The 503,803-nt window shown below is 45.6% G+C and overlaps 1 protein-coding gene across 2 annotated transcripts; it reads right to left on the minus strand.

Moving 5' to 3' along the window:
* Window positions 1-35,897: 35,897 nt before the first annotated feature.
* JAM2 (junctional adhesion molecule 2) lies at window positions 35,898-361,968 on the minus strand. Of its 2 annotated transcripts, XM_086934036.1 has the most exons (10): window positions 361,752-361,948; window positions 181,447-181,512; window positions 161,910-162,029; window positions 127,489-127,632; window positions 97,995-98,200; window positions 65,759-65,861; window positions 51,833-51,940; window positions 43,418-43,433; window positions 40,658-40,700; window positions 38,533-38,714 (listed from the first exon to the last, which is right to left on the minus strand). In XM_086934036.1, the coding sequence occupies exons 1-10, from the start codon at window positions 361,804-361,806 to the stop codon at window positions 38,682-38,684; spliced, it is 894 nt and encodes a 297-aa protein (XP_086790162.1). In that variant the 5' UTR covers window positions 361,807-361,948; the 3' UTR covers window positions 38,533-38,681. The 2 variants fall into 2 exon arrangements, with proteins under 2 accessions (XP_086790163.1, XP_086790162.1); XM_086934037.1 differs by lacking the exon at window positions 43,418-43,433 and having other exon boundaries at window positions 35,898-38,714; window positions 51,824-51,940; window positions 361,752-361,968.
* Window positions 361,969-503,803: the final 141,835 nt, after the last annotated feature.

Consider the following 503,803-nt stretch of genomic DNA (forward strand, 5'->3'; position numbering starts at 1 on the left):
TGATGAAGGTTTCAGAAGGTTGCGGCAGCGCCAGCAGGCAGGTCGATAGTTCGCAAGGCAGGGCTACGGCAGCGCCAGTAGTCCGTCAAGGATGAGTTCTTCACTGCGTCTCTCGACTCCAGGATACAACTGCCTTCCTGCTCTGGAGCTGCCCCAGTTATAGGTCTGGCGCCCTTTGATGTCCGGACCCTCGCACTTGGAGGTCGGGAGGTCCGGGATGAGGGAGTCCAGACACCCAGCAGGGGGGTGGAGCCAGCGCCTGGGGGAGCTGGGGGGCGATCGGCACCTGGCGGGGGAGAGCCATGGACACCTCTTTCTCCCATTGACCTGCCAAGTAGTCCGCTCACCTCCTGGGTGGATGGTGGTGCCGGGATGTCGGGGCCTGGCCAGGCCCAGGGTTAGGGTCGATCGTAGGCCACGCGGCCTCGTGGTGCTGTGTCCAAGATGGCGCCCAGGCCGGGCGAGAGGGCCGGTAGGGAATCGGGCCCATGGTGTGGAGATGTTCAGGGGCAGGGGTCCCATATGAAACGGGAAACGGGTGGTTGTTGCGTGTAACACCTGAAGAGCCGGGCTCGGGCCTGGTCGTGCGGGGGGGGGAGCAAGCCTTACACGTGGCCTGTCCAACATGGGCAGATGAAAAAAAAAAATAAACGTACCTTCTTCTTCTTCTTCTTCTTCCACGCAGCACGTCTCTCCTCTCTCCTTGCCAGCACCGGAAGCACCCATGCTCCCGGACTCTCCCAGCCAATCACGATGCTGCAGGAGCAGCATTGTGATTGGTCGGAGTGGGCTGTTTGGCTGCTCAGGCGGTACCTGGGAGGCTGGGCACGTTCTCCACTGGGCTGTGCAACATAGCCCAGTAGAGAACATGCCAAGTGCGCATGACTGTTTGGCCAACCCCAGAGGGCCGACCACACCAGCATGCGCACTTAGGGAGGGAGTTCAAACCACTCCTGCTCCCTCTAATGGTGGGGATTCCACCCCACCTGACCTGGATGGAGTCCCGCAAAGAAAAATAAAATTACAATAACTTCTTATTATCATTTTATTTTTACTTTTCACTGCTCAATGAGCAGTGGGTTGATGCTCCTTCTTCCTTAGAGGTCGAGCCACCACTGCTCTTAGTTCACTATTGCATTGTCATTGAGGGGGGCGAGCTTTGAATGTTTCTAAAAACAATCACTTTTGATAAATGTCTAAGTTTTGATATAATCTGATGTACTAAGGTGAAACGCTACAGCGTGGTAAATAAATACAATCTCTTCAAAATAAAAAAAAAGATTTTTATATTTTTACATTTTGTTTCTTGCATGATATACATGCCAATGTTTTCATGGTTCAGCACGTGCACAGATACCTGGAGCTAAGCCAGAACCATAGCTTAGCTCTGGCTCGGTCCGGCCTATTAATTTGCATGCACACCCTCCTTTATTTATGACTCAGCTCAGTACATAGGGCCGTCAGTCACTTGATAAAGTGATCTGTAGAAACATAGATCCCTGCCCACATGCACCGATATGATAACTCTACCTTCAAGGCATCTTGTAGCAGAGATGAAGAAGACTGCATGCAGTGAAAATATATTTAAGATAAGAGATTTCACTGCAGGAACTCCAGGACATTGTGTTTTATGTGACCAGGACCATGGGTTCCAAGGAAGAACTACAGGGCCCAAGTGGGACTGTTAGACGGACCGGGAGGGTCGGCCGAGGATAAGGGGAGAGGTCTCCGGGGAGAGCCGTCTCCAGCGATCGTACAGACAAGTAACTTCCCCCCCACAGACGGACACCACACAAGGGTAAAGTTCAACAAGACTTTATAGGCAATTCTTTAAGGTTATGATGGAATGGTACAAGGAGGTCTGGACTCAGGGGTCCCCTCGGTTCTGGTCTCTGGCTTGGGAAAAGGGTAGCGGGACAGTCTTGTTACCAAAAGATGAAACTAGCTCTCAATCCTCGAGCTCGGCGTTCTAGATGATCGGGCCGCGGCGGAGCCAGCAGGTCCCGAGATGGACGAAGGAAACGACGGTCCGCGGCGGAGCCAGCAGGTCCCGATGAAGATGGTGATTACAAACGGTCCGCGGCCACGCCAGCAGGTCCCGACGACGATGAAGGATATGAAGGTTACGAAGGTTGCGGCAGCGCCAGCAGGCAAGGCGATGGTGCACGAGACAGAGCTATGGCAGCGCCAGTAGTCCGTCAAGGATGAGTTCTTCTCTGCGTCTCTCGACTCCAAGATACAACTGCCTTCCTGCTCTGGAGCTGCCCCAGTTATAGGGCTGGTGTTCTTTGATGTCCGGACCCTCGCACTTGGAGGTCGGGAGGCCCGGGATGAGGGAGTCCAGACACCCAGCAGGGGGGTGGAGCCAGCGTCCGGGGAGGCGATGGGCGAGCGGCACTTGGTGGGGGAGAGCCATCGACACCTCTTTCTCCCATTGACTTGCCAAGTAGCCCGCTCACCTCCTGGGTGGATGGTGGTGCCGGGATGTCTGAGGCCTGGCCAGGCCCAGGGTTGGGGTCGATCGGGGCCCAGGCGGCCTCGTGGTGGAGTGTCCAAGATGGCGCCCAGGATGGGCGCGCAGGCCGGCAGTGGATCGAGCCCACGAGGTTGACATGTTCGAGAGTAGGGGTCCCGGAGGGGACGGAGGGCGTGTAATGGTGGTGTGTGGTACCTGCGTGACCGGGCTTGGGCCTGGTCGGGCCGGGGGAGTGCGGCCTTTCATGTGGCCTGTCCAACATGCGTCCCCCCCAGCTGAAGGCGGGGAGAGTTACCCATCCTCTTGGGGACTCTCCTCGTCGAGGCGGAAGAACCGGGACAGGCCATCCGCGTTGGCGTGATCTGGCCCAGGCCGGTGTTCAACCGTGAAGTCCATCCCTTGAAGGGAGATGGACCAACGTAGTAACTTCGGGTTTTCCCCCCGCATCTGCATCAGCCACTGCAGGGGTCGGTGGTCGGTCTGCACCCGAAAGTGTGTGCCAAAGAGGTAGGGCCGGAGTTTCTTGAGGGCCCATACCACGGCGAAGGCCTCCCTCTCGATGGTGCTCCAGCGTTGTTCTCGTGGTAGGAGTCGCCTGCTGATGAAGGCCACTGGCTGATCAAGGCCTTCGGTGTTCACTTGAGACAAGACTGCCCCAATGCCATGGTCGGAGGCATCCGTTTGGACGACGAACTCCCGGCTGTAGTCGGGGGCCTGGAACACAGGGGCGGAACACATGGCGGCTTTCAATTGTTCGAAGGCTGTTTGACATTCAGGGGTCCAGTTGACTTTCTTGGGTTGATTTTTTGACGTGAGTTCTGTGAGGGGCCCCACTATAGTACCATAGTCTTTCACGAACCTTCGGTAATAGCCCGTGAGGCCCAGGAAGGCTCGTACTTCGGTCTGGGTGATGGGGGGCTGCCAGGACTGGATGGCGGCAATTTTGAGCTGCAGGGGGGCCACCAGGCCGCTTCCCACCTGGTGCCCGAGGTAGGTTACAGACCCTTGACCAATTTGACATTTGCTGGCCTTGATCGTGAGGCCAGCTCGCTGAAGGGTTTGTAGCACGGCTCGGAGGTGGTGGAGGTGCTCGGTCCAATGGTGGCTGTATACAGCGATATCATCTAGGTAGGCGGCGCTGAACCCTTCGAGCCCCGCCAGGACTTGATTGACGAGCCGCTGAAAGGTTGCTGGGGCATTCTTCATGCCAAAGGGCATGACCTTGAAATGGTAATGGCCATCGGGGGTGGAAAAGGCAGAACGTTCTTGGGCCCGGGGTGTGAGGCCGATTTGCCAGTAGCCCGCCGTCAGGTCGAAAATACTGAGGTAGCGGGCAGCTCCCATGCGGTCGATTAGTTCATCTGCCCGGGGGATGGGATGTGCGTCTGTTCTGGTGACCGCATTTAACCCCCGGTAGTCGACGCAGAACCGGAGTTCCGGCGTGGTGCCAGGGGCGGCTGCTTTGGGGACCAGTACTACAGGACTGGCCCAGGGGCTATCTGAGGGCTCGATGACCCCGAGCGTGAGCATTCTTGCTACCTCTTCCTGGATGCAGGCCCGTACCCGATCTGGCACGCGGTAGACCCGGTGGCGGATAGGGGGGCTGTCCCCTGTGTCCACATCGTGCACACACCAGGAAGTGACACCTGGGGCGAGGGAGAACAGGCTGGCGAACTGTGACAGGAGGACTCGACACTCCTGGCGTTGCTCTCGGGTGAGGGCCTCCGAGAGTCGGACCCCATCCACGGAGCCGTCTTTCTCCTGAGTCCGTAGGAGGTCAGGGAGGGGCTCGGAGTCCTCTTCAGCCCCATTGTCTGTGGCCATCAGGAGGCTGAGTTCTGAACGCACCAAGTGGGGTTTCAGTCTGTTAGCGTGGAGGACCCGGAGGGGGTTCCGGGGAGATTCCATGTCGATGAGATAGGTGGCAGGACCCTTGCGCTCGACTACTTTGAAGGGCCCTGTCCACTTGTCTTGCAGGGCGCAGGGTTCGGTGGGGGACATCACCCATACCTGTTGCCCAGGTTCAAATTCGATGGAGGAGGCATTCCGGTCATACCACTTTTTCATGTCCTCTTGACTGGCCTCTAGGTTGGCTTTTGCCAGCTCTCTGAACCGCCGGGTCTGGTTGCGGAGGGTTAGGAGGTATCGGAAAACATCTGGTGGGTTCTTTAGAGGGGGCATCTCCCAGCCTTCCTTGACTAGGCTGAGCGGCCCCCGCACTGGGTGTCCATATAGTAGCTCAAACGGGCTGAAGCCCAGGGACTTCTGGGGAACCTCTCGATAGGCGAAGAGGAGGCACGGCAGCAGCACGTCCCACTGGCGACGGAGGGGCTCTTCCAACCCCCCGATCATCCCTTTGAGTGTGCGGTTGAACCGCTCAACGAGTCCGTTTCCTTGAGGGTGATAGGGGGTCGTGAATCGGTAGGTAACCCCGCACTGTTGCCAGAGGGACTTCATATATTTAGAAATAAAGTTCGTGCCTCTGTCGCTGACGACTTCTCGGGGGAAGCCCACACGGGAGAAGATCCCCAACAGAGCCCGGCCGACTACCGGGGCTGTCACAGTTCGCAGGGGAACAGCCTCGGGGTAGCGGGTGGCGTGGTCCACTAGCACCAGGATGAATCGATGGCCTTGTTTGGTGCGCGGGTCCAGGGGTCCCACGATGTCTATCCCGACCCTCTCGAACGGGGTGGTGACCACGGGAAAAGGTTGCAGGGGGGCTTTTAGTTTGCGGCCGCTCTTTCCACTGGCTTGGCACGTGGGGCAAGATCGGCAATGCTGGTGTACATCGTTCCTCATTTTGGGCCAGAAGAAGTGGGTCACCAGACGACTATAGGTTTTATCTTGACCCAGGTGTCCCGCCAGGGGGACATCGTGGGCCAGGTTTAGCAGAAAGTCTCTAAAACGGAGGGGCACCACCAGTACTCGGCTAGCCCCCAGCTCCGCGATTCTTTGCTCACTGTACAGCAGTTCATTGTCCCAGTAGACCCAGTGCGTTCCGGAGGTATCCCCTGCACTTTGGGCGAGCGCTTGTTGGCGGAGTCCCTCGAGGGAGGGACAGGTCTTCTGTTCTTGGCGAAATTGTTCTTGCGTGGGCCCCCCCTCTTGAGGCCACTGGTCGATGTTAGCGAGGTCTGGAGGTTGAGCTGGTTCTGGGGGGACGTCACGGTCGGTGGTTTCGGCTGGGGCGACCGGAGGCGGTGGCGCCGGCCATTCGGGTTCCTCTGGGCGGGGGTTGGCACGGGCGGCCATGGACCGGGTGGTGACGCACGCCCAGTCCGGGACGCCTAACATCCCCAGGTGTTCTCTTCGTTCTACGGCTGCCCACGGAGAGCTTTCAAGGTCATTCCCCAGGAGGCAGTCTACGGGGGCATCGTCTCGGACCGTTACCTTTAACATGCCGGAGACCCCTCCCCATTCGAAGGGGACGCAGGCCATCCGACACAGACTTTCCGAGTTATCGGCTGAACGTACAGGGCAGAGAATGTTCGGTAGATATTGTTCTGGGGTCACCAGGTGACAGCGGACGGCTGTTACACTGGCCCCAGTGTCACGAAGGGCTTCGGCCCGGCGTCCATTGATGCTCACCCATTGGCTGTACTTCTGGGTGTTAGCGGGTAGGGGGACCCGCGGAACCATGTCTCTCCCCCCTAAGCAGGCTAGAGCCATGGCGGCTGGCTCCCATTCTTGGTGTTCCTGTTCATATTCCTCCTGTTCCTCTGAGATCTGTTCCTCCCCCAGAGCAGCAGCGGCTACTTGGCGGGGTCTTGGGCTCTGGTACTGGGGGCAGTTTGGGTCGTTTGCATAGTGTCCGATTCGTTGGCATCGATGGCACGTAACATTGGCTCGATATCCCGGTCGCGCCGGGGTGCTGCCCCGGTTGGCCGGGGGGGTGGTGCTGGTAGCGGGGGCGACCGGAACGTTGTCTCTTCCGCGTCCTTGGCCTCCTCCTCCTCCTCGGGGACGGTGTTGACCACTGTTGTTCCGGTTTTGTTCGTAGGACCCATTTCGGCCCACTCGGGTGATTTCCCACCGGTCAGCTTCGGCTGCGAGCTGCCGGGGATCCGTTAACTTGCTGTCGAGGAGGTGCTGGCGGAGTTCAATGAAGCAATTGTTCGACAGATGCTCCCAGACCATAAGATTGAACAGTTGTTCGTAGGTTGTGACCTTGCTTCCTTTGATCCAGCCTTCGAAGGCTCGGCTAAAGTAGTTTACATAGTCCACCCAAGTTGTACCCGGGATGCGGGTGCAGTCTCGGAACCTCTGACGGTACATCTCGGGTGTGAGGCCATAGCGGGTGAGGAGTGCAGCTTTCATATGGTCATAGGAGGTCATCTGGTGGTCCGGGAGTTGCAGCAGGGCGTCGCGGCCCTCATTGAGGAATCTCCCCCATAGACCGGCTCCCCAATCGCTTCTATCGATCCGGTGTGCAGTCATAGCGATTTCATAGGCCTTAAACCATTGCTGGATGTCGTCCTCTCGGAAGTACTCTCGAACGACATCCTTGGGGATGTGTACCTTTTTCTCTGTTGCCCCTGGGGTGTGGGGTCGCTCGGACACCCCTACTTCTTTATTCTGCTTGCGTAGGTCGATCTCAGCTAGGTTCCGCTCATGCTCATATGCCAGTTTCTTTTCCTCGAGCTCCCTTTGTCTCTGTTTCTCCTCTCTTTCTTCTCGGAGACGCAGGTGCTCTAAGTTGATTTTTTTGTTCGGCCAATTTAAGTTCAATGTCCATTTTGAGCCGGGCCATTTCCAGCTCGTGTAGTCGGGTTTTCTCTCGTTCCTGGATCTCGTCTTGCGAGAGACCCGTTCTTCGCTCCTCAGGGGCCGTGGTGGTTTTTGCTGCGATGCTTTGATCCGAGGTTCCGGCAGCCCCGGTTTCTGCCCAAGATTCTAGGGCCTGCTTAAAATCGTCTTTGGTACTTAGTCCGGTGGTAGCGATACCTAGTTCGATGCAGAACTGCTTTAGTTCACGATGGCTGTACTCGTCCAATTTCTCCATCTGGAATTTCTCCGTTGATCCGCTTTCTTTAGTTGACATCGTGATTCGCCGTGGGGTGAGCTACTCTCTGTACGGTTATGCGGTGATTCGGATCGCGCCGCTGGCCACCAATGTTAGACGGACCGGGAGGGTCGGCCGAGGATAAGGGGAGAGGTCTCCGGGGAGAGCCGTCTCCAGCGATCGTACAGACAAGTAACTTCCCCCCCACAGACGGACACCACACAAGGGTAAAGTTCAACAAGACTTTATAGGCAATTCTTTAAGGTTACGATGGAATGGTACAAGGAGGTCTGGACTCAGGGGTCCCCTCGGTTCTGGTCTCTGGCTTGGGAAAAGGGTAGCGGGACAGTCTTGTTACCAAAAGATGAAACTAGCTCTCAATCCTCGAGCTCGGCGTTCTAGATGATCGGGCCGCGGCGGAGCCAGCAGGTCCCGAGATGGACGAAGGAAACGACGGTCCGCGGCGGAGCCAGCAGGTCCCGATGAAGATGGTGATTACAAACGGTCCGCGGCCACCCCAGCAGGTCCCGACGACGATGAAGGATATGAAGGTTACGAAGGTTGCGGCAGCGCCAGCAGGCAAGGCGATGGTGCACGAGACAGAGCTATGGCAGCGCCAGTAGTCCGTCAAGGATGAGTTCTTCTCTGCGTCTCTCGACTCCAAGATACAACTGCCTTCCTGCTCTGGAGCTGCCCCAGTTATAGGGCTGGTGTTCTTTGATGTCCGGACCCTCGCACTTGGAGGTCGGGAGGCCCGGGATGAGGGAGTCCAGACACCCAGCAGGGGGGTGGAGCCAGCGTCCGGGGAGGCGATGGGCGAGCGGCACTTGGTGGGGGAGAGCCATCGACACCTCTTTCTCCCATTGACTTGCCAAGTAGCCCGCTCACCTCCTGGGTGGATGGTGGTGCCGGGATGTCTGAGGCCTGGCCAGGCCCAGGGTTGGGGTCGATCGGGGCCCAGGCGGCCTCGTGGTGGAGTGTCCAAGATGGCGCCCAGGATGGGCGCGCAGGCCGGCAGTGGATCGAGCCCACGAGGTTGACATGTTCGAGAGTAGGGGTCCCGGAGGGGACGGAGGGCGTGTAATGGTGGTGTGTGGTACCTGCGTGACCGGGCTTGGGCCTGGTCGGGCCGGGGGAGTGCGGCCTTTCATGTGGCCTGTCCAACAGGGACGTGACGGGACTTAGCTTTACCGGGGGTGTTTGGGCTTTGACACCCCTGAAATCCATGCTTAGTTTGGTAGCTGGGTTTGGGGACACTGAGTCAGGTCTGCTATGCCTGTGTCGGTATTTCTCATTTCTCTGTGAGGTTTTAACTTGTTAATTTTTTGGATTGCGATCTTATATATATATCTAGTGACCTGTTAACCAAAGCAGAAGTAGATCTGCACCTATAAAATAAACAAGTGCATATTACTACTTTTTGGAATTCACAAACATTGGCAGTAGTAGGCTTGGAAAGCTGAGCCAGTGTCGAATTTCCAGGCATACAACTACCAAATAAACACCCAGAAGGAGATGAGATGAATGCTTGCAAATAGTCTAACCAGTGGCAATTGCTAGGGATAACATTCCAACTCATTGTTTTTTGCCCACTGTGTCAATCTAGACAGAGTCCCACCTAATGCAAATCAGTACAGGCCATGTTCTTCATTAAACCAGTCCGTCCCAGACCTTGTCAATGTCATTCCTCCACCCTGCATCTCACTGCTTTTTAGAATCTCTCGGACTAAGTTACACTCCTGAAGCTACAAAAGAGCCAACCTTTTAACAAAATTAAACTCACTTCTAGTCTTGACTGCTACCTTCTTGAAAAACCTATTCATCATTCAGACATGGATATGTACTACAATAGTGCTTTCTGTATCTGCTGTCTTCTAACACCTCTGTGGTGATCAACTGGCAAGCTTCTCCGACAAAATCAAGTATTACACAATAGCACCATACTTGAAGAATGAGCTGGGCTTCCATGATGGAAATGTGTTCTTTACTTCCTGTTCTGAGAATTCACAGCACTCTCAGTAGGGTTCCGAGTAGCTGAGTCAGTCAGCCTCCTCACATCTGTAACAAAATTACTTTAAAAATAACTTTCTGTATCCTTGCATCTCTTGACAAGAATTCCAGTTAACAGTTGATGCGTGAAAAGGGTCTAAAATTTTCTCACTTACATTTATTCCTGTAGCTAGAGCAAATATCAAACTTTTAAGGAATTCTCTGAGAATTGCAGTACTCATTGAATATAGTAGTCTTATTTTTAAAGTGTTACATGTGTAAAGTGTACACATACAGAAAGTTCTTTACTTATGGAGGTACCCCCTCTACACAGTGGTAAGCATTGTAGGGTGTGCCATGTTTTTCCAACCCTAGAACCTCTTCAATTTTACAAGAATAAATTGCCAAGCCTTCCAGGGTGGAAAACTACAGACAAGCAGTAAGTGCACACTCATTTTGGGTGACAAGTGCTGCAGACGTCCCTGGTAGAGACTGACTGTTCATTGACTTGAAAGCCTCGGATTTTGAGTCGCCTCAGGCCAATGTTCCACTTACAGTGAAGAGCGATTCAAAGTAATTGAATGCTAAAGATACTGAGGATAATCTTCAAATGTCTCCTAAGCAACACCAGAAACATTGCCATTCAATCCTTAGTCAACAGCGGGTTGGAAACCTTCTACATTAGGCTCACCAAGCACCTCAGCACAAGACTACAAACCGACCAGAACGCAGCAGCCGGATTCGTCCTCAACATCCCACACAGAACTCACTTCACACCACACCACAGGGAGCTCCACTGTCTCCCGATACACAAACACACTCGTTTCAAACTCTTCACACACACAATGAATGCACTACACAACTTAGGCCCGACCTAACTAAACAGTCTCATCTCCTTCCATCAACCACCCAGACACCTCTGCTTTGCAGAACTCCAACTCGCACACATCCCATGAATACATAGAACCTGATGAGGACAGGTGTTCTCTTACATCGCTCCTAAAGTGCGGTACAACTCCAACTCCACATCAGATCCGCCTCCCTTCATTAATTCTGCAAGAAGCTGGAAAATGGGCTTTTCAAATTAATCAACCTACCCACTGATAAATATGTGTAAGGAATTAGCTTTTTCTGCGTGGTCAACCCAGATTTTCACTTTTTGCTGGGCCCTTTATTTTTGAAGCTCTTGAATTCCGTGAACTTTATTCCTACTAATCAGTAGTAAAGTGTCTGTGCAATCCATTTTAATGTGGTCAAATTGACATACTCCCAATTAGTAGATTTACCTTGCCTGTAAGTTCTATTATAGGGTACAAATTATACCCAGGGACAGAAAGTGAAGTACCGCTAGTGGATTGCAGCACCTACTTTTTCATCAAATACTGTGGTAGTGCAAGAGCAGCTTCAGGCCTTCCAGTGTAGTCTGACTGTCATAGCGTAAACACTGCAATTCTACCTGTCAAAAAAACAACAACATTTTGACAGGTAAAAACTTTTTAATGATTAATAGGTCACCCCTAGGAAGGCTTTCAAGCTCACAATTCAAGAAGTATGTTCTTTAAAAGTAGGATATGTAGAAAATCATGTTAATATGTCCTAACAGTGACTAGAGCCCAAAAGCAATTTTCAATGTGGCAAACCAAACTGTCCTAAATAGAAAAACAGAGTGCAGATTAAAATATTAATACTGTACCTCTGGAATGGGACCAGCAAAAAGAAAAATAAGAAAAAATGTAAGCAACAATTTGTAATAGTTATTAAAAATTCAATTCAACAGTAAGGTCACATTTTTAATAAATATTAAGGAAAAGTCAACTGTAGAAAATGACCCTCTGCATGCCAGAACTATCAGAAGCCTAATTAACATAAGCCTTTGCCAGCTCCAAGTCAGGTATTAGCCTTTAGTAGGCGTGAAAGGCTTTCCAGGAGCAATCAATCGACTGACCTGAATGGGCAGATATACTCCTCTGAACTCCACTGAATATGCAGGGTGGGGGCTGTGGACATTCGTTTTGACACTACAGTGTCATATCCTGCATGGCAGGTCTGCTAGGTTCACATATAACATTTGGGGCACGCTTGCAAAGGTAGAGAACGTGATGCCAAAACTATTCTTGTGGATCCACTGTCTGGTTGCTGAAGGACTCTGCTTTTGTCCTACCAGACTTGTGTCTCTGGGTTTACTATGGGTACAGTGGCTGCCTCAAATTGAATTTTAGTGTTAGATGTGGGAGGACACCAGGATTACCATAGTATACTCTCCACACATACCTCCAACTCTCAGAGCCCAAGTTTAGTATGGCAGAAGCCTTTTGCCATCATTAGAATTACCGAAGTAGGTAGGGTTGCCCTTGGTAACTTTTAACCGATTAAATAGGGCATGCCCAGGAGTCATTCCTACCTGCCAGGTAGTATCAAACAAACGTGGAACCTGCAGGTACCCACTTCAGAACACTTTCTAGATGTACAGAAGATCAAAAAAAGACTGGACTTGCTCTCCATATCCTGAGAGGAGCCCTAAAAGACTGGATCTTCTCACTCTTCTGGACTCCTACGGTCAAGAGGCCAACCTCCTGTTCAAACACTGTACAGGCAACAGGGTTACACCAAGTTACAAGTGGCCTTTTCAGGAAGTACCCAGCTTACAAGTGGCACCTGGACAAGACCCTGCTGCCAGCCTCTGCCTGACGCCTTGTGAGTCTCCAAGTGCCTCCCCCTGAGGTCCTGGCGGGTTTTAAAAGTGTACTTCTACGGTGGATTGAAACTTAAGGGACCAAGTCAGAAGCTAAATTCTTTGACCAGGACGAACCAGGTTGGTGTATCCGATCTGCACTTCATCGTGGTCAGCCTCAAATTCCGCCTAGATCCTTGTCAATAGCAACCAGTGGCTGTCATTTGAGCTTTGTGCTTCTGGTACTATTTTTTACTTAAAACTTTAAAAAAAATCATATCTTTAGTTCCCTTATTGCTTTATTATCATTTTATTTATAACTTTTTACTCTATTTTTCTAATTTGGGTTGCAATTTTTATTGTTTTACATTTTGACTTTTTCACTGTTTTGGTACTACAAAAAATAATTGACACATATCCATAAGATAAGCCTGTTTGCTCTGTGCCATAGCTACTAAGGGGTTGAGCTCAGGATAATGTAGTGATTTTAAGGGTTCACTCTGACATGGGTTTGATTATTCATTGACCCCAAATAATAATACAATGTCTTACAGTAATGTTATACTTTCTAGTTGAGACAAGCATTGCATCACGCTGCTCCATGCTCTGGTATGTTTGCCCTCTGTCTTCCTGTCATTTCTCTGTCTCAAGTTGAAAGGAACATTGAACTCTCAGCCATTGTATTTAACAAAGCTAAGGAGCTTGATCCAGTTCAGAAGCTCTTCTTTGATAAAATCCATTAATACAACACAAAGAGCAAGTAAGTCAGAGGTCTTCCAAAACAATTGTAACCTTGAAATAGATTTAACTGTTTGAAAACATTTTTATACAAATTGTGAAGTTATTCACAGCCCTATTATTATCACCTTTCTCCCTGAAGGGAAATCTGAGGCACACTGACTGATAAATCTATAGAAAGCAGTGTCAAAAGTGATGTACTATACATAGCACCCCAGGGGATGCAAAATTAATTAGCATTGCTGAGGCACGGTGGTATTACAAAATGAGGCATGCTTTGTGGCCCCTTCTGTTATATGGGTCGCATTAACACACAATTGCACTGGCATGATCACAAGAAGGTATGTCCTCAGTAGCATGGTGCATGTCTCATGCAAATGAGGGAGGTACCAGTTTACACCTGTACTGTGAGCAGCACATTTTATTGTAATCAAGGTTGTGATCTAATGGTTCAGCAACTCTTGTGACTCCATATTAACTGGGCCAAGTCTGAACTCTTCTAACTTACAGACAACACACTCCCTGTTTCTATAGAATATCTCATGACTTAGTCCGCGGAGAGTACTAAACATTTGGGTATACATCTCCACAGGTATAAAGGCCAGGTCCTTCGGCTCAACTACAGCCCTTTTAATAACCTCCGTATTCTACTAACACGACTTATCTGGGTAGGCAACACACCTCAAATAGGCTGAACGCTCTCACACTCCCCTATGAATGAGGAGGCTATGGGGTTCCAGATCTCCACCTTTATTACTTTGCAGCTCAATGCCACTATTCTTTTCCCTGGTATCATCCTGATGCGCGTATCCCCTACTTCAAGCTAGAGAGAGAGATCAATTGGGGGACCTCTTACATTCATCTATACTGCTGATGGGCAACCCTCTACACTCTATGTACTTCCAAACCGTTTCTACAACATGCTGGGTGTAGTGGAGACAACGCCAACTATTGGGCGGTGGTGTCCTTTATTCTCCTGCATTGCCCCTGGTAAATAACTTTTGGCTTCCTCTTACAGGTGAAAAAACTGTCTAGCGCACAGTTCAACGCTACGACCTCCATACCTTGGGAGATGTCTTTCTGGATGTACATGCCCTACACATTCTAATGATATCCGTTTTCATAACGCTTCCTACATGGACCATTTTGTACTCCGAAGACTCCATAACACTTTTTGCTACCGCGCACTTTCGTACTCCCTTGCACCTGATGACTTTCCTCTGCTTTCATTAGTACTAGCGGATTCGGACAGTGACAGACTGGTCTCTAATCTGTACCATTCCTGTCTGCGGATGAAGCCCAACACTATGGCCCGGGTCAGAGAGGCCTGGGGCACTGACCTGGGCTTCCCACTTTCAGATAAGGTATGGTCTTATTGCTGTGCTCAAACCTGCCATACATCAGTTAATCACAGACACAAAATGTTACATTTTAAATTCCTGCATCGAGCTTATGTCACCCCTGCTGCAGTTGCAAAGTTTGATCCCACACATCCAGCCCACTGTCAAAGGTTTTACTCCATACGTTAATTTTGCACGTTTGGCTTGGATGTGTCCTCAGAAGTACCGCTATTGGTCCCCTGTCTTTTCCCTCCGCTTCGCCATGATTGGCCTGCAGTTCACACCAAACCCTCTCATTAATTAGCCCACTTTAGGGTCAATGTCAGGAAACTACATTGAATAAAAGTACTCTCTTTCTTTAAAATTTGAAGTCTTCTCTATGTTCATTGGCAGAGAAACATCTGCAGTAATCACAAAAAAGACGTCATGTGTATGAGTGATTTGGAAGAATAATCTACTCTGTGTGTTCATGGTATGCTTAGTTCCTATTACAAGACCTAGATCTGTTGACTCCCGGGCAGTTAGAATGTAAACAAGAGTCTAACTGCTTTTCTAATAATGCACTGCCAAAATGTTAGATTGAGGGTATGCTTATATATATTGCTCAAGTACCATGCAAGATCATGCCAGCTGATGCAGTCTGGCTATTGTAAGTCCATTTTTCCCTGCTTTCTCCATTCAGGCAAGCTAGTGGTCCTGTGGATGCAGGTTCTAAATTCCAGGAAGAGTTAAACGAAGATATAGCCAAACTTCAACAACTGCAATTGTCATAACTACCCAGGCTGCATTGATTGGAGTAGAATTGTGATGGAAACCTTAAATATTGGACTATTTTGCTTCAGGTACTCTGAGTAGGCTTTCTGTTGCATACGTTTCTGAATTTCTGATTAGACCTTTCCTCTCTTTTGCCAGTGTAGTTTATATGTACGATTTTAGATGTTTAAGATTGAGTGTTCCTGTTTCTTTGCTTGTAGGTTGCATGTCCTCACAAGTCTTCAGACTAAATTGGCTTGAGCATCATCGCTTAAAAGAACTCCAAATTAGATGTGGCGTTGGTGCAAACTTTTACTGACCTATATTTGCCGACTGTCATTTGCCCCAACACTGACATTTGATTGTTACTTTAGATAGGGCAATATTTTGCCTACACGTTTGAGGTGAAACGTTTAGTGATCATCACAATGTTGGTGCGCCAATTGACGCACAAGCTGCTTTTGCTAGGGTCCATGGTCTGTTTGTTGGGACCCTGTCTTGTGGCTGGTGCGGTCAGGTTCTATGTCTTGCAATTTTGGGAGGCTAATATGTTGGACTTTGCTTTGGCTTCAAACTTTTCATGAAGGGCAGACTGTACAAGGAAGTGATGAGTTCTCAATCTTGGACCTCTCTGGTTTGCCTCCCTGGAGAGGGGTGCTCAATAGTGAGTGCATGCATCGCATTGCAGCCATCTGTGATAAGGAATTCTTCCACACCACCTGTGGGGACAATCACAATAAGCCACACTATAAAAACACATCAAAGGAAGGAACTGGTGGTATACAGCTGTTTTCTTTGAAACTGTAAAATTGGACATCCTGAATCTTTTTAAATTATCATATTTAAAAACGGATGCTACACTTAAAGATAAGCCTGTAAGTGTAGGATCAGTACAGCCCTGCAACTCACAGATATTTTCAGGTCCCTTGAAAAGATGGGACAGCACATGGTGGTCAACTGCCCTCGGAAGCCCACCTACCCCCTTAGACCATGCCAAGAACCTGGGCATCGTACTCGACTCATCACTCACCATGAACGTACAGGTCAAAGCTGTCACCTCCAGCTGCTTCAACACCCTCCGCAAGACCTTCAAGTGGCTCCCCCCTGAGTCAAGGAAGACAGTCACCCACGCCCTCATCACCAGCAGACTGGACTATGGAAACGCACTCTATGCCGGCATCAACAAGTCCCTACTCCGCAAACTCCAGACAATACAGAACACCGCCACCAGAATCATCCTCGGCATCTCCGACACGAACAAATCAGCCAACACCTACGAAGTCTCCACTGGCTGCCCGTGGAGAAAAGAGTCACTTTCAAAATCCTCACTCACGCCTACAAATGCCTATACAACAATGGACCGAAATACCTCAACGACAGATTCAACTTCCACGTACCCAAACGAAACCTCAGATCATACAACCTCGCGCATCCACAGAGCTAGAGCAGGAGGAAGATCCTTCTCTAACATTGCAGCCAAGACCTGGAACAAGATACCGGCAGACCTCAGACGCGCCCCTTCACATTGCAAGCATATCAAGATATCACCACTTGTATTAAAAGTTCTGCATTATACTCTCAGAAAACAGTGAAGGAGTTTTCAAAATGGCTTTGTAAGTTCCTCCACACCATCAAGAAAGCCTCTGATAAAAAGGAAGGGTAATACGGTTTTGTCCAGGTTGATGAAAAATCCTTTGGAGAAAATATAGAGCTAGTCTCAAATACCTTTCTTGGAAAACAGTGAGGATCGGGTTTTAATATAAAAAAAAATACTTACAATTCAGTAAAGCCAAGAAAAGACTGTGAACAAGTCCATGATTCATACCAAAAGTTCCTATAAAATGCTGGCTAAATAAACGATAGTTATAAAAGCAACTTTCAAAAATCAGGTGGGTACAGCAGAAAAAGCCTTACACTTTCTGGACATTCTCAGGTGTCCAACGCTATATCTAGAAAGACAAGGAGACTTCAGAAACTATTATCAACTACTAGTACCATTCTCCAACCTGAGGAAAGGATTCCCTGTGTCAAAGCAGGGTATTTTAAGATAGCTAGCAGCAGCAATTACATTGCGTCACCTAGAAGCAGTGCCTCCTCTTCTACTGATAGCCACACCACATTCCAACAGTAGTATAGCTGTATCAGTGGCTCTCTATGCCCAAGTACCTATTGCAGATATCTGCTGAGCAGCGACCTGGAGGAATTGTTACACCCTACACAACATTACTGCTTGGATGCAGTGGCAGACAGTGACAACGGTGGCATGAGCAGTACTTCGTCATCTTTTCAGATAACTGTGAGCCATATTTGTATTCCTTCTATCTGCAGTGTTCTAATATTATCATATAATACGGTTTGCTAATCTGATTCAAGCATCTGAATCTACGAAAGACCCAATGGATGGGAAGACAAATATTACCTGTCACTGTAGTTTTCCAGTGCTGGTAGCTTTCATAGATACACATGCAACCTTTCCTCCTCTGCTGACCAGAGGCTTGTCTATTAATGATGAATAATTTTCACCCACGTGCTGGAATTCGGAGGTGAGATCCGACATCCCCCTCCACTTTACCTTTTTAAGATGCTCCCTTAATATCCCGTGAGAAATTAGGAATGAAATGATGAGAGAAGACGAAAATCCTATGTGTTTCATTTCAGTAACCCGCAAAAGTAGATATACATATTTGCACGTAATAGCACTTACAGAGACCTTGTTGGGATTGGTGTACCTTGGGAGACGGTTTAGGTCCTAAAGAGCTCAGCCCGCCTCAGCTTAATACAAGTGGACCTACTTTTATTTTTAGCAATCACACATGCAGTCTATAGCTGCATCAGCTACAAATGTGCGACCTGATAGTATTTTCAAAGATCTGGAGTGGCCAGGTCCCCTCTGGATCTTGGTGCTCTCAGAATCCTTCTGTGCGCTCTTGCTCCCTGTCCTCTCCATCTATAGCATTTACCATCTTCTTTGGGCTTGGATGAAACGCATACCAATAGGGGCAAGCCATTCATCCACAACGGAGGCAGAGATTTTCACCAGCCTGCATAGGTATCCTTAATGACAACCAGTTATCTTTAAACAATCTGGGCAAAAATCTGATCGGATTCATGCCTACTGTCATGATTTTTTGAAGTCTCAAATGCGTACGCTCTGCCCTTTCGGTTTGCAGAAAGGTCAGTTGTTAATTTATGCCTGTTCATCTTCCTCATCCAGCCTAGTGTCATTTGCATTGTATTGGCTCTCTCCTGTTTAAATTGGTGGAGATATTATCAAGCACTATCTGAGGTTCTTGGGAGCTTCTAATTTTATTATACTGCCTCTGTGCAAGATTTTAGTACATTCCCAGATGGTGACATACGGTGTAGTGCTATTCTTGAATATTTCCAATTTTTTTGTACAGGGGTTCCCATTTTCCATGAGTGGGCTGCATGTCCAAGTAAATAATCCGTAAATTTCCACCAACCTGCGCTCGTCAGGAGATTTCTCACTATTTCAGTAACATAAGCGCATGGGTTCTTCCGGATCAGCTGAAAGATTACACTGATTGCGATGTCCTCTCACCAGTACCCGGATTTGGGTTACGTTTAAATGCATCAGATTTTTACAGACCAATCACGGCAATGTCATAGTTGCCTACGCCAAACAAATAAACGTTCCTGGATGTTACATCAGCCATGAAAAAGGAAATTAAAGTGAACGTGGCTGCAAGTATGACATGTTTTGAAACCTTTTTCCTAATGGTTTTAGAGAGATGTATCTCTAAAGTTGTCTGGTTGGACCTCTTTCCTTCCCTTGAACCATAAACATTTGTATTACGAGTTTCTTCTCAACTTTTAAGTTTGTCTTCCTGCATATCAGGTCAAGGAAACGTAATCTTGCTCAGTAGAGTTCAACAGGCATTCTGTTTGGTAGATATATTACTTACAACAACTGGTTGCCTTTTTGACAAGCATATTTTGTCTGATTCCTTTGAAATGCACCTTTTTCAGGAAGCATAGAATCAAGGCATCCAGATGTCCCTTGGCTGTAGCAGGTTTTTCGGGAAATAAAACCCCATCCCTCTCATGGATCTTGCTAGTGATTGGCTGTAGTTATCTTTCCTTACTTCTGAGCAATGTCAAGCTGGGTCATCTAATCCCCCAATTCCATCTCGGTGTAGCTCAGAGCATGCAGTTTGTCGGCTCTAAAAGGCTTAAAGGGAGATTAGGGGCCAACATTTTCATGCATCGCAGCAACCAAGGTGCTGCACTGGGTTGCATAAATTGGAGAGAGCTGATAGCACTATGGGCCGTATTAAAGATTGACTGCGCCAGAGCTAATTGTGGCTGTGCGCCCGAGTATGCGCTCAACGGCATTACAGAGGTTCGGTCTGTAATGCACCCTGATGTTGGTGCAGACTTTGAACTCTGTGTTTATGTGCATTTGCGCCTGTGTGCATATTGTATTAGTGCACAGACACAAACGCACATAAACACACACATACTCGGGCTCACAGCGACAATTAGCGCTGTCGCAGTAATCTGTAATACGGCCCCATATCTACTAAGTACGATGCTGCTGCTGACATCCCTGTACAGGTTTACTTTCTTGCTGCCTATCAACAGGTGCACACATTCGCACCACAGTCCAAAGTGTGTGTGTGTGTTGTCTAGTATAGGTTTTATACTGCAAGGTGACCTTTCTAGTAAAAATACAATACCCAGACGCAATTTACAAAGTGTTCACCTGTATTTATGATGAACAGTACAGCACACATGTAAAGGGTTGGAGAAAATAAAATGTTACTTCACCTTTGCACCTGCCTCAAGGAGGCATGAAAGTGTGGTTCAACACCCTCTCTAAAAAGGATAGTAGAAATGCCTTATCGTAAAAAAACATGGGTGGTTGTATGGGGGCACCCATGTGCCACTGCAGGATACCCCTTTGATGCAAAAGAGCACAACGTGACAACGTCATACTGAGTAAAAATAGAAATTAGTACTTTTGGTTTAAAAAGTATTTCCAGGCAATGAGAAGCTTTTACTGGGGGAAAATATTGGTATTAACCCAAAATGAGAAACGTGTCATTGAAAAAATATTGGTTCATTTAGCATACGTGAAAATCCAGTAACTAAAGTCAACTTGCTTTAATTTTATAACTGCATCTCGTTATAAAATTGATGTTTAAGCAATAGTTCATGCAGAATTGTTAACCCTCTCTGCTGATGTCGTTTATTTGCTTCCAAGACTCTTGCTACTAAGTAAGTTACTTCACAGTTCATGTGGGAGAATTTCAATACACACTTCCAAAAACCAACCGTTTCAAAATGCATCAATTAGCACATTAATGAACTGTTCCATTGTCCCTCTTCCTGTTAATATTCGGTGTCTTTGCACTGTTTTTCTCAACACATGCCTCACAGTTAGGACTGCAGTAGATAATTTTCTAAAGAAAACATGACAATGCCAACTCCTTCTGTCTGAGTTCAAATCATGAAATAATCTAAAGTACATCTACATTACTGAACATTAAAGGTCTCTTATCTGGAGTGGTATTTTTATTTTCGGACACCTAGTTCGTGACTAACTTGAGGATAGCTCTGCTTTCTATGGCTTGAGATGGTAAGACCTGTGTAGCTTTTTATTTCACTTTGACAATGCTTTGTTTCATTATGAAAACAGGTCGTTTTTGCTCAGTCTGGTCTTTCCAAGTAGATTCTCAGTCATCCGAGAGTTGAAAGGAACAGGTAGAGACAATGGAAAAGTTTGGAAAGTAGAAGCAAGGATATCCTGTAGAAAAATGTAGAAAAATTGATATGTCATATTGCATCTCCGAGTTATCGGAATTGCTTCCACAACCATTTTTGCAATGAAAATATATATGAAATGCACTGTATTGTTGCAATGTTTTTACAGTTGCTTAGAGAGTGGCCCGCTCAATAAGCTTGTGGATAGCTGTGTTGCACTGAGTGGCATAGCATCAAACTGCTAGAATATTTTATGAGTGTCTCCTAAAAGCTACCAGTAAAACCTGGGGATTGCGGCAAATTTACTCCTTTAAAATGCACTATTTGGTCCCATTTCTTGCCCAACTCTTCTTGGATGGAGAAACATGCCAAAAACTAAACCCTTTAGCAAAGAGCCATCACTCATTTCACATGTTCAGTACAGTTTAGGGCAACTATTTACTCCTACCACTTTTGAAGGTCACCAGCCGACTCTACTGTTACTTTTTCCACTTGCAGTTTTTCTGAGGTCTTGTCCTATTGTATACAGAAGATTTGATGTGCTGGGGAAGTTTGATTGCAAACACTGTTACCATAATATTCTGGTTTCGTTCTGTATGTCAGCGTGCCTCATTGCTTGGTTGAACTTTATTGGGATAGTTATCTTGAGCAGTGCTCGACCTGCAGTGAATAATTTAAGTGCTTTCTCACCTGAATTTATTTTTGCGGATTTACATAAAGTAGCCCAGGTCTAAATACGTGTCAGGGTGTTGACCAAAAGAAGGTGAGTAGAGCATTTACATAAAAACAAAAACAAAAAACTAATAAAACGAACTACAAAAAACAGGCCATTACAACGCCACTCTGTCCGTCCTTTTAAAGTCAAAGCCCATTTTAATTTCTTAGCTATTTGTATTGTGTAGATTGGTGGGTGGGTGATTGCCTCAATGCATAAAAGGGTTTATGTATTAGTGAGCACAATTTTGAATGAATAGATAGTAAATGGATGCATTGGTGACTGTCGGGGTGTAAGGATGGATGGCTGAGTGATTGGGTACGTGGACAAGTAAAAGAACGGTTGGCTGGATGAATTTGTAAATACACCTATTAATGAATAGACAAGTGAGTGCATGGATGGAGAAATTGGTAAGATGCTGAATGAGTACACTGTTAATCCATCGATCCTTCTTTCACTCACTGAGCAATTCATAATTCCATTTACCCAGTCACTCACTCGCCTTTCCACACATAGAACTCAGCGATCAATGAAGAAACATTTTCTAATGAAACTGCAAAACCTATTGGCTGTGACAAATTCACAATCTGCCCTTTGTGGTGTTCTCTATTTTCATGACATTTAAATTAAGAACTATTACTTAAAGAGTAGACTATTTCAGTCACATTTTTACTGGACATGTAGCTTATTCTGTGTTATTTCTGTCATATTGTATACAGGTCAAAAATATACTACAACCTCCTGAGATAATTCTTAGCAGCTAGACCTAGACACCTTTGAAGAATGGGAGTAACTTAATGTACAATAGTAAATGAAGCCCTCACCCAGTCATTAGTGTCTGCCCCAAGACACCTAGGAAGTGTCACATATGTATGTTAAGGGGTCTTATAGAGTGCTTAGCTGTCACAACAACAGAGGCTTCCCAGCACTAGACATCGAAAATGGGTAGCTGCCACTAACGGCTTCTCAAAAGAAGGAACAGGCAATTTTAGATAGAAAACAGCCATGTCTTCAGAGATTTCTTGAAGTGCATATGGTTGTCTTCTCTACTGGAAGCTAATGAGCCAGAATTAGGGCTAAACTTAGGAAGGGCAAAAAGCAGCTTGGCTACAACCTTTTGGACAAGCTGTAGTCTTCTGATGACTGACTTGTTAGTGCCAAGATATGAGATGTTACAGTAGTCCAGTCGGGACAGAATAACTGCTAGAATGATAGTTTGTAGCGTGCTAGAATCAAAGAGGCTAAGGATTGGTTTGAGGCTACTCATACGCCCGAAACAGTTGCCAACAACTCATTTAGGTTGCACCTCAAAGGCCAAGGTACTGTCCAAGATGACTCCTAGGTTTTTAATGGAGGACTTTGGTATGGGGGAAGAAGGTCACCAATGGTTGCCCCAAGAAAGAGTGTCTTTTCCCAGTAGAAGGACTTCTGTTTTATTAGCATTCAGGCGGAGGAGCTTGGCATTCATTCATTCTGCCACCGCTAGCAGTTCGTTTTGGAAAATTAGACCTGTCCAGCATCAGTTTATCTGTAGAGGAGAACACCAACTGAGTATCGTCGGCATGGGATATCCTGGCAATCTCTGTAGATTGGAAAACCTGTGCAAGAGACTGGATGTAAACATTAAACAGGGTGGTGCTCAATGAAGAGCCCTAGGGGACACCCTGGGTAGCGAATGAAGGTGAGAGGTGTGGGTAGGTGAAATGACCTGGAAGGAGCGTTCAGATAAAAAGGACGGACAACAATGCCACTCCACCTATTCCAATGCTTTGTAGGCACTGCAAAAAGATTTTGTGAGGCACCATATCAAATGTGGCGCTCTGATCCAATAGGATTAGGGCTGAAGAACGGCCTTTGTCCAGGGCACTATGAAGTTGCTCGGTGACTGCGAAAAGTGCAAATTACGTACTATGTCCACTCCTGAAACCATTCAGGATGTGGTGGTTGCTGTCCACATTACCCCACACTAACAGGAACGCACAGACAGGTCCACAAAAACAAAGACATCAATCCTGGCCACCCTCACACACAAAACTTCACTCATGCAAAACATTTCCTAAATATACATTTAGCCCCCTTGAGTCTCAAACACACTGCTACACCAGTCAGACTAGGTCACATGTCCACATGCACTCTGTCCTCACAGACTGACACATAGTGGTATGCACTTGCACATATTTTATGTTCGCATCACAGCGTGTCTAGTAAAACCTCACACTGACACCATAGCAATGTAACACACGTTTGCATATTCCCCTCAGCAAAAAAATCAGTTTGAAAGTTGAGTGCCTTGTTCAGAGATCTGCTAGTTACATTGAATTCATGGGTTACAAGCCATGCAGGGCCATCTCACTCAGCCATCTTCCCAAGGCCTAAAGCGGGTATGATTTACTTAAGTTTTCTAGTTGGCATCTGGCAAGAAAATTTGGTTATTCATTGCAATGTTGATTCTGCAACAGTCATTTTACTGGGGACCAAGACCCAATTGTAGTACTTGACTCTCTCAGGGAAGCGAAGCAGAGCTGTCCAAGGCCTACTCAGCAGAGGCGGTGTGGGCCAGTACACCCAGTTATCCAATATGCAACAACAATATTCAATAAATCATTGTCCATCCAGTACTTTTTCTTTTTAAAAAGGAAATATATTTTTATTACACACACACTACTAAATCCTATTAATTAAATTACAAATATGAACATCAGATGGATGGAATACCGTTGGTCGCCCAAAGTTGGCAGGGTAAGCCCAGACGTGGGTCCCTTGCTCACTTTGCCATTGGCTTCAAGCTAGCCTTGCTGATGAAGGGTGTTTCCCTGAAACCGGTCTCAGGATGCTTGTTTCCGGTCCAAGGAAGACCTGGCTTGGCAGTCCGGGCTGGACTGTTCCCATGAGGAACAGACTGAGTTGCATATGGTTGGGTCGCAACTGGGGTGGTGAAGTGAGCTAAAGAACGATGATGGATTCAACCCAGATCTGTGACTGGGAGTGAGTGTTTGATAATGTTTAAGAGTTCAGACCATCACATCCTTGTGTTTGCTTTGTTCTCCCTAAGTTGGCAGGGTATGCCCAGAAGTTGGTCCCTTGCTCACTTTACCAGGTCTTCCCTCGACTGGAACAAGCATCCTGGGACGGCTTTCGGGGTAACACCCTTCATCAGCCAGGCTAGCTTGAATCCAGTGGCACAGCGTCAACAGCAGGGTTAAGACTGATTTGTTTATGGCTGGGTCCAAACTGGGGTGTCATCATGAGCAAAAGAACAATGGATTAAACCCATATCCTTTCACTGGGGGTGAGTGGCTGAAGAGTTTCAGCACTCCAGCCATCATCTTGTTGTTTTTGCTATGTTCGCTCTAGGCCAAGGGTATGCCCAGATGTGGGTCCCTTGCACACTAAGCCACTGGATTCAAGCTTGCGCGGCTGATGAGGGATGATACCCCAAAGCCGATCCACAGATGCTTATTGCTGGTCCAGGGAGGACCCGGCCTGGCAGTTCAGGCTGGACTGTTTCCAGGTGGAGGGGGGCAAGACTGAACTGCATATGACTGGGTCCAAAATGGGGTGGCATAGTGAGCAAAAGAACAATGGATTCAACCCAGATCTCTTGACCGGTGAAAAGTTTCAGCACTCCGTCCATCATCTTGTATTCAAGATGATGGGAGGCTGTTATGTCCCTGTGGCTCAGAACAGGAGGCCAGCAAACTAGCCCTTGAGTCACTCTGGTAGTCCTGGGTGCAGATGCAAGGCTCGACAGCAGAGCTGGCCTCTGAAAGTTTGAGGCAGGCTCCAGGTAGCAAAGTATAACTTTTATGTACAGCTGCAGTCTCCCAGAGTGAACAGCAGGTCACAGCAGTTGGTAGTTCTCAGGGAGTCCGCCTGTAGTCCCAGGGGCCTAAAGGTGCTATTTCTATACCTTGGTGCCCTTCTTCTGGAAGGTGGGAAAGCTTCTGGAATGGTTCCATAGAGTGCATGGAATTTCCTGACTCTCCAGCCCGGGTTTCAAGCTGGCTGCTGTGAAAGTACAGGATCTTTGTGTGATGGCAGAGCACAGACCATTCAGGTGTAAGGGGAGCTGTGCTCAGGTTCGCCCCCATCCTGTCTGCTGATGGCCCATTCAAGCACACCTAATCCCTCTATTGTGTGAATGTCTGGGAGGAATTCATAAATTCTGTCAGCTACACACAGTCATATGGCCCAAGACAGGCTGCAGGCACAAACGGCTAAAGGCAGCAAAATGACAACTTTCTAAAAGTGAAAAGGAAACCCAGATAACTATCTGGGGATACCCAGTGCACTACAGGGGTGTCGGTCAAGGTGTTTCCACAAAATTGTCCATTGTCTTTACAAATCACAATATATACACACAATTGACCATAGTCCTCTTCGTTATTCATTATATTCAATGAATCCAATATTCCAAACTTCAAGTGGAGAAAAATTGCAGATTGGTTTATTCACAATATTTGCAGAAGAGTTTCACAAAATAAGGATGAAAATGCTTTACGTCAGCATAAGCAGTCGTTAAAAATCCCAATGCATTTCGGGCTGCAAAGGGAAGTCCTTCCTCAGGGGACTCCTGCAAAGCATAAGATGGAAACTTCATAATGGCCTCATAGATGACTTGCTTGCAGTGTTGTAAGGTTAGGGACTCTCCCAGAAAGTCACTTGCCCTATTACTAATGCAGGGCACATGATTGATCATATTTTGTTCTTGGCAAGACGAGTCAACATCTCTGATTCGATCACCTATAAATATGCTCTGGCACTATAGGATTTAGAGAAACAGACAGTCAACCTAGCATGGGAAGCAAGTGAACCAGAAAAAAAGGTTTTCAGGGATTTGCAGAAAGATAGTAGCTGATTTATTTCCCAGAGGTGAAAAGGCAAAGAGTTCCAAAGTGTAGCAGCTATTTATTCAAAAATAAATCAAAGGCAGAGCTGACATCTCAAGAGCAAAGACAACTGGGAATGACTACATATTGAGCTGTAGAAGACCCGATATTATGGGTAGGGGAATACTGGATGCACATTGGTAGGAGGCAGATTGGTACACATTGGTGAAAAGCTCTAAAAACGCACATGGATATGGATTTGAAGATGACCCTATTGGCAAATAAAAGACAGTGGAGGGGGTTAAAAGCAAGCTGAAGTAGAAGAGTAGTTCGGAAGAGTGAAAATAAGATGAAGATAAGCATTCTGAATTAGTTGAAGACTATGTAATTAATGTGCTGAGTAGCCCAATAAAGAAGAAATACAATAGGGAAGATGGCGGAGTATGATGGCCTCACCTGCAGATTTCCTTCTATATTAGGTAATATTTGAGGTTCAACCAGTGATTTATTTGTCCCAGTGTCAACTGGGGGTTGGCACCGGCAATCTTTTTTACAGACTGGGACTTAATATTCATCATCAGAATTTGCCTAGAGCAATAGGGGAAAAGGCAGTGTAAAGAAGTGCAGGCCAAAATGATGAAAGTAAGATGACTTTATTCAGGTAAAAGGATCCCATCCACAGGAACCCTGTCTCCAGTACATCCAACAGGCTCTAACTGAATTCCTTCTAAACATAACATTCTTAGCTGCTGTACAAAGCATTGTAAGGCTCCTAGCAACTGCATCAAGATGCCACACATCTCCCTTCTTACAAAACAAATAATAAAGAATAAATAAATCCTAATTAACAAAGTCTTTCAAATAAGCAGGTGCACAAGAAACTCTTGACGATTTGCGAGTATTATGTGGAACAAACATAGGTCGATGTGACGTTCCTTGAGGAGATAACTTTGAGAGAACTTCACGATGGCATGAACCTTGAGGTGATGACCTTGGACCATCAGAACCTCGTGGTGATGTGCTTGTGCTTGGACCATCATGAGATTTAGAAACAAAGTCCTTCTTGACTACTACAACTCTGTTCATGTTCCAAATTCGATGATCTGCCGTCTTGATTGCATTACTGAAAATTTTGATGACTTGAGTAGGTTTCAAAAACGTCGCAGATAGCATTTTGTTTTTTTTACAAGGATTGTTTTATGAGTACCCAATCACCCACTTTTACACACTTTAAAAAAAATAAACTCTTAAATCATGAAGTCTTTTCCTAGATTAAATGTTCTTAGATTCACGTAATTTCCAATTACAATCCTCATTCTCATAACTCAACTCAGGCTGCATGTCATTTACCCAAGCTGGTGCTACTAAGGCATTAGCATTTCTTGACCTAAAAAGCTCAAAGGGTGTTCTATTTGTGATGGCATGTGGAGATAATCTGTCAACTTTAACCTTTTTGAAAATGTTGCTTCTCCAATCTGAACCTGAAGACTTAGCCATCCTAATAGTCTCTTTGAGTACACGTTTGAACCTCTCAACCATACCAATGGTTTCTGGGTGGTACAATGAAGACTTTTTATGTTTCACACCATGTCGAGATAAAAATGTCTCCATTTCTCTAGAAACCAGTTAACTACCATTGTCCGTGAGAATTGGATTTGGAATTCCTTCTCTAGCAAATAGCTTCTCCAGGAACGCTATCACATGTTTTGTTTCTATGCCTCAAGTAATGGCAATCTCCGGCCATCTTGAAAAAAATCTACCAAAACAAGGACATACCACTCACAACCAGATGAGAACACAGGCCCTAAAATGTCTAGACCCACTTCTTTCCAAGGTCCATCCGGACGTTCTCTTATAATCATTGGTTGGACCCTGGTTTTTGCTACCCTTTCCCTTAAGGCACACTCCATGCAATCCCTAATTTTCTGCTCAACCTCCAAATCCACGCATGGCCCCAATCGGGCATTCTTAAACTCTCCTTAGTCTTTGAAATTCCCAGGTGACCAATATGTGCCAATGAAATACGTTCATCTCTAATTGTATTTGGTGGAACTAGTCTTGTGCTTCTAACTAGTAAACCATCATGTTCTGAAAGTTGGTCCTTAACATGCCAACATTTCTCGAAGTTTTCATTATTTTTAGGTTTAATTTTCCAGCCTGCATTAATAAGCCTCAAAACTTCCAACAAATCTCAATCTTCCTCTAGTGCCTTTACCCATATATGTTTGTCAATCACACTCTCTTATATGGCACATACCAATTCATCCCCGTCTTCAAAATCATCTTCCAGACATGTCTCATCTTTAGGAACAAGACGAGATAACACATCAGCTACTTTATTTTCAACCCCTGGGAGGTATCTCACCTCAAAATTGTAGTCCTGTAACCCTACTACCCACCTTGTGATTCTGCCTGACACAGCATCAATACCTTTCTTCTTTAAAATTTCACACAGTGGCTTGTGATCGGTCAGTATTTCAAAAGTACTACCCCACAACACATTTTTTAGTTTCCAAGCAGACCAATACACAGCCAGTGCCTCTCTTTCTACAACGGAGTAGCGTGACTCAGCACCTCTTAAGCTCCTTGACAAAAATAAAATGACCTCTTCTTGACCATCAACCTTCTGTACAAGTACCGCACCTAAACCTTTCAGGCTAGCGTCAGTTATTAAAATAGATTTCTCTTCAGGATCAAAACTATTCAATTTTGGAGCACAATTCAACCTTTCCTTGAGAATGCGAAATTCCTATTCACACTTATCATTCCAAACAAATTAACACCCTTTCTTAAGCAAAGACCTCATATTTACACATAAGGAAGCAAACCCATTTATGAACTTACTGTAGTATTCCGCCATGCCTAAAAAACTCATTATCTCCTCTTTAAGACATTTTTTAAATGGCGGCAATTAGACTCTCCTTTGGTAAATTTCCCCCTTTTGAAATAGTGTGACCTAAGTAATCTATGGAATCTCTCTTAAATTTGCATTTCTCAATCTTCACTGTTAGCCCTGATTCACTTAAACTATTCAGGACATCTGTAAGCCTAGCATTGTGCTCCTTATCATCAGATCCAAAAATTTGAATGTCATCTTGATATACTCTAACCCCTTCAAAACATTTCAAAACATTTTCCAAGGCCGTTTGGAAAACGGAAGCGGCTGACACCATACCAAATAGTAGTCTCACAAAACGGAAGGTGCCAAATAGAGTTACAAAATCCGTCAAATATTTAGACTCTTCATCGAGTCTGATCTGGTGGTAAGCAGACTTCAAGTCGACGTTGCTAAAAATCCTAGCCCCTTTCGATACCATCAGCATGTCTGCGATTTTAGGTAGAGGATAGCGGTGCACCACCACACTTATTCAATTCTCTAAGATCAACACACAGACGAAGAGACCCGTCCGATTTCTTCGCGGCTACAATCGGAGCTACCCATTCGGTTGCCTCAACTTCTTCAAAAATGCTATCTTTAACAAGTCATTCCAACTCATCTTTTACTTGGTCTCTAACAGTAACAGGCACATTGCGAACCTTGCAGCAAACAGGCACCTCATCCTCTTTCAACCGTATGTGATGACAATAATTCTTCAAACACCCTACATTTTCAGAAAAAAACTTTGGAAATTTCACTTTTAAAATGCTGCTAAAATCCTGACATACAGTAGAAATGGCTTTAGTTTCCGACACAAAACGTTCTTTCAATATTATTGGGGGAGAAGAATTTGGGTCTAGCTTTACCCCTAGATCTCTTTGATCAAACCAGCTCAGTATACTATCACCCTTCTGTGATATATAAACTTTAGTGCTGGGCAACCTGTCCTTATAGTTAATTAGCCCCAAAAAATAACCAAACAGCTTAATGGGTTCTCCTCCATAAGCAAAAGGTCTGATATCAGGGCGAAACACCTTGGGTTTACCCTTTAATTACTGTAGATAAAATTATTTTGCAACAATGGTGATTTTAGCACCAGAGTCAAATAGTACTTTAGTAGGTTGACCATCAACTAGAATTTCATCAGAGGGACAGTTTCTACTTTCCTGATTGTGTATAGCTTGTTCTAAAATCTGATCACAATCAACCTCATCATCATTTTCACTTGGCTCGTCAAACTCATAAAATATTTCATTAACTTTTCCCTTGTAGTTTTTACCTTTGCAAGTAACAGAAAAATGTCCTTTCCTTTTACATGTGCTACAGGTCACTTTCCAACCCGGACACTGTCTGTCATGTATGTATGTATGTATGTTCTTATATAGCGCTCGACTTACCCTTGGGCTTCTCGGCGCTTGCATTGGGAACCCGTCCTGGCCTTTCCCTGTGAGATAATCTGTACAGGGCATCCCCAAGGTGAAAGCCAGGCATCCCGCCGCGGGGGGCGTAGTGGAGATTAATCAAGCTATTGCCCAGAGTTGCAGAGTGTGAACCCGTGATTCGAGTAGGCACCGAAGTGAGAATTATCGAGTCCGTGGACACTTGGGCTCAGACCCTGCCGCGTCGGGAATCGAACCCTGGTCCCGGGTCTGACCTCTGCTTCAGGGTATGCCTCCTCTAACCAGTGAGCCGCACTTCTCCACTTGCAAAGTGTCCCATCTTCCCACACCGAAAACATTTCACTTGTGAAAAATCAAATTTACTTTGTGTTTTTTTGCTTGACATTTTGTTAGATGAAGTTTCACCTTTAACTTCTTTTTGAGAACTCTCATTTTTATGCATTGCTTTGATAGCAGGAACTGATTCTTTTTCTTTACTTTATCCATTTTTTTTATAACCTCAACACATTTAATAGAGTGTTCTATTCTTTTTGCAATTGTAATATCATCCAAGCAAGGCTTATCCCTTTGCCATAGTTCCTCCCTAACCCATTCAATGTGACATCCAAGCATAAACTTATCCCTTATCCTTTCATCCACAGACGCTCCAAATTTACACATAGAAGCAAGTTTCCTTAGGGGTGTAATGTAATTCTCAATGCTCTCCTCTTCTAATTGAGTTCTGAGACCAAAGTGATACCTTTCTAATATAGTGTAACCTTTGGGAGATAATGTTTGTCAAGTTTAGCTATGCAGATTTCATACTCATTTAGATTACTTTCATCCAGTTCAGGAAGATGGTCGAATACTTCCTGACCCTCCGAACCAAGGCAGCGTAGTAACAAAGCAGTTTTTCTTTCTGCACTTAAACTAGAACCGCAAACTCTCGCATATCTCTCAAAAACCTTGCACCATTTTTGCCAGCTGATGGGGGATCCCCAGGAGAAGACAAAAAAAATGTTGGGGCAGTTACGTTTTGCACATTAATCTCGTTCCCCCTTTTTTTTTTACAAAACAAACAAAAAAAATAGAATTTTTTAAAAAAAAATAACAGAAATGCAGTTCAGGATTAAGCACTGTAATCCCTAAAAATGCTTTGGGTAGAGTAAGTTAGAGGACATGAAGTTGCATATACCAACCTAGAAGTTAATTTTGAAAATACTACAATAAACACAAATGAATAAGCTAAAAAGCGATACCAAAACATTGGTACTTAGTTTTAAAATCCCTGGATGGTAATTCTCACAAAAGCAACAAAACAACAAAACAAAAAACAAAAATGTATATCTATTGAAAATGTGCATGTTACTGTTGTTTTTAATGTAGTCTCTTAGTGTGCGTGCCACTGTTGTAACACGCAAAGTATGTATCTTATCTTTCAATGTAATATCGCTCCCTAGTGTGCGTGTCACTGTTGTAATACACCATATGAAGACTTCAAGTTTACTTGTTGCTGTCCTCCAGTGTGCGTGTCACTGTTGCAACACGTGTTGTAATATTCCCAAAACTTGTAAACTTACATTTTTTTAATTTTCCCTTCAAAGTTAAAAAAGTCTCCACGACCAAAAGCATAGCAACCACAACCCTAGCAACACAAATCCAATATGGCTCCCACGTCGAGGGAAGAGTGTGGTGATGTGCTGCGCAGCGTTACCCACAATTCCTGGCAGTCCGGTGAGCGTGGTGATGCACTGCGTAGCGTTATCCAGAATTCCACAGAAGAGACCAGTGACGTTCGTACCTTCTTCTCCGATCAAGCGCGAAACAAGCACTCGAGCTGAACAACTTAAAAGGATGCTTCGATGTTGCGCGAACCAAACGCCAGAACGCGGTAAGTTTGAAAGATGCTTATACCGTGTTCGAAGCGTGAAAAATGGGTTTTGCAAAATAATGCTCAATTAAGTAGTAGACGCCTTATAACGATCGAATTTCACCTAATGGAGTAATTTTTACAAATTTTTACTAGTTTGCAACTCCACTCTTCAGCAAAAAAGCAATTTTAAACACCATCAAATATAAAGAAAAACTTCCCTTCAACGTTACAGTCAAGGTACGAAGTGTTGTTGAAAAGAAATAATATCCTCCGGTTAAAGCAAATAATGATGAACGCTTGAAACTAGTTTGTCCTCTTTATACGAAATGCCATTCTTCTTTAAGGAGAATTAAAATCTATTGATTGAAAACTGGAGACTTCTTCGGGACGATAAAAATAGATCGCACAAAGTAAAGATTACAGTACCTTTCAAATGCTGATAAATCTCCAGCTTGAATTCCAAAGTTCGTCTTGAAAATAGATGAAAGAAAAAGTAGTGTTGAGATCCTTTTTTTCCTTATCCCATCCTCTGTCGCCAAATGTAAAGAAGTGCAGGCCCAAATGATGAAAGTAAGATTAATTTATTCAGGTAAAAGGATCCCATCCACAGGAAACCTGTCTCCAGTACACCCAACGGGCTCTAACTGAATTCCTTCTAAACATAACATTCTTAGCTGCTGTACAAAGCATTCCAAGTTACCTAGCAACAGCATCAAGATGCCACATGCAGGAAGGAGATAAAAACAGGAAAACAGACAAAGTAAGGAATTAGGGATGAAAAAGAACCTGTATGAGTGAGATAAAGAGACATGAACTGTAGGGTAGTGAAAAAAAAGAGTCATGAGGTGATATGAAAACTAGGCAGAATGTTTTTTTTGTTTTTTTTAAGTATTTGCTTTAAAAAAAATCACCACAGTGCTCGACTTATCGGTTTTAAAGACTTCTAATAAACAACTATACTTTTCTTGGAAAATGTTATATCTTGTTTGGAAAAAATAATGCACACTCACTAAGATATATAAAAATTCAAACTTTAGCACTTAGTATGAAAAGTTTAAATACAGCTAATTTTATTAAAACCATTTAACTTCAAATCTACATTAGTTAAAGTTCTACTATAGTAAATATTTTCAGACACGAAAAATGCATCCTTCATAAAAATTTGAAACAGACAAAATAGTTTGTAATATTCACAAACATTGTTTCTGTATCATGTGTAGAGCTGAGCTAGTTATGTGTGCAATATATTACCAAGAGTAATGAACTTCACAAATACATTTTCCATTAACATGCACAATTTGTAGTACAATGTGATGATACCCCGCTTGCAATCACATACTGAATTGTGTTACATGTCATGTGGCACACAAATATTATACATCAAGCATATTACATTTTTAGCTGTACACCTAAGCCCTTAGTTGATAGGATGGAAGGTTATTGTGCAGTGACACGTCCCTGCTGCAAAGGACCTTTTTGGTAAGCAAAAAAAGAGTGAAAGTCGAAAGTGTTAATTGAAAAGTTTCTTTCAACTTGTTTCACGGAAACAATGTTTATGTTAAGCAAAACCCTGCTGCATTGGACTATCACGGAGGCCTCCATTGCATTGGACATTCCTAGGAGGTGGAAGTATGGACAATTCTATTTTAAAGTATTGAGGAAATGAGGACACTGGTCTTGACCCAAAGATTTGGCGAATTCCCTCTACTATGCTTTTTGTGTTTGAGTAATTAACAAGATTTTCTTTCCAACAAAAGTATCAAGAGGACTTACCTGCTGGTTGAAAGAGTTTCTGACTATTTCAGAGCCTTGAATTATTAAGCAGAATGATGTGCCTCATTATGCTGCTTTTAGTAGGGTTTCCAAATATTTGAGTTTGAGACTAGATGTTTCACAGAAAAATAAATGAATGCCTCTCAGAAGGATTCAAATAAAAATGCTAGTCCACCCATGGCCGCAAATCCATAACGCGTCCACCATTTCAAATGGAGAGACATGCATGGTATTTGAAATTCAACATATAAACAAACATTAGGCCCATCTCATGAACAACCTGCTGATGTATGATTTAGACCTCAAAACAAAGTGTAAGTACAATAGCTAAACAGCATGGAGTCTTTAACCAGCTATTACATAGAAGTAACCATTATGTGCTCATCTCCCTTTTTTCAGTCACTCTGCCATTTTAATAGCCTGGTTAGAAGGGAGACTTATTTTTGGGAGAGTATAGCAATCATGCTTTTTGGTTTTATAAAACTGGTGTAGCCAAAGTATGAGCTTCAAATTGGAAGTGTACTGTGGACACACCAGTCTTGGATGTAAAAACCTTTGACTTTACTCTCATTTTGATTTAGTCACTCGGTAAGATTTCCATCTAAGAACATTCCCACAGTCAATGCTTTTATGGACCTTAGAAGATTTTCCACAATCACCCTTTTGATTCTAATTGGTTTAACTTAAACTTTTTCTTTGCCACTGTTGAGGCACTGCTTGTGTCCCTCTTGAGTGGAGTCTACCTGTCTTGCTCTTGGAACATCTTTGGAAACATTCAACTCCAACACCCTTTGTCTTTTAAATAAAAGCTCTCCCTCCTCACGGAAATGTATTAAATATTTCTGTGAATGATTTCAGTGAAAGATCAACCTGCATATTATCACTTCTGTGTCACTGTGAAAGGAATTACTAGAGATAAACTGAGGTTTCAAACTTGACCTCTGCACTTCAGAAGTTCTGGTATAAAATGATGGAATTTTCTAATGGTGACGTTTTAGTTTACCAACTTAAGATAAATATGACTCAGCATCACTAATTCTGTTTTCCTCTGTTCGGGCAATATTTCAGCAGTAGCACCCTACAGGTTATAAATGTGCAGAAGTTCCTACAAATCATTATACTTGTAAAATATCCTTCACAAATGTAATATCTGAAAAATCAAAGTGGAAAATTGTATAGATGGTAAAAGATAAGGGGATTATGAAGAAAAGAAATCTATGAACAAATGTAAATTTGATAAAGACAGAATTTTTACAGTGTTCGCCAAATCAATTAAACGGTAAAATATAGTCCGCTTTTCAAGATAGTTTGAATTTCTATGTATGTTGATCATTTACATATAATTATGTTTGCAGTTGTGGGTTATATTGAAAAACTGGCTAGATTTTACAATTTAGTGGGTTGACATGACAAGCCGTATTTTCAGAAGGAAGTATGCTTTTTTTATTGCAATAGTGATGTTTATAGAAAACTATGAACACAAACATTTATTTGTGGACTCTTGAAATGAGAAATTACCTATTTCGTACTGTTTGCACTAATGAAAAGAACAGAACAAATCTATTTAGATGTTAGCATAATAATGAATGGAGCAAATATATTCTGCTCCAATCCATATCAAAAAGAGTTTTGCATCAGCCGGAAGAAGAGAAGTTTGTAAAACCATTCTATAGACTGATAAAATATTTATTGCCCATTAATCATATTCTGCGTCATTATGTAGTACGGTTTTGAGAAACAACTTGCCCAGGAACCCTCTGTATAAAACATTTTTAAACTAACTGATTTTGCCCTATTATTGATGCATAGGTAACAAGAATTTGAAATAGCTGGATTTACCTTAAACTCAGTCTATAATTTACATGTGTAAAGTCAAAATACGAGCAAAAATAGTGTCAAATGAGGTTGCCCATTTTTTGCACTCGTTCAAACTTTTACTTTGAAGACAATCCTATTATGCCAACCTCTAGTTCCAAAAGTTACAAATAAGGTGCAGAGCTGGATTTGCTCTATTATTGCATTAGTGGAATATAGCCCAAATTATGCAAGTGCATCATCAGAAAGAAAGCGCTACACATCTCTGAACTGACACATTTTCTTTCCCGTGAGTCTAAAAGGTGCATAATTTGGATAATTATATATATTAGAGTAATGAGATTGTATGGTGACTACCAAGCAAAAGAATGTCATCAATGACATAGATACTTGCTGTAACAAGGTATTCACGTATTCATAATATGGCTGAACTAAACTGCATGGGAGCTTGTAAAAAGCATTTTCAAAAGGTGTTATTTTGGATGTGTTGCGTTGCCTTTCCCCGTTTGGTCTTTTATTTATTAACCTTTTCTATGAGTTAACCACACCAGTTTTGTCTTTTAGGTATTATTTAGTTCTATAAATAAATCATGTATTTATGTATAAAGGAGCCAAAGCACCTCTCAGTGGGATAAGCTATTGTTATCTAGTAAAGAAGTGCAACTCATTGCGGTAAGAACTGCTGTACCTCATTAGGTAATGTCTGCTAAACATTGTGATGTATGCAAGGGTGTATTAGGGAGCAGCAAACCCCACCTCACTGCACGTCATGATGCATATCAATGAATGTTATACAGTAGTGACCTTCTAGGGGAAGATGCATTTCAAAATGCACCCTCGAGTATGTTACAGAGTGAATAACTGCACTGCATCGCCATGGACAATCTACTGGAACTCATGATGCACACTGTGGCATTTCATCGAAAAGAGAACACTGCTCTTCAAGGGGTAGAGGCCTCTACTGCACTCTGAGAGGCATACAGGAGCATAATATAGAGTAGAGAAGTGTACCTCACTGGCGGAAGAGCTTTTTACACCTATTTTCTAGGTATTCGTTTTAAATTCTCAACTCTGTCTTCTGGTTTGCAATCTTTATGGAATCAAATATTTTCTCAGTCAAAGGACACACACTGGGCCGACTCTCAAAAGTATTTATAAGTAAGGGAAGAAGTATCACAGGAGTACTCTCTATATAGATGCGTTTGTGAATCCGCCCTGAAATATCCAGCTCTATAAATGTGCAAAGAGATCACAGTCCTTTCGATTTGTACTAACTGTATATGAATATTTTCTAAATAGTCCAATTTTCAGGTATCTTGGGGCCAATTCACAAAGGTATATAATAATACTTAAGGAGTACGTTTAGGTACTCCCAAATACAATTTTGAATATGCTCCACTATGTTTGCATCCAATAATACAGAAGCATCTTGTACATTACTAGAGTCAAAGACATTTCACATCAGTACTTAGGTTTTGACAGAAAGAGGCAATAGTCAAGCTGGTGACGACTCAGCTACCACTACTTTGCTTTCAATTTAGAAGTAGGAGGAAAGGCCCAGTGACGTGTGGCAGTTTAACTACTGCTCCTGACACTTTTGGTGTAGTTGAGCCCTCTTTCTGTTTCTGTTTGTGAATCCACGAAATTTTGCTGTACATGGTCTGCTGGGCAGAAGGAATCCCTTAGGATCCCGAGTGCAGGAAGAGGAGTAGCAGGGTCCCATTTTGCAGTATAAGGAGATTTGGTGTACAGAATAGCTCACAGATCCCTACAATTTAGGCTTCCTTAAATCCCCAAGCTTCTAAATGAGGCAGCTACTCTGCCTCACAGCCTAGTGGCTAGAGGGTGAGTGCCAGAGACATGGGGGGAGCAAATCAGGGGCTCGGCCTTCCAATATCACAATGTAATTCTTTGTAAATTAAGTGACCAGATAACCCTAGATCAGATAACCTAGACCTAGAAGTTAACTATATCCACCACTTTTAGCAATAAATGCAAAACACATCACACTCAGTTACCTTATGCTATATATTATCACCTTTATCTTTTGAAGGCAAGAACATCATGCCGGACTTGGTTCTTCCTTGAATCTTCTGCATTCAAATGGCCTGGTCGTTCCCTTTTTGGGTGGTGGGATTTCATTTCTATTAACAACGTTCGAGACGAATAGCGATCCTAGCTTTCCTGTGGTTCATATACTTGTTAGCAAATTAAACAAAGTTCTGGTTTCTATGAAACTATAATTAGATTCTATGTAACATTATAGTACATACTAAGTGCACACAGTGGCATGCTACCCTTGCAAAAGTGACTTCTCCCTCCAAAAATCTTTTACCTTACATCGCAGGTGACGTTTTGTTGGCAAACCACCTTTTTAGAAGAGGGTAGGACTGACAATTACCCGAAGACAGGACAAGAAAATTGTCTACAAGGCAAAGGTGGCCTCGTGGGTTGAATCCTTGTAAGTCGGAGACCCTAACAACAGGGCGAAAATGTCTAAATATATACACAGTTCATCTACCTTACAATGCAGGTGTATTACAAAAACAGTGCTTCTCACTGGAAGTGCTGAGAATTGTTTCTTTTTGTAGCGATCGTTTTCAAATTGGCTTGTCTTGGAGTGACTTGTCCAATAACTATAAACAAACAGGTAAAGTCAACAGGAGAATCCCTTTTTAACCGGTGAAAGTGTTGTTGGGCCCTCAAAGGAACCAGGTTGTCTTCTATATGACAAAGGACTTTGTGTGCTTGAATTCCTGAAAAATACATTATAAAATTACAAAATTAATACAAAAAAACTACACAATCTGCAGACATGTACAGTTTAAACATATTTTTCCTCATTAACAATTTAAGCCATAATGTATGGATGTACACTGCTGCATAGCTAAATTCTACAACAGATCTTGTGCAACATTCACAACGTTTTCTATTATTAGCATCTTTCTCCTGCCTCATATGCGATTTATAAATTAATATTCAAGACTGATTCATGGAGCATTTTCCGAGTGTAGCTTACAAGCTCAGGTGAGACTTACTCTTGTACTTACAGGAGTAAGACAATGAAATAAGCTCTGTGAAACAGAAAAGTGCTGTTTCAGTGAGTAAGCTTAACTTACTCCTGGATGTTTACGAGAATGTTACACCAAACCAGGAGTTAAGCACATTGCTAGCATAAAATACTTTGTAACTCAGACCCAAAATGTCAAGTGTACTTCCAATTTACGTTAACAACAAACACTTATATAAAAATCTTAGTGAATTGGTGCTCACAATATTTGGTTTTTACCCTTCTACCTTGCATTCACAAGTTCTACTGACATTTATAAAGGAAATCCAAACATCTAACGTTATCTTTGAGAGTCAAAATTGTCAACTGTTTCTAAAGAGAACATCAAACATGATTTTTTAATTGAAATTATTTGCACGGAGTCTAATTCGCCACAATTAATCAAAGGAAATAAAGCAGTTTTCCTTAGAATTGTTAATAAACCCAGTCACGCCTCTTTTTTAATGATTCATTATCAACTTGGAATGTATGTAGTTCGCTGTCACAACAAGGGGGCTGCCCGGATGACCTCCCGAAATGCCTTACTGCAATTTCCTCCTGGATGTCTAGCTCAAAGCTCAAACTGAATGGAGCTAAGACCGAGATCATGTTTCTGGGCAATCAATTTACCTCCCTGCCCCCTGAGCTGTGGCCCCTTGCATGGGGGACTTACCCCCCACCCCCAAGGAGAAAATTAAAAGCCTCGGGATCTGGTTTGAACCCCAATTAACCTTTAAGACCCATGCGCAGAAGGTCGCAGGAGGCTGCTTCGGCCTGTTACGGGCAGCTCGGAAGGTTCTCCCCCTCCTTCCTTTTCAATCGAGAAAGCTATTAATCCAGGGCCTAATTCTGTCCAGACTGGATTATGGCAATGCTCTCCTCCTAGCTGCACCTCTTGCCACTATTAATACCCTCCAGCGAGCACAGAACGCTGCAGCCAGGTTGCACATGGGGGCGCCTAGACGGGCATCAGCCAAACCATTGTTGAAAGCCCTTCACTGGCTCCCAATCCAGGAGCGAATCACTTTTAAGTCACTCTGTATCGCTCATAAAACGCTGCAGGGTAAAGGCCCCTCGGCCTTGAGAGGTCTGATTCGCCCCTACAAGTCTGCCAGGGCCCTTCGCTCCGACAGAGAAAACCTGGCCTTCACACCGAGAGTAAGGAAAGCACGTACCGGAGGCCGCCGGTTCTCGTTGAATGCAGCAAACAAGTGGAACGCACTTCCTAGAGATCTCCGGATGGAACCCGCCTACCTTAAATTCAGAAAAGCACTTAAAACCTTTCTCTTCCCTATCACTCCCTAAATACTTCCCTTCTTGAGTTCTCTGTGTTTAGTTCAGCCTTCAGCGCTGGGACGCTTCAGGGCAGCCATGCGCTCTATAAATCCAATTTCATTTCATTTCATAGGTGTACATATCTTAACTGAAGTTTGTGTTTTTATTATGTTTTCTATTGCTCCTTTTTTCGCTTGTTTGCTCTTAGGATGGAATGAAAATTGAACTGACTAAGAACCTACCTACATAAGCAGCTAAGTGCCTGTCACAAGAGAGAAATTTACACATAACCTTTCTTACATTTTTTAAAGGAAAACAGAAAGTAGTAATTACATTGTAATGTCTTAAGTAACCCAGACAAAATATTATACTCACGTTTTGCGCTGAAGGAGCAGGTTTGTAGACTGACCGAGTCTTTCTATGGAAGTAAAGAAAATACATAAAGTCATTTCCTTTGAATTTGTTGAGTATTGCAATATTTGTCCACAAACCACAGAGCCTATAAATCCAGTGTCTAAAGCAAACAGCAGTTGTCTGTGCGGGCAGTGCAGTAAGCATAAATACACCAGTGTCAAAGGGTACATTCCAGGGTACTCACTCTTCAAAAGAACAAAAACAGAGTCTCTTTTTTAGAGACTACCACTATCCAATCCTCATCTCCGAAGACCCTCCAACTCTAGGAAGCATCATTACACAGCAAGTAACAGAACAATACTCTAAAGAAAAAAAACACTGACAGTATAAAGAATGGAAAGTAGAAAAGTATATAGGACACACTGACCCATCTCAGTATTAAAGAGAACTCCTGGAGAATACTACAGATCCTAGATGTTTAAAAAGAAATTCAGGAATAATACTTTATAGCTAAGCTTTTGGCTTACTCAGCAGCATTGTGAGCGGCTCTGGAGAGGATTCAGTATTCGCCACTATTAGGAGTAGCACCTGTCACCCCTAACATCATCCTTGCTACCCTTGGTATCGGAGGTCTTGAAGGCAGCAACAAGAACAGAGAGTAAATAGGACCCTAAGAGTCCCGTGTATTTTCTGGAGGTGTCAGTCCTTGAAATTCCCCAAAGCAACACAAAAGAGGATGCTAGAGGCTGTAAGTGGGACATGGGTTCAACACTGTGAAGTGCTGGGTGTGACAGGGTGCATGATTCATGTCACTACATGTCATTTTGGTGCAGCTGCTCCCATGCTTTTCAGCTGTATGTTTAACAGGCCTGGCATGTCTAGAAGAACTGCGGTAATCAAGTGTATGCTTAGTAGCATTTCTATTATGAATAACTAGCATAAAGTGTACAAATAGTAGTGGAGGGAGTAAGGAGAACTGTGGTAGTCAAGGACATAAGTGTCAATAGAAGGAGAATAGAGATCTGTGGGAGTGAAGAGCAGGAGCACACAGGGAAGGAGAATGGTATCCAGCAAGTGGATGGGTAATAGGGGAAGGAGTAACCAGATCTCATTATATTGATAAAGCTAAGAGCTTCATTTAACTACTCCTTAACAATGGAAAATAGTTCAGAATTTGCTTGTAATTATTTGTGCACTTTATTATAGCACTTATACTGCCAGAAGGCCCCTTTACAGCAACGATGGCGCCAGAGAGCAGAAAGGGGTGAAAGGTGCTGTGGAACTTAAGGATAACTGTGATAGTCTTGAATATACATGCGGAACAAAACGGGTGTCTTCAGTAACGCTCTGAACACAAGACTGAAGGTGGAGGTGTGGCAGGCGAGTACCAAAGGAAGAAGCACTGATATTGGAGGGTTAGTACTTTAACTGGCAGATAGCCAGCAATTTTCAGAAGGCTGCTCCTAGGTGCCTTTGTCAGATGGCCGAGAGGCAGCTTTGAGAGTCTTTGACAATATACGAGACTATGGAGAAGAGTACTGATGGGAAGCTACATTACACGAACTAATGCCCCCGGCACGTGCTTACACAACATGAACACATTTGAAATATGGGTCTAGACTTAGAAAGCTTTTATTAACATTGCCTTAATTCAAAGGAAATGTGCTTATGTAAATGTCCAAGCATATGTTAAAATCAAATTGCGCGCATGCAGACCTGTGAAATAGTTGCAATGGATCGGAGCTCCCTCACCTTCACTTGCTCTGTGTAAGTCTACCTTAAGGTCCTGCCACACACAGGTATACAGGTGCAATGCAAAGAAGGACTGATGTGTCTGCTTTTGTCATATTGTACGCCTATATATTAAACAGTAGTAAAACACTGGCAAACATCGCTTAACTATACCACTAAATTAAAGATCCTATTGAAATAAGTCACATTTCCGTGCATGAGTCCTTTAAACCCCTACTGAGGGCAGTGGACCTCTGCTAGGGCCCTGCACATGGTTCACCCATAAACTAGAGGGGGAGAGGGTAGGCACAACTACCATTCATGGCGAGTCAGGTATTGAATCACTTGCACTGCCAATCTGACCCTACACCAGCCTACACTTCTGTGAACAAGATATGTTTACTCTGGGTCCCTATCAACAATATGCAGTTTAGGGGTAGCACATGGGGTGTACACTGAAGGACTGGTTCAGGGAGGTTAACCTAATCCAAGGGGAAAATATAATACAGATGAATGTGTCTGTGATACTCCCCTTACACACTTTAACAAACAAACACATTTAGTATCAGCGCGAAAATTAACACTATTGTAAAATTACCACAACTTTCACTGCTTGAGTCAAAAGCTGAAATGGCACCTATGAAGCTGTACATCACTCACCAAACCACGTCTGGGACAGGACACCTCTTGCCAGGCTACAGTCTACATGGGTTCCATAACATTTTATACTTTTGGCATGTTTGCAGTGTCGCTACACATTTATACTATGGTATATTTTTAGCTCTTGCACAAGATGGTTGCCATCTTGTACTTACGGCAAAGACTAATGTGCTACGTGGAAATGTGCTAATATCCCAGGCTTCTACATAAAATGCACTAGTGATGTTAACACAGTAGCGTGTCGGTGAACTTGGAATCTGCAACATCACATGTGTCCCCTTCCTAGTCTAAGTTTACAAGGTGCTTCAGTAATATCAAAAACTTTGCATACATCTGAACTTCCCACATTTAAGAGCACGTTAAGGGTTAACTTGAAACACGTTTACTTACTTTGAACTGTGTCCTTCTGTAGAATAGGCATGTAAAAAAACCAGAAAGATTATTAATAGGTATATCTGTACATTCAAAAAAGACATGTTATCACTCTGCATTGCTCTTTCACACTTAACACGATAGAAATATATTTGATGTGCACCTTCAAATTGGGCAGCACAAAACGTTTTTTCACAATGTATCTATGAGTCAATTTAAAATATATTGAGATTGAGTTTTAGTTGTTCTCTTTACATCCATATTTTAAAACTCAGTTTCTATCATATACTGAAGGTTGCAATGCCATATCCACCCTAGAAACGAGTCTTACAGTTGACATAAAAGGATGCTTTCCTTAAAGGACCTCACAGTATCATAAACATCTGCTGAGTTGATCGATTGTGTTTAAGCTTGCTCTGGCTTAGTTGACACGTAGTTATAGTTCAGTACCTCAACACTACAGTAAGAAAGAGTTGAAGGATACTCTACGTACTGTATGAGCGTAACAGGAAAGTGTATAAGTACTTTAACTTGATTTTTTAACATTTGTATTTCTCGTAGCTTTTGTAGAACGATCAAGTAACCCAGGGAAGGCTTCTTAGAGTTTTAATGGTGTTACAAAATATGGGATGAAGGGTTATGAACGGAGATTAAAGTTAATGATATAAGAAAGACAAAGTTTGAATATCGGTAGAGGTTATCTTATGTTATGTGTATCCTGGTGCTGAACATGTGTGTGTGCTTATCCCTGCCTAGGGGAGGTGGGTTAACTGAAAAAGCTAGGTCCACAAGAAAGGGAGGTGCACTCTAAGTGAAGTCAGTCAGGAGACATGCATTATCCAAAAACCTTCTCTTTATTTACGTAGTTTGGTTAAAACCGGCACACAGCCAACGCGTTTCATTCCCTAGTGCCACGTAAACTTCGTCAGGGCTCTAATAATGACAACATATACAACATAAATATACATATAAAAAACATATAAATACACAATACACTACAATAAATGATATGTATGACACAAAAAGACATTACATGTGAGATGACCGAAAAGGCACAACAAACCAAGATGTGTGTAGAATGGGAAACAACCTTTACAACGCAACCATTACATCGCACTACACTTACAACGCAGTCATTACATCGCAACATCCTTTACAACGCATGTCACTACAACGCAGGCATTACAACGCATACCATTACAATGCATGACACTACATCGCATGTCACTACAACGCAGGCATTAAAACGCATAGTACCCCTACACTATGCAACACTTACACTACTGTTGCACCCCCTGGAGTTACATTAGTAATTTTTACCCATACACTATCCAACACTTACCCTACTGTTGCACCCTCTGGAGTTAGAATAGTAATTTTTACCCCTATACAATCCAACACGTACCCTATTGTTGCCCCGCCTGGAGTTAGAATAGTAATTTTTACCAATATACTATCCAATACTTACCTTAAATGCAATATAATGGTATGCATTGTAATGGTATGCCTTGTAAAGGTATAATGCGATGTAATGGAATCTGTTGTAAAGGTAGTTTCTAAAAACGCGATGTAGTGTCATGTGATGGAATGGAATGCGTTGTAAAGGATGTTGCTGTGTAAAAACTGCATTGTAAAGGCATGCGTTGTAAATGTATGCGTTGTAATGTCATATATTCGTGTAGAATACACACCATTCCTTAAACTAACAGTAAAATGCTTATAAAATGCCGCATGGAATGTTAAAAAGATAAAGTGCATAGGCCATATAAACCAAGATTGTACATAAGGACATGCAATATTTAACAGACATAATCATACAAATATCAATAGGTGAGGTGGGAAAGAGGAGTAAGAAAAACGAAAAAAGAGGGAATAACGGTGAAAAAGTGATAAGAAAGGAGGAGGGAAAAGACAGAATCTGGACATCTCAGAATCCATTGGGGCAGACTTTAACCAAAGAACTTGCTTTGCCAGTCGCGTTAATCATGTTGAGCGTTAATCATGTCTGTGTGTCAGAATTGCAAGACATCTACAGGGAAACGAGTCGTCTTTTTCCTTCTCTTGCTGCAATACAATTTATGAAGATTTTCACTTCCTCATGGTTAGCAGGGACACCATAATTTGGGCTGCCTACATCCTTCTATCACGTAGGAGTCAAAGGCTTTAGCTGCTGTATTTTAGGAAAAAGGTGGCAAGAGCTAATGTTGCAGGTTCAACCTCTCTCTTCATTCCTCCCTTGACATTATCCCTTTTTTGAGCTTGCCTGCTTTCAAGATGCAGAGCAGTTACATCTACTCCTCTTAAGAGTTGTGGAAAACAGTTGCTTAATAATCCCTTACACAGCGAATCATGGTTGCACCTCCTGTGCTGCAGTCCCACTCTGGACGTCATCAGGAGGTCCCTGCTAAAACCAATTTATTTAACGCAGGCGGTTCGCACTTGCTTGGAGGACTCAATGCTATGCTTCACCCAAATCAACCTAAGAACTTCATTGAGGTACAGAAAAAATGTTAAGGAACTCCAAGTTCAATTTAGACTCCGAACCTCCAAACCCCAGTCTATCACCTTCACCCAAAAACCTAATAACAAACTACCTCACGCAGAAACCTTGAAATAGGAAATTGATGTGGCAAGTGGTTCTCAGTCTATTAGTTTAAAGCACTTTGTCTTTATCATCGGGGAGAGCTGGGAAACAACAGGTTTTATAATGCTGTCGTTTTTAGCCGTAGCTCCAAGTAGATAGCCCTGATTGTAGCAACCCCATGCACCAGGAGACGCACTCTTACCTTGCCCTGATCCTACCTATGCACTTTAATCCAAGGAGCACTTTTCATCATGGGTGTATAAGGAGGTGAAGGGCTTATCTTTAGTCAAATAGCCTGCACAGCTATATCCAAGGATTTTCAGACTTAAGCTGGCAGCCTTCTTTGTAAATTACTTCAACCTCTTAGACTACAAACTTTAAACACTCAGCACTCGGTTTTAACCCCTCCTCTTATTAAAGCACTGTTAATTTATGAGGTTTCACTAAAACAAACGTTTCCTCCCTCTATCTTCATGGAGTGAACCGTGAGTTTTAGAAATATTTTTATTGGGATAGTAAAATATAGATTTCTAGCAATTTTAGTATCTGGATGACTACTATTACCCAATACTGTTTGTATGTAAATTGCTGTGGCTTTTATTAACTACAAAATAAAACTGACACTGACATAATAAACCTTTCACTGTTTGGTTCTTTCCGGAAAATGGCTGTCCAACAACCCCTGACTAAACAATTAGAAGCATGGGAGTTTTTTTAAGAGAGATGGCACGGCTGTAATAATCTTTTGGGTATGTTGGAAGTCAAGAGGATGCAGTGCTTATTTATCATTCTCTCCAAACACTCTTCATGAGGCCTGAAAAGGAGAGGGTTGTGCTGGGCAGGTCTTACTGTACGAAATTAAAGGTGCAGTCATGTGAGACATATGTTTGTTTGTTTACTGTCAATTTTATTTTCATCTTATGCAAACAAGACTGTGAAAAGAATACGTGTTGGAGGGAACCTGAACCACATCAAGATGGAAATCGTCAAATAACTTTGGCTGCCATGTCTAACTTGTCTTTTGCCTTTTGTCAGGTGTTCTGAAAATGGTAGCTGTGTGAAAAAAATGCTCACATGGAGGAATCTTAAAATCCAGGATAGTTTTTTTGCATCGTCTGCCTTCTAAATTGACCCCTCAAATCTGCCTTTTGGGTAGGGTCAAGCCTAAATTACAAAAATAATGGAATGGAATACATGTTAATAAAAACATCGGGCTACAAAAATATTGGAATGGAATACTTTTTAATAAAAACATGGCTATCTGTCACTGTTTTGCAAACTCACTTCCCTGAAGGAGATGGAACTTTGAGTAATGATCAACCACAATTGTCATTGGCAGTCAAAGTAACGCCAATCTTATGGAAGAAACTTAACCCCCTGCTCTTGGCCACCATCATGAAAGACTTTGTGAAATCTCTGATACTCTACTATTTCTTTTCATAAACCATAATTAATGTTATCACTAGTTTGGAATGGAAGTTATTTCAACAACTGCCTGGTGTTGCTTGAAACCTCAGACATAGAGACTAAGTACACTTCCATGCACTAATGACTACTGGCATTCTTTTTTGCATTTCACTGCTCATATCCAAATCACATACTGCATTACCGTTTTGATCGTGGCTACAACAGGGTGAGGTTCATTTGGTACTGGGCCAGGTATGACATTTCTATCTGGAACTCCAATATGACATGTGCGGAGCCCCAAAATAATAACTCTTCATTTGCTAAAAAACTCAAGATACACTCATGTCTTCAGTGTGGTTACATAGCTCTATAATATTCATTCATTTATTTGATAACTTTATTTCGGTCAATGACCATAAAAGTGCAATAAAATATGTACAGGCACAGAAATAAAACCATAAGTACAGAGAATTAAAAAAGTTATTAAACGTTAGTTATCAAGGATGAGATAAAATGAAAAGCAATGGATCATTATTTCTAGTTAATAAAAACAGTTCTTCTCCGCCACATGCCATGTAAAAATCGGGAGACAGCAAAAACAATGGGAGAGGCGGTATCGTAGGTTAAAACTCTGCAAGCTTGTACACATTGTCTGAAACCCAAGTTTTTACACAATGGAATAATCCAGCATTTCCGAATTTCGCTATATGCCGGGCAGAAAAAGAAGATATGTACAATGTCTTCCCTACAGTAATTACAAGCAGGGCAGTTGGCCTCCATCGATTTTGCCCATCTGGATGTAAATGCCCCAATCGGTATAGAGCCATGCCTCAGTTGGATGTATAGTTTTCTTGCAAGTGGAGGCTGCACTAAGTCCAAGAACACCTCCGTCCTGGATTCAGCTTTCATCAGTAGGAACTCAGTAGACAGCCTGCCCAAGGAAGTCGAGCAATATAGTATTTTGAGGTTATATGACCTTACAGCCGCCACTAATACAGACCTTTGCATCCTCGTGCAGCTGTCCTCTGGTGTGTCCCATAGTTGGGGTAGACCAATTTGGTAGAGGAGAGCCTTTACATGAGCCAACCAGGGTATGTTCTTATTCTTTAGCTGCCCCCAAATTCCAATGAACTCTGCTCTAAAGGATACGAGCTCCGGCACAGACCAGAGCCTTCTCCAGTAGAGCAGAGGTCGTGCAGCTGCCAATTCGTTAATGGGTTCCAGGCCCAGATCCAAGCGTAGTGGTATGAGGGGCGTGCTTTGGGGAAGGGCAACCAGATGTCGCATGAAGGCCTGTTCAACCTTCAGTAAGTTGTATACGTTTGTGTGTTCCCAAAGTTCTGCAGCGTACAAAGCTGCAGACCTGACCTGTGTTTTATATATCTCAAGGGCAGGGGTAACTGGTTTAAAAGTTGAGGCTCTGTGAAATCTGCCTATGCCTCCCATAATCTGCGCAAGTCTCAGGGAAGATTTAGAAACTTGGTGGTCCCATGCAAAGTGCTCAGTCAACGTGACCCCCAGGTATATAAAAGTCTTAATTCTCTCTAGGGGAGTTCCATTCAGTGCAGGATTTGGGCGGGTGTGCCTCGGGGGATTGAAAATCATAAACTTGGTTTTCTCTAAGTTGACCTCCAATCCCCGCGAGGCACAAAAGGACACAAACCCGTCCAGGACCCGCTGGATGCCCGATGATGTCCGCGACAACAACAAGGTGTCGTCCGCGAACATCAAAGCGGGCACCCTACCAGTGGCCAGGCGCGGAGCATCATTATCCCTAACGCCATTAAGTTCATCTATCAGACCATTGACATACAGGCTGAAAAGAGTGGGGGCCAGTACGCAACCCTGGCGTACGCCCCGGGTGACAGGGAAGCGAGCTGATAATTCCCCATTCCTCCCACACCTCACCTGTGCATAATTCCCAGTGTGAAGTCTGATTAGGGCATCTAATAAGTTGGGAGGGAGACCAAGTTCCCCCAACACCGTCCAGAGCCTCTTCCTAGGAACCAGATCGAATGCGGCCCGCAGGTCCACAAAGACAAGGTAGAGGCTGCACCCCTCTACTCTTGCAGTTTTCCAGTATAGGACCTGGAGCCGGAAGATCTGGTCCAGGGTCGAGACCCCTGATCTAAATCCGGCTTGGAGGGTGGTCAAAGTTTTATTCTCCTCCATCCAGCCCAATAGTCTATCGAGTAGGATTCGGCCCATCAGCTTCTGGGTGGTGTCAAGTAAACTGATTGGTCTATAGTTGGATGGGACGAGCGGGCAGCCCTTTTTAAAATTCGGAACAATCTCGGCTCCCAGCCAGGTCTCAGGTAATGCGGAACCCTGTAAGACCGTATTAAACAAGACCACCAGGTATGGAGCCCAGATTTTTGGTTGGGAACGAAAACGGTCTCCCGGGAGCTTGTCAAGACCGGGGGCTTTATTCGGAAGCAGTCTCTCAATTGCCGATTCAACTTCCCTGAGGGAGATGGAGTCTAAATTATTAGTGGCGGTCCTCTCATGGGCATCCAGTTGCTCTATCTGGAATCCATGGCCCAAGGCCTCCGGCAGTCTATACTCGTGCGAGGGGTCTGGGGCCGTGGAAATCCCGGGAACTCGCATGGTGTTCTGATTTTGACAGGAGGAAGCCCCGGGCCCCGGGACCCCCGGCAATCGATGCTCGTGCGGGAGGTCCTGGGGCATACAGGTCCTGGGGACCAAAACCCCGGGCCCCGGGACCCCCGGCAGTCGATACTCGTGAGGGAGATCCTGGGCCATACAGGTCCGGGGGACCAAAGCCACTTTGGACAACTTGTCCCGACCTTGACACACAGGTCCCCCCAACGCAGGACTTGTGTAAAGTGACTTAAAATGCGCCTCCCACACTATGGGAGCGATATTAGAGACCCCAGCGTCTCTCTCACCTCCCGCCGAGGAGGTAGCAATGGCCCAGAAGGAGTGCCTGTCTCAGCTCATCCCATCTGGATTCCTCCCACTCACTTTTGGCCCTGATGAGTACCTTCTTATACAGTAGTCTTGATGCTCGAATTTTTAGGATGTCTTTAGATTTAATTGCTGTAAGAAGATCTTTCTTTGATTTCTTACAGGCGTGGTCTTGCCAGGGATGTGTTTTGATCCTACGCAACTTAGTCCCACTAACTGGATAGAATACATCCCCTAGACTCACAACTAACTTTCTATGAATCTCTATAATCTGCCCATGAGAGGTAGTGCTCCCCATGTCACTTATTAGTGGAGTAGAAATCAGGTAAATTTCTGCAAGACGGGTGGGAGAGTCCAGACAGGAAGGCCATTTAACCCTTCTCCTGTTATTGGATATAATATAGGGTGGCACTACCAAGTTAGGGCTGGAGTCAGGGTTAGTTAGTCCAAATGCACCAGGCTTAAGCGTCAGGACCAACGCATTGTGGTCGCTGTTGTGCCTTGGAACAACCCTAAAGTCTTTGAACCTGTCCCAATGTTTGGCTTCCAACATGAGGTAGTCAATGGTGGAAGTACGATTAGTCCTATTATATGTGGGTAGGCCGGAACTGTCGTTATTGGCCCTTCCGTTGCATGCCCGCAAAGACATTGCAAGGGTCAAGGATTTGATTTGTAGTACTAACGAGGTCCAGGCCTTTACCGGGGCAATCCTTGGGGCAGGGATATGCCAAAGCGAGTCGACCTCATCCTCGTCACACAACTCGGATCCACCCAGGGGCTCGAACTGGCAATTGAAATCGCCGCCGAGAATTATCGAAGTTGTGGAGTCAAGTGTCTCAAAAAAAAAGATCAAGTGCTTTAATAGTGCTTGATTCCTTTCCATTCGCGGTGGGCCTAGAGTAGATATTTACAATAGCCACTCGAGATTTATAAACAGGCTTTAGTAAGACACATTGGATATCTGGGGATTTTGTATACACATGGGTAGCCTGTACACCTAAGTGTACGCCTACCCATAAGGAAAGAACACCCGAAGGGCAGCCTTTCCCCCCAGAGACTGCAGGAATATCGTAGGTCGCGAAACCGGGACTGGCACTCTCCTCTAGGGACCAAGTCTCTTGCATCAAACAAATATCGTGTGTGGCCATAAAAGAAGACCACTCCTGTACAAGTAGCTTACTCTTTAACCCGGCTACATTCCATGAAAGGATTTTTATACTTCCTTCCATGACCTTTTCTATACCTTGCACATCCCCTTGTTCTTTAGGGAGTCCCTGGTCCAAACTCTGCTCTGCCCTAGTCCCCACCCTCATAATTTCATTAGGACACGAATCCTCTCCGATAACTGAGGGTAAAATCTTTTCCTTTGTTACAAAACCCTCCGCTAGGTTACCGTTGATAAGTTCTAGTGGAGAGGTACCTATCGGGGTGAGTCAATCAACCTCCTCGATAATATAGCTACCTATAAACAATCTAGCAACCAAACAATGATAAAAAGGTCATACTTCACTTACTTGAAAAGTAGCCCTTTTTATGAGCATGAAAAACTCCAAGTCCACATAATGCAATGACCAATGAAACAACCACTGCAGCAGCTACGATTCCACCTACATTCAGGTCATCTGTGAAGTAAGTCAAAACATAAGGATTTGCAAATGTGCTCGTGATAAGAGAAAATATTTACTAATACAACACCATAAATATTAAAATGCACAAAAAAGTGGATATTAATACTTTGCTTCCATGACCATTCTGTAGACTGCCTATTCACCAGAAATGTTAGCGGCAACTTAAATTAAAATAATTATCTAGTTTAATGATGTAGATAAGAAAAAGCACTGACAAAACAGGTTAGCATTTAAGTTGGAAAGCACTAGTTTATGAGTTTGGTGTTTAGTGATGGCATGATTTAGTGCTTCAAGGTGAGTGTGTTTATCAGCTGATATCGTCATTTATCTCCATCACTCTCTGTGCAAGACCAAAGAGGACCATGGAGACTAAACATACTGTGAAAGTAAAGTTGGGGGCAGAGATCAAGGAAAGATTGAGTGCTTCACCAGGCAGATGACCAGAGCCACATTATCTCTATTGGTCTTCCACAGTAACGTATCTATAAATATAAGCAAGGTAGTGATATTGTGAGGGTAAAAGTAGAACTAGAGACTAAAGCCCTGTGTACCCTGATTAGTCCTGAAGAAGGCTGTACATCAGGCAAAAGAAAATAGGATAACCGAATCAATATTTACCAAATAGAAATATGGACGTTAGTGGTCCAGAGTTCATTGAAATAGATACTAGCAGAAACATATTTTTTTCCAAATAATTTTACGAGTACATGACAGTGTAGGCTTCTGAATAATGCTAAGATTTTGTAAGAACAGACTGAGTCAAACGCTATTGATCTATTGGAGTATGTAGTAGTATGTAGAGTCTTTACTGGCAAGAAAGAATTCAAGATCAAACAGTCCTAGTAGCAAATAACAAGGGATTGGATGATGCTGATAAGTGAAACTGCCCAAATCACAGCAATTATATAACTGCAGGAGTTAAGAGAAAAAGTTAAACTATTTGTTCAGGGTTTAACTCTAACTGAAGCCAAAATACTCAGAAGACATTAATGCAGAAATATCTACAAAACAAAGTATCTCCCTAATTAGAAGGAGACCACCATAGTGAAGATAAACAAAGGGAACAAAAAAAAAGATAATTCAAACATAAAAAGGTATAAACTTTCCAGAAACAGCTAATAAAGGCACACATGATTCCAACAGTGACTTTTTTTTTACTAGACCTAGAGAGAATCCTCATGGTCATAGTATCATTGGAATCAGGCCGAAGAATTCTGGAAGAAGATGACACAACATATTCAATAGTAATAACATATTATAAATATGAGATATTAAAAACCGTCCAGTATATATGTTTAAGCTGCTACGATTTTACAATCTCAACAGGCTGTGAGAATAAGGAACTCACACACACAATTTTAGATACTAAAGGACACAATAAGGAAAAATCTTGGTGAAATTTGTGCAGGGAAACACGGCAACATTTCAGAGTTCGTAGTTCAGAACGGTGGAAATAGGGGGTCTTACCACCTTTATCTCTCTATCGACATAGCTATAGTGTTATTGTTCAGTTAGATAATGAAAGTGAGGAATATGAAAAGTCTATTGTGTTGCAGTCAGAGTGGAAACTGTCAAACTAAGTGGGGCTGGTAATCATTTCATTCACACTGATCTGTCTCCTTTACATACAAACCATTATCATGGTGTATAAGAAAGACAGAACAGGAGACTAGGTAAAGTGTTAGTGTTGCAGAATGCATAAAAATACTCATTTTTAAATACACTTGTGAGGCTATTCCCAACTCCAAAATGTATTGATAATACATTTATATGCACTCCCTGTACAGTATCCTGTTTCTAAATTCCATATTAGTCTTGTAGTGAGACCACTTCTCACAGGTAAAAATACCTAGTTGCTGTACTGTGATAAATTAGAGTTGATTTCATAATACAAGGTGCAGTAGCAAGCAGACAGTGCAAAATATAGCGTCCTAAAAAAAAACATCAAATACAACTGCCAAAAGGAAAAGCAGCTTTTCAACCCCTTTTCTTAAGTCTTGCATCAACTATATAAAATGTTTACAACCTATTACAAACGAAATATTAGTGTGATTATGATCAATTTACTGATTCTACATTAATTTGACATTTCAACAGCCAGAATAACTCTTCAATCAGCTGTAGTAAAAGACCAACCGTGTAATAGGTGGATGACGATGAAAGATTGTGGTACAAGGAGTTAAAATGAAAAAATATACTGTACTGCATATTGAAAGGATACCTCAGAGTTCTGTTGAACACATATTTCTCAGATGGGATTCTACTCTGGCCAGAGTACAGAGGTGGCAGTGATGAAGGTATTGGACTATCAGCGAAGTTGCAAAGATAACAAAGATGCGCTTAGAGACATGTTTGCAGCATTTAACACAGTGACCCACCAAATTCTTCTGGAATAAGCCTAGAAGAAATGGGCCTCTCGGATACAGCTCTCTTGTAGTTTGTTAATTTCCTTGCAGATACAAACTTGGAAATATCACACGTCCCTTTTACATCTTTAGTAAGAACTGTGGGAAAAATATACTAACATTAGTAATACAGACTACCTAATTGCAAATTCTTGCTTACATTGTCCCAATGTTTGCTCTCCATTACCGGATGACAGCACTGACCTTGCACGGTGCCTCTTTGCAGGTGTCTCGGGCTTTGCGGATTCTAGGCTTACCTTGCTACTGTCCTTGTGGTCGGCCGTCAGACCTGCCCGGGCTGCAAGTGCCATTCCCTTCCCAGTACTTTTGCTGGCAACTCGCCTGCTACCCCTTGTCCCTGCCAAGTGGCATCCCAAGGAAAATGGTTGAGCAGCTCATCTATTCTTGCTGTCATTGTGTGCTGTCATCTGCTCCCCCGTGTCCCTGCCGTGAGGTATCCCAAGGATACTGTTTGAACAGCTCTTCCTTCTGGTTCTCTTTCTGTGCTGCCTCACGTGGCCATCAATTCCCCGATCGTTGGCAGCTCTCCCTCTGCCATTTCAAGAGAACCCCAGCTGTTCTAGCACCCCCACTATGTTGATTAAGAACATGTCCATTCCCACCAGGTGAGGTGTACCCCGTCTTCTGAGTGATAACCGGGTGTTGTAAGGCTGATCAAGCCATGACGGACGAAACCCCAGCTGTTGGTGCTACATATCTTTGCCATGGTGATATTTTGTTTGCGCCTGGACTTATCTACCGCCCCTTGGTTAACGCCCCCCTCCATAACCGGCAGGCTATTAGTCTGGACCATATGACGTCCGCTTTGCGGATCAACCTAGCCAACGCCGCTAACCCTACTATCATTGCCTCTAGCAGCTCTCTTCTCCCAATGTTTGCCAGGTCGCCCTCCCCACCCCAAGTGAATGACCACAGCGTCTGTCCCCTCACCATGGCACAGTGCCTCTTGCACCATTCTCATGCCCGAGCGCCCTAACCAGGTTACCGCCGTTTTTTGTAGCCTTATCCCTTTGCCTTTGTAGTCTTTTTGTGCCGCTACCCATTGTGGGAGTGCCCCAAAATCCAATCCGAGCACCGGCCCCCACCAGAACCTGCTGGGAGTGAAACGTAGTTCAGAACTCGGTAGACCGAATGTAACTTTTGAATGCAGCCGATACCCCTCGGCCCAGCTTCTTCATTCGTCCCAGGTGGTTGCTGCCCCTACGGGGAACGAGTGAAATTATAGGGGAGGGGAGGCCCACCTTATTCAAGGATTTCCTCATTACTGCAATGAATTGGAACCGGTCGAGGCATGACCCATCTCTGTGTAAAAAATAATGGCATGGAGGCCGTGTAATATTTATTCCCGCATGAGGCAAACGGTGCAGCATGCCCTATCCTCTATGCAATCCAACCTTGTATGGTGCCCCTTGCCTTCCTGATCCATCTTGGACCGTCTTAGGTGCATTATCATGTACCCTTCTCCAATGTGTAGGTCCTCCCTGTACATGCATGCCATCCCCAGCGTTCCCTTGGCTGGTGCCGCCAGTTAGCTAATTCTGTATGCTCCAAAGAATGCTGGGGCAAAAACTGCCCTGAACAGCACCACCTCGTGTTTCTTTGTGCATATCCCTGGTAGTGTGCCAAGCATAGCTTTTAAGACCTTCTTTTATCCCGGGCTCTGGGTTGCAACATCCCACAGCCGGTCATCGCTGTTCTACAGTAAAATGACACTGTTGGGTCCCTTCCAGTTGCCAGCCTGGTGAAGTGTGCCATGGCGCTGAGGTGGGCCTGTGCCCATTCCTTGGTACTCCCATTCCCGAAAGCCCATTCTATGAATCATGATACCTGCTTGGGCCTGCTGTGCTGGGAACACTCCCAAATACCTCCCAGCATGTATGGTATTTTTTTGCCACTCTGGGGGCTAGAATCTTGTTTACCATCCTTGCTAATCTGTGTCCACCAAGTGCCAAAGGTGTCCTTGTACTGGTGTCATGTCCAGCTCTGCGTCTGGTGCATGCTCCCTGAATTTGGCCCACTGAAAACAAGAAATTGCATCAGCTACAGTGATTGATACCCCTGCAATGTGTCTGGCCCCAATTGCTATGTGCACCCTCAACTGGCAGCCTACCAACTCCTGTAGCAGCTGCACCACGGCTGGACATCTTGCTGTTCCTAGATTTATTGCTTGCACTACTGCGTGGTTATCGGACCATAGTGTGATCTGTCTATTGGCCAATCTCCCTCCCCATATTGTAAAATCAACTATGATAGGGAAGAGCTATAGGAGTGTAATGTTCCCTATGATCCATGCGCTGTGCCATCCTCCTGGCCACGGAGCGGCTAGCCCATTAATTGCCCAAAATCGCCCAAACACATGGCTTCCGGTGGCATCTGTGTAGCGCTCCAGCTGCTCAGATGATACCCAGGGCTACTTTCCATGAGTGTGCCATTGAACCTAGCCAGGAATGTGTCCCACTGTTCTAGGTTCTCCTTCACCCCTTTGTGATTGCATGCCCTGTGGTGTCTCTTTAAATTCTTTCTTTCTGAAAGAAAATTGGTTTGATGACTGTGTATACCCAAGTTAAATGTAGCAATAACACCCATTTTCCTTTTCCACTCTGTCAGACACTCTCTATCCCATTTCTGTCTAATTGGCAGGATAGACTTGGGTTTATTAATCACAAGCACTTTATAAGGCAGGATCAGACGTTTAACCAATGCCGCAATCGTTTTCAGTGTTTAAGACTCCGGGTCTCCAGGGAGAATCTTGCCATGTTTCACCTACTGCCCTTGCAGTGGTGTTGGAACATTTTTCAGAGTGGTGATGCTGATGTCAAATGTTACATCACTGAAGTCTAAGGTGGTCTGAAAAATTCAAGTGTTGTACAAAGAACAAGTGCAGCAAATGAGCTATTCCCAATGAGCAGGAGAGGTGTGCTATATAGTCAGTAGTGCATTTTGGAGTACACTGTAGAAAATATATTACTAATGCATGGCATGGTAGCACTCTTATTTAAATACAGCACATTTTCCATTGAAATGGGCAAAACATTTCACACTGTCAGCAGTTGTACAGATAAAGCAATATAGCGCTAAAATGTGTGCAATTCCGGTTTCAGCAAATCATTACTATAGGCACATTACTAAGTAAAGTGTCTTGATTTGTTTTGATCATATCAAAATCTTTGTTTCCCTCAGAATTAAAAAATGTGCTTAGTTGTGGTTTGAAAATTGAAGAGTTCATTTACAGGTATTTATATTTTGATATGTGTTTACACTAAGTGTACCCCAGCCAACATGACAAATATTTCAATTTACAAAATCTTCTAACTTTACAGTCAGAAATTAAATATCAATCTTGATGTTAAAGGAATAAGCAAGCAGTTAGTCGGAAGACATAGCCTGACATTTAACCACATCCCTTGATATGATCAAAACAAAAATTAAAGCAATCTTTATTGATCATTTAACTTCTAAACTCTAGCAAGGGAGTGGTGCAGCAACCCCAGCACCCCTACTTCCAGCACCAATGTGCCCTTGAGAACCTGGATGACAACAACAGGAAGTGGTCAGACTGAAGCAGGCTGTGCTCACAGTAGCTGCATCGCATCACGGCCAGCTGCTTCCACCTCCACATACACCTTGGACAACTTTAGGCTCCATAGAAGTGCTGCTTACAAGCAGGGCATCTCATGCAGGACAAATATGTGACATCAGGCTCACCAGATGAGAAAAGCCTCCTCTTACCTCGAGTGGGGCCAGAAACTTATATCTAAGTTCGATGTGACTGTGGCAGTCATGCAGCAAGTCAAATTCTTTGCAGTGTGTATCATTTAAGCATACAAAAAGCAGGGTCAAGACTGACTTGAATATGGTGGTGCTGGGTCCAAACTGAGGTGGCATAAGGCCCAGACAATTACCAGTGACTGAGATTAATTCAAGAATTCCATCCATCATTTTTCTGTATACTTTAGTGTGTCGCCCTCTGTGGGAAGAGTATGCCCAGACGTGGGTCTCATGCACATTGTGTTCCTGTAACCAAGCTATGTCTGGCTATTGAGCCCTAACTAGTGTGAAACTGATCCTTCATTGCTTGTGTTCTGGTTCAGGCAAGAACTGATTGTGAGTTCAGGCTGTTTTTTTCCCATTGGAGGGTCAAGACTGAGTTGCATATGGCTGGGTCAAAACAGAGGTGGCATGGTGTGCAGAGTAATGATGGACTATTCAGAAAAGGGGGTGGTGATGAACAGAGTGTCTGAATTAAGCGGTGATGGATCAAGCCCTGATCGTTGGACTGGGTAAGAGTGGTCTGCTTAATTCAGACACTCTGTTCATCACCACCCCCTTTTCTGAATCGAGTAATGATGGACTGGCAAGAGGACCAAGTAATTACCAGTGGTTCAGATTAATTTAAACATTCCAGCCAACAATTTGTTTGTATACTTTAGTGTGCATCATTTAGCAGCTCCGAGAGGTGTTGCAACAGGGATGCCATATAGTTGCACTCTAGATGTGGTAAATCAGTCACTCATACAACAGTTTCAACATTTTCAGACAGACCCTCAGGCGAGTGCCTACCAAATCAATGGACCACCAACATATCTAGCTCTCACAAGAACTTTTTGGTATCAAAGAAAAGAGGCTCTAGGAAACAGAGACAGTGAGGTAACACCGCCATCTTTATCATCGTCACCCTTTGCTGTATTGACAGTGATAGCTTTGAACAAAATGATTTAGACTTTTGTAAGATCTGCCCATATTTAACTGTACATATTCACTGACGTAATGAGACACGCGTACACCCAGATATTTCAGGCGCACATTGACATGACGTGTTGATTCAGCAGTCCATATAGCTCAGTGTAATATTTGGGATCAAAGCACACTAGCCACGGGCTCTATGAACAGAGCGAATAGTATTGGTGATAACAGACATCGGTAGTGGGAGCACGCCCCAGTTACTATTTCTCCGATATCACTTTGCCAGTTTTGACCCGCACCTGGAGTTGAGTATACAATAATCAAATCCAACTTAGTAAGTATGGCCCAAATTATATCTGTTTATGTCCAGAACAATATACCAGCCACCCATGTTGAATACGCGCCAATATACCTATTAGGTTTGGGCGATATGGAAGCTGCGGCCAGCTCTGTGAATTCTTGGCTCCTTGAAGCTATTCCCTTCCCTTCCCTTGGTCCAAAAGAAAAGAACTATTCACAAATCTCCTGCCCCTTGGTATAATGAGACACTTCGTATTCACAAATCCCAATGTAAAAAATTGGAACGTGTCTGGAGAAGGGATTATTCTATCTTAGCCGGTCTCATCTACAAAACTAAACTGAAGCTCTATCACAAGGAGTGTGCTCACACTAGGGCTACTTATGTAAACAACACAATTACCGAAGCAATCAATAAATCCAAAGTACTGTTTAGTGTGGTCAGAGACCTCGCTGGCTCACAGACTACTGATGCACTTCCTCCTCTATCTAGCAGTAAATGTGATGAACTTGCCCAATATTTTATCTCTAAAATTGAGAACATCTACCAGGACATCTCTGCCCAAGATGACAGCAATGCCGTAACGAGCCCACCTCTTATTACGGATAAGGGTGCTGATCTCTTGTCGCCACCTTCGGCCTCATGTCCGCCTTCGGCTTCACTTCTGTCCTGGCCTGATCTTTGCCCTTCAATTCTCTTGGAGATCTTGAGTAAGATCAGGTCAGGCTTTCCAGTTGATCCTTTACCTATTTCAATATTACGCGTCCTAGAATTTCCTCAACTTTCTAGGATCTGCACTCTTCTTAACCACTCACTTACTTCGGCCATTGTCCCTAGCTGTTGAAATCACGCAATGGTCACCCCGCTATTAAAAAAACCTACTGCGGACCCAAATGATGTTTCAAATTTTCGCCCTATTTCATTACTACCCGCATTTTCTAAAATCCTAGAGAGGCATATTCATTTACATTTGTCACAATTCGTGGCAACAAACAACCTTTTACATCCTTCCCAGGAGAGGTGTGCTATATAGAAGCCCGGTTTTCGTCTGGGCTTCTCTACAGAAACCACCCTCCTAGGAGTTACAGAAAATCTCTGCATGCTGCTGGATCGAGGTGAAACTGCTGCACTGATACTACTTGATCTCAGTGCAGCATTTGACACTGTCTCGCACAATATCCTTCTCAACAACCTAGCCTCCTGAGGTATTGGGGGCAATGCCTTGGACTGGCTTACAACCTTCCTCACGGACCGTACCTTCCGAATTTTTTCTCATACCTCTACTTCCAATATTTATTTGTCCCCTCACGGTGTGCCCCAGGGTTCAATCCTCAGCCCTCTTCTTTTCAATCTTTACGTTACTCCTTTGGTCCACATTGCACAAAGTTCTGGTTTGAATTTATTCACTTATGCTGATGATTCCCAAATTGTTTTTTCCTTATCCCAAGCTGACCCTACCTCTCCCTCCCTACTTCAATCTGGTCTCAGCGAAATATCCTGTTGGATGAGTCGTAATTTTCTCAAATTGAATAGCGGAAAGACCGAGGTTCCGGTTCTTGGAAATAAACCCGACCTCTGGAGCCCGAGGCACTGGCAATCCGCCATGGGCTCACTACCTACCCCGATACAACGAGTGCGTAATCTTGGGGTGATTATTTACAGGGGTTTATCCATGAAAGATCAGGCCAACAAAGTAGCAGCCACCTGTTTTACCATCCTACGGTGGCTGAGAAAAATCTTTTGGATATTACCTTCCAACACCCAGAGATCCGTGGTGAGTGCCATGGTGACTTCTAGGCTGGACTACGGCAACGTGCTCTACCTGGGGTCTACCAAGACGGTCACACGCCGTCTCCAATTGGTCCAAAAGGCTGCTGCCCGGCTTCTATGTGGTTGTCGGAAACCAGATCATGTCACTGAACGCCTGAGGGAGCTTCATTGGCTTAGTTTTGATAGTCACGTAAAATTCAAGGCATTGTGCTTTATGCACAAGATTAAGACTGGAGTTGCCCCCCTGTATTTGCAGGCTTTGACCACACCCTCTACCCCTGCCCGCTTACTCCGCTCTTCGTCTCAACACTTATTTTGTATACTGAAGTTTAGACTTTCGAGAATGGGTGGTGGCTCTTTTGCCAAGTTGGGACCCAGACTCTGGAACTCACTTCCCTTGGACATGCGGATAGAGAACTGCCATATCCACTTCCGTAGAGCCGTTAAACCCTGGCTTTTTGACCAAAAACTTTTTCAGGACTGTCTTTTGCTTATTTGTCTTTCAGCGCCGGGAAACCCTCTTGGGTAGCTGTCGCGCTAAATAAACTTTAAAAATAAATAAAATAAATACTTATTCAATATCAAGTGAGGCGATCACATAGCACCCTCCTATTATACCTAAATAGGGCTGGACATGTGTAAAGCGATAAAGATTATGTATAGTGTTCTGGTTCAGTATAAATCCGGACTGGTCTGGGTAGATCAGACCAGTGATAACTGTGAGCAGCTTTTTTCCAATTGCAACACGTAATACTTTTGTATCTACCATTATCTTAGAGAGAGTGCAGTACGTGGTACACTGGCAGGGATCCTTTCCAGCATTCAGAACCATTCCATGTAACAACTCCCTCATTGATTTAGGCAGGCAGCCTCTTTCTAGGGAATCCATATACACCTTCCATAACGTTTCAACCAGTGCCCCAGAGTATGCTGGATATATTTCAGTTTCTGTCAATTCTTGGGGTTTTCTCCGTCATTTCATTCAATGAGGGCAGCAATTTCTCTTTCATTAGAGGTTTATCTCTTAATTTCTGCTGCTCTTTGGTCAGCCTTGGTAGAATCAACTTTGCCAGAAACGTTTGTAGCACTTCCAGGTCCGGGGGTCCATTTGGTGCATACAATGCCTCCACACCAAGTATTCTTCAAAAATATTATTACTCAATGGCTGTGCAGTGTACCAGTATTATCTTTATGCCTCGTAGAGGTTATCTAGGGACCTTCCTCTTACGGAGCCATGCTAACATTCTGTCCCAGTGCCTATGGAATTTCTACCTGCATGAGATAAAGGTACCCTTCTGTGGATGTCTAGGTATTTCTGCTCTTTTAGTTATTATCTAGTAGGCCGCAATGAGCTGAGGCATGTGAATCATCACTTGCTTCCATTTCATCTATCTTATTTTCTAGTTCAAAGATATCAGTTTTAAATTTTAAGATGACTCCTTAATTTTACTATCCGACCGCTGAAGGGTCTTTTGTTGCCGATTGTTCTTTTCCCATCTTTTTTCGGTTGCCAGAGTGTCACGTACATCTAGTGTCCAGTGAAGAACTGTTGATATGTCTTGGACTGGTCGGACAAACTTGTGGTGGAGTACTGCATCATGCAGGACGGTGTTGCAGTAGCTCCACAAGAAGTTGCGTTTGATCCACTGAATATCTTCGTTTCTGCTTTAAAACAACCCTTAGTAGTCGTAGCTGTTCCTGCGAACCAGTTTTGGGGCGGCGGGATACGCGGGGGAAGGAGGAGAAGGGGGAGTGGGGTTAAACCTTTTTTTTTAAAAGATCACTTACCCACCGGCTGGCCGGCTGCTGCCTCTTTTTTGTCCTCTCTGTCCTCTTCCTGGCTTCTTTTGTAACAGGAAGCACACAAGCTCCCCTAAGCCAATCACAACGCTGCAATGCAGCATTGTGATTGGTTTGAGCACCATGGTTCGGCGCTCAGATGGGGAATGGGAGCATGGGCATTTTCTCCACCCGAGCTGTAATGCAGCCTGGGTGGAGAACATTCATGAGCTCAAAAGGAGGGTGCCACCGCTTCTCCCCCTGCTCTACAGCCTAGCACCGCCTCACAAAACTGCCTCAGCATGGAAAAAAAATATATAATAACATTGGGTTATCATAATTTTATTTTTCCTTTCTTGCCATGCTGAAAGGCAGTGGGGCAATACTCCTCTGCCTTAGCAGAGGAGCCGTCCCTGACCCTTTTTGCTTTGTTAGGAGTCTTCCTGAACCTTTTCACTTCCCCATTTGTATTGGGACAACTGGAGTTCGTTTTCCAGTGGAAGATTCCTAGTCTTCAAGGTATAACTGGAACTCACTATCTTGAAAGAGCGCCCCATTATCTGTTCTAAAGTCTGTAGGAATTTAATACGCTGAAATGGCTTTTTCTAGGGTGGTCACCTTCTCTAAAAGTTTGGTATAAAGGACATTCTTTGACAGTTCATTTCCCCACGTTGACCATCTGTGGGAGCAAGAACTTTGCTCTTACCCATTCATTTTGGTCATCATGTGATGGCTTTGGTGGGTGAGCTTTACAACACTGTCAAGAAGGATTACCATTTTGCAGCCATGTAGTATCATCCCATCATCTGAAGTGCTCAGTTTGTGGCACACCCTCAACAGGGCTTAAACATGCGTTGGCTGTGATGTCGGCGATGCTCAAGCACATCAGAAATGTTTTGATCTATTTTACTGTCAGGCTTGCTTGTTACAGGCACTCATCCTCTCTGGTATGTGCTGCAATTTCCTTTAGGGACATTGTGCTCGGGCACGCTGATTAAACTATCAAGTTCCAATACTTCTGTCTGCTGTGGGATTGCTGCTTAACCTTACATTATGATCCGCTGGGTTTTTAGACAGGTAATCATCAGGGCTGTCAATGTCCCACCAGTAAATCATATTGAATCAATATTTATGGAGTTAGAGTGCTCATTTTCCGATCCTAAGAGGGGGTAGAGATGTGCCCATGAACAGAGTTGTTAGTGGCTGGTGAACAGTAATCACTCTGAGCTCCTGGCCATATCATTATGTGGAAATACATAAAGTGAAAATAACTGCAGCCTCACTTTATTGCAAAAGTCTCTCACTTGAGTCATTAATATCTCACCTCTGTGTCCTGGAGGGCTTTGCTGGCATAGGTCACTGGTGCCCAGGAGGACAGCGCCAGTGCCCACTGTGCTTGCTTCACTCACTAGTTCTGCTTCCTTTTATGTAGTTCATGGAAGCATCCTGTAGTAATAGGACTTTAATACTCTGGAAAGGGTCATTGATGTTCATTTGACCAGTTCTACGTTGCCTGGATTTTGGTGAGCTTGCGGAGTTGTTTAATCAGTGGCACCATATTCAGAGTGAAACACCTGCAACAGTTTGCCCACGTCCTGAGCATTGTGCAGATCTGGGACACACTGGATGTCCCTGCTTTCTTGAGGGCAATGCTGATGCACTTGCTTGAAGAAAACAAACCCAAGGAACTGGAATCCATCCTTGAGGAATACACATTTAGCCTGGCAGAGTGCGATCGAGATCATATTCTTGAGTCTTGGAGAGTTGCTTGAACCTTGCTGTGGCAAATGAGTGATGTACTTTGCAAATGTAAGAATGTCATAGCTGATGTTTAGGATACCATTCACCTTTTCTACCTCCTCAACCCCTACCTTTGCCCAGAGCTCAGCTGCGGCAGGAAACATGTGGATGAGGGGTTAGATGATGGGCCCTTTTATTTATTCTTGAAGTTTGAAATATTATCGATGTTTCTCCATCTTTCTCCATCTTTCTCCATCCATCTCCATTTCACTTTAAATGTGCAATCAGTGGTAATTTTCATCAATATAAAAAGGTAAGGAACACCCAATTGCTTCTTAAGAATGTATTTAAAATAATGCATCCCATGGGCTGTCAGATCTTTTCAATTAAAATGGGTATTTTAAAACTTGGCAATCCCGTAAAAATAAAACAATAAAATAATAACTTATTTGTTACAGATTGTTTTGAACTGAACTTCTACTGTTTGCAAAATTATGGGTGTTTGTAAAATTATGGGTGTTACTATCACAAATTAAAGGACTTGCATTTACAAACCTTAGAAAGATGGAAGGCTTTGTCGGCCTTGCCAGGAATGAAACTTGTGTCTTGCAGATAACCACTTTTAAGCAGCGGTGAATGCTCATCAGTAACAGACAGGCATCATCATGTTAACCTCTGTCACATACAATACATTTTATAATTTGACTACTGATTGCGTGAGATAAATATTCCATGTTCTATACAGTAGGTGCACATGCTTCAAGGGCTTCATAAATACATCTTCCATTGGTTGGAAGTCAATGCGCCAGGATTAGTAAGAGGCGTGTATTCGGGGGCGAATAATTTAATATCATTCACAGTGCTCATCTGTTGAGCCAGCTTTGATCAAGAAAAGCTGTGATGGGAAAACTTTAAGCAAACGTGAAAAACAATATTCTTTAGGCGGTTCAATTCGGCAGAGTCTTGGTTTCAGAACCAATTTCTTCCACGGAGTACGATGTAGAAAGATTCTGTGCACAAATCTATATTTTATTTTAATTAAATGTGTGTGCCGTCGCTGCTGTTACACGCTTTAAAAAAAAATACAGAATCACATTAATTTTGCGCCAAACTTACCAACTTGCATTTTCTTTGCTAAACATTTCTTAGAACGTCCAACTCTGTTATAAGCTTCACAGTAATACTCTCCGGTGTCGGTCTTTGCTACTGTATTGAATTGCTGGCAACAAAAAAATGGGAAAAAGGGAGAAAAGAAATACTGTATTTGAAAAAAATAAGATTCTGGTTTCATTTTTCAATAGTTGAATTCTCACCTGCTTCTATCAAAACCATCTAGAATAAATGAAGGGATTTTGTTACTAAATTGAGGGCACAACCTCGATCAGTCACTATGTTAATGTAGCCAGTGCCCGGACTTCTTGTTATTTTTATTGTTAGATAGAAAAACTCAAGATAAGATACTTAACTTTGAAAGAAAGTTTAAAAGTTAGGGATTTTTTCATTCAGTATAATTTAGTTACTTTTAAGATAATCTTGTTCATACGGGTCAGGAATCAAAATAAGGAAAAGTTAGGTTTACTTATTCTAAATAGTTTATCTCGATATATGTACTTAGTGAAATATAGTGCGAAATGTAATTAATTACATTAAAATTGGTTTATTGTTAGGGTAAATTAATTTAGAAACATTCATTTGATTTTGATTAAAGGCTTGTGGAAGGCATATGTATTTAACTCAATGTAAGTTAATGCAATTTACTCTAATTAAGGGCTAGAGATAATACTTTAATAAAAGATAAATGAAATAATTAAGAGTTAGGATTACTTTTTTAATTAATTTACATTATTAAATATTTTCTAACTTAAATGTTAATAACTGTTCATATATCATAAAATAATAAAACGTTAAGATTGTAAGTTATTTATTTTGTAAGAGATATTTAACCATATTTTTTATTAAAAAAGGGTTATTGTTCATTATTTCAAACTGGTTACATTTGAATAATTAGGAGTGAAATTATCATAAGTGTGCTTTAAGCTTGTGTTAGTGTGGCCAATGTAGTGCTAAGATACATTAAAATTATAGATCAATGCGGAGAGATGCAGGGTGCAGGAACAAAACAAGCATTTGCAATGCAATAGGTCTCGCATTACTGATAGTTTGCGGTATTGGCGTTGCAAATAATAGTGCAACGCCAATAGCTCATACTTTCAATAAAGCGAGACCTAGTGCATTGCAAATGATTGCATAGTGAGGCAGGAAGCAGAATAGTATGTTTCAGTGCAGTACTGCAAGCTGCTCCTAGAGCTCCCTAGTGAGCATCATAAACTTTGAAGATATGGTAAATCCACTCTACCCACAATGCATTGCATGCAAGACAGTACCACGGTACATTCAATAGATACAATTAGTAGCTTTGAAATGTGACAAAACATAATTACATTAATTCCGGATTAGGTTGTACTCTAAGTGGAGTTGATAAAAGGAAATTTATAGACGGTCTAATATGAATGTGAGATGTGCTAGCAAGTAATGTAATCACTGCCAACCTTGTTTAGGACCAAGTGAGTGTCCTGTCTGAAGGCCTTTAAGAAAATAGTGCCTTGAGGTTGTAGTTAAAACCTAGGACGTAACAACACATGTTATATGTGTCCTCATAAGAGGTTACAAAAAGAGACACAGTGGTACTAAGGAGGGCCGACAAAGCCTAATGACAAATGAAAAGACACCATTTAGAAAAGACAGGGACTGGAGACAATTAAAAAGATGGGCGGGAAGCATACAGAGCTTTATGTACATATCCTGAATACAGCATGTCTTGAAGAGACAGCGCAAGCGCTGCCTAGGCGAGATCTAAACAGTCACCATGCATGTTAGCTCCAGAGGTTGGAGCCAAAATCCTTTTAAGCTACCCTGCAATCTCAGCCATCAGCCTTTGAAAAACACAGAAGAGAAAACTGGAATCACAGCGGCACTGGTTAAGGCAGAAATTAAAGCTGCAAATCTGCAAGGACCGTAAGGGGGAACAGAGGGAGAGCAGCAACTTACTCCACATTATTTCAAAGAAGGCACCAGGCACAAGACGAGCAATGACCTGTGCTCTCCAAGAACACTGGAGGGGGCCACATCAAGGTGAGAGCCGTCCCGACTGTACTAAAAACGGTAATCTGCAACTTTGAGCAGAGGTTGAGTACTCCGACTGAATTTTACAATTCCTACACAGTCATACATCGAGCAATGCTGCACCAATACAAGACACTGAGAAATACTCACCAAACAACTATCACCAGGAGAACTGAGCACTAATGGACAGTGTAAAAGCCATATAATGAATCCCTACTGAACTGGCACAGTGTATGGTTCACTTAAGCGAAATGCATGCATAGTGACCAGACCACTTACAAAATAACCCATCCTAAGAGATCAGAAAAGCACACAGAGATGATAAGCTGTGCCTGGCCTGACTGCATGCCCTAAAAATGTGACGAAATCTCAACATATGTTCATGAGCTAAAGACTTTTACTATCACAAGAAGGGATCAGAACAAACTCAGAAACAACGGAAGGCACCGTAAATAAGATGAAAACGTCAGAACCGAAGTGAAAAAAAAACACCATAATCAATATAACAGTAAGAAAGTAGTCACAACGAAACCAGCAGCATACATGTGAAGAGGCAATCACACTGTACCCTGAATCTCGCAACGGTACAGGTGTACAAAGATTTACACATTTCACCACAACATGGGGGAAAGGAAAAGAGAGTTAATTTAATATCTGGAGCTAGTATATTAAGATTGTCAGACTATGTATATAGCTCTAGTACAAGAAACACATTAAACCAAGAACAACAAAGATGCATTTGCCAAAAAATGGAGTTCACAAGGCTTTCTCCTCATACTCCACATATTCCAGAGGATAAGCAGTTCTGAACAGGAAAAGCATCCCCTTCACACAAACAAGGGCAATACAGGGTAAGACCTTGACTTCGGTCACAGGCCTGCACTCTCCCCACAGCTCCTGCTCTTCGTCGCTGCCTGCTGAGCCCCCTGCCCTGGGTGTTCGAGGCTGCTTCCTGTGGTATTTGCGATAGTGGTTAAATTGTATTTTTGGGCTAATTTGTGTTCAGTTTCGCCTCCTGCATCTGTCCTTCGCGTTTGTGAATTTTTTTAATTTTACTGATTTCACTGCTCAACTGCACTCGCCCTCTCGCGCTTTCCCCCTATTCCCGCCACTGCTGTCCCGGCCCCTCCCCTCTACTCGTGCCCGTTTTGCCACCTCCCAGCGGGACCGCCCTTCCCTATTTAATGCAGACCGCTGCGCGGTCGCGCAGAGGACGCATGCAGAGGGCGTGCCTAAGGCAAGCCCGTCAGTGCCCATCCGCTACCCGACCGCGACCAACGCCAGAAACCCTGCCTCTCCCAGGTCCCACCGCTACGACTCTACCACCCTCAACACACTCAATCCCGGAAGACACACCGGCTGCATAAGAACCACACTGAACCCCACCCAGGGAGAGTTCTCGTGCTGAGCCTGCCACAGATCCTTCATCATCGACCATGCCCCCACCACCACTGAAGGCTGGGGGACACACGCACCACCAGCAACCTGACCGGCGTCTTCCTCAACGTGCGCTCCTGCACCAACACGCCGTAGAGATCTGGGACCTGATCAACACCCTCTCGCCCGACGTCGCCGTCTTCACAGAAATCAGGACCAATGTCACCTCCGGCCCGACATCACCACTGCCATCCCTGACTGCTACAAGGTCCAGAGAAAAGACCAACCCCACCGCCCAGGAGGAGGACTCGCCATCGCCCACAAGACCCCCTCCGATTCTCCACATCCAGCATTAGCGACCCCCACTCCAACACAGAACACCTCCACTTCCTGATCCAGACCAGCCCCAAGACCACGCTACGCAGCACCCTCATATACAGACCACTGGGCCCTTGCACCCAGTTCGCAACCATCATCGCCGAGCTCGCTGCACCCCACGCAATCACCTCCTTGGACAACATCCTCCTCGGGGACCTGAATTTCCACCACAACAACCGCAACGACCCCCACTTCATCACCCTCCTCAACAGCCTCGCCAACCTCGGACTGAAGCAGCTGGTCAACACTCCCACGCACAGAGCTGGACACACTCTGGACCCTATTTTCGTGGGATGAACAAACATCTGGTTCAGCCATACCACCCAGCCGCCCTGGACAGACCACCACTGCATCCATTTCACCTTCAACACCACCAGCGCACCCAAGACCTTCCTGCGACCGCCACAAAGAAACTGGAGCAAGATCACAGAGAAACTCCGCGACCAACATAAACTCTGCAGCCACATAACTCCATCGCTGGATCGCCCAATGCGCTGACACCCTCACACCCCTCCGGCACTCCGCCAGGCAACGCCTTCACCGAAGGCTGCCTGGTTCACCACGGAACTACAGGAAGCCTGATGCTCGAGCAGACGCCTAGAGAAAACCTGGTGAAACCAGAAAACCACGGATGCACGAAACAACCACAGGAGCGCCCTGAAGGAATACCACTAGTGCATAAGGAACACCAAATGGACCTTCACAAAGGACAAAATCCAGGCCAACGCGACCAACACCAAGGAACTTCTGAGCATCATATAGCAGCTCACAAAGCCACCCAGCGAAGCCACGGACGTCACACCTTTAAGCAACTCTGCGACAAGCTCAGCACATACTGCCACCATAATATCAAGAACCTCTATGACTATTTCAGTGAACCGACGTGGGACATCACCCCCCCCCCCCCCGTCGCGGTTGACCAGCCAACGATCTCAACCCGGAAGCTCGCTACCGTCAAACACATCTCCATGACCATACATAAAACCCACTCAGGTGCCCCCACCAACCCCTGCCCACTGCACATATTCCACAGGGCTGCCGCTGCCATCGCACCCGTACTTGGACAGACCGTCAATGCCTAGAAGTCCAGCATCTTTCCAGACGACTGGGGGCGGGCGGAGGTTAAACCCCTCCTCAAGAAGCCCACGGTCGACCCAAAGGACCTGAAAAACTACCGCCCCTTCTCTCTCCTCCCTTTTGAGGCCAAAATCACAGAGACACTCATGAACACTCAGCTGACAACCTTCATTGAAGAGAACTCTATACTAGACGCCTCCCAGTCCGAATTCCTAAGCATCCACAGCACCAAGACCGCTCTCCTCGCTGCCACAGACGACATCCACCTGCTACTCGACCAAAGACACACCGCGGCCCTCATCCTACTAGACCTCTGCGCAGCCTTCAACACCATCTCCCATCACACCCTTGCAGCCAGACTTCACGATGCCGGCATACAAGAAGCCGCCCTTGACTGGATCCGATCCTTTCTCTCTGGCAGAACCCAGAGGATCAGACTACCTCCCTTCCTCTCCGAACCCACTGACATCAACTGCGGAGTGTCCCAAGGCTCATCACTAAGCCCCACGCTTTTCAACATCTACATGGCCCCCCTCGATGCCATCGTCAGACAGCATGGGCTCAGCATCGTATCTTAGGCAGATGACACCCAGCTCATCCTCTCACTCATGAAGAATCCGGAAGACACCAGACTCTGCTTCCAGGAGGGAATGAAGAAAAGGGCAACCTGGATGAACGACAGCTGCCTTTAGCTCAACTCAGAGAAAACCGAGGTCCTCATCCTCGAACCCTCCACCTCCGCCTGGGACAACACCTGGTGGCCCTCCGCCCTCGGGATCCCACCCACTCCTACAGACCACGCTCGCAACCTCGGCATCATCCTCGACTCTTCCCTCTCCATAAACCGCCAGGTCAACGCCGTCGCTTCCACCAGCTTCAACTGCCTGCGCATCCTCCGCAAGACCTTCAAACTGACCCCCCCCCCCCCCGACTGTAGAAAGACCGCCACCCACGCACTCATCACCAGCAGACTGGACTACGGCAATGCCCTATATGCCGGAATCAACTGATCTCTCCTACACAGACTCCAGACCATCCAAAATACCACCGCCAGACTTGTCCTCAGGACTCCTTGCCAGGAACACATGACCCAATAGCTATGAGACCTCCACTGGCTCCCGGCTGAGAAGAGAGTCACCTTCAAATTCCTCAGCTACTCCTACAAATCCGTCAACAACATTGGCCCCAAATACCTCAACGAGAGACTATCCTTCCAAGTACCCAAGAGGAACCTCTGCTCCGCCGACCTCGCCCTAGCAGAAGTACCCTGCATCCACAGAAGTAGAACAGGCGAACAGCCTTCTCCTTCATCTCAGCCCAGACCTGGAACGAGCTCCCCGTGAACATCAGACGTTCTCCAACCCTCCACACCTTCATGAAGGACCTCAAGATCTGGCTCTTCGACTGATCCGGAGCTCCCTCCCCCCACCCCAGCACCTTGAGACCCTCGCGGGTGAGTAGTGCGCTTTATAAACCCCTGATTGATTGATATATACACACATACAAACATACATACATATATATTGCCAGTAGGTAGTTATAGTTAGGACCTAGTTTCCATAGGAAACACATTTTTTGACTTAGCTCTAATTTCTGAGCCGTTTGACCAATCAGCATGAAATATTCCCTAAAAAGTGTCATGGAGGGTACTATTGTTATGGAAAGTTAGGGGGTGATCCGTGCAGTGGGGACGGAGAATTTGGGGTAAAAAATAAGATTGTGTTTGTAATGTTAATTCCCATAGGAACCTTTAGCCACAATACAGCCCGAACCGCTGAATGGACTTACACCAAATTTGGCAGGGAGGTAGATGTTGGTTCAGAGAAGTGCCTTTTGCTTATTTGGTGTACATCCGTTCAGTAGTTGTTGAGAAATGTAAGTTTAGAATTATAGTGATATCTCTGGTCACGAAGCCCCTCTAGGACCCCGCCATGGCATAAAAGTATTTTTTTTTTAATTCTGCAAATTTGCAGCAAAAAACTAACCAAACTTTAAAATAACCCCCGGATGGACCAGGTCCCGGAGGCATATGATTAATATAGGAGGAGGTGCACAAGGCCCCCCTCCTAGGGCTTAACGCAGCCCCGGGGACCGTCACCTCTTCAGAGCTAATTTCAATAGTATGGGGGGCCTTGCGGCCTCCCTGGCCTTGGGACCGCCACCTCCCTGGGCTAAAATAAATAATGGTGCATAGGGGGGCTCTGGTCTCCCCACACAGCCCCAGGGACAGCCACCTCCCTGGGACACCAATACACTAATGAAGGGGGTCCGTGAGGACCCCCAGCCATGGGATATTTAATATCAGGGCTGCGATTGTTCAACCATTCGTGAAATTCCTCCAAGGCCAATGATGATCCTTCCCAGATACACCACACATCATCAATGTACCATCGCGGTCCCTTTGACCTGGAGGATGAGCTGTTCCTCCAGGTCAGAGGGACCGCGATGGGTTGTCCCATTGCTCCTGAGATGGCGGTGTTGTACATGGCCCAATATGAAGAAAAGTATATATATATATAAAAACAACCCATATAGTGCACACATAAAGCAATGGCTCAGGTACATTGATGATGTGTGGTTTATCTGGGAAGGATCATCATTGGCCTTGGAGTAATTTCACGAATGGTTGAACAATCGCAGCCCTGATATTAAATTCAGCCTGACATATGATTGCAAATCCCTTTCATTTCATTTTCATTTCATTTTATTACACTTGTATAGCGCGTAAATCACCCGAAGGTCTCAGAGCGCTGGGAGCAGACAAGGATCCTTAAAATTCAACAGATTCAGGGGGTCAAGGGTTCAGTTAACTAGGGATTAAAAAGGCAGGTTTTTAGTAATTTTCGGAATTTGGCATGATCTGGCTCTTCTCTCAGTGAGATGGGGAGAGAATTCCATGCTTCTGGGGCGGTTTTGCTGAAAGCTCTGTCCCCGTTTCTGACAGTTCGAACTCTGGGAACGGAGAGAAAGGCTTTACTGGAAGAGCGTAGGGTCCTGTTAGGGGTATGAGCCTTGAGTTTCCGTTCCAGATAAGCAGGTCCATGTCCATTTACTGCCTTATGGACTAATCAACAGAGCTTGAACTTTATACATTTTTTTACGGGGAGCCAGTGCAGTGTTCTGAGACATGCTGCTGACGGGGTGCGGGGAGGTAGATCTAATACCAGCCTCGCAGCTGTATTTTGAAGGACCTGTAATCGGTTAAGTAGCGATTGGTTGATGGCCGAGAACAGGGCGTTCCCATAGTCCATCCTGTTTACAACCAGTCCCTGGACTAGGGGCATGCGTGCTGAGAGCGGGATCCATTTAAAGATCTTCCTCAGGCTACGTATCTGGCCATAGCTGCTTCCCACTGTTTTTTTTATATGTTCAGACATGGTAAGCTTGTTGTCTAGGATTACTCCCAGGTTCCTGACGTATGGTTTAGGGGCAGGGCAGGCACCAAGAGCGTCAGGCCACCAGTCCGATGACCAGATCTGGTCAGCTTTGCCAAAGAGCATGACTTCGGTCTTCCCTGCGTTCATCATCAAGTAATTTCTGGTCATCCACTCTTGTATATTGTCCATACAGTTTTTGAACCTATTTTTAATGTCATCATGGTTTTGGCTGATATTTCCTCGATGTGGAAATAAAACACACTCCTGATGGCTTGATGTCCTCTCTGTACCTTAAGAAAACAGACAAAAACAACGCGTTGCATTACCGGAGCTATCATCCCAGAAATTTAAAAAATAATCTCCCCTATGGACAATTCTTGAGGGTGAGGCGGAATTGCTTTAGGGTAGAAGAATTCAAGATACATGGCAAAGCCCTATGCCCGAAGTTGCAAGAAAGAGGATATCCGCGCAAACTTGTCAAACATTCAATGAAAAGAGCATGTTGGACCCCGAGAGAAGACCTACTGGAGAAGAAACAAAAACTACCAACAGAACGGATGGTGTGTGTCTCTACATCCGGTCCGCATACACAACCAGTGCAGAAAATCATTCGAACTCATTGGCACTTGGTGGAGGATGCCATTCCCAACATTGGCAAACCTATGTTTGCACTACAGAAGAATCACAGCATATGGCAACAAATCATCTCGACACGCCCTCCAATCAGAAAAGACACTCAGAGCACGCTCTTCGGGCTCAGTCCAGTCAAAGGACACCACAAATGTGGAACCTGTTCGGTATGCGATACCACAGGAGAAGGTACATTGTTCACTGATGGCAGAAGATTCTTGAGGCATGACCAGTTTACGAACTGTAAATCCAAATATGTTGTATATGCCATTGTATGACCTTGCCAGCTAATTTACATCGGCAAATCAACGCAGGAAGCGCGTCAACGCATTATCCAACATCGGTCCAGGGTGAAGAATAAAGTACTAACCGCTCCATTGGTGTCTCACTTTTTAGAAAAAAATCATGGTCCCAATGAGTTTAAATGGACAATCTTGTCATCTATCAAAATTGCTGTAGGTGTCGGAGGAGACCCTGATCTACAGCTGTCGCAAAAGGAGGCCTTCCTGATCATGAAATTCAACACAGCACTAACTGGATTGAATGAGATTTCCGAATTAAGTAACTTAAGGTAACTGATGTGTTGAGGGCCAGAATGACAGATTCAGAATATGTCTACATACAGGATATGCCGTTAAAATTTCATGACACTCATACATACAGCTGATGTGAGCTGAGTACATTGAGATGCACAATATCCGGGCGGCATTGGGGAGTGCACTACAAGTACCAAGTGCCCCAGCGACTTGCCGCGAACAAAGGCTCCTTTAAATAACCCGAAAAACGCACATGCCACGAGACGTGCGATGACGTTCTACGCGGGAGCTGCTAGCTGGCCGGTGAATCGAGCGGAAACAAACGGAGCACAAGTAAGCAACAAACTCGCTTTAAAGACTCTATTTTCCATACGAAGATGTTAGGAAGGCAAGCACTCTAAACGCCATTAATCTGTCAACTTTCAGACCCAGATTCAAGAACTTAAAGGGACATCTTTTTGACAATTACGAGTGAATTCGGATAAATTCCTCCAAGAAGCCCGCAGGTATGAAAAAACCTCCCGCTTTTGAGTACAGTTGAGCATTGGAAATACACATATGGAAAGGGTGACTGAATCCATTTTTAAGTGTTGTCTACAGACCCGGGTACCATACAAACCACAGCGCATCACGGCCAAACTACGAAAACAATTGTGAGGTAGGAATCGGAGAACCATATGCACATATTTAGATATGCCCGTTGAGTCCCTAAATACAACACTGAGGTGGCTTTTTGTATTCTTATACTTGCAGAATATCATTGCTTCCCCAAGAATTAAGACAGTCACCCTGGGAACACTTTAAGAACAACAGGTACATATAGCTCGAGTCTAAGGGTGTGTGAGTCAGAATGAGTATAATCTTTCCAGTCTTCTTACACCGATCATCTATTTATTTGTATGTTCCACAGTACAGGCCACTTTCCAGTCCATGTCCTGAGGAGAACCCTTAAATAGTGTCTGGGTTCAAAACGTGTTGACCCTGTGCTGGAACAGGATTCAAGAAGGGTGTTCCAGGATTGTAATTCAGGACATTGTCTACCTGATTTTGGACCCTTTAAATAAAAAGTTTCCAGCACAGTCAAACAAGCAGGCCAGCAAACAAAGAAGTGAATGGCCGCTTGTCTGTTTTTATGTTATCAGGACTGGTGCCCTATGAATTGAATGATTAGAGGCATCGTTTCTTTCTCTTGTTTGTATATGGTGTTTTCATGAATGTTTTTCATTTATATTGTTTGTAAAATGTATTTGTAGTATGGTGTTTCTTGTGAATTTTGCTATTTGAGTATTCTTGATGTTTGGATATATGTAAATGTTTTCCAAAATGAACTATGAAACAAGTAAAAGTCATCAAATGAGAAGTGTGCCCGCTTAGGATTTGTTTGGCTAAGTGTGGTGGTATTTTATTCTTCTCTCAAGCAGCAGTGCACCAGGAGGTGCATTTTTAGAGTGGCCTCTGACCACCTCTTAGCAATCCCATTGTGTGGGCCTTACTGGACATAACAGGAGGGCTAGTTGGCTCCAAAAGGACACTCAAGAGCCAAGGAGACTTCATGCACCAACTAGTAGTGCACCAGGAGGCACAGTTGCAGAGTGGAGTAGAAAGGGGGTGTGACCACTGAAAACCTCTCAGCAAACCAACCATGAGGGACTTGCTGAAGGTAACAGGAGGGTAGCTGGCCCCCAAGAACCCTGAAAAGCAAAGGGGACTTCATCCCTCTTGTAGTAGTGCACAAGAAGGTGCGTTTGAAGAGTGGTGGAGAAAGGGGCCATGGCCTGCTATCAAGTCTCAGCAAGCTTGCTGTATGGGACTTACTTGTGGTAATAGGAGGGGTAGTTGCCCCCAAGGACGTTCTTGGGAGTCAACTACCCCTCCTGTTATTTCCAATAAGTCCCACACAGCGAGATTGCTAAGAGGCCTTCGGAGGCTACGCCCCCTTTCTCAACCACTTTGTAAACGCAGCTCGTGGTGCTCTACTGGTTGGGGGATGACATCCACTTCACTGATTTCACTGCTGAGGACCTTGTCTTCGTGGTACCTCCTGTAATTCCTACCCAGCGGGATTCCCATGCACGTGACTACTACTTAAAAAAGTTAGATATTCACTAAAAAACTAAAGGTTACAGGGACGTTATAGTTAGGAACTATAATGTCACTGTAACCTTTGTTTATTTCAGTGAATTTCTAAGGTTTTTTAAAATTCTATTTCCTAACTATAATATTCCTGTAACCTTTAGTTTTTTCAGTAAAAAAAATTATATATATATAGGAGTGGATCAGTGTGGTTCGAGGCGTCAAGGGGACTGGGGAGGTGAACTTTGCTCCGAGTGTCCTGACAGCCGCAGTTTTAAACAGTTTGGAAAGGAAATGCCAGTTTGCTTTATTAAAGGACCATGTCATCACTGATGGGGCCCTGCTTGTCCATTTGAGTGCGTCTCCAAGCAAAGGGATAAAACATGTGGAAAACATTTAACCGGCCAGTCCTAGGTCGGGGAGTTCGCACCACCTTCGAACTGTGAGGGGCTGCTGCGAGATACTGGAATCTCAGCATAGCGGAATGGCAAGTTACAGCACTAATTAGAACCGGAATTCCTTCGGAAACAACCCACTGGAGGGAATCTAAATGTGCACGAAAGGAATTGTTGCTGGCAGAACCCATTGAAGGGTGAAAGCACACGAGGGAAGACTTCAAGTCCCAGCATGCCTTTCCATACATTGCACCGGAGCCAGCCCATGAGGGGGCGGGTAATTGAAATATAAAATCAGGTGACTTGACTCCTTCGTGAAACTGCTGAATACAATTGTGCTAGCCCGTGACCAAGGTGCAGGAGCACTGAAACGCGTAGGGCTTTTAGAAAAGTTTGGAAAGGAAATGCCAGTTTGCTTTATTAAAGGACCTTGTCATCACTGATGGGGCCCTGCTTGTCCATTTGAGTGCGTCTCCAAGCAAAGGGATAAAACATGTGGAAAACATTTAACCGGCCAGTCCTAGGTCGGGGAGTTCGCACCACCTTCGAACTGTGAGGGGCTGCTGCGAGATACTGGAATCTCAGCATAGCGGAATGGCAAGTTACAGCACTAATTAGAACCGGAATTCCTTCTGAAACAACCCACTGGAGGGAATCTAAATGTGCACGAAAGGAATTGTTGCTGGCAGAACCCATGGAAGGGTGAAAGCACACGAGAGAAGACTTCAAGTCCCAGCATGCCTTTCCATACATTGCACCGGAGCCAGCCCATGAGGGGGCGGGTAATTGAAATATAAAATCAGGTGACTTGACTCCTTCGTGAAACTGCTGAATACAATTGTGCTAGCCCGTGACCAAGGTGCAGGAGCACTGAAACGCGTAGGGCTTTTAGAAAAGTTTGGAAAGGAAATGCCAGTTTGCTTTATTAAAGGACCTTGTCATCACTGATGGGGCCCTGCTTGTCCATTTGAGTGCGTCTCCAAGCAAAGGGATAAAACATGTGGAAAACATTTAACCGGCCAGTCCTAGGTCGGGGAGTTCGCACCACCTTCGAACTGTGAGGGGCTGCTGCGAGATACTGGAATCTCAGCATAGCAGAATGGCAAGTTACAGCACTAATTAGAACCGGAATTCCTTCTGAAACAACCCACTGGAGGGAATCTAAATGTGCACGAAAGGAATTGTTGCTGGCAGAACCCATGGAAGGGTGAAAGCACACGAGGGAAGACTTCAAGTCCCAGCATGCCTTTCCATACATTGCACCGGAGCCAGCCCATGAGGGGGCGGGTAATTGAAATATAAAATCAGGTGACTTGACTCCTTCGTGAAACTGCTGAATACTATTGTGCTAGCCCGTGACCAAGGTGCAGGAGCACTGAAACGCGTAGGGCTTTTAGAAAAGTTTGGAAAGGAAATGCCAGTTTGCTTTATTAAAGGACCTTGTCATCACTGATGGGGCCCTGCTTGTCCATTTGAGTGCGTCTCCAAGCAAAGGGATAAAACATGTGGAAAACATTTAACCGGCCAGTCCTAGGTCGGGGAGTTCGCACCACCTTCGAACTGTGAGGGGCTGCTGCGAGATACTGGAATCTCAGCATAGCGGAATGGCAAGTTACAGCACTAATTAGAACCGGAATTCCTTCTGAAACAACCCACTGGAGGGAATCTAAATGTGCACGAAAGGAATTGTTGCTGGCAGAACCCATGGAAGGGTGAAAGCACACGAGGGAAGACTTCAAGTCCCAGCATGCCTTTCCATACATTGCACCGGAGCCAGCCCATGAGGGGGCGGGTAATTGAAATATAAAATCAGGTGACTTGACTCCTTCGTGAAACTGCTGAATACAATTGTGCTAGCCCGTGACCAAGGTGCAGGAGCACTGAAACGCGTAGGGCTTTTAGAAAAGTTTGGAAAGGAAATGCCAGTTTGCTTTATTAAAGGACCTTGTCATCACTGATGGGGCCCTGCTTGTCCATTTGAGTGCGTCTCCAAGCAAAGGGATAAAACATGTGGAAAACATTTAACCGGCCAGTCCTAGGTCGGGGAGTTCGCACCACCTTCGAACTGTGAGGGGCTGCTGCGAGATACTGGAATCTCAGCATAGCGGAATGGCAAGTTACAGCACTAATTAGAACCGGAATTCCTTCTGAAACAACCCACTGGAGGGAATCTAAATGTGCACGAAAGGAATTGTTGCTGGCAGAACCCATGGAAGGGTGAAAGCACACGAGGGAAGACTTCAAGTCCCAGCATGCCTTTCCATACATTGCACCGGAGCCAGCCCATGAGGGGGCGGGTAATTGAAATATACAATCAGGTGACTTGACTCCTTCGTGAAACTGCTGAATACAATTGTGCTAGCCCGTGACCAAGGTGCAGGAGCACTGAAACGCGTAGGGCTTTTAGAAAAGTTTGGAAAGGAAATGCCAGTTTGCTTTATTAAAGGACCTTGTCATCACTGATGGGGCCCTGCTTGTCCATTTGAGTGCGTCTCCAAGCAAAGGGATAAAACATGTGGAAAACATTTAACCGGCCAGTCCTAGGTCGGGGAGTTCGCACCACCTTCGAACTGTGAGGGGCTGCTGCGAGATACTGGAATCTCAGCATAGCGGAATGGCAAGTTACAGCACTAATTAGAACCGGAATTCCTTCTGAAACAACCCACTGGAGGGAATCTAAATGTGCACGAAAGGAATTGTTGCTGGCAGAACCCATGGAAGGGTGAAAGCACACGAGGGAAGACTTCAAGTCCCAGCATGCCTTTCCATACATTGCACCGGAGCCAGCCCATGAGGGGGCGGGTAATTGAAATATAAAATCAGGTGACTTGACTCCTTCGTGAAACTGCTGAATACAATTGTGCTAGCCCGTGACCAAGGTGCAGGAGCACTGAAACGCGTAGGGCTTTTAGAAAAGTTTGGAAAGGAAATGCCAGTTTGCTTTATTAAAGGACCTTGTCATCACTGATGGGGCCCTGCTTGTCCATTTGAGTGCGTCTCCAAGCAAAGGGATAAAACATGTGGAAAATAGATATATATATATATATATATATATATAACATATACACACACACACACACAACCCTCCCCCCCCCCCCCATACCCGGATGACCTAAACTTCTTTCGAGAGGTAATATTTAAATGCAATGAGTTAAATTATCACAAAACAATAGGGGGGAATTTAACTTAGATAGGTCAAAAAGCCGCTCTAGGCATCCACATAAGGCAACAGAGACACTTATGCCAAGGGATTATGGATATTTCAATAGTTAGATATAAAGCAAATTGGCATATACACATCATTCAAAGGTACATGATACCACATCCAGAATCAATCTTTTGCACTAAAGATTTATATAACTGGATGAATAATCATGCAAAAAGCCAAAACATACTCAGACCATTCCCTATTGTTGCTAGAATTGGTGACAGCAGACCTTTGAAAATCACCTAGGCGATGGAGGTTACTATCTGAAACATTGCTAGACTCTGTAATTCACGATAAAATAAGGAAAGCGATATTACAGTATTTTCAGCAAAACCTAAACACCGTATAAACAGATTACTCACCCTGGAAGGATTTTAGGGTGGTTATTTGGGTTGAGGGTATTTTCAAAGGCTTCTGGATCCTAAAATTCATCCATACAAAACCTGACTGTAGAATATGATAAAGCGGGGAAAACACAGAAGCTACCTTAAAAAGAGGAGACACTAACTGAATACAAACAGGAGACAGATAGATTAAATTCTTATGCACATACGTTACAGCACAAGTGTGCAGTGAGGGTGAAGGAACGGGAGTATACTGGCAAGAATAATTAAACCACATGAGTCATCTGCTGTTATCACTGAAAGTGATTATGTTGGTTGGAAGCGTAATACAGGACAGAGTTGGAATACTAAAATAATCTGTGAACGTCTAAACAAATCTACAACATCAGCACCCATTAGTGACTCCCAAAGAACATATTTAGAGAAAGCCACCCTGGTGTGGTTAGAAAATGTAGATGGAGAAATACTATTGTATTGTATTGTAATTGCATTTATATAGCGCTTACTACCCCTGACGAGGCGTCAAAGCGCTTTTTCGGCGAGTAGCACGCTACTCCGGGACCCATAGAGGATTAGTGTTGAATTAGTATAGTGAAACATGCAAGTACATTTTAAGTGGTGGATAGGTTAGTCGGTTATTTGGATTTGGAATGATAGCAGAAGGATAGAGGAGGACAAAGGTTTGTATTTATGTAGCGCTTGTTAACGCACGCTATTCAGGAAGCCTACAAAGGATTAGTGGTGAATTAATATGGTGAAATATGAAGTAATTTCAGTGGTGGACATAAGTCAGTTACTTGGAGTGAGAAGGATAGCGGAGGGATAAAAGGGGAAGAAAGATTTGCATTCATATAGCACTTGTTACCCCTAATGGGTGTTGAATCGGTTTTCTGGCGAGTAGCACACCACTCCGGAACCCATAAAGGATTACTGTTGAAAAATAGTATAGTAAAAAAAATATGAAGTAATTTCAGTAGTGGATCTGTTATTCAGTTATTTGGGTAGTATATTAGTATAGTTTAATATGGAATTTGAGAAGTGAACATGTTAGTCTGTTAATTTCGATTGAAAAGGATAGTGGAGGGATAAAAGAGTGAAAGAATTATTATTATTTTTTTTTGTTTAGGTCTTAGCAATATGAGGAGGCTTTTGGATGAGTAAAAAGGAGTTTTGGGTATTGCTAAATGAGAAAAAGGGCAGCATTTCTCGCCCTAGTCCCGACCAGGCTCGAACAGGCTCAAACAGGCTCAAACAGGCTCAAACAGGCTCAAACAGGCTCAAACAGGCTCAAACAGGCTCAAACAGGCTCAAACAGGCTCAAACAGGGAACTACCCTTGTCCTCTCCGCCCTTAGCCTCGACGCCCAGGCTGAGACGCACTAAGCCTGGCCTTTTTTATAGCCCTAGTAATCAGGCGACCCCTTCAGCCAATGGGAACCCTAGCCCTAACACTATCCAATCACAACACTAGCCCTAAAATCTAGAACCAATAGGAGACCAGGACCTTACTGCCAATCTTAGCCCTAGTCCAAGCACCCAATCAGTTCAAAAACCCTGATCTCTACGTCCAATAAAGGCCTTAGCCCTACCAGTAGTCCCAACCCAAGTCCAAGCAGCCAATGGTACAGGTAGCCCTAGTCCCTACTTCCAATAGAAATCCTAACCCTAGCCCTAGTCCCAACCCTACAATGATTGAATCACAGACCCAGAAACCAATTAGAACCCTCAAATACCCAACCAATGAGGACATTAACCCTAACCCAATAGAAACACCCGATACAACCACCAATCAGTGTACACATGTACCAACCACTAGCAGACCATATAAGGTCCCAGCAACCTCAGACAAGGTTTGCTGGCCAGGGAGTTGGAAGCTGCTTCTCCTTATCAGAATCTCCTAGGAGACAGACTGGCTCAATCCACACTTTGCACTTCTGCAGGTAAAGGCTTCACTAACTCGAAATCTAAGAATACTGTTTGAATACAACTTTACTCCCCCTGCTGGCCAAAAAACGAAGTGCACAGGCCCCAGTAAATACAGTTTAAACAGCTCACAGAAGCACCCTCTGATGTAGAATATCCCTGTTGCTGGTGGGGGGGCCAGGGGGCTGGCCTCACTGGCTTGTGAACACAAAATGGTGGCTGGGGGTGCACTGTTTTAGCACACAAGTCTTAGCAGGGAGAAAAGGAGAAATTTGGAGGGAAAACAGATTTGTCACCAAGGAATGAGAGGGACAAACTACAGAGGTTGGACTGCAAATCCCACAATTCAACATGTTAAATGCAAGCAATCATGGACAGGAAAAACCACAAGTTTAAAACACAAAACAGGTGATAAAGGTCAAAACTGCAATTTTAAACTGTAACAACCACATGCAAAGACAGTAATCACAGAAAGGGAAAATTGTTTTTTAAACAACTTTTATTTTGGGAAGAGACAACACTAGTCTGTCTCCTTACAACTTCCTGGACTCTGCTCACTGCAATCTGGGGCACAGGTAGGCTGCAATTCACAAGATGGAGAAGGATGATTTGGTGCGCACCCAGCAAGGCCTTAAGGGGCCAGGGCAGGTGTGGGAGGAGGGCTCAGACTTGCCTGGTAGCTGAATAGCCAATGGTCTGCTGGCCTGGGGGTGGGGGCTGGGGACCTGCTTCTCCTGTTTAGAATCTCCTAGGAGACAGACAGGCTCAAACCACACTTTGGACTTCTGCAGGTAAAGGCTTCACTAACTCAAAATCTAACAATACTGTTTGAATAAAACTTTACTCCCTCTGCTGGCCAAAAAACGAAGTGCATAGGTCCCAGTAATTGAAAACTACAAAAAGCATGCAGTCAAACATATGGCTGGGGCATACTCAGGTAGCAGTGCTTTGCTGGAGAGTGACCTTGAGTCTTATCTGGTGGGAGGACTGCTGCTGACAGGTTAGACCCCTTGAGGCAGGGCACGTGGCTTTAACAGCTTTCCACCCATGAGGGCTTCACCCAATGGGACCACATAGAAATCACATACCAAAGGCGATATCTACAAAGGAAGCAGCCTGCTGTCCTTTTAGGAATTGAAGGATCAATAGGCTCTGGCCAACGCACAGTTTTTCTGCTTTGTTCAGCTATGACACGCCCTGTGATTGCACCTTTGACCCAGACTCTCAACTCTGTGAATATAGCCACCTTGAGGCTAAACTTCTAATGGGTCGCCTGGGGAAAGGAGCAATATCCATGATCTATTGCTCTCTGATTATCCATGCCCCAATGGTTTTGATTCCCTTTGGCAGAGATTGGTGAGCGAACTGTATGAGAATGACTAGGGAGAGGCATGCCTAGTCCCTAGAAAACTGGCAATCCTTTCATTCCTGCCTATGGTCCAGGTGAATTACCTACATTCGATGTATCTCACCCCATGTTGCATGCAACAGATATTATCTACTGACCATACAACCTGCATGTGCTGTGTACTCCCTGACGCGGACTTCTTTCATGTGGCAAGGGACTGCCCGGCGTTGTGTTTCTTCTGGGATGGGGTTGGCCTGGAGACCTCAGCGGTTCTAGGATGCTCAATTGACTTGGGCCGTCGGAGTGTACTGTTGGGGATTGTGAAGTAGCTCATGCTGAAAGAATCTTCAAAGGGTTGGCATGCCTGGTGGGTAAAAGGAACATTGCCTGCCGATGGAGGCAACCTAGGCTCCCCTCGATCTAGCTGTGGCGCAGAGGAGTTAATTGCAAAAAGAAAAGTCAATCTATGAAGAGCGTGGGTGTCCTCCTAAACATGACAAAGTGTGGGGGAAGTTGTGGTCTTATTATGGATTATCATTATGCAGGAACTGACTTACGCCAAAACCATATCATGTAATATTGTGTCTGAATGCTCAGCTCTCCTTAATTGTAATATTGAATGGTGCTTGCTGTATAAACTAAATAAGTTGGTTATAAAAAATATATATACGGCTGGAGGCTGATCATTGGGAAGCAATGGATTACCAAATTAATTTTATAAGTGGTACATGCATATACTGACCACATACCTGCTTACAACTTATGAAGAAACCATAGAAAATTGTACGTTTCCACTGAGGTTTGAAAAAGCAATGGTCATCACCTTACTTAAACTGGGAAACCCCATCCTATTAATTATGCAAATCAGACGGACCCCTTTCTGTTATAAATATAGATAATACAATTCTGGTAAACCAATATACTACTACCATATTTGTCTGGGTAGGTATTCACTGACCAATCGGGCTTAATTCTGGGCTGATCAACCATGCAGAATATATGCACATACTTTGTAACATTTCACCAAATAAATCTGGATGTCCAACCCGCAGCTACTTCTCAAGATGCGACCAAAGTCTTTTGTTGTATAGAATGGCCATTCCTGTTTACAGTTCTTAGGAGAATGGGTCTGGGTAATCAGATACTAAAATATATAAAATTGCTTCTACTGTCTGGGAGGAATACCCGTCACACCACAGGAGAACAATAAACAGTCATGTGACCCTTGAAAGGAGGCACATTCAGTTAAGCCGGGAAAAAGCCAACTTTCTAAAAGTGGCCTTTTCAAAATTGTACTTAAAATCCATCTTCACCATAAAAGAGAGTTTTTTATTACACTTTCAAAGACACCAAACATGAACTGTTTACCTGTTCCCATTTGGAAGTTACAACCTATTATTTAATAAGGTAACTCTAATGTTATCCTAGGGGAGAAGCAGGGCTTGCAATAGTGAAAAACAAATTTAAGAACTTTTCACTAACAGGACATTTAAAACACAAAACTGCTTGTCCTACTTTTTAAATACATTGCACCCTACCCTGTGGGCTGTTTAGAGCCTGCCCTGCGGATGACTTATATGTATTGCAATGGCAGATTAGAGCCTGGCATCAAAATGGCAGTCTAAAACCGCAGCCACTGGCTGTAATGGGAGGCCTGAGACATATTTAAAGGGCTACTTAAGTCTGTGGCACAACCAGTGCTGCATGCACACTAGTAGCATTTAATGTACAGGCCCTGGGCACATGTAGTACCACTTTACCAGAGACTTATATGTAAATTATATATGCCAATTGGGTACAAGCTAATTTTACCATGTTTAGAAGAGAGAGCACAAACACTTTAGCACTGGTTAGCAGTGGCAAGAGTCCCAAAGCCAAACAAAGAGGCGGATCAATGCAAAAAGGTTTGGATGACCCTGCAGAGAGGGCCAGGTCCAACACAAATTAACAGATATCCAAGGATAAAATAGAATCTCAACAAGATAGAAAGATAACACTGCCATTATCCCTTACTGGAATGATTTCTTAGATGATATCTTAATCCTGACTAAACAGAAGTATTTATTTCTAAATAGCCCAATTCCTCTCAATGTTTGGCCCGAAATCCATATCCTCCCATGTAACAAAAAAAATGATTGGTTATGAGTGGGAAAATGTAATCTGCCCATGTTGTTGTTTGGGCCCTTTTTTATTGCAGTCGCTTGTCCCACCTATACAAGTGAAGTGGGGTAAATGTGTGAGAATATTGGATGGTATGAAATTTGTGAATCCCTGCAGATTCACAGAAATGTGAAGAAAAGGTGTGTTTATAGCCAAAGTTTGAGATTTGTAAGGGTTTCTGGTTAGGAAAAACCTTGTGAGGACCACAAAAGTACACCACTGCCTACTTTTCAGAAATGTCGGGGTCTGGTAGCTTTCCATGAGTTGGAGCCTTGAAACAAAATCCACATCCACATTACAAAGTAGCATCAGGATTGAGTGGAAATATGTGGTGAGTCCATGGTGCATTTTGGGCCCTTTCCTGTCCCGGGCACTAAGCCCACCCACACAAGAGGGGTACTGCAATAATTGGAAGACGTGTAGCAACATAGTATAACATTTATTATTACTAACTGGATTTCTCTTCTGCATTCGTGGCTTCCAACTGTAAGCTGCTGAGCGAGGAAGAAGATATTTAGCAAAATTACTTCTGAATCACACAATAGTGAAGTTACCCGAAATTTAGAGGTGTACAAATAAGTACTGTTCTAAACTTATTATCTTGTGTACAATTCATAAATAAATGTTTCCTTCACACCCATTTTCCATTCCATATAGTTTACCATATGAATTACTTTATATTCTGTACCTAATGAAAAATCATTATTATGAAGCAACTTGGTTGTTGACTCTGGGTGGTTTTGGAGAACCTACAAACCCTATACACCCCAGAGACCACAAGGGTCTATTGGACGAAAAGGTATATTACTTTTGTAAATCTGAAATTGTGACAAGAAGTTAAAGATTAAAACGTTGTCACATTTTCTTTTTTCTTACTCACTTTAATTATTTTTTATTTCAACATTTAGTTTATTTGGGAAAGCATCAAGGATCCTACACAAATGGCCCCTAGCCGAATAAAAAATTTCCAGAAATGTTCAGCTTTCCACAATGACCCATTAAATTCACTTCTGTTTCCAATACAAACTGCAAGTAAGTTGGTCATTCCGTTAGCCGAGGTTAAGAGTTAATGTTAACATGTGGATATGTCGATTACAATGGATAATAAATGCTTACAAATCCACCTATATCTGCCTCCTTTACCAGTCGTTCTCTCTGTACTCTCTGTGGCCATAGGTAATTGACACTCGTCAATTACCTATGGCATAACTGTGCAACCACTGTTCTGAACTAGACTGGAAGGAGCATACCTCCTTAGTAATGCAAGTCTACTGTATTTGTAATCTTGCATAGGAATTCAATAAAAAATGTGTTAAAAAAACTGCAGGTAGTGTGAGACCAATAAAATTAGGAAAAATAGGCTATCTCTTGTCGAAAATGCAAACATTGTGTTAACAATGTGTTTGTGATACAAATTGCACTTGTCCTACAAGCTGCCACTATGGTGATACTTGCCCAGAAAAACATTTGTTGCCATTCTTTGAAAAAAAACATATGTTTACTTTTTATCAATCTTTCCCCAAAAACAAAAGGTAGCTATATTTTGGCTATTTTCTCGGTTCTCTCCAGTGAGTACCCATAAGGCCTGGAACCCAAGATGTGGTGTTTATACCTTATGTAAAACAAAATCTTTAAGGTTCACCATCCAAGCGGTTAAGATTCTAATCCTTGAGGGAAGACACTTTCGAAGCAATCCCTGAAGCCTTTTGTGTAAGCTATTGTATAAAGCATTTGAATATGTAGCGCTTTTGAGTTATCAGCAAATCCTTTAGCATGCTCTATGCTTTGCAATGATATTTAGCGCATATTTTCTTGACTTTATGAAGTTGGAAACCGATACTTCTAACTAATCTTTTGACCTGGCTTGCCACTGTTGTGACTTTCTTCTATTTTCTACCTGAAACTCCCACCACGTCACTGGGGGATCAAATCAGGTTTTAAAATGTCATAAATGGCAAGAGTTATGGGAAGTAAACAGAATTATTTGCTGGTGTTCAATACATTTAATTGCTGCTCCTTTCGCCTGCAAATACACAGGAAAACTCAGACGACAGCCTCATACTGGGAGACTTCCACCCACTCCTACCATAATTCTGTTTTTTGTGAGACTAAGATAAACCTCCCAACGCTGAATGCACGCCAGTAAATGCTTCGAGTTGTATATACAGCTGCATTAAAAAAAAGTGTGGGTAGCAGGTATGAGAGATGACTCAGTTAAGTCTGTTAGTAAATCCCTTCGGAAGAAACAGCGCCTGGAACCTTTACGTATAGGCAAATGCTACATTGCCTTAATGCCACATTCTGCATTGCATTTCTCATTTTTATGTAAAGTTCTCCAATACGCCCATCTGTGTGTATGGTTCATGCTTTTCCAAGGCCTATATATAAACTATACAAATCTGAGCGGGTGCATGGAGAATCATGCCACCCTGACTGCCGTCTCTGGGAGGCCTTGTTCTGCTGAAGAGCATTCTTGTAGGTGGCAGTTTGTGCCCTAAACGTGCAGGCTAAATGCCAGTGTCCTCAAGGATAATGTTTTGAGTATTTTGTTCTTTTCTGTCACCTTAGAAAAGAAAGGTATGTTCTGTAAACTTATCCAGCAACCATCCTTATACCGACTGATTCTAAAATGCTATTTTCTCCCCCTTTCACTGATAGCGATGCCTTATGCATTAAGCTTCCAGTTATATACATCAGTAGGAACAGACGCAAAGGAATTTGGATGACTGTCTTCACCCAGAAAAGTGACAGTCTGGTGTAGTGTCTATAATACTATATAGAAGGTAACCAAATGCTACTCTTATCTTCTTCTGTTTTTGAGCTTAGGAGAAATGAAATATGCACACAGCAGATATCTTTTTAGTAAGCATTTTTTGTACCATAACATTAACATGTGGAAATTGTAATGATTTTAATTAATTATGCAATAAATCTTTTTGACTTTGACAGCAGATATACAATCTCCATTAATGAGATGTTGTGCTTCTTAAAGTAGTCTATTATAGTCACTTGCAACTGAAGCGCTTGATGCAAACAGACACAAGGTCATTATGGGCCTAATTTGGATGTCGGTCGGAGGCTTTCCAACCAACATCCAAGGTTTCAAATCCGACTGCCATATTACACTGACAGTGGTCGGATTTGAAACCGGCCGGTCAATCTGACTGGCTTCCAACTGGCTCAAGGAGCCCATCTGCCAGTTGCAACCACCACATAATCCCGTACTCATGCAGTGTTGGGATTATGGGGTCGGTTTCCGACAGGCTTTCCATGTCGTGGCTGGTCGATCGTAGCTGGCGGGTGGGAGTGTAGAAGGTCAGGCGGTTGTTGAGGTACCTGGGGCCCAGGTCGTGGAGGGCCTTGTGTGCGTGGGTGAGGAGACAGAATGTGATTCTCTTGCTGACGGGGAGCCAGTGCAGGTCTCTCAGGTGTCCGGAGATGTGGCTGTGTCGGGGGATGTCCAGGATGAGTCGTGCGGAGGCGTTCTGGATGCGTTGGAGTCTTTTCTGCAGTTTGGCTGTGGTACCGGTGTAGAGGGTGTTTCCGTAGTCCAGTTGGCTGGTGACGAGTGCCTGGGTGACCGTCTTTCTGGTTTCAGTGGGGATCCATCGGAAGATCTTTCGGAGCATGCAGAGGATGTTGAAACACGATGATGAGACGGCGTTGACTTGTCTGGTCATCGAGAGGGAGGAGTCCAGGATGAAGCCCAGATTGCGTGTGTGGTCCGTTGGTTTGGGTGCGCTGCCCAGGGCGGGGGGCCACCAGGAGTCGTCCCAGGCAGATGGTGATGATCCAAGGATGAGGAGTTCCGTCTTGTCTGAGTTCAGCTTCAGGCGGCTGTTCTTCATCCACTCGGCTACGTCTTTCATCCCTTTGTGTAGGTTGGTTCTGGCGGTGGCTGGGTCGTTGGTGAGGGAGAGGATCAGCTGGGTGTCGTCTGCGTAGGAGATGATGTTGAGGTTGTGTTGGCGTGCAATGGCTGCGAGGGGGCTCATGTAGACGTTGAAGAGGGTCGGGCTGAGTGATGAGCCTTGTGGTACGCCGCAGATGACTTCGGTGGCCCTGGATCTGAACGGGGGGAGGCGGACTCTCTGGGTTCTTCCGGCGAGGAACGAGATGATCCAGTCCAGTGCCTTCTCCTGGATTCCGACGTTGCTGAGGTGTTGTACTAGGGTGCGGTGGCAGACAGTATCGAATGCTGTGGAGAGGTCCAGGAGGATGAGGGCCGCTGTTTCCCCGTTGTCGAGCAGGGTTCGGAGGTCGTCAGTGGCTGCGATGAGGGCGGTCTCGGTGCTGTGGTTGGCTCGGAAGCCTGACTGTGAGTGGTCGAGGGATCCGTTCGTCTCGAGGAAGGCGGCAAGCTGTTTGTTGACGGTCTTCTCGATGACTTTGGCGGGGAACGGGAGGAGCGAGATGGGGCGGTAGTTCTTGAGGTCGGTGGGGTCTGCTAATGGTTTCTTCAGGAGGGTGCTGAGTTCGGCATGCTTCCAGCTCTCCGGGAAGGTGGCAGTGTCGAAGGAGCAGTTGATGATGTCCCGGAGTTGGGGTGCGATGACGGAGTCGGCCTTGTTGAAGACGTGGTGGGGGCATGGGTCGGTTGGCGATCCGGAGTGGATGGTGTTCATTGTGCGGATGGTGTCTTCGGTGCTGACCGGGGTCCAGGCGCGGAGGGTGATGGTGGGGGGCGTTGGTTCTGTGGTTGGGATCGTGTTCTGTTCGCCAAAGCTGTTGTGTATGTCTGCGATCTTGCTGTGGAAGAACGAGGCGAGTGAGTCGCAGAGGTCTTGTGAGGGAGTGATGTCGTTGTTTCTGGCGCTGGGGTTGGAGAGCTCTTTGATGATGCTGAAGAGTTCCTTGCTGTTGTGTGCGTTGTTGTCTATCCGATCCTTGAATGCTGTCTTCTTGGTGGTGTGGATCAGCTGGTGGTGTTTGCGGGTGGCGTGCTTGAGGGCGGTCATGTTGTCTGTAGTCGGGTTTTTTCGCCAGGCTTTCTCGAGGGTGCGGCAGTTCTTCTTGGAGTTCTTGAGATCGTCGTTGAACCAGGGGGCTTTCTTGCTTCCGGGTCTGTTGGGGTGGTTTTTCAGGGGTGCGAGGTCGTCAGTGCAGTTGGTGATCCACTGTGTGAGGTTGTCGGCTGCTTGGTCGGGGTCCGTTGATCTGGCGGAAGGGTTCCGGTTCAGGGATGTGGTGAGCTGGTCAGTGGTGATCTTGTTCCAGCTCCTGCGGGGAGCCTGTTGCGGGTGGAGGTGAGTTGTGGTCCTTCTGTAGTTGAAGTGGACGCAGCTGTGGTCTGTCCAGTGGAGTCCGGTGGAGTGGCTGAAGGAGACGTACTTGCTGGAGGAGAAGACTGGGTCAAGCGTGTGTCCAGCGTAGTGGGTGGGGGTGTTCACCAGTTGCTTGAGTCCGAGGTTAACGAGGTTGTCCAGTAGGGTGGTGGTGTTGTTGTCGTTGTTCTCCAGGTGGAAGTTGAGGTCCCCTAGGAGGATGTAGTCAGCGGAGGCGAGGGCGTGTGGGCTGACGAAGTCTGCGATGTCTTCGCTGAATTGTGTGCAGGGTCCTGGGGGTCTGTAGATGAGGGTGGCTCTGAGAGTGGTCTTGGGGTCGGTGTGTATCTGGAAGTGAAGATGTTCGGCGGCTGTGAGGGTATCGTCGGGGGTTGGTCGTGATGCGGATGGTGTTCTTGTGGACAATGGCGATGCCTCATTCTGTCTGGTTGGCGCGGTCTCTCCGGGTGATCTTGTATCCATCCGGGATGGCTATGGCAATGTCGGGCGCTGGTGAGGCGTTCATCCAGGTTTCCGTGAGGAAGGCAACGTCTGGAGCTGTGGTGTCGAGCAGGTTCCATAGTTCCACGGCGTGTCTGTGGACGGAGCTGGTGTTGAGCAGGATGCACTTCAGGTGGTTGCTGTTGGTGCTCGGCTTGGCGGGTGCTGGTGCGGTGCATGTCCTGATGCAGGTGAACTTGCAGGATTGGCAGGTGAAGGGTCCGTGGGTGCGTCCTGGGGTGGCTCGGTGGCAATCCGGGATCCGTCCGTTGTTGAGTGCGTTGAGGGTGGCGGCGTCGTATGCTCGGCGGGAGGGATGGCATCTGCGGGGGCCAGGGGGTCTGGCGCTGGGCACGGTTCAGGCGCGGACGGGCGCAGATGGGCTTGCCTTTGACACGCCTTCGGCGCGCAAAGGGCGCGCCCGCTGCGCGTGAACGCTGCGCGTACGTGCGGACTCCGCCATAAATGGCGTAGTGGGAGGGGCGGAGTGGGAGGGAGGAGCAGCTGGTAGGCGGTACCGGGGTGGCGCCGGGAGGGGGTCGGGTACTCGGCAGCAGGGGGAGTGGGGGCCGCAGGGGAGCAGCGGCAGGGAGCGGGGAGGGCGAGGAGACGGCGAGAAGCCCAGGGAAGAACCAAGGCAAAAAACCAAAGAACAACCAAGGAGAAACCAAAAGTCTAGAAACAAGCTCAGGGACAGAAGCACTCGGAGCGAGAAGGGACAGGCAGGTGGGGGCACCGGGCACACTCACGGGGAGGCGCGCGGTGGGTGGAGCGACCGTCACCGACCACAGTCAGGTCAGGTCACAGCTCCCCGTCGCGCTTACCGCCACTTAAGTGATCCGGAGGGAGGGAGGAGCAGCTGGGAGGCGGGAGCGGGGTGGCACGGGGAGGGGATCGGGTACTCGGCAGCCGGGGGGGCGGGGGCCGCAGGGGAGCAGCGGCAGGGAGCGGGGAGGGCGAGGAGACGGCGAGAAGCCCAGGGAAGAACCAAGGCAAAAAACCAAAGAACAACCAAGGAGAAACCAAATGTCTAGAAACAAGATCAGGGACAGAAGCACTGGGAGCGAGCAGGGACAGGCAGGTGGGGGCACCGGGCTCACTCATGGGGAGGCGCGCGGTGGGTGGAGCGACCGTCACCGACCACAGTCAGGTCAGATCACAGCTCCCTGTCGCGCTTACCGCCACTTAAGTGATCCGGAGGGAGGGAGGAGCATCTGGGAGGCGGGAGCGGGGTGGTGCGGGGAGGGGATCGGGTACTCGGCAGCAGGGGGGGCGGGGCCGCAGGGGAGCAGCGGCAGGGAGCGGGGAGGGCGAGGAGACGGCGATAAGCCCAGGGAAGAACCAAGGCAAAAAACCAAAGAAAAACAACGGAGAAACCAACAGTCTAGAAACAAGCTCAGGGACAGAAGCACTGGGAGCGAGCAGGGACAGGCAGGTGGGGGCACCGGGGACACTCACGAGGAGGCGCTCGGCGGGTGGAGCGACAGTCACCGACCACAGTCAGGTCAGGTCTCAAACGCTGAAACGCATGAAACACACTTCCACTGGGATTCATGCTGCTCAAAGGATCGTTCGTACAGCTACCTAGCACCTCTCATCCTAGATGATTCAAAATAGTGCTGTTTAGGATACACCTCTCTAGGCTTTGCCTAGTTTTGGGAACCTTTTACTACTAGAATGTGAAAGTAGATTAACATGTGCCCCCTTCCCAATGCCCCTTGGGATGTGATTTGGGATGGGTGCATTTGAGTCTGTTTTCAAGGATTAGAAGGTCCTGCTACCAATGCTTCAACATAGCTCTGGTCAGTAAATCTGGTGACTGAATATGAAACATATTGGCCACTTCTTGTAAATATTCTGCAATTCATAACTGGAAAGCAAGGAGCCGAACAAAGACTATGGACTTTGTGCTTCATCCATATGGGACCGTCTAGATATTAAAAAAACACCTTTAATAAAGATCAGAAGCAGTACTTAGGATATATACAGACATTTTATCTGTTTTAAGTGCTACTTTCTTCAATAAACAAACAGCATTTGTAAAGCGCAGCACTGTCACCCCTCAGGTATCTGGGTGTTGTGCCTCAGTGGAAGAGCCAAGTCTTCAGTCTCTTTCTGAAGTCAGCCAGGGATGGGGCTGTATGGAGCTAGAGGGGAAGGTCGTTCAAGGTCTTGGCAGCGATGTAGAAAAAGCAGCGCCCACTGCTGTGGCTGTGACGGATTCAAGGGGTGTGTGTGAGGGTGAGTGAAGAGGAGTGCAGGTGTCTTGCAGGTTGATGGAAGTTCAGTCGATGGTTGAAGTAGGTAGGGCCTAGCCTTTGTATGCGTGCATGAGGAGCTTGAACTGGCATCATTTGTGGATGGGGAGCCAGTAGAGGTGTCTCAGGTGGGGGGCGAGGTCCAGAGTGAGTCTGCCTGCAGCATTTGTATGGTCTGGAGTCTTCCGAGGACTCGGTGGAGATGCTGGTGTAGAGGGCGTTGCAGTAGTCAAGGCAGATGGTAACAAGGGCCTGAGTGATGGTCTTCCTGGTGTTGGTTGGGATCCATCTGAAGGTTCTGCAGAGCATGCAAAGTGTGTGGAAGCAGGAGGCGGCGACTGTTTTAACTTGTCATTTCATGGTCAGTTGGCTGTCAAGGATGATGCTGAGGTTGCGAGCGTGGTCGGTTGGTGTCGGTGCGGGTTCAGGTTTTGCAGGCCACCAGCTGTGGTCCCATGCAAAGGTGTTCTCCCCGAAGATCAGTACTTCAGTTTTGTTGGAGATGAGTTGAAAGCAGTTGTCTCCCATCCATTTGGCTACGTTGGTCACAGAGTTTCAGAAGTTGGTTTTGGCCTTGGAGGGGTTCTTGGTGAGCGAGAGGTTCAGTAAAGTGTCATCTGCGTAGGAAAATATATTAAGTCCGTAGTGTCTGTCGATGTCTGCGGGGGAGGGGGTGGGTTCATGTAGATGTTGAACAGGGTGGGGCTGATGGATGATCCTTGTGGTACGCCATATATGATGTGTTTGGGTGCGGCGTTAAAGGGAGGCAGTCAGATGCTCTGTGCGCATCATGTGAGGAAGCAGGTGATCCACTTGAGGGCGTCTTGCTGTATGCCTATTTTGTGGAGTCTGTTGATGAGGGTGTTGTATGAGACTGTGTTGAACGTTGCGGAGATGTCAAGGAAGATCAGGGCCATGGTTTCTTCACAGTCGAGAAGTGTTCTGATGCTATGTGCGGCGGCAATCAGTGCGGTCTCAGTGCTGTTGTTGGCACGGAATCCTGATAGAAAATGTCCAGTAGGTGGTTTTGTTCCAGGAAATCGGTGAGCTGCTGGTTGATGGCTTTCTCAAAATCTTTGGCCAGGTAAGGGAGCAGGGAAATCGGATGGTAATTTTTTCTATCATTGGGGTCAGCAGAGGCTAGGAGGGGTCTGATGTCTGTGTGTTTCCATCTGTCCAGAAAGGTTGCTGTGGAGATGGGGGTGCTGAGGATGCTGGGGAGTTGCATGCTGATTGCGTTCATTGCAAGCTTGTAGAGATGGTGAAGGCAGGGGTCGGTCGGTGCCCCGGAGTGGATGGGAGACAAGATGGCTGAGGTAGTCAGGGAGGTGAGCAGTGACCAGGTGGTGATGGTTTTACTGGTGGTTGCTTGTTGGTTGAGGTAGTCGGGGTTGAGGGTGGTGGGTTGGATATTGAAAATGATGTCGATGTTGGTGATCTTGCTGTGGAAGTAGTTTGAGAATCGCAGAGTTCTTGGGAGGGGTGGATGGTGTTCTCTATGGCTGAATTGGAGAATTCTTTGACTATTTTGAAGAGTTCCTTTGTGTGGTTAGCTGCAGAGTCGATACGGGTGGTGATGGCTTGGCTTAATAGTGTAAATGTTATTAGGATATGCCACTGCTCAGGGCAGGACTGGGAACCAAAACCGGCCCTGGCAAAGTGCTCATCCGGCCCCCCCTCCCCTCCCCCCGGGCTTGGGAGTGCCGCTGAGTGCTTTGCTAGTGCCGGTTTTCGGCAGATTTTGTTGCAGGGCCGATTTTGCAGCTATGCTTCAAAAACGGCCCTGTAACTAAAACGGCCCCCAGGGGCTCAAAACCGGCTCCCTCCCTTGCGGCGCACCGGGAGATTGCCCGGTGCCCGCTACGGCCAGTCCGGGCCTGCCACTGCTGCGTTGAGAGATTCAGTGAGGTCCTTTCATGCCTAAGAATTTGTTGTATGCGACATGTGCTGAACTGAACTGTTAGTTGTTGAGAACCTGTGCATGTTGAGGTGATTTGTAAATGGTGTATCATCTGGCATTTCTGCTGCTGATGGCGTTTTTGAAATTTGTTTTGCATCAGTGTGCTGCCCATGTGAGTAAATGTGTATATTGTCTTAAACATCCAATTTATATATGTATTACATTACTTGCTGAGTCTTCTAATTAGAATGTCTATTTGTTGTTCCCTTGTACCTTGACACAAGCCAGGAGGGGTAATATAGCATAATGTAGTGTAGTTCTGCTGTACTTTAAGGAATGGGTAGCAGTGACCTTTGCTCTTAATTGAGAAATGATTGTGGTAAAATATAGGGGTTAGCTGCATGTTCTAGCCTGCTGAGGAACATCAGATCGTCAACAATGAGAAAATAAGCCAACATTTAAAATAAAATCAAGTATAGACTGTTTTACCAAATTAAATAATATTAAGATGGATGAATCAAAAATAATAAAGTATATATAAATCAAGAAGTAAAATTGAAAACAAATTCTATATTTAATTGTGAATTAAACTACATGTGTCTATATTTGAGCATTTGTTTGGTGTAGACTTGTTTTTATTTTGTTTTGAAATTCAAATCATAGAACTTTCGTAGGCAGGGTGTCCCTGGCTACCAATATTGACCAAGTGGGGTTCCCCAGATTGGAGTAATGATTCAGTGGGGGTCCACAATAGAAAAATGGTTAAGAACTGCTGGTCTAATGTATCAAAATGGTATTCGGGTGATTCAAGATTCTCCAGGAACAATATTTATTGGACTGTGGTATGACCAGGAAAACTGATAATAACCATTAAAGGGTTGATTCAGAATCATCAAGAATGGTTTAGGATGAATCCTTCCCAGTTGGAAGAAAACAGTAATGACCATGTCTTCAATTATGTTTTGGTTGTAAGATTTTGTGATCAAAGGGTGAATGCTTTCATTTTCCTTACCATTGACGTTTGAGTGAACTGAGATCTATAACCTTATCACAATACTCTACAAGTATTTTATTTTTATAAAGGCTGTTCTTCTGGAACTTCATTAATAGTCATCCCTTATGTAGAAAATATTTTTCTTTGGGAGTCGTGACGAGCTAGAGCATTATATTCTGGTCAGTATTACTGCATGTTATGTTAACAGTGTTTGCCCTGACAAGAAATCCCAAGACCACAAAGCAGAAGGGTTTTAACAGAGAGATTGCACCTACAAAGCAAAAATTGCTATGTTTATAGCTGCTTTATTTACAAAATGGCGTTACTATCAATCAAATGACTCGAATGTAATCATTGAGGTCCATTATATGATTTCCTTTGTTCAATGGCCATGGTGAAATTGAAACTTCTGAAAAGGTTATCAGCCTGTACTGAACTGGCAAGTGTGTAAGCTGTAAAAACAAAAAAAAGAAAATAAGGCACTTACTAATGTCCCAGAATTTATATTTATTGTATAAGATCCTGGTGAAGTTTTGACCTTTGCAGTTGGAGCTTGAACCAGTAAACGTTCTCCATCTTTGTACCAATCATATTGGGATGCAGGAAATCCTTCATTTTCTCTACATTTTAGTTCCGCTACAGTACCAGTCATTACATTTCTGGGAACATCACACATAGGAGTAGCTGGGAGCACTGGAAAAGAGAAGCACATTTGTTTATTAGAAGAAATACTTAGACATACCTATTTCCATGCCAATTCTAATATCAAATTCAACACATTGCATATCATAACAAAATGTCACTAATGCAATAAAAAATGTAAATTCTCTATGCAGACTCATCTAACAATTGTTCTTGGTGTATGGTGCTAGGAAATGACTGCTTCCCTAGAAATGCCCTATGGGCCTGGAAAGACCCCACTGGAGGGCGGAATGGCAGGTAATCCTTTGCCATCACCAACTGCTGTTCCCCCTGCTTATGTGTCTCTGTCCAGACCCACTAAGGCAGCCGACTACTGCTGTGGTGTTTGGCGGAGGCCACGTCTTCCAAGCACAGTGTCTGGTCTCCTCTCTTTCATACAGAAGGTAGATGTGGAAGTCCAGAGTAAAGTGAGGGGGAGTAGTAGGATACAAGGCATTCTTAAAATACATGTATATGTGAGACAGCTACAGGTAGGATAGTGTCTGAATACCAGTTTCTTTTAAAGAATGTCAAGAAAAGGAGGAAATCCATGATGGATGTGGCTGGAGAGTAGCAGAACAAAGAGGGTGTTTTATAAATATTTTCTTTGAGAGGGGTGACTCAGAATGTACAAGAAAGCAACTTTTTGCGGTAGGCCATATTTTGTATGAGTGCTCCAAGACTCACTCACACCTATGAATCTTGTATGCCAAAAAACAATTTCTTTAACAATTGATACATCATTTGAAATCTGAGTAATGGATTATTGCCAAAAAAAGAGTGCCAAATTGCATGCTGGATCCATGTTCAATACGTCAGTACGTGAGAACTGCAGATGAGATACCCTGCATTTGAAAATCTTACAAAGGCTGCATCTGTCAGAAAAAAATCAGTATGTGGAATATCAGACATTGAGTGTTTAATTTCCTAAAAATGTGAGGTACAGAATCACAATTCTATTTGTTATTTCTTTGAAGATGTAATTTAGGCAAACTTTAGAATATCAGACACCTACTCCATATTCACCAAGTCTTGGATACCTGCACAAAAACCCTCAAGGACAAGGGGCACTTAATGTAAAATAGATACCCTTAAACCATATAAGGAAGCACATGTCAACCAACTGATGAATAACAAAGACTCTGGGTTTCTGCAAAAATAAAAATATTTATTTCAAAATATTTATGAAGACACAAACACAACTACCAAACCAAATAGGATATACATCCACCATCAATCCAGGCAGATGCACCATGCAGAGCTCAGATATCCCCTGAGGCTGGCATTGCCGTAACTGGAGGGAGTACAGAGAACACTGCTCTCTATTGTTATGTTCCATATAGGTACCCCAATATCTGCTCAAGTACTGAATGCACCTTTCACCTACATTCCCCTGATATTACACTACATAGCGGTTCTTAGTAGTGATCTTTTACCTAGTTACGGTAATGCTTAAAGATGAAATGGGGTTGTCTCCGAAAAGCTTATGTCTCATTCATTATGCATGAGGATTCCTTGAATCACAGCAGGCCTGCTATCTCCTGCATAATAACTATATATAAGGGTAATTCCTTCCGTCATCCTAGTCCAACATGACACAGCGAGGTATATCCCCATGGGGTACTACTTTGGGTATATGTTAGAACTGGGTGTCTCTAGTTGGCTGAGGTAGGTACCTTAGTCCAAATAGGGACCCTTGCTTCTAGTCAGGGAAAGGACGGACACCCTCTTAGATAGCCCCGCTCACCCCTCGGTAGCTTGGCACGAGCAGCCAGGCTCATCTCCAAGGCAAAGTGTAAAGTTTTCCACCCACACTCTCAGTAACACAGTGATAACACCACAAATGGACACCACACTGGTTTTATAAAAAATAGCGGTTTCTTTATCAAAAAGAATGCGATGAGACCAAACGATAGAAATCCAACATATGCTTATTCTTAATATTTTACTTTGCCGGTTATTAGGCCAGCAATCACTTGTAGGTTCTTGCGGTATTAATGAGCAGTTCACGATTATCTAATGCAGTCCTGATGCAATGATATGCAGTTCGTAATGTAGTAATAAGACAGTTCTTAATGCACGTACTAATGTAGTTCGTAACGAAGGTCGTAATGCAAGAATACTGCGGTTCGTACTGCAAGAATAAGGCAGTTCGTAATGCAAGAATAATGCTGTTCGTAATGCAAGAATCAGGCAGTTTGTAATGCAGGGAATAATGCAATAAGCCATTCTGCACAGTCAACTCGGGCACCACTAGGCCCCAACAGCAGAGACAACGGTCATAAGCTCAAAGGGGCGGCCCAAGTACTACTGAGCAGGTACGGGCCGCTCGGGGACTCAACGCGTCTAACGCAGTGCAGCGGGAGAGAGATCGGAGCACTCCTGTACTCCTCCTGCACGCCTCCCCAGGGCACAATCGCTTGCGGCTCCCAACCGAAGTCCAAGCCTTACCTGGGGGGTGGACTGCCTCGCTCTCTCTCTCTCTCGCGCGCTCTTCGGACGTCCTGCTGGTCAGCCCCGATGAAATTGCAGCTCCGTTGTTAAGCGACGCTGTAGCCGGACGGGTTATGTCGCTGCCTTCTCCTCCGTTGACGATCTTGGGCAGATTCCTCTTAGTGAACAAAGAGCACTATCTTTTTCACCTTGCAGCTTCCTCAACTTTAAAAAATCCTTTAGCACGTTGCAGCTCGGGCCGGCGATCCTTACTCACAGCCTCAGTTACGATGACGGCTTGGGCCACAAACAGCAATGCAGCAGCATGGACGATGTTTCACGCAGCAGGGGAAATGCGGTCACGGGGCACTTCGTAAACAGCACCACGAACCACACGGCAGTCTCTGGCATGCAAAAAGCACTTTCAACAAGCGTCGCTGAGACACGGTCGGAAACTTTTATGTTCCTGAGTTTCCACAACAGGGAACCAGCTCTCCTCGGGCCCTTGGAGACAAGATACTTCAGGACATAGCACACAACAAAGTTCTCTCAAGCAGAGGGACGCAGCACACAGCAAAGTCCCTGGTCCTCTCCTTGGTCAAATCAGCAAACTGCATGCCAGCCCCAGAACACACAGCAAGGGCAGTCCTTCTCTACAGTCTGTTCAGTAGTTCTTCTTTGGCAGAGGTTCCTCTTGATCATGAAGTAGTTTCAATCTTTTTTCAGTCTTGAGTTCAGGGGTTTCAGCTCTTACATTTATAACCCTAAATGCCTTTAAAGTCTTTCTGTTCAGGGGGCTCTGAGCCCGGTCCAAACTGCCAGTGCACACCCTCTACCTTTGATAGTCAGGGCCTGGCGCTCCACAGGAGATGGAGCCATCCTTTGGTGGCAGCAACACAGCCCTCTTCACATCCAGGAGGCTACTCCTCCCCCCACATCAAATGCAGGCCAGCCTGTTGCTGTCTCACCTACTCCTCCCTGGTGTCAGGACACTTCCCACACCCTGTCACATCCAAACCCAGACAGGCAAAACACAACCAGGCAGAGGCACACAGGATGGTTTAAGGCAAGAAACCAGCCACTTCTAAAAGCGTGGTTTCTAAACACACAATTTAAAAAACATCTTCAAAAAAAGATGTGTTATTAAATTCTGAGTTCAGGCACACTAAACTCCATTCCTCCATCGTATGCCTATGGGTATATATGCTGGAAACATGGGACACAGCTTTCCCCATTCAATCCTATGGGCAAGATGGCCTTGCAACAGTGAAAAACAAATTTGGCAGTATTTCACTGTCAGGACATGGTACACACCTCACTACATGTCCTATCTTTCACATACATTGCACCCTACCCAGGGGGTACCCTGGGCCTACTATAGGGGTGTCTGATGTGCATAAAATGGGATGGGTAAGGCCTGGCAAGTGAGACAAGAAGGCAGTTCACAAACTGCGTGCAGGCACTGCAGTGGTAGGCCTGAGGTCTCGTTTTAGGGATACTTGTGTGGGTGGCACAATTAGTGCTGCAGGCCCACTAGTAGCATTTGTATTACCAGCCCTGGCACACATAGTGCACTTTACTAGTAAGACAAACATACCAATTATGGACAACCAATTACCATAATACTTTATACAGGGAGCACTTGCACTTTGACAATGATCAGCAGAGGCAAAGTGCCCAAAGCATCGAAGCCAGCAAAACGAAATCCATCACAGCATAAAAAATAGAGGGGGTAGAGACAAAAAGTCAGGGGTAACAATGCCAAGAAAGTCCAGGTCTATCAGTATATATACACACCATATCTTTCTGAGGTAGTCAGAGGAGAAAAGGACTTCCATGTGACACACTGATGCGAGATGCTGAGGCTCCTGCACGCAGACACTCCAGCTCGCAGTGGTCTGACATCCCTTGCGGAGTGTCCATCCCGAGACCAAGACAGAATCCCCCAGTCGCTCCCTTCAGGTAATGGGGTTGATTTTATCCTAGAGGGATTCCTGGCTTTTACACCTACATACATGCTAGCTGCATCTAGTTAGGGTTTCATCGTATAAGTATGCATTCTACAGTCATGTATTTTATATACTTGCCTGTATTCATTGTTTTAGCACAATGGTAGAAATCTACCATCCTTTTACTCTGTTAGTGCTTATAATTATTTATCTGTTACTGTCTTATGTTTGTTTCAGCACACCTATTTTACACTAGAATGACGATGATTCAATAGATGCTTATTGAAAAACGCCCCCACCGTTTATTCTGTGTATCTCTCTGAGACAAAATGAGCAGGAGTGACTGAGCGAAATGTATAGCACTGTTTCCACAATCACGGATGGGACAGAGTTGTCATGTTCGATAGTTGCCAAGAACTATTCTCTCCTTGGTAAGAGGGGTTTCTAGTGACACTGAGCTAGCTGGTATACAGGCGAACATACTCGGTAGAGGTGTCTAAAATCAGTCTGACACCAATCCTACAGTGTATGTTGTCTAAACGTGCAGTTTATAGGAACTACACAACACTACAGTGACTGAGGAACAGACAAAACATGTAATACTCTCCTCAGTCTTGTAGACCATATTACTTTAGTAAGTCGAGAATTGAGGGGTCAGTCTCTGTCAAGAGCAACAACAAGCCTTGATAACGGCAAACCACGTGGAAAATAAAGAAGGTGCATTGTTGGGACCAGCAAGGTCAGGAGACTCACCACAAACAGGGGAGTCAGGGCAGGCCCCGAGAAATCAGGGGAGCCCAAAGGAATTTGAAGATTACCCTCAAGAGGACCCACAGGCCGGAGGCACTGGAGTTGCAAGAGGACCTTGAGCAGCTCACCAAAGAAGCAAGCCCACGATGCAAGAGTTGCGGTGAGGATAGAGATCTTGGTCACTGAAGAAGCTTGAGGTTGAGGCTACTTGGAGCTCAGAGATCTTAGTGGAAGCCAACATGCCTTTGCAACTGCAAGTCGACGCGGTGCACAGGGGTTCGGTTACTGCAGCTCCGAAGAGGGATACTGGCCTTAAACTTGGTGGGAGGACAGGGCAGGCCTCGAGGGATATGAAGAACCACCACCTGTGTTGTTGATCTGTTTCAGAGTCCGTGGGAGACCAGGATCAGCAGACCTGTCAGCTTAGTTGCAGTGCCTGAAGATGCAGGGAAGTGACTCCTTCACTTCAAGGGAGATTCCTTCAGGTGTCTTGGATGCCCGCAGGCCTTGGAAGGTTCGAGCTGGGCGGCGAGATAAGGAGCAGCAGGAGTCTTCCTAGTTGCAGCCTTGATGCCCAGAACGAAGTGTAGTGAAGTCCAGAGTGCCCTGACGGTCAAAGAAGAACAGGAGTCGGAAATTAATCTTGTCTCACGATGAATCTAGGGACCCACCCACAGGTAAGCCTTTAAATACACTAGGGAAAGGGTTGGGACGATTCAGGGTCCCCTACTTGAGAAGGGGCTGGATAAGGGGGAGGATACTCCCCTGTCCTATGTCCAGTTTCATGCCAGAGGGGGAGCCAGGGGCTCCCTGAACAGGTTTGAACTGGAGTATGTATGGAGGGCACCAAGTGTACCCTGCACGCAGACTCTGTGGCACTGGCAAGCGCTACCACCCAGCCCCAATACACTAAACGCTGTCTGGGATGTGGTCACACCTCGCTGTGACAGGATACCTGTTGTTCTGCCTTCCTCTTCCCGAGCTTGGCTCAGCATTAGGAGGGCAGAAAATGTCTTAAGCCGGCAGCAGCCCTAGCTTGCAGTCTGGGTCTGGAAGACTGGTACAGGGAGCACAGAGGGCGTCTCAAAGGAGCTTTACGTGCATGGAATCATACCTCACACACTGTTTATGGTGTGGGGGTATGATTCCAACATGTTTGATTCGAAACACAACAGGGTTCGTTCCAGCCAGTTTCTAGATAGTCACCGCATAATGACAAGGTGCCCCTCTATCCATACTAATATAATAAAGAGAGAGGCCAAACCTTTGAGGCGGGTAATCTCAGGAACCACAGCACCAATCACAACACCCAATACAGCGTTGGCAAGGCGAGTTGCAACAGAAGGACATAGGCTATGCAGACGCCCACCATATACATTTAAAAGGTAAAAGAACCGTGCCAGCAAAGTAGACCCTTGTGGGCGTGTTTGCGTTGTGCTGTGGGCGTGTGCTGGGGGCGTGACAAATGTTGGGGGCGTGTGGTACGTTCCGCTCTTCATGTCATGTCTAATATCGTGTGCTAATCCCACCCTGCTCCCTTTAAATACCCCTGCACCCCATAATCATAACCCACCCTTACTCCTTAAAATACCCCAACACCCTTAAACACTAATCCATCTTAACCCTGTACCCTGTACCCCAAAACCCAAACCTAAAAATACCCCAAAACCCAAACCTAGCCCTGAACCCTATAAATACCCCTGTACCTCAAAACCCAAACCTACCCCTGAACCCTAAAAATACCCCTGTACCCCAAAACCCAAACCTAGCCCTGAAACCTAAAATACCCCTGTACCCCAAAACCCATACCTAGCGCTGAAACCCTTAAAATACCCCTGTACCCCAAAACCCAAACCTAACCCTGAACCCTAAAAATGCCCCTGTACCCCAAAACCCAAACCTAGCCCTGAACCCTAAAAATAACCATGTACCCCAAAATCCAAACCTACCCCTGAACCCTAAAAAAAACCCTGTACCCCAAAACCCAAACCTAGCCCTAAACCCTAAAAATACCCCTGTACCACAAATCCCAAATCTAGCCCTGAACCCTTAAAATACCCCTGTACCCCAAAACCCAAACCTATCCCTGAACCCTAAAAAATACCCCTATACCCCAAAACCCAAACCTAGCCCTGAACCCTAAATATACTCCTGTACCCTAAAACCCATACCTATCCCTAAACCCTTAAACTACCCCTGTACCCCATAACCCAATAACCCAAACTATATCTGAACCCTTAAAATACCCAAACACCCCAAAACATATACCTCAGTACCCCAAAACATATACCCCTATACCCATACTTACCTTATCCAAACATAAAAAAAACATGCTTTTACCATTCATGCATGTACAACGAATTTCGTTGTAAATGTATGCATGGTAAAAGCATATAAAATGTAATGCCATGCGTTGTAATGGCATTGCGGAGTCATGGTACTTTCGTAATGAAAGTATGCAGAGTGATGGTATGCGGAAAGAGAGTTGCGGAATAATGGGTGTTTACCCTCCCCCGGTAAGTACATCGGTGGCACGGCGGCCCACATCCCCAGCAACATACTCATATTTTTTCACCACCCATTTGAAAAATGCACAGGTCTCTCTCATTGATGGCCAGCACCGACATACACTTTTAGACAGACCTCCCGCCACAAGTTCCAGAATTGCGAACTTTAGAGCTGGGGAGCTACGTTCGAATCTCGGCATCAGCTCAACATCCTGTGATTCCAGGCAAATCGCTTTGTCTCCCCGTGCCTACCACAAATGAATGTGTTCTTCTGTAATGTAAATTGTGCTCATGCCTTGTTGTCGAGTTCGCGCTATATAATATTGCAAGAAAAAATAAAGTAGGGAAACTCGAGTTCACACACTACTGAACGCGCACTCTTAAGTGCATCAGCTGTGCACTGTGAATCGGAGCGTTTCACAGGTCTGTCACAGATAAGAAATGCTATCAAAACAAAATCCTACAAAACAATATAGTACTGGCAGGCAGCAATTCATACCCGGACAACGTCGGGACGGGCTGCTAGTATATCATATGGCTGTCTCACTTATAACCCAGGAGAATGGAACTCCATGGGCTTTCGGGGTGTCCTGCTCATGCAGGGGTACCATCACACTTAGAGCCAAGCACCCTGCCTTCAGGATTGAAAGGCCTGCTCTAGAGGTGACTCATAGGTTTTAAGTGCAGTGACCTTAGATATAGGTAAACCTATATCTTTCTTAAGTGATGCTAGCACCAGCTTAAACAGGCTGCAATGGCAGGCCTGTAGAGGTAGTTTGAATGGTTTCCCATAGGGGGCAGAATATATGCTTCAGCCTATGGGGGACTTCTGGTCTACCTATGCCCTGGGTACCTTAGTACCATATACTAGGGACTGATAAGGGTACCCCAGTTGCCAATCTGAGATGTACCTAAGTACTTACCAAGCCACTTTAGGGCAGAAAGCACAGAGACTGGGTCCTGATTAGCAGGATCTCAGTCAGACTAGTCAGAAACAGCATTATATCAAGCGAAAAGTGGGGGTGATCATAAAAGCAGATCCTACTTTCCTACAGACGTCATCATTCTAGGCAAGCCCAGTCTCTCAATCTTATTTGTTAGTTGGACGACTTGTTCTCGTAAAGTTCGAATTTCTGCCCCCATCTGCCCTATAGGATCTCTAGGTTAAGGAATACTTTGGTTACAGGCACACGTTTATCATATTTGATAATGTACCCATCTGTGCTTCACTGGTCTGTAACACCGCAGACCCTTCACCAACAAGGTTTGAATAAGTAACCATGGTGATATGGATGGTGTTACATTCAGCCAAATTACCCTGGGTGTAACTCCTTACTTCCCCAGTATTAGCATCCTTTGATCCCTTGTTATTATCATCGATATCATGTCCTTCTATTTTTCAACAAGTTTTATTTGTAGTCCTTGTGAAGGACTTAGCAATGTTATGTTCTTCTTAAATATTCCAGCAATATTTGGACCAGCATCAGTGTTAGAATTTTGAGGAACGCCGAATAGGGGTGTTGCGCCATGGCCTAACAAGGCCCTAAACACGAGAACTGAGTAAGAAAGATTTGTTTAGATCACAACTGTAAACAATACACGGTACCTTCCCGAAAGACCATTTTGAGATCCTTGTCCTCGGTAAATAATAGAGATGTACATAACTTGAGCTGTGCATGGACTGGGAGAAGTTAGGGAATTTTTCGCCATTTGAGAACTATGTACAAGTAAACAAAGTTTCTTTCGGCCCTGAGGAAACCCAAATCTTGTGGAAACTAATTGGCTGCGCAGAATCTGTTTTCTTACAGTCAAGAAGACCTTGAATAAAAGAACCATAACAACCAAGAAATAGACCTCTTGATTCATCCTTCTTGTTAATAGTACAGGAATGTGCTTTTACATATATCTTAAGTTGCCTCTCTACTCTTGTTTGTACAAGTTACTGGACCCAGTAATGTGGCCAACAATATCGGGCACCAGAAGGGTGGCCCAGCCCTGCCTCTTCCGGGCTCAGACGGGCTAAAAATGTCCTGGTCTTCGTTCAGGTGCCTCCCACAGGAAGCGCTTTATAGCACAGGCTCCTCCTCCTTTTTCCCTTGGTGGCAACAGGCTCTTGGGTCTCTTAGATCCATTGAATTGCAGCAGGATGAATGGCGGGGGGCACACAGCTCTTTGTAGCAAGGGCTCCTCCTCCTTCCCTCAGCAGCAAGCATGGTGGCAACAGGCTCCTGGGACTCGTAGTCGCACTCAAATTTTGCTCAAGATGACGTACGGCGAGAGGGGTTTGGGTGGCAGGCAGCGCTTAATAGGGTGGGTTTCTCTTCCTTCCCCCTGCAACAGGCTTGGTGGAACTCGTAGTTCCACTTGAATGGTAGCAAGATGATCCACATTAACACCTTTAGGTGCTTTCTAAACTAGGTGTGCTGCCTGCAATCTGTAGGCGCCCTTTTTAGGTTTCGCCTCGCCGAAAGCTGCGCAGCAGACTTTCGCGCAGGGCGAAATCTTATGTCTAGAGATGTGTACTCATGTCCCGCCCCTCTGTTCCATTGGCTAGCTCCATAAATGGAGGCTAGCCATTGGAACAGAGATCTGTCCGTCATGGCCGGAGCAGATTCGTGGGCGTTCCGGCCATTTTTACTCATCCCGCCCCCTTGCGATCGTCATGCGGTGGTGGGCGGTGTTTTTTTTATTTTTTATACCGCTTTGTTTTCCACCATTTCAGAACTGTCCTTTGCAGGGGTGGGTTACGCGATGTCCCGCTGTCCGTTCCGGCCCCCCCTCCCGCTGTCCGTGTGCCTGTTCCCGCCCCCCCTCCCACTGTCCGTGTGCCCGTACCTGCCCCCCTACCGCTGTTTGTGTTCCTGCCCCCACTGCCGCTGTCCGTGTGCCCGTCCCCCCTCCCGCTGTCTGTGTGCCCGTTCCCGCCCCTCCCTCTCGCCTCAATTCTGACATCTAGCCCCAAAAATTGCAGGTTATGGTTTTCTTGTTATTTATTTATTTCGAGGGAGCCCACCCCTCATCTGTTGCCGTGTGAAAATCACAGCTGGTCGGCCCGGGACAACCCCCTGACGTCCTTCCCCGGGCCGCGCTGTGATTGGCTGCCGGCCCGGGACACCCCCGTGACGTCATTCCCCGGGCCGCGCTGTGATTGGCTGCCGGCCCGGGACCTGACTTGTTTCTCTTTGGATTTAATCGTGGAATACCCCAAAAAACGTTGCTGGGTCCACTAGAAGGGTTCCCTAGCATGAATGTGTTTGATGTCAGGCAGTGTGAAGTGGGCTATGAAGCTTAGTTATTTTGAAAACTTAAAGGGTTTCCGAGCGTCCTTGCCGTACACTGTCAGTAGCATATTGAGAAAGTGTTTTTGCATGGAAACTTAAAAGGTCAAAGCAGGTGGTTTGAGTCTGCTGAAGTTCAATCCACAGGAATTGATAAGACAATTGTTATTCTGTGGATCATCGTAGAGATTCAGCATAGCGTTATTTATGCATTATTAAGTACGGCCCTGTTGTAGAGTGCAAACCCCCAGTCGGGGCGCTAGAGTACTGAAACAATTAGTGCGGTTACATAGCATGCTTCAAGATTTTGTTCCATTTGTAAGCTATGACAGTTATTCTTTTTACCCAACTCGGTGGTAGTCCGTGCTTTGATCTTGGAAGGATGACAGGCTTAATGGACACTGCAGGATTTGAACCCCTTCAGTTTACTTACAGGTCTGTCTAGTGGATGCCGAGTTGGCTTACCCACAAGAGCAGTCCATGCCAAAAATGGAGGGACGTTGTCAAATGATCAGCGTGGCTTAAACTCTGCTTCATACGCCTTGCATGCAACTGTAGCGCATACCAAGATGAATGTTACTTAGGGGTGAAATGGTTGCTAAGTGGCAAGGAAGGATTCTGCCTGTGGTCGTAATTAGAAGTTCATAACGTTGCTCTCAATCACATCTAATCTTCATGACGTGCGACCTCCAGTCTTCGGAACATATCTTCAGTCACCGTTCCCCCTTTGTTTCCACACTCCTACTTGCTCTCTTTAACCCCCTTCATCACGTATTGGAGCAGAATCGCCATCGGACAAGAAATAGAAATCCGGTGCTCCTTTTGAAAAAATGGATACAACTTTTGGCTAGCTGTCCATCCCCCCCCCCCCCAATAGCTAGACTGGCACATGTTTACTTTTGCCTGCTTTGTTTTTATGGTCTGACTTGACAGCGCAGCTGCCACCATATAGCTATGTGAGAATGAGAATCTCCAAGAGAGGGACTTTGCTACGTCCACATGTTGGGAGTCAGGCTTACATGTTTTGGGTAGTAGTTGTAAGCTTCCACAAAAACGTGCTTTCGTTCCAGGCGGCTGTAATCATTTTATTTATTTATCCAGTTGCCTGAGCTTTAATTTTCAGGGTCACACACAGCACTACTAAACTGTCTAAACCTCCCCTTTTTTTAGTGTACACACAAACAGTAGTGGCTGCTGCCGGCGCCCGGGTGCTGTGTGTGTGTGTGTGTGTGGGGGGCTCTGGGTGTGTGTGGGGCTCTGGGTGTGTGTGTGTGGCTCTGGGTGTGTGGCTCTGGGTGTGTGTGTGTGTGGCTCTGGGGGTGTGTGTGTGGGGGGGGGCTCTGGGTGTGTGTGTGGCTCTGTGTGTGTGTGGCTCTGTGTGTGTGTGGCTCTGGGTGTGTTTGTGTGTGTGTGGCTCTGGGTGTGTGTGTGGCTCTGGGTGTGTGTGTGTGGCTCTGGGTGTGTGTGTGTGTGTGGCTCTGGGTGTGTGTGTGTGTGGGGGGGGCTATTGGTGTGTGTGGCTCTGGGTGTGTGTGTGTGTGGGGGGCTCTGGGTGTGTGTGTGTGGCTCTGGGTGTGTGTGTGTGGCTCTGGGCGTGTGTGTGTGGCTCTGGGTGTGTGTGTGTGGCTGGCTCTGGGTGTGTGTGTGTGGTAGTAATTGCTGTCTGCTGAGCTCGTCCGTAGGGTACAATAGGTCTCACATTTGCGAGAGATTAAGCTAATGGCAATGTAAATGACAATGCCATTTATTTATCAAAACCAACACATAAATACAAATTTTGTCATTTACAATGCCAATAGCTCTAACTTTTCCAAAGGCGAAACCATTGCATTGTAAATGCTTGTTCTGTAGGTCAAGGTAGAAGGAGTTAGCATGGTACGCCCTGCTTTTTTCCCCAACGTGCCCATCGTCTCCCTCGAATTTGTCTGCACCCTATATGCCAGCCAGGCCCGGGCCATTTGGTGCGCTCTTAATGTTGATAAGCCCACGTTTTAAATGTTCATATTGTGGTGGCAGAAAATGTTAGTTCTTGTGCCTCAACTGCTAAGCTTTTTACCACAATAAACAAGCCTGCTGTCCAACTATGAACAGTTTAAGAAAAAAACAAAAAAACCCTCTCTGCTGTTAATCTGGTTCTTTGAATATACCATGCAGCTCGTTATTGTTTATTATGCTTTTTGTTTTCTTTTTTTTCCTCCCTCTACTTTTGGTGTAGATTGCCTAGGGCCATGACGTCTTGTTTGGCGCCTCTGTGTTTTATAAATAATAAACAACCTAGAGTCACACATCTGACTGTCTTCTACTCTCCATTCTTTCTTTAGCACCCTCATAATACTGCACCTTATAACGCCAGCAAAGAGCTCTGGTGTTCTCTGGGTTAGGCCAGCGTTGCAAATATGAGTTGAACAAATATAAAAACAAAAATGAAGAATGAGTGTGGGGCTTGTTTTCTGTGATGGTCTACGCAGGAGTTCCACATTTCTTCTCCATAGCCCCTAATATCTTCAACTCAACTCGCTACGATTCACCTTAACCCCATTCATAGAAGAACTTTTATTGCGCTATCTCTTTCCCTAGCCCATGTTCCATCATCGGCCCAAATGGTTTCCATATAATGACAAATACGTAGGGATATGACATGGATGTTATGGTGAGCTCAAATGGGTCAATCATGCCCTATCAGACTATGATTTACGTCATAGAACTGGTTAATTTCGCCTCTCCACCCTCACATGGCAACCAACAGGCAGACATCACCTCTCATACAACCACTTTCCTTCCTAGCACACCAGAAACTGCCTTCTTACAAACAGAAACATGTGACACTTGTATTATTGAGCCTATCTCTATATTGGCAATATTAGCCAGCTATTTTTCTAACATTATGCACTTGACGGTCCTCTGGCCTCAACATACTTTCTCTACTTCCTTCCTTCCCATTAGCCTCTAGCTTCATTTATAGCACGACTTCTCTCCCTCCATGGCTACCTGCTACTTTCCCCACAGATTCCCACTCAGCCCCACCGAGGCGCTCACAAGTCTGCCAACCTTTCCCCTTAGTCTGGCAATGTCTCTTCATCAGCCGCTATATTGCCTCTTCCTCCTCAACCACTACTCCTAGTGGTTCTGAGTGCTTCCCAGGGGTCTCAGTGCCTCCATAACTGCAGGGTCTGCCATCACAGATCATCTCAAATATGAGAGAGGAGTTGGCCTAACGGCTAGGGCGGTCAACCTCAAATATGGGTAACCGGGTTCGAGTCTCAGCAAGGACATGCAACATCCTGTGATTCTGAGCAAATCACATCATCTCCCCATGCCTAACAAAAATGAATGTGCCTTCATGTACGCAACTGGTGCTCATGTAAAGAGCTCTGATACCCAATACATTGGGGTCAAGATCACCCTACATAAAACCCCGTAAAAAAGAAATAGAAGTGGCAGGCAGGAGGAGGCCAGCAGGGTTGGTCAGTTGAAGAACGATTGAAAACTACATAAAGATGTGTTCATGCCCCTAGGAGCAAAAACCTGGCTGCTAAAATTAGCAAAAGCTGAAAGGAATAGATTTTTGTGATTTCAAAAGTAAGATTGGTTAAATCACGGGTTGAACACAGCAGACAAGTCTGTTAACTAGTCATTATGACTAACTCAATCTTTCTGAGATCCTCTGGGGTCTGATGCGTTGACATTTGCTTCCTTGCAACCGATACAAAAATATATACGAGTTTGACTGGTTTCATGAGTAGCCAAAATTCCAAGTATGCCTGAAACACATAAATGAAAGTAAAACCTTTTCTCCGTATTTTATGGTCAACCAGAGTGAGAATAATGTTTTCCATCAAACTAGGAGGCGATGCAGCTCGCAGTCAGCTAGCTATGCCACTTTGTTTTGCTTTGGAGTATTTCAATATTAATGTTATGCTTGTAGTTCACATGCTCCTATTTGTGGAACATGCTGCATGCTTGCAATTCTTCGCCCTCATTTTCTCGTACACGCTGGTAGTAATTCTTGGAATGGACTGGGCAGTCGGTGGCCAGCAAAGGGCCGGATGCCAGGGTCGCAGACTTCATCTTCGCGTTTAATATTTGCTAAAAACAAACATCCACTTACTTTGTACCTGCTGTGGTTGATGGCCAACTGTACCACCTTTCTTTGCTCGAAACTGTTCAAAACTGTGGGTTGCGACCCACTGGTGTGTCAGGCGCCGATTTTTGGTGAGTCGTGAAAGTCCAAGCAATAAATAAAGATGCCTTTAAATTCTGCATTTATCTGGTCACATTTGATGAGTTTCAAAGATAGAGGTCAAATGTCAAGCTATGTCTTCTGACAAATTGCTGCTTATTTTCCTAACAGAGATTATTGTTTACAGACTCCCCTCCCTTGGCAGTCAAAGAAAAAAGTAAAGAGAATTATGTGAGAATACTGCTGCCATACAGAGTGTAAAAGGAAAGACTGTAAGATGCAATTTTTTTTAACACACAACTAAATGTAAATACCTGTAAATAAACTGTCCACATTCAGCAGTTAGGAATAAATACAAAAATGGAGCACTATTTTTGCAATTCTAAAATTTGATGGAAATAAAGACTTTAATAGGATCAAAACAAACCAAGGCACTTTACTAGGAGATGCACAAATAATAAATATTCACTGAAACTCAGTTTCCACACATTATCATTTGTGTGCAAAATAGTTTTTTTCAGTAAACAGTAGGTCTGTGTAAATTTAGGGGCCATTTCAAAGGAAAATGTGCTTTCTGTAAATGACTATGTTTGCCACACAACGCTTTAGTTACATTAACAAATCGCTACCTCATGTCCATTAACCTCATCACTGCGGCGCGAATTCCGCCGCAGTGCTGAAGATTCCAATCGTGGGCGTGGTCATGATGGCTCCCGGCCGTCATCAGCACACGCCCACCGTGACTCATGACGGCCGGGAGCCGTCATCAGCATCGATGAGGTTAAAGCAAGGTAGATAGCGAAAGCTTGTCATTTGAAAAAGTAAGTCATGGTTCTAAAAGTTTTGAAAAGTACTGTTTAACAGTATTTCAACATGAACTTGGTTGTTTTGTAATCCTTTTAGTTCCCATGCTCCCGTTCGAAGAACGCGCGCACTGAATGCTTGCCACTCTGGGGTGCATTTTTCCTTCTATGGTAGATCTGGAACTTTTTGGCCATGGTGATCAAGGCATGTTACTGACGTCAAGGATGGCTGCACTTCACCTTGTCATTTAATGGACACTAGCATTTGTATACAGAGCTCCTAAGTGTATCACCATTACTTGGCTTCACCATACAGTATTTTTATTTTCACTTGCTTATGATATAATGCTCTTTTAGTTCTGTTGTTCCTACTTACCCTTATGTGCTGACTGCTAATCAATGTTGGACAGCCTCATTCGCATCATCCTAGTATCAGCAGTTTTACGCAAGGGCAATATGTTGGTTGCTAAGGAATTGGACTGATGCCAAGTTGGTATTACCTGTGACGCACTTCCGCTTGCCACTTCACTTGATGGCAGCCTTTATCTGTTTTTAGCACACTATTCAAGCTATTGGATGATTTGATCCCAGCCATTCAAGCCTATCCATGACTGCTTATAAGGTGATAGTGTGTAATCACATTGATGATCGAGAAGGTGGCAGTTCATATTTGTAAAGAGCATTTCAGGCCACAAGGAACCTACTTAATCAAATACCAGCATGTGATTACATCCTATGAAAGTGTTTTTTGTAACCATCAAATATTACGCCACTGTAATTCAGGGACTGGTGGTAAAGTCTAAATATATTTAATATTTGTTTTTTAACTTAATTTGCAAAAACTTAAATATGTGCAAGTAATTTAAAATAGATTTTCTGTAACAATTAGTTGCTTTTATTTTTATTAAAATTATTAAAATATGTATAGTATGTTTTTATTTGTAAGGTTAAGCTATATATATATATATATATATATATATATAGATATATATATATATAGATATATATATATATACATATATATACACAAATGTCTTACTCTTTTATTTAATATAGGTATTTGTACTTGCCACTTCTCAGGGAACACACTAACACCTGTTGATTTATTTCATTTGTAACTTTTCTTTCTATATTGTTTATTCATAATATAATTTTTTACTATGTGTATTTTTAATATATCTTGGGCATCCTCCTTGAAGTGCCATTTTTTATGTATTTAATTTAGAGCAGTTAATTTAATTTTTAGTATTAACTGACCCCCCCCCTCAAATTACATAACACATTTTGTTTAATGCAATTTTATTTATAAGCCGTCCCCAAACCAATTAAAGGTTTTACTTACCTCTGTCAATGTAATGATCAAGAGATTTGTAGGACAGGTGATCAGGTCTTCAACCAGTGTGATGCAGGTATATTCCGATTTACTATTCAGCATAATAGAAGCAGCAAACATACGGATTGTTTTTCACATATTCATTCACCTCCATTAAAAATGAATACCTGAAATTAACTTGTCCCAGCAGATATAGGCACTGGTTAAGCAGGCCTCAAACTTAAAAGCTGAGTGACTGTGGTCGGGTCTTCTCTTTGATGATGCTCTGTAGAACTGCATTGTCAAGTGCCCGAGGCTCACTCTCGACTATCTCACATTAAGATAATGTCTTCAGACTTTTTCTGATCTTATGTTCCGAAGATCCACTGGCCTTGTTACGCTATACTGATGGTAGTTCACAGATTCATAAATTAGAAAGCCAATCAACCATTCACATTTTACCTAAAACTTTCAGTAGAAAATCCACTCTGGTGATAGGAACAGGACAAAATGTATTTGCATCTAATATCAGAATCTATTTTTCTTAGCCCGCTCACCACTCAGCATTAATGTTTAAGCTTCCATTATTTCATTAGCTTCTACTTGGGCACCTATTAGTGCTCTTCCATCCATCCACCCTTTTATAGCAATGGATATTTTAAATATAACATCCGGTTGTGGTTTAATGATTGATAAAGTCTTTTAAAAGGGTCTCATATAGGTTCCATCCTTAAGTTCCCAGCTGATAGCCAGGTCTCTCACCATTGTAACTGTATTCTGAAAGTCTCTATTCTTAATTCACCAGTGAAAACATTTCACAGTTTTACCTCCCTCACTCTGTGTTCAACAAATCATGTTGTATATAAATAATCTTGACTTTGAAATCAAATTCTTTCAATTCCATACACGCTTATTTGGTTATATCAGTTCCTGATTTTACTTATACCAGCCAAGCTAATATTTATGATATTTTCCTTTTTTGAAAAGTCCCATTTCACAAATCATATAAATAATGCTCTAGATCTTGGGAATAGGTTAAAGATTTCATAGATCAAAAATGGCAGACCATAACAGTCTTCACCAGAGACTGCATTTCTATTTAATACTTCAACGTATGCTAGCCCACTATATTTTTTATTTACACATCCACAAGTAGAAAAAAACGTATTTTCTAAAGCCTTTTTGAGTTGTCTTTGAAATACTGTCCTGTAAAATATTCACAATTACAGGGCAATGATTTGCATAAACATATGTAAAAATGGCATTACGTCTGCGTTAAACTGTTGCAATTCATTCCATAGATACAAAATCCAGCACTATCCTATTAAAACCAATTACTTTACCCGTGACTTTCCCATCCATAGTTTAATATGTCATATTGCTCTACTCCAGCAACATAGCACTTAAATCCCTGGCATTGGCATTCTGGCCTGAAAATCAGGGAAGTGGGGGCAACAATTACATAGAAAGGTGAAACTTTCAATTATAAGTCCATCATAACTGGCTCAAAAAATGTGTTGTCAATAGGTGAAACTTAAACAGTGAGCCACTTCCTGAATCATCCATGACAATGTTCTGGATTTCAGTGTATTTACTAAAAAGCTAAAAGCTATTGAAGCAGACCTACTGACTGAAAGTCTTGCATATAAAATTCATCCATATTTTTGTAACTGCCAGTTTACAGGTTAAATGGGTATTCAGAATCAGTATTTTGCTAAATGTAAGTAAATACACGATTACATACGTCATTAGCACTTGTTCTTTTTAAGCAAACGTTTTTCCTTAGCTTTTTTCTCCAGATCATCAAAATTTCCAGTTCTTTATTTATCCTATGGCTTCCTCCAGGTAATCATTATAGCTGTAACGCCCGCTGTAGCGAGCTATATCGTTCATTAAAGACCCGCTCCATCATTAAAGACCTGAGCCAAAGGCGAGGGCCTTTTGCAAAGGAGCAGGCCTTTAATGACCAGTAAAGCCCAGCTACAGTGGGCTATACAGTGATTAGACCATTTCATCGCATCAGGGCAGAATTTTCTAATTAAAAAACACAAAGGCCTCTCGGAGCTTGAACTCCCCTCTTAGGCCCCAAAGTCTTTATTTCACAACTCTTGTAGAATATTCTACAGCTGACAGTGCGCGCAGGGCCACAGCTTTTAGCTGTTGAAAATTCACAGCAAGAGATGTGAAAGGAGGCTGAAGTCATCCCCTGGTTCTCCCGGCTTGGCTGAACTGCTTTTTGTAGTTCAGCCAATCCAGGAAGACCCAGGAGATGATTAGAATTCACCCCTCCCTCCTTTTGAAGCCCTAGTGACACTGGGGTACAGGAGGAGGGAAGGGTGAAGGCTGTGTGTGTCCTCCTGCATGGGCTCTTCCTTTCCTCTGCCTAAATAATATATTTTCAAGAGCAGAGGGAAGAGAAAGGCAGATGCTCTGTATTAGGACATGGAAATGTTGAGAGCAGCGGGCCTGAACCAGTTCGTATAGGGCGCTGCTAATCCATTGTCTTCAATTGCGCTCTCAACATTCCAATGTTCTAATTTTCACTTACAAATCCATCATAGCTGGGTCCAAAACACGCCCATAGGTGAAACGTGAAACAGTGAGTCACATGCTTATGGTTGTCTGGATTTAGGTATGCTTTCTAAAAAGCTACTGAGGAAGAGCAACTGACTGAAATTCTTGATTCCAAGATATGTACATATTTCTGACACTTTCAGTTTTCAAGATAAATGAGTATTCAGAATCAGTTCTATATTAGCAAGTAAGTTATATAAATACACCCTTAAATACCTCATGTTCATTTGTTCCCATTTCATATAAATTTCCACCCCTCTAACTACTTTTTGTCATCCTCGATATATTAACACGTTGTTGAGTCCTTGACCTCTAGATGTTCAGGGAATCCAATCCCACCCTTTCCACCTAAGCATGCTTTAGGAAGCCAAAGGCCTGAAAGGTTTATTCTTCTAGTTCTATACTGTTGCCTAACTGTTTTATCCACTGTATTTTAACCATACTTAAATGTGAAATTCCCGTTTTTTTAATTGATGTTGGCTGTTAATTTTTAAATTGAATCTTGTTCTGAGTGTGTTAAACTCAGTAACTTTTGGCACATTGCACGGGGCTTATTCTTCCCCGGGTGGCCATATGTTTGTGCCACGCGCTCCCTGTGGTCAGCGCTCTAGTGGTTGATTGCAGTCCTACCTCCGACCTAACTTAACGGGCAGAGAACGGACGTGCAGCGCCTGAAAGGTTTCTTTTTCTCATTCTATAATTTAGCCTAACTGTTTTATCCACTGTATTTTAACCATACTTAATTGTGAAATTCCCGTTTTTTTTATTGAGGTTGGCTGCTAATTTTTAAATTGAATCTTATTCCAAGTGTGTTAAACCCAGTAACTTTTGGCACATTGCACTTTCACGGGGCTTAATCTTCCCCGGGTGGCCACATTGTTTGTGCCACGAGCTCCCTACGGTCAGCGCTCTAGTGGTTGCATGCCGTCCTGCCTCCTACCTGATTTAACGGCCCAAGAACAGACGTGCAGCGGATGTGATGCTGGCGCGCTAAAGGCAAGCCCGTCTGCACCTGTCCGGGAGAAAGGGCAATGATCCCTGGTCCGACCGGGTGGAATGGTTTGAGTTATTCCTCCAAGCAACTCCTAGAGCATTGCAGTGCGATGTCTTCTGACTGCACTTTACTTAATCTTGAGGAAGCTTGCGCAAGCTGTGTGCGTTCTAAGTCTGCTTTTACTACGGGGATACATAAGGAGGATGCGAATAGATTATGCCTTACACAAAGTGATTTAAATACTTTTACTAATACCATGTTTCGTGGAAATTTCTCACAAAAATGTTGCCCTTCAGTCAATAAGGAATTTAACTTCTTTAACATTAATTGTCGATCCCTTCCCAAACATAAGGCTGACATCTTTGACCTTCTGAATAATGAGCAGCCCAATAGCATCTTCCTTACTGAAACTTGGATGAATAGGAGCTCAGGCCTTGATGTAGCCACAGCATTGCCTACCAATTATGTTATTTTTAGGAAAGACAGGGAATTTAAGACCGAGGGTGGCATTGCGGAAAACTACCAGAAGTCTTTTGATTGCAAATTCGAAAACTTGCCCTCTATGGGTTGTAAGGCCTCCTTATTCAAATGCACTCTGACCCCCCTAGTTCACTTCGTTGGGCATTTTGGTTTATCGCCTTCCTGGGCCTTCCGGACCATGAGATTTGTCGTTTCCTAATTTAGTCACCCCTTATCTTCTCAATGCTGCTAATTTCACCATTTTAATCTTCATTTTGACGACCCGACATGTGTTAAAAGTGCTGCATTCATTTCAGATTTGGCATCAATGAATATTCAGCTGTGTAACTCGGGTGCTACTCATGTGGCTGGTCATTTATTGGACCCTGTTTTCTCTAATTTATCTAAAATGTACTGCCCTCTGGCCCTCCCATTGTGCTGGTGGGATCATTTTGCGGTTGGTTTTCGAATCAAAGTTGCTCCCAGTTTGCTGGTAGCTGCCCTGGGAACCAAGTTCAAAACTAGAAATTGGGGCAAACTCAACATTGGAGCTTTAACTAATCTTCTCTCCAACAGTGCTCCTGCCATCAAACAAATGTCTATTGCTGATCTAGGAAGCATTCAAGACTGGATTCACAAATCCATTCATGTCTGTCTCCCTCTTTCTAATAAGAGGTTGAACAACCACCGACCCCCTGCCCCTTGGTTCACAGAGAGGTTAAAAAATATAAAAAACCAATGTAAAGCGTTGGAAAGACAATGGAGGAAGAACTATGGGTCTGACATTAAACTCGTCAATAAAAAAGCCATAAGAGGTTACCATACCCTCTGTAAAACAGCGCAAGCTGAATAGGTTTCCTCTACTATCTCCAATGCTCAGAAATGCTCTAGGACCTTGTTTAAGGTGGTCAAAGAGCTACCTGGGTCAGATAGCCAGACTACCCCTATAATCCTTAATGGATTGCAATGCAAGGACCTTGCCAACTTCTTTTTAAATAAAGTTGAAAAAATGTATTCTGCCCTGAATGGTGATAAGCTGGCTAATACCACACAGCAGACTTATACCTTCTCCCATGTAGCTAATACCACTGAACCTGTGAAGTGCAAGAATATTGAATCCACCAATATATGTGAAACATGGTCTCTTTTGGATATGGATTCTTTTAGCCAAATCTACAAGAGAAACGTTTCCTCAAGACCTACATTTCTTTAAATAGTGGCTTCTCAGAGCTCAAACAAGCGGGCATAATAATGTTCTCCTCACAGAATAATTACTTGTTCTTTACATATTTTATTTCATTTTTTTCTTTTTTTCTTATTTATATCTTTTAGTGTTTCACATCATATAAATCATTATTTTGGATATATAAATATCTTTTCAATTACAAAAGTGTGACTGGTATCATCTTTCAAATGATGCTGTACCATAAATACAAATAATTTTGGCACTATTGAAATCACATACAATGAAATAATATCATATTAATTCAACACATCCCCACACATACTCATACCTCTCTCAACTCTGCAAACATATCCGTTGCACTCAATACATTCACACTCTACAACCCAGAACAAGCCTGCATGCACAGATGAAAGAACCGGGTGTCGCACTCTCTCTCTGGTCGACGTACATTTCAATGGTGTAGTTATTTGAAAACCATCTTCTTTAGGACCTGTTATTTGTTACTTTATAACGGGTCAAAGGAAGGGGGGAAAATATATATTCTGTAACCACTATCTGTATTGTATTCTCTGGGGTTACTGGTGTGATTAGCGGGCAGTAGTTTGCAAAGATGCCTATGTGGGGCCGTCCTTCACAGAATAAAGATCTTCTGGTATCTCATTTCGTAGTATCCTGCAATTTGTTAGGAATCTATATGAAAAACGACACCACTGTATATTTTGTTGTCCAAATTTTACTTGGCGAGATGTTGTAGAAGTCCTTCCTCAAATAGTCTCTAAGTTAATTAGTCTTTATCAGGCTTAATATGTCCTATCGCCGACCACACAGAATCTGTTTGTAATGTAATGTAATGGCTTGCGGTGTATAGAAAAATTGATTTCTTCTCAATATATTTTTCTGATGCAAGCTGCGGCTCGATCTCTCGTATCGCGCCGCTCGTTGTGTTACCTTCTTCATCCGTCCACTATGGATCTTTTAGGCAACTCTTGAGTAGCCTAAAATCTGGTTCATCTAGTGATCTTCCCATTTCTGTACTAAAGCAGCTTGAGCTCCCTTCACTTATGATAATCATGGAACTCCTAAATGTTTCCCTACAAGAAGCAATAGTCCCGCCTAAATGGAAGCATGCTATGGTTCTTCCACTTCTAAAGAAGGCTAATGATGATCCTTCTCAACCTTCTAATTTTAGGCCAATTTCACTGCTTCCGGCCTTTTCAAAAGTTCTGGAAAGGCATGTTAACTCGCAGTTGTCCCACTTCATTGAATCCCAAAATCTCCTACACCTTTCACAATCTGGATTTAGAGCAGGTTTCTCTATGGAAACAACTCTTCTAGGAGTTACCAAAATACTTCGACACCATTCGGATAATGGGGACACGACTGCCCTCATTTTACTTGATCTGAGCGCCGCATTTGACACGGTGTCACACACCGTGGTATTGAAAGTTTTGCAATCTCTGGGCATTGACGGCCCTGCACTTAAATGGCTTGCCTCCTTTTTGGTCAACCGTACGTTCCAGGTCTTTTCTTCTATCGCCAACTCCAAAACCCACTCATCCTTGTATGTAGTACCCCAAGGCTCAGCTTTAAGCCCTCTGTTATTTAACATGTACGTTAGACCTTTGGCGATAACTGTTGAAGAGGCAGGACTGTCTTTATTTTCCTATGCAGATGATACTCAGATAATTTTTTCCCTCTCTACAGTGCAAGAATCGGAGTCCTCTACTCTTCTACCTGGTTTAACTAAAATTGCATCCTGGATGCAAATGAACTTGATAAAAGGAAACGGCAAAAAAACGGAAGTCCTGTTTTTAGGGAAAAGAAAAGATCTCTGGAGTCCCCAACACTGGCAGGCAGAAATGGGCGCTCCATCCCAGCCGACTCATCAAGTCCGCAATCTAGGCTTCATCATTAATGATCAGCTGTCAATGAAACAGCAAGTCGTTAAGGTGGCCTCGATTTGCTTTACCATCCTTAAATGGCTTAAGAAGATTCTCTGAATGCTGCCCTGTAGTCCGTAGTCCAGGCCTTTGTTACTTACAGGCTGGACTACAGTAAGATTTTGTATCTGGATGTTAAAGACGTCACACAAAAATTGCAGGTGGTGCAGAATGTAGCTGCCACACTGCTCTGTCAGGTTCCTAGGTTTTCTTCTATCTCGGGTTTTTCACATGATCTTCATTGGCTCAGAGTAGAGAATCGCATTAAATTCAAAGACTTGAACTGCATGTTTAAGATCAAATCTGCCCCTCAATATCTTCAATCCTTAGTTCATCCTTACATACCAGCGCTCTCTCCGTTCTATGTCTCAAGTGAAATTTTCGGTTCTCAGAATCAGACTGTTGCGCATGGGTGGTCTGTCTTTTGCCTACCTAGGTCCCTCCCTGTGGAACTCCGTTCCCGTGTCTTTATGAAATGAAACAGTCTATGGGAATTTTCGTAGCGATCTGAAAATGTGGCTGTTTAATCAGTCATCCCCTGTTTCTCCCTTTCCTTTCAGGGTGGCGCCGGGAAACCCTTTGAGGTAGCTGTGCACCATATAAGTTCAAATAACATAGCAACATAACATAACATAGATTTTGGTGTCAAATAAGTACTTCATGTTGCTTACCTCATGCATTATCGTTATTAATTTTTAACATCATTAGATCAGTGCAATACTCTCCTAAGTAGGACTATGCTCAAGCAAAAAATAATGTAGTTTAAAAGAGCAATGTATGTGATAAGATTGATAACTATGAACTTACTAAATATTACTACAAGTCATTAATATGTACTCTAGTTCATCAAGTTCTAAATCCGACATAAAGAAGAAATCATTATTTCTTTCCTTTTATTTTGATGAGGCAGGAAAGAAGGAAAGTGAAGTCCATGATATAATGCAATGCAGTTTGAATTTTCACTGGTTTATTAGTATATTTGTAATAATTGTCTCTAGAGGGTAAAGTGGATAGCTGTATTAACCAAAAGATACTTAACTCACTTGTGTCTTTCTACTTAATAAGGATAATTTTTTTCCTGTCACAGCTACTGCAATAATTCATGCATTTATTTCCCTGAATTGTGTAGGTTTTCGTGACTATATAACTCCTTATCTAAGTTGAAAGAGCAATCCAGTTTTCATGTTAATCCTCACAAAAACGTCACTCGAAAATTGGTCCACAACAGGCAACTTAGTAGACTTCTTTTAAGGCACAAACTTCTAAAGATGAGTAAGAGGGAGGATTCCTTTGTATTGTCTGATCTGACACATGAAAAGTGCGAGCAATTGATAAAGGAGGCTCTACTCTCTCAGTTTTGCTTGCTGCAAGTAATTTAATACATCTTCATTCTTGGATGAAATCTAAGATTTTTTTGTAGGTTAGAAACATGTGCCAGGATGACATTGAAGGACCACTTATGGTCCAAAGCCAACAATATTATTCCACCCATACACTGAAAGTGCTTTCACCAGGGGCATGAATCTCCTCATAGATGCAAAAAGGAAACAATGGACATGACTTCTTGTCGTTTAAGTGATCAGCTGGCTTACAAATGCTTTCAGTATGTGTCCCAATCTGTCCATCCATTCATTAAAATGTTCTAGAGGTACAGACAAAAAAGTATTTATTTACGTTACTTACCAAAAGCCGTTATTCAAAATTGTGTCTGCATCAGAGGTTCAGGTGAGAGACTCAAACTTTAAGTTATTTTATTTCCATTTTCAAGCCTCCAGAGGTGTATTTATTCAGTGTTCGTAATGATATTTTTTTAAAGATTAAGATCTATCAAGCAGTGCCAGGTCCTATGCCCCCATCTATTTGAAAGGGATGTAATTTACTACACTTGAAAGAGAAGACATAGCAAAGGAGAAACAATCCCATTAAATGCTGTTAAGACTCACTTTGATATTGGATATTTTCTTAAATGTACTTTGCTTGTATACCAGCCAGTACTAGATATCTGGGAATTATCACCCATGATTGTATTTACATTCAAATCACTAGCCTTGCCTGCGTCTGGAAGTTAGTGACCCTTCCTTATTTAATTTGTCCTGGTTCTTTACTTTTAATGAAATCTACCTCCACCAGTGCTCAAATGGCTATGGTGGATAATGTAGACATGCAACTTCAAATGGGCAAAATAAAGCAAAACATTTTATTAGGATTACAAGTGCGACTAAGCTTCACAGATTCTGTATGAATTTTGGGTACAACTACAGTGTCTGTGAGCACCTGAATAAGTATTTTCATTCCCCCATTTCGCTTGCAAAGAGGACTCACCAGAACAACTCTCAGTCTAGCTCTTAGACTCCACTCCAATGCTTTGTGATCTCTGTTGATTTAAAATCAAAGAATTGCTGGGTAGCCTTGGCCAATAATGTCCCAGTGGTGGAAGGCAAGATGATACTCCCCCGTGCAAAATATGATTAGGGGGCCCTTATCCTCATGTATTTCATAGATATTCATTGACCTTGTGTTGAATGGGTGCCCTCTGAAGTGTTTGGGGCTCGTTGCTCGACAGGGGCTTGCATTATTCCCTTGCGGTGCCTTTACACCTTATGATTTTGTTTGCAACGGTTGCAGTATGATAATGAAGGGAGGAAGTATGGAAACAATTGGTTAAGGTGCCAGAATCCTTCTAGTCTCTGATCCAAGACGTGCTGACAAACCCACAATTGTACTAGCTCATCTGTCATTCAGACCTTTCCACACCTGCATTCAGTTTGGCAGGTAATGCAGCAGGACCTTCAACAGGGTATCTTGGCCGGCTGGGGCCGCATCTTAACAGCACAGACTTGCAATTTCAGGAGAGGATTTCTTCAAAACTGGACCGTTGTATCATGATGTATGAGCAGTGGCGGTTTTACCATGGGGGCGTTTGGGCGCCGCCCCCCCTGTTTTCTCGCCGTGCGAGAAGAAGGCAGAAACAAATGGTAGTTATTTATTTATAACTACCATTTGTTTCTGCCTGCCCTTCTCGCACGGCGAGAACGCAGTCAGCAAACTTACTTCCTGTTTACGAGTCGAGCCTCAGCCAGGGCACGGGGGAGTGGCTTGGGGGAGTGGCTTGCCCACTGTTGTGAATACGGACTGTTTGGACAGCCTGAGAGGCAGTCCAAACAGACAGTATTAGCAACAGTGGGCAAGCCGCTCCCCCAAGCCTCCTCCCACTCTCCGTTCTGCAGCATGCAGACCAGGAGACATGACGTATTTAGGGCAGCCGGCCGAACCAATCAGCGCCGGCTGCCATGGAGGGGAGGGAGGCTGCCTGCAGCCTTCAGTGACGACACTGGTGACGAGGGATTCAAAAAAATCCAGGATGGCGCGCGGGAGTCTGCAGTCTCGGCCCTCGGGACAGGACTCGACTCGAGAGCCAGAGCGGGAAGCCAAGCCAAGCCAAGGTAAGTTTTTTTTACTTGTATTTTTATTATTATGAGGCAGTCAGTCTTTATATTTCAATTGTGCGTTTTATAATACTCGAAGCACTAGGTCTGAATGACGGGTGATTTCCATGGGGCGGATATCGGCGCTTAGTGTCCGAGACTGCTGATGTACAAACCGGGGTTTGACTGTTCTATGTGGGGCCAAGCAAAGAGCCTGGCTGCCGGAGACAGATAAAGTTCTCGGCTCGGGGTATCAATGTGGACACCCTGACTGTTGTAACACAAGGAATCCAATTATTTGTGATTCTGTGAATGGAAACATACTTCGTGGTGGTCGTTAAATAATAATGGTGTCAAAAGCCACGGGTTGAAAGAAAATGGACCAGCTGCCCTTTTTCCCCAACGAAGCGGGAATGTTTTGGAGCGGACAATAGCATATCTCTCAATTGCAGTACAGGAGAGAGAGAGATGGAGGCACACGCGCTCGCACCATGTTGTTGGATTAATAGAGCCCCGTTATGTCTTCATATAAACCCCTTATACTTCTATTTTGTTGTCTCTATACAACAAAGCCAGCACACACTGCCAGTTTCGCTGTCCACCATTTAGCCTCGCCAGCCATCACAGTACGCACGTTCACACAATCGCCCCACCACTTTCAAATGTCACCAGCCGCGACTGTGTATGAGCCTGCTAACCACCTGTGCCCTGAGGGAAATATCTTTATGAGAGATCTAATACAGGACAAAGTTTCTTTTGGTCTTCATGCCATTCCTCTTTGGAATGTTCTTTTGTACATTTGGGGATTATGGTCTTTTACATAATTTAAGGAGGGAATTAAAAGGTTTCTCTGTAGTCCTTCTTGTCTTATAAATTCATCTTCCTTTGTCACTAGTGCCAGGCTACGTTAGGGATCTGCATGATCACATCCTAGGAGAGAAGAAGTGGCCAATCAAGAAAACATACTCATTCATTCTTGTACCCAGAACTGCGTGCAACACAGAATAGAGTAAAAAGACTTATACAAGTGATGGCAGTTTGGAGAGGTGCAACCTCCCCTTCTCCGAATCCACAGTTGATATGTCAAGTGTCTATCGGAGGAGATGACTACATGGAAGATGGATGCAAAACACAGGAGACATTGTGTGGCTGACCTATGCTACTGGGTCTATTGTGTCCCCACCTGCTGTCGGGTTAGAAACGTTAACTACAGAAACAACAACGGAGAAACCCAGAGGACAGCCGGGCAGTCCAACACAAGAAGTAACTTTTTTGTCTAGTTAGAGTCAGTTGGCCAGTGTCTGTGCTCATAATGATCAGTTAGAGCTAAGAGACTGTAAGGGCAAGTGGTAATAAGAGATGGACATGACAATCTGCAGGGACCTGACGACATGGAATTGCTGAACTGTGGCATGCAGCTGTTTTGCCATGGTGCTCATAGAGACTGGATTTCCCCTCGCCTTCCAAGGACCATCTTTGTTACAAATATGGAAAAGGTGAAATGTTTTACCGAGCACTGTCAAATCAACCTCCACTTCTTCCACGTAGCCTGCCGCTGTGGTAACTTCACATCGATACATTGCGGAATCTTTCCTGGTTACATTTTTTATTCTGATGCTTGAGTCAAACATTTCAGCACGGCCTTTTAGCGAACCTTTAAAAAAGAACATAATAAATATGTTTATTTTTTTAATTTCTCACATGTCGCATTGCAGCACAAAATTCACTCCATTGATTTATACACTAAAAGGTGATGCACCAGCAGAGCCATCTCAGTTTGCTAGAATTGTTCATGGTACTCTACACATTTTTACATGATTGAGTTATCCTTAAAGTTTAGGGGGAAAGTAGATCAAAGTGACAAATAGTCACAAACTATTCTTGTCTAAAGCTGGCACTTACAGACGTTTTCTTCCTTCCCTGAGCTTCCCTCTAGCACGACCCATTGGCTCACCAGTCCTCCTTCAGACACAAGCTTTCCACAGTACAGATTGCTTCTGGGTCAATGTTCCACTCCTCGACAACTCCATTTTGGGGACCCCCTACCTTGTTCTAAGACTCTTGGGGGGGAAGGAGGGGATGGGAGGAGGAGCAGAGCAGCGTCCATAACACATACTGATCATAACACTTTAGTGGAACACACCCCCTTACCAAAAATATGCTCCATACGAGGGGGTTTGAAACAAAATACTGTTCTGTTTAAGGCAACACCCACTGGAACCAAAAAGATCACAGACACTGCCTCCACGGATGACGCATCAATGCAATTTTCCCTGGTGGGACAAGGAACAAATCTTGGGGAACCTATGAGGCTTCTCCTGTGAGGGCCGTTCTAGGCCCTCCCCTGTATAACCTAAGTTCTGGGGCCTGTATAGTGGGCAGTTCTATGGTGACTTTGAGAACAAGATAACAGATTCGATTCTTAAGGCTCATGTAACACTTTCTGCCCCAGATCAGACACCAAAAAAACAAGCTACAAATTCCAACTAGGGCTTTCTCTCAAACCACTTTCCTCTATATATAACACAACCGAACATTACTACAACAGTTGCCATCGAAGAACAATGTTTCTATAAGTATGCACTTTATGGACACAAAGACTTTATTTCCATTCAGTCTAAACACTGATTGTCTTGGGTGAAACAGAGCCCACAGATTATGACCCTTGCATTAGCTGTTAGTGAAGATTGCGTCTGCATGTAGGTGCAGAGGTGGGAGAAGTCTGAGATCATGCATCTATAAACGGTCAAAATGTCTTCATGCTGGAAATTCTCCACCAAAAGTAAAAAAGGTAACTCTAATTAAAAAGGAAATTATAGGTTACGTAGTCATAACTGCACTGCGTTAGAAAAACCACCCGTAGTCCTATCCTTGGGAGAAGTACGCTATTTTGAGAATTATAAATTGTTAATTGGCAAAGTGCATTGTGCTTCAAAATATAAGCACATAACTTTATTCACAAATATAATATGCTTTAGATTACTATGAGATATTGTCATAAACTCATTTGTTAAATATCACATGTGGTACACGAACATATGATGCACACACAACACCGAATGATTTTCGCTCTTTTCTAAAGCTTTCCCATCTTCCCCTCCAGCTTCACCATGTTATCTGTCAGCAACTTTATAATTTCAAATGATGTTGCCTTGGATGTGCCTATAATAATGTTAGACACTTTTTAAAATAACCTTCCATGTCAAAAGAAGAATCAGATGATAATTCCCATTTATACTAAACCTGGTCAGTATATGGTTTGACAGTTTATCAAGGTACTAGGCAGACACAAGGTCTGCCCTGATAATCATAAAATAAAAATAAGTGAGAGCTATCTGGTGGTGAGAAGAAATAATATCCTCTGTTGCAAGCTTGAAAGTGATGCCACAACTACATCAGTTCTAGCACAAACTAATAACTTACCTGCAGCCCTATACCTTATCCAGATTGTAACCGAAGAATCCAAATAACAGGCAGAAGGTGGCTCACTAGTGCAGCTCCTGGTCCTGTTGCTGGATACAGTTGCTGTACACCTATGATCCGCCACACCTGACCAGGTAGTGCTCCTACTACTTACGGGATGCCACAGCTGGCTGCGTGTATCTGCACCAACCAGACCTTTGGCGTGACTGGTGGACAGCGGTCCTTGCAAGTTAGGCTGCGCGCTATCAGTGCCGGCGCCCTGTGGCTCTCCGCATCGGGACAATGCATCACAACATTATTTGGTCACTGGAGCACTGTCCTGCTCCTACTGGGTGTCTGAGTGATACCCCAGCCTCTAGGGTGTGGCTGTTCTCGCTGGCCCACAGCTACTCCCCTGCTATTTCTGTGATATTTGATATGGTCCACCTCTATAGAGGACTTTGGAGTGCTTGCCAAGACCTTGGTAGACCCCCTGCACAGCTATTTTGTATCCATACTGGGCACCACGGCAGAGACCATCTACAGTCGGCATTTTAAATTTGGACTGTTGAGCAAGTATTATTTGGTCCTCCCCCTCTTTCTTAATCTCACTTACTCTATGTGGCTGGATCCTCTTTACTGCTTCCCTCTGAGAGATGCTGACTGCAGGCTCCTGGTAGTTTGATCCTTTTCTTGGGTGCTGGAAGCTGACAAAACCTTTGCGACTCAACCTGCCCATGGCCCTCATGTCTTCAGGTAAGGCGGTCCGACAACTGACTTTTGCTGAGGCTACATAAACAAAAAGGTAACGCCTGCAGCTTCAATAAGTGCAATGTCAGGAGTAACCTTGCACTCCATGGTGATTGAATTGAAAGCCATTTAAGCCTAGATAGCCACTGTGGAACATTCCATGGACAAGACGAATAAGGAACTTAAATCTCTGAAAGGAGATCTGTCCTAGCTGGGACAACAGTTGGATTCCACAGATCACAGAATACACTATCTGGATCTAAGAGTGATGGAAACCATGACATGGAGTACTGAGCTGTGGAACACCCAGAAGAAACTTACCAACTGAGAGGACAGCAATTGCAGGAATAATATTAATATTTTCGGTGTCCCAGAAACAGAAGACACATAATATGTTTCACTGTACCGCCAAACTTTCATCCTGAGGCTGCTGGGTCTGTCCTTTCAGCCACTTCTGGAATTTGAGTATGCCCATCAGACTACAGCGCACCCTATGACTACCTGAGAAGCACCTCGCCCGATAATTGCTTGTCTCCTTCGACACCAGTAGGTGAGGGTAACCCTCCCTGAACTTAAGAAATACAGTCCCTGGCAGTTTCACAGCAGCACAATTACTTTTTAGACAGATTTCACCTATGAGAGACATTATTCAGAAGAAATTCCTGGCCCTACTCCTGGCACTTAAAAAACTCAACCTACACTACTACTGCAGGAACTAGCGATTGTGCTGGTCACCATCAATGATAAGACAAAAGAGTTCTACGAACCGCAAGAACTTGAGCTCTGGTGTTGGAGAATGATAAGGCATGACACCAGTATATGGATACTACCCCATCTGAGTCCAGTGTATACCAAGCTACCCCCAGACCCCCCACCCTGGAGCTTTTCAATAGGAGAGAAGACTGACAGAGAACACAGGCAGAGGAGTAGGCCCCAGGAAGGGATAGATCAAGGTCCCCTCATAAGCTGTAAATGACAATTGGCCCTGCGGCCCTCATTCTTTTTGTATTCTTTTTCCCTGCATAGGATTCTCCAGCTTTCTTCCCCACCCTTGTTCGGAGGTTCTACATTGCACAATATCTAACAGTGAATATGGCAATTTGAACTGTTAATGTCATCGATATAACCCACTACATCAAACGCAAAAAGATGCTAACCTTTTTGGGTTCCAAGAAGTCCGATATCATTCTTATGCCGCAAACGTATCTCAATGCAGCAGAATCTGTTAATCCTTTCAGTGCGGGCATCAGCCAATAGCTGATGCCCGCACTACCTCTCCAGTGCGCCCTACGCCCATTAGAAGACACTGGGGAGGAGTCCCTGGGGATTTTGCTCCTAAGGAAACCTCCCAAGTTTTTAGGGAGGCATTGCTGGAAAGGAGAGAGTCTCCCCTTCCTAGCAATGCCTTTCTCAAAATATTCCCTGCTCGTGAATCAGGGATGCACAGCGATCCACCACCAGGATCCACTAGACGCCAGGAAGTGGTGTGATTTTAGGGATTGCACCCCCCTGGACATTGGGCAACCCCGATTGTGGCTCAGTTAGAAAAATGTTCCTCTAGGTGGCGTGATTGCGCCCCTATGGGAAAAAACCATAGCAGCTACAGATTTCTTTGTTTTGGGGTTTGCCCCCTACCTGTGGTATATGGTCCAACCTCATGAGGGGCCTTTTATTTGAATGATATGTTTCTTTTTACCCGGGGTTAGATTGCGTCCCCATGGTGAGCACAATCAGGCCCACAGTGGAAAATAAAATGGATGACATATATTCATGTATTTTGGGGGTGGTCGGCCTCCATGAGACATGGGCCAAACCACCATCCCAGTGCATTAAAAAAAAGATAATTCTAAATGTATGTTACCCTTGTGGAGGCGTGCTTGTACCCCCATGAAAGGGACAACAAAATGGCACTCATGCATTCTGTGGGTCACCCAAGAGGAGAAAAAATTGTCCTTATCTACTGGACCACCAGGGAGTTTGTGGGTCCACATAATGGGCATGTTATTAGTGTTTATTTCCCTGATATTTTACAAAAAATATTGCCTCCACAAATGCATACGGTTTTCTCCACTGTGCCAAACACCTACACTGCTTGTCTTTAGTAACTAAATATGTACCAGACATACATAGAGTTAGCCAAGTGTTTGAGTGACTTTTTTAAAGCATACCGACGCAAAGTCCTTGTTGTGATTTTATAAAGCAAAGCAATAGCTATTTGTGTTTTGAAAAAAAAAAAAAAAGGAAATGCTGTGCACTGCATGTTATAGAGGGATGTATGACGGTACCACGCGTACTTTTACAACGCGTACCGTTACCACACTACTTTTACCACGCAAGTCGTTACAACGACTTGCCTGGAGGGGCGCTGGATAGTAAATTATTTAATTTACTATTCCAACTCAAGTCCCCGTGGACTCTAGGGAAAGGAGTTGGATAGTAAATTAAAGTATTTACTATCCTGGAGCGCCCCCCAGCGCATTTCGTTGTAACGACCTGCGTGGTAAAAGTAGCGTGCTAACGGTACCGCGTTGTAAAAAATGCGTGGTAACCGTTGCATACCGTTATAGAGACATTCCGTGGGTGGTCCATGGGTGGTCACGTGCATCCAGCCTTGGTTTTTGACGCAAACCCAAATATAAAAGATTTTTAAGCATGGACACATGGAAATACCTGGTGCCCATCTGACACTGGCGTAAAAAGGAAAAATTACTTTTTCTTTGAGGAGAAAGCCTCAAATGGTAGTATTTAATGCATGAAGAGGACACTTCCTGCACAAAACTACCATGGCCATAACTCAAGCACCCTTGCACTACCGCACAAAGATGTCTGTTTTAGCTCAAAGCAGCGCGCAGTGCATCAGCGACATGGTAGAGGATATTTGAAAATGATGTGGTAGAGTTGTGCTCCCTCAAGTGAAGCAGTACAACAACTTTGCTCGCTGTGTTGCACCATTTGTCGCATGAAGTATGTTGTAATATTGCATACATGGTATCTTGAAGTAATACTTTGTTTTTTTTAGTATCTATGTCAAAAGCTGCAGCAGCATCGAGAAGCTAAGTGCTTTAATACTGTTTGTCCTTTACAATTTGTCACATACATCTCAGACACACACACCCACCTACCAGTTAAGAACTATACTTTTGCCTTCTATGTTGGACCAAGTGTTTTTGAAGGAAGATTTAGACAAGTTTAGGACAGTCAGTAGAAATGGCGTCTTTGTGGATGACTGCTGCCATAAGTAGAGTTATGGACTACAGCTGTGAGGCAGAATCTGAGGGAGAAGAAAATGCAGCAAAACCTGAAAGCGATTTTTCACTCGGTAGAGGTCCATCCACTGACTCGTCTTCCAGTGATGGTAAGTAAAATGTTCACGGAAGTCTTAATGTTCCTTTGTAAGCACTATCTGTGCAGTGGTGAGACAGTAGCAAGGTAGACCAGCCCAGAGATCTGCCATGTGAGGAGGCAAGCACAAAGTGCTCTCTTGGCAGCCCCCTAATTTAGTGCAGTCTCCTTTTCCACATTCACTACAGATGTTGGATGTCAAGTCGATACTGCAAATTATTGCCTATCAACTATTTCCATGTGTTTTTTGATGTTGACTTCCTTGTGCTGCAAAGTTTCTGAGGAAGCATGGAGGCAAACTTGGACTTCATTCTAGAGCACACCTCCACTTGGGGAGCTGAAGAAATTTCTTGTCACAAATGGGGGTAGTGCACAAACCAAAATACAGTACTACTGGTCCACTCACACGGTTTGGGTAACACATAACTTTGCACCAGTCATGAGCAGAGATCTGTGTTTGCTACTGCGGTGCATTGCCCCAGGACCATCCTCGCAGGGGACTCCCATTGACCTTAGTTTAATCAGTTCCTGTCATGGGCACTAGGCCTAGCCACACAAGTGAGGCAGAGGTTTTATCTGGACAAGTAAGGTAATGCTAGGTGGTAGGAATATTGTGAATTGGTGCTGATTCTGGAAGGCTCCATCACAAAACTTTAAGAAATTTTAGTGAAAATGTGAGGTTTGTAGGGCATTCTATGTAGGAAAACCTCATGGAATACATGCAAGGGGAGCACCTTGCAACACCCTGGGTATTTACTTTTCACAAATGTGCATGGTTGGTAGGTTTCCATGGATGGTAGCCAAACATGGCCCCAAATACCGCAGCTACACCTTCCTGATCTCTCCACATATCGCTTTAGGGTCTTTTGCGTTGAGGTCTCTTGGCCCACTCACACAACTGGGGTATACCTCTTATCGGAAGACATGTGGGAACATGTGGGAACTTCAGAGGGTTGGAAATGTGTGGCTCCCCCGCAAATACGAACACGTTTGTCACAGAAACGTTCGGAAAATGTTAGTTTTTTTGGTCAAAATTTGAGGGTTTGCAAGGGCCTCTACCTAATGAGAACGACACAACGCATGCACCCTTAGACTATCCAAGCTTTTTAGTTTTCAAAAATATGCCGGTTTGCAAGTTTTCTCTAAGTGCTGGTTGCGCTAGGGCCCAAAATCCCCAGCTGCCACATTGCAAAAAAGAGTCCGTTTTCAGTGGAAAAATAAGATGTGTCCATGTTGTGTTTTGGGTCTTTTTCTATCACAGGCACTAGGTCTACCCACACAAGTAAAGTACTATTTTTATTGTGTGGCTTGGGGGAATTCTAGGAAATTTGTAGCTCCACACAGATTCCAGAAGCATACCTCATAGAAATGTGAGGAAAATTAGTTTTATAGTCAAACATGTGGGTAAAAATACCTGTTGGGGACCACACTTGTCACACAGCCCTGGACTCCCCTGGTCGTCTAGAATTCATAAATGTGCAAGTTTTAGAGGTTTCCCTTGATGCTGGCTGAGCTAGGGCCCACAATACACAATTCAGTATGTAGTGCAAAAAATGAGATTTGTCCATGTTGTGTTTTGGTCCTTCTCCTGTAATGGGTGCTAGGCCTACCACACAAGCGAGGTATGATATGTATTAGGAGATGTGGTAACACCGAATAGTAGAATATGTGTTATTATCAAGTGGATTTCTCTGTATTTGTGCCTTCCAAATGTAAGCTAGTTTGTATGACAGAAGACATTTTGCAAAATACCCTTTGAATCCGATGCTAGTATGAAACCCACCAATTTGGAGCTGTAAAAACAGCCACTGCTCCTAAACTCCATTTGAGAATTATATAGGTTTATTTGATAATCATTTTTCACTCTTTATATTATACCATATGGATAGCTACTTACTTGATACACAATGAAAAACCACTGTAAGGTGCAGCTCGAGATTTCTACTCTCTACTGGTGTGCCTCCATTCAGCCTCTTCAGGATATTGTGGCAAGGATTAGCACCTTTTGCGGCACAAATATAGAAATTGTGCAGCATTTTTGCGCACTTTATTCTGCTGTTCTTTCAGCACCAAACACAGAGATCTTATTTTTCGGTCCCACCATGTACTCCGTAGGCAGCAGGCTCAACTTCATAAAAATAAATGCCCTCCTTGGCCTGCCACGTGCCTCTGTGGATGGCGGGTACTAAAACTTCATAAAAATGAATGCCCGTCTCGGCATCAATATTTTTGTGGGATACTTTCTTCGGTTCTACCTATCTTCTCCATATTTCTGTTAATGGTGCTCACTTGAAGTGTCCACCAACTCCAACATATCCTGAGATGAGAATCGACCATATTATGCGCATGCCAATAACCACCCATTACTTGTCCTTGGTTATGCAGGCCATTGTGGCAGCTCAGTATAAGGAACTGTGTAGTTCTGGCAAACTTTCCTGGCAGTAAGTATCAGATCAGCACACCTGCACCTTAAACACAGTCTCAAAATCTGATAATACAGCAACATCTTAGCTTAAGTTACATATCTGCCAGCCACAAATGGACCTGCCCAGGATTTGTGGCTGTAATCCAAGCATCCCTCTTGGGCACGTGCAGGATGGGTTACCTTAAAGCAGAGGTCTTCAAACTTTTGTAGGTTGAGCCCCCCAGCTGAATTTTTTTTAGATGTTGGGCCCCCCATCACCTGACCGAAATTTCTGGAATTGACCGCCACGAGCACATTCCGTACAGGGGTGAGTGAGGTGTCCATATGAATTTGGGTGTGCATGTTCGTGCAGAGTGGGACGAATGAATGTATGGTTAGTGGTGGGCTTATTGGAGTGAGATTGCAGATGGAGCAGTGAGGGGGACAGGTGACTGAAGTGTCACGAGTGCAGGTTGAGTAGTGTGCTCTTGTGACTGCGGGGTGAGGTACAGGGTGAACAGCGCAAGTGCATTGTGAGTGCAGAGTGATCACTGTGAGTGGAGGGTAAGTGGGTGAATGATGTGAGTGCATGGTGATCAGTGTGAGTGCAGGGTGAGTGGGTGAATGGTGTGAGTGCATGGTGATCAGTGTGAGCGCACTGTGATCGCTGTGAGTGCAGAGTGATCACTGTGAGTGGATGGTAAGTGGGTGAATGGTGTGAGTGCATCGGGATCAGTGTGAGTGCTGGGTGAAGGTGAAAGTGAAGGGTGAGAATGAGGAGGGAGTGGTCTGAATGCAGGGTGCATTCCCAGACACTTGAAGTAACTCAACATGTTATTGACGGCAGCGTAAGGTTTCAAATGTTTTAAACCATTGCTAATATGGCATTAACCAGGGATCAGCGTGGAGGAAATAAATAATGTGCTGATCCCTCAACAAACTTCCAGTCTTATGATTAGGGTTGCCAGCTCATTATTTTGTTGACACAGATGGTATAAAAATAAGCAGTCACCTAAAGCTGTATTTTCAGCACTTGTCTGTGCAGACTTTGAACAGCAAATATAACTAGAAAGAACTTTTAATTGTTTTCTAAAGCTGCATGAATGATCTATGACTGATAATAAAAGGGAACAAAGACAGAAAAGTCACATTACAAATGAATACATACTTCTTATTCATAACCATATTTAGAAATTTGCAGGCTGTTTAAATAACACATGGCTGTCTTGCATTTTGCGCGCCTGCCTGTGCAATTTTAAAAGAAACTTTCAGGGACGTTTTAAGGATTTTGGGGCCTGTGGGCCAAATGTGTTTTCAGGGTCCCTGTTCGGACCAGCTTTGATTTTATGATCCAGTCTCCGCTCTTTCATGCCTTCTTTGGTCAAATACTAAATGTGTGTACATTGGATATTCAGGGATAGTGATGTGTGTTTTCAGTATGTAACACAACATCAGTTCAATAATATTACTGCAAATAATCTGTCACACCCTTCCATTTCTCATATGTGAGGCCATGTATTGATCTAAAATAAACTTTTTACATGGATGTTGCATGACGCATAAACATTTTGTCTGCAAAATGTCTGTAATAGACTCTTACACATTAAAAATGAATGATAAAAACACGCTATTTACAACATACAGCAGTAGCCACCTAAACAAATGTGGGCAACAGCATGGATGTATGTATTTATTTATTTGTTTGTTGTCACAATTTAGGAAATGATTATCTGCCTCTTATTTCCTAGTTCTGTTATTTTTGGATTTTGATATCCAGGATTGCACTTTTAACCGAAACTACCAATTTGCAAATATTTGATGTTCTCTTCCAACCAATAAAGGTGTTCACATTACTTTTCGGGGATATGTACAGCTTTTTTAAATTTATCTTACATGAGCGTAGCTCCCAGTGGTGTAGCAGCTGCATTGGTAGCATTGGTCTATGAACCTCTGTTAAATCGGCTTGCTACTGCACCTCAATTCTACCTTTTGTTAGCTACCCAGCTAATATCACATGCCTATTTCTATTGCTTGCAATTGCGACCATGGAGCACTTGCTGTGCCTCTGTTATCTAACTCTCCCAAGAGGGGGTTAATTTAGAGCTGAAATGCTTCAGCTGCAGTGGGAGGCAAGGGGTCTCCTCTGCTAAAACCGAAAGCGTGTCTGTTTGTTTGCTTTCGGTTTTAGCAGAGGAGACTCCTTGCCTCCCACTGCAGCTGAGCATGTCAGCTCTATGAATTAACCCCCTCCTGGGAGAGTTAACTAGACAAAAGAACGGGCACGTAGTGCCCCATCGATTTCCCCTCCCTCCCCCCTACGACCATACCGGAGTTATCCACGAAGAGTTGCGATGGATGCAGGGAACAAAGGGATTAGAGAGCGACCCACAGTTTGAAGAACTCTGCCTTAAAGCAAGAGAAACACCTGCCCCAACTCCTGAGCCTAGACCACAAAAAGGGGTCCTGAAATAAACACACAGTCACCGGAGCAGATTAAATGCAGGGAAAGTCGGTCACACCAGTGCATCAGATATCAGTATTTTACTATCCTGTCTCACAACCATCTTGTGGCGTTTCTCTATTTCCCTTGTTTTTGAATGTGTTGAATTGTGTAGATGAGGTATGGATATGTGTGATGAGTTTTGGGAACAGTTGAAGGATTGAATGTGTAGTATGAAAGGGAAGTGTAGGATTTGATATATTGGAATATTTTGTTACTGATATCTGATGCACTGGTTAGGTCTCGGCTAGAAGCGAGCGAAGCTCGCTCTCGCCAGAGATCTATTGTTAGCGGCTCAGCTTCCGAGGAGGACAGTCCTGGCCGCGCGCAAGGCGATTTGCGCCGGCCACGCGCACACGAACGCGCTGTCCTCCTTGGAAGCTGAGACGCTAGCTATACCTCCCGCTGCTTGCGCATGCGCCGTGCCCCATGGAAGGTTTCGGGCTTACGCATGCGCCGTGCCCCTTACTGCAGGACCGGCCGCGGCAGACCCGGGGCTGCGGCCGTCCACGGAGCGCGCGAGGACGATGTAAGTGTTTGTTTTCTTTCTTCGGCTCCTCCTCTTGTTTTTGCTAATTGCAATCTGGCTGAGCGGAAACTGTGAAAGCACATTTGAGCAGAAATTTCTGAAATATAGTCCATATTGCTTTTTTTTTTCTTCGTGTTAGACTCTCAACTGCTCTTCTTGCGATTTTAATACAGTTGGCAAGGATTGTGTTGTACATTTATAATGTGCCAGGAGAGTGTGGTCGTCTTTTTCTACTGCAACCGTCCCCTACTAGCTCGGATTCTGTAAATCTAAATCTGGGAAGAATAAGAAATAATTCGTTTTTTGGTCCTTCAAAGGTCATGCTTAAAACATAGCTATTGAGCGCTCTCTCTCTCATATATATCACTTTTGCAATCGCAACTCCAGTGATACGTGAAAGGGATTTTTACTACTGTGCATCTGTTTTTCCAACCCGTAAAAGAATGTTTGCAACCCTTTAAAATTGCGAATAAGAGGGAGCGTAAAAGTGTGGGTGGGGCTCCCATCTCCCATTTATTAGTCAGAAATATATGTATCATTTGTTTGTTGTGATAGCAGTAATGTTTGGAAGCCATTGATCAGTTGCTGACCTTAACTAGTGCCCTCCCACAACATTTCCCGCCAGTTGGGGTTGTGATATATTTCTAAATGGGAAGCTGTTTCTGAATTCCAAAAAGAATCGTACTTCGTACACCTACTGTCTTATGTTTCCTCATAATTTGTAGATTCCGAGCTGTTTATTTGTTTTTTTAGGTACGCTCAAAGAATTTTCAGAGCATAGCTTTCGAGTACTACTACTATTTGAAAAAAATCACTTGTGGTTTTCCCCCTCAGTGGAAAATATGCACATGGAAATGATTTGGAAAGTGCATTTTTGCACATGTATTTATTTTTTTTATCCCTAAAGAAACCTCTTCCAATGTGTGAAATATCATGGTGTTATGCCTGTACCATATTGGAAAGCATTTGGTTTGCCTTTTTAACTGGAATAGTTTTTCTGAGGTTTCAAGGTTGGGCCCTATCTTTACATTTAGAATATCTTCAAATGTAAGAATGGGTGAGTTCGCTGAATTTTACAGGGCTACCACGCCTGCAACAGTCCTAGCCGCTATAAATGTTAAGACAGTGGAAAAACCACACTACTGGCACATTTTCGACTGCTATAAATGCACTCTCTGCTGCGCTTAGCCTAATTATGTGACTCGCACGTGAAATTTGAATCACAAATTGCTTATTTTGCGCACCTATTAGGCTTAGGTGTGCAAAAACCTACGTTAATTGAGCCGGTTTTGTGTGTCGAATGAGCCTCCCCGCCCCTGCAAGGCGAATATTTTTCTGGTTCTACGAGAGTTGCTGCTTGAGCTCAGATTATCCGCCGCGACACTGCTTCCTCTATTTCTATTTTGGTGACCGTCAGCATCACACGTTTTTCTACAATACACGTACACAGAAGGGCCAGGTTGAGTTTCGTGAAGCAATTAAATGCACGTTGGCTTGGTTGTAAAGCACAGCACGGGCATGAATGTTGGATTCTGCTCGGCTAGGTATAGAAGTGGGACAGCACAGTCCGGAGGCTTGCAAGCAGGTGGAGAACGCACCCTGGGGCGTCATGTCCCTCCTGTCTCGGTTTTAATAATGCATCGAAAGATTAGCTGTCGAGCGTGTGGAAAGAGGTAGCAGGTTTCCTTGCGTTTTAATACCCAGGAATGCCCCCGTTCTGCTCGGGGTGGTTCGCATTCAACCAGTGGTTGTTCCCACGGCGCTTTTCATAATTCCTTTGTCTTCCCGCGAGCCTGCGAATGACCTGCCCGGCACTCGGCCTAGAATTCAGCTTGATGAAAGCCCGGTGCGGCACGCAGACGCTGGGTGCCAGCCCGCGGCCCTTGTCGAGCGCGGTGTATTTTTAGGTCTCGGCTAGAAGCGAGTGAAGCTCGCTCTCGCCAGAGATCTATAGTTAGCGGCTCAGCTTCCGAGGAGGACAGTCCTGGCCGCGCGCAAGGCGATTTGAGCCGGCCACGCGCGCGCAAACGCGCTGTCCTCCTCGGAAGCTGAGACGCTAGCTATACCTCCTGCTGCTTGCGCATGCGCCGTGCCCCATGGAAGGTTTCGGGCTTACGCATGCGCCGTGCCCCTTACTGCAGGACCGGCCGCGGCAGACCCGGGGCTGCGGCCGTCCACGGAGCGCGCGAGGACGATGTAAGTGTTTGTTTTCTTTCTTCGGCTCCTCCTCTTGTTTTTCCAATGCGAAGTGTGTAAAGTAGTAGGACCCGCCTGGATGGACCCGGGTCTCCCGGTATGTTTGCAGCGCTGCCCGGCATCAAGCGCTTACTTCGTGGCCCAGCAGGCAAATGACCAGTGATCATAGCGAGTCCCTCTGCTCTCCGTGAAAATGCTGTCTCCGTCCCAGCGCAGCTCTGTCCCAGCGATTGCGTTCCGAGAACCAGGGGCCTTTGTTCCACGTCGCAGCAGGGTACGACAATGCCTCGACCCTGCATCCCTGCCGAAACGGAAACAGCAACTCCTGGGGGACTTGAGCTACAAGGGCATCCCAGGATCTTAGACAGCACACAGTCTGTTAGAGTGGTGTACATTTTTTGTGGCCATTTTATATAGCGGGGTATTGGAGCGCTTTACATGAGCCGCAGTTACATTACACAAGGACACATTCATATATTGGTAAACACAGGGAGATTATTTGGCCAGAATCACAGGATGTTGAGCCGACTCCGAAACTCAAACCTCAAAGTCAACAGCTCTGGCTGTTACTCCACATCCTCGTGTGCAGCCAGGGAGAGAATAAAGCACATATGCCTACTGTGAGTAGTTTCGGTACATTAACAGTTGATGCCTTTATTCCCTTCGTGTAGCCTCGAGGCTCTCCCTTTATTATGATGCCTCACAGCATTCTCGCTTGCTATACCGCTGCCTCGCAGTGACACAGAATAATAATTGGGGCATTCTGTCTTTAAGACATATCAGGACTAATATTAACAAGCGAGAGGAGTTCAGAGTGCCTGTGCAAGCTGTGAGGAGCTTGGGGCACATGAACAGCGAGGACTGCTCCGTGCATCGCAGCGGTGCACAACATGACTCGTAGGTTTGCATTGCGCACAGACGTGCAGTGCAGCATGTGGCCCAACATGTTGCTTGTAGCATACTAAAGATGCCAGAATCAATCCGTCTCAAGTTATTAGAGTTCTCGGGTGCCGGACGTTGTTCTTTATCGATCGACAGATCTTGCTCGGGGTATCCCTTCGATCTCTGTAATGATCGAGCCGGGCTGCTGGAGTTAATAGCTGGTTGTACAGGCACAGGCTTTGGCGCTGTTAGCGCTCAAGCCTCTAATCCTCCAGTAATTAGGATTTCCCGAGCAGGCCCATTTCCAGGAAGGGCTGCGCTTCTAGCGGCTTCACACACTCTAATTACAAGCATTTACAATGCAACGGTCTCGGCATTGCAAAAGTTAGAGCTATTAGCATTGTAAATGACAATGTCATTTATTTATGTTTTAAAAACAAAAACATAAATAAAAATAATGTCATGAGCAATGCCAATAGCTATAACTTTAACAATGCCGAGACCATTGCATTGTAAATGCTTGTTTTTATCATGCCAAGCATCTAACCTCTTAGAAACATGTGTTAAAAATCAATAACATTTTTATATTTTTGTATAAACTGGTGTGACCGACTTTCCCTGCATTTAATCTGCTCCGTCTCAGGAGTTGGGGCCGGTGTTTCTCTTGCTTTAAGGTGTCTTTGTTGTTCCCCTGTAAACCTGTCTCTATTTTAGTCAGAGGACCCCTTTCTTAGTAGCATGTGCAGGATGGGGACAAGTCCGAGGCCTCACTGTGTCACCCCCTCAAAAGAGGCACTGGGTCTTTGTATGGCTGCACATTTTCTCGGCTGACGTTTGGAACTGTAGTCCACATACAAACTGTTCAACAAACCAGGGCAAAATACTTGCACAGTAACCAGCAATCCAGAAGAGAAAGAGAAACAGAACTCAACAATTGGGTTACTCACGGGAGATCATCATTGCACCATGTCTGGAACTCCCAAAATTTTTAAGAGCAAGGAACATACAAAGCTGCTCCAACCCCTCGGAGGGCAATGCACTGCTGTTCAACAGTAGGTGAGATGGGTTGGATGAGTATGGAACATTTAACACATATATAATGCATCATTATTTGGTGAAGCTAAAAGGTATTACCTCCTCGTTAGTCTTCCTCGCCACATGAGTTACATAGTGAGCTTCAGCTCCACACCAGAACCCTCCAAAGCAAAAGTTAGCCTCCCATGCCTCCCATCCCCTCCCAAGATGGCCGACCCATTACTACCTGACCTCTATAAGAGGCGGGCCGGCCCAACCATCAGCCTGTTTTTTTTGTTCTGCGCGTCATTACTCTCCAGATGAGTCTTCAGGTAAGTGGTTCCTGCTGCTGCAGGAACATGGGTCCTTGGTTGGTGGTCCTGCGCTAGCGGACTCTGGGGCTTTTTGGACCTCTCCCCTTCCTTCCCCCGGTCTCTTTTGGGGCTGGTTAGGCTCTGCCTTAGCGAGCCAAGGGTCAATAGGGGGGGCGGGCGGTGTGGTCTGGGACTCTGTTGTTCTACTCCCATTTGCCCTGCGCCTCGCACTGTCTCTGTTATGGCTTTGTCTTATACTCCGCGGTGCTGTGGCTCATGTGCCTGGTTAGCTCAGTTGGGCATCAGGTTTTTGTACTGGGGGCCCTGGGGTTCTTGTCCCTGTTCAGGTGGCTTGGTTTGGGTTGGGGTATGTCTGTTACATGCTCTTTGTTTTTTCCGAGTGCTGTCTGCCCCTCTGCTGCGCGTGGTGTCCCGCCGTGTGTTTCAGCCCTTGCTTTTTTGACCCCCCCCCCCCCCCCCCGGTACTGCTTCATGTACACAGGACATGTGTGCTGTGATGCTTCTCTTGTCCTCGCCACGGGTAGACGCTTATGGGCTTGCTGACTGTCTGTACCCTGTGCGCGTGGCCTGCCGCACTCTGGCTTTTGATTATGGGGCATTGTATTTTTCGATTCCGCGCTGGGAATTCCAGGTGCTGTAGGCTATTGCTACGGGCACCCCACAAGTCTGTTAGAAGGGCGGGTTCCCGCTCTCAGTTGCTTTTGGCTTCGGATCCATTCGATCCATCATTCATGGTTTTGATATGGTCGGAGGCTTTGATGGTAAGCCCGGCGGTTTACCCTGCGTCCCGCGGCTGCGCCTCCATTACATTTGCGGGCCCCTGGTGCACTCACCGTTTCTGTGTGTGCTTCCTATCGGTGGTCCCTGCGCTCTTGGTCCGTTGAGGCTGGCGGGCGGCTGCGGGGCTGTTCCCTGTACTTGCCGTTTGCTTTTCCGGTGCGGCTCTTCTTCCCGTGTATTTCCCGCACTGGGCGGTCCGGGCTTCTAGGGGGCGGGGTGCCGCTTGTCCTCGCCTTTTCTTGCTCTGCCTCCGAGGGGGCGTGGCCACCTCCGTGGCTGTGTGTTCTCCCTCTCGCTTCGTTGAGCACCGTCTCTGCTGTATGCCTCGGGGATCGGTGTGGGCCGTGACTTCCCTCTTTGTTGGCCTTCTCTGTTCGACGGCTGTCCTTGCAGTCTGGGGTATTTTGGGCTCACCACTTCGTTCTCTGGGCCCTGCTGGGCCTCCTGCGGGTTTGCGCTCTGCTGTCGCTTTTTATGGGCTCCGTTTGCTGCTTGTGGCACTGCTCCTGGGGTCCTTGTTGGGTGGCTGCCTCGCTTCTTCCTGTGGCCTGCTTCGTGTCACGTTGTGTTTGGCCTTGTGTGTTTTTTTACTCTGGTATCACGTGTACTGGGTATTCGCCTCCTGCTTGTGCTCCGCTTTGTGGGTGCTCTGTCTTGGTGGGTCCTCTGCTTCCTCCTTTGGTTGCTTGGTTCCCTGGTTTGGCGCTGTGTCCTGGCAGTTGTGATGGCTGCTCTTCCTCATGATTGGTTGTTTGCCACTCCTGCTGTCACGCTGTTCGTGGCGCAGCATTGGGCTTTTCCGGTGTTTGTTCTCTCTTCTTTTTCTGCCTGCTTGGGCTCCTTTGGGGAGTGCTTCTCGCATTCCGTTGGGGCTGTGTGCTGGTGGCTCAGTGGTTTACTGCTTCCTCTGTGGGGGCCTGTGTTTCGGCCTCGTGGTCTCGGGCTCTGCTCCTGGCGGGTTCTCTCTGCCTTTTCTTCCTTCTGGGGTCGCTGTTGTGTGTCCCTTTGGATTTGGTTGCACTGTTTGTCTGTTTTTTTTTCAGCGCTTTGCTGGTGCTCTGGCCTGGGTTCGGGTCCCGCTTTTGCTGTGCCCATGTCCCCCGGCGTTTGGTTTTCGGACGGCGTTTTCGTCTGCTCCTTTGCCGGGCTCCCCTTGCGCTCTCTTCCTCGTGTGTGGTTCGACTACTCGACGGGTGCTCTTGGGGCGTGTTCGCTTCGGCTGCCCCCTGGGCGCTCTGGGGTTGCCGGTTTGCCTGTGGATGTCACGCATATTCGTTGTGCGTTCCATGTTTCCTCTGTGTTCGCTTCGGCGGCACATTTCCTGGTATTGGATGTTTGCAGTGAGAATTTGCAAGGTCCCTGAACTGGGTTGTCGCTCTTTTTCGTGTGGCGTTCCGTGTTTGGAGTCTCCCGTTGGGTTGCTCTCTCTGCCTTTTTCGCAGGGTTCCTTGGTTTGGCTTGGGTCCATGGTGCTTTGGCTCAGTGGTGTGTCTTGTGCCTTGAGTGGTGCCCGCCATTCTCAGGCCGGGGTTCGGTCCCTGCCGTTGTTCTAAGTGTGTCCTTGTGTGGTGCATTTATGGATTGCTTGTTTTTCGGCGCCTGTGGCGTTGGGTTGTGGGGCCTTTTGCTTCGTGCTTGCGGTGTTGCCTTCCAGGCTTTGGGCCTGTGGTCCTTTTGTCCTGTGGACTCCTGTCCCCGCTGTTTTTGTGTGGGGTGGGTCCTGGTTGGTTCCTTGTTGTCCGTCCTCCCGGTTTTTTCCGGGGGCTGTGGGCTGCGGTTTGTCTGTTGTGGGCTTCCTGCTGTTGGGGTCTGTCCGTCCGTCTCTGGGCTGCGTCAGTGTTTTCTTGCTGTCTGTTTCTGCTCCTGGAGGGCTCTCCTTGTCTTGTCGGGGTCCGCTGCTTTGCCGCTCCCCCCTGTCTCGGCAGGCGACTCTTGCGCCCTTTTCCTGTCGACTTCCTGCTGTCTCCTTGCTTCTCCTTGCCCCCTGGGGGTCCGGTGTTTGTTGCGATCCTTCTCTTCCGGGCTTTCAGTGCCCTTGGTGCTTTGGCCCTTTGGTGTCTCTGCTTCCTTTGAATGGTGCCTGCCTGGTCGGTCCGGGGTTTTGGTGCCTGCCTCTTTGTTGCGGGCTCGCTTTGGCGGTTTCGCTGCTGCTTTCTCTCCGGGTCCTGTTTGTGGGTTTTCCGGTTGGGGTTGTCTGCCTTGGTGGGGCCTTCCTCTGGTCGTGGTTTGGGTCTTGTGGTCTGGCGGTGTTTTCTTGCCCCTGTCTGTCCTTACGATGATCCTCCCCTTCCTGTTGGTCTCGGGGCCTCTGGCCTTTTCCTTGGTTCTTTTTCCCCCAACTCTTCCAGCTCTGTCTCCTGGGTGTGCTGGGTTCCTCCTGCCCGTGTGTTGGTGGTGCCTTCTTCTGACCATGCTTGGGTTCCCGGTCTGTGCTGGGTCGGTGGTTTCCCTGTGGTCGTTTTTCCCGTCTGGCTTCTTTTTTGCTGTTCCTTGGCTTCTATGGGGTTTTCCCCTGCCTTGCTGGGTCTTGTTGGTCCCTGTGGTGAGATTGTCCCCTGCCTCGTGCTCCGGGGTGTGTGCGGGGTTCACCCCTTTTGTTTCTTTGGCACATTGGTACTGTCCTTGCCTGGGTCATTTTTGGCTGCGGCTTTTCTGGCCCTGGGTGCTCATGTTCTCATCGCCTCTCCTCCGGTGGTTTGTGGGTCGGGCCTCTCTTTGTGCCTGGTTCGGGAGTCTCCTGGGTCCGTCTGGCCCTGTCTGCTTCCTTTGGGTCTCTGGTTTTTTGGCTCTTCAGCCTTCTTGTTTGGGCTCCCGGCTTTGCGCTTCCTGGGGTCCCTTTGCCTGCTGGCTGTTTTTTGTTTCCGGCGGTGCTATGGGATTCCCTGGCGGGGCCCTGCGCTTCCGGTGTGGGTGTGTCCTCATTTCTTTCCCCTGGTTTTGGGGTCCTGTTGGCTCTGGTGGCCCTGGGTGTTTTGTCATGGCTCGGGCTCGTCTTCACTCTGCCCTTCTGTCCTTCACGCCTTTGGTGTGTTGCTGCCGCGCTCCTGTGCCTGTCGGTTCTTCTTTGTCTCGCTGGGCTGGGCCTGGTTGTGGGCTGGCTGTCTGTTTGCCCCTCCTGGGTGCTCTCTTAGGCGGCTCGCTCCCTTCTTTTGTTTCTTGCTGGGCCGGTTGCTTGGTCCCTGTGAGGGGTGTTCCCGTTCCTGGCCGTTTGGCTTCTTTCTGCCTCTTCTTCTCCCTTCTGGCCATGGGCGGGCCTGTGGGGTTTCGGTTTATTCGCCTTTCCATGGTTGGTTCTCCTCCGGCTCCTTTCCTGGGTGCCTGCCTGGGTTCTCTCCTTGGAGTCGCGGTCCCTTCCGGGGGTCCTTTGTTTGACGGGGGTTGGTCCCCCTTCTGTCCTTTTTCGGCTCCCTTTTCCATTCTTCCGGCTCTTGCCTGTCTGTTGGATGGCTCTGGTGCCGCTTCCCTGTTTTTCTGGTCGCCCTTGCGGTGTTGCTGTTTTGGGCGGCCTGGTTGTCTCTTTCCACTGGTGTTTTTTTGTTAATGGGTCGCTGTGGTGGGGATGTCCTCTGTTCATTCGGTTCCTCTCTTGGGCCTTTTGCTCCCCTCTCGCTTTGTGCGGCCTGTTGGGCTGCCCTGGTGTGTTGTTCGGGCCTGCTCGTTTCTGTTCTGGCCCTGGTTGCTGTTGCCTTTTTGGCTTCCTCTGTGGGGGCCTGTGTTTCGGCCTCGTGGTCTCGGGCTCTGCTCCTGGCGGGTTCTCTCTGCCTTTTCTTCCTTCTGGGGTCGCTGTTGTGTGTCCCTTTGGATTTGGTTGCACTGTTTGTCTGTTTTTTTTTCAGCGCTTTGCTGGTGCTCTGGCCTGGGTTCGGGTCCCGCTTTTGCTGTGCCCATGTCCCCCGGCGTTTGGTTTTCGGACGGCGTTTTCGTCTGCTCCTTTGCCGGGCTCCCCTTGCGCTCTCTTCCTCGTGTGTGGTTCGACTACTCGACGGGTGCTCTTGGGGCGTGTTCGCTTCGGCTGCCCCCTGGGCGCTCTGGGGTTGCCGGTTTGCCTGTGGATGTCACGCATATTCGTTGTGCGTTCCATGTTTCCTCTGTGTTCGCTTCGGCGGCACATTTCCTGGTATTGGATGTTTGCAGTGAGAATTTGCAAGGTCCCTGAACTGGGTTGTCGCTCTTTTTCGTGTGGCGTTCCGTGTTTGGAGTCTCCCGTTGGGTTGCTCTCTCTGCCTTTTTCGCAGGGTTCCTTGGTTTGGCTTGGGTCCATGGTGCTTTGGCTCAGTGGTGTGTCTTGTGCCTTGAGTGGTGCCCGCCATTCTCAGGCCGGGGTTCGGTCCCTGCCGTTGTTCTAAGTGTGTCCTTGTGTGGTGCATTTATGGATTGCTTGTTTTTCGGCGCCTGTGGCGTTGGGTTGTGGGGCCTTTTGCTTCGTGCTTGCGGTGTTGCCTTCCAGGCTTTGGGCCTGTGGTCCTTTTGTCCTGTGGACTCCTGTCCCCGCTGTTTTTGTGTGGGGTGGGTCCTGGTTGGTTCTTTGTTGTCCGTCCTCCCGGTTTTTTCCGGGGGCTGTGGGCTGCGGTTTGTCTGTTGTGGGCTTCCTGCTGTTGGGGTCTGTCCGTCCGTCTCTGGGCTGCGTCAGTGTTTTCTTGCTGTCTGTTTCTGCTCCTGGAGGGCTCTCCTTGTCTTGTCGGGGTCCGCTGCTTTGCCGCTCCCCCCTGTCTCGGCAGGCGACTCTTGCGCCCTTTTCCTGTCGACTTCCTGCTGTCTCCTTGCTTCTCCTTGCCCCCTGGGGGTCCGGTGTTTGTTGCGATCCTTCTCTTCCGGGCTTTCAGTGCCCTTGGTGCTTTGGCCCTTTGGTGTCTCTGCTTCCTTTGAATGGTGCCTGCCTGGTCGGTCCGGGGTTTTGGTGCCTGCCTCTTTGTTGCGGGCTCGCTTTGGCGGTTTCGCTGCTGCTTTCTCTCCGGGTCCTGTTTGTGGGTTTTCCGGTTGGGGTTGTCTGCCTTGGTGGGGCCTTCCTCTGGTCGTGGTTTGGGTCTTGTGGTCTGGCGGTGTTTTCTTGCCCCTGTCTGTCCTTACGATGATCCTCCCCTTCCTGTTGGTCTCGGGGCCTCTGGCCTTTTCCTTGGTTCTTTTTCCCCCAACTCTTCCAGCTCTGTCTCCTGGGTGTGCTGGGTTCCTCCTGCCCGTGTGTTGGTGGTGCCTTCTTCTGACCATGCTTGGGTTCCCGGTCTGTGCTGGGTCGGTGGTTTCCCTGTGGTCGTTTTTCCCGTCTGGCTTCTTTTTTGCTGTTCCTTGGCTTCTATGGGGTTTTCCCCTGCCTTGCTGGGTCTTGTTGGTCCCTGTGGTGAGATTGTCCCCTGCCTCGTGCTCCGGGGTGTGTGCGGGGTTCACCCCTTTTGTTTCTTTGGCACATTGGTACTGTCCTTGCCTGGGTCATTTTTGGCTGCGGCTTTTCTGGCCCTGGGTGCTCATGTTCTCATCGCCTCTCCTCCGGTGGTTTGTGGGTCGGGCCTCTCTTTGTGCCTGGTTCGGGAGTCTCCTGGGTCCGTCTGGCCCTGTCTGCTTCCTTTGGGTCTCTGGTTTTTTGGCTCTTCAGCCTTCTTGTTTGGGCTCCCGGCTTTGCGCTTCCTGGGGTCCCTTTGCCTGCTGGCTGTTTTTTGTTTCCGGCGGTGCTATGGGATTCCCTGGCGGGGCCCTGCGCTTCCGGTGTGGGTGTGTCCTCATTTCTTTCCCCTGGTTTTGGGGTCCTGTTGGCTCTGGTGGCCCTGGGTGTTTTGTCATGGCTCGGGCTCGTCTTCACTCTGCCCTTCTGTCCTTCACGCCTTTGGTGTGTTGCTGCCGCGCTCCTGTGCCTGTCGGTTCTTCTTTGTCTCGCTGGGCTGGGCCTGGTTGTGGGCTGGCTGTCTGTTTGCCCCTCCTGGGTGCTCTCTTAGGCGGCTCGCTCCCTTCTTTTGTTTCTTGCTGGGCCGGTTGCTTGGTCCCTGTGAGGGGTGTTCCCGTTCCTGGCCGTTTGGCTTCTTTCTGCCTCTTCTTCTCCCTTCTGGCCATGGGCGGGCCTGTGGGGTTTCGGTTTATTCGCCTTTCCATGGTTGGTTCTCCTCCGGCTCCTTTCCTGGGTGCCTGCCTGGGTTCTCTCCTTGGAGTCGCGGTCCCTTCCGGGGGTCCTTTGTTTGACGGGGGTTGGTCCCCCTTCTGTCCTTTTTCGGCTCCCTTTTCCATTCTTCCGGCTCTTGCCTGTCTGTTGGATGGCTCTGGTGCCGCTTCCCTGTTTTTCTGGTCGCCCTTGCGGTGTTGCTGTTTTGGGCGGCCTGGTTGTCTCTTTCCACTGGTGTTTTTTTGTTAATGGGTCGCTGTGGTGGGGATGTCCTCTGTTCATTCGGTTCCTCTCTTGGGCCTTTTGCTCCCCTCTCGCTTTGTGCGGCCTGTTGGGCTGCCCTGGTGTGTTGTTCGGGCCTGCTCGTTTCTGTTCTGGCCCTGGTTGCTGTTGCCTTTTTGGCTTCCTCTGTGGGGGCCTGTGTTTCGGCCTCGTGGTCTCGGGCTCTGCTCCTGGCGGGTTCTCTCTGCCTTTTCTTCCTTCTGGGGTCGCTGTTGTGTGTCCCTTTGGATTTGGTTGCACTGTTTGTCTGTTTTTTTTTCAGCGCTTTGCTGGTGCTCTGGCCTGGGTTCGGGTCCCGCTTTTGCTGTGCCCATGTCCCCCGGCGTTTGGTTTTCGGACGGCGTTTTCGTCTGCTCCTTTGCCGGGCTCCCCTTGCGCTCTCTTCCTCGTGTGTGGTTCGACTACTCGACGGGTGCTCTTGGGGCGTGTTCGCTTCGGCTGCCCCCTGGGCGCTCTGGGGTTGCCGGTTTGCCTGTGGATGTCACGCATATTCGTTGTGCGTTCCATGTTTCCTCTGTGTTCGCTTCGGCGGCACATTTCCTGGTATTGGATGTTTGCAGTGAGAATTTGCAAGGTCCCTGAACTGGGTTGTCGCTCTTTTTCGTGTGGCGTTCCGTGTTTGGAGTCTCCCGTTGGGTTGCTCTCTCTGCCTTTTTCGCAGGGTTCCTTGGTTTGGCTTGGGTCCATGGTGCTTTGGCTCAGTGGTGTGTCTTGTGCCTTGAGTGGTGCCCGCCATTCTCAGGCCGGGGTTCGGTCCCTGCCGTTGTTCTAAGTGTGTCCTTGTGTGGTGCATTTATGGATTGCTTGTTTTTCGGCGCCTGTGGCGTTGGGTTGTGGGGCCTTTTGCTTCGTGCTTGCGGTGTTGCCTTCCAGGCTTTGGGCCTGTGGTCCTTTTGTCCTGTGGACTCCTGTCCCCGCTGTTTTTGTGTGGGGTGGGTCCTGGTTGGTTCCTTGTTGTCCGTCCTCCCGGTTTTTTCCGGGGGCTGTGGGCTGCGGTTTGTCTGTTGTGGGCTTCCTGCTGTTGGGGTCTGTCCGTCCGTCTCTGGGCTGCGTCAGTGTTTTCTTGCTGTCTGTTTCTGCTCCTGGAGGGCTCTCCTTGTCTTGTCGGGGTCCGCTGCTTTGCCGCTCCCCCCTGTCTCGGCAGGCGACTCTTGCGCCCTTTTCCTGTCGACTTCCTGCTGTCTCCTTGCTTCTCCTTGCCCCCTGGGGGTCCGGTGTTTGTTGCGATCCTTCTCTTCCGGGCTTTCAGTGCCCTTGGTGCTTTGGCCCTTTGGTGTCTCTGCTTCCTTTGAATGGTGCCTGCCTGGTCGGTCCGGGGTTTTGGTGCCTGCCTCTTTGTTGCGGGCTCGCTTTGGCGGTTTCGCTGCTGCTTTCTCTCCGGGTCCTGTTTGTGGGTTTTCCGGTTGGGGTTGTCTGCCTTGGTGGGGCCTTCCTCTGGTCGTGGTTTGGGTCTTGTGGTCTGGCGGTGTTTTCTTGCCCCTGTCTGTCCTTACGATGATCCTCCCCTTCCTGTTGGTCTCGGGGCCTCTGGCCTTTTCCTTGGTTCTTTTTCCCCCAACTCTTCCAGCTCTGTCTCCTGGGTGTGCTGGGTTCCTCCTGCCCGTGTGTTGGTGGTGCCTTCTTCTGACCATGCTTGGGTTCCCGGTCTGTGCTGGGTCGGTGGTTTCCCTGTGGTCGTTTTTCCCGTCTGGCTTCTTTTTTGCTGTTCCTTGGCTTCTATGGGGTTTTCCCCTGCCTTGCTGGGTCTTGTTGGTCCCTGTGGTGAGATTGTCCCCTGCCTCGTGCTCCGGGGTGTGTGCGGGGTTCACCCCTTTTGTTTCTTTGGCACATTGGTACTGTCCTTGCCTGGGTCATTTTTGGCTGCGGCTTTTCTGGCCCTGGGTGCTCATGTTCTCATCGCCTCTCCTCCGGTGGTTTGTGGGTCGGGCCTCTCTTTGTGCCTGGTTCGGGAGTCTCCTGGGTCCGTCTGGCCCTGTCTGCTTCCTTTGGGTCTCTGGTTTTTTGGCTCTTCAGCCTTCTTGTTTGGGCTCCCGGCTTTGCGCTTCCTGGGGTCCCTTTGCCTGCTGGCTGTTTTTTGTTTCCGGCGGTGCTATGGGATTCCCTGGCGGGGCCCTGCGCTTCCGGTGTGGGTGTGTCCTCATTTCTTTCCCCTGGTTTTGGGGTCCTGTTGGCTCTGGTGGCCCTGGGTGTTTTGTCATGGCTCGGGCTCGTCTTCACTCTGCCCTTCTGTCCTTCACGCCTTTGGTGTGTTGCTGCCGCGCTCCTGTGCCTGTCGGTTCTTCTTTGTCTCGCTGGGCTGGGCCTGGTTGTGGGCTGGCTGTCTGTTTGCCCCTCCTGGGTGCTCTCTTAGGCGGCTCGCTCCCTTCTTTTGTTTCTTGCTGGGCCGGTTGCTTGGTCCCTGTGAGGGGTGTTCCCGTTCCTGGCCGTTTGGCTTCTTTCTGCCTCTTCTTCTCCCTTCTGGCCATGGGCGGGCCTGTGGGGTTTCGGTTTATTCGCCTTTCCATGGTTGGTTCTCCTCCGGCTCCTTTCCTGGGTGCCTGCCTGGGTTCTCTCCTTGGAGTCGCGGTCCCTTCCGGGGGTCCTTTGTTTGACGGGGGTTGGTCCCCCTTCTGTCCTTTTTCGGCTCCCTTTTCCATTCTTCCGGCTCTTGCATGTCTGTTGGATGGCTCTGGTGCCGCTTCCCTGTTTTTCTGGTCGCCCTTGCGGTGTTGCTGTTTTGGGCGGCCTGGTTGTCTCTTTCCACTGGTGTTTTTTTGTTAATGGGTCGCTGTGGTGGGGATGTCCTCTGTTCATTCGGTTCCTCTCTTGGGCCTTTTGCTCCCCTCTCGCTTTGTGCGGCCTGTTGGGCTGCCCTGGTGTGTTGTTCGGGCCTGCTCGTTTCTGTTCTGGCCCTGGTTGCTGTTGCCTTTTTGGTTCCGTGCGGTCTGATCCCCTGCCTTTCTCTGCCTTCCTTCGGTTGGGGCAGTTTTCCTGGCGACTCTTGGTGTCTCTGGGGTCCGGTTTGTTTTTCGGCCTTCCGGGTGTCTTCGGTCACGGGTTGGTTCTCCTACTCGTGGTTGCCTCTCTCCTGGGTGGTCCTTCCGCTCGTGCTGGTCTGTTGGGTTTGCCCTCTTTCGTGGTCATCCCCTTCTGGTCTGTTGTTCCATGTGTGTTCCATGAAGCCGCTTGGCTTTGGTATGTGCTCACTATGTAAGTCATGTGGCGAGGAAGACTAACGAGGAGGTAATGCCCCGGTTACTTACCGGTAATCTTCATTACCCCGAGTATAGTCTTCCTCGCCACATGAGTTCCCATCCCTCCCTCCCTGTCTGGCTATCGGCTTCATGTTTGTGCTTGGTGGTTTCAGGCTGATGGTTGGGCCGGCCCGCCTCTTATAGAGGTCAGGTGGTAATGGGTCGGCCATCTTGGGAGGGGATGGGAGGCATGGGAGGCTAACTTTTGCTTTGGAGGGTTCTGGTGTGGAGCTGAAGCTCACTATGTAACTCATGTGGCGAGGTAGACTATACTCGGAGTAATGAAGATTACCGGTAAGTAACCGGGGCATTTACTCCTACTAGGTACCAAGCTGTCTCCAAGGAAATAGTATACTTGTTGAATGAGGGAAATCATGTAACTGAACACAAATATGAAGTAACTCAAATATAGTGCAGTCTTAAGAAAATAAAGACCAGAATTCTAACATGGCTTCTGGAAAAGAAGCTGCTCTGACGGTCAAGAAGTCAAAACAACAGTGAGAAGAAGCTAGAGTAGATATTCCTTGAATTTCACTGCTATAAAAATCGAAGGAATGAAAGCACCTACTCAGTGGCATGTTTTGAGGGAGCAGGATTTTGCAATTTTTCATTAGTCATTATCTAGAGTTAGACAAAAGGTGATTTTGTTAGATTTTTAGGATATGGCGAAAATATAGAGTTTACCATCTTGGAAGGACATATCTTGTGAGAGATAGTTGTGTTCCAGTAAACAAGAAGCTTTAGCAACAGCCTGGGATTCAAATCAGGAATACACAAAGGAGGTGAATCAGGGTGACCAACTGCTGGCCCATTCTGGATGCTGTACCAGTGAATTGACAAACCCTGGGTTGATCTTCAACTGGTCGAAGAAAACAACTTTGGGCACTGAGAGGTTTACTTGATCAGCAAAGCAAACTGAGGAAAAGACATAAGCAATATTGGTGATGGGGCAAAGCCTATTACTTTTTATTCCACATTAGTGGCAACATCATTGATTCTGGCGAACTGGAAATAAGATATAGTTCCCTGAGTATGTGGATTCTCAAGATGCAAAGAGTCTATACTCGTGAAACCACGTATGCCAAAAGGAAAGGGTCCACACTTAAAGTGAAGAAAATATAGAACAATTGGGAAAATTAAGTTGTAAATAATGTATGTAATGTATATGAGAGCTTTCTTTTTATCTATGTCAATTGCGATGTATACAAACGGTGCTGCTAACATCTCGGAAAAGAAAGCAATATTGGAGCCTATGCCTAAGGTACTGGATAAGCTGAAAAACAATTTGGTGTTAAGAAAATGACTCAATACCTATTTAACTACCTATGAATTAAATTAATTAATGTAATCGATAAAGGTGGAATTTGACCAAGGGCAGCGTGACATTAAGGGTTCGATTCAGATTCGGGAAACGAATCCGTACGACTATTCGTATTCGTAGCCGTTTCCGTCCGAATTGTAGTAATCCGTCCGAATCGCGTAGTACGATCCGTAGGCTCGAAATATGTACGAATCGTCGCGAACCATACGAAAGTCAAGGGTTAGTCCATACGACAGACCCGCACAGTAAACCGCACAAATCATAAACATGCCATACGACCCGCCAAGTACGATCCGGACCGGGGAATGGGGACGCGATTTGTACGGATACGTCGGGTATGAGCAATTCGTACGGAGATCTACACTATCCCATAAGCACCGTACCCCTAAATTCAAGGGCAGTACGCAGGGGGTGTACCCACCGTACACGTACAACCTTGGGGGGTACGGACCGTACTCCTATGCACCGTACACCTACATTCATGGACATACGCACAGGGGTCATACGCACCGTACCCCTGTAATCCAGGGGTGTACGCACCATACCCCGATGCACCACACTCCTGCAATGATGGGGTGTACGCACCGTACACGGGGGGGGTCCGTTCCGTACACATTTCGGGACAAAATCTGGTTTTCTGAACGTTTTAAACTCCCGTAGCAAAAGCGTTGTACGGAGTGCTGTCGACACGATTCGTACTTGCTGGGTCGGAACAAGCTGCTTTGAACCGTACGGACGTCGCTTACTGCGTGTTCCGAATACGATTCGTATGAATCATTGAGTCGTACAGTCTTTGGTATGAATCGTACGGAGAACAGCATTGAGTACACATTGTACTACATCGTACGTACGGTACGGTTCTCCGTACGATTCGTACTTGAAAAAGGCCCCGTACAATGATTCGGACGGGATTTTACTGAATTGGAATCGGCCCCTAAGTGTGGAGGGGCCATGACCCCCCCCCAATAACCTTTTTTTTTCAAAGCATTAGCAGTACCTGTCAGGCTGAGGCATTCTTCATGTTCACGCAGGCAGCTAGGGGCTGTACATGTGCTAAATGTAGAGGCGCCTGGCTACCAGATCTAAACTTTGCTGGGCAGATGATTTCACAGCCCAGAGGCTGTGACCTCCTCACTGGAAAATCTCTTTGAGGTCCTCCCCTTCATGACAAGGAGGCACGCCACTGATAAACTCCGACATTGCACTTCAGTTATAGTCCCTAAAGTGCCATGGGCTAACTTTTTATCAGCAATGCCTCATCACAGTGTGAAGTGGTGTCCGCAATTCTCAATGATCCCCTCCCACTCTTTGACCAGTAAGAATAGTCCTCCTCTCAATGGCTAATCCATGGCAAAGTCTGGAAATGAGAGGAGGTGATGGGATCCGCTGCCAGTCCTTTCCCTGAGGTCCACAGGAGCCACAAAGCTACCTTTCCACCACCCAATGTCACCGACATTGGCCGGTAATTTTTTTGTTTTTTTTTGTTTTAATGTTTGGTATGTGTCTATGTATAAATGCATTTGTATTCATGAGTGCATGCTGTGAACAGATGTGGGTGTGCGTATGTGCTTGAGAATGTTGGGTTTGTGTGGCTGCTTGTGAATGGATGGGCATCAGTAAATGTACATGAAAACGAGTTAGTGTGAGTATGTGTGTGGGCAATCAATCAGTCAAAGCATTTATAGAGCACGCTACTCACCCTTGAGGGTCTCAAGGCGCTGGGGAGGGGGGAGCTGCTAAGGTCAAAAGGTCTTCGGTCTGCCGTAGGAGGGTGGGGAGGGCTTTCCAGGAGCGGTGAGGTAGGAGAAAGGTCTGCTGCCGGTGGTCGTTCTTTGGAGGCAAGGGCGAGGTCGGTGGAACGGAGCTGGCAATTCGGGGTGTAAATGGTGAGCTGTCTTTTGAGGTATGTTGGTCCGGTGTTGTGGAGTGCCTTGTATGTGTGGGTGAGGAGCTTGAAGGTGATCCTCTTGTTGGCGGGAAGCCAGTGCAGGTCTTTCAGGTGGGGGGGTGATGTGGCTGTGTCGAGGGATGTCGAGGATCAGGCGTGCTGAGGCGTTCTGTATGCGTTGCAGTCGTTTCAGTAGTTTGGCCGGGGCTCCCGCGTAGAGGGAGTTTCCTTAGTCCAACCTGCTGCTGACGTGAGCCTGGGTGACCGTTCTTCTCGTGTCTGTGGGGATCCACCTGTAGATCTTACGGAGCATGCGGAGGGTGTTGAAGCATAAGGATGAGATGGCATTGACTTTTTTGGTCATGGAGAGAGTTGAGTCGAGGATGAAACCCAGGTTGCGTGCGTGGTCGGTGGGTGTAGGGGCTGCACCCAGGGCAGTAGGCCACCAGGAGGCGTCCCAGGCTGAGGGGGTGGAGCCGAGGATGAGGACCTCCGTCTTGTTTGAGATCAGTTTCAGACGACTGTTCTTCTTCCATTCTGCGACGGCTGTCTTTCCTTCGTGGAGGTTGGTCTTGGCGGTGCCAGGGTCTTTGGTGAGGGAGAGGATCAGCTGTGTGTCGTCGGCATAGGAGATGATGTTGAGATTGTGCAGTCTGTCGACGCGGGCGAGCGGGCCATGTAGATGTTGTACAGGGTCGGGCTGAGGGATGATCCTTGAGGTATGCCGCAGATGATCTTGGATCGGAAGGGGAAGTCGGACGCTCTGTGTTCTGTCAGAGAGAAAGAAGGAGGTCCAGTCCTTTGCATTTCAGTGGATTCCTGCGTCGTGGAGGCGAGTGTGTAGGGTGTGGTGGCAAACCGTGTTGAAATCAGCTGAGGGGTCCAGGAGGATGAGGGCAGCAGTCTTGTCGTTGTCCAGCAGGGCCCTGATGTCATCGGTTGCGGCGATGAGGGACGTTTCAGTGCTGTAGTTGCTGAAAAACCGGACTGGGACGGGTCCAGGATGTTGTTCTCCTCGAGGTAGTAGGTCAGCTGTTTGTAGATGGCCTTTTTGATGACCTTCGCCGGGAACAGGAGCAGAGAGATGGGCCGGAAATTCTTGAGGTCCCTTGGGTCTGCCTTGGGTTTCTTGAGCAAGGCGTTGATTTCGGCGTGCTTCCAGTTCTCCAGGAAGGTCCCGGACTCGAAGGAGAGGTTGATGGCCTTGCGGAGGTGGGGTGCGATGGTGGCGCTGGCTTTGTGTAGATGTGGTGAGGGCAAGGGTCTGACGGGGAGCCGGAGAGGATGGTGCTCATGATTTTGATGGTGTCGTCGTCATTGATGTTGGTCCAAGTGAGCAGTGGGCTGCTGTGGGTGGTGTCCGTGGTGTTGTTGTTGGTTGCCCTGGTGGTCTGGTTGTCGAAGCTGTTGTGGATGTCAGTGATCTTGTGATGGAAGAAGGTGACCAGGGAGTCACACAGGTCTTGCGATGGTGGGATGTCGTTGGTTTTGGAGCTGGGGTTGGAGAGTTCTTTCACAATGTTGAAGAGCTCTTTGCTGTTGTGTGCGTTGTTGTCGAGGTGGTCCTTGAAAGAGGTCCTTTTGGCGACTCTGATGAGGTGATGATGTTGTTGCATGGCGTTCCTGTGGGCTGTTTGGTTCTCCGGTGACTGTTTGTGGTGCCATTTCTTCTCCAGTTTCCGGCAGTGTTGCTTGGAGATCTGGAGGTCTGCGTGGAACCAGCGGGCGTTCCCGTTGGTGCGTCTGCCGGAGGGGTTTTTGACCGGGGCGATGGTGTTGGTGCAGTCGTCGGTCCAGCGTCTGAGGTTGCTGGCGGCGGCGTCAGGGTTGGTGGGGTCGGCAGGTGGGCTTTGGGCGAGGGTGGTGGTTAGCAGGTCGTTGGTGACTTTTCTCCAGCAGCGTAGGGAGATCTGTTGGGTGCGATGGTGCGTGGTAGGTTTTCGGAAGGTGAAGTGGATGCAGCGATGGTCGGTCCAGTGGAGTTCGGTGGTGTGGCTGAAGGATACGTGGGAGCTTGCGGAGAAGATGGGATCCAGCGTGTGGCCGGCGGCGTGGGTGGGTGATGTCACAAGTTGTCTGAGTCAGAGGTTGGCAAGGTTGGCGATCAGGGTGTACACAGCTGAGCTCTCGCAACTACAGTAGGGTAAAATAAACATAGTACAAATGACAAAAGCAATTAAACAGACAGAAGCAGATTCTTGGGTATTTTTCTGGTTTTTGCAAGACGATGGTTTAATGTGTCCAGACTTGAAGAACAGTCACAGTTAGCCACAGTTAGCCGACACGTGTTTCGTCGTGCTTCAGGTGAGTCAACACGACTCTTCAGGGTTTGAGGCTCAACTCGGGTTAAGTGGGTTGAGATTAGTCTGGTACTCGTAGTAGCGTTCACTGCGCGGTCATATCCTTAGATATACTAATTTACTGGAATGGTTCGTCAGGTTAAGTAAGGAGCAAGAAATTAATCCTGTTTCTGTGTATCGCCCAATGGGGTAGGTGAAGAATTCAAAATTCAAGCTTAATACGGGTGCGTATTGAGCTGTACCGGGAGGGGATCCACCTGCTAAGACGCTATGGAAACGGGTGCGTTTTCACAATCTCGACGTTCAGGAGTGCGGTATCCCTCCTCTGCTGTTTCCCGGTCGCCGTGTTTCGAAAGACGGACCGGGAAGCCCTGAAGAGTTGTGTTGACTCACCTGAAGCACGACGAAACATGTGTCGGCTAACTGTGGCTAACTGTGACTGTGACTGTTTAATTGCTTTTGTCATTTGTACTATGTTTATTTTACCCTACTGTAGTTGCGAGAGCTCAGCTGTGTATATGTTGTTAAGTCTTTGACTTTCTTAGACGGTTAAGGGCTTTTTTCCGTCTGCTCTTTACGCACTACTCATCAATTTATTTACAACACACTCTGTAACGTATAATTTGAGGCAGAGTGCCCCTAGTATCTGAAATCTCCAAAAAAAAACCTGTACAGCTGGCTTCCTTGGCGATCAGGGTGGTGAAGATGGTGTTGTTGTTGTTCTCGAGGTGGAAATTCAGGTCTCCTAGGAGGACGTAGTCCGTTGATGCGAGGGCGTGCATGCTGATGAAGTCGGCGATGAAGTCGCTGAACTGTGGTCAAGGTTCGGGGGGTCTGTAGATCAAGGTTCCTCTGAGGGTGGTGTTGGGGTCGTTGTAGATCTGGAAGTGCAGATGTTCGGCGGTGTTGAGGGGGATCGTCGGAGTTGGTGGAGACCTTGAGGGTGGACTTGTGGACAATGGCGATACCTCCTCCAACTCCATTGGTGCGGTCTCTGTGGGTGATCTTGTAGCCCTCTGGGATGGCTATGGCGATATCGGGTGCTGAGGTGTCGTTCAGCAAGGTCTCTGTCAGGAAGGCGACGTCGGGGAGGATGTGTCGAGCAGGTCCCAGAGTTCGTTGGCGTGTTTGCGTGCGGAGCAGGCGTTCAGGAGTATGCAGTGAGGTGGTTGAGTTTGGTCCTGGATGGCGGATTGGTGGCTCTGGTGCTGGAGAAGCTGCAGACGGGCTTGCCTTAGGCAAGCCTTCGGCGCGCCTGCTGCGCAGCGACCGCCATAAGAAGGGGAGGTGGGAGGGAGGAGCAGCTGGGAGGGGGCTGCTGACAAATGGGCGAGCGGGGGGCCGGGGCCACAGGGGATGCAGCGGCGGGAAAGCAGGAGGGGGACCGGCAAACAGAAGGCAAAAGGCACAGAGGAAGGGGAGAAAAACGGTCACAGAAAGAGAGCAAAACAGGCAAATAAGCACAAATAATGCAAAAAAACACTTTACCAAACACAAAATGCAAAATATAAAAGACAGTGCAGTAAAAGCCTACGGCCTAAAGTGAATTAGAGTCTTTGTAGACATAATAAATGAATGAATGAAAAAATAAAACCGTTTCTGTACCCGAGGGTTCCAAACAGAAGCCAGATTAGTTTCTCATTTATCAACTATGCAGAGACTGATCATGCAAGCCGCAAGCTTAATTTTTCCTAAGTCCAACTATCACACAAACACCAGAAAGTCTGTTTTAAATAACGTCACTATATTTGCAACCTTCTGTATGAAGAAACTGAATATGCATAATGTAAATGCATAGTTGTCATCCATCACGTCATTTTGTTAGGAAGAGTAAAATTAAACTTTCACTGCAAAAAAAACCACTTTATTAGTTAATATGCTCAAAATGTTCCTTACCAGCAGCACACAGGACCCAAATAGACATCAAGAAAATAAATGTTTATGAACAGACATCTCCTTCTTTATCCTTTTTTGGGGAAAGGGACTAACAGCTTACCAGCTTTGTTACCAGACATATTTCACTCTCCTGCTCCTCCCTCTTTTAACCACTCTCCCACCAGGCTACTAACCTAATTAGCTGAAAGTCGTTTCCATCTATACATTATGGTACATATATTGTTGTTCTTTTCTGGCAAATTCTGAGAACACGAGCCTTCGTAAACAGACTTTGTGCATCACAAACCGTTAATAAGCGGTTGAAGACACTGTTGATTGAACATGGCTTTAGTGTTCCCAACTATACAATCTGCTTTTGCAATAACATCCAGTCATGCTGACCAGTATACATGTCACACAAACGAAGTTTGAGAAGGAAGGTTATACCTGATTTTGGGACAATTATTTAATTAAGCTCTTAAAGTGCTCAAATCATATGCTATAAATAGTTTTGAAACTGTGCTCATTACACACATTATTTTTTTTCACAAAGGTATGCTCTTTACATTGAGAATGTGATCATTAAGATTAACCTACAGAGAATTAACTCAGTATTTTAAACATTTTATATAATGTATTCTCACAGATGTGTGATGTTTGGCTTTATGAACCAGAACACACATTTAAACATAATAGTATTTATATTCCAGTAAGTGTAGTTAAAGCAGTGACGTTACATCAAAAACATAAAACATGCTAACAAAATACAAATGCACACAATAAAAGGACTTATTTAACTTTTTTTTAACTTACCGACTATATTACCCTCATAATAAACAAAAGAGACATCTCCACTGCCTCTCTCAATTTTCTTCCACTCCAACCTGTGTTTTGAATTTCTCTGTAGACTGTATACACATGACAAGATGGCTTCTGCAAAGACCGATAAAGAGAAAAGCAATGCGTCAGTATCTCATTTATGTAATATGTGGTTTTGTCTTAACTTAAGTGGTAGCACTATTCATTAAAGTGGGAATTCAAATCATAACAAACCTATGCATTTGTTTGACAAGGCTAGCACAAACTTAGTATAATATGTTTATGATCCATATAGAACTCCACCAATGTCTGTAAAGTACACATCTGGAAGGAGACAGAGTGAAATTTGGACATAAAAGAGTACCTTGATACAATAGCTACACCTATTTTGTAACGAATCTTTTGTGCGTTTTGGTGATGGATAATCAAACTTCATTGTCATTATCCACCATGCATCATACAAGTATTAAAGATATAGCAGCCACTAAAACATGCCTTACTCCTGTCACTCTGGAGGTGAAAACCACTTTAGCACATTGTCACAAATGTTGAGCAATCACACTACATTATTTGCAAAAGTTTTTATTGTATTTTGAAGTTCCATGTAAAAACTTGCCAATTAATAATGTCCATCTTCCCATCACATTGGTCAACACACTTTATTTAATGAATCATGAGATGGTTCTCAATCAGAGGCTCTAATTCGTCTGCATGGAATAGGTACTTGGCTTGATCCTCCTTTAGTTGCAAGGGACTCTTAAAGTATTGTGGCAAGGCATAACCTGTGAGTCAAGCTAATCTTGGTTCCTCAACCACATTCTGATAATGGACGCATATGCTGGTGGTAAGATGTAATCGTCTACACAAATGAAAATATTAATCCTGTAACAGAAACCCAAAAACCAACAGGTCAGCTCTTAAGCACCGATTACCTCTAGTTCATTTCTCGGATGGTAATATAAGACTAGGAAATCATTTTCAATTCTATATTGTTTAAGGATCATAAGCGCTAGCTTGGGGCAAATCATGGGGCACTGTTGTGTCTCTCTTCTTTTCCTTCACTCCCTCGTATAGTTTATTAGATATTGTTTTGAAAAAGTTCCAAGAGTCAGGGGCTTCCCATGCTTGGCAAGTGGCTGGTCTGGGATGTTAAAAAAAAGGTTTTGCCAGTCCCTTTATTTTTTATAATATCTTAGTCTAAATATCTGGATCTATTTTAAGTGATGCTGAAAGCCACACTAATTGTTCACTAGCAGGTGTTCCTTGATTGTTTTGGGATAAGAAATATCATGGGCTCAGTCCTAATGGTTTTTATTCTTCTATGCGAGTATGAATGAAATAAGCTTACCAAGGGTCTTACCAAAATTGAAGCATAGTTTCTATGAAGACACAATCCCTATCCATGGGATAGTTTTATTGACTGCAACTGGTGTGCCACCTACTCTCAAAATGGAGTCAGCACATATTAGGTTTAGATCCTAATTCCATCCTCCTCACAGATGATAGACATCAGGGCCTGTATCGCCATCAAGGCCAGGGCTACTCCTCTTTCCCTTATGTCATCCGGTACTTTTTCTTTCAGATGCAGGGTTCCTCCATGTCCTAGCTTTAGTCTCAGACTTAGGGGCCCATTAGGATGTCAGGCGGATTGCCCCCGCCAGGCTGGCGGTAGCCACCGCCAGCCTGGCGTGGGCAATCCGCCCGACATCCTGTCCTGAATCCCCCCCGCCATATTAGAATGGCGGGGGGGACCACGGTGGACGGAAAGACCGTCCGCAGCTTTTCCGCCCCGGACACCGCCAGCCATATTAGGAAGGCCCAAATTGGATGCCTTTCCGAGGCGGCGATGCCGCCAGGGAAAGGCATACGGTCTTCACTCTGGGGGCCCCCTGCGGGCCCCCAGAGTGAAGGAGAGGTGGGAGGTGCACTGGGGGGTACACAGGTACCCCCCTTCATTTGCATAAACAAAGCGGAAGGCACTGCGCGGTGCCTGCCGCTTTGTTTATGCAAATGCTGGAATGCATTTTTAGCATTGTGGCGGGCGGTGCTGAGAGCACCGCCAGCCACAATGCTAAAAATGCAGGATGTGCCCGCCACTGTGGCGGGCACATCCTAATACCCCCACGGGACCCCCGCCCTTATGGCGGGCGGTCCCATTACCCGTGTCCGCCCGTCATCCTAATAGGCCCCTTAGTGTGGAAACAGGGCATTTTAGGATCATGACCAAACCTCTATCCCAACTGATGCCATCACATTTCCTTTGAATTTCAGTTGAATATTAAAAAAACTGGTTTGAGGAGTCAGCAGGTAGATATCACAATTTGTGGCACGATAAAAATCTATGCCCCCTTAGCCTGGAAGACAGTCACTTTACACTATGTGTATGGTTATACCTGGACGCCCCCCTGGCCAGAAGTGTCCCATGCTCTGTTCATTCAGCAGAAAAAAGCATACCACCACAGGAAATTCAGAGACTTATGAGCTAACTGAAGAGAAATAAGAATTGACAAAACCAATAGGCCGATCTTTAATGTGCTAACACATTTGAACAAATGTGCTGCATGCAGTACCATATTAAAGTAAATCAGGAAGTACACAATATGACAATGCTTATCTAAACAATGCAGTAATATGCATTTGTGAAAGGGAAGAACTTTGAAAATGATAAAAAAGAAGCTACATTTTTAATTAAACAACTGATTATTTTTAAAATATTTTTGTTTCACTGACAAACGTTCCATTAGAAGTAAAGGGGTAACCCAGTAACCCTCAGAACCTGGGTAAGGTCACTAAACAACAACAATGGTTCTGTTGGGAATCACAATTAGATTGAAAAAAGTATTGAATACATAAGCCAAACTACATCCCATGAAGGGTATATGAGAAACACACACTTCCCACAATAGTGATCCCACAATAGTGATAAAGGTAAAATCTTTTGTATTAACCTTGTAGTGAATTAATTCACAATTTTTGAGAAGCTGTCCAAACACAAACATAACACATGGACTGACTATACATTGGGTGAGTAAGTCATGACTGGTGACAAAGTGCTGAACTTAAATAAACAGAGTGCAAACATGATCATTGTGTTACCTCTTCCACAATTTCTTACAACATTTTTGGGATCCAATTCAGTTTAATGTTATTACATATGCTTGCTTGACAAATCTCTGAAGATTTGCAAATACAGTGAATCCACTGTGAAAACAAGAGCAACATGTTTATAAGGCAAATAAAAAGTGCAGTGTACACACAGGAAGGGAAAAAGGAAATATGAAAAAGGAAGAAATGTCATGCTTACAGGAGTGAGCTACCTCCTGAGTCGCATGTCAGGTTGAAAGTGCTTGGAAAGGTTTGGAAGGTACCTAAATGAGGAAAATTTTACAATTTGTAGCACAAAAAACACTAGGATGAGCCATAAAATGCATCAAAATTAAAGCAGAAACAACTCACCAGTGAATATGGACAAAGGTACGGATACGTTTTGTCTACTTCACGGAGGGAGTTGGTTCAATACTAACCAGGCAGGAGAATGTATCAAATTATCATAACGAAAAAATAAAGAAACTGGCCTTAGTTTTATATGTATCAAAAAATGAGCATGCAGATACACAAAACACACAGAAGCATTGTTTCTTCCATTTTCTTATTTCCTTTTTACATTTTGTTCCTTTTTCATGGTGTGTACTATTCAGTTGTCTTATACACACACGTGTTGGCTATGTGTGAATTCACTCTGTTTGAAAGCATATGGAATCCCTTGTTCGGCATATATGCAATTGCCGTCTCTTATTTAGAAAAACAGGAGGTCGTCTTATTTGCCATATGCATTCTGTTCTGAAGAAGGTCTGGCTTATTAGCTAAAACAGTGACTGAAACTTCAACATGTTTTCCACTTCTTATTGTTTTTCCAGTATAAACCATGCAAGCAGAAGAACGGATGAGTGATAAAGTACACATCTTAAATGGGAGTGCATTAGGACATTTGTGAATTACACTATTAGACATTATAGGACTTTTTTCATCTATTGGACAAACATATGCTATGTGAAAGAATACTTTTCCTTGTCTCAAGAACCAAAACATTGACTTGATTGTTCATTGGTAAATCTTATGCATTTTTTAATGTAAACATTCTTCATATGTATGCCGTCTCTCAATATATTTTCTTTACAGGCACGCCGTCTCTCAACATGTTTTCTTTACAGATGCTTTCTTTATTAATTGCATAGTTGAATGTGTGGGTGACACCATTCCAATTTCTGTCGCATTGCAATTGATCGTAATTATTTTTGTTAAGGGATCCCATCGGTTGTACTTACTGTGTTAAAGAGCCCGAGGGTGCAGCTCTTTAGGACCTGTCTGATGAAGCCACGCGATGGCTGGGATATTAATATTTTGAAAGTGCGGATCAGACACATGGGATTGAGCCCCAGCAAAAGGACTACATCTAGAACTCAAAGTAGTCTCAGCAAGTGAGATAGGAAGCCGAGGTGTTCTAAGAAAGAGGATGCCACTAACATCAGGCTACTCGATCAATGCAGATTGAATTCAAGACAGCCATCTGAGATCACAGCTCCAGTGTTTAATCACTTGACATTTCAGACAGACGTTTTAGGCTGAGGCTTTCCAAAGGGCAAACAGAAAGTCGTTTTTCAACCAAATAGTTTCGTTTTTATTTTTCAAGTAGATTTAACATAAATGAACAATAGTTACTTACCTGTAAACTGTGGTACTCCAGTATTGCTGTCTTTCATAGATTCACATGCCTGAATCATTCCCCGTCGTCGGAGTGGGAGTCCTACGGTACATAAAAGAGCAATAATATGCCTTTAATAACCAAAAAACCTTGGTAATAACCAACCAGGAAGTAAAGTAGTCATAAGCTACAGGAGCAAAAGCTCCCACACTCATGACTATCCTAGTCATTTTGTATAGACCAAACTGCAGCCAATCAGGCGACAGCACCCACCAGAATGTTCTCCCCAGAGGCTCAGGCTCTCAGATTTTCTCGCACAGGAGTGAAACCAACATAATTGCCTGAGGGAGCCTCTGAGGGGAGGTGGGCGGGTGCATGTGAATCTATGAAAGACACCAATACTGGAGAACCACAGATTACAGGTAAGTAACTATTGTTCTTCTCCAGTATTGGGGTGTCTTTCATAGATTCACATGCCTGAATCAGAGTAGATAGCAGTGAAAGAAAAACATTATGCTCATAAGACGCTTACAGTATACAGCAGATACGCATGCAAGGTAATAACCAATAACATGTTAGAAGCGTCTAAACAAGAGCATAGAGGAGGAGGGAGAACAGAGGCTTACCTTATTTGAAAAGATTGCGTAGAACTGCTCTTCCCACCGAAGCATCTGCATCACTTGCTGAATCCAGGCAGTAGTGTCTTGTAAAAGTGTGCCTGCTGGACCACGTTGCAGCTCTGCAGATTTGCAGCAGGGGCACACCAGCCAATAGAGCGGTGGAAGAGGAAACCGCATTTGTAGAATGCGCTCTTGGTACAGACTACAATGGTCTTCCTGCCTGTTGATGACATAGTCCAATTGCTGACGAGACCCATCTGGCTATAGTTTGCTTGGATACCGCACAGCCTTGGCGCAGTCTTCCATATACCTCGAACAATTGGTCTGTCTTGCAAACAGTTGCCGTTCTTTGAAGATAGAACCTGAGACATCTCCTGATTTCTAAAGAGTGTAAAGCTCTTTCAGCCGGTGATTGTGGATTTGGAAAAAATGTCTTGAGGATCATTGGCTCATTTAGGTGAAAATCCGATGGAACTTTGGGCATGTACCTAGGATTGGTACGTAGCACCATAGAGTCTGAGGTAAATTGCAAGAAAGGCGGTTTTTAAGTGAATGCTTGAATATCACTGACCCTTCTAGCCGATGCTAAAGCCAATAGCAAAGAGAACTTCCAAGTAAGAAACTTGAGATCAATCTTATGAATGGGTTCAAAGGGGTGACGCATGAGTTGGGCTAGCACCACGTTCAAATGTCAAGATGAGGTGGTCATCGAATTGGAGGAAACATACGAAATAGACCCTTAAAAAATTGCTGGATTATTCTTGAAGAAAACAGAGAGTTCGTTCCGTCCTGACGGAATCTGGAAATGGCTGCCAGGAATACCTTTAGGGTTGATGTGTCAAACCCGATCTAGCCAAATGCAGAAAGAAAGGCAACATTTGTTCTGGTCTAGCATGAATGGGATGCAGATCAGCAGCTTGACACCAGGCACAAAAACGCTTCCATTTGATCTTGTAGGTCTTAATCGTTGACAGCGCTCTAGCATTAGCGAGAACTTCTTGACAATCTTGAGGAATGTCTAAGTTGGCAAATTCATTGTGTTGAGGAGCCAAGCTGATAATTTCAACGAAACTGGGTCCGGATGGTACACTTGGCCCTCTTGGATTGTCAGGAGATTCGGTTTTCAAGGCAGCTGTATCGGCCTGCACTCCGAGAGGAGAATCAGCTCGGTGAACCAATATTGTCGGGCCACCTTGGAGCAATCAGGATTAGACGACATGGTTGTCTCCTCATCTTCCTGATGCCCTTGGGGATTAAAGGAATCGGCGGAAAAGCGTACGCAAATATCCAACACCAGTTCATCGAAAGAGCATCCCCGCATGAGTTCTTGTGGGGAATCCAGCTTGCAAAGCGTGGGTATTTCCGGTTCTGATTCGTCACAAACAAATCCAGGTCGGGATGACCCCACTCTTGGAATATGTGATCCAGGGTTGGTTGATGTAGCTCCCATTCGTGATTGCATGCAGCAGACCTGCTGAGGGAGTCCGCCAGTACATTGGCAACACCTGGGACATGGACCGCCGAGAGATTGATGTTGTGATTTAGGGCCCAATTCCAAATCTCCTGTGCCTGATGGGATAATCGGGCCGACCTTGTGCCTCCCTGTTTGTTCAGGTAATGCATGCTGGTTGTGTTGTCTGTTCAAATTAGAACCGTAGAGCATCTAAAATTGCTTGAAAGGATTTCAGGGCGAGAAAAATGGCTCGCAACTCTAAGAGGTTTATGTGCCATTTTTTCTGCTGTATGTTCCATTTGCCACTGATTGTCATTCCTTGAAGGTGGGCGCACCAGCCTTCCAGAGAAGCATCTGTGGTCACGATGAATCTGGGCACTTCTGTTAGGAATGCACATCCCGCCTGCAGGTTGCACTTTTGCATCCACCATTGAAAGGAGTTCCTCATCCGAGGGGTTATGTTGATCACGCCTTCGAATAATCCTGTTACCTGTATCCACTGTAGACTGAGTTCCTCTTGTAAGGGCCTCATCTTTAGGCGGCAGTTGGGGGTGAGAGGAATACAGGACGAGATCATCCCTAGGAAAGATTCGAATTTGCGAACAGAAACACACTTTCTTGTTAGCAATGCAGATGCCATCTTGTGAATCTTCAACTGCCTTTCTCTTGATATGAAGACTTGGGCGAGCTTTGTGTCCAGCGTCGCTCCAAAGAAAGATTTTCTCTGTGATGGAGTCAGATGAGACTTTTCGAAATTTACCAAGAAACCTAGGCTCTGAAGTAGCGACAGACATCTCTGAACGTGAGTTCTTGCTGTGAGAAAAGAACTGGCCTTGATAATGCAGTCGTCCAAATATGGATAAATCTGAATTCCTTCCAATCGAAGCTAGCATCTTCTTAAAAAACTCTGGGGGCTGACCGTAGTCCAAAGGGGAGGACCTTGAACTGAAAGTCCCTGCCAGCCACTCTGAACCACAAGAATTTCCGGTGTCTGCGAAAAATGGGCACATGGAAGTATGCGTCCTGAAGGGCGAGTGTTGCCATGTGATCCCCTTCTGAAAGAAACTGGAGGATTTCTTGAAGCATTAACATTCTGAAGGACAATTTCTTGAGGTATTTGTTGATGGTACGCAGGTCGAGGATGAGGCGCCATTCCCCCGACTTCTTGCGAATTAGGAAAAATCTCGAATAAAATCCTTTTCCTCTTTGATGTTGAGGTACCCTCTCGATTGCTCCTTTTCGAATCATAGAATATATTTGGGAGAACAGCTCCTTGAGATGAACTGGTGGTGGTCCTTTTGGGGGAGAATTTGGAGGGACTTTGACGAATTCCAGAATGTGACCCCTGGATACCACGTCCAGGACCCATCTGTCCGTGGTAATCTTGGACCAATTTGAGTAGTATAGAAATATTCTTTCTCCAATTTGCTTCAGGCTGGGTAAAAGTGGTGGCAGGATGCTTGTCTCATTTGCTCTTGTTGTTGTCTCTTCCTCGATAAGAGGTTTTTCCTCTTCACTGAGAGTAATTGTTTCTCTTTTGACCATACGTTTGTTGTCGGTATGGTTGGTATCTTTGGGTACCCTGTGAGCTGTTGTAGGAACGCTGCTGTGAATAACCTCCTCTGTTAGAGAAATTGCCTCTTCCTCTTGCTCCACAAAAGGAAGACTTACGAAATTGAAGAGATCCCGGGGACCGTGCAGTCTCAGTATCCTTCTTTATGGCTTGTAAAGCCTCATCCACATGTTGTCCAAAAAGGAACTCTCCATCGTAGGCCATGTCCATGATCTTAGACTGGACCTCCAGGCAAAAGGATGTAGATTTTAACCATCCCTGTCTTCTCAGAACAGCTGCACCCGCCAGCTGTCTGAAACCTGTGGCTGCCATGTCCACTGCAGCATCAATAATTTCAGACGAAACACATTCTCCCTCTTGTAAAATCTTCTTGGCTTCAGATCTATCAGGCTCTGAAAGCTTTTCAATATACGGCGATATGTCCGACCACATCTGTCTGTCATACCTCCCAAGGATTGCATGGGAGTTCGTGACACGGACAGTAGTTGCCACAATAGTTGAGACCTTCTTTCCTATTGAGTCGAGGCGTCTTCCCTCCCTATCCGGGGGAGCAGTGACCTGCGTAGATGGATTTTTGGCTCTCCTCTGAGTCGCCTTGACTACCACAGAATCCGTCTTTGCATGGCCAATAAGGCATGCCGGCGACGTGTTAGGCGCCCTATACTTCTTATCTACCTGAGGTAGAACTGCAGGTAGAGAGTTTGGCGTCGCCATTACCTTTAGACCTTCCTTCCAGATAAAATCAATTATAGGGATGGACCAACTTTGTTTTTGCTGTAAATCTTTAAAATCATTTAGAAAGCACTCATCCTGCTTAGCTTCCATTGTGATAAGGAACCTCTTTGTTGCCCTGTCCATGATTTGGTGGAAGGTTGCGATGTCCACCGGCGGAGAATCCGCCATAGGTTGGCCAACTGGAGAAGGAGTTTGTGCCTGATACTCATCCCACTCTGACAATACTGACTTGTCGTCTACTTCGGCTTCTTCTCGTTCTTCTTCCGAAGAATTATCACCCTGCGTATGATGAGATGGCCCTGGCGAAGAAGGTATTGTAGGCCGTATCTCCGTAGTTGGCAGCGGAGAAGCTGGTCTTGGAGGCCTTAGTGTTGCCATAGATGTTCTTGCCACAGGCGTAGAGAAGTGAGAATCACCTGATTCTGATGGGGGAAAACGACGATAATAATCGCTCAACATATATTGAAGATTAAGCAACAGGTCCAGCGGCATTTGTGTGGTAGGCGCTGACACAGGAGCCCGACCAGAAGGCTAAAGGAATTGTTCCTCCTCATCCTGCTCCATGTCTTGAAGTTTTATAAGCAGCTCGATGGGCTTCTGGCTGCAGGTAAAGTGTCATCTTCATAGGATTCCTCTTCCTCAGAATCTAGTAATTTTTCTGGCATTTGCAATGGAGAAAGAGTTGTCAAAGATGAACCACGCTTTTCCAAAATTGAAGCTGTGGTAGACGGTGAAGGCAGAGGTATTGTGGATGGCTTGGATGACCAAACTTGCATTTCCGTACAGGTTGACAGTGGGGGCGTGGACGGTGCCACCGTCGACGGTGAAAAACCTGTATCTGACTGAGGAACAAGAATCTTCTTCGACAGTGTGTCCTTCGACGGTAACATTGTCGTCGACGATGACTTCGTCGAAGGGGGTGTCTTCTTCTTCGTCGACGATGATGTCGTTGGCGGAAGCGCCTTCTTCGTCGACGGGGGTTTTTTCTTCGTCGAAGAGGATGTCGTCGACGGTATCTTCGTCGACGAGGATGTCGTCGACGGTAGGTCTAGCTTCGTCGACGGCAAGATGTTTGTCGACGTTCGAGTCGACGACGGAGTACTCGTCGACGGTACCTTCAGGATCCTCGTCGACGGTGGGCCGTCGACGATAGATGGCACTAGCTTCGTCGACGAGATGGGTCGAACTTGGACCTGAACCAACGTCGACGGTGAGGGGGCTGTAGACATCACCATTGCTGGTTTTGGTGAGAAGAAAGTCACCGTAGATGTTGAAGAGGTGGCCACGTGAAGAGATGGCGACGGTGAAGCTGTATTTGACGCTGAAGTCGTCAAAGGAGCAGCCTGAGGTAACATTTTATGAGAAGCTGTTTTGGAAGATGCATATTTTCCAGTTTTCTTTGAGAGTGTACTAGGACCAGATTTAACAGGTGGAGAAGCCTTTTTTGAAGTAGAAGGCGCACCAGAATCCTGAGAGGATTGGGCTTTTTTCAACACCTTCGCCTCAGGAGAAGCTAACTCAACCTCAGCTTTCCTCTTCCTAGAGGATATAGAAGACCCTGAGGCGATGCACCCTACCTCAGAAACGGGGTTATCTTGGTCCTTTATCTTCTTGAGCCACAGAAGAAGACGATCCTCTCTGTCCCTGAGGGTTTTCTGAGTAAAGGTCCTGCAGATTTTACACTCCTTCACCTCATGATCTGGATACAGACAATATATACATTTTTTGTGAGGATCCTCCTTGAACAGCCTTAGCTTTCCACAGGAATCATAAGCCCTAAAAAGGAATTTAGAAGTAGACATCTTTAGAAGGTAAAAACCAACCAAAGTAAGAAGAAACTGAGCAGAGCTCAGGGAGACTCCCTTCACACGACGTGCGGTAGACAATCTGAGAGCCTGAGCCTCTGGGGAGAACAATCTGGTGGGTGCTGTCGCCTGATTGGCTGCAGTTTGGCCTATACAAAATGACTAGGATAGTCATGAGTGTGGGAGCTTTTGCTCCTGTAGCTTAGGGCTACTTTACTTCCTGGTTGGTTATTACCAAGGTTTCTTGGTTATTACAGGCATATTATTGCTCTTTTATGTACCGTGGGACTCCCACTCCGACGACGGGGAATGATTCAGGCATGTGAATCTAGGAAAGAAACCCCAATACTGGAGAAGGGTATTTTCTTTAGTAAGAAACGCACACAAGTATTACTATCCATTTACAAACGTATCTATATTATACTTCAAGAAAACAGTGCATTGCGTTTAATGGAGAGAGCCGCCTTTTCTTGGTGGCTTCTTCATTTCAAATAGCCCATTTGAGCAGGTGATGCTCGTGAATTTAACCAGCAAAGTGTACACCAGAGAAATCGTTCCAAAGAGGTATAATGATACACGTAACAGCATGTGATGAAAGAGAAATACTCCTCGAATGCCCCCTTTAACAGTTGTGCCAGTAAGCTAAAGTTGAATGTAGACAGACACAAATTTAGAGACAACAGGTCTGGCTGACAACAAAAGTTGTATGTAACGATAAAAAGAAAGTAGTGATGTTGGGTCTACACATAAAAACTGGGCAAGAGATAATGGGGGCGAATAGCTGTTTTTTTCTCAACATGCAAGTTCACATTAAAATTGGGCGTGTTTATGAACTTATAGTCTAGAAACAAAGGGGCACACCAACACCTGCTGACTCGTGAGCCTAGGTTTCATAGTCGACCAAGTATTTTCTTTTACAGAAGGATATAAAGATTGTATACACTGAAGTTCTTGTTAACAATTTTGCAATCTGAACCACCAGTTTCACTCTAATTGGCTTTATTGTGTCTATGTTATTCAGCAAAACTGTACTCCTTGTATGTTTATCTACCAAAGTGCTCCTACAAGCTACACGGTCCACTTTATATTGCTTAATCTTACAAAAAGAATTAATTACTAGACACAAGAGACACATGACCTGGTGAACAGTAGTAAATATTTATACCGGACCCAGACATGGGGGACCTGTCCAGGTTCGGAAGTACCCTAAAAAATGTATCAGGCAACAACAGGTTTCATTATAATAGTGGTTATTGATTTTCAGGTCTATCTAGGTCAGCTTCTCCAGCAAGATCATTCAAATACAAAAATACAAATTCCACTCTCCTTTTCTTGTTTGTATTAGATGCATTTGACATCACAGCCAATGCTCTCTACTAAACTCAACTCTTTGTTTTTGCAAAACTGCTTGTGATCGTGCTACTGGCTCAATGTTTTTTTTTTTTTAAAACCTTTATTGAAAAAGACATGAAAATACAAGAACAAGTATACGGCAACCGTGGGTCGGCTGGCATCTGTCACAATACAGTACTGGATAAAAGGTACACTGCCCTTCAGCCGACAACCCATAGGGCCCGGCGGCAAGTACAAACCCATGTCTAGCCATATGTACATGAAAAGGAGAAGGGAAGGTTTTGATTTTATCTTTTTTGGAAAACAACCCCCCCAACCGACCAACATAAGAAAAATACTGCAAGGGCTCAAAGATAAAAAGAAACCAATCTTGGTGAATCCTTCTGGAGAGGGGCACCGCGTCTGCACAGTTGCATTGTAAACAAACTGGATGTCCGGAATGGAATAGAAGAGGGAGCAGGTAGTATGCAACAATACACAGATGGAACCTGGAGAGGAGGGAATGTCATGCTAAGGGGACTGGAGATGTTCCGGTGACGGCTCAAAGGGAGGGGTGCAGATCTCACCACAGTATTGATTCCACTGACCCCATATTCTACCCAACTTTTTGGGCCTGCCCCTGGCGACATGAACTGTTTTTTTCACGGAACATGCACCAATCCATGTTCCTAGACCAAGCAGACAGACTCGGAGGCTGCGCCGACCCCCACAATTGCGCAATGTCACGTTTCGCAATCATGTTGCCCAAGGTGGCCCACTGCGTTTGGGCAACATTATAGTCGTTGGGCTCCCATACATTAAGCAGACATCTCTGAGCCTCAGGCAGAAGCGAAACACCCGTCACCTCAGACATAACACCATGCACACGGGTCCAGAATGATGAAACCGCAGGACATTCCCATATGATATGGAGGAATGTACCCACCATACCACAGCCACGCTTACACAAAGCATCCGAAACAAACCCCATCTGCAACAATCGAGGACCCGTAACATACACTCGGTGTAGGATTTTTAATTGTACCAGTCTCAGACGAGCCGGGATAGCCACCTCCTTTGGAGAGGATATCGCCACCTGCCAGTCCTCATCGTCAAGCTCCACTCCATCGCCGGTCCAAGACGTGCGGAGCTGCACAAGAAGGTCCACCCGATGCTTTATTAACTTCTTATATATTAACGAAATCGTACTGTCCGGGATATGCCCGTCCAGCACTCTATCCTCAAGGGGCGAGGAGTCCGGGACAGACGTCCCAGGCAACATCACAGAAGAAAGGGCGTGCCGAACTTGCAGGTAACGAAAATTTCGCGAGGGCCGAGTTGAAACTCCAGTCGCAGCTCCTCAAAAGATTTGATCTCGTCCTTCCGCAATAGATCACTCAATTGTGAGGCCCAGTAATACCGACGGATTTCCGGCAGCGCAATTCCGCCATCATACCATGGAAGTGTAAGCTTAGCCAAGGCAATTCGGGGACAGCCGGCCCAGATCAGTTTCCTTTGTAAGCTTTCTACCTCACGGAAGTAGCTGGAGGGCACTAGGTCTAACGTGTTCTGGAGAGCATACAGAAACCTGGGAAGGGACATCATTTTGAATAAGGCTGCCCTACCCACCAGGGACAGAGGTAGCCTATTCCACGCCTTCACATCTGCTCGCAGCCGAGCGAGCGGGGGAAGCAGATTGAGCCGGTATCTTGTCGTCGGGTCACGTGAGATGTGAATGCCTAAATACTTAAATCCGGTGGGCGAGACCTGTATCGGACAAGTACGTGGTATTAGTGGGACATCCTCCGTAAGCGAGTATACACAGTACTTCGACCAATTAATGACTAATCCCAAGTTCCTGCCAAAGGAGCTAAGGGCATCAAATAGCACTCCCAAGGATTTCCGCGGGGAAGTTAGGTAAAGAAGAATATCATCCGCATAAAGCGAGATGCGATCTTCAAAACCGGGGGCCCACCTGATGCCTTTGAGAGAAGGCTCCCATCTCAACCAGGCAGCCAAAGGCTCCAGCGCCAGAGCAAAAAGCAACGGGGAAAGGGGACATCCCTGCCGTGTACCTCGACCCAAAGCGAAGGGAGCCGACACTCTTCCGTTAACGACCACCTGGGCCAGGGGTTCCTCATACAGCAAACGGACCCAACCAATGAACACCGCCCAAAGCCAAACTTAGCCAAAGCCGCCCATAAGTACGGCCATTCCACAGTGTGAAACGCCATAGTGGCATCCAACGAGACCAAAATGGCCGGTTCACGCAGAGTATCCGCTCTCGCCAGCACGCCATGAAGGCGACGTAGATTGAGCGCAGTGTTACGGGCAGGAATAATACCGGATTGGTCCGGATGCACCAGATCACTTATAACGGTTATCAATCGGTTGGCCAACACCTTCGCCAAAACCTTGGGTTCGACGTTTAGGAGAGAAATAGGCCTGTACAAGGCACACAACTCACGTGGTTTGCCCTCTTTGGGAAGCACCACAATGAAGCCAAGCCGTTGATCTCGGGGAAGTCGGCCTCTCTCTCTCGACTCCAAGAACATCGCGCGAAGATATAACGCCATTTTGTCTGGGCACAACTTGTACAGCTCGATGGGCAGGCCGTTCGGTCCCGTGGCTTTACCAGAGCGAATGGAGCGAATAGCGAACGCTACCTCATCCGTGGAAAAAGCCGCCTCAATTCGCTCCCTATCGGATTCGGACAGACAAGGCAAAAGACGGGAATCTTCCTCAGGCCGATCCGAAACCGGAGCATACGAAAGTGCGAGGCAAACTCTTCTACTATCTCCAGCGGATCCGTCACACATACCCCATCCTCACGCTCGATCACAGGCACCACACGACTCAAGCCGTCCCGTTCCACACTATCAACTTCCCAGCTTTATCACCCACATCATACAGACGGCCCATTTGCTCCCGACTCATGGCTTTCGCGGCATTCATGACCAAGGCCTTATAGTCAGACTGTTTTAATTGCAGGATATGCAACTTCTCCTGCGTGACTCCAGTATCAAGTTCTCTCTCTAGAGTGACCACCTCAGCCTCCAGCCGTTCAACCTCCTCATTGTGCCGCCTCTTCGCGCCAGCGATAAGCGAGAGCGCCTGGCCCTGCACCACAGGTTTAAAAGCCTCCCAGAGGGACACAGAGGACGAAACAGAACCTACATTCTCTGCAAAATAAAGGTCTATAGCTTTAACTAACCCCGCTCTAGTCTCTGGAGTCCGGAGATGCCAGGGATTGATTGGGGCGATTCGGCTCCCAGCGTTCAGATGGAGATCAATATGAACCCACAGCGGGGAGTGGTCCGAAATGCCTCTGGGCAAATGTCGGGCCTCTCGCACTGTCGCGGCCTGGGCAGCGGGCACAAGAAGATAATCAAGCCTAGCCAGACTCCCATGCGCCCCAGAGTGAAAGGTATATTGGGCCTGACCCGGGTGCAGCATCCGCCAACAGTCTACCATACCAAATGTATCTAGCAACCCACTAAGACCAGATTGGGATGGTGTGAGCGTCCTGGGAGGGTGTCGATCCAGCGAACCATCCATGACAGAGTTAAAGTCACCTCCCATCACCAGAAGCCCTTCGGGGAGCCCAAGCAACAATTTACCCAAGTCAACAAAGGTGGTAGTCTGCAGGCCAGGGGGAACATAGACCGAAAGGACAATAACAGTTCTTCCCTCCCACCTCCCAACAATTGCAGCATATCGACCCCTGTCATCCAAAATCTTATTGTCTACCTCAATGGGAAGGGAATTACGAAGCATAATACCAGCACCTCTGGAGCCCGAAGTAAACCCCGAGTGCGCCACCAGCTTGTATTGCATGAAACGTATTCCCAACCAGGTGCGTTTCCTGCAGGAGTATGATGTCGGGAGAGTGACGTTTCACATATTGAAGTACAATCCCCGCTTTATCTTGTCCCCCAAGCCATTGATATTCCAGCTCAAGATCCGCAGCCCCCTACCCCCCATCCCGGAAGTAAGAAGTCAGGTCCACCCAACCCCACGAAGGAAACACAGAAATAGCAACAATACGTAGCCTCAAATGCAGTATGAACAAAATAGAAAAAACCCAACCCCCCTTCCCCCAAACCCCAGAACAACAACCCCCCACACTGCACCCCTGCGAGGAACCTAAAAACCACCCCATTCAGCAGTGTGCCTGTCGCCCTACCCCAAGAACTAGAACTACAGATGAAAAGGAAAAACAACACCCGGAGGAGGAGAAGTCCCGAACCCCCCCACCGCCCCAGGGTCCCAATTTTAAAAGTCATCGACCCAAAAAAAGAAAGGAACGAAATATCGTAACACAGTACAATGGAACATATTCCGGTGCCTCTACTCCTCCTGGTCCCGTTGGCCTCCCTCAGCACCACCAGTGTTGTCATCATTGTCTCTAGGCGTGGATAAAGTATCCAACCAGTCACTAGCCACCTCAGGCATATCGAAGAAGAGCACCCGCTCATTGTGCTCAATGCGCAGACGAGCAGGGAAAAGCATGGCATACTTCATGCCCAAATCCCGTAGTCTACCTTTCACCCCGGAGAACGCCAGTCTCTGCTTCTGCACCAGGGGAGTGAAGTCAGGGTAAAAGTTAACGGAGGTATTCTCAAACCTGGTGGGGCCATTGGTCCTCGATGCCTGCAAAATGGCGTCTCTGTCTCTATAATTGAAGAGCCGCGCAATGATGGGCCGCAGGCCGTCCCCTGTGTTCGTCTGCCGCCCGGAATCCTATGGGCGCGCTCCACAGCAAAAAGCTTGCTCAGACCTTTAGGGGCTAGATGATTAACAATCAGGTCTTCCACAAGAAGGTCCGTCGATCGATCTGTCGATGTCTCCGGAACTCCTATAATGCGAATGTTATTTCGTCTAGAGGGACCTTCAAAATCCTCGAGGTGGCGGGCAAACCGTTCGCTGGAGGATCGAAGGGTGCGGACCTCGGTCTGGAGCTCGGACACATCCGAAGTGAGACTGGCAGTCTTAATATCTAACGACTTCACCCTCTCGTTGGTTTTCCCCAGATCTGCCCTGATCAGGCCCACGTCCACTGCCACTGTGTCGATCTTGGCCGCCAAGGTCTCGTATTGTTGGCCCATCGACGACTGTATGCTGGCGATGGCTCCCATAATATCTCGTAGAGTCGGTTCTTCCGATTCCTGGGCGCCACTACTCATGCCCTCCGAGGTTTTCCCAGTCCCACTCGGCGAACCCTTGTTCCGAGCAAATCTGTCCATAATGGAAGCCTGGGTCCCGCCACCATGAGTTGTAGTCTTGACAGGCCATTTGCCGCCTTCAGACCTAGCCGCCATGGTGGATAATCTGCCTCGCCGGGGCTTCCGAGATCTGGTATAAATGGCTCCCTCGAAGGAAAACTCCACAAGGTGTTGAAACACAGGGCACAGTGGGGATTAGTCAGGGAGCTGTGGTAGCCAGCAGGCTCGAGATCAGCTATCTCCAATCCTCGCGACCAGGGAGGAACAAAACCGAAAGTAGGTCCCGGGCGTCCGTCTCTCGCCACAGGCCGTTGTTGTTCAACTACTTTCGGGGTGCTCCCAATGCCCAAGGTCCGGGATAAGCCACGATGTAGGCCTCTGGGCTCTAGAAGGAGCAAGTCGGGCATCCGGCGTCCAAATCAAATTCTGAAAAGGGTCTTCCAGATCAGGAGAGTCGCGTCAAGAAGAACCCGTCGTCTAAACCAGGATTAGTGCCAGGATAGTCGGTGGAGGCAGCGAGGGTCTCGGGAGCTCACGCGACCATCTTGGATGCGCGCTAAGCTCCTCCCCCTCTACTGGCTCAATGTTAAATCCCGAACAGGACTACCCGAATTTAAGAAAAAGAGTGCAATAACCATCCTGAATGATAAACAATAATTTCCAATCACAGTTTTCACCTGGGCAAGTTGATAAGGCTTTCCTTTCTTTCCGTTGTTAATTTTAAAGATAATCTCTATTTTTTGTAACAGGGTTTAGCAATATTGCAGAACTATTTTTATTAACTCGGGGCTAAATTAAGAATTATTTATTGTTAAAAAAACTTTGATACTTCATGGTGAATTATAATTACATCCTGAACACAAAAAGTTAAAAGTAAAATACACCGGTTAGTTAAAATGGACCATTTATTAGGTAAATAAGAATCAATTAACACTTTGAAACGCATTGCCTTTCCTGTATGTTAGATACATATGTAAGTACGTATGATATTTATAGAAAGTAAAGCTATCTTACAAGCAACTGTTGTAGTGTGTTGGGGTTTATGAAAGAAGATGTGAGCAGAAGCGTGCAGTGGACAATAACATGGATTACACCCAAGGGAATAGATGTGAGGAGAGGCTTAAGGTGTAGGTTTAGTGTAGGGATGATGGAAAGACGAGTGGAGGCAGCTGGAAAAGGGATGAAAAAAGAATAGGAACTAGAACTCTTCATTGTGGGTCCAGCAACTGGATGAGAATGCTCTGTGATGACGTTAGCAACGACTTGCGGAAGTGAAGGGAGGTGCTTGATGGACCCGTTCTGAGAAGGTATTTTATCGGTTCCATCTTGTACTTCCAAGTTGATTGATACATCTATTGCATATTGCTTGTATTCCTGCAGAGGCCATGTTTATATATGTCAGTTGTGGGGTTGCTATGGTGGATGGCTTTGTACAATGTGCAGGGGCCTTTGAATATGATGTGGACAGGCAGAAAGAGAGCGGAGTTCTCTGAGCACCAGTTTTTTGCTTCCACAATTTGTTAAGAACTTTTATAAGGCTGTCCACTGCAGGATGGATGTACATTAGGGGTGTAAGGTGGATTTTCAGGTTACCAAGCCCCACATCAGTGCTGCTTTAATGTATAATTTTTAGTGAGCGGTATAATTTATAGTGAGCAAGAACGAAATTCATAGAGCACTAACCACAAAACCAGACCAACTGCATCATTGTACCCAAGAAACACAGAGGGAAATGCTATGCTCAACTGAGCGTAAGTAATAATTATATCAGGGCTAGAAGTTAAATGTTATTAAAGTGGTCTATGGAGCCATTTCGTCAGACATCAGCTTTATTAGATATGTCAGCTAGTTGTAAAGGGTAGCAATTCAACCTCAGGTACAACCTTGAATGGAAAAAATGTCCATCCAGCAAGAAGGTGCTTGGAATCTTGGTACTGTTAGACTTCTCATATGGAACTAAAACATTGACACACATATATTATAGCTATAAATGTATAGATATGTATACATGTATACACACACAAACACACATAAAAGGAGGTAAATAGGACACAATATTTCAGTGCTATAACATTTTATAACGTACCATCAAATTCTGTTGCTTCCACTTTGTCATTATCTGTCATGACAGATACTACCATCACCACATTACCTGAGCAGAGAAAAAGAAAAAAAAGTGTTATATATCATTTCATTTATAATACAGTGGGGTTTCATCTTGTGTAAATGTAGTGTCACAGATACACATGTTCTAGTTTGGACCAGCAATTCATAATTTAATGCTAATTTATTATCAATGGAGCACTAGCTGTTGTCCAGGGCTACCTTCAGAAAGTTTACTGAAAAAACTATTAACATGTATTCGAAGACAAAATAAGTTTTACTGCCATTGAAATTGAAAACAATGTAGAAATGTGGCTACTTAAGTCACATGAATACGGCATCAAAAAAATTATAGACATAAATGACAACCTCAGAGTGAAAACATGTACTTGAAATTAAAGTAGCTTAAAATCGATAAAGAGAAAAATCACAAACATGATAATGGTTTCAAAGAGGGATTTCGACAGAAAAATTCAATCACATTGGGAGAATAACAATAGCGACCATACAAGATAAATGTTGCCCCGGTGGGCATGACATGTTATGCTATGTTTATTAGTAAAGAGCATTATCTCCGGAAGGATATTCTGGCGCTGAACATTTGTTCCAAGCCCAAACTACATGATGGCCAAATATGACATTTATCAAATCAGTAAACTTTAAAAAACATTCTATGTAGAAAATATTATCTCGGACATCAATCTGTCTCTCAGTATTGTACAGCTGCGGCGATCTACCAGTACGCCTTTCAAAGCATTTGCAAACTCAAATAGGGGCTACGATTCTAGTATATTCTTTCTATATTTGTTAAGTAATAGGACGCAGGTTTGCGACTCTTGCTTCCAGATTCTTGAATTCCCTCCCTTTGGAAATCCGCTCCTGCACTAACCTCCTAATGTTCAGGAGACAGCTTAAAACCTGGCTATTCACTCAGGCCCAGGTATAATCCTCCACTGCCCGGGCATCTGCTAGTCAGCGCCATGAAACCTCTGGGTGTACGTGCGCTATATAAAAGATTATTAACATAACATAACATATCTTACTGCATGCAATATCAGTTCTATTGATCGCTTAAGTGAAATGGGAACAGAAGGCACCGACACAACAACGAAAATGTTAACAGAAAGGTATTTTCAGCGTGAGTTTATCCAAAGCATTCAGTACAAGGCGCCAGCTGATATTAATTTTAGCTTTGCTTTAGTTAAAATAAACATTTTAGTTATCTGCGTATAGCTCTTCTTAACAGGCCTTTGCAGGTCTTAGTTCATTTACAACAAATCTTTTCATTGAAACCGCTTGATAAACAATATTAAATATATGTCCTAGGTAATCTCTCTAGGCCTTGTGTGGTCCCAAAGGAAGGCATCCACAGCCTTACTTGCATCAGCAGAGGAAAGAGGCACGCACGGCACAAGTCCTAAAAAAAAGAAGTGAGGGGACTAACCTAGTTAGGCAGTTTGCAAGTGACATCACAGTGCATGACATCAATCAATCAATCAATCAATGCATTTATATAGCGCACTACTCACCCGGAGGGTCTCAAGGCGCTAGGGGAGGGGGGTCCACTACTGCTCGAACAGCCAGGTCTTGAGCTGTTTCCTGAAGGCAAGGTGGTCCTGGGTCAGGCGGAGGTGGGTCGGGAGGGAGTTCCAAGTCTTGGCAGCCAGGTAGGAGAAGGACCTTCCTCCTGTGGTGGCTCTTCGGATCCGGGGGACGGCGGCAAGGGCGTGGCTGGACGATCGAAGCTGGCATGTGGGAGCGTAGAAGTTGAGGCGGCTGTTGAGGTATGCTGGTCCTTGGTTGTGCAGGGCTTTGTGTGCGTGGGTGAGGAGACGGAAGGTGATTGTCTTGTTGACCGGGAGCCAGTGCAGATCTCTCAGGTGTCCGGAGATGTGGCTGCGTCGGGGGATGTCCAGGATGAGTCGTGCTGAGGCGTTCTGGATCCGCTGGAGTCTCTTCTGGAGTTTGGTGGTGGTTCCGGCGTAGAGGGAGTTGCCGTAGTCCAGACAGCTGGTGACGAGGTCCTGGGTGACCGTCTTCCTGGTCTCGGTGGGGATTCACCAGAAGATCTTACGTAGCATGCGCAGGATGTTGAAGCACGATGAGGAGACGGCGTAGACTTGTCTGGACATGGAGAGGGAGGAGTCCAGGATGAAGCCTAGGTTGCGTGCGTGGTCTGTTGGTTTGGGTGCGCTGCCCAGGGCGGGGGGCCTTCAGGAGTCGTCCCAGGCGGAGGGTGAGGATCCCAGGATGAGGACTTCTGTCTTGTCCGAGTTCAGTTTCAGGCGGCTGTTCATCATCCACTTGGCTACTTCTGTCATCCCTTCATGCAGGTTGGCTCTGGCGGTTGCGGGGTCGTTGGTGAGGGAGAGGATCAGCTGGGTGTCGTCGGCGTAGGAGAGGATTTTGAGGTTGTGTTGGCGTGCGATGGCCGCAAGGGGGCTCATGTAGACGTTGAAGAAGGTTGGGCTGAGCGAGGAGCCTTGAGGAACGCCACATCATGTCGCGTGACAACACGTCGTGTGACATCACGTTGCGTGACATCACACGTGTCATCACAGGAATTGACATCACCAGAAGTGGCATCACAAGCCACGACTTTACAGGACGTGGCATCAGATCTTATGCCCTCACATATATGTTTAGCAGGGCTATCATGTGTATGTTTAAGCACATTGCGAGGATAATGGCAAAGGGAGCTTAAACCCCCAGTTTTATGTCGCACATTCTGTACATTCATTTACAAACATATAATTTATTGTATATGTAATATGCAAGTCTGGTGTAAAGCGCTCTGACACTCTGTATTGGAATGATGAGTAGGGCTATACAAGAAACAAAATGGTGCTACCTAAATTATTTCAACGCCTCCTCAGGGGAAGTAAGCTCTATATAAATTCAAATTTTTGGGGTAAATACTGGGAAAGACCATCACATCTGACATTCTTACAGTGCATGCAAATATCTCCTAAACAGGGACTGAACAAAGTCAAAAGCTGCCTCTCCTAAGAATGTGTGAAGTGCTAACAAGCTTTGAGCCTGTGTTTCCCCACTGCTTCATTTGCATCAGGTGTGAGGCTCCCGATTGCTCCCAGCCAAGAGACTAGAACAAAAGGAGGCCTGATTACCCCTCAAATTCAGCCTTTGTTATCTAGGCTTCCCCGTGCCCCTCGGCGCCCGGAGGTAAGAGAGGCTACCGCGGTCCTTTACAGCTCTCGGCAACATGATGGTTTGCAAGTTGAGGGTATTGTTTGTTTCTTTGCGTTGGGATTAGCACATCCACAACAAAGGTCTCCTCTCATGCCCACAGGTATCATTACCCCGTGCAGAGGGCAGCGTTTTGTTTGGAATAAGAATCACAGCCCGCAGAGGACACTGCGGGTTATTAATGGGTAAGCCTATTTGTTGTCCTTAGGAATTGCAGGACTTCAGACACTGCCATGCGATGGGTACTCTCACGGTTTTCCCACTTTTCTTTTCTTATCTTTCCTTTTCAGGAATCCAACAGATGAGTTGATGAGATTATTTTTGCGGATTGAAAAAAGTCATATATCTCGTATTCTGGAATGCTAAAACAACATTATGGTGGTCCAGCTGTTTAGGTGTTTTAGACATTTGACATAAGACTGGTTAGAGACACAGTTTCTTTATTTTCTCTTCACAGAGTGTGGTTGGTCCTGAGGAGAATCCCAAGAATTGAAGGGATTCGAAACGCGTAGACCATCGGGTCTGCCAAGTTGCTCTTTTTGCTAATTATTTGCTTTGCAATTATTGTGGCAACATTACACCGTACTGCTATTGTTTTATTGTTAATGTACTCAAATTTTTGTATGACTTAGGAGAAGGTGTAGTTAAAGATAATCAATGGTCTAAATATTATATGTTGGCAGACCCAGTGCTTTTTCAATTGGTGTATTCAATCCCCGTTTGATTTGGTACTGTGCAGGATGAATGTGTGAGGTGTGTTTGTGAAATGACTGAATTGGTTTGAATGAAAGTACATGTGTGAATTTTGGGCACTTTTTCTAGTGTCCACCCTTATTGTTTGTATATTACTTTTTGTTATAAATGTGTTTGAATCTTAAATGATCTGAAAAAATTAATTTTTCAAATTAAAATAGCTAATAAATAGCATCGGATGCATTGTACAGGTGTCTATGCATTTATGAAAGATTGGGCTTCTGAATGAGGTATCAGTACTGGCAATTCTTTTTGTTACTAAATTTGAGTAGGCTCAGCCTTACTGATTAGAGCTAGACCCTGTTTTGGTATTGGTTTTGTTATGGGCCCAGCAGGAGTCTAAAATCAGAAAGCATTGTCCCCGCCTGCACTTTGTTGCTTGTTGCAGATGGAAAGTAGAGAATGTGCAGGCGCTGCTGAAATGGGATGCATGGGAGGAGCAGACATTGCCCCCTGAAAGGGATGTGTCCTGTCTCCCCCACACACAGTGTGTTTGGAAATTACACGGGGACGAGTTCAGCATATTATTCAGCGGGCCCAAATTCTTGGCTGGGTGGACAGTGTTCACTCAGTAAAAATAGTGGGTGGACACCGTCCACCCGCGTGTATCCCTGACTCGTGCCTGGATAGAGGCACCACCAAAGGCTCAGGCCTTTAATGCATGATGTGCATGCATCATGGACGTGCATCGAAAGAGGTGAACATGACAACACCTGTGCCGGACATCAGGCTAAATAAAATGATAACAGGGATAAGCACTGCATATTAAAAGCCACAAACTACTTCGGTGGGAAAGAAAAGCACACAGTGGATTGCAGAAAAGGGTTTAGGAATAGGAGCTGGTAACACTGCAATGGAATATATTTCAGAGGAAGGGGTCCCTGGTGAGGTTGAAATACCTGAAAAACACACACACACGTGTTTGAGCTATAACACCCTGCCCTGGGGATACTACAAAAGGTAATGTTGCATCCCACTCATCAGAGGTTGACAACTGGTGAGACATCAATCACTAAATAAAATGACACAAAACTAGGTCAAAAATATAAGACGTAACTAAACGGGGAAGAAAATTAAATGCTTCTGATTATAACATGTCTGAGTTGATTCAAATGCTTTCCCCCAAAAAACCTCAATTTCTCAACACAACTTAAAAATTCAACTGCAATAATACAAATTTGAAAATCGTTATAATCGATCAAGACCACAATTGTCATAACATTCAATGGGATAAAGCATTACTAAGTTTTCTGGTGGGGGGTGGGAGAGAGGAAAACATTAAGTGGAGCAGATACAAAATTCTGTCGCCAGTGCAATCGGACAGTCACCTTCTTCCCCATCCTTTATCTCATTACTTCCAAATTCTCAACTCCGCCCACTCATGCGCTTCTGAATTCATTCTTGCTCTCGAACCTGATGCAACTGACGCTCCTCCACCACTGCCCATTAATGCATATCCACACTCTAAGTTAGTGGTGGCCGGCATGGCTCGTGGGTGACGGGGCAGGTGGGTGGGGGGGATTGTGCATTTGTCCGTCCACCCCAGGAACCTGTTCTCTTCCCTCCAACACTGGACCACCGCCCTAGTATGTGCAGGCCACTCTTTCCCTACTCTCCGAGCATAGAGCAAGTGCTCACAGTTTCCCTTAGGCATTGCCAGTCTGTCAATTCCATATGCCGGTTCGAAGCTGTCTGCATACACCCAGTCGTTCACTACCTGCACCTGGGGGGCCCAGTAGTACAGTCGCACGTCCGGGAGTGTCAGCCCCCCATCGTAAACCCCCCTAGTAAGTTTGTTGAGCGCTATTCTGGGAGTCCCACCATTCCAGAGAAGTGCCCGCACTGCCTGTGAGATACACGTGAACACTCCCTGGGGAACTGGATATGGTGTATTTTGTAAGATATACTGCAGTCTCGGCAGGGCAAGCATCTTGAATAGTGCTGCCCGACCCATGAGAGACAGCGGGAGGGATCTCCAATGACTGACATCAGCCGGAGGCGCGCCAACTGGGGTTTAAGGTTTTTATTGTTACCATAGCCATTTATTGACATCACACTAGGTAGGGTGAACATAATGTAGGGATTTGAGTCTTGAGAAAGGTCGATAACCGATTAGGGCTTCATTGTTGGCTAAAACATGTATACTCATGAAAGATGCCAGAATAAATATCATCCCTGGGTATCAAATAACAATTTTTAATTCTGTCAGAGGCACCTCCAATAAATTAAATTTTTCACTATACATCGAATCCCGCTCTCTCAACAATATATAAAAGCTCCAAGATTTGGTAGGGCCCACCCAAGCTGAGAATGGTATTGGGTGTACAATGGATCCCAGGATGAATCAAACACTTTTCACAATAAATTGGTCAGGCTTACTGCCTTTGTTGTATGATTTTAACAATTAACATGTTGGATCTTTGGCATCTGACATAAGTTTTCACAAACCTCCAATTAGGCTTGTCATCATAACCAACACAAGACTTTGGAATTGAGCATAAGCATTCTCACAAGACCCGATCCATGATGGTATCCCGATGCAGCGATGTAACAATCATAACGAAATCGATTTTGGTATTCACTATGACACCACCGTAGTACTCAAAATAGGGGTTGTCTCATTACCTGTTCCTGCGAAGTAATGGTAGCAAGCGCCCCCTTAAAATCATTCTAGACTTTAGGAAGGTCGCACCACCTCTGTGAATCAGTATTAGATAATTTTCATTGATTGATCCAGGGTCTTCAGTCTACATATGAACATTTCGTCCTGAAGATGGTCTTATGGATGATAGCATAAAACAAGACTGAAACGTCAACAATTTTACCCATTTTCATGTATAAGGAAACTCTCTGGAAATGTTCATTGTCTAACCAACTCTCCTTATTGAAAATGTTTGAAATGGATCATTACAAGAGTGTTGATGAGAAATTAGTTGCTGTATAAACAATCTATCTCACTTTTGTATTTATGTGTTTTGCATTCTGTACCCTTATTTTTAAACCAATTTTTCTACATAAATCAAAAAAAATTTTTTTTAAAGGTTATACACCCAGTTTTTGTTTTTCTTGGTTGATACGCTCGTTTTGAATAAATATCATTGACTTTGATAGTTTGTTTCTTTTGGAGTCACTTATGAGGGCTCTATAGATAAAGTTCTTTGAATCCACAAAAACATTTTTTGTAAAAAAAAATCCCTTGTAGGCACGTTTACTTTATTCTGATTTATATTTACCCAAGCCTCCAAGGGTTCATTGGGTTGCCCAGTTTTGTGGTCAGTACTTTTAGAGAGTTGACATTTACTTACTTTAGCCATTTGGTGCCTTGTGTCGGTCTCTGGAATACATGTCTGTTGTTGGGGACAGCTGGCTTCCAGCATTCCCTCTAGACAGCCACACACAAAGGTTGGTAGGTGTACCTCACTGGGCATCTGCATGCAGATGGGCCATCCTGAGCAGGATGGGAAGGAGGAGCAGACATTGCCACCTGAAAGGGATCTGTCCTGTCTCCCCCACACACAGGGCTGATTACCCCCACACCTCCCCCTGTAGTGAGACGGGAGCCAAGGAAGGAAGAGAGGGCCTAAGTGCACTTCAAAGACTTCCTTGAAGTCTTCCCCACTTCAAAGGCCCCACTGGGTATACATACTGGATCACTGACACTACCAAATCAGTACACTTTTGGACCTGCGACTACTTTGACAGGAAGAAGCTCGGCTGTGCTGCTGAAAGGACTGTCACACTGCTGGACTTCTGCTTTGCTAGGCTCTACCTTGCTGAGCTGACCTGGCCTGCGGCCTGCAGTTCTCCTGCCTGAGAGAGAAGGAATGTACCTGCATCACTTGAACCCAGAGTGACGCCAAGGGCTTGCTGGCTTACCTCCTGTTCCCAGGTCTCAGGGATACCAAAGACTTGAACCACCTGCATATGCACCTGGACTCTGCAAGCTGTGAGTCTGCCCGGTCAAGTGGTGCCACTCCAGTCCTGGACCCTTGGAAGTGAGGTCAAAGGTGCTCTACATCCAGAACCCATGCATCCTCATCGGAACTGGCGCACCTCTGCCTTTGCTTAAGTTGAAACCACTGCATCGCTGTTGCGTGGAACGGACCCAGCCCATCACCCTCGGAACCAGCGCATCGCACTCAGAATCAACGCTTTGCCGCAGTTACATGGAGTGAACCCAATGCATCGCCCTCAGAACTAGACCATCGCCTTCAGAATCGACACCTCGCCTACTACGGAAGCAGTAGCCGCGGATTGCGCCCAGAACCAGTGCTCGCACATCGTGGCTGTTGCATGGAGAAAACCGACGCACCTCATCCCCTGTGTGGCTCAACACCGACGCATCGCCTCGGTGTCACCTCGCAAACCCTCGGAAAACGACGCATCCCAGATCAAGGTTCTTTGGTTCAGCAGGCCCACGTGGGGCCCTGAATCTGGTCCACACTCCATGGCGGTCAGCCTGAACTTGTGAATTTTCCCTGGTCTAGCGTGACCAGATAACCTTCTAAGCACTATTTTGACATTTGTTAATTTAAAAAATCATATCTCGACTTCTACCTGATGGATTTGTCATTTGGGCTTGTTTTATTTATAAAATCATAATCTATATTCTAACTTGGTGAGGAGTCTTTTCTTTATTGTGTTATTGTATGAAGTGTTGCATAAATACTTCTGGCCACCATGAGTCATCCCTAGTTCAACACTTAATCCTAAAAAGGGAACTGTAGCTCCAGAGGAGGACAGAAGAGATTCTACCAATTTGGGAGTACAAGTCAAAGTCCAAAATGTGGATGTCACAGAGTTCTTGTCAAAGCTCAGAGGAAGATCATTCTTATGGAAGCATACCTCTGTCAACCAGAAATTCGATTTCTAACACAGTTGATCAGCGGTGAGGAAAAGACTTGTGTTTTTGCAGTGCCATTCAGTAATTAGGTGGACACTACCCATCCACACCCAAGACCATTTCGAATTTTTCTTCAATTTTTCACTGCTTTGCATTTGATTCATCCTCTACATCATTCAACTGGCTGGTTTTGCAACTGGAACCACAGAGTTTGAGCTGACCAAGCTTGAACATTACAGAGTGCTCAGCTGAAAAGCTTTTGCAAGGCAATGTGGGTACCTGCTGAGGGAGTCACTAATGAGGTGGAATTTCAAAAGGCTTTGAGGGCTTGGGCAGAGAAGCCCGCTTACAGGGCAGTGATGAGACGGGGGAGCCTGAGAATGGCTCTTCTGAGGAACCACCGCACTAGTCTGTGGAAACACATGCCTACACTTGGGAGGGACACACTTCTGACCTTACAGGGTGGGGACCAAACCAACTTCACCCCTATGAAGGACATTTTGATTGGCAAATTTGGGCTGTCTCCCAAAAAAGTATCACCAGAGATTCAGGGACAGCCAGAAGCTCCCCAACCAACCCTGGGTAGATTTTATTGATAACTCCAGTAAGGCACATTATGGCTTGGTGAGGGGCAGCAAAGTTAATGATATTAATGGATTGTGTTATTTGATCATGAGAGAGCACATGCTCAGTATCTGTTTTACAGAGTTGTGCCAGCACCTAGTTGACGGTAAGCTAACTGACACAAAGAAATCTTGCTGAGAAGGTGGACCTCTGGGATAGCACTGGAGTGTCCAAGAAAGTACCTTAGAGTGGTTCAGCTCCCCCCCCCCAACAGACTGAGTGGGAGATTAACAATGACCCAGACAAGTCCAAGATTAAGGGAGGGGGTTCCCACGCCCCATCTCAGAAACAGGGGGGTGGTTCTAATGGGCGGTGGCCCCCAAGGCACCCAATTTCCAACCCCACTGCTTGAGTGCTCCCAGTTAGGACACAAGCAGGGGGACTCTGGTTGACCAAAGAAACCACCCACTGGTGAGACCTCGATAGGGGTGGCCAATATGGCCTTAGGGGTAAGTAGTCCGCAGGTCATAGACCATGCCATGATCTCCTTCAGTTGGGAAAAATACTCAGAGGGTGAGCTGGTGATCCCGGAGGTGGGAGTCGTCACTTCCACCAGGCGGAAGTGAATGGGGTTCCAGTCACTGGTCTGAGGAATACCGGGGATAGCCAGACCATGGTTGTGGAAAAGCCAATTACCCCAGAGCAGTACACTGGCCAGGTGTGTAGGGTTACTCAGGCCCATGGGATGAGCTTTTTCCACCCTATGGCCCTGTAACCCTGGAACTGGATGTGGATGTAACCCAGAGAAGGGTCACAGTTAGTCCCCAGATGCCCATAGACTGCATCCTGGGGAATTAGTTACTCCCAGTGCTGGAAGAACTGGAAGGGGCAGCCCCCAAGGGAAGCCTAACAGTTCAGATATCTAGGGGTACCACTCCCAAGCGGAGGGTACAGGAGCCCAGATGGAGGGGCGGGATGAGAGAGGACTCACCCTTGTTCTCTGTTCAGCCTGAGGGTACAGACCCTGGGTTAAAGGACCAGTGTCAGGACATCACCCCTGAATTGGTAGGAGGTAGAGTGAAAGTAGGGAGCAAACCCCTGGAGATACTGCCCCCACCACTCTGAGACACTTCAGAGGTCAGAGAATCCTCAAGAGCCCATAGGAACTCCTTGCCAGCCCCAAGACTGGAAGAGAGGCCTACCCAAGTTCCCTAAATACAACCACCGCCTAGCTGTGGATGGCCTGGTGCCAGACACTGATAGCTGTCAGTGGCCTCTGTCAGACCCAAGGGGCGGAATGGGACACCTTACTGTGTTGGCCATGGTGGTACTGCCCGCTCACTGGGATACATCTGTGAGCAAATTATGGTTAGGTGCTGCACAGATGGAGACCACAGAGGAGGGAAGGGTTCCCTATGAGTCTTAGTGGCCCCAAGAGTACAGTCAGAGGGATCCAACTGTGTTCAGAGAGACATAGAACTGGCAAGTGCCCCTGTAGTAGTGGGTCATTGTTCATGCTCTATCTTCATTAGCAGGGACGTCCATCAAGATTAGTGTATCCTGACTTTAGGCTGGTGGGAGATTGTGTTGGAAATTACCCATTCTGCAGGATCACCCCAAAGCTTTGCCTTCCTCCTCACCTTTTCTGACATCGTTTTTGCAGACATTAGACATTAGACTTTTCTTTATACCAATAGTGAATAATAGCCTAACATGCACTATTGGTATAATAAAAAATGCAGAATCTTCGGCAGCAGCCTGAAATGTGTCTGATGGCTGGTGCAGGCACATGAAGGAACCTGTGCTGTTAGACAGGCTGTCGTGGTCTGGCAATGTCCCAGACCTGGCCTTAGGGGCCTGCTATATCTGAGGGCCTACCCATCTGTGCCAGGGTGCTGTGCTACTCGCAAATAGCTCTGGGTTCTTTAGGCAAAAGCATTGCAGTTCCCGGGCTATCTGTCAATTATCTTGTCACCTCACACTCTCCCTTCCCATTACAAGGTAGGATGGAGTGGGTTCTGGAGAATTACTGACCCGCCCTATGACCCTATGGGAGAGGGTGAGGTTAGAAAGCAAGAAGATGAAAACTAGAGCCTGGTCATCACTGAGGAGTCTCAAGCTTTTAGTTTCTGGTTTCAGTGACTGATGTGGAAGGAGGATGTAATGTGCCTCAAGAGTCAATCCAGCACTGGCAGAATTAGAGATGAAGTGGACTAGTAAGTGGAAAAAAACTATTAAAACGCTTTGTGTATGTGTGTATATGACAGAATGAGTGTGTGTTAATGCGTGAGCATGTGTTTGAGCAATAGTGAGAGGGGTGAGTTGAAAATGGGAGACAGTGACAGAGTATGCAACTGAGAGTCAAGTCAAGTCAAGTCATAAAATTTGTATAGCGCACTACATACCCAGAGGGTTTCAAGGCGCTTAGGAAGGGGAGGAGGATTATTTGTCAAATATCCACGTTTTAAGCTGTTTTCTGAACGCTAGGTGGTTCTGGGTGAGACGAAGGTAAGCGGGGAGTGAGTTCCATGTTTTAGCAGCCAGGTAAGAAAAGGATCTGCCTCCCATGGTGGTCTTGTTAATGCGAGGTACAGTGGCGAGGGCTTGGTTGGAAGAGCGTAGTTGGCGGGAGGGGGTGTAGAAGGACAGTCGAGAGTTGAGGCAATCTGGTCCGATGTCGTAAAGTGATTTGTGTGCGTGGGTGAGCAGTCGGAAAGTGATCCTCTTATTGACGGGTAGCCAGTGGAGGTCTTTAAGGTGACCAGAGATGTGTTCGTTGCGAGGGATGTCTAAAATGAGCCTGGCTGAGGCGTTTTGGATTCGTTGGAGTTTCTTCTGGAGTTTAGCGGTGGTACCTGCGTAGAGGGTGTTTCCGTAGTCCAGTCGGCTCGTGACCAGAGCGTGGGTGACTGTTTTCCTTGTTTCGGAGGGGATCCAGCGAAATGTTTTTCTGAGCATGCGAAGAATGTTGAAGCAGGAAGAGGATACGGCGTTGACTTGTTTGTTCATTGAGAGTGAAGAATCCAGGATGACGCCAAGGTTCCGTGCGTGGTCTGTCGGGATGGTGCTTTTCCGAGGGCTTCCGGCCACCAGGAGTCGTCCCAAGCAGAGGGGGATGTGCCTAGGATGAGGACTTCTGTTTTGTCTGAGTTCAGTTTCAGACGGCTTTGTTTCATCCATTCGGCGACTTCTTTCATTCCTTCGTGCAGGTTAGTTTTGGCGGTGCTGGGGTCATTGGTGAGAGAAAGGATCAGTTGAGTGTCGTCCGTGTAAGAGATGATGTTGAGGTTGTGTTGGCGTGCGATGGCCGCGAGGGGGCTCATGTATACGTTGAAGAGGGTGGGACTGAGTGAGGATCCTTGAGGTACGCCGCAGATGACTTCAGAGGCCTCGGACTTGAATGGAGGAAGGCGGACTCTCTGGGTTCTTCCGGTGAGGAACGAGGTGATCCATTCAAGTGCTTTTCCTTGGATTCCGATGTTATTGAGGCGTTGTAGGAGGGTGTTGTGGCAGACTGTGTCGAAGGCTGCAGAGAGGTCGAGGAGGATGAGGGCGACTGTGTCTCCATTGTCCAGTAGAGTTCGAATGTCATCTGTTGCTGCGATGAGGGCGGTCTCAGTGCTGTGTTTTGCTCGGAAGCCAGATTGTGAGGGGTCGAGGGATTTGTTGGCTTCGAGGAAGGCGGCAAGCTGGTTGTTGACGGCTTTCTCGATGACTTTGGCCGGGAATGGAAGAAGCGAGATTGGGCGGTAGTTTTTGAGTTCGTTGGGGTCCGCTGTTGGTTTTTTCAGAAGGGCGGTGAGTTCAGCGTGTTTCCAGTCTTCTGGGAAGGTAGCGGAGTTGAAGGAACAGTTGATGACGTCTCGGAGGTGCGGTGCTATGACGGAGTCTGCTTTGTTGAAGATGTGGTGAGGGCATGGGTCTGTGGGGGATCCTGAGTGGATGGAGTTCATCAGGCGGATGGTGTCCTCAGTGGAGATTGGGTTCCAGTCGTTAAGGGTGTTCATGGGGGGAAGATGGACAGCAGATGGTAGGGTGGGTTGGTTTCCGGGTTGGTTGTCAAAGCTGTTGTGGATGTCTGCGATCTTGTTGTGGAAAAAAGAGGCTAGGGAGTCGCATAGGGTTTGAGAGGGGGTGATGTCGTTGGAGTTGGCCGAGGGATTGGAAAATTCCTTGACGATGTTGAAAAGTTCCTTGCTGTTGTGAGCGTTATTGTCGAGTCGATCCTTGAATGCTGCTTTCTTGGCTTTTCGGATTAGTTGGTGGTGAGTGCGGGTGGCGTTTTTGAAGGCGTCCTTGGTGCTGGTGGTTGGGTCTTTTTTCCAGGCCTTTTCAAGGGAGCGGCAGAGTTTCTTGGACTTTTTGAGGTCATCGTTGAACCATGAGGCCTTCTTGCTGCCAGGTTTGCTTTGGCGTTTTTTCAGTGGTGCCAAGGTGTCGGCGGTGTTGGATAACCATAGGGTGAGGTTAGCGGCGGCTTCGTTAGCGTTGGAGGAGGGGGCTGGGGTGTGTTGAAGGAGCGATGCGGAGATTTGGTCCGTGGTGATTTTGTTCCAGTTCCTTTTCAGGGTAGGTTGGAGGTGGATGCTGGGTTTTGGTTTGTTGTAGGTGAAGTGAACGCAGCTGTGGTCAGTCCAGAGGAGGTCCGTAGTGTGGCTGAAGGAGATATGGTTGCTGGAGGTGAAGATGGGGTCGAGTGTGTGACCTGCGATGTGGGTGGGGGAAGTGACTAGTTGTTTAAGTCCGAGGTTGGTGAGGTTGTCCACGAGGGTGGCGGTGTTGCGGTCGTTGACCTTTTCGAGGTGAAAGTTGAGGTCTCCCAGAAGGATGTAGTCTTTGGAGGTGAGTGCGTGTGGGGTGATGAAGTCCGTGATGTCTTCACTGAATTTTGCGCGTGGTCCTGGTGGTCTGTAGAGGAGGGTGCCTCTGAGTGTGGTCTTGGGGTCAATGTGGATCTGGAAGTGAAGGTGTTCGGAGTTGGCGAGGTTGGCGTCAGAGCTGGTTGATATGCGGATTGATTTCTTATGGACGATAGCGATTCCTCCTCCTGTGCCGGTACGGTCCTTGCGAGTGATCTTATAGTCTTCAGGGATGGCAATGGTGATGTCTGGTGCGGAGGAAGCGTTCATCCATGTTTCCGTGAGGAAGGCGACGTCTGGAGAGATGGTGTCTAGTAGGTTCCATAGGTCAATGGCGTGTCTGTGGATCGATCGGGTGTTGAGAAGAATGCATTGTAGGAGGTTGGGGTCGGGAATCTGTGGTGTGGTTGTAGTGGAGATGTTGACGGTGCCGCTGAATTTGCAGGTGACGCAGGAGAAAGGCCCATGGGTTTGTCCTGGGGCGGCTTGGACGCAGTTGGGTGCGCGGCCGGGGTTAAGGGCTAGGAGGGAGGCGGCATCGTAGGTAATGCGGGGGGGCTGGGAGGCGCGAGGGGCAGGGGGTCTGGCGCTGGGCGCGGTCCAGGCGCGGACGGGCGTAGACGGGCTTACCTTTGGCGCACCTTCGGCGCGGGTTGGGCGCGGACGCTGCGCGTGAACGCTGCGCGCGGGAACTCCTGTCATATATGGATAGCGGAGGGGGAGGGGCGAGGGCGTCTCAGCTGGGAGGCGGGGCGGGCACACGAGGACAACAACAAACAAAATGGAGGCGGAGGGGGGAGCAGAGCGGAGCGCTGGAGACAAATGCGCTAACAGGGCTACAGCAGCAGAGGGCAATTACACAACCAAGCGCTAGCGAGGCAGAGCGCAAAATGGTCTACACAGCTGGTGAAATGTCACAAAAACCAAATCAGATTGCAGTTTGATCAGACCAAGCGGAGCGGCGCTAGCATATAAAGCACACAGGAAATGGCAGATAAACAAAGCAGCGCTACGATATTAAACACAGCAGGCACTGAGAGAGCGTTTTGAAAGGCAAGTAAAGCAGAGCAGCGCGAGTAAAACCAGATGCCTGCAAGAGACACTGGGAGCGACCTCTCTGCCTGAAGCGAGGAGCGAGTGAGAGAATTTTTTGTTAATCCAAGTGTGATTGAGAATGAGTAAGAGACTATGGTAGAGTGTGGTTTGGATTAGCAGTGAGTGGAAATAAGTATGAATAAAAGGCAGTGAGAAGGAATGATTGAGAATGAGTGAGAGGGTGGGACAAAGTGAGAGCGCAGGAGTGCAAGTGAGAGAATGAGTGCGAAAGAGATTGACTGACTGTGAGTGAGTACATGTAAGTGAGAAACAATAACTAAGAAGGAGTGTTTAAATGTGTTACTCTTGCAAGTATGTCATAACCTTGGCACACTGGAGGTAATGTTTGGCATGTAGGATACCCATGAGAAAAAACTGGCAACAGCATATTGGATGTAATTTTAGGCATACAGGAAACTTGTGGCAAAATGCTGGCACTGGCACACTAGAGGTAATTCTTGGCATAGGGAAAACCCATGACAAAATGCTGGTGTTGGTATATTGGACGTAATTTAGAAAAAAACTAAATTTGTTTAATTTAATGAAGGTACAATTTAAAAATAGATAAACAATTATATCCAGATTTTAGTTTGTCAATCCACCATACAGCGTGAACTGTTCTAGATCACTGAGATTTAACCATGACATTTCCCACCCTTCACTGTGGCAATACCTTGCAACAAACCCAGCCTTCTTGGGTCATGACCTGCACAAACTCCACCTCCATACAGTCCTCCCAAGCACTATGCAAAGAAGGCTGCTGAACTCTCTCCATATGTTTTAGAATTTCTTAGCGCATCCACGGCCTGTATACACCAACCTTCCTGCCACCACACACCAATCTATTATCCTGTGCCGGGCTTCCATGGTAGGTGTTAAATGATTGCGGCAAAACCATCCAATGTCCCTTCTAGGTACCATAAAGGCCATGTTACAAAAACGTTTATTTTTAAAGGTAGTCATGTCTTTCCAGGCACCAAACACTGTCAGATGTGCTGCCATTTCGAAAGTGTCCCCCATCACGCTGGTGAGTTGATCCCCGATATTGTTCTAGAAGTTTTCCTACTGTTGACAATGCTAGAGTATGACTAAAAGTTCCAACTTGGGTATAGTCCCGAAGACATGTATTATGGTCGGACACATTAAAATTAGATAGCTGTTCCTGGATGATGCTTAATATATCTGTGATGTCCACTTCCCGCGGGTTCATGCATGCTTCCTCTCAATCAATGTCATTAAGTGCCCCCATATCTTTACTCTGTCTTCTAGAGTGGATTCTCCTTTAACCTCCTGCAGGTACTTTAAGGATTTCAGTAACACATGATTAACCTGTGCTACAGGCAGTTAGCTGATCCAATGGAAGTAATGGTAATTCTTGACATAAGAGGAACCTTTAGCAGAATGCTGGCCCTGGCACACACAAGTGGTAATATTTGGAATATGGGAAACTGTCAAGAGGTGAATGTAGGGTTCCTCCAGAAACAAACTGTGGAGGAAAAAGTGTCAGAGTCGGCTACCTCTGTGGTTTGGAGAAGGAACCTTAGTGGGGAAACAAGGAGTCACCATCAATAAGATAGAGCATGAAATTGTAGCATGCCAAACAAAACAGCTATATTTATTTTTCACGAGAAACCCTGTTGTATTCCTTGCAAATTTGGGAATCAGATTAAAGTTAAAAAACTTAACTAAAAGGAAGGCAAAGTATAAACAGCTCTAACCATGCCTGGTTGTCGAATATCTGAGTAAAATGAATTTCGGAATTTAACAGCAATTTGTCTTGTTCTAACCATCCATCCACATCTTATTGAACTACGTTTTGATCATTTCACCTGAGGATAGGCTGGCTATAGACACAGCAAGAATAGCAATTAAAGCCGGTCTATTGCAACTTCAAAAATATAAAGCATAAGTGGTACATTAGGTGCAAAAACAAATCTTGCCAAAAAAATCCATAGATGTGATAAAACATGAGATTCAAGATGAAGCGTTGAATCAACATTAGCGATAAATAATGATGGAAATCCATTCAAGAAAATGTGAAGACTTGGAAGGGCACTGTTACTACGTTGACCTTTGGCAGACTTCAGGAAATAACCTAGCCTACATTAGCAAAAGCTTTTCATGCCAATTAGCATTTTAGAACTTCTACACTCAATTAGAAAACAATAGCAAAGGTTAGCAATTTCAGATATTTATTACTAAAGGCTCATGCTATTTATTTGTATCACTACTAACCCTAGTAGATATGTTGTAAATTTTCACAACAGTTCCAAGAATTAAATTACAGAATGATAAAATTGGAGGTAAATGTCTCACCACAGCAAGCCTACTTGAATGATATTTCAGCAAATCCAAACAGCAAAAGAGCACTATCTTTCAGTACTGTATTATTTTACATTTGCTTCTAGTATCTTACACTATAAGAAACCTAACCTCTCATATGGGGTAGCCGAGCCATCCAATGTGCTCTTAATGCACATAATGAACCAATCTGCAACTTAGATCTGCCAATGGAACAATCTTTACAGGTAACAGTGCTCTTTTAGTAACATTCTAGGGTTTTTGTTCTTTACATGAACAAAGTGTGGAATGGCAGAACATCTTTAGGTTTACTACTGCCTGTGATTGGGCGTTACTGTACTCCCGGTTCCACAGCATTGGCTCTACCTTCACGAACCTCAGGAACTCTGAGGATTCTCCAACTATCTGCTCGATTCCAAGCAACACCAGCAGGACGCCACATGTGAGAAAATTCCTCCCAACCCTGCTTCACCCTGGATACCCTTGGTAACACAACCGCCCCATCGCGGACCATGGTACCGTGACTCTGAGGGCAGGACCTCATTATTTCATACACACCCGAACTTCCAGGGCCGGACTGGGAACCAAAACCGGCCCTGGCAAAGTGTTCGGCCGGCCGTTGGGGGTGCCGCCGAGCTCTTTGCCAGGGCCGGTTTTCGGCAGATTTTATTACAGGGTCGATATTGCAGCTATGTTGCAAAAACGGCCCTGTAACAAAATGCCCCCCCCCCCCCCCCCAACGTGCGACGCACTGGGGGATTGACTGGTGCCCACTACTGCCAGTCCGGGTCTGCTAACTTCGCGGTCCTCTACTTGGACTAGCAGCAAACTCTCAGGCATTCTGATTTGTCTGTCCTGATGATGATCCCCTGACCGCGTGTGGGGATCAAAATGTCGTCGACAACCACATCTTGACACCCACCTTTTGCTTATGATTAATGTGGAGCATAAGATGTTTTCCTCATTGTGACTGCTGCGCATTATGTATCACTAAAAAGTCACTTTGCAAATATATGCCTCAGCCTCAGGTCTGGAAATCCGTTGATTTCCGTCACCCCGTCACTTTCTGCTCACTGCATGATACTATATGCTTTTCGGGTTTATTCAATGTGTAAATACATTTTAGAAATACATTTGAATATTGACATATACAACTCTGATTGTAGTTTTGTGATTATGACTTACTATTTTCCTTGATAGGGACCACTGTCTCTAATAACAACCATAAAAATGATTATGGTACGAAATCATTAATACAAATATAAATCTTGATAAAAGGAGCATGAACTATTGAACAAATTACTAGTGCAAAGGCAATGGTAACAGAATGTCGCATATCTAATTACGATGTGAAATATCTCGTAAACTAAACAATTCATCAAGTACTTTTAAATTCAACTGCCAAAATTCAACGTGAAAAGATTGATAACGTAGGCTCATTATGTAAGTCCGGAGAAAATACCACGTGCAAACTCAGCTGAATATTGTATATTATCATTCCTTTTTCATCACTCAAGAATGCTTTTGTGATACACTTAACATTTACTACATTACTTAGACTTCAACAGCTACAAATTATTACAATGTTAAAAAAACAAGCATTGACAAATACAATAGGGTTCTCCTATGCAAATTCTATTGGCTTTGTCATTTCTTTTTTTACATGTTGCACCACAGTTGTGCTGCTGTGCAGCATGGCTTAAAGTTTTTTTTAAATGTGCTATGACGTGACCAAAGTTGACCGCCTCATAGCGCATTTTTCCCTTTAAGCCATGCTGCACAGCAGGTTATGCTGCTGTGCAATATGAAACAAAAATAGCACAGGGTATTTGAGAGCTCAACTCATTGTAGAGTGGGATCAGGACAGGGGTGGGCGAAAATCCATGGTATGCGGGGTTGGTGGGGGGAAAATACTTCTAGAAAAGGGGGGGGGTAGTTTTTTTGGGTGAAAATGGGCAGTATGAGTTGAAATGGGGAGCAGGACATTACTTGGGGGCTGAAGAGTGGGAGGAGGGCAGGGAGGAAGTAGCATGACTAAAGGAGAGGGACTACAAAGCATACGATCTCTGAGTGCATGCCGGTAAGGGGGGAAAAAGTACCTGATGATGAATAGAATGACAGTGGCCATAGGAAGCAGTACTTAGTCAATGCTCCATAACAGAAACCAAAGACCCTGAAGTCCAGTAGGAACCCAGATGCCAGGAGGAGCAGCTGACCAATGGGAAGCAAGGAAACAACAGTGATGTGGGAGCCAACCTATGGTCAGTAATGGGTTGGCTCTAAGCCCCCTTTAAGATTTTTTTTTAGGACAATAGCTTTCTCTGAGAGCGCATGAGCGTTGTATGCGAAATCCAACAAGGACTGGATTTTTTTTTACCCATTTCTGTGCGCGCATTACAACAGAGGCCTATGCTACTTTTTTCACTCATATCAATCAATCAATCAAAGACATTTATAGAGCGCACTACTTCCCCGTAGGGTCTCAAGGCGCTGGGGGGAGGGGGGTGCCATTACTGCTCGAACAGCCAGGTCTTCAACTTCTTCCTGAAGGAGAGGTGGTCTTGGGTCAGGCGCAGGTCGGTCGGGAGGGAGTTCCAGGTCTTGGCGGCCAGGTAGGAGAAGGACCTTCCTCCTGTTGTCGCTCTTCGGATGCGGGGGACGGCGGCGAGAGCATGGTTGGCTGATCGGAGGTGGCGTTTGGGAGCGTAGAAGTTGATTCGGTTGTTGAGGTAGCTCGGGCCTTGGTCGTGTAGGGCTTTGTGTGCGTGGGTGAGGAGGCGGAAGGTGATTCTTTTGTTGATGGGGAGCCAATGCAGGTCTCTCAGATGTCCGGAGATGTGGCTGGTTCGTGGGATGTCGAGGATGAGTCTGGCTGAGGCGTTCTGGATCCGCTGGAGTCTCTTCTGGAGCTTGGCGGTGGTACCGGCGTAGAGGGCGTTGCCGTAGTCCAGTCGACTGGTGACGAGGGCCTGGGTGACGGTCTTCCTGGTCTCGGTGGGGATCCACCAGAAGATCTTCCGTAGCATGCGTAGGATGTTGAAGCACGCCGAGGAGACGGCATTGACTTGCCTGGTCATGGAGAGGGAGGAGTCCAGGATGAAGCCCAGGTTGCGTGCGTGGTCTGTCGGTATGGGTGCGGTGCCCAGGGCGGGAGGCCACCAGGAGTCGTCCCAGGCGGAGGGCGAAGAGCCCAGGATGAGGACCTCCGTCTTGTCTGAGTTCAGTTTCAGGCAGCTGGTCATCATCCACTCGGCTACCTCTTTCATCCCTTCGTGCAGATTGGCTCTGGCGGCGGCGGGGTCGTTGGTCAGGGAGAGGATCAGCTGGGTGTCGTCGGCTTAGGAGATTATGTTGAGGTTGTGTTGGCGTGCGATGGCCGCGAGGGGGCTCATGTAGACGTTGAAGAGGGTGGGGCTCAGCGAGGATCCTTGAGGGACGCCGCAGATGACTTCGGTGGCCTCTGACTTGTACGGTGGTAGGCGGACTCTCTGTGTTCTTTCGTCGAGGAAGGAGATGATCCATTCCAGTGCCTTCTCCTGGATTCCGACGTTGCTGAGGCGCTGTACTAGGGTGCGGTGGCAGACAGTGTTGAATGCTGCGGAGAGGTCTAGGAGGATGAGGGCCGCTGTTTCTCCGTTGTCCATCAGGGCTCGGATGTCATCGGTGGCGGCGATGAGGGCGGTCTCGGTGCTGTGGTTGGCTCGGAAGCCAGACTGTGAGGGGTCGAGGGATCCATTCGTCTCAAGGAAGGCGGCCAGCTGCTTGTTGACGGTCTTCTCGATGACTTTGGCTGGAAACGGGAGGAGCGAGATGGGGCGATAATTCTTGAGTTTGGTGGGGTCCGCTGTGGGTTTCTTGAGTAGAGCGCTGAGTTCGGCGTGCTTCCAGCTCTCAGGGAAGGTGGCGGTGTCGAAGGAGGTGTTGATGATGTCTCGCAGGTGGGGAGCGATGACAACGTCGGCCTTGTTGAAGACGTACTTCATACTTCACTTCCCCCACAGCAATGTCATCCCTAAAAAAGAATGGAACTAGGATTTTTTTTACCACATCAATCAGACTGAGGCCTTTAGAGTCCTATTTAGATCTTGCTTTTAACTGTCTGTTGTCGAAAACCTCTTGGTGGACATACCAAAAAGTACAGTGGGCTTTGTGCCTGCCCACTGATTACTAATGGTTAGCTTTCTTTTCACTTCCACATGCTTGCTTTTAATTCAATGGCTTTCCTTCTATCGTGTTTGTCCCTCCTTCGGAGCATAGTTACTTTGCTATAATTTTGACTGGATGACTTGTTTTGTTCCAGTGCTCCTATTCAGAGAACAACTTTTTATTTTGCTTACAGCACTAGAAGAGTGCATGTGTTTTCTTACTCTTTCCTTCATGTGCTGCTTCTCCCTGAAAATTCCCTTTCACTCCCCACTCTACCTCATCTTTTGCTTTCCCCAACTTAATTTTTTATTTCTTTTTATTTACTTCTCTGTTTCTCTTCCCATGCACACTTCAACCTCACCCGCTACCCTCAGCTTCTTCTTTGTTGCTCCCCCACACTTCTGGTGTGAGCCACTTTTTTGTTAAAAAGGGTGGTTCCTTTTATTTAGTCTGCCTGGAAGCGGACACTTCAACCCGAGCCACTTCAATTTTAGGTCTCGCCTAGGCAGTGCTTGCGATGTCTCTTTGAGACATGCTGTATTCAGGATATGGCCATAAAGCTCCGCCGCCTTTCCGCCCATCTATTTAATTGGCTCCTGTCCCTGTCCTTTGTAAATGGTGGCTTTTCATTGGTCAATAGGCTTAGTAGTCCTTCCTTAATACCGCCTTTTCGCTTCTTGTAACCTCCCATGAGGATCCCCCATATTACATGTGTTGTTACTGCCTAGGTTTTAATTACAGCTTCAAGGCACTATTTTCTTAAAAGGTTTCAGGCAAGACACACACTTGGTCTTAAGCTAGGAAGGCAGCGGTTGCTTCACACTCTAGAACATCTCAAATTTTTATGAGATCATCTATAAATTTCTCTTCCTCAGCTCCATACAGAGTTCATCCTAATCCAAAATTAATTTAATAATTCTTTTGTGATATTTCAAAGCTACTTATTGTATATATGGACATAGCTATTCGAATGTACTCGTAATACTGTCTTGAATACAATGCATTATGGGTACGGTGGATTTACCACTTCTTCTGCAGGGTGCAGTACCATATGTGCCCAAAAGAGGTCCGCAGTGTGGTGCCTAATGTAAAATAAGGATCCACAAATTGAAGGTAAAAAGTAGAGGTTTATTTGAAGAATAGATCCCATCCACAGGTGAACATCCAGCCAGCAATAAAGTAGGATAGCAACTGCTTAGTGGTCAAAGGATAACATTCCATCTGAGAATCCAGTGTCTCATGACATCAGCGCAGCTATGTCATGAGGCACAGACACACAGGACCAGGATGCCACACATCTCCCTTCTAACAACAACAAGAAAATTATAAGAGAAAACAAAACAATGCTAAAACATTAATCACACAGTGACGTAGTCTTTTAAATATTTAGGAGAATGAGAAACCCTTGCAGACTTGCGAAGAAGTGAGGAAGACTCAACTCTAGGAGTTTGAGAATGACGACTGCAAGAAGCTTCCACAAGATCATTGCTAACCACCACCACCCTGTTCAAATTCCAAACACGATGATCAGCAGTTTTGATGGCATTCTTGAAAACTTTGATGACACAAATAGGCTTCTTAAAGGTAGCAGAAAGAGCCTTATTGTTTTTGCAGGGATTCTTAATAAGTACCCAATCTCCCACTTTAACAGGTGTGACCTTAACAGAATGTCTCGTATCAAACATCCTTTTTCTAGACTCAATTCTAGAAAGTTCACGCAACATCCACTCATCAGAGTCATCACGAGGAGGTGGTTGCAAATCATTGACCCATGCAGGTACCACAAGGGTATTAGGAGTGCGTGATCTAAAAAGTTCAAAAGGGGTCTTTCCAGTAACGGCATGGGGAGATAACCTGTAAACCTTAACCTTCTTAAATGCCCTCTGAAAAACCGATGCGGCTGACACTAAACCAAATGGTAGTCTAACGAACCTAAAAGTGCCATAAGGTGTCACAAAAGAGGTTAAGTCTTTCGAATCCTCTTCCAACCTAATCTGATGGTACGCGGACCTTAGAATTAAGTTGAATTCTTCTTACCCTGAAAGTGGAAATAGAAGTCTCTTTTGTTTTAAAATCCAGTCCTAAAATCCAGTCCAAGGTTATTCTGATATCTTCCACCTTGAAAGTTGAATGCCACCAAAGTATCTCAGGTTGTTTCAAGTGTCTATGAATTTCTAGAGGAACAAATCCTTTTTTTTTAAAAAATAAATTGAGATAGGTGTTGAGATCTTATCTTCTTCATCCCATCCTCGTCGCCAAATGTAAAATAAGGATCCACAAATTGAAGGTAAAAAGTAGAGGTTTATTTGAAGAATAGATCCCATCCACAGGTGAACATCCAGCCAGCAATAAAGTAGGATAGCAACTGCTTAGTGGTCAAAGGATAACATTCCATCTGAGAATCCAGTGTCTCATGACATCAGCGCAGCTATGTCATGAGGCACAGACACACAGGACCAGGATGCCACACCTTGCTCACTAGGGACCTCTAAGAGCAGTTTGCGGTACTGCACCTAGACATCTAATGTTGGTGAGTTGCTCACTAGGTAAAAAGAGAGAGACTTTCAATGAAAACAAAAGTGGAGGGACAGGTGTGGGGATGTCAATTTCTTCCTCCCCTGAAGCCATTTATGGCTTATGATGTAATAAATGACAATGTCTGGTGCTTGAAAATAACACTTGTCACCAACATTCCAACATGAAAGTATATTCTTATGTAAAACGTTGTTCATACATTTTTTATTATTCTCAAAACTAAATTAGACAACAAAAAGATCTATTCCTCCCAACACATACCACTATGTTTGTAAATATTCAGTTCGACTCAATATTGATTTGGTCAAATTTTAGCATACAGAGTCCAGAGTAAGTTTTCACTGACTACGGATTCAGCTCTTTCCTCTAATTACCCAGACACGTTTCATGGATCGCCATGAAAGGCTCTTAACACAGGGAGGTTTGTACTGGGTGCTATTTTGACATTCTTTGCTAGATTGCTCTGTGTTCTGCTTAGAGTTGCCCCCTGGTTTTGTCCTCTCCTATTTTACTAGCAAGCTTGAATTCGAGTTTGTGAGCTACTTCACCAAAAGTTTGCATGAAACTAAACAGACCTGATCTGCCAAAGCTGCCCTGGCAACAAGGTGTAAATATTTATGATGGAAATTCTCTTCAAAGCACTGTTTAGTTGTGGGTGTCTCGCGGGGGTACCATGGCACAGCTCTTTGCTTGGGTACGGTGTTCAGTGGAAGGCCATAGCTTCATTTATGGCGCGTGGCCAGCTGTATGCATACTGCTCTGCAGCAGAAACCTGGAGTAAATCAATAGCTGTCAGTGTGAGATCGCCACATGCCTAAGGCCCTCGTTTGGATTCTCGTGGACTTCAGTCACGGGAATTCTGCACCAGAAAATAATGACACTGGAGCAAGGTGGCATTCTTGGAATGAAACATTAACGCACTATTCAGTTCCACGTTTCCGCACTGATTTCTGCAGTTTCCGCCCCACATTTCGCGCTGTTTTCTGCTGACATGTTCAATTACGATTTACTTGGTGAAATGTATCTGTAGAAAACCTTGGAATCCTGATTTGGCAAGAAACTCCCATTTCTACCCCATGGGCGGCTCTAGGCTCATGGCGGCCCTGGGCAGGGAGCGTAGTTAGGGTTCCCCGGAAGAGGGGGTCCGGGCGGAGCGCGGAGGCCAGTGAAGAGGGGGCTGGGGGGGTCAAGGTGTTTGGAAGTAGAACAGAGCTAGAGGTCGCCAAATCCCTGCCAGGGGCCACCACGCAAATATGTATCCATCCTCAGAGGATTATTATATTAAGGATATATATTGGCTGGGGCGGCTCTTGTCTCATGGCGGCCCTGGGCAGGGAGAGTAGGTAGGGGACCCCCCGGGAGAGAGGGTTCGGGCAGGGCGGAGCAGAGCACGGAGGCCAGTGAAGGGGGGGGGGGGGGGGGGGGGGGTCAGAGTGTTTGGAAGTGGAACAGAGCCGGAGGCCGTCAAATCCCTGCCAAGGGCCGCCACACTAATATGTATCCATCCTCAGAGGATTATTATATTAAGGATATATATTGGCGTGGTGGCCCCTGGGGTTTGGTGGCCCTGTGCAGGTGCACAGCTTGCACATGCCTAAGGCCGCCCCTGTTGGCGTGGTGGCCCCTGGGGTTTGGTGGCCCTGTGCAGGTGCACAGCTTGCACATGCCTATGGCCACCCCTGTCTACCCATCTTTCACCGGAGGGCCCCTTTAATTCGGATTCGGGGTAGACCATAACGTCCCTTGCTCGAAGATAAAAACGATTTTGGATTGAGGACTGTCAAATGTATATGTGATACTTGCTGTTATTTAGTGTTATACACCTGGAGCTTTGCTACAGTGGAGGTTGGTTATGTTATTTGTAGCTTTATGTTAGATATGCCAGTAGCAGGTTCGAGTCTCTCGGCGTCGGCTCTACAACCTGTGATTTTAGGCAAATCACGTAATCTCCCCGCAACTATCAAAAAAGAGTGTCCTTGTGTAACGTAATTAGTGCGCATGAAAGCCCCCTGGTACCTTCGGGTCGAGTTTGCGCTATATAAAACTGCAACAAAATAATAATTATAGATAATGTCACAGCTTGCTGACAGGCCCGGATAAAATGCTATGTACTGTGCTGCGCACCTCCTTGTGTGTACAACTTTTGTAACGTGCTTAACAGATAGATGTTCCTACCATTTCGACTCAGGAAGGAAGTACTTCTGAGCACTGGACTCTTAATACCGGAGGGCTGCCCACCTCTTTTGACCAGAGAATATTAATGCTCCCTACTTCCTTCTTCAAACTACTGATGCCCCATTCACAAATTTCCTTTTTTTTCATTAATTGATTGATTTTTTTTTACAAACCGAAGTCGAGCTTTGGAGTGCAAACTCCTTTACAAAGGCAAAGTCCCAGTCCAGACTCGCTGATCAGTATTGGGTGAAACCTGTTATTACTTCGACAAAGTGTTGGTATTAAGTGGTAGACACTGTAAAATCAGAATAATGATGATTAATTCACAGTTTCATGTTTTCTGAATTTAGACCCTTTCAGCCTAAATTATTCCCAACAAAATAATTGTTCTTAATTTATTTGGCCCTGCTGACATGCATCACCAAAGCTAATGAATTGATTTAGACTTATCTGTGTTGGCGTATTATACGTCTGGGTGCCGTAACGGAAAACTCGGGGAGGCAGCGAAATACTGCCCACTGGTCACGCTGTGTGAAGTACAGGATTCTAGTTGACATGTTTCAAGTCACGACAATAATTACAAATGTCATGTTGAGTTTCTTTATGCACACCCTCTTATAGACCCCTCCCCACGACCCTTTTCAACACTAATTAACTGATTCTGGTTACAGTACTATAGAGCCCCAGGAATCTGTCGAAATAGTGCTACACAGAATAGAAGTCATTTCTAAAACTGTCAGTGATGTAGTTATTCTTCTGCAAAATGTACCCATCGCAAAAGTTAATAAATTATATAGGCACATTGTCGGATTTGTTTTGGAAGACCGTGCTATATCAAATGTATTTCATTGCTGTGCAAGGAAAAACACATATCACAGGTACATGTAAATGCAGCTCATCCCTTCACTGCGTTATGCGAACACATAATAATGATACCAGTATTTGTAAAGCGCGAACAATTACCCGTGGTTGTCAAGGCGCTGGGGGCCCTCGGGGAGATTAAGCAAGCTATTGCCCAGAGTCACATGGTGCTGGGCTGACCTGCCACCGGCGCCGGGGATCGAACCGTGAGCTGTAAGCACGGTGAAAGGCGTGGTTGTCTTTGGAATGACTCAGCCCCTTCCGTGGTAGCCCTTCACACCACTTGCATCTGCAGTCTCTTACCTTGTTTGACACGTATTCCTTTTTTCTCCCCCATCATTATGAAATACTCCCTAAACATTCCTCACAGTCGCTTTTCATCTTCAGCACCATCTTTTCACTTTCTACTTTTGCACGTACCTCCTTTCGTCGCCTCCACTTAATAGCCCCTAAGAAACATGCTGCCCACCCACCAACCAGTAAGTACTGCGTCGTCTCTTACTTGGGCACTGTTAATATTTTGACAGCTCTCCAGACTTTCTACAAACATAGATTCAGCTCCGTAACCTCTGAAGAGAGGCCAACAATTGGATGTGCATATACATAGGCCACCTTTATTATGATCCACTGACATCCACCATGAGAAACTTGCACCGCTTTTAGCCAAAGCTCTTGAGCGCTCTACTGTCACAGTCATTATTTAATATCCATCTATAACCTGAACTGAACCACACCAGATGTGGCTTCGTTCACAGTGTATGCGCCGTACAAGAGTTGTATGTTGCAAGAAAAAATTACAAAAACACATCTGGAAAAGGCAAATCCTCTCAGGAAATACAGGCTGATGTAGAGCATGAGAAAAGTAGCTGACACGAATTTCCTCAAAGGTTGTTACATTCATTGCTGAGAAATCGAGCCGTCCTTTTGCCTGTAAAGTTAGGACATAAACAACAGACCTCACAGGGACCCATTTCAAAATCAAAATACATTAGATTATTATTCATTACTAAATAAAATAGTACATAGGTAGGTACGGAGGGGATCATCAGCTTTGCTATGGGTTTTTACAGAAAAAGATTGAAATAACTGAATAATCAATTTATGGCAAACAATCAGAGTTTTGTTATAAAAAATCATAAGGAGCATCATTATCTCTCCACCACCAAAATCACAATTGCAAAGGTCACGGCTCTTAGGAAATCTCCTCAAATCTACTCCAATTTGCCGGATAAACTCTTAGTGAAAGTGTGCCAAGTCTGTACCTTATCGTCCAGTTGAATATATTCAAGATATTATTCGCACCCAAATGTTTTTATGATACAGACAAGTTGTTAGCAGTAACCATGCCCTGACTTCACTGCATAGATTTCTGAATTTCTGTGATCAAAACTACTCTTTAACTAGCTTAATAGCATCAGAGCCAAAAGTGATGGGGCGCATCCCAAAACTGCCTAAACCCCAGATCCATAAAGTGCACCTAATGTGTACTGCACATTGCTATCAAGCGTTCTCTAGATAACACTTTCAACATGGATTTTAAATACAAGACTGTGTGGTGAAACCAATTTAATGACATCGAATATAAAACAGGGCATATTCCAATGAAATGTAAGACTGGATTAAAATCAGCCTCCAGGTACAAAGGTAATAGAGGAGTATTAGGGCCTAACTTCAGCAAGTATGTTAGGAAACTATTCTCAGTTCTTTACAATTAAAATGTTCCCTCTATTTTGTAGCAACAGGGTACATGCATGTACAATATTGTGCATACAATATATCTTCAAAACCCAATCTCTAAAATATGATAACGGTCATAACATATTTGCAGGTTCATCTAAGGAGGATAAGATTGAATGCATTGTTCATGGAGACATTCATTTATCCCGTCTTTTGAAAATGTCCTTAAAGTTCCTTTCTTTAAGGCTATTTGACATTCCATTTCGAATGTCTCATTAATTTCCTTCCACCCTATGGAAAAATTAGTTTTTTTTGTCTTTTATTTTTTTTGCTATTAATAATCTAGCATTTGCTAAAGGATAGCTAGTAAATACCTTTGTGTCAATACCCAGTAAAATGGAGCTCGGCTCACATTTGAATTCAGTTGATGAGATATTTCGTATTCTCGAAAAGATTATCAAAATTCAGCTTTAGGCACTTTTCAAATGTGCAAGAAACCAGCAGAATAAGAAGAACATCATGGGCACAGTTTAACTTGCTTACACCGATAGGTTGTTTTTGGTGGAGTTATACTGAAATTGTACATAGTTCGACAGGCTGGAGTTTTAATCTTAGTAGAAGTAATGGTCTTGTAACTCTTGACCAATATGATTCAGACTTAATTTTCTTCAATGGTCATTGATAGCCAATTAGACTACTTCTCTGCCTATTGAGATAAATCATTGGACATGAATTCCAAAAAGCAGGTGTATAAATCAGACCTATAAGGTATCACTTTAGCAAAAGTCAATTTGCTGAATGAGTGCTTTAGTCTAATTAATTCCCAATTCGGAAATAAAAGGTTTTAGTTTGTAAATATTTTTACAATTCTTTATGATGCAGATGAAATCCATTCTTTTAAGTCGGAAAATGATTTCAAATTAGATTCACTTAATACATCTCTTAACCTCATAATCCACGTTTGATGCCAACTCCAAAAATTAGGATCTTTAAAGATCTTGGGAAGTGTGGCATTGTATATTATAGGAGTTTGCAGTGAAATATTTATGATTTTAACATACTGTTTAACCTCATGCCAATTGTTTTCTAAACTTTAGGTAATCTTAAACCGAACCTTTCTGAAGAATTTTGGATCCCCAATTTTTTTCTGTAAAATATTGTGTATAAGAATTAAATAAATTCTACATTTGGTGCCCAGAAAATGCATAGGTTAGATATAATGATTACATATGTTTAACCATTTAAGTCTAAAAATATAATCTCTAATCCAATAGCTACTATTAGGCCCTCATAATAGGTAGTTTGAGTAATTGTACTGATCTATGGGCTACTTTACCATGCCATATAAATCTAGAGATGGAGTCTAACTTTTTAAAATATTTGATCTAACATATAGTGGGCGTTGTCTACAAGGGTACACAATTGTTGGGAGCATAATAATTGTAATTATATTAATCCCACTGACTAATGATATTGGTAGATTCTTCCATGTCTCGGATTTGTATCTTCATAGATTGAGTAAGTTTGAGTAATTATACAGAATATATAACTATTTTGGATCGTGATTCCCATATATCTTGCATGTGAGTAACTGTTGAATCTTCTTAATTTGCCCCTATCACTAGAAACATTTTGGCCTCATTAGTATACAGTCTATAGTCTGCCATTTTACCTAATTATTCAGCTATTTGGCAAAGCATATTTAGTGTATGTATGTGTTAATAAGTGAAAGAACATAACTCCATTAAAAGCATATATCACAAGCGGGAAGTGATGTTGAAACTGGGGATTGCTATGAGGTACTCAATTAGTTTTATTTATAGTTCGATGTAAAGTGTGTATAAAGCAGCAGAAAGAGGCCAGCCTTGTCTTGTATCTCTCGAGATGAAAACTGAGACTGAAAGATTACCATTAATATGTATTTGAGCCCTTGAATATTTTGTCATCATCTAATAATAGAATAGTGAACAATACCTTGAGAACTTCAGCTCAGTCTATTAGTGCAACAACTAAATTTGCATGACTTTTTGTGTCTTTACCGGTTATAAAACCACGTTGAGCCTAATAAGTTATGATATATTATGGTGTAATGTGGTTTACCCTGGGTCTAGCATGTTAGAATAAAACTGGAAGCTTCATTACGTAAGGATAAAGGTCTTTATGATTCAGGATCTAGTGAATCTGGTTGTTTTTGTAGAAAAATGTAATAATGTCCTCTGCCCCTAAAGGAGGAGCACAGTTGTGATTTTTAATTTTGTTAAGTATTCTAGATAAAGAGGTGCAATTTGATCTATGATTAGCTACAATATTTTCACAGGATTGCCGTCTGAAGCTGGGGCTTTCCCTGATGCCGTATCTGTTATAGCAGTTTAGCTTTATTTGATGAAGAATTGCTCAATTAGAGTGCTATTCTGTAGTCATCTACCATAAGCGAGTATACGTTGTTAAAATAGTTATGGGTATCTGTGATATCATGGTGAATTTCGTTCTGCTCAAGATCTGCATAGTGCTCCTGGAATACAGATAAAATATCTGTAGATTTGTGATCAATTTTGCCATTTACATATTTTATGAATTGAATGCAGTTTGTACAGTCTCATTAAAGTTATGATATGAAGTGCTTTAATGCATCCGTGTAGGGCGGTAATATTATTGTAAGTGATGATGTCGTTGGGAAGTTTTCTCTTAATCTAATGTGTGTTTTGGTTGCTGACACTAGTTCTCTCAATTTCTCTTCCTCATATGGTGTGGCTTAAGATATTTGTGATGGGAAGGCTACTATGGTTCTCTGTATATGGGCTTTTATACAGTCCAAAACAATTCCAACTAGGGCAGATGTTTGCAGTTCCATAACCTTGGCATTGCTGTGAAGTTCAGCTCAATGGAATTTTGCAGAAACTAATCTAAGCCTATGGTTCAGCAGATGCAAGCTAAGGTGTTGGCAGCCAATCCTATGTCTGAACCTCAGAACAGCATTAGATGTACAATTAAATACAAATTTAGCCTTCTGTAAGCGTGTATACCAATCCACTTTTCCATTCAAGCGTACAGCCAAACACTCGAAACGGTTTACACATTCTAGATGTTGACCATTTCCAAAAGTCTGTCTTCTGAAAGAGGTTATGGAATCCATCATAGTTTTTTGTTGTTGATTGAGCTAGTAGTAGTTAAACCTTTCTCCTTCAAATCGTTCCCAATTCTGTCAGTCATCCTATATACAGAATTATGCGAAAGCGGTTACTAAACAGCCTCATCAGCAAAACGTAGTATGGGCGTTTTCTTATTTCAAAATTTGTGTATGTCAGGGTTGGCCTTGCACAGATTGGCATTAACATGATTTAAAAACCAACTAAATAATAACGGGGCAAGTATGTAACTTTGACAACAGTTGGAGGTATGGAGAATTTTATTACTGCATTTACCTAGTGGGCTGTATAAAAATCCGGGAATTGTGTCAGTGTGTAAACTCTCGAGAGCTGATAGTACACATTTTTCAACTCCCAAAAGGCTTAGTGCGTACAATAATTTGGACAGACTGAGCAGGACGAATGCTGGTTATCAACCAAGTTATGTTAAATAAAGAGTATTTTTTATTTTGGTTTATTTTATACATGCTCTAAACAATCAATCAAATTTTAAGGGGAGTTCTCACTGTACACTCTCTAAAACCTGATTGCATATTAATGATATTATATTTTTGTAACCGACCTAACTCTGCAGCCGATTAGGCTTGCCAAATACTTTTCTAAATCCATCGAGCAGGGAAATTGGTTTATTACTTGCTGGGTTCCAGTGTAGAGGGACGATAATTACTGTTGGCCATAATAGCGAGATATAGTGAATATCAGGACTACATGGGAAAACTTTGTGAAAATTCATCCCCATTGCCTAGCTTCTGCACGAAACATGTCAACAGGGATATAATCTGGGGCAGGAATTTTACTTGATTTTTTTTACAGAAAGCCTCCCTTTGCCTCTGAGGGCAATTTGGGCAAAGGGGTGTAGAATAAGCTTTCGGGGGGTCACACCAGGACATACCATGCGTATATTGTTGGCAAACTTACCCACTGTGCTACTTTTTGCATAGTGCTTCTTATAACGCAGGATGCAATTGCACCAATGTGATTTTTTTCTTAATTTTATTTTGGATTCGGAAAACTCCTTAGCATTTCATCTTTATAGATATCCATTTCCGAAACCCACATGAAGGGGAGGGTGTTGGAAGTCCTCACAGATTATCAGTGTGTACTGTTCTAGGTGATTTTCAGCTAGTTTTATTTTTCACACCACTCCTTCAAGGGCTGCATAATCTGCTGTCCATTTGAGTTCCATCTTAGTGTAACACAGATAGTTGATCTCTAGCAATGACTCCATTCAAGATGTCCAATGGACCACTCTATAAAGGCAGCTGCTGTATTTGACAATGAAGTGTGGTAAAAACCTATGCTGGCAGGTTCACTCGGGTCACACTTATTGTGGTTTGCTATCCAAGGCTGAGTATTCTATGTAATCATCTAGTTACCTTTGATTGAGCCCATGTCTCCTGAAAGCATGGATGTTATGCAGCATAATAAAAGATTGCCATTCAGGATCATTGCTCTTAATACCACCAAAGTTCAAGGAGAGAAATGTCAATGGATTCTGCCATCTATTATTGTATTCTTTTGAAGAGGAGCAGAATTATTTCAAAACATAAATAATGTAACAAGCATCGGCAAAGCCAATAGGTACAGCCTTCGCTTCCATAATGGGTAATTTTAATGCAAATATATGCGACGAAATAACGTGAAAAAAGAAAACATGCAGCCACTTAAATGTGGCTGCCTTATTCTTGCAATAACTGCTTTGAAATATAAGTGGCTGCTTTACTAGTTATGTTTTTTAAATAACAATCGTTTTAGTTGTGCCATGCACTTAATTATTATTATATATGAAGGAGACGAGAATAAATCACCACAAGCCAAGCACTCAAATTGCGGCCAGCTACAATGTTACATTGTCAAGTAGACACTTTATTAAGAAGGAGACAGGAAAAATTACTATTAAACAGGGCATCCGAAAAAATATGCAGTCAGGGGAGAACAATTGGACTAGGGAGCATCCTCGTGATAGAGGGCAGCTAGAAAAAGGTTGCTACGGGCCAGGTAGAGATAAGCAATGGACCAATCAAATTAAACAGTACTCTAAGTAATGTTGCTGAAGGTTAGGGGTAAAGACACTGGCAAAAAAAGAAACTAGTGGGGACACTGTTTTAGATTAACAGAAAGCTGTGAATGAAAGAAGAATAAGGGAATTACAACCATCCATTGGCAGATAAAGGTCAGGCCACTGGAGATTTGAGTGAAACGTTAAGGAGTGAGCAATTGAAAGGAGAGGCAAAAGTATGTGTCACTTGTAAAAATTATGAATTAAGTCTATAAGGAGAAAATGGCGCCGAGGGTAATGATGCAGTGCATGGTGGCAGAAGGCAGAGCCTTGTTTGGAAACCCACATGAAGATGTGTTGGCTGGGATTCAACCAATCAGAATAAAATGAAAAGGATCATTCAGAATGGTATGATACCATTTAAGAGCTATAACGGCAATGCCAAGTGATGCAGGCGTGGTAAGTAAAATGATATAGTGAATGGTGTTGAATGTAGCAGACGGGTTAGAGGATAAGGATGAAGGAGAGGCAAGTGTGAGGTGCAGATGTGAGAAAGTTGGAGATATGAGACAGAGCTGTCTCATAAGAGTTGAAGGCACACAAGAGGTAATGAAAGGGGTAACGTAAACAGAGGTAAACAGTAATCTGTAATCTGGGGGTATACCACTGATCCAGGTTGAGAAGAAGGCAATCAAGTGACAGGGTGACAGTCGAAGCGAGAAGCAGATTCTTTTTATCACCATGGGTGCTTGAGATATTCCCCTCCTGTGCTGCATTCCCTTCATTCCCATTGTTCATGACGAGCTCAACTCGTCATGAGCACAGCTCAACCGTGCCTCGTCATGAGCATCAAAGGGGTTAAATAAGTGGTAGTAACAGTTTAGAGTCTGGTGACAACATATTAGAGTAGAAACAATGATTTGATGGTCAAGGCACAGGTGAATTCTGGGCACAAGAGATAATTTTGTGTGTGAAGAAAAATGCTTTGGGGTGTGGGGGAGACCGAGCTGAAGCGTGAATAAACACGGAGAGAGGCCAATATGAGAGAAGAGATGAGCTACTAAGAGAGGAAAAGAGTAGCTTATCGTAATATGTTCATTAACTACTAATTAATTTAGATCGAAGTTAGATGAGTACAAACTATCAGAACTGTTTGGTGATGAGTGGATTTATGTAGCACAAACAATTTTGGGGACAGGTGCGACGACCGATTTTACTCCTAAAGATGTAAAGGGGTATGTACAGAGCTATGTAACTTCTCAATCACAAATGAGATGGGCTAGTAGACAAGGAAGGAGCAGGAATTGTCATTAAACGCATCAAATGAGTTAAGTTTGTCAGCAAGTCAAGATCAATCAGGTCAAGGTATGCAGGGGTTGGGGCCAGGATGAATATTTTAATTTGTAATGGGAGATTTGGTGTTGCAGAAAAGAAAATGGAGTAAATCAATGGACAAGTGTATTACGATAACCTGTAAGAATATCTGAAAATATCAAAAATAGAAATTATAATAACGTGGAAGTGTAGAATCATCATGCATGTCGGCAAACATTTCTGGAAAGTTCAGGTGGTTAATTGACAATGTCAGATGTAATTGAAAAGGAATGTAACTCCACTTGCCTGTCTCCTTCCTCTTCTTTCCCCCCCTTTCTTTCTGTCCCTTACTACCGGTCTCTCGCTCTCCTTTCCTTTTTTTACTCTTCTCTAACTATCGCCATGTGGGTTTAGCTAAACAAACGCGACATAACGTCTCACTACACTGATGTACAAGCTGTGCTTAGTACAACCGATGCTAACAGATTTGCGAGTGTGTTCTTGTATAAAATAAATAAAACCTGTTGAAATTAATAAAGGGTTACATCCAGGGCACAAGTCCTAAATAAAGAAGTGGGGGGACGTTCAGAGACGGAAGTGACGTCACGACAGGAAGTGACGTCACAGAAGGTAAGAAACCTAGAAGTGGGGGGACGCACAAATATGTGAAGTGACGGCACGACCGGAAGTGACGTCACGAAAGGTAAAAAAAACTAGAAGTGGGGGGAAGCTCATGCGTGGAGGGGGCTATCTTTTTTGTGAAGGGGGCTTGCGGCCTCGCTGGCGTGTCGCATTCCGCCTGTGCAAACCCCAACCAGTTCAAAATTCAGTTAAAAAATAAATGATAATTTACAAAACGGCAACAAGTACCTAATATTGCAGAAACCTTTCATATATCATTCTACAGAACTCATCTGAAAGTGACGCAATGACCTACTAAGAATGTCCGTAATCGAGAATAGTCTTACTTAGTAGACAAAGTTTGCAACAGCCCAACTTTTGCCCAGTGCACTCGGGTAAAACTAGATGGCGAAAAAGTGAGAAAAAAAACATGAGCCTTGCAAGGCATACACTGATGTCTAATGCAGTTGCTTTTACCCACTGAGCTAGCTAACCAGACAGTTTACCGCGAGAGAGAGGCGGGGCGAGGCTCGGAATCGCACTCGAGGAGCTTTTGGAGGGGCTGTTTGTGCTTTTGTAACCTGACTCCAGCCATGACGTATCACTGAATGGGCTTGCGGGGGGGTGCCTGTGTCGGTAATGGCTCACTTGCTGGAGTGGAGGCGCCCTGCCTGGGGCCTTAATTATACTGTCTTTGGGAACTGTCGGCTCAGCACATGACCCGAAGCCGTAGACAGTGCTAGCGCCAGCTCAGCACATCTTTTGCACAGGGGGGACTGCATCCACCCGGTAAGACCCCTTAAATTAAGTGGGGGGACGCCGTCCACCCGCGTGGTACCCCGACTCGAGCCCTGGTTACATCTGTTAAATTAGAAATGTGCTCCCTGTTAAACCTGCACATCTGTCTTGGAACCAATAAAAATACTTTAACAAAAAAATAGCGTCTTTTATGGCAAGAAAGTCAATTAAAACATTGGAACTAACAAAGAACCATTACTGAAATTCGACTTTCCAGAGCTATTTTTAAATTAAAGGCTTACTGCAGAAAATAATAAAACTATGGATAACTACAGTACCCTTTGGTATATCTACTGAAGATGGATGTTTATGTATTTACCTTTGGGGAGGGGGTGATTTTGCAGAGGCCTTGACTTCTTGATTCTCTTCTTCCACGAGGTTGAGGAGCTTTTACATTAAGCGCGGTTGTTATTAAGGAAAGTAGTGTTTCCACATGCTTCTAGTTAATCCATTTTCTGTGACAGTTTGGGTTTTTCCGTGGATAACTTTGTCAGCCAACAATGTGCATGTTGTGCTCATGATGAGAAGAAGCATGCTCCTTATCAGATCATAGCCTCCATTCTTCCCAAGTATCTGAATGTTCTACTGCGAAACATTTTGTGAATTTCGGCTGCTATTTTTAGGCGTCATCAGGCGCGTAACGACAGTCCCTGCGGTGTAGGAGGCCCCCCAGCTCCACAGGTAGCCCAAACCTTTCAGCAACCACCCCCCCTCATTCAGCCGAAGGTAAATAAATACTATAAGTTAATAAGTTATTTGGAACCTCGGGCCCCTGGACACATTCTGCAGGGGCCCCGTCATGTTGTATTATGCCACTGGGTGTCATGGGAATTATAACACTTTCTCACACATTTTTGTAAAAATGTAGGAAGCGATACACAAAGGAGACAATGCTCTGAATCTGGCAGAATAGATAAAACTATCCGGGAAGCCTTTTCAAGGACAGGCAGCATCTTCCCAAGACACAGGCCGGCGGCGCAATCAATTGACTGTACAAACCAAGGCTGCACCCAGCCTTGACACAGCAGTGCAGCAGCTTCTGTACCACACTTTTCACAATTGCAGATTTTTAGCTTTCAACTGTTGGGTTTAAGATATGTGAGAAATATCTTCAAACAAATATAATGATTGTGGTTTTTATACTATTCACGTCATATCTGATGTTGCTAATACACGTCGCCCGCCAATTAAAATGCCCCAAAAAGCCCCAGAGATGAATAATAAAATGATAATAAAGTAAATGTTTTACCATTTTATTTTTCTTCCACCCTTCCTGAACCGAGGGTCAGGACGGGGAGGGACTTGATGAGTAACAGCAGCAGGGAGGAGTCTGGGCTGCCTGGGAACTTCAGCTCTAAGTGCGCATTTCCCTTTGGTCAGCCGTCTTTCAATGGCCAGCCAGACATGCGCACTTTGAAAACTCTAACCCAGCTGTCTTTGGACAGCTGGGTTAGAGCAAGTGCAGGCCTTCAGTGCCCTCGGGAGCATTGAGAGAGTCCGCTCCCTCCAGTCCAGGCAGCGGCACCAGGATTGGTTAAGGCAGTTGGCTGGGGCCCGTGCTGAACACCGGACTGCAGCAGAAGGAGGAGGACGTGCAGCGAGGAGGGGAACATGTCAAAGGTAAATGGTTTTTTATTACTTTTATTTTTACCCACCAACCCATTTGCCCGCCCAACTACTATCCGTAGATGTCAGCCGCCGCTGTGATACAATAGCGGACAGTGGCCGTTAAACACAAAAAAGGTGATGGAAAGAATGCTTGCAATAAGTCTAACCACTGGCAATCGCTAAGGCAGCTTTCCAACACATCGCTCTTTGGCCCACCATGCAACCTCAGTTTGGATCCAGCCATATGCAAATCAGTCTTGACTCAGCTCCAATAGGAATACTCCAGCCCAAACTGCCAGGCCAGGTTCTCCCCAAACCTGAACACAAGCAACACAAGACTGGCTTTGCCCTGTTTGGGGCTTGTCAATCGGGTGTAACTTGGCTCCATGGGCACAGTGAGCATGGGACACACTTCTGGGTATACCCTTGCCACTTAGGGAGGTACATCAAACACAAAAGGTGATGGGAGGAATGCTTGCAATAGGTCTAACCACTGGCAATCGTTCAGGGTAGTATTCCATCACTCGTTCTTTTGCCCACCATATCACATCACTTTGGATTCAGAAATATGCAAATAAATCTTGACCTTGCTCCAATAGTAACTGTCCAGCCCGAATTGCCAGGTCAGGCCCTCCATGAACTGAACATAAGTAACACCCAACTGAAGAGCCCCAATCATGACAAAAATGGTCTTGTGTTTTGGTTCAGGAAGGACCCAGCCTGGCAGTTCAGGCTGGACTGTTCCTGTTGGAGCTCGGTCAAGACTGATTTGCATGGCTGGGTCCTACCAAAGGTACAATACCAAGGTGAAACAGCAAGACCTTACAAACACACTACTGTGTATATGTCACACACCTCCCCCTGAAGCAAAAACAAAGAAATTCCCCCACAAATCGTCCAATGCTTGGAGTATTATACTCCAATGATGTGCACCTCCACTGCTCCCGCTGTCTCCAGAGAGCAGTCTCCAAGACTAGAATTAAGTTTGCAGAAACTGTGGATTGCGCCACCAAATTCAGATTTCACAAATATTTGGGTCCATCCAGTGTTATTAATGTTAAATTCCTTTATTCTTCTCTTGTGATAAAAAGCAGTCAAGCAGCCACAGTTGCGACGGTCCTAATTAAGGTGTTGAGTGGATTCTGAGGAGAAAGGGTGACGTCCAGTCAGGTCAGGACTGTTGCACAGACAAAGTGAGAAAAGGGAGGATGGGTGATCAAATGCAGTAAATACACTCAAACTCATATGTTTCTGAGGATCACAGAAATATGTTGTGGGCTGTTGCCACCACAGAAACACATGTAAAACTACTATAAAAAGGCAGGAACAATTTGGTTTCACCCCCATATTTCATTGACAAAAAGAATGTTGGATTTGTCAAAGGATGAAGCACTTATCCCGTGCATAAAACTATTGATAAATGTAGAAATAAACAAGTAGTGCAAAAATACTTGTGTGGATCGTTTGTGCTACAAATAATCAACTCAAATACATTTAGTGAAGAAGGTGCACATAGGGAAATCTATGGTTTGCAGATTTCCTTACATACTTTGAGGGAATTTTTCTGAATCTTCAAAAACTCGAAAAACAACATACATCATGAGCATAATAAAAAAAAAGTCATTATTCAAAGAATGTATACCCCTGCACCACTCACACTCCTAGCTATCACGCATTAGTAATCAATATGTTCTGCATGAGTGTTCTTACTCTCCTGAGTCTATGTAGATGATACTGCATTTTCTCCCTTGGATTTGGTCCCACATCCAGTTTTCATTTATACAATGAATGACCGCTCAATGTTAATTGCTTTTCAGGTTCCTTTTGATTTCCTACAGTTCTTTCTCATTATATACATTCACAGTGAATTTACTCTTGTTATTCTTTTTTTTTTGTATAGTAAAATAGTTGGCCAAGTACAATTTTGTAAGTTAATGATACAAGGTGAATGTCACAATATTACTTGTTCTAGTCCTTATTGAAAATTGTATTATAACAGGTGACCAGTGTTTCACTCATGAGAGTATTTGTTAGACTTGGCATCTTTTGGCGTGTTTCCCCTGAGTTTTTGCTTTCTGCCCTCACAGTTTTGACTCGGTTTTTGATGGTGTAGTGTTACTGCACAATTTTCTCACTGCTGATCAGTGGTAAAGTGCAAGTGCTCCTGTAGTAAAGTGTGTTCTGGATTGGTGTTACTATGATTGGATATTTGATTTACTTGTTAGTCCCTAGTAAAGTGCACTGCGTGATCCAGGGCCTGTAAATCAAATGCTAACAGTGGGCCTGCAGCACTGATTGTGCCACCCACACGAGTAGCGCTAAAAAGGCAACTCAGACCTGCCATTGCAGAGTCTGCGAGCAGTTGGTAACTGCTGTGTCAACTTGGCAAGTGCACCCACATGCCAGGCCCTAAACCTTCCCTTTCTACATGTTAGGCACCCCTATGGTAGGCCCAAGGTATCCCTGTGGGCAGGTTGTAGTGTATGTGAAAGGTAGGACATGCCCGGGTGCGCGTGGCATGTCCTGAAAGTGAATTACAGTCCATTTCGTTTTTCACTATTGCAAGGCTACCTGTTTCCCATAGGACAGAATTAAAAGTTTGTTTATAACGTCTTATAAACATAACTGGCCCTGGGAACTAGGTGGGGAAATACAATTTAGTATGCCTGAACTCAGAATCTAAAGATACATCTTTTAGTGAAGGTGATTTCTACATTCTGTGTTTGAAAATACCACTTTTAGAAAGTAGGTATTTTCTTGCTCAGTCATCCCGTGTGTCTCTGCTGCCATGTGGATTGTCTGTCTGGGCTTTGGATGACAGAAGGCTGTGGAGCAGGAGTGGCTCTAGATAGTCTAGGAGGGGTCAGGAAAGGGCTGAATAGACCTGTGCTGCAATGGGGGAAGGGGGAGGAGATTTCCTTGCACCTCATAGTGCCTGGTCTGCCTCTGACAATGCCGTCTCCACCTCCTGTCAGGAATTCACACCAGAGAAGGCAGAACTGGTTCTGGCTGGGCACAGACACTCTCTGCCTAAGAGATCAAAGGATTTTGGGATATAAATATTGGTGCGCAGACCCCTGAACTTTAGAACTCTTTTGGATCAAGAAAACTGCCAAGAAGATGTTGGGAATTCAGAGCAGGGTGAGGGGGGACATGGTGGCCGGAAGCTAATGGCCGTGACAGAGAGCTACCGTGATGCGTGGCGTGAGGAGGCTGACTGTTTACTGCGCCGCCCGGTGATCATCGGCTCTGCCCTGAGATGTTGCTAGCTTTTTTGGCATAGCTTCAGCGTTACCCTGCTTCTGCTTCTGCGTATTTTCATCATTTTGTTTCATCTTTTCCCTGGATCACTTGTTCTGAATCTACGCCGGCTCGCACCCCCGCCTCCCGCCTTCTCCTGCGGCCCGCCCGGTCACCTGTTTGCTCCTTTTCGCCTGCAGCGGTCCGAGTGCTGGGTGTACGGAGGGCGGCTCTCTCTGTTCTTCAGTTTCGCGGTGCCTCCGGAGTGGAGTTTGTGTTTGTCCACACTCGCCCTGCTATCTGTTTTGTTTCCTGCGCCCGTTTCTCGCACCTGGTGTGGTTCGGGTGTTGAGAGAGTGGAGGACGGCTCTCCTGCTCTTTGATTTTGGCTTTCCTGTGCGTTTGCGCTGTGTTTGCCTACTTGCTCCTTGCGTCTGCTGCAGTTCGGGGGCAATTTCATGGGCAGTGTGTGTGGATGGACAGCCTCTTTTGTTTTTGCCCTCAACCTCAGCTTCGTGACACCCCTGTGCAAATCTGTGGGTATGCAACACTAGGCAGAGGCATATAACCTGTATAAATAGAGTGCGCTGTATCGCTCTAGACTCCCAATCTGGGCACATCAAATTATGTTGTGGAGACATCTTTCCGACACCCCTGGGACTTAATTCTGTGCTCGTTCACGCCCCCTAAGGGCGATTCAGGTGCGGTGCATGCGGATGGTACAGGCCGGTGGGGGTGGAGTGGCTCCAGAATTTTCGTGTAGCCACGTCTTCGGTGCTGCTAGGGTGTGGAGGCGGTGGGCTCTTTTGATACAACTCCGGCTGCCCTTGGGCACGGTGCCGTCCTCTTTTTTGCACCCATTTCGGCAAGCAGTAGTGAGCTCACAGGATCCACAGGATATACTGGACTTCCAGCGCAAAATGAGGTAGGAGTTGGGAGCAAGATTGTGGGGTGCGTGAGTGAGCCAGGCAAGGTGACATCAAGATCAAGCAGAACATGCTTTCGCCCAGTATCTGGGGTTCACAAGGAGGTTATTGCACTGCACACGTCAAAAAAATCTTGTACACCAATTTATTCATTGTATGGAGAAATGTGTGGGCTGTCATCCTGATAGAAACTTGTGTTTGGTTAAAGAAATCTCTCCCCCTGGGCCTATGGTTTGTCGCTACAGGCTGCGTAATCGGCCCCCTAGCAGCCTTGCTGTAATCCCTAAACCACCAGTTGTCTCTCCCCGCCTAGTAGTAGTAAAGGCTACCACTAGGCAGGCGATAGGTACCTCTGTAGGGAAGGGAACGCCCCCAGGTAAGGGAAAAGATCGTAAGAAAAAACCCAGGGGAGGCACTAAAGTTAAAATTACGCCCTCTCTGAAATCCTTTTATAAAGTTATTTCCACTAGTACTGTGGTCTGTGGGCAGAATAGTAGCACAAATTATAGCGATAAGAATAAGGTGGTGGCTTTAAATATGGCGACCGTTTCTACCCCCGCTGACACTGCGACTTCGGTCACTACAACCTTAGCTACCATTACTATTGCAGACGTAGTGGGTAGTGAGCAAAGTACCCAGCTCTCCAATGACCCTTCTGTTACTGTGAAGAGTTTGTCCGCACAGGACCACATAGTAACTATTCATCCATCAGTGGAACTGTCGAATAGCTTTTCGGCATCAGGGATTCAGCAAGATGAGCAGGATGATGCCCTCACTACAATTTTAGCGAAAGGGGGTGGGTCTCACCCCGAACTTCAGACGCACGGAACTCCTGAACTATTTAACCAATCTCCTTTGTTATCCCCACCATCTGCTCAGTCTGTACTTGGTCTTGCGGATATGTCTGGGCCCCCTGGGACGTTGGCCGATATCCTGTTAAGCTTGAAGGACGACATCAGTAGGAGGTTTACCATCTCTGAGGCCAATCAGGCAGCTATTCAGGCCTCCTGCGAAGCACTTGCTCAAAAAGTAGAGGAGGTGTCACAAAGACCGGACGCTATCGGGGCAGAATTGCCAAAAATAAAGGAAGCTCTGAGTAGATCATCTGCTTCGATGAGTAAAATGGTCAAGCAAAATCAGGATCTGAAAGATGATATGGAGCGGTTGGAAAATCACTCCAGGAAGAACAACCTGAAAATGTTAAATGTACCGGAAGATCTAGAAGGGAATGATATTAAGAACTTTGTGGTCTCCCTCCTGAAGGCTACTATCCTTAAATATTCTGAGGATGTAGGCATGGATTTGAGTATGGATATTCAGACAGTGCACCGCGATCCATTTAGGAGAGTCCAAGGAAGAGAGCGCCCTAGGAAAATTCTGGTGAACTTCCTTACGTATACCATTAAGGAGAGGATCCTGTCTCTCGCTCTGAAAGCCGGTCAGCTAAAGTGCATTTCCTTTTCTACTGCTTTTTCTCTCTCTATCCGTTCAGATGTTTCCCATATTACGGCTACTAAGCAGTGAGAGCTGGGAAAGAGAATGGCGATTTTGAATGCTCTGGGGGCTAAGACCCAATTGAGATTCCCCGCATCACTACGTATAATGTGGAATAATCACATGTATAACATGCGTCATCTAGAAGAAGTTGATTCCCTAATAGAGAAAATCAGAGAGGAAAGCGGGGGTGGAAGCAGCGGTGGAAGTGGAAGTGTTAGTAAGGTGTGATTAGTGTGATCAGGGTGATTAGTGAACATATTTAGTAAAGGCATGACATTTTTTTTTCTTTTTTCGTGTAAAATTTTGGTAAAAATAATATCAGGGCGAGATGTTCTGTCGAAACAGATGTATGTTTAAGCTGTACAGTTGAGAAGTCAGTCGACCAAATCAAGCAGTTACTGCCACACATCTAGGGGGGGTTTCTGTCCAAGGGCATATGCCCACAGAAAAAGGGAGGGTTCCCCATGGGTGTAGAGGGTCAAGGGGGCCACGGGTGGGAGGGAGGGTGAGAGGGAGGGAGGGGGGATGTCAGGGGGAGCACGGGTGGGGTTGCAGCGGGAGAACATTTAAAAAAGTCCTCTTTTTCGCTATAGTTGTGAGTGTAAACACCTTTCTAGCCTGTTTAACATTGTGGGGAAATCTGGTATAGAATGACACTGATTGAAATAAAGTTCCTGTCATGGAACGATAATGGTCTCCGCTGCCCCCGTAGACAGAGGCTAATTATGAAATATTTGGAGTAATCCTCTGCAAAGGTTATCTTCTCACAAGAAACTCACTTGGATTATCCTGAAGCAAGAGCTATCTTTAGTAAATATAAGTGGGTGGAGAGCTTTCGTTGCTCTGAGCAAACAGTGCATAGTAAGGGAGTAGCAATATTGTTTAGATCTAACTCAGATAGCTCCATTAAGGTTACCTTAACTGACCAATCTGGGAGGTGGATGTTGGTGCAGGTAGTGATGGGGGGTGGAACTTGCCATAGTGTCTTACTATGGCCCTTATGTCGACGACCCAGCTTGTCTCCTTAAAGTGCAGGCCAAACTTACAGAAGTCACCACCCCAATAATAATGGGTGGGGACTTTAATATGCTCCTCAACCCCTCCAAAGATAGGTCTAACCTTAGGCGCTTTGTGGCAGCTCAGCGCATGCATCGGACGATGATTAATATGATGCATGAGCTCGGGTTAGATTTATGGAGCTCAAAGATGGCGGGTGAACCAGGTTTCACTTTTTTTAGTAAAAAGTATGGCCACTCTTCTAGATTAGACTATATTCTTATGGATAGGTCCTGTCTAGAGCTTTTAGCAGATATCTCTATTCTTCCATCTATTTTGTCTGACCATGCCCCAATAACCTTCCTTTTTCAAAAGGGGAAATCAACAACTGCTCCTAGGTGGACATTGAAAAGGGCAATGTTGTCAAATGAGGAGTTAATAAGAACTATTAAAACATCGACTGTGCAGTATTTCACCGAGAATGTGGGTTCAACATCATTGGAGTATGTTTGGGACGCGTTTAAGGCCCATATTCGCGGTGTACTCCAAAGTTGGATAAGCTCCAAAAATAAAGAAGAAACGTCAGAACTTAAAAGGGTGGAAAAGGAGATATCTAGGCTGGAAAGGGTCAGATCTGGCTGCATATTAGATCACTTGCCACAAGTCCTTTAGGACCTGGAGGGTCAGCGCTTGGCCTATAGGGATAAATTAGATCAAAAGCTCAGAGCCCAATGTGCAGTTCATAATATGGAAAACTTTGAATATGGCGAAAAGGCAGGAGCCACCCTAGCACGGAAGATCAAAGGTGACAGAGTGAGGAACAATATTAATAAGTTAATAGTGGATGAGAGTGGTACGACATCTTGTCATCAGGAGGATATGCAGAGGTGTCTCCTGTCTTTATTTTCTAAGCTTTATAAAGAAGACATGGCTCCCTCCACCGCCTCTATCCAAGATTGGCTTAAAAGTAAAGCTTTACCTAGTCTGTCAAGGGAGGGCCGGGACCTACTAGAAGGTCCAATCTCTGAAGAAGAAATAATGAGCTGTCTAAAGAAGATCAAAAATAATAAAGCGGCAGGGACAGATGCACTTCCGGGGGAGGTATATAAAACCTTGGAAGAAGTTATAGTGCCCAGATTCAGAGAGCTGTTTAATTGTATCTTTAGCCCTGAAGGCAGGATCCCCCCGTCATGGAAGGAAACAATAGTTGTACTGATCCCGAAGCCTGGTGAAGACCGTCTTAGAGCTGACTCATACAGACCAATCTCCCTGCTGAATGCAGATTATAAGATTTTACTAGCATTCTGGCAGGGAGGTTGGTGGGTGTAGCTCCGCAACTAAGTAACGAGGACCAGTAGGTCTTCCTGCAGGGAAGATACATCCAGGAGCAAACTCTACAACTAATTGGGTGTATTGACCTGGCGGTGGCACAGTCAGGACCCTTGGCGGAAGCCGCATACGCCGCCGCCAAGGCGTTTGATCGTGTGAGTTGGTTGTACCTCTGGGAGACCCTAAAAGTAATGGGTTTTGGTCTACCGTTTATCAATACACTAACTAGATGCTATGAAGGGGCTTCCGCTGTTATTCTTCTTAACGGATTATTGATACCAAGTTTTAGCATTCAAAGGGGAACACAACAGGGGTGTCCTATTTCACCCCTGTTGTTTGATATTTATATTGAGCCCCTGGCCCAAGCCCTGAGACTTGACGAGCAGATCACTCCATTCCAGGTATCTGATTATAAATGTAAATTGGCCCTCTATGCTGATGACCTGCTGGTGTATACCAGCAAACCAGCGGAGGTGTTTCCCAGGGTGGAAGATTTCTCGGTTGAGTTTGGCCTGTACTCTGGATACTCGGTCAATCCCTCCAAAACCGAGGTAATGTGCTGGGGAGTTGAGGGCTATACTGGGAGGCACTGTGGGGAGTTCAGGTATTTGGGGATTATTATAACCCATTATACAGAGGACATCCCCACGACAAACCTGAAGAAAGTGTCTAAAGAAATTGATCATCTTTTCATGAAATGGCAGAGTCTTTCCCTCACTATTTATGGCAGGGTAAACCTGGTCAAAATGGTTATCCTGCCGAAGTTGACATACCTGTTTGGGGCCGTTCCACTCGATTTTCCTGGGAAATTATTGGGTAAAATTCAAAGTAAGATAGAAAGTTTTATATGGGCCAACAAAACTCTAGGCTATCTAAAACGGAGACTACTTAAAGGTGGCCTCGCTCTCCCCGATGTATTTTTATACTCCCATATCTTTTTGTTTAAAACTATCCGTTGCCTACTCTCTAGCCCTCCTGGTTCTAATTGGGGGATGATCCTGAATGCCATGGTTTACTTCGAGGGAGGTAGTACCGGGTTTTAATATAAATTTGGTGCTCCCAGATTTTCCAAAAAGGTACGACTAAAAGCAATGAGGTCAGCTCTCAGGGTGTGGCAAAATTTGAAAATGAAGTGGGGAATAATATTTATTCCGACTTTGCCCCTATTTGGGATTCTCCAGGGCTCCCCACCTGCCTAAATGATATCTTGGCTATTCCGATTAGGAGGGCGGGAATTGTCATCTGGTCTGATTTAATATCTTCGGATGGAGTTCACCCATGGGATGTGTTAAGGGCAAAGATAGGAGACTCCCTCTCCCGCTTCAAATATTTGCAAATATGTTCTTGGTTTGCTGCCGAGAGAGACCTTCTAGGTGGCAACTGGGAGATTGAAAATACACTCCAAAATGTAAACACCTAAAAAAAATAGAGGTAGGGCTATGGTACAGAGCTTTAATTGATGCAGAGGATACAGATCTTCCTCCTCCCTATAGGGTATGGAATTCATCATCCCTGGAAGATGCCTCCATCGATTTGTTTTTTCTCTCCCTTCGTAATTTATATAAATATGTCGAATCAGCCTCCCTAAAGAAGAATCATTTTTTTGTGGTGAATAGATTATACTACACTCCAAAAAAGATTGCTAGGTTTGCTTCAAACTTAGCTCTGAAGTGCCCGAGGTGTGGTTTAGTGAAGTCTTAGGAACAACAAAGACTTCAAGCTCTTCTGCCCGCAGCACTGGGGACTGTGTGTTTTGTGCTGCAACAGAGGAAAAGCCACTCGACGATGTCTACGACGCCGCTGCTGACTCCATGTCCTGATTGCACCGCAGAGGGCACCGCCGCAATGCTGCACAGTGACCTTGGCCTCACCGACGACGCCATCTGATGCCACCACTGAGCCGTTGCTCGCACCGTGCCCTGTGGGCACCGCCGCGCTTCACGATGATGCTTTGGTATCCTCAACGACCCTCCACGACGGAATCGATGCCGCTGCTTACACTGTGGTTCGAGGGTACCGCTCAAAGTTACACAACGCACCACCCTCATCCCATCCTGCAGCCTTGGCCTACCGACGCCGGTGCCATCGACTCCAGTTCATCAGCCGACGACAGCGCTTCAGCAACAACTACGAGGCTGCTTGTACCGTGACGAGCACCGCCCTCATCTCGCACCGTGACCCTGGTCTCACCGACTATGCCATCCAATGCCGCCACCGAGCCGCTGCTCGCACCACGACCTGGGGGCACGGCATGTCGCACCGCTGCACTTTGCACCCCAGCACATGAAGCCTGCCGACGCCAGCGCTCCTGATCCCAACAGAGAGGAGGTCGACCTGCAATGCGTGTGACTTCGAGGGCCCCGACGACTCCTGCACCGACCTCCGGAACAGACGCCTGCGGATGCCGTGTTGTCGAAAGCTCAATGAGAGGCGCTGACGCCCTGCATTTCTAAAAGGTACTGTTTGCGGGTCTTCCCGACACCGTAGCTGGCCCGCGATGCTGCGGTCAGCCAGAACTGTTTGGATTTGTTTGCTCATGGCGCAGTGATAGCCCCGGACGGAGCTGTCAACATCAAGGAACTGTTTTTAAAGCTTATGTTGACAACTTTAGATTTTTAAGTACTGTATTGTGGATTTTTATCGTTTTTGGTCTTGTCTTAAAGTATATAAACATATTGGCTATTTTTCTAAACTGGTGTAGCGTCCTTTTGTGGTGCTTACACTGTATTACTGTTGGTTATGTGTAAATGCTTTGCACACTGCCTCTAAGATAAGCCTGACTGCTCGTACCAAGCTACCAAGGGGGTGAGCCGGGGTTATTTTAGGAGTGTAACTCCCTTACCCTGACTAGGAAGAAGGGTCCGTATTTGGACAAAGGGTCAAGCCCTTGCCAACTAGAGTCCCCCATTTCTAACAGTATTAGACTAGTGCAAGGTTCACCAAGGATAATTCATTACGTTCTCTTGCCTAATCATTGCACTAAAGTCTTATTTTTTAATGCATCTAATTTGCCAAAGATTATCTCTTCTACCAAAAGTGCTCATATCTCTCAATTGTGTCTTGTGTGTTTATAATTATGCTTCAGTGTTATTACACAAGAATTTGATTTTTTGTTCGAGATAAGAGGAAGTGGTGGGGTTCAGGAAAGTTAACAGCGTAGGGTAAATTGTAGGCACAGAAATAAAATGCTCTAACGCTCCTCCATGGCCACAGCTTCTTTATTTTGGTGTATTTCCAGGAGCAGTCATCCTGCTACAACACTACATACCGCTAATGAAAACAGTATATCATGCAGAAAAGGAAGCCTGATAGTGTGACAATGGTCACAAAGCAAGGGAAATCACCAGGGAACGACATGGGAAACTTGGCTGTAAACATCGCTTTCCGTAAACATATTCCTTGAGCAAACTGTGCACCTAAATTATTAATGTGTGATTACAGAAAGCTTGAGTACCACAGTGCCTAATGGTGTGCTGCGGTTTTTATGAATGGGATGCTAATAGGATTAAAATGTTATATACATTCAAGCTCTACATAGCTCAGGGAGACAGCCATTAATCTATACATCAAGAGACTAAAGTAGAAATATTCCAAAGTAAAGTTTACCTGCTGGCATACTGCTGTTTTACACATCTTTGTTTTACATTTACGTAAGTTCTAAACCTAATTCCATGTAACTGTCAGAGGCACAAGTCACGCAGAGTCACAGCCCTAATTTGCCTAATTTGCCAATGAAGAAAACTGCATAATTTTAATTTAAAGATTTTTATTGTATTTTCTAGCGGAGTTGACTAGTCACCTACCTTTCTAAGTACTCAGCCTCAATCATAACATTTGTGATGGCGTGTAATTAGTAATCTCATCCCTGGATCCATCCTCCCCTGACAATTTCAGACCCATCTCCAATATCCCACTACTAGCCAAAGTACTTGAGAAATGTGTACAGCAACAACTAAGTCAGCACATCAATAACTTCCACCTACTTGATGACTGCCAATCTGGGTTCAGACTGGGGCACAGCACTGAAACCACTATACTCCACATTGCGGATGATGCCCTTCAAGCTCTAGACCAAGGCAAGACCTGCCTTTTAATCCTCCTAGATCTTACCTCCTTATTCGACACAGTCAACCACAATAAACTTCTCGAACGCCTTAATCTCAGGATGGGTCTGGATGGTGCGGTCTTAGAATGGTTCAGGTCCTTCCTCCATAATCGTTCCCAGAGATTCCTCATCAACAGCAACCTATCAGCTCCCACCGCGGTCAGGGTTGGAGTCCCCCAAGGTTCAACCCTGTCCCCCACCCTCTTTAATCTTTACCTTGAGCCTCTCAATAAAGTCCTTCATACCGCCAGCATCTCATACCACATGTACGCGGACAACACCCAAATATACATCAAGATCTCTTCGCTTGAGGAGATCCTCTACCTGAACGAGACCCTGAAATTGACTGTCCAATGGCTGGCCACTAACCAACTAAAACTCAACGCAAAAAAAACGAATTTCTCCTAATGTCCCCCCTAAAGCCAACCCCGAGATTCAGCTGTGGATCAAGGTCATTACAGCCCTAAACTGCCTGCCGACCATTGTGGACTCTGCCAAATCCCTGGGCATAATCCTAGACTGTAACTTGAAACTACGGGACCACATCAACTCAATGGCTAAAGCAGCTAGATTCCACTTGAGCTACCGTTGGAAACTGAAAACTTTCATTGAGGCTCCAGACCTAAAAATGGCAATTCAAGCTCTAGTCATCTCCAGAATGGAATATGGTTGCTCCACCCTCACTGGTCTACCCAAGATCTCCCTAGCACCCTTAAAAACTTGCCTCAACGCAGCCGCCAGACTTCTCACCGGCACTAAGAAATTCGACAACATCTCTCCACATATGAAAGCACTGAACTGGCTTCCCCTAGAGGCCAGAATTCAGCTGAAACTGGCAAGCATCACACACAAGGTTATTTACTGAAACTCCCCTGCTTATCTAGCATAAAAACTAGTGGTATCTGGAGGAAGCAGAAACTCCTGGTCCGCCAGTAACCTCGTACTCCAACCCGCCTTTGTTCAGAAAAAAAGAACCTATAATAGGGCATTCACCGGGGCAGCACCTAGAATCTGGAACTCTTTCCCACCCGCCATCTGAAGGATCCCTTCTCTAGCACGCTTCAAGAAGGAGGCCAAAACCTTCCTCATGGGTAAATTCCTTGCCTAATGCCCGACCACAAATCTGATGTTTCTAAGACTATTGTTTTTCCCAGATCACCAACCCTCCCCGCAGAGAATCTATGGGGCCTTTAATTTCTTTACTGAATCAAATTATGATTGCAATCTTACCTTGGTATCCCCAATATCCCCTATGTTCCCCACACCCCTGTCCCTCCCCATCCCTTTGTACAGTTTCTGTATACTTCTGCACATTGACTCTGTTTGTACACTGTGATATTTCCTGTAAAGCGCTCCGATACCCTCACGGGTCAAGTTTGCGCTCTATAAAACACTAAAAAAAATAAATTTGTATATGTATCTAGTTTTAGCAAGGGGGGCAAACAGCACCTTTCTGAAATGGTTTGGCACCTCACATTGGTGAAGGGAGGCACTGCAAAGGTCAATTAGAGTGGAGCCAGAGTGTTTATCTAATCCTTGAATTTACATTGTTTGGAACACATTTGTTCAGGGTGGTGAGGCCTTGAAGCTTGTTTTACAATGGGATCAGTCGTAACTGGGATGAAGATTGTGATAGTCAGACCAGTAAATGGTGGTGGTAACCTTCTGAAGACAGGCACTGGTGACTGGGCTGCAATTCTATTTTTATGGTCTCAACCTAGGTAGAAATGCATAAAAGGATACATTTCAGATTTGCAAAGGAGTGATTGCCGTGATCACTTGCTTTATTTGAATTGCAGGGATTACTTGGTTTAAGTGACTTCTTTAAAATGTTTATTGATTTGTTGATAATTATTGGGAGTAGTAATATGTTTTTATTAACGTCACTTACCCTTGTCTAGTTTTGATTACTACTAATGACATTTAAATATTCTTGATTGTCTTTTTAAAATGATTAACTCTTTGCTATATCCAGTACTCAGGGTTTTGAGGTTAGTCTCCATAATCTTTGAGTGGAGCTACAAAATTCAAAGTTCTATCAAGTACTCTGCGGACATTCTCCATAAGGTCATTCAGATGAGCTATGGCCATTATTTGTAACACTCATGTTGTCATGTTTTGCAGAGGCATACCACTGGAAATCAGTGAATGATCCAGACATAGTTGTAGCATAGCTTTTTGGTCTTCCATCCTCAGTGTTTGATTGAAACAATACATCCAGAAAGGGGCCACTGTGTGTTGGTTTACTGAATGCTTTTACAGCTGCACGTTTCTTTCTTTTGTTTCTTGAGTACTTCGCAGCATTAAGTGTCTTTCAAGTAGTTGTCCAGAATAAAGCCATCACAAGAACATCCCCCCCAGGAAGCCCTAGGATTTCAAGCCAGCTAGAGAGATCTAGTAAAACCAGTCACCATATTAAAACAGAAGATGCTTGAGGGGGCTCTGTCAATAAGCCACCATGGTACAAGTGCCCAGGGCATTCGTTGACCTCAGCGGACTCCCCATAGTCCCTGTTGGTTGTGGTTGAGAGGAGTTGGAGTAACAGCTTGGGCGGTTGACCTCGAATCCGGGGTACCGGGTTCAAGTCCCGGCAAAGACGCTGATCATCCTGTGATTCTGGGTAAATCACTTAATCTCCCCGTGCCTAACAAAAATGAATGTGTGTCCTCATGTAACGCAACTGGTGCAATGTAAAGAGCTCTGATACCCGATACCGGGTCAAGTTCGCGCTATATAAAACTCTGTAAAAAAAAAGACCCAAAGTCCAGTTAAGGAAGCATGGCAACTAAGTCCAATAATACATGGGAGTATCGCCCCAAGAGACATGCAGTGTTCACCGATCGCAAAGTAAAGCTGACGAAACAGAAAATTATTACTATACAAAGGCACTCTTTTCAACAACCTCAAAAGATTGAAAAGAAAAAACTAAAAGTTTCTAAATCAATGCACAGACGTTTGCGTTTAGCTATTTGATGCCGGTTACTGTGCCAAATTAGAGGGATAGTATTTTATTCAAATAATAAAAGGATCTTTATGACAAATTGATTAACCAACTGGGTTATCGACATGGAATACAAATCTGTGATCTGCATGTTAAACTTTGTGTTATATAACAGGCACATTTACCCTCTTTCTTTCTGATGAATCAAAACGTCCACTAGACAAATCTCAGACCTTTCCAGCAATTATATTAATCACCACAGTTAACGTGACATTTTAATTATCGCCTGATAATTGCAGGTCACTGGATGAACTCTGCAGAATGTGCCAGCAGCCCTGTAAGATATTTTAAAGTGAAGTGCTCCTGAACTTGAGGCCCAGTCGGAGGTACAACCCTAAAGAAAGCACTATTAATATTATTGCATTTTCTGGACAGTTGCGGATCCCCTGAGTAGGTGTGTCAGACCCCAGGGGTCCGCGGATCACAGGTTAAGAATCACTGGTCTAAGGTAACAATGGGCAGGAAAGCACAGCTGCATAATGCCAGTGACAGAGCAGACAGCTTCAGAAGTCAGAAAGGCACAGCCCTCAGGCTATCCTTTGAAGCTCAGCAAGGGCCGAGTACATCCTGCCCAGGCTATCCTGCTCAGAAGAATACCCTTTCCCACATCCAAGGTCCTTTTGTTGCCTAGCTGGAAAAAGTACGCATTACAGCACAGAGACTTTATTACAGTCATGTGACCCTGGACACGCAGAAAGGCACATTTGCTTTATAGAAGCATAAACAAGCAAGACTTGGGTCCGTGACTACCTAGGCTGGACCACTGTACTATATGTAAGCAAAACAGTCCAGGAAGACTAATACCATAGGCTTGATGGGCACCCTAAACCATCAAATAGAGGGTGCCTCAGCTTTATTCAGCTTAATTTCTTGATATTTTGTATAAAGAAACAATTACATTCAATTGTGCACGTCATGAAATGGATAACACGTGATTAAAACGGTGATATACAATATTAATTTGAACAATTACTCAAGTACAATATATACAACACAGGAGGTTTGTGCAATAGTGACAGAAAAACATACAAGAATATTCATACAAAAACATGTGTGAATATAGTACTGTTTGACCAGTCATAATTCTGTATACAAGCACTAGGCGGACATTCTCTTTTTATGGAGGTTACTATTATACGTCCTGCCTGTGAGCAGCATTTTCAGAATAGTAACCTAAAATCCAACTTTACCAAAAAGAAGATTAATCTATAATTCAAAAGAGTAGACACAGTATTTCACTGTTTGTTCCCAAACTGAAATTATCATGCATTAAGTGTAATAAGGTGACTGAGTGTGTGAATGTAAAACTTAAGTAAACAAGTCCCACTTTTTTAAATGCCATGCACCATACCCTGGGAGCGTTGAGGGCCCACCTTAGTGGTGATTTATAAGTACTAGACAGAAAGGTTTAAGCCAGGTGAGAGCTTTGTTTTGCCAGGTCGAAATGGCAGTTGAAGACTGCTCTGCAGACTGTAGCGACAGGCCTGAGACACGTTTTACAGGCTACTTAAGTGGGTGTCACAGTAAGTGTTGCACCCCTCCCCCCACGTAGCATTTAATTTACAGGCCCAGGCAGGGTACATGTAATACCATATGCTAGGGACTTATAAGTAGATGCATGGACCAATCAAGTGTATACCAACTTTACCATCTTTAAGTGGGAAAGCACATGCATTTTACCACTTATTATTAGCAGGAGTAAAGTGAGCAGCATCCTAAAAGTCAACAACAATGGGTTCAGAAAAGGAAGGTGAAACTCTGGGGTGACTCTGCAGAAAGGGCCAGGTCCAACAGAGCTGCTTTACGAAAATCAGTCCGGCCCATTTTTTAATTATTTTTTTAGGGGTAAGGCCAGAACAAGGAGGATAAATAGTTCTTCATACAGAAAGTAAAACTTCATAGTACGTGCACACTCTCATAAGGGTGAACCTCCTTCGCTTTAATAAACACTGATAAAGCCAAAAGCTTTAAAAACCTTACAATATTCACACATCTACATGTCACTGCAGCGCTCACTGTGCATTTAAAATGTAATAATGACATTTGCTCCCAGGCCTCTTCCTAGGTGCCCAAATTAAAGTGAGAAAATAATAGTTCTAGTGATGCCTGCTTGTCCTCTGCCTGCTTATAAACACACCCAATATTCCGGTGTACAAAGGATATATGTTACTGTGCCCTTTATTAAAATATTTGTGCAATCTGTAAATCAAGGTCATCAAGAATTCCTAGATTTGGGAGGGCCCATCAGAACGTTTTGTCCTGGGTCTCAGCACTGGCAACAGTTTGTATGCCGATTTACCAAGAAGATGACACAATTCTAGTTACGTATACCTGCGAGTGAAGTCATTCACACTAACTTTACAAGCTACGTACCTGTCCTCATAACAGCATACTACTCCTTGGTCATTACGATCAGGGGCACCCACCTGCCATACATACCAAGATCCCCATCACAGTTCTACTTTTCGAGTTACTCTGCACCAGGCGGGCAACTACAGCCAAATTTTGAGGGGGGGGGGGGGGGGGGGGAGGGGGGCTAGAAAAATATTTCAGGGGGGGGCTAATTCTTCCAACCATAGACAGAGTGGCTGTAAGAAGGGGTGAACACACAACAAAAGCCTCATTTACAAGTAAATGGTCTTTTAAAGACCTGTTAAGTACTCGGGTGAGGCTGCAATTAGATGCTCGCCAGCCCGGGAAGCTGTCTCCGCCCGGGCTGACACACACTATGGGGGGGGGGGGCTGAAGCCCCGTGAGCCCAATGGGTGTTGCGCGCCTGCTCTGCACGTTGCTGTGCTACTCTCTCCCACCAGTTCAGAGATACTCTCACTGTCACTGAGTTTAAGTGGGACCTGAAAGCAGCCACGGCTGAGCTAGGAAGCTTTGGCTTTTCACCAACTATCCTCTATAATCTAACCCGCCTCGCAACGACGGAACCCACTACCTTTATCTATAACTTCAATCAGAGGAAAAAGGACACTATATAATCTCAGTAGAAACGTTGTACTTTTTTTGGCTACTTGATGTTTCTTTTTTCATTTACTTTGCAACCTGATGTAATTTTGTGCATGTCTACTGGCTTGCAATTCTGCTCCTTTATCAACTTGTATTTCATGTTCAACCGATCAATCTGCATATAACGGTATGTATACATTTGATCCTACAAACAAAAGAACGCTTTTTTGCATGGAATATTATTGTGACGAAACATATGCTGGAACCCGGATACGATCAGGTTAGAGCATAACAGCAGACATGGAAAAACATTTTATGAATTCTGTACAGGTGATAACATGATGCGCGGGAAACACCCTGGAAAAATAGCACCTGTTTGCCAACATATTTCTTATAATTAAAAAGCAGGAAAAACGCGTAGTTTACCACATTTAATAATTGGTAGATGGAAAAAATGTTTGATAGGCATGGATACAGGGGGGGGGGGGAATATAAAACAGTCCTTCTTTTACAAACTCATTACAATGCAGTTTGATATGCAGCATTACCATCAGACGTATTATGTGTTTTGAAAAAGCAACATTAGTAGTGCCACCTAGAAAGAAGGACATCAACGTTACAAATGACGAAAAGCATACAGTAATTAAGATATATATACAATTTGAGACATGCATTTTTTACACCGATGATCCTATTCTTCAAGATAAATGCTATTATAACTTTATTTTTCCATTAATACTACTTTTAGATCGTCATTAGCTGAAAGACTTGAAATATGGAAATAGGATTTAATCGCTTGATTTACTATTCCAATGCCATCACCTCCCTTTCACAATCTAAGCACATTACAATTCCAGATAATATGGGAAATGGATAGGAGAGATGCACAAGCTTCAGAGTATTCTGCAGAGAACACTGCACTTTTAACTTAGTGCACAACCTATCTTTCATAGTCTCATCTGAACATTAATGATCTTTGTACAATCACATTTATTGTCCTTGGATTCCTTCTTGATCACAGTATTAGGGTACCTTGTTGTATGTATTGCTGTTTCATCTACATGGGCAACAGATGCAAGGATTGCACGCTAACTTAGAATTATACTGGAAATATGGGAGGCAACTATTCCACAGTTGCCAGGAGTTTTTAGATACAAGTCATCATACATGCACTATGTCACTTATCCTTGCAATCAAACATCCATTCAAGACTCCCAACTGACTCATTGTTGCCTTCACCCACTTACACATCCATAATAAACCAGGCACATACACTCAAGAAGCATATTAAAGGTACATTAAAAAAATAAAAGCAGAAAAGGGAACACACCATTACATAAATGTAGCAGACGTAAGCTTGTATTACAAAAAAAAAATTCAAGAAAACAGGGATGGACATCTTGCAATGGTATTGTACATGGTGTATTGTTTTTGAAGGTGTAACATAGTTGCCACATACTGAAGCACCATGGTGGTCATAATGGAGTGGTAAAAACAATGATTCATTAGGCACCATAGCATTCCAAGTAAACATCGCAGTGAGCTCCCATCTTCGATTGCTGAAGTGAATCACTGATGTACTGATCCAAGGGACCAATACTGTGCTTCTAAACACGGTGGCCATCTTCAAAAAGTAAAACAATGATACAATTTGGACAATACTGTTTCAAGATGGTCACCCGGCATTCCTGCTTTGATGGTCTAGTACAAAGCACAAATCTTCTACACCCACTGTTTGCCAAAGTAGTAACTAACACTATAATCTTTGCTTCTTATAGTAACCTATGAGATTCAACGTAACAAATTTCCCATCTATAGGCATTAACACAGTATAATATCAAGCTTACTGTATTCTGCATAAGCATGCCCACAAGCTGCAATAAAGTGACATATGTACAAAATTACAGTCAGCAAATATACAATCCTTCCTAAAATTCTCAAAGTACACATTTTCTAGCCAAGGGCGTGTCATCAGGGCTAATCAACGCCAAAACCCTTGCTTTTTTGGCAATATGGGAAAATCCCTGTAACAAAATACCAATGTACAAGCCTTAACACAATGTAATGACAAGCCATCCTTAAATGTCTAATGAGTTTAACATGTGCTTTCCACAATATATCTGTAAAGCCTACTGCTTTTGTTGTTATGTTTCATAATATACAGATGGGGTGTTTCGGCTTCATTAATGGTTTTCACCATAACTAACTCAATCCTGCTACATTGAGAGTGTTCTTTTTCACAAGGCAAAATGTGCACTATAAGCAATGTACTTCTGTGGAAGCACTCATCTTTTCCCCATTCAGTATCTATACTCAGAGTAATCAACAACTGGGAGACGCCAAAGGCCCTCTCTCAATAGTGCATCCTAAAGCTCTTTTTGTGCTGATCACATAAGGTCACACAACAGCTGCACTGTCTAGCCAAACCTAAAAAGAACGAATACGGAAATACACCCAGCTTAAATCTTATAAACCCTGTATCTATCCCATCAACATGTAGACATATGTTGTGAACTGTCCGTGTATATACTGAAGCAGAAAAACAACAATGGAATGTTGGGCGCTCTTCTGTAAGCAATGTAGTTGCTGATGGCGAATAGCTGGTTAAGACCCTCTGGTCCAAAATTCAAAGGTTTCTTTTTTGTTTTTTGCTTCTCCTCATTTACTTTAGACTGTTCTACCCTCAGTGGGTAAACTATTCTAATAGCCTTAAAGCCCTTCTGCTTTTGGCTATTCCGGCACTTAAAGGTTCTATGCGCTCTAATAGACTCTAGTCTGTGGCTTCGGTCTAACACTCTAGAGGAGGGCCTTAAACAACTGGTACAGTCCTCAGAAGCGGGCTATGCTGTATTGCCTGATATATAATAGAAAAATGTTAGTCGCCCAAACATAGAAGGCTGGTCTCACAGCTTTTCATTATCACGGTGTGCGTCAGTCTGCTAGTTTAATTGGACCCCATGGTTAATACAAATCCTTGAACAGCACAAAGGGAATCTCATGACAACCACAGAGGGAATCTTGCTTTCTATTAGTTTCTATGTATTGATTTGAATGCAATTAATATCAGGTAAGCCAGAACGTAGTTCTCATGATCCAGTTCTGTACCACTGTATTCCTTCCTGCTAGGAAGGACACACTTCAGGCATACATGCAACACACAGTCATGCCTGCAGCACAGGTTTCCCACTTCATTTTAGGGAAGCAGGGCACTCCTAAGACTTAGTATGTTCTCCAGATGTTTGTTTCATCGTGCACAAAGAACAACAAAATCAAAGTTCAGCCATACCCAAATTCTTCACAGATCCTATTCAAATTTGAGTTCCTTAACCATACCCGACTGAATCCTAGACTTAACTACCACAGTATATTAGCCGTTCATCTGCCTTTCTAGCAGCCCTGGTCACTAGTCTTGCCTAAGAAATATGTATTCCGTCCCAATGAGAAAGGGCAATCTTGCCTGGGACTTCCTGGTTCTCTGCTCTACTAATCATGGCTAATGTTTATACATGAGTCACTGTAGCACTCTAGATTAAATGTCGCAAATGATGTGTACCACACCCATCCTCGTTGTTCAACATCTGAATCTGACATTCAAGAATCCTGAGAATTCGACAGGCATTACATCAACAATTGTATTTATTTATTTTTATTTATTTATGCAATTTTATATAGCGCAGACTTTACCCGAAGGCGTCAGAGCGCTTCACAATAGGAACAGAAATGATACAAACTGAGAACATTACACGAACAACAGATTGCAAAAGCAAACGTTACGTTACATACGGTAAAGTGATAATTGTGAGCAAACAAAAATACATGAGGTAGTAAAAATTGTGAGCAACCAAAAATACATGAGGTAGTGAAAAGTGCACACAATTTACCTTATGCGGCAAAGGTTCTGATGTAAAAAACCATTTTGTCTGCAAAATAGTAGGTGCGACCACAACATGTCTTTTTGCTAGCTACTAAACGCATTATGCAATTCAGTAAAGTCTTTCTTAATAACAAAAAGGCTTTACCGACTTGTCCGAATCGCATTACGGTAGGGGCATAAAAGGGATGTTCCCTCCCAACTGTGAATCGCAACGAGATGCATCAATGATTTGTGAACACAACGTCGGTTGGAAACCACTGAAAAGTTACAGTTTCCTTTAAATATCTGAAAGGGGAAGCCGTGCCTGCTACCCTGGCGCGCTCCACAGGAAACATTTTTTTTAAGCAGCACCGGTTTCTTTAAGAAACATGGACTGCTTTGAGTTGCAGCCAGCAAGTAGCGGGCATTTCTTTTTGAAGCAATATTTATTTTATTGTTGTAACAGAAAACAAAGGAAGAAAAATAAAATGAACGTCAAAACATGAGTCTGTATTTTAAATTATACAATCATATAAACACAGCGGTGTAACGAAACTTGAGGGGGCTCGGCAGCAAAGTACATGGAGGGGGACCCCACGCTCCGGACCCAGTCATGAGCTATCCGACCAGGGGCCTACTGCCCGTGCTTAGTGCCGGAGGAGCCCCCGAAGCTTGGGGGCCCTGTGGGGGCTTATGTTACACTCTTATTTTACACCACTGTATAAACACCATTTGACATTGCCGGGCCCCGGGGAAAGCAGAGTCGCAGACTAGTCTTTCCCCGGGGTCTTTCGCGCAGGGGATAGTCCAGGCAGGGGAAGGGGAGGAGTTAGGGGGTGGGTACTTAAGCGCGGGGGAGGAAGGGATCTTCCTCTTTTCCGCGCCTGGCACCATCGGGAGGGAGCTCGAAAAAGAATTGTAGTTAGTGCGTAGTTGAGGCCTAGTGCTAATTTTAGGAATTGTTCTCGGAGCTGTTCGTCGACAGCTGGGTTTGTGCTTCTTTCCCTTGCTGTTGTTGTTGTTTTGGCTGGGATGTCTGGGGTGTCGGCGGAACAGGTCCGTGAGGCCTTGTTGCTGCTCGCTAGGGCCGGCCGCGATGATTTGATTAGGCCCGGGGTCATGGATCAGGCCTGGGTGGGGGCAACCAGAGGCACGAGGGCTGCCTCGGCGGGGGTGCAGGCGGCGGTTTTTGCCTGCCTGGAGGACGATCAGGTTCAGGAGGGTGGCTCGGGGGCCGGGAGGGGGGGGGTGTCCCTAAAGATACTGCGCGGGGCGGGAAGCGCCGATCGACTTCCACTCGCCCCTTCCCCCAATTGGAGTTTGTGCCTGGGGCCTCGGGGGCGGCCATGCGGGCCGTGCCCGAGGAGCTTCCGCTCCAGGGTCCTCTGATGGCGCCGGACGGTGCTGAACAGGGGGTGGAGTTAGGTGACACCCGGGCTGGGCCCGCGCAGGGCCTGGTCGGGTCGGAGGGTGACGGCGGGGCCCCCGGGGCCTTGGTTCGTTTGGATGGGGCTTCTTTTAGTGGGGATGGGCCTGGGCTGGACCTGCGGGTGTCAGGGGGCGGCCCGATTGACTTGTCCCGGGGCTCTAGGGCGGGCACCCCGGCCGTGGTTCGGCCGTTGTTGCCTGGGTTTGCGGTGGGCAGGAGTGCTTCCCCCTCTCTGGTCCCCATTGGCGGCCCGGGTTGGGTCCAAGGTTTCCACCAGGTGGGGTTCTTCCCCCGGGGGGGCGAATTTTATGGCCACGGCCAGCCGCTCCCCCCTCCGATCTGGGGTTCTGTCTCTTGGGAGGAGAGGGCCAGGGGAGAACGTATTTTGGAACAGATTCAGGAGGTCAGGTGGGCTGAGGAGACCAGGGCCCGGGTTGGTTCTGTGTGGGGCCCTGACATTGAAGGACCCCCCACCCCCACCTCGGAGGAGGAGAGGGAGGCCGAGAGGCAGGAGGAGGAGATTCGGCAGGCGAGGTTGAAGAGGTCAGGCCTGGCCGCCCACCCTCCTGGGGGCGCGGCCGGGGTAGGGACGGCCAGCACGGCTTTGAGGCCCGATGGTGCCGGGGCCCTGCCAGGTTCGAGCGACCTGGGGGGCGGGAGGGGATCCAAGTCGGCTGGTGTCGGCAGAGCTAAGGGGGGCCTAGCGGGGCGCAACACGGCTCCGAGACGCAGGTCGGAAGCAGTAGGGCAGTCCGCGGCGGCTGTCCCTCCCCCGCGGGATCGGGCAACGGTTTCTGGTGGCGCCACCGTACAGCGTGGCCGCGAGTGTGGAGCCAAGGGTGTGAAACGTGCAGTGAAGTGTGTCTCGTCTGTAGGTGTGGATCAGGAACCGGTGCTTGAACTGGATTATGGTGCTGAGAGCGAGGAGTTGGAAGAAGGGGAGGTGCGGGATGACCTGGAAGGCGTAGGCCGCGCAGCGGGGAGTGACGACCTTGGTGTCTTGCAGGTCGACCCCGGATCTCGGAAGAGGACTGGACCAGTGAAGGCCCGTGGGAAGGAGTCCAGAGAACGGCCCCGGGAGCGGACGGAGGCACCGACAGGTGAGAGTGCCTGGTGGGCGGTTTGGGATGACGCGCCCCGGGGGGGGGGAGGGGAGGAAGCGGCCATGCCGTTCGGTGGGAGTGGGAGATGGGTCTGTGCGGGAGGGGGGGGCGCCTTCGGGCGGTCCACCTGGGGATGGCGAAAAGGTGGATGGTAAGTCGGTAACCTTGGGGGTACAGACTGTCAAGGGTGACGGGAAGGATGAGAAAGGGGTGAAGGTCCCGAAGAAGATGCCGTACATGGGGCTGGCAATGCCGTTGGGGTCCCATTTGTCCGAAAAAATGAGGGAAAGGATCTGGAAGCATGAGTTCGTGGATGTTTTTAAGTTGTTGCACAGGGAGGTTCAGGCGAAGGAGGGTTCCAAGGAAGAGGAGTGGGAGTTGACGAGGCGGCCTAGAGTGCCCATCACTATGGAGAATTGGACTTCGGCTTTTCTGATTTATGCTAGTGTGTATTGTGTGAAGTACCTTGACCGGGCGATTGCCTTGTTCAAATACATGGACATTGTACGCAAGGCGCAGATGCAGTTTGGGGGTTTTGCTTGGCTGAGCTATGACGAGGAGTTTCGGGCCCGGGTCAGCGCCGATCCTGAGAAGTGCTGGGGGGAGGTGGATCAGGAACTCTGGATGCAGTGGATGGCGTCGTCGCACTCGTCGGCCTCTACTCATACGGCCAGCGGTCTACCGGTGTTGTATCGGTCTTTTCCGACGCGTCCCGCCCAGGGCGGGGCGGGGGGCGGAACTGTGCCCAGCACCATTGTGTCCGGACAGTCGCCCAAGCCGGGGGGAGGGGGGGCCACCACAGGGGTGTGTTGGAACTACAGTCGGGGTTTCTGCTCCAGGTACCCATGCAAGTTTAAACATGAGTGTTCTAAGTGCGGTGGGAAGCACCCCATCACTCAGTGCCTCTCGCTCGCGACCCCTTCTGAACAGTGGCGGAATGCCAGGGGGCGAGGACAGCCTGGCCCGAAGGGCGCCTACTCCGGTTAGAGTGGAGGCGATGGCCCCGTGGCTCGCGTGCTACCCTGACCGCGAGGCCGCGGCGCGGCTCTTTTGGGGATTCACCGACGGCTTTCGGGTGGGTTATCAGGGCCCCAGGGAGCGGCGGTGGGCCGAGAATTTGAGGTCGGCGCGGGACCTGCCGGATGTGGTGGCTGCGAAGTTGCAGAAGGAGGTGTCAGAGGGGAGAGTTGCGGGGCCTTTCCTAGACTGGCCGCTGCCTGACCTGATTGTCTCGCCCCTGGGGGTTGTGCCGAAGAAGGAGGTGGGGGAGTTCAGGATGATTCATCACTTGTCTTGGCCGGAGGGTAGGTCGGTGAATGACTTCATTGCCGAGGAGGACTCGAGGGTGCTGTATGCGTCGGTGGACGATGCGGTCCGGATGGTGCGTTCTTGTGGGCCCGGGGCGGAGCTGGCGAAGTGCGACATCAAGTCGGCTTTCCGGCTCTTGCCGATTCACCCGGCGGATTTCGGGCTCTTGGGCATGCAGTTCGAGGGTGCCATCTATGTCGACAAGGTCCTTCCCATGGGTTGTGCTATCTCCTGTGCCTTGTTCGAATTGTTCAGCTCCTTTTTGCAGTGGGTCATGGTGAGGGTGAGCGGGTGTCGCGAGGTCACTCACTACCTGGACGATTTCCTCTTCCTGGGAAGGGCGGGGTCGGGGGATTGTGGCAGGGCCCTGTCGCGTTTCCAGTCCTTGGCGGTGCAGTTTGGGGTGCCTCTTGCGCCTGAGAAGACGGCTGGTCCCAGCTGTTGCCTCACTTTCCTGGGGATTGAGTTGGACTCTGTTGCGTGGTTGACGCGTCTGCCTGCGGCTAAGGTGCGGGAGATTTTGGAGTGTCTGGAATGGGCAGTGGGGGAGAGGCGGATCCCGTTGCGGGCGGTTCAGAGGCTGCTGGGTTTCCTTAACTTTGCGTGCAGGGTTGTCCGGGCGGGGCGCACGTTCTGTCGGCGGCTCGGCATGGCCATGTCGGGGGCAGTGCTTCCGCATCACCGGGTGAGGATCACGCTGGGGGTGCGGTCGGATCTACGGACTTGGATCACCTTTCTGCGGGAGTTCCATGGAGTACCTTTGGAGTTTGATGAGGAGAGGGCGGTGTGGCAATGCCAGATCTTCTCTGACGCGGCCGGGTCAGCGGGGTTTGGTGTGTTTTGGGATGGGCGGTGGTGCGCGGAGAGCTGGCCGGCCTCCTGGTTGAAGCAGGGCAGGAGTATTGCTTTTCTCGAGTTCTTCCCTTTGTTGGTGGCGCTGGTGGTGTGGGGGGATGACTTTCGGGACAGGACAGTGCTTTTTCACGTAGACAACATGACGGTTGTGGACCTTGTGAATAACCAGAGGGCGAGGGACCTGCGAGTGTTGAAGCTGTTGCGAAGGTTCATGCTGGCGTGTCTGCAATTGAATGTGGTGTTTCGGGCCAAGCATGTCCCTGGGGCGAATAATGACATTGCGGATGCTTTGTCTCGTTCGCAGTGGCAGCGGATCCGACATCTGGCGCCGGGAGCGGACGCCTGCAAGACCGAGCTGCCGGCCGGCATCTGGGCCTTGGGGGAGTGAGGAGGATTGGTCTGGTGGAGGGTTCGTTGGCACCGTCCACGAGGAGGACATATCGTTTGGCATGGTCTGAATTTAGTTCTTTCATGGGTTGGACAGTGGATGGTGTGGTGAGTGGGGAGTCGGAGGTCCGGGGTGGTGTGCGGGGCTATGTGCTCTCTTGCATGGACCGGGGCCTGACTGCTGCTACGATATCTGGAAAGTTGGCTGGCATTTCTTTTTACTGTGTTTTGTTTCTGGGTTTCGACCCCACCAAGGATGTGGTACTGGCTCGCATGTTGCGGGGGTGGGGTCGGGAGAGGAGTGTTGGGGGGGCGCCCGCGGGAGGCGGTGACGTTTGACCTGTTGGTGCGTCTGGTGGGGGTGTTGCCTGAGTGCTGCTATGACGGAGCTGAGGTGGGCTTGTTTCGTTTGTGCATGGTGTGGATGTTTTTTGGGGCGTTCCGGGTGTCTGAGTTGCTGGGCACGAGGCGGGGGCCTGGGCGCTTGTGCGAGGATGTGCGGGTGGATGCGGGTCGTTTGGGGATCTGGCTGGGCCGCTCGAAGACTGATCAGTTGGGCCGTGGTACGTGGGTGTGGTTGAATGAGGCTGGTGGGGCGGTGTGCCCGGTGCGAGAGTGGCGCTCCTTCTGCGGGGCGGGAGGCCCGCGGGGGGGCGAGATTTTCCGGCATGCTTCGGGTACGAGGTTGACGGCGGGCCAGCTGTTGGCAGTGTTGAGGAAGGCTTTGGGTCGACTGGGCGTGAATGGTGCGGGGTTTGGTACTCATTCCTTCCGTATTGGTGCTGCCACTGCAGCGGCCCGTCTGGGGTGGTCATGGGACCGGATTCGGAGCATTGGCCGTTGGAAGTCTCGCTGTTGCGAGCGGTATGTGAGGAAGTAGAGGGGGTCCCAGGCAGGTTGTGGTTTTGTGCTTTCTGTTTTGCCCGTTTCTAACTTCTTTTTTCTTCGTAGGTTGCGTGGGTGGCCCGGGTGGTAAGACGGTGACGTGGATCGTCGGGCACTCCTTTGTGCACTGGGCATCCAAGTACGCAGATCAACAGGTTTACGGTCGTAACCTGGGACTGAGAGGACAATTGCACGAGGTGAAGTGGTGGGGAAAGAGCGGAATGCGATGGGGGGCACTACTGCCCTGGCTCGCGAACATGGTGCCCCAGAGGGGCTGCCCGGATTTGTTGATCATCCATCTGGGCGAGAACGACCTGGTGCAATTGTCAGGACTGGCTCTGTTGCAATTGATGCAGAGGGACTTGGATGTGCTTAAGTCAAGGATGTCGGGGGCCTGCATTGCCTGGACGGAGCTGGTCCCCCGTAAAGTTTGGAGAGGGGCCATGAACCACGGGGCCATTGAGAAGGCCCGGAGAAAGTTGAATCAGGCAATGAGACTTTACTGTGTTGACAGGGGGGTGAGAGTCATCTCACATCCTGGAATTCACCTGGAGGAGCCTTTAGCCTTTAGGGAGGACGGTGTGCATCTGTCTCGTCTGGGGAATGCTTGGTATATGATGGAACTGAGGGATGTGGTGAGCAAGCTGTGGAATGAATCGATCTGGTGTCGGAGGGAGTGACTTGGCCCTGACGGACGGACGGCCCCTTGGTGGGGGGGGTGGGGCAGTGTACCGCCCTACAGGGGGTCCACTGGGTGGCAGGTTCCGAAGGGATAGGGGGTCAAGAGCGGGCATACCCATCCCTTGGGGGGGGAGACTTGGTCAGGACGGATCGAAGTTGGTTTGAAGTTGGCAATGGCTGGGGGCTGGAAGGGTGATTGACGGCAAGTGGAGGGTGTTTGGAGCCGCTAGGGCTCAGTACTGACAAAAATGATTGAAAACGAATGGGGGGGATGTATGAGTGGGGTGTTTCTGTTATTGTTTACTGTTCTATTGTTATGCGCAGTTCTGGTCTAATAAATGGCCTTTTACGCCTATAACTGCGTGGTCTGTTTATTGCGCGATGCCGGGCCCCGGGGAAAGCAGAGTCGCAGACTAGTCTTTCCCCGGGGTCTTTCGCGCAGGGGATAGTCCAGGCAGGGGAAGGGGAGGAGTTAGGGGGTGGGTACTTAAGCGCGGGGGAGGAAGGGATCTTCCTCTTTTCCGCGCCTGGCACCATCGGGAGGGAGCTCGAAAAAGACCACCCACCCACCCGGCAGTTAGAGGTGGTTTGTGGGTTGGCTTTGTTGCGTTGCCAGTTTAGGCCAGAGCTGCGGTAGGCAGGTTCCGAAGGGATAGGGGGTCAAGAGCGGGCATACCCATCCCTTGGGGGGGGAGACTTGGTCAGGACGGATCGAAGTTGGTTTGAAGTTGGCAATGGCTGGGGGCTGGAAGGGTGATTGACGGCAAGTGGAGGGTGTTTGGAGCCGCTAGGGCTCAGTACTGACATGAATGATTGAAAACGAATGGGGGGGATGTATGAGTGGGGTGTTTCTGTTATTGTTTACTGTTCTATTGTTATGCGCAGTTCTGGTCTAATAAATGGCCTTTTACGCCTATAACTGCGTGGTCTGTTTATTGCGCGATGCAGGAAACAAGGCAGGAACCATGGACAAAATATCTGTAGAACGAACTAGCATCAAATAGTCAGTTTCGAACATCTGCCTCAGTGCACAGAGCACCAGCAGTTAGAGGTCTACTGACGTACCTCCGTTCACAGGGGTGGGTTTCCAAGGTCATCCCCCAGGGCTGCTCCAAGGACAAGGAAACTGGAATCACTATCTGATTCGGGAAACCGCCATCTTGGACTCTGTGTAATTTGTCTCCAGAGAGGACTTCACTTGCATTGATTGCTGATTCTATGCTGAACACACTACATATATTTAGGGGCAAGTGAAGCACTACATATATCAAGAAATAAACAAATTATAGACAGGATTTGTAGACCATCTAAGCAGTTTAGGTGAAAAGGCATAGGGAAGGCAAGGGAGCGACCCTTGACCCTTCCAGGTAGGTCGCTCCTCCTCCGCACAGCACCGCCTGTGCCCGTTCTCGCCCTTGCTGCCCCCGTGTCTCTCTGCCAGGTTTCCCTTCTGCTCCTCTCGCTGCCCCCGTGTCTCTCTGCCCGGTTTTTCCTTCTGCTCCTCTCGCGGCCCCCGTGTTTCTTTGCCCGTTTTTGCCTTCTGTTGCCTAGCTGCCCCTGCATTTCTGTGACCTTTCTGCCTTCTGTGCCTCTCGTTTCCCCCCGTTTTTTGTGACATTTCTGCCATTTCCTGTGACCTTTGTGCCTCTGTGCCACTCGTTTCCCCCCGTTTTTTGTGACCTTTTCTGCCCTTTCTTGGAACCTTTGAGCCCTTTGTGCCACTTGTTTCCCCCGTCTTTTGTGACCTTTTCTGCCATTTCTTGTGACCTTTCTGCCTCTGTGCCACTCGTTTCCCCCCGTTTTTTGTGACCTTTTTCTGCCCTTTCTTGTGACCTTTGTGCATCTGTGCCACTCGTTTCCCCCCGTTTTTTGTGACCTCTTCTGCTCTTTCTTGTGACCTTTGTGCCTCTGTGCACTCATTTCTCCCCATTTTTTGTGACCTTTTCTGCCCTTTCTTGGGACTTTTCTGCCTCTGTGCCACTCGTTTCACCCCGTTTTTTGTGACCTTATCTGCCCTTTCCTGGGACCTTTCTGCCTCTGTGCCTCTCGTTTCCCCCTCCATTGTTGTGCCCTTTTGCCTTCTGTTTTCTATGTCGCCCCACCCCGCTGTGTCCCCGCCCCCCTGACTGCCCATTCGTTGCCCCCACCTCCCGCCTCCCAGCTGCTCCTCCCTCCCACCTCCCCATATAGGCCGGCCGCTGCGCGGTGAGGAGAGCAACCCTTCCAGGTAGGTCGCTCCCCCTCCGCACAGCACCGTCGGTGCCCGTTTTCTCCCTTGCTGCCCCCGTGTCTCTCTGCCCGGTTTTTCCTTCTGCTCCCCTCGCGGCCCCCGTGTCTCTCTGCCCGTTTTTGCCTTCTGTTGCTTAGCTGCCCCTGCATTTCTGTGACCTTTCTGCCTTCTGTGCCACTCGTTTACCACCGTTTTTTGTGACATTTCTGCCCTTCCTGTTACCTTTTTGCCTTCTGTGCCACTCGCTTCCTCCTGTATTCTTGTGACCTTTCTGCCTTCTGTGCCACTCGTTTCCCCCTCAATTGTTGTGCCCCTTTGTCTTCAGTTTCCTTCGTCGCCCCTCACCGCCCCCACAACTGCGTCCCTTGCGGCTCCGCCCCCCTAACTGCCTATTCGCTGCCCCCGCCTCCCGCCTCCCAGCTGCTCCTCACTCCCACCTCCCTACACATGCCGGCCCCTCCGCGGTCGCGCCGTTTGCGCACGGCAAGCCTGTCTGCGCCTGCCCATGCCTGGACTGCGCCCAGCGCCAGAACCCCTGGCCCCCGCATCCGCAACCACTAAGACACCAGCACTCTGCACGCTCTCAACCCCGGACGGAACCACAACTGCTTCAAGGCTGCCCCAAAACGCGCACACGGTCCCTTCACCTGCGGGAACTGCAGCTACACCAGCCACAGAGCCAACAAACCACCCGCCAAGAAAGACCTCAACCACCTCCGATGCATACTACTGAACATCCGCTCTGCACGCAAACACGCCGTCGAGCTCTGGGACCTGCTCAACACAACCTCTCCAGACGTCGCCTTCCTGACAGAGACCTAGTTGAACAACTCCTCCGCACCGGACATCGCCATAGCCATCCCAGACGGCTACAAGATCACCCGCAGAGACCGCACCAACGGAGTCTGAGGAGGAATCGCCATCGTCCACAAGAACAGCATCAGGGTCTCAACTAGCATCGACGACGCGCTCAGCACCGCCAAACATATGCATTTCCAGATCCACACAGACACCAACTCCACCCTCAGAGGCACCCTCGCCTACCAACCCCCCGAACGCCGCCCCCAGTTCAGCGACTCCATCGCCGACTTCATCAGCAAGCACGCCCTGACCTCCACCGAATACATCCTCCTCAGAAACCTGAAATTTCACCTTGAGAACAACAACGACAACAACTCCACAACCCTGATCGATAACTTCACCAACCTCGGACTGAGACAACTAATGACAACGCCCACCCACTCCGCCGGCCATACGCTCGACCTAGTCTTCTCCTCAAGCCCGCACGTCTCCGTCAGCCACACCACCGAACTCCTCTGGACCGACCACTGCTGCATCCACTTCACCTTCCAGAAACCCACCACACACCACCGCACTCAACAGATCCCCCAAAGCTGCTGGACCAAAATCACCAAAGACCAACTACATGCAAACCTTGCTCTCAGCCCACCCACTGAACGTTCCAACACCGACGTCGCTGCCCACATCCTCAGACCCTGGATCGAGGACTGCGCCAACACCCTCGCCCTGCTGAAGAAATCCCCCCACAGAGACACCAGAAAGAGGGCCAGCTGGTTCACCCCAGAATTCCTAGATTCCAAGCAAGCCTGCCGGAAACTAGAGAAGAAATGGCACAGGGAACAAACTCCGGACAGCCACGCAGCACACAAGGACGTCATCTGCAACCACCACCACCTCATCAGGGCTGCCAAGAAGATCTCCTTCAAAGACCGCCTTGACAACAACGCACACAACAGCAAGGAGCTCTTCAACATCGTGAAGGAACTCTCCAACCCCAGCTCCAACACCAACGACGTCCCGCTGTCGCAAGCCCTATGCGACTCCCTCGCCACTTTCTTCCACCACAAGATAGCAGACATCCACGAGAGCTTCAACACCCAGACAGCCCCAACAGACAGCAACACAACAGACCCTCCGCACACCATCGACCACATCCCCTTGCTAGCCTGGACCAGCGTGAGCGTCGATGACACCATCAAGACCATGAGTACAATCCACTCCGGCTCACCGTCAGACCCATTCCTGCACCACGTCTTCAACAAAGCAACCAGCTCCATCGCACCCCACCTATGCAACGTCACCAATCTCTCCCTTGAGACCGTGACCTTCCCAGAGAGCTGGAAACACGCAGAGATCAACGCCCTACTCAAAAAACCCAAGGCAGACCCGAGAGACCGCAAGAACTTCCGACCCATCTCTCTGCTCCCCTTCCCAACCAAGGTCATTGAGAACATTGTTAACAGACAGCTAACCCGATACCTCGAAGAGAACAGAATCCTGTACCCTTCCCAGTCAGGGTTCCACAGCAACCACAGCACTGAGACCGCCCTCATCGCCGCCACCGACATTAGGACCCTGCTAGACAACGGGGAGACTGCAGCACTCATCCTCCTAGACCTCTCCACTGCCTTCGACACCGTCTTCCACCGCACACTACACACGCGCCTCCAGCCGCAGGGATCCATGACAAGGCTCTGGAATGGACCACCTCCTTCCTCTCTGGCAGAACCCAGAGCGTCCACCTCCCCCCATTCCGTTCCGAAGCCTCTGAGATCATCTGCAGCGTATCTCAAGGATCCTCCCTCAGCCCAACACTGTTCAACATTTACATGGCCCCGCTTGCACGCGTCGCCCGACAGCACGACCTCAACATAATCTCCTACGCCAACAACACTCAACTGATCCTTTGGCTCACCAAGGACCCCATCACAGCCAAAGCCAACCTCCATGAAGGAATGAAGGCCGTGGCCGACTGGATGAAGATCATCCGTCTGGAGCTGAACTTGGACAAGATGGAGGTCCTCATCCTCGGCTCCAACCGTCAGCCTGGGATGACTCCTGGTGGCCAACGGCACTGGGGGCAGCCCCGACCACGCACGCAACCTGGGAATCATCCTCGACTCAACACTCTCAATGACCAAGCAAGTCAACGCCGTCTCTTCCTCCTGCTTCAACACCCTCCGCATGCTCCGCAAGATCTACAGATGGATCCTGACAGATACAAGAAAGACAGTCACCCAGGCCCTCGTCAGCAGCAGACGACTACAGAAACGCCCTCTACGCAGAAGCCCCGACAAAGCTCATCAATCGACTACAACGTATCCAAAACACGACTGATCCTCGATGTACCACGACAAAGCCACATCACCCCCCACCTGAGAAACCTACACTGGCTCACTGTCAACAAGAGGATATCCTTCAAGCTCCTCATTCACGCACACAAGACACTCCACAAGACCGGACCAGCCTACCTCAACAAATGGATCTCCTTCTACACCCCCAACCGCCAGCTACGCTCCGCCCACCTGTCACTCGCCACCGTCCCGCGCATCCTAAGAACAACCACCGGTGGGCGATCCTTCTCCCACCTCGCCGCCAAGACATGGAACACCCTCCCACTGAGCATACGACAGACCCAAGACCTGCTGACCTTTAGGGGGATACTAAAGTCCTGGCTGTTCAATCAGTAGCGGCCCCCATCTCCCCCCCCCCCCCTAGCACCTTGAGACCCTTGGGGTATGTAGTGCGCTTAACAAAAGACTGATTGATTGATTGATGCCTTTGACTAGAATCTCATCAACCATTGGTCTCTCCGCAGCATGAGTCAAGCGTTCTACAGCGACCCTGTATGCTTTAGGTTTACCCTTAGTACAACACAGCTTGTTGCCCAATAAGAAAAATTAAAAAAACAGCGAACACCTAGGATGGATGGGCTCAAACAGGAGGATGACACAATAATCCTTGCCATTTGAGGTTTACCCTCTACAAAATGTAGCATAAAAACAAAGCAATGTTCTTAAACTCTTCTATCGAAGGCTAAATTAAATGCAGGGAAGTTAAGCATAGTTTATATAAGGTGGTGACGCTATAAATGAATAATATGAGGAAGGAGGTTCTTGATGCACTTATTTTAGTTTACTCATTACCAGCTACATGTAGGTAGTTTAGATGAGAGTGGGAGACTAGGGGTTAAAATCCATCACAAACCGTGTTGGCTACCTACTTGCCATTGCTAACACTGACAACAGAAGGCAAACTGAAGGCCCACTGAGGACTTGCACAATGGTACCAAAGGGCCTGATCTGGATTGTACTTGCCACTGAGCGTAAAATATGCTATAAATAGAGATCAATGTTCTTTTGTTGATATTTTGCAACCAATGATTGACTATGAAGGTAAGAACATATAGATACCTTTATTGCACACCTACAATAAGATTCCTAACTCTGTTCAGTTGAGCACCCAAAGAAAAAAGACTGAAAAATTGGCGATTCTCTATTAAGCACCGGGTTGCAATAAACAGAAAATGTTTGCTACATGATTTCCGTGAAGGCTTTGCTGTTTTTTTTCTCATTTTGTAGTATTGCACAAGTTGATCGGTGATCAGTTTTGATTTTCATGGAGTCTGCGCAAAGACGTGTTAATATATCAGACCTCAATATTACTAGGACTCGAAAGCCAAAATGGAGGCAGCCTGTTAAGAGACTTATGAAAAAGCTAACAATATTGATTTATACGTTAAAGGTTAAGAGGCAAAAAAACACAGACGTAAGCTAGAGAAAAAGTTATCTTTCCCAGGGGCCCCTTGGAAGGTGGAGGCCCTGGGTAACTGTCCACTTTGCACATGCATTAAAGCATCTCTCTTAACAGCACATGCATAGTGGGGTAGGACGCAGAGAGGCTCTGCACTATCTCTTTTGAAGGTTCTGATTTTTCTGATTGGTCACTTTCATATTTGGTGCTATGTCCATATATTAAATCTGTTATATAATAAATTGTAGCAGGGTTTCCGTTCTCCCACAGAACTGTGCATAGAGATCTAGAACCTCAGTGAGTTAGGATGATCCAAAACTCACCTCAGTGTCAGAAATCCCCTTACCTAGCTAGCTACAGTGTCTCATGGCTCATTATGGAATGATCCATGTCTTAGACAAACCAGAACATGAACTTTAGAATACCTCAGGAATCGTGGAACACATGAACACTCTTTCGTTATATAATCATTTCAAACCAAAACTGAGAGTCAAAGAACACAAGTGCAAGTTTGAAATATTTATTATTCAATGCAAAGTTCTCAAACGCAGTATCTTGTATAATACCAAAATGCAGATTATAAAAATCAGAGTCAGCAGCATAGTCACTAATCCATAGTAAGCAAAAGGTGATAGCATGTTACAATGCAAAATCTATCGAAATCTATATCACCTATATTTCGCGCACCCTATTTAGCATATTATTTTATATCTAAGAAGGTCTCATTCGGGCTTTAGCAGGGCGAACCCATACCTCTAAATGTCAGTAGGAGTAGATCACATCAACAGCTACCAGCTCTCTTCATGCGCAGCACCAAGTGTCTACGTTCATTCCGTGTAACTCTATCTTAAACCCGCGTAGAGCCCAAAATGTTGGCATCAACATTATTAGTGTTATGTCTAATGTGGTGCGAGGATCAGGCTTCCCAACAACCTTGTGTTAGGTTATTCTTAGAGTGTGCAGCTCTCAGTGTGCAGACAGTTGTGCCAAGTGTACCAGGCAAAGCTGATAGCATAGTGATAACATATTATTCTCAAATAAATCACATCACCGCTTCTAGGTTGAAAGCGACAACAACAAGTAGGTGTCGTGTGCAAAACTGAAGCCGAAGGAAAAACGGCTGTTTAAACATGTAATACACTCATGCTAACTTAACGCAATATATGTAACGAAGTATCCATATGACACCCCCCCATTGATCCGAGCACCGTCAAACATAAGGGAAAAGGCAATACTAAATCAGATACATAAAATGAAAGCAAAGTTCAATAATCTTGAGCTAAAATAAGCTAAAAAATATGTATGAATGAATATGTATGAATGCCTACAGTGGCCTCAAATCTAAAATAAAAAATAAAACTCTCGAACCAAAAGTTATCCGCCAGGTCTCAAAATTATAAAATGTAGGACCAGGTCGCATTAATTCAAATGTCTGTAAGAGAAAAAACAAGGCACTTATCCGATATCCAAAGTCATGTGCCACATTGACGTTATTTTCAGCGACATCACATGATTGAACTCTCCATCATTTGAGTACAGTTCATCCCTTCAATCCAGCAAGGGGAAAGTCATATTCCATAACAAAGCAATCCTCCCAGGCATCTCACGATTGGACAGTATATGCAAAGTAAGTTGCAACAGCCTCCAGTATGAAATCACTGCCATCCTCCGAAAATAGTTCAGCAATCCAATTCAGCAATGGGAAAGAACATACGTGCTCCTCCAGCATCGGATCCTCCTGTAACGTCAGAGGACAACTCGGTGGGTTCACCAGAACGCTGTGTGTCAGAAAGGCATGCGCCGCTGCAGAGATCTCCCATTGGCCCAGTACTCCATTTATCGCTGCCAAGGCCATAACTCTTTCGCCAGAACAAATCAGCTCGTGAGCCACCACGGGACGCATTAGCTGATCAAAATCGACGTCAGGAGCAGTCCTCAAGCATAGGCACAAATCAATGGCCCAATCGAACTCGCAGCTCAGGCAGTGAAACACAGGTTGGACACACGTGAAGTCGGTGAACCGAAATGACAATCTATAAGCCGTGCTTAATGCTGCAAGCGGCAATGTTCCATAGTAATTGAGCATCCGATTACGGCACAGTGTCAGGAGGCGTTGAATGGCTTCTTGCGCAGGATGGGCATCCATGTTTTATGAAGAAAAACACCAACAAAATGCCAGCGGCTACAGCAAGTAACACAGGTAGTCCACCAAACAAACTCGAAAAAATAGAGTGGAAAAACGTGGGAATGATACCAAAAACTTTTTCAAACGTAGTCACGAGGCCACTGCTAACCAATTTAAAAAAATGTGCAAGCCCAGACGTGGAAGATGCATTAAAGATCTGATGCACCAGCTCACAGAAATGAAACGGCAAATCAGTATTTAAAAGCGCCTGCACCTCTGTGCGTGTGTTAGCTATGTGAAGGACATAATTTTCCCGGGCCGAACTCAGGGTCACTTGTTTTTGAGACAAAAGTGCCCTTATTCTGCTCAAACCATTGAACTTCGCTTCCAAGGTTGGAATCCGTGGCCAGATGGAGACATCTGAAGACCCATGCGTGGGTGGGTATAGAACATTCTTGCAACACACCACACGCTCTGATACAGTTACCACATAAGCCACACCAATTAATAACCCACAACATAACTCGTTGTTTAAAAGCAAATAACTACCATTAGTCAATAATGTAAATGTGGGAACTACTGCTGGAACTGGCGTGCCTTTTAAAACACATGCTAAATTTGGGCGGTCCTGATTACAAGAACCGTGTAACTGAATGTGTCTGCATATTAATGAATGGTCAGGTGACTGTGTGCATTCCTCACCATTAAGATTCACTTCTTTTCCATCCTTCAGACATCTGTATGTGTATGGTAATGACCATGCCTCATAGGAATGCATTGCCTAGTGGTTCATATCGTCCTATAGCAATATACCGCATACAATTAGTAAATTTGTATAAGGGAAATGGTAATGTAATTAATCCATGAATAAGCCATGTGGCAGTAGTGGTATCAGCAACAGAGAAAGGTAAGGATTCTAGCTTTTCAATATGTAACATAGAAAATGACGCATTACGCATAGAAAGCATGCGTTGTTTTTCAGTCAGATTAAAAGGGGCGAAAAGGGACGAAACGTTCAACGAGTTCCAGGGAACTCGACCAGCCTTAAGTGTCTGTAGGGTCCATGCAAACTACATTACAGAACGTAATTGATTTTGACCATGGTGTAACGTGGACACTTCATCATGTACAATATCAACAGAAGAAACAATATTATCCAACGTGTAAATCCTGGAAGAAAGCATGTTAATACTGTTATCGACCACTGCAAGCACTTTTTCCAAATTTGCTTGATCAATAGCTCTCAGGCGTTTAGCAGCCTCAATCTGTGAAAATTTCCAAATTTCATGGTACACAGCATAAAGCCAGCGCTTAGATCTACCCCTAGCCGGGCCTTTTATAAAATCATTTAGCTCTATGTTTTCATTCAACTGGGACAGATGCAGTTTAACTGCAGCCAAAGTGGAATGTTGTAACCAGTTCTGACACAATTTGCCTACTGAATAAGTAGTAACAGTGTGATCTGTTTCAAACCTGGGATCTGGCCTGATGTGTGTAAAACCTTCAGACAAACCCAAAAAACGACGTTGGCAAGAATCAGAGCTTCTTTGCCACAAAAGCCACCCCTCTGGATCAAAACTGGAAATATTAAAGGAGGAATTGTGCAAAAGTGCTCGTATCCCACTGATGGACAATGTAGTGAAATTACTCCAACCTGAATATTCTTCCAAATCAGGGATAGTAGGTGTATTTAATTTTTTAGATGTAGCCAATCCAAAGCATGTTGTTTGGGAAATAGTAGAATTTAAAAACAACATGTGATTCGGGATGAGACATGCACGATGCAAAGCCTCAGTGCCTTGTACCTGCCAATCTTTGGTACCCCAAACCGATTTAAGGTCAATAGCCTCCTTCCATAACTCATAGCCATCTATAGCTAACTTGTCTAGAAAGGACTTCGAATACAGCAATTTTGTATCGGTAAGTCTAACTTTGGACATGAATTTCTGTTTCACTTTAAAATAAAACGACTCAGGATTTGATTGATTAAAATCTGTAAAATAAGAGAATTTCCTCAGAAATGTACTTGAGCTCCCCTGTAAAGGAGCAGGACAATGTTCCCACTGTGTGTAGTTCACAGGAACCCTCCTGGAACTTGTTTTGTGTAAGAAGTGATTCCCATAATGTTGATAACAAAACAAATCACCATAATAGACAGAATCTAAGTACAACTCCTCAGCATCAAAGGCCGCATAATATTTCAAATCAGAGAACAATTCTTCTACGGCCTGAAGATCCCAATCATCAGAACGAATATCTTGCTTAATCACATCTCCCATGTTTACTCTAAGCACATTAGGAACATTAATAACTTCTGTGGGGCCATGTATCTGAAACCTAACCGCATCCCACACAATCCCATCAAGGAAAGGCCAAGCAGTAATCTCTACTGTATTTAAGTCTCTCTTTAGTCTGTGTGCTGAATGTGAGGAGGAAAGAGGGGCCAATGTTCCATTAAGGTACCGAATTCCTGTTCTTTCTTTCACATAATGGCCATCGATCAGGCGGAAAAAATAAAACACAAAACCAATTGACATAAAAAGATAAAATGAAAATAGTATCAGCCAAATGTATGTCCAAGGTGGAATTAGAAAATGTTTTTTAAACAACGTGGCATATTTTGCAATAGTCGATGGTTTCTTTGAAAGTTCCGAATCAGAGTCAAAAGAGAATCTGGACTGGTTAGCCAAACGGGCTTGTAAATCGGACATAGATAAATCAGCAGGATCTGCATAGGTCAATTCATCAAAGTTAGTAACAGGAATAGTATTTAATAAAGGACTGGATATAGCAGGCATCTCGAGGGATACCTCCTGTTCTGCACCAGATGTAATAGCCAGCACAGAGTGCCTCACCATGGAAGGACAGGATACAGCCGGTGTCATGCTATGAAGAATCGGCCACCCTGTGTGTCTTGACATTGTCAATAGAAATAAATCTGTTTTCTTTACGACCTGGAAGTGGCGGTAAAATGACTGTTCTTGTGCCCTTCACTCCAAGAACTCGAACCGGTGCTCGATATGAGGGACCAAACTCTTTCTTGTTATCGATCTTCTCTCGAACCAGTTCTCCAACTTGGGGTAGCCAGCCAACTACCGGGATCTGCAACGCATCATCCGACGTGGAGGGCAAGTGTTCCTTAGCAAGACTGTCTTTGGTCTTTTGTAGATTCTGTAAAACATTGCAATGTTCATCTACGTCAAAGGCCGCGGCCTGGGCCTGGCAGTCTGCACCATCGAGGTCAGGGACGTACATCTTGATACCAAAGAGCATTTCATATGGGGTACGCCCACCCAGAGACCTTCTAGGGAGATTATTAAGCGCACGCTGCACGCCATAGAGGTGGGTCAGCCAGTTTCTACCAGTGCCTATAACTCGGGCTGTCAAAGATTGCTTTAAGTCGCGGTTCATTCGTTCTACTACACTATTGCCCTCAGGCCTGTAGGGACTTGAAAACTTGACTTGGACTCCCAACGAAACCATAGCATCCTTATACGCCTTAGAGGCGAAAGCCGGACCCTGGTCCGAATGGAAAGTACCACAGGCAAAGATTCCCACAAAGACACGCAAATCCTTAATGACAGTCCGCGAATCAGCGCTTCGATGCGGCCATACCCACACAAAGCGTGTGCATGAGTCAACTGCTACTAAGATGTATTTATACGCAGTATCAGAGGAAAAAGGACCGCAGTGATCCAAATAAACGCAACCAAGCGGTTTATTAGAGATGTACAACTGTGTCTGAGGCGGACGCGCAGCAGTAGAAGGCTTAATCTGCTGACAAATGTCACACATAAGGACATAATCGCGCGTCTGTTTGTACAGTCCCCGCCACCAGAACCTTTGTTGTAGCTGAGTTACAGTGGCTGAGACGCCCGCATGCGCAGACGCCACACCTTCATGAGCCGCTGTAATCAGAGAAGCTCTGCGATCCGAGTTGGGAACTAGACGTTCGCCAACTTCAGGAATTTTCACATAAGGAACCTTATCGGGACTTAAGTGGTATGTGTACTTCGAAGGGAACCCCGCAGGATATTTACCTCCCTTCTCCGTGGCAGCAACAGCCGCCAAGATGTCATCATCTATTTTGCTTTTGGACCTCGTGACTGCTGCAACTAAGTACTTCGATACCGCAGACTTCGCTGCCTCATCAGCAAGCGAATTACCAACAGCGTGGACCCCCACGCGCTGATGGCCGAGAGTATGAATCACAAACACGAGCGGCAGTTTCTCTTTAAGTTCCGCCACTCGGACCCAGATCATTTTATGTTTTATTGTGCTACCTTTGGAATCACGAAAATCATTCTGAATCCAAAAGAACAAGTTCTCATTGTAAGACTGGACACAGTAGTAAGAATCACTTACGATTAAAGTCGTCACACAAGGATCAGCGTACTCCAATGTGAGCATAAGAGCACGAAGCTCTGCTAATTGTGCGGTGCAGTCCCCTAGTGTTTGCGTGTGCACAACACTGGACTTGAACTCATCGTTCACCATGGCACCGACTACAATGGCGCAAGCGGAAACGTAGGCATGTTTAGAGCCATGCGCAACCTGCGCCGAACCATCAGTGTAAATGATACAATGGAAATCCTCCAACGGCCGCATCGCTAAAGGAGCAGGATGAACAAATTCATACTGTAAGTACTCCTGCGACCGTAAAGCGGCGTCAAAAATAAACGTGACATCCTGGGATGTCAAGGATGTAGCCCACTGAATCCACCGAGGGTGCAAAGCTTTAGAATTCGGTACACTGGCTTTCGTGACCGCCTCCAAGGCAGGACACGGGGTAACAACCAACATGCGCTTTCTCTGCGACAGGGCACGTTCCTTAAGAATTGCCATCTGCACAGCCGTTAAAACTTTCTCCACAGTGGAAAAACGCAGTTCAGCCGAAGTGTACAAGTGTGACTTGTAAGCAATAGGTACAGTATCCCCTTCATTAAAAGTCAGGTACGTGAAACCCACCGTCCCAGGGATAATTCTTATCACCAGGTTGGTCTTGTTATCAGAAGCGAGCAAATCAGCCTGCAAAGACTGCAGAATGGCTGAATGCTCAGGCAGCCAGCATGATTTGGAAAAAGATGGTTGTATCTGCGCATACAAAGGCTTGATACGCTGGGCATATTCCGGAATGTATGTTCTACCGAAATTCAAAAAACCCAGTAAAGACTGTAATTTTTTCAGCGTTGTCGGAGAGCGCAACTGCGCGCATTTCTCCAGGAAGTGAGGAGCCAACCCCTTTCCTTCGTGGTTAAGTTCATAACCCAGAAACAACACTGTGTACTCCGCAATGTGTGATTTTGCAAAGTTAAACTTGTAACCCATGTCTGCAAAGTTACAAATTATGCTGTTTACTCGACACAGATGCTCCCAAAGTTCGTCGTCTGTGAGATAAATGTCATCCACATAAGAACAAGCAACTGGATCGAATCTCTCCAAAAGAGAGACTATGCGGGCGGAAAACACTCCAGGACTATTCTTATATCCCATTGGGAGTCGTTTAAACATTTTTTGTACGCCGCCGCACGTAAAACTGGTCCATTGGGAACTAAGACCATCTAATCTGTGTGCATAAAAACCATTGGAAATGTCAAGCGTGGTTTTAAACCGTTTACGCTCAAGACTATTCACTAGGGCAGAGCCGTGAGTATTCTGTACTGCACAGTTACGGCAATGCGAGTTCAAATGCCGGTAATCCAAAACCAGACGATATGAGCCGTCCGGCTTGTTAACAGTAAAAAAAGGGGATTATTCATAGGTGACACACACGTTTCAATTACACCTTGATATTCCAATTGTTCAAGGATAGCCGCGACCGAAGCTTTAGCTTCACGCCGTATGGGATATTGAGGTTGTGGCTGCGGCTGTGACCGTAAAGGAATCTCATGGCTAGGGGACAATTTATCCCAGCCACACTGATTTCGGTACACAGCCGGCGCAAGCGCCAGAGCCCACTCTTCTGCAAAATGCAGCGCTTCTACTCTCGATACAGTGTGCGCGAAGCTGGGGAGGATCACCTCCTCCCCTCGCGGAGCTGCGAGAACAAAAGGTGGGGGCCAGTCAGCCTCCGAAAGCAAAATGTCATACGTAGACGAAAGATTTTCCCAAAATACCCCTTTTACAGTTCGCTGCATGTCACCTTCAATTAACAGGACAATTTCAAAAAGTCGTTCAGGGGGAGCAACATGTGTATCAGCTGTTTCGATCACAACATAAGTGTCAGTCGCTGTCACCTTCAACAGTGGACGGAGGTCCTCTCTCACTATGGTAATCTCCGCCGCGCTGTCCAGCAAGGTCAGAGCCCACGTCAGATTCCGAAGCCGCGTTCTCACTATCTGGGGCATATCGATGCGCCGTTAAGGCTGCGACCTTCTTCTTGGCAAACTGCGGTCTCTTTGGCGTAGAGTCGTCCCGCTGATCCCCTTCACTTCGCGTGCGGGGCTGGCCACGTCCTTGCTGGCCACCCCTGCCCCTGCCGCCCCCTCCACCACCGGTTGACGGAGCCGATGAGTCCTGAAAGGAACGAGGAGAGCGTTGGTCAGAAGCCTGAAATCTTTCAGGCGATTTAATCGTCGCGCGATCGCGCAAATCATAAACTCGATCTGACTGCGCAGGTTGTGAAGGCGCCGGACTAGAAACCTGTGTCTGCTGTTGTTGTTGCTTACCCTGATTCTGCTTTTTAGGCCAATTTTGTTTTTTGGACTTGGGTTGTCCACCCGTTTCCGAAGACTGTCCCTGGGGCTGCTTCTTCTCTTTTTCAGAAAAAGCCTTTAAACCCTTAGAAGTGCGGCCAACCATTTTATAAGCCGCCACAATAATTCTTGCTAGCTGACGGGGTTTCTCGGCATCGGGAATTAACGCCAGAGCATTGGCCACCTGAAAGTTCACTGCATCCCCCTTGACATTCGCAAGGATAAGACCGCAAACTGTCTCAAACGAGCCGCTCAGGCGCATACCTAATTCAACCGCCGACTCCGGTCCGTGATCATCCTGAACATGTTTAAGGACCGCAGAAAGGTTTGACACAGACGGGGTGCCATAGCACCTCGAGTAAACCGCTGCAAAAGTCTTACCCCATGTTTCACAGTCAGCAAGTTCAGGGGCTAAATCTTTCGGTAAACTAAGCGTAAGAATCCGGTGTTTTTCACCCGGAGTCGTATTAGGAAACACAGCCTCCAGCTGGTCGAATTTCTCGGCAAGCCAGTAAGGAAAATCATCCTTATCCTGGGGCTTCTTGCCCATAACGGAATTCACCAAGACAGGACTGATTTTCAAACCAGCCTGTTCTGCTCCAAGCTGCGCACCTGCAGATGCTGCGCCATGAACATTACTACCAATGTAATGAACAAGCGCCCTAATCACTCCAACCGCGATGTCATGAAGACGCCGCAGGTCAGCTACACTACAAGTAGCGCGATTAGGGTGAGGAGTAAATCCACCCAAAGCGGGCCAATTTGTGCCCGAAATGGACAAAGGACCTAACCTCGTAGCCGTTAAAGAATGGGGTAGGGCGCCACCAAACCAAACTCCGTGCTGCCAAGCATCTATAGGTACTTCCAGTGCCCTGTACGGAGCATAAGCCGCCGGTACAGCCGAGGCAGTGTATGAATGGAAGACACCCGAATTAGCGTCCACTTCCGGAAATGTCACCCAGGAATAAAACAATTCGTACGGGTACGCATGTTCCGCACTCACCACTCGAACCACAGCCAAGCCTTCCGCAGGGACATTATATGCCCGTAAGTGGTCGCGAACCGCGACGCGGCTATGCTGCGGTATGTCCACGGCCATAGTAGCACAGGAAGAGAAAAGAAGACAAAGAACACTTTGTAGCACAACTGGGTAGTAATTCAAAGAAACCGTTTTTAGAAGAATTCAAGCTTGAAAAGACCTATTTAAAAAATAGGTAGGTTATTCCGACACCACCGTTTACCGGAAACGGGAATGAAGGTGTCAAGGTTTGAATGATATACTACTCGAGTGTCATGATATAAGGCCAACAACGTACGGGCGCCATGTAGCAGGGTTTCCGTTCTCCCACAGAACTGTGCATAGAGATCTAGAACCTCAGTGAGTTAGGATGATCCAAAACTCACCTCAGTGTCAGAAATCCCCTTACCTAGCTAGCTACAGTGTCTCATGGCTCATTATGGAATGATCCATGTCTTAGACAAACCAGAACATGAACTTTAGAATACCTCAGGAATCGTGGAACACATGAACACTCTTTCGTTATATAATCATTTCAAACCAAAACTGAGAGTCAAAGAACACAAGTGCAAGTTTGAAATATTTATTATTCAATGCAAAGTTCTCAAACGCAGTATCTTGTATAATACCAAAATGCAGATTATAAAAATCAGAGTCAGCAGCATAGTCACTAATCCATAGTAAGCAAAAGGTGATAGCATGTTACAATGCAAAATCTATCGAAATCTATATCACCTATATTTCGCGCACCCTATTTAGCATATTATTTTATATCTAAGAAGGTCTCATTCGGGCTTTAGCAGGGCGAACCCATACCTCTAAATGTCAGTAGGAGTAGATCACATCAACAGCTACCAGCTCTCTTCATGCGCAGCACCAAGTGTCTACGTTCATTCCGTGTAACTCTATCTTAAACCCGCGTAGAGCCCAAAATGTTGGCATCAACATTATTAGTGTTATGTCTAATGTGGTGCGAGGATCAGGCTTCCCAACAACCTTGTGTTAGGTTATTCTTAGAGTGTGCAGCTCTCAGTGTGCAGACAGTTGTGCCAAGTGTACCAGGCAAAGCTGATAGCATAGTGATAACATATTATTCTCAAATAAATCACATCACCGCTTCTAGGTTGAAAGCGACAACAACAAGTAGGTGTCGTGTGCAAAACTGAAGCCGAAGGAAAAACGGCTGTTTAAACATGTAATACACTCATGCTAACTTAACGCAATATATGTAACGAAGTATCCATATGACAAAATACTCTCAGGTAGAAGTCCTAAATTGAATAAAATTCTGATAGGCAGGACGTTAAGCAGGATAACTGGTTCAATGTCTGAATGTTCAAGGGCCCAGGTGAGTACAGTAAACTGAGCTGGTAATCCCGCGCGCCATCACCCCCACACACCTGCAATTTTCTGATATCCCCGTGACCCTCTGTTGTTTCTCTTCCAACGTCTTTCCTTTATGTTGTTTCTAGGACTACTACTTATTTCATGCCGTCTTGCTCCTCTGCACGGTCTAATTTCTTTCAACACCACTTGTTGATTCTGCTCCTCGCCTTAATATCCAGTGTGATGGCGTCTTCCAAATAAAAAACAATGTCTTCCCTACAGACAGGATCCGCAGCAGGGGACTTGGTCCTTTAGAAGTGCGGGGTACGCGGACGCCCCCAGCTTCCATGAACAGAAAAGATGGAGGGGAAAGGATGGCGAGTTGATAACCCTACGACTGTGGGTTTCACCAATGACAAAGCAGGTGAGGAAGGCTGCACCCTTGACCCATCTCAACAGACCTCCACTGCAGAAGGTGGAACCTACGTCTGCAACCATGCAGAATTATCAGGTACACAGAACTGTCTCAGAAGAGTTGTTGGGCTGAGTTGATCAGTCTAACTCACTGGACATCATAAAAAGAATTTAGATGAACATTTCTTATTGGTGAACTGTAACTGGACTTTACTACTTAAAACAATACCCAAGATATGAATGTAAAATCTAACTCTGCTCGCACATACTTAAATAAAAGGGTATGTTGAGATCTTACTGTCCTACAATTGCCTCTTGTGCCTCACTGGAGCTCAATTATTTCATTCTGTTGCTCCGCCTCCCACGTATCCTGTCTTAATCATTCTCTGTAGCCTTTCTCCTATTTCTCCCCAAGGACAGAGAGTCATCTGGTAATGTTATCACCAGGTCAGGCAAGTACAGCGAATTGCATTCAACTAGAAGAGTTTAACTCAACGTTGGAAATGTTTCTCTGATACATACTTACAATCTTTCAAAAAGTACAATTTTTATATACTTGCAATACGATTTTACTCAAATTGCTTTTATAATTTGCATTATGAAGCAGAACATGACATCCTGTTAAATTTTACAAAGAATTTCCTGCTTTCTATACCTTCGGAAAAATACATTGTTTAAGAACTGTTTAGATTTTAGCATTTAATCAGGAGTGTTACATAACTGTAAAACATTTTTTACAAAGTGAGCACACAATTGACTCACAAAATGTCTCTGTGATTTAACGCTCGCCACTGACATTCAGTGTAATCTGCTTGTTACAAGTTCGAATCTTGGTAACAACATCCTCCAGAGGTTTGCACTTAAGTGACATTAGGCAACATTAACACCTGTTGTTCAAAATGCTTAGAAATGGCAGGTCTGTGATATGAAACCCCATATAATAAATGTATTATTTATTGTTTGGTTCACTTCTATACTTTTTATACTTAGGCTACCATGTTGCAGAGCTGAACTGCATTTTGCAACTTAAATTATGAAGGTTTATACAACAAAGTGGTGATAAAATATCTCGGCCCATTTCTCAGCTGTTTTTGAGCAAGAAATTAAGCACAGGTGCAAAAATGCTGTCATTTTTCAGATCAAAATCCCATTTCTTATTTATAGAAACAAGAATAAATGTATTGCACCTCAAAAAAATATTTTTTGCACACACAATTTAAAGGTGCCATGTTAGAACGTCCATGTTTGTAAATCTAGCAGCGGAAATGCATTGTTGGGCATTTCTGGTAGGTCCACCAGCAAAAATTGCTACCCACCCACATACTCATGGCTTTCGGATTTTTATAATGTGGCATTTGGCCACTCTGAAAACACATTCAGGTCTTGCTCTCAGAGAAGGCAGGCGTTAATTGTGTTTCTAGTATGGTAATGGCGATAGAACACACCAACAACTGACCGCACATAGGGGAGATTTCACAAGAGCAAAAGTAATTTATTACTTAATATGTTTTTCCAAAACCTGCATATAGATCCAGGAGTACTCAGGGAATTCCAACAAGCATTGGCATAGCCAATAGGTCTCTCCTGTGGGACCTTATAGGTGTTTAGTCATGCAGCACAATATCCGGAGGGGGCATTATGATTTCCCAATGCTTGTTTGCTCAGATTTAGCAGCCCCTGCTATTGCAGGTACATCTCTAGGCATGCTCTAGGCAGCCATTTTGGATCTTGGAATGATTTTGTACTAACAGTTACAAGTGTATTAAGAGCAGGAATACCAGTCATAGTTCACGGACTGTGCTAAATAACGCACAATAGTGGTCCAAATAGTACAACAGAAGTTTTGTGTGCCTGTACCTTGGTTCCCATGCTGTGTTACTGATCACGGGCACGTGTCACAGCGCAATAGGTTAACGTGATGCTGGTTTTGCTTCGGTGCACCAAGTGCCCATCATGTGCACATGAGTCTTTTAATTAAGCAACATAAATACATCACAGGATTAAGCAACAAATACAACACCATGGGATATTGGCCTTGAGGGGGGCATGTGCAACACTATACCCCTGTTCACTGAGGCTCCTTCATTGTACAGTGCGCTGCTATGCTACACCAACGCCCACAGTCACCAAATTCACACAAACATCCAAGCACACGTTACAGCACAGTCACTACAACAGCAGTAGGTTTACCACAACACGTCAACACGGGAAATAATTTCTACCAGAAAGTAGTATGCAACACAATGAATTACTGCTGCTTTAACGCACTACCAAGACAGCATGGTTGTCACATGTATAGGTAGAGGATTGATGTGCATAAATCAATGCACTGCATTAACCCCTATATATTTTCTACACAGTTAAAGGGACCTGGCATTATTAAAACTAAGTGAAATCTAAATCTTTCAAATATTATTAGAGCTCCGCACTTAAAAACTCATTTGAGCGGTTACATCCAAATGTGCCTAAATGCACCTGGCTGAACTCAGGATCAGCTCCTCGACCTGAGAAAGGAGTCTTTTCTTTTTTATTTCAGTAATTTTTTTTATTGAAAATAAAGAGCATATGTACATGGTACCGGGTGAAACACATGGGGGAAAGCAAAGGAAAAAAGATAGGGACCAAGAGAGGACTCCTACATGTTGTAGATATGCTTTTCTAGGGATTCCATTTCCCACTCCATGTCTCTTTAAATACAGCCAAACATAAACAGTTACCTAGACAGACAGCAATGGGTGTAGTGATAAAATATCTCATTAGCTGTGCATTGAAGTGGTTTGTTACATGCCTCACATTCTTGAAAATAGTCTTTTTAATTTAAAACAGAAGATATAGCTCTGATGTTTTCTTGCAATATGGAACGCGGATACATGCTGGAGACAAAAGGGCTTTTTTTCATGGTTCTAAATAAATAGACTGTGCAGGAAATTACATGCTTTTCATGGTAAAGTGGGCTCAAGGGAAGCACGCGTTGGAGAGCTGCCATGAGATTAAAATATTTGTTTACCGCTCTGTGGACCCAACTAGTAAGCAGATCCCATGTGATCTACTGTATTGAGGAGAAAAAAAACTGGAATCCAGTTCACCTGGATTTGTTTTTTATCTGATAGGAAAAAAGGGTACTCAACTATAAAACAAATCCTGCTAAATAAATAATAAGAACGCAGGTTTTACAACAAAATATTTTAAAAAATTGACAACGAAAAAAATAAATACCAACAGGTGCATTAGTTTACTACAAAAAAAACTCCACAAATAAAAAATCAACCTACAAATAAGACAGGAGCGAAATCTGTTTGAAGAATTCTGTATATAGAAGCAGAAAAATAGCGCAAATGGGTCTGACATGACGTTTTGCGCAAGGGCATAGTGTCATAAAGGATGAAGTTACATGTTTGCTGAAAGACATGACCAGAAGCAGAAAAATAGAAGAAACGAATGTGCCCCAACACTTCTCACTAATCCGAAGTTTCTATAACAGAGAAGGGTGAGAGTGCGAGAGACAGCAATCCTTGAACAGGGGAGGACAGGTTATTACAATATGTGACCCCCTCTTGAGGGTAAACCGGTTGATGTTTGTTGCCTGCACAATGTTGGACTTTCCCAGGATTCAGTTTGCTAATAATTGTATCTGAGAGGCAAGGGTCGCGAACCTGCAGCCCCCTTGCCGCTTCAGTTTGAAGGTGGGTACTGTGAGGAGGTGGAGATGGGCTGAGCGGAGGTTGCATGAGGGAGTACAACGGGAAATGCGGTCAGTGATAAAATTGGGGCTGAGATTGTTTAGGGATTTGTACACCAGGCAGGCGATTTTAAAAGGTACAATGCTGGGGGATAGGTAACCAATGCAGTTTTTTTAGGAGAGGGGAGGCGTGTTGCCGTCTGGGTTGCTGGTAAATTTGTCTAGCCGCTTGATTTTGCACTAGTTGTAGTCGTTTGGTTAGTCCAATTGGGAGTCCCAGGAAGGTGGCGTTTGCATAGTCAAGCCGGGCTAAAACCAGGGCTATCACGATCTGGATCAGTGCAGTTTGGGATAAAAGCCTGCTTATTTTCCTGATTTTGCGTAATTGCAGGAAGCAGGTGGAAATCACGGTGCCTATGTGCGCTTTGAGGGCCAGGTCGTTGCTTATGGTAAGCCTAAGGCTTTTTAATGAAGGGGCGGGAGAGGGTGGGGGGCCTAGGATGTTTGGCCAGTATTTTTTATCAAACTTGAAAAAGCACCACTTCAAAGTTTAAATCTCCACCAAACATGGGTGATAAATACGTCATCAAAGAATGTCCCAAATGAAAAGTTGCTGAATCGTGATTGCAAAAAAGTTCAAGGTTCTTTTAATAATCCATTTAAGAAACCAGCCAACGCGTTTCGTTCCGTCAAGCGGAACTTCTTCAGGGCACAATAGGTGTCACCACACGTATGTATATTCCAAGCCAAATCGTCATATCAGTATGCATCCATTCCCTCTATGTGGGTGGTCCGAATAAGATAAGTCCAAGCTCAAGGAAATATTTTTTCTCGATTGCGTTTCACACAAATTTTTTTTTTTTGAAAGATGTGAAATGTAATATTCGCCTTAATATTTGGACGAGCACACTTATCACAGTCCAAAGGTCCCACTTCTTGTACTTTTGCTTCAGACGTGCTGGTGACACCTATTGTGCCCTGAAGAAGTTCCGCTTGACGGAACGAAACACGTTGGCTGGTTTCTTAAATGCATTATTAAAAGAACCTTGAACTTTTTTGCAATCACGATTCAGCGTCTTTTCATTTGGGACATTCTTTGATGACGTATTTATCACCCATGTTTGGTGGAGATTTAAACTTTGAAGTGGTGCTTTTTTCAAGTTTGATAAAAAATATTGACGTTTTCCCAAGGTTTTGGGATATACTCTCAGGACAGGGAGTATTTGAAAATTGCACGCAATTCTATTGAAAATTACATATACATGTTGGTGATATGTGGGTTGGTGCTTTGAGACTTTAAGAGTGGTCCACTGTCCGAATTGTGTTGTATAAAATTTGATGTTTGGCCAGTAGTGAGGGCCCCAATGAGTTTGTGCCGCACCTATCAGTATAAGTTCAGTTTTGCCTGGGTTCAGTTTTAAATGGTTGTGATCCATCCATTGGCGGATGAAAGTCATTGTGTCTTTGAAGTCAGATATTGACTGAGGGGAGTTGTTGATCTGGAAGAGGAGTTGGAGATCATCGGCGTAATTGAAAATGGTGATTCTTCTCTCCTTAAGGGTGCTTATTAGTGGGTGAAGGTAGATATTGAACAGGTGGGGGGAGAGGGACGAGCCCTGTGGGACCCCACAAGTTGTTGTTAGCTTGGGGGCAGTGAACGGAGCGGACTGCCTGAGAGCGGTTGTTTAAAAATGATTTGATCCAGCAAAGAGCTGGGCCCCTAATGCCAGCCTTCTCCACCCTGTCGGCAAAGATCCTGTGGTGGACCGTATCAAAGGCCACCGAGAGGTCAAGCAGTACCAGGGCATGTGGCGTGTCTGAATCTGCTTTTACCCGTGGGGGGAGTCAAGTACAGCTAGGATCACAGTTTTGGTGGAGTGTGCTGGTCGAAAGCCGGCTTGACAGGGGTCGAGGAATCCGGTCTGTTCCAGGAAGTTAGAGAGGCATCTTGCCACATGAGCTTCCAGTAGCTTGGCCATGTAGGGGAGCAGAGAATTTGGGCGGTAGTTGGCTGGTAGTTGTGGGTCCGCGCCTGTTTTTTTGAGGAGGGGGACTACAATGGCTTCCTTAAAGACATTGAGTACGGAGCCTTGAACCAGGGAATGGTTGAGGAGGGCAAGAGCTGGGTCTGGAAAAGCCGTGAAGGCTGTTCTCGAAACATGAGGTGGCAGTGGTCCAGAGGGGCACCAGATTTAACCTTGGCCAATAGTTGTTGCAGAGTATCTGTGTCAATGGGGGCGAATGAGTCGGTTGTGTGGGGGTTCCTGAAGGTGGATGAGGCAGTGTTAAGTAATGATGTGGGGGGATACTTGCTTTGATGATATTTATTTTCTCAATGAAATATGTGTTCAGGGAGTCGCAGAAGGCTTGAGAGGGTTTCGTTTTATTTAATACTCTCTCTGGGTTCAATAGCTCATCTACAATAGAGAAGATTTCTTTGGCTTGATTTCTGGCGTTAAGCATACGGGAAGAGATGTAGGTTGCCTTTGCTGTGACAATAACTTTTTTGTATTCCTTCACAGCTCTGACATAATGATTTTTTCCTTCTGATGAATAGATCTGCCTCCATTTTTTCTCCATTTGGCGCAGGGAGCGTTTTTGAGACTTCAGTTCGGGTGAGAACCACCTCTGAGCCTCGTGCCGACGGGCGAGTCTGATTTGTTTAGGTGGGGCGTGGGCGTTACTTGCTGCTAAGAGCCAGTTCGAGAAAGATTCCTCATGGTGATTGATATCTTGTTTAGGGCAGGGTGCGGTGCTTCTTAGTGTGTTGATGAATTCATCATTGTCTATGGTGTTCCATTTTCTTGCTGTACCGCCCTTTAGTGGTGGTATTTTCCCGATGTTTGGGAGTTTTAGGATGAATTTTATCAGATAATGGTCTGACCAGATGCAAGGCTGTATGGATAGAGCTGAGACTGACAGTTTGGTAATTCATAGTTGGTCAAGAATGTGACCTTTGAAGAGTGTTGGGGGAAGAGATCTGTTGAGTGAAGTTCAGGAATTCAAGTGATTCGGTCAGTTCACTTGAGTGTGGACCTCCTTGGGGGTCACTAGCCCAATAGTTAAAATCCCCTGTCAACAAGATACTCGTGTGATCGGTGACTAGGGGTGCTATTTGTTCTCTCAGGGAGTGGAGGAACAGGGGCATATGTTGGGGCGGCCTGTAAATAAGTATACAGATAATAGGGGCTGACTTTGATTCGAGTTTGAGCACAGTGTTTTCTGTGGCTGGTAGGTTGAGTGAGATAAGGGCGGAGAAGTTCCGTTTTTTAGTTGTTGGCTTAACTTGTGGGGCGCCCTGACCTCAGAAAATGCAACTCTTTTATGGCAGATATTGTGTTGCTGCAGAATAGCTAGCGTGGTAGCTACAGGTGCAAATGAGGCAGAGAGCATTGTTCTCAGTTCCTGGGTGGAGTAATTAAGTGTGTGGGCATAATGCCTGGGCCCGGCTGGGCACAGACGGGCTTGCCTTTGGAGTGCCTTTAGCGCACCCATTGCGCTCCCTCTCTGCAGGCGGCATTTGTATTTGCCGGTTGCCTAGGCCCCTTCTCGAGGTCGCGTGATCTGAACCCGGGAGATTGGCCGGAAGTTGCTGGGGCTCTCTAGTAATCAGAGCGAACCTCAGGTGAGTTGCGCTGAGCGGTGGTGATTAGTAATCAGAGCGAACCTCAGGTGAGTTGCGCTGAGCAGTGGTGATTTTTTAAAATACAGAAAATGGTGCCACTTTTTTAAAAACAGTTCCTTCAATTTAAAAAAAAGCAGTGATCAATCGCACAATATAAGTGCAGGGGTTGGGGCGGCCTCTTGTCTCGAGAGCCCGCTCCCGCGCTGCAGCCAGCTTTTGTAATTGCCGGTTGCCTAGGCCCCTCCTCGAGGTCACGTGATCTGGACCTGGGAGATGAACGGAAGTTGTTGGGGCTCTCTAGTGATCGGAGGGAACCTCAAGTGAGTTGCGCTGAGCAGTGGTGATTTTTAAAAATACAGAGAATGGTGACACTTTTTTAAAAACAGTTCCTTCAATTTTAAAAAAGCAGTGATCAATCGTTTTTTCAGTGGTGGACCCAGCTGGCACTACAACGGGGGACCGTCCAAGGCCATATCTCCTAATCAGCATTGATCTTGATTACCCAAGCCATACTGCACCTCTGCTACATGAGTGTGGCTCATTAACGTTGGGAGTGGGTCAAGGGAGAATTTAGATCCAGAGTGGGAGGCAGTACTATGATTAGTAGCCCACATTTTTAGGAATTGTGCCCGAGGAGGCGACATTGCCTGATGGACCTGGTCCTCTTTAGAGCTCCCACAGTATCACATCAAGCAGAGGAAGCCTTCTCTTTTACAATACTGTTTTGATGATGGTGTGTAAGATGCAAGTCTGATCTGGTGTCTTCACAGATTGCCCCTCAGATCGTTACCTAAGATGTAATGCAGTTGGTCCATCTGGCGATGTATACCTAGGGATCATCTAATGGCTAAACAAACAGGGGATGTGTTTGTTATGCTGGAGCAGTTCCTCTAAGGAGATTGCTGTACTATGAGCAACAAGAAACATAAGTTCATCCAAAGAAAATTCTACCCACATTCCCCAGCAGGGAAAGATAGATATGAGTATCAAAATCAGCATCACTGGTGAAACATCCCTAACTCAGCCCCTGAGGAGGCTGTCATGAGAGTGACTGAAATGCCGGCTGCTTCCTAGAGGTGTTATCTTCCAGGCGATACAATACAAAAATTGGGGAAGTCAGGTTAAATTAATATTTTATCTCCGCCAGGATCTCAAGAATGCCGGGGGCAGAGTCACTGAGGCAGAAGGTCCCATCTGAGAACTTGATGACACAGTCTGTACGAATCCAAGACCCACCGACAATAGAAAACAGAATACTGGAGGCGTAAGTTGAAGATGCTGAGGGTCTTGCCAGATGCAACTGGTTTAGAGACTTCCATATGGCAGCAGAGGATTCTTAGCATAAAGTATGTCTCGACTGCAAGAGAAAGGGAATCATTCCTCCTAAGATGCTCACTGCATACTATGTCAGAGGAAGTATATAAGGTACTCATTCAAAAATTCCCACCGGGGTGAAGCTGTAGGAAGGTGGATATCTGACTATATGGTTACCCCCACTTTTTGCCTGGTGTTTTGCTGGTTTTCGACTTAGTTGGACTGGGACCCTGCTATTCAGGGCCCCAGTCTATCTGCTTTCTCTATAAAATGTACTCCATGTACTTTAGGTACATGGAGTACCATAGGTACCTAGGGCATAGGTGCACCCTAGGCCTACCAGGGGCTGCAGCATGTATTGTGCCATCCCTGGTTTGCCTTCCAAACTGACACCCCAGGTCTGTTCTTACAGCCTGGGTAAGGTGGTGTAATCACCCCTTATTTGTATAAAGTATACCTATATCCATATATAGACACATATGCACCTATAAGCCACTCCTAAGGCAGACCTCGACAATCCTGGAGGTAGAGTGCTCGGTTTTATGTGAGAGGGTACCCTAGCATGAGCTGAGCCCCTCTGCAGCTTTCGGAACTATCTCCTTATAGCTGTTCTATGATATAGCTATACCATATACTCTTACGTGCATTATAATCCTCGCGGTTAATGCTAACTTTGGTTTGGCTTTATCAAAACATGTTGTGTAAGTTGTCAAACACTTTGGAATACTCCCACCTCCCCTCCCCCCCACCAGTTCTGGTGGTGGGGGTAGCATTCCACCCTTCTAGAGGGAGAAGACATGTAGTTACTGGTTTACCCGGTTAAAGTTAGACAGAGCCTCAGCATCACAAAATGGATGCTGCTGCCACAGACACGAGTCTGCCCTCCTGCTGCTGGACGAAACTTCGGCAGGGGAGGCCTGGACAATAGGTTTCCTGTCCAGGGAGGTGCTGGCACCTCCCCAGACAGGCTCTTAGTGTATTGGGGCAGGGAGGGCTGTATTCAGTGAATGCTTTCCAGACACTGCCGGGGCACACAAGGTGCTCCATGCATTTCCCTGTTCAAACCGGTTGCTGGGGCACTCAGCCCAGCTCTGGCGCGAAACTGGACAAAGGGGAAGGAGTGTAACCAACCTCACCCCAGGTCCACCCATAGGAGGGAATCCAACCCCTAAACTTACTACAAGTATAGAACCCCAGTCCCTAGGACTTTAGATTACCCTGGATGAAACTTTGCAACATATATCCTGGACCTTCAACATTCCATTTCGACTGGAAGATGGAAGAAATCTCCCTTGTGGTCAAGGAGTGACCACCCTGTTCAAACAGGCACCAACAGCATCTTTGCCTGTCTGCATTTTCAAGGCTCCTGCCGTATCCCGAAGAATCTGCAACACAGGACATGGACTTACTGACATCTCTGACCCCGACCTTCGCTCCCAGCAAAGCTGAGACCCGTGGCGGACACGAGAGACATGGGACCGGAACTCCTGGACATCCTGCATTTTGCTACCTGCATCGACTGCCCGAGGTATCCCGATGTTGTGCATTGGGGTGCCTGAAACCCCAGCCCGAGCACCGTTTGCACCGAAGCTCAGAGGCCCACACTGCACTAGTGTCCCGTGGGACAGCTTTGTGCATTTCAGCTTGACGCGTCTTCGTGGTTCCTAGTCCATTGGCTAGTGAGCCCCCAGAAAGACCACTCTTGAAACTACTTTGCTTTCCTGGTTGCTCCAGGCTTGCTCCAACGTCCCTGCACAGGAGAAGTTCCCCAGGCCTTGCTGGTCTCTACCAAAGCCAATCTTGACATCCTGCGTGGGTTGAGTTTGCCAAGGCTTGTTCGGTCCAATCCAGATACCGACGCCACAGTCAACTAGATCCTTCGTGGGACAGCCTAAATCCAGCTCCTGGTGGTCGTTAATGCCTTCTGGACCTCGTGGCTGAAGAGACAGACTTCACCTTTTCACCTGAAATCACCCGACATATGGTGGCATCTTTCTATCGCCGCCCTGGTCACTGGCTAATGACCCAGACTCTGTCTCCTCTGCTTTCAGGTTCTTCACATATCCGATCCACCCTTGGATCCACCCGGACACTTTTCCTCTGGTCGCCTGCAGCACTTCTTCGCAGCTCTCCATTGGAATCGACGACGAAACCTGACACGAAAAGACACCTATGCACCCGGCTTCATTGGGTGAGGTAACATGAGTACTCCGGTGCTCCCGTGGGTATTGACTCTCCAAGTGTCCTAGTCTAAAAGGGTTCCATTGCAGTTCACCTCCTTGTACCCTTTATCTTTAAAATTGTAACTTGTTTGTTCCCCATAGAAAGTCAATAGTAACCCGCTGCTGTGTTAAGACACTGCATGCTTCTCCCGTGGGCCTCCTACATCCCAACCTTTGGTGGTCCTGAGTAGCCCCAGTGATTCCACAGTCCCCAGCCCTGCTTTCTATTCCTCACATTGTTCTTATACCACTTTTTTAGTATATGTTTGTGAGGCCCCTAGGGCAAAACGTATACTGTGCAACTTATCGTATGCGAATTAAGTTCCTTGTATTGTACTTTTACCTCTGACCTCATAAAGAGTGCAGAGGGGTTGTGTTTAGAATAAATACATATATATTTGATACATACCTTGTGTGGTGTGCTTTCATTTGGTACTCAAGAGATTATAAATGGTAAAACAACTTGCTTAACTTGTCTCCAAATCTTAGCCTGAAGGCTGCTCTCCACAGCTACCACTAAGGATAGCTTTCAATAAGGATGACTTTATAAACTACACTTTATAACCAACCATCAATAAGGTCGATTAGACTGGTGCAAGGTGTCCACTAGAACTAGTGGACATCCAATACCAGGCTAACTTCTCACAGAAGCCACTTCTGAAAATAGCCAAAATACCCACGTCAGTAGGAAGCCTTAAATGGGTGTGAAATCCCATTGTGATTTGGCATCCAGCAAGTGCAGAAGGACAGACGTCCTTCAACGCTATCAAGTATACATATTCTTTTATCCATCAAAGCTCAAAGTAACTTTCCAAACTAAAACCATCCTTGAATGACCCAAACCTGCTTAGGAATGGGCTGAAGAAAGGAGATGTCCGAGGCCGAAACCCTCTGCCTTTGTCGAACCCTGGCCTTCAATGGCACTCTATGGGCCTCACCCACAAAACAGACAAGGGCACTGCTCAAGGTTAGCAACAGAGAATCATCACGGGGTAGTGTTCCTGGAGTTCAAGCGAAAGTCTCCTTCTGCAGCAGCATGGTCTGATTCAACTACACCAATGGAGACCTCATCCATGCAGCACAATTGGCTCTAGCAATACCCCATCATGACACCGCCTCATATTAGCAAGAGGAGTCACTTCTTGGGGACACCGCTGCCTGAGGAAGCCTGGTCCCACCATTGGTCACCCAGTGATGACCATGTTAGGGATCATCATAAAGAGTCAATCTCAGGTTCCCTGCCTGGGCAGAGTAAATGGATGGATACTGTTGCGAACAAATATTTTCTCTTCTGTCTACGAGTGACTCCCATCTCCCCACCCGATTGCCCTCACCAGTTCCCACTAGTACAATAATCACGATGTCTTCAGATCTAAACTCTGATCAGACATGACTTTATATGTCTGTTTGTTATTATGCATTCTGTTTCAACCAGGTTATGGCTAGGGGTCAACGTGATCATGGGGCATGGGTGGCAGTTACTTCAAGTTAGAAGTATAGGGCGAGGTGAGGTTAGAAGCATAAAGTTTACGAACTTTAGGTTTTAAATGCAGATAATGTTTCTCCTCTACTCTCTTCATCATCGGTGGGACATCAGTGGGAGACCCCAATGTAACTAACGGCTCACATCATATTCTGTGCTGGAATAGCAACAGTCTTAATGATAAATCCAAAAGAGGGACTGTCTTTAAGGCCGCTAAGCACAACTTATGAGAGATATTCCTCTTCCAATGGACCCACTTAGCTGGATCTCATGTTCCATTCCTGGGTAGATATGAGTTTCCAATGTCATTCATTCCAGTTTCAGAAAAACTTTACTGCATGGTAAAGCTTCTTCTTCATAGGGACTACCACAGCCAAATATAGTTTACCAAGCATGATACCAAGACAGATAATAACTGCTGCCTGGCAGGGCTTCCAACTGCATTTTTAAATATCTAATCTCTACTTTCCATGTCTGCAATCATGTTGTTTACCGTAGGTCAAGTGCTACTACAAGTCTGTTGCTATGGACGGATACCTGGACACTCTCCAAAATCCTTATCCTGAATGGGGAGGTCTTCTTTAAGAGATTCTGCCACCTCTCTGGGTTTGGTAAACACATGATGCTTATTTCATCCCACATTCAGTATGTATTCTTTTTATTTCCAGAATGCATACGTCCTTCCACTGAAGGATCACTTCTTTAAGCTTGTAGAGGACTTCCATCTCATTTCAGAAGTTTGTGTTCTCCCCCATGGTATTACAGACCCCTGACTGGTGATACCCATGGAATCGACACTCCTAGAGTGACAGCAAGAGACTGACAAGTTTGCATTCTTTTACATATGCATTTTACATATGTCTTGATAGCCAACAATGCACACTGATCCCCTCTAAGCAAGGCTTCATATTGGAGGACCTCCCACTGCCCTCTCTCTGTACAGTAGACTCTTAAAGCATCAACCCGAGGTATCTATGGACAAGATCAAAGAGGTATTCTCCCAGCTGTCAGCCACGAAAAACCCTTGGACAAAACGGTCTTCCCTTAGAATTCTTTAAGCGCCTTGCTACGTAAGTGACTCATTTTCGTGCAACATGTGGGGTGCAGTCAAAGATCAGATACTACACCTGGACCTGACTGAGACAGTAAGTTTATTTTGGATCTGGGAATGCTGGTGGGTCAATGCATGTCTACAGGTCCAAACCCCTGAAAAAAGTTTTATGCAAAAATTATTGCCAAAGTATTTGCCAATTGACTTCGTCCATGAGTTTGGACATGGGTACATATGAACTAAAGTTAGTTTGATTCAGGCTGTTCAACTCACTACAAAAATAGATATTTCTATATAGCAGTTCTCTCCCTAGCGGTGGTCGCCCATGTCTGTTGCAACTGTCTGAAACAATGTTTTTAATACTGCTTGTCCCACTCTAGCTTGTTGTGTTGTGTGCACATCTACACAATAGTGTTTTGTGAAGGTGTGCGGTGTAACCCAGGTAGCCGCTTTGCATATGTCATCTAGTGGAATGTTTCCCAGAAATGCCATAGATGCTCCTAGTTTACGTGTAGAGTGAGCTCTAGGAGGAACAGTTAATGTTCTCTTTGCCTTTAAGTAGCATATTTGAATGCATTTTACAATCCATCTGGCAATGCCCGCTTTGGAGATGGGATTGCCTTTATGTGTGGGAGAAAACGCAACAAATAGCTGTTTTGTCTTTCTGAAAGTTTGTGTTCTTTCTATATAGTACAATATGGCCCTTCTAACATCCAGTGTATGTAGGGCTCTTTCAGCTACTGTTTGTGGTTTTGGAAAGAAAACCGGTAATTCCACTGACTGATTGATGTGGAATGCTGAAATAACCTTCGGTAAGAATTTTGGGTTTGTTCTAAGAACCACTTTATTTTGGTGTAGCTGCATAAATGGTTCTTGAATCGTAAAAGCCTGCAGTTCACTTACTCTTCTAAGTGACGTGATAGCTATGAGGAAGGCTACCTTCCATGTGAGGAATTGTATTTCACACCTATGCACAGGTTCAAATGGTGGCCCCATTAGTCTGGTAAGCACTATGTTGAGATTCCAGACTGGGGAAGGTGGTCTTCTTGGTGGAATGACTCTTTTGAGTCCTTCCATGAAAGCTTTAATTGCTGGTACTTTGAACAGTGACAGATGTTGCCTGTTTTGTAGGTACGCCGCTATGGCTGCGAGATGAACTCTGATAGAGGTATATGCTAGGTTACATTGCTGTAAGTGTAACAAATAGCAAATGATTTGTTTAGTGGATGCGTCCAGAGGGTTGATGTGCTTACTGTTACAGTGTATAGCAAACCTCTTCCATTTTGCTGCATAGCATGCTCTGGTGGTAGGACGTCTTGCTTGTTTAATGATTTCCATGCACTCTGGTGGTAAATCTAAATACCCAAACTCTATGACCTCAGGAGCCAGATCGCTAGGTTCAGTTGTTTGGGATCTGGGTGCATTATTTCTCCATGGTTCTGTGTAAGGTGCATGGGTAATAACCTTAGCTTTTGATGTGGTACTTTTGAGAGTTGTAGCAGCGTGGTGAACCACGGTTGTCTTGCCCACGTGGGTGCCACTAGTATCATTGTCATTGAATGTTGCTGCAGTTTCCGAACCAGTAATGGAATTAGTGGTAGAGGAGGGAACGCGTAAGCAAATCTGTTGGACCAATTTATCCACAGTGCATTGCCCTGGGACCTTTGGTGTGGGTACCTGGATGCGAATTCTTTGCATTTTGCGTTCTGATGATTGGCAAACAGATCTATCTCTGGTTGCCCCCATTTTTGGAAGAATGGCTGTAGTATTTGGTCGTGCAGCTCCCATTCGTGTACTTGTTCTGACTGTCTGCTTAGAATGTCTGCTATTTGATTTTGAACTCCTGGTAGGTGTTCCGCTAACAGGTAGATCTTTTGAGGAATGGCCCATCTCCATATGTCCTGTGCTAGTCTGGACAGTTGGAGAGAGTGTGTCCCCCCCTGTTTTTGAATATAATACATTGCAGTCATGTTGTCTGTTCTGATCAGGACTGCTTTGCCTGTTATTTGCATTTGGAAAGCTTTTAGTGCTAGAAATATTGCTAATAGCTCTAGGTAGTTTATGTGCAGTTTCTTTTGCTGCACACTCCACTTCCCCTGTACTGTGTATCTGTCCATATGCGCTCCCCATCCGGAGAGCGATGCGTCCGCTGTTATTATCACTTGTGGAATTGGCTCTATGAACGACCGTCCCTTGGAAATGTTTTCTGTGTTCCACCACTTCAGAGAGCGATACGTCCGGTCGTCTACCAACACCAGATCTGTAATCTGACCTTGAGCCTGATTCCACTGTGTCGCTAGACACTCTTGTAGTGGGCGCATTTGTATTCTGGCATGTGGTATTAGCAGTATGCAGGAGGACATCATGCCTAATAGTTGCATAAACACTCGTGCTGGTAGTGAGTGTTGTGGTTGAAATCTTTGTATTAACCCGACCATTGTCTGTACTCTGATTGGGTTGGGGTATGCTATTGCCTTTTCTGTGTCTACTGTAGCCCCCAGGTATTGCTGAATCTGGTTTGGTTGCAGGTGTGATTTTTTGTAGTTCACCGTGAACCCTAGGTGGTGCAGTAATTGAATTGTCTTCTGTGTGTTGTGAAGACATTCTTCCTTTGACTTGGCCTTTATTAGCCAATCGTCCAAGTATGGGAAGACATGTATTTGTTGTCTTCTTAGGTGTGCTGCCACCACAGCTAGGCATTTTGTGAAAACTCTCGGTGCTGTTGTGACACCGAATGGAAGGACTTTGAACTGATAGTGCTGTCCTTCTAACACAAACCTTAGGTATTTTCTGTGGGCTTTGTGAATTGGGATATGAAAGTAAGCGTCTTTTAGATCCAGTGTAGAAAGAAAGTCCCCTTTCTTCAGTAAAGGTAGTACTTGTTGGAGCGTGACCATGTGGAAGTGCTCCGAATTTATGTAAGCATTGAGAGGTCTGAGGTCTAATATTGGTCGTAGGGACCCGTCCTTTTTTGGGATCAGGAAGTATAGAGAGTATACTCCTGTGCCCTGTTGATCTTTTGGGACCTTCTCTATTGCATGCTTTTGTAGAAGTGCTAGCACTTCTTCTCTTAACAATGTCAGATGATCCTGACTCATTGTACGCTGTTTGGGGGGGATGTTTGGTGGGGTAGCTGTGAGTTCTAGGCAATAACCATGTTGGATAATTTGTCTCACCCACTTGTCTGACGTGATGTTTTCCCAGACAGGTAGGAGCTGTGATAGACGTCCCCCGACCGGTGTTATGTGGTCTGGGGGGAGTTCTATGAAGTCACTGTTTTGGTGTTGAGGCGTTGCGGTTATTATTATTTCCGCGGCCTCTTCCCTTATTGTTGTTACCTCTGTAACTGCCTCTTGAATTACCTCTGGGTGATGTTGGTGTGAAAGATGTGGATTGCTGATTCGTTCCTGTGTTCTTTGAGCCCCCTCTATAGGTGGATCTACGAAAGGAACCTCTGTGTGTTGGCTGTTGCAATGCTCCCATTGACTTAGCCGTTTCCGTATCTTTCTTCATTTTTTCTAATGTCTCGTCTGTGCTTGAACCAAACAATGTCTTCTGATCAAATGGTTTGTTCAGTAGGGCTGTTTGTACCTCTTGTTTGAATCCTGAGATTCTAAGCCATGCGTGCCTTCTTAGCATGACACTAGTGTTAATCGATCTTGCTGCAGTGTCTGCTGCGTCTAATGCACATTTAATGGAAGTATTTGTTATTATTTTACCTTCCTGTATTAATTGGTCTGCCTTCTTCTGATGTTCTTTTGGGAGATGTGTAAGAAGTTTTTCTAACTCATCGTAATGTGCCCTGTCGTAACGTGCGAGTAGTGCTTGTATATTGGCTATACGCCAGCTATTCGCTGCCTGTGATGCTACTCTTTTACCTGATGCATCTATTAATTTCGACTCTTTATCTGGTGGAGGAGCCTCTCCTGTAGATAATGAGTTTGCTCTTTTACGAGCGTTTGAGACCACCAGCGAGTCTAGCGGTACATGCCCTCTAATAAATATTGGGTCCTTTGGAGCCGCTTTGTATTTTTTATCAATTCTTGGGTTTAACACCCTGGCTCTCACTGGGTTTTCGAATATTTCATCTGTGTGAGTAAGAAGACCCTTCAACATAGGAAGAGTACCTGATGTTCTCTGTGCATTAGGTAGAGTCTCTAACAAGAAATCCTCTATTTGAGGTTCTGTATGTATATCTACCTTATGATATTTTGCTGCCCTATTAATGAGCTGCACAAAACCTGTGTTATCATCAGGTGGTGAAGGCTTTGAGGGATATAGCTCTGGGTCGTTGTCCTCATCTGACCCTACATCATAATTTTCCCATGGATCCTCCTCATCTGGGATAGTTTCGTCATCCCCTTGAGGTTCTCCCTCCCCTAGATCGCTGTCTACATCTGACTGAGGTGTAGCTGGTCTTGGTGTGGAAGGTGTAGGAATATTTGGCCTATTGTGAGGAATAGGAGAAGAGGGTGTTACTCTAGGACGAGGAGAAGCAGGAGGAGTTATATTCGTCCCCATTGTTCTCTTTTTTGAAGGAAGAGGTTTATCTTCTGACTGTTCACTCTTTCTCTTCTTCGTGACCACTTTCCCAGTTTGTGGATCAATAAACAAGATCTTTTGTTTGGGATCTGTCTGTTGCTCCTGAATCGGTACCGAGGGTCCTGGTTCCGAGAGGTGCTTTTGTTTTCGATCGTCAGATCTTGTTGTTTTCGACACCGAATGTTTGCTCGATTCCGACTTTCTTGGTATCGAGTGTCTCTTGGGCGATAAGTCATATTTATGTTTCGACATGGAATGTTTCGATACCGAGCTCTCCTTTGTATGTAGCCTCGGTGCCGAAGTCGATGTCGCCCTTTTCTCGGATCCGACATGGTGGGAGTCCGAGTGTTTCGGTTTCAGTTTCGGTTTCGTTGCCGGGCCCGAGGGCGGGGCGTCGGAAACTTTTTTCAGCGGTTTGACCGGGCCCGAGGGCGGGGTCGTTACCGCACGGGGTCGGTTTTTCGGTAAGGGGACGTCGTCACTCACGGTTTGTTGCTCGATGAGTTCTTCAACCTCCGACTGGTCCCCTTCCGACCCCGACTGGTCCTCTTCTTCCTCGATTTGTTCGTCTCCGAACAGCTCCGGGATCGCTTCCGCCTGCATTCTGGAAACCTCGTGTCTTCGAGCTCGACGATTTCTAATCGTTAGCTTGGAGGAGAATGCTGCGCAGGCTTCGCAGTCCCTGGATTCGTGTTCAGGCGATAGACAGAGGTTGCACACCTCGTGTAGGTCCTTGTGTGGGAACTTAGCACCACACGTTGGACATTTTTTGAATGGAGTCCTTTCCATGGACCCCGGGCTTGACTGCGTCGAGAAAGGCCTCCTGTTCTTCGACGTAGATCCAAGTTTTTCTCTTCTATTTTGAATTTGTAACGCGTCGGAATGGAAAAGAACGCGTTCGAATAACAATACCGTCGAATTGGAAAGGGAATACGCGCCTAAAATCACTTTCTTCTGAAGTTGATCTGGAGCGTCTCGATCTTCATCCGAACCCGATGGCGGAAAAAAACAATCTAAGGATGGAGCCGATGCCCATGCGCACTACCAACCAAGGGAGGAGTCACCAAGAGACAAAAGACTCTCCAAGAGAAAAACAAAGTGCAATCATCCGAGCCCAACACCAGATGGCGATCTATTCATAATGTACCATCTGCAGCCCATATGCCTCGAACAAATAGATATTTTAAAATGTTTTCACTCCTTAAACCTGCGTGAAAAAACCATTGGTGCTGCTATTTGTTTATTTCAAGAGAACATTTGATTCGGTGGGTTAGGGCTATGTCTTTGTAGTGCTCACAAGGATGGCGTTTGCATCACGATTTCTGTCCTACCTATGTCTGACTCATTCACACACAGCCAACTACTAAGATTTGTGTAAATATATTGCCTCCTCATTCCATGTCAAGATGGGCACCCGGCAGTGTTGTCCATTCTGGCCATTTCTTTCTGCCCTCACCGGTCCAGAGGATGATATTGGATTAGGTAGTTCAGGTATTTCAGTGGCAGGCAGGAGTAGAGGATCTTGCTTCATTATACAGCAACAACCTACATATTTATCGGTCACCCTTGGAGTCTGGTCCATGTGGCAAGCCGCTTCTTAAATCGCTCTGCTTCATTTCTGGCCTACAGAGCAATTGGTCTGGCAATCCGCTAGTTACTATAGCCATGGGGACATGCTGTAGAATCCTAAACTCAAGGTAGAACCTGAAAGCTTCACACACTTGTGCATTTGCATAACAAATGCTAACACTCAGTGCTGGTCTAAAAATATTAGCTCTCCCATCAACTCACTTCAGGGAGATTTGACCACTCATACTCCGTCGCTGATGGTGTGTTTTGGCATCACAAAAATAGCTTCTCTTTCCATACAACTATATGCTCTACAAATCTACCTCCAGTACATTCCACCCACTGCCTTCGGTATTTTGAATGCCTTTTTCAGGGGTATTCTTATGGAAGGGTGGAGTCACAAAATTGTCCATGGTTAGTGTTACAAATCAACTTCATAGGGTGGGTTTGGTATGTTAGATCTAGTTGTTTATTATCATGCCATCCCGTCTTCAAGGACTTAATTTGCTTTCGGTGAGCGATCTGACCCAGTTTACTGCTCTGAGAGATGGGCCATGGGGGACTGCACACCCTTGCATTATCCATAGAAATCCCTTCAGTCACTAAATTACTATTCAATCTTTGGAAATCCTTTGTGCAGAATTCAATTGGAGATCAAATGGAAGGGTGAGACTCCTCTAGGGGTGGGCAGTAGGATGTGATAATTTCAGAGGACTTCTCAAAATGGGACATTATCAAGACCCAATGTAAAGATGTACTCTTGCAAAAGAAACTCTGCCCTTTGTAGACCATTTCCCTTGCCACTATAACACTAGAGCAGGATAAAATACCGGATGAACTTCTCGATCTTGAGGAGAAAAGCAGTAATAAGGGAATTGGCACCAGGTAAAACCACAGGAACCCACGGGTTCCCAACCAAGTTCTATGTCACCTTTAATGGCCTAATGACTCCTAGGAATGTACTTGGAGGAAAGAGGGTCGTGGGAGGGGCTGAGGGTTAAATGGTTATCTTCCATCCAACAATAATGAAGCACTGCTGGTCCCTCCCCTTTAACAAAAGTTAAATCCTCTGGAAACGGAATAATATCTCTCTATTTTCATACTTAATTCTCTGTAATGTTTCAGGTAACAGATTGCATCCATTATTGAAAGATATGGTGCATCCAGACCAATCTTGACTCATACCATGAGTAATACTGCCCTAAACATTTGCAGGCTTTCCCAGGTGATGGGCGGCTGCATATCTGACCACAGCACCTCAGTGGTTGCATCAAATGGCACGAACAACGCTTTCCATTCACTAGATTGTTGGTGCCTCTTTGCAGTCTTCCATGAAATTAGGCAATGACCTGGAATGATTAACAGACCATATCAATCTATGCCAATCCATTTGCCAGGATTTAGACCAGAAATATAATTTCTGGGAAAATAAAAAGAATGAGAGGCACGAACCAGGGTTGTCCCCTCTCTTCCATTTTGATTTCCCGGCCAATGGAGCTGTTGACAGTTACATTCAGAATGCTGGCCTGCGAGCAGGGAATACAGATGGGTAGGATGAATACCCCACTCGCTCTATGATGTGGATGATTTACTTTTATATCTCAACTAGTCAATGCCCTGCAAGCCCTGAAAAGCTTCAGCGCAGACTTGAGACTATCCATAAATAATGCCAAATCCCGTTTATTTCCACTGAAGTCACCGGAAGAAAGGGGGATGGATAATTTTTCTCGAGTTGCCACTGAGATGAGAGCATACAACTTTCAAATATTTGAGGGTAGAGAGTACTACCAGAACCCAGAACTAATAAATGTTAGCTTTACCAGGTCTCTTTTGTGAACTAAGGCACCTGTAACCTTCTGATGGAAACTACTGTGGTCAGAAGTTTGGCATTTGCTAAAATGGTTCTATTGCTGAATCTTCTTTATTTGTTCACGACAATTTCAGTTTACCTCCTAACTCGCTTTTGTGCGGAACTCAATACAGTTTTTAGGGATCTGATGTGGAAGAGAAGAAAACATAAATTACCTTAGGTAAAATCCAGTGGCTCATTGAGGAGGGTGGCAATGGATTTGCAAAGTTTGAAAACTATCATCTTACAGCCCAGCTTCAGTGGGAAGCACGTTGGGTGGTTGACACTTTGCCTGTGAAGGCTGTACCAGTTCATGAGGCCCTGAGAGTCAAATCACTTCCCACTGCTGTTATTGCACCCCCATCTCTCAAACTGGTAAGACGCACTTCCCAAAAGTGGCAACCTGGTGATGGCACAGAGAACTACTTCCCCAAGAAACACAGAGTTCTCGACAACATGCATGCTCGGCCTTCTTGGCCCTACCCAGCATTGGTAGGGCCAAGAAGGCAGTTACCAGATTATAGACAGCTTTTCCACGGATGACCAAGTTAGACTTTTGTAACTTGAGAATCAAATGGGAAGCGGCATATAGAGGACTTCTCTATCAGACAAGCTATCTCAAGGACAGTAAACAATGCGATTTTAATTGCAGACAGGAAGTTGTTGTCTCTGGCTTTAATGTGGACAGAACGTCCTGATTGCTATTGGTATTGTGTCAAAGATGGATAATCACCATTTGATTGTAAAGACTATCACCTTCGCCCTGAAGAAAGACTACTGGTGACTACTATTGGTGTTGGATGGAATAAAGCAGGTTACTTACCCGCTAGCAAGAAGAATAGACGCTATGGTTGGTAACATAAGTCAGGCTTTAAGCTATACAGCACTGCACAATATCTGCCTTACAGCAAAGTATAAAAACAGAACAACCTCAATCATGGTAGTGGTCTCCAATTTATTTGGAAAAGGTTGCACATGCAGAACAAAACAGGCCAGTTTGCGTTGTCATTCTGTATACTAAACAATGAGGGAACCTGTACTTTACTCGTTAGGAAATAGCTCATATATAGATGCAAGTTAGTGGTCTTATGAATGATAGGGGGGAATTGAACAATATGAGGTTTTAGCGATGTCCAGACAGAGCAAGCATTTAAACTAATGTTTTAATATTTGTAATTTTCATGTTCTTAAACAATGAAATGCGTTCTATTCTATTAATTTAACTTCTGTCTATAAAAATGTAAAAAGTGCAATGGATACATGCATACGCAAAAACTATTCTTGAATTAACTTGACATGGTGGGCTATCACACACAAGCATAGCAATTCAACAGCCAACACACTTATGTTCCTAGTAACACGTTATCTCTGATTAATTACTGTGCTAATTACAACACTCAGACAGAAGGCCATTTTATCTGGGGTATAAAACTTTCTGCTGGATACACAGGGGGCTCCCTGTTCAATGTACCCAGTTGCTCTACTTATTTCTTGAATGGTCAGTAAACATTGGATAAAACAACAGTGAGCACAGCATGTGGTTCTTCTCAAAGGATGTTCTTGGAATGTTTGCTGGTGAATTGCTGTCGCCCAGAAACAATGACGTTAAAGAGTAAATCAAGTGTGTTACTGTCGTTGGTGCTCAGCTCCCAACTAAATATAGGTGTCTTGAATGGATTTCCTGTTTTGTGAACTTTAAAAGTACAAGTTAAAATAAGTTCAGAACCTGCGTGCATTTCCCGTTCACAATCCATAATAATAATATGGCTTCCATTGACATTTAAGGCAAATGTCTGAGGGGCACCAAGGAAACTCAGAATTTTTGTTAATTTCCAAGCTTGCTGTACTCCAGACGGCAGACGCAGGTGGCAAACCGGTACACTTAAGATTAGGGAAAATGCTTATTCCTTTATCCTTCTCTTTACAAGGAAAAATGTTTCCATACAAAGGAATTTGAAGGTTTCTGGCATTTTCCCTGACCACATGAATCAATTACACCTGCTATTTGTAGGTGAAATTTTAGTAGAAAGGTTAGTATCAGAAAGCTAATATAATGTGCAACTTTGTGGATATAAAGTACATCTGTATTGCCCAGTGCTTGTTTTTGATCTGGCAATTTGGGGCCATATTTTAAACAATGGTCTGCAGGGATAATGGGTGTGTGCCCCCACTTTCTGCACTCCTGTGGAACTTTGATATTACAGAAGGGGCCGCAGGTGTCGTAAGGCCCTCTTGGGCCCATTTTGGTTCTCCGTTTTAGTTTTATATTTTACAGGTACTAGTAGACATTGCTTTAGCAATGCTGTTTTTACATATTTTGCTTGCACAATATTATTCTGAGAGGACGTTGTACATGTTGCTTGTTTTAAGAAAGATTTTCTCGCTGTGTAATGAGTACACTCCGTTCAAGGCTAGGAACACAGTACATGATATTCTACTGCTTGTACTGCCTGTTCGGAAACAGCTTCTAATATATAGGCATATCATTGCATCAGAGCTGAACCTATAGCAGTGTGGTTTTTATTATATAAATGGTGCACTGCCTGTTTATGGGTAAGAGGAGCACTCCGGTCACAGCTGTCTTGGAACAAATACTGTGTCCAACATGCAGCACTGCTGACACTCATCTTCCACCCTGCAGAGAAGGATTGCCAATTCCACTTTAGGCCAATTCCCCAGGTTATCCAGGAATGGGGGCTCAACCAAACCCAATCGATTGGGCAGAGAGTACACTCACTATGCTGTCAGAATAAGGGTAGTGATAGGTATGAACATATATTTAGAAATCAGACTGCCATAGTTATACTCGTTATTCTTTTCACCATGTTCATAATGGTGGTTACTTTGCTTTGTTTTGTCTGCCTAATACTTGCAGCTTATTCTTTCTACGAAAGACTACGATTGTTTCAATAAATGTATTGAAAACTTTATTTGTATCTTTCTTGTGTTTAACCTTGGCATGCCTAAGTAAACAATGAAAGGGGTAAGAACTGTTTCCACGATTCCCTTGAGAATCAGAGTGTCATGTTCACGGTTGCCAAAATCAATTACCACCGATGAAGGTTAGGGATTCAGGTGAGGCACTATGAGCAAGCTAGCAATTGGGCCAACATTCTCTGATGGTGTCAAAGGACTTAGTCCCTACATTCTTAGGTTCTCTCGTCCTAATATGCAGTCCTACCTTTTTATTCGGAACCGTATAACACGGCACCACCAATGTTTATGGGTCAGGTACTTATTGGACGGGTCTCCTGAGTTTTTCTTGGGTGTGCCCAAGGTCCCCTATTCACCTTTAAACAGAGACGTCTGTGGTGATAGGGAGGAATCCTCCTCAGCATAATAGGAAGCACCTATTTCTGCCTGTAGGATGTTCAAGCTTCAACATTTAAAAGGACACCCTACTATAGTAACTTCCTCTCTGAATTCCATTCACTACAATGACATATGTCGTTAATATTCCTACGAATTGCAGACCTGCTGTAACAGCACATTTAACATTACATGGGCTACCCAATGAAGGTGGAGATCTTACCTTCGACGTTGAAGCTCATAAACTTATAACACTGAAGTATAGTACTCATGGGCCACTTTTCCAGCAATGGATGCCAATATACAAACATTTCACTCATGCACTGAAGCTGCCTTACCAGGCCAATGCAGAGTTTATAATGACTTAGAAATATGACTACAATTTCAGGAATATCAAAATTGGTTCAAAATTCGACTGGGTTCCCTCAGCAATTACAAGGCTATCGGGTCATTCTCAGCCAGCTATATACAATACCCTAATTTAGAACCGCTAAATGCAGGTGAGTTCGGCACTCTCTACAATGGTCTTAACAGACTAAGCTGAAGCTTAACACAGTTTGCTCTGCGCACAATAACAACTGCCATGCATGGGCTGTTTAAGCTGTCCAGCTAGTTAACTGTGCCTGCAATTAGCCCAGTGACTATCAATGCAATTATGGCCAGGATTCCCAACAGACGGGAAGAATTCAATTCTGGACTGAACAAAAAACGAATCAACTGGAAGCAGTGTTTCCCCATACTGGGCCCCAGGATAAACACAGAAGTCTCATTATGTGCTTGCCACTTGGGATGGTTACCCCAATTGACAACTGTGCCACTTTTTGCCATCAATACCATAACTCATGGAACATCATCACTTGCTGTTTTGCCTGAAGTGCAAAAAGAGATTCACAACTAATATGGGTTGGACCGTGCCCTGGATTTGGGGATGAAATTTGGCGATTTTGCTACAGTATCCTCAATCATATTAAGCAGCAGCACTGGTGAAATGCCAACGCCTCGCGCAAGTTGCAGTAAGAGACCAGGAGCACGAACTACCAAAAATGTATGCAGAAACCTATACCTATATCCCCTTCGACGCTGATGACGAGCTGGGCTCGTCATGGCGTAGCCTCCTCGCACGCTGATGACGAGCCCAGCTCGTCACGTAACATGCGTTTCCGCAAAACCCAGCGTGCGAGCGGAATTCCGCTAGCGCGCATGGTGTTAAAGGCTGAGATAATTTGGAGGCCGGACCAAATAAGCCACAGCTCAAAGGTAGGTCTGACAAGGACAAAACCAAACAAGCACCAGAGTCTTCTAAAAAACGCTGGGAATAAACAGAAAAAAAAGAAAAGGTAAAACCAGAGGAAGGATCTCCGCAACCAGAGACCACAGATAGATGTTATAATTTACGTAACCATGTTACAATAAAACAGGAAACAACCTTTACAATGCAACCATTACATCGCGCTACACTTACAACGCAGGCATTACATTGCAACATCCTTTACAACGCATGACACTACAACACAGGCATTACAACGCATACCATTACAACGCATGCCACTACATCGCATGTCACTACAACGCAGGCATTCCAACGTATACCATTGGAGCTAGAATAGTAATTTTTAATCCCTACATTATCCAACACTTACCCTACTGTTGCACCCCCTGGAGTTTGAATAGTAATTTTTACCCCTACACTATCCAACACTTACCCTACTGTTACACCCCCTGGAGTTAGAATAGTAATGTTTACCCCTATACTATTCAATACTTATCTTAAATGCAATGTAATTGTAAGCGTTGTATTAGTATGCGTTGTAAAGGTAGTATGCAATATAATGGAATGCGTTGTAAAGGTAGTTTTTTAAAATGCAATGTAGTGTCATGCGATGTAATGAAATGCGTTGTAGTGGATGTTGCGATGTAAAAACTGCATGTTAAGTGCATGTGTTGGAAATGTATGCATTGTAACGTCATACATTCCAATAAAACAGCTGATAGGGATCAGTCCACGTTCCTTTCAAGAATCATCGGACAAATGATCTGTGAGAAGAGGGCGATCACAGCACAGACAAGATGAATGTGTGAAACCAAGAAAGGACTCGCAATGCTCACCTGACGTCATCATAAAAAAGGAAGAGAAACTTCCACAACAAAAACCTCAATTCAGAAAGAAGGTGGTTGCGGGAATCTCGGCTAAATATGCCACACATATTGACAACTATCCTTCACAACAAGACGTAGGCATTGACTCGGCTAGATAGTGCAGCAAAGGTCACGATATTTTGCAAGAATTGGCCTGAGTTTCTGGATACGAAGGCAACTGACGACTTTATTTAAGTCAAAACCACACATCAGCGCGTCAACCCTTCAGACAGACTTTATAAATTAAACATACAGATTGAAGCTTACATAATCCAGACCATTACGGCAATGGTCTGGAAAAATGTAACACTTAGAGCCTGATTTAGATCTTGGTGGATGTGTTACTCCATCACACTGGTGACAGATATCCCGTCTGCCGAAATTTAAAACCCATTCTATCCTATGGGATTTATATGTTGGCAGATGGACTATCCATCACCGTTGTCATGGAGTAACCCATACGCACAGATCTAAATCAACCCCCTATGTTATGACATTCTCTTAGCAGAGGTCAATTGGCCACCAGAGTTGGTAAGAACAGCCCCACAAGGAGACAAGGAAATTCTACTGTCTTTCTCTGTGATGTCTCCCAAAGAGGATAAACAAGTGTATGCTGCAGAATGGGCACAAGCACCAGCATTATAACACAACCATGAAGGCTGGGATAATGACTCACCTTATCAAATTATACGGCTAAGGTCCACATGGCAATTGCTACCACAATACCCAATTAAATATGAAGTGAAAGCTCATGTGAGAGAAATTCTCTCACAGCTAGAGTACCAGAGAATAATTGACCCCTGGATCTCCCATAGATAACCTCTTATTTTCGGTTGTTAAACCAGATCATTCCTATCGCATAGTCTTAGGCTACAGACATTTAAATAGTCATAAATAGTCAAATAGTCATAAACACACATTTGAATCCAAAATTCACGCAATGGGGCTTTAATGAACAGTATTGGACGTAAACAATATAAAACAACCTTGAATATTTCCAATTGTTTTTTCTGCCAAAACATGGCAGATGGCTCAACCCAGCCTGCTATCGGCACCAAACACCAATGCTTGGTGACTTGCACCGCGGGACATGAGGTCATGATGGATGGAAAATTCCTTCCTCTAAAACCGTTTACGCGGTTCCTCTGGGATTGTACGGCTCAACTGGCTGAATTAGAAGCTTTGATTTTGGCACTAGACAATACGGATCCAGAATAGAGTGAAGGAGCAACCAGCACCTTCCGGCTGGATTACAGATGTTGGGGATCTAATTTGAAGGACGATTGCAGTAAAGAGGGAGTTTGGCCCATCATACCATGCACCAATGCCAGTTCTCGGCATTCCAACCAAAAGAACTGTGATTTCGCCACCAGGTGCTGGTTGTAAAGACAAACAACTTGTCTCAATTGAGAAAGAGAAAGAGAATTGAGAAAGTAAAATTGCATTATGTGGCTAGTACTACACAGTAGTACTAGAGGACACCTGGGTAGTTCCCCGATTCCTCACTCTGCACTACAGGAAATACATCTACAAGTTTTAAGCAACACCAATGTTGTTTCTCCCCGGCTAGAGAGGGCAGAGAATGAACTATTCTTGGTTCCTGTTATCACTACAAATAGAAGCCATACATTGGATGGAGTATACAGTTACTGTACTCCTAACAATATAGTTGTTTATGATGAACCACCTTTCGAGGTGTCTACCTGTTCTCTTCTACCAAATGAGGCCCCTGTTTTTCAACAGACTTCGTCTGATTACTTTGTCGATGTTGATGACTTTTCTTCTGAATCTTCTCACACTTCACTACATGGTGTACGTGATTTTCCTCTTTGGTTGAGATACACTTGTCTATCTGATCCCTCGGGGTGGCCGAACAAGATGCCCGAACAGTCGAAATTTACGGAGCTCCCTATGGCAGGGAAGTAATCCGTCATTATCCTGGTACAGTAAATAGGCATCAACCCCTCAATCGGCGTCCCAGAACATGGCTGACTGAATGGAGAAACTTGGGAGCTTTTAAAAAAACTGAAGCGCACAGAGATCAATGAACTCCGGCCCAGCTCCATGTGTGGCACCATCTTGGAGGCGAGGAGCTTAGACGTGGAGTTCTATGAGCCTGTAGCCGGTGGTAGGTTTCCTGGGCGTGCGAGATCAGTTGCAGGAGGTGCCGACCCATATAGTGAGGTGTGGCTGGCAAAAACAAGAGGGCGCTGGATAGCAGCAACAGAGTGGGGAGCTGGCTGGAGACTCTATAAGCCGCACGGAGCACTCACAGGTGAAACAGGAGTATGGAGACAGGAGTTTCTGTGCATGAATGAAGGAAGAAGCCCCCAGACACCACTGGAAGCCACAGGTACCACGTGAATCTTGAGGGGTTGCGGCGCAGGGACCCTCTGAACGCCCTGAAGTGTGTCTGGCCCGTTGGGGAGACCAGGACCCGGGGTAATTTCGTGCCATCTGTGGGCTCACAACACGGAGGGCCCGCGAGGGTGATTGTAGGCCCCGATAAGCAATGAACAGTAGAGCCTGCAACGAGAAGTTTTTTAGGGCCGGCGGGGGCTGCTGGTGATAATGTTGGCACAGAAAAAAGAGGAAACAACCTTGGAGAACAACACAGGAGCGGTAACCCATGGGCCCATGCTGCAGATAAGGTGGTACCGGGGGGCTCAGCATAAAGGTCAGAAGATTCCTGGACCGTCTAGGGAATAAATTGGAGTCCCACTCAATAAAATCTTATGTGGAAGTGTTAGACCTGACATCATTGGCTTGAGTCTCTCCTCCATTTTTCTGTTGGCCTCTACTGTTTTACGATGTTTTGCTGGTATATGCTTTGGGCGCCGTGTCACTGCTGATCAGTGCCATAGCGCAAGTGCTCCCTATGTTAAAATGATGTGTCTATTGTATCCATGTTTGGCTTATTTGGTTTACTGTCAGTCCCTAGTCTAGTGCACCAGGAGTGCCGGGGCTTGTAAATACAAATGCCGCTCGTGGGCTTGCAGCACGTGTTGTGCCACCCACAAGAGCGGCCTTGTAAAAGAATGTCTACGGGTCGGTCATTGCGAGACCCACGTGCAGTCTTGCACTGTCACGTCGGCTGCGCAGGTATACCTACCTGCCAGCCCCTCCAACCTTCCCTTAACTTCATGTGAGTCACCCCTATGGTAGGCCCATGGGCAGGGTGCATTGTAAGTGTAAGGTAGGACAAGCCTGACCAAGTTGGCATGTCCTGATAGTGAAGTGCCGCCATCACAGGGCTTCACTATTGCGAGGTAGCCTGCTCTCCGTTGGATAGAATGGGCCGCCGGGATTATTAACGCTATAATCCTAGCTGGCTCGGGGAGCATGGTGCAATGTCGAGTTTGGTATCCCTGAACTCGGGGTTTAATTACGCATCCGTTGGTGTGGATGGTTTTTGGACTCTGGGTTCGAAAATAGCACTTTTAGAAAGTGTCTATTTTCTTGTCTAACCATATCTGGTCTCTGCTGGTCTTACGTGTGTGTGACAGGAGCTGGGTGGCTCCAAGAGGTCTGGATGAGTCAGTGTGGGATGAGTGGGACATTTACGTTGAGAGTAGGGGGAGAGTAGCTGCTGATAGCCTGCCTTGCCTGATACAATGCTGGCTCCACCTCCTGCCAAGCGACTGATGGCTCTGTGCCTGCCATGGACGATCCTGGCCCTACCTCCTGCCAGGAGGGCGATAGCTCTGCTCCTGCCAGTATCAATGCTGGCTCCACCTCCTGCGGGGCGTCTGAGGACCCGGCCCGGCTCAATGAATAGGCCAGGTGCGACTGCCTAGCTCCACCAACCGCAGACCCAGGGTGTTGGGAAACCCCCGGCATAGACAAAGGGATCAAAGACGAAAAGGGGTATAAGAGAAGGACCCCTGAACTAGGAAATCAGATCACTTCTGACAAGGAACCCTGTAACCAAGGACAAGAAGCCTGCTGATCTAAAGGACTGCCTACCCCTTCTGCCAGTGTGCTGTTGTTGGGGGAATCCTGCAGTGCTTCTTTATTTTTGCCAAGGAACCAGGAGAGAGGAACTTTGTGTGTACTCTCACGCTTGCTAAGAAAATCTCCAAGGACTGGAAGAGTGCCAGTCTCCTGCTGAAGTCACAGGGCTAAAGGACTTCACCTGCTAAAAAGTGCTATCCGCTGGAAGTGTGAATCCAGCACCTCTGAAAGAACCAGCAACCACGACGATCGGACGCTGGGCCCAACCGACGCCAGCAGCAACGCCAGTGAGTAGGAGTACGGCTCTAACTCCAGAGGACCTCGTGTCTGCCCCGCTGCTGATCGCATCAACCGTGTGCCCTTCGACGCCGTGAGCGCTGCTCACTCTGTGCAACTGCATCATCGACAACGCCTGCTGAGGCCTGATCAACACCAAGACACGACGCCGGATTGCTCGACGCCGCTGATCATCGTGTGCTTCATTTTATTAAGGTACTGTGTTGTTGGGGGTCCGTGTGACTCCAGGCCCAACGTAGCGCTCCTCGCGGTCGACGCCATACCTGTAGATTAACTTTGCCTCGACGTTGTGTAGCTCCCGTGTGAGTTACCCTGTTGCTAAGAACTGTGTTTCCAAGAAGAAGATTTGCTTGATACTAAAAGACTTTTGTGCTAAAGAAGAAACTACCTTTGAACTATCCTTTTTCCTTCCCGAACGTATTTATTTCGATTGTGTACAGTTTTGCCGTTATTTGGTCTTGTGCTAAGTCTTATATAAAAATACTTATTTTTATAATACTACTGTGTCGTGTCCATTTGTAGTGTATTCACTTTATCACTGTATGTGGTCATAATTGCTTAACACACAGCCTCTGAGATAAGCCTGTTCTGCTCTGCCAAGCTACCAAGGGGGTGAGCAGGGGTTATCGAAGGGTGATCCCCTTGCCCTGACTAGAAAAGGAGTGTCCCTATTTGTCAGAAGTGTATACCTCTGCCAACTAGAGACAGCCGGTTCTAACATTGGATGCAGCGGTGAGGATTTGGACCTTGCATTTATGACCCATGTACAGTGATTAGTGTGCGCTACGTAGTGAAAGCAGACCATAACGCAGTCACAATCTAATTCGGAAGGATCCTATTTTTGTTCTCTGCTTTCCTGAAACTTGATTTTCTGAACACTGCCAGTTTCATCATGAGTGACAACGGAGTCACTGCCCCTGCTATCGTTGTTGTTGAAGAGTTCGAGAGGAGTAAGCTAAAGAGATACAAGAAAGATGAGCTGAAACACTTTTGCAACCAGTTTGAAGTTCCTACCACCGGCCTCTCGAGAAAAGATGATTTTTATAAAGCATTACAGGCCTGGTGGGAATCCAGAAATCCCTCTGATGTGGTGGTGGTACCCACAGAGGAAGGGGATGAGGAGGTGCCATTGAATGGACCTGTGCCCTCTCCCGGAAGCAGTGTTTCCTCCAAAGGTCTTTCCCCTGAAGAAAGAGAAGAAAGGGCGAAAGAGCGAGCTTACAACATGGAAGATGGCAAGGCTAAAAATAAATGGGCAGTTGGAGTTAGAAAATGCAAGAGGTAGAAGGGAAGCTGATTTAGAGATCAAAAAGTTGGAGTTTGAACGAGAGAAGTTAGCTTTGGAGCGTGAAGCCAGGTTGAGGGAACTGGATATCCAAGCTAAAAAGTTAGAGTTGAATCCCTCTGGTGGCAGCATTCCATCCGAGCCTGCAGAAAGTAAGTTTTACTTCCCGAAAGATGTGATCAAAGATTACAATAAGAATGAAGATATTGGTCAATGGTTTAAAGCATATGAGTTAGCATTGTTGGCCCACCAGGTCCCTGAGAAGAATTGGGGAGCGGGGTTGTGGGGTCGCTTTGTGAATGAGGGAAGAGATACCCTGTTAGACATGCCGGTTGCAGATAGGATGTCGTATGCTCATATGAAAGATGCTTTGATGTTGCGATATGGTTTAACCCCCGAGCAGTACAGACAAGCTTTTAGAGAATGTAAGAAGTTGCCTGGTACGACGTGGGTTGAATATGTGTCTTATTTTTGCAGAGCCATGGATGGTTGGGTAAATGGCAGCAAAGTGGAAAGTTATGAAGCTCTTTATGATTTGTTTGCGTGGGAGCACTTGTCTAATAACTGTTTTCCAGAGCTGCGCCAGCACCTGATTGATAGCAAGATATCTAACCCTAGAAAACTTGCTGAGGAGGCGGACCGCTGGGTCAGTACCAGGGTCCACAAGGGTCCAGTGGGAGACTCAGCCAAAGGTGGGCAGGGTCCCCAGCAGAAGAGTGGGGGGGACAAGGGTAAACAGAAGGAGTCTCAGAAAGGGCCCCAAAGTAATCCCCAAGGTAACCAAGGGAAAGGTTCCCAGCCTCCCCCTGAGAAGAAGCCAGGGGCCCCGACGGGTAAACCTGTTCATAGGGGCCCCCTAACCTGCTACGGTTGTGGGCAGGTGGGACACCGGTTTTATGACCCCCAGTGTCCCAAGAAGGATTCGAATGCACCGCCGCGTGCACCCCCTCGTCAGTTGGCAAGTGTAGCCTTGGGAGGGGAGGAGATGGTTGTCCATGGTGGGAGGGGTCCCGCAGAAATGTCCCTGGTCTCGCTAGGAGATATGCAAATGGTCCCTCCACCCCCTCTGCCTAGTAACACTAGTAAATATAGGCAGTGGGTGACCATTAATGGCCATAGAGTGGAAGCTCTCAGAGACACCGGAGCGAGTGTGACAGCTGTCAAGTGTCACTTGGTGTCCAGAGAGCAGGTGGTTCCCCACGCATTCTACCCCGTGATAGCTGCCGATAACTCCCAGAAAGAGTGTGAGGTGGCTCAGGTTTCCTTTGAATGGGGGGGAGTTTCAGGTACTCTTCAGGTTGCTGTGAGGCCCGCCATGCCTGTCGACTGTCTCCTGGGCAATGATTTGGAAGACTCCCCTTGGGCTAAGGTGGAGCGAGCGGCGCACTTGAAAATGTTGGGTGTACCAGAGTGGGTGTGTGCAACCACTCGATCCATGACAGCAAGTAAGGGTGTTGATGGGGTCCCGGAGCCTGAAAGTACGGCCCAGGACCCAGCTGTGAAGAGAAGAGGCAGGAGGCGCGGGAAACCGGCCCCAGTAGTTCCCGTGGTCCAGAAGGAGGTAGACCCTGAGGGGGATGCCCTGGAGCCCACAGGGGAACAAATTGCCGAACTGGGAGATCTGCCCGAGCTGACCCACTGGCAGCAGGATGGTGGTCCCTCCAGGGAGGAATTCTGTGCGGAACAGAAAGTGTGCCCTTCTCTTGTGGGCATGAGGCAGCAGGCCTCAGCCCAATCCGCAGGTGATCAGTCAGGGTCACATTTTGTGTACTGGGAGAACGACCTCCTGTATAGCGAGCCTAAGGCTGCTGAGCCTGGGTCAGCCCGTGTGCTGGTGGTACCCCAGCGCTTCAGAGCCTTCCTACTGGGTTTGGCTCATGACGTACCGTTAGCTGGACATCTGGGGCAGGACAAGACCTATGACAGGCTTGTCACCCATTTTTATTGGCCTCAGATGCGTAGGGATGTAGACATCCATTGCAAGACTTGTCGCACTTGCCAGGCAAGTGGGAAAAGCGGAAGGAAGCAGAAGGCTCCCCTCCAACCTTTTCCGGTAGTCAGCACCCCCTTTGACCGGGTGGGTATTGACATTGTTGGGCCCCTGGACCCCAAGACAGCCCTGGGCAACAGGTTCATCCTGGTCTTGGTGGACCATGCCACAAGGTACCCGGAAGCCATCCCTCTCAGGACAGTGACGGCCCCCGTGGTGGGACGGGCACTGATGGGTGTTTTTTCCCGGATGGGGTTCCCCAGAGAGGTGGTGTCCGACCGAGGCACCAACTTCATTTCGAACTATATGAAGTCTCTGTGGAAGGAGTGTGGGGTAACCTACAAGTTCACCACTCCTTACCACCCTCAAGGAAATGGGCTGGTTGAGAGATTCAACCGGACCCTGAAAGGCATGATTATGGGTCTTGAAGAACCAATGAGGCGGAAATGGGACGTCCTCTTGCCATGCCTGTTGTTTGCTTACCGTGAGGTACCGCAGAAGGCTCTAGGGTTCAGCCCCTTTGAGCTCTTATACGGTCACCCGGTAAGAGGGCCTTTGAGTCTGGTCAAGGAAGGCTGGGAGCAATCTCCCAGGAAACCTCCCCAGGATGTATACAGCTACATGCTGGCCTTTCGGAACCAGACTCGGCGCTTCAGAGAACTTGCTCAGGCAAATCTGGAGGCCAGCCAGGAGGAGATGAAGCGATGGTACGACCGGAATGCCACTCTGGTAGAGCTTCAGCCTGGTCAGGAAGTGTGGGTCATGTCCCCTGTGGAACCTTGTGCGCTCAAGGACAGGTGGACTGGACCGTTTAAGGTTGTGGAGAAGAAGAGCGATATCACCTATTTGGTGGACTTGAAATCTCCCAGGAACCCCTTGCGGGTCCTGCATGTCAACCGTTTGAAGCCCCACTTAGAAAGGTCCGAAGTGGGCATGCTCCTAGCTACAGATGATGGAATGGAGGAGGAGAGTGAGCCTCTTCCTGACCTCCTGTATGCTAAAGAGCAAGACGGGTCAGTGGATGGTGTGGTCCTCTCTGACACACTGACCCTTGAGCAGAAACAGGATTGTCGCCACCTGTTGGGACGATTCCCGGATCTGTTTTCCTTGGTTCCGGGTGTCACGCATTGGTGTGTCCATGACGTTGACACCGGAGACAGCCCTCCTGTGAAGCACAAGGCTTACAGGGTGACTGACAAGGTCAGAGCGTACATTAAGGAGGAGGTCTCCAAAATGTTCGCGTTAGGGGTGATTGAGTCCTCTAGCAGTCCTTGGGCCAGCCCAGTGGTCGTGGTCTTGGTCCCGAAGGCTGCAGCGCCTGGTGCTTCACCAGAACTCCGGTTCTGCGTGGATTACCGAGGACTCAATTCGGTCACGAAGACTGACGCGCACTCCATCCCCAGAGCTGATGAGCTCATCGATCGGTTGGGGGCTGCCCGGTACCTTAGTACGTTTGACTTAACGTCTGGGTACTGGCAGATCGCCTTGACTGATGGGGCAAAAGAGAGGTCGGCATTCTCCACACCAGATGGGCTATACCAGTTCCGGGTGATGCCCTTTGGGATGAAGAATGCCCCTGCCACCTTCCAGAGGTTGGTCAACCAGGTCTTGGCTGGACTGGAGGAATTCAGCGCCGCCTACCTGGACGACATCGCAGTGTTCAGCGCCAGCTGGGAGGAACACTTGCGCCACCTCCAGGAAGTGTTGTTGGCCCTGCGCGGAGCAGGCCTCACAATCAAAGCCAGTAAGTGCCAGATTGGGCAGGGTTCTGTGGTGTACTTGGGGCACCAAGTAGGGAGCGGCAAGGTGGCCCCCCTACAACCCAAGATTGATACCATCCTGGCTTGGGCACCGCCCAAAACCCAAACACAGGTGAGAACCTTCTTAGGACTCACGGGTTATTACAGGAGGTTTGTCAAGGATTACGGTAACATTGTGCACCCCTTGACTTCGCTGACTTCCAGGAAGCAGCCACGAAACGTGATCTGGACTGATGCCTGTCAAACGGCCTTTACTATACTCCAGGCACCCGACTTTTCAAAAGAATTCATTGTTCAGACGGACGCTTCAGAGCATGGCGTGGGGGCTGTTCTAGCTCAGGTGAATGAAGAGGGCCGAGACTTGCCTGTAGCCTTCATCAGTAGGAGGTTACTTCCCAGGGAAACGAGGTGGAGTGCGATAGAGAGAGAAGCATTTGCTGTGGTCTGGGCGCTGAAGAAGCTAAGACCCTACCTGTTTGGGACTCACTTCCGGGTTCAGACAGACCACAGGCCCCTCAGATGGTTGATGCAAATGAGGGGTGAGAATCCAAAACTGTTGAGGTGGTCCATTGCTCTACAGGGGATGGACTTTACGGTGGAACACCGCCCTGGTACAGATCACGCCAATGCTGATGGTCTGTCCAGATTTTTCCGCCTTAGTGATGAGGACTCCCTAGGTTAAGGGTAGTTCTCCCCACATTTCAGCTGGAGGGGACACGTGTTAGACCTGACATCATTGGCTTGAGTCTCTCCTCCATTTTTCTGTTGGCCTCTACTGTTTTACGATGTTTTGCTGGTATATGCTTTGGGCGCCGTGTCACTGCTGATCAGTGCCATAGCGCAAGTGCTCCCTATGTTAAAATGATGTGTCTATTGTATCCATGTTTGGCTTATTTGGTTTACTGTCAGTCCCTAGTCTAGTGCACCAGGAGTGCCGGGGCTTGTAAATACAAATGCCGCTCGTGGGCTTGCAGCACGTGTTGTGCCACCCACAAGAGCGGCCTTGTAAAAGAATGTCTACGGGTCGGTCATTGCGAGACCCACGTGCAGTCTTGCACTGTCACGTCGGCTGCGCAGGTATACCTACCTGCCAGCCCCTCCAACCTTCCCTTAACTTCATGTGAGTCACCCCTATGGTAGGCCCATGGGCAGGGTGCATTGTAAGTGTAAGGTAGGACAAGCCTGACCAAGTTGGCATGTCCTGATAGTGAAGTGCCGCCATCACAGGGCTTCACTATTGCGAGGTAGCCTGCTCTCCGTTGGATAGAATGGGCCGCCGGGATTATTAACGCTATAATCCTAGCTGGCTCGGGGAGCATGGTGCAATGTCGAGTTTGGTATCCCTGAACTCGGGGTTTAATTACGCATCCGTTGGTGTGGATGGTTTTTGGACTCTGGGTTCGAAAATAGCACTTTTAGAAAGTGTCTATTTTCTTGTCTAACCATATCTGGTCTCTGCTGGTCTTACGTGTGTGTGACAGGAGCTGGGTGGCTCCAAGAGGTCTGGATGAGTCAGTGTGGGATGAGTGGGACATTTACGTTGAGAGTAGGGGGAGAGTAGCTGCTGATAGCCTGCCTTGCCTGATACAATGCTGGCTCCACCTCCTGCCAAGCGACTGATGGCTCTGTGCCTGCCATGGACGATCCTGGCCCCACCTCCTGCCAGGAGGGCGATAGCTCTGCTCCTGCCAGTATCAATGCTGGCTCCACCTCCTGCGGGGCGTCTGAGGACCCGGCCCGGCTCAATGAATAGGCCAGGTGCGACTGCCTAGCTCCACCCACCGCAGACCCAGGGTGTTGGGAAACCCCCGGCATAGACAAAGGGATCAAAGACGAAAAGGGGTATAAGAGAAGGACCCCTGAACTAGGAAATCAGATCACTTCTGACAAGGAACCCTGTAACCAAGGACAAGAAGCCTGCTGATCTAAAGGACTGCCTACCCCTTCTGCCAGTGTGCTGTTGTTGGGGGAATCCTGCAGTGCTTCTTTATTTTTGCCAAGGAACCAGGAGAGAGGAACTTTGTGTGTACTCTCACGCTTGCTAAGAAAATCTCCAAGGACTGGAAGAGTGCCAGTCTCCTGCTGAAGTCACAGGGCTAAAGGACTTCACCTGCTAAAAAGTGCTATCCGCTGGAAGTGTGAATCCAGCACCTCTGAAAGAACCAGCAACCACGACGATCGGATGCTGGGCCCAACCGACGCCAGCAGCAACGCCAGTGAGTAGGAGTACGGCTCTAACTCCAGAGGACCTCGTGTCTGCCCCGCTGCTGATCGCATCAACCGTGTGCCCTTCGACGCCGTGAGCGCTGCTCACTCTGTGCAACTGCATCATCGACAACGCCTGCTGAGGCCTGATCGACACCGAGACACGACGCCGGATTGCTCGACGCCGCTGATCATCGTGTGCTTCATTTTCCTAAGGTACTGTGTTGTTGGGGGTCCGTGTGACTCCAGGCCCGACGTAGCGCTCCTCGCGGTCGACGCCATACCTGTGGATTAACTTTGCCTCGACGTTGTGTAGCTCCCGTGTGAGTTACCCTGTTGCTAAGAACTGTGTTTCCAAGAAGAAGATTTGCTTGATACTAAAAGACTTTTGTGCTAAAGAAGAAACTACCTTTGAACTATCCTTTTTCCTTCCCGAACGTATTTATTTCGATTGTGTACAGTTTTGCCGTTATTTGGTCTTGTGCTAAGTCTTATATAAAAATACTTATTTTTATAATACTACTGTGTCGTGTCCATTTGTAGTGTATTCACTTTATCACTGTATGTGGTCATAATTGCTTAACACACAGCCTCTGAGATAAGCCTGTTCTGCTCTGCCAAGCTACCAAGGGGGTGAGCAGGGGTTATCGAAGGGTGATCCCCTTGCCCTGACTAGAAAAGGAGTGTCCCTATTTGTCAGAAGTGTATACCTCTGCCAACTAGAGACAGCCGGTTCTAACAGGAAGATATTTAATTAAAGCCGTACACAAAGGAAGGTCCCGATAGGGGCAGACAGAGTGAGACCCAGATGGGCATCCCCTGTAAAGAAAGTCTAAGAACTCCATATTGTACTTACTGAACTGAGACACGGAATTCTTGCCCTACAAAGGACACCCTGTGCCAGTGCAAGTACTGTGTACACTAAATAACTCAGAAGGAAGAACTAAGCTCTAAAGTTGTAACGTGGGAACTGTCAGGGGGCCAATGGAGCTAGGTGAACCGCAGAAAGGCATAGGGGGGCCGAATTTAGAGGAGGAGGGGGGGGCACGTTTCCCTCGTCTGGAGTTGGGCCGGTAAGATAACCGGAGCTCCATCATGGTGAAGGGGCAAGGCAATTAAGTACAAGCCAACACAATCTCAAACTATGAGCAACCATGCCCACTGGAGCAACCGAAACATGACATGGTTAACAAAATTGACACAGTGGCCATGACGTCAATTTATTTAGATGTGACCTACGGAAAGTGACTGGTAGGGTCACTTCAAATGAACAAACTATCGAGGCCCTTCAGATGGAAGTGAAGAAACTGAAAGAGACAGTTTTAGACTTCTCAAAGCGGGTGTTTACTCTAAATGACTGGGCCGAAGATCAGTAGGTGAGATCAAGGAGGAATAATCTTGTGGGGTTTTCGGAGAGAGCAGAGGGACCCTCAGAGGAATTGTTCCTAGAGGATTGCATAGTTCAATCCATGACTGCTAAAAGACTGTCAACGTTTTTTAATATAGAGAGTGCACACAGGGCTCTAGTCCCTCCTCCGCAACCTGGTGCATTCCTGCGATCTATAATTGCACGCTTCTTCAACTTTCGAGATAGAGACATGATATCACAGGCCACCAGACCGAGAGATGCGCCTACCTAAGAGGGGCACCGGACTGCCCTTTTCCCGGACTACACGCAACGTGTGCAAGACTAACCACCAACATTCCTAGTGGTTAAAAGCAGATTGCGGGACAATGGATTCAAATACAGCCTTTTGTTCCCTACTAAGCTGAGAATTGAACACAACGGAAGAGGATTGTTTTTTCTGTCAGCAGCAGAGGCAGAGGACTGGTTGGATGATCTGGGGGCCCAGGACACGCGGAAGGGCAGAGCTTTTCAGGGATCAGCCCAAGCAAAGCCTAAAGTGTAAATAGACCTGTCCATTGTGAACATTTCTGTTTTTCCAGTGCTTGATGGAAATGTTTGAGATAAATTACCACAATGCTCTCAGACATGGAATATTAAACTGTATTGGAAAGTGAGGTTGTGTACCATAACTCTGCAAATTATGGAGAGGTTTTTTTATCATTATCATGCACATATAATTTACATGGAGCAAGTGTTCCACATACAGTTTTCAATTTTTCACAACAATGAGAACATTGCTTGAATCTTCCAGTAGGCAGCTCCAAAACATATATGAACAAGTTTGCATATTTTTCTGGTCATCATTTTTTAGACCCTGTTTCCTTTCATAATAAACTTAACCCTTCACAAGCAAAGAAAAATATGCGGACCCAAACTAAATTGATTAATTCAGATGCATTCATTTCCGAAATGGCCATAAAAGGCTATGACAATTGGAAAGACACTATGGATTTAAAATTAGTTTGGGGAACAAAACACTGGCAAGTACATGACACAGACACTTTATTTAGAGCCTGTTTGGTTTGATTCCAAAACAGATGTTTGTCTTAAATAAAACAGTACAGGAGACTACTTGCTTGGGTCTAGCCACAATTAAAGAAATGAATTTGCCCTGCATAACCTCTATTGCCTGTTTTGATCATTGGCAACATTTGGTAAATTGCACTGAGGAACAGTTCAATAGTATGGTACATAAAATGCTACACTTTCAGGTTCTAATGATGGTTATTGTGGCCAGTGGACACAAAGGTTGTCATGCACTTTTTTAAACTCTACACTTGGTTTTTAAGCTACCAGACCGGACCCTTGTTACATTCAGTCTCAACACTCTTACTACCTATTCCATATGAAAGATATGCCAGCAATGGTTGCAACATTCCACTTTGCCTGCAGAAAAAGAACATCAATCTCTCCTTTTGGATAATAAGCATTTACAAGATTTCTTGTTGGGTCCTAGGTCTCCACGTTCTAAGAGGTTCATTTACACTGCCTACAATGACATTTGGTAACTATCACAAATGAAAGCTGCTGCACGTTTAAGGCAAATAGATCAAGCTAATTTAAGAGAAAGCACTTGCTGTCGTTGATAATGTCATGAATACGTTGTCAACTTGTATTTATAGTTTGACTAAAATTGTATCCTCTGCAAATTACATTATACAAAATAACATGTCTATAAAATGGGCAGAGTCAGCTTAGGTTGATTATGCAGTTGAGCTGAACACTACAAGTTTTAAAGTTTCATCGCATGCCATTGAAATACTGGACAACAAAGACAGGACATATACAGTGTTAAACATCGAGAAGTTTAAAAAGTTGCCTTTCACATTAACCGAGACACCGTCTGCAGTATGGTTAATTCACAGGGTGATCTCATTACCAATTTCAACTTTTCATTTCACATCTTGCTAGAAGGATTTCCCAGTCGGCAGACATGATTCTTCAGGGGAGAGTTTTGTCCACAAACTGTGGTCATTGCCCTTTGATTACAAATGTGTGAGTGGAGAACCGGCGGTGTTCTTTAGTAGAAACGGATGTAAATGTTTTGTTAACAAGAATGAAGGTAGTAGTGATACCTTTTTACAGAGATGGAATCGCACATCTACAGATCAACATCTAGTGCACAGTTATCAGTGTGAAACAATTTGTTTTACAAAATAAGAATTTCTACTGTTGTCGGGGTGCTTGTTCAGTCTTTCTGGCACCTACTACCCAAAAATGACCTTGATACACCCACAAGGATGTATACACAAACTAATGACAAAATAGAAAGAGATTTTCAGCGCACCCTACTAGTTGTAAATATGGCCAAAGTAGCTGCCTTAGATTTGTAGAATCAATATTTTACCTGCTAATTTCTTTAAAACAAATAAACCAATCCAAAGAAATAAGGTCTACTAATAAAGCAGAGTCCACATCAAAGAATGTATCTCCAAATGATGTAAGTCTTTTTCTTTTTTCTTTTTTTGATGTTACATTCAGACAAAACTGCCAACATGTGTTTCGTCTTCCTATAGACTCTGTCAAGGCATAAAACGAAGCGAAAGTAAACCAAATCAGATACGCAAAAGGTAAATAAATCCGAATCCTGATAGCCTTTTCGTTAATATAGCCTTTTCTTTAATATAACCTTGACGATATAAGAATCCACTTGCCCAATATATTGATTGGCTTGTAATTATACCATAATCCTTTGTACTAAACTCCCGTTTAGAGTGATCTTTGAATGCTCCACTTTGTTTAAGGTACGTATACGGGATCAATTCAAACGCTGTGGATGACGTACCTTGCCCAATGCCTCACCACCTACATATAACTAGTGCAGAGGCCGGCTATTTATTTACTGTTACTATAGTCACGTCGACTTTACCTTAAAACCTACGTAAGATATGCTCCACTTGGGGTAGAATCAAACAAGGCTTGGAACCATGATACGTCCCAACCTACAGCAGAAACCTGGAGGGCAGCCGTATTCCCCTTTCTCCCAACGCGTCCTACTCTTGTTGTGTCAAAGGTAAAGTCGACGTGACTATTGTAACAGTGCTTACGTCTGCCTGTAAAACCCTTGAACTTCAAGTAGCAAGCTCGTCCGCAGCAATTCTATCACTACTATGCACAAATCTGCCCAGCATTTTGGTGAACTTGTGCATTACATATTCAATGGTTCCAACACCGCGGGTGTGTACATTTCAAACAAGTTTTTAAGTGATACCGTCCTTCAAACATTCTATGTTTCCGAGTGTTTTTGGAGGCATACCACTTTTGTTATTTGTGTTTTGATATTGATTCTAGTCGAGTGTGGTTGGGAAGACTAGAGTGGGGTAGATTGAGGTGGGCTAGAATACAGTGGGGTAGGGTAGACTGCAGTTGGTAGAGTGGAGTGGAGTGGGATAGATTGGGGTAGATTTGAGTGGACTGGATAGATTAGAGTGGAGTGGGGTTGAGTGGAGTGTGGCAGATTGAGTGGGGGAAATTGGGGTGAATTGGAGTTGGGTAGACTAAAGTGGAGTGGCTAAACTGGGTGAATTGCAGTGGGGTAGATTCTAGTGGAGTAAGATGGGGAAGTCTGGAGTGAAGTGGAGATTGAAGTGGGGAGTTGAGTGGAATGGGGTAGATTCTAGTGGAGTGGGGTGCACGGAGGTAGAATCAATAGGAGTGGAGAGGGGTAGATTGGATTGGGACAGATTGGGGTGCACTGGGGAGGATTGGGGTAGACTGCAGGGAAGTTGGGTAGTTTGGAGTGGAGTGGGGTGGGGTAGACTGGATGGAGTCAGATACTGAAGAGGGTAGATTGGAGTAGAGTGGAGTGGGGTAGACTGGAGTGGGACAGATTGTGGTAGACTGGTGTGGAGTGGAGTAGATTGGAGTACAGTGGAGTGGGGTGGAGTGGAGTGGAGCAGATGGGAGTTTTATAGATTGGGGTGGAGTGGGATAGACTGTGGTGGAGTGGGATAGACCGGAGTGGACTTAGGAAGATTGGGGTGGATTGAAGGGCAGTGGGGTAGGCTGGAGTGGAGTGTGGCAAAGTGGAGTGGGGTAGATTGGAGTGGGGTAAAGTTAGGTGGGTCAGACTGGTGTAGATTGGAGTGATTGGAGTGTAGTGGTGTAGGCTGGAGTAGGGTAAATTTGAGTGGAGTGGAGAAGACTGGAGTGGATTGGGGTAGATTGGAGTAGAATGGAGTAGATCAGAGCGGAGAGGGGTAGAGTGGGGTAGACAGGAGTAGGGTAGAGCAAGGTGGGGTTGTTTGAGTTGGTTAGACTGGGGTGGGGTGATTGGAGTGGGTAGGGTAGATTGGAGTGGTGTGAGGCAGACTGGGGTCTATTGGGGAGGAGTGGATATAGATTGGTGTGGGAAAGACTGGAGTGGAGTGGGGTAGATTGAAATGCAGTAGGCTGGAGTGAAGTAGAGTTGAGTGGAGTGGAGAAGATTGGAGTGGTGTGAGGTAGAATGGATGGGGTAGAGTGGAGTGAGTGGGGTAGATTGGATTGAAGTAAACTGGAGTAGAGCAGAGTGGGTAGAGTGGAATGGGGCTGATTAGAGTGGGGTAGATTGGGGAGGGGTACACTGGAGTGGGACACATTGGGGTCAGGGGGTAGAGTGGAGAGGAGTGGGGTATCACGGGATAGACTGAAGTGAAGCAGATGGGTGAGTTGGAGTGGAGACGGGTCGATTGGGAAGTGGTAGATTGGGGAGTGGCAGACTGGGGTAGAGTGAGGTTGGTTGCAGTGGGGTGGATTGGGGTGCAATTGGGGGTCGATTTAGGGGGAGTGGTGTAGAGTAGAGTGGGGTAGAGTGGAGTGATGTAGATTGGTGTGCAGTGGTGTAGAATGGGGTAGAGTGTATTGGTTTAAATTGGGGTAGAGTGGAGTGATGTAGATTAGGGTAGACTGGAGTGGTGTAGATTGGGGTAGAGTGAAATGGTGTGGAGTCGAGTCGATTGGGGTGGAGTGGGGTAGATTGGATTGGGGTACAATCTAGTGGAGTGGGGTACATTGGAGAGGAGCGGGATAGATTGCAGTTGACTACACTTGAGTGGGGTAGGGTGGGTTGAGGGTGTTTGAGCAGTGTAGACTGGGGTGGATTGGAGTGGGTAGGGTATATTGGAGTGGAGTGGGGCAGACTGGGGTAGATTGGGGGTGGGGTGTAGATCAATTGAGGTTAGAGGGGGTAAATTGGTGTGGGGTAGATTGAAATGGAGTAGATTGGAGTGCAGTGGGCTAGATCGGAATGGAGTTTGGTAGATTAGAATGGAGTGGGGTAGACTGGAGTACAGTGGGGTAGATTGGAGTGGAATACACTGAAGTTGAGTGGGGAATATTGTGACTGATTGGAATGGAGTGTGGTAGTGTGGTAGGCTGTGGTGCTTCCCCTCCGCAAGAAGCCTAACATTAGCTTTGAGAATTTGGACAATTTGCGCCCCATCTCCCTGCTGCCCTATCTCTCCAAGGTAGCGGAGAAGGTGGCAAACAAACAGCTAATGACATATGTAGAGGAAGGCAACCATCTTCATCCTACCCAATTTGGATTCCGGCCCCGTCATTCGACGGAGTCCGCCCTTCTGAGGGCTACTGAAGCCCTCCGGCAGGGTGCTGACGAGGGACAAACAATGGCGCTAATTTTACTAGATCTTAGCGCCGCGTTCGACACTGTGGCACATTCCATCCTGCTACAGTGTCTGGACAAGGTCGGGGTGAAAGGGGCAGCGTTGAAATGGATTTATTCATTTCTCACTGGCCGGGGTTTCCAAGTGAGGCAGGGTGACCACTACTCGGAGCGAATTCCTTTGGACCAGGGGGTGCCGCAGGGCTCGTCCCTGAGTCCAACACTCTTTAATCTTTATGTCGCTCCAATTGCCACCTTAGTAGAGAGTCACGGCCTCAGCTTGGTGTCGTATGCCGATGACACGCAGCTGGTTATCTCCCTATCGCGCGCACCCGATCTTTCGGCGGACATCTTCAGAGCATGCATGCAAGACCTGGCTGCCTGGATGTCCGCCAATTGCCTCAAGCTTAATGGAGGCAAGACCGAGGTGCTGGTCGTGGGGGGCCGCCAGTCTGCGTGGACGTCGGCATGGTGGCCATCTTCCCTGGGCCCAACACCCACCCCTTGCCAAAAAGCAAGGAATCTGGGCATTTGGTTTGATGCCGCCCTCACCTTTGGCCCTCAGATCAATCAGGTGGTGGGACAATGCTTTGGGACCCTCAAAAGCCTCAGAAAGACGCTGAAGTTCTTGCCTGTGAGAGCCCGACAGACCTTGGTACATGCACTAGTCACTTCGAAGATGGACTATGGCAATCTTCTGTATTTAGGTACCCTGGAGAAGAATCTCAGCCGCTTACAGGTCCTACAGAACGCTGCTGCACGACTGGTGCTTAGATTACCCAGAAGAGCTGCTTCTGCAGCGGCTCTCCGGTCCTTGCACTGGCTCCCGGTCAGAAGCAGGGTAGAATTCAAAGCACTCTGCACGTGCCATCGGATCATTCATGGGAAATCCCCTCTCCCTCTACAAGGACTCTTGACACCTTATGAGCCTCCCCGCTCTCTAAGATCTTCTGGCTCTGGACTCCTGGCTGTCCCTAAGGTATCCAGAGCTCGGATAGGGGGTAGATCTTTTAGATACCTTGCAGCCGCCAGATGGAATCAGCTGCCCATGGCGCTACGACTAGAGCCATCTGAGTCAATTTTCAGAGCTAAGCTCAAAACTGCTCTATTCGCCTAGTAGGTGTGCCGCTTTTGTAGGGTCCAGGAATAAAGTAGCTCCTCAGCGCGGGGACACGCCGTTGTGCGTCACCATGCGCTTTACAAAACCCCCAAAATAGAAAAAATAGAAATAGTATGGAGTGGGGTATATTGGAGTGGAGTGTAACTGTGGCCTGATGCTACATCTCTTGCACCAAGTTCATATGAATATAGGGTACCGGTGCAAGTGCTTTTGGTGGAATACATATGAGAATAAGGTCTTAGGCACAAGTTTTAAGGAGAAATTGAGTAGTTGCTCTACACACAAGCATTTACAATGCAATAGGTCTCGCAATGACATTATTTTGAGCTATTGACATTGTAAATTACTTTTTTTCTTTTTTTCCTGTAAAATATAAAAGGCATTTGTTATTGACAATTAACATTGCAAATGACAATGCCTTTTATTTTTGTTTTTAAAACATAAGTAAAAGGCATTGGTATTTAATGCCAATAGCTTAAACTCGCATAACTCCGAGACCTATTGCATTACAAATGCCATTTTGTTGAGCTGTTGGGGTCTGGCGCAGTCTTACCGCAGCCGAATCTTCACTTTGCATATTGCTGGAAGAATTAGCCCCCCCCTGAAATTTATATTAGACCCCCCACCCCCCGAAATTGGACTCTAGTTGCACCTCTGCCCTTAGCCAGTATTTTGAGTATCTGCCATTTAGTGCAGTATTATACCTCTATTTGTACTTTGTACTCTTTTATAACATACACACGTCACTTTTTTCCTCTTGTAACGTATCGTTTGCCACCTCTTGTATTCTGTTTGCTCTTGATACATGCACAATTGTCACCATTGCCTTATGTAACGTAACGTTTGCTCTTGTAACATGCAGACTTGTGATTTTTCCTCATGTTTCACTACTGTTCCTATCGTGAAGCGCTCGGACACTTTCGGATGAAGTCTGCGCTATATAAAAACGCATAAAATAAAGAAATAAATAAAATACCCTCTCTGCCACCTCCCTCCAGAAACCTTCCCTTTTAACCCCAGGCTACGGTTCATATCCCAGGACGTCCCAGGGATACAATAGGATACTCCCTGACCCCAGTGTTTTAGGCCGATTAGTGTAGTTCCAAATACCTTCACATGTCCACCATTGCTCGCAGTACCCACTCTCCTACCAATAGTTTGAGTACCAGTTCCCCGTCCGTCTACAGCCCAAAATACCTTTAGTGGAGCTTGTAGAAGCCGGTGCAGTCCTGGGATTTGCTCACTCAGGGCGGCGCTCAGCAACAGGTTGTGCACCAGCGGCCGCCGCGGCTCCGGGAAATTGGTGCAGACAAATGGGTCTAGGTCATCGAGGTACTGAAGCCGGCAGGGGACTGTCATGGCGGCTAGAGGCTACCAGGGTTGTGACTCAGGAGCGTGGCACGCGCAGGGCGAACTAGTTTTTCAGTTACTACTACTGCGGTGTGCAGCTCTATAAGGGATTACATTTACTGCCCCGGGTGTACAAGGGGAAAGAAATCTGCCACCCTTATAGCATGCGAATCGGACGAGCACGAGTCCCTGCCAAACTCTGGAGATTCAAATTCAACTAGAGTTGTAGCCTGAACATGGAGATCTTTGTATTGTCTTCAGCCTCTGTTGCCGTGACCGGACGGCTCTCCCGGAAGTAAGGAAGGAGGGCGGAGGGGTTCTGAAGAGGAAGAAAGCCCAACTATAGGAGGGGAGAGTGTTGGAGGAGAATGTAGTTAGCAACTGGGTAAACAATAGGGGAAGGTGCTGTGTAGCCATATTGGGATTATTGTCACTTGTTTGTGCGAGAGTAAGAGTTGTTGAAATTTGGGTGAAGACTTGCCGTGTCCTGTGCCTGCTATTTTGAACATAACGATGGCCACTCCACGCCCCTCTTACTGAGTTGAAGGCGGTGATCACACAGTTCTGCTGACACTTCAACCCACTCCCGGAGCGCGATGACCCCTGGTCTACAAAAGTACGAGGACGTTGGCATTGCTCCCCCCCCCCCAGTCCCTTGCCAGGAGGCACTTGGCTGTCAATCACAACACACGCATAAAAAATAAAGATGCAAGTTTGTAACTGGAATCTACACGTTATACAAGCTCAAACTAAACCAGCCTGACCCTCGAGTTTCTTCAAGTTCCCGCCGGGCCGCCGCGCTGCCTGCGACGACCCGGAAGCGGTTGGGCAGCCGGCCCCAACCGGAAGTCCCGCCCCCATCGCGGCGCGAGAGAAAAGCCACTGTTCGAGGAGCCCCGAGGGCTCCTGATCGAGTCCCGGTCCCGAGATGGGGGACCGGGTGAAGAGCGGCCGGGCGCATGGGGAAGGCGGGGCTCTCATGTGGTGAGAGAGCCCCGCAAAGCGCTACCGCCGCCCGAGAGCCAGAACCGCCGCAGAGCACAGCCAGAACAGGTGAGTGTGTTGAGGGAGAGGAGGGGTGAGTGGGGGTGGGGTGTGCGCGTGTGTCTGTTGTAGTGTGTCTGTGCGTGCGTGTGTCTGTGCGTGCGTGTGTCTGTCTGCGCGTGTGTCTGTTTAAGGGGGGGTGCGTGTGTGTGTGTATGCAGTGTGTGTATGTGCGCATGCGTGCGTGAGCCTTTCTTTAAGGGGGGTGCGTGTGTGTGTATGCAGTGTGTGTATGTGCGCATGCGTGCGGGAGCCTTTCTGTGCATGGGAATATCAGGCACGGCGACGCGACGTGCGCGCTCACGAGCTACAATCTCCAGGAGGACAAGCTCGTCACAGTCTGCAGTCCACATTCCCCGGAAAGTGACAACATTAGTTGTCTCCCTAGACAGCAAAGCTTCGCTTTGCTTTCGTCTAGGCGAGACCTAAAAACTGAAGCACTTTACACTGACACCTGCTTTGCATACACAGAGAAAATGGACAGAGGAAATGATGGACAGAAGAATGAAAAAACATTACCTGGAATGACAGCGGGAGCAGTGGAAGTACACTAATCAAGTGAAAATTAGCACTTGGTTTATGCTCTGGCAAAAAAAAAGTAAGTGACGTGAGGCATGTGGTGGCCAATTGGTAGACATCTAAAAAGAATTCCAATCAACTTAGCCAATGGTAAGTAATGGGAGGACTCCAAGCCCTTTACTGTATACAGAACCCCCCGCAGCAACACTGCATATGTGGAGCTAGGCCAGACCAAAAAAACAGATGGACTGGGATGTGGCCCCCAAGCAGAGGCGCTGGAAGAAGGGTTGCAGCAGGTGCGGTAGCACCCCAGTAAAACTGTGGTGAGGTTTTCATTAGAAAGTGAAGTAAACAAACCATTTATTGTGAGATTTTCTTCGAGCCTCTGCCACACTTTCAAAGACAGTCACGCTGGATTTAATTATGCAAAGCACATATCTGTCGGCAAAAACTAAGGTATTTTTGCTAACATATATATGACATTATGTGATAATTTAAAAACAAATCATTCGATGAAACACATGCTGGGGTGAGGGAAAAGGTGAAACAAGGAGGCAGTGTCAAAAGCTACTAACCTCCACAGAGGTGAAAAACATTTAGAATACTCTTTTCCATTCTTTAGAAATATTTTTAACAATATTGTACCTAACCAAGTATAAAGGACACAGTACTAGAGTGCGATTGCACTCGAAACAAAAATAATCCCTTGCAAGAATGTTCCAACCAGCCCAACCCTACTGGAGGCAGCGAATGTTGTCCTGGGTTCATGACTGAGTCAAGGCAGCGCATCCCTGAAAGTGAATTTTTTTATTGCAGCAGCATCTCCACAAGTATGAGATTCTGCATATAGGGTGTGTGGATGAAGAATGGCAGAACCAATATTTCAGGAAGCAGGGTGTGATGGGAGGGAGCTGGAACAGACAATAACAGACTACTAACCCCTTTTTACAGCAAACATATTGTAATTCAAGACACATGAAAGTAAAGTGATTTGTCGGTGTTGGGTTGGCTTTTCGCCAGTCTAACAGTTTGGCACTACCAACCGGGCCGACTTGAAAGGGCGAGTAGGTGGGCTGTTTCTTGGAACCATCAGGGTCCAGGGGGCCAAAAAGCAAGCTCAAACACTGACCCGGCTAGCAGGGCCAGATTGCTCAAAAGGCCAGTCCAAAACTGAATTTGCACAAATTCGCCCATTAGAAACCACTTATCAGGGATGAAAGATAACCTGCCAGTCTACTGAACCAAATCTACCCATATATTATGTTATGCCATGCTATCTGATTGCACTAAACTTTACTTTGTGGTTTTGTGTTTTTTTTTCTGAGATACCAATCCATTAACAGACACCCAACAGCTTGTCTAGAGTACGTTCTCCTCCTTCCATTCCATTTGACTGGCACTCCTAGTCTATCTGTATTTAGAAATGCTCTGCTACATTGTTTAGACACTGTGGATGTCAGTAATATGTTGCTTTTAAGTCAGCACAAATTTAGACATTGCAAAAATAAAACAAGTTAGTACCGCTGATTTAAAAAGTGCTAAAGAGAAGTTTTAGACACCGTTCTTTGAAAGAAGCTTGCTTAGACAAGCATGACATGACTATCGGTTATAAATTGTATTATAAATAAACTAACAATATTGTAGGCCCAAGTGGCTGAACCAAATGACACGCATCATAAATCAAGGGCAACATGGACAACGGGAGGAAGGTAACAAGCAAAACAGACAACAGGCAGTAAAAAAAAGCACTCTGACCTGGGCATCATAGATCTTTTTTTAAGGTCTAGCCTGGGCAGCACATGCGCTGCTCTGCAAGCCATGCTGAACTGGAGTATGAACTTGAAACTCCGTCCACTCCCTGCCCACATTTGTCAATGGGTTGTGTCATTGTCCTTCGTAAATGCTGACTTCTGATTCGTTAATAGGCGTGTTAGTCCCTCCTTAGTACCGCCTTGTCTTTATTTGTAACATCCCATGAGGACTAACCCTTTTACTTCGGTTGTTACACAGTATGTCTTATTTCCTCTGTAAGCACTATTTTGTTTAATGGTTTCTCCGACTGCATGCACTAACTACATGCTTTCCTGCAACATTCAGCGTATTCAGCACGCTGTGCGCCCTTTCACTGGGTGCTTTTACAAAACAATAAAGCATTTGTTTGTTAACTTGACAAACAAATGCTCGTCCCATACTACACTTTCACTTCTATAGCAGCTGCGGACCTTTTTCTTAGATACAGCTCATCTAAAGAATGAGGTGTGGTCTCTTAACGTGAGAGAGCAGCATGGGGCGCTTGTAAACAACAAGCATTTCCAATCCAACAGGTCTCGCATTTTATAAACTTTCACCTATTGGTATTGAAATGACAATGCCTTTTATTTTTGCAGATTTTTTAAACACAAATAAAAGACATTGTCATTTACAATGCCAATAGTTCAAAATCCTGCAATTGTGAGACCTATTGCATTGCAAATGCTTGTTCTTATCTCAGGTGGGGAGGCCACCACCTGATAGACAGACACCAGGAGGGTAGGAGTGAAAAAGTGCAATAAAATAAAGTAAAATGCAATAACTAAATATATGTTAAAAACATGTTTAGCGGCAGTTTGTTGATGAGGGGGCATTTGTCGATGTTTAGGATTTGCATATTACAAACTGTATAAGTACAGCGCGTTTGAAAGCAGGCTAAAAGTGTTTCTGTTTGGGCAGTGCGGAATTTTTGGTTTTGAGGTGGGAACACAGGGCACAGATTTTATAGTGCAAAGTTACTGCCTTTAATTTAAAAGGTATTTCGCAGCAATTTTTTTTGGCAAGGGAGCCAGTTCATTGGTGCTCGGGCTCTTACTTGCACAGTAGTCGGTGCATAAGTGCAGTACATCTATAAGTAGACAAAGTATATCCCTTTGTCCTGTACATAGAAAAGTTTGATTTTAAAAATCAGGTCACGGGGGAAAAAAGTATGATGGTTACAAACCCAGCTTTAGATTATGGGTTCGGGAAGAAGCAACACACACAAGGGGGGTGGGTTGGAAGAAGCAACAGGGGCATTGATGCAACATGGGCAATGAGAGAGGAATGGAAGAAGTAACACAGAAAATGAAGAAGCAACACAGACAACAAGGAAGAAAGAAAGTAAAATAGTACCTTAATCATTGCGGAAGCAGAAGAACACTAATCAAAATGAATCAATAAGTGCTTGTCCCATGCTCCACACGAAAGAAGAGGAAGTGATATTGGCATACGATGCCCAACTAGGAGGCAGCAAATAAGAGTGCCAATGAAGCATCTGCATGTTAGTCTACAGTTCGGACTGCAGATAATGCATTGACATCTTCGAAATTAGAGCTGTCCTCAAAGATGAAACCCTCTTGATAAAAAAATATTACTAAGAAATAAATGGGGGAATGGTTAAACAAAACAGAAAAGGAATATATAGCTTCAAAAGTGTCATATGCGTATTACTGCTCATTACTGAATCAACAGCATTCACAAAAGTTGCATGATAGCCTCCAACAGTTCGCTCAAAGTAAAACACCCACTTTGGCAAGGCTCTGTCTCGTTCTGACCATGGAAGTAAATAGCAGGTGGCTAAGAATTCTGAAGAACAGGACATGTTGTCACTGCACAGCAAGTACAGAAACACTCAATCACGTTATGTAGAAACTCTGAAGGTTTAGAGGCATTAAGTAGTAAACACCTGAAACCTTGCCGCCACAACTTTGAGAGTTGAAGTGAAAGAACTTACCCTTCAGTTTTTACGAGCCCAAAACAAAAAGTCGCAGAGTTTGTAATTAAACTATTTTTTTATAAATAGTTTGCACTTTTGATTGTAATTATCTAAGTTTATGTGGTTTAATATTACACTTGAACAAACTTACTACTAAGAATAACACAATGCAAACACTTGTCAACAAATTCACACACCTTCGTCCTCAGGTACAGACCATAAGGACAAAGCAAAGCATTCCCCAATACATAAAGAAGGGAAATATCCTTCACCACGCAGTCAATGCCATGTAGTGCCTTTACAATGCAGTCATTAACCATGAATGCAATGTTACCACACATTCTTTCAGCAGGCAACTTGTTACAACAACTTGCAACTCGTTACAACAACTTGCTTAAGGGAACGTGGTGTTGGACTGGTGTTGGATTTTAGGTTTAACACCTTCCCTACTGTTACACCAACTGGAGTTGGAATGGTAATTTATACTATTACAAAGTCCAGCGCTTCCCTAAAACAAGTCTTTGTAACGCTTGCATGCTGAAGGAATGCGTGGTAACATAGTCGTGGTACTGACTGCGTTGTTAAGCCAGTCGTGCTTTTTTTCATACAACCCCAAAATAAACTATCCTGTTAAACCTTATTGACTTCACTGATCTCAGTGACCTCCATCCTAAAGCACTCGAAATGTATGCTTGATTTTTTTTTAGAGTCTAGCCATGGTTGTAATGTGGTATTGGTGAAGAACATATCCGCCAAAAGCAGAAGTGGCCGACCAAACCAGTCATGTGCACTCTGCCTTTTCTCCAGAGAGATAAAGGACTCCCCATAGGAGCCTGGCTGGGCGCTGCCTCAACCAATCACACGCTTGTCATTGCAGCATTGTGATTGGATTTGGGGAGGGTAGGGAGGCTGCTTGCTACCTGTTTCAGAGAAGACAACGTGGGACCGACGACGCGGGACCGGGCCAGCGAACGTAAATTAACTATTTTTATTTTAAATTAATCCTCCCACCGCACGACCCCCTACCAGCGCGATGTCCCCACCGCCCCCTTTACCCCCCCACCTGTGAGTCATGCCAGCCGCGACTGTGTACAGCACAGGCTCTTGGTGGGGCCAGCTATAGCGCACTCCGCTTCTCTCCTCCGCATCTTATGCCTATCTTTTAATGTGGGACTGTCGCACAGTCCGAGGGCCCTTCACACAGGCTTCTACTGTAGGCACACAAGGGGAGCATTTATTTGAACTCCACTTCCCAGACCACTCTTGTAATGCATCTTTTTCAGGTACACCATGGCTCCAACAGAAACCACAATCTCTGGCCATTGCACCCCTTACTGGGGCAACTGCCACAAACAGAATGCGCCCTAGGAGTTATGGACTGGACAAGATGTCTGCAGGGAGCAGTAGGTTCCTCCGGAAATCAAATTGGCATGGGGTGGGAAACCTCACACACAGACCAGCTTCTCCTAAAATAAAGCAGTGCTGTGGCCATGCAACTAAAACACACGTTGTTCTGACATTTCTGTTCCTACACTTGCCCAATATTGAGCGAAATAAACGGGCCCTCGTCATGTAAAAAGTCATGCATGCTGCATGTGTGGATTTGGGGCCCTGTATTGCACACCTTTATCATCGTTCTATTTCACATGTAATCACCAGGCATTCGCCAGGGAAATCTACAACTTGAAATGTCCATGCGCACAAGGCTTTGCCTAACTCTACGCATGCAGACTGCTTACTCGGTTGACGATTGATATACAGGTGCAGTCAATGAGAATATTTGCAGTTTTGTATTACTCTGTTTTGCATAAAAATATGTTTCCATGTTACAAATCTCTTGCGGAATACCCTCCTGCACCATGGGTGTTACCGACACTTTCTCACATTCACCCCTTGCTACTAATTAATTTAGTGCACAGTTGTAGGGTCACTAAAATGGTTTTAAAAGCCCGTAGAGTCCATAATCTGTGGGTGTTCGCCAAATTTGCTTTGCTCGGGCCTTGGCGCTTCCACTGGAAAATAACACCTCACTTCGAGAACCACAAGGCTGAAGATACATTATTCACCGAAGTATCTTTGCAACCTGCTTTTGTAAATTAGCATCATGGAATTTTGAGCAGAGATTTTCAAACGACCTGATAATCAGACTTGAACTCCCGTGCTTGCAAAACCAGAAATCCAAATTGTTACTGGGGAATTTCAAATGCGTCTCCGTTCTTTAGCACGGAGACTATTAGAGCACAGGGAAGTGAACACAGACAGGATGCATTACTTTCCCTTTCAATCAAACTTTTTTATTTCGTTAAAGATTTCATGAATTCGAAACTGTTGGTACATCCTCCGAGCACACCAAATCACGTTGCAAAATATGTTTCCAGTAGGTGACAATGGAGGACTGCCACGCATTTGGCCTTGAAAGTAACATACAGCAGACAAATATTAAGTTACTTTTCTGTAATACCGGGTTTGTTTTACGGAAATGTTATCCAGACACAGTTCTGAAACAAAAATTATTTCTTAGTTTCTAATATTTTCTGGCAACATTTGAAGTGGCAGTTGTGATTTTTAATGTATTATCTCTTTTTTAAAGGGCATTTGGGTAAGAATTTGAGTTGATACAAACAGAGCGGAAATGGCTCGTTTATTATAACGCGTCAATTATTATTGATACAAACACCTTCAAGGTGCTTCGAAAAGCAGGCCATAAACAATACAATAAGGTATACAATCACCTATGCCCAAGCAGGTGTGCGCCAGCCCAGGGCTGCTCATTAGCTCTTCCACTTTTTTCCTTGGTACATTAACCCTGTAGCAGAAGCTGTGAAGCATACCCAAATGATGCGCAGAGAATTGGTGGTTCAAAATTGCTACCTTGCTACTTGCAGATGATGCCCTACTGGCCTTCAAGACACCATGCGGACTACAGAACCTACTGGGTGAATCTGGTTAGTTCTGTACAAACAAGAATTAGCAAAGCCAATAGGCCTTACCTATTTAAGCCATGTTGTACACTAGCATGGCTGCTGTTCAACATGGCCAAAAGTTAGTGGCGTAGCGGAAAGTGGTGTGGGGTGTCATAAAACGTTGCAGAGTAGAGTGCAGTAGTGTAGATTGCAGTGGTGCAGAGTGGGGTGGCATAGAGTGTGATGGTGTTGAGTAGAGTGGCAAAGAGTGCATTGGGTAGAGTGGTGCAGAGCAGGGTGGCATAGAGTGGTGCAGAGAAGAATACAGTGCTGTTGAGTGGCGCAGAGGCGCAGAGTAGAGTGATGCAGAGTAGAGTGGCATAGAGTGCAGTGGCGTAGAGTGCTGTGTTGCAGAGCAGAGTGTCGTAGTGTGCAGTGTAGAGTAGCATAGAGTTCAGTGCATAGAGTTGTACAGTGTAGACTGGCATAGAACGGAGCAGAATTAGATATAGTGACAGACTGGAGTTGCAAAGAGTACAGTGGAACAGAGTGCAGTGGCGCAGAGTGGTGCTGAGTAGTGTACAGTGCAGTGGCATTGAGTGTAGTGGTGCAGAGTAGAATGCAGTGCTGTAGAGTGAAGTGACAGAGTAGAGTGTTGCAGAGTAGATTTCAGTGGTGTGGTGTGGCTTAGAGAAGAATGGACTGGTGTAGAGTGCATCAGAGTAGTGTTGAAGAGGACTGTGGCATTGGTGCAGCCGCACAGAATTGAGCGACGTACAGTGCAGCATCATAGAATGAAGTGGCGTAGATTAGAGTGGTGCATAGTTGAGTAAAGTGCTACAGAGTGGAGTGATGCAGAGTAGCGTGGCATAGAGTGCCATGGTGTAGAGTACAGGCATGAAATGTAGTGTGAAGTGGTGCAGAGTAGAGTGGCATAGAGTGCAGTGGCAGAAATTGGTCCAGAGTGGAGTGCCGTCGAGTGGAGTGACATAGAGTGGAGTGGTGCAGAATGCAGTGATGCCGAGCAGAGTGGTATAGAATGCAGTGGTGTAAAGTAGAGCAGCATAGAGAGCAGTGGTGTAGAGTCCAGTGAGGCAGAGTGCAATTGTGTACAGTGCATTGGCATAGAGTCCAGTGGCATGGAGTCCAGTGGTTAAGAGTAGAGTGGCATAGAAGGGAGTGGTACAGAGTGGAGTAGTGTGGCATAGAGTGCAGTGGCGTTGAGTAGATTGTTTCAGAGTAGAGTGCAGTGGTGCAGAGTAGAGTGCAGTGGTGTACAGCGGATTGGCATAGAGTGCAGGGGCATACAGCTGAGTGTTACAGAGTAGAGTGCACTGGTGCCAACTGTATTGGTGTAGAGTGCAGTGGAGCAGCATAAATTGGAGTGGACCAGACTGGAGTGGTGTAGAGTGACAGAGTGCATTGGCCTACAGTAGAATGGTGCAGAGTAGAGTAGAGAGGCGGGCAGTGAAGTGGCATGTAGTAAAGTGGTGTAGAGTGCAGTGGCGCAGAGTGGAGAAGAGTGCAGTGGTTCAGAGAGGAGTGGTGTAGAGTAGAGTGCAGTGGCGCAGAGTGCAGCGATCCAGAGTGGAGTAGAATGTTGTGGAGCAGAGTGGAGTGGAGTATGCATTTTGTGGTAGCATACTGCCATTACAGACAACACATTTTCAATTGAAATGACTATTACACTTGCACAGACATATAGTTTTACTAACAGAACTATACAGCTCATAAACGATGTGTAGAAATGACATCACCTAGTTTATTGATTTGTTCTGATCATATTAAAGAATTTGTTCCCAACATACTTCAGAATTAGCAAATAATTAGCTTCATCTGAGTGTCCAAATTCTGATATATTCTGAAAAACATAGACATTTCATTTAAATGTTGTTGTGTGCAAGAAAAAATCCCTTTCCTACCCTCAGTATCCAGCAAGACTGTCACATAAATCCTATCACGTTGAAGTCAGAGAAAGAAAAATAAACAACAAGCTACCTCGGAAGACAGTGCCTGACATTTGACCTCCGTCTGAATGCATCGCAAATGTAACTAGATAGATCAAGATTATAGGCCTGTTTAGAGAAAGGAATAAGGGTCCCTACAACCAACGATAACTTGTTCGATAATTCAATACGTTTCTGCAACGCAGGAGAAGTGGACAGCTGAGCCCCAGCTAAGATTGCATAAGTTAGTTGGGGCGTGGGGTTAGTTTTAAAATCACTGCACGGTGTTTCTGTTCAAGGCGAGTTTATGAAATCAAATACACCCGCAATCAAAGGGATCAGTCACAACTGCCTCATTTGTGTAGTAACACTACACAGTGCGAATGCCATCTGTTTCCACCAAGACACACACACACACACACACACACACACACACACACACACACACTCATTGACGTTAATGTCATGGAATGTGAATTCATGGAATGTAATCAATTTCAATAATTATTAATTACCCTGGGAGCGTGGCTTGAGTGCCGAAACAAGCTGGTGGCGGTCCTCTGAGCTCCGTTACTTCACAGAGCTTCCAACTTGTTTTGTGGCCGTATTGAGACCATGATCAGCGCTCCCTATGCTGGTCTCAAGAAGTTAAGTATTGCAGCCTTCCTGCGGGATAAAGGAAACCTCAAACTAAGGTCCTTTTGATGCTGCAGTCGGGTTGACGCTTCTACACAACTGCAAGCGGCCGCCATTTTGTTGGTTTACCGCTCGCTACAGATCTGCAGCGCCTCAGGAAAATGCCTTCGATGCTTGGGTGAGCCTGTATTCTTCCTCCCCACCACTTTCTTCAGGATTTAGTCCTTTGTAAGGAATCAGCCTTTCCAAAATAGTATCATTATGTGCATGAAGCTTTTCACTTCCTTTCTATCTAATTCTAAACCTGAAGGTTCCCTTTTAGATGCACTCATTGTTATTATTCCAAAACCTGGTAGAGACCATACTTTGTGTCAAAATCACCGATCCATCATTAATCAATTACGATTGTAAAATCTTTGCAAAAATTCTTGCCTCTAGATTGGATGATGTTATTCCTCATCTAATTTAACCTGATCAATCTGTTTTCATTAACCCCTTAAGTGCTGCCGTCGGCCAACGGTCGTTGCGAGCACTACCTTCCCAGTGCTGCGCACGACCGTTGGCCGACGGGCCAGCATTTGTTCTTCAAACGTTCAGCACTGGGCGCTGAACGTTCAACGCTCCTATGAGGTTAAGGGAAGGCTTTCTTCAGATAATGCCAGGATGTTCTCCAATATTTTCACATTAGGGAGGAGATATCCTGACTCTCTTGCTGCATTATCTTTAGATGCTGAAAAAGCATTTTACCATATAAACTGGCAATTTATGTCCAAAACTTTACATTGGTTCGGTTTTGGCCCCAAATCCATTTAATTTATTACATTATTATATTCAAAACCGCGGGCCTGTGTCTCTGCCAATGGATTCTCATCCCCCTATTTTAACTTAAATAGAGGAACAAGACAAGGTTGTCCCCTTCCTCCTCTTTCATTCCTTTCTCTCAAACCCTTCATTGAACGCATTCGCTGTAATTCCTTGATAACTGGTTTCCAACATACTACCTGGGTAACTAAATTATCAGCTTTTGCAGATGATATTCTGGTCTCGGATATATGACGTTACCACGCGTACTTTTAGCACGCATACCATTACCACGAATTTTTTACAACGCAGGTCATGTTACAACGGATACCCTTACAACGCAATACACTACAACGCACATACTATTACAACGCATACCATTACAACGTAAGTATAGGTAAGTATATATATATATATATTTACAAAAATTATTTTTGTAATATTTAATTTAATTATTCATTATTTATTATTATATTTTAAATAATTATTTTTTTAATATTTAATTTAATTATTCATTATTTAATCATTAAATAATTATATTAATGAAATTATTTTTAATTGTAATTTTTTTAAATATATATTAAAAATACCCCTGTACCCCAAAACCCATACCCAGCCCTAAAACCTAAAAATACCCCTGGACCCCAAAACCCAAACCCAGCCCTAAAACCTAAAAATACCCCTGTACCCCAAAACCCAAACCCAGCCCTAAAACCTAAAAATACCCCTGTACCCCAAAACCCAAACCCAGCCCTAAAACCTAAAAATACCCCTGTACCCCAAAACCCAAACCCAGCCCTAAAACCTAAAAATACCCCTGTACCCCAAAACCCAAACCCAGCCCTAAAACCTAAAAATACCCCTGTACCCCAAAACCCAAACCCAGCCCTAAAACCTAAAAATACCCCTGTACCCCAAAACCCAAACCCAGCCCTAAAACCTAAAAATACCCCTATACCCCAAAACCCAAACCCAGCCCTAAAACCTAAAAATACCCCTGTACCCCAAAACCCAAACCCAGCCCTAAAACCTAAAAATACCCCTGTACCCCAAAACCCAAACCCAGCCCTAAAACCTAAAAATACCCCTGTACCCCAAAACCCAAACCCAGCCCTGAAACCTAAAAATACCCCTGTACCCCAAAACTCAAACCCAACCCTGAACCCTAAAAATACCCCTGTACCCCAAATCACAAACCCAATACCCCAATACTTACCTATAAACTTACCTAAACTTACGATGTAATGGTATGCGTTGTAATAGTACCTGCGTTGTAGAATAATGCGTGGTAAAGGTATCCGTGGTAATGGATCCTGCGTGGTAATGGATCCGTGGTAACGGTACTGCGTGCTAAAAAATCCGTGGTAACAGTTACATACCTCTGGTCTCTCTCTAGAATCCTTTAACGTCCCTACCTCCCTTTTTACAGGATATTGACTTATATTCTAAAGTATCTGGCTATAAACTGAATTTCTCCAAAACTGAAATCTTACCTTTAAATTCCCCATGTTATCAATTTATGTTTTCTGACACTAGCTTTATGAGGTGTCCATCTAAGATTAAATATCTAGTTGTCTGGTTTTCACCCACCATCTCTCAAACCCTTACTCAAAATTTCAACACACTAAAACTTAAGATTCAAAACTTGCTCTCTTCTTGGTCTCCTCTTTACTTGTCCAGGTGGGGCAGATTGGATACCATCAGAATGATGATTACACCTCTTATTCTTTTTTGCTCTCTATTTTACCCTTCAAAATTCCCAATTACTTTTTCAATCAAATTAACTCTCTTTGTACTAAATTTCTTTGGAATGACAAACCCGCTCGTATTGCTTTAACTAAATTAATTAAACCAAAGAAAGAGGGAGGCGTGCGTTTTCCTAATTTTAAACTGTATCATACTGCTTTTTTAATCAGACAAATATATGCTCTAGATAGACATTACCAAGACTCCTCTATGCCCAGTTGGATTAATTTTGAACGTTCACTACTAAATGGATTTTCCTTTTATGATATTAGTTTTATGTCCAACTGTACTTTAAATTTCTAAATACTCTATTTTAAAATATTCCCAACACTTGTTACATTCTCTGTTTACCTTTGGCTCTAACTTTTATCAAACTTTCCTTGCATCCTCTATCTGGTACAATAAAGTCATTAAGTTTTGACACAAATCATTCTATTTCAAGTACTGGAAAGAAAAGGACATCCTATACGTCCATCAGCCGTACGCGGACGCTCAAACCCAGTGGCAGTGGGTTCGCGTACGCTGGCTGTGCTTGGGCTTGCCTCGCATCTTTTAACTGGAATTTTTTAAAAATCACTCTTGTGCTCTGTTTCTGTCCCTTACCTTCCGCCGCTGCTTGTTTGCTGCCTTCCCGCTCCCTTAGCCCCGGTCCGGCACAGCTGAGTGCCGCTTGTTCCGGAGGGCTGACGGGGTTGCGGGCTGCATCTTTGGTGGGGCAGTGGTGGGTCACGGGTGAGCGCAGCAGCCATCGCGCTCCCATTCCTTCAAAAGGGACGCCCCATGGCATGCGCAGCGGACGCTCAAACCCAGTGGCAGTGGGTTTGCGGACGCTGGCTGTGCATGGGCTTGCCTCGCATCTTTTAACTGGAATTTTTTAAAAATCACTCTTGTGCTCTGTTTCTGTCCCTTACCTTCCGCCGCTGCTTGTTTGCTGCCTTCCCACTCCCCTAGCCCCGGTCCGGCACAGCTGAGTGCCGCTTGTTCCGGAGGGCTGACGGGGTTGTGGGCTCCATCTTTGGTGGGGCAGTGGTGGGTCACGGGTGAGCGCAGCAGCCATCGCGCTCCCATTCCTTCAAAAGGGCGCCCCATGCGCACGCGCAGCGGACGCTCAAACCCAGTGGCAGTGGGTTCGCGGACGCTGGCTGTGCATCGGCTTGCCTCGCATCTTTTAACTGGAATTTTTTTAAAATCACTCTTGTGCTCTGTTTCTGTCCCTTACCTTCCGCCGCTGCTTGTTTGCTGCCTTCCCACTCCCCTAGCCCCGGTCCGGCACGGCTGAGTGCCGCTTGTTCCGGAGGGCTGACAGGGTTGCGGGCTCCATCTTTGGTGGGGCAGTGGTGGGTCACGGGTGAGCGCAGCAGCCATCGTGCTCCCATTCCTTCAAAAGGGACGCCCCATGCGCACGCGCAGCGGACGCGCCGGCGGCGCGCCAAAGGCAAGCCCGTCTGCGGCCGGCCACGGATAGGGGCACTCCACTCTGCCCAATTTTTAACCTTTTCATCAGCCCAGCTTCGATCCATGCAGGGTCCGTGGACTTTGGCAGATTCCACCATTGTCAACATTTCCAAACTCGGCCTCACGCCAACTCCTTCCACTCCCCACAGCCTGGCCCCGGTCCCTCCTTCCTCTAGCCCACCAGAGCCGTCTCCTTCGCTTCCTGTGACCCCTGCAATCTCCGTCCTTCTTTTGAACACTAGATCTGCGGTCAAGCATTATCACAAACTCTTTGTCCCGCTAGATACGCACAAACCTGATTTATTGTTTCTCACAGAGACTTGGTTCTGTCCGGACTCACTTCCAACCCTCTTAGCTACCCTTCCCTCCCCCTATTACGCCATCCGCGCCGACCGACCGGTCGGCAAGGCTGGCGGCGGCGTTGCTCTCATTGCCCGTGCTGACCTTCATTTCCAGATATTATCAGCCCCTCCCATTGCAACGGTTGACTATTTAGTCGTCCGCTCTGCCTCCTTTTCGCCACCTCTCACCTGTTTGCTTATGTATCGTCCCCCACAACCTACCCCGCACTTCCTTCCCGCCATCCAGGACCTGCTAGCCACTCTAGCAGTGAACAATTCCTCCATCCTGGTGCTTGGCGATTTTAATTTCTGGCCTTCCGATCCGGCTGAGGATCTCTCATCTAAAGAATTCTCTGATTCTCTCTGCTCTTTCTGTCAGGTTTCTTCGAGGCGCCTGCCTGAATGTTTAACATAAAGACTACATTGCCCTTGAGTCTACGGGAGTTGGACTAGTACTCCCATGATCCTTCACGGTAAACGGATATAGCCTGGCTTGACTGGTGAACCGGCATACCTGATTTTGACCTGTGGAGCGAGAGCGGCTGCTCTCGCCTTGTCTTCTGTTTACCGTTGTTCCTGTCCTCGCCGCTGGAATCTCCGTCCGGAGTGAGGCTTTCTTGTAACGGGTACTGTTTCATTTAGCCGCTACGCACTCTGAGCTCCGCTCTGGTAAGAGCGGCAAGTTTGATCTTTGTGTGTGTTCCTGGCACGCTAACTATCATCGGAGCTTATTCAGGATTCAAATGGCTCTCTGTTTCTTTTGTGTTCGGGCTTGGCAATAACTTTTGCGGGCTTCAGTGGCGGAGTGCAGGGGAATTATCTCCGCATTGCCGTCACGAAGACGGAGCTTATAACTATATACTTTTCTTTGGATTACAAATACCAAAGCAGACGGCGGTGGCAAGGTACAATGCCCTACCGTGTTTGGGTTACAGTAAAGAGACAAAAGGTTATATTTTGCTTTGAACTAACTATTGTGGAAGAGGTATTCTGCTTTGAGTTAGGAATAGAAAAGAACCTGTACTCTGGGGCGATTACTTTCAGTTTGCTTGTCTCATTTCCTTGGCTTCGGAAATACGACTGCTATTTATGTTATCACGAAGACCCCATGTGTATATAGATACAGACATTACTTCAGAATTAGAGGGTATGTATCTAGCAGACGCAGTGCATATGAGTATACCGCTGGGTGCTGGATGTGTCTGATATTATCTATCATTATACTTTGTAGGAATAGAAGGTGTCTTGTGAGAGCTAACAGCAGGGTAGAAGAGATAACAACAAAGGCACAGGTGACCTCATTGTCTTTTAGTGAGAATGCAAAGAGAGTAGTTTTACGTGCTGTATTTAACCTATGTGTATTTTGTTTTACAGCTTCCCTTTCCCTGCAGCCCCTTTCCTTTCCCTTCCCGGGTTTTTTCCCCTTTTTGGGTTTTTTTCCCTCGCCGTATCACTTGAACACCCTGTGATATTCATTCGGGGTGTTCGAGAGGTCCGGAGGTGGAGCTTTGTTCCTGCATACGAATCCTGCAGAGTGGTGCCCTGACACTTTCAATTTTGTGTCCCATGTTCACACCCCCACTCACATCCACGGCCACCTCTTAGACCAGGTTTGGTCGCTTAACTGTCCTGTTTCCTCCCCTGTGGTCTCCCCATGTGTCTGGTCTGACCATTTCTTAATTTCTTTTTCTTTGCACCCTAGCCCTGTTAAGAAACCTCCCCTTCCCAGGAAAACTTGGGCCCGTAATTGGAATCATGTGGACATGACATCTCTCTGTTCCTCCCTCTCTGCCTCTTGCCCCAACCTTCAAGATCTCCCTTTTCATTCTCAAGTGGACTCCTTAAACAATTGGCTCAGCAGAGGCTGCGATCAGGTGGCCCTACTCAGGTGAGTTACTGCCAGGCGCGACTATGACGCCAATAGGTGGTTCAACGCCGAACTTAAGAAGGAAAAGCTGGCTATCCGGCAAGCGGAGCGTGCCTGGCGACGTGCCTATTGTCCCATTCTTAAAACTCAATATACCACACTTCTGAACCAATACAAAAAGTCCATTCTCCTTGCTAAAACCGAGTGCTTCTCTTCCAAAATCTTGCTTGCCGAAAACCAGCCGAGAGAAATCTTCTCCATTGTGCAAGACTTGGCTTTTTCGGATAGAGTTACTCGTAAACCTTCCTCATCCCAGACCCTCCGTGATTCACTCAACAGTTATTTTCTAGAGAAAATTATAGCTATTAAGTCTAACGTCTCCCCCCTTCTCCCTCCTTTTTGGATCCACAGCCCTACTCCCCCCAGATGCACCTTGACCACTTCCCCCCTCTGACTAAAGAATCATTTCTGTCCCTTCTCTCAATGGTAAAGTCAGGCTCCCCATCCGACATCTGCCCTGCACATATTCTAAAACAAATTTATTTGGCCTGTCCCTCCCCTCCGCTCATTCTCCTTAATAATTCCCTCGCCCATGGTATTGTCCCTCAGTCTCACATATCTGCGATCATTATTCCCATTAAAAAAAAAAACCCGGTGCAGATCCATCCTCACTTGCAAATTATCGTCCCATTTCCCTCCTCCCTTTCCTAGGCAAAATACTGGAACGTCATATCACCCGAACACTTAGCGTCTTTGTGGAGGAGAACAGCTGTCTAGCCTCCCGCCAGGCTGGTTTTCGCCCGGCGCACTCCACGGAGTCCGTAGTCCTCTCTGTGATGGACAACCTCAGAGAGGGCATGGACACCAACCAACCCCAAGCTCTGGTTCTCCTTGATTTGTCCGCCGCCTTCGACACGGTGGACCATTCCATCCTCCTTTCCCGTGTCGAGGTAGTTGGCATCAGGGGGACCGCCTTGGTTTGGCTGGCATCCTTTCTGAGGGATCGCACTCAGGCCGTCCACCAGGCTAAATTTTCTGCACCCTCTCAAATGGTTCACTGCGGAGTCCCGCAAGGATCTTCCTTGTCCCCTCTGCTGTTTAATTTGTACATCTCCCCCCTTATTTTTGCACTTCAGCAGATGGATGTTACTATCTACAACTACGCTGATGACCTCCAGCTTGTTTTCAATTTATTCTCCTCTCCAGAATCCACTCACAATTTTCATTCTGTTATGCTCTTCATCAGGGACTGGATGAGCTTCAACCATCTGAAACATAATCCCGACAAAACCGAGTTGGTGTTGACGGGTGGCTCCTCCAGTCCCTGGAACTCTTTGTTTTGGCCTCCTTCCCTGGGTTCTCCTCCCACCCCCTGCTTTTCGGTCAAAACCTTAGGGATAAAACTTAACGCTCACCTCACCTTGCACTGTCAGATTAGTTCAGTTGTTTCCTCGTGTTTTCTCACTCTCCGCACTATTCGAAAGGTGTCATGTTCTTTTAACCTTTTGTGCCCTCAAACTTATTTTGTCTGCCATGGTGATCTCCCGTCTACGGCAATGTCTTGTATACCGGTGTCCCCGCATACAACCTTCGGAGACTTCAACTGGTGCAGAACCAGGCAGCCCGACTTGCTTACAACCTGTCCAAGTCTCATCATGTCACCCCGCTGCTCAAAGCTCTGCATTGGTTGCCTATCCAGGAACGTGCCCTGTTTAAGATGGGCTGTATCACCTTCCAGGCCAGGACAGGGACAGCCCCCGGCTTTATTTCCTCTGAGATCAAGGCCTACCTTCCTAGTAGAGAGTTGCGTTCTTCTTCACAATCTCTTCTGGTTGTCCCTCGTTTCAAGAAGAAGAGGTCAGGAGGCGTTACATTTTCTATGCTTGCGCCCACTTTCTGGAATACCCTCCCCCACTCCTCAGGTCCTCCCCCCATTATCTGGAGTTTCGGAAAGCTCTGAAAACATTTCTCTTTGTCCAAGCCTTCCCACACTAGTAGTTCGTCCTTCCCACTGTCCTATGGTCTGCGTCCCTAGCGCCAAGAAACCGCTCGGTGGACGTGCGCTTTATAAATATTTTAATTTCAATTTAATTTCAATTTCAGCCAACATCTCAAAATTCTGTTATATACTTCAAAACGTTACATGAACAATATGATCTACCTTCCTCTTGTCTTTCCCAACTCTACCAATTGTCACAGGCACTGCAAACATTTTTATTGGCCAACAATTTCCCTTTTGACTCTACCCAGTTTGTTCCCTCTATACCTATTTATAATCTTTATTCAGATTCAAACCCTAAAGCTGCTCTCATATATAAGCTCTTATCTGCCCCTATCCCTGATAGACTAAGATCCTCAACTGAAATAGCAGAGGAACAAGACCTCTCGATGTCCCTCTCAACTCAACAGTGGCATAAAATCTTTACTACCTCCAAAGCTGCCAACAGACTGAATCCCTATTTTTTCTATACAACAGAGCTATTTGTACTCCCATTTTTGTCCATGAAATGAATCCTTCCACCTCTCCTTTTTGTTGGTCTTGTCTCTCCTCTAATGGCTCATTACTCCATTTATTCTACTACTGCCCCAATGTTCTTAGTTTTTGGAATTCTGTATGGTCTTAGTGCATCAAGATATTTAATTGCAACATCCCTCTATCCATTCAAAATGTTTTCCTTGGATCCCTATCTGTTGATTCCTACGTTACTTCATTGAAGTTGTGATTACTTTATCTTTGTATTGCTCTTGCTTTTAAGGTTATTCTAACTTGTTGGAAAGATAAGTCTAAAATATGTATGCTAACATAGTGGAATGTTATTTGCGATGAACATAGAATATCTACTTTCTTCTCTTCACTATTATCCCAGAAAATCTAATCTGATTTGCTCTGGTTACCTTTTACTACTTTTCTATCTTCGCACTCTTCCTTATCCTAATTCCTACCTACTTCCTTCCTCCTTTTCTTGTATTTTTTGCTATTTATTTCCTTTCGCCTTTTTCTTTCTTTTCTACATAAGAAAAATACTAAATATAAATATATAATTATTATTATAATTTGTTCTACATTTTCTTCTTCCTCTACCCTATAGCATAAAACTATATTTTATAGTTTTTTTATAATAACAATGTCATATTTTGTATTGTAGTATATCTTTGACATGTGGGTTTCACTAAGATATTATTATTCAATATAATAGTTTAATGATATGTTTCTTTCTTATAGTACCATAATCTCTGTATTCTCTTTTCATTCCCAATCAAAATTATTAAAATAAAATTTTAAAAAATTTAAATTACCATGGCCTGCAATTCTTTCCATTTTTTTAAAGTTTGAATATGCCATACAAGAATAAAAAGCAATTCAGACCAGGCTAAAAGGAACAGTTCAGCACACATTACTAGGCCAAGTCCCCTCAGAAACACAAGCAATATTTCAGCTTTATTTAGCCTCGCCCGAGACGTTAGTGCCAATACCTATAGCAGAAGAATTCTTTTTAAATAACCAGTGTGTGTCTTGTGGCCTCCACTGAATAAAACAAATTTATAATGCTGTTCACACATTCTTATGGTGGTAGGTGATGGGCAGTGTCTTGGTAGTAAGCCGTGTTTTAATAACTTGTATTTTATTTAGTACTTTATACCACACATCTGCTGTTTGTAATGCTGTATATAACAATGAAATGCTATTCAATTTACATCTAGCAAAAGGAGGGAAAGCAGAGATCGAGTTGTGAAGATTCAAGCATGTACCAATGAGGATGTCAGCAGTAAGCAGTCAACTCATGAAGCCATCTTGTAGGCCAGTGAATGGGACTAGAAAAAGAAAAGCTTAGAAATTATAGTTTCTCGCTGTTGGAATGGAAATGCGTCAATTGCTATGTGCAAATTAAATTTGCTACAGCATTTTGGAATACTACAGATGTTTGATTGATTGCCAAATTATAAAGCATGCAATTACCCCAAAGGGGTGTCTTGGCTCTAGGGAAAACCTGCATACATCAACAATTACTGATTGAATAAATGGGTTTTGAGTAACCTCCAGAAGTACAAAACAGAATGGGCGAAGGGAAATGGGAAGGAAATTAGAAACCTTGGTGATAGGTACCGCAAAAGATCTGACATCAAGCCAGGAACATTTGAATATTAGAACTTGGACGACTAGAGCATATGAAGAGAGAAGAGGTGATGATTGAAAGATTCTGGCTGAACATAACCTAGTAGTGTGATAAGCTAGTAGTGTGATAAGCACTATAGTAGAAACACAAAGCTCTGAAAAGACACTGAGGGGGGCAGGCAGCAAAATCAAGGACCAAAGATGAGGGGAGATGGAACAGGGTTTCTGTAAGCCTGGCACAGAGCGGGCTGCCTTATTTTTTATTTTCCTGGGGTATGGCAAGTATATCGGGAGACCAAGGAAGGTTTTGTGACAAGTTTTGTTGCCTGAAGGTTACAGTTGTGTCATTTATGTTAGAGAATCACAAATACAGGGACGAGGCTTGCAAATGTGTCACTGGTGCTAGTGATACTGCACATCTGCTTAGATAATCACAACAGTGCACAGGAACAGCCAACTGTTTACTAATGTTCAGCCACCTTCTGCACCTTTTCTGAATAATAAGACCACCATGGTCTTGATTACTAATAATACCATGGTGCCAAAGCAGATGTATGCCCTGTTTTTAGTATTTACTTGCGGTTATAGATTTGGCCACAAATGTTTGTACAACGCTTTCAGTAACAACTACTTTGTGGATGCAAAGTTACACTCCTCACAACAGCATGGATGTGTTCCCTAATATGAATCACTGGGTACCCTGATGCAAATGAGAGAATATATCTGCCCTATCTAATGTTTCCCTTATCAAGTGCAATGCCTAAAATATCCCCTCGAAATACAACTAATTTGTGCTCTTACCATTAGAGGTGTCTCACATTTAGCACTTTACTGAACAGGGCATCCTTTGAAAAGAATCATGAAAGATCCAAGTGAGAATTTTCGGCCAGCTGATCCAATTACAGAATTTGAATAAGATTGCTATGGAGTGGGTTTTTTGCTTCTGGTTTGTGCATTCATTATATATACACTCAACCGTCTCCTGCAAGTATGGTAGAAAACTGAGGGAGATATGGAGAGTGACTATTGTGTGGTTCAACAATGTTTTGAAATACAATCACTAGAAAAAGTACTTCTGGTGTTTTTCGTGAGGACAAAATTACTACACAAGGAAAGTTACTGTTGTAACTGAAAGTTCTCAATAATCTCTATCGTCATTTAACGTAAACAACTAAAATCTTAATCGGTTTTAGACAAAATCTTTCTTTACCTAATATGGTAAAGAAAGATGAAGTGTATTTTCAATGATACTTTAATTTCAGCCCTAAACAAAGAAAATATCTGAGTCTTGAAAAAGAAGTGTTGTAGCAGTGCATGAAATAGATTCCCATGGCTAGCAATGTAGTCCCAATCACAACCAGGACTAACTTTCGTCTGAGGTTTGATGTTATATAAAAAGCGACTAAACTTCACAATCCTGAAAAACAATCTATGTCCACTACTTCAACCTCTGAATATGTATAATAATCAATTCTTTGAGATTTGTCTTTACTGGCGTATTCAGCTCTTTTTTAGCTGTGCTCTTTCCAGCAAAGTTTTGGGTTGCTGAGAGTAGTGGTTTTTGTGCACGGTCTAATCTTATTTCAAGCACTTTTAACTCCTTAGATTCTAAAGCTTTTCCACCCCCTGTGCGGTGCCCTTTTTTGATGTTTAGGGCACTTTGTGCCTGTGCCTCAATATCTTTTTTCCATAAAAGTTATCGAGAGCAAATGTGCATCCATTTTTTCCCACTTCATGGGGATTCTAAAGGAACCCATGGTTTCTAGATTCACTTAAAAGTAACTGAGAAAATAGCCAAAATACAGCAATATGCTGGTTTTTGTTGGAAAAGTGGGAAAAAGAGCTGTACATGAAAGACTGTTTTTTCTTTAAAATTAACCCAAAAATGATGGATTGAATGCTTGGATTAATCTCAGCCACTGGTAAGTTCTCAGGCTGCATCCCAGTCCGTCATTATTTTGCATACCATGCCACCCTAGTCTGAACCCACCGATATGAAAATCAGTCTTGAACCTGCTCAAGTGGGAACAATCCAGCCCAAACTGCCTGGCCAGCTCCTCCTAGAACCAGAACACAAGCAACTCAAGGCTGGGTTTTCCCTAGTGTTCTCATCATCCATGTATAGCTTGGTCAGTGACACAGTGCGCATGTGGGCCAGGTCTGGGATACTCGTCCCACTTAGGGTGATACACTAAAGTAAACACAAAAGTGATGGAGGAAATGCTTGAATTATTCTCAGCCACTGGTCATTACTGAGTATCATCCCAGTCAATTGTTATTATGCACACCATGCCACCTCACTTTGGACCCAGCCATATGCAAATCAGTCTGGACTCTATTCGAATGGGAAAACTCCAGCCCAAACTGCCAGGCCCAGTCCTCCCTGAACCGGAGCACAAGTAACCCAGGATGAGCTTTGCCCTCGTTACAGCTCATCAGACCTTTCATTAAATTTTTCCTAAAAATGGCATCAACAAAAGGTTTGCTATGCTAAGATGACTAGCTTCTCAGCTTTCAGGAAAAAAACTGAGTTGTAAAAGAAAAACAATTATTTTACCAAAGGTTTTGCTTTTTGTAGGTGGCAGTCCATTTTTCCTATTTTTGGGAGTTTTAGCCTAGTTGTCGTGGGGGAAACAGGTGTGAAACCCATGGAAGAACCCAGAAAGCTATACATTTGTGAAAACTAGACAACTATGAATTCAGCAAGGAGTCATTTGTGTTGATTGCTCAAGGTTTTCCAAAATAAATTAATCATTGAAATGAAAAAAATAATGATAATAAGTAGGAAAAATAGCAATTAGGGACAACTTTTTCATCTGTAATGTTTTGCCCAATGACCAATTTACTAAAGTAACTGTTACGTCTGTCAGTCCCGTCTGGTCAAGGGATATATGTTGACTGTCCAAAAATACACAATAACGAAAGTCAACAACAGAGCTGCAGCTTGCAATAATTTTTCACTGTGTAACAACAATGCAGCAATTCTTATGGCAAAATCTAATAAATGAAAAATGGGTATGAGGTAAATGTATTTCTTTTGAAATGTACACAAAATACTGAATTTAGGAGTAGTGGTTATTTGTACACCTCTAAATTTGGGGCTACCCACACTATCATGTGACCCAAAGGGAAATTTGGATAATGTGATCTTTTTTCTATACCAGCTAACATTTGAAGGCCAATAATTGAGAGGAATTAAATTCATATAACAAATTTTATACTTTTCTGTGTAACCACGCTTCACCAAATAAAAACTCTGTCCCATTTATGTGGCTCGACTTTGCACCAGCAATGCAATAGGCTCCAAAATGGAACGTGGAAACATCAACATTTTCTTTATAAAAACATGAACTGATTTGGTAAAGGGGTACCAACCATATTTGGGCCTATGGTCAGCCGCCACCCGGAGAAATCTTGCAAATGCAGACATTTAAAAAAACTAGACACCTGGTGGAGTCAATGGTGGTGTGCCTTGTGTGGATCCCACAATATTTTCTACCCTCAATGCCTTGAAAAACTCAAACTTTGCCTAAAATCAAGCATTGTTCTCAAATTTCTGTGAGGTAAAGTTCTGGAATCTATGTGGGTCCCCAAAATTCTTACCACCTAGCGTTCCCACACTTCTGATAATAATGCTACCCCACTTTTGTAGCTCGGCCTAGCATTGTTACTTGTATGATACGTTTCTGTTGCAAAATCTAGCTTGAGCCACATAAGTGTAGTAGCATTTTTTTAAATCGGAAGAGATGTGGAAATGCTGCGTGTTAGGAATTTTCTGCATCCCCCTACGTCTCTGGAAATGTTAGGCAAATGCTTGATTTTAGGCACAGTTTGAGATTTTCAGGGCATTGTGGGTAAGACAACATTGGGGGATTCACACAAGGGATTCCCCTGGACTCTGATGAGGGAGGGAGGGGGGGACGGGGGGGGGGGGGTTCTTGTTTTCGAAAATCGAAAAAAAGTTAAGGTACAGTGGCAACATGATCAATTCAATCATTCTAGCTATGCCCTAGGATAAGCTAATAAGACAACCTTATTGGGCGCGCTTCATCCTTGACTATCTTTCCCCGCCCTGTTAAGGTGATACTACCAGGGAAGACTCAATCTCGCTTGGGAGAGACTTCTCATATCCAGCTTGTAGCTGGATATGGCTGGCATCCAGATAATTCTAAAAATACCTTTGGCTAAACCTAAAGGAGATTCTCTTTATTAAGAGGTACCCCAGGTATGGTTAAAGCAATGCATTGGATAAATAGTGTACAATGCACCGGTCATCCATTAAAGAGCCAACATGCTTCTGCCTTTGCAAGTGCCAGCTAGCAGGTCAGGGGCGCTCTTCAAGGCTTAGAATGGATCCCTTCTAGACTATTGTTGTGTTCACTCACATGTGGTAAATAGTATTTCCTACCTCCAAGATGTTTAATTAAGTGGCATCGGGAATAAAAAATAAAATACATTTGTATAAAGCACATTCAAAAAGTAAAATCATGCTTTCATAACTGGTAGTGGAAAGCAACTATAAAACACGTGACACTCACAGTGACACAGCAAACCGACACAGCACCAATACACTGGATTCCAGATAATGGATAAGTGATGAATTAAAAAGTAAATTCACTCACCCCGCCTTCTTAGCCTAATTAGGGGTGTATTAAGGCTTCATGGTCTGGCTAGGGGTACCAGCTCCTGCAGTCACACACTTGGCTTGAAATAATATTAGATCTAACATAGAGACCAACACTCGCTCCAATAATAGTCTATCTCAAATCTAGACCTGTGGAACTCTGGCCTGTAGAGAACCCGGAGCTTGATCAGTCTAAAAACTAAAGCAAGCCTTAATAGCCATCTCTTTGCAATTAGGCTTCCCCCCAGCCCAGATTTTCCAGTCCCTAATTTCTTCGCGACATTTTAGACAATTAGGCATATTGATCAAGGGTGCTTATTATATCAGGGACATCGAACCCTTAGCCATGGGCGGTAATTACATTTGCCTTCAATGGTGAGAGGTGTGGTAGTGTGCTGCCTAGTTCAGTCTATATATGGTGTAGTTGCGTTGCAGGTATCTACATAATTCAGACCTCTGCAGATCGAACTCGATCTACAATAGCTCAATTAGTTCATCCCCTTGGCCCCTTATATTCTGCCCCATTTTAAAAGGTAATGAAAACTTGTTTTATGAAAACCGCAAGAACATTAAAATCCCTATGTCTGGTCCCTACCCAAATGAGGGCATCTTCACAGTTAATTGTATTTTCATCCAATCACTGCAGTTGCAACATGTAAAATTCAAATGACCACTCTTGACAGTGCCTGCAGTAACTTATTTATTCTGTAGAAGAATTCCTCTGGGCTCCAGGAATGAAGTTCTCTGCAAGATATTGAGGAGCATAAAGAAGGGTGATAATTTGATTGATGTTTTAAGTCTTGCTTAAAGAGTAGCAGTACCCATTTAAAATTGTGCTCCCAAATGTACTTCTAGTTCTGGTTAATCTCTATTCTTCATCATTTAAGAGCATCATCCACTACCCTAAGATTGTCCTTAGAGACAATGTCTCCCAAACCCATATCAGATAAATGACGGATCTGTCCCCGTTAATCTGAAACCAAGAGTATAGTCTGAATTCATTCGAATATTTATGGGTTGCGAGGCAGTTTGCTGTGCAGATCATTTCTGTATTCTTAGTCCCACAATTTTGATCACAGCAATAATTGAATAAAGAAACTCACAAGGGCCATAGAGAAAAGTGCCAGCGGGAAAGCAGCACGACAAGATGGAGTCCAGTAGGCATATACAAATACCTACCGGACCTATGGCTCCTACTTTGTCCCAAGTATTGAATGGTGCTGCCAATGGCTAAATCACGGCAACCTGGAAGAATCACTGGTAATTCTAATTTTTAAACAGGGGCCCAAGAGTGATCCCAAATTCTACTCCCCCATCTAGCTCCAAAACTCTTCTGCTAAGATTCTGGGTAGAGTGGTCTTAGAAAGATTGGAGCAATAGGCAGAGGATAACCAAGTCCTCACAGAGCCACAATATGGATTCAGGAGGGGGCTGGGAACGATAGAACAGTGTATTAATTAAGATCTTCGCATAGGGAAATACACAAGAGCCAAAATCAGCCATTTGCACTTATGTTTTGGTGACCTATCCAGTGCTTTTGATTTAGTAAATCACTCAATCCGGTGGGAAACCTTGTCCTGGATGGTCGCTCACTCAGAAATGAGGTCATTACTATCACAGTTAAATAGGAATTTAACAGCCAGATTGTGTTATGGGCCTAATGGGGAGTGCTCTCCTCCATTTAGTAATTAAGGAGAGTCAGGCAAGGGCGCGTAATGGCACCCTTCCTGTTCTCTCTTTTTTTAAACAGTGTGGATGACATAGTCCAGGAAGTGAAAGTTGATTCCCCACGAGTGGAAGGAATGGCAGTCCTGTTCTCCTCTAAGCAGTTGACGCTGTCCTCCTGTCATGAAGGGCAGGGACCTCCAAATTGAAGAAAGCCTACATGACGATCTGCGAAGAGGGATCTTGTAAATCACAAGCTCACCAAATCAATGGCATACCAATCGAAAGGTCACTTCCTTCTCCTACCTGGGTATTTTCTTCAGCTCTAATAGCTCTTGGCCCAAGCACATCGAAAATAACAAGCTAAAGATGACACACACCTGCGAGGCCATTTGTAGGTTTGCTACTAAGTTATATTGTAAACCATTTCGGGAGATGGTCTAAATTTATAGAGTCAAATGTGTACCTGCAGCTTTGTACGGGAGTGGTTTATGGGACCTCACAGAAGCTGACCATGTCATGAGTGATGTAATATGTGATGTCATCAGCAGTGCATTACACGCGCAAGTTATAGTGAGTCCAACTAACTATAACGTGGGAATTTCAATGGTTTTATGTCAGTAAAATTTCCAGGTAACTATAACTGGTGTGAAACCTATGGTTTTTTCAGTGAATTTAATAGGTTTTTTAAATGCTAATTCCTAACTATAACTGGTGTGAAACCTATGGTTTTTTCAGTGAATTTCAAAGGTTTTTTTAATGCTAATTCCTAACTAAAAGTCTCACTTTAAGTAAGACTGTTAGCGTTCTAGTTGTTCTTTAGGTCTGGTACATACTATCATTGGGCTATAGTTGTGCTACATCTGGCTGGTATTTGAGCTACATTTGTATTTGTTTGTCTCTGGTGGCCATCTTTGGGCTACATTGGGCTACATTGGGCTACATTTGGGCTACATTTGGGCTCTAACATATATATAGCCCAATGTAGCCCAATATATATTTTTTTAAAGTAAATTTTCTTAAAAACAACTGGAGCATATATCTTGAGACATAGCAAACGCACATCGGGCTACCAGTCCTTACAATTTTTTTTTTTTTTTGCCCTGGAGCGCTCCCAGTGCGCGCCCTGGTGAGCGCCCCGGAAAGCGTAGTATTTTGAAGCGCCCCGGTGCGCAAACCGGGAAGCGTCCCGTTAGCGCCAATGTCGCGATCGAAAACAACATCGTGACGCGTCGCGTAAGCGTGACGTATCGCGTAGCCGCGCGATGTGTCTTATGACGCGCTGCGTAAACGCACCCGGAAGCGCTCCGCGACGCGGCCCGGAGCGCGTAACGTAAGCGCGCCGGAGCGCGTAACGTAAGCGCATCGGGTCATGTGACTTGAAAATAACACTTTTCATTGGTGCCTAATATTTTTTTTTCCAAATGAGGAAAGCCCCCACCTTTTTTCCTCATTCTTACTTTCTTCTTTGAGAGAGCAAGAGCTATTTCTTTGTGAGAGACCAATAATGGCTACTCTACTTGCTGTTGCTGGTGCTCCTTCACCACCACCACCACCAAAAGGACCACCACCACCTCTGCTTTTTAGTGGTGAGCAGGACGAAGAGGAGGAAGAGGAGCAGGAGGAGCAGGAGAGACAGTTCCTACAAGAGCAACCCCACTCATCTCATGTAAAGGAGAACTACATTTGGCAATTCTTTACGTTTCCTGCAGGACTGAAGAAAGTTAATGCCCCTAAAGTAAAATGCCTAATTTGCAAGAACATCCTTTCACGTGGCAATCCTGCTAAAAAATATAGTTTTGGCAACCACACCATGATTCGCCACATGGAGAGGTGGCACCCAAATAATTTGGCCCAAGCACAGGTGAGAGCTATGGCTGAAAACCCACAGACCCCTCAGCCTAGCACCTCAAGTGCGGAATCATCTTTTGCAGCACCTGAAGGGCGTCAAATGGTGCCCAACATCCAAAGTAAATTCTCAAACTACAAAATAGTTTGTATTTATTGTGGGGCTACTATTGCTTATGGTGAAAAAAGTATCACCTTAATTAACAGAGCAGATGAAAACCACAAGTGCTCTCACAAACGAAAGCAATGATTCTTTATTGGTTTTTTTTTGCTCCTGTTGAGCCATTTTCAAATCCTTCTGTTTTTTTCGAAGTACTAAAAAAACCAAAAAAAATATAAAATTGTTTTGAAAAACCAAAAAAAGGAAAAAATGTTCACAAAAAAAAATATATATATAAAACAACAAAAGCAATTAAAAAAAAAGTTCTTTTCAGAACTACCTCCCATTTATATAAAATGACTTACATTTTTAAACTCTGCCATTCTCCCCGGTGCGCTCCCCGGTGCGCGTACCGGGCACTCCCCCCGCGCAAATCGAAAAAAAAAATAATTTACCCCGCGGGGCCCTTTTAAAGCCCCCACATCAAACCTAGGGGGTCAGGGAGGGTCTACTCTGACCCTTATGGTCATTTCCCCCTTTGTTTTGGCCACCTCTCATGTCTCGATCCTACCGAGACACAAGATGGCGGCCGCTCCGGACTGTTTAGAATGTTTACAGACACCCGAGAGCCCATCAGCTTTCTGCGTGCAAGTCGTGTGGCGCGCCCGGTGCGCTCCCCGGTACGCGTACCGGGGCGCTGCCATAGATATATATTTTTTTTTAACCTAAATTACTCAAAATCCAGTGGATCACATATCTTGAGACATAGCAAAGGCACATCGACCTACCAGTCCCTACAATTTTGCCAAATTTGGTGTAAATCCATTCAGCCGTTCGGGCTAAAGGTGAGGTCGACCGCCCTATGGAAATTAACATGGGGAAAACGCGTTTTGGGACCCCCCTTTTATCTCGGCCCCCGCTTGACGCATCCCCCCAAACTTTCAGGGAAGCACCGGCGCTCGACGAGGCCATTTTGAGGAAATTTTCAGGCAGATTCGTCAACCGGCGCCAAAGTTATTCCAAATAGAATTTTGAGATTTTACATTGAAAAAAATCCTAACTATAACTACCTACTGGCGACCGCCAGTAGGTAATATATATATACATCCATACTAATATAATGATGAGAGAGATCAAACCTTTGAGGCGGTTAATCTCAGGAACCACAGCACCAATCACAACACCCAATACAGCGTTGGAAAGGGCAGTTGCAGCAGAAGGACATAGGCTATGCAGACGCCCACCATATACATTTAAAAGGTAAAAGAACTGTGCCAGCAAAGTAGTCCCTTGTGGGCGTGTCTGCGTTGTGCTGTGGGCATGTGCTGGGGGCGTGACAAACGCTGGGGGCGTGTGGTACGTTCCGCCCTTCATGCCATGTCTCATCCTGTGTGCTAATCCCACCCTGCTCCCTTTAAATACCCCTGCACCCCATAATCATAACCCACCCTTACTCCTTAAAATACCTCAACAACCGTAAACACTAACCCATCTTTACCTTATAAATATACCCTGTACCCCAAAACCCAAACCTATCCCTAAACCCTAAAAATACCCCCGTACCTCAAAACCCAAACCTAGCCCTGAACCCTATAAATACCCCTGCACCTCAAAACCCAAACCTACCCCTGAACCCTAAAATACCCCTGTACCCCAAAACCAAAACCTAGCCCTGAACCCTAAAAATACCCCTGTACCCCAAAACCCAAACCTAGCCCTGAACCCTTACAATACCCCTGTACCCCAAAACCCAAACCTACCCCTGAACCCTAAAAATACTCCTGTACCCCAAAACCCAAACCTAGCCCTGAACCGTAAAAATAACCCTGTACCCCAAAACCCAAACCTACCCCTGAACCCTAAAATACCCCTGTACCCCAAAACCAAAACCTAGCCCTGAACCCTAAATATACCCCTGTACCCAAAAAACCCAAACCTAGCCCTGAACCCTTAAAATACCCCTGTACCCCTAAACCCAAACTTACCCCTGAACCCTAAAAATACCCCTATACCCCAAAACCCAAACCTAGCCCAGAACCCTAAAAATACCCCTGTACTCCAAAACCTATACCTATCCCTAAACCCTAAAACTACCCCTGTACCCCATAGCCCAAAACTATATCTGAACCCTTAAAATACCCAAAAAACCCAAAACATATACCTCAGTACCCCAAAACATATACCCTTATACCCAAACTTACCTTATCTAAACATTGCTTTTGCCATTCATGCATTTACAACGAATTTCGTTGTAAATGTATGGCATATAAAATGTAATGCCATGCGTTATAATGGCATTGCGGAGTCATGGTACTTTCGTAATGAAAGTATGCGGAGTGATGGTATGCGGAAAGAAAGTTGCGGAATAATGGGTGTTTACCCTCCCCCTGTAAGTACATTGGCGGCACGGCGGCCCACATCTCCAGCAACATACTCATAGTTTTTCACCACCCATTTGAAAAATGCACAGGTCTCTCTCATTGATGGCCAGCACCGACATACACTTTTAGACACACCTCCTGCCACAAGTTCTAGAATTGCGAACTTTAGAGCTGGGGAGCTACGTTCGAATCTCGGCATCAGCTCAACATCCTGTGATTCCAGGCAAATCGTTTTGTCTCCCCGTGCATACCACAAATGAATGTGTTCTTCTGTAATGTAAATTTTGCTCATGCCATGTTGTCGAGTTCGCGCTATATAATATTACAAGAAAAAAGAAAGTAGGGAAACTCAAGTTCACACACTACTGAACGCGCACTCTTAAGTGCAGCAGCAGTGCACTGTGAATGGGAGCGTTTCACAGGCCTGTCACAGATAAGAAATGCTATCTAAACTAAATCCTACAAAACAATATACTACTGGCCGGCAGCAATTCATACCCGGACGTCAGGACAGGCTGTTATATATATATACTATATATATATATATATATATATATAAACAGTCCCACAATACTCCAAGCTTTAGGATGCACTCCCCATCTGCAAACCTCCGGTATATTGGGCTGCAACAAAGACCAACATTGCATGAGTTCAAATATTATGCCTTACGCATTTCAGACAATCATTCTGTCCTTGGTCACAGGCTGAGTGGCAGCAAATAAATGGCAGAGACTAAGCATCACATCACCAGTTTCTTTTATTGCCCACAGCCGGGGGGGCTCACATGATCAAAAAGTTGCCTTCTGGGATACGTAGTTTCTATAGCACCAGAGTTTGTAATAAGGACTCACGCTGTCATCTCAAAATTACAAAAAACAATATCGCCATTAGTGGGCTTCTCATGTGTTGAAGCCTCCGTTGCACAAAGTAAACACTCAGCAGACAGGCCGATGTCAAGGCTCCTCATTTAGGGCCCGCCGGGCCGCTGTAACTCCATGCGGTGGTGCAATCCCCCCGGCAGAGCAGCTGGGTATTCAATACAGTTCCACAATGCTCCAAGCTTTAGGATGCATTCCCCATCTGCCAACCTCCGGTATATTGGGCTGCATCAAAGACCAACATTGCATGAGTTCAAATATTATGCCTTACGCGTTTCAGACAATCATTCTGTCCTTGGTCACAGGCTGAGTGGCAGCAAATAAATGGCAGAGACTAAGCATCACATCACCAGTTTCTTTTATTGCCCACGGCTGGGGGGCTCACATGATCAAAAAATTGCCTTCTGGGATACGTAGTCTCTATAGCACCAGAGTTCGTAATAAGGACTCACGCTGTCATCTCAAAATTACAAAAAACAATATCGCCATTAGTGGGCTTCTCGTGTGTTGAAGTCTCGGTTGCACAAAGTAAACGCCCAGCAGAAAGGCCGATGTCAAGGCTCCTCATTTAGGGCCCGCCGGGCCGCTGTAACTCCATGCGGTGGTGCAATCCCCCCGGCAGAGCAGCAGGGTATTCAATACAGTTCCACAATGCTCCAAGCTTTAGGATGCACTCCCCATCTGCAAATCTCCGGTATATTGGGCTGCAACAAAGACCAGCATTGCATGAGTTCAAATATTATGCCTTACGCGTTTCAGACAATCATTCTGTCCTTGGTCACAGGCTGAGTGGCAGCAAATAAATGGCAGAGACTAAGCATCACATCACCAGTTTCCCACAGCTGGGGGGCTCACATGATCAAAAAGTTGCCTTCTGGGATACGTAGTCTCTATAGCACCAGAGTTCGTAATAAGGACTCACGCTGTCATCTCAAAATTACAAAAAACAATATCGCCATTAGTGGGCTTCTCATGTGTTGAAGCCTCCGTTGCACCAAGTAAACGCCCAGCAGAAAGGCCGATGTCAAGGCTCCTCATTTAGGGCCCGCCGGGCCGCTGTAACTCCATGCGGTGGTGCAATTCCCCCGGCAGAGCAGCCGGGTATTCAATACAGTTCCACAATGCTCCAAGCTTTAGGATGCACTCCCCATCTGCAAACCTTCGGTATATTGGGCTGCAACAAAGACCAGCATTGCATGAGTTCAAATATTATGCCTTATGCGTTTCAGACAATCATTCTGTCCTTGGTCACAGGCTGAGTGGCAGCAAATAAATGGCAGAGACCAAGCATCACATCACCAGTTTCTTTTATTGCCCACAGCTGGGGGGCTCACATTATCAAAAAGTAGCCTTCTGGGATACGTAGTCTCTATAGCACCAGAGTTTGTAATAAGGACTCACGCTGTCATCTCAAAATTACAAAAAACAATATCGCCATTAATGGGCTTCTCATATGTTGAAGCCTCCGTTGCACAAAGTAAACACCCAGCAGAAAGGCCCATATCCATCCTACTGGCAATAGCCAGTAGGTATATATAGTTAGGAACTAGTTACCATAGGAAATTCAAATTCCGAACATTCTATTGGGAATAACTTTGGCGCCGATTGAGGGATCTGCCTGTAATTTTCCTTAAATTTGCCTCGCTGCGCTCCACTCCTTCCCTGAAAGTTCAGGGGGATTCGTCAAGCGGTGGCCGAGCAAAAAGGGGGGTCCCAAAACGTGTTTTCCCCATGTTAATTTCCATAGGGACATTCTGGCAAGGCTACAGCTCGAACGGCTGAACGGAATTACACCAGATTTGGCAAAATGGTAGGGACTGGTATGCAGATGTGCCTTTGCTATGTTTGGTGAAAATCCCTCCAGTAGTTCTTGAGAAAATTGAATTTGAAATTTTTCAAATGGCATTTTCAATGGGTCCTTTAGACACGGCTACAGCCCGAACGGCTGAACGGAATTACACCAAACTTGGCAAAATGGTAGGGACAGGTATGCAGTAGTGCCTTTTCTATATTTGGTGAAAATCCCTCCAGTAGTTGTTGAGAAATTGAATTTGAGCAAATTATATATCTATATGCGCTCACCGTACGCGTACCCTTACGTGCACGAGCGAGTTTCTGATTGGCTGGCAGTCGACTGTCAACATTCCAAACTGTCCAAACCAGGAAGTGTTGGCCACTATCTTGTTTTTCAGGAGAACTGAGGCACAAGAGAGCCCAAAACAAGAGTGGAAAACACGAAAAGGGGCAGGGTAGAGACCCTCCAACCCTCTAGCCCTTCTCAGGGGATCCCAAAAGAACCCCCAAGGGCAAAAAAAATTGCGGGGTACGCGCACCGTGCGCTTACCCCGCGATTTAAAAAAAAAAAACACAAAAATGTTTGCACTTGGTGGTCCTTCTGGGACCCCCTGAGTAGGGCTAGGGGGTCAGGGGGTCTCAACCCTGCCCCCTTTTCGCGTTTTCCACTCTTATTTTGTGCTCTCTTGTGCCTCACTTCTCCTGAGAACAAGATGGCTGCTTAGGTGGTCCCAGAAGGATAATAACATATATAAACGTTATCCGCTAATAGAATTAGCATTTACAAAACCTTTGAAATTTATTGAAAAAAATATAGGTTTCACACCTGATATAGTTAGGAATTAGCATTTAAAAAACCTTGCAAATTCACTGAAAAAAACATAGGTTTCAAGCCTTATATAGTTAGGAATTAGCATTTAAAAAAGCTTGCAAATTCACTTAAAAAACCATAGGTTTCAGGCCTTATATAGTTAGGAATTAGCATTTAAAAAACCATTGAAATTGCTCCTATATAGTTAGTTGTACTAACTATATTTCGCGCAGCCGCAATCCACTGCTGATGATGTCACATATTACATCATTCGTGACATGGTCAGTGACATCATCAGCAGTGGATTGCGGGTGCGCGAAGTATAGTTAGTACAACTAACTATATAGGAGCAATTTCAATTTTTTTTATTAAATGCTAATTCCTAACTATATAAGGCCTGAAACCTATGGTTTTTTAAGTGAAAATATATATATATATATATATATATATATATATACACATATACATACACAATATTTATATATATATATATATATATATATATATTTATACACACATACATATATCTATACTACTATTATAAAGAGAGAACTTGCACATTTTGGCCAGGTAAACTCGGGAACCACAGCGCCAATCTACACACCCGATACATCTATGAAAATGTCAGGGTGTGTAGATGGACATAGGCTATATAAATTTTTTTTAAAAAGTGAATTAAAAAAATTAAGTTTGAAAACAAAGTAGTCCCCTGAAAGTAGCGCCGGCCGGGATCTAGCGCTGGCCGCGACGCGACGTGCGTGATGACCACGACGCGAAGTGCGTAATGACGACGTAGGAGGAGCGGCGGTGCAGTGACGAGCGGCTGTGAAGTGAGGAGCGGCAGCACAGGTAAGGAAAGGGAAAGTTTTCGAGCTTTTCATAAACTCTCAGTGCGAGACTGTGTGATGCAGGGGGAGGCGTCCGGGGTGGTGAAGTGAGGCAGACAGACGACATGTCGAAGGCCTTCCTAACGCGTCTGCACATGATCACACTTCAGAAAGCCGGGAGCACAGAGAGGAGGCCAGGCGACAGAATCACAGAGCTTTCAATAGAAATCTTTTCTCAAAAGGAAGCCAGGCTGAAGCCTCAGACGGAAAGTATAGATTCAAGTTTCCTACTTCCAGGCAGAGCACGGCACCCGAAGTTTAGCCGGAGCCAGCTGTTTTGTTTTTGGGGAGATAGTGGAAGGCAGAGTTACGTCAGCGAAATCTTCCTGGGGTGTCTTGGCAATGGTCCTCCTGTAGGGCAGGTGTCCAAACAAGGACCTTCGCAGTGCTATCAGCTGGAAGAGGCAGCAGTCATCATCTTTTTCGAATATGAGGCAGCTAGGAAAGGAAAATGTCGGAGCGGGAGTGAGTCGGGGCGGGAGGGGGGCAGGAGGGAGTCGGGCGGGAGGGGGGCCTGGTCCGTGTCCATGCATGGGCATGCACGGACAATGTCGGGGTGGGCGGGGTCCTGGGCGGGCGGTTGGCCCTGAAGCCTAATTGCCCCCAGGCAGCGCTGGGGCGGGCTGCTAGTACACACATATATATATATATATATATAAAACTTAAGAAGCTTCTCTCTTTTTTTAGGTAACAACATAACGTATTTACTAAAACATTGACATGTGATTTTAGTGGTTTTAGATATATATTTTTTTATTTATTGATGGAAATATGTATAGATATTTATTACTAATGCGATATGTTGCACATATATATATATATCCAGTTTCCACTCTCAGCGCCGCTTGCATGCGCCAACAAAGACGAGCTGGTATTTTTATTTTATCATTTTATCTGTGCATTGCTGTGCTCAACCAAACGCGTTTCGGGGATCCCGGTCGCTTTGCTCGCTGGTAACAAGTGCTCACAATCCCCTTAATTTTTAAATTACCACACCACCAATCCCCGGTCACCGCAGAATCATGGAAATCAATAACAGACTCCTACGGGCATGCTGAAACTGACAAACTTAAAATGCAAAGACAGACCCCTTAATTACGGTTACTGTCTAAAATCCCCATGTACTTAAATAATTCTTTTGATTTAAAAAGCACAATCCATATAAATTCAATATACACATAATTCAATATAAACTGAATTTAACATTGGGGAATTATTCATCTTACTGTACAAATAGAAAAATGCTGGCACATTATTCATAATGTCAGTAAAAACATAATCTGTTCACTATGCCACTATGCCACCATTGGCAATATTGCACCCTCTGTAAAAAAACTCCATTAGATGACTAAAATAGTGCAAATTAATCTCCTAAGTGTATAATCATGTGCTATGTGAACTCCCAGCCGGGAGTATATATATCTTAAATATTAAATAACATTTATAATCTATATAAAGGGCAGGAAAGACTTGGGCAGGATAAAATTCTTTGTTCGGCAATACTACCTGTACTAATACTGTAAACATTCCATTTAACCCTACCGGTAGTTGTGATGGGATATAAACGAAAGAGAGAAAGAAAGAACACATACTCCTCTAAAACATCTTATGCTGACAAGTCACATTGTGTAATATACGGACTTCCTCCACACGTCAAAGCCTTCAATATGGTCCCCATATTATCTATGGGTTAAATTCCTGATGTCAGGATCATTAGCTATCATCAGTTTGTGCCACACGCCTACTCAATAGCAGTGTGAATACCATTACTAGGGGCTAAACACCCATTATGATAAATGAGATCTAAAAACATTTAAAACATATAGAATGTTAAATATGTTAAAAAATGTCTAACTAGCGACTCTATTAAATACATAAATATACATTTCATAATGAGTCCTGGCCCAAACCGCACACCGGGGAACTCAACACCAGTAATTGTATTGCGACAAACTATTTACAAGAAATGGTGCAAATCTTCGCAGATGTTAAGCCCCCTTGGGGTCTTTGTCTCAAGTTCGACTATATACCTTGTCTCCAGTCGGCGTAACTGTTTTTCTCTGTCTCCCCCTCTCTTATTAAACGGAACGCTGTCTATCACAAAATACTGCAAGACATTTACATTATTGTCATGTTCAGCTTTTACATGCCTGGCCCCTGGGTAAGTTGGGTCTGAATTGACCGTGGCTCTCAGGTGCTGCAGTATTCTAGCTTATACTGCCTACATATTTGAGGCCACAAATGCATTTCAACACATACACGGCAAATTCCGTTTTGCACGTGTAGTGCCCATTGATTTTAATAGGGGTATCTGAGAATGCATTGGTATACGTGGTGGTATTAGAACCAAATCTGCAGGCCCTACACGAGCTACACTTATAGAAGCCATTCCTGGCGGAGAACCAATTGTCTTTGGTGTATAGCTCTGGACTAGTCCTGACTAGATCGGTTCTCATGGAATGGGCCTTGCGGAATGTGTCTACGTCCTCTCTATGGTGAAGAGAGAGGACGGACACGGAGTCTCATTACTATTCAACATATGAGCGATGGTGATGTTGAATAGTAATGAGATTCCGTGTCTGTCCTCTCTCTTCACCATAGAGAGGACGTAGACAAAAAGAGCCACGCGCAACACACTGTAGACACTGAGGAAGGACACTGTCTGAAACGCGTATGTCTCTCTCACCGCCGTTGCTGGCGAAATAAAATCATGTTTCCTACCTGGAGTGCTTATATCTTTTTTCGAGAAAGGAAATTGATGAATGAGCTTGCATATTCAACGCGACTACCAGCGCGCCACAGCACCCACCGACGAGTGCCCCGAGACCACTGGTGGAAATCTAGGAGCTATATATATAATTAAGTAGACAAAGAGGTGATCAAGTGGGTGAAGGATTAGGTAGTTACTGCTTAAGTCAAAGGGCTGACATTTGAGATACTCAGACTAAGCGAGCGAGACACCATACCATATGTGCTATAACATGCTCATTAAGTTTCATCAAATAACCATAAAGTACAATGGTATGCCCTTCGAGTGCTATTATATGTCAAAATAGTGGCATTATATGAAATGTAAAAGTGCATTCTACATCAGTGATATCATTGGGGTTGTCATGTGTGAGGGCACAATTGATGCCACATGAGAAAATGAGCAAGGCATGGAGGGGAGTTGAGGCCGCAGGGGAGAGTTGAGGCCGCACAGCCAACTTAACTGGTGAATATTGGTTATCCGAGTCATAACTTTAATGCCACTTCAACATGTATTCTGTAAATTACAGATTTTTATGGCTACATCTGAGTACCATTACTTAGCTCAGAACACAACCAGAACTAAGTAATTTTAATTAGTTTACAAACATTTAGTAATAAAACATTGGGCCTGGCTCCTGCTCTGTACAGAGTCCACCCCTAGGTCCAGTCCAAGAAGGGCATGCTGCATCTGCAATCCAGTCTGTTCAGCGCATATTGAGACTAGTCCATAGTGGCCTAGTTATGACTAAGCCCAGTATGGACTGCACACAGAGATACACTGTTGGACCTGCGATGGGCAAGCCCAGCACAAAGGGGGGTAGCTTGGCTCAAGTGTCAAGGCAAGTGAAGGCTATCGTGTTAAGACGGCTTTGACCCAATAATATCTCCTTGTACAACCACCAAAAAGAAGGACACCACACCACTGTTGTAGAAAAATACGATTCCTTTATGTAAAAATTCTCTGTGGTGAATGGGGATCAATTAGGAAAGCACATACACATTTCTTTTGGCCACAATTTGCTGGGTTTCAATTTCGAGTTAAATACAATAAATAAGCTCAGGAATAAATATCATCAATAAATAGAAAAAATATCAGGAATAAATAGAATAAATATCGCTTTTTGTTTAGCAGAATAAATACTGGTTCATTTAAATAAACAAACACATGTTCATTCTGGTATCGCTGCCACCAATTAAATACTTCAGGACCATTAACTTGCAATACGTTTCAGGATGGAAAGATTACTCTTACAGTTTATGATGACTTCACTGTTAATGAATACAGGCTTCTCTGGGCACAAAGGAGTGTTGGGACTCTTTAAGAATCACTCGGGGGATATGCGCGTGTATCTACAAAGCAAGGAAACACAGTGAACACTTCATTTACACTTGGCTGCCACCGGGTTGAGTTCTCTGTTTGCCGGTGGGGTCTAAGCGCGCCTACGGGCCTTGTTACCGCTAGCACTCAGGCGGCACCAGTTCAAAGTCTTTAGACTGACGAACGGGGCTGCCGAAGAGGTCGCACAATCTTCGCACTCAGTCACATAAATGCCGGTTCACAGTTCCTTTATAACACCGCTTCCCACCTGAAGAAACGGGCCCACCTCACATCGGCTGCTATCGAAAAGTGATTCAGTCGGGTTCAGCACTTCTCTCGCCAGCGACGGGTTCTCATGGGCTCCAAGGACCTCCCTCCGACTTCCTCAAACAGGGATGGTTCCCGCCCACAGCTACAGCCGCCGATTCACTGGGGAGGGGCAGAGACAGTAGTCCCGCCCAACGAAGGCCGGCCTTCCCTGCCCCGGCGCACCACCTCACCTCAGTCTGCGCAGGAAGCACTCTACGCCGGTGGAGCTCGGAGACGTCCGAGCTCCTCGCTGGAGGCGCCTGTCACAAAAGGGGCACAGAGGACGCTCGCGGTCGCGGCGAACTTGCTCTCGCCTCGCGACCTGAGTCTGTCGTAATTCACCACCGGGGGGGGGGGGGGGGCGCGGGGAAGGCACACGAAAACGGCCACAGTCTCTTGGGGGTGACGAGGCACTCGCTGGGCAGGCGCTGTAGGCGCGTGGTCACCGCACACACAGCTGACTGGAACGCCAGTCAGGATCCACGCAGGTGACCCTTGCTTGCTCTACTGCCCGCGCTACCAGCCGCCTCAGGGGTCAACAGGGCAGGTGTCAATCTGGTGTCAAGTCTGGAATCTCCTTCTTCACCTAGATCTGGAACACCATTATCCTATCTAGTCTTCTGGTCATCTAAAATGGCCGCCAGGGACTGGACCTTATATAGCCAGTGCCCTGAGGTGCTGGCTCGTGCCAGTAGGTTCTAGAACCTTCTTTGGGCTAGGCCAATGACATGGCACTTCTGAGAGGTATTTGGGACCCTAACAGCCACCATACTGGGGTTCTAGAGCAGCCATTTTGTGTACCTGAGGAAAATAAAGTAATTCCTGTCAGGAATGCACGCCAAGCAAAAGGGCGCCAAAACCTTGAAAGGTCAAGGTTCATGGAGGCTCCAAGGGGAGTCACTCACATGAGGAAAAGGGACGGCCACCATTTTGAGGTCAATAATTCAGGTTGCCAATCCCAGTCTATAATGTCACCGGTTTCGCCAGGTGCCTTGTAAATAGGTGCCAAAAACCTTGTGAACAACTGGGCGTCAAGGAACATCTAGCCCCATGAAACAGCACACAAAAGGTCCTGGTAGACAAAGAAAAGCGACAAATTTTGGGAGGTACAGGGGGACAAAAGAAATCATAGTGGTGAGGGGACTCTCAGAAGCAGACGGGTCTAACATACACCATTTGGAATAATATTCTAGGCCTATTCCACAGATTATGTAGAAGACAATTTGTCCTTCCCTGTGTACAGTGACCATGACTAGTACCAGGCTAGATTCCTAACAGTGGGTAATTGAATTGGATAAAAGGGGATACAGAGTGCTCGAGAGCTCTAGCAATCAGTACTCGAGGTACAAAGTCTACAAGAAAGTGGTGTTCACTTACGTAAGCACCCTTGACTCTTTGGACCAACAGTCCAAGCTTTAAGGTAGGGTATTTGAGGTAAGTCTAGGTACAGTGGAACTGCCCATGCAGCAGTTGTATGTATACAATACTTAGTAAATCATATAAAACTATATTGACAATTTCAGCAGTTCAAGTAAAATAGAAAGTACACAAAACACATACTATATAGTCCCAAAAGCAGTACTCGATATACAGTAATGGTAAAATGAGCTAGTGCCCTGACTATAAGACTGCCAATCTCTAGGGAGAACGCTGAACACAAGCAGATCAGTTGTAAAACACAAAACAGTTATATAGCTAGGGTCCTTACTAAACATACTATACTATGAACGATTAACGGTGATGATCAAAGCTGTAATGCTCGACAGCTTAATGAAAAGGAAGGATCGTAATCCTCCCTGACAAAACAGGATAGTTTGCACCTTTCAAGTAACTCAAAGGTTATTTGCAAACCTACAAGTATTTTGAACACGTACGTGGGAGTGAGGTAAAGGATCCACAACCTTGGGGTGCACCAGAGACTACAGAGGCAACTGCCCAGAGACACATGGGGTTGAAGGCGGACCACAAAGGTCTTTGAACGGGACTACCTGCTTAGCCAACTGAGCGCAGGAGTGTGGTACCCAGCAATGTCAAGTCAAAATCAAAGGGACAAATATATTATTTGTTTTGCAAAAAGAGAGTGCTTACCAGGTGCAATACGCCATAACGACCAATCACTTGTGTAGCCTGTCTCTGCCACTGGTGCAAAGGATGAGGGTCTGAGCAGATGTTCACAAACAATTGAAACTGATGAATGCTCAGCAACCCACCTCGTAGTGAGACTAACAACACCCACTCTCTGCTGATGTTGGACTCAAGAGGACTGGATCATATGCTTTCTAACTACTACTGAAAGGTGCCAGCCGATCAGGCTGGGGTCAAGTTTCCCTCCTCAGAGAAAAGGCCTGAGATAGTAAGAACCTCTGCAATAGGGCCTCCAGGTGAACCCTCCAGAGGTTTCTGTGAGGGAAAGCTATGTTGATTGTCCTCAAATACTACAAACAAAGGCTGAAGAGGTGGGCGTTGGGGTTCGCCCTCTGTGGGTGACATTCGTCCTCCAGCCTACACACACACTCTTACAACGCTATAGACATGCGTGAACATTCATGGACAACCCCATTTAAAGCATACTGGTTCATGAAGTCATTTATCATAATTTAAAATAGCTAATGTTCACATAGAGCAATGGCCGTGATGTCAGAATGTAATATATTCAGAATCATTACACAGGATAAAAAAATGTTTTAAACTATTGGTGCCCTCTTTACTGCAAGTCTTTGCACTCATTGAACATGGAGAGGCTAGTAGCCAACAGTACACCCAGGCACCCCATAACAAAAACCCACTGCCACCCGCCAGAGAATATGCATTGCAGGATAAAAGGGTATCACCCTCCCCACCCCCCAGCTCAGAGCAATTTAAACACGGAGTGCCCCTTGGAGACAACATATGCCAGTAACCACTGGAGGGTCTCCTCATTCTTACTGCACACAAAGGGTGCCCCTGAGAGACAACAAGCCGGCAGTTTCAGGAATACCTTGCGATTAGGGGCCCCACACATTCTAAAATATGAATGATAACTAGAAAAGAAAAACTCCAGGGAACAGCAGAGTAGAAATGCAAAACGGGGCCTGGGGGGGGGGGGGGGGGGGGGGGTTGGCATAGCTCCTGTGCGGATACGTGATATGTGTCCTTACAACTTTCAAGCACTCTGGATACAGTGCATAGACTTCAGAACTTCTGAAGACGGCCTGTGAACATTTTTAATAAGTACTAGACACATTGCGGTCTTGTCCACAGATGGGGAGACTTGTATAACAACCCTGTATGAGCGGCCTACAAGTCAATACTATACTCCATGGCCTTTGAGCTAGACTGCGCCTAGTCCAGCCCTGTCCAGTGTCACATGGAGGTCAACATAAGGCATTTTGAAGAAATCCCCGCATCACCGCGGGGATGAAGATTAGTCATGCAAATCAGCTGCTACCATCTGAGTTCTAAATGCATACGATTAAAAATCCGTGTCTCGTGATTCTGGGAGCTCTGAGCAGCCTTGCATTATCTTTGACTCAGCCTTGGACTGGACAGACCCCAGAAAACACAACTGGAAGGCAGGATTGGTGTGACAGCTGCTACTCTTCCGAAGGCTTAACCCTCGTGCACCCTTGCAAAGCTGGACCCCTCTGTTGTGTTTGTTTGTGCTCTATGCGTGTGTTGAGCTTGCATGCTAGTCTGGCCTGTCGACCTACCCAGTCTGTGTGTTTATAATTGTTATAATTACGTTTTAAAAGACCGAGGTCCCACAATCAGCTGCTGATTTCTACCACTGCAGCCTTTTGTCTACATGGAGGAGACAGTGGGCTCAAAGCTGTCCACATCTGACTCTCTGTAATGGGACCTCAATATTATATGTTGTTGCAATTGTATATGCAAAGCTCGTTCATGAGTGTGGCTGAGTTTGTTTCCATCTGCAGGGAACTGACCCTTTATCAATAAGGCCCTACCTGTTGCTGTATCTGGAGGGTACTGCGCCTGGCTTCGCAAATCTACAATTTGCTTGGCTGAATGGAGAAGCCTTTGCCTGCAGGGAGTTGCCCCTGTCAGCAGGAAGCTGTCTGTGAATAGACATGGATGGTGCTGCCACTGGCTATGCCAGGCTATTTCTGTAAAGATATTCTTTAGGTGCAGAGAACTGCTCTTGTCTACAGGGAGTAGCCCTGACAGAGACTGCAAGAAGCTGCAACTTATTGCAACGTGGTGCATCTGGATGCGGGGCCTCGCCTCTGGGTCTTGTGAGAGGTGGCTGCAGGAAGCTGCCAGTGAGCTTTCTCTGTATATTTTTTTCTCTATCTAAGGCTTCTCACAATAACAGTTACCACACAAGAGACAAGAGCACCAGTCACTTGCAGTATATTGGCGGTAAGCGAGCAGGGCATGAGAAAGAATGAGCGAAGGCATTGAAGTCAAGGCAAAAGGAGAAGGTGGGTTGGGGAGAGAGGGTTCAAACCCTGTTCACCAAGTGTTAACCCTTCTTCAATCCTAAATGATCCCCTTACAGCATTATGGCCCACATGAACTATAAAAGTTTCTGAAAGACAAAGAATGGGTAAAAGTTGTTGGTACATCAGACCCTTTGCTTCTACCATTTTACAAGGGGAAAACCTCATATCCAAATGCCACCTTACTCCTGCACCTCCTTCATACACCTATACTTTTACTACTCCAACCCTAACCCAGTCCCTTACTCTAACCTAACCGTTACCCCATCCCTTACCTAACCTCCTTCCAAGCCTAATACTAAACCTTACTTCAACTCGGACCATCACTTACACCTTCCATTACTCTGACGCCAACTGAGCCCTTAATCTAAACTTAACTACATAAATCATCCAAACCCATAACCCAATACCAACAGTAACCATAACAACACCCCATACTGTAAACCATTAAAGTTAACCTACATCAAAAACACTCACTTATGCCATACTTAACTTTTAGCCCAATCCTAAACCCATCAGGACATCCAACTCATTTCTTATCGTACAGCAATCTCAAGCCATACCTTACTGTAGCTCCCAAATGTACTTCTCTAACCCAATAACCCTTGCATTCAATTTTTTCATAGACTACTTTAACATTTCTACATTTTTGTCTACTTTTTTATGCAACACAGCACTACTACACGCAGCTTCAATATACACCAGAAACCTAAAGACATTATTATTAAATATACATTTGTAAGTCTGGTGTTAGTCAAGACCTTTCGAATTCAATAAAAGCATATGCCTGGTATACTTACTTATAGAGGCCCTCAGCCAACCCTCTTCATCAACTGGTCTATTATTGTGTTGTTCACATTTTTCTTTCATTCACTACAGCATGAGACAATGGGTCAGCCCAGCTCAGACATTGGCTAGCTACCTCCACCATGAGTGATGGCGATTCTTTCCTTTCACAAGGAGCACATACATATCAGTAGAACATATCAATGCCAGGCACCTATAGCAATGTGTGCATCTTGCGACCATTTACTCGGATTTGTGAGGGTCCGGAACCTTCCCCAACAATAAGATTTGGGGGAAACCATGACGAAACAAAACTAGCATTGACAAAGACAAAAGGCTGGTAGTCACTGCCAGGAATATTGGCTTTGCCAATGCTGGTTGGTATACAGAGACCTAAAAAGTTGACGTGATACATGTGCACATGTAACAAACTAATATAAAACATTTCACCTTTCCAAAATAAATACGCGAGAATTGTGCAAATGTGTTAGCAGCATTAAGTGATAAAACGCACAACTGACCCCTATCATCTATGAAAGCACATAGTTCAGCTTATGTCGTGCCCAATAAGCCTGTGCGGTCCAACTATACCCCCATGCAGACTCCTCGAACATGCATGTTCTACACTACACTGTGGTGCTCTATTAGGGGGTTGCAGATACCAGTGGGAGTCGCTTTCTGTATTTAAAAGGTCTTTTGGGGACGGGGGGCCTACTGTGTAAAGTTAGTTGAAGCATACATAATTAAGGAGTGGTCGTGGTTCCATCCGTTACACGCCCAATCAAAGCCCCCACTGATGCGGACTTTCTGGCCGCGGCACTTCATCAGTTCGGGTGTTAGCTGGCATCAGCCTTTGTCCTGGTACGTGCACCTGCTCACTCCCAACAATTCCATGAAAGGAGAAAGTGCGCTACCTGCACACAAGCGAGAGCTAGAAAGTGTTCCTACTTTTTATTTCAGAAAATCAAGCGTTATATACTGCAAATATTTAATTTTCAATTAAAAACATGTTTTTAATTAAACTGGCGTAGATTCAGGGCTTCAGTTCATAACGCGGCCGAAGTCTTTCAAACAAAGAAAGGACCGATATACTTTTTTCGTACGAAGTTTGTTCGTATTTAGAATTAGAAACGGAGCTGTAAACATCCTCACATGGTAATAAAGGGTTTGCGTTTGGAGAGCTTTCCTGTCCGAGAACATTCTCTTGCAATCTCAGCCCCGCTATAAAACGTCACCTCATATTTACATTCCAACCCCGCGCCTCCGGAGTTTGCCTCCAGCTCCGTCCAACTCCCACCGCTGAAGGGAGATAACGGGCTTCAGCGGCTTGATATCCCGGCTGCAGCGGGGGCTTCCCTCCCCTCCTCCCCCCTTGTCTGTTGGCGAACTGGAGCGCACAGGGGGACCACCGCCGGAGGGGAGCAGGGAACTTACAGCATACGGCCACCAAGAGCCCGAACTGGACCACCCGCCTCCTCAGCTGCGCCATCTTCGCAAACGTCCCGGCGATGGAAAGCAGCTACAGTTTCAAGTTCAGAGAGGCGTGGGAAGGACCAAACTCGGCCGGACACAAGGAGCAGCCCGGGCGCCGTGAGAACTCCTCCAAGTAACAGGTCCCTCCTCCGCTCGGCTGCCAAAGTGCAACGCAAATGGCGCAGCCGGCCCCGCTCCCGTCTGAGGAGGAGGATGGGAGGCCCGGGGGAGGGGTGAGACGCACGCGCTTCGATTTGGGGTCCTAGCAACCATCAGCATAACGGAAAATGCAGCCCCATTCATCCCAGCTCGAGAGCTTCCCAAGGTTTACTTTGCTGGAGCGATGGACACTTTAACTCCACTTCGACACGGGACGTTTATACCGGCCGTAAATCAAAACCCGCACTTACCCTCCGCAGAGGATGCGCTGCTGATGGCTGTAATGCAGTGCATGATAATACGTTACACTTTTCATGTTTGTCTCAGATCAAGAATGAGAAAACAAGCATTGACAAAAGCAAATAATTAGTCTGCCGTTGGATACAGTTGTTTTTGCGTTATTGATGCTTTCTTTCTTTGTATTTTTTTTTAGTAAAACTTTATTTCTGGGGGCCCCTACCTTTGCATATTGTATGTATTGTTTGTCTTAAACCGAAAAATAAAATGCTGGCCCTGCATAACGAAGGTAATTTTTAAAACATGGAGGCACCAATAGCGTATTTAGAAAAAAACAATGGTGTTGACTCCCGTGGAGCGACAGGTTTCATTGGCTTGGCACACCAAGAATGTACTTCAGTATTCTATTTGCAATATACACTAGCGGAACTTTAAATAATGACAGTTTAGGGTTAAATACGTTAAGTTGCAAGAGCTGTTCTACACTTCAAGCTAATACATTATTTTCCATATAATATAAAGAGAAACGAGTAATGATTCCCCTAGGATATCATGTAAGCACTCTGATACAGCTGAAATTAAAAATAGATATTTGTCTGAGTTGTGTTGTAATAATCTTGCAGTTATTAAAGAACTTCAACAATATTGATATCAGGATTAAAGTCATCTGACACCACTTCCTGGGAAGAATCAGGGTCAAAGGTCATATGATGTCACTGCCAGTATTGTCATTTTTTTTAAAAAAAAATATTTTTATTGCGAAACCATAGAAGGCACAGGTTCTCATAGCCTCTCAGGCCAATCAAGGGCAAGATTATCTACATGCGATGTTCAGGGCAAAACACAGCCATATGGGCCCACATCCCGGAGGCTGGGCGGCGTAGATTCAGAGCATGTCTCAAGTAAACATAGCCGTACATTAACAATATGTATACATTATTGTATTCCGCTGATTTTTATACACATATCCTCTCTCCCATGTCCTTCTTGCAATCCCACTCCCATCCCTCTGGACAGCTACTGTTTTTTCAATAGAACACTGTTTTAACATAGAACAAGGAACAAACCCCCGTGCGTGGCATCCATGATAAAGTACGTGAAGAAGTCAGGCTATCCATGCAAGGCCTGAGAAGGTGCAGACATTATACCTAGAAGAAGACCTTCGGGAATCAAAGCAAATCACAGCTATATATAACAAGAAACATTAGTGTGTGTCTAGCAGGGCATTACCCCGGACCAGGGCCCTCCAACCCGACTCCCTCCCCGTCACTCTCGGACCCAGATTCCCCCAGGGGTGAACAACTCGGCACTGGTGGCATCTGAATCATCATCTGTCAAACCCTCTATACACATCAACCTCCAGGCAAGCAGGTCATCCTGTAGTTTCCCATCACGGCGAGTGCACTGCATATGTGTCTCCTCAGCCAGGGACCATTCTCTAGCATCTCTCAGCCATAGGGATATCTCGGGAGCTCTCTGCCCCATCCAAGTTATAGCCACGCGCCGCCTCGCCAAGACCAGTAATAATTGTAAAAACTTGTAGGACAGATTCTTCTTTTTAGGTTTGGGTACCAGGGCCAAGAGACAATGGAGCGGATCCAGTGTAATCCTGAGTTTTGTAGCACGACCAATATGGTCCACCACCTTCCTCCAAAAGGTACTGACCTGTGGGCACTCCCAGGCTAGATGGAAAAATCCCGCTTTCTCCGCCCCACACCTAGGGCAGTTGTGTCGCCTATCTGCAGAAATGCGATTCAGAGAAACCGGGGTCATATAGGTACGGTGGACAAAGTTAAAATGTATCAGCTTGAACCGTGCATTACACAAGACTTTTCGGGTCAGAAGCCCAATTCGTTTGCGCTGTCCCGGATCCAGAACCACCCCCAAGTCTGCCTCCCAGGCCGCCCAGGACGGCGCGGTCGGTGGGGTCGAATCCCATCTCATGGCTGAGCACAGTAGGGAGACCAGCCTTCTACCTCTACCACACGATAAAAGGATGTCGAGGGTGTGGGTCAGTGGAGGTGCCTCCGGGAACTGTGGCCACGTCATTCTATCTATTTCCTGGAGCCCTCTGTAGTGCAGGTACTGCCCCCTGCTCAATTCAAAGAACTCCGTGGCTCGTTCAAAGGACACAAAGGAGTCATCTGGATAGAGGTCCGCCAAAGTCTCGCATCTGCCAGTCCGCCATTCCCGGTAGGACACATTCTCCTCCATCCGGAACACCGGGGCTAAGATCCACACCGGCAGCTCCCTATGGAAGGGGGCCCGTTTCAATACCTTCTCGACGAATTGCTGCCAAAGTCCCGCTGTGTGTCGTACCACATAGGGCAAGGCCTCGTCTGCTCCCCTTCCCTGCATCAGAGCCTCTCTCAGAGCCTTCTCGTTTGCTCTGTCCGTCAGTAGTTGCAGCTCCCAGTTATCCTCATCCGCGAACCACCTTGCGGCTGGGAGGAGCTGTGCCGCGTAGTAATATAGGTCAAATCTCGGGGCCTCGAGGCCTCCCTCCTCCCAACATCGGGTCACGGTGCGCAGAGCAACTCTGCTACGCCCGCCTGCCCAAAGCAGAGACGTGAGGAGCGAATCGAGCATGTGAAGTACTCGGGAAAGAAGCGGACACAGGGTATTTTGCAAAACGTACAATATCCTGGGGAGCATCACCATCTTGGCGATCGACAATCGTCCCATAAGGGAGAGAGGAAGCGTGTTCCAGAAAGACACAGACTTGTGAAGAGTCCGGAGCACTCGGTCGGCGTTATAAGCCAGCAGGTGCTCGTCAGTCGAAGCCACCTTAATGCAGAGGTAGCGGAAAGCCTCACGCTCCCATCTTAGCCCCAGACACGAGGGATCCGCGCTCGGGTTAGGCGCACAGCCCGCCAGCGGGAAAACCAAGGATTTATCAAGGTTAATGCGCAATCCAGAGGCAGCGCCAAAACGGTCCAGAATCCGCATCAATGCGGGAAGCGATTCGCTAGGGGACGTCAAATAGAATAAAGCATCGTCGGCATAAAGGGAGATCACGTTTACGGTATCGCCCACCTTAATGCCCCACTGCTCCAACTCGGTGCGAACAGAAACCGCCAAGGGCTCTATTGCTAGAGCAAACAGGAGCGGGGATAGGGGGCACCCCTGACGAGTGCCCCTCCCCAGGGACCATTCCTCCGAGCGGGCTGACCCAAGCCGAACTCTAGCACGGGGTGCCCCATAGAGCACACAGACCCAATTGCAGAACACCGGCCCGAACCCCGTCTTCTGGAGCATCTCCAGCAGATACCCCCAGTTAACCGTGTCAAAGGCCTTAGCCAGGTCAATTGACACCAGCACATGAGGACCCTCTCTCCCATGTACCTCATGGAGGATATGATTCAGGCGTCGCAAGTTCATCGCCGTATTACGGCCAGGGATAAACCCACACTGGTCCGAGTGGATCAAGTGGGTCATGTGCGGGGCTAGGTGCGTGGCTAATAGTTTAGTGAGGATCATTGCGTCCGTATTGATCAGGGTGATAGGCCTGAATGCTGCGGGGTCGCAACCGTCCCCACCCGGTTTCAAGATCATGCAGACCTCTCCCTGGTTCATAGTAGGTGGAAGAGCGCCAGACTCCAGGGCTTCATTATAAACCTGCAACAAGAGGGGGGCCAGGACTTCCCCGAACGAGTGATAAAATTCAGGCGGGAAACCGTCCCCGCCTAGGGTCTTAGCCCGTGGCAGGGCGGCCAACGCAGCGCTGATCTCCCATAGCTTCAACCCTGCATCTAGTTCCTCCGTCGCTTCCTCCGAGAGGGTCTGGAGATCCAAGTCCTGAAGATAGGGCCGATAGGAAGCCTCCGTGACCAAGGGGTCAGCTGCATATACGGTCTGCAGGTGGGATCGGAGGACTTCAAGAATAGCAGATTACGAGTGCACCATATTACCACTTGGGGCTCGTAGGGCAACTATCCTCTCAGGTGCAAATTCACGTCGAAGGATCCAGGCCAGTAATCGGCCAGATTTGTCACCTTCGCGGTGAAGACGCTGTCTGTACTGGCCCAAAGTATATTTATCAAGGCGGGTGAGGATGTCATGTACAGACACCTGACCCGCCTTCTCTGCCTCCTGGTCCGAAGTATCAGGATCTGGTCGAGTCTGAGTGCGCTGAAGCACGACCTCTGCATCCCGTAAATCAGACAGTAGCTGTTTCCGGACCCCATATGTGAGGCCCATACAGGCTCCGCGTACCACCGCCTTGAGGGCCTCCCATCTGGTGGAGTAGGGTAAATCACCACTCCCCCAGTTCAAATCTATGTAATCCGATAGGGCAGTCGCCACATGGTCTCTTCCCACTTGGTCTTGGAGGATGTCCATCGGCATCCGCCAGGTGCGGGGACGGGCAGCCTGATCAGCCCATTGTGCCATGCATTTCACCGGGGCATGATCTGACAAATATCGGGCCTGATGTGTAACCGTCAAAGTAAGAGACGGAGCGAGATTGGCCGCAAGTACGCGGTCCAATCTACTATGTGTCCCATGCGTCGGGGTATAACAGGTATATTGCTTCTGAGTGGGGTGGCAGGTCCGCCACACATCCAGAGCCCCCAAATTATGCATTACTTCTTGGAGGCGCGCCGTCATACGCGGCTTCGTGCCAGATCGGGGGGGATGTCGGTCCAAATCAGGGTTCAATACGCAATTGAAATCTCCAAACCAGAGGAAAGGGGCATGTAGGTTCGAAACAACAAGATCCTGAAGGTGAGAGAAAAAGTTCGGGTCATCGATATTCGGTGCATAGGAGTTCAAGAGTAAGAATTCCCTGTCATCTAGCCTGATCCGCACCAGCAGATATCTGCCTTCAACGTCTGCTTCAACATATTGGACGATTCAGAAAAGGGGGTGGTGATGAACAGAGTGTCTGAATTAAGTAGACCACTCTTACCCAGTCCAAAGATCAGGGCTTGATCCATCACCGTTATTTATCTCACTGCACCATCCCAGCTCACAACCTGGCTATATGCAAATCAGTCTGTCCCTGGCCCAGTGCATCATGGGAACAGGGCAGACTAAACTACCAAGCCAATTCTTCACCAGAAAGGAGACAAGCTACCGGGGACCAGTTTCTGGCATTTCAGCCTTCTTCGGCCCGGCTTGCTTGAATCCTGATGGTGCAGTGAGAAAGGGACTCATGTCTGAGTATACCCTGCCACACCTATAGTGGCCAAAAACGATTCAGAAAAGGGGGTGGTGATGAACAGAGTGTCTGAATTAAGCAGACCACTCTTACCCAGTCCAAAGATCAGGGCTTGATCCATCACCGTTATTTATCTCACTGCACCATCCCAGCTCAGAACCTGGCTCTATGCAAATCAGTCTGTCCCTGGCCCAGTGCATCATGGGAACAGGGCAGACTAAACTACCAAGCCAATTCTTCACCAGAAAGGAGACAAGCTACCGGGGACCAGTTTCTGGCATTTCAGCCTTCTTCGGCCCGGCTTGCTTGAATCCTGATGGTGCAGTGAGAAAGGGACTCATGTCTGAGTATACCCTGCCACACCTATAGTGGCCAAAAACGATTCAGAAAAGGGGGTGGTGATGAACAGAGTGTCTGAATTAAGCAGACCACTTTTACCCAGTCCAAAGATCAGGGCTTGATCCATCACCGTTATTTATCTCACTGCACCATCCCAGCTCAGAACCTGGCTATATGCAAATCAGTCTGTCCCTGGCCCAGTGCATCATGGGAACAGGGCAGACTAAACTACCAAGCCAATTCTTCACCAGAAAGGAGACAAGCTACCGGGGACCAGTTTCTGGCATTTCAGCCTTCTTTGGCCCGGCTTGCTTGAATCCTGATGGTGCAGTGAGAAAGGGACTCATGTCTGAGTATACCCTGCCACACCTATAGTGGCCAAAAACGATTCAGAAAAGGGGGTGGTGATGAACAGAGTGTCTGAATTAAGCAGACCACTCTTACCCAGTCCAAAGATCAGGGCTTGATCCATCACCGTTATTTATCTCACTGCACCATCCCAGCTCAGAACCTGGCTATATGCAAATCAGTCTGTCCCTGGCCCAGTGCATCATGGGAACAGGGCAGACTAAACTACCAAGCCAATTCTTCACCAGAAAGGAGACAAGCTACCGGGGACCAGTTTCTGGCATTTCAGCCTTCTTCGGCCCTGCTTGCCTGAATCCTGATGGTGCAGTGAGAAAGGGACTCATGTCTGAGTATACCCTGCCACACCTATAGTGGCCAAAAACGATTCAGAAAAGGGGGTGGTGATGAACAGAGTGTCTGAATTAAGCAGACCACTCTTACCCAGTCCAAAGATCAGGGCTTGATCCATCACCGTTATTTATCTCACTGCACCATCCCAGCTCAGAACCTGGCTATATGCAAATCAGTCTGTCCCTGGCCCAGTGCATCATGGGAACAGGGCAGACTAAACTACCAAGCCAATTCTTCACCAGAAAGGAGACAAGCTACCGGGGACCAGTTTCTGGCATTTCAGCCTTCTTCGGCCCGGCTTGCTTGAATCCTGATGGTGCAGTGAGAAAGGGACTCATGTCTGAGTGTACCCTGCCACACCTATAGTGGCCAAAAACGATTCAGAAAAGGGGGTGGTGATGAACAGAGTGTCTGAATTAAGCAGACCACTCTTACCCAGTCCAAAGATCAGGGCTTGATCCATCACCGTTATTTATCTCACTGCACCATCCCAGCTCAGAACCTGGCTATATGCAAATCAGTCTGTCCCTGGCCCAGTGCATCATGGGAACAGGGCAGACTAAACTACCAAGCCAATTCTTCACCAGAAAGGAGACAAGCTACCGGGGACCAGTTTCTGGCATTTCAGCCTTCTTCGGCCCGGCTTGCTTGAATCCTGATGGTGCAGTGAGAAAGGGACTCATGTCTGAGTGTACCCTGCCACACCTATAGTGGCCAAAAACGATTCAGAAAAGGGGGTGGTGATGAACAGAGTGTCAGAATTAAGCAGACCACTCTTACCCAGTCCAAAGATCAGGGCTTGATCCATCACCGTTATTTATCTCACTGCACCATCCCAGCTCAGAACCTGGCTATATGCAAATCAGTCTGTCCCTGGCCCAGTGCATCATGGGAACAGGGCAGACTAAACTACCAAGCCAATTCTTCACCAGAAAGGAGACAAGCTACCGGGGACCAGTTTCTGGCATTTCAGCCTTCTTCGGCCCGGCTTGCTTGAATCCTAATGGTGCAGTGAGAAAGGGACTCATGTCTGAGTAACCTGCCACACCTATAGTGGCCAAAAACGATTCAGAAAAGGGGGTGGTGATGAACAGAGTGTCTGAATTAAGCAGACCACTCTTACCCAGTCCAAAGATCAGGGCTTGATCCATCACCGTTATTTATCTCACTGCACCATCCCAGCTCACAACCTGGCTATATGCAAATCAGTCTGTCCCTGGCCCAGTGCATCATGGGAACAGGGCAGACTAAACTACCAAGCCAATTCTTCACCAGAAAGGAGACAAGCTACCGGGGACCAGTTTCTGGCATTTCAGCCTTCTTCGGCCCGGCTTGCTTGAATCCTGATGGTGCAGTGAGAAAGGGACTCATGTCTGAGTATACCCTGCCACACCTATAGTGGCCAAAAACGATTCAGAAAAGGGGGTGGTGATGAACAGAGTGTCTGAATTAAGCAGACCACTCTTACCCAGTCCAAAGATCAGGGCTTGATCCATCACCGTTATTTATCTCACTGCACCATCCCAGCTCAGAACCTGGCTATATGCAAATCAGTCTGTCCCTGGCCCAGTGCATCATGGGAACAGGGCAGACTAAACTACCAAGCCAATTCTTCACCAGAAAGGAGACAAGCTACCGGGGACCAGTTTCTGGCATTTCAGCCTTCTTCGGCCCGGTTTGCTTGAATCCTGATGGTGCAGTGAGAACGGGACTCATGTCTGAGTATACCCTGCCACACCTATAGTGGCCAAAAACGATTCAGAAAAGGGGGTGGTGATGAACAGAGTGTCTGAATTAAGCAGACCACTCTTAACCAGTCCAAAGATCAGGGCTTGATCCATCACCGCTATTTATCTCACTGCACCATCCCAGCTCAGAACCTGGCTATATGGAAATCAGTCTGTCCCTGGCCCAGTGCATCATGGGAACAGGGCAGACTAAACTACCAAGCCAATTCTTCACCAGAAAGGAGACAAACTACCGGGGACCAGTTTCTGGCATTTCAGCCTTCTTCGGCCCACCACCCCCTTTTTCTGAATCATTTTTGTCCACCATAAGCGTGGAAGGGTATACTCAGATGTGAGTCCCTAGCTCATTGCACCATCAGGATTCAAGCAAGCCGGGCCGAAGACGGCTGAAATGCCAGAAACCGGTCCCCGGTAGCTTGTTTCCTTCCCAGTATAAGAATTGGCTTGGTAGTTTGGTCTGCCCTGTTCCCATGATGCACTGGGCCAGGGTCAGACTAATTTGCATATAGCCAAGTTCTGAGCTGGGATGGTGCAGTGAGCTAAAAAACGGTGATGGATCAAGCCCTGATCTTTGGACTGGGTAAGAGTGGTCTGCTTAATTCAGACACTCTGTTCATCACCACCCCCTTTTTCTGAATCATTTTTGTCCACCATAAGCGTGGAAGGGTATACTCAGATGTGAGTCCCTAGCTCATTGCACCATCAGGATTCAAGCAAGCCGGGCCGAAGACGGCTGAAATGCCAGAAACCGGTCCCCGGTAGCTTGTTTCCTTTCCAGTATAAGAATTGGCTTGGTAGTTTGGTCTGCCCTGTTCCCATGATGCACTGGGCCAGGGTCAGACTAATTTGCATATAGCCAAGTTCTGAGCTGGGATGGTGCAGTGAGCTAAAAAACGGTGATGGATCAAGCCCTGATCTTTGGACTGGGTAAGAGTGGTCTGCTTAATTCAGACACTCTGTTCATCACCACCCCCTTTTTCTGAATCAACATATTGGACAGCACAGGGAATCCCAGGCGCCACCCAGATGAGGACCCCCCTGACATACGTGGAGAAGGAGGAGTGGAACATCTGGCCCCTCCATTTCTTGGACAGCCGCTGAGCTCTCTCCTCATCTAAATGGGTCTCCTGCAGGCACGCAACAGAGACCCCATGCCGCTTAAGGAAGGAAGGAACCGTGTGTCTCTTAGTGCAAGTACCCAAACCGCGCACGTTCCAAGTTAAGAATTTAAAACCCATGGTCGGTGATTGCGCCCAACCGGGCCATAGTATATATACATTGCGACCTGCCACCTCCGGGCCCTAGTGCCAGCTAGACCGGAAGGACCAGCCCACCCAGTGAGCCACATAGAAACCTGAATCACTATACATGTAATGCCAATAACATTTTCCGCACTTACCCCACCCCACCCTCCAAAAACTCCAAAACTCAGAACCCCTTCAGAAACACTTTCTCCACCCCCACCCACGAGCAAGAGGACAGCAACAACCAGAAAGGCTACCCTGCCCTTCCCCTGCCAGTGCCAGGACGTACACAACCACCCCATTCAACCCACTCAACACACACTCACACACAACCAACCAGTCCCACCCACCCTCCCCCCCAGCTCCCCGAGGGACCCAGCTCTCCAGGACAGTCCCTGGGTATGTTTGCTGGAAACAGTCTCTGGTCTGGACGGTCATCCGTCCGGGAAATGCGGACCTCACACCCCGTACCTCTGTCCAATGGCATGCAAGTCCTCCGCTCCACCAAGCCATCCAGGGACTCTTAGTACCAGTTAGGGATGTCAGTGGGCCAACAATAATCCAACAGGAGGCACCCCAAATTGGAGGCCATCAAACCATTAACAAGACAATACCTCAAGTTGGAGCCTACTCCAGCTGCGGCTCAGAGAGGCCAGTTTCCGGGATCACCGGAGCCGTAGAGTCCGTATCCGGCATAGTTTCTTGCAGGGTATCCGGGACCAAAACCTCACATGGGGAGGATGCCCCGGGGGACTCTGGAGTGGCCCCCGCCGACGACGTTCTCATGTGGAGGGCACCATCAGCTCCTACTGTAACTCGGGGCTCGGCGGAACCCCGCGATCCAGATCGGCACCTACCTCTGCCCCGACGTCACTGCTGGGGACGGGTCCCCCACGACTCACGGGGGCCGCCGCGTTCACCGGGGGGGTAGGTCGTCCCCCCTTATCTCCAGCCACTCCCACACCTCCGCCGGGGATTCAAAGAAGTGTGCACTGCCTTGTGAGAGTACCTTGAGCTTGGCCGGGTATAAAAGCATGTGTTGGAGTTTCATTTCCCGGAGTTTTTGCTTGACTCCCAAGTAGGACTTCCGTTGCTCCTGCACTTGTTGGGTATAGTCAGGATAAATGGAGACTCGGCTGTTCTCTATTGTGAGGGACTCTGCTTCCCTTGCGGCCTCCAGGATGCAATCACGATCTTTATAGTTCAGGATCTTTGCGATTAGGGCTCTAGGGGGTTCACCTGGGCGCGGAGGGGGGACAAGGGCCCTATGCACACGCTCGATGACAAAAACACTGGACAGGCCGTTCGGGCACAGCTGAGTGCGGATCCAGGTCTCTAGGAAGCGCTCAGCATTTCCCGCCTCCAAGCGTTCCAGTACGCCCAGAACCCTGATGTTGCTTCGACAGGCCCTACCCTCCACGTCCTCAGCCCTTCTCTCCAGCGCTCGCGTAGTGGCCGTAAGGTGTGCGACCGACTTCTGCAAGGATGCCACCTCACCTTGTAATTGGGTGATATTACCCTTGGCGTCCGAAACTTTGTCCGCCACCTTACGGAGATCCGTTCGAAGCAGATTAACATCTATGGATACAGTCACTAACTGCCTCTCCAAGGCAGAATGGGATCCCTGTATAGCCTTCAAGATCTCTGCTCGGGATGGCTCCGCTGGACCATCCCCACCGTCCTCCGGACCCGTGTGCCGCGTAATCCTCTGTGAGGGCAGGCGCGGAGTAGTATATTGCACAATGGTGTTGGGCTGGGAGGACTTCGAGGACCTATCCTTGCGGGTCGCCATCAGGAGGGGTAAGTCGTGCACCTCCTCAATATGTCACAGAGGGTTCCCCCCAGTCACCACTGGCCAGGTATGCAGCGCAAGGACGGTCTGAAGATGGGAGTGGCAGGCGAAATGGCTTTGCTCTAGGCAGCTTCAGGCAACTGCAACTTGGGAGATGTCTAAGCTAATCAGGGGGCCAGTTGGGTCAAGCAAGGGCGGAGGGGTAGTCCACTCCTCTCAGTATAGTTGTGACTGCAGACGTAGGAGCCCAGCACTTCAACTATTGTCCAATGAATGGGCGGTCAGCGGCCTACAACCCACCCGCTGGATCAGGCGGTGGGACCTCAGGTGATCCGGCTGATGTAGATAGCAAGCTCCTCGTGCCAACCGGGGCGTCCGGAGCGGCGGCATTCACCTCCAAGAGGTAGCAGCACAGCCCCTAAAACTCCAGGGGCGTCCTTCCAGTGAAGCGCCCAGTGACTGCGCAGTGCGGGCCAGCGGACCTCCAGTTGGTATGCCGCCGTGGCGCGGGGAAGGAAGCACCACAGCGTCTGGGCAAAATGGCGGCTGAGTGGGGGAGGGGCGCCGATTCAATCACTCGTGTCCCCCGAAGTGCGGCACTCCGGTCAGTCCCAGGCCTCTCGTCACCCCCCCCAGAGCCCCAGGGAGTGGACGGGCACTCACCACAGGGGCGCTCTCCCAGCGAAGGATCCGCTTCCATATATCGTCAGGGGAGGGGGTGGGCTCCGCGATCTCCTTTCACGGGGGCAAGGCAGTCCAGATCGCCAAGGCCACCGGCAACTCCCAGCTGCAGATCAACGCGTGCAAGCCGCAGCCCCCAGCGCGAGCAGGCGTGTCCCCCGAAGTGCGGCACTAGAGTCCGCCCCAGGCCTCTTGTCAGCCCCCCAGGGCCCCAGGGAGCAGACGGGCACTCACCGCAGGGGCACTCTCCCAGCAGAGGATCCGCTTCAATATATCGTCAGGGGGAGGGGCGGGCGCCGCGATCCCCCGCTGCGGGGGTAAGGCAGTCCACATCACCGAGGCCGCACGGTAACTCCCAGCCGCACATCAACACTTGCCAGCCGCAGCCTCCGACGAGAGCAGGCTCTGCCGAGGCTGGGCCTGACTCCGGATCAGTTGAAGGCCTCGTCCGGACGGGCCACCTCCACTGCAATGCTCCGATGTAGTCCCAGACCTCGGCCTCAAGTAGTTTGCTCCGGAGCCCTCAGGTCGCCCACAGGATCTTCGGCGCAGTTTACGAGGGCTCCGCGAGTCGCCCCTCCAGTACAGGGGTCCCGTCAGTATAAGGGACGCTTCAGGCTCGTAATTCCATGAATAGACAGCCCTGGCAGGATCTTTTTACAGGATAACTGGGTTTTCGGGACGGGAGCTGGCGGAGCTCACGTCCTGTCGGCCATGCTGCTTGGCCACGCCCCTTGCCAGTATTGTCATTAAGGTCAAAGAGGGTGTATTGTCACTTCTGCCACCCTTAGCATTACATCAGAGTAAGGTATTAACGGTAAATATATCAACAAACAATAACTGTGGGTCTATGTGAAACTTAGGTCTCTCTGTGCAAAAAGTGTCAATCTTATTATTATAGTACACAGGGACTAATCACATTGTGATATATGTACCCATCAGTTACACACTCTGAACCGCCCTGTTGTCATCATTTGGGCGATTTCACAAAGTGGTATGTCCACACTGTACATACCACTAATAAACACGCAGTGGTAACCGGAAGCAGTGCTCAAAATAATATGTGTAAGTGAAAGTGTAAAGGTAAAATTGGATAGTGGAGACACAAATAATTTTAATGAGAGGCAACCACTTCCAAGATTAAAAACCAAATAGGTGCAAAGGCTCCCGAACAGCGCAGATGCCTAATCGGTGCACCGACGGACAGAGCGGTGTCCCCAATTCCTGAGCTGTAGCCAGGTGAGGAGTGGCGCTGGTCCCTCATTCTTCAGTAAGAGGACTTATTCAGGTGATACCCAATTTATTAAAAAAAAGTTGTTGCACTTATTCACTTTAGAAGCAGTAGCAAAGTAAATTCTTGGTCCTGAGGAAGCAGGAGACCCCGGTTGGGTCAATTCACTGCAGAAACATGTCGACCTTTAATATCATGCAGTAGATATTTGTTAAAAACTACTGATACTTTGCACCTGTTTGGTTTTTAATCTTGGAAGTGGTTGCCTCTCATTAAAATTATTTGTGTCTCCACTATGCCCAAATAAATGGAGACAGCTCTGCAAAAATCCTGAGAGTGCAAGGTTATCTCTTCCGGAAAAGATGGATTAGGATAGAACTCCAGAACACTTTCATCCTGCTTGTTAAGTTTGAACAAAATGCAAGGCACAAATCCTGGGCCCAGTCAGAGACTCATCTGTCGGGAAAGAGACAAAAGTAGCAAACCTGGTAGACCAAGCAATAGGAGACGCAAGTGTGATAGTGCACTTTAACAAGCCCATATAGCCTAACATTCCAAATTTCACAATCTTATGGCCGATGTGGAGTTGACAGAATAAACGTTTTAAATGTTAGAAGTTCAAAAGAAACCCTGTCCAAAGGGAGCTCCTAACAGTCCAAAAAAGAATTTGAGATAGGTCCCATGGAGGAGAATTATCTCTACCAGGATGCTGGGCCAACGTAAATATCCTTAAGGATATGTGACGCAAAGGTTTAGGTAGAATGGAAACTACTGAATAGCTCTCTAGAGGCTCTAATGGCTGCCCACTAAGTTTTCAAAGTAGAAGGAAACAAACCCCAGGCAAACCCTTCCTGAAGAATCTAAAGGATTAAGACTGGGTGACTAACCGTTTTCAAGTACACCATTTCAGAAAGAAGTCCCAATGGTGGTTAAATGCATTTAGAGTAAACCTTTTAGAAGCCAGAATAGCTGTACTCATGACTTCACTCAATCCCAGATTCCTAAGGCCTAATTGTTTAATCGCCATACCGGGAATCACATTTTCATAAGAGAGGACTGTGACCAGGGAGTAGCGCATAGAGGGTATGGACACTGTCAGGACTGTTGGATTTTGAGCGTGTAGTTCCTTTAAATGGTTGAGCGCCCATAGCCTTTAAGAAGGCGCGTTGCACCAAGGGATTTGAATCCAGTGGCAAGTCAGCAAGGGATCCACCTCTGGGCACACCCTGCCAATTAAGGGCGAACAAAGCAAACATAAGGAGATGATGGACGTTTGATTCGAAAAATTTCCAGTTTTTTGTCCCTGGATTCCCTCAAACTTATCATTTCAGCCCTTATCACCTCCGTCTTGATTATGGGAACAGCTTGTTCGTGGGCATTCCGGCCTACGAAACTCGCCGTCTCCAAGCAATCCAAAATCAGGCTGCCCGTCTTATTTTTCATTTTCCCAAAACTCACCACATCACTCCCGTCCTCAAGTCACTTCACTGGTTACCTGTTTTGCAGAGATCCTTATTTAAACTAGGGTGCTTAGTCTTCCGGGCTGTTGATCGCTCTGCTCCGGCGTTCATTAATACTCTGATCTCTACCCACACCCCGGCCCGTACCCTCCGTTCTTCTACTTCTGCCCTCCTCACTATTCCCCGTTTCCGCAAATCCCGCACTGGTGGCACCAGATTCTCAGTTCTTGCCCCCCGGTTCTGGAATTCCCTCCCTTTATCCATGCTTTCAATTCCTATCTTCTCACACTTTCGTAAAGCGCTCAAGACCTTCTTGTTTGCCCATGCATACCCCTGCTAAAATCCTCGGCCCTGTTTTGTTCAGTAGAGCTATCAGCGCCAGGAAGCCGCTTGGCCACCGTGCGCTCAATAAATACCTTATTCATTCATTATTCATTCAGTGCTGAAACTTTTCAAGATTCAAGCTAGCCTGGCTGATGAGGGCAGTTTGCCCGAAACCCGTCCCAGGATGCTTGTTTCTGGTCCAGGGAAGACATGGCCTGGCAGTTCGGGCTAGAATGTTCCTATGAGGTACATAGTCAAGACTGATTTGCATATATCTGTGTCTGACCTGGGGTGGCGAAGTGAGCTAAAGAACGATGAAGGATTCAACCCAAATCTGTGACTGGGGGTGAGTGTCTGAAAAGTTTCAGCGCTCCGTCCATCATCTCCTTGGGTTTGCCGAATCTTCTTCTGCGTTCATTGAGAAGAATTCACCATGACTGCCTGTTAAAGAAACAAAAAGGAACACACACTTTAAGACAGCAACTGAGACAGTGTGGTAACACAAGTTTATGCACTAATATTCACTACTTTATTTATCTGATAGCTTCTGTTTCACGTTCATAAGTCTTGTGATACACTATAAACAGCTACTGAATAATGTTTTGAACACGTGAATGCACAAATCTTTAGTTTCTTGTTAGAAAGGATCATTTTTTGTGAATCTAGAAAAACAAAAGACACTTTATTTATGTTAATGTGTATTTTCTTATCCGATTAGAGCAATATACAAACTGTTTGTCAAGCAATTGCGAATATTTGTTTTATATGTATTCTCCTATGTCATTTTACTCCATTGGTGTGATTTCAGGATTCCACCTCTCACCTCTCTTGACTATCACAATACATCAGCATGGCTCGTATAATTCCTCCCAACATTTATGAATGAACAAATGTCTTGTAGCCTTACTTTTGACCATATGACATGCTGTTGGAAATACCTAGCTGTAGCTGGTGTTCCCCGGGTTGTTTGAAAAGGCTGTATATCTTTTACAAATGTTTTATCGTGCATATGCAAGGTCAGGTTTCAGGTGCCACGGAAACATCCAGAAAATCCACCAGAATAAGCATCAAGCAACTGCAGTAGATGACCTCAACGTGAACCTTCTGGAAGACAGCCTTCATCAAATGAATCCCCTGCACCTGTTCCTTGCAATAAGCAATTAGAACACGACCTTGGTGAACATTCTAAAACATCTTCTAGAAGCCTGCCTCATGAAATTAATCATCTACACTTATTCCTTGCTATAAGCAATTAGAATGCAACCTTTATTAACATTCTAACACACCTTCTAAAAGGCAGCCCCATGAAGTTAATTATCTGCCCCTGTTCCTTGTTACAAACAATTAGAATGTGACCTTTATGAGCTTTATTTGCAGCCTTATTTAAAGACCGTCCACACCCCTCCCCTTCGCTTTGCCTCTTTGCCTGCCACTTACCTGCGTCCCAGCTTCTGAGCTTTCCGGACTCTGTCTTGCCAGCTCCCTTGATCCTCCCGCTTTGACCTCACCACAAACAACTTCCCGCATTAGTCCCACACCTGGATGGAAAAAAAGAACAAGAAGAAAAGGAGAGACGCATTAACAGTCTTGATTTTACTAGTTCTGAGCTCAGTCGCAACATCGTGCTGCAAACAAGGGTAAGCAGCGTTTTTGTTCAACTTGTACATACTGTTGGCAGGGTTCTGCCAGAGTGGACTTGGGTGAAGCTAACCTGTGGGGAAATGTTAGGGGACTACAATAGAACCCCCATGGCTCACCTCAATATCTTCCGTCTTCTCTGGGCTCCGCGGACACCAGCCGCACCTGGAAGAGAAAACAAGCCGCCATCCAAACAGTGAAGAAGGACTATACTTTTTCTCCTCAGGCAGAACTGGAAGAATGGTGGAGGAGGAACTAATTGCAGAGGCCGGAAGGAGGAGAGGAGAAAAGCCTCAGGCACAGGACGGCAGAAGGAGGAGGGGCAAGGAACAAGGCCAGCAACCAGTAAGATGCCGAGAAGGAAAAGCCAGGTGAAGAACTGCGGGAGACTCCGGTGGATGACGGAGAAACCTGCCTGCCCGAGCTGGGAGGTAAAGACGACAAACAAAACAGGAGTCCGGATGAGTGGTGTGAGGAGTGGTGGTTTCCCTAGGAGGACGCACAGGAGCCGCCGCAACTCCGGAGAGTTGCGGCAGAGGCAGTACGTGACGCGGCAAGGGGGGTGGGTGGAAGCAGAGAATCAGGAGGGGTGGGAGGTTATGGACTAATGTCTCGACCAGACCGTTCTGTTTCTTTTTTTTCTCTCCCCATTTTATCTTTCACACCTACATTCCTTATAGGAAAAGGGGGGGAGGAGTGAAGAGGTCATGTCCAGAAAACAATCACGCCATAGACACCATAGAGATAAATAAAAGTGTGGTGATATTCGTTTTTTTCCTTTGTCTTTCTCCTTTTTTTAACCCTGAAAAAGAAACTGAGATACTCTTTTCCCAAATCCAAAGAAAATAAGAAAAAAGGGAAAGAACCCTAACAATTATTGTTTTGTTTTTATTTCTTTTTGTTGTGGTTGCTTAGACTACTAAGCCATATGACCGGGATGAGGGATCTCTCATAAGAGACCTCTACCTCCAAAGAAAATCCTAATTCGAGTATGTGTTTTTGGGCACTTGCACACATTGTGGTCTTCTTGGCACAATTTTCTTCCACCCAGGTATGGTTAAGTTGTCTGTCCTACCCTTCATGGGGAGACATACATACTTACCATCTCTTTTCTTTTCCTCATGTCCTCGAGCCTCCCAGGGGCTCCCTCCGGAAGAAGGTAGAAGACCTGGAGAAAAACAAAGACAGAGACAAGGAAAAATTAGGACATTACCGGAGATAGTTTGCTAATACTGTACCCTGATGTAACTTGTGAATCAACGCACGCTACGATTACACCCATATGGCCTCCTCACTTCTTCTACCGCCCATCCCTCCCACATAACCCCATCCAAATTTTCTTGTGGGTTTGATGCGGAAATTATACGCACTATTGTTTGAAAATGTTTGTAAAAAGAGCCTCTAAGGACAATCCAAATGAAAACACAACAACAAGAAAACTAAAGGTTGTTTGAGATTTGAAAAGTTTTCGTGAGGTGATACCTTAAGCGATAGAGTTATTATTAGACTAAAGCCTTATTATTTGTATGTTTATGGATACCATATCTGCCGGTAACATTAATCAGACTGGTGTTGAGTATATGAGCCACATCATCTTTGACTCTAAACGCTCTCTCCATCCCACCCCCTTCCCTCTGGGATTTGCCACCAGAGCATTGTCTCCTCCTGTAAACTGAGGGCAAGTCTCAGGAGGATTCAGGAACTAGCATCACCGCCCCATTGGAAATAAGTGGTATCTAGGTAGGAAGCTTATCACAGGTGAATAGCAGTAGTATGTAGGCTCCATTCAAGTGATTAACATATGAATAATGTATATGGGATGTATCTACATAATTGTAGCCAAGATATCTGCAAGTTTTCTTTTCCTTAGAGAGTATTCTCCTGTCAATGTTACAGCAGAAGTTATAGACTCAGCTTTTGAGCTACTCGTGGGCACACGGAGGAGGGGGCTTAGGGTACTTAAATCAGCATACAATACATACTAGAGTGTAGGTTTTTTTATTTACTTCTGGGTCTGGTTTTTATTATCTTTTTTCTTTAAATTTCACGAGAATGGTGCTAAGAATATCATACAAATACTTGGTGACTGTTCCAGGCTCTTTGTCCTCTCGTCCCTAGGGGTCAATTCAGGCTTTTACTCTGTTGGGTCTCTTTATCTTACGGGAAGTTTGGAACTTACTTAGTGGTCCATTTCACTCTTGCAAAAAAGCCCAGGAGAGAGCCTGACAGACACATAGGATGGATTTACTCCTGAGCTGGGGGTTAGCTGGCAGAGGATCATGAGACAAGAGCTCTGGGTGCCACAATGGTACAATGAAGATGATCCTTTTATTGCACATTAAGAAACTGCCTAGCAGCTTTGATATAACTGAGAAGATAAGAAATGCAAAGCGAAGACATCTGGGCTTTAGACAAATCTGGACATGCATCCCCCAGACACCCTCCTCTAAGATCCAAGAATAGTATACAGAGAGAATGACGTTCCTCACGATTGCACACACTTCACCTCAGTGTTGCCAAGGCTCCTGCATATCTTGAGAAACACTGCCTGAGACAGACAAAACTACTGTGACGATGGGAACCCTTGACTGATAATTTATCATTGCATTATCTATGCTCCATAGAGTGTCATGACCCATGAAGATTCTGATAATGATCGGAAAGCCAATCACACTTTTCCCATTGTAGGTTAATCCACTTCTTGTATAGAGACCCCAAGACAATGAAGGAAACCTAGGGCTAGGAGAAAAAAGAGAGAGTATGAGAAAAGGAGCGAAAACTCATACCAGCAGATTCTGTGGTAAAAAACCTGGACTGGACTCTGCAGAATACAGGAGACACAGCATCACATATGCAAAGATCAATTATCAGGTGAGCTGTGGAGATTCTCTATAACTAGCCCTGTGGCAAACCAGGAAACTTACCAGAGAAACAAAGAAGGATGGACTCTAAAGTACTGGGCCAGCTGAGCAGTGCAGGATTTCAAAACAGGAACACAGGAGCGAAGACAAAGATCTAGCCCATTATGTGGGGTGCCTCAGAGCCTTGCAACAAGATGGCCACCTGAGTGGTGAGCTCTGCTAGCCCAGATCAAAATACAACAGAATCCAGCTAGTCCAGCACCCATGCAGCAGTTGCTGTTATGTGACAGTGCTGAGGAATAGATACTGCAACTCTCAATTTGTTAGGCACAGGGAGACTAAGTGATTTGCCCAGAAGCACAGGATGTTGAGCATCCCTGTTGAGACTCGAAGCCAGTTCCCCTGCTTCGAGGTCGCCTGCTCTAGCTGTTATTCGACAAAATACAAGTGTCCCTAGAGGAATCGTTTTAACTATTTTTTCATGATTACAATACTGTCACATTTGTGAACACAACTTGTAAGAGTCAGGGAATTTCTCACAACATGATTTTATACAAATTGAGGATTGAAAAATCCATTCAATCCTCAAAGTAATGTGAGTGGATTGAAGTGCCCCTCTACGTTTTTTGCGGCAACCAACTTCATGCCCAAATAACTCATTACTTTTGAGAATGTTGTGATGACTGAGGTACAACAGGTGTTTCAAGACAGGAAGTATGTTAGATACAATCTTTCTAAAGAGGAACAACTCACATTAAGAGCCCTTACCAGCCGTAAAGACCTAATTGTGAAACCGGCGGACAAGGGTGGGAGTATTATCATACAGGACAAGATCAAGTACGACTTAGAAGTGCTCAGATAACTTAACAACCCAGCACATTACACAAAACTACCCAGAGATCCCACATCCAAGATTAGAATAGAAATTCTATGTCTCACTACTGAGGGTCTGGAAGGTCAATGGCTCAGTAAAAAGGAATTTGATTGCCTTAATAAAAAAGACTTCATGATTCCAGCATTTTATACGCTTCCAAAAATACACAAGGACTGTTTGCACCCCCCTGGTAGACCTATAGTTGCGGGTTGCCAGTCTGTTTTAAAACCTTTGGCTGATTATGTGGATTGTTTTTTAAAACCCTTCATCTCCTCTACACAATCTTACACATAGGATAGTAGGGATGTCATCACGAAACTTGAGGGGGAACCTTATGACATATTAAGTAATATTCTCGTGACAATGGACATAGAGAGCTTATATACAAGCATTCCCCAGGGAGAAGCTCTTGACATCATTGGCAAAGTCCTAAACAAGAGGATCCGTCCACATCAGGTTCCAAGTGATTTTATTGTTAACTGTGCCAAACTTGCCCTCGAGCAAAACTACTTTATGTTTAATGGAGATTTTTATGGCCAAGTGAAAGGGGTGGCCATGGGTGCTATTTTTGCAGGATCACTGAAATATTATCGAGGGACAGAATATCGACAATCAAGAATATCGTTGACAAAATATCGACAGACAAAATATCGAGTTTCTATCTACGAACAGGTAAGTTCAAAAATATCGAGTTAAAAATATCGTTTACTAAAATATAGTTTTAAAAAATATCGACTTTACTGAAAATAATGTTAAATTTTGATGGCGACAGGATCAAAGACTGCCTGAGTGCGGTCTTCGCTTGGTTTCAGCGGCATAGCCTGAAATGCAACTCAGATAAGTCGGAGCTGCTTTTCTTTGGGTGTGCACCTGATCCCTGCTGGAAAACTTGGTGGCCTCAGGACATGTTTCCTCCAGATAAGGTTTCGACACAAGCTAAGAACCTTGGTGTGTTGTGCGATGACGGCCTTTCTTTCAGACCCCAGATCATTGGGCTGTCGAGGAAATGTTTTGGCATTTTGAAGATGCTCCGGAAGTTTCTTCCGCTGCTATCTCTGCAGTACAAAAAAACTATTGTTCAGGTGTTAATTGGATCGCGACTGGATTACGCCAATTCCCTATATTTAGGATTGCCTAAATACCTGCTGGCCCGGCTGCAAATTGTGCAGAATTCGGCGGCAAGAGCCATTTTTGGCCTTCCACGCAGAGCAAAAGCATCTGAATTGCTCAATAGGTTGCATTGGCTGTCCATCTCTAAAAGAATCACATTTAAGATCCTGACCCTGGCTTTTAAGGCCCTTCATTCTGTTGGCCCGAATTACATCAGGAAGCACATGGCTTTTTATGCGCCGAAGAGGACTCTGCGGTCGGCCGTGTTGGCCAAGGCCGATGTTCCACCTATTAGACATGCCCGGATAGGAGGACGGTCCTTCTGGTATCTGGTGGCACGCTGCTGGAATGAGCTCCCTGTCAGCCTTCGGAAAGCCAACAGCCTCCTTTCTTTTAGAAAGGAGCTGAAGACTTGGCTTTTTTCTGCATGATTCTTTGGACCACTGTGAGTTGCTGTGTTGTGTTTTTCAGTCTCAGGTCTCTTTGCCAAAGCGCCGGGACACCCCTTGGGGTAGCCGTGCGCTATAAAAGAGATAGTACATAACATAACATAACATAAATTAAATTAATATTAAAAAATAATTACTAAAATATACTTAAAAATACTTAAATTAACTTATAATAATTAAATAATTAATGAAAGTTAAAAAAACATTTTTAAATCATATTTGTTAAAACATATATATATAGTGACAAAATATAATTAAATAATAGCCATTATTATTAACGTACAATAACAAAAGTGTAAAAATTACTATTCCCACTCCAAAGAGTGCAAGCGTAAGGAAAGCTTAGGATAGCGTAGGTATTAAAATTACTATTCCCACTCCAGTGGGTGCAACAGTAGGGAAAGCCTTGGATAGCATTGGGGTAAAAATTAATATTCCCACTCCAGTGGGTGGAACAGTAGGGAAAGCGTTGGATAGCGTAAGGGTAAAAATTACTATTCCCACTCCAAAGAGTGCAACAGTAGGGAAAGCATTGGATAGCGTAAGGGTAAAAATTACTATTCCCACTCCAAAGAGTGCAACAGTAGGAAAAGCGTTGGATAGCGTAGGGGTTAAAATTACTATTCCCACTCCAGTGAGTGCAACAGTAGGGAGAGGGTTGGATAGCGTAGGGGTTTAAATTACTATTCCCACTCCAGTGGGTGCAACAATAGGGAAAACGTTAGATCGGGTAGAGGTAAAATGTACTATTCCCACTCCAGTGGGTGCAACAGTAGGGAAAGCGTTGGATAGCGTAGGGGTTAAAATTACTATTCCCACTCCAGTGAGTGCAACAGTAGGGAAAGCGTTGGATAGCGTAGGGGTTAAAATTACTATTGCCACTCCAGTGGGTGCAACAGTAGGGAAAACGTTGGATAGCGTAGAGGTAAAATTTACTATTCCCACTCCAGTGGGTACAACAGTAGGGAAAGCGTTTGATAGCGTAGGGGTAAAAATTACTATTCCCACTCCAGTGGGTGCAACAGTAGGGAAAGCGTTGGATAGCGTAAGGGTAAAAATTACTATTCCCACTCCAAAGAGTGCAACAGTAGGGAAAGAGTTGGATAGCGTAAGGGTAAAAATTACTATTCCCACTCCAAAGAGTGCAACAGTAGAGAAAGCATTGGATAGCGTAGGGGTAAAAATTACTATTCCCACTCCAGTGGGTGCAACAGTAGGGAAAGCGTTGGATAGCGTAGGGGTTAAAATTACTATTCCCACTCCAAAGAGTGCAACAGTAGGGAAAGCGTTGGATAGCGTAGGGTTAAAAATTACTATTCCCACTCCAGTGGGTGCAACAGTAGGGAAAGCGTTGGATAGCGTAGGGGTTAAAATTACTATTCCCACTCCAGTGGGTGCAACAGTAGGGAAAGCGTTGGATAGCGTAGGGGTTAAAATTACTATTCCCACTCCAGTGGGTGCAACAGTAGGGAAAGCGTTGGATAGCGTAGGGGTTAAAATTACTATTCCCACTCCAAAGAGTGCAAAAGTAGGGAAAGCGTTGGATAGCGTATGGGTAAAAATTACTATTCCCACTCCAGTGGGTGCAACAGTAGGGAAAGAGTTGGATAGCGTAGGGGTTAAAATTACTATTCCCACTCCAGAGAATACAACATTAGGGAAAGTAAATACTTTATATATTATTCAATAATTTAAAAAAGAATATCTATTAATAATTAATTAAAAATAATTAAAATTTGTATATAATATAATAATTAATATATTGAAATTACTAATTAACAATAATTATTTCAATTGATCACCTATTAATAGAAATTAATTAAAAATTAACAATTAATTATTTAATAATTACAAATTATTTAACAATTATTTCCAATTAAATACATTTTAATAAATGTAATTATTTAATTAATTATTCATAAATTACTTCCCACCCTATTCCCCTATAAACTCACAACCTGCTACAGAAATTGAATTAGTTAAATTTACATAATTACCAATTAATCAATTAATAAAAATTAATTACCAATTAGAATTAAATTAATTAAATATAAATTAACAATTAATTACAAATTACTATCAATAAATAAATTTACATATTTAATTAATTATAATTAAATTACTTCCCACCCTATTCCCCTATAAACCCACAACCTGCTACAGAATTAAATTAGTAAAATGTACATAATTACCAATTAATCAATTAATAACAATTAATTACCAATTAGAATTAAATAAATTAACAAATATAAATTAATTAGCAATTAATTACAAATTACTATCAATAAATACATTTACATATTTAATTAATTATAATTAAATTACTTCCCACCCTATTCCCCTAAAAACCCACAACCCGCTACAGAATTAAATTACGTAATAATTATAAAAACAAAATTCATTAAATAAAATTAATTATAACATAAATACACACTGTTCACACATATTATAACATAAAAATACTCTATAAAAAATTAGATATTATTAGAAAATCGATATTTTTAACTATCTATATTATATACTTCGATATTTTAACTATCTATATTTTTAACAGTCGATATTACTTCACTTACCTTAAAAACGATATTTTGGTTATCTATATTCTGTCCTGTCGATATTTTGTCCAGTCGATATTTAAAACTTGATATTATGTCCAATCGATATTTTGGACTCGATATTATGTCTGTGCACCATTTTTGCACTGGACATAGCCAATCTTTATGTGGCTTCATTTGAAGAAAGGGTTATCTATAACAACAATCCCTTTAGCTCCCACATAAAGAAATACTTACGTTACATTGACAATGTATGTCTAATATGGAAAGGCACTGAGGCTGAGTTACATAGTTTTCACTCATGGTTGAATCTGCAAAACATGAACTTACAATTCACCATTGAAAGCAATTGATGTTCCGTTAGTTTTTTTAGATCTAACTATTTGGAACGACAAAGGTAATTTAGCTATGATTCTTTATACCAAACCGACGGCGAGGAATACACTGTTAAAATACACCAGCCATCACCCATGTACTTTGAGGGATAATCTCCCTTTTGGGCAGTTTCTGCGTATGAAACGCAACTGTACAAAAAGGGAGGATTACTACAAAGAGGCCAAAGTGTTGCAATCAAAGTTAGTGATGCAAAGTTATCCATACAGACTAGTAAAGCATGCCATGAAACGTGCGTGGTATTATGATCGACAGGCACTTCTGCACAAAGATGAGTAAAAGATGACTCAAGACAGACAACAGGATGTAATTACCTGTGTGACAACATTTGGAACTGAGTCAAATGTAATCAGAAGAATAATTTAAAAAAATTGGCATCTGATTCAGAAAGCTGAACCACATTTAAAACAGCCACGCTTTGCCTTCAAGAGGGCAAGACATTTAAGAGATAACCTAGTCAGAGCCTGTAATGAACAGAGCCCAGTAACAATTCAAAATATGTGGAGTTTAATGCCGGTAATAGGGCATTACCCTTGTGGTAATTGTGCGGCTTGCGCCACCACGAGTGTAACAAAAACATGTATCCTTAATGGCAAGGAATGGAAATTGCAACAACATTCAAACTGTCTAACAAAGAATGTAATCTACTGCATACAGTGCCCGTGCTCTTTATTGTATATTGGAAAGACCACACAAGAGGTCAAGAAACGTATTATGCAGCACCAATCAAGAATCCGCTGTAAAGTAACAACTGCACCCTTGGTTGAGCACTACCTAGAAAAATCACATACTGCATCTGACATGAAATGGTTTGTTTTGGAAACTGTAAAAAGCTCAAAGAGAAGACAGAATGTCGATCGACTGCTCACATTAAAAGAGAACAGATGGAACTGGACATGCAAGACTGTTGAAAGAGGGTTGATCTCTTTTATTGAATGGCAAACACTAGCAACGCTCTAATTTTATCGCTGTTATGCCCAGAGTCCCGCATTAATAATATGTACTTTGAGCAAAGGATTAATGGCCGTTCTCTCTACTTATAGGTCACATGGATTGAGCATGTATATGTGAGCAGTAATATTATCGTGTTGACATTCTTGTGCAGCTTTGCCCATGCTATCCTACATTTTGGGGACCCTATTTGTAGTAGTCTTTTGGAGAGCTTCACACCTGAAATGTGGAAGCAGAAGTTTATCTTCTTTCATAAGATTGAGCATCTACCACATGGATTTTTCGCTTAATATATTATGAAGTATTGTGGTTTCTCACTTTATATTGAGGCAATTTTCATTTTTGTGGATATCGCATGATAACGGGATGATGAGCATGGATCTTTACTAGATTGAACGTCTATCTCATGGATTATTGGCGCAATATACTACAAAGTATTTTATTTTGGTTTTGCAAGTTATGTTATGTTATGTTATGTTACAGTGCATTTTTATAGCGCACGGCTACTCTAAAAGAGTGTCCCGGCGCTTTCCACAGGCAACTTACAGTGTCAAATCAACATAACAAATAAGACAGAACCCCAGAGAAAAAAAGACGGAAAGAAAACCCACCTAAACAGAATGATTAAAAAGCCAAGTCTTCAAATTCTTCCTGAATTGAAGCAGGTTGGGAGTGCTGTGGAGTGCCAATGGAAGCGCATTCCACAGCTGGGAGGCCTTAAGGCTAAAAGAACGCCCCCCAATACGGGCCTTCCTCACGCGTGGGACCACCGCAGTGAACAGGGATTCTGAACGCAATGAACGAGCTGGGCGATAGAAAGCTATTCTTTTCTTCAGGTATCCTGCGCCTGAGCCAAACAGAGCCTTGTGCACCAGCGTCAAGGATTTAAAGACAATCCGCTTCCGGATAGGAAGCCAGTGGAGCGTCTGCAGCAACACCGAAGCCCGTGCTCGTCTATGCAGACCAAAGATTGCCCGGGCTGCCGAGTTCTGTGCCACCTGCAGACGCTGAACCAAATAATCCGGGAGGCCTAAGAAAAGGGCGTTATATTGTGGCGGTTTCATTGTTTTGGATATCGTACGATAATGGGATGTTAAACAGGGACATTTACTGACTTTGTAGGATAATATAGCAATATGAGGCAGTTCATGTTTGGTAGACTCTCCCAAGAGGGCTGCCATATACATGACGCTTTCAACGTCGATGTTGATTAAAGTTTATAGTGCGGCGGAAAGAGGACACAACACTCGGCCTTCCATGTTGGGTTGAGGGCACTGAGCAGCGCCTGTTGCGATACAGAGTAAGTTGTTATCCCTTCCCCTGTAATGCAATTGTTCCAATGTCTGTGCATTTATGTAGTTATAAACGACCGTATTGAACTGAGCTTTCCGTATGTTTTTCATTTTCAAGCTCGTTTAAGATTAACTTGTACGGCTTGTGGTGTAAGTATGATGTTTGTTTTGCACAGCGCTGGGTGCAATTGGGAAGATAGGTCACCAATACCATTTAGTGATGTTTTGGTCTGACATATTTTGTCATTCTTTCATTTATAGATCCCGATTACTACGGGAAGGTGAGAAGGAGTTTCCTTTGAGTAACTAGTAGTTTATAGGAAATGACATGGTTTGCTTAGTTCCTAATGGCACAGTGATATTTTTGGTGATTGGTATCTGGTTTGCACATTTACATGCTGAGGTATGTTGGCTTTGGTGGCACCTAGGAGCATTAAAGTGATTAGTTTTAAGAATATGCACATTGGGATGTGGTGGCACTCACGTTTTTGTTGTTGATTGTGTTTTTAGTGGTATAAACTCATAGATGATTAATTCTGTTCTCTTGAGTGTTGAGCAGATGATATCTTTGAACTCAGGGTTTTCTTTTCTTTATACATGTTATCTGTTTTATGTTTTTATGATATCAGATTATTTGTGCAACATCATCCTGAAGAAGGTCTTGTGGATCTTCTAGACTGTCAAGAGACCAAAACGTCGATGCTCTCACACCTTTTTGTTACATATTTATGTTCTGTAAAGACATAACAAATATATTGTGAAAGGTTATTTGTTTAATTCTGACGTATGGGGTTGATCTTCCATATGCATAGAAATACAAAAGGTGTTGGATCACTACTGTTGAAGAAACAGACATTATCAGTAGTGTTTAAGTTGCCGTACTTGTGGGTCATTTATTGCATAACATTTTTTGGATTAAAAACGAGTATTTGTATAAAATCATGTTGTGAGAAATTCCCTGACTCTTACAAATTGTGTTCACAAATGTGACAGTATTGTAATCATAATATAAGAGTTAAAAAGATTCCTCTAGGGACACTTGTATTTTGTCAATTGATTATAGCCAGTCCCAAGGGAAATATTGGGTTGCCCTCTTTTCTATTAGATTGCTCTAGCTGTTAAGCCACATCCTGTTTGGTACTTGGTGCGCTTTCCACGTATTCTCCCTATTACACGCATCCTTTCATTATGAAATGGGTGTGATTTGGGTCTGGCTTCTTGTCATTATGAGCTCAGTGGGAAGCAATTAGAGTGATTGCGGGATCTATACACAAATATGCATCCTTCTCTACCTCATCAGTCTTGCACGCAGCTTACCTTAATGGTCCCCTAGTTGCTTTATCTTTGGGGATTGCTATCTGCAGGAAGTCTATTGGGAAGTGCATGGTCTTATCGAAGCCATTAAGTTGGGGTTATGTGCATGTGATTCTGTTTTACACACTAGACACCTGTCCCAATTGGGAGTATAAACTCATAAGGTATGACTGTGATGAGGTAGAGGAGGAAGTGGGGTAATGAAGATTACCAGTAAGTAACCTAGACATGACCAGAATCCGTGTGTAAATGAAAGTGTGTACTGCTCTGCGTTTTTGCTTGGGTTCTGTCTCTTGCTACCTTACTCAATTAGGCATGGGTAGATTGAAACATATTTGCAAAATGTATCAATTTAGATGGTTGGCTCTTATTTCTCAGCAGGCCTACATATACAAGCCTACTCTCCTACCACTTTTTATGAGACTAGGACAGGCTTCAGTAACCAAATTCTTGTCCTCACACGTTCAAAAACAAAAGAAGAGGCATGCACAGCGGATGTACGACGTTACGACGCGTACTATAACAACGCGTGCTTTCACAACGCGTCCCTTACAACGCAAGTCGTTACCACGACTTGCGTTGGGGGCGCGTATTGTGAATAGTATAATTTACTATTCTAACACCAGTCCCCGTGGACACTAGGGAAGGTGTTGGAATAGTAAATATACTATTCTTAATCCTCTAGCGCCCTCCAGCGCAAGTCGTGGTTACGACTTGAGTTGTAACGGACGCATTGTGAAAGCCTTGCGGAGTAAAATCCGCGGTGTAAAGGATGTTCCCCATGCACAGCCAGGGGCTAAATGGTCTGAGGTCATTTGAGGGAAAGGTTCCCACAAAGTGAGAGCAGGTGCTAAAAAAGATCTGTATATGTCAGCTTCAGGGCCGAACTGGCCGTAGCGGGCACTGGGTGTTTCCCCATTGGGCCACCAGGGTGGGGGCCAGTTTTGGACCCCTTTGGCCGATTTTGTTACTGGGGGCCGGTTATGTCTGCCCCCTGTAACAAAAGCAGCTGCAGTGTTTTCCACGCGCACCCATCCCCCATTTTCTCCCTCCCTGCTCCTCGGGCCAGTTCAACTCAATTGCCAGGGCCGGTTTGCGTTTCCAGTTAGCTTTATAATGAGCTGTATGGAAAGCAAAAGTAATATTGCACAGGAGACAGCAGGGCTATGACTGGGAGCTGCACTGTTTTTGAATAATCCTCACTGTCTTTAAGCAAATGTGGCAAAACCAATTTAGCTGCCTGCAGATTCTATGTCAGGACCGGAGGCTTCGGATTATGCTTTCTCTTTCTGTGCTGTTTATTAAAAAATTTCACAGCAGCAAGTTAAAATGTAAGATTTAAAAAACTATTTCCCAATAAACCACTCATGACGTTACCCTCCGGCACCTAATCAGGACAAATAATGTTAGGACTCCATATCAAATATTCTTTCTTTGTTGCACCGCATCGGAGATAAGTGCTTTTATACTTTTGTCTTAATCTGTAATGTTATGTGGTGATATTTTGTAATTTTACTTAATTTTAGCGCCTCGGGCGCTTGCCTGCGTATATTGCACTTGACATGGGTGCTAGGGAGGTGGAAAGCGGAACATCTTATTGCTGCTTGCAATCTGCATGTTACGAGTTTGCAAGAAGTCCTGGTATACTGGGCATCGCGAGCCACGCTGCCTCACAAGTTGAGGGCCTTCACTTCCAGACCGCACCGGAGTGCACAGCAAATGCTTCCATATGTCCACGGGGGCAAGTGTAACCATATTTGCCTGAGCGGCCAGTGTCAAGTTCTATTTTGCCACCTAGCGGTCCTAGCCTTTGTATGCTATTGTTGGGATTGCCTCCTCCTCAGCTGCTGGTAAATGCCCTTCGACCTTCTCATTTCGCCATAAAATATATCTGTCCAGCAGTGGCAGGGCATCAGTTTTTAAGAGGATTATCAGCCTGACATGCAGGATGAGCTACCCCTCCTTGGGGGAACCTGGTAGAGCTCCTTGATGCCTCAGTGGCACATTCAGTGGCCCTAGCAGCTGCCCTTCACTAGTCATCTTCAGCGCAATGGCTTCAATTCTGCCCCTCCTCCTAGCTAGGCCCAAGCAGAAATTGACACACCATCCCTCAACTGGCTAAACATCGCGATTATGACTCACACTTCCCACACATTTACCTCAGACCATGCTTACTCTGCAAGTGACAGGTCACCAGAAGGCGTTATTCCTCACCCTTGCACTTCATATGACCCGGACTCTGATTCTCCCACTTCTCCACCTTCAGACACTGACGAGTCGACTCCTCCTCCCCAGAAATGTCCATGGGCCTAACACGACTCTTCCCGCCCCTCTACATCCTCCCACCCCACTCCACCTCCGCGAACCCCCTGGATCTTTATCTCGATTCGATAATCCACCCTTACTCCTCAGCCTGGGTCCCTCTCCCTCCAGTTGCAGATTAAGCTGATGAATGCGTCAGGAAGGGATTTGATAAGGAGGTGCGGAGTAGATTGCATTCCAAATGCCTCCATCCTTACATCGCGGACAAGGTGACTGACAAATCAGAGACAGACCCAAATTTGGCAACCTTCCTAAAACGTTCCGTCAAGGATCCCAAGAAGGAGACCGACAGGTCATGGGAAGCCTGTCAAGATAAAGTCCTTGACCTAACGGGACCCTTGTGCAAAATTTTGGAGTTGGCATTCTCTACAAAAGATACAGGTTCTTCCATCGACCCGGACACCTTAGCTGGAAGGGCCAGCGATCATTATGCATGTTGGGGAATGCCATTTGCTCCTTATTGGAACAGTGCCGTAGGTCCATACTCATTTGCATAGACCCTAAGTTAGCATGACTGGCCAATGCAGAATCAGGCCCAAAGGCAAATGGACTCCTCTTTGGAGACAGTTTTGTGAAGGATATTGGTAAATAAGTACAAACCGTCACCGCGCTTGATGATGCGCAATCATCCCTGCATAAGGTTTTCCATAACCAATGCATTTTTGGGCAGGGCGGTCGATACAGAGGGTGTTTGACAGCCGTCCATACGTGTAAAGCCCTTACAGAACCTACCAGAGCAGAAACCGCACCTATTAATCCAAGGCAAGTCCCAATTTCTATTGTGCCAGAACCCAAGGAGGGCAATACCACTACCAAAGAGGTCCCTCCCAAGATCAAGGAAATTTCAACACCTCTTCAAGTAAGCCTTATTTCCCCTTCCTCCATTCAACTGGGGGGCAAAACACAACCATTCCTCCACAACTGGAAATCCATCAAATTGGACCAGTGGGTGCTGGAGACTGTCTTCAATTTCAGACTAGAGTTTTTCAGGACACCCCATCAACCCCTCCTCCCATGCCCTCTCCCCTTTTCCCTACAAAATATTTTTTTATTCAAAACAAAGTGGCCCAACTGCTTCAGAAAGGGGCGACTGGTCATTGCCATCACGATTCGGCAGGGTATTGCAGCAATATTTGTGTGGTCCCCCAAAAAGGGAAAAGTACCTGTCTGGTCACCAGCTTTAAAGAGTTCAATTCCTGGACTTTGTATTGTCACTTCAAGATGGAGGGGATTCATGTCCTCAGAGATCTCCTTCAGGGTGGAGATTGGATGGTCAGTCTCGCCCTGAAGGCGCATATCTTTTGATTCCCATTTCCCCCCTCATCGCAAGTTCCTCCAATTCAGGTGGGAGGGTTGATGGCTCCATTTCAAGGTTCTTCCTTTCTGTCTGCCCTCAGCATCGTAGTGCTTCACCACAGTGATGCATCCAGTAGTGGATCAACTGCGCGCAAATGGTGTTCATCTTATCATTTACCTCAACGACATCCTCTTGATGGTGAAGGACACACTTCTCCTAACCCATCTTTCGTGGACCATTCAACCTGCTTCAAGATTTGGGGTTTCTGATCAAGCAAATGTCCAATCTTTGCCCCTCCAAGTGCATGGAGTTTCTCGGCTGTCCAAATAAATTCAGTGGAGGCTCTTCTTTCCCATCCCCGCCCAAAGCTGAAGCTAGTATAAAAGGAAATTCGATCAGCCCTTTCCAAAGACAGAATTTCTCTGAGAGTCCTAGTCAGAATTGTGGGGCTATTAGACTCTTCCATACAGGCAATATTCTGGGCCCCTTTACATTAACTGGCTTTACAGTGTCTAAAGATCAGACACTTTCAATGGGGTCTTTCATCTTCCAAGATGATCAACCTCACACCAGACATCAGAGCAGAGATGCAATGGTGGCTCGACTACATGGCCACCTGGAATGGCAGGGCAATTTTTGGCTCCCGTCCGGACGTTGTTGTAATTTAATTGAATGCCAGCTAGAGCGGTTGTGGAGCCAGGTGCTGGAAAGTTTCCACACACGAGAGATGGAATCCCTACAAATCTTGGCTCCATATCAATTGCTTGGAGCTCTTGGCGGACTCTTTCACCATCAGAACGCTGACATCCCACTCTTCCAAATGTTGTGTATTACGGAGGATGGACAATGTCTCAGCACTCCAGTACATCAACAGACTGGGAAGGACCAAGTCTCAAGTGTTGGTGGATATTGCCAAAGAATTGTGGCACTACTGTCTTCAACATTGCACCACAGTGATTGCAGAATATCTCCTAGGTTGAGACAATATAGTGGCAGACTGAAATTCTCAATATGTCCGAGACACCAATGAATGGAAATTGCACCCATCCGTATTCCACTTACTTATGAATCAATGGGACCCATGCAACACAGATCTTTTTGCCTCTAGACTGTCCAACCAACTTCCAAAATCCTTTCCCTGGCAACCGTATCTGAAGACGGTGGCCACATATGCCTTCCTTTAGACTTGGCACAGATCTCTCCACTATGCCTTCCCTCCCTTTCTCTTGATTCCAAAACTGTAAACTCAAACCCGCAGCCAGCAAGTGGAACTCATTTGATTAGTCCATTGTGGAGGTCCCAACCATGGTTCCCTGTTCTAATGGAAATGTCTTGTGCACGTCCGTCCCAGATTGCTCGATTCCCAGATCTTCTTCTGAATACACCAAGTGCTTGATGACCCTTACTGATGCAGGGCCTTCCTTATCTCATGGCAAGGCACATTTCAGGGACTGTTGGCTCCTGCCTGGCCTTTCGGAACAATCTGAAAAATTCCTTCTCCGTTTTTGGTCTGACACCACTCACATACGTTATGGCTCGGATTGGCAATGCTGGCTGGGTTGGGGAGACCAGGGGTGTGTGGATCCAATGGGGGCCCCCAATGTCTATGTAATAAATGTCCTAGCAGGACTAGCATCTTCAGGATTGACTTATTCTTCTGTCAACAACTATAGTTCTGCCATATCAGCTGGACACGCTTTGGTGAATGGGAAGCCGGTGGGGGAATCATCCTTTGGTATGCCGGGTTATGAGTGGAATTCGCTTGAGCAACCCCCGGAGACCCAAATGTGATTATTTGTGGGACGGGAATATTGTCCTTTCTTTCCTACAGATATCCAGCCAATTCTGATCTTTCACGAAATCAGTTGTTGGCAAAGTTGACTGTTGCTTTGTTTGGTGGGCTGCAGAAGAGTGTCTGACATTAACGCTCTGAACTTAACAGGTAGAGTGTTTACTCCCAACAGAGTATATTTTACTTTGTCCAGGAGAATAAAGATGGATTTCTTGTAGATTACATATTCGCATTTTCTGAACAACCCAAAATTATGCATTGTGCAATATTTAAAAGAATATGAGGGCTAGACTAGAGAGTTCTGTCTTTCTGGTAGCGGCCAGTTATTAATTTGTCTCTTCTGCCACTTTGGCTAAATGGGTGAAGTGACTTCAAGAAGAAGCGGGTGTCTATACCAGTAAATTTGGGATTTACTATGACAGAGGAGCAATGGCCTCCAATTCTTTTTTCCCGGGCTCTCAACTACAGGACATTCTGAAGGCAGCTGATTGGTCCTCAGATTCTACTTTTAAAAAATTCTATTGCAAACCTATTGAAGGTGTAGCCTCAGTGGTCTTTAATCAGCTTTGAACAAGCAAAATCCATAGCCTCCGGTCATGACATAGAATAAAAAGAATTCTAGCTGAGGCATCTAGAATTTTCAATTCAATTAAGGACTCGGAGGCGAGGATTATCCCACCTGTTTCATCTTACAAGTTATGCCTATGCGTTTGTAAGATGTTTATTGCTCCCCTCCATATGAATGAATGTGATTGTTGAATTCTTCAAATGATAAGTTAGGTTTATAAGCTTAATGGAATGTGGACCTTTTCCAGCATTCTTGGAAATTACATACACTTCCTTTTTTCCAGGTTCTGAGTAGAATACAGAATGAGTGGATTTCAGCGGGATAATTCCGACAAGTATTCCGGTCCCGTTCGACAATCACCTGACCAGTTGGATTCATCCAGTTCTCAGTGTTCTCAAGTTTATAAGACTATTTGCCTTCACTGGCAAAGAAGGAGGATTCGCTATGGTTTCCATTATATCGGCATAGGCATGTCCTGATTGGGTGCCTGAGGATGACTTCATGAGTGGTTTATTTTGTTAAATTTTAATTGGCTGCTGTGAATTGTTTTAAATAAAAAGCGAAGAAGGGGAAAGCATAATCCTCACCTCCAAGTTCTTAATAGACTTAAAAATTCGAGATGCGCCAGCTAAAAAAAGAAATTCTTCTGCAACCTAGCAATTTTTCCTCCAGGTCAAAGGGAGTCCTAGAAAGAGAAAAGGGTCAGGAAAGAATTGAAAACAAAAATAGACTAGAGAGGGAAGAGAATAGAAAAAGAAGACAGATAAAACTGGGACAGGATTAATGACTCACATTTTTCACGACAACTACGAAAGAATGCGGAGAGAGATGAGAATCTGTGTCCACTGGATGGTCCTGGATGGAGACACTACAACAAAGTCCAAAAGCAGATGATACAGGATCATAGGGAGAGGAGAGGGACAGCACCTTTGAGGAGAATGCAGAGGGGACCCGGGACAGAAGAATGGTTTTAGGGTTGGGGGTTACCTCCTGGTGCCAGTGAAGACCACAGTCCCAACATAGTACGGCACAGTTGTTGCATAGCGAGGTGGGTCTCAGGCAGGGGGAAGCAAACCAGTACAGAGGAGCACAGTAATAGTAAGAAGGGTGGTAGGGACTAAAGAAGAGGGGACCTTATCCACAGAAGGAAATGAAAGGGGGAAGAATACGAAAATAGGATAGGATATTTCTTATATTCCTTGTTACTGGCTTATTTGATTTACAGGTTGTTTTACTCTGCATTGTTCCCAATGGAAGAAAAGCATGGAGAAGATAGAGGACTCTAAACTACAAGGCAATAAAAGATGAAACCCCATGAATTGCAAGAATTAGTTAAAGAAACTTCTGAGAAGGCCCAAAATATACAAAAGTATACTATGATAAACAAAACTAAAATTAGTGAATTTCACCCAGGAGACTGGCTTCTACTACTCCTTCCTTCTAATGACAATAAAATGCTGGCCAAATGGCAGGGTCCTTGTAAGGTAATAAAAAAGTAGAACCTGTAAGTTATCAGCTGCAACTACTAGGATAAAAAGAAAGAAACCCAAGTCTACAATAATAATCAATTAAATAAGTGGGAAGATGCCCCACTTAGTAATGTTGGCTTAACAAACATCATGGAATGTGAAGAAGAAACTATAAATATAGATATATGTAATTGAAACAAGAGGACTGAAAACATTATTGAGGAAATTATCCAAGTTTTTTCATTGAAGCCAGGATGGACCCACCTCATACACATCTGCTCCATTGGGGACATTTTAAACACAGTCTTTATAGAATACCAGAGACTAGACAGCCGTCCTCCAAGGAGAAGTTCAGAAAATATTAGAAGTATGTGTCATTGAAACCACTTTTGATAACTGGAGCTATCCAATAGTACTTGTTCCCAAGCCAGATGGGTCAATCCATTTTGAATTGAGTTTAGAAGAGTTAATCAGGTCTCTAAATGTTATACTTACCCTCTTTATTGAGTTGATGAAATGAGAGACTAGCAGGGTAGTCTCAGTGCATTACTATGGTGTAGGTGGATTCCATGGTAGACATAATAGTATGATGGGGAGGACCTGAATACTGCGAGGTACGCATGGCGTAGTAGAATGTTGGGGTTGGTTGCGAGAAACCAGTGTGTGGTAAGCTGGCTCAAACCATCTGTAAGAAGTCAGGACCGCATCAGGAGTTCTAGAGCAGAGGCATAACGCAGGTGCGGCATAATGAGAAAGTGCAAAAAAAAAAACTAACAGATGCAGGATTCAAGCAGTCACAGGTGTGCAGGAAGACTAGTGTTCCAGGAACAACAAAGTACAGCTGTGGCGGAATCATGTGCAGGCAAGGAGAGGTCAGGCATGAACTCATATCACTGGAGAATGCAAGATAATAAACATTTAATTGACAACACCCATTGTGATTGTATGTGCGAGATCAAATATGTGACTTGTGTGGTGAGCATTTTAGATGCATGTGTCAGGAGATTAATGAAAAGAAAATACTGAGGGGAACAAAACTAATATGGAAAGGTACTGTCTAATTAGACAAGCATTGGCAAAGCCAATAGGTCTCGCCTATGCAAGATCTACTGGTTTTGCCAATTTGTTTTAGCCATGCTTTTCACCAGCATTGCTGCAGTTCAGCATGGCTAGAAGTTAATGAGATATAGGGGAGTGAGTGTTATAAAGTGGAGTGTTATGGAGTGGTGAAGCGAGTCATGGAGTGGCATTGAGTGGTGTGGAGTAGAATGGAGTGGTATAGAATGGAGTGGTGAAGAGTATTGTGTAGTGTTGTGGAGGAAGTAGCGTGCCAAAGATTGGAAGGGCCTATAGTGGAGTAGAGTGGAGTGGCATAGAGTGTTGTGGAGTAGTGTAGAGGGTGTTGCATAGAATGAAGTAGAGAGTTGTAGAGTAGAGTGGAGTAGATTGTTGTTCAGTGAAGTGGCCTAGAGTGGAGTAGTGTAGGAGAGTTCACTAGCATAGAGTGGAGTGGCATAGAGTGCCAGAGTGGAGTATCATAGAATAAAGCAGTGGAGTACTGTGTCACAGAATAGAGTGGAGTATAGTGGCATGAATGGCATAGAAGGAGTTGTGTAGAGTTGTAGAGTGGAGTAGTGTCATAGAGTGGAGTAGAGTGTTGTAGAGTGGAATGGAATGGTGGAATAGAGTGGAGTGAAGTTTAATGGAGCAGAGCATCATAGAGTGGAGTATTGTGGAGTGGAGTGTCGTAGAGTGGAATGTTGTAGAACGTACTAGAGGGAAGTGGCATAAAGTACAGTGGTGCAGATTAGAATGGCAGAGAGTGCATTGGCGTAGAATACAGTGGCATAGAGTTAAGTGGATGCAGAGTAGATTGTCGTGGCGCAGCGTGCAATGGTATGGAGTGGAGTGAAGTGGCATAGAGTACAGTAGCATATAGTAGATAATTTCAGAGTAGAGTGAAGTGGTAAGAGTGGAGCTATGTTACAAGATTTTCTATGTTACAAGGTTTTATTATGAGCAAATATCTCCCAAGGAGTGGTGCAGGGTAGAGTGTAGGATGGTGTAGAGTGCTGGGGCATTGAGTAGAGTAGTGTAGAGTGCAGTGGTGTGGCGTGGAGAATAGATTAGAGTGGTGTAGAGTGGAACTATGCAGAGTAGAGGGGCGGAGAGCGTAGTGGCGTTGAATGCATTGGCGTACAGTGTGGTAGAGTGGATACAAGCTGGCCCTACAATACTATAAAAAAAGAAATGCATGACTGCTAGATCCAAATTCTATACAGAAAAAATACTCAGCCCAAAAATTGCCCAAAAAACTCTTTTTGAAGTAGTGAACAATTTGTCTCATCAATCAAACACTGCTCCATCGAGACCTCTTCTTAAAAAACAGTAGTAGATATTCAGAACACTTTATCAGGTATGCCTTCTGTCAGTCCTTTTGTACTCCCCTCTAGTATGACTGGTGTCATGAACATCTTTCACCCTTTAAATGTGATGGTATTTAGTACTCTTCTATCTAAGATCACATCAGGCTCTCCACTACGTTCCACCCTTGAGCTGTTCTGGGTAAGCTGGCTCTCCCAGTTTTGGCACAACTCACACATCCTCTAAGTGCCTCCATAACAGAAGGCATAGTTCCCTTGGCATGGAAATGGGCCTTGGTCACACCTCTATTAAAAAAGTCGAATTTGGTTCTGCTCACATGGTCAAATTACAGACCTATCTCACTACTGCCTACCCTAGCCAAGGTGGAGAATCACATTAATCTTCAGCTTACCACCTTCTCCGAACAGAATGGACTATTACATCTGGGCAGGCCACAGCACTGAGTAAGCCCTTCTCAGTGTTACTGAATATCTACAATGTCAGTTAGACTCTGGGTGGACTGCAGCACTGATACTTTTAGATCTCAGTGGTGCATTCAACACAGTTAACCATTCTGTTTTACTGCTCACTCTGAGTGATAAGGGAATTCAGGGCACTGTCCTGCCTGGCTAAGGTTGTTTCTGTACAGCCATACCTTCCAGGGCCCCTCGCACCAACACATATCTAAATCACACCTGCTTACCTCAGGGGTGCCACAGGGTTCTACACTGAGCCCATTTCTCTTTAATCTCTACATTAGACCTCTAGTAGAGAGTGTCAATTCTTATAGGCTCAATCTTTTTTCGCATGCAGACGATACCCAAATTGTGGTTTCTTATCTTTTAAGGCTAACCACAATGCAGAAGCCCTTAACATCGATCTTGCCCAAAAGTTTCAACATGGAGGAACACCAACTCACTGAAACTTAATGGGCATAAGATGGAGGTTCTGCAGGTGGGTAACCACCTTTGGGGCCCTCAGTTGTGGCCATCAACCATGGATTCCACTTCTTCCCCTGTAAAAGTGGTAAAAGATTTGGGGGGGTGGCTCGATGATAAGCTCTCTTTGAGTCAGCAGATCAATGAAGTATCTGGCACATGCTTCAGCATCCTCAAATGGCTAAGACAAACTCTGTTCTGCATTCCATTGTCAGACCAAAGAACAGTTGTTCAGGTACTGGTGGTTTCCAAATTAGACTATGGCAACATTCTATATCTGAGTGCCGCTAAATCTCTACTTAAGCAGCTCCAGATTGCTCAGAACGCGACCACGCGCCTTCTCCTTCACCTTCCCAAATCGACTTCTTCAGCCAGCTTGTTACAGACTCTTGTTACTGGCTTTTAATTGATCGTCAAGTCCAATTTGAGGACTGGACTTACGCTACATGCATAAGTGCCTTTTTCAAACAGGGCCTTTGTATCTGAGACATCTTGTGTCTTGATATACACTCAAATGGTCCCTTAGTTGAAGCCATCTGGACTTGGCAGTGGTTCTGAGAGTCAAAAAACTCGGCAAGGCGGCAGGACCCGAGCTATGGAACACCTTGCCACAGATGATGAGAGCTTGTCAATCACTTGAAGCTTTTCGTAAACTTCTTAAAACTTGGTTATTATCACCTACCTAATTTGGTACACAGTCTAAATATCAAGTTTTTAAAATCGACCTACAGAAATATCGAGTTAGAAATATCGAAGGTACAGAATATCGAGGTCAAGAATATCGTTGGACAGAATATCGACCCTAAGGTAAGTAATATCAATTTTTTTTATATCGATGTAAGTAATATCGAAGTCAGTAATATCGATATCAAATATATCGATGTTACTAATTTCGATATTACTAATATCGATAATTGTATTATTGTTATGTATTTTATTATGTATTAAATATGTGTGTTATATGTTTTTGGTAAGTATTTTACTTGTTTTAAATTATATGTGTGCTATTTTTATATATTAATAATGGTATTTTTAAATCAATTTTATGTTTTGATACCGGAGCGGGTTGTGGGTTTATAGGGGAATAGGGTGGGAAGTAATTTAATTATATTAAATGAATTATTAATTTTTGGGAATTACAAATTAATTTTAAGAACTTTTTGCGTTTAAGTTCTGTAGCAGCTAGTGGGTTTATAGGGGAATTGGGTGGGAAGTATTGTAATTGTAATTAAGTAATGATTTATTTTTATTTATTGATATCATTTTTAATTAATTATTGATTGGCAATTAATTATTTTAAACAATTAATTTTTTTAATTGGTAATTAATGTTTGTAGTTGGTAAATAATTGTTTTAACTGGTAGTTAATGTTTGTAAGTGGTAATTAATGTTTGTAATTGGTAATTAACTTGTTTAATTGGTAATTATTTTTTTAATTGGTGAGATTTTTTTAAATTGGAAATTATTTTGTAATAATTGGTAATTAATGTTTTATAAAAAGTATTTTTGGTATTACAAATAATTTTATTTTTAAAGTGTTTTAATTGCTAATCAATTTTTAATAATAATTTTGTTTTGAAAAATAATAATTTTGTTTTGAAAAATATTTTATTGTTCAATATTTATTATTTGGTAACAAATATTAATTAATTAATATTTATTGCTAATGTATTGTTAAGTAATTATTCAATTGTAATTATGTTTTTAATAATTACTAATGGGTATTTGTAAATGATGTTGAGTTATTTAAAATTTAAATTATTAATTAATTTAAATACAAACATTATGTATAAGTATGTTATATTTAATTTATCCTTACACTATCTAACGCTTTCCCTACTGTTGCACTCACTGGAGTGGGAATAGTAATTTTTACCCCTACGCTATCCAACGCTTTCCCTACTGTGGCACTCAATGGAGTGGGAATAGTAATTTTTATCCTTACACTATCTAACACTTTCCCTACTGTTGCACTCACTGGAGTGCGAATAGTAATTTTTACCCCTATGCTATCCAACGCTTTCCCTACTGTTGCACTCTCTGGAGTGGGAATAGTAATTTTTACCTTCCAGCTATCTAACGCTTTCCCTACTGTTGCACTCTTTGGAGTGGGAATAGTCATTTTTATCCGTACGCTATCCAACGCTTTCCCTACTGTTGCACTCACTGGAGTGGGAATAGTAATTTTTACCCACCTGCTATCCAACGCTTTCCCTACTGTTGCACTCTTTGGAGTGGGAATAGTAATTTTTACCCCTACGCTATCCAACGCTTTCCCTACTGTTTCACTCTCTGGAGTCGGACTAGTCATTTTTACCCCTACGCTATCCAACGTTTTCCCTGCTGTTTCACTCTCTGGAGTGGGAATAATAATTTTTACCCCTACGCTATTCAACGCTTTCTCTACTGTTGCATTTTCTGGACTGGGAATTGTAATTTTAGGTTCTACGCTGTCCAATGTTTTCATTACTGTAGTTTTCTGGGACTTTAAATAGTAGTTTTATTTATTTATCTATTTCATATTTTTTGTATTATTTTAGATAAACTAGAATTTAATTAATTTTAAAATATTGAAAGTATATTTAATATTTTTAATTTATGAAACATAATTATTTACTTTTTATTTATGTTATTATTATGGGGTCGATTCTGATTCAGGAAAAAAATTGTCCGTACGATTCTTTTCCGGAGCCCGCTCCGTACGAATCGTGAACATGCCGTACGAACCGACGAGTACGATCCAGACCGGGGGATGAGGACGCGATTCGTACAGTCCACGTCAGGTAAGGGCGATTTGTACGGAAAAGCACACATTCACATATACACCGTACGCTGCATACACCCCATGATCATAGGGGTACGGTGCGTACCCCTGCGATCATGGGGTGTACACACCATACCCGGCGATCGCAGGGTGTACACACCAAACCCCATTTTCGCTAGGTGTACGGTGCGTACACCCTGCGAATGCGGGGTACGGTGCATACACCCCATGATCGCAGGGGTATGCACTGTACCCCTGTGATCATGGGGTGTACGCACCGTAACCGGGGGGGCCGTTCCGTACCTGTTTCGAGGCGATCTCTGCTTCTCCAGACGTTTTCGGCTCCCGTAAAAAAAGCGTCGTACGGTGCATACCCGACACGATTAGTACTTGCTGGGTCGGAAAAACCAGCCGCGAACCGTACGGATGTGGCGTACAGCGGGTTCCGAGGGAGATTCGTACAGGGATTTGATTCGTACGGACTCTGTACGATTCGTATGGAGTCCTGCGCCTGGTACGAATCGTACTTCGTCGTACGTACGGGGGACGTTGCAGGGTACGATTGGTACGGGAAAAACACTCCGTACGGCTATTCAGAGTGGTTTTTCCCAAATCGGAATCGACCCCTTTATGTGTGTAGATGTATTTGTAATTTATAGTATTTATAAATAATTTATAAGCAATTAAAATAATAATTAAAAGTTATTATTAAGTAAGTACATGTTATATATTTTAATGTTTTATTTTTAATTATGTATTATTTATTAACTTTTAACATTATTAAATATTTTTAACTATGTTTATTCAATTTATTAGTATTATTTACTTTATTTCACACATTTATTTTTAACAGAAAAAAAACAATATTGTTAATTACGATATTTTGAACATCGATATTTTGGTTTCGATATTTTTGTACTTACCTTGTTGTAGATAGGATGTCGATATATTTGCCTTCGATATTCCAGCGTCAATGTTTCTATAGGTCGATATTCTGTCAGTCGATATTCTGTCAGTGATTCGTCTAATTTCTTCTACCCATTCTAATTTGTATCTTGCCATAGTTGAAGATCCTGTGAGAAGGCTAGAACTGGAAAACCTTTCTTAAGGTAGGTCTGCGCTTTACAAACTACAAAATAATAATAATAATAGAGTGGCGTAAAGTTGAGTGGTGCAGAGGAGAGTGCTGGGGCGTAGAGTGCAGTGGCATTGAGTAGAGTGGCATTAAGTTAATTGGCAGAGAGTGCAGTCTTGCAGAGAAGAGTGTCATAGAGTGAAGTAGCATGGAGTGCAGTGTTAGAGTGCAATGGTGCATGGTAGATTAGAGTGGCACAGAGGGGATTGGCATAGAGTTTAGTGGAGTAGAGAGCGTTGGCAAAGAGTGAAGTAGAGTGGTACAGAGTAGAGAGGTGCAGAGTAGACTGCAGTGGTATAGAGTAGGGTGGCACAGAGTAGAATGGAGTAGAGTGGTGCACTATTCAGAGGCAAGAGGCAGTGTTGCAGAGTAGAGTTTCATAGAGTGAAATGGTGTACAGAAGAGTGGTGTAGAGTGCATTAGTGTAGAGTGCAGTGGAGTAGAGTTGTGCAGAGTAAAGTGACGTAGAGTGCAATGGAGTAGAGTCACCTAGAGTCTAGTGGCGTAGAGTGTATTAGTTTTGAGTAAAGTGGTGTAGAGTGCAGCACCGTAGAGTGTAGCTTGGTAGAGTGTAGTGGCGCAGGGTAGATTGCAGTGATGTAGAGTAGAATGGCACAGAATGGAATAGACTGGAAATAGAGTAGATAATTTCAGAGTAGAGTGGCAGAGAGTGTCATAGAGTGCATAAGATGGGCTTAGAGTGGATTGGTGTGAAGTGAAGAGGTGAAGAGTGCAGTCGTGCATTTTAGAGTAGTATCCGGTAGAGTGGTGTAGAGTAGAGTAGAGTGCAGTGACGCAGAGTGAAGTAGTATGTTGTGGAGTGGTGCAGAGTATTGTGCAGTGAAGCAGTGACGAGTGGTGTAGTGAGGACTGGTGCAGAGTAGACTGCAGTGTCGTGGAGTGGTGCAGAGTAGAGTGGAGTGAGGTAAAGTGGAGTATGCATGGTGTGGTAGGGCACTGCCATTACAGAGGAACACATCTTCAACTGAACATTACTTTTGCACAGACATAAAGTTTTACTGATAAAAGTAGACAGCGCACAAACGATAATGTGTGGAAATGTCATCACCTAGTGTATTGATTGTTTTGATCAAATTAAATATTTGTTTCTACCGCACTTCAGAATTACCAATAAATGTGCTTCATTTGCACTTTCCTTAATTTTAAATCTTCACAGTTCAGACATTTAAATTTTGTTGTGTGCTATAAAAAAGAATAACATTGTATAGCATACCCCGAATAGCCAGCATGTTTCTTCACATAAATCCTCTCATGTTCAAGTCAGAGAGAGAAAAGTAAATACCAAGCTCCCTGGAAGATAGAGCCTGACATTTGACTGCTGTCTTTGAATGCACAGCAAATGTGACAGGATAAGAACAGGATTTAAAAGCTTGTTTACATAAATTCAGTACTGGTGGAAGAATACATTAAATAGGGTTTGGCCAAGGGAAGGGACAAACTCAAGCTGTACAGCCTTAAACAAATAAAGCCAGCAAACAGAAAGCAAGCAAATTGGAGCTACAAACCACAAAGCTAATGGTAATCAACGGGTGGAATGCATTCCCACAGAAGCTTTCCAAATGTCCCCAAGATGTTCTTAGCAAACCAGACAGCTCTGCTGTTTGGTAGGCTTCGACCTAAAACATATAATAGTGGAAACGAACAGGAAGAGAAACAACACATCATGTGGAGTACTGGTAATAGGGCATTGTTTATGTTTTGGGCGCAAATTATTGACATTTATAAAGTGAGGCTTCAGGTTATTGATGAAAACTGAGACATATTTCAACAGTATTGAGGTGTTCTAACGGGAAAACAAAGAAAGAAGCTTGGAAGTAAATAGTATACTAATTCTACAGATATTGACTGGCCAGATGTTTTACAACTGATATTTCTTTAAATAGAGACAGCAAAGAAATTGAGTGCTGCACAACCTTTAATTTGACATCTCGTATTCTGTTTTGCCTATGCAAATGGAGAGAATACTTTAGCAATTACATGTCCACAAAAGCAAATTGAACATTAACACCAGAAAATAAATTAGACAATATAAACTGATGGAGAAGAAAACGAGGAAAAAAAAAGAAACAGATGCTTACGTAAACGCATTGGCTGATGTAAAAGCATATTATTCTCCATCTATTTGCAAAGCTATCCTCAAACCAGAAAGAACTTAAGAGTTTTCCTAAGACTCATAGGGTACTACTGTAGGGCCATCCCTAATTTTTAACAGGAGTTGGATCAACTGACTGATTTGTTAAAGAAAGAAAACGATAACAAGAACTTTAAATATCCTAGTCCTGAAGCATGCAAAGCTTTTGAATGTGTGAAAGGTATTATCCCAGCACAACCAGTTCTACAATCTCTGCTTTTTCTAAGGCTTTTATGTTGCAAATAGATGCATATGGGATAGGTTTAGGGGATGATCTTTAACATTAAAGATGAAACAGAGGCAGAGAACCCAATCCCTAACATCAGAAAAAGTTATATCCCAGAGAGAAAGACTATTTGCTTATTGAAAAAAGAATGCCTTTAAATCGAATGGGAAATAGAAGCCTTGCGGTGTTACCTAGCGGGCTGAGATGATCTTCATCGAAAAAGACACATGCACCCCCTCACTTGGCTAGCGAGGAAAAAAAAAGCAATTCCAGGAATTTAAGGTGGCTACTCTTATGAGAGCCACTTAGGTTCCAGATCTATCAAAAGAAAGGAAAAGAACAAGGAAAGTTGGATTTTCTATCCATATACCTAATGTTACAAATTCTTCCCAAGGAGAAGAATTTAAAGGAAGAGAGATGCAGCAGGGTTTACCTGTGTGGCCGATTCCACAAAACAGTAACTCTTCCTCCATTCTGAGAGGAGTCCTAGAAAGACAAAAGGGACATCAAGGTCAGGAAAGAATAGAAAATTAAAACAGACTAGAGAAGAAGACAGACAAGAAAGGGAGAAACAAATGAGGTCTCGAGCTCTTCAGGAGGATCACTGGAGAATGCTGGAGAGACGGGAGACTCTGTGTACACTGGATGGCCCTGGATGGAGACACTGAGATAAAAGTTCAAAACCAGATGAGATGGGATTGTGAGTAGAGGCACAGCACACCCAAGGAGAATGCAGAGGTGCCATTTGAACGGTGGAGGACTGGTGGTCACCTCTTGGCAACGGGCACAGCCCTGACACCGTGCAGGAGGGCTGTAGTATAGCCAGGTGGGTGTCGGGAAGGGGGAGCACACCAGTATGGGTTGACACAATGGCAGTGAGAAGGAAAGCTTGGGCCAGAGTGAGGGGACCTTGTCCAAATAAAGAGTAAGAAAAAAGAAAAGAACTGAAAATGTCTGAATAACCTCAATGCCCTCAAGCACCTGAAAGCTACAAGACTAAAGAAGGTGAAAGTTTATATTTTTTCTCTTCCTTATTACAAGCTTATTTATTGGATTTACAGGTTGTTTTTGCCTTACATTATTCCTAACAAAAGAGAATGATGGGAAAAACCCAAGTACACTACACCAGAAGGGCATATGTTTCTTTTGTTTTGGTTCTCCATAAGAAAACATTCCCCATGCAGATAATGTGAAGGCACTTGTCTTACCATGTGACCGTATGGGTGTTCTGTTTTATGGATTCAAGTGAAGATAGGCTCTGGTTCACACCTATTCAGAAACATACTGACATCCAGGGGGGTAAAACAGGGATGTGTGTTAGCCCCCCTGCTTTTTAACCTGTTTCCATCAGACCTTTCAGCCGAATTGAATGCAATAAATAACCACCCCCAAAGATCGGTGTTACGCAGATCAGCAATCTCCTATATGCCGATGATCTTTCTCTCTTCAGTCGTACGACAGTTAGACTACAGCACCTTCTGAATACATTGTATAGGTACTCTACCATGAACAACTTAGAGTTTTTTTTAAAAGAAAACCCAAGTAGTTATATTTGGCAGGAAGTGTTATAGAGGTGGCGGCCGGTAGTACAACAACCTTCAAATTTCGATGGGTAAAACCTATACATATCTGGGGTTCTACATCGATTCAAGAGGTTCCTTATTAAAACATTGTAGTCAAATTGCCATGAAAGCCCTGGCACTTCAAGTCAGTCTCTCCAAACTTGCTAAAAAGTGACTGGACTTTGCTTAGCGTCAATGCTGGAGGTAATGCGGGCCAAGATATGTCCCAACCTTATTGTATGGTTATGAGATCTCTTTGGGCAAGCTTAATATTGCACTCAAACAAAAAGTGACTCAAATCTACAAAAAGGTGCTGTGTCTACCAAATTCTCGTCCGCTGCCCAAATTCGCCTGGAGTTTGGTCTTGTAAATTACTCTTTACAAAGTGTGGGGGCCTTTCTTAACCTGTGCCACAAGTTGAGGCAGGTTAGCACTGGCTCTCTCAAGTCCCTGTTATGGACTGAGAACAGCATCAGCGACCCCGGTGGGTCATACAATCGATTGTTTAACAAATGCCTGCTAAAATTATCAGCAAGTGAACTGTGGGCTCTCAACCCAAGTAAAGAAGCCTTTAAAGTAAGCACCAAGAAGCGAAGTCAAGTGTGCTCCAGTTTGTCTGACAGAGAGATTTTAGCTAAACGAAAGCCCGCATGGGCAGTAATTAAATCTTATCAGTCAGCCCCGCCTTTGCCTCCCCTTGTTTGAACATATTCAATACATGTAAAGCAGAGATTTATTGCACTTAGGCTGGTGAGTGGCATTTTTAAAAACATATTCTGACCTGGCAGAGTACCTCAGGCGAGGTGGTGTGTAGGGGCTGTGGGCAATCAGAGGAATCTCTGGTGCATGTGGTATGCCTCTGCCCAGCACTGTTGGACTTGCGTATCTAAATGTAGGCAAGACCAAAACGACAGGAATTCCAACATACACAGTAACTCTTCTTTAGAAATGTCTTTGATATGGTTCTTGGTAAGAAAACGAAAATAAACTAGTAGGTTCTGTATTCTGTAGGTTAATTACTTATTAAAAGATCAAAAATACTGTTCAGCACCGGTTCATGCACCGTGCACATTCCAAACATCTAACTCAAAAGTTTTGTTCAAAGGCAATTTGGAGTATTTTAAAAATCTTAATTCACTTTTCTGAAAGTTGTACTTTTTAAACACAATTTCTCATACACAACGCTGAACACCAAAATGTTGGAAAGCGGGTTATTAGTAGTGGCAAAATATATATATTCCCCACTGTCAGTAAGGCCACTAACACAATATAGGGCTCAGTACAGGTCTTAGAAAAATATTCCCATGATCAACCCTTGGTAGCTTGAGGGGGCTCTAGAGGGCGCACTGCGAAATGGCTGCACGATAGTGCCGCTCTGCCAGAAGGGGACACAATCTTGCCAAGAAATACCGCTTTTGGTCCCTCCTGACATGTAATAAGCATAAAATAATGGATCGGAACTACTGCATGATACAATACACGCATCAGATGCACACAATTCCGTGCCACCACAAAGAAATTCAACTTAGAGTGTGAGCCCCCCAGCGCCGCAGGCCGAAACAAAATTGCAGCGGTGTGAGCTGTGGCATAAGAAAAAAGTTAAATCAGGCCGTATTTCCAGTGTCTTTGCACTGCCGGAGCCTTCACAGAGCGGCTGGAATACCACTACACGCAAGTGGGGAAAGACATGTAAGTACGGCAATAATAGCGGCTTTGTTGGAGTGCGAGATGCCAGTTTATGTACGAGCGGAAAGCCGCAGCATCAGATGCCGGTGGAGCAGGCTCATTGAAGGACCGTTAAGTGACTCTTACCGCAATATCAGTGATCTGTGGTGAGGGGGGCGGCGACCGATTTTCTATAGACAACACCCTGAAATAAGGTGATTGAACTGACTCCTGTGGAGACCCTGATAGGGATTTCCAGACACTGTTTGGAGACCTATGGAACATTGCATTGTCAGCATGTGGATAGCAAAATACAGCAATTACGAGCACTGAGTAGGTGGCTACATGCGGAAGATCGATGCCGTTGAAAAAACAGCTGATCAGCATGAAGTTTACCCCAACTATGGAGGCCAAATAACATGGCATTAAAGTACAAGCCATTGCTCTACGCTTAAATGGACAGTACAGGGGATAACTACAATCACCACATGATCACAGTGAAGTAAGTGTGATCCCTTCATCTGTCCTTGCTTGCTTGAACTGAATTGCACCTCCACAGTCCCTGCTTAAAAGGAGATATGCAAGAGGCTGATCCCTGGACCTAGCTAATGCGTATTGGTCATTGAACGCATAAATGTGAGAGACCCTTGCATTAAATGTGACACAGTGAAATAGGGTACATTGCCTCTCCGACCTAAAGGAAGTACACATTGAGTGCTGCAAACACCGCACAAGAGATTCTTGGTGTTTGTTTTCTTTTCTCTCTTGCGGATGTATTGGACTAAATTAACCATGTCCTCGTTGGTAGGTTCGTAGAAAGCGTGACTTGCAGAGACTCGTGCAAAGATTGTTCCACCTACCTTTGAATTGTAACTACAACATATTAGCTTGCAGCCAGGTGGCAGAGTACACGCTATACAACCAGCATACCGAACAACCAGCAACTATCGCCTCCAACTGCCCTAGCAGAGGTGCCAGTGCCATCTTTAAACCATACAAACAACAACCAAAACTCTCCTTTGACACCCGCCGTACACCTAAAACAACAACGGCACACCCGGACACTGAATTAGACACGGACCAAGCACACAAAACTAATTGGGATGCAGCCTTGTACGACATACAGATGAGCTTACAAGCCATAGATGGCAAACTGGACTCACTCACGCAGAGAGTGAACAACATGGCAGCTAAGATCGATAAACAGGATGAAAGGCTGAATGCAGCAGAAGTATGCATATCATCGGTCGAAGATGAATCCAGCACAACGACGCACAAATGCACAGAGATAGAAAAGATTCTGGAAGTCATCAAACGGAAAAACGAAGACTTAGAAGCGAGATCCCGTCGCAATAACGTGCGCGGATCATAGGGATTCCAGAGAGCACAAACACGGGAAGATTGGAAATATATGTAGAAGATATGTTGAGAAACATCTTTGGAGTGGACAGTTTCTCCTCTGTGCTCATCATTGAATGGGCCCACTGATCGCTGGCACCTCAGCCACCACCGGGAGCTCCGCCGAGACCCATCCTCTCCTGTGTCCTCAACTACAAGGATAGAGATGCGATCCTACGTATGGTAAGGGAAAAACAGCAAATATCCTACCAAGGAAATAATGTGTCAGTCTATCCTGATTTTACGATGGTAGTGCAAGCAGCACGTAAAGAATTTAATTCTGCCAAAAAGAAGATGATAGACATGGGCATTGAATATGCAATGTTATACCCTGCAAAATTGCGCATAACACAAGATGGACAAGCGAAAATCCTTTCCACACCAAAGGCAGCACAGGACTTCATAAGAAAGCCTCTCTCGCGACACAAAGTGCAGAACAATGGGAACTCTGATCCGGAGTCAGACTAATACACGTAAGGCCGGTGGTAATGTATACAACACGCGCAATAACCAAGGCTGTGATGCGCGATTGTATATGTTTGCATACAACTATGCATAAAATTGTCTCCCGCATGAAGGTGGGCGCCCACCCTAAATATGGTATATCGAATGTATGAACATGGAGATTCATCCTCAAAACGTGTAAATTACCCCATATACAATGTTATACGCTGGACAGCTCACCAACAGGTAATGTGCTAGTATACGTATAAACAAAGAAGTCTAGCTATATATGACTTTTTGGGTAAGACTCTGAGTAGTTTTGTCAGTTGGCACCTTGTAGGTGTGTCCCCCACCAACCTAGTTGGCGGCATGCTTCATCATCGGGCCCACCCAGTAACACCTAATGTGTCCCGGGTGTGCTACAACGCCTGATTACAGCGGAGCTGGTATATTGCTGAGAGTGCAGTGTTGGGGTTAGGTGAAGTGACAGTTAAAACGGCTTGTCGGAGGTCCCAGTACCCGAGGGTAAATTAAACTTCAATAACTGGGCCACCGTCAGCGCTTCAAATAAGGCAAGAGGATGTTTGGTGGTGAGTTACGACCTCCTACATCCATTATTGGTCGACATGTTTCAGCCAGCGCCTTAGGATTAATCTGGCTTTCCTCAGGACCTATTAAAATAGTGCTGGTGCAAGTTAAAAAAGGTGGGTTGGTGTATTACAGACTATGTGTTACACTCGCTAAAGTGTTTTTCTAGGTGTGAGAGGGGGGTTCCCTTCTCATGCATACCTACACATACAACATATAGGTCACAGACAAAACATATAGGTAAAAAGAGTCACTTGGCAAGTTGCTTAAAGTCATACTCACGAAAAAAGGCCGAGACTTAAGGTGCAAGGTGGGTAGACTAAAGTCAGCCAAAGTGTAACGGTGCTGGTGGTACCGTTAGGGTGATTATCGTTTTCTAGTTAGGTGTGGTGAGGCTAGAACACGGGAATCACACACAAAAATATACAGTGTGAAAAAGGGTAAGGAGTTGTTCTTACGCTTTGAATTACCAGCCAATGCTTCCTGGATTGAAGCGACAAGGGGTTGACCCTGTGGGGAGAAAATGTTGTCCACTGGGGGTTAGGAGACCTGTAGGGAGGAAAAAGCGCTTACCCATGGTTTCTGTTCCCTGATATGATAAGTATGTGGAGAATCTTATACCAATGTGTAAAGTGTTTGGGGTCCTGCGATGTTATATTAACAAGTATCCATAAGGCCTTGACTTACTCTTTTATAACACTGTTTATTACAATGTTTCCTACTTCATAGATTACACCAACCTACTCAGGTACAACCCGACCACATCCGTGTTCACGGGTGGTGATGTAAGCATTCGGCGACCCCTCGGAGGGTGCTCCCCGCAACTGTTAGTACAATGGTACTGTTGTTTCTAAGGGTCTGTCTTTGGCATGATTGGGATGCTGAAGTAGGTGGGGAATTTAAGGGTAAGTTTTCTGTTTCTTTTGTTTCACAGGCTTGCACCAACAGAGTACATTCTAAAAAGTTATGGCATGGAAAAGGGTTTAAATACAGTCATGGAATTGATGTACAATATGCATTGCGGTTACATGAGATGACAATGTTTTGTGCTAATCCAGATATCGTGAATTTGATTATTATCCTGGAATATTAGAGGTCTGAATAACCTCAAGAAAATCCGACAGGTATTTGCCTATCTAGATCGCCACCGCATTGATATAGCAATGTTACAGGAATCCCATCTTGCTAAAAGAACCAAATGTCCATTAGGCAGTAAGTGGGCTGAGACTGTAATTATGTCCTCGTACTCCAACAATTCTAGAGGTGTAATTATACTGGTAAAAAAGGGCGTACAATTTCATATAGATCAAACCATAACGGATGACATGACCCGATATATCATTGTCACAGGGCATATTAGAGGGCACCATGTCGGACTAATTAATACCTAAAGTCCAAACGTTGACAACCCTGAGTTTTTCCAGAATATATGGCGAAAGCTTAGGAACCTACCTGAAATAGAATTGATATGGGAAGGTGACCTAAACTTGTCCCTGAACGAGGATCTGGATAGATCGGGGATTACTAAAGAACCACATAAGCGAGCAGTAAAAACTGTGACTGATGGTATGATGGAATTTAATATGTTAGACATTTGGTGACTGCGACATCTACAGCATACGGAAGCAACCCAACACTCTACTATATATAATAGTTGGCCACGTATAGACTACTGGCTTGCGACTGAGACGGTCGCTAAATGGACAAAAGACATGCACCAACTGCCGAAAACACTCTCCAACCACAAGCCGGTCCTATTAGTTATTGAACCCCCCAATTATATACCACCACCATACATAGGCGATTTAAGGCTAAGGCGTTATTAGACTCTTCGTATAATACCTCCATTAGACAGGCTATTGAGGAATATTTTAAATTAAATCAACCCTCAGTTGACGATCATGTGGGAAGCCTATAAGGCAACCATACATAGACTATGTATTAGCACAAATGCACCCCTGAGCACAACGTAAGGAGGACCAAAAGGTCTGATTCAATAAACATCAAGTAGTCTGTAGTTCGTATTGAGATAGGAAATATCCAGCTTTCCGTATTTATTTGAAAATGTTGAAAAAGTATCTCTGTTTGTAAGTAACAGTGAATGTAATCCACATATAGTTCATAGAATTTAAGATATGTTCATTCTCACACATCCCAATGCATTTCGGGCGGAGCCCATCGTCAGGGGATTACTCTACAAACAAAAGCAAAAGACCAGGTTGTAATGGCGTGAATAAGCAATGATGAAGCAAACAATGAATTTACACAAAAAGAATATGCATTCAAGTGGGATAGAAGAAATGGAAACCAGGTGAAACCCCTTGTGAAGAAGACTGAAAAAATAACGTGATAAAAATGAGGATGACCGGACCAGATTCCCAAAAAAGTACGGAAACAGGTAAGAAGATAAACTCGTGCTCAAAGACATCCACTCGTGAACTGGCGTTCGATAAAAGAAATGTGCGTGCAACGCGGTAGAAGCCGAAGTAAGAGACCGGGTACGCATGCAGGTGAAAGCGGTCTGAGAGTCCCGAGGAGGGTACTTACATGAGAAAACTACATGAGGACTCCGCGGAGTTCCGTGACGTTAGACAGCCGGGTGAAGGGGATCAGAATAGATAAGTAGAAGCCGAGTGCTGAACAGAGAAAAAGGACTAAGCGGCCAGTAAGGGAACCCAGTGACGGATTTGAGCGCCATCTTGGAAAGTGCAAGCGAAGAGTGAAGGTTGATAGCATGCAAGGAAGTGAACAAGAAATAAGGCATAACAATATAATCAAAGAGAACTAGGTTACAAATAACAAAGAAATTCAATGCGGTCGTTGAGCCCCAAGGGGACCATCGTGGATAAATAACGGATCCAAACGTTCTCGCGTTTTAGCAGATGGTTCTTGTTATTCAGGGTGATCGGGACTTGTTCCAATATTTGATATTTCAGTTGAGCCACTGTGTGTCTATTTTCCAGGAAGTGGGTAGCCACAGTAGATTTTAAGTTCTGAGTCCGGATGTTGCTCTTATGTTCTAAGATCCTCACGCGGATCTTTCTTTCCGTGTGGCCAATGTAACATTTGCCGCATGGGCATTTTAAGACATAGATTACGTTCTTGCTGTTGCATGTAGCGTTCACTTTAAGTTTTATGGTGTTGCCTTTCATGGGATGGTTGATAGAGTTACCAAGGATGCAATTGTTGCAATTACTGCAATTGTAACAGGGTTTGAGCCCCGAGTAAGTGACGTTGGTGTTTGGTCCACTCGTTTGACTTAGGATTTCCTTGAGATTCTTGCCCCTGGTAAATGCAAAGATGGGGGGCTGGTTGAACAATCCCTTGAAATCGGGTTCCAGGGATAGGATGGGCCAATGTTTTCGGATGATTTTCTGGAAATGATTGGATGCCTTAGAGTATTTAGAGACCACCACCAGGCGATCGGAAGGTGTCTTCAATTTGGGTTGTAATAAAGAGGCTCTGGTACATTTCTCGCTCCTCTGGGCTGCCAAATCTAGTATGGGTGTGGGATATCCACGTGCTCGTAGACGTTCCAAAACTGTCTTGATTTGCATTTTGCTTTCGTCTTGTTTGGAAACTATTCTTTTGACACGTAGTATCTGAGCATAAGGTAAGTTGTTTTTCAACCCCATGCGATGGAAGCTTTGGTAGTGTAAGGTTGAGTTCCTATCTGTAGGTTTTCGGAAGATGGTGGTAGACCATTCACCTAGTTCTCTCATTATTTTTACATCCAGGTAATGGACGCAGTGTTCGCTGTAATCCCAAGTAAATTGTATCCGTTGCGTGATGTTGTTCCAAGTGGTAAGAAAGGTAACAAGAGTTTCAGTGGAGCCTTCCCATAGAAGGAATATGTCGTCTATGTAACGTAGGTATAACCGGCCATGTTCTCGCCAGGCGTTTAGACATAAGATGTGGGATTCCTCAAAGATTCTCATGTATATATTTGCGTAGCAAGGAGCTGCTGAATTCCCCATGGCCGTGCCGTTGAGTTGTAGAAACCATTTGTCAAAGATACAAAAATAACTGTGGTATAATGTGAACATGGTAAGTTCCATCAAGAACACTTTAAGATCCTGGTCAAGATCAGCTTGAGCCAAAACTTGTTCGATAGCTTCGATCCCTCCGTCATGGGGGATGGAGGTGTACAGGGAACAGACGTCCACTGTACACATGATGAGTTGAGAGTTTTTTAGTTGGTTCATGACCGGTTCGATTTTGAGTAAAAAATCGGTAGTGTCTTTTACAAATGAATCAGATGTTATGACTGATGGTTGGAGATATTTATCCAGAAATTTTCCCACATTCTCATGGATACTACCTCTGGTCGACACAATGGGTCGGAAGGGAGGATTTGTCAGGTGTTTATGCAGTTTGGGTAGCATATACAGTACCGGAGGTCTCGGATTGTTAGGTGTAAGGTATCTCTTGGTTCTATCATTGATAGTGCCATTTTCAAAGGCCCTGTTGATGATATGAGTCAAGTGATTGGTGTATTCTTGGGTAGGATCCCCAGGCAGAACATCATAAGTGTTGGAATCCCCAACGTGGGCTGTGACTTGTTGTTCATAAAAGGTGGTGTCCATGATCACTAGGGCACCACCTTTGTCGGCATTTTGACAGATGATGTTGGGGTTGTCAGCAATTTTTTGTAATATGTTTCTCTCTTTGCGGGTGAGATTCCCGCGGGTGGCAGGTTGTAAGAAAGGTAACTTCAATATTTCTTGTTTCACCAAGTTCTCAAAGGCGTCGATGATTTTATGGCTTAGAGGTGCCAAGAAAGTGCTGTGAGGTCGTAATCCTCGGAGCATATCTTCATCGTGAGTCGTGATCGGGCTGATGTTTTGGAAATAGTGTCTCAATCGAATATTTCGTATTAGTTTAAACGCACTCACTTCAAGTTCCAACGTGTTGGTACCAGTGGTAGGGACGAATGATTGTCCTTTCTGTAAGGTGTTGATTTCATCATTGGACAATGTGATGGAGGAAATATTGATGACAAGATTATCGTCGGTGTTTAACGTCTTCCTTTCGGCTTCTTGCTTTTTGTGGTTGGAGGATTTTTTCTGCTTCCTCGGCGGGTTTTTCCCGTCCGGGATCTTTTTGTTGGTCTGGGCCTTGTTCTAAAAAATTAACCGCAGAATCAGTGGAAGTGCTCGGTGTCTGGGAATCCGTGTCAGGTCTTGCCTGAGTTGATCGTGGTCTTTGATCTTCTTCCGAAGATGAAGTTTCATTGGCAGAGAAGGGATTGTAAGGTTTGTTGAGGCGTCGGCGGGCGTACACCTCTGCCCAGGTGTACACCTCGCCGAGCTTATAGTCTATGGTGTCTCTTTTGAATTTGCGTAGTTTTCTCTCCTGTGTTTCCCGTATGTGCTTGTCCAGCTGGGTATTTACATCCTCCAGCATTTTTTTGAGTTCTTCCTCGGACATGGCGTCGTCAAGTTCCTTTCTAACGCAGGTGATTTCATGAGTCAGTTCATCTAATGTTTTGGCTAATTCTTCCACGATCAGGAGGATCAGATCGAGGGAACATTTATTCAAAATAGAATACCAGCGTTCAACAAATTTGGTATTGTTTTTACATAAAAGAGGTTTCAAGGGGACCCGTAGGCCGCGAGGGATCCGTTGGACACGATGGTACCGGATCAGGGTACTCGCGTGTAGCTTTTGGTTCGATTGTTTCTTAAGGAGGTAGAGTAATTGCCGTAGATTGCTCTCCATGCTGCGAGAGTTGCCCGTGGCAGTGATGTCGTCCTGTATCATGCCATATATCTTATCTGCATCATCAGTCGTGTAAGCAAAGGTACTGGCTTTTTGATCGGTCATGCCTGAGACCGATTCGAAATTCATAGTTGAAGCGTGCTGAGGTCCGTGGACAGAGAAGGAAGTAATGAAAAGAAGATGAGGAGCTCGCACAGCAAATATAATGCAAGTTGTAGGGTGGTAATGAATTGTGGTGTGCTACTAGGGGAAAACACTGTCTGGCCAGGCAGTGTGGAGAGAGTAACTGCAAGATAGCTCCCCCGCCTAGGGAGAGAACACCCCTGAGCACAACGTAAGGAGGTCCAAAAGGTCTGATTCAATAAACATCAAGTAGTCTGTAGTTCGTATTGAGATAGGAAATATCCAGCTTTCCGTATTTATTTGAACATGTTGAAAAAGTATCTCTGTTTGTAAGTAACAGTGAATGTAATCCACATATAGTTCATAGAATTTAAGATATGTTCATTCTCACACATCCCAATGCATTTCGGGCGGAGCCCATCGTCAGGGGATTACTCTACAAACAAAAGCAAAAGACCAGGTTGTAATGGCGTGAATAAGCAATGATGAAGCAAACAATGAATTTACACAAAAAGAATATGCATTCAAGTGGGATAGAAGAAATGGAAACCAGGTGAAACCCCTTGTGAAGAAGACTGAAAAAATAACGTGATAAAAATGAGGATGACCGGACCAGATTCCCAAAAAAGTACGGAAACAGGTAAGAAGATTAACTCGTGCTCAAAGACATCCACTCGTGAACTGGCGTTCGATAAAAGAAATGTGCATGCAACGCGGTAGAAGCCGAAGTAAGAGACCGGGTACGCATGCAGGTGAAAGCGGTCTGAGAGTCCCGAGGAGGGTACTTACATGAGAAAACTACGTGAGGACTCCGCGGAGTTCCGTGACGTTAGACAGCCGGGTGAAGGGGATCAGAATAGATAAGTAGAAGCCGAGTGCTGAACAGAGAAAAAGGACTAAGCGGCCAGTAGGGGAACCCAGTGACGGATTTGAGCGCCATCTTGGAAAGTGCAAGCGAAGAGTGAAGGTTGATAGCATGCAAGGAAGTGAACAAGAAATAAGGCATAACAATATAATCAAAGAGAACTAGGTTACAAATAACAAAGAAATTCAATGCGGTCGTTGAGCCCCAAGGGGACCATCGTGGATAAATAACGGATCCAAAAGTTCTCGCGTTTTAGCAGATGGTTCTTGTTATTCAGGGTGATCGGGACTTGTTCCAATATTTGATATTTCAGTTGAGCCACTGTGTGTCTATTTTCCAGGAAGTGGGTAGCCACAGTAGATTTTAAGTTCTGAGTCCGGATGTTGCTCTTATGTTCTAAGATCCTCACGCGGATCTTTCTTTCCGTGTGGCCAACGTAACATTTGCCGCATGGGCATTTTAAGACATAGATTACGTTCTTGCTGTTGCATGTAGCGTTCACTTTAAGTTTTATGGTGTTGCCTTTCATGGGATGGTTGATAGAGTTACCAAGGATGCAATTGTTGCAATTACTGCAATTGTAACAGGGTTTGAGCCCCGAGTAAGTGACGTTGGTGTTTGGTCCACTCGTTTGACTTAGGATTTCCTTGGGATTCTTGCCCCTGGTAAATGCAAAGATGGGGGGCTGGTTGAACAATCCCTTGAAATCGGGTTCCAGGGATAGGATGGGACAATGTTTTCCGATGATTTTCTGGAAATGATTGGATGCCTTAGAGTATTTAGAGATCACCACCAGGCGATCGGAAGGTGTCTTCAATTTGGGTTGTAATAAAGAGGCTCTGGTACATTTCTCGCTCCTCTGGGCTGCCAAATCTAGTATGGGTGTGGGATATCCACGTGCTCGTAGACGTTCCAAAACTGTCTTGATTTGCATTTTGCTTTCGTCTTGTTTGGAAACTATTCTTTTGACACGTAGTATCTGAGCATAAGGTAAGTTGTTTTTCAACCCCATGCGATGGAATCTTTGGTAGTGTAAGGTTGAGTTCCTATCTGTAGGTTTTCGGAAGATGGTGGTAGACCATTCACCTAGTTCTCTCATTATTTTTACATCCAGGTAATGGACGCAGTGTTCGCTGTAATCCCAAGTAAATTGTATCCGTTGCGTGATGTTGTTCCAAGTGGTAAGAAAGGTAACAAGAGTTTCAGTGGAGCCTTCCCATAGAAGGAATATGTCGTCTATGTAACGTAGGTATAACCGGCCATGTTCTCGCCAGGCGTTTTGACATAAGATGTGGGATTCCTCAAAGATTCTCATGTATATATTTGCGTAGCAAGGAGCTGCTGAATTCCCCATGGCCGTGCCGTTGAGTTGTAGAAACCATTTGTCAAAGATAGAAAAATAACTGTGGTATAATGTGAACATGGTAAGTTCCATCAAGAACACTTTAAGATCCTGGTCAAGATCAGCTTGAGCCAAAACTTGTTCGATAGCTTCGATCCCTCCGTCATGGGGGATGGAGGTGTACAGGGAACAGACGTCCACTGTACACATGATGAGTTGAGAGTTTTTTAGTTGGTTCATGACCGGTTCGATTTTGAGTAAAAAATCGGTAGTGTCTTTTACAAATGAATCAGATGTTATGACTGATGGTTGGAGATATTTATCCAGAAATTTTCCCACATTCTCATGGATACTACCTCTGGTCGACACAATGGGTCGGAAGGGAGGATTTGTCGGGTGTTTATGCAGTTTGGGTAGCATATACAGTACCGGAGGTCTCGGATTGTTAGGTGTAAGGTATCTCTTGGTTCTATCATTGATAGTGCCATTTTCAAAGGCCCTGTTGATGATATGAGTCAAGTGATTGGTGTATTCTTGGGTAGGATCCCCAGGCAGAACATCATAAGTGTTGGAATCCCCAACGTGGGCTGTGACTTGTTGTTCATAAAAGGTGGTGTCCATGATCACTAGGGCACCACCTTTGTCGGCATTTTGACAGATGATGTTGGGGTTGTCAGCAATTTTTTGTAATATGTTTCTCTCTTTGCGGGTGAGATTCCCGCGGGTGGCAGGTTGTAAGAAAGGTAACTTCAATATTTCTTGTTTCACCAAGTTCTCAAAGGCGTCGATGATTTTATGGCTTAGAGGTGCCAAGAAAGTGCTGTGAGGTCGTAATCCTCGGAGCATATCTTCATCGTGAGTCGTGATCGGGCTGATGTTTTGGAAATAGTGTCTCAATCGAATATTTCGTATTAGTTTAAACGCACTCACTTCAAGTTCCAACGTGTTGGTACCAGTGGTGGGGACGAATGATTGTCCTTCTGTAAGGTGTTGATTTCATCATTGGACAATGTGATGGAGGAAATATTGATGACAAGATTATCGTCGGTGTTTAACGTCTTCCTTTCAGCTTCTTGCTTTTTGTGGTTGGAGGAGTTTTTTCTGCTTCCTCGGCGGGTTTTTCCCGTCCGGGATCTTTTTGTTGGTCTGGGCCTTGTTCTAAAAAATGAACCGCAGAATAGGTGGAAGTGCTCGGTGTCTGGGAATCCGTGTCAGGTCTTGCCTGAGTTGATCGTGGTCTTTGATCTTCTTCCGAAGATGAAGTTTCATTGGCAGAGAAGGGATTGTAAGGTTTGTTGAGGCGTCGGAGGGCGTACACCTCTGCCCAGGTGTACACCTCGCCGAGCTTATAGTCTATGGTGTCTCTTTTGAATTTGCGTAGTTTTCTCTCCTGTGTTTCCCGTATGTGCTTGTCCAGCTGGGTATTTACATCCTCCAGCATTTTTTTGAGTTCTTCCTCGGACATGGCGTCGTCAAGTTCCTTTCTAACGCAGGTGATTTCATGAGTCAGTTCATCTAATGTTTTGGCTAATTCTTCCACGATCAGGAGGATCAGATCGAGGGAACATTTATTCAAAATAGAATACCAGCGTTCAACAAATTTGGTATTGTTTTTACATAAAAGAGGTTTCAAGGGGACCCGTAGGCCGCGAGGGATCCGTTGGACACGATGGTACCGGATCAGGGTACTCGCGTGTAGCTTTTGGTTCGATTGTTTCTTAAGGAGGTAGAGTAATTGCCGTAGATTGCTCTCCACGCTGCGAGAGTTGCCCGTGGCAGTGATGTCGTCCTGTATCATGCCATATATCTTATCTGCATCATCAGTCGTGTAAGCAAAGGTACTGGCTTTTTGATCGGTCATGCCTGAGACCGATTCGAAATTCATAGTTGAAGCGTGCTGAGGTCCGTGGACAGAGAAGGAAGTAATGAAAAGAAGATGAGGAGCTCGCACAGCAAATATAATGCAAGTTGTAGGGTGGTAATGAATTGTGGTGTGCTACTAGGGGAAAACACTGTCTGGCCAGGCAGTGTGGAGAGAGTAACTGCAAGATAGCTCCCCCGCCTAGGGAGAGAACACCCCTGAGCACAACGTAAGGAGGACCAAAAGGTCTGATTCAATAAACATCAAGTAGTCTGTAGTTCGTATTGAGATAGGAAATATCCAGCTTTCCGTATTTATTTGAACATGTTGAAAAAGTATCTCTGTTTGTAAGTAACAGTGAATGTAATCCACATATAGTTCATAGAATTTAAGATATATTCATTCTCACACATCCCAATGCATTTCGGGCGGAGCCCATCGTCAGGGGATTACTCTACAAACAAAAGCAAAAGACCAGGTTGTAATGGCATGAATAAGCAATGATGAAGCAAACAATGAATTTACACAAAAAGAATATGCATTCAAGTGGGATAGAAGAAATAGAAACCAGGTGAAACCCCTTGTGAAGAAGACTGAAAAAATAACGTGATAAAAATGAGGATGACCGGACCAGATTCCCAAAAAAGTACGGAAACAGGTAAGAAGATTAACTCGTGCTCAAAGACATCCACTCGTGAACTGGCGTTCGATAAAAAAAAAAGTGTGCGTGCAACGCGGTAGAAGCCGAAGTAAGAGACCGGGTACGCATGCAGGTGAAAGCGGTCTGAGAGTCCCGAGGAGGGTACTTACATGAGAAAACTACGTGAGGACTCCGCGGAGTTCCGTGACGTTAGACAGCCGGGTGAAGGGGATCAGAATAGATAAGTAGAAGCCGAGTGCTGAACAGAGAAAAAGGACTAAGCGGCCAGTAAGGGAACCCAGTGACGGATTTGAGCGCCATCTTGGAAAGTGCAAGCGAAGAGTGAAGGTTGATAGCATGCAAGGAAGTGAACAAGAAATAAGGCATAACAATATAATCAAAGAGAACTAGGTTACAAATAACAAAGAAATTCAATGCGGTCGTTGAGCCCCAAGGGGACCATCGTGGATAAATAACGGATCCAAAAGTTCTCGCGTTTTAGCAGATGGTTCTTGTTATTCAGGGTGATCAGGACTTGTTCCAATATTTGATATTTCAGTTGAGCCACTGTGTGTCTATTTTCCAGGAAGTGGGTAGCCACAGTAGATTTTAAGTTCTGAGTCCGGATGTTGCTCTTATGTTCTAAGATCCTCACGCGGATCTTTCTTTCCGTGTGGCCAACGTAACATTTGCCGCATGGGCATTTTAAGACATAGATTACGTTCTTGCTGTTGCATGTAGCGTTCACTTTAAGTTTTATGGTGTTGCCTTTCATGGGATGGTTGATAGAGTTACCAAGGATGCAATTGTTGCAATTACTGCAATTGTAACAGGGTTTGAGCCCCGAGTAAGTGACGTTGGTGTTTGGTCCACTCGTTTGACTTAGGATTTCCTTGAGATTCTTGCCCCTGGTAAATGCAAAGATGGGGGGCTGGTTGAACAATCCCTTGAAATCGGGTTCCAGGGATAGGATGGGACAATGTTTTCGGATGATTTTCTGGAAATGATTGGATGCCTTAGAGTATTTAGAGACCACCACCAGGCGATCGGAAGGTGTCTTCAATTTGGGTTGTAATAAAGAGGCTCTGGTACATTTCTCGCTCCTCTGGGCTGCCAAATCTAGTATGGGTGTGGGATATCCACGTGCTCGTAGACGTTCCAAAACTGTCTTGATTTGCATTTTGCTTTCGTCTTGTTTGGAAACTATTCTTTTGACACGTAGTATCTGAGCAGAAGGTAAGTTGTTTTTCAACCCCATGCGATGGAAGCTTTGGTAGTGTAAGGTTGAGTTCCTATCTGTAGGTTTTCGTAAGATGGTGGTAGAACATTCACCTAGTTCTCTCATTATTTTTACATCCAGGTAATGGACGCAGTGTTCGCTGTAATCCCAAGTAAATTGTATCCGTTGCGTGATGTTGTTCCAAGTGGTAAGAAAGGTAACAAGAGTTTCAGTGGAGCCTTCCCATAGAAGGAATATGTCATCTATGTAACGTAGGTATAACCGGCCATGTTCTTGCCAGGCGTTTTGACATAAGATGTGGGATTCCTCAAAGATTCTCATGTATATATTTGCGTAGCAAGGAGCTGCTGAATTCCCCATGGCCGTGCCGTTGAGTTGTAGAAACCATTTGTCAAAGATAGAAAAATAACTGTGGTATAATGTGAACATGGTAAGTTCCATCAAGAACACTTTAAGATCCTGGTCAAGATCAGCTTGAGCCAAAACTTGTTCGATAGCTTCGATCCCTCCGTCATGGGGGATGGAGGTGTACAGGGAACAGACGTCCACTGTACACATGATGAGTTGAGAGTTTTTTAGTTGGTTCATGACCGGTTCGATTTTGGGTAAAAAATCGGTAGTGTCTTTTACAAATGAATCAGATGTTATGACTGATGGTTGGAGATATTTATCCAGAAATTTTCCAACATTCTCATGGATACTACCTCTGGTTGACACAATGGGTCGGAAGGGAGGATTTGTCGGGTGTTTATGCAGTTTGGGTAGCATATACAGTACCGGAGGTCTCGGATTGTTAGGTGTAAGGTATCTCTTGGTTCTATCATTGATAGTGCCATTTTTAAGGCCCTGTTGATGATATGAGTCAAGTGATTGGTGTATTCTTGGGTAGGATCCCCAGGCAGAACATCATAAGTGTTGGAATCCCCAACGTGGGCTGTGACTTGTTGTTCATAAAAGGTGGTGTCCATGATCACTAGGGCACCACCTTTGTCGGCATTTTGACAGATGATGTTGGGGTTGTCAGCAATTTTTTGTAATATGTTTCTCTCTTTGCGGGTGAGATTCCCGCGGGTGGCAGGTTGTAAGAAAGGTAACTTCAATATTTCTTGTTTCACCAAGTTCTCAAAGGCGTCGATGATTTTATGGCTTAGAGGTGCCAAGAAAGTGCTGTGAGGTCGTAATCCTCGGAGCATATCTTCATCGTGAGTCGTGATCGGGCTGATGTTTTGGAAATAGTGTCTCAATCGAATATTTCGTATTAGTTTAAACGCACTCACTTCAAGTTCCAACGTGTTGGTACCAGTGGTGGGGACGAATGATTGTCCTTCTGTAAGGTGTTGATTTCATCATTGGACAATGTGATGGAGGAAATATTGATGACAAGATTATCGTCGGTGTTTAACGTCTTCCTTTCAGCTTCTTGCTTTTTGTGGTTGGAGGAGTTTTTTCTGCTTCCTCGGCGGGTTTTTCCCGTCCGGGATCTTTTTGTTGGTCTGGGCCTTGTTCTAAAAAATGAACCGCAGAATCAGTGGAAGTGCTCGGTGTCTGGGAATCCGTGTCAGGTCTTGCCTGAGTTGATCGTGGTCTTTTATCTTCTTCCGAAGATGAAGTTTCATTGGCAGAGAAGGGATTGTAAGGTTTGTTGAGGCGTCGGCGGGCGTACACCTCTGCCCAGGTGTACACCTCGCCGAGCTTATAGTCTATGGTGTCTCTTTTGAATTTGCGTAGTTTTCTCTCCTGTGTTTCCCGTATGTGCTTGTCCAGCTGGGTATTTACATCCTCCAGCATTTTTTTGAGTTCTTCCTCGGACATGGCGTCGTCAAATTCCTTTCTAACGCAGGTAATTTCATGAGTCAGTTCATCTAATGTTTTGGCTAATTCTTCCACGATCAGGAGGATCAGATCGAGGGAACATTTATTCAAAATAGAATACCAGCGTTCAACAAATTTGGTATTGTTTTTACATAAAAGAGGTTTCAAGGGGACCCGTAGGCCGCGAGGGATCCGTTGGACACGATGGTACCGGATCAGGGTACTCGCGTGTAGCTTTTGGTTCGATTGTTTCTTAAGGAGGTAGAGTAATTGCCGTAGATTGCTCTCCACGCTGCGAGAGTTGCCCGTGGCAGTGATGTCGTCCTGTATCATGCCATATATCATATCTGCATCATCAGTCGTGTAAGCCAAGGTACTGGCTTTTTGATCGGTCATGCCTGAGACCGATTGGAAATTCATAGTTGAAGCGTGCTGAGGTCCGTGGACAGAGAAGGAAGTAATGAAAAGAAGATGAGGAGCTCGCACAGCAAATATAATGCAAGTTGTAGGGTGGTAATGAATTGTGGTGTGCTACTAGGGGAAAACACTGTCTGGCCAGGCAGTGTGGAGAGAGTAACTGCAAGATAGCTCCCCCGCCTAGGGAGAGAACACCCCTGAGCACAACGTAAGGAGGACCAAAAGGTCTGATTCAATAAACATCAAGTAGTCTGTAGTTCGTATTGAGATAGGAAATATCCAGCTTTCCGTATTTATTTGAACATGTTGAAAAAGTATCTCTGTTTGTAAGTAACAGTGAATGTAATCCACATATAGTTCATAGAATTTAAGATATATTCATTCTCACACATCCCAATGCATTTCGGGCGGAGCCCATCGTCAGGGGATTACTCTACAAACAAAAGCAAAAGACCAGGTTGTAATGGCGTGAATAAGCAATGATGAAGCAAACAATGAATTTACACAAAAAGAATATGCATTCAAGTGGGATAGAAGAAATAGAAACCAGGTGAAACCCCTTGTGAAGAAGACTGAAAAAATAACGTGATAAAAATGAGGATGACCCGACCAGATTCCCAAAAAAGTACGGAAACAGGTAAGAAGATTAACTCGTGCTCAAAGACATCCACTCGTGAACTGGCGTTCGATAAAAGAAATGTGCGTGCAACGCGGTAGAAGCCGAAGTAAGAGACCGGGTACGCATGCAGGTGAAAGCGGTCTGAGAGTCCCGAGGAGGGTACTTACATGAGAAAACTACGTGAGGACTCCGCGGAGTTCCGTGACGTTAGACAGCCGGGTGAAGGGGATCAGAATAGATAAGTAGAAGCCGAGTGCTGAACAGAGAAAAAGGACTAAGCGGCCAGTAAGGGAACCCAGTGACGGATTTGAGCGCCATCTTGGAAAGTGCAAGCGAAGAGTGAAGGTTGATAGCATGCAAGGAAGTGAACAAGAAATAAGGCATAACAATATAATCAAAGAGAACTAGGTTACAAATAACAAAGAAATTCAATGCGGTCGTTGAGCCCCAAGGGGACCATCGTGGATAAATAACGGATCCAAAAGTTCTCGCGTTTTAGCAGATGGTTCTTGTTATTCAGGGTGATCGGGACTTGTTCCAATATTTGATATTTCAGTTGAGCCACTGTGTGTCTATTTTCCAGGAAGTGGGTAGCCACAGTAGATTTTAAGTTCTGAGTCCGGATGTTGCTCTTATGTTCTAAGATCCTCACGCGGATCTTTCTTTCCGTGTGGCCAACGTAACATTTGCCGCATGGGCATTTTAAGACATAGATTACGTTCTTGCTGTTGCATGTAGCGTTCACTTTAAGTTTTATGGTGTTGCCTTTCATGGGATGGTTGATAGAGTTACCAAGGATGCAATTGTTGCAATTACTGCAATTGTAACAGGGTTTGAGCCCCGAGTAAGTGACGTTGGTGTTTGGTCCACTCGTTTGACTTAGGATTTCCTTGAGATTCTTGCCCCTGGTAAATGCAAAGATGGGGGGCTGGTTGAACAATCCCTTGAAATCGGGTTCCAGGGATAGGATGGGACAATGTTTTCGGATGATTTTCTGGAAATGATTGGATGCCTTAGAGTATTTAGAGACCACCACCAGGCGATCGGAAGGTGTCTTCAATTTGGGTTGTAATAAAGAGGCTCTGGTACATTTCTCGCTCCTCTGGGCTGCCAAATCTAGTATGGGTGTGGGATATCCACGTGCTCGTAGACGTTCCAAAACTGTCTTGATTTGCATTTTGCTTTCATCTTGTTTGGAAACTATTCTTTTGACACGTAGTATCTGAGCATAAGGTAAGTTGTTTTTCAACCCCATGCGATGGAAGCTTTGGTAGTGTAAGGTTGAGTTCCTATCTGTAGGTTTTCGTAAGATGGTGGTAGACCATTCACCTAGTTCTCTCATTATTTTTACATCCAGGTAATGGACGCAGTGTTCGCTGTAATCCCAAGTAAATTGTATCCGTTGCGTGATGTTGTTCCAAGTGGTAAGAAAGGTAACAAGAGTTTCAGTGGAGCCTTCCCATAGAAGGAATATGTTGTCTATGTAACGTAGGTATAACCGGCCATGTTCTTGCCAGGCGTTTTGACATAAGATGTGGGATTCCTCAAAGATTCTCATGTATATATTTGCGTAGCAAGGAGCTGCTGAATTCCCCATGGCCGTGCCGTTGAGTTGTAGAAACCATTTGTCAAAGATAGAAAAATAACTGTGGTATAATGTGAACATGGTAAGTTCCATCAAGAACACTTTAAGATCCTGGTCAAGATCAGCTTGAGCCAAAACTTGTTCGATAGCTTCGATCCCTCCGTCATGGGGGATGGAGGTGTACAGGGAACAGACGTCCACTGTACACATGATGAGTTGAGAGTTTTTTAGTTGGTTCATGACCGGTTCGATTTTGAGTAAAAAATCGGTAGTGTCTTTGACAAATGAATCAGATGTTATGACTGATGGTTGGAGATATTTATCCAGAAATTTTCCAACATTCTCATGGATACTACCTCTGGTCGACACAATGGGTCGGAAGGGAGGATTTGTCGGGTGTTTATGCAGTTTGGGTAGCATATACAGTACCGGAGGTCTCGGATTGTTAGGTGTAAGGTATCTCTTGGTTCTATCATTGATAGTGCCATTTTCAAAGGCCCTGTTGATGATATGAGTCAAGTGATTGGTGTATTCTTGGGTAGGATCCCCAGGCAGAACATCATAAGTGTTGGAATCCCCAACGTGGGCTGTGACTTGTTGTTCATAAAAGGTGGTGTCCATGATCACTAGGGCACCACCTTTGTCGGCATTTTGACAGATGATGTTGGGGTTGTCAGCAATTTTTTGTAATATGTTTCTCTCTTTGCGGGTGAGATTCCCGCGGGTGGCAGGTTGTAAGAAAGGTAACTTCAATATTTCTTGTTTCACCAAGTTCTCAAAGGCGTCGATGATTTTATGGCTTAGAGGTGCCAAGAAAGTGCTGTGAGGTCGTAATCCTCGGAGCATATCTTCATCGTGAGTCGTGATCGGGCTGATGTTTTGGAAATAGTGTCTCAATCGAATATTTCGTATTAGTTTAAACGCACTCACTTCAAGTTCCAACGTGTTGGTACCAGTGGTGGGGACGAATGATTGTCCTTCTGTAAGGTGTTGATTTCATCATTGGACAATGTGATGGAGGAAATATTGATGACAAGATTATCGTCGGTGTTTAACGTCTTCCTTTCAGCTTCTTGCTTTTTGTGGTTGGAGGAGTTTTTTCTGCTTCCTCGGCGGGTTTTTCCCGTCCGGGATCTTTTTGTTGGTCTGGGCCTTGTTCTAAAAAATGAACCGCAGAATCAGTGGAAGTGCTCGGTGTCTGGGAATCCGTGTCAGGTCTTGCCTGAGTTGATCGTGGTCTTTGATCTTCTTCCGAAGATGAAGTTTCATTGGCAGAGAAGGGATTGTAAGGTTTGTTGAGGCGTCGGCGGGCGTACACCTCTGCCCAGGTGTACACCTCGCCGAGCTTATAGTCTATGGTGTCTCTTTTGAATTTGCGTAGTTTTCTCTCCTGTGTTTCCCGTATGTGCTTGTCCAGCTGGGTATTTACATCCTCCAGCATTTTTTTGAGTTCTTCCTCGGACATGGCGTCGTCAAATTCCTTTCTAACGCAGGTAATTTCATGAGTCAGTTCATCTAATGTTTTGGCTAATTCTTCCACGATCAGGAGGATCAGATCGAGGGAACATTTATTCAAAATAGAATACCAGCGTTCAACAAATTTGGTATTGTTTTTACATAAAAGAGGTTTCAAGGGGACCCGTAGGCCGCGAGGGATCCGTTGGACACGATGGTACCGGATCAGGGTACTCGCGTGTAGCTTTTGGTTCGATTGTTTCTTAAGGAGGTAGAGTAATTGCCGTAGATTGCTCTCCACGCTGCGAGAGTTGCCCGTGGCAGTGATGTCGTCCTGTATCATGCCATATATCTTATCTGCATCATCAGTCGTGTAAGCCAAGGTACTGGCTTTTTGATCGGTCATGCCTGAGACCGATTGGAAATTCATAGTTGAAGCGTGCTGAGGTCCGTGGACAGAGAAGGAAGTAATGAAAAGAAGATGAGGAGCTCGCACAGCAAATATAATGCAAGTTGTAGGGTGGTAATGAATTGTGGTGTGCTACTAGGGGAAAACACTGTCTGGCCAGGCAGTGTGGAGAGAGTAACTGCAAGATAGCTCCCCTGCCTAGGGAGAGAACACCCCTGAGCACAACGTAAGGAGGACCAAAAGGTCTGATTCAATAAACATCAAGTAGTCTGTAGTTCGTATTGAGATAGGAAATATCCAGCTTTCCGTATTTATTTGAACATGTTGAAAAAGTATCTCTGTTTGTAAGTAACAGTGAATGTAATCCACATATAGTTCATAGAATTTAAGATATGTTCATTCTCACACATCCCAATGCATTTCGGGCAGTGCCCATCGTCAGGGGATTACTCTACAAACAAAAGCAAAAGACCAGGTTGTAATGGCGTGAATAAGCAATGATGAAGCAAACAATGAATTTACACAAAAAGAATATGCATTCAAGTGGGATAGAAGAAATAGAAACCAGGTGAAACCCCTTGTGAAGAAGACTGAAAAAATAACGTGATAAAAATGAGGATGACCGGACCAGATTCCCAAAAAAGTACGGAAACAGGTAAGAAGATTAACTCGTGCTCAAAGACATCCACTCGTGAACTGGCGTTCGATAAAAGAAATGTGCGTGCAACGCGGTAGAAGCCGAAGTAAGAGACCGGGTACGCATGCAGGTGAAAGCGGTCTGAGAGTCCCGAGGAGGGTACTTACATGAGAAAACTACGTGAGGACTCCGCGGAGTTCCGTGACGTTAGACAGCCGGGTGATGGGGATCAGAATAGATAAGTAGAAGCCGAGTGCTGAACAGAGAAAAAGGACTAAGCGGCCAGTAAGGGAACCCAGTGACGGATTTGAGCGCCATCTTGGAAAGTGCAAGCGAAGAGTGAAGGTTGATAGCATGCAAGGAAGTGAACAAGAAATAAGGCATAACAATATAATCAAAGAGAACTAGGTTACAAATAACAAAGAAATTCAATGCGGTCGTTGAGCCCCAAGGGGACCATCGTGGATAAATAACGGATCCAAAAGTTCTCGCGTTTTAGCAGATGGTTCTTGTTATTCAGGGTGATCGGGACTTGTTCCAATATTTGATATTTCAGTTGAGCCACTGTGTGTCTATTTTCCAGGAAGTGGGTAGCCACAGTAGATTTTAAGTTCTGAGTCCGGATGTTGCTCTTATGTTCTAAGATCCTCACGCGGATCTTTCTTTCCGTGTGGCCAACGTAACATTTGCCGCATGGGCATTTTAAGACATAGATTACGTTCTTGCTGTTGCATGTAGCGTTCACTTTAAGTTTTATGGTGTTGCCTTTCATGGGATGGTTGATAGAGTTACCAAGGATGCAATTGTTGCAATTACTGCAATTGTAACAGGGTTTGAGCCCCGAGTAAGTGACGTTGGTGTTTGGTCCACTCGTTTGACTTAGGATTTCCTTGAGATTCTTGCCCCTGGTAAATGCAAAGATGGGGGGCTGGTTGAACAATCCCTTGAAATCGGGTTCCAGGGATAGGATGGGACAATGTTTTCGGATGATTTTCTGGAAATGATTGGATGCCTTAGAGTATTTAGAGACCACCACCAGGCGATCGGAAGGTGTCTTCAATTTGGGTTGTAATAAAGAGGCTCTGGTACATTTCTCGCTCCTCTGGGCTGCCAAATCTAGTATGGGTGTGGGATATCCACGTGCTCGTAGACGTTCCAAAACTGTCTTGATTTGCATTTTGCTTTCGTCTTGTTTGGAAACTATTCTTTTGACACGTAGTATCTGAGCATAAGGTAAGTTGTTTTTCAACCCCATGCGATGGAAGCTTTGGTAGTGTAAGGTTGAGTTCCTATCTGTAGGTTTTCGTAAGATGGTGGTAGACCATTCACCTAGTTCTCTCATTATTTTTACATCCAGGTAATGGACGCAGTGTTCGCTGTAATCCCAAGTAAATTGTATCCGTTGCGTGATGTTGTTCCAAGTGGTAAGAAAGGTAACAAGAGTTTCAGTGGAGCCTTCCCATAGAAGGAATATGTCGTCTATGTAACGTAGGTATAACCGGCCATGTTCTTGCCAGGCGTTTTGACATAAGATGTGGGATTCCTCAAAGATTCTCATGTATATATTTGCGTAGCAAGGAGCTGCTGAATTCCCCATGGCCGTGCCGTTGAGTTGTAGAAACCATTTGTCAAAGATAGAAAAATAACTGTGGTATAATGTGAACATGGTAAGTTCCATCAAGAACACTTTAAGATCCTGGTCAAGATCAGCTTGAGCCAAAACTTGTTCGATAGCTTCGATCCCTCCGTCATGGGGGATGGAGGTGTACAGGGAACAGACGTCCACTGTACACATGATGAGTTGAGAGTTTTTTAGTTGGTTCATGACCGGTTCCATTTTGAGTAAAAAATCGGTAGTGTCTTTTACAAATGAATCAGATGTTATGACTGATGGTTGGAGATATTTATCCAGAAATTTTCCCACATTCTCATGGATACTACCTCTGGTCGACACAATGGGTCGGAAGGGAGGATTTGTCGGGTGTTTATGCAGTTTGGGTAGCATATACAGTACCGGAGGTCTCGGATTGTTAGGTGTAAGGTATCTCTTGGTTCTATCATTGATAGTGCCATTTTCAAAGGCCCTGTTGATGATATGAGTCAAGTGATTGGTGTATTCTTGGGTAGGATCCCCAGGCAGAACATCATAAGTGTTGGAATCCCCAACGTGGGCTGTGACTTGTTGTTCATAAAAGGTGGTGTCCATGATCACTAGGGCACCACCTTTGTCGGCATTTTGACAGATGATGTTGATGTTGTCAGCAATTTTTTGTAATATGTTTCTCTCTTTGCGGGTGAGATTCCCGCGGGTGGCAGGTTGTAAGAAAGGTAACTTCAATATTTCTTGTTTCACCAAGTTCTCAAAGGCGTCGATGATTTTATGGCTTAGAGGTGCCAAGAAAGTGCTGTGAGGTCGTAATCCTCGGAGCATATCTTCATCGTGAGTCGTGATCGGGCTGATGTTTTGGAAATAGTGTCTCAATCGAATATTTCGTATTAGTTTAAACGCACTCACTTCAAGTTCCAACGTGTTGGTACCAGTGGTGGGGACGAATGATTGTCCTTTCTGTAAGGTGTTGATTTCATCATTGGACAATGTGATGGAGGAAATATTGATGACAAGATTATCGTTGGTGTTTAACGTCATCAATATTTCCTCCATCACATTGTCCAATGATGAAATCAACACCTTACAGAAAGGACAATCATTCGTCCCCACCACTGGTACCAACACGTTGGAACTTGAAGTGAGTGCGTTTAAACTAATACGAAATATTCGATTGAGACACTATTTCCAAAACATTAGCCCGATCACGACTCACGATGAAGATATGCTCCGAGGATTACGACCTCACAGCACTTTCTTGGCACCTCTAAGCCATAAAATCATCGACGCCTTTGAGAACTTGGTGAAACAAGAAATATTGAAGTTACCTTTCTTACAACCTGCCACCCGCGGGAATCACACCCGCAAAGAGAGAAACATATTACAAAAAATTGCTGACAACCCCAACATCATCTGTCAAAATGCCGACAAAGGTGGTGCCCTAGAGATCATGGACACCACCTTTTATGAACAACAAGTCACAGCCCACGTTGGGGATTCCACACTTATGATGTTCTGCCTGGGGATCCTACCCAAGAATACACCAATCACTTGACTCATATCATCAACAGGGCCTTTGAAAATGGCACTATCAATGATAGAACCAATAGATACCTTACACCTAACAATCCGAGACCTCCGGTACTGTATATGCTACCCAAACTGCATAAACACCCGACAAATCCTCCCTTCCGACCCATTGTGTCGACCAGAGGTAGTATCCATGAGAATGTGGGAAAATTTCTGGATAAATATCTTCAACCATCAGTCATAACATCTGATTCATTTGTAAAAGACACTACCGATTTTTTACTCAAAATCGAACCGGTCATGAACCAACTAAAAAACTCTCAACTCATCATGTGTACAGTGGACGTCTGTTCCCTGTACACCTCCATCCCCCATGACGGAGGGATCGAAGCTATCGAACAAGTTTTGGCTCAAGCTGATCTTGACCAGGATCTTAAAGTGTTCTTGATGGAACTTACCATGTTCACATTATACCACAGTTATTTTTCTATCTTTGACAAATGGTTTCTACAACTCAACGGCACGGCCATGGGGAATTCAGCAGCTCATTGCTACGCAAATATATACATGAGAATCTTTGAGGAATCCCACATCTTATGTCAAAACGCCTGGCGAGAACATGGCCGGTTATACCTACGTTACTTAGACGACATATTCCTTCTATGGGAAGGCTCCACTGAAACTCTTGTTACCTTTCTTACCACTTGGAACAACATCACGCAACGGATACAATTTACTTGGGATTACAGCGAACACTGCGTCCATTACCTGGATGTAAAAATAATGAGAGAACTAGGTGAATGGTCTACCACCATCTTCCGAAAACCTACAGATAGGAACTCAACCTTACACTACCAAAGCTTCCATCGCATGGGGTTGAAAAACAACTTACCTTATGCTCAGATACTACGTGTCAAAAGAATAGTTTCCAAACAAGACAAAAGCAAAATGCAAATCAAGACAGTTTTGGAACGTCTACGAGCACGTGGATATCCCACACCCATACTAGATTTGGCAGCCCAGAGGAGCGAGAAATGTACCAGAGCCTCTTTATAACAACCCAAATTGAAGACACCTTCCGATCGCCTGGTGGTGGTCTCTAAATACTCTAAGGCATCCAATCATTTCCAGAAAATCATCCGAAAACATTGGCCCATCCTATCCCTGGAACCCGATTTCAAGGGATTGTTCAACCAGCCCCCCATCTTTGCATTTACCAGGGGCAAGAATCTCAAGGAAATCCTAAGTCAAACGAGTGGACCAAACACCAACGTCACTTACTCGGGGCTCAAACCCTGTTACAATTGCAGTAATTGCAACAATTGCATCCTTGGTAACTCTATCAACCATCCCATGAAAGGCAACACTATAAAACTTAAAGTGAACGCTACATGCAACAGCAAGAACGTAATCTATGTCTTAAAATGCCCATGCGGCAAATGTTACGTTGGCCACACGGAAAGAAAGATCCGCGTGAGGATCTTAGAACATAAGAGCAACATCCGGACTCAGAACTTAAAATCTACTGTGGCTACCCACTTCCTGGAAAATAGACACACAGTGGCTCAACTGAAATATCAAATATTGGAACAAGTCCCGATCACCCTGAATAACAAGAACCATCTGCTAAAACGCGAGAACTTTTGGATCCGTTATTTATCCACGATGGTCCCCTTGGGGCTCAACGACCGCATTGAATTTCTTTGTTATTTGTAACCTAGTTCTCTTTGATTATATTGTTATGCCTTATTTCTTGTTCACTTCCTTGCATGCTATCAACCTTCACTCTTCGCTTGCAGTTTCCAAGATGGCGCTCAAATCCGTCACTGGGTTCCCTTACTGGCCGCTTAGTCCTTTTTCTCTGTTCAGCACTCGGCTTCTACTTATCTATTCTGATCCCCTTCACCCGGCTGTCTAACGTCACGGAACTCCGCGGAGTCCTCACATAGTTTTCTCATGTAAGTACCCTCCTCGGGACTCTCAGACCGCTTTCACCTGCATGCGTACCCGGTCTCTTACTTTGGCTTCTACCGCGTTGCACGCACATTTCTTTTATCGAACGTCAGTTCACGAGTGGATGTCTTTGAGCACGAGTTTATCTTCTTACCTGTTTCCGTACTTTTTTGGGAATCTGGTCCGGTCATCCTCATTTTTATCACGTTATTTTTTCAGTCTTCTTCACAAGGGGTTTCACCTGGTTTCCATTTCTTCTATCCCACTTGAATGCATATTCTTTTTGAGTAAATTCATTGTTTGCTTCATCATTGCTTATTCACGCCATTACAACCTGGTCTTTTGCTTTTGTTTGTAGAGTAATCCCCTGACGATGGGCTCCGCCCGAAATGCATTGGGATGTGTGAGAATGAACATATCTTAAATTCTATGAACTATATGTGGATTACATTCACTGTTACTTACAAACAGAGATACTTTTTCAACATGTTCAAATAAATACGGAAAGCTGGATATTTCATATCTCAATACGAACTACAGACTACTTGATGTTTATTGAATCAGACCTTTTGGTCCTCCTTACGTTGTGCTCAGGGGTGTTCTCTCCCTAGGCGGGGGAGCTATCTTGCAGTTACTCTCTCCACACTGCCTGGCCAGACAGTGTTTTCCCCTAGTAGCACACCACAATTCATTACCACCCTACAACTTGCATTATATTTGCTGTGCGAGCTCCTCATCTTCTTTTCATTACTTCCTTCTCTGTCCACGGACCTCAGCACGCTTCAACTATGAATTTCGAATCGGTCTCAGGCATGACCGATCAAAAAGCCAGTACCTTTGCTTACACGACTGATGATGCAGATAAGATATATGGCATGATACAGGACGACATCACTACCACGGGCAACTCTTGCAGCGTGGAGAGCAATCTACGGCAATTACTCTACCTCCTTAAGAAACAATCGAACCAAAAGCTACACGCGAGTACCCTGATCCGGTACCATCGTGTCCAACGGATCCCTCGCGGCCTACGGGTCCCCTTGAAACCTCTTTTATGTAAAAACAATACCAAATTTGTTGAACGCTGGTATTCTATTTTGAATAAATGTTCCCTCGATCTGATCCTCCTGATCGTGGAAGAATTAGCCAAAACATTAGATGAACTGACTCATGAAATCACCTGCGTTAGAAAGGAACTTGACGACGCCATGTCCGAGGAAGAACTCAAAAAAATGCTGGAGGATGTAAATACCCAGCTGGACAGGCACATACGGGAAACACAGTAGAGAAAACTACGCAAATTCAAAAGAGACACCATAGACTATAAGCTCGGCGAGGTGTACACCTGGGCAGAGGTGTACGCCCGCCGACGCCTCAACAAACCTTACAATCCCTTCTCTGCCAATGAAACTTCATCTTCGGAAGAAGATCAAAGACCACGATCAACTCAGGCAAGACCTGACACGGATTCCCAGACACCGAGCACTTCCACTGATTCTGCGGTTCATTTTTTAGAACAAGGCCCAGACCAACAAAAAGATCCCGGACGGGAAAAACCCGCCGAGGAAGCAGAAAAAACTCCTCCAACCACAAAAAGCAAGAAGCCGAAAGGAAGACGTTAAACACCGACGATAATCTTGTCATCAATATTTCCTCCATCACATTGTCCAATGATGAAATCAACACCTTACAGAAAGGACAATCATTCGTCCCCACCACTGGTACCAACACGTTGGAACTTGAAGTGAGTGCGTTTAAACTAATACGAAATATTCGATTGAGACACTATTTCCAAAACATCAGCCCGATCACGACTCACGATGAAGATATGCTCCGAGGATTACGACCTCACAGCTCTTTCTTGGCACCTCTAAGCCATACAATCATCGACGCCTTTGAGAACTTGGTGAAACAAGAAATATTGAAGTTACCTTTCTTACAACCTGCCACCTGCGGGAATCTCACCCGCAAAGAGAGAAACATATTACAAAAAATTGCTGACAACCCCAACATCATCTGTCAAAATGCCGACAAAGGTGGTGCCCTAGTGATCATGGACACCACCTTTTATGAACAACAAGTCACAGCCCACGTTGGGGATTACAACACTTATGATGTTCTGCCTGGGGATCCTACCCAAGAATACACCAATCACTTGACTCATATCATCAACAGGGCCTTTGAAAATGGCACTATCAATGATAGAACACCTAACAATCCGAGACCTCCGGTACTGTATATGCTACCCAAACTGCATAAACACCCGACAAATCCTCCCTTCCGACCCATTGTGTTCGACCAGAGGTAGTATCCATGAGAATGTGGGAACATTTCTGGATAAATATCTCCAACCATCAGTGATAACTTCTGATTCATTTGTAAATGACACTACCGATTTTTTTACTCAAAATCGAACCGGTCATGAACCAACTAAAAAACTCTCAACTCATCATGTGTATAGTGGACGTCTGTTCCCTGTACACCTCCATCCCCCATGACGGAGGGATCGAAGCTATCGAACAAGTTTTGGCTCAAGCTGATCTTGACCAGAATCTTAAAGTGTTCTTGATGGAACTTACCATGTTCACATTATACCACAGTTATTTTTCTATCTTTGACAAATGGTTTCTACAACTCAACAGCACGGCCATGGGGAATTCAGCAGCTCCTTGCTACGCAAATATATACATGAGAATCTTTGAGGAATCCCACATCTTATGTCAAAACGCCTGGCGAGAACATGGCCGGTTATACCTACGTTACATAGACGACATATTCCTTCTATGGGAAGGCTCCACTGAAACTCTTGTTACCTTTCTTACCACTTGGAACAACATCACGCAACGGATGCAATTTACTTGGGATTACAGCGAACACTGCGTCCATTACCTGGATGTAAAAATAATGAGAGAACTAGGTGAATGGTCTACCACCATCTTCCGAAAACCTACAGATAGGAACTCAACCTTACACTACCAAAGCTTCCATTGCATGGGGTTGAAAAACAACTTACCTTATGCTCAGATACTACGTGTCAAAAGAATAGTTTCCAAACAAGACGAAAGCAAAATGCAAATCAAGACAGTTTTGGAACGTCTACGAGCACGTGGATATCCCACACCCATACTAGATTTGGCAGCCCAGAGGAGCGAGAAATGTACCAGAGCCTCTTTATTACAACCCAAATTGAAGACACCTTCCGATCGCCTGGTGGTGGTCTCTAAATACTCTAAGGCATCCAATCATTTCCAGAAAATCATCCGAAAACATTGGCCCATCCTATCCCTAGAACCCGATTTCAAGGGATTGTTCAACCAGCCCCCCATCTTTGCATTTACCAGGGGCAAGAATCTCATGGAAATCCTAAGTCAAACGAGTGGACCAAACACCAACGTCACTTACTCGGGGCTCAAACCCTGTTACAATTGCAGTAATTGCAACAATTGCATCCTTGGTAACTCTATCAACCATCCCATGAAAGGCAACACCATAAAACTTAAAGTGAACGCTACATGCAACAGCAAGAACGTAATCTATGTCTTAAAATGCCCATGCAGCAAATGTTACATTGGCCACACGGAAAGAAAGATCCGCGTGAGGATCTTAGAACATAAGAGCAACATCCGGACTTAGAACTTAAAATCTACTGTGGCTACCCACTTCCTGGAAAATAGACACACAGTGGCTCAACTGAAATATCAAATATTGGAACAAGTCCCGATCACCCTGAATAACAAGAACCATCTGCTAAAACGCGAGAACTTTTGGATCCGTTATTTATCCACAATGGTCCCCTTGGGGCTCAACGACCGCATTGAATTTCTTTGTTATTTGTAACCTAGTTCTCTTTGATTATATTGTTATGCCTTATTTCTTGTTCACTTCCTTGCATGCTATCAACCTTCACTCTTCGCTTGCACTTTCCAAGATGGCGCTCAAATCCGTCACTGGGTTCCCTTACTGGCCGCTTAGTCCTTTTTCTCTGTTCAGCACTTGGCTTCTACTTATCTATTCTGATCCCCTTCACCCGGCTGTCTAACGTCACGGAACTCCGCGGAGTCCTCATGTAGTTTTCTCATGTAAGTACCGTCCTCGGGACTCTCAGACCGCTTTCACCTGCATGCGTACCCGGTCTCTTACTTCGGCTTCTACCGCGTTGCACGCACATTTCTTTTATCGAACGCCAGTTCACGAGTGGATGTCTTTGAGCACGAATTTATCTTCTTACCTGTTTCCGTACTTTTTTGGGAATCTGGTCCGGTCATCCTCATTTTTATCACGTTATTTTTTCAGTCTTCTTCACAAGGGGTTTCACCTGGTTTCCATTTCTTCTATCCCACCTGAATGCATATTCTTTTTGTGTAAATTCATTGTTTGCTTCATCATTGCTTATTCACGCCATTACAACCTGGTCTTTTGCTTTTGTTTGTAGAGTAATCCCCTGACGATGGGCTCCGCCCGAAATGCATTGGGATGTGTGAGAATGAACATATCTTAAATTCCATGAACTATATGTGAATTACATTCACTGTTACTTACAAACAGAGATACTTTTTCAACATGTTCAAATAAATACGGAAAGCTGGATATTTCCTATCTCAATACGAACTACAGACTACTTGATGTTTATTGAATCAGACCTTTTGGTCCTCCTTACGTTGTGCTCAGGGGTGTTCTCTCCCTAGGCGGGGGAGCTATCTTGCAGTTACTCTCTCCACACTGCCTGGCCAGACAGTGTTTTCCCCTAGTAGCACACCACAATTCATTACCACCCTACAACTTGCATTATATTTGCTGTGCGAGCTCCTCATCTTCTTTTCATTAGCACAAATGCAGGCATTCTGAAAGATATCCGTCAACAGCTCATCCAACGTGAAACCAGACTAAGGGCCCTAGAACAGGAATATGAACGCACTCAAGATTCGGCTATACTTGACTTCAGAACTATAATGTCTGAATATCAAGATTTTACTGAAAATTAACTCAAGTATATATGAAATGATGCATTGCTCGCACATATGTGGAGAGAGGAAGGCCGGGGATATACTGGCGCATAAAATAAAATATGTAGTGGTCGACCCATTCATGCTGTACTTAAAATTAAAGACCTACATAACACATTACACTATGACACAAAAGGCATATTGAGAGCATTGATGGATACTCATGGCGAGTTATATACCACACGTGACACTGCAAATTGGCAGGAAACATTAGAATATCTTGAGGATATTGCAATAGCATGGCTCTCAGATGCCCAACTGGAATATCTGTCACAAGCTGTCACAGTTGAGAAAATTACAGAAGTGATTAAAACACTGATTAATAGTAAAGCTCCTGGCCCAGACGGATTTACAAGTGAATTTTATAAGGAATATGTCGACCTGCTAGCCCCTCACCTTGTAGAAATGTTTGGTGACACTCATGATAAACAGATATTGCCGCCCACATTAAGAGAGGCTATGATTATAACTATTCTGAAACTCGACAAAGACCCTGAACTTTGTGAATCCTACAGGCCTTTGTCATTAATTAATACGGATACTAAAATATTAGATAAACTGATTTCCAAACGTCTACAACCACTGATGGCTACCATTATATTGCTGGATCGGGATTCATACCTCACTGCTCTACGGCCCATAATATTCGTACACTATTTGCAGTGTCGCACCAACTAAACCCAAGCAGCCACGGTTTTATTAGACGCAGTTAAAGCGTTTCACTCTGTCGAATAGAATTACATGTTTACAGTATTACAAAAAATGGGATTACCTCCTATCCTATTGCAGTGGATTAAAAGAGTGCATACAACGCCAGTTGCAAGAATAAAGTTGAATCAACATATATCAGATATGATCCAGATCACATGTGGCACACAACAAGGATGTCCCCTGTCGCCACTCCTATTTGCGATCGCGTTTGAACCTCTAGCGGGCAAAATAAGGCAATGTCATATAAATACGGCCCTGCAATTCCCTTAGCATCCTTTAGATATCTCATTGTACGGGGACAACATGGTCCTATATGTTTGTGACCCCATTTTCAAACTATCCCCCTGATACAGGAATATATAAAATTTGGACGACACTCGGGACTATAAATAAATTGGGGTAAATCCACAATTCTCCCCTTAACAGAAAATACTAGACCTTTTCTGGCAGAATTTGTTCAAAAAATCTAGGTAGTGTTTTGCATAGTTCAGGGGTACTGTAAGTTTTAGGAGGATCGGGGGCAGTGAGTTTGGCTATGCTTTTGAACAATTCTTTAGAGCAGGATTTAGCGTTGCTAATCTGTTCCGCAAAGAATAACCTTTTGGTGTCGAGGAGCGATTTCTTATAGTACATAAGACTCGAATTATCCAATTCTTTATTGGTCAAAGTATAGCCTTTCCTCCAGGCTCGTTCCAGTCATTTACAATCAAGTTTTAGCTTTCTCAATTCATCAGTATACCAGGAGGCTGATGGTGTAGCCTGCCTGGGAGACCAAATTTTTACCGGTGCTAGCTTGCTACAGGCAGCCTCTATCCATTCTGTAAAGGCTTTCATAGCCTCCTCAACTTTTGGCGAAAAGTTGTGAGCTGTAGCTTTTAGAAGATTACCTAGCTCTACATCATTAATATCGTTTCACGCCCTAGTTTCTATCTGAACCTTAACATTTAATTTGCATTGGTGATGGGCCAGCCGAGCCAGATTGCAATTGCCGCCATAAGTGCGCTGGGGATGCCCAGACGTGGGTCCCAGGCACTCCACACCACTGGAGTCAAGCTAGCCGGGCTGATGAGAGGTGTTACCTCGAAACCGGTCCGGTCCTCGGATGCTTGATTCCGTTCTGGGAAGGACATGGCTTTTGTAGTTCGGACTGGACTGTTCCCATGGGGCACAGGGTCAGAGCTGATTTGCATATCGCCATTGTCTAACCCAGGGTGGTGTGGAGTGCAAAAAAACGATGGATTTGGGCCCAGATCTTTGGACTGGGATGAATGTGTGACATTGATCCACATTCGGTCCATCACCTGTTTTGTTTGCAATTGCCGCCATAAGTGCGCTGGGGATGCCCAGACGTGGGTCCCAGGCACTCCACACCACTGGAGTCAAGCTAGCCGGGCTGATGAGAGGTGTTACATCGAAACCGGTCCGGTCCTCGGATGCTTGATTCCGTTCTGGGAAGGACATGGCTTTTGTAGTTCGGACTGGACTTTTCCCATGGGGCACAGGGTCAGAGCTGATTTGCATATCGCCATTGTCTAACCCAGGGTGGTGTGGAGTGCAAAAAAACGATGGAATTGGGCCCAGATCTTTGGACTGGGATGAATGTGTGACATTGATCCACATTCGGTCCATCACCTGTTTTGTTTGAGATTAAAAAGAATGGCGTAATGATCGGCCCAAGGTAGTGGTAGGACCTCCATGCAGGTCAGATTTGAATAGTTGGAAAATATGTTATCTAATGTGTGTCCAGCTGCCTGAGTGGGGCCATCTACCAACAGCTTAAGGTCCCCCCACTCATTAATTTGTGCAACTTTATGGTGTCAGGGTACGTGAGTTCTTCAAGATAAAATCCCCCCATCAGGGAAAGGAATTAGCACAGAGTCCTTCCTCCAGGAGTGTCCCCACTGACTCTAAATAAACGCCTCTAGGGCCCAGAGGATGATACAAAAGGGTCACTTTAAATCAGTGGTTCCCAAACTGTTTTGACCCGTGGCTCCCTTGACCTAATTGGCAGTTGGCCGTGGCTCCCCACCATATTTTTACCGGTGCACCGCGGCGCATTCTTTGGGAAACACTGGTCTACATGAAGAATCAAGCCTAGACGTGATGAAGGATTCAGAGTAGCCATCACCATTTAAAACTTTATTTGCAATCACAAAGATCTTATAAAGTACATCGCAATGCAAACAAAACCATCATAGAGTAGCAAGTCCTCAGGTACGGAAGGAAGATAGCATTTCTTGGGCGTGCCAAATACAACATTCATGCTCTTGGGTGTACTCTAGTTGCATGCACTGGGCAAGTCGAGACGCTGCTTCAGATCTGCAGCTGGAGCCCAACCTCATCGGGGCGAGGCAGCTCTCCCAGGCCAACAGTGATCACACAGCACATGAAATGAACTAGCAAAGTCTATGCCCCTCCATCACCGACTGCCGCATCCTCTCAAAGACTGCTGTGGGCACAGCAAAATTACAAGTTGGCATTTCCCAAGGGTACCTTCCTTCCAGGTGACGCGCAGGGGAATATTGGTGGTATTAATTAGCAATGCTAATGTGGAAACATTTGTGTGCGATTTTAGAACAATGAACAGATCGGGGTCCCCAAAGCTCTCAAAATCATGAGTATTCCCTTTTAAGATACCAAAACCATCTTGAAGAATGCCCATCATATTGATAATCTGGGCACTGTACTACACAGTCACATAGATCACCTGTCTCATTTACAGGCAGAAATTCCACTTTTTTTTTCTCTGTCAACACGTCTAACCTAATTTTGGCAGAGACGAGCGTGGAAAAGGGGAAATGGTTATCAGCATAACTCGGTTTACTCACAGGGTCTCCAAACACAAGGCATCCTGAATCTGGGATACATATTAAGAAAGAGGTAACTGAATGGCAATTGCAGATAAAGGGGGTTATATGTGTATTATGAAAAGACATGATTCCAAGGCGGATGTAGCTTTGACGATGTTTGAATATGTCACGCTTTATTAAAAAGCCACCCAATGCATTTCGTTAAAAAACCTTCAGAGGTATCTATAATACAAAAAGATTCACCTTCATTAATTAATTTGTGTTATACATATTACAAAAACCGTACAAAATACACTTGTATTATTTAGCGCTATTTAACACAAAAAGCGCTACTATTCACAGTTACTACTACGTCACCAATTATGCTGACAGCACTTTAAACGTGAGCCTGTATTTCAGTTCTCTTGCTGTCCAACCACCTCGCTTTACTAGAATTCAAGCTTTCTTACTGACAAGTTTGCGACCCCTCTAATCTGGCATTGATTTACAATATTCATTTTCACTGCAAGACTGCTTACCGTAACATGCGGATCTGTCTCTAAGCGAGACCATATTTGAAAGAAAATGTATCTTCTCGCGTTTCACTCTATTGCCGTCCATTTTATAATGAAGACCCGCAAAATACTCCCGCTCCTCTTGTGCACAGAAACAGCTTAACTACATCAAACGTCACCTTTCCTTTATTCCACCAACTCGCCCCAGGTGAATTGTCATGTGCCAACCAGTACACACTAAACTCAGCACCGGATTTCTAAGATTGCTCATTGGCTTTTCCAATGCAGTTAATTCACCAAACTCCATTACCCAGAATGCCCCAAACAAAAGATAAAGTTACACTCGAACTAATGTTCCCCGTCCTGGTGAACTGAAATGCTAATATTCTATACAAAGCAGTATTTCAAGCATAAATCACCACTTGAACTGACAAAGTTAATGCTGTGCGGATAACATTTCACGAGTGCATGATGATTACCAATGAGCATTAAAAAAAACTCTGTTGCTGAATTAATTCTGTTACATGATCAAAAGAAATGTTTTTTCAAGTCTTTCATGACAAAGCAACATCACTCCTGCGTCTGCAATATCTTGAACAATGTGTTCATATTAATGTTCAAACATGTAAACAAATATTTCATCATTTCACTTCTCCTGGGTGCAATCATTCCGGTTTTGGACAGAAAGTTAATTCAGCTGCAATTGCAGATTGGTAAAATGCACACCTGACAATCACAGAGCCCCCGCCCTGGCCGGACTTATCTGCACAGACAATGGGGGTCCAGTAATTAGCAGCTCGTTACTGGTGCAGCAGGAGCAGGTAAGGCGCTGGGGCTGATGAGCGCAGCCCTGAACCATTCAGATGCAGAGGGCGAGGGCTGGGATCAATTGACCTGGCAGCACAACCCACATAGTGCACGGCGTCGCAGCGCCCCTGGCTTCTCATCACGGCGCACCAGGGCGCCGCGACGCACACTTTGGGAACCACGGCTTTAAATGTATCATGACTGCAGGTGCGAACACTGATCGACAGTGCTTTGCAAGCCACGTTAGAGGCTGTAATAAAGAGGGTTCGAGAGTGTTGTCAAAAATGACTATCAGTCCTCCACCTCTCCATCTACTTTCTGTATCTGTACTTGAGGTGACGCATTAGGATTAAGTTTAACACCTAGATCTCGCTGGTGTTGCCAACCTAGTAATGCATCACCCTGTTTGGCCACAAAGACTTTCCCCGCAATGATACGACAACTCAACTCAATGGTGGCCATAAAGTACCCCAGCATTTTGATGGGTTTTCTCCCATATCCTAAAGGAGACATGTCACTTCTTAATAGTTTAACCTTGTTTTCAAAATATTGAAAATACAAATTTTCGTCAATCATAGTAATTTGTGAACAAGAGTCAAATTTGAATTCAATTTCAGCATTTTCAACTTTTACCAAATGAGAAGGATGTTCTAATAAATTCCCATTTACCTGAAAAGTAACCATTTATACCTGTGGTTGCGACCATCTTCGAACAGAATCTTCCCTTTTATTCGCTTTGGTTCTCCAACACTTCGAGAAATGCCCTCTCCTTCCACAAGTGTTACACGTAGATTTTAATGCAGGGCAGTTAGGAGAATTGGCCAATTGACCAAGATTCCCACATCTAAAACATGAAAATCATTTGCCTAAATTTGTTACACTTGTACTTGAGCTATTTAACATAGTATTACTTTTATCTATTGTAACCTTATCTTCTTTTTTACTTGACATACAACCTCTTCAACTTTAGATTCAACCTTTGTTTCTGAGTCAGTCGTCTTCTCTTTTTCTCCCTTGAGTTCATCTACACATTTTGTCATATGTTCAACTTGTTTCGCAATAACTAACACCTCATCTAATGGAGGTTCATCTTTTAACCAAAGTTCTTTTCTTATGTTATCATGTTCACATTTTAAAACAAACTGATCTCTAATCCTTTCTTCCAAAGTTTGACCAAACTTGCACGAAGCAGCTAACTTCCTCAACGCTGAGACATATTCTTCCACCGATTCATCTTTCTTTTGCCCTCGCAAACCAAAATGATATCTTTCCATTATTCTGCTTAGCCTGGGTAGGTAATGCCGATCTAATTGCTCAATAGCTATTTCATACTCGTTCAAGTTTCTTTGCTCTGACGCACTTAGTTCCGGTAAGTGTTCCAAGACATCCTGACCCTCACCTTCAAGATAATGTAACAACAAAGAATGTTTCCTCTCTGCACTTCAGTTCGTGCCACACACCCTTGCATAGTTTGCAAAAAATTTCTTCCATTTCTGCCACTTTACATTAGGCTCTCCTGGACTTGTTAAGAAGAATGCAGGTTGAGTCACATTTTGCATTTTTCCTTTAATTTAGTCCAAATATATGCAAATTTAACTCTTGACCAAAAAAATAAATGAAAAAAATGTTCCTTCCTTTCTCCTTTTCCTTAACTTCGACCTTTTCACGCTTTATTTCCAGTAACAGTCTCAACAATTGCGCTTATTTCCTTTTTTTTAAAATTCAAAATCCTGTAAGAATAAAATAAAGCGTTCCGTTCACGTATTTTTTATAACTTCGTCAGCCCAAATTTGAAAAAGAGTCTGTCCTTAATGCTGAATTGCCTGAGAGATCTTTCCTTAGTTTCTTTGTTTGTAACGTTGCCAGGCAATTGCAGAATTGCAGAATTGTATACCTCTGAGGCGGAAGCCGGAGGCTTTGTTTTCACTCGTTTTTAAAATTGTATTCTTTGTGTTTGGAAACCTTTTTAAAAAAACTCACACCTTACCCAGAGCTCTCCTCTGGTTCAAGCATCCCCCCAGGCTTCCCACTACCAGCAGATCAAGCGCTGCTCCGTGGGCAAGTTTTCAGGGCCGCCATCGCAGCGAACGCGAGGCCACGCCCACCCGTCAAGCCACGCCCACCTCTGCAACCTATGAATAGCGCTGATTGAAAGCGCATTCAATAGAATTGTATACCTCTGAGGCGGAAGCCGGAGGCTTTGTTGTCACTCGTTTTTAAAATTGTATTCTTTGTGTTTGGAAACCTTTTTAAAAAAACTCACACTTTACCCAGAGCTCTCCTCTGGTTCAAGCATCCCCCCAGGCTTCCCACTACCAGCGGATCAAGCGCTGCTCCGTGGGCAAGTTTTCAGGGCCGCCATCGCAGCGAACACGAGGCCACGCCCACCCCCTCTCTCCTTAAATGTGCCTTCCACACAAGCGCAGCGGGCGAGCGCAGCGGGCGCGCCTAAGGCAAGCCCGCCTGCGCCCGTCCGCGCACGACCGGGCTTAGGGCCAGAACCTATGCCGGATCCAGCTCCCACAAGGGTAAGCTATTCCCGTCGAGACCTTCTTAGTCTCAGACCCGCTAACAACAGCACTTGCAACTATGTACACGATCTAGACGGACCCTTTACTAGCTGCATTATCTGCAACCCAGTCCAGTTACAACTCCCCAAACCTCCAGTATCCCCCCGGGCCTTAAACTAGCCACATTAAACTGCAGGTCTCTACCCATGCATGCCCTGCTCATCAATCACCTCATAGTAGACCATGACCTGGATATACTGTTCCTTACAGAAACGTGGATCACCGACCACTCGGATTCGGATGTAGTCATGGCCCTACCCCCGGGCTTCCTTATCCAGTCCCAACCACGCCCCACCGGCAGAGGAGGCGGACTAGCCATCATCTACCGGGATCACTTATCTTGCAGATCTAGCGATGCCCAAATCCTGGACTCCGAAAGCTGCCTTTTTACCATCCAGCTAGCCCCGGCAAGTACTTTGTCTGGCCTACTGGTATATCGTCCCCCTGGCCATTTTGGCCCTTTTGCGGTCGCTCTCCTTGAATCCATATCATCCTTGGCCCATCTTACCTCCAATTTTTCCATTCTGGGAGACATAAACATCTACTTCGACGACCCTCTAGACACAGGGGCATCCGACTTGATCAATGACCTGGCGGCCTATGGCCTCCATCTTACCAACTCCGGAGCCACACACAATAAGGGACATCTGCTAGACCCAGTGTTCACTAACATCCTTTCCCTACAAACCAAAGAGTCCTCCCCCCTCCCGTGGACGGACCACTTCTTGGTCACTATCCACTTACCAGGGGCATTCAGGAAACCCCAAAAACCAGCTACCTATACCAGGGACAGGGCATGGGCCAGACTCTCGGCGGAGGACTGGACCAGAGCCCTAAACTCAACAACCCCTAGTCTTCCGGATGACCCGGACACTGCCGACAAACAGTTCAGGGAGTGGATTTCCACCTCCCTCGACTCCATCCTCCCCATAAAAACTCGTGAGGAGAAAAACGGGAAAATTGTCTCTGCCCCTTGGTACAGCCCTGAACTCAGATCTCTCCGCAAAGAGTGCAAAAAAGCAGAGAGACTGTGGAGAAAGGACTGGCTCCATGCCAGTAAGGACGCCTACCGCAGGTCGGTGAGAATTTATAAATCCACCTTGAAGCTTGCTAAAGCCGCCTACTATGACGCCAGAATAAAAAACTCTACCAACTCGGCAAGAGAATCTTACCTCATCGCCAAAGAACTGCTTAAAATACCAGTGCCATCTTCTTCGCACCCACCCCCACCGGACAGAAGTAACGAACTGGCAACCTACTTCGATTCCAAAATTGCCCGGATACTAGCCTCCCTCCCACCTCCTAGTCCTTCCAACCACACGGACAAAGAGGCGGCCACTTATCCTATGGGTAACAGCTTACATCCCCAGCTGTCCACATTTAGAGCAATATCTCTGGACGAAGTAGTTTCAACACTGGCCAAGATGAAAAGCGGCTCTCCTCTTGACCCGGCCCCTGTGAGATTCTTAAAAACAGTGTCCCCTAGCATAGCTCCCACTATCATGGAACTAATCAACATCTCTCTTTCGCAAGGCTCTGTTCCTCCGAACTGGAAGAGCGCTGTTGTCAAGGCTCTTCTCAAAAAACCTCAACTGGACCCCGCGGACATGGCCAACTACAGACCGATCTCGCTTCTCCCATGCATTAGCAAGATGGCTGAGAAATTGGTTAATGTGCAACTATCCCAGTACCTCGAAGCCAACAATCTCCTGCGTCGGTCTCAAACTGGATTCCGCCCCGGCCATGGCACGGACACCGCACTCCTCACTGTCATCCAGGAGGCAAGGTGCATTCTGGATTCAGGAGGGTCAGTGGCGGTGATCCTCCTGGACCTCAGTGCAGCCTTTGATACGGTGGACCACCGTGTCCTTCTCCATCGGCTGGCCAGGGCAGGAATCGCGGGCACTGCGCTCGCTTGGATAGACTCTTTTCTATCAGGCCGCTCATTCCAGGTTTGGGACGGCAACTCACACTCTGCCCCTCTTCCACTCTCAAGCGGAGTCCCCCAGGGGTCTTCGCTTAGTCCCACCCTGTTTAATGTTTACATGGCCCCCCTTGAGGATGTCGTTGCCCCTTACGGGATAAAAATAGTGAGCTATGCGGACGACACGCAACTGGTCGTCTCACTATCTCACCTTGACAACCACCCAGATAACCTATTGAACTGCCTCCAGGACATTCACAACTGGATGAGCGAGTCCTCTCTGAAACTCAACGGAGCGAAAACTGAAATCATGCTCATGGGCAAGAAATGGACAACCATCCCCCCTTCGGTCTGGCCAGACGTTTTAAGTGAGGTGCCAACCCCGAAAAAAGAAATCAAGACACTGGGAGTCTGGCTGGAACCTGAGCTGACCATGAAGACCCAGGCAGCCAAAACAGCAGGAATCTGTTTTGGACTCATGCGATCCATCCGCAAGATCCTTCCACTTCTTCCTCCCTTATCAAGGAAACTACTGGTTCAAGGTCTCATTCTTGCCCGGCTAGACTACAGCAACGCCGTCTACCTCGGTGCCCCTGAATCCACCTTGGCTAAACTCCAACGCACCCAAAATGCGGCGGCGCGGCTCATTATGAGTCTCCCCTCCAGAGCCTCGGCCAGACCTGCCCTCAAGGCCCTACACTGGCTTCCTGTGCGTCAGAGGGTAGAATTCAAGGCTCTGTGCACTGCCCATAAACTCATCAACGGTGTTGGCCCCGCTGTCCTGAAAGATATGGTCACCCCCTACAAAGCCCCCAGACTCCTGCGCTCGGACAACGCTTGGCCACTGTCCCTAGATTCAGGAAGATACGCACCGGTGGTCGACGCTTTGCGGTAAAAGCGTCCTCAGGATGGAACTCACTCCCCCGCAGCCTGCGTCTGGAATCCTGTTACCTCCTCTTCCGTAAAAGACTAAAAACTTTCCTTTTCCCCAAATAGTACCCCCCCCCCCCCCTCCGGTCTCCACTAATTTCACAGCGCGGGGATGCCTCCAGGTCACCAGGCGCTCTATAAATCGCTAAATAAATAAATAAACTACAATGCGTCCCTTGAAAGACTAGGAACGCTCCATTCATTTCATTGATTCAACAATGCCGATGACGTAATGTGCGTCTTTTCATCACTGACACGCACAACAAACAATTCGTGAAGACCTTCAAGATAAGGATGTTCTGCGCAAGTACGAATAGACGCACTACGCCTTTTCAATCAATTTGGAACGCAGACGTGACTAAAAGATACGTCACTGACACGCACGCCACTTTTCAGTCTTCCGCTCCGATTTTTTTTAACAAAAACTCTCCCGCAAAGCTCTTCATAGGCCTCCCACCATACTCCTCACCATTGTCTTTTAGCTGGACTCAGTACGCCACGTCCAGTCTGCCGCTGGGAAGACCACGCTTCAGCTATTTCAGCCGCTGGAGGAGTGGTGAACGAAACCAGCTTTAACTTGTGTTGAGGTAATTCATCTCCCGATCGTCGCCAAATAAATGTGGTGTTCACCACATATAAATAAAAGAGGCCTTACACAGATAGTGTTCCGAGCGTAGGTTTATGAAACCTCAGCCACAAACTGTCACTGGTCAACTGACCAGAATGCCGAGTTGACATTCTAAATCGGATCATGTTAGAATGGAATCAGCAAGTACATACGTTCTGTGTTCTACTAAGGATGACAGAAATGCATTAAATAAATATAAACATATCATCACAGTCAGTCCTCCACCTCTCCCAGTCGGTCTATCTAGCGAATATCTACAAAACCCTGGGGGTGTGGCTTTATCTAGGTCAGGTCCAGAAGCTTTGTCTGTCCAGGATTCCGTAATGAAGGCCATCATAATACTATGTTCCTCAATAAACTAAGCTCATTTGTGATGTGCTTAAGTAGAGAGCTAGCATTAAGTAGAAGGCATTTCAAGGGGGCATAATCGCCTAGCAGAGTGGTTGCCCCTTTCCTGTACCCTAAACTGTTAACAGTAAGGTTCAATATGTGGGGAAGTAGCTGAAGACAGCTTGTGCTGGTACCTGGGTGGTCTGTCAGGGTTGTCTCAAGCGCAATCTATGGGCAGGTTGTGGACCCAGCTTCCTTTTTCAGCCCCAGAAGGTGATCTCTGGAGTATATCAGGCGTTCTGGGCTCAAAGAACCAGGGGGACTGGCCCTGAGCCCGGTCCGAGGGCAGACAGGCGCAGAGGGGCTTGCCCTAGGCGTGCCTTGGCATGCCAGCGGCGTGCCAACGCTTTGCGCTTCCGCTGCGCGGTCACGACAGCGTCCCAATTTGTAGGCAGCGGCTAAACAACTATCCTGCTAACCCACAAGATGGCAGCCATGTTCTCTGCACCCAATCCCGAGGACAAGCACCAACAGAGGACGCCAATACTTGCCGCAGTGCCCTAATCAGAGCTGCGTGGTCGCGCCAGCGTCCCAATTTGTAGGTAGCGGCTAAACAACTTGCCTGCTAACCCACAAGATGGTGGCCATGTACTCTGCGCCTGATCCTGAGGACAGGCGCCAAAAGAGGACGGTAATACTCACCGTAGTGCCACAAAGAGCAAGCAGCCCTCACTGAAAAGTGCCTAGTGCTAAGAAGCGCAACGGGTAAGGTGCAATTCAAGTTATGGCAGCAAATAACAGACTTTAAAAACGATAAAAGTGCAGGGATATAGCAGCAATGACAATCTATTTAAAACGGTTCAAATAAGATGTATAGCCTTAAAAACAATACAGTTGATCTGGAATGGTTCTGGTTCTTACCGAGCATTGAACACAGCTCGTAGCAACCCAAACAGGCAACGTTGATCTGTGACTGACATTACCATCGTACACCCATTTTCCTAATTGCCACTTGACAATGATGTCAATTAACCGTTGAACGCTGAATTTGATAATGAGCGATTTCATTTTGTTTCCACTTGCTTTAGTCGATGTTGTCGCCTTGTGAGAGTGGCTTGTATGCTTTTGGAACTTTCTGGTGTCCATCTTCTCATCTCTTTGTGAAGCACGTAGTTCCTATTTTGTTTTCCATGCAATTTCGAAATGGTTCTCATTCCCGCAGCCTTTGTATGTTTGTCCAATGGTGGGACATTTACCTTTTCACAGAAACACAATTTCTTTTCTTCTGAGACATTACTCGGTTGACCTCTGCTTTGTATTTCTGCGTACTTTTCATGCTAAATGCTTGTGTGTTTTGGGTTGTTCCAGATTCCATATTGGCAGCTTGTCGATCGGCATGTTCCTCCACTATTGTAGCCATGAGCACTTTCTCCAAGCTGAGCATTTCTGAGCATTTCTCTCAGCATGCATCGTTGGAATGATTCAGAGAGGCAACCATTAATAACTCTAGGACACATGACTTCTTCATCATTGAATTTGCAGTGTTTTATAAGCGTATCAAGTCTCTCAACAAAATCATCCATCGTCTCATCAAGTTGCCGTCTTGCTTGGTTGAACATGTAGCTTTCATTGTCGATGTTCGGCACTGAATTGAACTTTACTCCTAATGCAACCTTAATCTGATGGTCAATTGTTTCATAATTTTGTGATATTTTCATTATCGCTTCTTTCATCCTGTCACCTGCATGGTTCTTTAAGTATTTGATGGTCTGTTTGTCATCTGGTTCTTCCAGTGCGCCGAGGAAATCATCAAATGTTTCAATCCATGCAGTCAATCTGGTGCCAATATTGTGCTTTTTGGTCCTATCAAATTGAGACGGCGTTTTCACAAAAACAATATCGTCATAGCTAGTTATGGTCCTTACTAACATTGACAGTAGGGCTCTCTCCAGCGCCTCCAGCTGCCCGCTTGAACCAGCTCCATTCATATCATCTCTAAGCCCCAGGCGCAGTGTTGTCTCAGCCGTTCTGATGTAGTATGGCCTCTTTTCATCTTTGGCAGTAAGTAGCTCTTTTGGGTCTTGTACATAATTATCAACTTTCTCAACCTTCTTCATCATACCTAGTTTCACTGCCTGCAGTGTTTTTTTGGCTCCTGGATGCTGCTGCTTTTGCGCGCTTGTGCACATGGCTATTGCTGCCTTCTGTGCTTCTCTGTACCTTTTTGTCGCTGCCTTTAGCGTTATACAGTATGAATGCCGGCTCTTTGATAGCCTTGTACTGGCTGGAGTGTCGCTTTGACTCCACAGATGCCAACCATCGGCTACTTCAATTCGACTGATGCACACCTGGCACACACAAGCAGTTTTCTGGACCTTGGCAAACTCTCAGGGAGAGCACTCTTCTTTCTTTGGGTTACAAATCCAATCCTCCTTTCCAGTTGTAGCATCTTTGCTAGCCCGGTAGCATGCAAATGATCATGCAACACACACACACCGCTCTGTAGTGCACGTCTTTCTCTTCAGAGTGCAACTGTTAACTGAACATACTACATCACCACCTCTATTAACCACACCCAGCCACACCCATCAGGTTATGTAATACTTGTAAGGAGTCGGTTGAGGGCCAGTAGAGTCTTCTTCCACATAAACACATGACACAACAGCCTCCCTTGATAGTAGTGTCTCTTTATTATGCAGGATTATTGGCATTTGGTGCTAGTCAATGATATATTATTAAAAGCAATTTGTTTCTAGCCGTCCATCCCTGTGTGCTTGGTTAAAGTATACAATGGTGGTGCATTGCAGCAGGGCGTCTTTGCCACAGTGGAATGTGTCTTCCTCTATAGTTCCCCATGTCCAGGGAGTGGCTGGCTTTGCCAGCTGTCTCAGTGGAAAGCCAGTATCACCAGGCCTGGGACGAAGCATCCACAATAAGTGTCAAGGGAAAAGATGCTTCTTACTTATGATGGTAATTGTGGTGGAGCAGTTCTCTGATGTCAGCCACTTTTGTGAGGTCAACTCGTATTCCCTCCTCTGAGAAGATGTATAAATAGAATGCTACCCCCTACTGTAGGAATTTGCAATTTGTCTATTGAGGTTATGTCCCGTACCTGCCATCGATTGCAGGGCCACTTTCAGGCTCTTTTTGAGTTCTTGGATTGTTGAGGCATGCCTTAAAATGTTGTCACTGATATTTATGATGTCAACCAAGTTGGACAGGACCTCTCTGATTCCATTTTGAAAAACTTCTGGGGCCAATGAAATGCCAAAGTTGAGACAATGGTAACACCTGAAGCAGAGAAGAGTGCAAAAGGTTGTTATATATTGGCACTCCTCGTTGAGTTTGAGTTGTCTAATGTAATGTGATTGGTGGTGCTTGCAGCTGACCCAGTTCTTTGAAAAGGTGTTAAAACTCAAGACTTCACTCCTCCAATGGATGGCTGTGCAAGTTTGAGATCTGTGGCTGTGTCTGATGGCTGCTGCAACTTCACCTTTATTGGGTCTCAAATCCGGTAGTCCAGTTTTTGTGTACAGTTTATTAAAGGCAAATTCCATCTGGGGGGCTATGTCATTAACATTTCATGAGATCGGCCAAGAGTGAGGATTATGTCTAGTGACATGCTTGGTTTTGCAAAGCAAACTTTCTGTCGCAGTACCCCTAAGGACGTCTAACAAGACGCTGTCTCAATCTCGCTGATGAGGCTGATCTTGTAACAGACCTTCATCAATGTCACAAAATTCAGGTAAGCCAAAAAACACAAGAAGTCCAAACATGGTTATCCTTCGTTCCACTACTCCCACAGTTCAGTGTTGCATGACACCTCATGTACCTCCAGGCTACGGAAATGTTCCTTGAGTTCAGAACTAATTCCAACCTTGCTCCCAATTCCCCCAACTTACCAGAGCCATTGGCAATGCCACAACAGCTCTATGAGCTGAGATCAGCCGTGGAGCAGATCTTTGGGTACCTCTCTGGATCCTTCAGGAGGGCCTTTGGGCCCTCAGGATTCAAGGTGGCCTCCACTCAGATTATCGCCAGTGGATCTGCCCCAATGCAGACTGTGCCACTCAACCTCGAGCTGAGGAAAACTTGCCTCCATCCCTGCCTCCATCCCACACTTGAGTTTGTAAAGAAGAGTGCGATATAGCAGATTCACAGGGCTTGAATCACAGATTACGAATTGGTGTTCCTCTCTAATATCTCCTACTTTTACTAGCACAGTGGAAGTAACTTGATTGGTACGCTGCTGATTTGGAATGCCTACAACTTGGACTTCTTTTCCTGAGAGGGGTAGGTTAGGGACCTCAATTGTTTGAACCGTTGAGAAAGTAGCTCCAGGGTCTATTAGGAAAGACGCAGCAACATACTGCCCCTGGGACAGAGAAAGCCAAATGGGAAAGGATGCGATGCATGAGGGATGCCATCAACATTTGGGTATCTAGCGAGAGAAAAACAGTTCTTCCTGATTCCCACCTGCCCGCGATGATGCAACACATGCATGGCCCAACCCATGTGGAAGAAATGGAATAGTATCTACCTTCCGATTATACTGGAATAATCCTCATTTCAGGAGAATGACAGAAAAAATTTGTCAGCAATGCGCTACCTGCTAAAAAAAATGTGGGCAAAAGAGTTGAGGTTACCATGAGCCACATCGGAAAGTCTGATGGTTCCTTCAACCTTCTCCAAATTGACTTTGTGGAGATGCCCCAATGTAACCAACTGAGGTGTACCCTCGTCATTGTGAGTCTTTTCTCATGATGGGTTTAGGCATATACCACCTGGACATGAGATAACCTAACAGTTGCCAAACAATTGCTGCAGGAGTTGATACCACGATTCGGGATTCCAGTTCATCTTGAATTGGATCAAGGAACTCAATTCAAGAGTGAGTGTTAGAAATGGGGGTCTCACTTTTGCAGAGGTGGGCACCTTGCCCAAGTAGGGACCCTTCCTCTAGTCGGGGTAAGGGGATTACACTTCTAAAATAACCCCTGCTCACCCATTGGTAGCTTGGCATGAGCAGTTAGTCTTATCTCAGAGGCAATGTATAAAGCATTTGCGCTTGACACACAGAAATACAGTGAAAACACCACACCAGTATTAGAAAAATGGCCAATATTTATCTGTGTAAAACAAGACCAAAACAGTAAAAATCCAACATACAGTAATCAAGATAAGAATATTGCAAAAATAGACTTAAATTACAGTCCTTGAAGTCGATAGCTCTGTCTGGGGCTATCAAAGAGTCATGAACAAACAGTGTCAGCAAGGGTAGGTTCCGGAGTCCGGTGCAGGAGTCGTTGGGCACTTGAAGTCACATGTGTTGCAGATCGAACTCTGTGAGGTTGAAGTCAGGAGTGCTGGCACTGGCAGGTGTTGTGACTGCGGTGTGAGGTGGAGCAATAAGGATGCAGTATCCTCAGGTCTTGTTGCAGGCAGCGGCTCGGTGATGGCATCCAGCGACATCAGTGAGTCCTGGGCAGTGGTGAGAAGTGGGGCGGTACTTGTTACATTGCTGGTAGGTCACAGTACAAGCAGCAGCGTCATTGTTGCTGAAGCACTGTCATCAGTAGACGATTTGGAGTCAATGGTGCTTCAGTGGGTCAAGGCTGCAGTGTGGGACAGGGTGGCGCATTGAGTAACTTATGAGTGGTGCCCCCAAGACACGGTGCAAGCAGCGGTGTTGATGTCGATGTTGGAGTGGCGTCACGGATACCAGGGCGTTAATGTGAAGCATCATCTGGTGTCATCGTCGGTGAGACCAGAGTTGTGGTGGGCAGCGTGGCAGTGCTCTCCGCAGTTTTCACAAGGCACAGAATGGCAGCGGAGTCGTTGATGGCGTCAGGTTGCTTTTTCCTCTGTGGCAGCTGTAACACGCAGTTCCAGATGTGGGTACCCAGAGTATGGTGAAGTCTTTGGTGTGCCTGAGACTTCCAACAGGAGGCTAGCTCTACGTCAAGCCCTTGGAGAAACTTTAGCAGTAGGATTCAAGAAAGTTCAGATCAGTCCTTTCACTGCCCACGACAGAAGCAGGAACTGCAGGCCAACCCAAGAAAGCAAAACACAGCAAAGGGGCAGTTCTCTTCCTGGAAGCTTCTCCAGATCTTCTTCTTGGCAGGGATCTTAGTCCAAAAGTGTTCTAAAATTCTGGAGTCTTAGGTCCACTACGTATACCCCATTTTCTGTTTGTAGTCTTTGTTTCCAGAGTCTCTGAGCTCAGTAAAAAAACAGTTCTGCCCTCTCTGGTCCAGCTTCACTATAGGAGATGGAGACAGAATAGTGTAGAGCAGACACAGCCTATTCAGCACCAATCTAAATGCAGAAAGGTCTATTCAGCCCAGCTATGAGTCACCCAAGAAAGGCAGGACATACCTCAATCCCCCTTGTGACTGTCTAGAGTGAATACATATCCTCAGCTCCTGTCACTCAAAAACCAGATAGTGAATACACAAACAGGCAGAGGTACACAAGATGGTTAAACAAGAAAATGCTCATGTAGGAAAGTGGGTTTCTGTTGCAGTAACACTCCGGTTTTTGCCAGATTTCTGATGCACTTTGACTGAGTGTACTCTAGGTCCCTGCCAATCAGGTGCCCATGGCCTCTGTTCTTTTACCAAAACTGTACCTTTGTTTTCACAACTGGCCCACCTGTAAGTCCCTTGTAAAAGGTACCAGTGGTACCAAGGGACTTGTGACCGGAGAGAGTAGATATAGTACACATCCCTGTGTGACATGCTCACCTATGTGATTATAAGGGATGGGATTACATCTAGCCCCAAAGAACCAATTGCACAGCATCATGCCGCCCCTGGCGTGCATGTTTTCTTAAAGTCTTAGCCATTTCTCCATAATATACCAACTTTTTTCCATAATTTTCAGTTTCTCTTAAACCATTCTTTTTCACTTTTGTCCAAATCCACAAACCGAATGCAATGCCAATTTTCAATTTTCTGATATTCCAACTGTGCCTCAGGCCTCTTGAAAGAAGCCTGTGGCACAGTTGGAATATCAGAAAATTGAAAACTGGCATTGCATTCGGTTTGTGGATTTGGACAAAAGTGAAAAAGAATGGTTTAAGAGAAACTGAAAATTATGGAAAAAAGTTGGTATATTATGGAGAAATGGCTAAGACTTTAAGAAAATATGCACGCCAGGGGCGGCATGATGCTGTGCAATTGGTTCTTTGTGGCTAGATGTAGTCCCATCCCTTATAATCTCATTGTATCTGATGGCAGTGGGGCAGGCCTAATAACCTTTTTTGCACGCAAACGGAACAAAGGCAAGAAAAACATGGGACAAAAAAGAAATATGATAAAAAGGTGTGCATCCCTTTACCAATTAAAAAAATGCTCACCTATGTGGCATAGGTAGGTTTCCCCTCTTTCAGGCCTCACAACCCTAAGGCAGGGCGCACTATATCACTGGTGAGGGCACCGCTACATGATCAATGTGCCCCTCAGTGTCTGTGCCATTCACAGACACTGTTAATGCAGTGGAAACATATTGAGTACATGGGCTGGGAGTTTGTCATTATGAACTCCACATCTCCATGATGGCTTTACTGAATGGTAAGGAGGCTGGTATCAAACTCTTCAGCATAATAAACCCACAATGATGCCAGTATTAGATTTATACAAAATGCATTCAGAGGACATCCTAGGGATACCCACTGAAAAACGGCCACCTCCCTCATGTCCATCTGACTGGTCTGCACCAGCCTGCAACATACAGACATGTTTCTGACCCCCTGAGTTGGGAGCCCTTGTGCTCTCATGGATCAGGGACAAAAGCTGCTTGAGGTGAAGGTGCTCAAAGGCTTCCTGCCCTTTGTTATGCTAGCCAGGGCCTCTCCAGCTAGTGGAGATGCCTATCCCCTTGACCAAGCCCCACTTTTGGCAGCAAGATCAGCAGGAAAATTAGTAGTCAGGAAAGGTGTGTCAGGCCACCCCTAAGATGCTCTGGACCAAGGGACCCCCTCCTTAGGAAATCCCCCATCTTGAATGCTAGGATTCGACCCAATGAGGTTAAGGGGATGCCCCTCTCCCAAGGGAGGGGACATTCTAAGAGTCTAGTCAACCTAAAGGCAACTAGCTCATTGGCTACCATCTGCCAGTACCTGTAACACCCCTAAATTCAGCATTTAGGTGATCCCCTGGACCTTGATCCTCAGATTCCTATGACCCAAGAAGAAAGGATGAAGAAGAAGGCTTGCAGTCTGTAGGAAGGTACATCCTGACTATGGTTGCCCCCAACTTTTTGCCCTGTGTTTTAGCTGGTTTTGGACATAGTCGACCTGGGACCCTGCCAATCAGGACCCCAGGCCTACTGCTCTCTCTTTAAAATGGATTCCATGTACCCTAGGTACATTTCCAATTGGTACTGGGCCACCCTATCAGACCCTGTAACTCAGGGCATGGGTGTACCCAGGGCTGCCAGGGGCTGCAGCATGTATTATGCCACCCCTGGCTGGCCTCCTAAATTTGACACAACTGGCTGCATGACAGCTGGGGCAAAGTCGTGTAATCACCCTTTGCTGTAGATATAGTATACCTATATCTAACCCTAAAATGGACACACAGATTCCTATCAGTCACTCCTATGGCAGGCCTTGACAATCCTGAAGGCAGAGTGCTTGGAATCGTGTGAGATGGTGCTCTGGCATGAGCTGAGCCTGTCTGCAGCTTGCGGAATCAAGTCCTAATAGCTGTTCCAGGATATCGCATACCATATACTCTTAAGTGCATTATAATCCTCGCGGTTAAATGCTAACTTTGGTATTGCTTTATCAAAACATGTCGAGTAAGGTGTCATACGAATTGGAATACTAACCCCTCGCCAATTCTGGCGACGGGGTTAGCATTCCACCCTTCTAGAGGGACACGACATGTATGTAACTGTGAACCCCGGTTAAAGTTAAGCAAAGCCTCAGCTCCACAAAATGGATGCTGCCACCACAGACACGAGTCTGACCCCCTGCAGCTGGGAGTCCTCCCAGTGAGGGGAGCCTGGACAAAGGGTTTCCTGTCAGGGGCGGTGCTAGCACCGTCCCAGACATGGTTTTGTGTATCCTGGGTAGGCAGGGCTTTTCAGGAAGGTGACTGCTGAGTGGCACCCCGGTGCTCACTACGCATAGGCCAGTCAGAACCAGTTCCAGGGGCACACCAGCCCCTGGCCTGGGGAAGTCCGGCAGGGGAGAGGGGTGTAACCACCCCCCTCCTGGTCCCACCCATAGGCAGGACCTAGTCACCGGGTCAGCCCCCTTTTTTAGTATAAAGATAGGAGCGGGCCCCCTGTTCAAATTAGATCATCTTTGGAATCAAGATACCACTTTCTTCGAAAGGACTTCACGATTTCTTCTTCAAGATTCTCCCTTGTGGCTAAGGAGTAGTCACCCTGCATCCGCAGGCACCATCCTAAAGAACACTGCGGTCTGCTGCAAGTCCTTCATCACGAATCCGACGACCCAGCTCGACGAGACCCGGCTTCCCTGGCACCTCTGACCTCTACTCACCTCTACAGCCCAGCTGAGAACCGTGAGTGCGACGAGACCTCAAGGGACCGACGATCGCCAAGACTGCACGACATCTTTACTGCAAGCCCACCGTGTCCTCCACTGGTGAGTGCTTTGGGGTCCGAGAAGCCCCGACCCTGCGCAGCTCCAGCACCCAAGATCAGCCCCCCTGCATCTCCACGATCTGCGTGGGGCCCTTCTGCTGTTTGCTGTGCACCGCGTTGTTTGGCTACTAGCCGGCTGGCTTGTGGCCCTCTGAACGACGCCCAACGACTTCACGACTGCTGGTCTGGTTGCTCCAGGCTGGCCTTTGCTTCCTTCTTCAAGAGAGGCACCCCGGACCCTCCTGGTCCACTCCAGACGCCATTTTAGGTCCACCGCGTGGGCTTGAATTTGCCAAGGCTTTGTTGCCCAATCCTGGGTCCAGCGACGCCGACAGCTTCTATCTTCGTGGGACAGCTCGATCCTCCATCCTGGTCGCCGACAACGCCTCCTGGTCCGTGAGATCTTCGAGTCAAGCGTCACCCACTCACCTAGTCGAGGTGGCTACCATCCGGTGCCCTCCTGGTGCCCACTGACTACTGGCTAGTAGTCTCGAACTTGGTCCCCTCTGCTTTCAGGTGTCATCTATCTTCAAGATCCAGGCTTGGATCCGACTGAACTTTCTTCACTGGTCACCGGCCAGCATCTTTTCTTCCGGCTCCTGGTCCGTCTACGAGGATTCCCGACGTCTTTTCAGACCTATGCAGCTGCAGCCCCTGGGCTAGGTAACTTCGGCATTTCGGTGCCCCAGCATAGCCTCACTATCCAAGGGTCAGAATCTACTTTCGTTTTCTCCCTACCAGGTCGGGTTCGCCCGAGAACACTAACTTTCTAATTCCTAGCTACCATAGACTTTTGTCCCGCATCTCGCGTGAGAGTGCACACACTGCACCCGAGTCCCCTAGGCCTCCTAGACATAATCTAACGATTCCCTAGTCAAGTCCTAGCGATTCCAAAAGCTATTAGTACTGTACTTACCTGCTAGGAATTTCGCATTCCACTTTCAGAGTATATGGTTTTCCGTGCCCCTCGGGCATTTGTATATACTGTGCTAACTTAAGTATTTTTGTAAGAGTTTTGGTTTGTGCTTAGTACCCTGTCCTCATAAAGAGTACAGGGCTGTTGTGATCTTTAAATAAATAACTGTTTATTTTCATAACACTTGTGTGGTGTCCTTTCACTTGGTATTCAAGGGGTATATGTGTGGTAAACAGCTGGCTTAACGCGCCCTCTCGAGTCTTTAGCCTTAGACTGCTCGTATCCACGCTACTAGGATAGCTGGTCTATAAGGTTGACTTACAACCAATCATCAATAAGGGTTGCTGGACTGATACATAGTGTTCACTAGAATAGTGAGCACTGCATATCAGGCCACCTTCTCACATTGGTGAGCAGCGGTTGGGATTTGAGCTTGCTGTTGTTTTACCACACGTATCCTAAGAATATCTTGTTGAAAGATCACATAAGTACTGTTAGGTACATATAACTAAAGCTTAGAATACTCTGAGTTCTACTGAACCAGCTGTTGTAGCTCCTCAAGGCTTAGCACACCTTGGCTGCAACTCTTAGCAAGGGATCAGTAGGTAACACATAGTGTAGGTAGGTGCATCACTTACACCACACTAGAAACAGTATGTCGGACAAAGGAGGAAACACTGAGGTTCCCCTTGTGTCAGTTGACCCTCCACAGGTCATCCCTTCAAGATATACTGCGCTTAGCTTCCATGAGTTACGACAAGTGTGTACCTCTAGGAAGATTAAGCAGGGGTCTAACCCCACAACTGCCTTTCTGATTGGTCTCTTAGAGACTCATGATGCAAGGAGGGCTGGTAACCCAGACCCTTCTAATTCAGATGGCAACATGCCCTCCTTACAGGGTCCCTTTGATGCCCAGGACCATCCTCTTCAGGAAGCAGATGATGCTGATGATGAGGATGATGATTTGGTATCAGGGGATGAGGCAGATAAGGGACAGGTAGAAGTCAGCAGACTAAGCAGGTCCAACTTAAGCAGACATGAGCTTGGTACTGGGGAACTCCTGGGCCCACTCTCAGGTCAGCTTAACATTGGGAATGGACGAGTTAGGTCTCTATCAAGAGGCTCTAGCAGATCCTTTCGAACCAATGGCTCTCTCAACTCTTCTCACAGAGGAATGTCTTCCCCTAAGAGGAGAGTGTATGAAGCTGAAGAAAGGGCAGTCAAACTGAGGATTGAAAGGGAAGAACTTGCCCTGGCCAAAGAGAGACTTGCCCTTGCTAGAGAGCAAGAATTATGTGGGCTAGTTCCCACTGGTGGCAGCAATAAACCTAGCAATAGGGAAAGGAGTTTTGATACAAAGCACCTGAATAAGATAGTGCCCCCCTTTAAAGAAGGGGATGACATCCACAAATGGATTACTGCTTTGGAGAGAGCCTGCACTGTGCAGGGTGTTCCCCAAAGTAAGTGGGCAGCTATCTTGTGGCTCTCCTTTGATGGTAAAGGTAGAGATAAGCTCCTCACCACAAGGGTGGAGGATGCTAACAATTACCAAGTCTTGAAAAATGTACTGGTTGATGGGTTTGGTTTAACCACTGAACAATACAGGATGCTGTTCAGAGACACCCAGAAAACTCAGTCTCAAGATTGGACTGACTTTGTTGATTGTGCCACTAAGGCTTTTGAAGGCTGGCTACTGGGTAGTAAGGTTACTGATTTTAAAGGGTTGTATAATCTAATTATGAGGGAGCAAATCTTAAATAATTGTCAGAACCAGCTATTACATCAGCACCTGGTAGACTCTGAGTTGACCTCTCCACAGGAATTGGGTAAGAGGGCAGACAAATGGGTCAGAACCAGGGTTAGGCCTAAAAACCAGGGTGGTGACCAGAAAAAGGAATCAACCAAGCCTCAAGAGAAGGGTGGGGATAAATCCACAGAGAAGACCTCCCTAGGGCCCCAAAACTCCAACAAGGGTGGTGGGTCCCAGAACACTCCTTCTGAACAAAAGAAACCTTATTGCCATACCTGTAAACAGGTGGGTCATTACAAAAGTGATGCCAGTTGCCCTAAAAATGGTAATAAGGGAAATACACCCCCAGGTAATACTCCTAAACCTCCTGTTACCACTAGTGGTAATCCCCCAGGTGGTGGGAGTGCCCCCAAGAATGTGGTGGGCATTACTTTGGGCAATCAGGAGGACTATGGCCTAGCCAGGTTCCCTGACCACACTCTTGTCTGTGAGACTGGCATGGGGTTTGCCAACTTCACTACTGGACCCCACATTTTGGGAAAGTATAGACAAGAAGTTTTAGTGAATGGTCAGAAAGTTGAGGCATTCAGAGACACAGGGGCCAGCCTCACTATGGTGAGTGACCATCTGGTCCCCTCTGCTCAACTGACCCCTGGTTTTACTTATCAGGTGACAGACATTCATGGAGTGAAGAGAAGGCATCCCATGGCAGTAGTCAAGCTCAGTTGGGGTAATGTCACAGGGCCCATGAGAGTGGCAGTGACAGATAACCTACCTGTAGATTGCTTACTGGGGAATGACCTGGAACTCTCAGCATGGGCTGAGGTGGAACAAGAAACACATTCCAGAATGATAGGCCTATCCAGACAGGTTAGTGGGGCAGTAATAGCTACAGCCCCAGTCCAAGCACCATTCCTCCCTGAAAAGGTTGGAAGGGCAGTGGTAGCCACTGCCCAGGCTCAGACAGACTTTTCAAAACAGGATAGGAGGGCTGTGACAGTCACAGCCCAAACACAGACTGAGTGCCCTCCTGAAAAGGTTGGCAAGGTTGAAATGGTCTCAGCCTCTACTCAGACAGATAGTGAGGTTGTGAAGCCTGAAACAATGGATCACTCCACTCAAACAGAGAGCATTGAGGAGGAAGAAGAGTCTTCCCCCTCCCAGACACTAGGTGAGAGCCAGCCTCCTCAGGGAACTGACTCTACCCCTGTTGAGGGAACTGCCCCAGAGGTAGTCAGGCCTAGCCTGGCAGAGCCCCTGATGGCAGTGGACCCTTCCCAGGTGGGACCCAGTCTGGAGCAGGTAACCTGCACCTCTCTACCCTGTCTCAGTCAGCCCAGGGCTGAAGAGATCAGGGAGGCCAGTGGTGGACCCCAAAGGGCCCCCTGTCCAAAAGAACCCCTTAATCAACAGATTAGGATCACTGAAGCTGGTAAACCTAGCCAAGTGAAAATAGAACAGACTCCTGAGGGATCCCCCTTAAAAGCAGTTAGGGAACTCCCACAGCTGGACACTGTTGGGCACAGCCAAACATGGGGCCTAAAAACCCCAGACCTGACCTGTCCCTCCAGTAAGCCAAACAGAGGGACTCAGCCTCCAGCTTTAGGTAGCCAGAGGCTGACCCTGAGAGCTCAGTGCATCTCAGCTAAAGAAAGAAAGGCACATATGATGGATGGTGATTGGAGGAAGTTGAGCCCAAAGGTAGAGGAGCCTCACTTCAGTACTCCATCCCAGCATCAGCCTTCTTCTTTCCCAAGACACACCAGAGACAGAGATTCCCTATGGTGGAGACCCTCAGATACCCTTAGGGTGAGGGGTTGCCTAGTGGACCATGACACAGGGGGAAACCAAGCCAGAGCTGGTCCTTCCTTATATGGCCACTTAGGTAATAGAGGCTTACCTGGACAAGGATAGCCTTATCTCCTTTCGTTTGGGGGGGGGTTGTGTAGGAAGGTACATCCTGACTATGGTTGCCCCCAACTTTTTGCCCTGTGTTTTAGCTGGTTTTGGACATAGTCGACCTGGGACCCTGCCAATCAGGACCCCAGGCCTACTGCTCTCTCTTTAAAATGGATTCCATGTACCCTAGGTACATTTCCAATTGGTACTGGGCCACCCTATCAGACCCTGTAACTCAGGGCATGGGTGTACCCAGGGCTGCCAGGGGCTGCAGCATGTATTATGCCACCCCTGGCTGGCCTCCTAAATTTGACACAACTGGCTGCATGACAGCTGGGGCAAAGTCGTGTAATCACCCTTTGCTGTAGATATAGTATACCTATATCTAACCCTAAAATGGACACACAGATTCCTATCAGTCACTCCTATGGCAGGCCTTGACAATCCTGAAGGCAGAGTGCTTGGAATCGTGTGAGATGGTGCTCTGGCATGAGCTGAGCCTGTCTGCAGCTTGCGGAATCAAGTCCTAATAGCTGTTCCAGGATATCGCATACCATATACTCTTAAGTGCATTATAATCCTCGCGGTTAAATGCTAACTTTGGTATTGCTTTATCAAAACATGTCGAGTAAGGTGTCATACGAATTGGAATACTAACCCCTCGCCAATTCTGGCGACGGGGTTAGCATTCCACCCTTCTAGAGGGACACGACATGTATGTAACTGTGAACCCCGGTTAAAGTTAAGCAAAGCCTCAGCTCCACAAAATGGATGCTGCCACCACAGACACGAGTCTGACCCCCTGCAGCTGGGAGTCCTCCCAGTGAGGGGAGCCTGGACAAAGGGTTTCCTGTCAGGGGCGGTGCTAGCACCGTCCCAGACATGGTTTTGTGTATCCTGGGTAGGCAGGGCTTTTCAGGAAGGTGACTGCTGAGTGGCACCCCGGTGCTCACTACGCATAGGCCAGTCAGAACCAGTTCCAGGGGCACACCAGCCCCTGGCCTGGGGAAGTCCGGCAGGGGAGAGGGGTGTAACCACCCCCCTCCTGGTCCCACCCATAGGCAGGACCTAGTCACCGGGTCAGCCCCCTTTTTTAGTATAAAGATAGGAGCGGGCCCCCTGTTCAAATTAGATCATCTTTGGAATCAAGATACCACTTTCTTCGAAAGGACTTCACGATTTCTTCTTCAAGATTCTCCCTTGTGGCTAAGGAGTAGTCACCCTGCATCCGCAGGCACCATCCTAAAGAACACTGCGGTCTGCTGCAAGTCCTTCATCACGAATCCGACGACCCAGCTCGACGAGACCCGGCTTCCCTGGCACCTCTGACCTCTACTCACCTCTACAGCCCAGCTGAGAACCGTGAGTGCGACGAGACCTCAAGGGACCGACGATCGCCAAGACTGCACGACATCTTTACTGCAAGCCCACCGTGTCCTCCACTGGTGAGTGCTTTGGGGTCCGAGAAGCCCCGACCCTGCGCAGCTCCAGCACCCAAGATCAGCCCCCCTGCATCTCCACGATCTGCGTGGGGCCCTTCTGCTGTTTGCTGTGCACCGCGTTGTTTGGCTACTAGCCGGCTGGCTTGTGGCCCTCTGAACGACGCCCAACGACTTCACGACTGCTGGTCTGGTTGCTCCAGGCTGGCCTTTGCTTCCTTCTTCAAGAGAGGCACCCCGGACCCTCCTGGTCCACTCCAGACGCCATTTTAGGTCCACCGCGTGGGCTTGAATTTGCCAAGGCTTTGTTGCCCAATCCTGGGTCCAGCGACGCCGACAGCTTCTATCTTCGTGGGACAGCTCGATCCTCCATCCTGGTCGCCGACAACGCCTCCTGGTCCGTGAGATCTTCGAGTCAAGCGTCACCCACTCACCTAGTCGAGGTGGCTACCATCCGGTGCCCTCCTGGTGCCCACTGACTACTGGCTAGTAGTCTCGAACTTGGTCCCCTCTGCTTTCAGGTGTCATCTATCTTCAAGATCCAGGCTTGGATCCGACTGAACTTTCTTCACTGGTCACCGGCCAGCATCTTTTCTTCCGGCTCCTGGTCCGTCTACGAGGATTCCCGACGTCTTTTCAGACCTATGCAGCTGCAGCCCCTGGGCTAGGTAACTTCGGCATTTCGGTGCCCCAGCATAGCCTCACTATCCAAGGGTCAGAATCTACTTTCGTTTTCTCCCTACCAGGTCGGGTTCGCCCGAGAACACTAACTTTCTAATTCCTAGCTACCATAGACTTTTGTCCCGCATCTCGCGTGAGAGTGCACACACTGCACCCGAGTCCCCTAGGCCTCCTAGACATAATCTAACGATTCCCTAGTCAAGTCCTAGCGATTCCAAAAGCTATTAGTACTGTACTTACCTGCTAGGAATTTCGCATTCCACTTTCAGAGTATATGGTTTTCCGTGCCCCTCGGGCATTTGTATATACTGTGCTAACTTAAGTATTTTTGTAAGAGTTTTGGTTTGTGCTTAGTACCCTGTCCTCATAAAGAGTACAGGGCTGTTGTGATCTTTAAATAAATAACTGTTTATTTTCATAACACTTGTGTGGTGTCCTTTCACTTGGTATTCAAGGGGTATATGTGTGGTAAACAGCTGGCTTAACGCGCCCTCTCGAGTCTTTAGCCTTAGACTGCTCGTATCCACGCTACTAGGATAGCTGGTCTATAAGGTTGACTTACAACCAATCATCAATAAGGGTTGCTGGACTGATACATAGTGTTCACTAGAATAGTGAGCACTGCATATCAGGCCACCTTCTCACACAGTCGAGCCTGGAAGACGACTACTGATTTGGCCCCAGTCCTACCAGCCTGTCTCCTGCTTTTCAACCCTGCGAAGAAGACGACGGCTGTCGGGAGGTCAGCGACTTCCACACTTCAAGAAAGACTAGACCACTCGATGACAGCGGTCCTATTCAGAAAACTTCCAACTTCAAGGATTCCAGATCCAGGCGGATCCACGACCCCTGCCCACTCTGCACCGACACCCGAGGCCTGAATCTGACTGACTTACCTGTCCAGTGACGTCTCCCCAACGATCCAGACTTTGACTCCATCAGTAGCTGACCTCTCCTGGACCCCACAAAGTCACCTGCAGTCTCTACACGAAGGGTCCCCCTGACCGCAACCGGCTCATACTAAAATATTCCAACACTAAAAGGTACCACTGCATACTCAGCCCTCTGGCCTTGGAGAGCCCAACCGTTGGTGCCTCCCCCAGCACTCCAAAAGGTGGTCACCTTCTGGCAGCCTCCTGGTACAAGCCTGCAGCTTCTTTGTGCGTCTGAAATTCCCCCACTGAAACGCATTTGGCTCCTGGAGCTTATTTTGCACCCTGTACCTGTCTGCCCCTGTGGTGCTGGTGGTGTAGCTTTGGTGCTGCCTTGTGGCCCCCCTGTGCTGATCCTAACCCCTGGGGCCTCTGCCCTGAAACTGCGGGTACTTACCTGCAACCTGTGCCTCTTCTAGGTACCCCCAGTCTCCGTTGACTAACTTTGGGCTTAGTGACATCTGCACCCAGCCGCCCAGTGCAGCTGATGGTGCAGTACCTATCTTGAACTGACCTTTGCCCAGTGTTAGTCCCAACCCCTGAAGACGGGAACTGTAAATTGAGTACTTACCTGCTAATGCATAACAATGGTGTTCTCCCATAGGATTGCATTGCATTCTATCTATTGCACACAACTGTCTATCTTTTACATTGCTAAGTGCTACTGTATCTAATTGACAAATACAAAAGTATTTCCAATACTGTAAAGCATTTCTCTTGCCTTGCAAAACAATCCTTACTGCATTTTTGAAAGTATTGCTACTTTGAAAACTGTTACTTACCTGCAACTGGGTATTTCTTGGTTCTAGAAATAAACAGCCGCATAATGACTTGTTATACAAAAAAATTGGTCTGGATTCAGTCTTTGAGTGTGTGCCATTATTTCTTGTCTGAGTGTGTACAATAAATACTTAACATAGCCCTCTAATAAGCCTAACTACTCAACCACACTACAACAAATAGAGCTTTCATTATTATATATTTTATCCTCTGTATACCTCTAGGATCCACTGGAATCTGTTCACATTATACTTACTTTGGTATAGTATACACTGAGCCAACTTTCTATAGCCACTTTTTAAAAGTGGTATTTTCAAACACACAATTTAAAAGCCATCCTTAATAAAATATGTGTTATTAAATTCTGAGCTCAGGGAACGTAAACTCCATTTCTCTATCTTTTCCTAATTGAAAGTTACATTTCTAAAATGTTACAAGGTAGCCCCAATGATCACCAATGGCAAAGACATCCTTTCAATAGTGAAAAACGAAATTCAGAGTATTTCATTATGAGGACATGCAAAGCACACTACTACATGTCCTACCTTTCACATATACTGCACTCTGCCCATGGTGCTACCTTGGGCCCACCTTAGGCGTGCCTTACATGTAGCAAGAGGGAAGTGGGTGCACTTGCCAAGGCGACATGACAGTAAGAACTGCCCACAGACACTGCGGTGGCAGGTCTGAGACACCTTTAAAAGGCTGTTTGTGTGGGTGGCACAACCAGTGCTGCTGGCCCACTAGTAGCATTTGATTTACAGGCCCTGGGCACACACCGTGCACTGCACTAGGGACTTACTAGTAAATCAAATATGCCAATCATGAGAAACAGAGAAACATGAGAACTGGGGTGGCAGAGTGGGCTAAAGAACGGTGATGGATTAAACCCAGATCTTTTGACTGGGTGTGAGTGTTTGATTGGTTCAGATGCTCGTCCATTACCACCCCCTTTTGTACCAATCATGAGAAACATATCATAATACAATTTACATGGAGAGAATAGGCACTTTAACACTGATTAGAAGTGGTAAAGTGCCCAGAGTCCTAAAACCAATGAAAAATGGGTCAAAAACTGGAGGCCAAAAAGTATGGGGGTAGACCTGCTAAAAATGCCAGGTCTAACAGTGAGGTGATGCAGTTACTGTGTACAGCCATAAGGACTGACCAGAGATTCCACTGTAGCTACAGCGGTTATAATGAGGCTAAATAAGACAATCAAAGTAAAACTGGCAAATGCTTGTCTCCACATCGCACAAATGGCCTGACGCTCTTCCTTTGGTGTTCATTAGCATCGAAAGTACCACTTGTAAGAGAACTGGATTGTCTGAATATGAGGTGTTGATGGGAAGAGTCATGCGAATACCCTCTGTCCAGGTGACTACTCCTGTAAATATCACAGGTGATATGTTCCTCGAGTGCTGCCAAGGAATGTCTGATGTGATGTGTTCTAGCTCTCATAAAGTCTATGCCACTACTCCGGATTTCTGAAGGTCCCCAGGGCATGACCCGAACCCTGGTGATGGGATTCATGTCAAGAAACACGTCCACAAGTCTTGCATGGAGGGGCGCTGGAGAGGACCCTACCAAGTGATCTTGGTCACTGACACTGCCGTCAAGTGTGCTGCTCTGTCAAATTGGATTCACGCCTCCCACACCGAGGGCAAGGCATGAAGAAGAAGAAGCAAAGCCAACATCTACTAATTTCTCAAGAAGCCCCAGGTATGAGGTGTCTGAGGCTTCAGAAGAAGAGGAAGACCAGACTGGGGGTCCATAATCCCCTTCAGATGAGCATTATACCGAGCCAGAGACTGATGAGAGTGCTGTCAGGAATCACTGTGGTACCAATGACTGGATTGAGAATACGCATTCACAAGGAGAGTGAAAATTTGTGGAAGCCTAAAACTAATCTGCCGCGCAAATCCCTCTGGAACCAGAGGCTGCAGCTGGACAAGGAAGCTCCACCTACAGAAGGAATCAGCTTCATTAGAGCCAGAGATCTCGAGCACTTCCAAGGAAGATTGGCCAAAAACTACAACCACCCAAAAAACTGTGGATGCCTAAGAAGAGATCAGAGACAATAAGAGAAGATAGTGAATTTAGAAGAACAAGAGCAGGTTGACTGGACTGTCATTGTGGAAGAAAGCTTAGATGTGATCAGTACCAAATGACCCAAAACAGAAAGAAAGATCAGCCGAAAGCATTTGAGCCCTGACTGCATATCTCGCTAACATCAACTTTGACACTGATGATGATTTGACTAACATTGACATCCCTCCCTACACTAGGGCATGCCACAACAAGGGCATATACCCATTGACAACCAACTAAAGCTGAAAGAATATTAAGGGCGTTAGGGCAACGGTCAGCAGAGGATAGCTCCTTTATGCCTTCATTAAGGCAGAATAAAAATCACTGTAGCTTTCGAGATAGGATAGAGATGACTAACGCTTTATTTGAGATTAACTTAATCTGATTTAAATTAACATGGCCCAGCAAAGCTGCAAACATTTGTTTGTGAGTTTGGTAGTTGCCATTTTGGTTCCTGTGTTTGGATAGCTGCTGGAAATGTATTTGTTGGGAGGGGATATCCCTCCTCATGTTTCAACCACTCTCACCCTTAGACAAATATCCTCTATCTAAGAACAAAGTTTCACATGTTGCATGGCATGAGAGTATGTATAGTTATAATGTGCATTACCAAATGTTGTCTGAGTATGTAAAGGATTATTTTCATGTCAACAAACACATCTCCAAGGCTTCCTCGGAGGAGCACTAAAGAGTACCCTACCAGGTGATCCTGGTCACCAACACTGCCGTCAAGGGTGATTGTCTGCCAAATTGGATTCTCCTCCCACACCAAGAGGACAAGATACAAAGAGGAAGAAGGGGAGCCAGCATCCAATGATTCCTAGAGTTGCCCCAGGTTTGAGGTGTCTGAGGCTTCAGACGTAGAGGAAGACCATACCAGGGTTGTTTCATTTGTTCTTATCTCCACGCTTCTGCAACTGAAGGAGCAGCATATTTTCATGAACTCCATTCAACTTCTTCTGCTGCTCTGTCTTCTTAAAACATTTCTATCACCAGGATACAATTAAATAGTTTTATTCAGATTTTATGATCCTATAGAGAATGTGCCGATTGTCAGTGAGGAAAGTTCATACTTGTGGGCTACTAAACATTATTTCTTGCTTTTGCAAAGGGTCTAAATCAAGGGATTAGCATGGATATATGACATTCTTTATTCTTGTGACAAATGTGAGCTTTACTAATCTGAGCATGCATGATGTAACCTGCCAATTTAACCAAGATGGGAAAGTATTTGTAGACAAACTAAATGAGAGGATAAGAATAGATGAAGAAGGGGAATAAAAGAAGACTGGTGCAGAACACATCATTGGGAAAGGCAAGGAGAATTTAAGGAAGCCACCCCCAAGGTTAAATATTGATCTCACCATGAAGGGATCTTTATATATATTACTGCAGCCAGAGACAAATTAGACAATTGCGAAATTAGGGTGGAGAGAGTGTGGGCACAATTAATCAGTTAATGGGAAATCTCTTACAAATCTAGAAGTTAGCAAAAGGTGTATCTATTATCAGTGTGGTATGTCAGCTTATTTCCAGCTCCCACACAACTGGGCAGGTAGTTGCTACAAAGCTCTAGTTTTCTCTAGGGTTTATCATGCTAATGAGCTAGATTTTCCTCTTGAAACTTTATCGGGCATAGTAAATGTAGCTTTAAACAGATTGTTAGTCCTATCTGTGGAGCACTCATACCTTCTATATGAGTGGCACTGAACAATGTAAAAATGTGAACAATTCTTCACTTTAGTTGATCGGCTTGCTACTAATACTGCAGGTGCCTTAAATGTGATAAATACAGAATTGCTTGCCATGAGAGCTATGATTATGAAAAATCACCTTGTGTTGGATTTTCTCCTCTCAAAGAAAGGTGGAGTTTGCCAAGTCATTCACGCTTGGGAATGTTGCACTTATATACCACATGTAGACAAGCAACTTAGTAGCTTTGTTGCTAACATTACGAATCTAACACATGAATTAACTAAGCTGGTACAGTCAGGAACCTGGGAAGGATTATGATCGATATTTTGATCCATTGGAATGGGATTTGCTAAGATAGGAGAATGTCTTGGTAGTGTAGGTGGAGGAATTCTTAAATTGTTTCTAACCCCTCTCTTGAGTATACTAATTGGGATTACATATGTGCTTATTTTCTTTTTTTATTTTATTTATTCCTCATTTGTCTTGAGTAAAAACAGAGATGTTTGGGATTTCTCGGCCCCCCCCCTCTTAATCAGCACCAACCAGAGAACTCTGTTTCAAAGTGGTGCACTTTACACAGAACCTCTCCTTTCGTGATTGATTCCGGCCCTTTCTCAGAGCGACCCAGCGGACAACCAGAGCGGTGCAGTATCTTAGTGTAGAGGCATAATCATAGGACTGTGTTCACCTCAGATTCCAGCAAATTCACACATGGTAACCAAAAATCTCTCTTCTTATTTGGTGATAACCTATCCAACTTGATTATGTGTGTCACAGAACTAATCCAATCTCTTACGGACGGGGGAACATTTTTTACCTTTTCTTGGGTGCATTTAGCGCATTTTGGAATGGCACTCTTCCCAAATTTGGAAAGCCTTATGGAGACAAAAAATGTGGTTTCTCTTTAAATTTGCAGCCTGCACTGTGGAATACAAGATGTTATAAGATACTTGTCATAGTTCTTCTAGCTGGATCCCAGGCAAGCTCTTTTCCCACAGCTCCATCAGCAGTCTGAAATTTCCCTCTGAGTATAGGTTTGCCATCTCTTGCTTTCTTGCCACTTTCCTCATAAATGCAGATTCCAACTCATTTGGGATGCCGATGTCTGCTCCAGCTGCTTGATGCCAAATTTTCAATTGAAGATATTTGAATCTGGATAGCTCACTATCTGTAATGTCCAACAATTTTTCCCAAGAAAGTAGAGTACCATCTTCAACTAGCTGTTTCCAGCACAATATTCCTGTTTCCCCCAGAGGTGCTGCTGGAGAATCCTTTGTCCATTCCGGGGAGCCGGGAGCATCCCAAATAGGTGCTAATGTGCTGTAGTAATTGATATTTAACTCCTTTCTGATTTTATACCACATAGCTGCTAATCCATGCAGGATCTTGAGGCGCACCTTTTTAAAGTATCTGGGATCTCCAAATTTATAAATGAAACCTAGCTCCCCTCCCTTCACATTTAAAAGCATCACCTTTAACATTTTCATGATGTCTGAACCATCCAGATCGTTCAATAACATTTTCCCATTCCTTCTAAGGAAAACCCATGCATAATAGGCTAAATCTGGCAAACACAGACCTCCATTATTTGCCTTCCTATGTAACTTTTTCCACGAGATTCGTGTACCCTTGGAGGCCCAGATAAAACTGCTTATCTTAGACTACAATTTCTTAAGCCAGTCTTCTCCAAAAACCAAATGGATATTCTGAAATATAAGGATGAGTTTCAGGAAGATCATCATTTTTGTTAGGTTTACCATTCCAATAATAGTCAACGGTAAGTGTGACCAGTTTTCTAATGACTTACAGATCTCTTTACTAACTTTTTTTAAGTTAATTTCTGGAATTCTCTCGATATTCTGTGAGACCATGATACCCAAATATCTTATCTCCATTTTGATATTCCCTTGTTGTGTGTTCATGTTCGAGGCCATTACCTCTGTTTTTGTTGCATTTACTTCATAGCCTAAAATACGACCAAATTGGGAAGTCAAGTTGAACAATACTGGGACCGCAGAGGACAGATCCTATGTGTATACCATTAAATCATCGGCATAGAAGGCCTTTTTTTCCCAGCTGCTGTATATAAAAGGGGGATTCTATCTTCTTGCCTGATTTTTACAGCCAGGGGATCTATGTATAAATTAAAAAGTAAAGGAGACAAAGGACACCCTTGTCTGGTTCCCCTCTGGATCTTGAAAGGGGCAGGTAAATTTCCATTCACCAAGACCTTAGCTGTGGGCGTTTGATATATCAGACTCAAAGTCCTACAAATATTTTCTCCCAAATTGCACAACCTCAATACTTTTTGCAGATAGGACCAGTATACCCTATCAAATGCTTTTGTGGCATCTAAGGTGATAATGGCCAGGGGTATTTTATAAAGTGTGGCTAAGTCCATTGCCCGATTAAGTTGTAAGTTAAGTCCTGAATCCCTCTTCCTCAGATGAAGCCTTTTTGAACCTCATGTAAAAGACCCCCCACCACCCCATTTAACCTTTCTGCGAAAATGTTGGCGAAGATTTATTATTCGCAGTTAAGCAAAGAGATGGGCCTATATGAGTCGCAAGAATTGAGTGTTTTGCTGGCTTAAGGATCAGCATGACTTTAGCTTCATTCCAGGATGCTGGCATGTCACTACCTTCCTCAAAGATGTGTAAGAACAACTTCTCCAATATGGGGGTGAGGACCTCACTCAAACATTTATGAAGCTCAGCCAGTATTCCATCTGGAAATTAAACACACAAAAGGGGGCATCAGTTCCTCTGGGAGAGTGTACCATAATCTAGTTCTCTCTATAGTATAAATAAAAAGAAGGAATGTTCTGAGTAATTTTGTCGTTTGCTCTGTAAGAAAACCATCAGGAAGGGCGGGAGATGTTGTGTGGATTAATTCTCCTCGGTGACCTAGTGCCCTCAGAAGACCGTACGGGCGCCCTGAGTCATCATTGGGCGTTGCTCCTCGTGTGGGTGGTGCTGCAGTCCCTCACGGGCCCCACAGGGGGGCTCTTTAGCAGAGTTCTTTTGATGGAGATGCCGCAGGTGTGCATGCGGGTCTGAGGGCCTGGTGTAAGAGATATATACAACGTGAGTGCAAAAATAAAATGACTAGACAGTACCCGTCAATTAATTTATTCAAGGGTCTGGCTAGCCAATTAAAAGAGGTGGCCCCTGGAATGTCCCTATATAAACCAAATAATAGGGGGGCGTCTGTGATACTAGACGTTTCTCTCAGGGTAAAAGTGTGGGTGTGAAAATAAGTGAAGTAAAAATGTACATATAAATATAATTATTGGGTCAACATGTTTCGCGCATTGAATGGTCCCGAATGGATCCAGCTGCGCTTCTTCAGGACCAAATCATTTTATTCAAACCGAAAAGGTTGGGTTTGAAGATGCAGATTCCAGGCCTAATGCCCGTGAGCCTGCAGTACATTTGTCATCAAGGTGTAAAGCGTCTTGGCGCTATCCGGTACTTTCAAAGTCTGTACCTAAGCCCAACCTGTAAATAAAAGAAAATGTCAACACAGAACAGACGACTACATATTAAAACATGATTCTCATCAGGACAATGGTGATTCGTAATCCTGACATTTTTAATAAACTCAGTCCTATATCTGAGTTTAAGATGTGACTCAAAGACATGCCAGGTATCATGCATATGGCTTGCCTCACATAAAAAACCGCCAACTATCAAGATTTAGTGGCGACGGCCTAAGGATGGCCAGAGCTCTTCATAGACACTCAAGAATGGGCGTTCTAGTGTAGCTAGTTAGAGTGTGGGTGCGGGAAGTGAGCACATGCAGGAAATGGACAAAGCCGGCGTCAGTAATGGAGCGCTATATGGTGTTAATAGTATTGAGACTGGTTGGTTCCCCAGAAATTTTCGTTTGATAGCAGTAGAGTGAGGTTAGCTCGATGTAATTTGTGGTTATTCGCAGATGCTCACTGTGTCCACAGAGCTTGCGATCTCACAATGCGTAATCTAAGTAGGCAACGTGGACAACTGGTTGCTCATAAAAACGCATGCATGTAATCTGCTGTAGATACTCCTTAATGAAGTGGTATGCCTAGGTGTAGGGCAAGCGTGTGGGTGACACAGATACAGTATACGTATTTCAAAGTTTAACATACCCCAGTAGTCCTAGGTGTGAGCCCCCTCGGCATCCACTTGCCCAAATACTGTATCTGTGTCACCCACACGCATTGTGAGATCGCAAGCTCTGTGGACACAGTCAACATCTGCGAATAACCACAAATTACCACAAATTACAGCGATCTAAATCTTGATAGTTGGAGTTTTTTTATGTGAGGCAAGCCATATGCATGATACCTGGCATGTCTTTGAGTCACATCTTAAACTCACATATAGGACTGAGTTTATTAAAAATATCAGGATTACGAATCCCCATTATCCTGATGAGAATCATGTTTTAATATGTAGTCGTCTGCTCTGTGTTGACATTTTCTTTTATTTACAGGTTGGGCTTAGGTACAGACTTTGAACGTACCGGATAGCGTCAAGACGCTTTACACCTTGATGACAAAGGTACTGCAGGCTCACGGGTGTTAGAACCGGCTGTCTCTAGTTGCAAAGGTATGCACTTCTGACAAATAGGGACACGCCTTTTCTAGTCAGGGCAAGGGGATCACACCCTTTGATAACCCCTGCTCACCCCCTTGGTAGCTTGGCAGAGCAGACAGGCTTATCTCAGAGGCTGTGTGTTAAGCATTTATGACCACATACAGTAATAAAGTGAATACACTACAAATGGACACGACACAGTAGTATTATAAAAATAAGGATTTTTATATAAGGCTTAGCACAAGACCAAATAATGACAAAGATATACCACAGTCTTAATAAATACTCTTGGAAGGAAAAATAATAGTTCAAGTGTAGTTTCTTCTTAGCACAAAAGTCTTTAGTATCAAAAGCAACTCTTCTTCTTTAAAACATAGTTCTTGGCAACAATGTAACCCACACTGGAGTCACACGACGTCGAAGCAAAGTTAATCCAAAGGTTCGGCGTTGACCGCGAGGAGCGCTACGTCGAGCCCAGAGTCGCACAGACCCCCCACAACACAGTACCTTGGAAAAGCGAAGCATACGATGATCAGCGGTGTCGAGATGTCCGGCGTCGCGTCTTCGGCGTCGATCCGGCCTCGGAGTCTGGGCGACCTGCAGCGGCGTCGAACGATGTCGGGCAGGAGCAGCGCTCACGAGGTGAAGCAGGATACGGCGTCGTTGTCGATGTCGATGATGAAGTTGCAAGAGTAAGCAGCGCTCACGGCGTCGAGAGGGCTTCGAAGTCGATGCGATCAGCAGCGGAGCAGACACGAAGTCACTTGGAGCTGGAGCCGAACTCGCTACTCTCTGGCGTTGCTGCTGGCGTCGATCGGGCCCGACGGCCGGCGTCGAGGAAGCGGGACACTGGAGCCGTTACTCACGATGTCGAGCTGGATTCGGCGGCGTCCGTCGGCGTCGAGATTGCTGGTTTCTTTCTGAGGTGCTGGACTTTCAGGTTCCAGCAACAAGCACTTTTAGCAAATGAAGTCCTTTAGCCCTGTGACTTCAACAGGAGGCTGGCACTCTTCCAGCCCTTGGAGATTTTCTTAGCAAAGCTTGAGAGTACACACAAAGTTCCTCTCTCCTGGTTCCTTGGCAAAAATAAAGAAGCAACTGCAGGATTCCCCCAACAAACAGCACTCTTGGCAGAAGGGGTAGGCAAGTCCTTGGATCAGCAGGCTTCTTGTCCTTGGTTCAGGTTTCCTTGTCAGAAGTGATCTAAATTCTTGGTTCAGGGCGTCCTTCTCTTATACCCCTTTTTGGCTTTGATCCCTTTGTCCATGCAGGGGGATTTCCCAACATCCTGGGTCTGTAGTGGGTGGAGCCGGGCAGAGGCACCTGGCCTATTCACTGTGCAGGGCTGGGTCCTCAGACGCCCAGCAGGAGGTGGAGCCAGCATTGTCACTGGCAGGAGCAGAGCTATCGGCCTCCTGGCAGGAGGTGGGGCTAGGATCGTTCATGGCAGGCACAGAGCCATCAGTCGCCTGCCAGGAGGTGGAGCCAGCATTGTATCAGGCAGGGCAGGCTATCAGGAGCTACTCTTTCCCTACTCTTAATGCAAATGTCCCACTCATCCCACACTGACTGACTCAGCAGATCTCTGGAGCCACCCAGCTCCTGTCACACACACCAAACCAGCAGAAACCAGAAATAGTTAGACAAGAAAATAGCCACTTTCTAAAAGTGCTATTTTCAAACCCAGAGTCCAAAAACCATCCACACCAATGGATGCGTGATTAAACCCCGAGTTCAGGGATACCAAACTCGACATTGCACCATGCTCCCCGAGCCAGCTAGGATTATAGCATTAATAATCCTGGCAGCCCATTCTAACTAATGGAGAGCAGGTTACCTTACAATAGTGAAAAACGAATATGGCTGTAATTCACTATTAGGACATGCCAACTTGGTCAGGCTTGTCCTACCTTATGCTTACAATGCACCCTGCCCTCAGGCCTACCATAGGGGTGACTAACATGAAGTTAAGGGAAGGTTTAGGGACTGGCAAGTAGGTGTACTTGCGCAGTCTGCGTGACAGTACCAGACTGCACGTAGGTCTAGCAATGGCAGACCTGTAGACATACTTTTACTAGGCCGCTCTTGTGGGTGGCACAACATGTGCTGCAGGCCCACTAGCAGCATTTGTATTTACAAGCCCTGGCACTCCTGGTGCACTAGACTAGGGACTGACAGTAAACCAAATAAGCCAAACATGGAATTCAATCAATACAGCAATTTTACATAGGGAGCACTTGCACTGTGGCACTGATCAGCAGTGGCACAGTGCCCAAAGCATTATACCAGCAAAAACATCATAAACAGTGGAGGCAAACAGAAAAAAATGGAGGAGAGACTCAGGCCAATGATGTCAGGTCTAACACGTGTCCCCTCCAGCTGAAATGTGGGGAGAACTACCCTTGACCTAGGGAGTCCTCATCACTAAGGCGGAAAAATCTGGACAGACCATCAGCATTGGCGTGATCTGTGCCAGGGCGGTGTTCCACCGTGAAGTCCATCCCCTGTAGAGAAATGGACCACCTCAACAGTTTTGGATTCTCACCCCTCATCTGCATCAACCATCTGAGGGGCCTGTGGTCTGTCTGAACCCGGAAGTGAGTCCCAAACAGGTAGGGTCTTAGCTTCTTCAGCGCCCATACCACAGCAAATGCTTCTCGCTCTATCGCACTCCACCTTGTTTCCCTGGGAAGTAACCTGCTACTGATGAAGGCTACAGGCAAGTCTCGGCCCTCTTCATTTACCTGAGCTAGAACAGCTCCCACGCCATGCTCTGAAGCGTCCGTCTGGACAATAAATTCTTTAGAAAATTCGGGTGCCTGGAGTATGGGTGCTGTGCACATTGCAGTTTTCAGGGTGTCAAAGGCCGTTTGACAGGCATCAGTCCAGATCACATTTCGTGGCTGCTTCCTGGAAGTCAGCGAAGTCAAGGGGTGCACAATGGTACCATAATCCTTGACAAACCTCCTGTAGTAACCCGTGAGTCCTAAGAAGGCTCTCACCTGCGTTTGGGTTTTGGGCGGCGCCCAAGCCAGGATGGTATCAATCTTGGGTTGTAGGGGGGCCACCTTGCCGCTCCCTACTTGGTGCCCCAAGTATACCACAGAACCCTGCCAATCTGGCACTTACTGGCTTTGATTGTGAGGCCTGCTCTGCGCAGGGCCAACAACACTTCCTGGAGGTGGCGCAAGTGTTCCTCCCAGCTGGCGCTGAACACTGCAATGTCGTCCAGGTAGGCGGCACTGAAATCCTCCAGTCCAGCCAAGACCTGGTTGACCAACCTCTGGAAGGTGACAGGGGCATTCTTCGTCCCAAAAGGCATCACCCGTAACTGGTAGAGCCCATCTGGTGTGGAGAATGCGGACCTCTCTTTTGCCCCATCAGTTAAGGGGATCTGCCAGTACCCAGACGTTAGATCAAACGTACTAAGGTACCGGGCAGCCCCCAACCGATCTATGAGCTCATCAGCTCTGGGGATGGGGTGCGCGTCAGTCTTGGTGACTGAATTGAGTCCTCGGTAATCCACACAGAACCGAAGTTCTGGTGAAGCACCAGGCGCGGCAGCCTTCGGGACCAAGACCACTGGGCTGGCCCAAGGACTGCTAGAGGACTCAACCACCCCTAAGGCAAACATTTTGGAGACCTCCTCCTTAATGTATGCTCTGACCTTGTCAGTCACCCTGTAAGCCTTGTGCTTCACAAGCGTGCTGTCTCCGGTGTCAACATCATGGACACACCAATGAGTGACACCCGGAACCAAGGAAAACAGATCAGGGAATTGTCCTAACAGTTGACAATCCTGCTTCTGCTCAAGGGTCAGTGTGTCAGAGAGGACAACACCATCCACCGACCCATCTTGCTCTTTAGCACACAGGAGGTCAGGAAGAGGCTCACTCTCCTCCTCCATTCCAGCATCTGTAGCTAGGAGCATGCCCACTTCGGACCTTTCTAAGTGGGGCTTCAAACGGTTGACATGCAGGACCCTCAAGGGGTTCCTGGGAGATTTTAAGTCCACCAAGTAGGTGACATCGCTCTTATTCTCCACAACCTTAAACGGTCCAGTCCACCTGTCCTTGAGCGCACAAGGTTCCACAGGGGACATGACCCAAACTTCTTGACCAGGCTGAAGCTCTACCAGAGTGGCATTCCGGTCGTACCACCGCTTCATCTCCTCCTGGCTGGCCTCCAGATTTGCCTGAGCAAGATCTCTGAAGCGCCGAGTCTGGTTCCTAAAGGCCAGCATGTAACTGTACACATCCTGGGGAGGTTTCCTGGGAGATTGCTCCCAGCCTTCTTTGACCAGACTCAAAGGTCCTCTTACCGGGTGACCATACAAAAGCTCAAAGGGGCTGAACCCTAGAGACTTCTGGGGCACCTCACGGTAAGCAAACAACAGGCATGGCAAGAGGACGTCCCATTTCCGCCTCATTGGTTCTTCAAGACCCATGATCATGCCTTTAAGGGTCCGGTTGAATCTCTCAACCAGCCCATTTCCTTGAGGGTGGTAAGGAGTGGTGAACTTGTAGGTTACCCCACACTCCTTCCACAGAGACTTCATGTAATTTGAAATGAAGTTGGTGCCCCGGTCTGACACCACCTCTCTGGGGAACCCCATGCGGGAGAAAACACCCATCAGTGCCCGTCCCACCACGGGGGCCGTCACTGTTCTGAGAGGGATGGCTTCCGGGTACCGTGTGGTATGGTCCACCAAGACCAGGATGAACCTGTTGCCCAGGGCTGTCTTGGGGTCCAGGGGCCCAACAATGTCAATCCCCACCCGGTCAAAGGGGGTACTGACCACTGGAAAAGGTTGGAGGGGAGCCTTCTGCTTCGTTCCGCTTTTCCCACATGCCTGGCAAGTGTGACGAGTTTTACAATGGATGTCTACATCCCTTCGCATCTGAGGCCAATAAAAAATGGGTGACAAGCCTGTCATAGGTCTTGTCCTGCCCCAGATGTCCAGCTAACGGTACGTCATGAGCCAAACCCAGTAGGAAGGCTCTGAAGCGCTGGGGTACCACCAGCACACGGGCTGACCCAGGCTCAGCAGCCTTAGGCTCGCTATACAGGAGGTCGTTCTCCCAGTAAACAAAATGTGACCCTGACTGATCACCTGAGGTTTGGGCTGAGGCCTGCTGCCTCATACCCACAAGAGAAGGGCACACTTTCTGTTCTGCACAGAATTCCTCCCTGGAGGGACCACCATCCTGCTGCCAATGGGTCAGCTCGGGCAGGTCTCCCAGTTCAGCAACTTGTTCCCCTGTGGGCTCCAGGGCATCCCCCTCAGGGTCTACCTCCTCCTGGACCACGGGAACTATGGGGGCCGGTTTCCCGCGCCTCCTGCCTCTTCTCTTTACAGCTGGGTCCTGGGCCATACTTTCAGGCTCCGGGACCCCATCAACACCCTTACTTGCTGTCATGGAGCGAGTGGTTGCACACACCCACTCTGGCACACCCAACATTTTCAAGTGTGTCTCCCTCTCCACCTTAGCCCAAGGGGAGTCTTCTAAATCATTGCCCAGGAGACAATCAACAGGCATGGCGGGCCTCACAGCAACCTGAAGAGTACCTGAAACTCCCCCCCAAATCAAAGGGAACCTGAGCTACCTCACACTCTTTCTGAGAGTTGTCAGCAGCTATCACAGGGTAGAATGCGTGGGGAACCACCTGCTCTCTGGACACCAAGTGACACTTGACAGCTGTCACACTCGCTCCGGTGTCTCTGAGGGCTTCCATTCTATGGCCATTAATGGTCACCCACTGCCTATATTTATTAGTGTTACTAGGCAGAGGGGGTGGAGGGACCATTTCCATGTCTCCTAGCGAAACCAGGGACATCTCTGCGGGACCCCTCCCACCAGGGACAACCATCTCCTCCCCTCCCAGGGCTACACTCGCCAACTGACGGGGGGGTGCACGTGGTGGTGCATTAGAATTCTTCATGGGACACTGGGGATCATATTACCGGTGTCCCCCCTGTCCACAAACGTAGCAGGTCAGGGGCCCCTCTGAACAGGTTTACCTGTCGGGGCCCCTGGCTTCTTCTCAGGGGGAGGCTGGGAACCCTTCCCTTGGTTCCCTTGGGAATTACTTTGGGGCCCTTTCTGGAACTCCCTCTGTTTACCCTTGTCCCCCCCCCCCACTCTTCTACTGGGGACCCTGCCCACCTTTGGCTGAGTCTCCCACTGGACCCTTGTGGACCCTGGTACTGACCTAGCGGTCCGCCTCCTCAGCAAGTTTTCTAGGGTTAGATATCTTGCTATCAATAAGGTGCTGGCGCAGCTCTGGATAACAGTTATTAGACAAATGCTCCCAAGCAAACAAATCATAAAGAGCTTCATAACTTTCCACTTTGCTGCCCTTTACCCAACCATCCATGGCTCTGCAAAAAAAAGACACATATTCAACCCACATCGTACCAGGCAACTTCTTGCATTCTCTAAAAGCTTGTCTGTACTTTTCTGGGGTTAGGCCATACCTCAACATTAAAGCATCTTTCATATGAGCATAAGACATCCTATCCTCAACCGGCATGTCTAACAGGGTATCTCTTCCCTCATTCACAAAGCGACCCCACAACCCCGCTCCCCAATCCTTCTCTGGGACCCGGTGGGCCAACAATGCTAACTCATATGCTTTAAACCACTGGCCAATATCTTCATTCTTATGATAATCTTTTATCACATCTTTAGGAAAATAAAACCTACTTTCTGCAGGCACAGATGGGATGCTGCCACCAGAGGGATTCAATTCTAACTTTTTAGCTTGGATCTCCAACTCCCTCAACCTGGTATCACGCTCCAAAGCTAACTTTTCTCTTTCAAATTATAACCTTTTGATCTCCAAATCAGCTTCTCTTCTGCCTTTTACATTTTCTAACTCCAACTGCCCATTTATCTTAAGCCTTGCCATTTCCATGTTGTATTCTCGCTCTTTCGCCCTTTCTTCTCTTTCTTCAGGGGAAAGACCTTTGGAGGAAACACTGCTACCGGGAGAGGACACAGGCCCATTCACTGGCACCTCCTCACCCCCTTCCACTGGCGGTACCACCACCGGATCAGTGGGATCTCTGGATGCTAACCAGGCTTCCAAAGATTTGATAACTTCCTCTTTGTTTCTGCAGCTTTTTGTAGGAACTTTCAACTGTTTGCAAAAATGGTCCAGCTGCTTTCTGCTGTACTTTGTTATCTTATTTCTATCAAACTCCTCCTCCACAACAACAACAACAGGGGCAATGACTCCGGTGTCACTCATGGTCAAAACTGGCAGTGTTCAAAAAATCAAGCTTCAGAAAAGCGGAGAACAAAAATAGAATCCTTCCAAATTAGATTGTGGCTGCGCTATGGTCTGCTTTCAGTATGTAGCGCACACTAATCACTGCACATGGGTCATAAATGCAAGGTTCAAATCCTCTCGCTGCTGCCAATGTTAGAACCGGCTGTCTCTAGTTGGCAGAGGTATGCACTTCTGACAAATAGGGACACACCTTTTCTAGTCAGGGCAAGGGGATCACACCCTTTGATAACCCCTGCTCACCCCCTTGGTAGCTTGGCAGAGCAGACAGGCTTATCTCAGAGGCTGTGTGTTAAGCATTTATGACCACATACAGTAATAAAGTGAATACACTACAAATGGACACGACACAGTAGTATTATAAAAATAAGGATTTTTATATAAGGCTTAGCACAAGACCAAATAATGACAAAGATATACCACAGTCTTAATAAATACTCTTGGAAGGAAAAATAATAGTTCAAGTGTAGTTTCTTCTTAGCACAAAAGTCTTTAGTATCAAAAGCAACTCTTCTTCTTTAAAACATAGTTCTTGGCAACAATGTAACCCACACTGGAGTCACACGACGTCGAAGCAAAGTTAATCCAAAGGTTCGGCGTCGACCGCGAGGAGCGCTACGTCGAGCCTGGAGTCGCACAGACCCCCCACAACACAGTACCTTGGAAAAGCGAAGCACACGATGATCAGCGGCGTCGAGATGTCCGGCATTGTGTCTTCGGCGTCAATCCGGCCTCGGAGTCTGGGCGACCTGCAGCGGCGTCGATCGATGTCGGGCAGGAGCAGCGCTCACGAGGTGAAGCAGGATACGGTGTCGTCGTCGATGTCGATGATGAAGTTGCAAGAGTGAGCAGCGCTCACGGCGTTGAGAGGGCTTCGAAGTCGATGTGATCAGCAGCGGTGCAGACACGAAGTCACTTGGAGCTGGAGCCGAACTCGCTACTCACTGGCGTTGCTGCTGGCGTCGATCGGGCCCGGCGGCCGGCGTCGAGGAAGCGGGACACTGGAGCCGTTACTCACGATGTCAAGCTGGATTCGGCGGCGTCCGCCGGCGTCGAGATTGCTGGTTTCTTTCAGAGGTGCTGGACTTTCAGGTTCCAGCATCAAGCACTTTTAGCAAATGAAGTCCTTTAGCCCTGTGACTTCAACAGGAGGCTGGCACTCTTCCAGCCCTTGGAGATTTTCTTAGCAAAGCTTGAGAGTACACACAAAGTTTCTCTCTCCTGGTTCCTTGGCAAAAATAAAGAAGCAACTGCAGGATTCCCCCAACAAACAGCACTCTTGGCAGAAGGGGTAGGCAAGTCCTTGGATCAGCAGGCTTCTTGTCCTTGGTTCAGGTTTCCTTGTCAGAAGTGATCTAAATTCTTGGTTCAGGGGTCCTTCTCTTATACCCCTTTTTGGCTTTGATCCCTTTGTCCATGCAGGGGGATTTCCCAACATCCTGGGTCTGTAGTGGGTGGAGCCGGGCAGAGGCACCTGGCCTATTCACTGTGCAGTGCTGGGTCCTCAGACGTTATGCAACGGTTACCACGCATATTTTACAACGCGGTACCGTTACAACGATACTTTTACCACGCAGGTCGTTACAACGAAATGCGCTGGGGGGCGCTCCAGGATAGTAAATACTTTAATTTACTATCCAACTCCTTTCCCTAGAGTCCACGGGGACTGGAGTTGGAATAGTAAATTAAATAATTTACTATCCAGCGCCCCTCCACGTAAGTCGTTGTAACGACTTGCGTGCTAAAAGTAGCGTTGTAACGGTACGCGTTGTACAAGTACGCGTGGTACCGTCATACATCCCCTCAGACGCCCAGCAGGAGGTGGAGCCAGCATTGTCACTGGCAGGAGCAGAGCTATCGGCCTCCTGGCAGGAGGTGGGGCTAGGATCGTCCATGGCAGGCACAGAGCCATCAGTCGCCTGGCAGGAGGTGGAGCCAGCATTGTATCAGGCAGGGCAGGCTATCAGGTGCTACTCTTCCCCTACTCTTAATGCAAATGTCCCACTCATCCCACACTGACTCAGCAGATCTCTGGAGCCACCCATCTCCTGTCACACACACACCAAACCAGCAGAAACCAGAAATAGTTAGACAAGAAAATAGCCACTTTCTAAAAGTGCTATTTTCAAACCCAGAGTCCAAAAACCATCCACACCAATGGATGCGTGATTAAACCCCGAGTTCAGGGATACCAAACTCGACATTGCACCATGCTCCCCGAGCCAGCTAGGATTATAGCATTAATAATCCTGGCAGCCCATTCTAACTAATGGAGAGCAGGTTACCTTACAATAGTGAAAAACGAATATGGCTGTAATTCACTATTAGGACATGCCAACTTGGTCAGGCTTGTCCTACCTTATGCTTACAATGCACCCTGCCCTCAGGCCTACCATAGGGGTGACTAACATGAAGTTAAGGGAAGGTTTAGGGACTGGCAAGTAGGTGTACTTGCGCAGTCTACGTGACAGTACCAGACTGCACGTAGGTCTAGCAATGGCAGACCTGTAGACATACTTTTACTAGGCCGCTCTTGTGGGTGGCACAACATGTGCTGCAGGCCCACTAGCAGCATTTGTATTTACAAGCCCTGGCACTCCTGGTGCACTAGACTAGGGACTGACAGTAAACCAAATAAGCCAAACATGGAATTCAATCAATACAGCAATTTTACATAGGGAGTACTTGCACTGTGGCACTGATCAGCAGTGGCACAGTGCCCAAAGCATTATACCAGCAAAAACATCGTAAACAGTGGAGGCAAACAGAAAAAAATGGAGGAGAGACTCAGGCCAATGATGTCAGGGCTAACAACGGGCATTAGGCTTGGAACCTGCATCTTCAAACCCAACCTTTTTGGTTTGAATAAAATGATTTGGTCCTGAAGAAGCACAGCTGGATCCATTAGGGACCATTCAATGCGCGAAACATGTTGACCCAATAATTATATTTATATGTACATTTTTACTTCACTTATTTTCACACCCACACTTTTACCCTGAGAGAAACGTCTAGTATCACAGACGCCCCCCTATTATTTGGTTTATATAGGGACATTCCAGGGGCCACCTCTTTTAATTGGCTAGACAGACCCTTGAATAAATTAATTGACGGGTACTGTCTAGTCATTTTATTTTTGCACTCACGTTGTATATATCTCTTACACCAGGCCCTCAGACCCGCATGCACAACTGCGGCATCTCCATCAAAAGAACTCTGCTAAAGAGCCCCCCTGTGGGGCCCGTGAGGGACTGCAGCGCCACCCACACGAGGAGCAACGCCCAATGATGACTCAGGGTGCCCGTACGGTCTTCTGAGGGCACTAGGTCACCGAGGAGAATTAATCCACACAACATCTCCCGCCCTTCCTGATGGTTTTCTTACAGAGCAAACGACAAAATTACTCAGAACATTCCTTCTTTTTACTTATACTATAGAGAGAACTAGATTATGGTACACTCTCCCAGAGGAACTGATGCCCCCTTTTGTGTGTTTAATTATTAGTTTTGGGAGCAAGGGCACTGGACCTCAATTAATTCCTTTATTTTTTCTCATTTAAGCTTCCTGTCCCCCCTCTTTTTGTGTATACACAGTATTCCATCTGGGCCTGCCACTTTCCCAGACTTCCCCCAACCATAATGGCCTCTTGATCTTGCTTCCTATAATTGGACTATTGAGGTTATCAGCATCTCTTTCATTGATTTTACGTGGAACATCCTGGCCCAGCCAGGCCTCTATATCTTCTTCTGTAACTACTAAGCCCTCCTGGTAAACCTTTTCTAAATGGCTGTGGAAAGCCTCTTCTATCTCCTCACTGATCGTAAGGGAATTTACAGATACCTCACACCTTACTTCTTTTTATAAACCCTTTTGCCTGATCGTTCTTGGTTTTCCAGGCACAGGTTTTCCACACCCTTCCCCATACTCAAAGTGGGCTAGCTTACTCATTTGCCACTGTTTCAATCACCCCAGCAAGTTCCAACCTGAGAGTCTGAAGAGATGCTTGTATGAGCTCTAATTCCTGGCTGACCAGTGGAGCTAGTAGATGTTGTTCCAGCCCGCTGGATATTCTGTTCTATCTTCCCTACTTCACCGCTATACTTCATCTGTTTGAATATTTGGAGAGATGTTATATACCCCTTAAAAAGGCTTTACAGGCGTCCCATACATCCCCCAATGGAGCACTATTCTGATTGATTGCAAAGAACTCCCATGTCTCAGAATTCAGCTTCTCAATCACTGCCACATCTAACAGTAAAACACGGTCCAACATCCAGCTCCTCTGAGCTGACTTAACCGGCAGATCTAGTAGTAGGGTTATCGCAGAATGGTCTGATAAATGTACCCCTATATGCTTTGCATCTTTCGCCCATCTTTTCAGATCTTGAGCAATTCAAAAGAAATCTGATCTTGATTGGTGACCATACTTTTTATTGTTAAAAGGGAAACCACTTTCGGTACTCATTTTATTTCTCCATACACCCACCCATCCTAACTGCTTCATAGAAGACTTTAGTACGGACCTCATTTTACAATTTGGCATTGCTCTGCTCTTTGATGAATGATCCAAATCTGGATCCAAGACCACATTGAAATGCCCGGCTAGGATTCTAAGATCAGGAAAACTTAACAACTCAGTAAGTAATCCTCTGAGAGAGCTTGGGTCATCTATGTTCGGTCAGTAATACCCAACCACAGTAAACTTATGGAGGTAGAACCTGATTCTAGCTACAGTCCACCTCCCCATCCTGTGCACTCAACTATCTTCTACTAGGATGTATGGGTTCCTCTTAATCAGAATTGCCACTCCTTTTATAGTTAGCTGTTGGGTGGTACAGATAAGATCTTGGACCCAGCTTCTAGGTTTAAATAAGTGTCTCATTTCTGTGTCCGTTGAATGCGTTTCCTGCAATATTAAGATCTGTTCTGGGACATCTTTTAGGTATTGTAAAATCTTTTCCGTCCTATACTTAAATCTGAGCCAATTCACATTCCAAGACAGGACCCCCAACTGGGCTCTTCGGTCACTTTTTGTTTGTATCATGTTCCTTCTACAGACAGGGCACAAGAAACCGTACTAAGGCAAACTGGACATATTTTTTTTCCAACTGCTCCCTACCCAGTGATCCCCAACCCCAACCCTCTTAGAAGCCACTGTGACACCCACCTAGGAGAACCCTCCTTTTCCCTCCTCCATGGCCCAAAACTAGGCCTATGGGCCACCCCCTGGGGTGTGAAGAGTACATGTCACCTTACATCTACTTACCGCTCTTTACCCACTACCATTTGTTACATAGTCTGAGGATAACTAAAAGCAATGGTAGCAGGTCGGAAACAGAAAAAAGGGAAAGTTTTCTACCGTGTATCCTCTAGCTCATCCCTCCCTCTGAGATGGACTGCAGAAATTTCTCCTCATCTTCCACCCTCCGAAAAATCTGCATCTTATTATTATGCATCACCCTCAAGGTTGCGGGGAACTTTAACTGTGCTGTGGCACCCAGTTTCTTCAAAGATCAAGTAGTTTCCCTAGCTCCCAATGTTTGGTTGCAGTGATCGATGACACATCTGATCGTATTTTGAAGCTAGTTCCATCCACCGTTAATGATTTTCTTTTGAGAGCCTTGCCCAGGATTTCTTCCTTCAGATAATACATAAGAAAGTGAATTAAAATCTTCCTGAACTTTGTTTTGTTTGGGGTTAACCTAAATGGGTCTCTGTAGACCCTTTGAATATCCATAAGAGCTTGTTCTGTGTAGCCAATTTGCGTTCCTTCTTTGATCAATTTGACCACAAATTCCTTAAGGTTATTCCCCTCTGCCCCCTCGGGGAATTTTAACAACTGGAGGTTGTTTCTTCTTTGAGAGTTTTTCGAGGGATTTGAGCTTTTCTTAAAAACCCATTCCGTTTTCTTTTAACAAGGTAATAATCTCTTTCTTATTTTCTTCAGTTTGGGAGGTTAATACCATGACTGTTTGTTCTTGAGCTGTTGTTCTAGCTGCCAGGGTATCTAGTTTCTCTTCCATTTTCTGGCATGCTGACTTGATCTCAACCTTCTTTGTTTCCAAAATCTTTGTCAGTAACTGTGTCAAGTTTGAAACTGACTGAGATGCAGCCTGATCTGATGGTCCAGCCTTCAGATCAGAACGCGGTATCTGACTTTGGCCATTATCGCCTAATTGCATATATCTCCATGCCTCCTTCGGAGGGTAGGATATTCACAGCTGAATCCTGACTCTCAACAACCGCCATCAGTGGTTTCGACCGAGGTAGTTCCCTCCATTAACTGAGGGGCGCCTGTCAACACTTGGAAACTAATGGGGCTTAGAATAGTCTCCGTGCTTTTTGGTACCCAGGGGACACTATTCGGGGGAGATATACTTGAGTGCTTCAATATTAGAGTTCTTGTCATTACCTTGAAAAAGGTTCTTAGTGAAGGGGTAACCTTTACTTTGTGCTTCTGAGAGGGCACTTTTACCTTCCTTGGTTTCCCCACCTTAGGGCTGACCCACTCCTCAACCTCAGCCTCAGCATGGTCTAACTGGACATTTACAGTTATTTTCACCCTTAGCAAATTCTGATTCTGGGCTGGGTCAGGATTACCATGTATACTTTGATGATCGATTAATGGGCACCCTTTTAATGGTCCTACCCCTGCGCTCCTTAAAGCATATCTTCTTTGTTGTGCAGTGTTTACTGACTTGTCCCTCCTGGTGTTTACTTTTGGGTTCAACTCCACACTATTTATTTGTTCCTCCAGAGAAATTCTCCCTTCCACCCCCGAAAATACTCTCAGATATTCTTTGGGGGCATTTTTCCCCTATTTTCTCTGCTACTCTCTTGCTGGGGCTTTTCCCCCCTCATTATAAGCAGGGACGCTCTCAGCAGCTTTCAGGTCTCCTCTCGATTCTCTTGAGGAACCTGCCATACTTGTGCTGCTCCTACCCCTGCCACCCTAGACTGGAATCCGCGCTATCGCTCTCCGCCCTCTTCCGAGCTCGAGCGCCATGCGGGTCTACCATAGATCTTGGGAGACCTGGATGGATTGTTCCGCGGCCAACGCCCCTGACTCAGCTGCCGCCGTGGTAAAGACGGCGTGGAAGCAACACTCTTTCATGCACGTATCCTGCTACCAGTAAGTGATTCTATCGGCTTTACTGGCGAGTGTTTCATAGTAAAAAGGCAAAGAGCATTCCAAAAGGCTACTGACTCCTGGAGCCTCCGCGACCTGCTACTCGCTGGCTGCCATGTTCCCCCCTGTGTGCTTATTGTCTTGAGGTTTTGCAAAGATATGTCATCATGGAAGGGTATGTATTAGGGGTATAATAAGCTGTTAGTAACAAGAGGAAGAAAAAGAAAGAGCCTTGATGTAAAGGTGGAAGATTCTCAAATCAAACTCCACGACACCTTGAAGCACCCGGGGTAATCCAAGAAGAAGAACCCAAAGTTAATGAATGATGTTTTGTAATAAAAGAGAATGAAGGGATCATTTAGAAATCTTCAGAGGGGGGGTTGTGGAAGTTGTTTTCTTCTTTATTAAGCACATTATAATCTGAGTTTACACTAACTTAGATTGTGTTTACCCTGTCTAAGAATATATCCATATAAGAATGTCACATAGCAGCTTAAAATACACAGATCAATAATAGTCATAAGAATAATATAAAAAACAAATTCAATAAAAACATTATACATAAATATGCATCATATTATTAGCAGATACAACAGTTTTCCAATTAATGCCCACTCGATTCATGTCATGTTCAGTATAAAAACAAATCTTCAGAAAGTGACCGCTTAATCATAATAATGGTATAAGGACTAATTTAATCCTTTATAAAGTGCACATCATATTACGGGCACGTACAGCGGCTTTCAAAAAGGTGCCTACATGTAGGACTAATTCCTCGTCTTCCAGTGTAAGAATTTTCATGTAAGCAGCTTTGAGATGGACAGGCAAGATTTTTTTGAAAAACGGTATCAAAAAGCCATTTTGCGTATTGTATATAATATGTACAAAAGAATAAAAAATGTAGTATCGTTTGCCGACTTCTGCCATTGCACGGATATGACAGACAGTCTAGATTAACATTGTACCCAAGGGGAAAACAAAGTAAGAAGTTTACTGTGCCTGGCCTTAGGCAAAAAAGGATTCTCCTCTCCCAGCGGCCTATAGGTTTTAAGAGATAACCAGAGGGCATATGTGGGAGATTCTCAATAGGCATGTAGGTTACAACAGTAGGTTTCTTAATATCTCTATCATGCCTTGCTTTACTATAATATGTATATAGTGCCATCTGAAGGTCTTTTTTGTTCACATTATCTTTTTCAGTCGGATTTGAAAAGAGCTGTTCATAATTGAAATACTTAAACTTTTACTCACCATCATGGCAAGCCATGGTATATCCATTCCCTTCTCGCACTTGGGGCAATCTCTTATTATCTCTCTTGTAAGAGACGCTGCTGGGTTTTTCCAGACTGCTAACCAAAATAAAGCAGGGCGGGCCTTTATATAATCTTCAATGTAGTTCAATTTTAATTCACTTTGGCAAACATATTGGGACGTGGAGATTGGCGCTCCCAAGAGTTTCAGACAAAACCTGTTTTCTTCACACTGAATGCTGTTGCTCTTTGTGGAACCCCAAACCTCGGTGCCATATGTTGCTGTTGGTATGCACTGAGGTTTAAAAATGTTCACAATTGCTATAAATGCCCCTGTCTGATTTTGCTGGGGTAGACCAAGAATCAAATTAATAGCCTTAGAAAACTTACTCCTGCTGTACGCCACATGATCAGACCAGGAACCATTAGCAGTATATACATAACATGATGACTATTGCTGGTCTTCTTGGTTTTAATAAAGCATTGCTAAGGTCCACACTACTAAACAGAGAGTGTGCCAAAAGACTTTCTCTCATTGTACCTAACCAAAGACATTTCAACTGCCCCTGGCTATTGCTATACAATGTATCGATTATACTGCTTAAGTAAATTGTGCGAATGACTAAAATTCAATATATTGCTACCATGAGAGAATCTTTGAATGTATTCTGTAGTAAAATGTTCTTATTGCTTGCTCTCTATTGCTACATATCCTGAGAATCGTGTACTTGTGTAGAATGAATGAATGCCTTTGGCTAGAGTCCTATAAAAGCAAAAGTGAATTTCTGTATTGAGGAGACCCTTTTCCCCAATATCTATATTTGAGCATATACAAATAGAAACAGTGACTGCTCTAGTCGGGGAGCACCGAAGTCCATATTGGACTACTCCGCTTCCGGTCCTAGCAATTGGCATGCCCCATGAGCTGCATTTTAGAATAAGTTTGTGTGCCAACAATAGCTGTATTAGTTTAAGATGTAAGATCACAGCGCACTCACACAGTGATGATGTTCTTTGTGTCACAACAATACATTGTTGTTTCCTGTGATGTCACTGACAAGTGAAAGGTTGGAGATGTTATTTTATTTGATGTCATCATTATGCTAATGAGCATTTTTAAACCTGGAAAAACCGTCCCTTAGTCAGTCAAATAATGTTGGTAAGTATTTTGAAACAGTATTTTGGTAAGGCGGGCACTCTGCAATAAGCAAGTATCTGAGTTGCAGCTGTGGTCCACTTTTCTGCGTAGGATGGAGGCGGGCGGGCGGGCAACTTGAGCCAAATTTCGGGGGGGGGGGGGGGCTGAAAAATATTTCGGGGGGGGAGGGGCGCTAATTCTTCGAACCATAGACTGAGTGGCTGTAAGAAGGGGTGAACACACAACAAAAGCCTAATTTACAAGTAAATGGTCTTTTAAAGACCTGTTAAGTACTCTGGTGCGGCTGCAATTAGATGCTTGCCAGCTCCCAAAGCTGTCTCCGCCCGGGCTGACACATACGACAGGGGCAGGGCCGGAGTGGCCATAGCGGGCACCGGGAAATCCCCCGGTGGGCCGCAAGGGTGGGGGCCGATTTTGTTACAGGGCCGTTTTTGCAGCCTAGCTGCAAAATCGGCCGTGTAACAAAATCGGACGAAAACCGGCCCTGGCAAAGAGATCGGCCGCACCCCCAACCCCCGGGGGGCCGTCCAAGCACTTTGCCAGGGCCGATTTTGGTTCCCAGTCCGGCCCTGGACAGGGGGGAGGTGGAGGAGGGGGTGAGCCCAATGGGGGTTGCGCGCCTGGATGGCGGCCGATTTGGACTTTGTCTGTGTTGTTCAGATGCAGCTAGAGGCCCTGTGGGGACCTAAGTGGTCTTTCTGGAGGCAGATGGGCCTCTGTTACCTTCCTTTCACCAATGGGGGAGAGGAGGTTGCAGTGGAGCAGAGGTATCATTCCCTGTCTCTCTGGGCTGGCCCTTCAATGTATGCAGATTGAGCAGCAGCAGTAGAACTGAGCAGAAGTGGCCTCAATTATATTCATTCAGGTGTGATTCACCAGTGGGAACTAATTGTGCAGCAGTGCAGGCAACATTTGCCTATTTTTTTTTTTTATCTCAGTGAAGTTAAGAAAACATGCCTCTTTTAGAGAGCCCTCCCATCCTTTCTTCTCATAAAACTTGAAACACTGAATCAATGTTTTGTTGCAAGGCGAAATCTGCAGATGTGGGCCACTTTATTGAGTTTGCCCGGGTCGATTTTTATTCCCAAACCAACCCTGCCTTCTGTAGGGGGGACCCAGGGAGAGCCAGGCGCGAGCCGGTCTCTTCCTGGGTAGGTTCGCGCGAGGATCATGAATCAGGTGGAACTGATTAGCGGAGGGGATAAAAGGGGAGACAGGCTGGCGGTTAGGAACTGCGTGGCGGGAGGCTAGAAGGGAGGTTTGTTTTGCGGCGCGTGTTTGGTGTACCTTGGTTTTCTCTGGCCACATGGAGGAAGCGGCGGAGGTCAGGAGGGCCGTGCAGATACTCTGCGAGGCCGGGCGCGAGGACCTGCTGCGACCTGCTGGACCTGCTGCGGCCGGGTGTCCCGGCGGAGGCGTGGGTCGGAATGGCCCGCCCACCTCGCAAGGCTTCGGAGGGCGTCTCCAGGGCTGTGAAGGCGTGTTTATCCCCGGGCCCGGAGGAAGAGGAAGACGGCGAGGCGGCCATGCCGGCGGACGGGCCCATGCTCGTTGTGCCTGCCGCTGCTGTGGAGCCCCCGCCGGGTGACCCGGGCGCCCTCCAGCAGGTATGTGATTTACCATTCTTTAGCGCTGGTTCTCGTGGGGCGCCCGGGGGGAGGCGGGGGCGTTCTGTGGGCCGGCAGGCTTCGCGCTCAGGCGGACTGGCCTCGGGGAAGTCGGGGAAGCCACAGGCGGGCCCAAGACCGAAGCGGGGGCGGAGCCTGGATTTCCATGGGCACTCGCTGACCTCTCCCCCTGCTGTGATGCCTGTAGACTCCCCAATTACGGTGCCCCATTTGCCGGAGGGGGTTTCCCCATACCTGTGGCTGAATGGCCAATGTTTCATGCTCTCTCCTGCCACACCGAGGCCTGGTCCTGCCCCCCCCCGCGATTTTGGCCCCCCACCTATGGGTGACGACGCCGCTGGGCAACGCACTGCCGCGCTGCCGGCTCACCCCCCCCCTGAGGCTTCCACCCCTGCCCCTGCCGTGGTTTCAGTGGGCACTGTCCCTAGCTTGCTGCCCCACCAAGTCTGCGGCCGCCGGTGTGCCTGGCCCCCGGTCTGCCACCCCCACGCCCTTGGCTCCTGGTGAGAGGGGTTTGTTACACAAGGGGGCGCCCCTGTATCCAGGGCAAGCCTTGTTCCCGGTCCCTAGGGGGCGGCCAGGTGGCCTCCAGGGTGGTCATACGACTGGGTCGGGTGGTGTCCATGGTCTGGCGTCGGTGGGCCGTCCCTTGGGGGGAGATTGCGGTTCAGCTTTCAGGGAGCATGTTGTTGCGAACACTTCATTGTCTGGCTTGAGCGGCCGCAGTTTTCAAGCTGCGCCTCCGGCTGGGCGGCTGTTGGCAGTTTCTACGGGCCCGGGAACTGTCCCCACGGCTGTTTCCAGTGGTGGGCTTTCAAGGGAGTTATCTGGAGCGGATAACTCTTCTACAGCTTTCGGTACACACAGCTTTCAGAACATTGACTGGCAGTTTTATGATGGGGGTATTGGTGATGGGGCTATGCCCAGTGGCAGCGCGCAAGTCGCATTTTCTGATGAAGTTTTCTGTGGGAGTTTTCATGATGATGATTTGGAAGAGGGGGAATTGAGAGACAAAGATGTTGGGCTTTTGGCAGCACGGGCCCAGGGGGGTGGGTTGGGGCAACCCACTGTTTCTCGTGTTTTGCAGGCGTCTCGTGCGGACCATGCAGCAGTACGAGGGGCAGTGAGGTCTGGACCTACTCAAGGGGATCGAGTGGCTGTTCAACCGCAGGCGGAGCAGCTGCCAAGAGGTAAGGATGGGTGGTGGTCTGTGTGGCAACCCAGGGAGAGTCTCCCTGTTAAAAGTACAAGATCTATTGGTACGGGTGATGGGGTTGTGGTTGAGCGAGTCGCTCTGGCACCGAGGCTTGAGCGGCCTGTACGTTCGAATGTTTCTACTGTGCAAGTTGCAAAAGAAGTTTCTACAGCAGGGGATGGCGGGGTGGTTGCCACACGGGTCACGGAGGATAGTATCCTACCGAAAAAGTTGCCTTATTCTGGGGTGGGGATGCCCTTGGGGTCCCATTTATCTGAAAAAACAAAGAATCTGATATGGTCTGGGGCATTTGTGGATGTTTTTCGGCTTCTCCATAGGGATGTCCAGGCAAAAGAAGGGTCCAAAGAGGAGGAATTAGAATTGGCTCGGAGGCCTCGTGTTCCGAAGTCCATAGAGAATTGGACTTCGGCCTTTCTTATTTATGCCAGCGTTTATTGCCAACGTCATCCAGAGAAGGCAATAGACATGTTTAAATATGCAGATGTCATACGCAAGGCTCACAGTTATTTTGGCGGCTTTGCATGGTTGTCTTACGATGACGAATTCAGGGCGCGCATGAGCGCTTTTCCTGATCGTTCGTGGGGTGAGGTCGATTCCGAGTTATGTCTGCAATGGATGGCATCGGCAAATCCACCTGCTACGACCCACACGGCTTGCGGGCAGCCAGTGTATTATCGGCCCTTTTCAGCTCGCCCCGCTCAGTCTGGGGCGGGGGTTTGGGGCAGAGGTCAATCGGCCGCCTCTGGCACATGCTGGCATTTTAACAGGGGTTCCTGTAACAGACCAGCTTGCAGGTACAAACATGAGTGTTCGCAGTGTGGGGGGAAGCATGCGCTCACCCAGTGTTTTCCCGGACAGCGATTTGGTGATCAGGGAAGAGGTTCAGGGGGTAGGGGACAGCCGCAACAGTCTGTTTACAAGGGCTCCTACTCCTATTAGGCAGGAGGTTCTCGATCTCTGGCTGGTGGATTATCCGGATTTTGAGGCTGCTAAGATTTTGTCTTGGGGTTTCAAAATCGGGTTCCGGATTGGGTATCAGGGACCCAGGGTGGGCAGGTGGTCGGAAAATTTGAAGTCTGCAAAGGAGAGTCCCCATGTTGTGCGGAAAAAGCTGGATGCCGAGCTTGCGGCGGGTAGGATTGCGGGTCCTTTTGTGAATTGTCCTCTGCCTGACTTGATTGTATCACCCCTGGGAGTGGTGCCCAAGAAGGCGGAAGGGGAGTTTCGTCTTATACATCACCTGTCCTGGTCCGAGGGTGCATCAATTAATGATTTTATTGATCCAGCTGACTCAACTGTCAATTATGCTTCGGTGGACGATGCCTTACGGCTCGTGCGCACGGCTGGTGTTGGGGCTTTGCTGGCAAAGAGCGACATTCAGTCGGCTTTCCGGCTCTTGCCCATCCATCCTTGGGATTTCAGTCTGTTGGGAATGCATTTTGATGGTAGTTTCTACGTGGATCGGGTGTTGCCCATGGGATGTTCAGTGTCATGCTCCCTTTTTGAAACATTCAGTACCTTTCTGCAGTGGCGCTTCACTTTTGTTAGTGGCCACGTCTTGGTCTGTCATTACCTTGATGATTTTCTTTTCATTGGGGAAGGTCGCTCTGGGCAGTGTCAGTCGGCTTTGAACATCTTTCAGGCTCTGGCTGAGGAATTGGGTGTTCCCTTGGCGCCGGACAAGACAGAAGGTCCCTGTACGTCCCTGACTTTCTTGGGGATTGAAATTGATACTCTGTCTATGGTGGCGAGATTGCCTGAGGCTAAAGTGAAGGAAATGTCTGATTTCATACATCTGGTGTTGGGGGAGCGGAAAGTCGTTTTGCGGACGGTCCAGAAGCTTTTGGGGTAACTCAATTTTGCTTGCCGGGTTTGTTCGGGCGGGCAGGACGTTCTGCAGACGTTTGGGTCTTTCCATGTCCGGCGCCAGCCTTCCCCATCACCGGGTGCGTGTCACCACCGCTGTGCGTGCCGATTTGACTGTCTGGCTTCGTTTTCTGCAGGAGTTCAATGGCGTGTCCTTGTTTTTTGCGGATGAGGACATGGTGTGGCAAGTACAGTTGTTCACTGATGCGTCGGGGGCTCACGGCTTCGGTGTATTTTGGGAAGGTCGATGGTGCGCGGCCGGCTGGCCGGCGCACTGGAAGGAACAGGGTCGCAGCATAGCGTTTCTGGAGCTCTTCCCGCTGCTGGTTGCTTTGTATCTATGGGGGGCTGAGTTTCAGAATCGCTCAGTCTTGTTCCATGTGGACAATTTGGCAGTAGTACACCTTGTCAATCACCAAAAGGCTCGCGACTTGCGGGTTTTGCAGCTCCTGCGCGCATTCATGCTGCGGTGTCTGCAATTAAATATTGTCTTTAAAGCACGGCATGTTCCTGGTGCTTCTAATTGCATCGCTGACTCTTTGTCTCGCTTTCAGTGGTCCGAGTTCCGCAAGTTAGCTCCTGGGGCGGACCTGGAACCGACAGCGATCCCACAGTACGTATGGGACCTGGGGGATTGAGGGTTCACCAATTGGTGGAAAATTCTGTGGCTGACTCCACACGGCGGGGTTATGTGAAGGCCTGGAATGAGTTTCTGCAGTTCGGTAAGGATTTGATGGGTTCGATCAGGGATGGTTGGTCTGATGAACAATGCATCTTGCAGTTTGTTTTACATTTGGCGGACAAAGGCCTATCGCCCACTACTATTTCTGGCAAATTGGCTGGGGTTTCTTTTTATGGGCAGCTTTGGTGGGGGAGGGATCCGGTTGGGGGGGTGTTGGTTCGTAAAGTGTTGAAGGGTTTGGCTATGCTTCGGGCTGGTGGTCAGCGGCTCCGGCAGCCAGTGACTTTTGAGTTGCTCCAGATGCTGTTGCCGGAATTGGAGGTGTGTTGCCATGATGCTTTTGAGTGTGCCAAATTTCGTTTGTGTTTTGTTTGGTTGTTCTTTGGGGCATTTCGGGCATCAGAGTTGCTGGGGTTACGGGGCAGGGTAGGTATGACCAGTGGTGAGGTGGTATTGGAAAGTGACAGAGTGCGGCTGTGGCTGTGGGCATCCAAGACCGACCAGATGGGGAGGGGTAAGTGGGTGTTCCTTGGCAGGAGTGGTGTCTCTGCATGTTGCCCGGTGGGGGAATGGGAAGTGTTTGTGTCATCCCAACATTTTCTCCAGGGGCCCATATTTTGTCATGCTGATGGTAGTCCCATAGTTGCATCTCAATTGTTGGCTGTATTGCGCAAGGTTTTGTTGCGCTTGGGGAAGGATCCTGTTCCATTTGGTACCCATTCATTCAGAATTGGTGCGGCGACGGAGGCCGCTCGGTTGGGGTGGGACTGGTCCCAGATTCGTCGCATTGGTCGTTGGCGTTCCAAGTGCTGTGAAAAATATGTGAGAAAATAGTGCAATTTTGCTTGTCTAACATTTCTTTTTCTCCTAGGTCCTTGGCCATCAGTCGCCGGATCCAAACGGAGGGTGTGGATACTGGGGCACTCTTTTGTAAAACGGGCAGCTGTAGCCGCTGCCAGTCAGCTCTGTGGGAGATCACTTGGTCTAAACAGCATGACACACGAAGTCTCCTGGCATGGAACAGGGGGCATGCGCTGGGGTGGGCTTTTTCCCGCCTTGGCTGCTTTGGTTTCTCAGTGTTTGGGGGGCCCTCCGGATCTCCTGGTGCTACATTTGGGCGAGAATGATTTGGTTTCTCTCTCTGGGTTGACTTTGTTAAAACTAATGAAGCAAGACTTGGAAATCATCAAAACCACATGGGTGAGCACCATGCTGGTATGGACTGAGTTCGTGCCTCGTTTGCAATGGCGTGGGGCGAGGGACCATTCCGCCCTGGAAAAGGCTAGAAGGAAAGTGAACAGGACAATGCGACTTTTTTGTCACCATTTGGGTATCTACTGTTTGAATCATTATCATTTGAAAGTCTCTGAACATCATTTATTTTGTGAGGACGGTGTGCATCTCTCTGCGTTGGGCATCTCTTTTTACCTTCTGGAACTCAGGGATTTGATTAGCAAAGTTCTTCAGGTGCAGTTGTGGTGTGCTCCTTCCTTTCCAATTTTAGGTGGGGCAGGAAAACACTAAAGGTTTTCCTGGGTGGCGGGTTTTTGCTAGTGGGGGTGGGCAGCCTGGAGCGGGTTGGCCATCCTGAAGGGTAGCTAGTTGGGTAGGTCTAGGGGTAGTAGGCAGGAGTTTGTTCGGGGTTTTGGGATTTAGGTTTCGTAGGCTCACTGTAGAGTTGCGTTATGTGAATAAATAAATAATGAATGTGTTATGAAATTTATGATGCACCTGTCCTAAAATAAAGTGGCCTTTCTTGCTCCTAAAGAGGTGTGGACAATGATTTCTTGCGCGAGGGGGGACCCAGGGAGAGCCAGGCGCGAGCCGGTCTCTTCCTGGGTAGGTTTGCGCGAGGATCATGAATCAGGTGGAACTGATTAGCGGAGGGGATAAAAGGGGAGACAGGCTGGCGGTTAGGAACTGCGTGGCGGGAGGCTAGAAGGGAGGTTTGTTTTGCCCCACCCACCCTCCCTCTTTTTTATTTATTTGTGGGTTTTTTATTTTGCGGTGCTCTATGCGCTGTTTCGTTTCTGTAGGTTTGCCACTGTTAGGATGGGTGCCTTTGTTCTTTTGGAGGCGGGTTTTTGCTAGTGGGGGTGGGCAGCCTGGAGCGGGTTGGCCATCCTGAAGGGTAGCTAGTTGGGTAGGTCTAGGGGTAGTAGGCAGGAGTTTGTTCGGGGTTTTG

The sequence above is a fragment of the Lissotriton vulgaris genome, chromosome 8, assembly GCF_964263255.1.
Source record: "Lissotriton vulgaris chromosome 8, aLisVul1.2, whole genome shotgun sequence".
Taxonomy (NCBI): domain Eukaryota; kingdom Metazoa; phylum Chordata; class Amphibia; order Caudata; family Salamandridae; genus Lissotriton; species Lissotriton vulgaris.

Coding starts and splice junctions, on each gene's coding strand:
- JAM2 (XM_086934036.1), bottom strand. CDS start 361,806: ATGGCGCAGCTGAGGAGGCGGGTGGTCCAGTTCGGGCTCTTGGTGGCC. Junction 65,862..97,994: donor ATATAAATTCTGGGACATTA/GTAAGTGCCTTA, acceptor TTTTGTTGCCAG/CAATTCAATACAGTAGCAAA. Junction 38,715..40,657: donor CTGCTCCTTCAGCGCAAAAC/GTGAGTATAATA, acceptor TGTATTTTTCAG/GAATTCAAGCACACAAAGTC.